Raw genomic sequence first — 539,726 nt, 5'->3', positions numbered from 1 at the left:
TCCATCGAATCTGAATGAGGTCCTTGCCGGGTAGAGTAATCTTGGTCGTAGGTTCTTCCCTTTCATCACTTTAAGTATATCATGGGACTCCCTTCTGGCTATAGAGTTTCTGCTGAGAAATCAGCTGTTAACCTTATGGGAGTTCCCTTGTATGTTATTTGTCATTTTTCCCTTGCTGCTTTCAATAATTTTTCTTTGTCTTTAATTTTTGCCAGTTTGATTACTATGTGTCTCAGCGTGTTTCTCCTTGGGTTTACCGTGTATGGGACTCTCTGCTCTTCCTGGACTTGGGTGGCTATTTCCTTTCCCATGTTAGGGAAGTTTTCGACTATAATCTCTTCAAATATTTTCTCTGGTCCTTTTTCTCTCTCTCTTCTCCTTTTGGGACCCCTATAATGTGAATGTTGTTGCATTTAATGTTGTCCCAGAGGTCTCTTAGGCTGTCTTCATTTCTTTTCATTCTTTTTTCTTTATTCTGTTCTGCAGCAGTGAATTCCACCATTCTGTCTTCCAGGTCACTTATCCGTTCTTCTACCTCAGTTATTCTGCTATTGATTCCTTCTAGTGTGGTTTTCATTTCAGTTATTGTATTGTTCATCTGTTTGTTTGTTCTTTAATTCTTCTAGGTCTTTGTTAAACCTTTCTTGCATCTTCTGGATCTTTGCCTCCATTCTTTTTCTGAGGTCCTGGATCATCTTCACTATCATTATTCTGAATTCTTTTTCTGGAAGGTTGCCTATCTCCACTTCATTTAGTTGTTTATCTGGGATTTTATCTTGTTCCTTCATCTGGTACATAGACCTCTGCCTTTTCATCTTGTCTATCTTTCTGTGAATGTGGTTTTTGTTCCACAGGCTGCAGGACTGTAGTTCTTCTTGCTTCTGCTGTCTGCCCTCTGGCGGATGAGGCTATCTAAGAGGCTTGTGCAAGTTCCCTGATGGGAGGGACTGGTGGTGGGTAGAGCTGGCTGATGCTTTGGTGGGCAGAGCTCAGTTAAACTTTAATCTGCTTGACTGCTGATGGGTGGGGCTGGGTTCCCTCCCTGTTGGTTGTTTGGCCTGAGGGGACCCAGCACTGGAGCTTACCTGGGCTCTTTGGTGGGGTTGGTGTGGACTCAGGGAGGGCTCATGCCTAGGAGTACTTCCCAGAACTTCTGCTGCCAGTGTCCTTGTCCACACGGTGAGCCACAGCCACCCCCCGCCTCTGCAGGAGACCCTCCAACACTAGCAGGTAGGTCTGGTTCAGTCTCCCCTGGGGTCACTGCTCCTTCCCCTGGGTCCCGATGTGCACACTACTTTGTGTGTGCCCTCCAAGGGTGGAGTCTCTGTTTCCCCCAGTCCTGTTGAAGTCCTGCAATCAAATCCCACTAGCCTTCAAAGTCTGATTCTCTAGGAATTCCTCCTCCCATTGCCAGACCCCCAGGTTGGGAACCTCACGTGGGGCTCAGAACCTTCACTCCAATGGGTGGACTTCTGTGGTATAAGTGTTCTCCAGTCTGTGAGTCACCCACCCAGTAGTTATGGGATTTGATTTTACTGTGATTGCGCCCCTCCTATGGTCTCATTGTGGCTTCTCCTTTGTCTTTGGATGCGGGGTATCTTTTTTGGTGAGTTCCAGTGTCTTCCTGTTGATGATTGTCCAGCAGCTAGTTGTGATTCTGATGTTCTCGCCTAAGGGAGTGAGAGCATGTCCTTCTACGCTGCCATCTTGGTTCCTCCTCTGAAACATTCTTAAGACTTGTGTTCTATAAAGGTAAATGTTGCTGTCATTTCTAATGGAACTTTCCTAAAAGTAGTGGGAAAACACAATATACAGTCTTAGCCTTGGTCATTTTACCTTCAACAGGTAATTTATCATATTGAGTTGTGATAAATCATTGATTCAGCTACTTTTACAATGAGTTCAAAGAACTTTATCATTAGAAATGCACCTTCTAAGTAATTTATGTTCAAAACTATGTTATACTGTATTGTATACTTGAAAGTTGCTAAAAGAGTAGATCTTAAAAGTTCTCATCACAAGAAAAAAAATTGTAACTATGTGAAGTGATGGAAGTTAACTAAAATTGTGGTAATGATTTTGCAATATATACGTATATCAAATCATTATGTTGTACACCTTAAACTAATACAATGTGCAATGTGAATTATATCTCCATAAAACCCCCTAGGGTGGGGGAAACTGTGTTACTTAATAAGAAAATGATGATATTCATTTTAAACTGAATATTCATTATAATTAATTTATTTTCTTTTGTCTACCAGGAACCCAAGTTAATTTCATTCTTTTTTTTTGTTTGTTTAGAATTTTAAAAAAAATTTTTATTGAAGTATAGTTGATTTACAATGTTGTGTTAGTTTCAGGTGTACAGCTAAGTGATTCAGTTTATATATATATATATATATATATATATATAAAACTGAATTCATATATATATATAATTTATACATATATGTGTGTGTGTGTCTATATATATGTTCTTTTTCAGATTCTTTTCCATTATAGGTTATTACAAGATAGTCTAGTTCCCTGTGCTATACAGTAGGTCCTTGTTGTTTATTTCATATATAGTAGTGTGTATATGTTAATCCCAAACTCCTAATTTATCCCTCCCCCTGCCCTTACCCCTTTGGTAACCATAAGTTTGTTTTCTATGTCTGTGAGCCTATTTCTGTTTCAACTTAATTTTGTATTTGTTAAACTACAGAATTTATATGTTGCAAACTATTTACCATAAATTATTGCTATTACTGGAATATTTTTGACATGTAGATGTCATTACATAGCACTTATGGCATCAATAAGTGGTCATTATGAATATTTTTGAAAGATTAAACCCATGTTTATTAACTTCATATAACCTAATGGTTTTATCCTGCATCTTTGATTAGTTTTATATTTCTCAAAAATAGGATTTCTTTTGAATTCTCAAAAAGATACCTATCATACCACAAAGGTAAAGAAAATGTATGACAAATATAGATAAAATTTTATAAGTAACAGTTAAATTTTTTATCCTCTACATTTTCTATGCCCCAGCCTTTCAATCACTTTCTCCCAAAGAAAGATTCTATGGGAAAAATACCTTATAGAAAAATGGTCTGAGTGTATCTCAGTCAACAAATTAAATGGCCTCTCACCCACTTTGTTTCTGGTGCACACAGGCTGAGATCACCATGGAATTTTTTTCCTTACCGTGCAGACCATTTGCACTCAGGTTTATTTTACCCCAATTCTGTAGTACTTTTTTTAAATCATTTTTTTCTCCCTAATATTTTACTTTGTTTGTTAACATCTCTCTTTGCAGCTGTACTTTTTTGTTGTTGTTGTTTTTTGCAGTACGTGGGCCTCTCACTGTTGTGGCCTCTCCCGTTGCGGAGCACAGGCTCTGGACACGCAGGCTCAGCCATGGCTCACGGGCCCAGCCGCTCCGCAGCATGTGGGATCTTCCCAGACCGGGGCACAAACCCGTGTGCCCTGCATCGGCAGGCGGACTCTCAACCACTGCACCACCAGGGAAGCCCCCCATTCTTTATTCTTAAATCAAGTTTAGTTGACAAGGAAGGAAGGAGCATTCTAGGAAGTGGTTGAAGATTTACATTGTAAAGTGGGGTTTCAGAGTCACAGTTGACTCTATACAGGAAATCTATAATGGTTGCTTCAACCATAACAAATTCTGTGTTTATCTTTTAGGTTCAACATAATCAGTTTCTACCTTAGCAATCCAATGTTATTTCCAAGGAACAAGGATGAAGCCTCCATTCCAGTCAGGCTTGTCTTTCATTCATAGACCACTTACATCACTAACTCAGAGCCTCCTTTGCCTACCTGGAACACTGGCTTTCTTTCCTTCTACCTACCAATATCATGCCCCATATTCAAGGTTCATGTGAGAGAAAGTGAAACTGCCACAGATAGCAGCAGAAACAAAAGGTCTCAAAGACTCCTGCCAAGGTTTGAGCCCCTCCTCCCAGTTGTTCCTCAGGCCACCTTTGCTGCCCTGTCTTTCTTCATGCTTGACTGTTCAGTTCTTCCTTGGATTTCATGAGCCAATAAATTCCCCTTTCTATTTAAATTTGTTTGAGGTAGGTTTTCCAATTTTCAAATCAAATATAATCAGGCAGGTAGTTAGAGGCAGAGTTAGAACTAGAAGTCAGATCTGATTGCTAATCTACAGCTTTGCTGACAATTTTTTGTTGCTGCAAAACCTCTTGCTGTCCCCCAGAGGCAAGGCCCTGTGCTGAGCTTCTAATTCCTTTTTATTTCCAGTAACAAAATGCTGGGAGCAAAATTGACACTGAATAAAGAGTTAATGAGTTACTATAAACGTATGCAGTTATGGAAAGAACACTATCTCGATTCAGAAGAGCTAGATTTGGGGCTTGGATCTGCCACTGACTTCCTCTAAGATTCTAAGATCCTAGGCCAATAAATCACTTACAACTTCAGAGGTACAAATCCTCATTGCAAAGTGGAGAGAACAAGAGCCTTATAGGATTATGGAAAGGCTAAAACGACATTATATAGGTAAGAAATTTTTTAACTCTTAAGTGAGTTAATCACAGAATATACCTTGGAAATTTTATTTAAAGAACTGAATCTGGTATATTATCATTTTAACATCACCGTACAAATATCCGTCATTATCTCAAACTCAGCATATTCAGTTAGAATCATTGTCTTCTTCATACCTCTGGTTCCATTCACCACCCCCTCAAATCTCTTCCCTGCTTTAAAAACTGCTTTTTGAAAGGCAAACTGGATCACAGTTCTATCCTGCTTAAAATCCTTCCTTTTTTCCCTGTGGCCTTCAGGATAAAATTCAAATTTTACTTTGGCATTCCCGAAGGGCTAATGTTAGATATCTCAGGATGCAAGAGGAAAAACAGGTGATTGAGGTCTAGTCTATCCAGAGCTTTGGTTTTACAGAGGCTGTTTGGCTACTACCAGACTTTTTGTTGTCTTCTCCCCTCCCCCCATGAGGTATGCAAGCTAAGGAGACTGTTGACAGGCAGAGTGAGGGAAGCCAGGTGCTATTCAGGCCTCATATACAAGGTCGTCATCATCCTGCTCCTGCCTCTCGCTCCTACCACTGCCCTGATACCCTCACTCTATATTTAGTTATTCTGAAATGAATTGCTCTGAATATTTCATTCTCCCTTGTGCCTCTGTGTCAGTGCTCTGTGTCCGTTCTCTGTGTCAGTTTATGTTATTTCTGTCTTGAACTCACTTCCTTCCATCTCTCATCTGGCTGAGTCCTTCAAGACTGTTTCCTGGGCTTCCCTGGTGGCTCAGTGGTTGAGTATCTGCCTGGTGATGCAGGGGACGCGGGTTTGTGCCCCGGTCCGGGAAGATCCCACATGCCGCGGAGCGGCTGGGCCCGTGAGCCATGGCCCCTAAGCCCGCACGTCCGGAGCCTGTGCTCCGCAGCGGGAGGGGCCACAGCGGTGAGAGGCCCACGTACCGGAAAAAAAAAAAAAAAAAAAATACTGTTTCCTATACGAGAACATGAATTAGTTGAAGACAGGAATAATATCCTTGATTTCTATATACCTAGCACCTAAATGTTGTCAACCAAAATATATGTGTGTGTGTGTGTGTGTGTGTGTGTGTGTGTGTGTGTGTGTAATAAAATATAGAAGGCTGCAAATAAGAAAAAGGTGTATTGGGGGTCTTAAGAATTGCAATTCAGAAGATACAGATTCAGGTAAAACCAAAAGAGTGTTTCGGGGAAGAGAAGGAGTCAGGAGCTTATAAAGGCAAAAGCCACAAGGCTGTACTCTGACATAAGAAAGGAAATATTTGTCCTCAAGGGGTAGGCTCTCCCAACTTTTTTTAGGGTCCAACAATTACTTTGAGCTCCTGGGCAGATTTTCTAGATGCCTTTGTCAGGACAATAAGTGGTCAAAAGGTCAGATTCCCTCCAGGCAGAGACATGCATAAGTCACATTTCCTCAGTGGTCTCCTGGCTCCATTTTAGAGAGCTCTCCTAGCAATACCAACTCTATTTTGACTTTCCTCCCACAGTGTTTACTGAATAACTGAATGAATACATATGAGTGAGTGAACTTTAGAAATCCATTCCTACAGAACTCTCCTAGAAAGACCCTGAAGCCTAAAGAGATTGTTAAAACGTATATGAACTTGATTATTTGGCTTTGGCTCATTCCCAGCACAGCTGTACGTTGTAAGAGGTCATTCCCTTGTCTGTTCCTATACAAATCTTTGAGAGACCTGATGATCCTTAGAGATGACACAGATCAATTCAAACCAGTGTGTCCAGTAACTATTTGGTAACAAATTCCTTGGAATTATTTGACTTAAATGATCACTAGAGGGAACAATAAAGTGAAGCTTTTCCTTTTTGGATACCCAATTTTGATATTAAAGTTAATATTTATTGGATCTTGTTATGTGATGTGTACTATTTGATATGCTTTACAAATAGTAACTAATTTAATCTTCACAACAACCCTGTAAGGTAAATCTTTCTATCTTCATTCTACACATGAAAAATTGAGGCATAGAAACATTAAAGAATATGCCTGAGGTCACAGAGTTGGTAAGTAGTAGAGCCTGCTTTGGACACCTGAAACCAGAGCCCACAGTCTTGACACATTATCTATATTGCCTCCCAGGAGGTCGTAAAACAACCAGTTCAATCTTTGCTCTTCTCTTATTACCATTATTAGTCAGGAAATTCCATCTCCTGCCTTACTGTAAACAACATTCAATTGACTTCTGAGTCCTGAACTCTCATATTTTATCTCCATTCATTTTAATTACAAGAGCAAATATTGAGTGTTTACCAAATGCAAGGCATTAGACTAAGGGCCAGAGAAGATACACAGAGGAATGGGCACAGTCATCCCCTCAAGAAGTTTATAATCTGGAAGGAGAGAGAAAAAATGTAAAGTTACTGTAATAAAAGATGACTGTGTTAAATATTTTAATGGAGGTACAGACACAGTGTCAGAGGAATAATAGTGGAAGAGATTAATTCCCAAACAGGGAAAGAATAGCATGTGTGTTGGATAGAAATTCAGAGGGGGGAATTTTGGAGGGAAAAGATTCAAGGCGCGGAAAATAAAATGGGCAAACACAACAAGACTGGAAATATCAAGGAAGCTTTTAGAAACAGCTGAAAGCTTTCAACGGGAGGAAGAAGAGATGAGGTTAGACCTCTTGGAAAGACGTAAAAGCTTCACTAAGGAATTTGGACTTTATTCTTAGGCAACAGAGAGCCAAAAAAGAACAAAAAGAGTACAAAGAATGCTGAGGCTGGAGTAGTGATCTTGAGGGAGATTAATTTGCTAGCCATGTGAGAAATCAAATTAAATTGGAGGCTAAGGATACCAGTTAATAATGGGCAAGGATGAAGTTAATAAGGGCCTGAATGAGAGCAGTAGCTGTGGCAAGAAGATGGCAGATGTAAGATATTCTGAAAATATGTCTACTTGGGATGAAATAGTGTGAAATCAGTTCAATAAATGTCATATTCAAGGACAGACTATGTCAAATCTGAAAGCATTGTTCAGGGGAAGTGGGGGGACTGTTGCAATAAGGGGGAACCTGTGACCAGAAGACCTGCAAGTATCTCAGCAGTTGTGCAAAAAGGGGTTCTCGTTTATAGAGAGGAGTGAACAAGGCTAGAAAGGACCAGGTGAGGGGATGTAGGACGCAAGGGTGGTGTGATGGGAGAGTAAATCAGGCATGTTTTACCCCGAGGCTAGCCTCTTCTCAGAGAGCGGCCCTTAAGGAGGGGCTGTATGCTGCCTCAGGCTCAGGGTGGGTCCGAGTTCAGGGTCCTGGGGGAAGGAAAGAAGCTTAACCAAAGTTTGGTTAATATCATTTTGTTCCTGTTGATCAGTGGGGACAAAACAGTTCAGCTAGTCATTTATGAGTCAAAGAATGGAGATTTAGAGGGTCTGTGTGTGGCACTGTCACAGACAAACAAGGCAAGCATCTTATCTAAGTCCTATGGGGAAGAAGGGTGAGGGGACTGCCTAACCTTCAGATAAAGGTCAACGTTGTCAAATAAAATAAGAAGACATTACTTTATACTCAGATTCCTGTTGAGGAGCAAAAGTGTTAGTACTTGGATGTCAAGTGCAAACCTGTTTGAGTTTCATTTCAACACCTAGGCATACTCATTCATTCTAATACACCCACATCTAGTAAAAGGACAAAGACTCCAGTATTATAAAATTTATCTGGAGCTTAATCATTCCACTGTTTTCAAAGTTGTTCTTATTACAGTTTAGTGCTAGTCACTAAGAACAGAAATGGTTGCCAGATACTAAAATTATTGCTGAAAGGTAAAGTCCAAACGTTGGATCCTAGGCTTCAAACCTGTAATTTGAACACTGTAGTTTTAATTGTTGCTAGTTCAGGATAACAAGGCGAGTTGACATGAAGCAACCTTAGATTATCTCAGTGTGAGGCTAGAAAAAGCTGACATTTCAACCATCCAGTCAAGAGGCAGACACCACAGCCACTGACAAAGACTCTCCTTGACCAAGCCTAGATCAACCTTGGGCTCAGTCCTTGTCCCCTTAGTCTAGTTTTAGCAAGAATCCTGCTGAGTGGGTTTAGTGAAAATCCCCCACCTTTGGTATCTGATCACCTTCCATATCAGATCAAATTCCTCATACTGCACTCTTGATATCTTATTACCGTGGGCCAGCCTTCAGCAAGAATCTCCCTTACCCCTGATGTTTCCTCTTAGTAATGTTCTATTCACTGACCTCTACCCTGCTCCTTGGCTGTAAATCCCCACTTGTCCTTACGGTATTCAGAGTTGAGCCCACACAACCTGCCCTTCTGCAAAATCCTCGTTGCAGGAGTTTGTCTTGAATGAAATCTTCCTTACTCTCTTTAAAAATGTCATGAACATTATTTTTTTAACAACGCCAAGTTCGCATATACATCCAGAAGTAGGCTATCACTTCAGAAGCAGGTCCCTATTACTTTATTCTTCTTTTTCATATTGTTTTGATTGTCTGGTGCACAAAATTATTTAGTTTCATGTATAAATTATGAGTATATAAATCCATATCACTCCCACTTACTGTCTGAGAAGAACAAAGCAATCTTTCAACTTCATAATTTCCGTTTTTAAAATCTTTTTATATTAATTCTGCAACTAAATTTAGCTGCTTTAGATTTTCAAAAATAGGTATTTTCATCCAAAAATATACTCAACTGAAAAAGAATTTAAATGGAATACTCTTACACATTGAGTTATCAAGAATACCAGAATATCAAAAGAATAATGATGATTCACTATTTCATTTGATCCTAACAGTGATACTATAATAAATTATTATCACCAGTCTATAGTGGAGACATCTTAGAATGTGGCAGAGCTGGAATGAGAATTAAGTCTGCTGGGTATTGGTGGAGTACTGTCTTCTTTTTACTACACTGCCCTATACAATACATAGTCAGAGAAATATTCTATGTAGGAGTGAAAGAAGATTAAATTAAAAGGAATGATAGTGTAGATGAAATCATTTAGTTTGAATATATCTGTCTTACCTGCTTTCTTTAACTGGTTCATCTTCAACATAATTCAGAAATCGCCATTTACAGAGGAATAATATTTGTATCTATAGATGTATATATTTCTCTTCTATGGATAAATGGTACTCCTGAACAGTTTTTAAGTATATTAATGGAAATGATTGAATGAATGTTTGGGGTTATATGCTATAACTTAATTTATTAAATATATATATTATTTGGGGGATTCCAGAGCTGATATAGTTTCTAGATGTACCATTGCATAGGGTAATATTTAATCAGACTAACATGGCCTTGATAACCAAAATCAGAAAAGGACAAAACAAGAAAGGAAAATTGCTGGCTACTTGCACTCCTGAAATAAGATATGGATATTCTAAACAAAACATTAGCAAATCAAATCAAACAATGCATTAAAAATGCTAGCATATCGGATTTATCCTGGGAACACAAGGTTGGTTTAATAGTAGACAACTGATTAATGTAATTTACCACATTAACAGATCTAAGAAGAAAAACATATGATCTCAGTAGATGAAGGAAAAATATTAAATAAAATTCAACATCCATTCACAACAAAACCATTTTTTTAAATTAGGACTATAATGGAACTTACTTAACTTGATAAAAGTTATCTGCAAAAAACCTATACCAAATATTTTATTTAATAGTAAAATACTAAACATGTCTTTAAGATCAGGAGCAAGTAAAAGATATCCATTATTACCACTTCTTGTATTGGAAATCTTAGATGCTTCAATAAGACAAAGATAAGGATGGAAGAAACAAAACTATCATTATTTGTAGATGATAAAATTTAAAAATCTAGAAATTAATTATTAAAATCGATAAGAGAAATTGGCAAGAATGTATAAAAACCAATATACAGGGACTTCCCTGGTGGTCCAGTGGCTAAGACTTGGTGCTCCAAATGCAGGGGGCCCAGGTTCAATCCCTGGTCAGGGAACTAGATCCCACATGCCACAACTAAAGATCCTGCATACTGCAACAAAGATCCCATGTGCCGCAACTAAGACCTGGCCCAGACAAATAAATAAATAAATATTTTTTAAAAATCAATATGCAAAAGTCAACTGCAATTCAACAGTAAACCATCAACAACAAATGCCAATTCGAAGATGTAATTTTTATTTTTTTATGATTTTTAAAAATTAATTAATTAATTAAATTTATTTATTTATTTATTTTTGCAGTACGCGGGCCTCTCACTGTTGTGGCCTCTCCCGTTGCGGAGCACAGGCTCTGGACGCGCAGGCTCAGTGGCCATGGCTCACGGGCCCAGCTGCTCCACGGCATGTGGGATCTTCCCACACCGGGGCACGAACCCGTGTCCCCTGCATCGACAGGCGGACTCTCAATCACTGCACCACCAGGGAAGCCCTAATTAATTTATTTATTTTTGGCTGTGTTCAGTCTTTGTTGCTGCATGCAGGCTTTCTCTGTTGCAACGACTGGAAGCTACTCTTCGTTGCAGTGCCCAGGCTTCTCTTTGCGGTGGCTTCTCTTGTTGTGGAGCATGGGCTCTAGGCATGTCGGCTACAGTAGTTGCAGCGCGTGGGCTCAGTAGTTGTGGCTCGCAGGCTCTAGAGCACAAGCTCAGTAGTTGTGGTGCATGGGCTTAGTTGTTCCAAGGCATGTGGGATCTTCCCAGACCAGGGCTTGAACCCATGTTCCCTGCATTGATAGGCGGATTCTTAACCACTGTGCCACCAGGGAAGTCCAGAAGACGTAATTTTTTAAAAAGATGCTATTTTCTTTTCTTTTCTTTTTTTATAAATTTATTTATTTATTTATTTATTGGCTGCATTGGGTCTTCGTTGCTGCACATGGGCTTTCTCTAGTTGTGGCGAGTGGGTGCTACTCTTCATTGCAGTGTGCAGGCTTCTCATTGTGGTGGCTCCTCTTGTTGCGGAGCACAGGCTTTAGGCACGTGGGCTTCAGTAGTTGTGGCACACAGGCTTCAGTAGTTGTGGCTCGCACGCTCTAGAGCACAAGCTCAGTAGTTGTGGTGCATGGGCTTAGTTGTTCCAAGGCATGTGGGATCTTCCCGGCCCAGGGCTCAAACCCATGTCCCCTGCATTGGCAGGCGGATTCTTAACCACTGTGCCACCAGGGAAGCCCCAAAGATGCTATTTTCTTTTTGTGTGTGTGTGTGTGGTACGCGGGCCTTTCACTGTTGTGGTCTCTCCCATTGTGGAGCACAGGCTCTGGACCCGCAGGCCCAGCGGCCACGGCTCACGGGCCTAGCCGCTCCACGGCATGTGGGATCTTCCTAGACCAGGGCACGAACCCGTGTCCCCTGCATCGGCAGGCAGACTCTCAACCACTGCACCACCAGGGAAGCCCCCAAAGATGCTATTTTCAATGGCAACAGAAAAACCAAAAGTACTCAGGAATAAATTTAATAAAATAGATATAATCCCTTTTTGATGGAAATGATAAAATGTTAAGAAAATACAATACAATACGTTAAAATCCTAAGTAAATAAATATGTCAGGTTATTAGATAAGACTCTATTTGATAGTTTTAGTTCTCCCTAAATTTAACTACAGATTCAATTAAGTTAAAATTTAAAACTAGACAGATTTTTAAATTTTTAGTAGAACCTGATAGCTAATTCTAAAATTCATATCCGAGAAAAAGGACTAAGGTTAACCAAGAAGAACTCCTAAAGAAGGAGAACAGGGTGAGGGGACTTGATCTACCAGATAACAAGGCATTAAAGAACTATAGTAAGGAAAGCAAAGTGTAATTGGCATGGACTTGTATGCAAAGACCAACAGAGCATAACAAAGACTAAACAAACAAGCAGAACAACCTACCAGCATATGGCCATTTCAGATCATGGAGGAAAGACTGGGCATTCAATAAACAATGCCGAGGCCATTATGAATCCCTATGGGAAAGCAACAGATCATTCCTCATACAATATACAAAAGAAAATTCCAGGTGGATTGAGATGTAAATGTGGAAGGCAAAACTTCAAACCTCTTAAATGATATGTAGGAAGGTATCTATATTATATTAGGAGTAGAGAAGGGTTTCTTAAATTGAGCACAAAAACCAAAAAGAAAATATGGATGAATTCAATACATTTAAATTAAGAACTTCTATTTACCAAGACACCAAAAAGAGTAATAAACTGAGAAGATACTGTGACACATAAAACTAACAAAAGATTAGCATCCAGAATAATTGTAAGACTGTTGGTTAATAAGAATAAGACAAACTAATACAAAAAATAGATGCAAGACGCAGGCATTTCACCAAAGAAGAAATCAAATGGTTCATAACCATATAAAAATATGCTCAACCTCGTTAGTAATCAGGAAAATGAAAATTTAAACCAAACAGAGCAATAATACCAGATATTGGTAAGAATATGTGGAATAATCAGAACTCTGATACATTGCTGGTAGAAGCTGAAATTGCTACAACTGCTTTGGAAAATAATTTGGCATTTCCTGGAAAAAAAGAACACAAGCATACCCAACATCCCACTGTTTCCACTCCTAGGTACACTTTAAGGCATCTCTGGCACATGTGCCTTAGGAGCATATAAGAATGTTCATAGAAGCAATATTTGTGGTAGCAAAAAATGGGAAACCCAAATGTCCTCCAACAGAAGAATAGACAAATAAGTTGTTGTAGGTTCCCACAATGGAATACTCTACACAGCAGTAAAAATAAATTAACTTTTTTTCTACTGTCAATGAAAATTCAATTAACTATCAAGTTAAGAAGAAAAAAGGGAATTTTATTTGAGCCAAACTGAGGATTATAACCCTGGAAGTAGATTCTCAGAAAGCTCTGAGATCTGTTCCACCTGTTATAAGTTGAAGGAATAGTCATATACATTTTTGAAACAAAGGATTACACATCAAAATGATATACAAATGCCAAGGATACATAGTCCAGCGATACATACAGTGACCATGACCCCCTACAGAGATGGGAAAGAACACTATTTTTTTTTTTAATAAACTCAGGTACAGATCTTATTTGGATTGCACTAATTTTATTTTTTTTACTTATTTATTTTTTAATTGATTAATTAATTATTTGGCTGCATGGGGTCTTAGTTACAGCACATGGGATCTTCGTTGAGGCATGCGGGATCTTTCATTGCAGCGTGTGGGCTTCTCTCTAGTTGTGGCTCGTGGGCTCCAGAGCATGCGTGCTCAGTAGTTGCAGCACAGGGGGTCTTAGTTCCCAGACTGGGGATGAAACCTGCATCCCCTGCATTGGAAGGAGGATTCTAAACCACTGAACCAGCAGGGAAGTCCTAAGAACACTATATTTTTTTTAATAGTTGAAGAGTTTTATTTTATTTTATTTTTTAATTTTATTGGAATATAGTTGATTTGCAATGCTGTATTGGTTTCAGGTGTACAGCAAAGTTATTCAGTTTTACATATACATATTCATTCTCTTTCAGATTCTTTTCCCATATAGGTTATTACAGAATACTGAATAGAGTTCCCTGTGCTGTATAGTAAGTCTTGTTGGTTATCTATTTTATATATAGTACTGTGTGTATGTTAATCCCAAACTCCTAATCTATCCCTCCCACCACAAGTTTCCCCTTTGGTAACCATAAGTTTGTTTTTAAAATCTGTGAGTCTGTTTCTGTTTTGTAAATAAATTCATTTGTATCATTTTTTCAAAATTAGATTCCAAATATGAGTGATAGCATATGATATTTGTCTTTCTCTGACTTACTTCACTTCGTATGATAATCTCTAGGTCCATCCATCTTGCTGCAAATGGCATTATTTCATTCATTTTTATCGCTGAATAATATTCCACTGTATATATGTACCACATTTCTTTTTTTTGCAAATCTTTTCAGGCATTTAAAAAAATTTTTTTAAACATCTTTATTGGACTATAATTGCTTTACAATGTTGTGTTACTTTTTGCTGTAAGACAAAGTGAATCAGCTATATGTATACATATATCCCCATATCCCCTCCCTCTTGCGTCTCCCTCCCACCCTCCCTATCCCACTCCTCTAGGTGGTCACAAAGCACCAAGCTGATCTCCCTGTGCTATGCAGCTGCTTCCCACTAGCTATTTTACATTTGGTAGAGTATATATGTCAATGCTACTCTCTCACTTTGTCCCAGCTTACCCTTCCCCACCCCTTGTCCTCAAGTCCATTCTCTATGTCTGTGTCATTATTCCTGTCCTGCCCCTAGGTTCATCAGAACCATTTTTTTTTATTCCATATATATATGTGTTAGCATACAATATTTGTTTTTCTCTTTCTAACTTACTTCACTCTGTATGACAGACTCTAGGTCCATCCACCTCACCACAAATAACTCAATTTTGTTTCTTTTTATGGCTGAGTAATATTCCATTGTATAAATGTGCCACATCTTCTTTATCCATTCATCTATTGATGGACACTTAGGTTGCTTCCATACCTTGGTTACTGTAAACAGCACAGCAATGAACATTGAGGTGCATGTATCCTTTCGAACCACGGTTTTCTCTGGATGTGTGCCCAGGAGTGGGATTGTTGGGTCATATGGTAGTTCTATTTTTAGCTTTTTAAGGAACCTCCATACTGTTCTCCATAGTGGCTGTATCAATTTACATTCCCACCAATAGTGCAAGAAGGTTCCCTTTACTCCAGACCCTCTCCAGCATTAATTGTTTGTAGATTTTTTGATGATAGCCATTCTGACTGGTGTGAGGTGATACCTCATGGTGGTTTTCATTTGCATATCTCTAATGATTAGTGATGTTGAGCATCCTTTCATGTGTTTCTTGAAAATCTGTATATCTTCTTTGGAGAAATGTCTGTTTAGGTCTTCAGCCCATTTTTGGATTGGGTTGTTTGTTTTTTTGATATTGAGCTGCATGAGCTGCTTGTATATTTTGGAGATTAATCCTTTGTCAGTTGCTTCGTTTGCAAATATTTTCTCCCATTCTGAGGGTTGTCTTTTCACCTTGATTATGGTTTCCTTTGCTGTGCAAAAGCTTTTTTTTTTTTTTTTTGTGCAAAAGCTTTTAAGTTTCATTAGGTCCAATTGTTTATTTTTGTTTTTATTTCCATTTCTCTAGGAGGTGAGTCAAAAGGATCTTGCTGTGATTTATGTCTTTGAGTGTTCTGCCTATGTTTTCCTCTAAGAGTTTGATAGTGTCTGGCCTTACCTTTAGGGCTTTAATCCATTTTGAATTTATTTTTGTGTATGGTGTTAGGAAGTGTTCTAATTTCATTCTTTTACATGTAGCTGTCCAGTTTTCCCAGCACCACTTATTGAAGAGGCTGTCTTTTCTCCATTGTGTATTCTTGGCTCCCTTATCAAAGATAAGGTGACCATATGTGTGTGGGTTTATCTCTGGGCTTTCTATCCTGTTCCATCGGTCTATATTTCTGGTTTTGTGCCAGTACCATACTGTCTTGATTACTGTAGCTTTGTAGTATAGTAGGAAGCCAGGGAGCCTGATTCCTCCAGCTCCATTTTTATTTCTCAACATTGCTTTGGCTATTTGGGGTCTTTTGTGTTTCCGTACAAATTGTGAAATTTTATGTTCTAGTTCTGTGAAAAATGCCATTGGTAGTTTGCTGGGATTTCATTGAATCTGTAGATTGCTTTGGATAGTATAGTCATTTTCACCATGTTGATTCTTCCAATCCAAGAACATGGTATATCTCTCCATCTGTTGGTATCATCTTTAATTTCTTTCATCAGTGTCTTATAATTTTCTGCATACAGGTCTTTTCTCTCCTTAGGTAGTTCTATTCCTAGGTATTTTATTCTTTTTGTTGCATTGGTAAATGGGATTGTTTCCTTAATTTCACTTTCAGATTTTTCATCATTAGTGTATAGGAATGCCAGAGATTTCTGTGCATTAATTTTGTATCCTGCTACTTACCAAATTCACTGATGAACTCTAGTAGTTTTCTGGTAGCATCTTTAGGATTCTCTATGTATAGTATCATGTCATCTACAAACAGTGACAGTTTTACTTCTTTTCCGATTTGGATTCCTTTTATTTCTTTTTCTTCTCTGATTGCCATGGCTAAAACTTCCAAACCTTGATTGAATAATAGTGGTGAGAGTGGGCAACCTTGTCATGTTCCTGATCTTAGAAGAAATGGTTTCAGTTTTTCACCATTGAGGATGATGTTGGCTCTGGGTTTGTCATATATGGCCTTTATTATGTTGAGGTAGGTTCCCTCTATGCCCACTTTCTGGACAGTTTTTATCATAAATCGGTGTTGAATTTTGTCAAAAGATTTTTCTGCATCTATTGAACTTATCATAGTTTTTATCCTTCAGTTTGTTACTATGGTGTATCACATTGATTTATTTGTGTATATTGAAGAATCCTTGCATTCCTGGGATAAACCCCACTTGATCATGGTGTACGATCCTTTTAATGTGTTGTTGGATTCTGTTTGCTAGTATCTCGTTGAGGATTTTTGCATCTATGTTCATCAGTGATATTGGCCTGTAGTTTTCTTTCTTTGTGACGTCTTTGTGTGGTTTTGGTATCAATGTGATGGTGACCTCGTAGAATGAGTTTGGAAGTGCTCCTCCCTCTGCTATATTTTGGAATAGTTTGAGAAGGATAGGTGTTAGCTCATCTCTAAATGTTTGATAGAATTCACCTGTGAAGCCATCTGGTCCTGGGCTTTTATTTGTTAGAAGATTTTTTTTTTTTTAACTGAGAGTTTTTTTAAAAATTTTTATTTTATTTATTTATTTTTGGCTGCATTGGGTCTTCATTGCTGCGTGTTGGCTTTCTCTAGTTGCGGCAAGCAGGAGCTACTCTTCAATGCAGTGTGCGGGCTTCTCATTGCAGTGACTTCTCTTGTTGCGGAGCATGGACTGTGGTGTGTGGGCTTCACTAGTTGCAGCAAATGGGCTCAGTAGTTGTGGCTCACGGGCTCTAGAGTGCAGGATCAGGAGTTGTGGCACACGGGCTTAGTTGTTCCACAGCATGTGGGATCTTCCTGGACCAGGGCTCAAATCCATGTCCCCTGCATTGGCAGGCAGATTCTTAACCACTGTGCCACGAGGGAAGCCCCCCTTTTTTAAAAAATAAATACATTTATTTATCTTTTTTTTTTTAATGTTTGACTGCATTGGGTCTTCATTGCTGTGCATAGGCTTTCTCTAGTCGTGGCGAGTGGGGGCTACTCTTAATTGCAGTGGCTTCTCCTGTTGCACAGCGCAGGCTTTAGGTGCGCAGGCTTCAGTAGTGGCACATGGGCTCAGTAGTTGTGACTTGGGCTCAGTAGTTGTGGCTCATGGGCTCTAGAGTGCAGGCTCAGTAGCTGTGACACACAGGCTTAGTTGCTCTGTGGCATGTGGGATCTTCCCAGACCAGGGCTCAAATCCTTGTCCCCTGCATTGGCAGGCAGAATCTTAACCACTGTACCACCAGGGAAGTCCCTGCTGGAAGGTTTTTTAATCACAGTTTCAATTTCAATGCTTGTGACTGGTCTGTTCATTTTTTCTATTTCTTCCTGGTTCAGTCTTGGAAGATTGTACTTTTCTAAGAATTTGTCCATTTCTTCCAGGTTGTCCATTTTATTGGCCTATAGTTGCTTGTAGTAGTCTCTCATGATCCTTTGTATTTCTATAGTGTCAGTTGTTACTTCTCCTTTTTCTTTCTAATTCTATTGATTTCAGTCTTCTCCCTTTTTTTCTTGTTGAGTCTGGCTAGTGGTTTATCAATTTTGTTTATCTTCTCAGAGAACCATCTTTTAGTTTTATTGATCTTTGCTATTGTTTTCTTCATTTCATTTATTTCTGATCTGATCTTTATGATTTCTTTCCTTCTGCTAACTTTGGGGTTTTTTTTCTTCTTCTTTCTCTAATTACTTTAGGTATAAGATTAGGTTGTTTATTTGAGATGTTTCTTGTTTCTTGAGGTAGGATTGTATTGCTATAAACTTCCCTCTTAGAACTGCTTTTTCTGCATCCCATAGGTTTTGGGGCATTGTGTTTTCATTGTCACTTGTTTCTAGGAATTTTTTGATTTCCTCTTTGATTTCTTCAGTGATCTCTTTGTTATTTAGTAGCATATTGTTTAACCTCATTTGTTTGTATTTTTTACAGTTTTTTTTCCTGTAATTGGTATCTAGTCTCATAGTGTTGTGGTCAGAAAAGATACTTGACACAATTTCAATTTCCTTAAATTTACCAAGTCTTGATTTGTGACCCAAGATATGATCTATCCTGGAGAATGTTCCAAGAGCACTTGAAAAGAAAGTGTATTCTGTTGTTTTTTAATGGAATGTCCTATAAATATCAGTTAAGTCCATCTGGTCTAATGTGTCATTTAAAGCTTTTGTTTCCTTATTTATTTTCATTTTGGATGATCTGTCCATTGGTGAAAGTGGGGTGTTAAAGTCTCCTACTATAATTGTTACTGTTGATTTCCCCTTTTATGGCTGTTAGCATTAGCCTTATGTATTAAGGTGCTCCTTTGTTGGGTGCATAAATATTTACAATTGTTATATCTTCTTGAATTGATCCCTTGATCATTATGTAGTGTCCTTCTTTGTCTCTTGTTTTTATTTTAAAGTCTATTTTGTCTGATATGAGTATTGGTACTCCAGCTTTCTTTTGATTTCCATTTGCATGGAATATCTGTTTCCATTCCATCCTTTCAGTCTGTATGTGTCCTTAGGTCTGAAGTGGGTCTCTTATAGACAGCACATATACAGGTCTTGTTTTTGTATCCATTCAGCCAGTCTGTGTCTTTTGGTGGGAGCATTTAATCCATTCACATTTAAGGTAATTATTGATATGTATGTTTGTATTCCCATTTTCTTTATTGTCTTGGCTTTGTTTTTGTAGGTCTTTTCCTTCTCTTGTGTTTCCTGCCTAGAGAAGTTCCTTTAGCATTTGTTGTAAAGGCAGTTTGGTGATGCTGAATTCTGTTAACTTTTGCTTGTCTGTAAAGGTTTTCATTTCTCCATGAAATCTGAATGAGATCCTTGCTGGGTAGAGTAATCTTGGTTGTAGGTTTATCCCTTTCATCACTTTAAATATGTCCTGCCACTCCCTTCTGGCTTGCAGAGTTTCTGCTGAAAGATCAGCTGTTAAACTTATGGGGATTCCCTTGTATGTTATTTGTTGCTTTTCCCTTGCTGCTTTTAATATTTTTTCTTTGCATTTAATTTTTGATAGTTTGATTAATATGTGTCTTGTCATGTTTCTCCTTGGATTTATCCTGTATAGAACTCTCTGCACTTCCTGGACTTGGCTGACTATTTCCTTTCCCGTGTTAGGGAAGTTTTTGACTATAATCTCTTCAAATATTTTCTCAGACCCTTTCTTTTTCTCTTCTCCCTCTGGGACCCCTATAATTTGAATGTTGGTATGTTTAACCTTGTCCCAGAGGTCTCTGAGACTGTCCTCAATTCTTTTCATTCTTTTTCCTTTATTCTGCTCTGTGGCATTTATTTCTACTATTTTATCTTCCAGGTAACTTATCCATTCTTCTGCCTCAGTTATTCTGCTATTGATTCCTTCTAGAGTATTTTTAATTTCATTTATTGTGCTGTTCATCACTGTTTGTTTGCTGCTTAGTTCTTCTAGGTCCTTGTTAAACGTTTCTTGTATTTTCTCCATTCTATTTCCGAGATTTTGGATCATCTTTACTACCATTACTCTGAATTCTTTCTCAGGTAGGCTGCCTATTTCCTCTTCATTTGTTTTGTCTGGTGGGTTTTTACCTTGCTTCTTCATCTGCTGCATATTTCTCTGTCTTCTCATTTGTTTAACTTACTGTGTTTGGGGTCTCCTTTTCGCAGGCTGCAGGTTTGTAATTCCTGTTATTTTTGGTGTCTGTCGCTAGTGGCTAAGGTTGGTTCAGTGGCTTGTGTAGGCTTCCTGGTGGAGGGGACTGATGCCTGTGCTCTGGTGGGTGGGGCTGGATCTTGTCCTTCTGGTGGGCAGGGCCGCATCCGGTGGTGTGTTTTGGGGTATCTTTGAACTTAGTATGACTTTAGGCAGCCTCTCTGCTAATGCGTGGGGTTGTGTTCCTGTCTTGCTAGTTGTTTGGCATGGGGAGTCCAGCACTGGAGCTTGCTGGCCGTTGGGTGGATCTGGGTCTTAGTGTTGAGATGGAGATCTCTGGGAGAGCTCTTGCCGGCTGATATTACATGGCCGGGAAGTCTCTGGCTGTCCAATGGCCTGTACTCCGCTCTCCCACCTCAGAGCCTCCGGCCCGACACCCGCTGTGCACCAAGACCCTGCTAGCCACACAGCTCGGAAGAAAAGGAAGAAAAAACCCAAAAAACTGATAGAACCCCAATCCAAATGGTAAAAGCAAAACTAAACAGGTAAAATCACACAAAGAAACATACACATACACACTCACAAAAAAAGAAAAAAGGAAAAAAAATGTTAAATATAAAATTTAAAAAAATAAGAAGGAAGAGAGCAACCAAATCAATAAACAAATCCACCAATGATAACAAGCACTAAAAACTAAAGTAAGATAAACATAAAACCAAAAACAAGTCAGACACTGAAAGCAAACCCCAAATCTATAGTTTCTCCCAAAGTCCACCTCCTCAAATTTGGGAACATTTGTTGTCTATTCTGGTATTCTACAGATGCAGGGTTTATCAAGTTGATTGTGGGGATTTAATCCACTGCTCCTGAGGCTGCTGGGAGAGATTTCCCTTTCTCTTCTTTGTTCACACAGCTCCTGGGGTTCAGCTTTTGTTTTAGCCCCACCTTTGCATGTAGACCACCCTCAGGCTTCTGTTCCCCACCCAGACAGGAGGGGGTTAAAGCAGCAGCTGATTAGGGCTCTCTTGCCCACTCAGACCAGGGAGGAGAAGGGGTATGGCAGTGATAATTGGAATGCAGGGCAACCCTACGAGGTCAGAGTCTAGCATGACATTACTACAGCCTGAGGCGTGCTGTGTGTTCTCCTGGGGAAGTTGTCCCTGGATCATGGGACCCTGGCAGTGGTGGGCTGCACAGGCCCCGGGGTGGGGGTGGGGGTAGTGACCTGCTCTTGCACACAGGATTCTTGGTGGCAGTGGCAGCAGTGTTAGCAGGTCATGCCCATCTCTGGGGTCTGAGCTGATAGCCACAGCTTGCGCCCATCTCTGGAGCTCGCTTAGGCAGTGCTCTGCCTTCTGTGGGCACATGGAGCAGGAATCCCCTCTCCTCACACACCCCGAAACAGTGGTCTCCTGCCTCTCCAACAGGTCCAGACTTTTTCCCAGACTCCCTACTGGCTAGCTGTTGTGCACTACACCCCTGCGGATGTCTTCATGTAGCCAACCCCAGTCCTCTCCCTGGGGTCTGACCTCTGAAGCCTGAGCCTCAGCTCCCAGCCACCACCCGCCCTAGCGGGTGAGCAGACAAGCGTCTCAGGCTGATGAGTGCTGGTCGGCACCGATCCTCTGTTCAGGGATCTCTCTGCTTTGCCTTCTGCACCCCTGTTGCTGTGCTCTCCTCCGTGGCTCTGAAGCTTCCCCCTGCCCACCACCTGTCCCCACCAGTGAAGGGGCTTCCTAGTGTGTGGAAAGTTTTCCTCCTTCACAGCTCCCTCCCAGAAGTGCAGGTCCCATCCCCACTCTTTTGTCTCTGTTTTTTCTTTTTTCTTTTGCCCTACCCAGGTACGTGGGGATTTTCTTGCCTTTTGGGAAGTCTGAGGTCTTCTGCCAGTGTTCAGAAGGTGTTCTGTAGGAGTTATTCCACATGTAGATGTATTTTTGATGTATTTGTGGGGAGGAAGGTGATCTCCATGTCTTACTCCTCTGCCATCTTGAAGGTCTCCTCCAAAAAAATTTTTTTATTTCTACTTTTTGGAGTATAGTTGATTTACAATGTTGTGTTAGTTTCTGATGTACAGTAAAGTGAATCAGTTATACATATACATGTATCAACTCTTTTTTTATATTCTTTCCCCATATAGGTCATTACAGAGTATTGAGTAGCGTTCCCTGTGCTATACAGTAGGTCCTAATTAGTTACCTATTTTATATATAGTAGTGTGGATATGTCAATCCCAATCTCCCAATATCTCTTCCTCCACCCTTACACCCTGGTAACCATAAGTTTGTTTTCTACATCTGTAACCCTATTTCTGTTTTGCAGATAAGTTTATTTGTACCTTTTTTTAGGTTCCACATATAAGCAATATCATATGACATTTGTCTTCTCTGTCTGACTTACTTCAGTCAGTATGACAATCTCTTGGTCCATCCATGTTGCTGCAAATGGCATATTTAGTTCTTTTTTATGGCTGAGTAATATTCCACTGTATGTATGTACCACATATGCTTTATCCATTCATCTGTTGATGGACATTTAGGTTGCTTCCATGTCCTGGCTATTGTAAATAATGCTGCAATGAACATTGGGGTGCATGTATCTTTTCAAATTATGGTTTTCTTCAGATATATGCCCAGGAGTGGGATTGCTAGATCATATGGTAGCTCTATTTTAGGTTTTTAAGGAACCTCCATACTGTTCTCTATAGTGGCTATACCAATTTATATTCCCACCAATAGTGTAGGAGGGTTCCCTTTTCTCCACACCCTTTCCAGCATTTATTGTTTGTAGATTTTTTGATGATGGCCATTCTGACTGGTGTGAGGTGATACCTCATTATAGTTTTGATTAGCATTTCTCTAATAATTAGTGATATTGAGCATCTTTTCATGTGCTTTATGCCCATCTGTATGTCTTCTTTGGAGAAATGTCTATTTAGCTCTTCTGCCCATTTTTTGATTGGGTTTTTTGTTTTTCTGACATAGAGCTGCATGAGCTGTTTGTATATCTTGGAGATTAATCCACTGTCGGTTGCTTCATTTGAAAATACTTTCTCCCATTCTGAGGGTTGTCTTTTCATATTATTTATGGTTTCCTTTGCTGTGCAAAAGTGTTTAAGGTTCATTAAGTCCCATTTGTTTATTTTTGTTTTTATTTTCATTACTCTAGGAGGTGGATCCAAAAAGATATTGCTACAATTTATGTCAGAGAGTGTTCTGCCTATGTTCTTCTCTAAGAGTTTATAGTGTCCAGCCTTACATTTTGGTCTTTTTAAATTTTATTTTATTTTTATTTATTTATTTTTGGTTGCATTAGGTCTTCATTGCTGCATGTGGGCTTTCTCTAGTTGCATCGAGAGGGGGCTATACTTCATTGCGGTGCATCGGCTTCTCACTGCGGTGGCTTCTCTTGTTGTGGAGCTCAAGCTTTAGGTACGCAGGCTTCAGTAGTTGTGGAAGTTAGGCTCAGTAGTTGTGGCTCATGGGGTCTAGAGTGCAGGCTCAGTAGTTGTGGCGCACAGGCTTAGTTGCTCTGTGGCATGTGGGATCTTCCTGGTCCAGGGATCGAACCCGTGTCCCTGCATTGGCAGGCGGATTCTTAACCACTGCGCCACCAGTGAAGTCCCTACATTTAGGTCTTTAATCCATTTTGAGTTTATTTTTGTGTATGATATCAGAGAATGTTGTAATTTCATTCTTTTACATGTAGCTGTCCAGTTTTCCCAACACCAGTTATTGAAGAGACTGTCTTTTCTCCATTGTGTATTCTTGCCTCCTTTATCATAGATTAATTGACCATAGGTGCATGGGTTTATTTCTGGGCTTTCTATCCTGTTCCATTGATCTATATTTCTGTTTTTGTACCAGTACCATACTGTTCTGACTACTGTAGCTTTGTAGTGTAGTCTAAACTCAGGGCGCCTGATTCCTCCAGCTCTGTTTTTCTTTCTCAGGATTGCTTTGGATTTGGGGTCTTTAGTATTTTCATACAAATTAAAAAAATTTTTGTTCTAGTTCTGTAAAAATGCCATGGTTAATTTGAGAAGGATTACATTGAATCTGTAGATTGCCTTAGGTAGTATAGTCATTTTGACAATATTGATTCTACCAGTCCAAGTACATGGTATATCTTTCCATCCTCAATTTCCTTCATCAGTGTCTTATAGTTTTCAGAATACAGGTCTTTTGCCTCCTGAGGTAGGTTTATTCCTAGGTATTTTACTGTTTTTGATGCAATGGTAAATGGGATCATTTCCTTAATTTCTCTTTCGGATCTTTCATTGGTAGTGTATAGGAATGCAAGAGATTTCTGTGTATTGATTTTGTATCCTGCAACTTTACCGAATTCATTGATGAGCTCTAGTAGTTTTCTGGTGGCATCTTTAGGATTCTCTATGTATAGTATCATGTCATCTGCAAACAGTGACAGTTTTACTTCTTCTTTTTCAATTTGGATTCCTTTTATTTCTTTTTCTTCTCTCATTGCCGTGGCTAGGACTTCCAAAACAATTTTGAATAAAAGTGGTGACAGTGCACATCCTTGTCTTGTTCCTGGTCTTAGAGGGAATATTTTCAGCTTTTCACCATTGAGAAAGATGTTACCTGTGGGTTTGTCATATATGGCCTTTATTTATTATGTTGAGGTAAGTTCCCTCTATGTCCACTTTCTGGAGAATTTTTATCATAAATGAATGTTGAAAGGAACATATTCTTTTAAGAAGTTACATGCTAGAGATAGAAGAAAGAGAAAAAAAATTGGTTTTTACGGTTAGGCAGGCACTCGCATCTTTGAGGAGCTCTGGTTAATGTGTAATGCAGATGCACAGTGCACATTAGGGAGGGAGGAGGCCCAAACAAACACACACAGAGAATTTTGTGTTTAATTTTTTCTTGTCCTGCCTTAAAATATAAATTTTATTTCATCACTATATATCAATATAGATGATTCTCAAGAACAAATTGTTGAAAGAAAAATTCAAGTCACAGAGGAAAAACACAGTATGATTTCATTTATACAGAGACCAAAGAAACACAGACCCAGATAATATATAGTAGTTACCTCTTGGGCAATGGGGAAAGGGCATGAAGTAGCTTCTAAGGTACCAGTGACTTTCTATTTCTGAATTGGGGTGGATGATGCTTTTATTAGGATTCTCTAAACTGCGCAGGTACCTTTCAAAAAAAGGAATGAAAACAAAATTTTTTTAATTACGGCCATCGTGGTAGAGTTTGTGTTTCATCATACCACAGCAAAGCCTGTGGCACATTTGCCAGAGTTTATGGACTCCTGATCCACAGGCACCTGAGATTATAGCAATATCTGGGTATTACTGTACTTATAGGATACATTTATAGTGTACCTTTGGTCAAGGTTCACTTTTATTTGCAAGTGGCAGAAACTAAACTCAAATTAATTTAAACACAAAAGGGTATCTGTCAGCTGTGTAACCGGGAAATGCAAGATTGCTTCCAGCTTCAACTACAGCTAGATTCAGAGTCTCAGATGATGTCATTGGAATATATCACAAACCCACAATTCTCAGCATTTTCTTCTCTCTGATTTTGGCTTTATGCTCTTACAAGCTTTCTCCAAATGGTGGCAATGATGGCCATCTGCCACTATAGACTTATTTTCCTCACAGCAGCAGAAGAGTGCCTTTTCTTCAGCACAAATGTCCCAAAGAGGGCTGTGATTACCCCTGCTTGGTCCCTCCCCAAGATCAATCTCTGCTGCTACAGATGTCCAGTATCTAGCTAGGCTTGAACCATCTGTTTATTTCCTAAGGTGATGGTGGTGGTCGTATATGCAGAAGTGTACCCCTGATGGAGAGTGGTAGGAAATCAGCCCCACAAGAAATGGAGTCCCCAAAAGAAAGCAGGGAGGAAATGTCTACTGGGTAGAAAAGACTAACTATCATAATTCTCTGGCAATACTAAAGTGGCCTGTCATGTCCAGCATCATGTGTTTGTTGTTCATAAGAATAATTTCAGATCCTCGATAGGCACTCCTGTTTCAAATTCTTAAACTTTGGAATCAACTCCAAGAAATTTTCATCCTTCTTATGGTATATGAACCATTTCAGTACATGGATCTGGCAAGTATCCAACAACATTATAGTTCAAGGATTAGCTCTATTCTAAAATTAAAATTCTATAGTTCTAGAATTTCTCAAGAAAGTCATGTATTACAGCAATACGTAATGTGACATTTTATGATTTATGCAAAATGATTCACAAATTATCTTAACCTATGGCCCCACACCGTCAATGCCAATAGCTTTTCTCTTGGCTTAATTGTTTGCTCGTGGACTAATTATTTTACTTTGTCTAAAGCAGGTATTGTTGCCCAAGATACCAGACAAGTGCTAAGAATTTCTGACTAGATTTTGGAACTCATTTAGAGACAGTTTTGTCCATTGCCTCCCCAGTTTTCTTCCCGTTTTCCATTTTGCTTCGTTAGCTATTAAACTCTTATTCTCTACCTCCCACGTCATCAGAGCCATTTCATGATGTTTGTAGAAGTTGATGTCCAACGTGTGTTGTGTTGAAGGCAGTATGTGTGGTGCTTAGGAGATCAACTTAAGAGACAAGTAAAAGTAAGCTCAATTCCTAACTCTGTTACTTGCTGGCTGTGTAGTCTTGGAATAGATCACAATGCTTTACCTCGTAGGAATTTTGCAAAGAATAAATGAGGTTATTAGTGAAAAAAGTTTAACACATTCCCCGGCATATAGGAAACATTTAATAAATTGTAGTTCTTATTGTTGATCCTCTTCTCTTTATAAGGAGCTAAAATTGCTATTTTTTTTTTCCTTTGAAGTATTCATTGTATTTGAAGTTTTCTATTTCCTCCCATCCTTTATTCTAGTTTCCTACCTTTTGGTCACTGAAACAAAATTTCTTTCTACAATGAAAGATGCTGAAATAACGCAGTACCTCACTTGAAGAAAAACTGATTTAGAGAGTAAAATGAATTTGTCGAGTCAGTTTTGTTTAGAGCTGGTATTTAAAATTGGCAGTTATTAAGTATACGATACAGGAAGAGACAATCTGACTATAAAATACATAGACCACCATAACTGTGAAATTTTAGAAACTTACAGGAACCCTAGGTTGGATTTCCTTATCATTGTTGCAGTGTGTTTCATGACATTTTTATGAAAAAGAAAAAAGGTGAAGAAAGGGATATTATGAAAAGAAAGGAAACATAAAAATTGTAAATATTTTATTGCCACACTAAAGAATATTTTTAATTGGAGTTGTGCATGAATATGGTACCTGTGTGATAAACTTTCTGTATTGAATTGATAAGTGCTTTTAAGTTGAGAAATACTGCCCCAAGTCTATATTATACCATGTTTATGCTTTTTTGTCTGTAAATTTAAACAGATATGCTGCTAAAGGTGCCAGATTTTACTGCAATATTCTTATGATTCTGAATCTACTATAAAATAAGTTTTAGAAACATTCCTGATGCCATTAACAAAAGAACCTTGACAAGTGAAGTGTTCCTTTTACTTTTACCCCTTTAGTTACATACAGTCACATTCTAGTTGAAACTTAGTCCTAACTTTAAAGGTTTTCCATTAGTATTTCACATTTGTTGAACATTATAAATTGGAAAATTTTGGTTATTATTGGAATATCCAGATATTGAAAATGTTGGAAATTATAAAGGATGAAAATATTAGTTGTGTCTCTGACCAGTGAATATTGCTTCTAGTGGATTGAAAAGAATCATTTATTAAAGTTATGCTTGTTCAATGAACCTAATGTTTATTGGAGGAAGACTGTCACTATGCATATTAAAAATAGTTGGGCTGAATCTCATACCCATTCAAAGATTTATCAATTAAATGCTGATAAACTTGCTAGCCTCCTCTCAGTTTAGACAAAAGCTAAAATATTAATTCACTTCAGCTACCTCTTGTCAAGTATTTGTTTTCAGTAATGTAGGGCAGATGACCAAAGAAAGGAATACATGGCTTAAAGAAGGATTAGGGTGGTAGAAATGGTTGTTTCATGTTTCAAAGAGTGTTTTCAATCCCTTTTATTCTTTACAACTTAAGCTGCTTATTTTGTTTGACATGTGTTTTCAGCGACTGCTGTTGATAGCACCTCTTTGTTTTGGATGTCTGCTTTTATTTTCTTTCAGACTTTGTTGGCTTAATTTCTTTTATAATTCCAACTTTTCCTTACCTTTAACCTCCACCTGGCTTTTGATGTATCCTTTTTTCTGTTGCTCACACAGGAAAGCTAACTTTTTTTTTTTTAATAGAAAGTCTAGCTAACAGCTTGAGGGCACTGGTGGAAGAAATATAGTTGCAATGACTCCATGGTTACAATAATTGTGCCTTCAGACCTCCTGGAAAGAGGTTCCTTTGGTAAATGCCTCTGGTCTAATAGAACCTAAAGAACTAAAGAATCTCTCTTTGATGTGTGTGTGTGTATGTGTGTGTGTGTGTGTGTGTGTGTATGTATTACCTCTCTACATATGTCTACATGTATATACCACATACAAATATATATATGTATATCATAAAAACAGAAATATAGATGTGAGATAAGATCTTCACACAACAAAGCACACAAATCAAATTAGTGCCAGCCCACAACAGAATATCCTGTCTATCTAAGTAGCATGTTAAAGAAAGTCTTGTCTCATAAAACCATCTGGGGTGGATTTATTAGAAATGTCATCAGCACCACAATTCTTTCTGCACATCAGTTTCATTTCAATGTTTATGAGGCCATATATGTCAACCTGGGCTCTTACACAATCATTAAATTTATACTTACAAATTTATGCATCTTGTATATTCAGATATTTTTACATACTTATGAATTTATGTATTTTACAACAAATGAAAAATGCAGGAGATTTATCTATACATATGATTTCATCTATGTAACGTATACAAAAAAGATTAGAAGAAAATACATAAAATGATAACGATTGTCCCTTGTATTTTTCCTTCATTTTATTTTTATGTCATTTTCAAATTCTCAATAATTATCTTTACAATTTGCAGAAATTAAATAAGACATTGTTTTAACTTATTCATATAACTGTATGGTGATTTCTATGTAATGACTGTTGTAAAGGTTAGCAGTCCAAATGCAATAATTTAACATTCTATACGTAGCTGTGCATTTCAGTTTATTTCTTTTGAAAGTTTATTCCAGAGCTTTCTCAAAATATGAGTAAGGGCTTCCCTGGTGGCGCAGTGGTTGAGAGTCCGCCTGCCGATGCAGGGGACACGGGTTCGTGCCCCGGTCTGGGAGGATCCCACATGCCGCAGAGCGGCTGGGCCCGTGAGCCATGGCCGCTGAGCGTGCGCGTCCGGAGCCTTGTGCTCCGCAACGGGAGAGGCCACAGCAGTGAGAGGCCCACGTACCGCAAAAAAAAAAAAAAAAAAAAAAAAAAAAATGAACAAAATGTATTAAATCGAAGTGTAATAACTTTAAAAAAGTGGTCTCCAAACTTTTTTGCATATTATTTATTTCTACATTAAATATGCGTATTACTGTACTAATATATAATGTACATTATGCAATATATAGACATTTTTAAGGGTGAAATTAAAATATAAATCGACATTTATTTAATTGTTTCTTCCCACACCTAGTGGATTGTCTTGTGTAGCCCTGAAGGACACACACGAGACTTTGGAGACCATTGCCTTAGAAAACTAAAAAGTCAAATAACTTAGGGTTTTACATTTATTTACATGCTGTGTTCCTTTCCATTATTAAAAAAAAAAAAGATGTGAGAGTAAATAGTAGAAAGAAAATGAGAACTAAAATTTGCACGTCTTTGTTGCTAGATTTTGCATTCATTTTTTTGAAGATTGTGTTTACTATTTAAGTTCAAAATTTGGCATTCACTGCTTAGAATTATGTTTCATAGAATTTTATAGGAAAGGCTGGAAGTATAAATGAAACTGTCAGGCACAGCCCATGAACTAGAAAATGTGGGCAGAGCAAGGTTAGGCTGTGTCTAAGATACACTCTAACACATAATCTAGAGAGCTGTCCTTGGGCAAAGACGAGCACCACTGGTTTGAATTAGACGAGTGTTTGGCTGCTTCTTTTAGCCTTCTAGGACACTGTTCCTCAGGAATAAGCAAATAGTTCAAGGAATTCAAGCAGGAGCTCAAAAAATATTTCCAATCTCTGTAGTCTCCATTTTTTAGCAGGCATACAGATAAGGGGATGGGAAATTAATACTGAGTCATGTACAAGGGAGAAAAAAATCTAATGTCCCTGAAGAAAAGAAACCTTGTTCACTGATGCAAAGAAAATTATTAATAAATTTATATTTAATAAACCAATCAATGTTAGCTCAATATTCTAAATAGAAGGGATCAGGGAGGTAATAAACTGAAAGAAAAACAATCATTTTTTTGTTTTTATTTTGAAAGTGTTTAGATCAGATTTGTAGTATGTACATATGAGTAGATTATCTCCAAATCTATGTTAAATTAATAATCAACTACATCTTCACTTTTAGACTTGTCAAAATTACTTAAGAGAAGCAAAATTAGCAGATTTAATTTTTTTCTGTCTGCTCATTGGATATACAAATAAGTAATGAAATAAGCACGAACTGACTAACACCCACATTTGTTCATCATTTTTTATGTCATCCAGTTGGTTGGCTATATTAGCATAATACTTCCTTTTTAAAAGATTTATTGGGGGAAAAATGCTATCAACAGCATGTTTTGGACAATTCAGGAAACTAGAATGGACTATATTGTTAAATTTCTTGGGTATAAATATGGCATTGTGGTCATGTAGGAGAATACATGCTGAACTATTTAGTAGTGAAATGTCACGGTGCCTGCAACTTATTTTCAAATGGTTCAGAAAGTGAGAGAGAGAAAAAGCCAAATTGGTAAAATGCTAACAAGTGGTGAATCCAGGCAAAGAATATATGTAGATTTATTATACTATTGTTTCCTTTTTTTCTGCAGATTTGAAATAAAAAATTGGAGGAAAATGTTGTAAACAAAAAAGTTTTTGAGGCATATTAAAGGGTTTTTCCCTTTGAAGCCTTTTGTAAAGAAGCAATACCCATGGCTTTTTTTTAAAATATTTATTTATTTTTTTAATTTATTTAGGCTGCGCCAAGTCTTAGTTGCAGCACACGGGATCTTCGTTGCAACATGTTTAGTTGCAGCATGCAGGCTCTTAGTTGCAGCATGTGGTCTCATAGTTGCGGCATGCATATGGGATCTAGTTCCCTGAACAGGAATTGAACCTGGGCCCCCTGCATTGGGAGTGTGGATTCTTACCCACTGGACCACCAGGGAAGTTCCCCCATGGCTTTTACAGGCTAAATAAAACCTATTTTAGGGAATTCCCTGGCAGTCCAGTGGTTAGGACTCTGCGCTTTCTTTCACTGCCAAGGGATCGGGGAACTAAGATCCTGAAAACCACAGGGTGAGGCCAAAAAACCTATTTTAATTCCTGAATCGTATTCTAATTTAGCTGAAATACTGGTTTATGACCAAATACTAAGCTTTTGTCTTCGCAAGAAATTTTAAAAGGAAGGCAGTATAGGTAACTCACAAGTTTGCAAGATGGGATTCTTTGGCATCAGATCAGGATAATAAACATTGGGGGGGATAGCTGCTGTAGGTAGAAAATATGACTATGTCTGGTCATAGATAAAACTGACATGTTAGTCTACAGATTGGACTAATGATACATACCTGAAAGCTTAGCATAATATACTGCAAGGAGCTCCACAGTGTTTGTATCAGTGAGGCTCTAGTCAGAAAAATAGAAACCACTTTTTGAAAGGAGAGTTTAATGCAGGGAGTTGTTTACACAATTGACTGAAGCGCTGAGGCTGAGAAGCCAAAGGGGACAGTGAAGCAAGAGTTAGCAGAGCAAGGAGACTCTACCACCTCTAGAGCTGAGGGGACGGTGGGAGGAGATGGCGTCATCAGAGCCTGGAAGCTGGGGCTGTCTTGGGAGCTAGAGCCAGGGCACTGTGGGGTGGTGGGGTGGCTGCCAGGTAGGAGCAGGACCCCCGAAGGGAGGGGCTTTTCCATGGGATCTGGAGCTACCAAGGAGACAGTCACTGCCAGAGAGACGGGGAGAAATCCCTGTCTTGCCCCTTCCTCCCCACTCTAACCTTTCACTAGTGCTTCTCCATAGCTGAACCTTTGGGGAAGCCACTGGGCAAGGGAGTTTGTGAAAAGTAATTTCTTGTAATAAAGAACAGAGTAGGGAGGACTTCCCTGGTGGCACAGTGGTTAAGAGTCCGCCTGCCAATGCAGGGGACACAGGTTCAAGTCCCGGTCCAGGAAGATCCCACACGCCGCGGAGCAACTAAGCCCGTGCGCCACAACTACTGAGCCTGTGCTCTAGAGCCCGCGAGCCACAACTACTGAGCCTGCATGCCACAACTGCTGAAGCCTGTGCTTCTAGAGCCCATGCTCTGCAACAAGAGAAGCCACCACAATGAGAAGCCCGCACACTGCAACGAAGAGTAGCACCCGCTCGCCGCAACTAGAGAAAGCCTGGGCGCAGCAACAAAGACCCAACGCAGCCAAAAATAAATAAAATAAAAAATAAATTAATTAAAAAAAAAAACAAGAACAGAGTAGGGAGAGGGCAAGGGATGGATCTGAGAGCCAGTAGCTAGAGAAGAGGCACACATACTATTATACTTTTTTGCTGTTTTGCTAAAATTTCTCAAATTCACAACCGTGATAGGCTTTTCAGGAACAATAGGAGATACGAAATTCTGGTAATAATGGTTGATGAGTTGATTAAAGACTAATGAGAGGGCTTCCCTGGTGGTGCAGTGGTTGAGAGTCCGCCTGCCGATGCAGGGCACACAGGTTCGTGCCCCGGACCGGGAAGATCCCACATGCCGCGGAGCGGTTGGGCCCGTGAGCCGTAGCCGCTGAGCCTGTGCGTCCGGAACCTGTGCTCCGCAACGGAAGAGGCCACAACAGTGAGAGGCCCGCGTACCACCAAAAAAAAAAAAAAAAAAGACTAATGAGAAAATAGGATTTGAACAACAATGTGTTCAAAGTATACCTGGACTTCTACAGGATTGTTACAAGATATTGAATTCACTTTGCACCTTCAGTTAATAGTCAGATATTTGTATAATTATATCTGCCGTTGGTATTACCTAACTAATATGTGAACAAAAATCTCTGGAGAGTGAAATTCCTTTTCCAGGAGAATTTACAATCTTAAATGTTGAATACCTGGTTGCCTGAAGGTAGAGCATCATCCCTGGGGTATTGAACAACTGTTGGGACAGCTGGCGCAAATAAGGGAGCAGTTTCTATGTGGCTAAGGATATAATATATTCAGTTACCCACTGGCAGGGAGTTGTGCAACGGCACAGAAGCACAGATTTATCAGTGATGAAAAGCTCCATTAATTATTCTCTTCTAGGTAGACCATACTCTAGATAGGGAAGAAATTCTGGGACAACATTCAACATCTTTTCAGTCTGTAGACCACATCAGGGGAAGAAAGGGGAAATAAAAACCTTGCATTTCACCTATCCTACCTGCTTCCACTTCCCTCTGTAAAGAAAACTTCTGTGGGAGAGAGGACAAAAATGTCCTGTGACCTACTTCTGTCTCAGCTAGATCACTTTATCATACTAAAAGCAAGCACATGGGGATGGGATTGAAGATTTGGTGGTAGAATGGAGGGAGCGATGAGTAAAATGGGGGAGAGGACAAGATCTGTTGGCCCTTGTGGATGAGGTCATGCTTAGAAAGTGAACGCAAAATGCAGAGTCTAAATTAAAGATGACAAAAAGGCAGAGATGTTTTATTCAGCTTGCACAATTGTTTTTAGAATTTTAATTTATTTAACATTACAAATTGATAATTTCATTAAAAATGTAAATTCTAGCTTCTCTTATGATTGGGATGCTCTGGCCGCACTGGGCCCTCATCCGGCATGGTAAACATTTGCTGGAGCAGGCCCTTTCCAGTACTGCACATCCCAGCTTTACCTGGTTCAGGCATGGATGCCTGGCCTCTGTCAGCAAATAATCCTCTTTTCTTCTCTTCATTCCAGACTGGCTAAGGATTTGTACTAGCTATCACCCTCATATACTGTCCTCTCATATTGAATCAGTTTCTATAATGCTTAGGGTCTAGTACTTGGTAAGTCAGTAGTTGTTGAATCAGTGAAACCTCAGCCCAGAAATTCTAGTAAGTACTCCCGTTTCAAATTCCTTGTGAAAGGACGAATATCTGAAAGTGATTGTGTGATTACGTGCACAAACACATCTTTGCCTATAACTAAAAGAATTTGCTTTGACTTGAAATAAATAGATTACAAAACCAAAACAGTTTAAAAAAATCTAGAATAGGGAAGCCCCTGGCGGTCCAGTGGTTAGGACTTGGCGCTTTCACTGCCAGGGCTCTGGGTTCAATCCCTGGTCGGGGAACTAAGATCCCGCAAGCTGTGGCGTGGCCAAAAACTTCAAAAAAACAAACAAACGAACAAAAAAAAGCAAAACTGGAATAAAAGGCAAATGTCCAGTGATAAATGTCAACTACCTGAGGTTAAGCCTTCATGTAAGCTTCCTTTGAGGCTTTCCCTTTTGTAACGCTTACCCCATTACAACTTGTTTGCTGATTTGCACTCCTGCTAGACCATAAGCTCCTAATGGCAAGAATTCTGTTAATCTTTTATACTGCCATATTCTAAAGTACATATCACAGAAGTTCACTGGTTCAATAAATAGATGAAAATATATCAAGAAACTTTTTGCCCATTTGTTGCTCAAGCAAAGCTATAGCAACTAAACGGCATTATTTTTCAGATTCCTAGCAACCAGAACAAAGAGAGAAGCCGCCAAGGGCCTTAGCTTGTGGCCTAACAAGCCAGGGATTAGCCTCTGTCTCAGAAAGCAGTGTGGAAAAAACAAATACTCTAGCTAAGAAAGTCACTGTGGATTCCTACTTGCTGGTGCCTTGAGGAGCAGAGTACAGGGTCCGTATCACTGGCCTAGGTTTCAGGGCAGGATTTTGGTCTCTTGAAAGGACACAGTCAGTCATAGAGGAACTGGCTTTCAGATGGGAACCTAGTTGATAAAGAACACAATGCAAACCTGGTTACTTGCAATGAGGGTTTAGGAGGTTGAAGAATCCCATTATTAGTCCTGTCCAACAGGATTAGAGCAGGACAAGCTTAATTAGTAGGAAGTGACTGGAGCTAATGCACTAAACTTCCCACTTTCAGGATTGGTCCCAGAGTCTAGGGAGTGGTTACAACATCAATGGCTGGGAATACCAAGAACAGAGAATCAGGCAGGCCATTCAAAATCCTAGGGTTAATACCCATCTAGTTGTTTCATCTCATAACGTGTCTTGTTGTGCCATAGTGACATGGGAAAATGAAATAAAAATAGTAAAATACCAGAAGGAAAAATGAGATATACTGCAAAAATGCTTTAAAACCCCAAGGTCTTGATGTAAATAACAGTGAAAAACGCTCAGTGCTCAGTAAAGCTAGACTCCACTACCCTGTGCATGCTTGGATGCTGTGCTATACATTCACGGACCCCTTTGGATTCTCTCTGGTGGCACACTAATCCTCAGTGATTACTCAGTATTTTCAAGAATGTCTTGTGAATTTCAAAGAAAAATCTCTTGTAAATTCCTTCATCGAGGCTTTCATTAAAAGTCATTTTTTAGTTGACCAGTGTTAAATATTCAGATAAGTGAAAAATGAATTCACCAGAAAACAGATGCAAGAAACAGACCATGGATAACTGGAAATTGAAATAAGACAGAGGTGGCCTGACAGATCAACAAAGAAGTATAAACCAACTGGAAAATGGGCAAGTGATATAACTAGATATCTCACATCTAATCTTAGCTATATGAAATAATCATATCATATCTTAGAAGGGGGAGCATTTATGGCCAAAAAACATGTGGAAAGATTCTTAATCTCATTAGTGATCAGAGAAATACAAGCTAAAACCAGTGAGATACCATTTCATACCTACCAGACTCGCAAAAAAAACCTTGAAAATTGGTCAATTTTTGATGTTGGTGAGGAAATGGAGCCACAGAAAGCCTCATAGACTCTTTATGCGACTGTACATTTGATCATGACTTTGGGTAACAATTTTGTATTGCCTTATAAGTTGAAAATACCATTTCTAACGATCCTAGATATTTACCCTAAAGAACAATTTTTACACTCAGCAGTAGGAATGTGCAGGAGTTTCTTAGCTGTACTATTCATAAGAGCAAAAAGCTGGAAACACCATCAAAGGGTAAAACTGTGGTGTAGTGAAACAATGGAATACTATACAGCAGAAAAAAAGGATGGACTACAGCTATAGGGATGAATACGGATGAGAATCTCAAAAATGCTGAGTGAGGAAATAAAGTTAGCACAGAAAACTACTTAGAGTATGATTCTATTATATAAAGGTCAAGGACAGGCAAAACTAAAAACATACAATTCAAAAATACATAATTAGAAAGCAAAAAGTATTTTAAAAGTTGGTGTTTATTATTCTTTAAACTGTACATACTTATTGTATTTTACTCCTACATTTATGATATATTTCACAGTAATAAAGTAAAATAGAAAGTATTCATTTAATTCTGTATTCTGTGAGAGTAAGTATTACCCACTTGCTCCTGATCTCTGCTTGACATCATTATGAGACTAGCCTTCCAAATATGTTTTACATCAACCAGATCCCTACTCAGACCGCATCAAGGCTTCCTATTCACCATAGTGTGAAGTACAATCACTCTGGGTAATAGAGGATTCAAGGCCCTCCCTAGTTTGACCCCAGTTGACCTTTCTTGTCTTGTTTTCCACCATAGCATGTGCTGTAGCAACACATGGATCCACTCACTAATACTGAAACACACTGTGAGTGTTTTCACTTCTTGGTCTTTGTTTCTGCCATTTTTACTACTTACTAGTTTTAATTCTAAAAACTGTCCTCTTTATCACCATCAAGCTACCTACCAGCAGTTACTATTTTGCATTTTCAAAATAAGCTATCTAGTTTCAAAATGTTGTAAAGAGCAGGATTGTGGGGTTTAAAGCAACAGACTTCAGTTTTAAATGGAAAGTGCAGATACCAATGCGTTTGCCTGTGCTTGTTTGTGACTATCTTTCTGACAGAAGAAATTTTTGTTTGAGCTGAGCACATCTTGTTTTTGCAACATGATTATAGAATTAGCAATTCTGACCACTCATAGACTCTTACAACTATAATAAAATTTTTAATGCTTTGTATTTGTATGACAGGCTGTGAGTAACACAGTCATTCAGTTGATTATCAAGTAACATCAGATTTCTCCCTCATCTTACAGTTTAGGAAACTGAAGACAAGACAGAACATTTTAATCAATGAAATCTGGTAGGTTTAAATGATTGCATTAGTAGTAGAAATAAAAATGGCAACAATAATAATATCCTGAATATGAAAGTCCATCAGATCCTGAGTTTTTCCTGTTACCTGAACAACTCTACTTACAGCAAAATTTACTAAATAAAGATGAATTTATTGAACAAACATTTGCTGACCACCTGCCAAAATGCAAGGCAACGTGTTACGCACTGATAGAATTACAAAGATTAATGATATGACATAGTATCTCCAAGAAGCTTCAGGTAGGAGGAGGAACCTACCAGTATTTTAGATCAGGTAATATAATAGCTTTTGTATGTGTGCCACAGACTAGACATTGTGTTCTCAGGTAACACACTAAAAAGAGAACCTAGTACTTTTCCTTTAACGTTAAAAGCCTTCAGAGTACATTCAGTAAATTAGTAAGCACACCAAGGAGGAGGGAGCCCTCTGACCTCTATCAGTGTATTGTTTTTCATTTAAACAGCGTCTTAGTTCACTGGAGGCTTTACGTGAATGTTTATCACAATATTTATTCCTCTTGATTAAGATGATAGCAGACGATTAATGGGTTCCGTATCACAATTAAAATGAAAATTTCCACCTTCCTGATAAACAGGAATATCCAGATGATAACAACTCTGAAACTTAAATCAGAGAAATTACTACATAACCCTAAGGTGATGACAATCTTTTGTAAATGTGTCTGATGCTAGAAGGTTAGCACAGTTATAGCTCTGAACTATTATGAAGGTCATATTTCAATTAGTACAGCTGTAGACATTCCTTTGAACTTAAGTAACTTTTGCTATGAACAATAAACATTTCTCAGCACAAGTCTTCTCTTTGTCTTTTAGTTTGATTACTATTATGAAAATGCCAAATAATACAGACTAGTAATATTGATGGCAAAATAATTAGTAATAAAGAGAATTTTGCATTATGGATCTTTGGATGAGTTCAAATAGAGAGAAATCAAAGGACTATTTTGTTGATAAGTGATTCTACTTGCTATCAAGTAGGCAGCACTTTGAAGGAGGTCACGTAGGAGTAGGAATTTCTTATGTCAACGATTATTTTCATATACATATACCCCTTGTCCATAGTCAAGCAAACTAAAATATATTGTTATTGAATTTTAGAGACTATCAGTGGCACATTTCCTTTTTTTTTTTTTTGGTACGTGGGCCTCTCGCTGTTGTGGCCTCTCCCGTTGCGGAGCACAGGCTACGGACGCGCAGGCTCAGCGGCCATGGCTCATGGGCCCAGCCGCTCCGCGGCATGTGGGATCTTCCTGGACCGGGGCACGAACCCGTGTTCCCTGCATCGGCAGGCAGACTCTCAACCACTGCACCACCAGGGAAGCCCGGCACACTTCCTTTATTAATTAATTAATTAATTTAACAATGGTGTGTTAGTTTCTGCTTTATAACAAAGTGAATCAGTTATACATATACATATGTTCCCATATCTCCTCCCTGTTACGTCTCCCTCCCTCACACACTCCCTATCCCACCCCTCCAGGCGGTCACAAAGCACCGAGCTGATCTCCCTGTGCGATGCGGCTGCTTCCCACTAGCTATCTACCTTACGTTTGGTAGTGTATATATGTCCGTGCCTCTCTCTCGCTTTGTCCCAGTTTCCCCTTCCCCCTCCCCATGTCCTCAAGTCCATTCTCTAGTAGGTCTGTGTCTTTATTCCCAATTTTTTTTTAAGATTCCGTATATATGTGTCAGCATATGGTATTTGTTTTTCTCTTTCTGACTTACTTCACTCTGTAGGACAGACTCTAGGTCCATCCACCTCACTACAAATAACTCAATTTCATTTCTTCTTATGGCTGAGTAATATTCCATTGTATATATGTGCCACATCTTCTTTATCCATTCATCTGATGATGGAAACTTAGGTTGTTTCCATCTCCGGGCTATTGTAAATAGAGCTGCAATGAACATTTTGGTACATGACTCTTTTTGAATTATGGTTTTCTCAGGGTATATGCCCAGTAGTGGGATTGCTGGGTCATATGGTAGTTCTATTTGTAGTTTTTGAAGGAACCTCCATACTGTTCTCCATAGTGGCTGTATCAATTTACATTCCCACCAACAGTGCAAGAGGGTTCCCTTTTCTCCACACCCTCTCCAGCATTTATTGTTTCTAGATTTTTTGATGATGGCCATTCTGACTGGTGTGAGATGATATCTTACTACAGGATGATATCTTGTAGCTTTGATTTGCATTTCTCTAATGATTAATGATGTTGAGCATTCTTTCATGTGTTTGTTGGCAGTCTGTATGTCTTCTTTGGAGAAATGTCTATTTAGGTCTTCTGCCCATTTTTGGATTGGGTTATTTGTTTTTTTGTTATTGAGCTGCATGAGCTGCTTATAAATTTTGGAGATTAATCCTTTGTCAGTTGCTTCATTTGCAAATATTTTCTCCCATTCTGAGAGTTGTCTTTTGGTCTTGTTTGTGGTTTCCTTTGCTGTGCAAAAGCTCTGAAGTTTCATTAGGTCCCATTTTTTTATTTTTGTTTTTATTTCCATTTCTCTAGGAGGTGGGTCAAAAAGGATCTTGCTGTAATTTATGTCATAGAGTCTACTGCCTATGTTTTCCTCTAAGAGTTTGATAGTTTTTGGCCTTACATTTAGGTCTTTAATCCATTTTGAGCTTATTTTTGTGTATGGTGTTAGGAAGTGATCTAATCTCATACTTTTACATGTACCTGTCCAGTTTTCCCAGCACCACTTATTGAAGAGGCTGTCCTTTCTCCTCTGTACATTCCTGCCTCCTTTATCAAAGATAAAGTGACCATATGCGTGTGGGTTTATCTCTGGGCTTTCTATCCTGTTCCATTGATCTATCTTTCTGTTTTTGTGCCAGTACCATACTGTCTTGATTACTGTAGCTTTGTAGTATAGTCTGAAGTCAGGGAGCCTGATTCCTCGAGCTCCGTTTTTTGTCCTCAAGATTGCTTTGGCTCTTCGGGGTCTTTTGTGTTTCCATACAAATTGTGAAATTTTTTGTTCTAGTTCCCAGCACACTTCCTTTAAACAAAATTGTGTACAGTGGCCCATCATATAAAACTAACAAAAATAGAGTTGTTCTGGAAGGGAGTAAGAAATTCTCCTTTATCTAACAAAGGGAGAAAATAGGTAAGCTACATCATGACACTTATGATGAGAAGGATGATTCACAGCTGAAGGAATTTGTGCTTGACTGCTTTAACAGAGCACTTTGTCAGAACAGAGGACAGTCTTAAAATTCAGAACAAAAATCATGAGAAACTGTACTTCCTATGAATTCCCAGAAGATAAATCATTAGTAATGGAAGCATGTCAAAGTATGGTTAATATCTTCTACTCATAATAGTCATACAAATTGGTATATTTAGTCTCAGGACCTCAAATTTGAAAGATTCAAAGAAACTAATTATAATTTTTGGTTATCCATATTACTGTTCTGGTAATGGTAGAGTAGTTCAAGTTAGGCCAACCCTCCCATGGGTAACAATTTTCAACCCTAGATAAAATATAATTAATACTTATTTGGAAGCCCTGGAGAGTGACCAAAAGCTTCTAGAAACTAGAGAGAAGTCAATCCTGAAAAGAAGGGAAAGTCACTGAAATATATCTGCAATTTTAATGGCTTTTCTTCTGTGGGCCTCTCTAGTCCAGGCTGAATGGAGTAACTAGAACTCAAGCAAAAAAGCTCGTGTTTGGCACTCTCAGAATGGCTGAAAAGTAAAGGGGAGGGACTTCCCTGGTGGCATGGTGGTTAAGAATCTGCCTGGCAATGCAGGGGACACAGGTTTGATCCCTGGTCTGGGAAGATCCCACATGCTGTGGAGCAACTAAGCCCGTGCACCACAACTACTGCGCCCATGCGCTGCAATTACTGAAGCCCGCACTCCCTAGGGCCCGTGTGCCACACCTACTGAGCCCACATGCTGCAACTACTGAAGCCCGCACGCCTAGAGCCCGTGCTCTGCAACAAGAGAAGCCACCACAATGAGAAGCCCGTGCACCACAATGAAGAGTAGCCCCGCTTGCCGCAACTGGAGAAAGCCCATGCACAGCAATGAAGTCCCAATGCAGCCAAAAAAAAGTAAAAGGGAAAATCCTGGAAAGCAGAAAACCACAAAGGGAGAGTAGTGAATTCTGCATATAAATTCTGCCAAAATTTTTCACTTCCATTCTGTACATTCATGAGGGAGACTCCAAGTGGCACAGGTAAAAGCAAGCTTAAAAAAAAAAAAAAAGAACAGGTTAAAAGATCTAAGCAATGATTACTGTTGCTGTCAACCACAGTGGGGACAGAGTTTGGAATTTGAGTCTAGCTGTGGTAGCTGCCTGATGGAACAACATTCAACACCCTCCAGAGTCTCTACCATGTAGCATCCATATTTGGCAAAAATATTATTCAAACTTCAAAGGCATAATAAAGACATTTTAAGACAAACAAAGGCCAAGAAAATACATCATGAGCAGACTTAAAGAAATATAATATAGTGTAGAAATTTGGATTTCACAAAAGCATGAAGAGTGCCATAAAAGGTAAATATGTACCTATATATGAGAGATTTTTTCTTCTTTTATTTAATTTTTTTAAAGTATTGATTATTTAAATATAAGACAAAAATAATAAAGTATTGTAGGCCTATAATATATGTGGAAGTAAAAAGTATGATGATGCACAAAGACAGGAAAGGGAGAGTGGAAGCATGCCTTTGTAAGGTTATTACATTATATGTGAAGTGGTATAATATTATTTGAAGGTAGACTGGGGTAAGTTAAAAATACAAAACTCAGAACAGAAGTATAGTTAATAATCCAATATAAAGGATAAAATAGAATATTAAAAATATTCAAAACAAAAGAAGATAAGAAAAGAGGAAACAAAAGGCCAAAGAACAGATGAGACAAATAGAAAAGAAATATCAAAATAATAGACTTAAACCCAATCATATCAATTATTCTATTAAATGTAAATGGACTAAACACTCCAATTAAAGGGCAAAGATTGCTTAGACCAAAATGTATGCATCTATTAGAAACTCATTTAAAATAAAAGACATAGAGGAGGGAGGGAGACGCAAGAGGGAATAGATATGGGGATATATGTATATGTATAACTGATTCACTTTGTTATAAACAGAAACTAACACACCATTGTAAAGCAATTATACTCCAATAAAGATGTTAAAAAAAAAAACAGGGCTTCCCTAGTGGCGCAGTGGTTGAGAGCCCGCCTGCCGATGCAGGGGACACGGGTTCGTGCCCCGGTCCGGGAAGATCCCACATGCCACAGAGCGGCTAGGCCTATGAGCCATGGCCTGCGCGTCCGAAGCCTGTGCTCTGCGATGGGAGAGGCCACAACAGTGAGCGGCCCACGTACTGCAAAAAAAAAAAAAAATAGACATAGGGACTTCCCTGGCAGTCCAGTGGTCAAGACTTAACCTTCCAATGCAGAGGGTGCAGATTCAATCGCTGGTCAGGGAGCTAAGATTCCACATACCTTGGGGCCAATAAACCAAAACATAAAACAGAAGTAATATTGTAACAAATTCAATAAAGACTTTAAAAATTGTCCATATCAAAAAAAAACTTAAAAAAAATAAAATAAAAGACATAATATCACTGATGACATAGATGCAAAAATCCTCAATGAAATACTAGCAAACAGAATCCAACAACACATTAAAAGGAGCATACACCCTGATCAAGTGGGATCTATCCCAGGGATGCAAGGATTCTTCAATATACACAAATCAATCAATGTGATATACCACATTATCAAACTGAAGAATAAAAACCATATGATCATCTCAAAAGATGCAGAAAAAGCTTTTGACAAAAGTCAACACCCATTTATGATACAAACTGTCCAGGAAGTGGACTTAGAAGGAACCTACCTCAACATAATAAAGGCCATATACGAAAAACCTACAGCTAACATCATACTCAATGGTGAAAAGCTGAAAGCATTTCCTCAAAGATCAGGAACAAAACAAGGATGTCCACTCTCGCCACTTTTATTCAACATAGTTTTGGAAGTCCTAGCCATGGCTATCAGAGAAGAAAAAGAAATAAAATGAATCCAAATTAGAAAAGAAGAAGTAAACTTGTCACCATTTGCAGATGACATGATACTATACATAGAAAATCCTAAAGATGCTACCAGAAAACTACTAGAGCTCATCAATGAATTTGGTAAAGTTACAGGATACAAAATTAAGACAGAGAAATCTCTTGCATTCCTATGAAAGATCAGAAAGAGAAATTAAGGAAACAATCCCATTTACCATCACATCAAAAAGAATAAAATACCTAGGAATAAACCTACCTAAGGAGGCAAAAGACCTGTACTCAAAAAACTATAAGACACTGATGAAAGAAATCAAAGATGACACAAACAGATGGAGAGATACACCCTGCTTTTGGATTGGAAGAATCAATATTGTGAAAATGACTACACTACCCAAAGCAAGCTGCAGATTCAATGCAATCCCTATCAAATTATCAATGGCGGGCTTCCCTGGTGGCGCAGTGGTTGAGAGTCTGCCTGCCAATGCAGGGGACACGGATTCGTGCCCCGGTCCGGGAAGATCCCACATGTTGCGGAGCGGCTGGGCCCGTGAGCCATGGCCGCTGAGCCTGTGCTTCCAGAGCCTGTGCTCCACAACGGGAGAGGCCACAACAGTGAAAGGCCTGCGTACCGCAAAAAAAAAAAAAAAAATTATCAATGGCATTTTTCACGGAACTAGAACAAAAAATTTTACAATTTGTATGGAAACAAAAAAGACCCCAAATAGCCAAAGCAATCTTGAGAAAGAAGAACAGAGCTGGAGGAATCAGGCTCCCTAACTTCAGATTATATTACAAAGCTACAGTAATCAAGACAGTATGGTACTGGCACAAAAACAGAAACATAGAGCAATGGAACAGGATAGAAAGTCCAGAGGTAAAGTGACGCACCTATGTTCAATTAATCTATGACAAAGGAGGCAAGAATATACAATGGAGAAATGACAGTCTCTTCAATAAGAGGTGCTGGGAAAACTGGACAGCTACAGGTAAAAGAATGAAATTAGAACATTCTCTAACATCATACACAAAAATAAACCCAAAATGGGTAAAAGACCTAGATGTAAGGCTGGATACTATAAAACTCTTAAAGGAAAACATAGGCAGAACACTCTTTGACATAAATCACAGCAAGATCTTTTCTTTTCTTTTTTTTTTTTTTTTTTTTTTTTTTTGCAGTATGCAGGCCTCTCACTGTTGTGGCCTCTCCCGTTGCAGAGCACAGGCTCCGGATGCGCAGGCTCAGCGGCCATGGCTCACGGGCCCAGCTGCTCCACGGCATGTGGGATCTTCCCAGACCGGGGCATGAACCCGCGTCCCCTGCATCGGCAGGCGAACTCTCACCCACTGCGCCACCAGGGAAGCCCTGCAAGATCTTTTCTGATCCACTGCCTAGAGTAATGAAAATAAAAGCAAAAAATAAACAAATGAGACCTAATTAACTTAAAAGCTTTTGCACAGCAAAGAAAACCATAAACAAAACGAAAAGACAACCCTCAAAATGGGAGAAAATATTTGCAAACAAAGCAACTGACAAGGGATTTATTTCCAAAATATACAAACAGCTCATGCAGCTCTATGTCAAAAAAAACAAACAACCCTGGGACTTCCCTGGCAGTCCAGTGGTTAAGAATCTGCACTTCCACTGCAGAGGGCACAGGTTTGATCCCTGCTCAGGGAACTAAGATCCTGCATGCTGTGTGGTGCTGCCAAACAAAACAGAAAAACAACCCAATCTAAAAATGGGCAGAAGATCTAAATAGACATTTCTCCAAAGAAGACATACAGATAGCCAAAAAACACCTGGAAAGATGTTCAGCATCACGAATTATTAGAGAAATGCAAATCAAAACTACAATGAGGTTTCATCTCACACCAGTCAGAATGGCCATGATCAAAAAGTCTACAAACAATAAATGCTGGAGAGGGTGTGGAGAATAGGGAACCCTCCTACACTGTTTGTGGGAATGTAAATTGATACAGCCACTGTGGAGAACAGTATGGAGGTTCCTTAAAAAACTACAAATAGAACTACTATTTGACCCGGCAATCCGACTACTGGGCATATATCCAGAGAAAACCATAATTTGAGAGGATGCATGCACCCTGATGTTCATTGCAGCACTATTTTCAATAGCCAGGACATAGAAGCAACCTAAATGTCCATCAACAGATGAATGGATAAAGAATATGTGGTACATACATACAATGGAATATTACCCAGCCATGAAAAGGAATGAAATAACGCCATTTGCAGTGACATGGATGGACCTAGAGACTGTCATACAGAGTGAAGTAAGTCAGAAAGACAAAGAGAAATATTGTATAATATTGCTTATATGTGGAATCTAGAAAAATCGTACAGAACTTATTTGCAAAGCAGAAATAGAGTCACAGATGTAGAAAACAAACTTGTTTACCAAGGGGGGATGGGGGGTGGGATGAATTGGGAGATTGAGATTGACATATATACATTACCTTATATAAAATGGGTAACTAATGAGAACCTACTGTATAGCACAGGGAACTCTACTCAATGCTCTGTGGTGACCTAATTGGGAAGGGAATCTAAAAAAGAGCCGATATACGTATATCAGTTATATATGTATAACTGACTCACTTTGCTGTACAGCAGAAACTAACACAATATTGTAAAGCAACTATACTCCTATAAAAATTAATTTAAAAATAAAAGACATAGGTTAAAATTTTTAATGGAAAAAATTATACCATGAACTTGTGAATTGTCAAAAAGCTGGATTATCAATTAATATAAGCTAAAGAAGACTTCAAGATGAGGAATATTAGCAGAGATAAAGAGGATATCTCATAATGATAGATGAGTCAATTCATCAAGAAGGCATAAAAAGTACTAAATGTGTACACAGGTAATAGCAAAACTTCAAAATACCTGAAGGAAAAACTAACAACAGAAAGAAGAAACAGGCAAACCTACAATTACAGTTGGAAGTTCAGCATGTCTTTTTTGGTAATTTATAGAACAAGTAGCAAGGAAGAGAGGAAGGGAGGAAAAAATGTAGACCAATACTGTTCATAAACATAGGCAAAAAAAAATCCTTAACAAAATGTTAGCAAATCAAATTCAGCAGTATATAAAAGGTCAATACAACATGATTAAATAGTCTGTATCTCCCAAATGTAAGGTTGGGTTGACATTCAAAAGTTACTCAATGTAATTCACCACATGAACAGAATAAAAGATAAAAACCACCTCATCATTCCAAGAGAAACAGAAAGCATTACACAGATTCAGCATCCATTCATGATTAAAATTTTTCAGCAATCTAAGCATCTGTGAAAATTTTACAGCTATCATCATACTTATTGGTGAATTATTGAATAATTTCTCCCTAAGAGTGGGAACAAGGTACTGATGCCCACTCTCACTACTTCTATTAAGGAAAACTAGCTATTGCCATAAGGCAAGAAAAAAAGTTTTAAATTCATGAAAATCAAAACCATTGTGCTGACTGTAAGAAACCATACACAAAACAGAATGTAGCGTGATTCTATTTATATAAAGTTATAGATTAGAAAAAACTAATCAAATGTGGAATAAAAATTTTTTAATATTTCTTTACAGGTAGGAGCAGGGATTTACTAAGAAGTAACACAAGGGAACCTCCTGGGGAGGTACTAGGGTTTCCTATCTTAGAAGAGGTTTGTGCTTGTTCATACTCAACAAATGGCACAATTAAGATATGTATATTTCATTGTGTGTAAACTTTATCTTAAAAATTTAAAAAGGAACCATAAACAAATATTGAATCTAGTTAATGATATTCATGCAGAAGTACTTTGGGCAAATGAAATGATGTCTGTGACTTACTTTGAAATGTATCATCAAAATAAAATGGATTAATGGCTAAAGGGATGAATATTTGGATAGACATGTGATAAAGTAAGTAGAGTAAAATGTTCACGTAGATTCCAGATGGTGGGCATTTGGATAATCATTGTATTATTCTTTCAACTTTTCTGTACTTCTGGAAAGTTTTAAAATAAAATCTTAAATAAAATCAGTGATCTAAATTTCTACTTTAACAAGCTGGAAAAATAGGATCAGCTACAAAAAACTTAGAGCTAACCTTATATGAACAGTAAAGTATTAAATTATTTTTTTCTAAGTTCAGCAACAAGGCAAGGATGTCCTTTCTCAATATTTTAATTCACCATTGTGTTGGAGATCTTAACCAATGCAAGAAAAAGAAAAGGAATACAGACAGGAAAGGAAGAAGTAAAATTGTTACTCTTCACAGTTAATGAAAAAGTTGGAAATCTGAGAATCTGCAATACAACTCCCAGATCTGATACTCCCAAGATCGTAGAATACAGAGTCAAAATTTACAAATCAATGGTATTGGAAATACAACTCGAAAATGAAGTGAAAACAATTCTATTTACAATAGCATAAAATACTTAAGAATAAATTTAACAAAAGCTGTGCATGACCTCTAACCCAAACACTACAAAACAAATACTGGTATATTTAGACAATGGAATATTATTCAGTAATAAAATGAAACAAACTACTGATACATGAATCAACTTGCCCGAATCTCAAAAATATTACACTGAATGAAAGAAGCTAGACCAAAAATAGTACATAAAATATGATTCATTTACATGTGGTTCTAGAACAGGCAAAACTAATATATAATGGAAAAAATCAGGACAGAGGTTGCCCCTGGATGGTATTGGGATGGGAATTGATTGGGATTGACTGGGAAGGAACATGAGAGAAATTTCTCGGATAATGGAAATGTTTTTAGGAGTGTGTTAAATGGGTATATGCAGTTGTCAAATATGTCTATTAATGTATGGGTATATACATTTTTTTTTAGTCTTGTCTGCTGAGAGGGCCTGAGAAACAATGACACACCAATAGCAGTGAGCACACCTAGCACCCAGATTTTATTCCTGTATTTTCCTCTTGAAGTAGGGAATGTACAAGATGAGCATAGCATATCTTTGTGCCAGAAATTAGACAAGTGCTTAAAGAATGATTAGAATGTGTCTAAAAGCATAAAGGATCTAGCTTGAAGGTTCTCTCACTACCTAAATTTAGGACAATTTGAGCATTATGATACATGATAGAAATGGAGTATAATCCATTGAATAAAATAAGATTCCATAAATCCTTATTGATATGAATAAATGAGTAAGAAAGGGGAAAGATTTTACTTACAATAGAATGCTAACTAAAAAATATAGAAGAAATTATAGAGTTAGATATCATTAGTGGATGTTAAAACTAATCAGTAAAAATATGACACAGAATATTTACATAGTATCAGTACTTCCACAGAAATTACTATTTACATAGGGGAAAATATTAACTTTACAGTGGAAACATCTCATGGCCACTACCTAGTGATTATAGCTAATTAGCAGTGTTGGGACAATCTGACATCACGTGTCTCCTGATATGATGCTCTAAGAAAAATATAGCGTCGCTTCTGTGTTATTCTTGCCAAAAATGCATAACCTGAATCTAATTATGATGAAACATCAGACAAATTCAACTTGAATGACTTTCTACAAAATATCTGGCTTATACTCTCAACATTGAGGAAGTGTTCCAGATTAAAAGAAACCAGCAAGTCATCACATCTAAAAACAATATGGAATCCTGGGTTGAATCCTGGACAAGGAAAAAGAAATCGTTATAAAGCATATTATTTGGACAATTGATGAAATTTAAAGATGAAATTCAGATTAGAAAATAGTATAGTACCAATATTAAACTTTCTGATTTAGGTCATGGTACTGGTTATATAAGAGAATGTTCTTGTTCTTAGAAAATACAAAAGTGTTTAGGGGTAAAGGCACAGTTGCCCTCTCTACCTGGTAACAACTTAATTTTTTAAGAAGTTATTTTATTTTATTTCATTTCATTTCCACACCACACAGCTTATGGGAGTTTACTTCCCTGAACAGGGATTGAACCTGGGCCCTCAGCAGTGAGAGCCTGGAGTCCTAACCACTGGACTGCCATGGAATTCCCCAACTTAATTTTAAATGGTTCAGAAAGAATATATATATATATATATATATATATATATATGCGGGCAAGCATACACACAAACAAAAAAATAAATATGTATCAGAGTGAGAGAGAGAGAGAAAGAATGATAAATGGTGCAAAATATAAACAATTTGTGAGTCTGGTGGGTATATGGAGTTCCTTATACTGTTCTTGCAACTTTTTAGTAAATGTGTAATTGTATCAAAATTAAAAATTTAAAAAGTTATTCACACTACCAGCATATGTATGTTTAAGTGAACCTACGTGTGTGTGTGTGTGTGTGTGTGTGTGTGTATCAGGTAAATACAATGGCTTGCTATTATATTTGTAAGTATAGGAAAAATATGAACTCTTAGTGTTCAGTTTGAAATGGTGATTCTTATTCTTGAGGAGAACAAACCTCTATACTGATAAGTCCCACCATTCTCTATACCTCAAATGCTTTTTTGTTTCGTTGTTTTGGAAATACACTGTACTGAGAAATCAAGAAAAGATACCCTACTTTATTTCCACCCCTAATCAAAACTAGAACACCTCTTATCCAAGATCTACTCAGGATTTACTCTGCCTGGCAATGTGAATATTTACAATCATGACTTCAAATCTGTTCATGAAGAAATTACGTCTCTGTTTACTTTACTTCTAGGTATGGATTACTTGAAGGCATTAGTGTAATCCAAAACAGGACAATGTGTGTCTAGTGTGAAAAATGTGTCCACAAAAATCTACAAGATTCAGTAGATGGAGACGTTTTATAAAACCAGATAAATATGAAGCTTTAATGAAGCTTTTTTTAAAAATCATTGTCAGCATTATGTATGCACTTTGTTTAAAGAGTCAAGTAATTCAGCAAGTTTTGTTAAGAGGAACATCAATACCCTGCCCTGCTTCTTCCCATTACCCACTCTTCAGAGGCAACCACTTTCATCTTTCGTACCTGATTATTTTTATGTTTACTGCCATGTCTCTAAATAACAAGCTTAATTGTTATTTCTTTGATTTTTCAGTTTTATAAACTACTATTTATTTGTAAACTTACTGTGGAAGATGGGGACCCAACTCTCCTTGCTCTACCTTTACCCACCACACCGGTACTCACCCTTCCCTTCCTTCCATCCTCGCCTGTCCCACCACCTCCAAATTTTGTTCTATCAAAATTTTGCTTAGATCAATATTAAGGGTTTGCATAATTATGATCATGTAAATAGAATTTACAACTGAGACAAGTAGTATACTATGATTATCTTCTTATCTTGAACACGGATTTCTTTTCCCTGGAGTTAATAATTGCCCTGCTTTTTAATTGGCTTAGTTTTCCATGTACTTATCACTAATTCAGCCCCAAGTTCTTTGACAGCTGTGTGAACCTCCTTTCAAGAGGTTCTGATGCAGCAAATATTCTATTGGTTTCCTCTTCCAAGAAATGGTGCCTGTGATCTACGCCTGTCTGATTTGGTTTGCCCATGTGCCTGGTGACAACTGTCATCCTGGAATTTCCCTTCACTGTCATCCTTCACCTCTCAATTACCATAGATCTCCTGTTTCATTTTCATTTTTGGTTATACTTTGTTTTAGGGGAGCACATTCTCCAGTTCCTTCATAAGAAAGATGCAAAGGAGTTTTGTTCTATAGCTTTGTTTGTTTTCTGAGCTTTGCATTTCTGAAAATATCCCCCAATGTCCTTGACCTAGGATTAGGACCCTCACCACTGACACTAAGACTGGGAATGGAATAAATAGATACAAAAGTTAAAATCCTGTAGGAGAGTTAAATTCTGAGAGTTTAGGGGTAGATTCAGAGGATTGCCCCAAAACACTTACCTGGAATGTAAGGCCTTCGAGGAAGAAACTGAGATACCTTTAATTAGCAGGTTTACATTCCTACTCCACGTTCACCCTCCATCTGTGGAATGAGAACTGTAGAGGAACAGTGAGTCAGTCGCAGAAAATGAGGAATGCTGTATTTTTGTATATCTGATTTTGTGATGTGTTCAAAGTTGACCACTCCATGTACATTTCTCATTTCTTTTCCTTCCCCCCCCCCCACAATGAGTGTCTTTTGCTTTTATAATCGGAAAAACAAATACAGGTGTTTCCATTTTGAGGCAAAGTTTTTTTGGAAAACAAAAGGCAATATTGTAGAGGAGCATTTCTAAGGTGTATAAGAAAGTTCCTAATCGACAGGTGATGAGAGAGAAAGAAGGGTGTTAAATAAGGGAGAAGCTGTCTGATAAATGAAAGGTCCCTAAGGGTATCATACAGTTCTATAGAACATGGTTTGATAGTTTGCAGAGGTGTCTGGCCCTGTGCAGAAAGATTTGCCACAATTTTTCAAAGAGCAACACAAGGATATAATAACTTTATTTTGCTACTTGTTTTCTTCTTAACGGAAACTTTATTCTCACTGGCCCTCTTCAAACTCTGCTGTCCAGAGAGACACGATAAAGAGCAGGAGCTATTTAATAGCTATCCCCCATTCTGGTGTCTGAGGGTTGTAGCTGTTGATATCTAACTTCAGTGAGCTTTGTTTCTCTTAACATTCCATTTGTTTCTGGATCTTATAATTGCTAATAAAAAGCCTACTGATGAGAAGTTCATGTCAATCTGATTCTTCTTCTTTTTTTAGTAATCTGTTCCCCAACCAGGAATTAAACCCGGGCCCTTGGCAGTGAGAGCGAGGAGTCCTAACCACTGGGCCATTGGGGAGTTCCCTCATTACCGTTGATTCCTACAGTTTAACTTCAGTGTGCCTTCCTGTTGATTTGCTCCTATTTATTCTGATTAAGATTCTTTGGTGTTTTTCAATCTTAGGATTCATGTTTAGGAGAGTTCTCTGCCATCATCTTTTTTTTTTCTTTCTTTTTTTTTTTTTGCTGTGTTGTGTCTTCGTTGATGCTTTAGCTGTGGCGAGCAGGGGCCACTCTTCATTGTGGTGTGCGGGCTTCTCATTGCGGTGGCTTGTCTTGTTGTGGAGCACGGGCTCTAGGCGCTTGGGCTTCAGTAGTTGTGGCACACGGGCTCAGCAGTTGTGGTTCACGGGCTCTAGAGCGCAGGCTCAGTAGTTGTGGCGCACGGGCCTAGTTGCTCCGCGGCTTGTGGGATCTTCCTGGACCAGGGCTCGAACCCGTGTCCCCTGCATTGGCAGGCGGACTCTTAACCACTGCGCCACCAGGGAAGCCCCTCCTCCTGAAGTTTTTACTAGGTTCATGTTGGAGCTTCTCATTCTGTTTTTCATATTTCTTAGATTCTCTTTTGTATACTGTTTTTTTTTCTCTGCACCACCTTCTGGATGATTTTTTTTCACATCTTTTGTTTCCTCTCTTTTTTCATGATGTCTGGTGAAATAAAATTGATATTTTATGGCAGGACAAGAAAAACTTAAACATAAAATTCTCTGTGTGTGTTTGTTTGGGCCTCCTCCCTCCCTAATGTGCAGTGTGTATCTGCATTACACATTAACCAGAGCTCCTCAAAGATGGGAGTGCTAACGATGTAACTTCCTAGAAGAATAGTGTCCTTTCCCAGCTCCGTGGGGTGTCATGGTGACTTGCTGCTCGCTTTATGTGCTTCCCTGGACTATGTACCCTTAGTGAACTTTATGTAAAATATCACTATGTCATTTTGATGTACAATCTTTTGTTTCAAAAATGTACATGACTATACTTTCGACTTCAAACAGGTGGAACAGTTCTCAGAGCTTTCTGAGAATCTGCTTCCCGGGTTATAATCCTGCATTTGGCTTGAATAAAATTCCCTTTATCTCTTCTTGATATTTAATTGAATTTTCATTGACATGTCTTTTTTTCTTTTTTTTTTCCTCCTTAGAGTTTCACTTGTTTTCTGAGAGGAACATAACTAGACTTTCATACAGCTCGGTCACCTCAGTGTCTGGCTGTTTGTTATATGTGTTATTTGTTGGATCTGCTGATTTTCTCGCATAGATGTTTTCTTTATAATTTTTGACAGTGAGTTCATCCTCAGAGTTATTTATTGTGTGAATTCTATGTGCTCTGGATTATTGAGATCCTTACTGAATTATTTTTTATTTGGTTCTGCTAGGACCCTACAGATGTCACTGGTTCTTTATGATGTTTTTGTTTGGGGGGCTTTGGATGTTGTCCCCTTGAAGACAGTAGAAATATGTACCCACAGCCACTGCCTGCAGAGGCTTTGGGTTCAGATTTCTCTTGGTGACTCCTTTTCCACCCATGGCCCAGCCTGTTAGCCTGTTTCTATGCATGTCTCTACACACACACCAGTGGGTGGAGTTTTTCTTCTCCTTGTTTCACAGACAGAACGGCTTTTCCTGGTGCTAGCTTTCTGCAGAGAGCTCATCTCCTGTTCTGCCCTGAACAGGAGTCTGTATCCGTGGTGGTGGTCTCAAGCCCTCTTTCCTCATGGGCTTTTAGACCCTGGCCCCTTAAGCCAATATCCAGTTCTGATCCTTGAGGGACGTTTGGCTTTAATTCATGATCATCACTATTCCAGCTTGGAGTTTCTCTTCATTTATTGGCACCTAGAAATTTCTGGGTGGAACTTGTAAAGAGAAGAGCCAGGAAAATTGTCTTTAGCTGGGAGAAAAGTGGGTGTGAAACTTTAAAAATAAAACCAATCTCATTACGTCGCACTTCTGATATGTACTTATTATATCAGATTTAACTTCAAATAGCTAATAGTCTACTGATTTGTAAGATTTATTGATATTTAAGTTTGCATAGACTTTTTTTTTTTTTTGGCTATGTGGCATGTGAGATCTTAGTTCCCCGACTAGGGATCGAACCCGTGCCCCCTGCAGTGGAAGTGTGAAGCCCTAACCACTGGACTGCCAGGGAATTCCCTAGACTATTTTTTTTTAAGTTGAACTTACCTTCTTTCTGGTTTCACAGAACCATAAAATTTCCGGTGGAAGGGTAGGTGCCCTCGTGAAAGCATGGTGTGGTAGAAAGGATAGGGCTGTAGCATTCAGGCAGATCTGAGTTCACTTGCTGGCTTTAGCACTTACTGCTACCTGACCTTGGACAATTTACTTGTCTCTCAAGCCTTCAGTTTCTCCATTAGCAAAGTGAATACAGTAATACTCATCTACTATAACTGCTGAGAGGATTAAAAGTGATCCTAACAATTAATAGTAATTGAGTCTTTATGATGTAATCAGTGCCCTGCCTGGTGCTTTGCTGGATTATCTCTTTTAATGTATGTGAACTTTTTAGTCCACTGCCTGACACATGGCAAATGTTCAATAAATGTAGCTATTAGTCTCACGTAAGTTACCTCATCCTAGACAGGCTTTGATCTGCCTGTGACACCCTCCACCCCACTCCACCCCTACCATTAGTCAACAAGACTCTGCTTGAACACAGAGCAGTCAAAATTCTCTGTCTGGCCTTGGGCAAATATATTCAGTTCTTTATCTGTGAAACGAGGATAATAGCAGTTTCTTCTAGGGTAATTTTGAGGATAAAATGAGTTAATTCATGAAAAGCCCTTAGAATAGTGCCTAATACATTGTTAATCCTCAGTAAGTCATCACCATTATTTTTATTATTATGGGAAATTTGTTATCACCTCGAACTTATTTTATTTCTGGAGTGTTCTAACATTAAAAATTTCTAGATTTGAGCTGAAATTTGCCAATCTACCAGTTGGTCTTTTTTTTTGCCCTCTGGAGTAGCACAGAGAAAATCTGATTCTCCTTTCCCAAGATGGTACTTTAAGCATCTTTTCTTTTTTCCAGAATAAGCACCCCACTTTCTTCAAGTATTTTTCATAGACATGGTTTGGAGTCCCCTCACCATCCTCGCGGCATTTGAACAGCATGACTCAGTTTGTGAGTCCTACAGTAGCAACACCATCCTCCAGGCATTGTCTGATGAGCTTGAAGTACTGTCACACTTCCTTCTTATGAATACTCATATTTGGTTAAACTATTATAAATTTAGGCTTTCTATTATATGTAGCCAAACTCATTCCTAACTGGCACAATGTTCATACTGCTTATTTTCCTCACTCGTTTGGACTTCTTAGTCTGTTTGGATCCCTAGACTGCCACCCAGTATATTAGCTTCCCTTCTAGGTTCATGACATTTTCAAGTTTGATTGACAGGCTTCAAAATGTTAGGGAACCATTGACTGAAACTGCCCACCCTGGCCAGGCAGGATAGCGCCCTGGACACTTGCATGAGTTGTCTCACAACAGGAGGTCCCGATAAGGAACACGGAACTAACAAGCTACCACCAGGTGGAAGAATTCAGGAGGGGCCAAAAGGAGGGAGGAAACACCAGCCCATAATATGTCCTGCCAACCTCCCAGAAACCTTTGCTTTGGAATCCAAATTGGCTGAGAGATGCACGCTATCAGGAAGGACTCTGAGTCACACCAAATATGGGCACAAGCAAGATGACTGGCCAGAGACAACTCGGAAACTAACCCCATTCCTGTAAAACCTGAGGCTGGGAGCCATGTGACAGAGCAGTCTTCCTGCGTTCCCTTACCCTGCGGCTCTCGGCTCAGGCAACTGCTCTCAGTTGCCGCTTCCCAATAAAGTCTTTTGCTTTGTCAGCACGTGTCTCCTCAGACTATTAATTCTGAGTGTCAGACAAGAGCCCAGTCTCAGGCCTTGGGAGGGGTCCCCCATCCTGCAACAAAGGTCACTCATCACCAAGAGACTATCTTGGATATCTACCTTTAAGATATATCAGTTCGGTTGGCACTTTTGGGTAGTGATGTTACCCGGAAACTGGGTTTGCCTCTTGGTGGGTGTTGAGCCAAAAGACACAACTGAGCCAAAGATCGGGAGAAGGAAGGATTTATTACTTGCAGCAAGTAAGGAGAACACCAGGGGTCTTTCCCAAAGTAATGTCTCCCCTAACAGCAAAATTGGGGAAGTTTTAAGCTAAGGGTGCATGCATATTCATGATGGGGCTTTGGTGGTATATGCATATTCATGAGGGGCTTGAGCAGAGGAGAATTCATTATAGAATCAGGGCAAAGGTTGACAGAGTCCAAGCTTTAGTTGACTGAAGTCATGAGGGTCAGAAAAGGTCAACATCATCATCCCTTAGGTTCCAGTCAATCTGGTGGTTGAGGGCTCCAGGGGAGTTTAAATTCTGCAAGGCAGCTCAAGAAAGTGCTTCAGGCTAAACTTTACCATTGAAACAGAACTGGGAGTCTTTACAACTGATTTATTATCTTTCTTATTATTACTTCTCTTTGCATTATTACTGAGACCTGTTCAAGTACAAGGATCGTGGCCAGGCTTAGATCCCAGGCTTAGGCCAAACATGGCTTCTCTTATGTCAAGAGAGCCATGCCTGGTTCTCTTTCTCTGGGGAGCCCCCTACCTTATCTGCTTACAGTGATGCTATCAATTATTTACTATTTCCTGCCTCTGTGATTTTTATTCAAAATTACCCCTCTGGAGGGAAATTGAGGAGCCCAAATAGTCTCATCTGAAATAAACCTATTAAAACAAAAGTGTCTTATTAATTTAAATTATTAACATTTTTTAAACTGACTGTTCTCGTGACAAGAAGGTCAATGAACATTGAAAAGAGGAGATATTTATAATCTAATCTAGAAACTAGGGTGAGGGTTAGTAAAAATACACTGATAGCCATGAACGTCACTTGAACTCTGACTTTAAAAACTCTTACTCCTCCATTATCTACTCAAACTATGGGGGGGGGAAGCATACTCACCCTAGTTTTTTCTCTCTCTCTTTTTTTTTCATCCATAATATGAAGGAACTAATCAGCCAGTAAGTGAGAGTACAGCAGGGAGAAGGGATGAAACAGAGATACCATAGGTGTGATTCTATGCAAACTCAGTAGGTGACCTCTGAATAAGCCAGCATTGACTTGCATGACTTTGCACACAATGAGTCCCTAATAGTTGGAGTTAATCACCTCAGAGGGTTACAAGCTAAAGACAAAATGTGTAAGGGCTCGACCCCACCTGAGGATTCACAGAAACTCTGTTGGGAAATCAAGAAAAACTCAGGAGGATTACTGAGAGAACTCTGGTCCAATCGTGCCTTCCTGAAACTGATCCTCTATATTGCTGTTAGCGTGCTCTGACTGGATGCAAATGTGACCATGTCTCTCAATACAGTAAGTCCCCTACATACGAACGAGTTCCCTTCCGAGAGTGCGTCTGTAAGTCCAATTTGTTCATAAGTCCAACAAAGTTAGCCTAGGTGCCCAGCTAACACAATCAGCTATATAGTACCGTCTATAATAGGTTTATAATACTTTTCACACAGATAATGCATAAAAAACAAACACAAAAAATAAGAAAACATTTTTAGTCTTACGGTACAGTACCTTGAAAAGTACAGTAGTACGGTACAACAGCTGGCATACAGGGGCTGGCATCAAGTGAACAGGCAAGAAGAGTTACTGACTGGAGGAGGGAGAGGAGGTAGGAGATGGTAGAGCTGAAGGATCGTCAGCAACAGGAGATGGAGGACAAGCTGCAATTTCACTCACGCCTGACGTTGATGGCACAGGTTCTGGTTCCTTGCTGGATTCAGTTCTATCCACCCTCTTGAAAACACAATCCAGTGGTGTCTGGGTAGTAGGTCTTTTTTTTCATTATAGATGACACAGTAGCACTGGATTGCTACATCACCCCTGCTCTTACACTTGCTTCCGGACATCCTGGACTTGAAATAAAGATACTGTGCTACTGTACTCTATACAGTGCTGTACTGTAAAGTACACAGAAGCACAACCACTTGGAGAGGATGCACGCATGTGACAATGTACGCCAGAAATGTGAACTAACTTACATGATGGGGCATGGGAAAGCACGTTCACGCCTTTGAAAGTTCTCAACTTGAAGGTTTGTATGTAGTGGACTTACTGTATTTTAAAATAATTTGTGGGACTTCCCTGGTGGTGCATTGGTTAGGCATCCGCCTGCCAATGCAGGGGGCACGGGTTTGATCCCTGGTCCGGGAATATTCCACATGCCGCGGAGCAACTAAGCCCGTGTCCCACAACTACCGAGCCTGCGTTCTGGAGCCTGCGAGCCACAACTACTGAGCCCACGTGCCACAACTACTGAAGCCCGCACGCCTAGAGCCTATGCCCTGCAACACAGACAAGCCACCGCAATGAGAAGCCCATGCACCGCAATGAAGAGTAGCCCCTGCTTCCCGCAACTAGAGAAAGCCTGCATGCAGCAATGAAGATGCAACGCAGACATAAATAAATAAATAAATAAATTAATTTATAATAAAATAAAATAAAATAATTTGTGCCCTACCAACCCTTCCTCCGTTGATTTAGCAAGGTCCCTCATTGATCTGGCCTGTGTCGTCTCTTTTCTCATGTCTCTATTGCATTATATGCCAATAAACAGGCTGTTTCTTGATTCATGCCTTTTCTCTGTGTATTCTTTTCCTGAAAGACAGCATTTATTTTCCCTTTTTACTTTCTATCTCTTTAAAATATCTGGGACCTTTGAGACCGTCTATCTCAATCCATCCCTCAGTGTAGGAGGAGGGGACAAATGAAGGTATATCAGAGCAAGTTTGCATATTTTACTGGAATTGGTCAGTATAAACCTGAAGCAGATTGTGATAAAGATACATACCATATTCCCTAGAGCAACCATTAAGAAAAGAACTCAAAAAGCTTAAAAGTGAACAAAGGAATTAAAATTGCACGCTGAGGAATATTGGTTTAATGCAAAAGAAGGCAATAAAGTTTGAACAGAGGAACAATAATGACATGAGACATAAAGAAACAAATAGAAAAATAGGGGGCATAAATCTAATCAAGCAAGTAATTACATTAAATGTGAATGGATTAAGCACTTCAGTTAGAAGGCAGAGATATAAGATAAATAAATGGGATCCAACTACATGCTGTCTGTAAGAGATACAGTTTGGATTCATAGATTTAATAGGTTGAAAGTAAAATGATGCAAAAAATATCCATAAGAAAGCTGAAGTGGCTATAATATCAGACAAAACAGATTTTAAAACCAAAAAAAAAGTTTCTATAGGAGAAAAGGGATATACTGTAATGATAAAATGATCAATCCATCAGGAAGATAATTATAAACGTTTATGTATTTAACAATAGATCTCCAAATATATGAAGCAAAAACTGAGAGAATTGAAGGAAGGAATACAATTCAACAATCATAACTAGGGACTTTAATATCCTACTATCAAAAACTAAAATAATAATTAGACAGAAAATCGGCAAGGTTATAATCATCTTAAACATTATCAACAAACTTGACCTAAGGGAAGTCTATGGATTTCCATCAAACTGGAGTAAAATAATCCTTAAAAATTTATTGAGACATTTTGTGCAACTCGTTAAAAAGAGGCCAAGCAGCCCAATTTAAAACTGAGTGGAAGAACAGGTATATTTGGCAGTTACTTAAAGAGTTAAGAGGGGACTTCCCTTGTGGCGCAGTGGACAAGAATCTGCCTGCCAATGCAGGGGACACGGGTTCGATCCCTCATCCGGGAAGATCCCACATGCCATGGAGAAACTAAGCCCATGAGCCACAACTACTGAGCCTGTGCTCTAGAGCCTGCGTTCTACAACTACTGAAGCCCACGTGCCTAGAGCCCATGCTCGGCAACAAGAGGAGCCACCACAATGAGAAGTCCACGCACCACAACAAACAGTAGCCCCCTCTCATCACAACTGGAGAAAGCCTGTGTACAGCAACGAAGACCCAACGCAGTCAAAAATAAAAATAAATAAATTTATTTTTTTAAAAAGTTAAGGGAATTCCCTGGTGGTCCACTGGTTAGGACTCCGCACTCTCACTGCCAAGGGCCCAGGTTCAATCCTTGGTCAGGGAACTAAGATCCTGCAAGCCCCAGGGTACAGACAAAAAAAAATATGTTAAAAAATTTCCCATATAATCCAATAATTCCACTCGTAGATATTACCCAAGAGAACTGAAAGCATCTGTCCACACAAAGACTAGCATGTGAATGTTCACAGCAGCATTATTCAGAAGAGCCCAAGAGTGGAAACAACCTGAACATTCATCAGCTGGTGAATGGGTAAATATGATGTATATATTCATACGATGGAATATTACTCAGCATTAATAGATTACTAATACCTGCTACTGCATGGATGAGCCTCAGAAACATCATGCTGTGTGAAAGAAGCCAAACACAAAGACTACAGATTGTATGATTCCATTTATACGAACTGTTTAGGAAAGGCAAATTTATAGAGACAAAGCAGATCCGTGGTTGTTTGGCGCTGAGGATGGGAGTGGGTATTAACTATAAAAAGGGACAAGTGACATTTTTGGGGTGATGGAAATGTTCTAAAATGGAATTGTGGTGATTGTTGCAATATTTAGTGCACTTACTAAAAATCATTGAATTGTACTGTTAAAAATGGGTGAATTTATATTATGTACATTATACCTCAATAAAGTTATTAAATAATTAAATGCAATAACTTGTTACTTTTTAATATATTATTAGAAATAATGTTGACAATAATGATGATATTGAGCTCTTGCTATGTGCCAGGCACTGTTCTAAGCACTTTACTCAATCCTCACAACAACCTATGAATTAGATATTATTATCCCATTTGTAAATGAGGAAACTGAGGCCCAGATAAGTTAAGTAACTTGCCAAGGTCATGCAGCAAATAAATAGGTGAGCCAGGATTCAAATCTAAGCAACTGATTCCAGTAGCCATACTCTCATCTCTCTGCTAAGGTAAATCAAAGTCTGATGATGTTTTTAAAGTTCTAATGAAGCAGCATCATTGTGAATCTCCCCTGAAGCTGAAAAATATACAATATACCAAATTTGGTAGTGCAAGGCAGGGGAGGAAATATGTTATTTTTCAATTCAAGATCACAGTAAAAGTGCTCCATCAGTTTTCTAGAGAAGAAATGAAAAACAGTGTCCATTTTCTTTTTCTTCTATCCGTGTGGCAGGAGGCAATATACACTGAAAAGGTAACGGGACTTAGAATGGAAATAACTGAGATTTGATCTCTGATTCTGCTACTTAAGTTATGGAACTTGTTTTGAGCTTCATTTTTCTTATATGTAAAAAGAGATTTAAATGCCAACACATCAGGATTGTGTGTATTAAATACGGTCTGATTTAATGTGCATAAAATCTTAGCACAATGCCTTGCTTGGAGTAGATACTGAACAAGTGGGAGCTTTCTTTAGTCATCAGGACCAGGTGTCTATTTATACATTAGAACCAGTCCTGTTCTAGAGAAGGTCAGGGCAATTCTCTAGGACTTCTTAACAAGATTAAAATTGAAAGAGAACAAAGAGCAATTTAGAACTTATCAATGGCTTGCTTGCTTGCTTGCTTGCCTTATACTTGCTCTACGTTAGTCTATTAAACTATAGAATTAAGAAACACCTCTTCCTCGTGCACACATCTTACTTAGAACTCTAACTTTAATCCTCTTCTCCCATTCTGGACTCTAACTAGACTCCATCCCTGGCCTCTAAGAAATATTACTTCATTGTGATCTCCAAATACCCTGAAGGGGTATGATCAGAGCCTCCTCCAAAGTATGGCTATTATCAGAACACACCATCAGAGTTCTAATGGAGGGAAGAAAGGTGGCTAGGAACAGGTCTTGTTCTCTTGCCCAGATGAGTTCTGCGGGTGCTGGAGATTACCTAATATCCTGCTGAACAGCTCTCTATGGGGCCCAAGGCCCTGGTCACACAAATCACTGAGAGCCTTTTTAGTATAAATGTGAGAAATTTTTTCCATCAGTTGCCACTGACCTGCATCTAGGGGGAGAAAACATTTATTAAGATACAAATTTTTTTTTTTAAGATACAAATTTTTTAAATCATTTTTTTCTTAATGACAGAAAGAGAATATTTAGCTCTATTTACCGAAGTGTTTGGCCACTAGGGGTCACTGTTTCACTTGGAAAAATAAACATGGTCTTTTTTATAATACAAAAGTTAAATTTTTTGGTCTTGGAATGGCATATTTCTTTCTTTTTTCTAAACAGAAGAAGATACCTCCAGATGACCCAGACTAATCTTATCTCAGGATAATTTCTTTCAAAGGGAAATCAGGAAGGAATTTCTTGTACAGAATTTAGGATTTGGCCAGAAGATCTGGAGCATCCAAAGCCTGCTTTTTTTTTTTTGCGGTACGCGGGCCTCTCACTGTTGTGGCCTCTCCCGTTGCGGAGCAGAGGCTCCGGACGCGCAGGCTCAGCGGCCATGGCTCACGGGCCCAGCCACTCCGCGGCATGTGGGATCTTCCCGGACCGGTGCACGAGCCCGTGTCCCCTGCATCGGCAGGCGGACTCTCAACCACCGCGCCACCAGGGAAGCCCCCCAAAGCCTGCTTTTGAATGACAATTTTCAAAGCCCCATCTAGTAAAGAGCTTTTAATTTTCCTGTTAGCCTGTTCATTTGGGGGCAAGAGGTTCTTTTGGCTAATCCTTTAATTTTTCATCACCTGTGTCCTGTTTCCAACCCAGGACTAGCTTTCTTCTGAGGATGGAAGGTAGTCAGAACATCTCTCCAATATTATTTCCTTCTTTCACATCCCAGCCCTTTTTGTGATCTAAGTCCTCAAAACCTAATGTACAGTCATATTTCAATTTTAAAATTATAACACTAAACATTTCTCTAGTTAAGTATTTACAAAGATGAGTTAGAATTTTTCTTCATTTTTCTTTCCCTATTGTATTTATTAACAAAATAGAAACAAAAATCCCACTAGCATATGGTTTTTGGACCCTTGAATGTTTCTTTATCCCTGAAGTTATATTGAAATAGAACATATGGATGCACAGTAGGATATGACATATACTACACAGGGAGAAGAGAGTCAAAGGCTATTAATGCTTTCGAAAAGAAAGAAAGGAAGAACTAAGGAAAGAAAGAGAGAATAGTGACGATTCTTGATATGTGCTGTCTTATACCATGTGGCTCATTAAAATGTTTTGAGAAGAAAGTTAATCTCCTGGAAAGGAGCCATTCTTCTATATGAATGTCAGTTTCACAGTCTTTTAGTTTAAGAACTCCTCTACTTCCTATTGTGAGATTTCAGTGTAAATGAAGAGAAATGGGAAAGCAACTTGAGAACTTCAATCAAAATTATTTTCCAGTAGCAGAAGATTGAAGAGGTAGAATTTTAGAAAGACATTCTCTGTGACTGGTCTTTCCTTTGCCAATTTCTTCCTACCCCAAGAATGATTCAAATTAATGAGTTAGATTAACATTTTTTGAAATCATTTTTTGTTTCAAAAAGTTCTATAATTTTTACATCATTTTAATTAAATGATATGATTTACAGTCAGTATTCTGAGATGAGTACTATAAAGTACTGTATTGAATACTTTCCAGTCAGACCTGAGTTTGTCTCAGCTTTTTCACGTACTAGCTGTGTTATCTTAGGACATTTTTATTTATTTTCATTTATTTATTTATTTATTTTGGTTGTGCGGCTTGTGGGGTCTTAGTTTCTGGACCAGGGATCGAACCGAGCCCCCAGCAGAGGAATCCCAGAACCCTAACCACTGGACCGCCAGGGAAGTCCCTTAGGCACATTTTAAAACGTAGCTTCAAAAAATATACAAAGGGGCTTCCCTGGTGGCGCAGTGGTTGAGAGTCCGCCTGCCGATGCAGGGGACACGGGTTCGTGCCCCGGTCCGGGAAGATCCCACATGCCGCGGAGCGGCTGGGCCCATGAGCCATGGCCGCTGAGCCTGCGTGTCCGGAGCCTGTGCTCCGCAACGGGAGAGGCCACAACAGTGAGAGGCCCGCGTACCGCAAAACAAAAACAAAAACAAACAAACAAACAAAAATATACAAAGCAAAAACTGAGAGAACTATAAAGAGATACAGATAAAGATAGTTGGAGATTCCAATTCACATCTCTGAGTAACAGATAAAACTGACAAAAAATTAGCATGTAGAAGATCTGTACAACATAGTTGATCAGTATGACCTATTCAACATATACAGAACTCCATCCCCCAACTACTGCAGAATACATATTCTTCTCAAGTACACATAGAACATTTACCAAATTAGACTATATGCAGGGCTATAAAGCAATTCTTCACAAATTATGAAGGACCAAATTTGTAATCCAAAATTTTTTTCTGACCACAATGAAATTAAACTAAAAATCAATAACAGAAAGATGATTTTTAAATCCCAAAAGTTTGGGAAATTGAGTAAAATAGTTCCAAAAATCAGATGAAAGAAGAAAACATAGTGGAAATTGTAAAATATTTTGAATTGAGTAGAACAAAAATATAACAAAATTTGTGGGATACAACTAAAACAGTGCTTCAAAAATTTAGCTTTAAGCTCAATATTAAAATAAAAAAGATTGAAAGTCAATTATTTAAGTCTCCATGCCAATAACCTATTTTAAAGATAACAAATTAAATCCAAAAATGTAGAAGAAAAGAAAGTTAAGAGCAGAAATCAGTGAATTGGAAAATGAACATGCAACTGAGAAAATTAACAAAACCAAAAGTTGGTTCTTTGGAAAGATTAATAAAATTGATAAACACCTAGTAAGACCAATAACAAAACTGAGAAAAGGAAAAATTATCAATAACTGAAATAAAAAGTAGACATTGCTATAGCTACCATAGACATTAAAAGGCTAATAAAATATTATAAATAACTGCATGTCAATAAAATGTGACCATTTGGATCAAGAGGACAAATTATTTGTTTTTTAAAAACTTACTAAAATGTACACAATAAGAAATTTGAAAGATGAATAATCTTAACTATACAACAAAAGCCAAAATTCAAATTTTAATGCCTTCCCGTCATATGTAGAGACAAGAACTATGAGTGAAGGCACTGCTGAGACAGCTTTTTAGACAGGGAGGCTGTCAAAGAGAGGTCTGACCACAGGGCATGAGATTTAGATCTTTTGAACTCTGGGGTTATCATTAATAGTAAGAATAAAGCAGAATAACCCAAGTCCTGGAAGAAGAGCAAAGCTGGGCTAGCAGCTAAGGTGTCACCTGAGCTATTGCACTAGAGTTCCTTAAATTCCTCATAATAAAGGACAAGATTGGTTCCTGGTCCTGGTGTGGGACTAGGTTTTCCAGTGGGAGTGAAATACCTCTAGCCACCTGATGAAGTTAAGATGAAGTCTGGGACTTCCCCAGTGGTCCAGTGGTTAAGGCTCTGCTCTCCCAATGCAAGGGGCCTGGGTTTGATCCCTGGTCAGGGAACTAGATCCCGCATGCCACAACTAAAGATTCTGCATGCATCAATGAAGATCCCACATGCTGCAACTCAGACCTGGTGCAGACAAATAAATAAATATTTTTTTAAAAAATCAAGTGGGAAGAATCCACACTTATCTTTATTGTGTGTTTAGGGAGTTTCCAGATCTACAAAGAACTTTTTCTGTTTGTAATAATTATTAATAATTAATATTAATTATTAGGAATTATATGCCATGGTATATATTATTATATATTATACTTGGAGTTGTTATATGTAATTATTATGGAATTGTTATAGCTGCATTAATAATTCCAGCAGACATGCAATGAAGTCTAGAAGCTTCATGCATCTCAGTGAATGTACCCTTGTATGTCTCCCTCACATCAGCAGGATCCTTGTGAAAGTCTCTTTTACCTCTTGTTTACTCTTGCTTTGGGGCAGCAATCTTGTTTCCACATCATAAGCCATTTTGCTTAAGTGGTTTAACTACTTTTTTTTTTTTTTGCAGTACACGGGCCTCTCACTGTTGTGGCCTCTCCCGTTGCGGAGCACAGGCTCCAGAGGCGCAGGCTCAGCGGCCATGGCTCACGGGCCCAGCCGCTCCGCGGCATGTGGGATCTTCCCGGACCGGGGCACGAACCTGCGTCCCCTGCATCGGCAGGCGGACTCTCAACCACTGTGCCACCAGGGAAGCCCGGTCTAACTACTTTTGATAATCATTTATTTCATATCCTGTTCTTTCTTTCTGCCCTGAATTTGACATTTCCAGACTACTCTTGTTTCTTTGGCCAAAATTTAGACTTTGGTTCCTGATTGCTTCCCTGCCCATAAGAGAGAGGCCATCACTCCCAACCCCACTTCTCTTTTCAACCTCACCTCACAAGACTCTAACCCAGGTGCCAGGCCTATTTTTTGACCAAGAAGGGATTTTGAGCATTTTGATTCTGCTTGGCTCTGCCTTTTTAAGATTTTCTTCATCTTGCTAGGTTATTTATTGTTTTCTCAGGTGTTGGTCTACAATGAACTTTTTTTTTGTTGTTTTCCTCCTAAAGCTATTGAAAGCAGAGTCTGTAATGAAAAGAACTCTTGTCCCTTAGGTTCTCTTTCTCTCTTTTTCTTTCACAAGCATGTGTGTGACATCAAGCTTTTTGGATCTCAGTTTTATAATCTGTCACTTAGAAAGAATAATAGCTAATTCACACAGCTGTTAAGTTTCAAATTGTGTGTTTTCTGCTCTTTGGGTGGAAGGAGTCTGGCTGAGTTGCTTTCTGGGTAATTGTAGAAAGTAGTAAGCAGAGTGGCTAAGAACATAGAGAGCAGCACTGCCTAATACAGTAGCCAATACTCACATGGGGATATTGAACACTTAAAATGAAGCTATAATTGATACAACTAAAGTACAAATTGAGATATCCTTTAAATGGCAATTGAGGAAATAAACCAATGTAATTTACCATATTAATAGAATTATTTAAAAAACTGCATTATAATCTCTGATAATCTCACAATACATGGAAACAAACCTACTTAATAAAATCCAACATCCACTTCAGAGTAAAAATAAACTCTTAGCAAATTAGGATTGAAAGAGAACTTTCTCTGCTAGAGAGAATCTACATAAAACATACAGCTAGTATCATACTTACTGGTAAAATATTGAACGTTTTTCCCCCAAGTAGGAATGAGGCAAGGACATTCACTCTCATCAATTTTTTCAACATTATACTGGGGGATTTAGCTAGTGCAATAAGGCAAGAAAAGGAAACTAAAAACATTCAAATTGCAAAAGAAGTGGTAAAACTAATTTATATGCAAACATGATTGTCCAAATAGAAAATCCTTTGGTATTAAAAAAAAAAAAAAAAACTACCAAAATTAAAAAGTAAGTTTAGCAAGTTACCAGGATACACTTACTATACAAAAATCAATGGCATTTCTTTATAAAAGAAAAAAAAGTGAAATTAAAAACCCAAATATAATAGCATCATAAATATAAAATACTTAAGGATAGTTGAAAAAAGATATGCAAAACTTGTCTACTGGAAAAGCTGTGAAACACAGCTAAGAGAAATTAGAGAATGTCTAAATAGAGAGATATACCATATCCATGCGTCAGAAGACACAATATTGTTAGAATGTCAATTTTCCTCTAATTGACCTATAGTTACAGTGTAATCACAATCAAAATCCAAGTAGGCCTTTTTGTTGTAATTGACAAAGTGATTCTAAAACTCATATGGAAATGCAAATGACTTAGATCAGCCAAAACGACTTTTAAAAAGAGCGAAGTTAGATAACTTACACTACCTGACTTGAAGACTTATTATAAAGCTATAGAAACCAAGATAGTGTGATATTAGTGTCAATAAGGCAAATAGATCAATGAAATGAAGAAATAAACCCACATATATACCGTCATTTGATTGTCAACAAAGGGAAAAATAAAATTCAGCAGAGAACGGATAGTTTTTCAACAAAACAGCACTGAAAGAATTGACTATACATATGCAAAAAAAAAAGATAGCTTCAATCTGTACTTTGTGCCATATATAAAAATTAACTTAAAATGGATCATAGACCTAAATTTAAACCTAAAAAAATCTAGAAGAAAACATAGGAGAAAATCTTCTAACCTTATGTTGTTAGGCAAAGGGTTCCTCTATGACATAACAAGTACACAATACACTTTTTAAAAAGGTAAATTAGATTTCATCAAATTTTAAAAAACTTCTTATCTTCAAAAAACACTGTTAAGAGGGACTTCCCTGGTGGCACAGTGGTTAAGAATTCGCCTGCCAGTGTAGGGGACATGGGTTCGAGCCCTGGTCCGGGAGGATCCCACATGCTGCAGAGGGGCTGGGCCTGTGCGCCACAGCTACTGAGTCTGTGCTCTAGAGCCCCCGAGCCACAACTACTGAGCCCACCTGCTGCAACTGCTGAGGCCCACGTGCCTGGAGCTTGTGCTCCACCACAAGACAGGCCACCGCAGTGAGAAGCCTGCGCACCGCAACTAAGAGTAGCCTCTGCTCTCCACAACTAGAGAGAGCCCCCACACATCAACGAAGACCCAACACAGCCAAAAATAAATTAAACAAAACAAAATAAAACAAAACAAACGCTGTTAAGAAATGAAAAGACTAGTCATAGACTGGGAGAACATATTTGCCAATCACCTATCTGATAAAGGACTTTCATCTAGACTATACAAAGAATTCTCAAAGCTCAATAATAAGAAAATAAACAACCCGATAAAAAATGGGTGAAGATTTGGACAAGCATTTTACCAAAGCATATATTTGAATGGCAAATAAACACATGAAAAAAAATGCTCAAAATCATTTGTCATTCAGGAAATACAAGTCAAACCCAAATGATATAGCAACTGCACACCTATCAGAATGTCTCTAATTAAAGAGTGACCATATATTGGTGAGAATATGTAGCAACTGGAACTCTCATATACTTCTGGTGGGATTGTAAAATAATACAACCACAGTTTGGCTATTTCTTAAACAAACATATACTATATGATTCAGCCATTTCACTACTATGTATTTACCCAAGAGGAATGAAAACGTATATCCACACAAAATTATCTACATGAATGTTTCTAATAGTTTCACCTGTAATAGCCCAAACTAAAAACAACCAAAATATCTACTGTTTTAGTCTGTTTGGGCTGTTATAACAAAATGCCATAAACTGGGTGGCTTATAAACAACAGATATTGGGTTCTCTTGGTTCTGGAACCTGGAAGTCCAAGATCAGAGTGCCAGCATGGTTGGGTGAGGACCCTCTCTGGGCTACAGACTTTTCTTTGTATCTCCACATGGCAGGAGAAGTAAGGGAGCTCTCTAGATCTCTTTTATAAGATCATTACTCTCATTCATGAGGGCTCCGCTCTCCTGACCTAATCACTCCCTAAAGGCTCTTCCTCCTAATACTGTCACATTAGGGATTAGAATTTCAACACATGAATTTGGGTGGGAGACACATATTCAGACCATAGCATTCACCAATAAGCCAATGGATAAACAATTTGGGGCATATCCATACAATAGAATAGTAACAAAAATGGGTGAACTATAGATATACTCAACAACATGGATGAATGCTAAAATAATTGTGCTGAGAGAAAAAAACCAGATAAAACAATACATACTATATGATTTCATTTATATAAAAGTCTAGAAAAAGCAAACTAATCTCTAGTGTCAGAGAGCGTATCAGTGCTTGCTTTGAGATAGGTGAGCCAGGGAAGTAATTGCAAGGAATCATGAGAAAACTTTTGAAATGAAGGATATTTTTATTAGTTTGACTGTATTGATGCTTTCATGGGTATATACAATACAAAACCCACTACACTGTATTCTTTACACATATACAGTTTATTGTTTGCCAACTATACTAAATAAAACATAAAAACATGAACACATACAGCATTTCAAAGACTTAGTATGATAAAAAAATCTCATTAATAATTTTTATATTGATTACAGGTTGAAATTATAACATTCTGGATCTAGTGTGCTAAATAAGACATATTATTAAAATGAATTTTATCTGTTTCCCTTTAACTTTTTAATCTGGCTTCTATAATTTAATGTTTGGCACATGATCAAAATGCAATTAATTGAAAATAAACAATAAAATATAGCACCCCCAAACACTCTGTATAAATGTGGAAATCTAAAAATGCACTTGTGTAGAAACATTTCCAGAATGGTGTAGTAAGGACCTATGACAATCTGCTCATCCATAAAAGCAAGAGAACAATGACAAAAATTGTCAAAATCAACTTATTCAGAACTCTGGAAATTAACCAAAGGCTTGCAATATTCTAGGATCATTTACTCAAGAAAAACAGCTGAATATCAATAAGAACAGTGAGCTTGGTGGCTTTTAATGTGCCCTATTCCCATGCCACTCCCCTCAGTTCAAGGTAGACTTAAAAACCAATGGCCTCACAACTATGATAGTTGTGAAAACCAGAAGCTTGGGCAGCCACTGGTGGGGAGGGGCAGAATGGACTAGAAACTCCCAACCTTTCCATCCCATCCCAACCTTTCTATTCCATCAAATAGAGCATTGTCACTATTTGAACTTTTAACTCCTTGAAAAACTCCTTTATCAAGGTTAGTCCTTATTTTACCTGAATCAGAGCTCACTCTGTGTGAATAGCCTTATCCTTATAGGACATTTGCCAAAAACAAGTAGTGTCAATTGTTTAACATTGCAGGTGCATGAGGCAATTATACGAGTTGGAGATACTAAGAGCCTGACCAAAAAAATTAAAAGGAAAAAATATAGAATGAGATGTCCATGTTGCAAAGCTCCAACATATTCCTGGGAACCTAGAAAGCCATGTGCAGGTGCAGTGCTCTGCTCATGCTCAAGAAAGACCTGAGAAGGCCATAATTTCTCACCTCTTACTGACCTTGAGGCTCTGCACAAGTAGAAAATGAAGGCAAAGGCACAGTGTAAACCACCTCCTTACAGCATGGAAAAGATACCCCAACATATGCACAGAGCAATGTTTAGACTGAAATTTATAACTTTAAACATCTATATTAAAGTAGAAGGAAGAGTTTAAATCAATAAGTTAACCTTCCACTATAGGAAACCACAAAAGAAGAGCAAGCTAAAACTAAAGCAAACAAAAGGAAGGAAACAAAAAGATCAGAGTGGAAATAAATGAAATAGAGAATAAAAATATATATAAAAAACCCAACAAAACCAAGAGCTGGTTTCTTGAAAAGATGAACAAAATTGACAAACTTTTAAGTAGCTTGATGAAGCAATAAAAAGAGAGAAGACTCAAATTACTAAAATCAGAAATGAAAAGGGGACATCACTACTGACCTTACAAATAAAAGGGCTATGGGGATTCTATGAAGAGTAGTATGCTAACAAATTAGATAACTTACATGAAATAGGCAAATTCCTAGAAGGACAAAATGGACTCTAGAATAAATAGAAAATTTGAATAGACTTACAACAATTGGAGAGATTGAATTAGTAACCAAAAATCTTCCCAGAAATGAAGGTACATGCCCTGACGTCTTCACTGCTGAATTCTACCAAACTTCTAAAGAAAAATTAACACCTATCCTTCACAAACTCTTCCAAAAAGATAACAGAGGAGGGAATACTTTCTAACTCATTCTATGAAGCCAGTATGACTCTGACATCAAGACCAAAGACACCACAAGGAAAGAAAACTACAAACCAATATTTCATGAATATTTAAAAATATTTTATAAGTATTTTTGCATCTGTAGGAAAACAGATGCAAAAATTCTCAAGAAGACACTAACATATCAAATTCAGCTACATATAAAAAGGGTTATGCACCACAACCACATGGAATTTATCCCAGGAAGGCAAGGTCTAACATACAAAAATCATCAATGTAATAAAACAGAATAAAGGATAAAAACCACATAACCATCTCAATAGACACAAGATAATTTGACAAAATCCAACATCCATTCCTGATAAAAGCTCTCAGCAAATTAGGAAAAAGAGGAAACTTTCGCAACCTGATAAAGGACACTGATGAAGAAAACTACTGCTAACAACATACTTAATGGTGAAAAACTAAATGATTTCCCTCTAAGATCAGGAACAAGACATGGATACCTACTCTCATTACATCTTCTATCCAACGTTGCCTTGGAGTTTCTATCCAGTGCAGTAAGGTTAAAAAAAAAAAAAAAAAAAGCTTCAAGATTGGAAAGGAAGAAATTAAACTATTTTGAATGTAGATGACATGATTTTTTATGTAGAGAATTCCATTATACTCACAAAAAGTACTAGAACTAATAAATGTGTTTAGCAAGGTTGCAGCATACAAAATTAATATACAAAAATCAAATTCATTTCTATATACTACCAATAAAAATCAGACATTACAAGTTGAAAATACCATTCTCAATGGCATCAAAAAGAATAAAATACTTGGGAATAAATATAACGAAAAAAGGACAAGACATACAATGGAAACTACAAAAAGTCATTGAGAGAAGTTAAAGACCTAAATAAATGGAAAGGCATCTTGGATTCACGGAGTTCTTCATATTGTTAAGATAGCAATACTCCTCAAATTGATCTATAGATTCAATGCAATCTCAATCAAAACTTCAGCTGCCATTTTTTGCAGAATTGGACAAGCTGATTCTAAAATTCAAATGGAAGTGCAAGAAGCCCAGAATAGCCAAAACAAAGAATAACAAAGTTGGAGGACTCATACTCCCCAATCTCAAAACTTACTAACAGCTATAGTAATCAAAATAGTGTGGTGCTGGCATAAGGATAGACATATAGACCAATGGAATAGCATTGAGAATCCAGAAATAAATTCTCACATTTATGTTCAATTGATTTTTGACAAGGATGCCAAGAAAATTCAGTAGGAAAATAGTCTTTTCAATGAATGGTGCTGGGATAATGGAATATCCACATATAAAAGAAAGAAGTTGAACTTCTACCATCCACAAAAATAAAGTTGAATATCACACCATTTATAAAAATTAATCAAAAAAGGATCATCACATATATACACTACAAAATGTAAAATAGATAGCTGTGGGAAGCAGCTGCATAGTACAGGGAGATCAACTTGGTGCTTTGTGACCACCTAGAGGGGTGGGATAGGGAGGGTAGGAAGGAGACACGAGAGGGAGGAGATATGGGGATATATGTATATGTATAGCTGATTCACTTTGTTATAAAGCAGAAACTAACACACCGTTGTAAAGCAATTATACCCCAATAAAGATGTTAAAAAAAAAAAAAGGATCATCGACTTAAATGTAGGAGTTAAAACTATAAAGAAACTCTTAGAAGAAAACCTAGATGAATATCTTTGTGACTTTGAGTTAGGCAATGTTTTCTTAGCTATGATACCCAAAAGCGCAAACTATACAAGAAAAAAATAGATAACTGAACCTCATCAAAATTTAAAACTTTTGAGCTTCTTCAAGAAAGTGAAAAGACAATCCATTGAATGGGAGAAAATATTTGCAAGTTATATATTTGATATGCGTCTAGTATGCAGAATATATGAAGAACAATTACAACTTAACAACGACAAAAGAGACAACCCAATTAAGAAACTGGCAAAAGATCTGAATATTCGTGACACCAAAAAAATATACAAATAACTAATAAGCACATGGAAAGATGCTCAGTATCATTAATCCTTAGAGAAATGCAAATCAAAACCACAATGAGATACCACTTCACACAAGGACAGCTACAATCAATAAGGTAGATAATAAGCATTGGCTAGGATATGTACAAATTAGAACACTCATACATTGCTGGTGGGAATGTTAAATGGTGCAGCCACTTTGAAAAACGGTCTGGCAGTTCCTCAAATGGTTAAACACAGAGTTACCACACGATTCAATAGTCCTAGGCATACACCCAAGAGAAATGAAATATATGTTCACACAAACACTTACACACAAAATTTCATAGCAGCATTATTTGTAATAACCAAAAGGTAGGAAAAAACCCAAATGACAATCAACAAACGAGTACAGTATATCTATAGACTATTTGGCTATAAAAAGGAATGAAGTCCTGATACATGGTACAAAACAGAAGAATCTTAAAAACATGCTAAGAGAAGGAAGCCAGTCACAAAGGATCACATGTTGTATGATTTCATTTATATGAAATGTCCAGATTAGGGAAATCTATGGAGACAGAAAGTAGATTAGTGGTTGCCTAGGCCTGAGTTTGGTGGTACTTGTGAGGTTGTGGGTTGATGGCTAAGGGGTGTAAAGTTTCTTTCTGAGGTAATGAAAATATTCTAAGATGGATTGTGGTGATGGATACACAACTCTGTGAATATACTAAAGTCTTTGAATTGCACACATAAAAAAAGTTATCAGAACATTTTAACTTTTCCCATATCCCATTATTTTTCCCCATCTGTCTGGGGAATTTAACTCATTTCTTATATTCAAGTTATTTTTACCTTTACATTATGTATCTTTTAATACTTGCTAATAATATTTTGTTTTGTAATTGTTCATAATAATTATTACAGTACAATTTTACGATTAAATGGGTTTTTAATTCTAACCTTCCATCCTTCAATACAGTGATCTCTCCACCCTTTGATCTCTATTTTGACTACTCTCTTGGTTGACCAGAATCTGAGTATTTTTTTCAGGAAGGGTTATGGGTAGTATGTATTTTCAGATCCCTTGCATCTCTGTCTTTCACCTTCACGTATGAAGTGACAACTTGACTAAGTATAAAAGTCTTGGGACTCCATCTCTTTTAAGTACAAAGACATTATTTCATTGCTTTCTAGTATGTAGTATCATAGAAGAAAAACCTGAGCATAGTTTGATTCTTTTTGTTGCTGGCATTTGCTCTTGGTTTTTGATTTAACTTTTATGCTTATATGATTATTTTTTTCTATTGAAGTTCAAGATTTTCTCTAGCATATGTCTAAATATTGGTCTATTTTCCTTAGCTTTTTTCTTAAAACACATACTGCCCTTTGACTTATGCAAGTAGAGGATGTTAGAATATAATACTCATTTTCCTAAGAATCTTAGTGACTATTGAAGTCATTGAAATAATATATATTTTATTTTATTTATTTATTTATATTTTTGGCTGCGTTGGGTCTTCGTTGCTGCACGTGGGCTTTCTCTAGTGGTGGTGAGCGGGGGCAACTCCTCGTTGCAGTGTGTGGGCTTCTTATTGCGGTGGTTTCTCGTTGCAGAGCATGGGCTCTAGGCACGCAGGCTCAGTAGTTGTGGCTCGCGGGCTCCAGAGCGCAGGCTCAGTAGTTGTGGCGCATGGGCTTAGTTGCTCTGCGGCATGTGGGATCGTCCCAGACCAGGGCTCAAACCCATGTCCCCTGCATTGGTGGATTCTTAACCACTGCACCACCAGGGAAGTCCCAACATTCATTATTTTTAAAACTAACTAGAAAATAGATTTTTTGGAAAATTTTAATATTTAAGAAACCACATTTTTATGGGAAACATGTTCATATTTATTATTATTTTATTCTTGTACTTCACAAAGATTACTGTTATTTTTATTTATAATAGCCTGTCAATGGCAAAGAGACGTGGTTAAATGTTCAAAATAAACATAATGGATTAAAAAGAAAACAAATCTACAAAATTATGATTTTCAAATTAATCAGGTATTCTTTGCCCTGAGCTCTCAAGATAAATTCTCTCAGTTTTCACCCAAAAGAAAGAGGAGCAGAAATAGCATGGAGGGAGGGAAGATGGAAAGGAAGAAGCCAGAGAGAAAGAGAGACAGACAGAGAGAACATAACAATTACCAGATGAACAAAACAGACCAAAGATTCAGAGCAAAGGAGACACACACACACACCAAGGAAGAGGAGAAAGATTTTGAGTTATAAAGGACTCAATGTAGGAGAAAAATGCAATGGAGGTAGATTTACAAGGAGGAAGAACAACAACAACAAAAAGTAAGGAAACAAGAAAAAAAAAGTTCAGAGAAAGATTAATAGTGATTTTTAAAGGATTCGTGCAAAAATGTATTCTGTTTTCACTGTACTGTGCAGTGAAATTCAAAATAGGTAATTGCTCATTATCAAATCAACTTGAAATTTTAATTAAAATGCTACCAAATATTTCTAACTTTTAAATTCCTCTAATCCTTGAAGTTTGAGAATTTCTCTTGTGAATTTGAAAATCATAATAATCCACCAAGGAAAAATTATTTTAGGTGCAGCTAAGAAGCCCAGAACACAATTATCACAGGAAGAGGGTTAGATTTGGTGGATTCTCCATCTCTGTTTTACAGTGTTTAACTATGATCACAGAAGAGAAGTGGCCAGAAGAAAGCCATAATTGTTAATAAGTTAGAATTTAGCAACTTACTTAAAGTATACCAAAGCAAGATAATTTCATTGGTTAATAATAATGCATATGTTATTTCTATTTGAAATTTTAATTGAACAAAAGGAGAGAAAATAAAGGTAATAGGCCTATTGCTGTTGGAATTTAAGGTGTTTCAAATAAATAGAATTTGAATTCCCTGGTGGTCCAGTGGTTAGGACTCGGAGCTTTCACTGCTGGGGCTGGGTGCAATCCCTTGTTGGGGAACTAAGATCCTGCAGGCCACGCAGCGCTGCCAAAAAATAAAATAAAATGAAAGTGAGGTGAGGTGAAGTGAAATGAAATAAAATAAAATAAAATAAAATAATTCTATATGGCAGTCCAGAGATAATGCTCTAATGGCAATCCTCCCCTCCATCCCCCCCAACACATATTGAGGCAGAAGAAAAAATAATATGAAAAATAAGCTTAGCTATTTCACATGTAGACTAAAAACTAAAAGCACTAACGATTATGATGTTCTAAGACCTGGCATGGTACAAAATCCTAATGAGTAGTCAAGGGTTTTATTTCACTTAGGTAAAAGTGAACAAATAAGTTTAGGCAATGCAGTTAGTTTAAAAACAAAGGGTAAATGATGTTTTATGGGTTTGTTCAGTGTGTGAAAATTCACTGAACTATGTAGTTATGGTATGCTTTTTTCTGTATGCATATTATTCTTTAAGAAAAAGTTGTCTGAATCAAATCATAGATCATAAACTGCTCTTTCATTAGTATTAAAATATTTATTAAACATCCACATATATGTTTTGCTCTACCAATACGAAAGGAGGTAGACTACACAGATATCATCCCAGTCTTCTTGTAGTTTTCTTTCTCAAATAGATAACATATGTGAAGACAGACATATAACAGACCAACAGACACTCAATGAGCTGACCACTGATTGACACCAGTACCACCTATCTTTGTTTATGATAAAGTCACAGCTAAGTGCCAGCACTTTCTTTAATGGCATCTGTTTATCCTTTGTCCTTGAATCATTGTCCATGGATCATTTAGAAACAGTATCAGTCCAGATTTCCAATTCCCTTTCCTAACCTCATCAAATTAATAACTCCTTATTAATGGTATATAATGTGCTTTGTACTCTTCCTTATTCCTTTACCCCAGTGTTTCTAAAATTTCAGTCTCACTTATGATCGTCACAATTTTTGCAATATCATCATACCAACTGTGCTATTATTTTAAAAATAATTTTAAGTTGACTCATATTCCTTTCACTGTAATACCTACTTTAACCTAGCCCGAAGCATTAATATCCATGGAATTGCCGATTTTTAAAGATGGTGTGTTTGTGTATCATCAACTAAAATAATCATGTGAACCCTCAGTGGCAAGCTAATCACACTTGAATAAACATAGCGTTCCTCAAGTCAGCTTTGCTATCACCTAATAAGAAAGATAAATGTACCAACATAGAATCCTGCCCTGCAGAACATAAGCTGCTTTATCTTCTATCTCAAAAGGTAGTCTTATTTTTTTGTTATTTCTCATAAATAGACACATTCCAAGAAGTGCATAACAAAGTATATTTAAGGAACTCTTCTGAATTTTAGTTTAACTTGCTAAGTTGTTTCACAGATTAAAATATCTCTAAAAAAAATCATCTGTTTAAAGTTCTTTAAACTGAAGTTTACTCTGGTAATAATGACACATAAGTCATTGTCTCTTAATTCTTGTCATACAGAATGGTGTAAGTCAAACAGCATTTGTAGAGTTTAAATAATAGGTAAAGGAAAGAACTGGACCTTGAGAAAAAATAAGGCTCTTTGTTCCTTAATTCAACAAATGACTCTTTGAGTGCATATTATGTGCCTGCCCTTTTTCTAGGTGCTGAAGATGCATTGATAAAAAAAATTTAATAGTGCTTCCCTGGTGGTGCAGTGGGTAGGAATCTGCCTGCCAATGCAGGGGACAAGTGTTCGAGCCCTAGTTCCGAAGATCCCACATGCCGTGGAGCAAAAAAGCCCATGCGCCACAACTACTGAGCCTGCATGCTGCAACCACTGAAGCCCACACACCTAGAGCCCGTGCTCCGCAGCAAGAGAAACCACCGCAATGAGAAGCCCCCACTCGCCACAACTAGAGAAAGCAACGAAGACCCAACACAGCCAAAAATAAATAAATAAAAAAATTAAAAAAAATTTTAATAGATAAAACTACTGTTATCATGCATACATGATAATTATTGTAATACAAAATTTTATAAAAAAGTTTTAAAGTACATATTTACCTTTGAGATACTCCTACCAGTGTTTTCTAGTAGCTTATTCCTTAAATTCTACTTTTGAAAATCTCCAAATATTCTAATTAATATTTTAATTCATCTTTATAATTTTTCTTAAGTTATTTATTCTCAGCATTTACATATTATAAAATATTTGAAACATATAGAAAAGTTCAGACAATAACATAAGATTTTATTCTTCCATTTGTTCAGACTAAAAACATTGGGGTCACTGATTCCTTTAACTTGCTGTGCCTCACAATTTTTGCAATATCATCATACAAACCGTGCTTTTATTTTAAAAAATATTTTTAAGTTAACTCATTTTCCTACTTGATTCCTCTCCTTCACCAATACCCCTCAAATTTTGTCCCTTGTACCTTCAAAATATATCCAGAGTTCTACCACTTCTCATCATTCCCATTACCACAGTTTTAGTGCAAGATATCATCATCTGTTGCCTAAATTATTGCAATAGCCTCACAGTGGATCTGCCAGCTTCTGCCCTTGTCCCTTTCCACCCCACCCTCTGCAGTCTACCTCAACACAGCACCCAGGAGAATCCTGTTAAAATGTGAGTCATATACTATACTACAAAGCTACAGTAATCAAGACAATATGGTACTGGCACAAAACCAGAAAGATAGATCAATGGAACAGGATAGAAAGCCCAGAGATAAACCCACGCACATATGGTCACCTTATCTTTGATAAAGGAGGCAGGAATGTACAGTGGAGAAAGGATAGCCTCTTCAATAAGTGGTGCTGGGAAAACTGGACAGGTACATGTAAAAGTATGAGATTAGATCACTCCCTAACACCATACACAAAAATAAGCTCAAAATGGATTAAAGCCCTAAATGTAAGGCCAGAAACTATCAAACTCTTAGAGGAAAACATAGGCAGAACACTCTATGACATAAATCACAGTAAGATCCTTTTTGACCCACCTCCTAGAGAAATGGAAATAAAAACAAAAATAAACAAATGGGACCTAATGAAACTTCAAAGCTTTTGCACAGCAAAGGAAACCATAAACAAGACCAAAAGACAACCCTCAGAATGGGAGAAAATATTTGCAAATGAAGCAACTGACAAAGGATTAATCTTCAAGATTTATAAGAAGCTCATGCAGCTCAATAACAAAAAAACAAACAACCCAATCCAAAAATGGGCAGAAGACCTAAATAGACATTTCTCCAAAGAAGATATACAGACTGCCAACAAACACATGAAAGAATGCTCAACATCATTAATCATTAGAGAAATGCAAATCAAAACTACAATGAGATATCATCTCATACCAGTCAGAATGGCCATTATCAAAAAATCTAGAAACAATAAATGCTGGAGAGGGTGTGGAGAAAAGGGAGTTCTTTTTTTTTTTTTTTAACTGAAACATAGTTGATGTACAATATTATATAAGTTACAGGTGTACAATATAGTGATTTACAATTTTAAAGGTTATACTCCATTTATAATTATTATAAAATATTGACTATATTCCCTGTGTTGTACAATATATCCTTGTAGCTTATTTATACATAATAGTTTGTACCTCTTACTCCCCTACCCCTATATTGCTATCCCCCTTCCCTCTCACCAATGGAAATCACTAGTTTGTTCTCCATATCTGTAAGGCTGTTTCTTTTTTTTTTATATTCACTGGTTTGTTGTATTTTTTTTAGATTCCACATATAAGTGGTATCATACAGTATTTGTCTTTCTCTGACTTATTTCACGTAGCACAATACCCTCCATCTATGTTGCTGCAAATGGCAAAATTTCATTCCTTTTTATGGCTGAATAGTATTCCATTATATATATATATATATATATATACACATACATACATACATACATACATACATATATATCGCATCTTCTTTATCCATTCATCTGTTAATGGGCACTTAGGTTGTTTTCCATGTCTTGGCTATTATAAATAGTGCTGCTATGAACATTGCGGTGCGCATATCTTTTCAAATTAGTGTTTTGTTTTTTTTTTTCATATATGTACCCAGGAGTGGAATTACTGGGGCATATGATAGTTCTATTTTTAGTTTTTTGAGAAACCTCCATACTGTTTTCCACAGTGGCTGCACCAATTTACATTTCCACCAACGGTGTATGAGGGTTACCTTTTCTCCACATCCTTGCCAACACTTGTTATTTGTGGTCTTTTTGATGATAGCCATTCTGACAGGTGTGAGGTGATATCTCACTATGGTTTTGACTTGCATTTACCTGACAATTAGCGATGTTGAGCATCTTTTCATGTGCCTATTGGCTATCTGCATGTCCTCTTTGGAAAAACGTCCATACAATTCTTCTGCCCATTTTTAAATCAGGTTGCTTGCAGGGTTCTTAATATTCTGAGTTGTCTATATTTTTGTATGTAGTTATAGTAGATTCATCTTCACTGTTAGATGATGTTCTATTGTAAGAAAATAGCTCATTTCATTAATCCATTCTTTCATCTATGGACATTTGGGGACCTTTCAATTGTTTTGCAACTATAAATAATGCTGCCAGAACAAGAAATGCTAAGGGAAATTCTTCTTTTTTTTTTTTTTTTTTGCAGTACGCGGGCCTCTCACTGTTGTGGCCTCTCCCGATGCGGAGCACAGGCTCCGGACGCGCAGGCTCAGCGGCCATGGCTCATGGGCCCAGCCGCTCCGCGGCATGTGGGATCTTCCCGGACCGGGGCACGAACCCGTGTCCCCTGCATCGGCAGGCGGACTCCCAACCACTGCTCCACCAGGGAAGCCCCTAAGGGAAATTCTTAAGGATGTAGGAAATGATATTAGATGTAAATTCAGAAGTACAGGAAAGAGTGAATAAATTACATTTACAGTCCACTGATTTGCGACATGGATGCCAAGAAAATATGATGGAGAAAACATGTTTTTTTCAATGAATGATGTTGGGACATTCAGATATTCACATACTAAAGAATGAAGCTGGACCCCTACATCACACAATATACAAAAATTAGCTCAAAATGTGTCATTAACCTAAATGTATGTGCTAAACTGTAACATCACTCACAGAAGAAAACGTAGGTGTATATCTTCCTGGCTTCAAGTTAGGCACTGGTTTCTTAATATGACCCCAAAAGCACAGCAACAAAATAAAAAATAGATATATCAGACTTTATCAAAATTTAAATCCTTTGTGTTTTAAAGGAAATCATCAAGAAAATGAAGAGATAACACACAAAATAAGAGAGAAAATATTTGCAAATCATATGTCAGACAAGGGACTTGTATTCAGAATGATTAAAATATTCTTACAACTCAACAATAAAAGCACAAACAACCCAATTTTTTTTTTTTAATTTTTGGCTGCATTCGGTCTTTGTTGCTGCACGCGGGCTTTTCTCTAGTTGAGGCGAGCAGGGGCTACTCTTTGTTGTGGTGCGTGGGCTTCTCATTGCCATGGCTTTTCTGCTGCAGAGCATGGGCTCCTAGGCTCATGGGTTTCAGTAGTTGTGGCTCACGGGCTCTAGAGTGCAGGCTCAGTAATTGTGGTGGACGGGTTTTGTTGCTCTGCAGCATGTGAGATCTTCCCAGAACAGGGATCGAACCCATGTCCCCTGCATTGGCAGACAGATTTTAAACCACTGTGCCACCAGGGAAGTCCCACAACCCAAGTTTTAAAATGAGCAAAGTATCCGAACAGATATTTCTCCAAAAAAGACATGCAAATGACCAAAAAGCACATAAAAGATACTCAACATGCAAATCAAAACCACAGTGAAACATCACTTCACACACTACAATAGCTAAAATGAAAAAGACAGACAATAATAAGTGTTGGTGAGAATATGGAGAAATTGGAACCCTCATACATTGCTGGAGGGATTGTATTGATAAAATGGTGCAGTCACTTTGGAAAACAATTTGGCAGTTCCTCACAACTTTTTAAACATAGAGTTACTGTGTAACCCACATTTCAAGACTTACTCTAATGAGAGGCCTTGGCAAATGACCTATTATGAATATTATTTTCCTCATTTATAAAATAAGTATGGGGACTTCCCTGGTGGTCCAGTGGTTGAGAATCCATCTTGCAATGCAGGGGACACTGGTTCGATCCCTGGTCCGGGAGCTAAGATCCCACATCCCGCGGGGCAACTAAGCCCACGCGCCACAACAAGAGAGCCCGCACACCACAACAAAAGATCCCGTGTGCTACAACTAAGATCCAATGCAGCCAATAAATAAATATTTTTTAAAATAAAAAATAAAGTAAGCATGGTACCTGTTTGTTGATAATTTATTTCTTCAAATTCAAACAATAACAACAAAAAGCAAATATTTGGCTTTCCAAAGATACCTGTAAGAAAATGAAAAATCAAGTCACAGACTGGGAGAAAATTTGCAAATAGCCCATAAATCTAGTAAATGGGCTTTATAAAGAACTCTGACAACAATACAAAGACAAACAATCCAATTTCAAACAGACAAGGGCTTCCCTGGTGGCGCAGTGGTTGGGAGTCCGCCTGCTGATGCAGGGAACACGGGTTCGTGCCCCGGTCCGGGAAGATCCCACATGCTGCGGAGAGGCTAGGCCCGTGAGCCATGGCCGCTGAGCCTGCGCGTCCGGAGCCTGTGCTCCGCAATGGGAGAGGCCACAACAGTGAGAGGCCCGCGTACCGCAAATAAATAAATAAAACAGACAAAAGATTTGAACAGACACTTCACAAAAGAAGATACACACACATGTGTAGGTGCATACACATACGTATGTTAAAGTCCAATCAGCAAATGAAAAGATGCTCAACATTACTAATCATCAAGGAAATGCATATTAAAATAATATTGACATACCTCTTCACACCAATTAGAATGATTAACATTAAAAAAAAACCTGATGGGGCTTCCCTGGTGGCGCAGTGGTTGAGAGTCCGCCTGCCGATGCAGGGGATGTGGGTTCGTGCCCTGGTCCGGGAAGATCCCACATGCCGCGGAGCGGCTGGGCCCGTGAGCCATGGCCGCTGAGCCTGCGCGTCCGGAACCTGTGCTCCGCAATGGGAGAGGCCACAACAGTGAGAGGTCCGTGTACGCAAAAAAAAAAAAAACCTGATGACACCAACTGAGGTAATTGGAAATCTTGTATATTGCTCATGGAAGTGTAGAATGGTACAATCACTTTGAAAATCAATTTCACAATTTTTTAATAATAATAAGCACATATCTATTCCATTTCCTAGCAATTGCATTCCTAGGTATGAAAACCTATGTCCACAAAAGGATTTTTGCAGAATACTTACAGTAGACTGGTCTAAAATAACCCTAAATGAAACAACTGATGACCATCACTGTACGATATATTCATACAATGGAAAATGACATAGCAGTAAAAATGAATGAACTACTAATACATGCAAAAACAGATGAATCTCAAAAACATTATATCATGGGAAAGAAGCCAACACAAAAGAATGCACACTGTATGATTTCACTTATATGAATTCTAGAACAGATGAAAGTAATCTATGCTGATAGAAGTCAGATCAATAGTTGCCTGGAGAAAGGGATTGGGAATAGAATTTTCCAGGGTTATGTAAATGTTCTATATTTTGACTGTGGAAGTGGTAGCTCAAACATATACATTCATTAAAACACATTGAACTACACTTAAAGTCTGTATTTTAATCTAAGTTTAATATCATTAAATATTATTAATAATATTAATAATATTAATATTATTCCACTAAAGTTTATTTAAAAATTATGCTACTAGAAATGTGTGTATGAGTCATGTTTGCACCTGTCACATACATGTACATTTTTTACATGTCCTAGGTATACATGGTGTATGCCTAGAAGTGGAAATCCTCTTCAAGTTTGCAAATTTCCTGTTTTACAAGATAATGTGAGATTGGTCTTCAAAATGCTTTTACCAGCTTACACTTGCACTGGTAAGTGTTCCTGTTGATTTACATCCTCCTTAGCATTTGGTATTTTCTGATTTAAAAATTTTCTCAATGAGTAAAAATATTACCTCACCATAGTCTTATTAAATTTTTTTCTCATTAGTAATAAGGTCGAACATTTTTTTCCATATTGATCATCTGTATTTTCTCCTCTCTAAAGCTGCAGTTCAATTAATCTATTAATTTGTTCCCTTTTTCTCACTGATTTTGTAGAACTTCTGTGCTGAAAATACCTTGTTTCTGTGACTTGTCTTTACACTCCTTTAACGTTGTCTTTTGATGAACAATTCTTAGTTTTAATGTGGGTTTTTTTCCTTTATGGTTAGTGCTTTTTATGAAAAGCACTTTTTCTTCTTTAAGAAATCACTCCATACTGTGAAGTTATAAAGATAATTTCTATTTTCTTCTGAAAGTTTTATTATTTTTGTTTTTCACATCTAAATCTTTAATCCAATTTTTTTTTTTTTTGGCTGTGTTGGGTCTTCGTTACTGTGCGCGGGCTTTCTCTAGTTGTGGCGAGCGGGGGCTACTCTTTGTTGCGGTGTGCGGGTTTCTCATTGCGGTGGCTTCTTTTGTTGTGGAGCACGGGCTCTAGGTGCACAGCCTTCAGCAGTTGCAGCATGTGGGCTCAGTAGTTGCGGCACGTGGTCCCTAGAGCGCGTGGGCTTCAGTAGTTGTGGCTCACTGGCTCTAGAGCGCAGGCTCAATAGTTGTGGCACACGGACTTAGTTGCTCCGTGGCATGTGGGATCTTCCCGGACCAGGGATCGAACCCGAGTCCCTTGCATTGGCAGGTGGATTCTTAACCACTGCGCCACCATGGAAGTCCTAATCCAATATCTTAGTATGGGTTAAGCTAAGCTTGCTACAGAAAAGAGAGCTCAAAATAGAGGACTTAAAGAATGTAGACTTTTTTCTCCTTCAAGTAATAGCTCCAAAGTGGGCATTTTAGTCTGGAGACTGGTTTCGTTTTGTGGGGCCATTCAGGGACTCCAATTTTGACGGTGTCTCTGCCAATGGTGTTTTGCTCATTGCCATTATATGACAAGATATATCGCTTCACTTATTTAGGTCTCCTTTAATTAATAGCTATAGAAAGGAGACATTGCTCCTAGGGCTAGGGAACAAAATGGAAGAGGTAGCATGAATAGAACCTGGGGACTTGGAGGAGGGGCTCCCACAGGCTGTGCCCAGTCCTCCAGAGGAGATAGTCCACAGCTGCGACCTCTTGGGGGCACCATGGGGCTGGTCCTCAAGTGCTCCACAGCTGGTGCTCAGACAGCTGGGGGTGGGGGGAGGTTCTGAGACTGGTGTTGGAACTTCTGGGAGGAAGGTGGCATGCTTTTGAAGCTGTGAGCGCCAAAAGAAGCAGAAGGCTGGAGGTACAGCTGTCCTCGTGCTGCTGAGGGGATCTGACTGGGACTGGAAATGGGAGGCAAGCCCCTCCTCCCTTCTCCTGCCTTCCTATCTCTGTTGCTCACTGGCGAAACCTAAAAGAAATCATCTGGCGGTGGAACAAATAGTGCTGCTCTTTGTGGAAGACCTTGTACATATGTTGTTTTCTCTTTGTGGAGATATCTCCTCAGGGTAAATTCTTAGAGGGATTATATGTAGCTTTACTAGATATTGCCAGATTTTTCTTCATATGGGGTTGACCCATTTTGTACTGTCAGTAACAACATATGAGAGCATTCTTGCACAGAGCCACAGGAACAGAGTACAACATCAGACTTCTGAATTTCTGCCAAAGTAATAGATTCTAAATATGATATTTCAGTGGAGTTTTAATTCGGATTTCTTTTATGAAGTTGAACATTTTCTCATATGCTTGAGATCCATTTATATATCCTTTTTGTGAATTATCTGTTCATGTATTTTGCCAATATTTATATTGGATTTCGATGATTTTACTCACATACATTAGGGCAATAGCCCTTTACTCTTTATGTGAGTAGTAATATTTCCTCCCAGTTTGTCATTTGACTTTGCTTATAAACTTACTTAACTCCAGAAATAAAATCATGTTAGTACCATTATGAAACTGGCATATTTATGTATTACTTTTGAGGAAAATTGACATCTTAATTTTATTTGCCTTATTCAAGAACACAGGATCCTTTCCATTTGTTCAAGATTGCTATTGTTTTTTTTTTTGTTGTTGTTGTTTTTCTGCGGTACGCGGGCCTCTCACTGTTGTGGCCTCTCCCGTTGCGGAGCACAGGCTCCGGACGCGCAGGCTCAGCGGCCATGGCTCACGCGCCCAGCCGCTCCGCGGCATGTGGGATCTTCCTGGACCGGGGCACGAACCCGTTTCCCCTGCATCGGCAGGCGGACTCTCAACCACTGCGCCACCAGGGAAGCCCTGCTATTGCGTTTTTCAAGAGTGTTTTAAGATTTTTCACATATAAGTTTGTATAGTTTTGGTTAAGTTTACTCTTTAGTATTTTACATTTTCATTGCTTTTGTAAACAAGGTTTACTTTTACATTAAGCCTTCTTACTGTTTGATATGTATGAAGGGTAATTGTTTTTGTATGTTAACTTTAAAGCTACCAACCATTACTGAATTCTTTAATGTTCGTGTTAGTTTTAGCATTGATTCCTTGGATCTTCTATGTGTCTTCTGAGAACATCGGCAAATGTAATTTCACTTCTTCATTTCCAGATTGTATGCCTTTAATTGAATTGGTTTGTCTTATTACACTGGCTAATCTCCATTAAAATAGTAAGTTATAGTGGAGATAGTGAGCATCCGTGCTTTGTCCTTGACCTTAGTAGGAATGCCTCTAATATTTCCCCAGTAAGATGCTGAAATATATTTTATAATTTTATTATGTGAGGAAGTATCCATCAATTTCTATTTTATTGAGTTTTTTTTTTTTTTTTAGCAGAAAAAGATATTAAATTGTATTAAAAGCCTTTTCAGCACTTGTGGAAATAATCTTAGCATTATCCTCCTTATGTCCATTAATATGTTAAATTATATTAATGGTCTTCTTAATATTGAACCATCCTTATGTTCTTAGAATAAATCTATCTTGGTCATAAAATTCGGGTTTAAAAAAATGTTTTTAACAGACTTTATTTTTTAGAGCAGTTTTAGGTTCACACCAAAATTGAAAGGAAGGTACGGACATTTCCTATATACTCCCTGCCTGCTACACACAAACACTCCTCCACTATCAACAGCCTCCAGCTGAGTGGAACATTTGTTACAATCAATGAACCTACATTGATGCATCATTATCACCCAGAGTCCATAGTTTACATGTGGGTTCACTCTGGGCATTGTACATTCTATGGGTTTGGACAAATGTGTAATGATATATACCCAACATTATACAATAGTATCATATAGAATAGTTTCACTGCCCTAAAATTTTGTGCTTCACCTATTTACCCCTCTCTCCTCCAATCCTTGGAAACCACTGATCTTTTTATTGTCTCCATTGTTTTGCCTTTCCCAAAAGGTCATATAATTGGAGTCATACAGTATGTAAACTTTTCAGATTAACTTCTTTCACTTAATAATAAACATTTAAGATTCGTCTGTGTCTTTTCATGACTTGATAGTCCCTTTCATTTTTAGAACTGAATAATATTCCATTGTTTGGATGTATCACAGTTTATTTATCCATTCACCTACTGAAGGACATCTTTATTGCTTCCAAGTTTTGACAATTATGAATAAAGCTGCTGTAAACAACCATGTGAAGGTTTTTGCATGGTATAAGTTTTCAGCTCATTTGGGTGAATACCAAGGAGGGGGTTGCATAAAGTATTTTTATTTATATTCTTTCCTTCAAATTTATTTATTTATTTTAATTTTTGAATTTTATTTTATTTATTTTTTTATACAGCAGGTTCTTATTAGTCATCAATTTTATACACATTACTGTATACATGTCAATCCCAATCACCCAATTCATCACACCACTACCCCCACACCCCCTGCTTTCCCCCCTTGGTGTCCATATGTTTGTTCTCTACATCTGTGTCGCAATTTCTGCCCTGCAAACCGGTTCATCTGTACCATTTTTCTAGGTTCCACATATATGCGCTAACATACGATATTTGTTTTTCTCTTTCTGACTTACTTCACTCTGTATGACAGTCTCTAGATCCATCCACGTCTCTGCAAATGACCCAATTTCGCTCCTTTTTATGGCTGAGTAATAGTCCATTGTATACATGTACCACTTCTTCTTTATCCATTCATCTGTCAATGGACATTTAGGTTGCTTCCATGACCTGGCTATTGTAAATAGTGCTGCAATGAACATTGGGGTGCATGTTTCTCTTTGAATTATGGTTTTCTCTGGGTATATGTCCAGTAGTGGGATTGCTGGATCATATGATGATTCTATTTTTAGTTATATAAGGAACCTCCATACTGTTCTCCATAGTGGCTGTGTCAATTTACATTCCCACCAACAGTGCAAAAGGGTTCCCTTTTCTCCACACCCTCTCCAGCATTTGTTGTTTGTAGATTTTCTGATGATGCCCATTCTGACTGGTGTGAGGTGATATCTCACTGTCATTTTGACTTGCATTTCTTGAATAATTAGTGATATTGAGCAGCTTTGCATGTGCTTCTTGGTCATCTGTATGTCTTCTTTGGAGAAATGTCTATTTAGGTCTTCTGCCCATTTTTGGATTGGGTTGTTTGTTTCTTTAATATTGAGCTGCATGACCTGTTTATATATTTTGTAGATTAATCCTTTGTTTATTCGTTTGCAAATATTTTCTCCCATTCTGAGGGTTGTCTTTTCGTCTTGTTTATGGTTTCCTTTGCTGTGCAAAGGCTTTTAAGTTTCATTAGGTGCCATTTGTTTATTTTTGTTTTTATTTCCATTACTCTAGGAGGTGGATCAAAAAAGATCTTGCTGTGATTTATGTCAAAGAATGTTCTTCCTATGTTTTCCTCTAAGTGTTTTATAGTGTCCGGTCTTACATTTAGGTCTCTAATCCATTTTGAGTTTATTTTTGTGTATGGTGTTAGGGAGTGTTCTAATTTCATTCTTTTACATGTAGTTGTCCAGTTGTCCCAGCACCACTTATTGAAGAGACTGTCTTTTCTCCATTGCATATCCTTTCCTCCTTTGTTATAGATTAGTTGACCATAGGTGTGTTGGTTTATCTCTGGGCTTTCTATCTTTCTCCATTGATCTATGTTTCTGTTTTTGTGCCAGTACCATATTGTCTTGATTACTGTAGCTTTGTAGTATAGTCTGAAGTCAGGCAGTCTGATTCCTCCAGCTCTGTTGTTTTCCCTCCAGCCTGCTTTGACTATTCAGGGTCTTTTTTGTCTCCAAACAAATTGAAGATTTTTTATTCTAGTTCCATGAAAAATGCCATTGGTAATTTGATAGGGATTGCATTGAATCTGTAGCTTGCTTTGGGTAGTATGGTCATTTTCAAAATATTGATTTGCCCAATCCAAGAACATGGTATATCTCTCCAACTGTTGGTATCATCTTTAATTTCTTTCATCAGTGTCTTATAGTTTTCTGCATACAGGTCTTTTGTCTCCCTAGGTAGGCTTATTCCTAGGTATTTTATTCTTTTTGATGTGATGGTAAATGGGATTGTTTCCTTAATTTCTCTTTCTGATTTTTCATTGGTAGTGTGTAGGAATGCAAGAGATTTCTGTGCATTAATTTTGTATCCTGCTACTTTACCAAATTCATTGATTAACTCTAGTAGTTTTCTGGTGGCATCTTTAGGATTCTCTCTGTATAGTATCATGTCATCTGCAAACACTGACAGTTTTACTTCTTCTTTTCCAATTTGTATTCCTTTTATTTCTTTTTCTTCTCTGATTGCTGTGGCTAGGACTTCCAAAACTATGTTGAATAATAGTGGTGAGAGTGAACATCCTTGTCTTGTTCCTGATCTTAGAGGAAATACTTTCAGTGTTTCACCATTGAGAATGATGTTTGCTGTGGGTTTGTCGTATATGGCCTTTATTATGTTGAGGTAGGTTCCCTCTATGCCCACTTTCTGGAGAGTTTTTATCATAAATGGGTGTTGAATTTTGTCAAAAGCTTGTTTTGCATCTATTGAGATGATCATATGGTTTTTATTCTTCAATTTGTTAATATGGTTTATCACATTGATTGACTTATGTATATTGAAGAATCCTTGTATCCCTGGGATAAATCCCACTTGTTCATGGTGAATGAACCTTTTAATGTGTTATTGGATTCTGTTTGCTAGTATTTTGTTGAGGATTTTTGCATCTACAGTCATCAGTGATATTGATCTGTAATTTTCTTTTTTTGTAGTATCTTTGTCTGGTTTTGGTATTGGGGTGATGGTGGCCTTATAGAATGAGTTTGGGAGTGTTCCTTCCTCCGCAATTTTTTGGAAGAGTTTGAGAAGAATGGGTATTAGCTCTTCTCTAAATGTTTGATAGAATTCACCTGTGAAGCCATCTGGTCCTGGACTTTTGTTTGTTGGAAGATTTTTAATCACAGTTTCAGTTTCATTACTTGTGATTTGTCTGTTCATATTTTCTATTTCTTCAGTCTTGGAAGGTTATATGTTTCTGAGAATTTGTCCATTTCTTCCAGGTTGTCCATTTTATTGGCATAGAGTTGCTTGCAGTAGTCTCTTAGGATGCTTTGTATTTCTGTGGTGTCTGTTGTAACTTCTCCTTTTTCATTTCTAATTTTATTGATTTGGGCCCTCTCCCTCTTTTTCTTGATAGGTCTGGCTAATGGTTTATCAATTTTGCTTATCGTTTCAAAGAACCAGCTTTTAGTTTTATTGATCCTTGCTATTGTTTTCTTTGTTTCTATTTCATTTATTTCTGCTCTGATCTTTATGATTTCTTTCCTTCTGCTAACTTTGGGTTTTGTTTGTTCTTCTTTCTCTAGTTCCTTTAGGTGTAAGGTTAGAGTTTGTATTTGAGATTTTTCTTGTTTCTTGAGGTAGGCTTGTATAGCTACAGAACTGCTTTTGCTGCATCCCATAGATTTTGGATCGTTGTGTTTTCATTGTCATTTGTCTCTAGGTATTTTTTGATTTCCTCTTTGATTTCTTCAGTGATCTCGTGGTTATTTAGTAACGTATTGTTTAGCCTCAATGTGTTTGCGTTTTTTACGTTTTTTTCCCTGTAGTTCATTTCTAATCTCATAGCGTTGTGTTCAGAAAAGACGCTTGATATGATTTCAATTTTCTTAAATTTACTGTGGCTTGATTTGTGACCCAAGATGTGATCTATCCTGGAGAATGTTCCGTGCGCAGTTGAGAAGAAAGTCTAATCTGCTGTTTTTGGATGGGATGTCCTATAAATATCAGTTAACTCTATCTGATCTATTGTGTCATTTAAAGCTTCTGTTTCCTTATTTATTTTCATTTTGGATGATCTCTCCATTAGTGTAAGGGAGGTGTTAACATCCCCCACTATTACTGTGTTACTGTTGATTTCCTCTTTTATAGCTGTTAGCAGTTGCCTTATGTATTGAGGTGCTCCTATGTTGGGTGCATATATATTTATAATTGTTATATCTTCTTCTTGGATTGATCCCTTGATCATTATGTAGTGTCCTTCCTTGTCTCTTGTAACATTCTTTATTTTAAAGTCTATTTTATCTGATATGAGTATTGCTACTTCAGTTTTCTTTTGATTTCCATTGGCATGGAATATCTTTTTCCATCCCCTCAGTTTCAGTGTATATATGTCTCTAGGTCTGAAGTAGGTCTCTTGTAGACAGCATATATATGGGTCTTGTTTTTGTATCCATTCAGCAAGCCTGTGTTTTTTGGTTGGGGCGTTTAATCCATTCATGTTTAAGGTCATTATCGGTATGTATGTTCCTATGACCATTTTCTTAATTGTTTTGGGTTTGCGTTTGCAGGTTCTTTTCTTCTCTCGTGTTTCCCACTTAGAGAAGTTCCTTTAGAATTTGTTGTGGAGCTGGTTTGGTGGTGCTGAATTCTCTTAGCTTTTGCTTGTCTGTAAAGCTTTTTTTTTTTTTTTTTGCGGTACGCGGGCCTCTCACTCTTGTGGCCTCTCCCGTTGCGGAGCACAGGCTCTGGACGTGCAGGCTTAGCGGCCATGGCTCACGCGCCCAGCCACTCCGCGGCATGTGGGATCTTCCCGGACCGGGGCACGAACCTGTGTCCCCTGCATCGGCAGGCAGACTCTCAACCACTGCACTACCAGGGAAACCGTGTAAAGCTTTTGATTTCTCCATTGAATCTGAATGAGGTCCTTGCCGGGTAGAGTAATCTTGGTTGTAAGTTCTTTCTTTCATCACTTTAAGTATATCATGACACTGCCTTCTGGCTTGTAGAGTTTCTGCTGAGAAATCAGCTGTTAACCTTATGGGAGTTCCCTTGTATGTTATTTGTCGTTTTTCCCTCACTGCTTTCAATAATTTTTCTTTGTCTTTAATTTTTGCCAGTTTGATTACTATGTGTCTCGGCTTTTTTCTCCTTGGGTTTATCCTGTGTGGGACTCTGTGCTTCCTGGACTTGGGTGGTTATTTCCTTTCCCATGTTAGGGAAGTTTTCGACTATAATCTCTTCAAATAATTTCTCGGGTCCTTTCTCTCTCTCTTCTCCTTCTGGGACCCCTATAATGCGAATGTTGTTGCGTTTAATGTTGTTCCAGAGGTCTCTTAGGCTGTCTTCATTTCTTTTCATTCTTCTTTCTTTATTCTGTTCTACAGCAGTGAATTCCACCCTTCTGTCTTCCAGGTCACTTATCCGTTCTTCTGCCTCAGTTATTCTGCTATTGATTCCTTCTAGTGTAGTTTTCATTTCAGTTATTGTATTGTTCATCTGTTTGTTTGTTCTTTAATTCTTCTAGGTCTTTGTTAAACCTTTCTTGCATCTTCTGGATCTTTGCCTCCATTCTTTTTCTGAGGTCCTGGATCATCTTCACTATCATTATTCTGAATTCTTTTTCTGGAAGGTTGCCTATCTCCAGGCAACCTTCCAGAAAAAGAATTCAGAATTTTCTTTTGTTTATCTGCGGTTTTATCTTGTTCCTTCATCTTGTACATAGCCCTCTGCCTTTTCATCTTATCTATCTTTCTGTGAATGTCCAAATTTATTTTTAAAAATACTTCAAACCTGCTCGTGTTGGAAGTTCTCCTGTAGAGGCGGGGGGTGGATGTGGCTTACCGTGGGGACAAGGATACTGGCAGTAGAAGTTCTGGGAAGTACTCCTTGGCATGAGCCTCCCAGAGTCCGCCATTAGCTGTACAAAAGACCCCAGGTAGGCTCAAGTATTTTTATTTTTAATGTGCTTTTGTATTCTGCTGCTGATGTTGACTTAAAAATTTTTACATTTAATGCATAACTGAGAATGGTGCAGTATTTGTCATATTTTGGAATTGATGTCATGCTGGCTTTGTAAAAACAATTTGGAATATTTTCTCTTTTTTTTTGGAACATTTTCTTCTTTTAAAATGCTCTGAATCAGTGTATGTAGCATCTAAGTATCAGATCTTTGGGGATTTAGAATTACCTTGTGAAACCATCTGGGCCTGGCACTTTTTTGTGTAGGTAGTTCTTTGATATGTTTCTTTATTTCTTATAGTAAAATTGGTTTGTCTCGGCTTTCAGTCTTTACTGGGATTAATTTTGGCATATTGTGATTTCCATTAAATCTAGGTTTTCCAATGTATTTTTGTAATACTATGAAAATAATTATGTTATACTATGTACGTTTCTGTTTCTATAACCCCTTGGCATTTCTTATTTTGAATGTTTTTGCATTCTTCCTTTTTTTCTGGAATAGCTTCATTAGTCGTCTGTCATTAAAATTTTTTTTATTTTCAAATAATCAGCATATTGATTATCAGTCCTCCTGGGTCTCTATATTCAACCTCATTGCTTTTGTCGTTATTTTCTTCCTCTGCTTTTCTTTGCTTTAGCTTTTCATGTTAGAAAAAGAATTCATTTATAGTCATTCTTTTATTCTCATTGTATAAATATTTGAAAGCTGTAAATTTTTCTGTAATCACTGATTTGTTTTTTATAGATTCTGATATGTATTTTTTCCATTAGCATTATTTTTTTTGGAAATGATTTGAGTTTAATTTATATTGTATTTTCCATTTCATCCAATACTTCTTTAATAGTACACTTTAAAATTTTCAGGTGGAAAGGACTATTTGTTTTTGAGATTTTGTCATCAATTTTTAATTTGATCCATTAAACATGTCTTTCCTTGAGAGAGATATATTGATGTCTCTTATTTTTACTATTTTTTTACTGTGAGCTGAGCAGTGTGATTAATTCAGTGCTTAGCATTTGGGAGTAAAACAAATAACAAGATGTACAACTGAATTCCTCTAAATGATACATTTATTTCTGCTAAAAACTTCTCTAGGTTCTAATCTAGGGACTGCCACTATTAGTTTTATGCCATTAGGGGCCTCAGTCTTCTTTCGTGTAAAATGAGGTGAGCTATGGAATATTTTTTTAACCCAATAATTTGATTTACCAATTCAATAAAAGTGCTTTTGAAATAATACCTTTCTAAGCCCCACTGTTACTAATTAAAATTATTTTAATAATAGCTATCATTTGTTGAGTGCCTACTGCATGCCAGGCTCCATGCTTAGCATTTTACATATACGATTTCACTGAATCATAGCATATTTGTTTTAATTTTTCTTCAAACTCTGTAATGTTGGACTCTGATTCAATAGGCAGAAACTCAATTGATTGGCTCAGTATTTTAGGAGACCGTCTACTGCATAAACTGGCAGGGCACACTTGCATGTTGTTGGACACACCTTTCTACTTGAATCAGGACAATGGTCAGAAAGATCACATTGGTCCAGGGAGCAATTAGCCAACATTTATTTGTTAGTTTCTTGGTTTGGCAGGAAACAAGACCAGAATGAGATAAGGAGCTCAGGTCCTTACAGGGTGTGACTGGACTCTTGGACAAAGAGGAACAGAGCTGTTTTCCTGGCCAGCTATTTTCATCCCAGGCTTACACATGTGCTCCCAGTGTGGTAAAAAATATTGTAGCAAAATGTTGTTAACAGCCTAACAAGGAGTATTTAGTTGTAAACCAATCTCCTTATATCTTTAGTGGTAACATTGTTAATAAAACAGAAACAAGTAGTAACATGGTCTTACACTGCCTCGAATTAATTAATATTATACCTGCCTCTTCAGCTAAAGATACTCTGTGTTGTTCTTAAATTCACTTACCCATTGGGTCAATCATTTAACATTTTCTTCTATTACCATTATGTTGATAAATACATGATACTATTGTCAATACTCTCTCCTTCTGTGCCCATGGCAGAGACTCAGTTTCTAATCAACTTGTATTCTTTCTTGCAAAACCTAGATGCAGCCCCATAACCCTTCTCAACATGGCACCCAAATACCAGACTAGAATTTGCTCCCAGTATAAAATCCATTGCCTTTCTTATTCAGGCACTCTGGATGCAAAAGACAAGGAACTCACAGTCCAATGTGGGATGCAGGGATGTAAACAGCGGTGTAGTTCAGAGAGGAGTTGCTGCCTAACTTAAAGAGTGTTGACTCTAATTCCTTTAGTGGCATGAGGATGTCCAACTCACTTGAATGCCTCAGGCCATGTTTTCCGCCTTGTTCAGTACAATGTGGCAGCATATATTGAATGTCTGCTTCAGTAGTTCTCACCATGTGCCACAGCATGCTTGTGTACCCAGTCACAGATGTGCTTTCAGTGTGATCAATTTGCAAAACGTATGCTTCGCACAATTGGAGCTGGTAAAGTCTCTCAGGTGGGCTGTTGAGCTGGATGGATCTTTTGCTATAAATACAGAGGCCTGATGTAAATAATAACTAAGAGACATAACATGACATCATACTATGTTACTGTACTATGTCTGTGTTTTGGTGCATGGGAGAATGTGGGCACAGCTGGGTTCATGGCAGCCCTTACTCTGCCAGTCAGAGATGTAAGTGTATGAGCCGTCCCTTCACATGCCTAGTGTAGTATTTCCAAAGAACCAGGTGTGTCTCTGTTTGGCTTAGCATTACATTTTATTTTCATTTCAAAATGTGGAGGATCTGTTTCAGTGCTCCTGCCTTTAGTCTAATTTGTGAATTTAAAAGTAGGTATTAATTTAATATCCAAATTGGCATGGCTAGGAGACACCACAGGTAATTAAGAGGCTCTAATTGGGGACATCTGAAAACATTTGAGACACTTTATTCTGGACTCTTTTAAGTGCACTAGATACGATATGGAACAACAGTCCTTTCACTTTGAGGACTTGTAGCATAGATGCCTGGAATGGAACAATAATTAAGAAATTATCCATAACATCTTCTCCAGAGACTGTTGCCATGATGATTTGGGCATTTACTATAAAAGAAGCAACCCACATAAAATAGAAACAAATAGAATGAATAGAACAGAGAAGGAAAATAGCACACAATGCTTTGTAGACAGCTTCACGAATCCTGGAGACCAACTCCTCTCCAAAGTTGACCAGAAGGATCTCCTTGCTTTATAGACCTTTGTTGTGACCCAAGCCATTAATTATAATGTAAACCTAGGTAGTCCAAGAAGAGAAGTGATACTATCAGAAGGATTATCTTGGAATACAAGGAAGAACAGTAGATTAGGAAGCTATTGACCATCAAGATAATGTGCTTTTAAAAAAAAGTTTATTTATTTTACCTATTTTTTTGGCTGCGTTGGGTCTTCATTGCTGCACGTGGGCTTTCTCCAGTTGTGGTGAGCAGGGGCTACTCTTTGTTGCGGTGCGCAGGCTTCTCATTGAGATGGCTTCTCTTGTTGCAGAGCACAGGCTCTAGGCACGCAGGCTTCAGTAGTTGCGGCACGAGGGCTCAGTAGTTGTGGCTCACGGGCTCTAGAGCACAGGCTCAGTAGTTGCTGCTCCGCAACATGTGGGATCTTCCTGGGATTGAACCTTGTCCCCTGCGTTAGCAGGCAGATTCTTAACCACTGCGCCACCAGGGAAGTCCCTAATGTGCTTTTTAAACAACTTACTGGAATCATCCTGCTACGGAGGTGTAGCTTTTTGAAATAATTGTCTCAAATTGTGGCTACAATTTTTAGCTAGTTTTTTTTCCATGAATGTATGTTAACTGAATGCATTATCAAACCTCTTAATCTCTTCTCCTTACCATTTAGTTTGGGTCATAAGCACCAAATTTAAGTAATCCAGGCAAGATTCTTGAGCCATACAACACATATGAACTTGGACTTATAAAAAATTAAATTTGATTGTGATACAAACTCAATAGAGAAATACTTTAAAGTCACTGCTTCTTCATGTGATTATAGTGAGTTGACACAATACCTTTCATTTAGGACCTCGAGTGCCTCCGTAATATTGTAATAGCAGCACAGGAGGTAAGCGGGAGTCAGTTGACAGCATCCTGAGCCCAAAGGCACTGAGTAATTTGCTGGAAAATCAAACTGACACTTGCAGTTTGGATTCCCGAGGATCTAGTTTCCACTGAGTTTCAGACCAAGAAGTTGTATATTGTGTTGTAAGATTGAGGCTGTTCCCCACTTCACAGAGTCCAGGGGGCAGGAGGGACCCTGCATTCTTCATTATTAACAAGCGCCTCCCCTTCCCTCCAGGTGACACTGAGGTCTGGACCATGCGATAGGAAATACTGATCCAGATCTTAAAGGCCATCTAATTCCAATTTCTCATTTTACAAAGGGTTCACAAACGTTTACTGACTCGATCAAGGTCTGGTAGCTAATTCGCAGATCTCCTCTCTTACCCCCACTTCCAAGATCTCGGAGTCCAAGAATGTTAGAGGAGTTTCTCGCTGAAATCGACCCGAATAGCTTATTTGAGGGAGTTTGTGACATGCCCCCCCACTCCCGGTGGTTAACCTGCATTCTGAGTTAGCATCTCCCTCAGACCATCTCTGATGTTACAGAACAGGAAAGAAAGTTGCCGGCCCTGGGCTGCGGCAGGGCCTGCGGGGGGAGGCAGCTGCTCCGCCTCCAGCACTCGCGGGCGGGCTCGACACAGGCCGCCGAGCGGCGAGCGCGGGACTCGGCGGCTGGCGGCTGGCGGCGGGCGGGGAAGGCGCGGGGCGTGGTTTGCAGCTTTCCGAGCGCCAAGGAGCGGAGCGCGCTCTGCTGCGCCCCGAGCCTTCCGCTGGACCTAAAAGGCGAGTGGGAGACCGAGCAAGAGGCGCGATCGAAGGAGCAAGGCGAGTGGGGCGCCGACCCGGGCAGGCTCTAGCCCGCGCCCTCGCCCCTCGCCGGGCCGGCAGCAAGGGAGCGCGGCGGCGGGGCCCCTGCACCCCGGTGCGCCCCGGAGAGAGCGGTCTGTGGCAAGGGAAGGAGAGCGGGAGGGAGGGGAAGGGGCGGGGGCGAAGGAGGGCAAGGTCCCCGAGCCGGGGGCGAGGGCGGCGGGAGACTGGACCCGGCCCACTGCGGGGGTCCGAGCCCGGCCACGGGAAACTTTGCCCGGGTGGCAAGAGCGGGGTGCGTGGAGGGCGCCGCAAACTTGTCAGCGGGCGGGGCGTTTCGGAGATTGGAGCGAGCGCCAGCGAGTGGCGTTTGTCTCTCCGGTTTCTTTGTGTCACCTCCCTAGCCCGCCGGTCCGCCCGCCTGGGAAAGGGGCTGCGCCGGTGGCGCGGCCCCCATCCACCCGTCGCCAGCGTCGGGCCCAGGCCCCGGCGCTCGCGGTCCGCTGATTGTTTTCGCTCCTCGCGTCACGCCTGGGCGGGAAAGATTTTGAACGCCGCGTGAGCTAGAACGCGGAGAGCCGCGGCGCGGAGATTGCCAGACCGTGGGCGGCGCGAGGCTAGCCCCGGGTCTCAGAGGACCGGCGGGCGGGGCTCACCGGGCTGGAGAGTGCGAGCGGCCCCGGGGGCCCCGGCACGGTAGGAACCGCGGCGGCCGAGCGCCTCCTCGGCGGGGGCCGCTTGGACGGCTAGGATTATAATTCCATTTCGATTGCTTGGGGTCTTTGTTGTCTGAAATTGCCTTGAGGGTCTGACGGTAGCACCTTCTCCTTTTTGGGTTGTTTTTCTTCTGTTAAAAAAGAGCGAGGGGAGACTTATGTGGAATCTGCTGCTCCAAACAACATTAGCCACCTTATTTGATGGAGGTTGAGCGGTCCTGTGTAACCTTTGCCTTTGTGGACGCCTGTTATTTCCGAAAGTTATTATTTTATCCTCCCCTAGTGGAAGGGAGAGTCTGAGCCAGATGCTAGCAAGCACGATTGTGTACGTGCAACCAGCAAGTCAGAGTCAAACCCAGGAGGTTCCTTCTCGCCGCTCAACACTTTTGCATCGTTGTTTTTTTTTTTTAAAGTTTGTTTGATTTCAAACAACTTTCATCTGCTTTCCTAAAAGTTTCCAGAGCTCCGAAGAACTCCTTGCAGATATTACGTGGTTGTGCTAGGATAAGTCCGACCACTTTTAGGGTTGGGGTTACAGTTAAGCCCCCGAACCATACCTGGCCCCCTCACCACTCGGGTGCCCGCCCTTAAGCCATTGTAAACATCATCGGGTTGAGTGTTCACCTTTTAGGAGATGGAACATTTGGTGTGTTTTTATACTTTAATGCACCACTCCTTCTTTAGTTACCTTCCCTTTCTGCAAAACTCTTGAGACTCTCTCGGGCTCTTCCTGAGATAATTACTGAGTGGCCTTAGCTAAGCCATCACGCCCCCCACCCCCGCAAGCACCCGAGGGAGAAGAGAACAGGTGCAATCCTCATTAAGTTTTTTCGCGGTGAAAACTCTGGAGATGTCAAAGTGAGTAAAAAGTGAAAATTCTTAGTTCTTTGTCCATATGTTTGCGTTAATGAGCTTTATTTGAAGCCAACAAAAATCAAAGTCAAGTCAGTTGGGTCAGCTCAACCTTGTACATTAAGGTTGTTTCTTAAAAAAATCTTATAAATTTACCCATTTAGAAATTTACAAGCATTTCAGTGCATTAGTGCTAATTGTGTTTGCACGATATTGCAGTATGTTTAGAGAACTGAGTCACAATGGGATTTTTCTAGGTTGTGCCCTCAATAGCATAACTGAGAGTTTAATGTAAAGCTCAAAACTGGAATCAGTCACGTCTTGATAAGTAAGGGAAAGTGTGAAAGGCAATTGATTCATTTGTCATTACTCGTATGTTTTAAATATAGATTTTCAATAATTTCACAAAATTATTTTTTCATTTACTCAGATGAGCTCTTACCATATGCCAGCCACTGTGCTGGACTCTGGAGTTACAAATAATAATAATAACTATTTATGGAATACTTATTTTGTACCAGTAAATGCTTCACATAGGTTACCTCATTCATCTAATAAAAATTTGTTGAATGCTTACGATGTATTGTGCTAGGTGCTGGAGTTATAATAAGGCACAGGACAGCTGTTAGCTGTCTTAGCAAGTCAGGAAGATAGGCAGAACATAAAAGACATTACTAAACTAATCATAGTTTTTAAAATGTAAATCAGATCACACCACTCGTCCTGCAGTGCAGTGTGTTGTAGGGTAGGAGGTGAGGAAAGGAGGGAGGCGTGGAAGATCAGCAGAGGAGATAGCATTGAGTCAGGAAAGAGCTTGATAGTGTGTGGATTGATTGGATCTGAGAGTAGGTCTTGTGGCTGAGCACTGTCAGCTGGAGGGAGAGAACTAAATGATGAGAGTGGTAATCAGGTGACAGATCATGCAGGGCCTCTAGGCCAAAGTTTGGATATCTTCACATTGAATCCTCGTATATACCCTATTGGCCCTATTTTATAGTTTATAAAACTGAAGTAACTTTCTGAGTCTGCACAGTAGGTGAATGGGCACAGCCTAGGATAGGAAGCCAGGCTCTCAGTCTCCACTTATATTTAACCACTATGCCAGCATCAAAAGACAGTCCATATCCTGATGGACCTGTTTGTCTAGTGAAGACAAGCCATTGCAATACACACATGGTGGTGCGAGAAAAGATGTGTTCTAGGGGCTGTGGGAGGAGGAAAGCACCTAATTCTGCCTAGGAATGGGGCAGGCCAAATTGGGAAAAATGAAAACATTTTTCCTTTTTTTCAGAATTATGAAATGTTTCAGATTAGCTATAATTCAGAAATAATCTTAATGTTAAATGCAATAGCCCATTCTTCAGGGCTTCACTGTGTGTTCTTGAGATCTCTCTCTCTTTTTTTTTCTTACTTTCGTATTTACCAATTACCTGAGTCATGTGTCCCCTTTCCTACTTTTACAAAATAAAGGATTGTGTCTGGAATACTGTAAAATCACTTATATTTAAAGCCTGTAATTCTTTGTGAAATTGCAGGTTAAGTTCTTTTTTGACTGTTTTTATCTTAAACTGTCTAGCCTTTCTCATTTTGTGTGATAATTTTATAAACAGCTTCATTGAATGTAATTGACATACAGTAAGCCGCATATTTTAGAGTGTTAAATTTGATGAGTTTTTGACTTGTGTATAGATCTGTGAATCCATCTTTCCCTCTGGTCCCTCCCTACACCCTGCATCCTTCTTTCCCAAGCAACCAGTGGTAGCTCTGACCCTATAGATTATTTCGTATTTTCAGAATTTTATATGACTGGTATCACATAGTATGTTCTCTTTTTTGTCTGGCTTCTTTCACTCAACATAATTATTTTGAGATTCATCTATGTTGTTGTGTGTATCAGTAGTTGATTCCTTTTTATTGCTAAGTGGTGTTCTATTGTATGGGTATACCCAAGTTCATTTATCCATTCACCCATTGATAGACGTTTGGTTTTTTCCAGTTTTTGGCTATTAAAAATAAAGCTGCTGTGAACATTATGTTCAGTCTTTGTATGGACACCTACTTTCTAGGAGCCGAATGGCTAGATCATATGGTAGGTGTATGTTTAACTTTTTTTTTTTTTAATATTTATTTATATATTTGGTTGCACTGGGTCTTAGTTGCGGCATGCAGGATCTTCGTCGCCACGTGTGGGATCTTTTAGTTGCGGCTTGTGAACTCTTAGTTGCGGCATGTGGGATCTAGTTCCCTGACCAGGGATCGAACCTGCGTCCCCTGCATTGGGGGTGCGAAGTCTTAGCCACTGGACCACCACGTAAATCCCGTATGTTTAACTTTTAAAGAAATTCCCGGGCTTCTCTGGTGGCGCAGTGGTTGGAAGTCCGCCTGCCGATGCAGGGGGCACGGGTTCGTGCCCCGGTCCGGGAGGATCCCACATGCCGCAGAGCGGCTGGGCCTGTGAGCCGTGGCCGCTGAGCCTGCGCGTCTGGAGCCTGTGCTCTGCAACGGGAGAGGCCACAACAGTGAGAGGCCCGTGTACCGCAAAAAAAAAAAAAAAAAAAAAAAAAAAAGAAACTCCCATACTTTCCCAAAGTGGTTGTATCATTTTACATTCCCAAATTAGTGTGTGAGGGTTCCAGTTGCTCTGCATCCTTGTCAACACTTGGTATGGTTAAGCTTTCATAGCCATTCTGTTAGATGTGTAGTGGTATCTCATTGTGGTTTTAATTTGCATTGCCCTGATGACCAGTGATGTGCTTATTTACCATCCATATAATATCTTTTTTTGTTGTTGAAGTTTCTTTGCATTTTTTGCTCATTTTTAATTGGGTTAGTTACTTCCTTATTCAGTAACTGTTTTGAGAGTTTTTTTTATATATTCTGGATACAAGTCCTTTATCAGATACATGATTGCAAATATTTACGTTCAGTCTATTGCTCGTCTTACATTCTCTTAACAGATCTTTGAAGAAGTTTTAAATCTTACTAAAGTCCAATATATCAATTTATTCTTTTATGGATTATACTTTTGGTGTTATACCTAATAAATCTTTGCCCAACTCAAGGTCACAAAGATTTTTTTCCTTAGAGTTATAAAACTCATAGGAAAACTCTATAAAAGAATGTAAAACCATGAAGTCTTTCGTTTTACATTTAGGTCCATCTACTTTGAGTTAATTTTTGTTTATGGAGCCGGAATATGGGTTGAACTTTACCCTACTGCCACCAGGAACACTTAACATGTTTTGGAGATGAGATAATGTCTGGAGACAATGTGGTGAGGTGGGGTGGGTGGGCATTTGCTATTGGCATCTAGTGGGTCAAGGCCAGGGATGCTGCTAAAGATCCTACAATGAACAGGAGAGATCCTCTCAACAAAGAATCATTCAGCCGAAATGTCAGTAGTGTCAAGGTTGAGAAACCCTAGGCTAGAGGTTTATCAATTTTATTGACCTCGATGAATCAGCTCTTGGTTTCATTTATATTTTCTGTCTTCTGTTTAATTGAGTTTTACTCTGATCCTTATTATTTCCTTTCTTCTACTTACTTTGAGTTTAATTTTACCCTTCTTATTCAAGTCACTGCGACCTTTTTTCTTTTCTGATATAGGTGTTTAGTTCTGTAAATTTCCTAAGTACAGTACTGCTTTAGGGAATTCTCACAAATTTAAATAGGGTGTGATTTCATTTTTATTCAGTTCAAAATGCTTAAAAAATTTTCTTTGGATTTATTGTTTGACCTTGAGTTACTTAGGAGTTGTTTTTTTTTTTGCGGTACGTGGGCCTCTCACCGTTGTGGCCTCTCCCACTGCGAGGCAGAGGCTCTGGACGCGCAGGCTCAGCGGCCGTGGCTCACGGGCCCACCGCTCCGCGGCATGTGGGATCTTCCTGGACCCGGGCACGAACCCGTGTCCCCTGCATCGGCAGGGGGACTCTCAACCACTGCGCCACCAGGGAAGCCCTACTTAGGAGTTTATTACTTAGTTTCCAGACATTTGTGGATTTTCCAGGCATCTTTCTGTTATTAATTTCTAAATTTAGTTTTCTTATTGTCAAAGAGCATAACTTATATGGCTCAAATTCTTTTATATTTACTGAGAGTTATTTTAGAGCCCAGAATATCATTAATTTTGGTAAATGTTTTGTGTGTGCTTGAAAAGACTGTGTGTTCTAATTATAAAATGTGAAGGGAACATACCATCAACATGACATCACTGTTCATGTTAACCTTGATTACCTGGTTGAGGTAGTGTTTGTCAGGTTTCCCTCCTGTAAAGTTACTCTTTTCTCCCTGTTCTGTCCTTTGCTTTTTGAGATGGAAGTCACTATGCATAGCCCACATTTAAAGAGTAGAGAGTTATCCTTCTTCTCCTTGAAGGGTATTGCTTTTTTTACCCCACGTGACTATCTCTGACTTTTAATTCTGGTATTGCGGCCATTTATATTTAAAATGATTATTGATTATGGTTCACTTTAAATGTATAATCTTGCTATTTGTTTTCTGTTTTTCTCATCTGTTCTTTGTTTCCTTTTTTCTCTTTTTCTCTCTTCGATTGGATTAATTGAATTTTGGTCATTATAGTTTATATCCTTTTTTTTGCTTATTAGCACTCATTCTTTTTTTAATTTTTATTTTTTTAACATCTTTATTGGAGTATAATTGCTTAACAATGGTGTGTTAGTTTCTGCTGTATAACAAAGTGAATCAGCTATACGTATACATATATCCCCATATCTCCTCCCTCTTGTGTCTCCCTCCCACCCTCCCTATCCCACCCCTCTAGGTAGTCAGAAAGCACAGAGCTGATCTCCCTGTGCTATGCAGCTGCTTCCCACTAGCTATTTTACATTTGGTAGTGTATATAAGTCCATGCCACTCTCTCTCTCTCTCTCTTTTTTTTTTTTTTTAAAATTTGGCTGCACCCCTTGGCTTCTGGGATCTTAGTTCCCTGACCAGGGTTTGAATCCATGCCCTCGGCAGTGAAACCACTGGACTGCCAGGGAATTCCCTACCTGTCATTCTTTATTTTGTTATTTCAGTGTTTGCTTTAGGGTTTATAGTATACATCTTTAACTTATCACAGTTTAACTTCAAGTGTTATATTATACCACTTCAATGAAAGCCTTGTAATAATATATTTCCCATGTCTCTCTGCTTTGTGCTATTGTCATACATTTTACTTTTTGTCTGTTATAGACCCTACACTACATTATTATTTTTTGAGCAGTCAATTATTTTTTTAAGGGATCTAAATAACAAGAAAAAAATCATATATTGACCCATGGTTACACAGGTTATATTCTTTGTTTTACTACTATTAAATGAAAATAAAGAAATCATACATATTGAGGTTATTGGATTCATATTTATGAATATATTCTAACTTGTAATTTTATTTATTTATTTTTAAAATTTATTTATTTTATTTTTGACTGCGTTGGGTCTTCGTTGCTGCACGCGGGCTTTCTATAGCTGTGGCGAGCTGGGGCTACTCTTTGTTGTGGTGCGTGGGCTTCTCATTGTGGTGGCTTCTCTTGTTGTGAAGCACGGGCTCTAGGCGTGCGCGGGCTTCAGTAGTTGAGGCTCGCGGGCTCAGTAGTTGTGACACACGGGCTTAGTTGCTCCGCGGCATGTGGGATCTCCCTGGACAAGGGCTCGAACCCATGTCCTCTGCACTGGCAGGTGGATTCTAAACCACTACGCCATCAGGGAAGCCCTAACTTGTAATTTTAGAATAAACATTAAAGAGGCAGTGAAATTTGGAAATCAGAGCATAGTTCATTTTTTTAAACTAAACCCACTGAATTGTCATTGAGCTGATCATTGCTGTAATAGAAGGATACTTCAGGATACTGTGGTGTATTACAAGATTCAGAACACCTGGACTTGGAGAACTCTCCAGACAGGCACTGATGAGTGTGCTGTACCTCTTTTCTTTCCTTTGGGCAGCATTAGGAAAAGGGAAATGGATAGGCAGAAAGAGTCTGTCCTCCCATGCTGACATTTTCCAGACCCTGAGAAACTTTGATAGATGAGTGTGAAAGCACTTCTTTCTTTCAGTGGTGTATGAGATGAAGAGCACTTGGTTATAGCTCCTCAGGTCAGAGTAACACATTTGACAAAGTGAGCCTCAAGCTTCTGCTTGTCAGTGTCCATATTTGACTGAAAACTCCAATCTGAGATGCAGTTCTAGAACTGGTCAAAATTTGCTATCTACTTGTTGCTTTGGTTCCAGCTGACTTTTAGTTTTCCTTTATCAGTGAGTAGCTCCTTTCCATCTGGGTTATGTAAATGTGCTCCTATTCTGAATGTCAATACATTGACAAACACTCAGCTATAAATGAGTGAGAAAACTTAACTCATCCAACAAATTAATTTACTTTGTAAATATTTATTCAATCTGGGATCTGGCGCATTGATGAAAATTTATGTCCCTTGCCCTTCGAAAGCTAACTGTCACATAAGAGGAGGCCCACAAGTAGAGAAGCATGTGTTCCAATGTGGTAATTGGTGGAATGGATATATGAACTGGGCAATGGGAGTAAGCCTCGAGCAGCGGTTCTCAAAGTGTGGTCCAGGAACCAGTAGCATCAAACCTACTGGTTCAGAAACCTAGAGGGTGGGGCCCAGCAATCTGTGTTTAACAAGGGTTCCAAGTGATTCTGATGCACGCTCAAGATTGTGAACCAGTGGCATAGAGGATTAGACGATCTCTGAGATTTTTTCCCCAGGTCCTAATTTCTACAAATATGGTTTAGAAATGTGATATTTACCCTGTTGTATTGTACTTTAAGAACTGTTTTAACACGAATGAATTGGTATGTAAAACGTTAATGCTATGGGGGTAAAACAGGAATTCAAAATGGTAAAGATATGCCTGACACTGGGACAAAAGTAAATTGGATTTAAAAAAACTTTATTATGAAAAATTTTAAGTACATATTCAAAAGCAGAGATAATAGTGAAATGAACTCCTATGTAAACATTACCCAGTATCAATAGCTATCAAGTCCTGCCAATTTGGTTTTACCTATACCCTCACCTATCACCCCGTGCTGGGTTATTTTAAAGTAAATTCCACACATCATATCATTTCATCCATAAATAATTAGATTTTAAATTATTTGAGCTATTAAGTTGCTAGAAATGAATTTGAAACCGATTCACATATAACCATTTCATGTTTCCATGTTAAATTATAGATAAAGTTTGTCTGGAGTTCATTTACACAAAACATGAGTAAAACAAAACAGTAGTGTGGGCAGGTGTATATATATTCCTATTAGTATAAAATCCATTAAAAATAAATATACTGGTTACAACAGTGAAAATATTTTATGTACCCTCATCATCATTATAGCAATATATACATTATATTTTTAAATAGTATTCCAGAATAGTAAGAAAAAATATATCCATATGCTGCCAAAATTGAAATACTGTGCTTGAAGGGGAAACTTTAATTTGAAAGACAAATTTTTAGGAAGGATGGTATTATAAAAAGGTTTTGCAGATTTCTAGGCAAATTTTTAATATATTTAAATTAAAAATTCTCATTACTCATTTCGGCAGTTATGTTGCCTCATTTGGAAAGATAAAGGTAGTCAACATTTAGGGATGAACAATACATCTTAAAAAATAAATCCACTTATCTTAATCTATATGCTACACACAGTCTTAACAAGGTTAGAGCTCAGGCTATAAGACAGTTCATGTTTGGAGAAAGGGGACAGAATTAACTTTCACAGACTTTTCACAAACAGGTAGAAAACTACCTGTTTTCTCCTACTGTGGCTTTGGAGTACAAGTTGTGATATCCTGAGGAAAAGCTGATAGTAATACGACTGAGCTCTTCGTGTTTGGCTGCTTTTGAATGATACATTAATTAATGGGTCGTACCGTAGGAGTTAGCTAATCTTCATTTAAAAAATGCTAATTACTCAGAAGTAATTTTTATCTGAAGTGTGAGTTGCAACAAAATAAATAAAGCTGTTCAAGATTGTTCCCCATGCCCCCCAAATAAATTTAAAAAAACCCTACAACTCAAATGCACCTGAGCTATTAGTACTAAGGTAGGTTAGTACCTAACCTACCTTAGTACTAAGGTACAAACATAGTCAATGTTTGATGGGATTGTTTGATAGAATAATGCATGCTAGAGCTTTTAGTTCAAAATTTTGAGTAGTGATTCAGAAAGAAAAAAATAAAGAATTAACTCTAAGTTCTGTTTATAAAGCAGTTAAAGGTGTGTCTTACTATCGTGCTAGTATGTTTACAAAGAAAATAGGTGACTAGCAGTCTCTTGTTTGACTGTCTTTTGTAGTTACTCATTTGATGACACTGGGTAAAAATTTTTCCTCTGTTAATGGGACTTTGTTTAAAAGAAAGTATGTTACCTTTGTAGCCTCGGCACTTTTTTCATTTTAGGAAGCTCCAACTCAGTTGTGTAATAATTAATTTTATAAACAGTGTTTAGTCCAGAACTGATTATATTTCCTTCTGAGCCAGATGAAAAGGAACTCCCAAATGTTTATAATCACAGGTTGATGATTTGGTTCCAAGACTCTGTTGGTGATGGTTTCTGAGACTCGGAAGGTAAGCTGGCTTCTTTCATGAATCATCATGTTGTCTCGCAGTTGGCTATGTGTTTTCTTAGCAACAGCTGCTGATTTCAGGTTTGAGCTAGGAAAGTATGTTTTGAAATGATCCAACATATTCTTTCAGGTTATATATGCCTGTTAAACCTTACTGTTAATGTCGTATGTTCCACCATGAAGGAATGATTTTATTCTCTTCCTGTCCCTGCCTTCCAAATCATTTTTCTTCTCTCTTTTTTTTTTCTTTTTAAGGGGGTTGAGGGTGGGTGTAAGAAAAGAGAAAAATAAAGGAACCTGGAAGACTGTGGACATGCTCATTTATGACTCTGGACTAGAGCAGAACCAAAAATGGCCTCCATGTGCTAATAGGATAAAATATAATTTACTGGAGTCTTGATCTTGAGTTATACTCTCAGGTGCATAAGTACTAAAGGACAAGTGGATTTTAGAAATGTCTGTGGTATAGTGTAATGGTTAGGTTTGTAACTTCTGAAGTCAGATGGACCCTGATTCAAATCCTGGCTTGGCCATATACTAGCTGTGTCACTTTGGGCAAATTACAAACCTCTCTGGGTAGAGCTTCTTCAACTGTAAAACAAATGCCAAAATATGACTTATAGGAGTGTTATGAATATTACTGAGACAATACATGTAACGGGTAGTACAGTACCTGTAATCGAACATTGTAGAACACATAGTAATAAGTGCTAGTTATTACATTCAATTCAAGGGTGCAGTGAACAAGGGGCTAAGTGACAGGTGTTAGAGGGCAATCAGCAATGAATCAGACATGGCTCCCCTTCTGCAGGAACTGGGGGAAGATAACCTTGTAAACAAATCACTCTACTATGATCCAGAATGAAAGAAGTGCCACCTGAGGTGCTAGCAGAGTGCTGTGGTAATTAATGCCACCTTTGGGGAAGTTAGGGCTAGTTTTGTAGAGAACATTTGACGTTTTAGCTGGGCGTATAGCTGGGTCTAGAGTGTAGAATAGGGCTTTCATGGGTGGAGAATGGAGGAGAGTAGATTGAGGGCTGAAGAATAACACTGAAGCACAGGGCTCATGGCAGGTTGTAGTGGGAGAGGTCTGGATAGATGCTTTGTGATTAGATCTTGGGATGTTTTTTTCATGGAAGTGTTTGGACCATATTCTTCTTGTCAGTGGGAACACGCAGCGTGTGCTTGGTGTGAGCTCTATTTCATAATAACTTTCTGAAAGATGTAGTGGAGAGGCAGGGAGTCCAATTACAAGGATGTTTTCAGAAATCCAGGTGAGTGATGAAGAAATTCAGAGAACAGAGTCAGAGGGAATTAAAATGAGATGGAAGAGAGAGAATTCTAAATTAGGTGCTGAAAAGAATATTGGTGCCATTACTTGCGAGAGAGATACCACAGGGAGAAAGTGTGGGAGAAAACCGATGGTCTGGTGATGGGGTGGGCTAATGGGTCTTTTTTTTTTTAATCGAACTATAGTTGATTTACAGTGTCATGTTAGTTTCAGGGGTACAGCACAGTGATTCAGTTTTTCAAACACACACACACATACACATGCACATAACATACATATACACACATACATGTATATATTCCTTTCCAGATTCTTTTCCCTTATAAGTTATTACAAAATATTGAGTATAGTTTCCTGTGCTATACAGTAGGTCCTTGTTGGTTATCTATTTTATATATAGTAGTGTGTATATGTTAATCTCAACATCCTAGTATATCCGTCCCCCACCCCCCGCCTTCCCCTTTTGTAACCATAAGTTTGTTTTCTATGTCTGTGAGTCTCTTTCTGTTTTGTAAATAAGTTCATTTGTATTTATTTATTTATTTTCTAGATTCCACATATAAGTGATATCATATGATATTTGTCTTTCTCTGTCTGGCTTACTTCACTTAGTATGATAATCTCTAGGTCCATCCATGTTGCTGCAAATGGCATTATTTCATTCTTTTTATGAGTAATATTCCATTATATATAATATATATATTATATACTATATGTATATATACCACATCTTCTTTATCCATTCTGTCCTTCTAACAGTCTTTATTTTAAAGTCTGCTGATGGGTCTTTTGAGCTCAAAGATTAGTGGACATCTAGCTGGCAGTTGGAAATTTAGTTCTGAAAGAAGGAAGCTAACATTTATTATGCACCTACTATGTCTCAGGTTTTATGCTAAGCAACTTCACAAATCATTATTGGAAACAAATAGTATTTTTATTGATGAAGAAATAGAACCTGAGAAGAGGCCTGATATTATTTAAATATCTACCCTAATTTCAAAGCATTTCTCACTTTTATTGTTCTCTTCAAGCTCGTGGGAGCAAGTGGAGAGCTGGGGCTAGGAAGAATGAGTGAGTGGGTACGGAAGGCAGTGGGCTGCCCTCTGTGGCACTCTTCATCATTTCTTCATTCAGGCTGTCATTACATCTTCTTTACCACAAGGAGAGAATCTCCTTGTAATTGGGCGGTTAGTATTTGTTACCTGAAGAATGTTGAGGGAGTTTCATAATGAACCTTATTTCTCAAGTTCTGGTATTCCTTTCCTTTTAGAACTACTTGAAGGTTGAAGTACTCCAAGATTTTTTTTTTTTTCTCTTGCTTCTGATGAAATGGAAAAGTTTGGCTACGAGTGGGTTTTAACTTTATAAAATGAGCCTTGTTGTAGTTGGATTGGAGAGGACGAGCAGGGCAGAGAGAATGGTGCTCTTCTCCTTAATGTTATCCCCTTCAAAATGTGTAGTCCTGAGGTCAAGCTCATGAATGCAGATGAAAATTAAGTCTGGGAAGACTTTGAGCATGTCTTAAAATCTGTTTTTTTTTAATTACAAAAATCCAACTACACACCTACAACACACAGATATTAAAAAGCAAAAGCCTGTCATATTATTTCCGCTTTCCACTTCTGTTGTCTCTGTCCCTAGAGATAGTCACTGTGGACAATTCTATGTTTATCCCATTTGAATGTTTACGAACATTTGGAACATTGGCAGTAATTGGGCAAAATAGCTAGATTTTAAGCTTTTTCCTTTTCACCCAGATATTTGGTTTTAGGGTTTATTATGGAAGTTTCATAAATACAGGTTCTTCTTTTTAGACTGTGTTCTGAGAGCCCTGTAAACATCAAATGTAACTTAATGTTAAATGCTGTTGGATCACCTTTCAAATCAGTGACATACCTAGGGTTAGAATTTAGAGACCTTGAGCTTCTCATTTGTTGCTAAACCAGTTCTGTTAGTTAATTTATTACACAAACTTGCCAGTTAACTGCAACAGTGGACAAAAAACAGGTTTCATCTTATTATTTATTTATTTTAAAGAGAAGAAAGGGCAGAATGTGAATTTAAACTAACATAGGCCCATTTTAGTAACTATATTAATCTGTTAATTACTTCATATGTTGAAGTGTTCAGACTATATGTGTTCTGGTAAATTTCTCTATAGAATCGTGCAACAAGTTAGTCAATTCAATATATCTTGCCTGTTAGGAACTTTAAGGGCATGGAGTTCAGAGCCTGCACATTGTGTTCAAGCAGGAGTTGCCAGTAACTTGCTGTGTGGTCTCAGGGAAGTTACTCAACTTCCCTGTTTCCCTAAATGGGGTAGATAGTGTCTGTCTTGTGAGGATTAAAGGAATGGTGCATGTAAAATATTCGGCACAAATTACAAACTAAATAAATATTAACTATACTTATTACTGTTTTATCATTATTATCAAATAGAGGACCTACAGTTTTGTTCATCCAGGTAAGCAGAATTTACCTGCTTCTTACCCTCAAGCTACAACAAAGGAGACATCACTATATTTCACTTTTATTGCACTGTAGATGTCAGAAGGAATGTGCAAATATTGAGGTATGCTTTTTAAGCAGATACAGATCTCAGTACCCCTCTTAGTCAGCTTCTTAACTAAATAAGTTGGAGGAGCTTCAACCAAAGGACCACACAGAGATTTTCTTTTGTCTTTGTGGTCCTACTTCTCAAGATTCTTCATGGGTTCTAGTTTTGGTTCTACTCAGGAAAATATTGTAAAATGCATAAGACATTTTCTTGAGAGTGTTCAACTTGTTCACCAATGGGGAGAGAACTACTTAGGTGTATTCCTTTTTGAGGATGTTTTATATTATATGAGTTTTGGGGGCTGGGGATGGGTCAGAGATCTTTCCATGGGGAAGGCTTTGAGTGAAGGAAAAAATATTTCTTAGAAATCTCAAAACTGTAATCTGAAATTCCATGGAAAGAAAACTTAAGAGTTTTGTAATCTGAGTTACTGGAGTTAAGGGGTCAGAAGGATTATTTATGTTTTAGGAAGTTTTTCTTCACAGGGAGGTATATAACTTCTAAATATTTCAATGACCTAGTATATATACTGAAGAAAAAGTAACTTTAGAAGTGGGCAGATACAGGCTTTTTTTTTTAAAGCCAGACAAGTTTCTAATGGAGTCGCTGTGCATGTTACAAGTAACAACAAAGATAATTTTGTATACACAGAAGTACATTCTGTTCTTTCCCTGAGATGATGTGACCTCTTATCAGATCGTAAATTGTGCCCACAGAACTGGGAACTGTATCTTTAGGATAAACTAAGAAACAAATAATTCTGGTTGTTTCTCTTCAGGTGAGAAACTTCTGCCATGTTTAGAAATGAAATGGAAACTAGCTTGCAAACTCTGTAGCAAGTCACAAGGGAAGCCTGGGAGAAGGGATGATTTCACAGTTTGAGGTTCTACTACTTCAGAGCTCAAATCCCTTTTTCAGATACCCTGTATTTCCATAGTTGCTTGATTCAACATCTTTAAAACAAATGAATACCTGTTGAAGAGTGGCACTGCTGGCTGGCACCCTAGAAAAAACAGCTTCCAAATCACACAACAGTTAATTTTTCAGCTGTTTTTTTCTCATCTACTTTCCCACTAACCAGTCAGAATGCTAAGATTTCAAGGTGAGGTAAGACTGGGTGTCTAGTATTTAGTTAGAACTCCCCACTTGCCAATGCAGTAATGGATGGTTCCTTGGAAGTAAAGAGTTAAAGAGAAACAGAAACTCAAAAAGGACTGAAAGGAGCTCTAATTTGGGGAAGATTTGAATTAGAAAAAATTTCTCTAGAACAATTTCCTTAAAATTATGGTATGAAAACCCTAATCTAAAGTAATGAGAAGAAATGTCATTTACTTTTTAAGTCATAGCACTTTCTAAACCAACTTCTATGTACCACCGTCTGTGAGCTACATATTAAAATCTACAGTGATTTACTGAGTGACCTAAGGATTTGCTAGTTTGCTTTGTGTGCCGTACAAATCTTGGTAAACTAGTCAAAGTTGGATTGTAGGGAATAGAGGGGAACTCTTTTCTGAAACGAGTCTTGAGGGTGTGAGAGAAATAATGGAGAGATCGTAAGTTGAGTAAGAGCAGTATCTTACTCAACTTATCTAAGATACCAATGATGAATTCAAATCCTGGGTTTGTCCCAGACAGTTTTATGTCCTTGAATAAATCACTAATGATAACGATCTCAGTTTCTCCACCTCAGGAGTATCATGATTATATAAAACAGCCTATAAGCACAACTAAATGCAAAGTATGTTTTGTCTTGGGTCATTTAAACTGTCCCCGCCCCTTTACTGATATTCTTTGGTCTGCTCTCCTAAACACAGCCAGCCAGCTCTCAAAGGTCTGCCATCATCACAAAGGATGACGAAGGAGAGAGTGTGGTGGAATTAAAGGCCATTCCTGGGATGACTTTAAAATGTGCATGTGCTATCCATAGTGAGTCAATAAGTCTTGTCTCACGTATGATTTGTACACCTGTACAGTGAGAAGTGATGGGTCGTTATTAGAGTCCAGAGAGTTCAACACCCACCATATCGAATTTAATTCAGAATTTTAGACCTGAATGATACCTGAATCCTCTTATTTCACAGATGACAAACCAAGATTCAGGGATGGCAAGGTACAGTTGGTAATTGGCAGAACAAGGAGTAAAAATGCTACCTCCAGATTCCTGGCTCAAAGCTCCTGCTGTCATAGATGTGTGTGTGTGTGTGTGTGTGTGTGTGTGTGTGTGTGTGTGTGTTTAAAGTATTATGCATTATTTAAAACCTATGAAGAGGCATAAATCGGCATGCCCTTAAGTCCTTACATGCTTTGGCATGATACTTAAGAAACAAATTGTTCCTAACATGGTCGTGACCCCTTCTTCCACAGAGGTAGCAGCTGTCCTGAATTTGGTGTTTATCATTCAAATGCATTTCTTTACAGTTTTGTTGCATATGAATGTTAATTTTCAAAGTATTTAGCAACCTCGTAGTGTGTAGGCACTGCCACTCATAATGGACGCTGGCAACAGATCCAGCCATGCCAAAGTATATTAGCTGAATATCAGACCCATCGTGGACCCCCCCAAGCAGTATTTTTAAGAGTGTACATAGTTAGTACCATCCTGTATGCATTCTTCTACAAATTGCTTTTTTCCTTCAACTTTATATTTGTGACATGCATTCATACTGACATGTATAACTCTCATTATTCATTTTCAGTGTTTAATATTCTAATGTATGAATATGTCACAGCTTACTTATCTGTTCACTTATTTTTGGATAATTAGGGTTTTTTTTTTTAATGCCCTCTCACCTGTTCTGGTGTTTTGCTTATTTTCTTGTTAGGTTGTTTGTCTTTTCCTTATTGATTTGTGAGTATATTATTTTTGTATTTTTTTTGGAAACTAGTATTTAATACTCATTAACATCTGTACTTATATAAGCCACATAAAACCTATCATCGCTTTGTCTTTCCATAGGTGTTCACATTTGGAAAGGGTCTTTCAGTATCCCCGAATCAGGTTCACGTCAAGTACACCAGTGACATCGCCTGTTACTGTAGACATGGACATGTTCCATTATTTAAAATGGGTTTGACATAGTCTTAACATTCTTGATTGTGAGGATGGACTTAATTTCCCTATATTTACATGGTCCTGTAGGTGAAAGGGTTGACCTCATTGTAACTCTAAAGTGTGGGAGGAAAGCCTTTATGGGAAATTATAAAGTTCTTTTTTTCTTTATTAAATCAAAAGCAGCAAAATGGGTGGTGCCCTTGCCTCCTTAGTGAACCCCAAATGGGCCACAGCATATAAAGGAAACTATAAAGTGAATGGAAGGACTGAGGCCATTGCTCAGGAAGTTCTTCCAGGAACTTTCACTATTTAAACTCTCTGGGTTGTTAGATAACCAACAAGGACCTACTGTATAGCACAGGGAACTCTGCTTGATACTCTGTAGTAACTTAAATGGGAAAAGAATTTGAAAAAGAATAGATACATGTATATGTATAACTGAATCACTTTGCTGTACACCTGAAACTAACACAACATTGTTACTCAACTCCACTCCAATATAAAATAAAAATAATAATAAAAAACAACTATCTGGGTGGTTCATGATTTTGGTTCCCTCCCCTTTTTTATCCCCAGTGCGCAGGAGCTTGACAGAGGTACATGTTAGGCTGTTTGTTCTTTTGTTGGCTACTTGTATCTGCTTTCTAGAAGGTTATTGTTTTCAAGGATCTTAAACACCAGGATTAGGACAGTTAAACCTTTCACAGGCTTGAAGTGTAATCTTCCTATTGGTTTTGTTTTCCTGGCTTCTTTGCTTCCGTCCCTCTCTTCCTTGTTTCTTTCTACTTACAAATTACTGCATTTGTTAGATAGCCATCCTTCAGAGCATCCAATGTTTTGTTCATTTAAATTTTTTTAACCTTCTTTTTGTTGTACAAAAACATTTAAAAATACTTTTAGTACTGGAGGTTGCCTTTTCCTGGAGCATCGCTTCCGCCTCCCCTCCCCCCCCCCAATCCCCCAGCAACCCCGCCTCTGCCCTCCCCCTCTCCACTGCCTCACTCCCACCCTCCTGGCTCTGTAGGTCTCTTTTGTTGTTGGGAGCTAACAAAGTACTGTAATTTGCTGGATATTGTGGATGGAGGATAGGCCAAGGGCTCCCGGGAAGAATTTCTGTAACCTGCCTGAGCTCCCTTCTCTTAAAAATTGCTGATTAACTAGTCTCTTCTGTCCTGGGAACAGCCAGAACTTTAAGAGTGTTGTTCAAAAGAAACATTTTTATTTTTAGAGGCATAAAGAGACAAAACTATGGACTTTAAGTGTACAATCCCAAAGCAAAACCAAAAATCTTGCTGAAAAATTAGCAATATATTAAACATTTTGAAAACAAGTTGCATTTTTCTTTCAGCTTTCTGTATTTTTAGTCGAAATTAATATTACCACAGGTGTTCTGAAATTCTCCTTTTCTTTGCATGTTTTGCCATATAAAATTCATTTAATGATGTAGAAGATTAAAAAACGTCAAAGGGGAAAAGTGTTTAAAGAAATTTTGTTGTGCAGAGGACATGCAGTTAAAACTAGCAGACAAGCAGAGTTCTCAGAGATGGTGTCATCCAAATTGATTTTAACTTCATCATCACATGAGTAAAGAGAACCCTTTCAGTCTTTGATTTTTAAATAATCCTGATTTCATTTTGGGGGGGTAGTTTTTACTTTATGAGTCCTAGTTTCTAGTAATAATGTAGCATGGGATGTAGATAAAAGTGGAAGATGGGGCTGCAGCACTGACTTTCCCACAGGATCTTTGTGAGCAGAACCCCAAATCCTTCACAGATTCAAAGGTCTATTTAAAGGTTCACAATAACAATGACAGCATTTTAGGGCTGTCTTCCAACCCTATCACTTCCTTCTTCTAAGGGGAAGTCGAGCTTGGGGTGGAGGAGGTGCACTGGTGTTACTGGACCGGTTCACTCAAGCTGTCGCCTGCTTTTTTGGAATCACAGACCTTGATGGGACGTTGCACAATGGGACTGGTGAAGTGAAAGTCCTTTGATTGATTTAGACTAACAGAATAGAAAAAAGCATTGGGTGAGTTAAGAAATACTCATTAATGGTGCCCGGAATGTGGAGGGAAAAAAAAAACCTCACTTTTTTTTTTTTTTAAATTGAAGTATAGTTGATTTACAGTGTCGTATTAGTTTCAGGTGTACAGCACAGTGATTCAGATATATATTCTTTCCCTTATAGGTTATTATAAAATGTTGAATATAGTTCCCTGTGCTATAGTTCCCTGTAAGTCCTTGTTGGTTATCTATTTTACGTATAGTAGTGTGTAGATGTTAATCCCAACCTCCTAATTTATCCCTCCCCCCTTCCCCTTTGGTAACCATAAGTTTGTTTTCTGTGTCTGAACTTCACATCTTAAAAAATAACAAATAAAACTTTCAAAATGTAAATATTTACAGTACATTTTTTTTTTTCTGTTTTTTGGCATGACTCTTTAGGCCGGTGTATTTGAGGGACTAGGGCTAACAGTGTGTCACCATGGTGATGCTTGGCTGCTGAGGTGGAAGAGCTGGCCGATGCCCTCTCCAGGGTCCCGAAGCCCCCAGACCATGCCAGAAACTTCAGGATGGAAGAGGATCTCTGGCCAAAGTGCCTGCTGCAAGGGGTGTATCTTAGAAGATCCCTCTGTTTAACTTTGTTGTGCTCTAGGGAGGTCTGTGGACTGGGGTCGTCCCAGTGATTCTGGTTAAAACTGTGATGGACCTGAGGGTCCTACCTTTTTCCTGAGCTGATCACAGGAATTTGCTATAGATTGACCTTAGAAAGCTAAAGTGTCTCAGTTTTTGAGTACTCTTTCTTCCTTCTCTCCCGGTGGGACTTCATAAGGTGATTCACACATAGGGGCCTCTACCTCCAAATTCTCCCAGTGTGGATACCTCTTGGGTAGACCCTGAGCTCCTAAGGACTTGAAATAGATCAAGGCCTGACCGCATTCAAATCTCTGGGGTGGTTCCAGCAGCCACCCCACCCCCACCCCCGCTTTAAAACAATTTTATTTATTCATTTATTTATTTTTGGCTGCATTGGGTCGTAGTTGCGGCATGCGGGATCTTTTGTTGCAGTGTGTGGGCTTCTCTCTAGTTGTTCCTTTTGACTGCTTTGGTAATCGTCTTATGTTCAGAGAAACTAAGATAATACAGAGACTTGTTCAAGGACTCCCAGTGAGTAAGTGAAAAGACAGAAGGAGTCAGAACCACTGCCCTTGGATGCCCAGTTTGTTACTTAGTCCAACAAACCTGTTTTTGAGGATTAACATCCACTCAGAGCCAGAAATAGACCAATTGAGACCAAAGTCAATTTTGACCATTGGTCTCTAAGGATAAAAGGATGAAGGATACATCAGTTTGTTGGACAATTGATTCTCCCTTAGGATAAGAGAAAAACAAAACCAAAATTGTCAGTCATTGAAAATGGCACAGTAAATTATGTTTAGGTTTGGAAAACTTCCAGTCCTATAAATACATTATGGGAAGCCCTCAGGGAGAGAAAAAAGGCACTTTATGGCTGTTTTCGTATATAAAAATAGCAGGCCCATGCAACTTGAAGAAAAAAGTGGGAAGTATATAACTTAGAATGTTAGTCAAAATAGGAACTATGATTCATGACCAAAACTTCACTTTTTAAGTTTATTACCACTCATTGCCAAGGACTGGTACGTTTAGAAACAATAGGTCAAAAGTTTGGCAGGAAGGTTTTGGGGAACGATTTGTACAAACAGGAGGTTTCTGAGAGTTTCCATTTTTCCTGCTGCATGGCAGTTGACTTGGTTACCTACATTCATATTTTGCCTTAATAGAGGTTAAGGAAACCATGGAAATAGAAAGAAGAACCATCTCCATGTTTTAATATTGCGATTGAAATAGAGTTGCAGAATGCTTTGGAAGACCTACACTGGTGTAAAGTGTCACGGCTCTCATTTTCTAGCTGATCATGGTGTTTTTAAAAGCCACTAAGTGTTTGGGATCAAAGAGGCACATTTTATATTTCAGAATGAATGTGTCTATGTTTTTCTGTGTATGTATTCATTTGCTTTATTATTCTGAGTTTACCTCTTTTTTCCTGTGTTTCCTTGACCATGACACTTGTGGCTGTCTGTCTCAAGGTGTGGCTTTCTGTATTTTACAGGCTGGACCATTTGAATTGGTACCACATAGGTGGTGAGTGGGTGGGTGAACGTGAAATGGCACATGTGGGAGCTTGAATGTGACTCTGTGCTCCGCCAGGCCGGCATGTCTAGATCTCGTTGGTCTGAGCCTGATACATCCACATCACCGGATTGGGCCTAAAACCCCAGTAACAGGCCTGCTGTGGGGACAGTATACACCCTTACCTTGGGGTGGAGGGCGGTGAGGTTGTGGGGATTGGTTGGTTGTCTAGACAAGTTGGTTAATATATAGCTTATATTTGGGGCCACACAGGAATCAAGATAATGATTTGCTGACATCCATTCTTCCTAGATTTCAGGCATTTCATTTTCTGCTGCTGAAGCTTTTTTTTTAAAAGCAGCAATCAAATTTTAGGCATAACCCTAAATATCTGACCCAATCCATTAAATAATGCGGTTTGCTTCCTGCTCTCAGTACATGTTGTTGGTTCTTTTAACCATATGAAAGAACCCAGATCCTTGAGGAATCTTCTTCTTTTACATTAGGGATAGAAGGAATTCATGGATGTGAAGATGATAATATGCAGATTGTAACTGAACCCTTGCATTTTGGGATAATAAACCTAAGGGGGGAAAAAAGCACGCCTTTTCTCTATAGCTAAGGGTCACAGGGCATGGAGGATTCTGTTACATCCAGGAAGAAAGGAAGTCCCTTCAGGCTGGAGTGTTTGAGAGCCTTCCAAGACAACCTTTGGGTCTTTGCTTATATAGGAATAATAAAATTGGGAAAAGAATGATCTTACCGTCTATCAAGGGAAGGAATGTACATAGGAGAAGTCTGTTCTGTACCTGAAAGATGCTAAGGAATTTAAAGAGTCATATTGCCTCATGAACTAAGAAGACGATAATGGGAAAAACTGCGGTAAGGTTAACTTGTCTCAATAATAAAAGATACTAGGAAGCCTCCCTTCATGCAAGGTTTATCAGAAGGTTAATTTTAAAATCGTTTTCTTGTTGCAAATATGTCTTCCCCACCAGGCAGAGAAAGGAGACCCAACATGTCTAAAAATGAACTCCTCTAGTTGAGAGGCCACCTGCTGGAGTCAGCCCCAGGGAATGCTGACTGTGGGCAGAGGAAGGAGACAGGCAGACCCCAGAGATCCAGGCCACAAATCTGTGGGGAGATCTGGCAGAGCCCACAGAGGGTCTTCATCCCCTGAATTCTGACAGTTGCCATAAATAGTCTGTTGTCTTTCATTTCTTCCAAGAAAGCCTCCCCAGGGGGTTAGTGTATCCTAGAAAGGAAGCTGGGACGGTGGAGAAGCCAATTTGACATAGGCTGTTAATTGTGTGCAGAGAGAAAAGAGAGAGTGATAATATGTAACTCCCCAGAGAAATCAAGGGGCTTCCAAAGTTCATCTAACAAGGACTGAGACAAAGGAGGAGATTTAAATGTGTTCAGATAAATAGGCAAGAGTAGACAAAAATACTTGTGTTTTCCCTTCAGTACGCCACAGATAACATATTTTACAAATAGCACAAGATTAAGTTCTTCAGTTAGTCTGGAAAAGCACTGCAGCGGAATTCAACAAACTGGTAAAGGTTATCGTGGGGATTCTTAGGTTTGTAGTACCAACCAGTGATAAACATCGTAGGGGCACTGGGAAGACGTAGGTTTACTATTATTATTCTTATTAACCACAAATCACATTCTTAAGGGAATATTTTCTTTTCTGCTTATTTCTTATTTTATAGATAATAACCTAAATTTTAGGTATTTTATTTCAGTTGGTGGAAGTGTTTTGGCAGAAGTTGATTTTACGTGGTTTTTCAAGAAATGGCATGAGTTACATATTTTTCATTTAGAAGATGAGGTAGCAATAATGCTTAAATGTTTTGAATGAGAATTCCATAAGTTACATCACTAACAACAATTTTCATTTTTGCACTTTACCTTTTCAGTCTTTGCCCACATGAATATGTATTTATATATTGACATTCCTATCGAACATAAACATTATATTCTGTTTATCTTACTTAGTATATTCTTGTTTAGTATTTTCCATAGACTTTTAAATGATTGGTTTTGTTTTGATTAAAAACTTTTTTTTTTCCAGGTTGATGTATCAGATTTTGCAAAGCATTCCAATGTTAATTGAGAATGTATATGTCTACTTATCTGTATATGTCTAATTAATTGCTTCTTGGGATAAATTCCCAGGAGTGGGACTGTTGAGCATTTTTATGTTTCAAGCTACATACCACCATATTAATTTCCCAAATGGTTACTGTGTATATAGTGTAGCATATATTTTCTTTGGCTACCAGGGAAGGTGAACATTTTTACATATGTTTGTTTAGTATTTTCCTCTTAGGTGAACTATCTGTTCATATGTGTCAGAACTTGGTTTTTTTTTAGAGGAAACCTTTTACATCTTCTAATTACCTATGAAACTGTTCACATGGTTGTTTCTGGTCTTCAGTTACTTTGTGGGATGTTGCTATAGACGAATAATTTGATTCTTTGCATCGGAGATATAACACAGATTAATTTCCTTAAAGAAATGCAAAAAGTCGGAATTAATTACTCTCTCAAAGTCTGAATTAATCTGCCACATCAGGGAGCCTGTTGTTGCATTTTGTGCACATGTCCAGTGGTTAAGATACTACGTATTCACACCACTCGAGGAAACACAAGCTTCTCAAGCCTTAGTGCTATGGGCTTGCAGAAGCCATTAGAACAAAGGCACAATTGCTGATGTTCCTCATTGGAAGCTGTAATGTACTTCTGAGTGGCTAGCCAGACAAACTACTGTCGAACTGTGGAAACTGTTAGCCATATATGAATTTCATTGCTTTTTAAAGTAGTATCTGAGAGGAAGAGTTTAAAATCCAAGCATTTCACTGAAGGGAGATAATAAAGCCTACAGTCCTGCTGCAGTTTATAGTTTCTTGATCATGTTTATATTAATTATTTCATTAGAGCCTTCTAACAAACTGTGAGGTAGGCAGGGCCCTGGGCCCCTATGTTACAGCAGAAGAATTGGAAGCTCAGAGAGCATCAGGTGACTGCTTGTGGTCATGGCAAGGGTACGCGGCAGAGCCAGCGTGAGAAGAGGTAGTTCTTTTTGCATCCTGAAAAATGTCATCTTGAATGATGTACTCCTTAGGATGAATTTCGTGAGGAGCTAGGTAAAGTGCCATACATGGTTGTAGTTAGAGCCAAGTACAGTAATTAATAATGGTGATTCTAAGTCACCAAAGAAAACTTAAATCGTACTCCAGATATTATATTTAGTGGGTCAAGGAATTTCCATCACTGTTGATTAAAAACAAATGTTGATGTTATTAAAAGAGTGAATTATATAATTACTTGAAAAGTTTTCTTCTCCTGACTGTCATAATTTGGGATTATATGAAACAGGGGTTGCGCATGTGGACTCAAGAGTGAGACAGATGTGACTCTGAGACTCGGTTCATTGGCTGAGCCACTTGGATAAGGCACCTCACTCCCCCAATATTGGTAATATTTCTAGTGTCCCTGTCAGAGATGTTTTACGGTGCTTAAATGAAATATGTATAAATACTTAGTGTATTATGTAAAATGCTTAATGCATAGTAAGCACTCTATTTTATCATGAACTAGGTATCATTTATTGGTTAAATATGCTTCAGTTCTCTTTTATTCTTTTATATTTTAAAATTTAAGATCAAGCATGTGCTTCTTCACTCTATTATTACAGCAGAAAGGTTAGAAAGAAGAAACAGTTGTTATTTTTTAACACAATCCCCATTCATTATAATTTCTTTTATATAGCCTTCTATTTTTTTTTTAAACTGAATCGAATGCAGTGAGTAAATGTGGTTTTGGACAGGCACACTTTGTACTGACTGTGGGCAGATATTCCTTGTGATCTTGTCCTTTCAACCATGTTTAGTCTTATGAGTCAAGCCTCAGGAATTAGCTGCATTCCATGAGTTTCATTTGTACGTGAATCTTTGTGAGCAGTTTTTGGCCTTTGATATTTGGAATGAGGCTTGCTTTTTGTGGAGATTTTATTGTATTTTATAATAATAATCTATGTATAACCAAATTCAGTTTCAGTAAACACAGAAAAGGGCAGAATATATTTGAGCAGATATGATATAGGAGAGATTATAATCAACTTTAAATTATTCAAGGGCTGGTTACTTAGCTTTTGTATGTATTTATATTCTTATTTGTTCCTTAAATCGATTGTGTTTGTCTGTTTTATTTTTCACTTGTACCTTCTGGGGACTGAGATGGGAAAGGCATGTTTTCATTGTTGGAACCTTTTAGCTTTAGGTGTGTCAGGCATTAGCTATAGTTTGCTGCCGTTCTAGGATATATATATAGCACTTATCAACATAGTTGAAACTTGCGCTAATATAATTTGTCTAGAGTGGGTCTTCTTGGATATAGATCTGTATCTTCTACTTTATCTGTTTTCTGCCATAACTGGACCCAATATACTTAGATTGCTCATTTTCAGAGACTTAGACTATTAACATTATAAACATCTTGACTACAACTGAAATTTTCTTTGAGTTTCATAATCTTTTAGGACATTGCAAAGCCTCAGAGTCCTTTTATATTATTATAAGTGCAAGCTTCATTGTACTCTAGATATAAAGAAGTGACAGTTAATAAAGGTTGAACATGCAACAAAAAAAGAAAAAAGGAATTTATATTAGATGATAACTATCCCTTCCCTACAGAGGTATTGAATATTTTGAATTTGGGAAAAGTTGTCCTAGACCAGAGCCTGATGTTTTCTGTGATGAAATATAAATGTAGCACTGTTTTTGTTGCTTAAAATGCAGAAGCTAGTGAATTGTTTTGAAGCGAAAAAGTGTATTGTGGCATCAGGAAGAGAATTTTGTGAAGGGGCATTGGGTGGTGGTGGATGACCTAGTGGATGAGGGGTGGGTCCCCTGGTCCAGGAGATGAAAAACAGCCGTGAAACCTAGAGCCTGTCATACAGAGTGAAGTAAGTCAGAAGGAGAAAAACAAATACCGCATGCTAACACATATATATGGAATCTAAGAAAAAAAAGAAAAAAAAATGGTCAGAAGAACCTAGGGGCAGATGGGAATAAAGACGCAGACCTACTAGGGAATGGACTTGAGGATACGGGGAGGGGGAAGGGTAAGCTGGGACGAAGTGAGAGAGTGGCACGGACATATATACACTACCAAACGTAAAATAGGTAGCTAGTGGGAAGCAGCCACATAGCATAGGGAGATCAGTCAGTGCTTTGTGACCACCTAGACCGGTGGGATAGGGAGGGTGGGAGGGAGATGCAAGAGTGAGGAGATATGGGGATATATGTATATGTATAACTGATTCACTTTGTTATAAAGCAGAAACTAACACACCATTGTAAAGCAATTATACTCCAATAAAGATGTTAAAAAAAAAAAAACACAACAGCCATGAAGCTCAAAGTTTAGAGAAGGGCCACGGCCGGGTTGTTGGGGCCAGAAGAGAAGTGTGTGAGCATCTTCCTGCTCCTAGACCATATCAGACAGGACGGAATATTGAGGGTAAATTAAAAAGGAGAAAATAGGCCCTGTCATAGACCACAATGCAGGTAAAATTTCTAAGATGAGAGAACATGGGGGTACAGCAGCCTTGTGGGGAGAAGGGAGAAGTGACTCTCAGCACAGTTTCAGTAGGAGGTACCTGGTGAGGATGCTTGATGGTTCTATCCATTCATCCCTCCATTGACTCCTTGCACATTTGTTTAGTGTCCTACTTTGCATCAGACTTGGTGTTTGGTGCTGTGGCTACAAAGAAGGAGGTGGTACTCTCCAGAAGCTCACGGATCAGATGGGGTCTCAGACACAGGGACCTGACAGTTGGAATATTTGTGCTGAGTTTGAGGTATGGGGTGTATAGGGAGCACAAGGCAGACCTTCTCATTCCCCCGGAGCTTGGGTAGGAGAAGCACCATGTGCAAAGACAGAAAAGTGAGAGACAACATGGGACATTAAAGAGAGCTTGGATTCATTTGCCATGTTCGTAGCCTGGGTCAGGAGACGGGGATAGAGAAGGAGGAAGGTGCCAGATCTTGAAGAGCCTGGAATGCTGTGCAGTTGATGAGGAGCCTCTGAAGTGTTTTACGCAGGGAAGTAAGATCACTAGACTGATGACCTTAAGAACTCAGCCCAGGTCTCCCAGCCTCTGGGAGGGCTGCCAGCCTTTCCGGGATCGCTCCAGCGGCAGCAAGCCACCTCTCCCGGTGTTACGCCCCTTCACAGGGGCGGGTGGGGATGCAGGGGCCCCACCTCTAGTGACTGATGAAGTGGAAGTGTGAGGACCACCTACACCAAGTCAGGACAGCTCTGAAGGGCCATTTCGCCTCCTGAGCCCACTGTGGGGTTGGGAGAGGCTGTTCAGGAGCCCGCTTTGCAGCTCATCTCATCTCATCCTCTGCCCAGCCCTGCTTCCTTCTCTGCTTTGGCCATCTCAGCCTTTGTGAATTCTGATCTCTGCGAGGTTGCCCTGTTCTATCTGGCGTTCCCCTCGAAGCGCTGAGGTCTGCGCGTTGTCTCCAGGTAGAAAGCACGGACAATCCTGGGGCTCACCTCGCTTGTTTCCCTCTCAGAAGGATGACCCTCCCACACTGCCTGTTGTACTCTTAAAATGCTTCCTGTTAAAAATAATTTTTTTTTCCTAGAAGAAGGTTGACTGTGGATACTGTAATTCCTTCATGGCCAGAAGTGAAGTCACCTGTTCTACTTTGACTATGTTGAGCTGTGAGTCGTGGAGGTAGCGCCGTTAGGTATGTGTTCAGTATGCAGTTGGCTGCGTGTTCATTCAAGATATTCAGCTTGCATTTACTGAACACTTGATTGAAGCTGAGGGAAGATGTTCTGAGAATAAGCAAGTTGAATGGATGCTATTTTCTTAATTGTACTTGGCCACCCGCCTCCCCTCCCCGCCATCAACATGGGATCTTACTACTTTCTAGTGACTGAGCCCTACAACCCCATGTGTACTAGCACGGACAGATAATGACGCCATTTCACAGGGTGAAAGTAGCTTTAACACCCGCACTGGCTCTGTCTCGAAAAAGATTCCGAATGTACTGAATGAGGTGGACTCATTACCTGCAAAGGTGTACATACAGGCAGACACACAAACTTATCAGCTCTGTTTAATGTCCTTGGTTGAGCAAGGGGACTCTGACTAATGCAACATAAGAAATATGTGTGCTTGGGTCATTGAGAGCTGATGGTACTTTTTTAAAATTTTATTTTCTTTTATTTTTTTAATTGCAGTAAAATTGCTTTACAATGTTGTGTCAGTTTCTGCTGTACAGTGAAATGAATCAGCTATATGTATACCTATATCCCCTCCCTCTTTGACCCCGCCCCATCCCACCCATCTAGGTTATCACAGAGCACCGAGCTGAGCTTCCAGTGCTTTATAAGCATGTTCCCACTAGCTATCTGTTTTACACGTGGTAGTGTATATATGTCAATCCTAAGCTCCCAATTCGTCCCACCCTTCCATTCCTGCCCTGTGTCCATGTGGTACTTTTTTTTTCTTTTTGGCTTTATCATCTTCAGAGAGTAATGATTTTTTTATAAGATTAACAGACTGTAATTCCTGTAAGGCAGGGTGGAATGCATGCTCTGTTGCCCACTTGTTTATTATATGACATTTTGTTCCTTTTTTTCTTTTCAAGTGGTAGACTTTGATTTCAAGAGGTAGGTAGAATAGGAGTGAGTTTAAGAGTACATTGTGTGATTTTTAGGCGCAAAGGCAATTATTAAGTGCAAAGTTTGTTTACTTACTGGATGTATTTGTGTCAATTTTATATTGTGTAAATATGTATCTAAATTGTTTGACAGACTATCTTATACTTATCAGGGTAGTAGTCTTATTAATTTTGTGTTTTTTAAATGGCGTGGATTAGTCTCTAATTATTAAAGAATTTATAAAGTTAACCCTAATAACATGGAAATAATAACCATTTTGAGAAAAATTGAAAATAATTTTTCAATAATAAAGAGAATTTATTCTCTAGTTTCCATACTGTCAGAGAATGTCATGTAATGAGAGTGTGACCTTCAGTCATCAAGGTGATACTTGAACATTTGCATTAGAAAAGCAGATTTGTATCCATCACACCCACTCTGTGGGTCCATGGGGAAGGTGTTGATCTTGTGGCCACATTCGAGAACACAGCAGATTGTCCTCCCAGACGATCCAGAGGCTCAAACCCCAGCCCTGGCCTTGTCGGCATTGCCAGCCAGGCTGAGGATTGATCACAACTCAAAATAGCTCAGTAATTGAACTGGAAGGTATGTAACTTCTAGAGCAGCAAGGAACTGTGTTTTCTTCATTCTTGTTGTTTGAAATAATGCTTTAAAAGTGGTAAGATGGCTGGGTTTGGTACTTCTGTGGACTGTGAGTCCTGCTTTTTATAGCCTCATAAAATCACAGATTTATTTAGCTGGAAGGGCTCTTAGAGAATGTCTAGATCCACCCTTATGTTATGGATGGGGAAAATTATGGTTCAGATATGTTAAATGCATTCCCTGTGCCTGGGCCAGAATGAGAACCAGAACTCAGGTCTGTAAACCGCTAGTCTAGGAATAATTCTGCAATGGGGCATTGCCTCCTCAAAGACCGTTCAGCTTCCCAGATTAGATTTAGTGCAGCTAGGGTATTCCAAGCCTGCATGGGAAGCATTGTCCTTTACTTGATAGCCATCCAGCGCTCATGTGTGTTGGTCCTTCTCTCACCATGGGCAGGCATCTTGGGTCAGACTTGCCTCTGTTCTAGCTCAGGTGAGCCTGGGTCCTTGTTATTGCGGCCCATTCACCATTCCTGTCCTGGAAATTAGTCTCATAGCATAACTCACTTAATTATTTGATTTAATCTGCACAGAACAGAGCTGAAGCACAGTGGTAACAATGGCCAGGAATCCAGTAAGGTGAGGGACTATGTATCCCTCTTGCCTTGGAGATCATTTTTCCGAGGATTGATTATCTTGCTAATCACCCAGCTTAGTGCCAGAAGCATACAAGCTATATATTAATATGTTCTGGGTAAACTACTGGCTAATAATAAATGAATGAAGGCTAAACAATAAGAGAACATTTTTTTTCCCCTGGTCTTGAGAAGTTTTAGGAGATTAATCCTTGCTGTTCTTTTCTGATTCAAATTTTTATGTACCATCAAAATACAATGTATCATATCCTGCTCACAGCGCAAAAAAAAAAAACAATGTAGGTGGGACTTCCCTGATGGTGCAGTGGTTAAGAATCCACCTGCCAGTGCAGGGGACGTGGGTTCGAGCCCTGGTCTGGGAAGAACCCATGTACCGTGGAGCAACTAAGCCTGTGTGCCACAACTACTGAGCCTCCGCTCTAGAGCCTATGAGCCACAACTACTGAGCCTGCGTGCCACAACTACTGAAACGCTTGTTCCTAGAGCCCGTGCTCTGCAATGAGAAGCCACCACAATGAGGAGCCTGCGCGCTGCAGAGAAGAGTAGCCCCTGCTCACTGCAAGTAGAGAAAGCCGCGTGCAGCAACAAAGACCCAACACAGCCAAAAATAAATAAGTTTATTTAAAAAATACAATGTAGGCATTAAAACGATGTTTATGGATACTAATAACATGGAAGTAGTGATGCTTAATATTTAGCAGAATGAAGAAAAATTTTGTGGTATAATTACAACACTATAAAAACAAAATTAAAAAACCTATGTTAGAGATAAAAGTAGTCTAAAAATTCACCAAACTATTAGGAGTGGTGGTATTTGGATGGTGGGGCTGTGGATAGATTTTTATCATTTTTTAGTTTTCTGTAACATTAAAAAGTTACTTTAATACACACATTTATAGTACCAAAAAACCCTCGTAAAAGTAAATGAATTGTATATTCCATTTTGTAGAAAATAAATTTGAACTATAGTTTGACTTTTTATCCAGTATACATAATTTAGATTTCAAAGATTTCTTTCACCCCCTAAAAATACTTGAATCCATTTCTTCTTTTTTTGTAATTATAACCACATTCTTTTTATTTTCTTAACTTTTACTTTATATTGGAGTATAGTTGATTTACAATGTTGTGTTAGTTCCAGGTGTACAGCAAAGTGATTCAGTTATACATATATCTATTCTTTTTCAGATTACTTTCCCATATAGGTTATTACAGAATACTGAGTAGATTTCCCTGTGCTGTACGTAAGTGCTTGTTGTTATCTATTTTATATATAGTAGTGTGTATATGTGAATCCCAACCTCCTAATCTGTTACTCCCCGCCAACTTTCCCCTTTGGTAACCATAAATTTGTTTTCTAAATCTGTGAGTCTGTTTCTGTTTTGGAAATAAATTCATTTGTATCATTTTTTTTTGACTCCACATATCAGTGATATCACTTGATGTTTGTCTGATTTACTTCATTTAGTATGATAATCACTAGGTCCATCTGTTTTGCTGCAAATGGCATTATTTCATTCTTTTTTTATGGCTGAGTAATATTACATTGTATCACATATTCTTTATCCATTCTTCTGTTGATAGACATTTAGGTTGCTTCCATGTCTTGGCTATTGTAAATAGTGCTGCAGTGAACATTGGGGTGCGTGTATCTTTTCGAATTATGGTTTTCTCCAGATATATGCCCAGTAGTGGGATTGCTGGATCATATGGTAGCTCTATTTTTAGTTTCTTAAGGAACCTCCGTACTGTTCTCCATAGTGGCTGTACCAATTTACATTCCCACCAACAGTGCAAGAAGGTTCCCTTTTCTCCACACCCTCTCCAGCATTTATCGTTTGTAGACTTTTTGATGATGACCATTCTGACCGGTGTGAGATGATACCTCATTGTGATTTTGATTTGCATTTCTCTAATAATTAGCGATGTTGAGCATCTTTTCATGTGTTTTTTGGCCGTCTGTATGTCTTCTTTGGAGAAATGTCTATTTAGATCTTCTGCCCATTTTTCTATTGGTTTTTTTTTGTTGTTGTTGAGTTGTATGAGTTGTTTGTATATTTTGGAGATTAATCCTTTGTTGATTGCATTATTTTGCAAATATTTTCTTCCATTTAATCCATTTCTTAACCCTTGGCTCTGTTGTGGTGGTGGATTGGAGGAACAAACTTATTTTTGCACTTATTAATGATACGTAATTTGACTAGATTCACTTGTCCTGGTCAGCTTCCTCATCCACCAGTCTACATTTGCCAGGTCCTACCTGCTTTACCAGGAAAATCTTGAGGGTGGGAAGGTAAAAACTGCTCCTTTTCCATTAAGCCTGTTAGGACAAGCCTTGCTTTTTTAGATTCTCCTAAGCAATTAGTGACTGCTGTCAGTTATGCATCCAGAGCACACTGTTCCTGTCTCTGGAAAACCTTTCCCACTTACTCATCTTTACATCCTTAGTAACTGATACAGTGCCTGGCAAGTAGTAAGCACTCAGTGGATATTTGTTAAATGGATGAATTAATATGGTCTCATGTAGAACGCTCAACTCTACATGAATTTAGTTCATGTTTGTATAATATTTAACTTAAGCTTGAGTAGTAGAATAAAATTTGGTCAGAAAACTTCTAAGTTAAGCAAGAAACTTAGCAATCATATATGTGTGATTGAGGGCTGTAGTGGGACTTGGTCATTATAAGACAAAATGGACGCTTATCTGAAAAAGGTTAATTTTGTTAATTTCCTCTGTAAGAACACAGTTAAAGAGAAAGAATGGGTACCTGGCCAAGCAGCATCTGGTGCATCTGTTGATGAAGACGTGTGTAATTTGGGTTGGTTTTAGTAGCACAGGCCAAATGGGAAAAGCAAATCACTCTTCCTTTTCCCATTTTTAATAGCAAATTAATTTCTGAGTGTGAAAACATTTCTGCAGCTGCCACTAAAATTGGCAAATATTTTTCTAAATAAATAATACATTTCAGAAACAAATTTTAACAGGCAACGTATTTCTGGCTGTTGTATTTGCTCACAAACATTTCAAATTTGGAAATATTTATTTTAAATATCTTGGAGATACCAGTGTTTGGAATTTTGAAGACAACAAATCTTTCATCAGTGGGGAAATGCTACCCAACAGAAATGTGTAAAAACGCATGTACAGTTATGTTACTTAAAACACTTGACAAAAATACTGTTATAATCACAGTGAGATCCTGCACATACTTTCCCAAACGTTTCAGTCATTTCAGAATTTTGCCAGTGACTATGCAACCATTTTGGCCACAGCTCAGTAGGACTAGTTCAGCTTTGTAAATTTAATAGAATTCCCCCAACTTCTCCATCCCTTCTTTCCTCCAGAATAGTTTGGGACCACAACTCCTCTGAAGCCTTAAAAATCCAAGAGAAAAAATCATTATAAATAGAAATAGGCATTTTACCTTAAAATACGTCTAGGAAGACATTTGAGGGCAATTCAGTTTTTTTGTGGCCAAGGATTCTGGCCGTTTGGGGAGAAAAAAAATCTTGTCAAAAGTGGAAGGAGGGGCTTCCCTGGTGGCGCAGTGGTTGAGAATCCGCCTGTCAATGCAGGGGACATGGGTTTGATCCCTGGTCTGGGAAGATCCCATATGCCGCGGAGCAACTAAGCCCGTGAGCCACAACTACTGAGCCTGCGTGCCGCAACTACTGAAGCCCAGGCGCCTAGAGCCCATGCTCCGCAATGAGAAGCCACTGCAATGAGAAGCCCGCGCACTGCAACGAAGAGTAGCCCCCACTCGCTGCAACTAGAGAAAGCCCGTGCACAGCAGTGAAGACCCAACACAGCCAAAAATAAAAAAATAAAATAAATTTATTTGAAAAAAAAGTGGAAGGAAGGGGAACAGTTCAAATGGAGATATCAAAGAGGAAATTGTAACTTTTAAAAAATACCCCGTGACTCGGGAACACCTGAATTTCAAAATTATTTTTATTTTTATTTGTGTGTGTATTAAAAAGCATCCTTGTCGGAGGCGTGGCAGGGCTTGGAGGCCCGGCCGCGCGTGGCAGCAGCCCGGGAGCCTGAGGCCGGGGCGTCGTGCGCAGGCGCTGCCCAGCTGGGCTGTGAGGCGCCTGAGGCCTCGGCTGCGAGGCCTTCCCGATGAAAGTTGGGGCTCTGCGGAGCAGAGCGGAGGCTGCGCCCGGCCCTCGGGCCGGGTAGAAGGCTGGCGGGCCCACTCACCCCGTGCGCTGTGGAAGCGGCGGCGGCGATGGGCGCCCTAGAGGAAGAGAGCTTCGCCCAGTCCATCTCTTACGCCTCTGATGCAGAATTTGATGCTGTGGTTGGATATTTAGAGGACATTATCATGGATGATGAGTTCCAGTTATTACAGAGGAATTTCATGGACAAGTACTACCAGGAGTTTGAAGACACAGAAGAGAATAAGCTCACCTACACACCTATTTTTAACGAATATATTTCTTTGGTTGAAAAGTATAGAGAACAGTTGTTGGAGCGAATTCCTGGATTTAACATGGCGGCTTTCACTACAACTCTACAGCACCATAAAGATGAAGTGGCCGGTGACATTTTCGACGTGCTGCTCACGTTTACAGATTTTCTGGCTTTCAAAGAAATGTTTCTGGACTGTCGAGCAGAAAAAGAAGGCTGGGGACTGGACTTAAGCCGCGGTTTAGTGATGACTTCATTGTGCAAATCATCTTCTGTGACAGCTAGACTATGACTATGACTCCTACTATCACAGCTAGTCTTGGCTGTTGGAATCAATTTAGAGAGTTGTCCTTTACCTAAAAGGTACTTGTGAAAATCAATTCCTAGTCTTGCATGTACAATCTTTGTATCACTTCACTGTCTTCTACTGGTCCCGATGTAGTCCCATTGTTTCTATAACTCTTGTTTACGTGTTTTTGAAAACATATTTTTATAGATGAATACTCAGGCTAACCTAGTGGATATAATCTTGGAACTTCCATGATTACTCACTTCAAGATCAAAGTATTATGGCAGAACATCTGCGGCCCTAGGTCCCACCTCCGGGTAATGGGATCTTTCTAGACATCACCAGCCCAGTAGACTGGGAGAGGCTTGGCTAATGATGTCAGAAGAATACATTTTGGAATGACAGATTCTGTTCTGCAACTCTTCGTTAATGTTAAGTATTGATGGGTCAGAAGAAAATTACCTGACCTTCCTGGGACACGTTCTTGTCTTCAGTAACCCTAGTACTCCTCCCTGAGTAGACATCTCTCTCAGGAGCTTCTGAGTCTGGCTCCTGTGTCAAGCCCAAATCCAGTATTCCACCCTGGGGGCACTGCCCCAGCATACATGTTGGTGTGTCCATGTTGGAAGAACCCACCATCACCAACTCTCTTGGGCCAACAGGCCTTGCATGTCCCGCCAGGCTTTTTGTGCACTCACAGCTTTTTATATTGGTCAGAGTTTCAGCCCTGCAGCCTCAGTGGGCTTTTTGACTGGGAGTGTTTATCTAGGGTTTAACTCAAGCTAGCTGCCTATCCCGAGATTTCTGAAACTCCTACTATCACAGCTAGTCTTGGCTGTTGGAATCAATTTAGAGAGTTGTCCTTTACCTAAAAGGTACTTGTGAAAATCAATTCCTAGTCTTACATGTACAGTCCTTGTATCACTTCACTGTCTTCTACTGGTCCCGATGTAGTCGCATTGTTTCTATAACTCTCATTTACGTGTTTTTGAAAACATATTTTTATAGATGAATACTCAGGCTAACCTAGTGGATATAATCTTGGAACTTCCATAATTACTCACTTCAAGATCAAAGTATTATATGCTGTGTGCTTTTTAGCTGTTGATGCTATGAAAGCAAAAATGCTTTCTGTGTTGGTGTTCCTATTTTACTGGGCACCAATGAATGTGTGCTGGAAGTAGTCTAAAAGATTTCCTTTTCTTAGAGCATGTTAGTGTTTGTGCAGGTTTGCTTAAAACGCTGTGTAAAACAGCTCCTTAGGTTTTCTGTTGGCGTAGGGGCTCGGCACTTCCTTCTTGCTGTCAAAGTAATCCTACCAAGATAGTGTTCCACTGGTCTAGCTCAGTAGGAGATAACAAACAGCTTTACTGGTCATCTGTCTGCTTGGATTTAGTACACTCGTTTACTACAATGTTTGATAGAACATTACTGACCAGAAAACATGGATGTCACATCTCTAGAAAGAAAAACTATAGTAGTTCAATTCCCAATGTGTACCTTAGTTGTTTTTTTGTTGTTGTTTTTATTTTTATTTTTCAAGTAAAAATAAGAACCTCTACTGACTTTTCACTTGGCTGTTCCGGTTTTAAAGAATGAGCTAGTTGTAGGCTGTGTGTTTTTCTGTACCAATGTGGTGCTTATCAAATACTTTTGTACCATGAGTAAAATTTCAGTTGTTTTGCAGAAAAAAAAGAAAAAAGCATCCTTGTTAAATATACTTTCTGGGATTTCCCTGGTGGCACAGTGGTTAAGAATGCCAATGCAGGGGACATGGGTTCGATCCCTGGTCCAGGAAGATCCCACATGTCGTGGAGCAAGCCCGTGTGCCACAACTACTGAGCCTGCGCTCTAGAGCCCGCGAGCCACAACTACTAAGCCCCCGTGCCACAACTACTGAAGCCTGAGAGCCTAGAGCCCATGCTCTGCAACAAGAGAAGCCACTGCAATGAGAAGCCCGCGCACCGCAATGAAGAGTAGTCTCCTCTTGCTGCAACTGGAGAAAGCCCATGTTCAGCAACAAAGACCCAATGCAGCCAAAAAAAAAAAAAAAAAAGTGTGTGTGTGTGTGTGTGTGTGTGTATATATATATACTTTCTGAGTTACGGTTTGCTTGCTTATTTGGTTATTTAGTTTTTTGTTTTTTGTTTTTTTTTTGTGGTCCACGGGCCTCTCACTGTTGTGGCTTCTCCCGTTGCGGAGCACAGGCTCTGGACTCGCAGGCTCAGCGGCCACGGCTCACGGGCCCAGCCGCTCCATGGCATGTGGGATCTTCCCGGACCGGGGCACGAACCTGTGTCCCCTGCATCGGCAGGCGGACTCTCAACCACTGCGCCACCAGGGAAGCCCTATTTAGTTTTTTAATTTGTTCATTCCTTACTTTATTCACAAAGGATTTAAGATGACTGCAACAAATATGTATAAGAAAGGTATTATATGTCAATAAAAAGTAAAAACAAAAGACGAGACATAGGCTAGGGAAAAACAGGCATAACTTTGACTGACATAATTGCTATGATTTGACCTCAGAGTTAGCTCTGTGTTTCTGGACATCCAAGGTGAAAAAAGGAACACTTATTATATGGTTCTTATTTTCAGAAGGGAAAGCAAGAGCAGAAATAATATAGAAACAACCACAAGAAAACCCAACCTGTGTCTCCAAGGAAATGAAGTATTTTCCTAGCATTAAATGGTTAAAAAAAAGAAAAAAAAAAGTTGAATGGAGGGTTTCCCACAGGAGAGCTGAGAGTTGTAGAAACAGTGTCCTCCATAACTTTGCTCCAGTTTGTTCATTTGTTCACTCTTTTACTCTTTCCTCAAACATTTATTATGTACCTACTCTGTGCCACATCCTGTGCTAGATGATAAAGATACAACAGTGAACCAAACATAGTTCCTTGTCAGAGCTCGCAATCCAGAGTCTCAAGAAGACCCAGGGCCAAAGGATCTGCTCCAAAAGGACAGGTAGGCTCAGTGGTGGAACTTGTGAGGATTGGGTTTCTCCATGTTAGCAGGCATTTCAAGTTGACATTCAGGACCTACAGCCTCTACTGTGATCCTAGGATGCTTGCAGATTACTCCAGCGTGAAATGCTGGGAAGAGGCTAACAAGAATTAGGTGATCGATGGGAGTCAGGGCCCTAGCTGGTCTGGCTGGGCGCAGGGCTGAAGTTATTCCTGGAGTCAGGACCAGAATAAGTGATCTGTTAGTCACACAGCTACTTCTTGGGGAAGAAAGCCAATCCACCTAAAGCCAGTTTCCTGAATGGCAAGTGGACCTACCTAATTGCTTGTTTCTTTTCACTGTCTGGAAAATGTAAACAATTCATATACAATGGTTTTAACAGCTTTTTGAAGATGTAGGTGATGTTTAAGGTGTCCTCTTTTCATTTTTATATGCTGGCATTTTATGGAACCTTCAGTTTTTGTTTGCCCTGTTGTAATGGGAGCGGACTTGGACAGGGAGAGAGAAAAACACCCCGCAGAGCCTGGACTGCTGATCTTCAAGAGAGAGGAGATTGATGGGCAGGGAGTGGGGACATGAGGGAGAGGCAGAGTAAGAATATATTCACCAAGAGTATAATCATTGAAAAAATATATTCTTGAGTGCAAAGAATTCTTAGGAATATATTTTTCTTATGAATAATAGCAAGCCAATTTATGCCCTTTAGTACTTCCTCACCCACCCTCTGCCTGTTCTACCTCCCACTAGAGGCATTGTTAATCCATTGCTTCCAGGCAAGACTCCCCATTGATTCAGGGTCTCCATGGGAATGAGGCTACAGGGGACATGCACTTAGTTCAAGAAGATGGGACAGGAACAAACAGAACCTGGCAGAAATGATAGAGTAAGTCACAAAGTCATTCATAGTGTTTTAGGGATGCTTCACCATGTTGTCTACAAATTAGATCTCTTCCTAGAGCTTAGAACTGGAATCTGGATGTCTTCAAGCGACTTGACATTGAAAAATATTAAAAAGATCTCACTTACTGAAAGCACATAAATTTCATCTTCCACTAATAAATTTTTCTTTCTCACCAATAGAGAACAACTTGCATTTGTATCTCATTTTGTAATTTTCAGCATGCTACATGTTATCTCATCTTGTCCTACAGAAAGTCCGAGTTTGTTTAACTCATTTATTTGTACCCTCCTTTATTGTAGAGAAATTTTGAGTTAGTTTGCATAGAAATATAAAATTCAGTTGAATAGAAAAATAGATGAGGATATTGCAGCGAAGGAAAAATAAGAGTAGATGCATAAAGCCGGTGGGATAGCACCTTGTTTTCCATAAAGTCATTTGTAGTTGCTAGATCCAGGCTATACCAGCCAAAATAAAGAGAGGGAAACTTTGTTTGTAAAAATAACATGGTCATTAGATTAAAAGAATAAATGCTCAGGATCACAATTTTTCTTGGTACTGAGACCTGAGAATTTTCCACAGCTTGTTCTCATAAAAGGAACACTATGTGGCTTACAGACTGTCTTCCTGAACTCCTGTGTAAGAAGTACAATGGTAGGTCTCTCTTGACTGTTTCCTATAATATCCTGCTTGGTAAGGTTTATGGGATTATGCCAGAATACGTTTTAATAAAAGCAGTTCTCTAGGGGGATAAAACAATGCAGTTCAGGTTCACAGCTCCCTGATGGCTGGAAAGGATCCAAAGACCACATCCAGGAATGGGTGGACGTTCAGTCTTTCAGGCGTTCCTCCAGGAAGATTATTGCTTGTAATCCAGTGCTTTTAAATGCACAGCAGAGAACTTCGGGTTAGATTCTTTGGCAAGAACCCGAAAGTGTGAGTTGGCTCAGACAAAATCATTTCACAGATGAAGAAACGGGACCTTGCAGAGGCTGATGATTATCCAAGGCTTTGAGGTCAGTGGCAGAGCTGGGATCAAGGCCAGATTCTTCAGACTCTTAAGTCTAGGGTTCTTTCAACCATTTCATCTCTCCGCTCTAACCTAAGTAGAATTCTATTACAATTTAAAAATGTTAAGAATGGAATTTCTTAATGATGTTTTGTTAAATATCATATTTGCCACTTACCATAAACTTTATTAATAACGTTTGATTCATAATGGGTCAACAGATGGTAAAATAGTTTAAAATCTGCAAATGTAAAATGATCTGGGAAAGGGAAATCAGTTAAGATACCTGTTTTAGAGAATTATTTAATGTGCTGTTCAATAAAATAATTAAAAGTTTGGTCTGGAAAAAAAGGATGACTATTTCTAACATCTGTAGTATAATCCTACTTGGATGTTAACTTTTTAAAAAAATTAATTTATTTTTGGCTGCGTTGGGTCTTCATTGCTGCACACAGGCTTTCTCTAGTTGCGGTGAGCGGGGGCTACTCTTCGTTGCGGTGCGTGGGCTTCTCATTGCGGTGGCTTCTCTTGTTGCAGAGCACGGGCTCTAGGCATGTGGGCTTCAGTAGTTGTGGCTCACGGGCTCTAGAGCGCAGACTCAGTAGTTGTGGTGCATGGGCTTAGTTGCTCCACGGCATGTGGAATCTTCCCGGACCAGGGCTCGAACCCGTGTCCCCCGCATTGGCAGGTGGATTCTTAACCACTGTGCCACCAGGGAAGTCCTAGATGTTAACTTTTTAGAAGAATGAAACATTAGCTATAGAGCTGAAGTCCCGCCCTCCCACTCCTTTGCCCTCTATCCTGAAGTTGTGGGTATCACTCCCACGCATGTTTCTGTTCTTTTACCATATATGTATGTGTGTGTTTAAAATTTACATAAAGTACATAAATGACTTCATAGTGTATCAATCCTTTTGGACTTGCTCTGCCCTCCACCCTTGAACATTTTAGTTTTGATATTTAACCTTTCTGATACTGGTCATTCATTTTAGCCGTGGAATAGTCTTCCCTCGCATGACTCAACTACAGTTTATGCATTTTCCTACTGATGGGATTCGGCTGTTTCCTCTTTTTCTGCTATATATAGTTCTTCCATGAACATTCTTGAACATAAGTCCTTGTGTCCATGAGCAATTTTAGAACATTTTTTAGTTGGTAGAAATTTATTAAGTCACCAGCTGTTGCTACTCCTACCTGAGCATCAGTCACATCCTGGGTCATCCTGGGAGATCCTCGCACCCAAAATACTCTTTGGGTCCATTTGCAGCCAGTGCTGATTCAGTCTTTGTGTACCTTCAATGCCTTCCAACTCCTTGTATGTCTTTCTGCTTGGTTTGCTCAGGTTCTCGACTAGGACCTGTTCCAAGAACCTTTCATTTCTCAAGGACCCTACCCTACCCTAGCTTCCTCACACCTAAGAGATGATCTGACTTCTTATTTTCCTGAGAAAAATGAGGTCATCTGATGAGAGCTCCCTCGATCCTTCTCTCCCAAACTTCTCAGCATTTCCACTTAGAAGAATGGTGAACATGTGCAAATCACAAATTCTTTGTGGAATGAATGGAGGTAGGAGTTTTTTTTTTTTTAAGTTTCTCAGACCCCCAGATTGGAACTTTTTTCTTGCCAGGAGCTACACCATCTTCAAAATCACTAATTTAAATACCCTCTGACATCAGCCTCCAGTTCTTCTAGCTTAACATCCAAAGTACGCTCACTGTGATGGTTCTTCAGTTTCCCTCAGACACCAGTCTGTGTGCTCCTTCATTCTATCTGTTCACCTCTTCCTGTCTTCACATCCCCTCTTTCTATTTCATCCTCCCCGCGGCTCCCACCCTGGACCTCTCTCCCAGAGCCCTACTTTTTCCTGCTCTGACCTGCTGCCTGGCGGCCATCCTGGAAACTTCTCCTTTTGTTTTCCTGTGTTCAATGTCTAGTCCCCGTTTTTCTCATGTTTAGTTTAGTTTTCAGTTTTGTTGGAATACTTCCCAACCTCTTTCTTGTTTTACTGTCTTATTTTTTTGGAGTAACTTTTCCAGTAGCTTTCTAAGAGTGGGAGCATAGGACATAAATTTTTTGGAGACTTGCATGTCAAGAAATGACTATTTTCTACCCGAACACTTGATTAATACTTTAGGTGGATATAGACTATAGGTTGAAAATAATTTTCTGTCTCATTTTTAAAAAATTGTAGTAATACACATAACATAAAATTTACCAATTTAACTATTTTTAAGTGTAAAGTTTGGTGGTATTAAGTACATTCACATTGTTGTGTAACAACCATTACCATCATCCATCTCCAGAACTCTTTTCATCTTGCAAAACTGAACTCTACTCATTAAACAATGGGTTAATTTAATTCAAAGTTAATTAAAACAATGTCCCACACACCCTCCCTCACCCCTGGCAACCACCATTCTATTTATGTATCTATGAATATGAATACTGTAGGTACCTCATGTAAGTGGAATCATCAGTATTTGTCTTTTTGTGACTGGCTTATTTCATTAAGCATGGCGTCCTCAAGTTGCAGCCGTGTTGTACTATGTGTCAGAATTTCCTTCTTTCTTAAAACTGAATAATATTCTGTTGTATATACGTGCCACATTTTGTTTATCCATTCATCCATGGATGAACACTCGGGTTGCTTCCACCTTTTGGCTATTGTGAATAATGCTACTATGAATATGGGTATATAATAATCTCTTTGAGACTTTGCTTTCAATTCTTTTGTGTATGTACCCAGAAGTGGAATTGCTGGATCATGATATGGTAATTCTATTTTTAATTTTTAGAGAACTGCCATAGTGTTTTCCATAGCAGCTGTACCATTTTTACATTGCCGCCAATGGTGTGAAAGTTTTCCAATTTCTCTACATTATTTTCTGTTTTTTTTTTTTGATAGTAACCATCCTAATGGGTTTGGGGTAGTATCTCACTGTAGTTTCGATTTGCATTTCCATTATGATTAATGGTATTGAGCTCAAGTCCTGTGCCCATTTTTAACTGGGTTGTTTATTTCATTGTTGTTGAATTGTGGGAGTTCTTTATGTATTATGGATATTAACTTCTTATCAGATACATTATTTGTAAATATTTTCTCCCACTCCATGGGTTGCCTTTCACTCTGTTGAATATGTCCTTTGATGAACAGAAGTTTTAAATTTTATTGTAGTTATATTTACTTTTGTTGCTTGTGCTTTTGGAGTTATATCCAAGAAATCATTGCCAAATCCAATGTCATGAAGCTTTTGTCCTATGTTTTTTTCTAAGAGTTTTATAGTTTTAGCGCTTATGTTGTTTTCCCAGAACTTTAAATATATTCCTCACTGTCTTCTGTTGTCCAGTATGGCTAATACAGAAGTCTGATGCTATTCTAATTTTTGTTCCTTGGTGTGTGGTTTGGTTTTTGTCCTCTGGGAGATTCCTTATTCTTGCTATTCTGAAATTTTGTAACCATGTGTTTTGCCGAGGGTATTGGGCACTCATTGTGCTCTTATGTTCGTCCTTCAGCTCTAGAAAATCTTCTTGTATTAATTCTTTTTTTAACAACTTTATTGGAGTATAATTGCTTTACGATGATGTGTTAGTTTCTGCTTTAAAAGAAAGTGAACCAGTTATACATATACATATATTCCCATATCTCTTCCTTCTTGCGTCTCCCTCCCTCCCACCCCTCTAGGTGGTCACAAAGCACCGAGCTGATCTCCCTGTGCTATGCGGCTGCTTCCCACTAGCTATTTTATGTTTGGTAGTGTATATATGTCCATGCCACTCTCACTTTGTCACAGCTTACCCTTCCCCCTCCCCATATCTTCAAGTCCGTTCTCTAGTAGGTCTGCGTCTTTATTCCTGCCTTACCCCTAGGTTCTTCATGACATTTTTTTTTCTTAGATTCCATATATATGTGTTAGCATACGGTATTTGTTTTTCTCTTTCTGACTTACTTCACTCTGTAGGACAGACTCTAGGTCCATCCACCTCACTACAAATAACTCAATTTCGTTTCTTTTTATGGCTGAGTAATATTCCATTGTATATATGTGCCACATCTTCTTTATCCATTCATCCGATGATGGACACTTAGGTTGCTTCCATGTCCTGGCTATTGTAAATAGAGCTGCAATGAACATTTGGTACATGACTCTTTTTGAATTATGGTTTTTTCAGGGTATATGCCCAGTAGTGGGATTGCTGGGTCGTATGGTAGTTCTATTTGTAGTTTTTTAAGGAACCTCCATCCTGTTCTCCATAGTGGCTGTATCAATTTACATTCCCACCAGCAGTGCAACAGTGTTCCCTTTTCTCCACATCCTCTCCAGCATTTATTGTTTCTAGATTTTTTGATGATGGCCATTCTGACTGGTGTGAGATGATATCTCATTGTAGTTTTGATGTGCATTTCTCTAATGATTAATGATGTTGAGCACGGTTTCATGTGTTTGTTGGCAATCTGTATATCTTCTTTGGAGAAATGTCTATTTAGGTCTTCAGCCCATTTTTGGATTGGGTTATTTGATTTTTTGTTATTGAGCTGCATGAGCTGCTTGTAAATTTTGGAGGTTAATCCTTTGTCAGTTGCTTCATTTGCAAATATTTTCTCCCATTCTGAGGGTTGTCTTTTGGTCTTGTTTATGGTTTCCTTTGCTGTGCAAAAGCTTTTAAGTTTCATTAGGTCTCATTTGTTTATTTTTGTTTTTATTTCCATTTCTCTAGGAGGTGGGTCAAAAAGGATCTTGCTGTGATTTATGTCATAGAGTGTTCTGCCTATGTTTTCCTCTAAGAGTTTGATAGTGTCTGGCCTTACATTTAGGGCTTTAATCCATTTTGAGTTTATTTTTGTGTATGGTGTTAGGGAGTGTTCTAATTTCATACTTTTACATGTACCTGTCCAGTTTTCTCAGCACCACTTATTGAAGAGGTTGTCTTTTCTCCACTCTATATTCTTGCCACCTTTATCAAAGATAAGATGACCATATGTGCGTGGGTTTATCTCTGGGCTTTCTATCCTGTTTCATTGATCTGTATTTCTGGTTTTGTGCCAGTACCATACTGTCTTGATTACTGTAGCTGTGTAGTATAGTCTGAAGTCAGGGAGCCTGATTCCTCCAGCTCCATTTTTCATTCTCAAGATTGCCTTGGCTATATGGGGTCTTCTGTGTTTCCATACAAATTGTGAAATTTTTTGTTCTAGTTCTGTGAAAAATACAAGTCGTAGTTTGATAGGGATTGCATTGAATCTGTAGATTGCTTTGGGAGTGGAGTCATTTTCACAATGTTGATTCTTCCAATCCAAGAACATGGTATATCTCTCCATCTATTTGTATCATCTCTAATTTCTTTCATCAGTGTCTTATAGTTTTCTGCATACAGGTCTTTTGTCTCCTTAGGTAGGTTTATTCCTAGATATTTTATTCTTTTTGTTGCAATGGTAAATGGGAGTGTTTTCTTAATTTCACTTTCAGATTTTTCATCATTAGTGTATAAGAATGCCAGAGATTTCTGTGCATTAATTTTGTATCCTGCTACTTTACCAAATTCATTGATTAGCTCTAGTAGTTTTCTGGTAGCATCTTTAGGATTCTCTATGTATAGTATCATGTCATCTGCAAACAGTGACAGCTTTACTTCTTCTTTTCCGATTTAGATTCCTTTTATTTCTTTTTCTTCTCTGATTGCTGTGGCTAGAACTTCCAAAACTATGTTGAATAAGAGTGGTGAGAGTGGGCAACCATGTCTTGTTCCTGATCTTAGTGGAAATGGTTTTAGTTTTTCACCATTGAGGATGATGTTGGCTGTGGGATTGTCATATATGGCCTTTATTATGTTGAGGAAAGTTCCCTCTATGCCTGTTTCCTGCAGGGTTTTTATCATAAATGGGTGTTGAATTTTGTCAAAAGCTTTTTCTGCGTCTATTGAGATGATCATATGGTTTTTCTCCTTCAGTTTGTTAATATGGCGTATCATGTTGATTGATTTACGTATATTGAAGAATCCTTGCATTCTTGGAATAAACCCCACTTGATCATGGTGTATGATCCTTTTAATGTGCTGTTGGATTCTGTTTGTTAGTATTTTGTTGAGGATTTTTGCATCTATGTTCATCATTGACATTGGCCTGTAGTTTTCTTTCTTTGTGACATCTTTGTCTGGTTTTGGTATCAGGGTGATGGTGGCCTCGTAGAATGAGTTTGGGAGTGTTCCTCCCTCTGTTATAGTTTCGAAGAGTTTTGAGAAGGATAGGTGTTAGCTCTTCTCTAAATGTTTGATAGAATTCGCCTGTGAAGCCATCTGGTCCCGGGCTTTTGTTTGTTGGAAGATTTTTTTTTTTTTGCGGTACGCGAGCCTCTCACTGTTGTGGCCTCTCTCGTCGCGGAGCACAGGCTCCGGACGTGCAGGCTCAGCGGCCATGGCTCATGGGCCCAACCACTCCGTGGCATGTGGGATCTTCCTGGAACGGGGCATGAAACTGTGTCCCCTGCATCGGCAGGCAGACAGACTCTCAACCACTGCGCCACCACGGAAGCCCTGTTGGAAGATTTTTAATCACAGTTTCAATTTCAGTGCTTGTGATTGGTCTGTTCATATTTTCTAGTTCTTCCTGGTTCAGTCTCGGCAGGTTGTGCATTTCTAAGAATTTGTCCATTTCTTCCAGGTTGTCCATTTTATTGGCATAGAGTTGCTTGTAGTAATCTCTCATGATCCTTTGTATTTCTGCAGTGTCAGTTGCTACTTCTCCTTTTTCATTTCTAATTCTAGTGATTTGAGTCTTCTCCCTTTTTTTCTTGATGAGTCTGGCTAATGGTTTATCAATTTTGTTTATCTTCTCAAAGAACCACCTTTTAGTTTTATTGATCTTTGCTATCGTTTTCTTCATTTCTTTTTCATTTATTTCTCATCTGATCTTTATGAGTTCTTTCCTTCTGCTAACTTTGGGGTATTTTTGTTCTTCTTTCTCTCATTGCTTTAGGTGCAAGGTTAGGTTGTTTGAGATGTTTCCTGTTTCTTAAGGTAGGATTTTATTCCTATAAACTTCCCTCTTAGAACAGCTTTTGCTGCATCCCATAGGTTTTGGGTCGTCGTGTCTCCATTGTCATTTGTTTCTAGGTATTCTTTGATTTCCTCTTTGATTTCTTCAGTGATCACTTCGTTATTAAGTAGTGTATTGTTTAGCCTCCCTGTGTTTGTATTTTTTACAGATCTTTTCCTGTATTTGATATCTAGTCTCATAGCGTTGTGGTCGGAAAAGATACTTGATATGATTTCAGTTTTCTTAAATTTACCAAGGCTAGATTTGTGACCCAAGATATGATCTATCCTGGAGAATGTTCCATGAGCAGTTGAGATAAATGTGTATTCTGTTGTTTTTGGATGGAATGTCCTATAAATATCAATTAAGTCCATCTTGTTTAATGTATCATTTAAAGCTTGTGTTTCCTTATTTATTTTCATTTTGGATGATCTGTCCATTGGTGAAAGTGGGGTGTTAAAATCCCCTACTGTGATTGTGTTACTGTCGATTTCCCCTTTTATGGCTGTTAGTATTTGCCTTATGTATTCAGGTGCTCCTATGCTGGGTGCATAAATATTTACAATTGTTGTATCTTCTTCTTGGATCGATCCCTTGATCATTATGTAGTGTCCTTCTTTGTCTCTTGTAACAGTCTTTATTTTAAAGTCTACTTTGTCTCATATGAGAATTGCTACTCCAGCTTTCTTCTGATTTCCATTTGCATGATATATCTTTTTTCATCCCCTCACTTTCAGTCTGTATGTTTCCCTAGGTCTGAAGTGGGTCTCTTGTAGACAGCATATATACAGGTCTTGATTTTGTATCCATTCAGCCAGTCTGTGTCTTTTGGTGGGAGCATTTAATTCATTTACATTTAAGGTAATTATCGATATGTATGTTCCTATTCCCATTTTCTTAATTGTTTTGGGTTTGTTATTGTGGGTCTTTTCCTTCTCTTGCGTTTTTTGCCTAGAGAAGTTCCTTTAGCATTTGTTGTAAAGCTGGTTTGGTGGTGCTGAACTCTCTCAGCTTTTGCTTGTCTGTAAAAGTTTTAATTTCTCCATGAAGTCTGAATGAGATCCTTGCTGGGTAGAGTAGTCTTGGTTGTAGGTTTTTCTCCTTCATCACTTTAAATATGTCCTGCCACTCCCTTCTGGCTTGCAGAGTTTCTGCTGAAAGATCAGCTGTTAACCTTATGGGGATTCCCTTGTATGTTATTTGTGGTTTTTCCCTTGCTGCTTTTAATATGTTTTCTTTGTATTTAATTTTTGACAGTTTGATTAATATGTGTCTTGGCGTGTTTCTCCTTGGATTTATCCTGTATGGGACTCTCTGTGCTTCCTGGACTTGATTAACTATTTCCTTTCCCATATTAGGGAAGTTTTCAACTATAATCTCTTCAAGTATTTTCTCAGTCCCTTTCTTTTTCTCTTCTTCTTCTGGGACCCCTATGATTCGAATGTTGGTGCGTTTAATGTTGTCCCAGAGGTCTCTGAGTCTGTCCTCAATTCTTTTCATTCTTTTTTCTTTATACTGCTCTGCAGTAGTTATTCCCACTATTTTATCTTCCAGGTCACTTATCCGTTCTTCTGCCTCAGTTATTCTGCTATTGTTCCCTTCTAGAGTATTTTTAATTTCATTTATTGTGTTGTTCATCGTTGCTTGTTTCCTCTTTAGTTCTTCTAGGTCCTTGTTAAATGGTTCTTGCATTTTCTCCATTCTATTTTCAAGATTTTGGATCATATTTACTGTCATTATTCTGAATTCTTTTTCAGGTAGACTGCCTATTTCCTCTTCATTTGTGAGGTCTGGTGGGTGTTTACCTTGCTCCTTCATCTCCTGTGTTTTTTTCTGTCTTTTCATTTTGCTTATCTTACTGTGTTTGGGGTCTCCTTTTCTCAGGCTGCAGGTTCATAGTTCCCGTTGTTTTTGGTGTCTGTCCCCAGTTGCTAAGGTTGGTTCAGTGGGTTGTGTAGGTTTCCTGGTGGAGGGGACTAGTGCCTGTGTTCTGGTGGATGAGGCTGGGTCTTGTCTTTCTGGTGGGCAGGTCCACGTCTGGTGGTGTGTTTTGGGGTGTCTGTGGCCTTATTATGATTTTAGGCAGCCTCTCTGCTAATGGGTTGTGTTGTGTTCCTGTCTTGCTAGTTGTTTGGCATAGGGTGTGCAGCACTGTAGCTTGCTGGTCGTTGAGTGAATCTGGGTCTTTGTGTTGAGATGGAGATCTCTGGGAGATTTTCACTGTTTGGTATTACGTGGAGCTGGGAGGTCTCTTGTGGACCAGTGTCCTGAAGTTGGCTCTCCCACCTCAGTGGCACAGTCCTGACGCCTGGCTGGAGCACCAAGAGCCTGTCCTCCACACAGCTCAGAATAAAAGGGAGAAAAATAGAAAGAAAGAGGATAAAATAAAATAAAGTAAGATAAAATAAAGTTATTAAAATAAAAAATAAAAAAAATATTAAGAAATAAAAGTATTTTAAGTAAAAAGCAAAAAACCGGACGGTCAGATCCCTAGGACAAATGGTGAAGGCAAAGGTATACAGCCAAAATCTCACACAGAAGCATACACATACACACTCACAAAAAGAGGAAAAGGGGAAAAAATAATATATCTTGTTCCCAAAGTCCACCTCCTCAATTTGGGATGATTCGTTGTCTATTCAGGTATTCCACAGGTGCAGGGTACATCAAGTTGATTGTGGAGATTTAATCTGCTGCTTCTGAGGCTGCTGGGAGAGATTGCCCTTTGTCTTCTTTGTTCGCACAGCTTCCGGGGTTCAGGTTTAGATTTGCCACTGCCTCTGCGTGTAGGTCGCCTGAGGGCGTCTGTTCTTCTCTTAGACAGGACGGGGTTAAAGGAGCAGCTGATGCGGGGGCTCTGGCTCACTCAGGCCGGGGAGAGTGAGGGGTAGGGATGCGGGGCAAGCCTGCGGCGGCAGAGGCCAGCATGACGTTGCACCAGCCTGAGGCGCGCCGTGTTTTGTCCCCGGGGAAGTTGTCCCTGGATCCCGGAACCGTGGCAGTGGCTGGCTGCACAGGCTCCCGGGAGGGAAGGTGTGGATAGTGACCTGTGCTCGCACACAGGCTTTTTGGTGGCGGCAGCAGCAGCCTTAGCTTCTCATGCCCGTCTCTGGGGCCCATGTTAGCCGCGGCTCGCGCCAGTCTCTGGAGCTCGTTTAAGCAGCACTCTTAATCTCCTCTCCTCGCGCAGCAGGAAACAAAGAGGCAAGAAAAGTCTCTTGCCTCTTCGGCATCTCCAGATTTTTCCTCGGACTCCCTCCCGGCTAGCCGTGGTGCACTAACCCCCTGCAGGCTGTGTTTACGCTGCCAACCCCAGTCCTCTCCCTGTGCTCCGACCGAAGCCCGAGCCTCAGCTCCCAGCCCCGCCGCCCCGGCGGGTGAGCAGACAAGCCTCTCGGGCTGGTGAGTGGTGGTCCGCACCGATCCTCTGTGCGGGAATCTCTCCGTTTTGCCCTCCGCAGCCGTTGCTGCGCTCTCCTCCGTGACCCCGAAGCTTTCCCGCTCCGCCACCCGCTGTCTCCGCCTGCGAAGGGGCTTCTACTGTGTGGAAACCTTTCCTCCTTCACATCTCCCTCCCACTGGTGCACGTCCCGTCCCTATTCTTCTGTCTCTGTTTTTTCTTTTGCCCTACCCAGGTACGTGGGGAGTTTCTTGCCTTTTGGGAGGTCTGAGGTCTTCTGCCAGCGTTCAGTAGATGTTCTGTAGGAGTTGTTCCACGTGTAGATGTATTTCTGATGTATCTCTGGGGAGGAAGGTGATCTCCATGTCCTACTCTTCCGCCATCTTCTCCAGCCACTGTATTAATTCTTTGATAATTTTCTCCCTCTGTTTTCTCGATTGGATGTTAGATCCACTGGATTGGCCTTTAAGTTTTATATTTCTTTTCTGTTTTTCTCCCTTTTGTTTATGGGAGATGTCCTTATTTTATTTTCTAACTCTTTTATTGGTCTTTTAAAATACAGCACTTCAATAGTTTTTCATAGTGCCCTGTTCCTATCTTATTGCCTTGCCAAACTCCCTCCTCCGGGATCTGACTTGATCCTGTTGGCTTTGTTTCCCACGGGACATGAAGCATTTACTTTGAAAAAAAGTGGAGTATGCACAAGTTACCTGGCTTCAGAACTGATGTCTGATGTACATCTGAAATGTCAAACCTGGACTCCTGCTTTGCCCTCAAACCTGCTCCACCTGCAGCCTTGTCTCAATTCATGACTTCTCCATCCTTCCTGTTGTTTACGTCAAAAATTTACGAGTTATTTTTTATTCTTCTCTTTCTCTTATGACATATGACATCTAATCAGTCAGGAAGCCTCGTTGGTCCCATCTCCAACATATATTCAGAATCTGATCGCAGACCACTTACTCCTTCTACTTCTGCATCCCTGGTCCCAGCCATCATCACCTGGATTACTGTAATAACCTTTTACTCCCAGCATTTTATTATGAAAATTATAAAATATACAACAAAGTTGAAAGAATTTTACACAAATAGCTGTATTCTTAACACCTAGATTCCACCCTTAACATTTTACCATGCTTGCTTTCTCATTTATTACCCATCTGTCTATCCCTCTGTCCATCCATTCTGTGATAACCTTTTAACTAGTCTCCCTGCTTCATTCCTTGTCCCATGTGTTGTTCCCACACATCAGTCCAAATGATAATTTTGAAACAGAAGTCAAATTATATCTCTTCTCTGCTCAAAACTCTGCTGTGGCTGCCCATTTCACTATTACTAACTCTGTAGAATTTGTAATCCTCAAAAGGAAAATTGCCTTGGTAGTTTTCAGATTCCTGTGGAATTGTGAATTCATACTGAGTTTCTGTGTAGTATTACCATTGTATCACTGAGGATGGAATTGACTTTTGTCTTTTGGAGGAAATAGAACAAATGGTAGTGCTTGCTTGTTCTGAGGGCTACGATTAAAACCTTTAAGCATTCATTCCTGCCAAGGTAGTTGTCTTTCATCCTGCTTTCCATTTCAGCATATGGTGGGTGTGAATGTTTATAAACAAGACTAAGCCTGATCTTACAAGGGCTTTCCAAAATTAATTCTGTCCAATAGAATATGACTTTTTGCTTTGCTATTGTTAAAAATCCAATGGTTAAAGAAAAAGCTAGTGAAATGTGTTAGCAGCATGCAGAACAAAACTTTAAAATATATCTCTTGTTATATAGTGCATTGTCATGTGAAGGAGTAAAATGGAAGAAATGTTGATTGTGTTTGTAACTGATATGGTGAAGCCTTTTATAAGGTTTAAAATAGAGTTCACCTTATGGTGTTGTTTCTAAAAAAATTCAATGATCATTTTTATTTTTCTTTCCTATGTTTGCTGGTTCCTCAGGGTTCCTCTTTTGTGTTTGTTTTGATCTCTTCCTTTCATTCTTGGAGGCTCTCCTTAAATGTCTCGTAATCTTTGGCTGTACAATCATATTCAAGAGTGAGGAACGAAAAAGCCAATCAGTGGAATTTCACAGCTGGGTGATTTGGCATGGAACTGACTTTTCTATTGAGGAATCCCAAATACCAATCTCTAGAGGTCTTTTCTAGGGGTTTTACTTTCTCCAGAAAAGCATCCTCTGAAATCCCACTTGTGGATGGAGCAAGGGATCGGGGCATGTGTCTGGCTCCAGTGCTTGTGGAGAACGTGGGGTTGGTGAGGGCTAGGGGTCCCCCTGTTGAGGTGTATACTTGTCTAAAGTCTTGCTATTGGTCCTGATCTTCAGCACACTCAGACCTCTGTCTCATCTTCAACTTCTGTAGTATCTCTTGCCACCAATCCCAGACCTCTCTGGGATTCTTTAAAGATAGGGGTGGAGAAGCTAGAGTTAATAAGAAAGCCAGGAATCTTTGGTATCAATTTAGGAACAAAGTAATGGGGTCACGGGCAGAAGTGATGGCAAAAGGAATGAAGAGATATATATGGGGAAAAGCCCCCAAACCATTGCCAGTACTTGTAACTTAAAGATCTCTCTAGGTTTTTTTGGAGACTGGTGACATGGTAGTAATGAAGGCAGGGAACTTTTGCTGGGGGTATTATGAGCTTTAGAAATTGGAGTGTGGGTGCAAGGGCAGAATTTCTAGGCTAAAATGAGCTGATGAAAATTAAAAGTAATTACTTCCGGGCTTCCCTGGTGGCGCAGTGGTTGAGAGTCCGCCTGCCGATGCAGGGGACACGGGTTCGTGCCGCGGTCCGGGAAGATCCCACGTGCCGTGGAGCGGCTGGGACCGTGAGCCATGGCTGCTGAGCCTGCGCGTCCAGAGCCTGTGCTCCGCAATGGGAGAGGCCACAACAGTGAGAGGCCCGCGAACTGCAAAAAAAAAAAAAAAAAAAAAAGTAATTACTTCCTGAGTGCATGTTTTCTAGATTTGTGCTGATTTATTAACACATCCAGTTTTGTGGCTTTGGAAGTTTTTATCCTTAAGTCTTTATACTCTACGTTTTAATATTGTGATTAGCTTTTAATTTTTACTGCTGATTAAGAAATGGGATAATCCTGATGAATTCATTTCACCGATTATAGTAAATACAATTTATATACTGTAGTACATCTACTAGAGTAAGCACAGCAATAAATGTTAGTTGCTACTTAGTTTTTAGTTTCATGTGCTTCACTGAAATCCTTATAAGATATGTATCCCTTTCTATAGCTGTGGACCCTGCAGTTCAGAGCATTTGGGACTTGGTCAAGGCCAACAGAAAGCTCTTTTAGGGAAGTGGTTACATTTACTTAAAATGCTGTTATCATGGTTAAAGTGGGTGGTTTAGCAGTACAGTTGGGATTGGCTGGGGAGTGACACTGCTTTGTTGTGAGGTAGCAAGTGCAGCAATATCATATCCAGAGAATTGCTACGTGTTTGTGTTCCAAAAGTGTGGTGAATAGTTAGGATTGATTGTTCTGGCATTTTGTGGTGATTATTAGAAAAATAAATTGCCTAAAAGGAGATAGAAGGGTGGATCTTAAAAATCAATGGATCTGGGAATTTACACCAATTGCTTCTGGTCAAGTGATGATGAAACATAAGTAATAACAGAGTTAGGAAAAGTTAATGGGAAACAGATGGAGAAGCTTATTATGGCAAGTGTGTCACCAGCTTTCTTCTGTGAGCTTGGAGGCAGATCAGAGTTAACAACTTGTCAGTGCGATGACAAGCTCTATAACTTAACAGGCAAAAGGGAGAGCCTTTAGAATTCCTAGCTCGACCGTAAATAACCTGGTACAGCTGAAGGACAGAAGAAAGAACAGGGAATTTACGCCAGGGAAAATGGTAATATTTAAACTAGTCTGTTAAAGAACTACCTAAATGTGTTTAGCATGTCCTGCTATGGTACATACACCTTCCGATCAAATTTTGAAGGTGACATAGAAGTCCCTTTCTCCCCATTGACAGTGCTTTTTTCAGTGCTGTTAGAACAGCAGGGCTCATTAACAAACTATCTACTAATGAGAAAGTGAGACCTCTTGAGCTACCGAAAAGGCTTTAGGAGTCCTTTCTAGAAATTTCTGACAAACCCAGAGAAGTTTTCTAATATTTTATTTGTGTCAAGAGAGTATTTTTCTTATTATACAGCTATAGATATACAGTTTCCATAGCATGTGGATTGGAGAGCTGACCCTGAACTAAATACTTTATTCCCCATTTGTTGTCATTTCACCAAAATAAAAGCAAAAATGTTTTTCTTATTGCAGCAGAAATAGGCTGCTATTCATATTCAAATTCATCATTTGAAACTTTAAAAATGAATATAAGCAAAAAAATAAAAATCACTAATAATTCCACTCATTAGAAATGATCTCTATTCAAATTTCACTTTTGAGTTGTAAAAATTCTAATCATAATAATCCAAAGTATATGCCAAGATTTCTTTTAAAAGGGAAATACTCTACTCTAGTGTTTTGAGGTTTTAGAGAAACCAGACGCATATTAAGATGTATTGCATTAGCAAACCACAGTTGTATCAAAATAGCTTATGCCATTTATAAAAGCATGTGTATTAATTTACATGGATTTTAAAAACACAGTTCCACATGATTCTACTTGCTCTTCGAATCTTTAATGCCACTACATTAATTCTTTACCTAATCTTTCGTACGTGTCTGAAGATGATCTATTATTTTCATTCTGAGCCCTGATGTTACATAATTGTATGTAACTTTTATTTGAAAAGGAAAAGTAAGGTGATGAGGACCGCCTGGGAAGAAGGGCTTGTCTGTGCTGTGATTCCACCTGGGCAGGCAGCCCTCATGCTCCCCACAGGGGAGTCGGAAGGCAAATGATAGGATGGCCCTCAGGATTTTGGTTGATAGACCCTTGTGACTGACTCACTGAGCCCCTGGCCAAGCTTCATTCCTCTTTCTGCCTTCCTTGCTCATATTCTTTCTAGCTTCTCAGTTAAGATCCTGAGAAGTCTCTCAAAGCTTGTCTTCTCTACTGTGTTCCAGTTTTTCATGGGCCCTATTTAACAAGTAAATTCCTCTCTGGAGATGTCAACTGTTTCTCACCAAAAACAATTATGTTGGAAATGTCATCATACGTTGTCCTCAGTCAGATCCTCATGACCTCTGTAGCGTGTTTTGATAAATAATTGTACTAAGACAGTATTGGGATCAATAATCCAACACTTGCAATTGATTCAGTCTTCATAGCTTGGTTTTACTTTTTGTTTTAGTTTTTTGGCTGCACCACACAGCTTGCAGGATCTTAGTTCCCAGACCACGGATCAAACCTGCGCCCTTGGCAGTGAAAGCCCAGAGTCTTAACTGCTAGACCACCAGGGAATTCTCTGGTTTTACTTTTGATTTACATTTTTTAGAAGCTCTAGGAAATTCTTCAGTAAATAAAAAAATATATTTTACTGACGTCTTTGTTAATAAATTTTCACTGTTAAAAACAGAAACCTCTGAGACACATAAGTTATTTTAAGGTCTAGATTTTTTTTCCTTTTTTTTTCCAATACTACTTTTTTTCCTACAACTTTAATATAGAATATAGTGGATTCCACATGCCAGTCTAGTCCAGGAACATTTCTTGATTCTCTGGTTATCAAATTGTTGCATATTATTCTGTTTTTATTTTAAGTTCTTTCCCCTACATTTGATAACTTATATTTATTTAATATTGAATGGCAATGAGTGGCCCTCAGAGACATTCTTATTAAATTCAAGGTATTACCCAAATAATGCTTACAGGACTATTTGGAGGGAGAGGCTGTTTTATATTAAGTACACTCCTCTAATCACATCTATCTTCAGATTCAAGCGATAGGACATGCCTTCTCCTGTGTGCTTCCATAACACCTTCTACATATGTTTCTTAGAAGATTTCACTCAATATGTGTTTATCTGTCATTCTCAGAAGATTGAATTCCTTGAGAGCAGCATATAGCATATATAAATGCTTGCTGAGTAAATGAGTAAAAGAAGGAATTAATAAAATCTGGCTAAGTTTTAGCTAGCTCTAGCTGGCTCTATGAGGTACCAACCTGTATTGGCTAAGAGCATGGACTCTTGAAACCGAAACCACCTGGGTTCAAATCTTAGTTCCATCATTTATTAGCTATGTGTCCTTAGACAACGGTATATGACATTTGTGCATCTCAGTTTTGTCTTTTCAAATATGGGATAATTACGATACCTTACGTATCGTATAATTACGATGCTTAGAACAATACCTATATATAGTAAGTGCTATATAAGTGTTTGCTACTATCATTATTATCCTTTTATTTAATAGCCCTGGCATGGAATAGTGGGTGCCATTAGGAAATTAATTCTGGAATTCAGTTTTTCTCCCTGTCATCATGAAGAAGTGCTTTGCCTTCACTTTGGGTTCAGGAGCTCTCAGCATGGGAATGGGTAGTGGAGGTCTTTAGTACACCAACAACGGAGGACATTTGTACTTTTATCAATCAGCAGGCTGCCCAGGCTCATTGAACGATCAAGAAGCTTTTTATTTTGATTAGAATTGTATCAACTCTGTATAGGAACAATATTACCTCAGGCAGGCTCTGATTCATCTTACTTCAGAGGATAAAACTAATTATTAATTGATAAACATATTAATTAATAAACATAGTTTATTTGGTAGGTAAAATCTTTAACAACAGTGATCCATGGGAGAGATGATAAAGGAGTTTTGGATGATAAACAGAGTGGGAAGACAGGATTGAAAGATTTTCGAAGTCTGGCTCCAGCATTAGATGTTTAACGATTTTTGTTCTTTGCATTTTTTTAAGTGGTCTATTGGATATGACTGATTGTATCTAGCTCTTGGCCTCAGGTTTATTTACTTTTTAGTCTGTCCCCCCCCCCAACATTTTATTATGAAGAATTTCTAATATACAACAAAGTTAAAGGATTTAACAGTGAACACACATATTCAACACACAGATTCTGCCATTATTGTTTTGCTATACTTTGTTGATCACGTGTCTGTACACTCATCCATTCTTCTATCCGTCTCCTGATACATTTTATGTTTTTATGTACTTGGTTAAGTTTATTTTGCTAAGGAAGTCATCATCTGTATGGGAGAAGTCAATGATTTATTCTCAGCCCCCAGAATACAAATAGTGGCATACACATACACGAAGCAGTACTTTTAAAGAATTGCTCAGTAAGAATTACTCTTACTGGAAGGATTCCTTAAAAGTCAAAGTGGGGGTAGAGAAAGAAATGTGTAGGTGGAAAAATAAGGGCTTAGGAAAATAATTCAGTATCTTAGATAACCCATGAAAACATTCTTTTTGATATAGTTTTTTTAGTTTCACTTTGCAAACTATGCAGACCCAGTTCTTATTGTTTCCAGTAAATGGCAACAATCATGGAGCAGAAAAGGAACTAAGTTAAATGAAAAGCTTTAAAGAAAATCCTTGTATGTTGAGGCTAATAATATAATACACACAAAACCTAAGATATCAGTTCGTGTCAGCTTTACATCTTCTGGACAAATTATAAAATATAATTGCGTAGCTTTCCTTTTCACCGCTAGTATAGAATCTGCAATGCTAGCTCTTGTGGAGTTCTGCCTGCAAACTCTAAAGGGACTGAATAGGTCATAGGGCAAAATTTTGATTATGATTCAAAAAAGAAGGCGTAGTCACTTTGTTCCATGTGAACTAAGCAACACTTTCTAGAAAGCTGTGATTCTTTTGGAGGGCAGTTTCTGGTTGCTGTTGTTTCCTGGCAATGCATGTTTACTGGAAATGCAGGGCTGCAGAGTTACTAATGAGCATTTATCCCTTCTATTTTTAGTTCACTTCTTTAACTGAGATGGACATGATATAATTTCCATTGAGTCAGAGGATGGCATCTAGTCCTGTGCTTCCCACCGAAGACGAACAGGTTTCCTTGGGCATCGATGATCTCCATTTTTCATTGCAAGGTATTAAGATTGGGTGTGGTAACTGTGAGAACCTAACTCTCATCTATTCACAAATTGTATTGCTTTCTGTCTCTCTTATGGTAAAATATATACATGTATCTGTATTTTTCCAATTGTACAATCTTTCAGTATACTTCAATATCTTTACTGCTATCTCAGCTACTTAGGAAAGTAAGGGATACCTGGAAGGAACTTGGTATCTCGGTTTCTCAATCTGAGTGCATGTGTTTTATTTGCAATGAAAATTAAATAGTTAACCATAGTTTGCTTGGCATTGTTTGCACTTATTTTACATCTTTTTGAATGTACATCCTTATTTTGCCCTAATAAAAAGGAATAGTAGTAGTATTAAAAGTGAGTGAACTTTCAGTCCCATGAATTATGTGTGCCTTTATGCAAATAAGTACTCTGTATTTTTTTTTTTTGTATTTTTTTTAATGTTTCTTGGCAATATTTGTTATGTACTTTGAAAATTCCTTAGCCACTAGACTTTACACCTCTGTTGCATATCTTGGAGCTGAGTAAAGTCAGCTAGTGTAGAATAAATAAGGGTATGGCAAGTCTTTGAAAATATTTATGTCACTGTGTATTTTAAAGTAGTTGAAAGATTATTGACAGCATTATGTAACATTCTTAGAATGTTATTTAGAAGCCATAGCTTTTGAGTCACTATTTTTTTTTATCTTTAATTTATTATTAAATTAAATAGAAGAATTGAAGTATAATAGACATATAACATTATATTAGTTTCAGGTGTACAATATAACAATTCAGTATTTGTGTAGGTTGTGAAGTGATCATCACAATAAGTCTAATTAACATCTGTCACCATACATAGTTACAGAATTTCTTTTTCTTGTGATGAGGACTTTTAAGATCTACTCTCTTAGCAAGTTTCAAATATGCAGCACAACATTATTAACTATAGTCACCATGCTGTGCATTATATTTATTTGTGTCATGTATGATAAAGATCCCCGAAAGACTTTCTTTCTGATATCTCTTTTTAATTAAACATGGTTTTGAATGATTAACTTCTTGACCTTGGGGTCAATGGCTTTTAAAAATAAATATCATGTAATTTGTATAGACTCAAGAAACATATTTTGAGGGATAGTACTTGAGGTAAGAATTTAAAAAATTCTCAGTAAGTGCATTTTTATGGTGTTATATACTCGTCATAAGTAGTTTGAATCAAATTTTCATTTATCGGAAAAAACCCAATGTTCTTATTTTTCTCTCAAGTTTTGGTTGAATATGAGTAGTAATTCTTGTGCCCTAAAGTGTATCAGGAAGATAGTGCATCAATAAATGGTCGGTAAATCTAATTTCTTCCTTCCTTCCTTCCTCCCTTCCTTCCTTCCTTCCTTCCTTCCTTCCTTCCTTCCTTTCTTTCTTTTTCTTTCTTTCTTCCTTCCTTCCTCCTTTCCTTTCCTTCCCTTCCTTTCTTTATCTCTCTCCCTCCCTCCCTTCCTTTTTTCCTGAATCAATTGATCCTGATAAGTATTTATGTATGCATTTATTTGATTTTTTTCTTCCAGTTTTATTGAGATATTATTGGCATACAGCACTGTATAAGTTTCAGGTGTACAGCATAATGACTTGACTTACATACATCATGAACTGGTAATCACAATAAGTGCAGTGAACATCCATCATCTCAAATAGATACAAAACTAAAGAAACAAAAAAATTTTTTTCCATATGATGAGAACCCTTAGGATTTACTCTTGACAACTTTCATATATAAAATAGAACAGTGTTAATTATATTTATCATGCATACATTACACCCCTAGTACTTATTTATCTTGTAACAGACTGTAACTAGACCTATTATGGTGATCCTTTTGAAATGTATAGAAATATTTAAACACTGTGTTATGTAACAGGAACTAATATAGTGTTGTAGGTCAATAATACTTCAAAAACAAACAACCAACCCAACATAGAAACTCACAGAAAAAGATCAGATTTGTGGTTACCAGAGGCAGTGGTGGTGGTGGAGTTGGCTGAAAGCAGTCAAAAAGTGCAAACTTCCAGGTAAATCTAATTTCTCATGCTGGCTCTGCCACTTACCAGTTCTTTGAACTTGGATAAGAGACTTTATCTTTTTTGTCTCAGTTTCCTCATATTTAGAATGTGGGTGATGATGCCTATATTGCACCTGTGCTTTGAAGATGAACCATAATGCATGCAAAGGGCTTAGCACCATGCTTGCCTGACATAGAGGAGGAACATAGAGTAGGAGCTCAGTAAATGCATCATAATTTCTTTGTAGATATTACAGTTAAAATCTTTGTCCCAAAGGATTTCTTGTCCAGGAGCACACAGCTAGAGTAGAAGTTGCATGGTGGGTAGGAAAAAATGGTAAACCAGATGTCTGGTTTTCAGTTTTGACATTTCTGTTCAATGGCTTCCCATCACACATGGGATAAAGTCTAGACTTCTTGGTGTGGCTCACAGGCACTTCCTGTCTGCTGCTCACCTTCCTCTCTGCCCTCATCTCCCACAAGCACCCTGTGCTCCAGCCCCATGGCTCCTTGAGGGGCCATGCTCCCCTGCTTGTGTGCTTTTGTTCAGGTGGTTCCCCCTGCAGCTCTCCTGTCTCCTTTTTCCACTGGAAGAGTCCAGCTCATCTAGGCCTCCTCTATCCCTGTTCATCCCAAACTTAGCCAGACTCGGCCCTCTCCATGAGCCCCACTCTTTCTTTGGCTGAGATTCACACTGTGTCCTCTGTTCTCCCATAGTACCTATTTTAGCACTTATAATAATAGTATAGGTGTTATATTTAAAGATGTTTTCTTCCCCACTGTAGAGTTTTATGTAGCATGCTCTAGCTTACACAGTACCCTTACGTACATTACCTCATTTGATCCTTACAACCACACTGTAAGGTAGATATTTTTATCTTCAAGATACAGAGAAGGAAGCTGTGGCTCACAAAGATGGAATTACTCCCCCAGAGTCACACAGTTAGTGAGCAGCAGAGCTCAGTTTTGACCTGGAGGATAGTTTTCTTTCCACTGCACCACAGCCACTCCGACATAGTTCAAAGAACAATTTGAAAGAGGGAATTTCCCGAACAACTTTCTCTGGAAAGTGCAAATAAATCTTAGCCTTACCCTAGTTAATCCATAGCAAACTTTTATATTTTTAATTTTTAATTTTTATAGCAATCTTTCACATCCTGAATATGGATGGGCATTTTCAAGTAACATTAATCTCAGGTTCACAAGTAGCTCAAAATAATTAGCAAATTACTGATAAATGAGTGTTTTATTATAGCATGTTTTGAATTATACTAGGTTATACAATCTGCTCTACAGTAGGAGATGAGTATGGGCTGCTTGGCAATGGAAATGTGATATACATGTGCTGCCGGTGTGAATGATTTTTCCTTCATGGTCTCTTTAGAGGAATATGCTGCTGGATGCATTGCTCTATAGGGGGAGAGGTGGAAAACCAATACTATACTATAGTCAGCTTTACACTGGGCAAGGGCTGCTCACATTAGCCAAATACTCTCAACTGAGGAGTTCCCATGACTGTAGAATGAAGGCTTAACCATGAAATGAATGGATTTCCCAAAGTTAAGTTCTGTATTGTTATCAGCAGATTTGTAATGATTCTTTCGGCCTGAGTTGCTGAAAGAAAGAAAGAAAGAAAGGAGGGAGGGAGGAAAGAAGGAAATAAAGAAGGAACTTGTATGTATTTCTGAAGGTAACTTTGGTTTCATTGCACGGCTATTAGCTACGTAGACAAAAACATTGATAGACAATATTATGAACATTAGCAACTACTGAACTGCAGGCTGTTGGCAATAGTCTTAAAATCATTTGGCTTTGTACACCATGTAAGCAGACTTGTATTTCACAGAATTCACATGTGCTTAGTGATCCTTGGAGTAATATAAGTAAAGAGATTTTATGTCATATGAAAGGCTCAGGATGACCGCTCATAAGAAAGGTTTTTTCTCCTCATTTCAGAACCTTTTTTTAAAAGGAAGAAAGAGGCCTATTTAACTAATAATGCCTACTTTATTTTAGCCAAAAACTTATATAAGGTGAGGCAATTATGGCCATACCTTGACTGAGAATAATACGCTTAAGAAAAGATTAAAATGTCTGCATTGAAATGTGGTGAATCATTGTTGATATGCTATGAAAACAGGTATATTATGTGTGCAAGGCCAACAAGGCATCAGACCTAAGGAATCAGGCAGTGCTTTGCTGAAATTCATAGAGCAGGACAATAAACATCATTTATTGTTCATCATTTGTGTGATCTTTGAGAAAATGTCTTTATGAAGGGATTTGGCTCCGGACGCGCAGGCTCAGTGGCCATGGCTCACGGGCCCAGCCGCTCTGCGGCATGTGGGATCTTCCCGGACGGGGCACGAACCCGTGTCCCCTGCATTGTCAGGCGGACTCTCAACCACTGTGCCACCAGGGAGGCCCATATGAAGGGATTTTTAAAGGCACTTTTTGTAGAGAGATATTTGTGATCTCTTAGTCTAGTGAGGATAGTAATATTGAAATGGTTGGATTTTAGGGAGGAAAAACAAATGACATTTGTGAATTTGAACAATTTGAGCAGGTTAATGTAAAAACTGGAATTTATTTTAGTTTAGTGCATTTTGTACTACCATGGATGGTCCACATTTTAAATAGATTATAGATATGAAAGTTTAAGCTATTAAAATGATAAATAAATGGTTGCTTTTAAAAATTATTTGCTTTACTGAGGTTTCCATTATAGAATTTCTTTACATCTTTCCATTGGATTTCTTACCTGGCAAAATAATAGATGCTTCCTTCCCTTTTATCCTAAGAGAATAGTAAGTACATATTTTGTCTGAAATAACATCTCTGCTAAGCTCTTCAGGTGGGAAAGGTATGTTCAGAGAACATTTCTTTGAGGTATCGGGCAGATACGATTATGGAAGCAGTAAAGGGTAAAGCTGGATAATACCACAGAGTTTTCAAGTTGGAAGGGACTTTCTTTGCCATTCCATTTAATTTGAGACCAAAGGAGGAATCCCTTCAGTAGGATTTCTGAGATGAAGATCCTTGAGGGAGTTGAATTCAAGCCCAAGAAGTTTGGGGATTTTGCTTTTAGGCAGCAGGTAGCTATTGGGTCTTGGGAATGAGAGGACAGGGTCCATGGTCAGAGTTGTGCCTTAGGAGATTAGTCTGGGTTTGAGGTATAGGAAGACTTGAAAGGGGTGAGAAAGTGAATTGGAGAAACTGATTAGAAAGCTTTGCAAATATCTGCGTATTGGGTAATGTTGGCATGGATTCGAGTTATAGCAGTGAGTAGGAAAGTATGGGACCGATAAGAAACCATTAAGGTGGAAGACTCATTAGGACTCTGCAGTTATTGACTATGCAAAATAAGGTGGAGAAGCTCCAAAGTTAGAAGCTGAGCTGCTTGAGATAATAGTGGTAGCAACTATAATGTCCAAAGTATTAACTTCCTTTTTTAAAAAAATAAATTTATTTATTTTATTTTTTTTTAATTTTTGGCTGTGTTGTGTCCGTTGCTGCGCACTGGCTTTCTCTAGTTGCGGGGAGCAGGGGTTACTCTTGGTTGCAGTGCGTGGACTTCTCATTGCGGTGGCTTCTCTTGTTGTGGAGCACGGGCTCTAGGTGCGTGGGCTTCAATTGTTGTGGTGTGCGGGCTCAGTAGTTGTGGCTCGTGGGCTCTAGAGCGCAGGCTCAGTAGTTGTGGCACATGGGCTCAGCTGCTCCACGGCATGTGGGATCTTCCCAGACCAGGGCCCAAATCCGCGTCCCCCGCATTGGCAGGCGGATTCCCAACCACTGCGCCACCAGGGAAGCCCCTTAACTTCCTTTTTATTTAGTGTCTTTTCACCAAGTATTTTAATAGCATCAAATAATAAGACCATTAAATACTATTTTATATCAATATGCTTAAAATAAATTGTTGTAGATAAAAAATCCTGTTTTCAAAGAAACTGTTGAGAACTTCCTATGTCATGGAAAGCTTAATAGCACGACACAGGTAGAGGGCCCATTTGAAAGTCAAATTAATAATGAGTGAAATTGATACCTGGAATTGACATGATATTTTAAATCAACTATAGTTCAATTAAAAACAATGAGTGGGGCTTCCCTGGTTGCACAGTGGTTGAGAGTCCGCCTGCCGATGCAGGGGACACGGGTTCGTGTCCCGGTCTGAGAAGATCCCACATGCCGCGGAGCGGCTGGGCCCGTGAGCCATGGCTGCTAAGCCTGCGTGTCCGGAGCCTGTGCTCTGCAATGGGAGAGGCCACAACAGTGAGAGGCCCGCGTACTGAAAAAAAAAACCAAAAAACAATGAGTGAAATTGACTGACTAGGCTGACTCATCTTGTGATATTTTAAGTGGTAGCTATGGCAATTTTGGACACTTTATACATTTCAGATTTAAGTTTTTTCTTTTTTTTTTTTTTGATGTGCACCATTTTTAAAGTCTGTATTGAATTTGTTAGAATATTGCTTCTGTTTTATGTTTTGGTTTTTTGGCTGTGAGGCATGTGGGATCTTAGCTCCCCGACCAGGGATTGAACCTGTACACCCTGCCTTGGAAGGTGAAGTCTTAACCACTGGACTGCCAGGGAAGTCCCGATTTAAGTTGTTTCATAATTTTATGTACCAGGAGCACATTATTTTGTTTTCAAAAATGAGGTAGGCCAATGGTAGCTCATTAGAGCAACAGCATCCGAATAGAGAATGTTATCATCAATTAGACAAAGGACTAGGAAGGAGTGTGTATTCTGTTACCTTTGCCACCACACGTGGAGTTAACTTTCATGCAGTCCTGCCAAAATGCTGGTGAACGGTTAACCGTCTGCACGAACCTGTATAAAACCATGTCCAGCCAAGTTACGGTGTTGTTTCAAACAATGCTCATATGTTTTATTTAGTGCTGTTATCTTCTATCCATCTGAAGGGAGGCTTTCAATGTATGTATTCCTTTTAATAACATTAGAAAATATTTGTGTTCGTTGGGTTAGATTACAAGAATAATTATGTGATGTAATGTTGAATTTTATTCACTTGTTCAGTAAATACTGGATGGCAACCATAGGTAGGGTGTTAAGGATGCAAAGATGAATAGATTGAGCACCTGCAAGAGGCATGTAGTCCAGCTGTGCTTTTGCCTGTTGACATCATGTGAAAGTGACATCAACAAGTAAGACAAGTAAGAACTTCCCAGGAGTTTGTTTTCCTGCTGAACCCTCTGTCATTATTCCTTATCCTGGAGTTTCCTTTCATCTTTGGACATCTCTTGCTCTAATAAGCCATCTGAGTTCCTCTAAGTATGTTAGGTGCCCTGCATAGGAAATCTTGTATCTTTATTGCCAATGAAATTTCTGACGTGTTTTAGGCTTTCAGTAAAAAACCGTGTAATGAAAAACTGAGTGGCCATTCCACTATAAAGATATATATTAGGAGTTTGGGATTAACATAGACACACTAGTATATATAAAATAGATAATCAACAGGAACCGTGAAGCACAGGGAACTCAATCTTCTGTAATAACCTATATGAGAAAAGAAGCTGAAAAAGATGGATATGTGTATATGTATAACTGAATCACTTTGCTGTACACCTGAAACTAACACAATATTGTAAATTAACTATATTCCAATATAAAGTAAAAATTAAATTTAAATTAAAAAAAAGAAAAAAATATATAAAGTATCCTGAATTAGAAAAATTTTCAGTGTTCAGGGAAATCAGACAGGATGGAAACAAAGATTTCTTTAGACACGAGGCAGTGAGGTATGTATATGGTGTTTAGGGGCTCAGTAGTGTTTTAGAATCATGTTTCTGAGAGAAATTCTGTTCTACCTTATGACAGTGAGTGAATGAAACTGTGAAGACTGAGAAAGAGGAGTGGATTTAATAAAATGCTTCTGGGTAGGATTTCTGCCCTTTTGCACCTAGGTCCCCAATGTGGGATTTTGATGGAAATGATGAATGAAGAGTAAGAAATATGCAGACAGTATTTTTGCTTCTTTAACCAAGGCAGACTGCTTTGTTATTATGAATAAAAGCAATATCTCTGGGTTTCTTTGTTTTTTTGCCAATTAGGTGATTATTACACCCGGAGAAAATAATCAAGTTATAGTCCTTCACCAGCTATCAGTGCTGTACTGTCCCAACAAAAAAGCTTCCAGAAAGTTCCTGATATCATAATAGCTGATACTGTCTTCTGCTGTGTTTTTTTGGAGGATTATTTGCCTTCATATTGTAAAGCTTCATAATCTTAAAAATATTCCAATTAAATGAAAAACAAAATAGCTCTGGAAGCAGTGAATGATGTTTTTCAGGGAAAGGTTTTTTCTTTTTCTTTTTTTTTTTTTTCTTTTTAGGTTGTATATACGGTTTCGTCTTCTGGGAACTTTGGTTCTGTTTTTGCCAGGAGTTTGGGGATAAGCTTACTTTATTCTGGGTCAGTTACATTTTGAAAAGTAGGGCAAGATAAATCCAGGGTCATTTAGAGTCCTGTTAAAGTAGGTTAACAAAGATCTCATTCATTCCTTATAGAAATCAGAATCCTTTTTAATTAGCCCCATGGGCGATACAAGATTTTCTGAGCATTTGTTGTGTATGCATGTGTGTGGGGAGGGGGTGTAATTATTCAGAGCTTGAAGTAGTATATTAGGAAAAATAAAACTCAAAATAATTTCCCTTTGGAAATGGGAAAATTTGAAGTAAATATAAGAGATTAATTTATAACCATCTGGTGGGTTTAGTGTGTGATTTTATACTCTAAAAATCAGAGGTCATTCTAAATGTGCCTCTTCAAGAGATTACTTCCCTCATCTGGTTTCAGCATTGGTGATTATAATTTCTCCAAATGGCTCCATTTTTCTAAAACGTTCAGCAGGGAAATTTGGTAAAAGGTAACTGTATTTGTTGTTCTCAATATGTATGAGAGCTGAAGTTTACTAATAACCACCGGGTATTTTTAGAGTCATTTAAAAATGATAGATAAAAAGCTGTGAATGATTTATTAGAGAAATGGAATGTTTGACATTATCATGTGTGTATATCTTAGATATATGTATATCTTAGAAAGATAATGTGTGTATCTTTGCAGGAGAGATATGAGATTCTGGGTGAATAATCTCTCCTGGTCATTGATAGTCTATGAGGCAACATGTGTTGAATGAGCACTGGAAGAAAGTGGGAGAAGAGCAGCCACACACACTTGCTCTCTGCCTCTGGGGTGGAGCAGCATGCACGGGTCACGCCTTTGTCTTTTCAGCCTTTACTACAAAGGGTACTACCAATTACACGGGTAGCGAAATGTTACAAGATCAAGGGCACCTGGCTCAAATACAGAACACCAACAGCCCTTCTCAAATTTGAGTAACATGTAGGATCTTTCCAAAACGTGGGCGTTGTTGGCCTCGTCTTCAGTTAAGAAGGATATTCAGAGTGCAGACTAGTTCTGCTGTATGTGTCTGTCTGCCTCAGTCTGAGTGTTTACTCAGCAGAACTTCCAGGGTGGTTTGATGTCTTCAAAACAAAATGTTTCAAAAGTACAGTTGAATTCACACTTAACCACTTTATCGCGTAATTACGGTTTTTATGAATACAGGTAAATCTGTTCATTGATATATTCATGCAGCATGTGTTCCCTGAAACCCCACCTTGTATCAAGCACTATTTTTTTTTTTTTATCAAGCACTATTTTGGGTTGAGAGGTTATTGAGGTGAAAAACTCCAGTAAGCTTCATGTGCCCCACGAGGCTTGCATTTCAGTTACAGAGACAAACAATAAATCATTAAGAAAAATAGCAAATATCAAAAACAGATTTATGCAAAAATGGATTTATGCTTGGGCATCTTCTTTAGATCAGGTGTCAGAGAAGGAGGAGGAGATACTTAAGGAGCAATTGAATAACACAAAGGAGCTGCTGTGCAAAGAGCTAGGGAGGAGCATTCCAGTATGAGACAATGGCTCAAGGAAGAACTCAACAAGAGAAACAAACATGGTGAATTCATGGAGCAAAGGGAGCCTGGTGTGGCTGGATTGTGGTGGATGAGGGGCAGGGTGATTGGAGAGCAAGGCAGAGCTGGGTTAGGCAGGGATTCATCAGCTCTAAGCTAAGGTGTGTGGATGGGAAACCTTTGGAAAGTTTTAATCAAGGGAGTAACATGATCTGATTTACATTTTCCACTCTGGCTGCTGCGTGGAGAGGGGATTATCTGGGAGCAGGAGGGGAAGCAGGAAAGCCAGTTAGGATGCTTTTGTTGTAGCCCTGGTGAGATATCATAGTATTTTGGACCCAGGGTGGTAGCAATGGGATGAAGAACCACGGATTTCTTTTCAAAGGATGTTTGTGAACATTGGGATGATTGGGTGATTAATAAGAGAAATTAAGGATAATTTCTAAATTTTTGCCTTGAGCAATTGGTTATGGAATTTATTGTGATAAAGATTGGCAGATAGGGCTTCCCTGGTGGCGCAGTGGTTGAGAGTCCGCCTGCCGATGCAGGGGACATGGGTTCGTGCTCCGGTCTGGGAAGATCCCACATGCCGTGGAGCGGCTGGGCCCGTGAGCCATGGCCGCTGAGCCTGCGCATCCGGAGCCTGTGCTCTGCAACGGGAGAGGCCACAGCAGTGAGAGACCTGCGTATCGCAAAAAAAAAAAAAAAAAGATTGGCAGATAAACTAGTTTTGGGGGAAATCAAGCTTGTATTTTTGCCATGATAGATATGAGATGCTTATTTGATATCCAGATGGAGATGTCAAGTAGACAGTTGGATGTCAGGATTCAGAGTTCTAGAGAAAGGTATAGATTTGACAGCCATCAGCATATGGCTGGTATACTTACATTTAAAGCCACGGACTGGATGAGATCACCTATGGAATATGTAGCTAGAGCAGACCTTTTAGGTCTTGCAGTGTTCAGAGGTCAAACAGAAGAGGAGGAGCAAGCAAAGGACCCTGAGAAGGAGTGGCCAAGGCCAAAGAAGGAAAACCAGGCAAGTGTGATGGCCTGGAAACCCCTAGATGAAGATATTTCAAGAAGGGTGTATGGTCAACTGTGTTAAGTAGAGAAATGGCCATTGGATTGGGTTCATAGAGTCAGCTGGTGGCTCTAATGCATTTGCCACACTCAGATAGTAGAGATGGAGGCCTGACTGGAGGGGGTTGAGGAGAGAATGGGAGGTGAGGGAGTAGAGACAGTGACTTAACATTTCAGGAAATTTTGTTGATATCAGGTACTTGTTGAAGGGAAATGTAGGATTTTTTTAAGTAAGAGATACTACTCCATTAACTGTTATGCTTTTCCTAAGTTAGGTTCATTTATTGCTAGAGCCCCATTCATTTATTTGTTCATTCATTATTCAACAAGTGTTTTTAAATACCTATGGTGTATGACACTGTGCTGAACACAGGGGATGGCACATGGCATGTGCTGTCCTGAAACGTATGTTCTGATTATAGGGATACAGACAATTATATCAACAGTAGAGTACGATGTGTGCTGCAAAGAGGGCTGACATGGTGCTATAGAGGTACAGAGTAGGAATACCTCACCCAGACTTGGGAGTCAGGGAAAGCTTTCCAGAGGAAGCGATTTCTAAGCTTAGACCTAAAATGTGTTAATAGATGAGCAGGCGTTGAAGGTGGAAAGAGTGCTCGAGGCTGCGGTGACGGCATATAAAAGCCAGAAGATGAGGCTGAATGTGGCGCATTCCAGGAAACGGATGTTTAGCGAGACTGAGGATTAGAGTTTGAAGGAGAGTGTGAAAAGATGAGGTCATGTGAATGTATAGGGGTTTGACGTTTTTCTTAAGACCAAGGGGAAGCAACTGAAGGGTTCTGAGTAGACGCATATTCAGAACTAGTGATTTAGAAATCACCCAGGGGGCACTGTGGGGTGTGGTCTTATGGGACTGAGTGTGGAGACAGGAAGACCGGCTGAGAGATAATGGTGTCCTCATCTAGGAGGTGCCGGTATGGATGGAGAGAAATGGATATCCAGAGATATCTAATAGATATAATTTTCAGGGCTTTAAAATTTTTTAATTTTTATTTTATTTTTAAAATTTTTATTGGAGTATAGTTGATTTACAATGTTGTGTTAGTTTCAGGTGTACAGCAAAGTGAATCAGTTATACGTATACATATATCCACTCTTTTTGTTTTTTAGATTCTTTTCCCAGGTAGGCCATTACAGAGTATTGAGTAGAGTTCCCTGTGCTATATAGTAGGTCCTTGTCGATTATTTTATATATAGTAGTGTGTATATGTCAATCCCAATCTCCCAATTTATTCCCCTCCCCATCCCCTGCTAACCATATGTTTGTTTTCTACATCCGTGACTCTGCCTGTTTTGTAAATAAGTTCATTTGTACCCTTTTTTTTTTAGATTCCACATATAAGCTATATCATATGAAATAATTTTTATTTTCAGCTTTATTGAGGTAATTATCAGGATGTTTTGATTGACTGGGTATGGGAAAGGGAGGGAGAGGGAAGTATCAAAGATGACTCAGGTTTATTCTTGGGCAAATGAGTGGATGATGGAACTGAAAAAAAATGCAGGAGAACAACTTTGGTAGGAGAGGGAGTTGATTGAGATGGTAACTCAGTTCTGGAAATGCTGAGTTTGAACTGTCCCTGGAATAACTAGGTGGAGATACCCGGAAGATAGTGGAATAAACATATGCACAGCTCAGGAGACACCTGGGCTGAAGGTAAAGATTTGGAATTGATTAGTATATAAATGGTGATTGGTCCCCTGGGAGTAGATGAAGGTATCTAGAGAAAGAGAAGAAGGGCCTAGGCAGAACATTTCAGAGATAGAAAAAGCAAAACCAGCCCATAATAGGGCCTGGGAAGGGGTGTCCAGAGAAGTAGAAAGAAAACAAGGTGAGTGTGGTACTGTGGAATCCTAAGAAAGAGAATATTTCAAGAAGGAGAGAGTAGTAAACAGTATCAGAAGTTTCAAGGTATACAAAAAGTACTGAGAAGTATCCATGAGGTTTAGCAATGAGTATATTATAAGTGGCCCTGCTCAGAATTAAGTGGAGAGGCTGGGGTGGAAGCCAGCTTTTCGTGGGTTGAGAAGTGAGTGGTAGGTGAGGAAGTGAAGACAGCCAGGGTAGACAATTCTTTCAAGAAGTTTGGGTTTGAAGGGGAGGACAGAGATAGGGTGGTAGCTGGAGGGGCCACAGATCTGGCATTTAAGCTGATTTTTAATTATAATGAAAAGAACATGGATTTTGGTATCAGACATGTCTGGACTTGAATTTCTCTCTCACCAGATGTGACAACTAGAGCACAGTATCCAGGGCACAGTAGACTTTCAATAAATGCTTATTGAATGAGTGACTAAAAACCCTTCATCTTCTGGGAGCTATAGTTTTCTCATTTACAAAATGCCTGCCTGACCACCTGACTAGAAGCTTTAATGAAATAGTGTCATTGTTCCTTACCCTCGAGTCCTACTTATTCCTGGACATGGCTTGTTTCAGCAAGCCTTCTGAGCCCCTCCACGCGTGTCTTAGGATACCCATAAGTTAGAATAGATTCACATTGCATTACATTATGTTAATATCTCAGTTTATTATTTCATTACTATTTTTGCCAGGCCCTTCCTGTTCCCTTGTTGTCTCAAGAATAAGTCACCCATGTAAACCAGTCTAATTACTTTAGCTAGGAGTTTCTGAGCGTGAGCTATGTGAACCCCCTCAGTCAGGATCTCTGGGAATTGGGGCACAGAACCCTGTACTTAAACCATGACTCGCTGGCATTCAAAAGTGTAGGAATCCTAGATCTGTAATCACGGCACGTATCTCCTTAGTGCAGTCTGGCTCTTTTGCACTCAGAAGTCAGAGGTGCTTGGACTGCTGCCCCGGTGGAAGGTGTTTAGGCTCACACCTTGATTTTCACAAGAAAAATGCTCACAGTGTTAATGTGGTTGGTGAAAGGCAGTAAGGAGTAAGAGATACGTGCTAAAAGAAATGTAATCATTTCTTTGATTTATTCATTCCACAGATGTTTATTGAGCAACTCAGGTGAGTCAGAAGAGGGTAAGAAAGAAGAGAAAAAAATAGCACCCCAGATCCTAGGCATTTTATCTGTATTGTGGGCTCATTTTCATGTGCTAGAAATACAAGATTTGCTTTTACTCAGAGAGCCAGGAGCTATGTTCCATGGGGCTGGAAACAAAAGCCTCAGTGTGAAAATCTCAGGTGTTTGCATAAGGGTGTGGTTGCCTCATGTGGCTACAGGACCTTGCTGGATCCTACATGCTAAGGCCCTAAGCAGAAATTCTTTGCTGTGTGTCATAGATTTCCCCAACAAACTAAGTACTTAAATCTGTGGGTTCACTGGGGAAAAATAGCAACAAAGCCCCTCTCGCTCCTGCCCCAGCCAAATAACCATTCATTCAACAAATGCTTTCTGAATTCGAGCAACATGAAACACACTGTGTACAAGCTGCAGGCAAAGTGAGGCGCTAAATCGGACCTGGCCTCTGCTCTCCTAGAGCCCGTAGGCTAGTGAGGAGGCAGATAGTCATCAAGTTAGCTCACAGATGTTAGCTAATATTTTTTTAGGAACGGCTTTATAGAGATATAATTCAAGGTGTGATTCACGTACCATGCAACTCGCCCATTTAAAGTGTACAATTCAATCATTTTTAGTGTACTCACAGAATTGTGCAACCATTGCATTTAATTTTAGAACATTTTTATCACCGCCCGCCCCCCTCACCCCCCAAGAAACCCCATACCCTTTATTCCCATTTTATTCCAAAACCTTGTACTCCTCCCTGCATCAGGCCGAGGCCACCACTGATGTACTTTCTGTGTCTATAGACTGTCCTATTCTGGACATTTTGTACATGTGGAATCATATAATATGTGGTATTTTGTGATGCCTTCTTTCAGTTAGCATAATGATTTCAACGTTCATCCCTGTTGTAGCTAATATTCATTTGTGTAGATCAAGCGTAATCTTGCCAGGGATTGATAAACTTTTTTTGTAGAGGACCAGGTAGTAAATATTTTAGCTTTGAGGTCCATATGGTCTCTGTCACAACTACTCAATTTGCCATTTTAGCATGAACGTAGCTACAGACAATATGTGAACAAATGAGTGTGTCTGTGTTCCAAGAAGGCTGTATTTACAAAAACAGGTGGTGGGCTACATTTAGCCTTTGGGATTATCTGTTGTTGATCTCTGATTCTACATCAGTACAAGTACTCAATCCTCTTAGCACCTCTGTGAGGTAGGTACTGTTAATCCCCATCTTACAAATGAGAAGACTGAGGCACATAGCAAGTAGGTGGCAGATACGGGATCAAACTCAGGTAGTCTGGCTCTAGAGCCCATGCTCTTAACCTTGTCAATGATTATACGTTGAGGCCGATGCTAAGTAGTGGAGGAAGACAGATTGACTTAGGTTTCCTTCGGGATGCAACAATTGAGCTGAGCCCTAAGGGTAATTAGAAGTCAAGTAGGTGAAGAGGGCAGGGTGGTGCAAACAGCTGTGGCAGGAGGGGACATAGCTTGTAAAGGCCCTGAAGGAAGATGGAGTGGCTGGATCCCTGGGCATGGAGGAGAGCTGTAAGTGCCGAGGCTGGAGAGATGCTCTGGGGTGGACCATGCAAGGCTCACAGGCTGTTTTGCTTTTGATCCTCAGAGCAGAGAGAAACCATCAAAGGGTGGAAAGGGTACTGTGGTCAGATGTACTGGCTGAAGTGGAGAACAGATTGAAGGGAGCAGAGCAGACCTGGTTGGCCATGGACATGGTCCAGGCCAGACCTGACGGTAGATCAGGCAAGAGGGCCGTCAGATGTAGAGAAGGAGGCGCATACCAGAGCCATGTGGAGGCAAATTTGCAGGATTTGGCAGTAGGCTGTACTTGGGGCTGATAAAGGATGGTGGTGTCAAGTCCATGAGATGAAAACACAGATGAGGGCGGGTTTGGGGAGAAGTAGGGAGGTAGAGTGTCATTTCAGTCCTGGAATGCTGAGTTTGACAGGCAAGTGCTGTTTTTTCCATAGTGACAACACAGATTCTCCTGGGAGGAAATACATGAATGAAAAGAATTTTGAAGTAGAGACGTGGTTGCACATTGAGTTTACGAGATGTGTTAGCTAGGACTTAGCTTCTAAACTCACTTTTCCGGTTCAATAAGTGAGATCTCAGTCCTGGTACTATTTATTTTTCTTTCTTACTTGCTTATTTGTTTGGCTTAAGAAAATGTGTTGTAAATTGTCCCCCTGCTTTCTCTGTTGGTTAATAGTCTCCCCTTTTGTAGTTCAGTAACAGGCCTTTTCCTGTTTATTCTTCAGATATTTTAGGCTTTTCTTGTTTTCATTGTGCATGCCTGTGTGTTTTCATTCATTTATTTGTTTGTTATCATCTCCATGAGAAACAATAGAAGAGGTGGCCTTATTTTCAGTTCCCTTTCTATTGGATAACAGCTTGGGTAAGATTCTTTGGGATGGCTGTTGGAACACATGGCTAAAATGTGTTGCGTTATTGTCTGAATTTAGTTATTCTTACCTTGTCTCACAGAGAGTTGAGTTGGCAGCATTGTTTCAGGGGAGAGCAGCAGGGTCTCATTAGTGCATGCCCTTTTGTTCAAGACATTTTCTTAGTAGAAGAAAGAAATTACCCAGGGGTTTTTGATTTTGAATTTTATTTGTTTTTTTTAGACAGCAGCTTCTTATTACGTATCTATTTTATACATATTAGTGTATATATGTCAATCCCAATCTCCCAATTCATCCCACCCACAGCTTCCCCCCACAGCTTTCCCCAATTGGTGTCCATACATTTGTTCTCTACATCTGTGCCCAGGGGTTTTTAAAACAAGGATTAGGATAAGACATAGGCCTAGTAACTGTTGCCAATAAATTCTTCTCCTTGCAATAAGTCAGTTTGAACCTCAATCTTTTAATATTTACTAAGTCTTTCAATCAGCAAAATGTATTGAGTACCTCTTCTCTACATGGCACTGGTCTAAGGGGAAGCAAAAACACAAAAGCATAAGGGTTTAATATTAAGGTTGATACCATGAGTAGGAGAGAAACCACATAGAGGTACATGACTGCAGTACATGAGCAGCAAGTGGTAATTACCATAAGATAGAAACAAAACTGTTGGTTATTCATGTAGCTATCCTTTCATAAAAATACAGGTAGAATGATGATAAACATGCTATTTTATAATTTGCTCTTTTTCACTTAAGAATATACCTGCATTGGCACATAGGTATCTACTTTGTTCTTTTTACTGGGTAAATGATAATTTTCTTCCTTTCTGGTAATGTGGAAGGTTTATGATCTCCTTTTTAAAAATTTCTTATGGCTTAACAGATGCTTTTTAACTTTAAATAGTGTACTTAAATTGCTGCTTTTTGAATTATCAACTTAAAAAATGAAACCATATCATGTGTGGCAATTTAATTTACATATACATACATTCTTTCATTCGACAAGTGTAGTAATTTAATTTACATACACATACATTCATTCTTTCATTTGACAAGTATTGACTAAGTGCCTTCTACTTGTGAGGTATTATTCTAGGAGCGAGGAACCCAGTGACCGACCAAAACAAATCCTTGCTCTTTAGAATTTATGTTCTTTGCCTGTCTAATCTAGAAGGATGCACAGGAAATTGTTAATTAATGTTGTCTCTGGGGAAGGAAAATGGGTGTGTGGGGAAAGTTAAGATTAACTTTGAATTCTGTTACTGTTTATAAAACATGTTTTATGAGGATTATATATTACTTCCTAATACTAATAATGATTAAAAAAAAAAAGACCCAACAAAGTATTGTGGTAGGCCAGAGCCAGAAGAGATTATTTCTGTTTCACAAAGGGGACATTTGAACAGGATATGTCTTATTTTAACAAATGTTGATCGAATGCCCCCCATGTGCATTGTGCTGGGTGCTGGGGTTTCTGTGAATGCAGAGGGATGCGGGAGGATTAGCCAGTCCAGAGGGTACATAGCATGTTGATTCAGAAAAGAGAGCAACTTAACTGGGGAGCTGCATATATTCTAGTTTGGCTAGAGAAGTAGGATGTAAGTGGGGAAGTCATGGGGGATGAGTCAGGAAAAAGTTGATTGGAGTCAAATTCTGAATGACCTAGAATGTTAGGCTAAGAATCTATAATTTATTCATTAAGGAATTAGGGAGTGGTCAAAAGATTTTAATGAGGAGAGTGAAAGATCCAAGTAATAAATCTGGTGCCATGTGCAATAAACCTGTTATCAATAACCCAGCAATAGAAAGGGAAGAAGGGAAATTCCTGGATAGAGAAGGTTGCAAAGCCTCCTTGGTGACCTCATGCAGTAGAGAACATTCTTGGAGAAGCCACATTGTAAGAATTTGTTGCTCTGTGTTTAAGTGAAAATGCCAATTAGAGATTCTCATGCCTGGGTAACTGCCTTTGAACTCTTACTACCAGGGAGGACTGCTGGAGTCAACATTTTAGATGAACTTTTGTGGAGACTGGACCTTGCTGAGACACAGTGGCCTTGGTAGTTTAATAATGAGATTTATAATGAACTTAAAATCTACACTCTTTAATTGAGCTTAACTCAATTTGTTTTCATTTAAGGTCCCTTCCAGCTAAGGATATGAGTTGCCAGCTCACAAAAGGCAGATTGAATAAGAACAAAGTCAGAGATTAAATGTATTTTTATGGTAATGACACCTAGAGAAAACCTTTTCCTTCTATGCCTTTCTGAAACTCAACCAGATATTTTCCAAGAATGATAATCTAGGATAGCCATATGGGCCTGAATGAAATTCACTGACTACATTTTCCTGCATTTTATATATTTCTTATTTGCCTTAAAAATCAGAATAGAGAATTTCTCATTCTCTATTCCTTGGCATTTTAAGAAACTCATCCTTATGATAGATTTTATTATTTTCTGTCTGTTTTTGTCTTTTTCTGTCCCTGATGTCTGCTGATTAAATGGTCTTTTTCTCATTACTCAGCCATAAAAAAAGAGTGAAATAATGCTATTTGCAGCAACATGGTTGGACCTGGAGATTATCATACAAAGTGAAGTAAGTCAGACAGAGAAAGACAAATTTCATATAATATCACTTAAATGTGGAATCTAAGAAATGGTACAAATGAACTTATTTACAAAACAGAAACAGACTCACAGACTTAGAAAACAAACTTATGATTACCAAAGGGGAAAGGTGGGGAGAGAGGGATAAATTAGGAGGTTGGCATTAACAGATACATACTACTATATATAAAATAGATAATCAACAGGGACCTACTGTATAGCCCAGGGGAACTCTACACAATACTCTGTAATTGCCTATATGGGAAAAGAATCTGAAAAACAACAGATATTTGTGTATGTATAACTGAATCACTTTGCTGCACACCTGAAACTAACACAACATTGTAAATCAGCTATATTCCAATATAAAATAAAAATTAAATTAAAAAAATAAAAAAATAGGGGCTTCCCTGGTGGCGCAGTGGTTGAGAATCTGCCCGCTAATGCAGGGGACACAGGTTCGAGCCTTGGTCTGGGAGGATCCCACATGCTGGGGAGCAACTGGGCCTGTGAGCCACAACTACTGAGCCTGTGCGTCTGGAGCCTGTGCTCCGCAACAAGAGAGGCCACAATTGTGAGAGGCCCGCGCACGGCGATGGAGAGTGGCTCCCACTTGCCACAACTAGAGAAAGCCCTCGCACAGAAACAAGAACCCAACACAGCAAAAATAATTAATTAATAAACTCGTACCCCCAATGTCTTAAAAAAATAAAAAACAAATAAATAAATAAAAGGTCCTATTCTCTTTATGTCATTTTGAGAAGAGTTTTATTATTTCATTAGAAAGTTACTCTGGAAATTAAAAAATAAAACCCAACATTAAAAAAAAATCTCACCCACTCAAATTAAGTTGCTTTAAAGCATGTGGCTCTCAATTATTTTTTTCCCCAATGGGTCAGCTTTTGAAAAGAACAAAAGATTACTTATCCTGCTATAGGGGGAGCTATTTGGCTCTGGTTCCTGTTGAATTAATACCACTTTTCAGGGATAAGGCAGTATGAAAATGTGAGAAAAGTGTGTCAAGGGATAAGTGACATGGCACAGACGAAACCATTTAATTGAGTAGTCATAAAGGTGTTTAATTGCACCTGGGACATCTTTGTCTGCTGTTAGCAAGGGTCCTTGTTGCATTTGAAGGGTTATGATTTCCAGGATGAAGAGGTGAACAATGTGTTAGTTAAAAGCCATGAAGTTTAAAAACCTTTTCCTGAGGGTTTCATTTGCTAACTGGAGAGTTCGGGTCGGGATTTGTTCTGCCTGCTCCTCTTATTGTTTTTCCCCTTGTTTCTCTTAGATTTTAATCAATTTAGGACAGGGATAACTTAAGGTTTTCATTGGAAATTTTTGGTTATTTTAAATTTATGTCCCTATCAGAGGTCAGTCCAACCTATGTGAGACTAGGTGCTCCAAGTTGAGCAGTCCATATAGAGCCCTCATATGCTGCCTGTTTTCTCAGCCTAGGAAAGTTCACAGTCCTCAGTTTGCTCAGTACCAAGACCCCTTTTGTCCAGCATCACATGGAAATGATCATGTGATCCCTCATCTTTCTTGGAAATAGTTCAGAATGACTGAGGTTTCCAGGTGGATGTGCAATACTCAAACTCCTTGGGCACACAGTGCTCCTTTACATTCCTTTTTGTGCCAGCATTTCACCCCCTCTATGGTCATTCCTTTCTCCCACAATAATTCCCCTAACGTTAGTGTAGACTCTCTGTCCTGGACCTGGTGGTGTTCCTGGTTAGTTTCTTCTCCATACTTTACACCTAGAAAGAAAAAAAAAATCTCTCTTGGCTCCTTAAGGATAAAGAAGAGAGCCCTCGGGCTTCCCAGGTGGCGCAGTGGTTGAGAGTCCGCCTGCCGATGCAGGGGATGCGGGTTCGTGCCCCGGTCCGGGAGGATCCCACATGCCGTGGAGCGGCTGGGCCCGTGAGCCATGTCCACTGAGCCTGCGCATCCAGAGCCTGTGCTCCGCAATGGGAGCGGCCACAACAGTGAGAGGCCCACGTAGCGCAAAAAAAAAAAAAAAAAAAAAAAAAGCCCTCTTTGTTTGTTTTCCTTGTTGTTTGTTTTGTTTTGAATTTCTGCTTTTTTGTAATAATGAAATAGTCCCTTCCTGCTTATACACGTGGGCTTGATTAATGTACTTTGTGCGCATGTAACTTGATCCTGGAAACATAAAAACTTGTTCTGTAGTTTTCTCTATGGAGGAACAAAGTTAGCTCTCAACACATTTTTTGGTAAGCGTCAGTACATGTTTAAAATTTATTGTCTTATCATCTGCTGATTCTAGGGAAACAATGAAAACATGAGTAACATTTTGAATTATAGGACAAAATTATGGTTCTTTATAATTCTTTTTTTTTTAAATTTTATTTATTTATTTATTTTTGGCTGCCTTGGATCTTCATTGGGGCGCAAGAGCTTTCTCTAGCTGTGGCGAGCGGGGGCTACTCTTCATTGTGGTGCACGAGCTTCTCATTGCGGTGGCTTCTCTTGTTGCGGAGCACGGGCTCTAGGCATGCGGGCTTCAGTAGTTGTGGCACGTGGGCACAATAGTTGTGGCTCATGGGCTCTAGAGCGCAGGCTCAGTAATTGTGGCACATGGGCTTAGTTGCTCCACGGCATGTGGAATCTTCCCGGACCGGGGCACGAACCCGTGTCCCCTGCATCGGCAGGCAGACTCTCAACCACTGCGCCACCAGGGAAGCCCCCTGAATATATTTTGAAGGTGGATGTAAGAGGATTTCCCGAGGCATTGGACATGAAGTGTGAGAGAAAGAGAGAAGCCAACCTGTGATGGAGGAGGAAGACAGAGAGTATAGGGGCCTGCAAGCAGAAGGAGAGAGTGAGTATCTGTACTGAATGCTGCTGATTGCTCCAGAAAGATGAAGACTGAGAATCGATCATTGGTTTTAGTGGCGGCTGGGGGTGTCGTTGATGAACTTGATTCATGGTGACCTTGATGAAAGAGTAGTTTCAGCGGAATGGTAAGGGCATGATTGGTGTGGGTTCAGTTAAGAGAGAAGGAGGAGGGGACCTGGAGACCAGGAACATAGACAAATCTATTTGAGGAGTTTTGCCACAATGGACCTGTACCTGATGGGGTCAAGAGAGGGTTGTTTTTTGTTTTTAGTTTTAGATGGGCGAATTAATAGCATGGATCAGTACTAATGGGAATGGTCTTGGGTCGGGGAGAGGATAATACAGGAGAGAAAGGAGTAAAAGGTCCTGGAGTAGCTCCAAAGGGATGAGACCTGGTGAATGAGGGAAGGAAGGGATTGGCTTTAGGTCTGAGCAAGGCTGGCTCACCCATGCTAACAGGCAGGAGGCAGAGCCTTTTGATAGGTTACTAGACAAGGGAGTAGATGATCCCTAAGTGTCCTGGGGAAGCAAGGTCTCAGCTGAGAGTAAGGATGGGAGGGGAGGCGTTGGGAGTTTGAGAAAAAAGGAGAGGGTGTGAAATTGCTGTCTAGAGGAGTGGGAGAGGGCAGTGTATTATGACTTCCAGGCAGCATTGAGGGCCTACTTGACGGTCACGGTGAGACTGGTCAGCAGTTACGGATTTCCTTCCAGCCACATTCAGCAGCGTGCGTGCAGGTATGAGTGAGCAGAGAGTGGTGATGAAGAGCACACAGCAGAATGAGAGGTGCAAGGGAATGTTTGTAATAATTGATCGTGGAATTTACAATGGATAGGGATGAAAGGAAGGAGACCAAGGGGGCGAGGGACAGTGTAAAACTGGCAGAATTGATGGCTTGGAGTTGCTGATGGACTCCAAGGATTGTTGGAGTTGAGACACTAGTGAGAATCAACTGAAAAGATAAGGAATGATGTTCAGAGATGGGGAATGCATGAACTCAAGATCATGAGTTGTAGTTATTAGTAATGACAAGGTCAGGGTATAACCATGACAGTGAGTGGTTGAGGCAGAGCAGAAGACACATTTATTGGAGAAGAATTCAAGAAACAGAGAGGCCAGAAGGTTGGAAGTTTCACCAGTATGTGTATTGAAATTACGAAGAATTAGGGGTCACATTGGAAAGAGCAACAGTGGGGAAGGAACTAAAACCTTTGAGAAATGATGAGGAATGACAGAGGTAAGTAGATGACTGTAATAGTGGGGACTCTCTGATGCCGTGAGAGTTAAAGCTGGAGCATTTCAGGGACAAAGAGAGTGGAAAATGATCTGGAAGAAGCAGTGAAGAGCAAGGAACTAGTGGTCCAAGGTCTGTAAGAGAAAGCAATGCTGTCACTTGGGAGGGCTGTGGGGAAAGCAGAGTTCTGGGTTAGGGTGGAGGTTCAATTAGAGCAGAAAGGTGAAGAGGGTAGTGGGCACGTAGGGGATTTCGCTGATTGTCTGTTATGGATTTCAGCATCAGTGAAGGGTTTCAGGAGTTAAGGAGAGGTGGGAGATGAGAAAAATTGGGGGACGTGCAGTCTTTTGGAAATTAGAGGGAGAATGGAGGGGGACCTGAGTGTGTGAACTGTGTGTGTGTGTGAGGGGCAAAGGCACAGTGAGATGAGATCTGGTGAGCCCGCGGTAGGTGGTGGGAACAAGGCTGTAAGCATTAGGCACAGGGAGGAGTGGGTGTCTGGATTGCTCTCACCCCTGTCCAGTAGGATGAGGAGATCTGGGGAAATGGAAAGACAGTCCTGTGTGCAGGGGAACCCCTGGCCTCAGGGCTGAGGGTGTCTGCTGGAGCCGAGGGGCTAGAGGTGAGGGGAAGAATGGTGTTGGGATGGAGCTCTCTCCTGCCCTGGGAAGGAAGGAAGGATCCACACCGAGTGTTCCGATCTTTCCCTGGACTCCTGCCTGGTTAGTAATAGTGAGAGCTAGCACTTCTGTGTTTCCTTGGTGCAAGGGTCTGTTCACTTTGAGTGAACCACTAACAGTCTCTAGCGGTGAGTGCTTCCCACCTTATTCCACGAGGAACCTGCCCCACGTCACACAGCTACTCAGTAACACAGGCAGGATTTGAACTCAGGTCTCTCTGATTCTAATTGCAGCTGATTGACAGTTAATTCAGTGACAATATATTCTTCATGAATGTCAAGACTAAACTGCCGCAACTTTATGAGCCCTTTAAAATGTATTCAGATGTTCTGGGTTTATCTGAAGTACCGTGTGGTGTTGGCTTAGACTGCAAGTCCATTTGGATTAGAAACCCTTTTTTTTTTTCTTCACAAAAGAAAAAAAAAATTCTTTTTTTTCTTCACAGGTTCTTGTACAGCACTGTCAAGGTCATGTAGGGGCTAATTCTTTTGTTGGTAAAATATTAAAAACTGTTGTCTCTTGCAGTTAAACGGTGGCTTTGAGAAATATCTTATTTCAACGTGCTATATTTCCAAAACACTTCTTGGACAAACACCTGAAATTTAAACTAAGTCCTAGAACGTATATAAGATTGTGAGATACACACACGTACCCAGAGTGACAGACCTTTGAAACGTTGATTTGTTCAAATGGTTTCTGAGGCTTCTCGTTTTCTAACTGCTATTGTCCTTTTTAAATAGCTGAACAGGAAGACACTCAGAAGAAAACCTTCACATGCTGGGTAAACTCACAGTTGGCAAAGGTGAGGAAAAAGAGAGCAAATCAAGCTATAAATATATATTTAAGTGATTCCTCCTGTTCCTTCAGTTTTGGTCCCCAAATGGCACTGGTGACATGTAAAAGGTTGAAAAAATGTGCTGAATGTCACCTTGATCTTGTTTTGATGTATCTGTTATTCTTTTCCAACACGAAAAGGGGGCATTTTTGTTAAGGATATGGGAGACAGTGCTAGAAAATATTTAAAGCAGTAACATCTCTTTTATCAAATGAAATTGTAACAAGAAGTCATATATGTTGAGTGTTATGTTAGACACTGTTGTAAGTACTTTAAATGTACTGACCACTCGTTATGTTTCAGTGACTTCACAACATCCTGAGACAGATAGTATTGTTTGTGTTTAGAGAACAAGGAAACTAAGGTACAGAGACGTTGTCTGACTTCTCCAAGGTCCCACAGCTTACAAGTGATCGTGCTGGGATGCAAACCCAGGCAGTCTGGACCCAGAGGCCTTGATCTTAATCTCTGTGCTATCCTGGCCTTCAGTGATCCAGGTGCCCGGAATAACCTAGATACAAAATGAGTGAGCCTCTTCACCCAGGCTACTCATCCCAGCACAGTGCTTGTCATTCTAAAAAGAGGAAATTCATAAACAGGTTACTCTGGACATGTAATCTCCCCAAAGGGGTCACTATTGGCTGATTCTGAGCGTCATGAATGCCACTTCACTGCACAAGTTTTAAGCCCTCAGTGAAAGCTGAAAGAGTGTTGTGTCACTGGAAATTTGCTGTGAGATAAATTCACTACTTTCCTTATCATGTTTTGATATGGAACTTTGTGTGTTTTCTACATTCTGTTAATTAAGAAGAAAATCACTACTGAATCTTAGCTTGTGCAAAGATGCAAAAGCACATTTATGAGATTCTTAAAAGTTATCGTGTTTTTGGACCAAAGTTTCAATGATTACTTTTCTTGTGACCTTTTGTAGCACACCCCTCCCTCAGTTGTATCGGACCTATTCGCAGACATTAAAAAGGGGCATGTCCTCCTGGACCTGCTGGAAGTACTCTCAGGACAACAGTTGGTAAGCTTTTAAAACAACATTAAGAAATTTTGTGGATTAAAAAAAAAAAAATCACATTTGTGAGTAATATATTTTGCTTGAATTTCATAGCCTCGAGATAAAGGATCTAATACATTCCAGTGTAGAAGCAATATAGAACATGCCCTGAGATTCCTAAAAAACCGATCAGTGAGTATGAAATTCACATGAAAATTCATTGGGGAGATAAATGCTGTGAAATATTTTCTCCTTTTAACATGTGTTTCTTCTTTTTCCAGATCAAACTAATAAACATTCACGTTACCGATATTATAGATGGAAACCCATCCATTATTCTTGGCCTAATTTGGACAATTATACTGCACTTTCATGTAAGTAGTTTGATGATATGAAAAGTATTCCTGTTCTAATTACCACAGTATGAAATAAGTGTAATGCAATAAGTGTGACTTGATGCTAGAGCTTCTTCCAGAAATAGGACCCTCTGGAAGTCTTGTCAGGTGGAAAATATATAGCAGACCCTTTGCCACTTATGTTATTCTTCAATTGAAAATTGAATGCTGAATTATCATGATATCCTGAAATATCCATGGTATCAGCACCAGTCTGAATAGAACTTGCCATGGTAAATTTTTGCTTATTATTGTTTATTTACTCTGTCAGAAGAGAGAATAGGAAGCTTCTGGAGTAAATTCTTGAAAATTAACCCATTAAACTTGGTTAAATCTCCCTATTTTTGAGGTCCCTTGTCTAATCTAATAATCCTGCAACATCTAGCTCTGTCCCAAGACTGACTCATAGCTTTCATTTCATTCCACAAATATTTTTGAGCACCTACTTTGTGCTAACTTTTGTGCTGGGACAGTAAGAAAATAACAGGGAGCACTCCCCTGGTGGCACAGTGGTTAAGTATCCACCTGCCAATGTAGGGGACACGGGTTCAATCCCTGGTCTGGAAGATCCCACATGCCGTGGAGCAACTAAGCCTGTGCGCCACAGCTACTGAGCCTGTGCTCTAGAGCCCGTGCGCTGTAACTGCTGAGCCCCACACGCTGCAGCTAATGAAGGCTTCGCACTCTGGGCCCCGTGTGCCGCAACTACTGAGCCCATGTGCTGAAACTACTGAAGCCCACACACCTAGAGCCCATGCTGTGCAACAAGAGAAGCCACTGAAACGAGAAGCCCGTGCACTGCAACGAAGAGTAGCCCTCGCTCACTGCAACTAGAGAGAGCCCGCACACAGCAATGAAGACCCAATGCAGCCAAAAAAAAACAAAAAGAAAGAAAGAAAATAACAGGGAATAAGTAGGTTATAGTCCTGACTTTATGACACTTATGGCTGATAAATACATTCTTTCAGGCCTGGGATTTTGAATTAGTGCGTATTTTCTGTAGCTACTTAAAAACTTATATGTTCAGGGGCTTCCCTGGTGGCACAGTGGTTGAGAGTCCGCCTGCCGATGCAGGGGACACGGGTTTGTGCCCCGGTCTGGGAAGATCCCACGTGCCGCGGAGCAACTAAGCCCATTCGCCACAACTACTGAGCCTGCGCTCTAGAGCCTGCGAGCCACAACTACTGAACCTGCATGTGACAACTACTGAAGCCCACGTGCCTAGAGCCCGTTCTCCACAACAAGAGAAGCCACTGCAATGAGAAGCCTGCGCGCCTAAATGAAGAGTAGCCTCCGCTCCCGCAGCTAGAGAAAGCCCGCAGGAAGCAACGAAGACCCAACACAGCCAAAAATAAATAAAATAAATAAATTTTAAAAAAAAAGAATCAATTTAAAGTTTTGTTTTAATATTGTAAATAAACTTTTGTCAAAAGTATACAACACACAGAGAAAACTGCACAAATCTTAAATGTAGAGCTTGATGAATTTTTGGAAATTAAACACATCCACGTAACCACCATTTAACTGAAGATAAGATGACAGAATATTGCCAGCATCCCAGAGCCCCCAGGTCTTTCTCCCAGTCCCTGCCCTCCTTCCCTAAAGATAACCGCTACTTTGATCTTTATCATTGGTTAGTTTAGCATTTTAAACTCCATATAAACAGAATTATAACTGAATTATTTTGCATACACTATATAATAGTCTTTTCTACCTGACTTATTTCACTTAACTTCATGTCTGTGAGATTCATCCTCTTGAGGCAGGTATCAGTGGGTCTTTCTTTTCCATTGCTGTATATGAATATACCATTGCATGAATATACCAGAACTTATTTACCATTCTACTGTTGACGGACATTTCTTTTGCTGCCAATTTTAAGCTCTTATGAATAAAGCTGCTAAAAACATTCTTGTATCTGCCCTTTGGTGGTACAAGCCCTTACTTCTGTTGCATATTTATCTAGGACTGGAACTGCTGGGCTGCAGGGCATGTGATCTCCAGCTTTAGTAGATACTGCCAAACAGTTTTTCAAACTTGTTGTGATTTACACTGTTACCAGAGTTTAAGAGTTGCTTGCTCCAATCCTTGCTAATACTTGGCATTAAAAACTTTTATTTTAGCTATGCTGTTGTGTATAATGATTTTTAGAAGTTTTAAAATGTATTCTGGATACAAGTCCTTTGTTGGGTATATATAAATTGCAAATATCTTCTCTGACTCTGTGGGCTTGCTTTCTCAAATCTTTAATGAACAGACATTCATAATTTTAATGTGGTTCACATTTATCAGCTTCTTTTTTTTTTTGGTGGCTAGTACTTTTTATGTCCTTTAAAGAATTCTTTCCCTTTGCCAGTACCATGGAGATATTCTCTTATGTTATTTTCTAGAATAGTTCTGTCCAATAGGACTTTCTGCAGTGATGGAAATGTTCTGTACCTGCACTGGACAGAACAGTAGCCACTAGCCACTTGTGGCTATTGAACACTTGGCATGTGACTAGTATGACTGAGGAACTAAATTTTAAAGTTTATTTAATTTAAATTTAAATAGCCACATGTGGCTAGCGGCTATCATATTGGACAGCACATTTCTAAAAGCTTAATCATTTCACGGTTTACTTTTAGCTCTACAGTCTTTCAAGAATGAATTGATTTGTTTGAGTATGTTATGTTAAGGCAATTAAGATTTTTTTTTCCATATGGCTATCCAGTTGATCCAACAGTAATAATTGAAGAGACCATCATTTTCCTACTGCACTGTAGTATCACCTTCATAAATCAAGTAGTCATATAGGTATGGCTCCATTTTCAGATTGTCTGTTCTGTCCCATTATTTATCCTCGTACCAATACTATACTACATTAATTTCTGTAGCTGTACAGTCAGTCTTGATATCTGATATTGTGGTTTTCCAGCTCGTTCTTCAAGATTATCTTGGCTTCTTTGCTCTTTGTATTTCCGTGTATATATTTTTTTGAGATGTAGTTGACATATACCATTGTGTAAGCTTAAGGTAGATAACATGTTGATTTGATAGTCATACAAATTTTATAAGTAACTTGTTAATTTACACACACGTAACCTGCTGGAATTTTTATGAGGATTGATTGAATGTATAGAATCATTTGGAAAAAGCTGACATCTTTTAAATAATGCATCTTTTTTTTTTTTTGCGGTATGCGGGCCTCTCACTGTTGTGGCCTCTCCCGTTGCGGAGCATGGGCTCCGGACGCGCAGGCTCAGCAGCCATGGCTCACGGGCCCAGCCGCTCCGCGGCATGTGGGATCTTCCCAGACCAGGGCACGAAGCCGTGTCCCCTGCATCGGCAGGCAGACTCTCAACCACTGTGCCACCAGGGAAGCCCCTAAATAATGCATCTTTTAACCCATGAATATAACATTTTCATTTTTGTTCTGTTCAAAATATTTTCAAGTTTTCATTATGATTTCTCATTTGACCCGTGGGCTCTATCACAATCTATGGCTTAATTTCCAAATATTTGGAGGTTTGTTATGTCTTCACTAGTACTGATTTCTAGCTCAATTTCAGTGTGGTTGGAAAATATAATCTGAATTATTTCAGTCCTTCAAAATTGCTGTGGCTTGCTTTATGGCTCAGCATGGTCAATTTTGGTAAATATTCTATATGCACTGGGAAAGAATGTTGATTCTGCCATTTTAGGTGCAATGGGGTATGTCAACCAGATCAAATTTGTTCATTGTATTGGTCACACCTACTATTATTGGTTATCTGGTGAGTCTGTCAATCATTCAAAGAAGTGTACATCTTTCAATAATACTTCTATTATATTTCTGGATTTATCTTTTTATTTTGTTGTTTTGTTTTGTTTTGTTTTGTTTGCGGTACGTGGGCCTCTCACTGTTGGGGCCCCTCCCGCCGCGGAGCACAGGCTCCGGACGCACAAGCTCAGCGGCCATGGCTCACGAGCCCAGCCGCTCCGCGGCATGCGGGATCCTCCCAGACCGGGGCATGAACCCGTGTCCCCTGCATCGGCAGGCAGACACCCAATCACTGCGCCACCAGGGAAGCCCCTCAGTTCAGTTTTGATGGACAGAGGTGGAGCACCAGTGAAGTGCTCTATAAGCATGCTGCGGGGGGCGAATGGATGCCTGCCCTTGATGTGGAGCGCCATATGCTTGGGTTAGAGCAAGTCCCAAAAGCCAATGTGTAGCCCCAGATGGCCAATGCCGTTATTCAAAGGTTTGCCCAGTGCTCATTTCACCCTGAGTAAACTGTCACTGTTACACGATAATTTTTAGGTCTTGTTCTGGCTGAAGGTTTTGCCTCAATGCTGCTAACCTATGATTCCACACACGTTAACGATTATTATGTCTTCCTTAGATTGAGGAGCTTGCCCGGACTCTTTCTTGCAATTACAATCAGCCTTCCCTGGACAGTGTGAGTGTGGTCGACTCATCTCCTACCTCGAGTCCTCCAGCTAAGAAATGCTCCAAAGTCCAGGCAAGATGGCAGATGTCTGCAAAGAAGGCTCTTCTCCAGTGGGCTCAGGAGCAATGTGCCATGTAAGTAGTTTGCTCCACCAGAGGAGACACACAGGGCAGCTGTACCCACCAGCGCAACCTTACCGACCTCCAGGTCTGAAAATCAGGCCAAATAGGAGTAACACCCACCTGAACACTTCCCTGTCATAAAAAGAAAAGGCTCACTCTCCCCCTTCCCCTCACACTGAATCTTCCACACGTGGACCTCTGTGAGCTCAGCCACACTTGGTTTTGAAGACCGGAAGGTGGTGTCATCTGGGTAACTTCCCTCCCTCCCACTGCCATGTGTAGGTGGTCTATTACTGTGTGCAAATAAAGTAGTCTTCAAATATCTTTTTCTTTAGGCACAATTCCCCTATGCATCTGGAAGGTGGATTTAGATTCGAAAAGTTTTGCCATACTAGAAGCTCTTTAAAAGTCGGGACTCTATCTTAGTTGACTGTGTATTCCCTTAATTTTAGCCTAATATGTGTTCTTGGTAGGTGCTCCATAAACGTGTTGAGTGGATGAATGAAAAATGAGTGAATGAGTAGCCAGCTCATAAAATTATCCCTTGGAACTCTATAGGGTTGCATGAAGGACCATGGTCCCCATTGTTTAGAAACTCATAGCTCAATTAGGAAACAAAGAAAGAAGAGAGTAGGTGTTTTAAAAAAAGGAGATGATAAAGGGAAGTTAATGCTTATAATTTCTTTTTTAATTTATTTTTTATTATTAATTGTTATTGGAGTATGGTTGCTTTACAATGTTGTGTTAGCCTCCAATGCACAGCAAAATGAATCAGCCATACACATGTAGTTATGCCCTCACTTTTGGACTTCCCTCCCATTTAGGTTACCACAGTGCACTCGGTAGAGTTCCCTGTGCTATACAGTATGTTCCCATCCGTTGTCTGTTTTATACATAGTGTCAATAATGTATACGTGTCAATCCCAGTCTCCCAATTCCTCCCACTATAATTTCTTTTTTACATAGGAAAATGTTTTCTGCTCTTGGGATACATTTACTTTTTCAATTTAGCCAACTGCTTGGATGGAGTTTAGGAAAATAAGGAATTAGGACGCAGGAGATCCGCCACAAAAAGACCTATAGAGTTCAAAAGGCGTTCTTTGTCACATCATAGCATTGTCCAGATAAACAGGGGCATAAACATGTTGCTAAGCCCTCTCAAATGTTGGGCTTCTGAGTAACTGCTTCTTAATGAAAGGCTAAGATGTTAATTTCTGTCTTACCTTTCTGTAGTTGTCATTCATCCTCTGTATTCTGTGAGGGGACACAAATATACATGCATATCTTCCAGGTTTTAAGTACATTAAATGAACTTTTTCTTGAATTTCCTGGAGATGATTTTACTTCAGTTTCCTAAATTTTAAAATCCAAAATATAGCATGTGTGAAAATCATTATTACACCATATTCAGATTTGCTTCAAATCCTTTCAAAGTCCGTATATTTTACCAAGGTTTACCTTTTCCCCATGTCCGTCCTTATTTTTCAACTATAGAGCTTATGCTAAACGTATTAAGATGTAGTAGGTAATTCTTAAGTATTTCGTCAGGAGTTTATTGTAGTTTTGGCTGTCATTGGTGGTATTACTGGGTGACTTTTGTTGGAATATTCTGTGATTCTCTAGGGCTCAGATGTAAGGCTATGTTGTAAGAAGTATGTGGTATTTTTTTTATTCCTGAAGGAGATGAATTGGGCCCCCATTTGTGATGTCTGCATGAGCCTAGACCCTACCAGTCACTCTGGAGCCAGTCCCGCCCTCTCCAAGGCCCGGCAGCAGCACATTCTGTGTGGCACTTGTTTTGGCCCCTCAGGGCAGAGCTGAGTTCCCAGCCTGGTGCTGTATGGAGCGCGGTGCCTGCTGGTCGGCCCTGAGCCGACTCTGGCCCCCTTAGCGCTCTGGCAGGTCCGGCCCCGCTTTCAGCCCCACCGCCACCCCCATAGCCATCAATTTAGTTGAGTACTTACACGCGCACGCTGAAGCTGGAATACCAGGTTTTGAGTTCTGGCTCCCAGCACTTTCTAACTGGTAGGCTTAGACACTTAATCTCGTTGTGTTCAAGTTTCCTTAATCATAAAACGTGGACAATACTTAACACTTACTTCATAGGGTTATTATGTGCTTTACAAGAATTGTGTTTTTTTTTTTTTCCACATCTTTATTGGGGTATAATTGCTTTACAATGGTGTGTTAGTTTCTGCTTTATAACAAAGTGAATCAGTTATACATATACATATGTTCCCATATCTCTTCCCTCTTGCGTCTCCCTCCCTCAAGAATTGTGTTTTTTTAAAAAAAACATTTGCAACAGTTTCTGGACACAACGGGCACCATATAAGTGTTTGTTAAACGACACGAAAGTCACTGCCTACTATGTAGTTTGTCATAATCATAGTTTAGGCTTTTTTCCTAAGGGATCCAGGAAAGCCCAGGTCATCTGAAGCAGATTATTTCTTGAGTAGCTTTTATCATGTATACTTTTGATATATACTTAAATTAGTCCATTGAATTTCCTTGTGTTTTTATGGGATATTAAAGGAAACTATAGTTGTTCTCGAATATTTCCCACACTTTGTAGGCTACTATATGCTTTTACAAAATATTCAGTGATCTCTTGTTGAACACAAATTGAGTGGTTTGAGATATATATGTTAAGCACCTTTTTATGTCAGGCACTGTTTGCAGGGTGGGTGAGTCTAACATGATGGGCAAGAAAGAAAGGGCCCCTGTTCTCAAGGGGCTTGCACCCTAGTGGGAGAGGCACATGAATAAATATGATAATTATAGTTGGCCGTAAAGTTAGGAAGGACTTATGATATGGTTGAGAATGTCAAGGATAGGAAGAGGGTGCCCTTATAGTAGGTGGTCATGGAGTGCCTTTCTTTTTCTAAAAAATTTTTATTGAAATATAGTTGATTTACAATGTTGTGTTAGTTTCAGATGTACAGCAAAGTAATTCAGTGATACATATATATATAATATGTATATTCTGTTTTTACATTCTCTTCCATTATAGGTTATTACAAGATATTGAGTATATGGTTCCCTGTGCTATACAGTAGGTCCTTGTTGGTTATCTATTTTACATATAGTAGTGTGTACGCCTTTCTGAGGAAGAGACCTTTGAGCTGAGACCTGAAGGAGAAGGCTTTAGGTGTATGAATCTCTGGGAGAAAGAGTGTCCAGGCAGAAGGATTAAAAAGGCTGTGGAGAAGCAGAAATGAAGCCAATGTTACTGCATGTTGGAAGGTGGAGATATTGAATAATATCCTCTGAACTGAGAAGGAACTTTAAGGCTGAAGAATGAAACAGGCAACTCCATAAAGTGCAGTTATGAAATTTATTGTGGGCAACTTATGGGCAGGATCAGGCAGACAGGGATCCAGAGGCATTCAGAGCTGTACTCCCTGCCCTCAAAAGGGGTACAGGGAGATTTAAAGGGGCCAAAGCTAAAGCAGAATCTGACTGTGAAGGGAGAAGTATGTCTGCACCAACAGGAACCAGGGGTTTTTCCTCTCCCTGGGGTCTCATGACCATTAACCATCTGTGTCAGCAAAAGGCATTCTTGCAGTTTTCATATCAGATGAAGGCAAGGGTAAAAGCTGATGGGGAACTTGTCTGGCTTGGGCACATTCCTTGTGAGCAGGCTAAAGCTTGGTCATGCAGAGAGAACAGGCGGGTAGGACTGTGGGCCTAAGATGGAGCTGACAAAATGGAGTCAGCGTGGTCTAGCCACATACTGCAGCATTGTAAGAGAGGGGAGATGCAAAGGTGGGAGAGGTAGGCAGGAAGCAAAGCTTGTCTGGCCTTGTGGGCCAGAGTGTGAGATATTATTCTAAATATAATGACAAGAAATGATGGGTTTTCTTTAAATAACGTTTTTATTGTGATAAAATATACGTAACAAAATTTACCACTTTAACAGTTTTTAAGAGTACAGTTCAGTGACATTAAGTACATTCACAGTTGTGTAACCATCACTGCTATCTGTCTGCAGAACTTTTTTCATCTTGCAAAACTGAAACTCTGTATCTGTTTAACACCTCCCCTCCCTATTCCTCCTTCCCCTCAGCCTTCCCCTGGCCACCAGAGGTCTACTTTCTTTATCAGTGAATTTCACTCTGTTTGGTACCTTAAGAGAGTGTAATCATTTAACATTTGTCCATTTGTGACTGGCTCATTTCATTCAGCATAATATCTTTAAGTTTCATCCTTGTTGTAGCATATCTCAGACTTTCCTTACTTTTTAGGGCTGAATGATATTTTATTGTATGAACACACCACATTTTGTTTATGCATTCATTCCTGATGGCCGGTTCTAAGCAGAGGAGTGACAAGGTCTATCTATCCAATGAGCTATTGGCCACTGACTTGGCACAATGTATCATTTAATTGTTTCCAGTGAGAAATAAAATTAGTCCCTCTAGTGAAAGGAATTTAACAATTTGTAGAGGCCCAGCTTAGTCTTGAGCCAACGGATTGCTGAATGAAGAGCATTAAACTCGAGTGAGAATTGTCACGTGAAGGGCTCGTAAGACAGATTTCAGGTGCATTTCCAGAGCGTGATTCAGTGGACCTGGGGTTGGGCCTGAGAATTTGCATTTCGAGCACCTACAGCCACGTGACGCTGCTGCTGCCGGGGCCACGGAGCAGTGCCCCGGAGCGTCGTGAGCCTCATCACACTTGGCATTTTACTTTAATTTGACCCCATGGTTCAAATAAAATATTTTCCTAGAAGGATTGATTCGATTTATGTGATTGGCAGAAATTCGTTTTAATTCCTGATGAATAGAGTGGAGGTGCTCTGATATAGTCTTTTAGATAGTGTTTATCGTGTTTTTTATTCTTTTGTCATAGGTTTGAGTCTGTCAGTGTGACAGATTTTAAGGCAAGCTGGAGAAATGGGATGGCTTTTTTGGCTGTCATTCATGGCTTGCGACCAGACCTGATCGACATGAAGAGTGTGAAGCATAGATCCAACAGAGACAATCTGAAAGAGGCCTTCAGAATTGCAGAAAGAGAATTAAAAATCCCCAAAATGCTGGAACCAGAAGGTAAAGAAGCTTCTTTCTTTGTAAAGCAATGTCCAGTGTGAAGTGGATTTGAAAACAGTACCCACATATGAGCAAACATAACAGCATTATATTTTAGTCCTGAAGGGTTTAACTTTAAACCCTTTATTAAGTTTCATGAAATTAAGAATTCCTGCCAGTGAGTTAACCTCAGTAATTACAGGGAGGATGTCACAGCTGCAACCAAACGATGCTGTTTTGGGGAATAACTTTGAGTCTTTGTCTTAATTTTCTTTTATTGTGTTCTATATTTCGTCCTCCTTGATTCTATTATTCTTTTCTAAAATATCTCAAGTAAGATATTTCTTTGAGTGGTTTATCTATGTCCCCTTTCCTATTCCCTCCCCCTAGTTAAAGCTGAGCCTCTGTGAGGACAGAAACTGCTTTTTCTGTTTCTCTCTCTATGACTGGCTCAGCTTTACCATTGATTGTGCTAAATCAGTTTTGTTGGATTGTTAGGGACTTCCCTGGTGGTCCAGTGGTTAAGATTGTGCGCTTCCAGTGGGTGCAGGTTTGATCCCTTGTTGGGGAACTAAGATCCCACATGCTGCACACCGCATGCCGCACGAAGTGGCCAAAATAATAATAATTTTGTTGGATTGTTAACAACATTAGCGAAATCCTAAATACTGGCTATATTCAAAGAGATAATTATCAGGTTATACTTTAACTTCATAAAATTAAGATTTAAATAATTCAATTCTTCTGGAAAAGAACTTTACTTTGGATTGTGTTGTTTCATAATTTACCCAAAACTTGTTAAAAAAAACCCCCAAAACCCAGTAAGGTCATAAAAAAGGCATGTTGGATTAGTGAAAGTTATAATGAACTAACAGGTCAAGAGATACAAATTCTAGTCTCAGCTCTACAACAGGGGTGTGTAGGTCAATGTTTAATGTTAGGCTCTCTGAAACAGTGTGTGTGTGTACATATACATGTCTGTTATAAATTTTACAAACATAAATGATGTGCAGCACACAGTTTACAAATAATAATAAAATATATGATACACTTTATTATAACTTCCGTATAGCCCCCAAATGCTTTCGTTGATTTTTGCCAAACTCTTGTATCAATCTGTAGCCAACTTAAGGTTGCAGTTGCTGAACCAGTGCAGTTCTGACATGCGTGTTGGTGGATAACTTCCTTTGCATTAATGAGTAAGTGTAACAGCAAAGAGGTATGTCAGAGCTGCACTTGTTCTTCTGTGATGTGAACGACTTCTTTGCTGGGAGAATACTGGAAGAATTCGATTTTTGTTCCACTCACAATTTGACAGCTATAGACAGGACACACTTTTAAGATTAACCTGCATTGTTAACAATATCTCCATCCTTTTCTTGGCACTCAACAAAACAGCAAATCAAGCCCTCATCTGCTGATTTTCTGTGGTATAAATCTTGCCACCAGTGTCAAGTCACTGAATACATTGGGAAAATATGCACAGTAGCACACCATTATATATTATTTCTATCATACAGATACAATAGACATAACCTTAGAGGTGTGGATAGTAGTAAAATGCAGTGAAATACTTGGAAAGTGATGAGTTTTAAGTATTTATTACCTTTGTTTTAATATAATTTATGTAATTGTGCATTTATAGAATTTACTTTTTTTTTTTTTTTTTTTTGCGGTACATGGGCCTCTCACTGTTGCGGCCTCTCCTGTTGCGGAGCACAGGCTCCGGACGCGCAGGCTCAGCAGCATGGCTCACGGGCCCAGCCGCTCCGCGGCATGTGGAATCTTCCCGGACCGGGGTATGAACCTGTGTCCCCTGCATCAGCAGGCGGACTCTCAACCACTGTGCCACCAGGGAAGCCCCAGAATTTAACTTTTAATGCTGACTATGTTAAATTTTCATCAATTTCATAAGTCAGTTGTTAAACAGTCAGCTCTCTCAAGCTGGTGTGAGCACACCACTGACTGATTGACTGTCGCTTTGTTACTTAACCTTTCTGGTTTTAAATAGCTGTATTGAGATATAATTCACATACCATACAGTTTACCTATTTAACTGTACAATTGAATGGTTTATAGTATATTCACAGAATTTTGCCACCATCATCATAATCAAATTTAGAACATTTTCATGACCCCCCAGAATAAACCCCGAGCCCGTTATCAGTCCCTCCCCATTTCCCCCATCCCCCTCCACAGCCCTAGGCAACCACTAATCTACTTTCTGTCTCTATAGATTTGCCAATTCTGGAAATTTAACATGAACGGAATCATACAATATGTGGTCTTTTGTGAGTGGGGTTTTTTTTTTTAAAATAAATTTATTTATTTACTTTTGGCTGAGTTGGGTCTTTGTTGCTGCACGCGGGCTTTCCCTAGTTGCGTGAGCGGGGGCTGCTCTTCGTTGCAGTGCGCGGGCTTCCCACTGCGGTTACTTCTCTTTGTTGCAGAGCACGGGATCTAGGCATGCGGGCTTCAGTAGTTGTGGCACGCGGGCTCAGTAGTTGTGGCGCACGGGCTTAGTTGTTCCACAGCATGTGGGATCTTCCCAGACCAGGGTTCGATCCCATGTCCCCTGCAATGGCAGGTGGATTCTTAACCACTGCCCCACCAGCGAAGTCCCTGGCTTCTTTAAATTAGCAGAATGTTCAAAGTTCATCCATGTTGCAGCATTTATTGTTAAAAATAATAACAAAATTTTTAGATATACTTTATTTTTTAGGACAGTTTTAGATTTATAGGAAAATTGGGAAGACAGTACAGTAGGTTCCTGACCAGTATTGTTAGCATCTTACATTAATGCATCTTATATTAATGAACCAGTATTGATATAATAAAGGCAATACTCTATTCACATTTTCTTTGTTTTCCCCTATGCCCCTTTTCTCTTCAGGATCCCATCCAGGATACATTACATCCAGTCATCGTGTCTCCTTGGGCTCCTCTTGACTGTGACAATTTCTCAGACCATTTTTTTTTGTTTTTGATGGCTTGACAGTTTTGAGGATTACTGGTCAGGTATTTTGTAGATGCTGGAATTTGTGTTATGCTTTTTCTCTTAATGCCAACTTGACATCACTGTTGATGTTGACGTTGATCGCCTGGCTGAGATAGTGTTTGTCAGGTTTCCCCACTGTGAAGTTACTCTTTGTTTCCCCCCTTTCCATACTGTACTCTTTGGAGGGAAGTCACTAGGCACAGCCCACACTTAGGAGAGTTACGCTCACTCTCCTTGAGGGATAAATTGTTTGGAATTCTGCACAGGAGATTTGTCTATTCTCCTCCATTTATTTACTTATCCAACTGTTTATTTGTATCAGTGTAGATTCATGGATTTTTTTTTTATACTTTGGGTTATAATCCAATGCTACTTTGTTTATTTTATTGCTCAAATTAAAAAAAATCTTTTTTATACCTCCGAGTTTTGGCTATTGAGAGCTGTTTTAGTCGGCTCCTGTGCTCCTTTGACATATCCTCAGTGTGGGGCTGGCTTGTTTGTTTTGGCACTACAAGATGCTCCAGGCTCATCTTGTATACTTCCTACTGTAGTCTTGGATCAACCATTCCTCCAAGAGCCCTGGTTCCTTTTACTGGAGAATGGTATTAGAAACCAAGATCTGGGTGCTAGGTGTGCTTGTTGCTACTGGTTTCTAGCCTTTTTGGACCTCAGTTGTTTTTATAAGAGTTAATTATGTGATATTCCCAAGTGTACAGTTAGCCTAATGATTCCATGTTTCGTATATCAGGTTTGTCATTAGTTTGGCTTCATGTTGCTTGTTAATAATTCTGCTTGTTTAACTTTCCCCCATCTCTTTGTTTTTTCTCCCTCCTTACCCCCCACTTTTTTTGTCCAAAAAGGAAAGAACCTTTTTGTCTTTTCATTATCTTTTCAAAATTTCTTCATTTCCCCCCATGCTGTGCTCTATTCCCTATTTCTGTGATTTCTTTTGATACTTCTCTCATTGTGATTCACCAAGTCTTTATTATTATTGTAAACTATTTTCTCTATTTTAGTATGTGAAAATAACTAGGCAACTAGTGGAACAGACAATTTAATGAAAACAAATTTCCACTTTACAAATGATTGCCCATAATTCATTTTACATAGCTTAAATAATAGCTCAAAAACATGAAATACATGATGATTTTTTCTTTTAAAGAGAGGGGGGAGCTTTTTTTTAGTTTTTATTTTTTTAATTAATTAATTTGGCAGCGTCAGGTCTTAGTTGCAGCACGCGGGATCTTCACTGTGGCATGCAGGATCTTTTATTGCAGTGTGCGGGCTTTTGCGGTGAGCAGGCTCTAGAGCATGCAGTCTCAGTAGTTGTGGGGCGCACGGGCTCAGTTGCCCTGAGGCATGTGGGATCTTAGTTCACCGATTGGGGATTGAACCTGCGTCCCCTGCATTGGAAGGCGTATTCTTAACCACTGGACCACCAGGGAAATCCCCATCATGATTATTTATGCAAACCAAATACCGCAGTCATACTTGAATAAGGGAATTATCTTTTGACACAATTTTGTTAACACATTTAATCATTATGCATAGCCTCATATACAATGAGAAAATTTAAAAGAGAGGTATCCAGCCAGTATCATTTTATGTATCTCTTGATATTTATACTTTTTTCAATAAAAGATAGAATAACTTAACTCTTAGGGATCCTTTCTTTATTAAATCCCTACTCCCACCTCTTTATTGATGTGTTTAATGTGCTTACTGCCTTGGATTTTATCATTTGGTTATAGATTAGATTCAATTCCTCCCTCAACTGACTTAGAGCACTCACTGGGCCCAGCAAACATGCTTGCTAAAGCACGCGTAGTGTGTTGTATTTGTTTATTTGTTTTTCTCCTAACTGCAAGCTCCTCAAGGGGCAGATAATGTCTTAAGGCATCTAGCATCTACTCAAGGGTCTAGCATCTACTTGCTGAATGAAGGGATGAAACATAAGCCTGTAAGGGCAAGGACTGAGTCTTACATATCCTGCTTGTGACCTGCATTTGTTGGCTCTCTATAAATATGTGTTGAATTGAATTTAACAGAATTAATAAATAAACACAGATTTCCTTGTCAATATCGTCATTGGTTGTTTTGGTGTCGTAGCAAAAGACATCCCCAAATTATGTGTTCATTTTGTCTGTAATCTCTTCTTTGTGATTTTGTGATATACTTAATTTATTATATGCCTGGAGAAGTCCTGTACTTAATGAATTTATAATATTTTTAACTTTGTTTAAATCAGCATTTTCCAAATTTATTTCACCATGGGCTCTTTTAATGCAAAACAAAGATTGGTCCATAGAAGGCTCTCAGTAAATGTATTTGCTCCACAAATGAATGAATAAAATCTTGTGCATGTCTTGAACAAATCTTCTATACAACATATACTTTTGGAAATGCTTTACTGCACAAATGCTGAGACCAATGTGTCAGGAGTGAATTCCAGTTGCTCTATGTTTCTGCATTCCTGGAGGACTTTCTGCACTGTGTCACCAGAAAGGGGAAGGCTTACCTTTCTCTTATCCACCCTCCCTGACTACTTATGGCCTCATACATACAACATGTACAGTGACATTTTATTATTAGGAAACTGAGGCTGTGCAATACTCCTGCCAGGATTCAACCCAGCTCCATTTCACTCTAGATCTAAGCTCTTAACCACTGCATAACCTTGGTGCAAGGGTGAGTGAGCAGGGATTGCTTGGCTGGTCGACTACTTTGGTTCATTTCAAGTTCATTTCAATACTGTTCTTGAGTATTAATTATAGTAAATCACACCTATAGCTGATTGATAGCGTGGCATATCTTGCAGATGTGGATGTTGTTAATCCTGATGAAAAGTCAATCATGACCTATGTGGCACAGTTTCTGCAGTATTCAAAGGCTGCACCTGGGACTGGAGATAAAGCCCAGGTATGTCTTTATAAGTACAAATCAAGCTCATTCTTTTTGTACCCTACTAATAGTTTAATTTTTAGCATCGAGGCATAATTTGCACACAGAACTTAAATATACAGTTCAATGAGTTTTGGCAAATGCATACCTCATATAACCATACTTTAATCATGATGCAAAACATTTCTGTTACCCAGATTGTTCCATTGTGCCTCTCTTCTGTCTGTACTCCTCCACCTGAAGCAACCAATATTCCAATTTCTTTCACTATAGATTAGTTTTGCTTGTTTTTTTAAAGTTAAAAGTGGTAGTTCATTAAACTTTGTTGAATTATCTAAAACAGCGTTTAGATACGTACTGTATAGGACAAATTAAGTTTAGCAGGCTTTTAAAGAAGTCTAGAGATATCGGATTTTTGTCTATTGTAATTTTTATCAGCTTTATTGAGATACAATTCATACACTGTAAATTAAATCATTTAAAATTTACGATCAATGGTTTTTAGTATGTTTACATAGTTGTGCAACCATCATCACAATCTAATTTTAGCATATTTCCATTTTACCTGTTCTTTAGTATAAATGGCATCATGTAATCCATATAAACAGAAGCATTGTGTTCCACTCTTAATCCTTGTTTGTTGAGATACTGTTGAATTACCATCAGACTGCCATTTGTTTATTCAGTTTTTTCCTTGACTTTCAGTCAGTTACACAAAATATTGTGGGTGGAAATTTCTTAAAAATCACTGAGCTGAAAATAAACATTTTTTCTGCATCTATAAAGATAAATGAGCGCTGTGAGTTTAGTAAAATGTTTTTGAATATTATTTTAAAATTTAAACTACTTCCTCAGACATGTAAACATGTAGTCATATTATCACATTTGCTTTGACATAAAATTTAGGCCTATGTTTTTCCAACTGTTATGTTTGAGGCACCAAGCCAGATTGTTGCTGACTCTGGAAGAGAGACTCAAGCTGAGACACGGGCTTATAATGCACTTCACTTATTTCTGACCTGCTGAGGAGCTCCTCTTTTCTAATTAATTTTCCTATCAAAAAATAAAACTAAAAATTCAACTGTCCATGAAATCAGTTGCAAAAATATATAGAAAGCACTGTTGCTTAATAGAAAGAAAAAAGTAAAGGAAGGTTAAAGGAGAATGGAAATAAGATGCAATTTCTTTTGCTTTATCCTCCACCAGTAAAATTTGCCTCCAAATGTGTGCAAGCTTACCGCCTAAACAGGAATCTAAAGAAGAAATAATTGTTGCCCAATTCCATAGGATAGCTTAACCAAAGCTTTTAGTAGTGTTATTTTTAGGATCTTTAAATTGTTCAAGGTATTTCTGATGTCAGTATATTTAGTAGACGTAAACATCTGTTAACCCATGTTTAGATTTATTGGAAAGCAGTATTCTGAAATGCCTACTATAAATAAATAATTTAGAATAATGTTCTCTAAAATTGAAGAATAATGAAAGTGGGTAAGCCAAAAAAATAGGGGCTTGCTTGCCCTGTTTCTTTGGCATGTTATATTCAGATGGTAGTTTCAACCCATTTTAAAATTTAAGGTGTTACATGAACAGGCAAAATTCCTCTTTGGCACAATGAGTCATTGGTGTGTAGTGATTACACTATTTCACTGATGTTTGAAGTTGTTAATTTTATTGTTTAAAAAAATCACAAAGTATATTTAGGCTAGAGTTTTAAATGTGTGTGTGTGAATTACAGGGAAAGGTGAAAGATGCTAAGGTCTGGTTAACTCTGCAAGAGAAAAAGCTACAGAAAATGCTAACGGATTCAGAAAATGAGACCTACTGTAAGAAGTATGAAGTAAGTATGACTTTAAACAGTAATTTATTTGTAGTTTACTCTTGGGGAAGAGTAGGATGTTTTTAGAAAAAAACTTTCAGAGTTAATTGTTTAAATACTAAATTAACTCCAAGTTTTAGTGTTGAGTTAGAAGGACGGAGCTTCTCAAATTTTAATGTGCATAGGAATCACCTGGGGAATCTTGTTAAAATACGGATTCTAACTCAGTAGTTCTGGGATGGGGCCTGAGATTCTGCATTTCCCACCAGCTCCCAGATGGTGCTGATTGCTGGTGGTCCTTAGAGAATTTTGGGTAGTAAGGTTTTAGAGTGGGGACTGGCAAACTGGTCTCTGGGCCCCAGCATCTGTTTTTGTAAATACATTGTTATTGGATACATTATCTTATGTATTATATATTATATTATATATTATATATTATATATTATATGTGAACCATGCCCATTAAAGTATTGTTTGTGGCTGCATTCCCACCACATTGTTGAATAGTTACAGCAGAGACCATATGGCCCACAAAGCCCAAGATGTTTGCTATCTTACATATCTTATAGTACACGTTTTCCAATCCCAGGTCTAGAGCAGAACATGCTTTTCAGAATGAATATGGAAGGGAAAACGATTAGGAAATCAGAAATGGAGCCATCCCAGAATTACAGTTCAGGGCTTCAACCAAAATGTCCTTTGGGAGTAATGACAACTTACTGTCACCATGTATTGAACATTTGCTATATATCAGGCACCTCCTGACAAGCGTTTTCCAGGTTACAACATCTTGCTGAGTATGGCATGGTTATTCTAGTTTTACAGATGAAGACAAACAAGACTTAGAGGGACTAAGTGATTTATCTAAAGTTATATAGCTACTGAAAGGTAGAGGTGGGATTGGAATGAAGTCTAGATTCAAAGCCCTAGCTCTCTTTAGTCCTGATGCTTCTCCAGGGTAAGCTGTTATTCCCCACACCATTTTGAAAGATACTATCAGGAGCCAAAGTGAGGGCTCCACATTCTTCTTTCTTAGAACCCAGACTGTGCAACACTGTGCCCCTCACCTGGTCTCCACCCTGAATAAGGAGGAGATACACTCCTGGGCCTACACAGCACTTAACACTTCTAGACCTTCATCCCCCACATCGGTTAAGAGAGGGAGTCGGATGAATCCAGTGTTTCCTACACTAACATTCGGCGGATTGTGTGACTTGCTCGCCACACCATTCTTTTAGGTTTGGAGCCATCAGGGAAGGAAGACACGCTCATCTTCCTTTTTTCTGAACTGCATAGGCTTCTTATGCTTTTTGCCTCTTAGCACTGGCCTGAAATTGTTTTCATTGACAAGGTGCTCAGCGTCCACAGGAAGTGCCTTGCTCTCACTTGTCTTTCATTTACTAATGTACCGCAGATACAGGTTTCTTAAATGAAAGGCTTTATGAAGTTATTTTAACTCTCAGAAAGAATCAAATTACTTATCCCTTAGTTTGTTCACAAAATTTAATTAGAAATGCGGCCAATAATTATTGGTAATCTTAAATAACAGTTATGGAATTGATGACTCAAACACCAATATTTCACACAAATACAAACCAAGAAAAGCTTTATTTATTAAATTTTTGAGGGCAAAGACAAAGTATATTCTAAAGTTTGTATAAAATGACTTGGGAAGAATGGCTCAAGCTTAGTTAATTATGGAAACTTCAAAAACCATTTATACATGATGACTGCTGTTACATAATTCTCACTTCTACTCATTCTTATTTTGTTGTGAACACATATTTGGGGAGGACAAACTCACATTTTCCATGGGGCATTATGATTTGTCCTCTAGAGCTGGGTGGCCTTGCTGCCCTATTCCAGTAGAAATCCAACCATAGTGACATGAGACGCAAGCTGTGACCTATGTCACTATGAGGGCACCCAGATCACGAGGGTGCACTGAAGAAAGAAACTGGATTGGTGAGAGGATCCTGAATTCAGGGAATTTTACCTTTATCTAAGTAAAAGTTTAAATATAACCTACAACTATTGACCTGCAAATAGCAAAATTACATTTTATAAACTGGTTTAAACATTTCAGTCTTTAAAATACCCTTCTAATTGTAGAGCCTGCTGTCCTTTTTGGAGTCATTCAATGAAGAAAAAAAACCCTTTCTGGATGTCCTGTCGATAACAAGGAATCTAGATGAGCTGAATGAAGATCAGTTACAGTTGAGAGAAGCCTGGGATGGTCTCAACTACCAGGTTACTGCGTTGTGTTGATTAGAACATTTTCACGGGGCAGCTTTGTTTGTTGGATGAGAACTTTAGACTTTCATGAGGGATTCTGTAAAAGACAGAGCAGATGCTTCATCAGAAAGTTGGAAGAGCGTTATATTTTCTCCATGATCTCATTTGGGTAGTGGTTGATATTGAAATAGGAATTATAACATTCTGTTTAGAGAAATTGCAGGCTTATCCAGAGCTTTTATATTTGCCATCAATTCTTGGTTTGCCATAGTAGATTATCCATATTCTGATTGACATGCAACCTCCTCTCTGCTTTGGACCAGTGTCATATATCACTATCAATAGATGCTTGAAGTGGGTAGGGACAAACCCAGAGAGAATGTGTAATGATGAATGTGTGTATGTGTGTCTGAATATATCTGTATGATTTCAGTCGTTTTAAATTTATTGAGTCTTGTGTTATGGCCCAGGATAATATATGTGTGTGTGTGTGTGTGTGTGTGTGTGTGTGTGTGTGTGTGTGTGTGTGTATATATATATATATATATACGTATATATATACTATTTGCACTTGAAAGGAACATGTATTCTGTAGTTATTGGATATAGTATTCTATAAATATCAATTAAGACAAGGTGGTTGGTAGCATTCAGATTATCTCTGTCTTGACTGACATTTTGTCTAGGTATTCTATCAATTTCTGAGAGAGACCTATTAAAATCTGTGGAATCCTTCCTTTAATTTAGTCAAATTTTGTATCATGTATTTTAAGACTTTGTTATTAGGTGTGTACATTTATGATTGTTATGTCTTCGTGAATCAACACTTTTACCATTATGAAATATTCCTATTTATGTCTGGGAAGACTGTTTTTCTTCATGTCTACTTGATCTTATATCAGTATGATAATTGCATTCTTCCTGTGCTGGCTGTGTGGCACATCTTTTTCCTTCATTTACTTTCAACCTATTTGAGTCTTTATATTTAAAGTGCATCTCTTGTAGATAGCATATGGTTGGATCTTGCTTTATTATCCACTCTGACGATCTTTGCCTTTTCACTCGAGGGTTTAGACAGTTAATATTAAATGTAATTATTGTTATGGTTCGATGTGGATTTACCATCTTATGCTTTTTTTCTGTTTATTCCCTCTGTTTTTTGTACCTCTATTCTTTCTTTTCCTGCCTTGTTTTAGATTATGTTAATATTTTTAGAATTCCATTTTAATTTATCTATTGGCTTTTTGGCTCTACCTCTTTCAAATTTTTACTGTGATTACAATGTACATTATAAATTTTTTTTTGTTTTGTTTTGTTTATTTGTTTGCATTACACGGGCCTCTCACTGTTGCGGCCTCTCCCGTTGCGGAGCACAGGCTCCAGAAGCACAGGCTCAGCGGCCACGGCTCACGGGCCCAGACGCTCCGTGGCATGTGGGATCTTCCCAGACCGGTGCACGAACCTGCGTTCCCTGCATCGGCAGGCGGACTCTCAACCACTGCGCCACCAGGGAAGCCCACATTATAAAATTTTTATAGTCTACTTAAACTTCTACAACTTCTAAGTTATTGTACAACTTCTTATAATATGTGGAAGTCTTGCAATCAAGTCTCTCATTTTTTATGCTTAGTTGCTTTATATATAAATATATATATGACACAAACATATGTTTTAAAGTCCCCAAGACCATGTTATACATTTTTGTTCAAAACGGTCATGTATTTTAAAGAAATTAAGGAGAAAAATTAGTCTTTCATATCTATATAGCTATTTATCATTACCATTGTTCTTCGTTCCTCCCTAGAGATTTGAGTTTCCATCTGAACTCATTTCCATTCAGCTTGAAAAACGTCCTTTAACTTATCTTATAATGCAGATCTGTGGATGGCAAATTCTCTTAGTTTTCTTTGATGCCTAAACGTCTTTATTTTGCTTTCATTCTTTTTAAATATCTTTGTTGAAGTATAATTTACATATCATAGAATTTGCTCATTTTAAATGGCTAATTAAATGACTTTTAGTGAATTTACAGAGTTACAACAGAGATTGTATAGTTTGTAAGTCAAAAATACTCTTTGGGGCTTCCCTGGTGGCGCAGTGGTTGAGAGTCCGCCTGCCGATGCAGGGGACATGGGTTCATGCCCTGGTCCGGGAAGATCCCACATGCCGCGGAGCGGCTGGGCCCGTGAGCCATGGCCGCTGAGCCTGCGCATCCCGAGCCTGTGCTCCACAACGGAAGAGGCCACAGCAGTGAGAGGCCCGCGTACCGCAAGAAAAAAAAAAAATACTCTTTGGTCCTGGGAAAGTTTGTCAATTCTTGCTCAAGCTTCTTGGCCATCAAGAGCGACACCCTGTTTTCAGAATATATTTATCATACTATTTGTATAGTGTGTTAAACACTAGCACAGTGGCTTAAAAGAGCCACCCTTTCAGTCCCTACTTTTGAAGAACTAGTGCAGCTTCAGAAATTTTCCCATCAAGTGGCAGTGCTCATTGCAATTTCAGCTCCTGTTCTGACCACAGTTTGACAAAACTGATCCCTGTGAAGGGCAGGAACTCTCTGTTATGAATCCTCAACAAAACAGAAAGAGAGGAAGAAAATATTGTCTGTATAGTTCAGACTGTTCCAGGCCAAAAAGACGCGGTCTAATTTTGCTGCCTGTGGTTTGGAAAAATCACCCTAAATAATGAGAAAAACCATTAAAAGAACTATTTTGCAAGATTAAGTGCTACAAATTGATAGTAGTTTGAAAATCCGTTCCGTAGGTAGAGTGCTGCTCGTTTTCTTGGTGTTGCAAAATGAAACTTATTAATTTTAAAGTCATCAGGTGTGTAACAGTCAATACCATCCAGACAGATTCTGGTTCAATTGGTTGAGGGCTCAGATATCTCAAAGCATCTTAATAAATGATTTCATTTTAAGCCTGCAATAGGAAATAGCCACATTACGTTATTTTGACCTGACAAGATCTTATATAAATTTTCATCCAAATTCAAAGGTAATTTCGAACACTGAGAAAGAAAGTGTAGAACTAGTTTTCTATGTTAAGAGTGGAAAGAGAGGAATGAAAGGTAAGCACCGCCTTCTATCTTTCCTCTTCCTACTGCTGCATAGAGTACAGCCCGCAGTCAGAAAGCCCACATTTGGTTTCATGCAAAACATATACAGCTTTCAGTTGTGAAAAGAATAACAGCTGAGTTAGAGGTATCGTTCTTAGCTTCTCTTTTGCTCAGTCGTTTGCCGGTTTTCTGGGTTTTTTGTTTGTTTATTTTTTGGGAAACTCACAGATAATTCAGATATATATAATAAAAGTACATGCTAACTTGTTCATATTAAAATTCATAATAATGAAAACATTTTTTCATTCTTTTCCGACTGGAGGCTTAATGGTATGTAGTTAATGATTTAGGATTGTAGAGCTGTCTTTTGTCTTACGCCTTTTGAGAAAATAAACTTGCAAGGCAATTAAAGCAAAACAAAATACTACATGGTGTCACTTATTTGTGGAATCTTAAAACAAAGTTAAACTCGTAGAAACAGAGTAGAAAAGTGGTTGTCCGGGACTGAGGGTGTGGAAAATAGGGGGAAGTTGGTTAACGGGAACAAACTTTCAGCTATAAGATGAATAAGATCTGAGGATATAATGTAAAACATGGTGACTATTATGATAACACTGTATTATATCATTGAAATTTTCTAGAGAGTAAAACTTAAATGTACTTGCCCCCCCAAAAAAAGATAAATATGTGAAATGATGGAAGTGTTAATTAACTAGATGGTGAGACTCCTTTTATGATGTAAATGTATATCAAATCACCATGATGTACACTTTAAATATCTTACAATTTTATTTGTCAGTTATACCTCAATAATGCTAAGAAAAGCAAAACAAAATGCAAAAACTGTAATACTTAATGTTTCTGGTTTATAAATAGTTCCATTTGACTGCCTTAAAGGAGGCTAGCTTTGTCCTCATTTAACATCTTTGTACTTGGGTTGTTGGTTTAATGGGGTTTTTTTTGATACTTTGCTCTGCATATAGTGGGCACCCAATGAATGTTTTTCAAGGAATTAATAATGAATCAAAGAAACCTATTCTTAAAAAATAACCTAATTTTGCCTATTCTTTCCTCTAAAAGTGATTTAACTCTAAGAATAGTGACAACTCCTCTAGTAGAACTATAATGGTAAGAGAGAATACAGACTTAAAACTCGTACTTTCATCATCAGTGTGGAGTCATCCCCACTGGCTCTCTTATTTTTTTGCAGCACGCGGGCCTCCCACTGTTGTGGCCTCTCCCGTTGCGGAGCACAGGCTCCGGATGCGCAGGCTCAGCGGCCACGGCTCACGGGCCCAGCCGCTCCGCGGCATGTGGGATCTTCCTGGACCGGGGCACGAACCCGTGTCCCCTGCATCGGCAGGCAGACTCCCAACCACTGCGCCACCAGGGAAGCCCTGGCTCTCTTATATTGCTGACCACACTTTACTGTAACCATGTCCTTGTCTGCTTTCCCCACTAGGTGGTTCAGGCAGGAGCTGTGACTATTATTTATCTGGTTGGCCCTTAGATGTGGAGGGTTGTGTTAAACTTACTCTTGCCTTCATGACACATGGATCTGGGCAAGGCCATACTCCTATTTTTATTCCTTTATTAAATTTTATATTTACTTCCTTTTATCCCCATACCCTCCTTCCATCCCTCTTTCTCCTTAGGCTGCCATTGTGCTGTGCTTAATGTGTATGTTTTTGTTTTATGTGTCCTTGCAAAATGCAGTATTGTATTTATGTGTCCGTGTATTTTTAGGTTGTGTGAATTGATATTGTATTTTATTCTGCTCCTTACTTTCAGTTTTGAACACATATATTTAAATAAGGTGCCTCCATGTTGCCCCCCGTGTACATCTAATTGGCATCTAACCGCTGCACAGCCCTCTGTGGTGTGTGACCACCCCACCACCACATGTCCTTCCTCTACTCCAGAAGCTTCTGTGTCTTTATACCCAGCTCTTAGCACAATTCATAAACATTTGCTCAATGAGTGAATGAATGAGTGTGTGTTTTTTTATTTTGAATTTATTTTTTTATACAGCAGGTTCTTATTAGTCATCCATTGTATACACATCAGTGTATACATGTCAATCCCAATCTCCTAATTCATCACGCCAACCCCCCCACCCCCTGCTGCGTTCCCCCCTTGGTGTCCATACGTTTGTTCCCTACATCTGTGTCTCAATTTCTGCCCTGCACACCGGTTCGTCTGTACCATTTTTCTAGGTTCCACATATATGTGCTAATACATGATATTTGTTTTTCTCTTTCTGACTTACTTCACTCTGTGTGACAGTCTCTAGGTCCATCCACGTCTCTACAAATGACCCAGTTTCATTCCTTTTTATGGTTGAGTAATATTCCTTTGTATATATGTGCCACATCTTCTTTATCCATTCATCTGTCGATGGGTATTTAGGTTGCTTCCATGACCTGGCTATTGTAAATAGTGCTGCAGTGAACATTGGGGTGCATGTGTCTTTTTAAATTATGGTTTTCTCCGGGTATATGCCCAGTAATGGGATTGCTGGGTCATATGATGATTCTATTTTTAGTTTTTTAAGGAACCTCCATACTGTTCTCCATAGTGGCTGCATCAATTTACATTCCCACCAACAATGCAAGAGGGTTCCCTTTTCTCCACATCCTCTCCAGCATGTGTTGTTTGTAGATTTTCTGATGATGCCCATTCTAACTGGTGTGAGGTGATACCTCATTGTACTTTTGATTTGCATTTCTCTAATAATTAGTGATGTTGAGCAGCTTTGCATGCGCTTCTTGGCCATCTGTATGTCTTCTTTGGAGAAATGTCTATTTAGGTCTTCTGCCCATTTTTGGATTGGGTTGTTTGTTTTTTTAATATTGAGCTGCATGAGCTGTTTATATATTTTGGAGATTAATCCTTTGTTCTTGATTCGTTTGCAAATATTTTCTCCCATTCTGAGGGTTGTCTTTTGGTCTTGTTTATGGTTTCCTTTGCTGTGCAAAAGCTTTGAAGTTTCATTAGGTCCCATTTGTTCATTTTTGTTTTTATTTCCATTACTCTAGGAGGTGGATCAAAGAAGATCTTGCTGTGATTTATGTCAAAGAGTGTTCTTCCTATGTTTTCCTGTAAGAATTTTATAGTGTCCAGTCTTACATTTAGGTCTCTAATCCATTTTGAGTTTATTTTTGTGTATGGTGTTAGGGAGTGTTCTAATTTCATTCTTTTACGTGTAGCTGTCTAGTTTTCCCAGTACCACTTATTGAAGAGACTGTCTTTTCTCCATTATATATCCTTGCCTACTGTGTCATAGATTATTAGTTGACTGTAGGTGCGTGGGTTTATCTCTGGGCTTTCTATCTTGTTCCATTGATCTATAATTCTGTTTTTGTTCCAGTACCATATTGTCTTGATTACTGTAGCTTTGTAGTATAGTCTGAAGTCAGGGAGTCTGATTCCTCCAGCTCTGCTTTTTTCCCTCAAGACTGCTTTGGCTATTTGGAGTCTTTTGTGTCTCCATACAAATTTTAAGATTTTTTGTTCTAGTTCTGTAAAAAATACCATTGGTAATTTGATAGGGATTTCATTGAATCTGCAGATTGCTTTGGGTAGTATAGTCATTTTCACATTATTGATTCTTCCAAGAACACGGTATATCTCTCCATCTGTTTGTATCATCTTTAATTTCTTTCATCAGTGTCTTATAGTTTTCTACATACCGGTGTTTTGTCTCCCTAGGTAGGTTTATTGTTAGGTATTTTATTCTGTTGCAGGTATTTTATTTTTGTTGCAGTGGTAAATGAGAGTGTTTCCTTAATTTCTCTTTCATATTTTTCATCATTAGTATATAGGAATGCAAGAGATTTCTGTGCATTAATTTTGTATCCTGCTACTTTACCAAATTCATTGATTAGCTCTAGTAGTTTTCTGGTGGCATCTTTAGGATTCTCTATGTATAGTATCATGTCATCTGAAACACTGACAGTGTTTCTTCGTCTTTAATTTTTGCCATTTTGATTACTGTGTTTCTCGGTGTGTTTCTCCTTGGGTTTAACCTGTATGGGACTCTGTGAGTGAGTTTTGATGGTGTTTAGCTGGGGAAAATCCAGGTAGAAGGGGCAGCAAGGGCGAAGACCTGGGAGAGTAATCAGGGTTTGGGGCAATAAGTAGCTGGCATTTATGTGACTCAAGTATTTAAGGAGTGGTGGGAAGGCTGAGGAAGGAGGAGGTTGGCTGGATTGGGGGGCGGGGGATTTGGTGAAGCACAGATATTCAGGAGATATGGTAGAGGTATCTAATGTAAATATATGATTAGGGCTCGTTAGGAAAGTAATCTGTAAATCTGCTTGTGAAGTATAGTTGTAATGTCGGAGAACACAAGGGCATACAACATTTCAAATGATGGTCATTTAGTACAGTAGTCTACCCCTGCTTCGAGGGGTGGTTTAACTATTTCTAATTTCCCTCTCATGACTCATTATGGATTTATCAAAATATTTGTTTTTATTCTTGTGCCCTCTTCTACTTTTGAACAAATTATGTTCTCGATCAGCAGCTAGCCAACTGATACTTAGAACTAAGAAATTTACCTATTGATCAAGATTTCCTTGTCTAACAGATCAGAGAATTAATATACTGTTTTTAAAGAGTGGTTTTAAAAGAATGCTTTAAAGAATTAAGCATGCCGTATGTGAAGAAATAAACTATAGAAGTGTCTACTGAAGAACATCTTTCCTTTTTTTTTTCAGATTAATGTGTGGAAGACAGAGTTGAATCATGTCTTGCCCTCACCCCTCTATCAAATAGAAACTTGGCTCCAGGGGGTGGAGGAGCTGATAGATGAAGATTTGCCAGCCTCCCAGGATTATTGTGAAGCCATGGCTCTAATGCAAGAGAAAATGACTTTATTCCAGGTTGGAAAAGAAAAAAGAAACATGGAAAAATATGTGCTTTGTTAGGAACTGTTCTTGAGGAAGATGTTCCTAGAAAGGAGGGAAGGAAGTATAGTGGGTATTTGAGGATGGTTTAGGTGATTCCCCTGGAGATTTTTGGGTCCCAAAAGATAGCTTCAGTTATTTGACGAGCATTCTGCTAGTTTAAGGTGGAAACAATAAGAAGAGTCCAGTAAAGTCTGGACTCTGTAAAGTCTGGCAGAAAAGGAGAGGGGAGATTGTTTTAAAACATAGAAGATTGGGTTCTCACTAAAATGATATGAAAGAATTTGATAGGTGAGATTGATAGCATTTGAGCCCACAAAGGAATGGAAAATACATCTGAAAACAAAAGATTTTGATAAAGCTGTTACCAGAGAAACTGCAGTCTGCCTCTCTGTAAAATGGTCCAGTTTAAAACATTTATGATGAAAATATTTATTTACAACATTTTAGTTAAAAATGAAAGGGCTTTATGATTTTTGTTTTGAAAAAAGATGCAATGCATGCACAGAGCAAATGAGATTAACGCCTTCAATTACAGTGTTTGGCAATAAATCTGGTTATATCATGCTAAATTTCTTTTCAGAGTCTGATGGATAAATTTGACTGTCATTTGAATACTCTCCTGACATTTGAAAATAGAGATGAAAAACATTTGCCATTGGTACCACCTAATAAATTGGAGGAAATGAAAAGACGGTTTGTATCACTACCCTTTCACAACTGCTGACACCTTTGTGTTTGAGCACTAACATGGTGCTATAGGGACCAGAAAATACAGATTTTTCAATAATTTCTGATAATAGGTCTTTAAGTCTTGATAACAGTTCCTTCATGTTTTATGTAATAGTAACATTATATCATGCTAACATACTTCCTCTTTTATTGCCTGGTAGGACATGGTGGTGGAAAAAGTTCTGGACGTATAGTCAGAAACAGCTCTTTATCTTGGTTGTGGCCAAGTTACTATGTCTTTCTGTACGTTTCCTCATTTGTAAATACAGAGTAATGGTAATCACTCTTCATGTCTCACAAGGATACTAGGTGACATGAGAGGAGGTATATGAAAGCACTTTATAAACTCAAAAAAACTACAGATATGAAGATTGTTTAATTTGTGGTTGTCCACATCATCTTCTCTTTTCTCATTATTCATAAGCAGCTTATTAGAATGATATTAAGAGGGTATTAGCCTTAATAATGAAAGCTGTTAAAGTGAAATGTTGAAATTACGGTTGCATTAAGTTATATGGAAGTTTTCAAGTTTAGTAAAGTATTTTAGAGATTAACATTTTATTATAGAATTTCTCAATAGGGGAATAGTTTCTTCAGAAAATGTTCTGTTAGATATTTTTATCTTAGAAATAGCTGTTTTATATCTAGTCACAATGTTTGTTTTACTTTGTTTAAAAAAAAATATGAGGATTCATTTGAGTTCCATGTGTTTAAAAGAAAAAGTTAAAGCCCCAATATTTTTGAAAATGCCAAACGGATTTCTCACATTTGGCCAACAATATTAAATTAAATTCTAAAACCTGCACTATCTTCCAGAATCAACAACATTTCGGGGGAAAAATTCATTCCACTTCTAGAATTTCATTACTATAAGTGCTCAGTTCTTGGTTTGCTAGATGAAGTGAAATCAAAATTGGTTGTTTGGAACATCAAATACGGGAGCAAAGAATCTGTGGAATTATTGCTGGAAGACTGGCATGTAAGCTGCTTTATTTCATGTCTCAGACAACTGTTCTCCATGGTGCTGGATTTGCATTTTTCCTTAGCACAATTTCCCTTACCTTTTCAGGTTTTGAGATGAGTTTTCTTGGTAGCTTTCATTAGCTTAAACATTGCCTAGAGAAAAGAATTACCAGTAGGCAAATAACAGACACTGGGAAGAGTAAGAAAGAGAAAACATTATTTAGCACAACAGAGGAGATTGAGTTAACCGGACTAAGTTACATAATAGAGAAAGTTTCAATGTTCAATGTTATTTCCTTTAAAAAAATTCCTACTTTCACTTACTGGACATCTTGTTTAATATTTTTCCCCACTCAGATTTATGGTTTTAGTCAAAAATTAAATTTTTCTTTGAACATTTTAATCTTAGCCTTTCAAGTTTTAAGAGTGGGAAAAACAGTGTGTTTTGTCTTGAGGCTTTCTGGGGGAGGGGGTTTAGCTCTTGCAATTTATAGGGAAAAAATGTTGCAAATGATTTAAATGTGTGTTTATTTGGTAAATTAACACTAAAGCAGACTGGCCGTGTCATTTCTACAGTTAGGCCTTATTATCCTTCTTTCTGTTACTCTGTCTTTCTTTTTTTTTTTTTTTTTTGGCCTTACTGTGTGGCTTGCAGGATCTTAGTTACTCGACCAGGGATTGAACCTGGAGCCACAGCAGTGAAAGCACTGAGTCCTAACCCCTGGACTGCCAGGGAATTCCCTGTTTCTCTGTTTTTGGAATGAGGGCCAAAAAGAAAACCCCAAGATTGTAAACTTCAGTGTAAAAATTGGAAAAACATGATGAAGAAAGATTTATTTACAATTTATGATTTAAATACTGTACATTCCTACACAGGAATCATCATTCTATATTAGATTAGATTTTGAATATTTTAATTTATTTTTCCTACCTTGATTTTTCATTTTTCCATTTGAATAATCATACCATTGGCACATAAGTGTACAATGAGTTTTTAATTAACTGTCTGTTTTCCATAGATTTTACTAGCTTAATGCACATAATAACTTCGGTAATAGTGTTTCTCAAGAGTTTTTGTGTGATGCATTGTATCTATTTATAACATACTCAACATACCTAATAAAAATTATTCAATATTAATAAAGGCATATGAGATAAGAGAAGCTGATATAAATTATGCAATATTAATAAATATGTATGGTAGGAGTTGTTGAAATTGCTATAAATACTTCCCTTTTCTCATGAGAGGAAAACCATTTTAGAACTATGTCACTGCATTACGATAAGCTGTCAGGTCTCATACCTATATATTGCTTATGTCTCTTAGAACTTAACTATCTCTCTTCATGAGCTACTCTTCTTCTTTTCCTACCCAAATATGTAGTATTAAAACTGTAAAGAAATTTTGGTGCCTAAGTGCTTCATCAATGTGTATATGTCTATCTGGATTTCTTGACACATTTTTAAAAATAAAAACTGTCAATATGTTTTATTTTCATTTTTTCCCCAGAAATTTATTGAAGAAAAAGAGTTCTTAGCTCAACTTGAAACCTCTTTTCAAAAATGTGAAGAAATTCATAAGAATTTGGGTAAAGCTATACAATTACTTTTTGATGGAATGACCATCACTTAAAAATAGCATTTCATTTGTTTTGCTTTCTTTATGTACCTTAATGTTTTAGAAATTGGTTTTACATATGTGTTTTCTTTAGAAAATTCTTGCATCCACTTTCAGTATTGTTAGTATACATATTTATTTCACCACTGTCAATTAGTATGCAAGTATTTTTCTTAGCAGTATTATTCTCTTAATGAAAAACTGTTTTCTAAATTACTTTCTTGTTTTGTTAACCTTATAGCTGGAGAATATCCAAATATTAGTAAACAATATACAATGGTGGAATATCATTTTTGCACGTATAGAAAAAATATATATAATGTGAAGTCCACTCTACAAAAAGTTCTGGCATGTTGGACAATTTATGTGGAAAAGCTTCGTTTACTAAAGGCTTGTTTTGAGGAAACAAAGAAGGAACAGATGAAAGAGGTATTTTCAGTCTAATGGCACCTGCTCAATTTTACTTTTTTTCATTTTATTTGGAGACTCTCGTTTTCAATACAAAAATGAGAGGCCAGGAACAAGTAAGCATGACTGTCGGAAAAATCCTCCAAAGTTTTGGAAAGGGTTTAGTTTCTTTCTCATATAATTGCTAAAAGGAATTTTTCTCTTTGTTATAGGTTTTACACATATGTGCGCGCGTGCACACACACACACACACACAGCTTTATTGGGGTATAATTTACATACACAGTATAGCTTTTGGAAGATATATTGCTAAGTTCCTTGGAAGGGAAATAAAAGATGTGGAGTAGTAGATAGCTTATAGATACATTTAAAATAAATGAATGTTTTAGAAAGTTTTTTTTTCTATTTGGGTGCATACCTTTCAGTTCTAAAACCTTTCTGACTTTCTGGAGGAGGAAAAACAAAATAGCTTACTTATGTGGAGAACTATAGAAGAAATTTTGGAGTAATTCACTGTTGTTTTATTTGCTATTTATGTAATAACCTGTTTTATGATTATTCTCTGAGGTAGTTTTTCTTTCTTTCATTTGTTTCCCTCTGTTGTAAATAAATGTAGGTTAAACATTTTCCAAATAGAAGCTAATGTTACTTAACAGAAAACAGGCTGTTCATATGAAAGTAAAGTTTCTGATAAGTATATGAGTACAAAAAGAATATTTGAGTGAATCATTATTTCTTCCTGTCACCTCTGTTGATACCAGAATTTCACATCTTTGGCTTTCAATAGCTCTTCTGTCTTTAAAGTCCTTTTATTAAAATTCACATTTCTCTGAGGAAATAGCACTTTAAGCCTTAGAATTTCCAAACTCTGTGCTGAGGTGACCTGAGTTGCCAAAAAGGACTCTCAAAGTAATTTAAAATTTGAGGGAGACAAAGCAACATCTGTCTGCTGGACACCACACAAATTACTACTAAGTTGTTTGGACCTGACTACTTAACAATGAGAAATGTTAGATAATTCTTCTAGCCTAGGAAATCCATGAAAAAATTACTGAGACATTAAGGGGGCCATGAACTGAAAAAGTCTGAGAACCTTTGCTGTAAGCTCATTAGCCACTTAGAAAGATAGAAGATCAGATGCTTCCTGAAAGTCCGGGACCAAGAGTGATAACAGGCAGCCAGCGCCTGCCAGTTAGTGATCAGGGATGAAGCGCTCAACCAATAGGGAGAGTCAAAGTCTCTCCAAAAACCTCACGCTCACTTTTTTAAAAAAAACTTATTTATTTAATTTTTAGCTGCATCGGGTCTTCGTTGCTGCACGTGGGCTTTCTCTAGTTGCAGCAAGCAGGGGCTACTCTTCGTCGTGGTGTACCGGCTTCTCACTGTGGTGGCTTCTCATTGCGGAGCACGAGCTCTAGGTGTGCAGGCTTCAGTAGTTGTGATGCGTGGGCTCAGTAGTTGTGGAGCACGGGCTTAGTTGCTTCGCAGCATGTGGGATCTTCCCGGACCAGGACTCGAACCCATGTCCCCTGACAGGGACCCATCTGGAAGGCAGATTCTTAACCACTGCGCCACCAGGGAAGCCCCCTCACACTCACTTTTGCTTTACAGTCAACCTTGGTGAAGATCTATTATAAATAATGAAAAGACAAATAGTATGTCATTAAAATATTACATTGATTATGTGTTTTGTAGGTTTCCTTTGAGACACTGTCCCAGTGGAATCTAGAACATACTACTTTAAATGAAGTGGGAAATTTCTTAATTCAAGTCAGCAATGATGAAGTTGGATCATCTATTTCTAAAGAACTGAGGAGGCTGAATAAAAGATGGAGAAAGTTTATTACAAAAACTCAGCTTGTAAGTTTTTTTTTGGTAACAGCTTCATTGAGGTATAATTTCCATACATACAATTCACTCATTTAATCTGCATAACTCAGTGGTTTTCAGTTGAAATATTTAGAGTTGTGCAGCCATCACCATGATCAATTTTGGAACATTTTCATCACCTCATAAAAAAACTTGTACCCATTACCAGTCACTCTTCATTTTCTCCCAGTGTCCCCAGCTCTAAAGATTTCCCTATTCTGGATATTTCACATAAATGGAGTCATGTAATATGTAGTCTTTTGTTTCTGGCTTTTTTCACTTAGTGTAATGTTTTCAAAGTTCATTCATTTTGTAACGTATCAGTACTTCATTCCTTTTTATCAGCAAATAATAATCCATTGTATGGATATGCCACATTTTATTTATTGATCAGTTGATGAACATTTGGCTTCTTTCCACTTTTTTGACTATTATGAATAATGCTGATATAACCATTCATGTACAGGTTTTTGCGTGGATATACAGCATACAGATTTCTAGTTGAAATTCATTTACCATTAAAGAATAACGTTAAGCATTTTTGCCTACTAGATTTCAAGGTCCTTGAGAACATACACTAAGCTTTATTTATCTTTATATTTAGTGTAGTGCTTCATAGAAGCATACCTTTAATAAATAATTTTTTGAACTTGAATTATTAAATTATTCTATTTCTTATTCATAACAATTTGAGACTGAGGTGTTGTATGGGAAATTTTATAACGTTGTTACTAACTGATATATCCGAAAAATATATTGAATATATTATGTTCATTTATTGTTTTTAATCATATATCTTAGCATAAAAATATAAACATTATATTTCATGACATTAATTTTTTATAGGAAGTGAACCTGCCCCTTATAAAAAAGCAAGGTGAGCCCTTTCTTGACAATTCTGGAAATACTCAACTATCTAAAGAAGAGAACCTAACTGCTGATTTTTCAACAGATATGTCAGTAGAACTTCCTGAAAATCACAGTCAGAATATTATGGTAAATAGTCATACTTTATGTATTTCATTTGTACATAGAAATAATTTAACTTTGCTGTTTTTCTTTTGAAAAAACCATATTGTTGAAACAGTGGTAAATGGGATCATTAGATAACATTTAAAGTATGGTAATTTTCCAATAAAATGCCCAAGTGGGTCCCTCACGCAGTGGTCTTCAGTGTTAAAGCCCTGGGTGTCTCACTCGCTGGGGAGTTTGCAGACACGCAGAAGCAGTCATGACTTCTGAGCTGTGGAGATGGAGTTGATATCTTCTTCAGATTGCTTCTGACTACTATTCAGAAATTGTCCAGCTTTAGGCTAGCCCCTGCTCTGTGTCTTGCTTCCTTTCTGTAAAATGGAGGGAAATAAAATCTTTATTTCTTGCTTTGTTGGGTAATTCAGAGGATGACTTTAGATTATAGATAAGAATATGGAAAAGAAACGACAACAAAAAAAAATCATACACGTGTAAGGTGTAACACCTATGATTTTGGAAGTGTGCCTCCTTCAGAATGGTAACTTATATAGTTTTAAAGAAAGTAATTTTTAACTGGCTTTGGCCAGTTGCCATGATGCAGTGCCCTTGTTTTCCCACCGTGAAAAGACATAATCATAGAAGATCTTGAAAAATCTGAATTTGTGCAATATGCTTTTAGAATAGAAGAATATAGAATATTTTTCTCATACATTTAAAATATGATCTGATTAAAAACAACTTTAAGAATGTCTGTCATGTAAAGCTGTAGCATATCAACCTGTAGCATATTGAGAGATTATTAATGGGAAAAGGCTTAATTTTGTGGAAATTTGATTCTGATGTTTCACAACTACTATTGCTACTAGCTGTATTTAATTAAATTGTATACAAGTTTTAGAAATGTGTTTATAGAGTCAATACCCTAATTTTCTAAGCTCTAATCTTCTTATCTGTAAAATGGAGATAATAGTAACTGATAGGGATGATATCATCCTTAAGAAAATTTTTGTGAACAAATCTTTTAAGTTTTAAAGTGATATATGCTTAGATAACTAATGAGAACATCCTGTATAGCACAAGGAACTCTACACTTAATGCACTATGGTAACCTAAATGGGAAGGAAATCCAAAAAAGAGGGGATATATGTATATGTATAACTGATTCATTTTGCTGTACAGCAGAAACTAACACAACATTGTAAAGCAACTATACTCCGATAAAAATTAATAAAAAAATAATAAAGCTATATATGCTATCAGAAAGTACTGTTTTCATTGTCCAAACAGTAGATCTTAAATCATTAAAATATGTTGACTTAGCACTTGTTTTTATTTTTTTATTTGTTTTGACATGATAGTTCAGTATGCATTTTAACTAAACTTTATAAAGATAATATTAAAACATTGAGTTTAAAAAACAGCCATTGTTTTTGAGATTTTCATTGTTCAATTAATTCACTGTAGGGATATAACTTTTTTAAATTGAAAATTATAATGTAAATGGTACCATTTTCATAGTGATAATTTTGAATGTTGTAGGCTGGGGAAGAACATGAAAAAGAAAACGAAGAATTTACAGGGACACTGAAAGTGGCTGAAGAGGTTGAAAAACTGATTGGACAAGTGAAAATCTGGGAGGCGGAAACCACATCTGTTTTGGATCTTCTGAGACAACAAGGTGATGTAGATACCTCAGTGGAAGAATCTTTGCAGGTATGAGTGGAAAAAGTATTTAAAAGACAGCTTTTATGGTTGTAGGCTTATGTATTAAGATAAAAAGTTTTAAAGGAAACAGTAATAAGACTACTGTTAGAATTTCCTTTGTTGGGGTTTTAAAAAAATGGCGTGGAATCTCAACCCTGGCTCATTTGCTGTGATTTTGCTTGAAGACAGAGGATAGATTTGAAGACTAATAATACCTTAGGATTTTAAATTCTTGAACTAATTTTCCCAGCTACAGGATGGAGATTAAAATATTCTCTTGTATCAGAGGGCAATGAGATGAGTAAGTGAGTTCAGTCTCCTATAGCTCAGTGCAGTGCAAATGTAAGAGATTATACAACCTGTGCTTTGAAAGATCAACCCCATATTAAGCTTTCCCTTCCTTAACTGATGCAGGGTGGGGATGAATGTTGTTAAAACTCTGTTCTGTCTTTATTCTCAGGCAGTGGACTCATTGAAAAGCAATGAGGCAACAGTGTATTTTAATATCGCTCAGTTCTCCCTGGAAAGGAGTTACAGTTGAGGTTTTACTGAGTTCCAGCTCAGCTATAAAATTTATAGAGCATGACATAAGTTACAACCAGATGGAAAGTTCTTGGGATAAAGGAACATTTGTATAATTCTTTTAAATCTACGTTTCTGAAAGGTGTATATGTAGAATTTTGTGTTTATAAGAGTAATACTTTTTATTGCTTTGAAAATACTATATAAACTTACCTGTGCCATCTGCCAGTGCTTTTCTAATTTTATTTTTGTATTTATTTATTTGCTGTAGCTGGAATTTATTGTAGTGAAATAAATGAGTAAGAAATTCAATATTTAAAAAATATTTCAAAGCTATAACAATGATCCCTGTTATAAACAGTGAAAACACAAACAAGCTGGAATATACTTCCATTAAAAAGAAATTAAGTAGATCTTTGTTGGATCAAGATATATTGTAAAGTAAGAAATGGAAGTTGCTGAGCAGTATTGGTGATGTGATCCTTTTAGTATTTTTAAAAACAGTTGCTTTTTTAAACTTTATGCATTTATATCTATAGAAAAATATCTGTAAGCATATACAAATAGCTAACTCTGTGTATCTTGATCCTGCATTATTGCCCAGCTCTTAGTACACTTCCTGGTACCTAGTAGATATAAAGTAAATATTTTTAAAATGAATGTGTGAATGATTGATTAAATGACAGTTAAGGGAAGGATGGGGAAGAAGAGGAACTTTTTCTTTATGTGCTGTATACCTCTCCACTCTTTGAGTTTTTTACAGGAGCTTTTGTTACTTTTATGATTCAAAATAGAAAAATTTGAAGTTACAAATGAACGTGCTAACTTTAGAACATTTAAATAATGTGTAAAAGTATAAAGAAGAGAATAAAAATCACCATAGTTCCACTGCTCTAAGATAAATAAGATCAACATTTACATAGTTGATATCACACAATATAATTTCTATTTTATCATACCCATGCCACCTCTGAGTTGTAATTAAAATTTTTTTTGTTAATTTGATAACTGAAAAGTGGTAACTCATTATTTTAATTTGTACTTATTTGATTACATGTAAGATTGAACTGTCTTTCATATGTTCATTAGCCATTTGTTTCTGGAATTATATCTGTTTTTGTATTTTCTGAATTATCTTTGGGATCTTAGTATTTTTCTTACTGAATTTATAAGCTCTCTGAATCAGGACTCATTTTCATTTGTGTGGCAAATATTTTTACCAAGTTGTTGACTTTTAAGTTGTTTATTTCACATAGAAAATTTTTGTACTTATTTAGTCATTTCTGTCTCTTATGCCTAAAAAGGCCCTCCGCACCCAGGGAGCAGGTCCATTTTCATGGATAATTTCTTCTTTTCTAGCTTCATATTTTATATATAATTTTCTAATTCATCTGAAATTCATTTTTGGTATGTTGTATAAAGCATGGTTCTAAAAAGGTGTTTTCCAATAGCCATTTTCTCCAGTAACATTTATTGAACTCCTTCTGGCTGATTAGACTTACAACAATTTCTTTTTAAGGTTTATTACTACTCTCTCAACTTATTTTCTCCCTATTGGCATTGTATTTCTTCTAGTCTTTATTTTATTGAAGTGCTTAGTATATAAAAAAAATCTATAAAAGACTGTTGCTCAGAATCTGATAATATTAATATAAAATTTCAAAATGAATGTTTAAAATAACATTTTTTAGACTATAAATTTGCCTCATTTTGGATTAATAGTTAACTTTTTATGATTTCCTGATGAGATTGTTAGGGTTAATGTTTAACATAATCAGAATATTTATTTGAATATTTATATTTAAATATTTATAATATTTATAATTATTTAATATATAAATATAAGAATATTTATAATCAGAATATTTAAGTGATATTTAAGTGATCTCACTTTAATTTGTTTTAATAGCATCTTATTGCCAAAGGCTCTATGTATGAAGAGCTTGTGTCTAGAACTGAAGACACTTTACAAATGGATGTGCAAAATGTTTCAAGCCAGGAGTCTCTTGAGCATGTGATCACAGCTGGGCTTCAGGCAAAGATTCAAGAAGCTAAAGAGAAAGTCCAGGTCTCTCTTTAATATTCCCTATTTAGTGAATTTAGTCTTTAAAACTGAGTGGTCAGTGAGAGGGCAGGGAAGAAGGGAGGATTGCCTTGTAGTTTGGAAATGTTTTGTAAAATATGAATTTTGCCTTATATTTTATTTCTTTATTATTTAGAGCATGTTGGAAAAATCAATATAATAAATAGGATGTTCTTATGTCTAGTGGGAAAATATGAGTTGCTACTCAAAGAAAATATTTATTAACTTATGAGTTTTCTAAGAAGTTGGGCTAAGTGTTAAGTTGAGAATTTTTTGTCATCACAGATCAATATGGTAAAATTAGTAGCAGTGTTGAAGAACTCAACTGATGTTTCCCCAGACCTGGATGTCAGGCTGAAGGTGGAAGACTCACAGAAGGAACTTGAATCATACATTACAAGGGCTGAACAATTACTTGGCCAAAGAGAGAGCCAGAGAGGACTAATTTCAAAATACAAGGTGCGGCTCTTTCAGCCATCAAATGTAGGACATTTATCATTAGTAGATATAAATCTACCTCATTTGAAATCAAGATGTTTCCATCACTGTAATTATAACAAAGTTATTATAACTTTAAAAAATTTCCAAGTTTTATACATTGTTCCCCAGAAACTCTTAAAAATAAAAATTGAAACGATTTTTTTTTAATTCACATTTTACTGTATGAATGAACTCAGTGGTATAGTGTAAAAAGCACGGCTGACTTCTATGACATTGAGCAAGAATCTTAATTTCTCTGGCTTTTTTAATCAAATAAAATGGACATAATAATTCTAGTCCTATCCAGCTGCCAGTAAATGAAAATAAGGTATGTGAAGAAACTTTGAGTGGTTAAAATTCCTCAAATGTAAAATAAAGCCTTTATTATTAAAATGCATTGGTAAAAGCTACTTATGAACATATGCTTATCAGCAGTTAAAGATCCAATAGTGTTTTGTATGGAGACAGTTTTAGGTTGACTTTTCATGGTCTGATAGGCAGCTTAAGATGTATTGAAATCAAGAGGTACAAACTACTGTGTATAAAATAAATAAGCTCCAAGGATATATTGTACAGCACAGAAAATATAGCTATTATTTTATAACTTTAAATGTAGCGTAATCCATAAAAGCATCAAATCATCATGTTGTACACCTGAAATTAATATAATATTGTAAATCAATTATACTTAAAAAAAAAAAAAGATGTGTCCAAAGCCAACTCACTATTAACTAACACTGGAGGTACTTGGGGATATGAAATAAGAGTAAAACAAGGTCTCTACCCTTGGAGGTTGGACAGGTAGAGAAATATGTGTTCTTTCCTTCATTCATTTATTCAGCATTTAACAAGTTTATTGAACATTTAAAATGAGCTAGGCATTTTGGGGGAGATAAAGATGAAGTAAATCCAGAACAGTAATAGACTAACAGACATAGAAAACAAACTATGGTTACCAAAGGGGATAGTGGTGGGGTATGGGGGGGGAGATAAATTGGGAATTTGGGATTAACATATACACATTAAGTATATATAAAAACAGATAATCAACAAGGTCCTATTGTATAGCACAGGGAATTCTACTCAATATCTTGTAATAACCTATAATGGAAAAGAATCTGAAAAAGAATATATATGTATGTATATTACTTTGCTGTACACTTGAAACTAACACAGCATTGTAAATTTACTTCAATTTAAAAAAAAAATGATGAAGTAAATCAATACTGCCAGCGCTACTGTGCACAGTTTTTTCAGGAAAAGGAGCTCCTACAGGAGCCTCTCCATTCTCCTTGTGGTCTCCTTCTCTTGTCTGGGCTCAACCCTCTTCTGGCTTTCTGGACGGTTAACCGTATTGGACCCTGATATCAGGTATTTCAGCATTGCTTTTCCCACAGTCATCTTATGCTGCTTGCACCTTGCCAGCCACCAGCTTTGACCAATTCCCACTGTCTTTTTTCCTCTCTTTTACTCCCATATGCTGAGAGTGCTGAACTAAACTTAAGAGTCAGTTCTTTTAAGTAATCACTAGGCTGAATTTCAAAAGGACAGATATGGTCAGCTGAGGAAAGAGGGAAGAAAAAGAAAAAGCAGAGGCCGCAGGCCCCTCCTCTACCAGGGAGAGGAGTTACAGTGTCAGTTTTTGCACCCTTTTCCTCTCCCTGACCATCTTCCTTTTGGAATCTGAGGCCAGGGATTTCCACCGTTTTGTCTCTGGCATTTAGTGAAGTAGATCCATTTTCACAGCAGAAGCAGAATCGCTGCCCTGCCAGGTATTGCCCTGAGACCCCCTGGGACTCCTGGGACACATGGGTGGTAGGAGCCCCCCTCCTGCACACAGGGCTAGCATGTCTTCCCTGGCCGTAAATCTAGCAATCCTCACAGAGGCTTTGGAGGAGGTTCCTGGGGGCTCAGGTTGTACCTTTTCTGCAGGAGACCCATAATAAGTATATGAATGACTTCCCACCCTGCTTAATTGCCTTCTCCCCCAGAATTACTTTCATCTTCTTGTCTCTTATAGATTTTTCTGCCCTTTCACAGACCCCAGACTACTTTTGTTCTGTCATTTGATAGTTACCTAAGCCAGGTTTCTGTCCTTATGGAGTATTGCCAGGTAATATTCTATAAGAGTAGGTAAGTGTGAAGTAAGGGACGAACACATTCCTGGGAAGGCAGATCCCATCCCCATCTCCTGCTGCTCCTTCCCTGGGATGGGACTGCGATTATGGTTGGCCCTGGGCAAAACTTTGAAGTCCATGATAAGGGGATGTTGCCTCCTTGCAGTATAAAATGCTTATGTACAATATTAAATATTTGCTATCTTAACCCTACTATAAATTGTGTCTTATTGCAACACTGATCTCTAATACAAGCTGGTGTACTCTTAATATTGTATTACTTATGAAGTGTGGTCGTCTGCTCAATACTTAAGAATTTTAGAGGATACTTTGCCAGTGGCTCATAATAAGCCTTTCAGTAAGCCTTTTAAATATTTATCAAAGGGGTACCAAAAACCATGCTGCATATCTTAAGGAAGTCTTTATCCTGGCCTCAAATGTGTAACTACATTTGAATAATGAATATTTTGCAATTCTTTTCAAAAGAACTCAAGGGATACAAAAGGGAGATCAACCTCAATCTACCAAGAGAAGTCTCCCCTAAATCTTCAAATAGTCTTCATGGAGTCCTTTCCTGGTTCTACATGTTAAAGACTCTAAAATTCTACCTGTTAAATTAGCTTTGAGGACGTGGCAGTAGAATAAGACTTTCATGTTCTTGTCTGTGGCTTTATTTTTAGGAAGCACTAATAATTTTTAATACTAAAAGTCTGGCCAAGTATTTGAAAGCTGTTGAAGAATTGAAAAATAATGTAACTGAGGATGTAAAGCTGTCTTTGGAAGAAAAGAGTAGAGATATCTGTGCCAAGTGGGAGGTAAGAACATACATATGTGTCTGGAGCTTTTGCTTATAGATCTGGCCCTGGACTTGTTTGTCATCAGAGTCATCTTTGGTGGTCCCTTGTCTGCCCCGTATCACGGAGGGCTGATCACTGTAGGCTGTGGTTCTCAGGCCTGGCATCAGCTGGCTTCTGTCTGTGTTCATCCAATGACAGCAGTGTTTGGAGATTAAAGGGTGATTGGAAGGTGGAAAAGGGAGAGTCCAATGGCTTTCTTTCCCTTTCTCTCTTGCACAGTGCCTCTGGCAGCTGTGTCTCCCCCTGGCTGCAGGTTCCATGGATCCAGCTTCTGATGGGTGACCATTCTCCCTGGGCTCCGCTGAAGCCTCCAGCCTAGGGTGGTAGCAGCTTTCTGCCGATGCTAATCTCTGGATTACCTTACTGTCCCCTCTTTGGCTTTCATCTCTTATAATCGATTCCCTGCATTTAATTCCCTCTGCGTTAAATATTTAATGTTTTCTGGTTTCCTGGTTGGATCCTGACTAAGACAATTTATTGACACATATAAACATATAGAGTTTCATAGAAAATAGGTATAGGCTTTGGTGGCTGACAGACCTGGATCCAGCAGCTATGACCTTGGGCAAGTTGCTTAACTACTGGGAGCTTCAGTGATAAGATGGGAATAATTCCACCTACTTGGCAGGATTGTTGCAAGGATTTATATAAAGCACCTACCACAGAGATTGTGTTTAGTAAATGGTACTTAGTATTAAGTGTGTGCATGTGTGTGTGTGAATATATGGAGAGAGAGAGAGAATAAGGTAATATAATTGAATATCCACTGTTAAAGGCCTTCTTAAAACACATTTTAAAAAAAATTATTTATTTGTTTGTTTGTTTTATTTTTGGCCATGTTGGGTCTTCATTGTGGTGCACGGGCTTCTCATTGTCGTGGCTTCTCTTGTTGCAGAGCACGGGCTTCAGGCGCGTGGGCTTCAGTAGTTGTGGCACACGGGCTCAGTAGTTGTGGCCACAGGCTTAGTTGCTCTGTGGCACGTGGGATCCTCCCGGACCAGGGCTCGAACCCTTGTCCCCTGCATTGGCAGGTGGATTCCCAACCACTGCACCACCAGGGAAGCCCTAATACACATTTTAAAATAAACTTTTAGAACAATTTTAGATTTACAAAATTATTACAAAGGTAATACAGAGAGTTCCAATATACCCATGACCAGTTTCCCCTGTTATTAACATCTTACATTAATATGGTACCTTTGTCACAGTTAAAGGACTAATATTGATAGATTATTAACTGAAGTTTATACTTTATTCATATTTCCACAGTTTTCCCCTAATGTCCTTTTACGTCTGTTCTGGAATCCCATTCAGGATACACATTGTAGTTACTTGATATTTCTCCATAGGCTCAGATACGTGTTTTGTAATATTTTCTCCCAGTCTGCAGCTTGTCTTTTAATTTTAACAGTGTCTTTCACAGACAAAACACATTTTTAGTTATTAGAAAGAAAAAAATATGTTTCTGATATATTTTAAAACATCCTCCCCAAAGATACATGGGTGAATCAGAATTTCACATAGGCTCTATTTCTATCCTTTGTTACAACAAATATTTTTGTGTTTCTAATGGAAATCCTTTCAGTATATCCTATTATGGTTAATATGTGCCTTTGGTTTTTTTTGTTTTTCTTTTCTTGGCAGTCGCTTCATCATGAAGTGTCTTTGTATATTCAACAACTAACAATAGACATCGAAAAAGAAAAACTTAGTGACAATATTGCAAAACTCGAAAAACAAATAAATAAAGAAAAGAAACTAATTCGCAGAGGAAGGACCAAGGGTCTCATCAAGCAACATGAGGTAAAAACCTGTTTCCATTCACATTTTGTTATTGTGGGGTTTATCTTAAATGGTTTTATATGCCCTTGGCTAGGGTTAAATCTGCTCTGAAAATTACTTCAGCCCTTTTGTCCCCTGGGGATCTTCCCTTCTGCAGTCCAAGCTCTAACTAGAGCCCATGCTTCTTGTTTTTTGGAAGTGAGAAAAATTCAGAATTGAGTTAATATTTCTTATTTATATATCTCAGTGGCCCCTGTCCTGAGACTCTGGTTACAAGATGTGTCACCCGCTATTGAAGTTCCCGTAGTTACTTTTGTAAGGACATGGTGTCCTCAGAAACACGGCTCTTGTGAAAGATACCAAATCAGGATATAAACCAGCCGGGGCAAATCTAATGGTCTCTTTTTGGTCCTCATCCTGTTTGATTTCTTCTGCATATTTGATAGTCCTGACCCCTCTTTTCATTTCTTTTAAACTTGCTACTGCTGTGGCTCTCTCGATACAAATCTCTCTTGCTTTTTCTTATTTTATTATTTTGGAGGGAGGCCTTCATTTTAGTGCCCTTCACTAATTTTCCTTTTTTATTGTGTTACCCTGATGTCTTAGTTTTGGGGTCTCAGTTTTTGGCTAATTTCATGCTTGCTCCAGGTACTTGTATGCACTTGGGTGTTTTAACTGCCCTCTCTACAATGATAGCACCTATCATTATCTCCAGCCTCGTCCTTTCCCCTGACCTCCAGGTTGTGTTTCTAACCAAGAAGTAGATATCACCAGTGTTCCCCAGAGACCTCCACTTCAGCATGTCCCAAACCAACCAATAATATCTCCTCTTGAACTTTTCTTCCTCTTATGTATCCTGGTTATGAAAGGCATTGCCATCTCAGAACTCCCTCCCTCATTCCCCTTTCCTTCTCACTCAGCCTTAGTGTAGTCGGTTGCCAGCTCCCATCTTCAGAAGAGCTGCTTCTTTTCCTTCCTTTCCACCAGTGTTGCCACTTCCCTTAACCTGGGGTCATTTTCTCAGTATGATGGTGGTTGCACTGTCTTCCAGCCCTATCACCAGAGTGATCCCTTTGAACCACAAATCTTATGTCACTGGTTCACCATTACTCCCGGGACATCTCCATGCTCCTCAGAAGGCCACACAAGGCCCCTCATGTGTGGCCCCAGGACACGCCTTCATCACCCCTCCAGCCATGTCCTTTCAGAACTTCTGGAGCTTTTCTTCTCTCCGCTGCTCCTTTTGCTAGGCATGACCTCTCTCCCCTTTTACTTGGAAGGACTCCTACGTGTTCTTTCCACCTCTAGCTCAGATGGCTCCTCCATGTGAAGGAGGCTTTCTCTGGCTCCTTAAGGCAGGTAGTGGCCCTGTCATAGCACTTGTCATGTGATATGCTCATTATTTATGTGACTACTGTTGGGGAGGAACAAATTTTCCTCTACCCTTTTTTTTTTTTTTTTTTTTTTTTTTTTTTTTTTGCGGTACGCGGGCCTCTCACTGTTGTGGCCTCTCCCATTGCGGAGCACAGGCTCTGAACGCGCAGGCTCAGCGGCCATGGCTCACGGGCCCAGCCGCTCCGCGGCATGTGGGATCTTCCCAGACCGGGGCACGAACCTGTGTCCCCTGCATCGGCAGGCGGACTCTCAAACACTGTGCCATCAGGGAAGCCCTCCTCTATCCTTTAAGATCCCTGGCTGGGTCTGGAAATTGAACTGACAAAGACAGATTAACAGGAGAAAAGCATACACATTTTATTGAATTTTTATATGCACATGGGAGCCTTCACAAGAGCATGATGACCCAAAGAAGTGACCAGAGCAGGAATCTTTTATACCTTTTAGACAAAGAAACAATACATTTGTGAAGAATTGACAAGACAAAGGAGTTTGGGCTAGGGATAGTAAAAAGGTGAAGAAGAAACTAGGAAGATAAGGGTTAGGGTACAGGGTTTGTTTGCAGATTCCTTTGGTCCCATCTCTGGGCTGATAGAACTCTGTCTCCAGTAAAATAAACTTTATTTCTTGCCTTTAGGTAGAAAAAGGGAAACCTTTTCTGTTTCGTTTTTCTTTTTTTTGGCCATGCTGCGTGGCTTGCGGGATCTTAGTTCCCTGACCAGGGATTGAACCTGGGCCCCAGCAGTGAAAGCGCGAAGTCCTAACCACTGGACTGCCAGGGAATTCCCTCTGTGTTTACTGCTTCTTAATTGCCTTCAGTTCAAAATTATTTTCACATCCTAAACCATAATGGAAAAGAATATGAAAAAGAATGTATATATATGTTTAACTGAATCACTTGGCTATACAGCAGAAACTAACACAACATTGTAAATCAACCATACTTCAATTAAAAAAAGTAATTTTCACATCAAAGAGGCATACATTGGGTTGACGTGTTCTGGTTTCCTTCACTACGTCACTGGGCTGCAGCGAATCCCTTTAGGGCTTACTGCTCGTCTTTGTTTCCAGTGCCCATTCCCACACCAGGCATACAGTGGATGGGCTTATAAAAGAAAGTGTTGGGGTTTTTTTTGTTTTTGGTTTTTTCCCTTTTTTTAAAAACATCTTTATTGGAGTATAATTGCTTTACAATGGTATGTTAGTTTCTGCTTTATAACAAAGTGAATCAGCTATACATATACATATATCCCCATATCTCCTCCCTCTTGCCTCTCCCTCCCACCCTTCCTATCCCACCCCTCTCCGTGGTCACAAAGCACTGAACTGATCTCCCTGTGCTATGCAGCTGCTTCCCACTAGCTATCTATTTTACATTAGGTAGTGTATATATGTCCATGCCACTCTCTCACTTCATCCCAGCTTACCCTTCCCCCTCCTTGTGTCCTCAAGTCCATTCTCTACATCTGCATCTTTATTCCTGTCCTGCCCCTAGGTTTTTCAGAACCTTTTTTTTTTTTTTTTAGTTTCCATATATATGTGTTAGCATAGATATTTGTTTTTCTCTTTCTGACTTACTTCACTCTGTATGACACACTCTAGGTCCATCCACCTCACTACAAACAACTCAATTTTGTTTCTTTTTATGGCTGAGTAATATTCCATTGTATATATGTGCCACATCTTCTTTATCCATTCATCTGTCGATGGACACTTAGGTTGCTTCCATGTCCTGGCTATTGTAAATAGGGCTGCAGTGAACATTGTGGTACATGTCTCTTTTTGAATTATGGTTTTCTCGGGATATATGCCCAGTAGTGGGATTGCTGGGTCGTATGGTAGTTCTACTTTTAGTTGTTTTTTTTTTTTTTGTGGTACGCAGGCCTCTCACTGCTGTGGCCTCTCCCATTGCAGAGCAGAGGCTCTGGACGCGCAGGCTCAGTGGCCATGGCTCACGGGCCCAGCCACTCCGCGGCATGTGGGATCTTCCCGGACCGGGTCACGAACCCGTGTCCCCTGCATCGGCAGGCGGACTCTCAACCACTGCGCCACCAAGGAAGCCCTCTACTTTTAGTTTTTTAAGGAACCTCCATACTGTTCTCCATAGTTGCTGTATCAATTGAAGGTGTTTTTAAAGTCACACACATCTGTTAGTTTCTAATCCTCAAGGACTAATCATGTAAACTCATTTGAAACACCTTCCCTGCTTTATTTCCTCAATCAGGCCTGCTTTTCAGAGGAAGGCAGCCTGTACCAGCTTGATCACCACATGGATGTCCTGCGGGAGCTGTGTGAAGAGCTGACTTCACAGAAGAGTCAACAAGAAGTGAGGAGAGCGCTCAAAGATTACGAACAGAAGATAGAAAGTCTTCGGAAATGTGCTTCTGAGATTCATATGACACTGCAACCCACTGTGGGAGGCACGTCGAAAAACAAGTTAGTGCCTCATAAGAATAGCTGCATGTCAGGGAGAAATGAGATAAACCCTCTCTCGAAATCAAATGACACTGAGTATTATTCATTCTCTTTTAGGCTTTGTTTTTCTCCCTGTATTTTAATACGCAATTTTGATTCCTTCCTAGGGGTACTGCAGACACATCTGAGAATGGAGGAAGGAATGCCCTCAGTGAGGTTCCATCTGCAAAATCAGATAGTCAGCCATCAGCTGAAAAGGTGTTAAATTTGGATAATGTATTTTAGAAGTAAACCCAATGAAAAAATCCAGGTGTACAAGAATCCACTTCTCATTGAGTGTTGCATTTAATTATCTGATTGTTTCCATCAGCTGAGAATTCCCACTTAAATAATGTAAGGAAGATTGCTTTTCAAAGAATTAGAATACAACAAACCAAAGCTATGGCAAGCATAACTTAATCTTCCTCTGAGGATACCAACAGTTCTTTCCAAAAGAGACCATTTTGAACCATTATGAATACACGCTGTCTGCGTGTTACTATTGAGAGCACAAGAGGCTGAGCTTAAACTGCACAGATGCTTCAGTGTCATTGAGATGAACTAGTTCATTTGTCATTTGTCTTTTTCTCATTATAATGTCTTTTAATTTCCTTGGGAATTGGATTTTCTAAATTCTTAAATTCTAGGAAAGTGGGGATTTGCTGTGTATCACAGCCCAGACTGCCTGTCAGAAGGGGTAGGGAAGGAACAAGGTGTATTTTTTTTCAGAGGTCTGTTCCTGCATGCTAGGATTCTGTCTGCCTTGGACCATGGCTATGTGGTCACAGGCAGAAACAGCACTTAGGGGCTGGGAGAACTCCTTTATCCTGCTGACAGACCAATTAGAAGGTGAGACTCAGTCTAATAAGTCTCCTCTGTCCTATGGAAAGACCTTTCTCTGAGCTGAGAAACTTTAAATAAATTGTATTATCTCCTGGTTTGGGGTATAAAGAATCAGTGATATCCCTTTGTATCACAAAATGTTTATCTCTTCCAGACAATTAAGTATATTGAATATAATATGTTTACTATTTTGCATATTTGCTTAGGCAATGGAATCGATTAAGGATTTCAGCCTGGAATCCAAGTTAAAGCCTCAACAGGAGGAAAGCGTTATGGAGAAATATGAAAAGGATCACAGTGCATCTATAAATAGTTTACTAGAGAGGTAAACTCTTTTTTAAAAAAATTATTTTTATTGACATACAGTTGATTTACAATGTTGTGTTAGTTTCAGGTGTACAACAAAGTGATTCAGTTATACGTACACACACACATATATATGTATATATATGATGTATGTTTGTATGTATATATCCCTTTTCAGATTCTATTCCCTTATAGATTATTACAAAATATTGAGTATAGTTCTCTGTGCTATACAGTAGGTCCTTGCTGGTTATCTATTTTATGTATAGTATTGTGTATATGTTAAGGAGAGGTAAACTCTTTTAAACAGCTAGAAAATCCAGCAAAAATCTTTCATCAGTGCAAATGTTATACTTTAATAAGTAAGTTTTTATTTTCCTTTAGTCATAATTTTTGCATGTGATCCAGTAACTTAAGCAGAAATTCTCTGGGATTTCCTCATGGACAATTGACAGTAATTAAAAAAAAATTATTTTAGTCTTATTTTTAAAATTAAGTAACATTGCATTTAATTTTTTTCCAGGTATGATACACACAGAGACAATCTTGAACTACACCTGCAAAACAACATTGTCAGGATTATCTCTGATTTCTCTAGTGACAAGGAAAGGAGTAGTGTTTGTCTACAGGATAAACTGACAGATCTACAGGTAAGTACTGAAAATATTACTAGAGGAGTTTTATCTTTTATTAGAAAATAATGCCGCCATAAGTATAGGCTTCACCATTTTTGTTGCGGTCTCATATGCTAGATGTTTCTGAAGAACTCTCGGTCACCGGATTTCAGGAAGACACCCAAACCCAGGAAGGAGTTTGTTCGGGGTGCTAATTTATTGCTCATGCTCTAATTTGATATTCTATATATTGTGGCTTGCAGAAGTTTAGATTGTGTTTGGGATGGGGAGGAAGGCTTCAGATGAATTGGTTGAAACAATGTGTTTGAAGGCGATTTCAGCCAACACAGCTTCTGGTTTGCTCCAAAATTAACAATATGTGAAAAACCAGCGACTCTGAATTTTTGTTTCAGTCATCTATCATCTTAACCAAATTGTCACATTATCTGTCTGATGTTGGATAATAAGAAAGGGGGAGGTCGTGGAGGGAGTTTTCTCTGTACATGATGGATGATCTTGTGGAGAGCCGTCAGAGGGAGTACTGCATCTGACTCAGGAGCTGCAGAAAAAACAATCTAGTGATGGGCACACCAATCGTTAAGTTCTACAAATAAGCATCTTCCTTATTTTGAAGATAAGCTGTGCATTGCAGTGCAACACCCTCATGTGCTTGGATGTGCATTAGAGTGAACCCTTACAGAAAGCCCATCAGGTGGAGAAAAGGTCATGCGTGCTTCCTGCAATGCCCTCTCATATTTTCTAGTTATCTTCCTTTCATGATGCCAGTTCCTGAGTCACACTCTACCAAATGGCTCTTCTCTGTTTTCCATCTGAATAAGCAAAATTCATGTGTTAGAATCTCTGTTGTTCAAGTAGTGGATGTAGCACGTTTTCATCACAATTAAGAAGCTGTCTTGAGACCTTACTCCTGTGACTGAATAATAAGTTGGTTAGAAAAACTATACGAATCCTTGGGGAAAGTGAAGAACAAATTTTACTGATGAGCACTCAGATTCTATAGCAGTGCCTTTTTTTAAAAAAAGAACCAAGATTAGGTGTTGGAATAGTATGGAATTTTAGATGTTTAACTATAGATCATAAGTTAATTTTACTCACTTCTCATTTGATAGAAATGATTTTGGTTCATTGCAATTTTAGTTTAAGGAGAAAAAAAAGACTAGAGAAAATAGAATATCTAATAGAATATATTCTTATATCTCTGTGTATCTTTCTGAATTGTATTCTGTGTATCTAACTTCAGGGAAGGGCATTTGGATTCCTTTGAAAGCCATGTTGCTGATTCCCTTGATTTCATTCAGTGGATTCTCCGAGAGCACAGTTAATAGCATTGCTCTCTGAAGGATAGTTTACTTGTAAAATATTTTTTCAAATGTATTTTCATGTGAAACTTTGTGTTTGTGCCCACAATTGTAAATGTCTCATTTTGTAAGAACAGAATAATTGTGCCTATTAACCCATTCATTGAAAAATTAATTTACATATTTCATCCAGGTCTTAAAAAATGAAACTGAGGCTTGCTGGAAAGAGTTTGAAGTCACTTCACTGAAATTAGAAGAGCTGGAAAGTGACATTAGGAAGCCTTTTCTAGTTAAGGCAAGAGATAAACTAAAGGAGAAAGAAAGAGAGCTTCAGATGACTCTTAATACCAGGTATAATTCTGGGATCTATTAACCATGAGTTTACTAAATGTAGTAAATTTTAAGAGAGGCTAATGTTATACTAAGTATGTTATTTTATTTAGTTGTGACAACAACCATAAGAGAAGCTGATGAGGAAACTGCTACTGGGGGAGGTTAAATCACATAACCAAGCCACACTACTGGCCAGAGACTTAAGTGGAACTTAAAGTCTGTTGAGTTCCAAAGGCCGTGCTCTTCCCACTGTCTCCCCTTGAGCCTGAATTTAGCCACGTCACGTAACTTCTCTGGGCCTTGATTTCCTCATTTTTAGAATGAGAGTGCTATTGTTATCCCTTTACATAGGATGTGTACCCCCAGCGCATCTCCCCATTTTACATAGGAGGAAACTGAGGCTCAGAGTCTATATGTTATTTATCCAGGGTTACACATTTCAACTTATTATTGGCCTAGACTTTGAATCCTAGTATATTTCCACTAATAAAATAATTAGTATGCATAATGAATTTCTTTGTCATCAAGGCAAGGTTCAATTACATTTAGTATTTTGTATTTCAAAAGAGAGAGAAAGCCTTAGTATGCTTTACAACAGTTTTCCATTCAGCACAGTATCAGTTAAATTATCACGAGTACTTGGATGTAGCAAACAACTCATGCTTTGCCATTGTGGATCACTGGGTTTGGGTTTTAATGTGATGATCTATACATATCATTGTATGTATTTTTATTGAATAATTATTTTCTGTTCTTGGTTAAATAATGGCATTAATATTAAATGTTTTATAAGCTATCTTTCTGCTGTGCTTTCCCCTCATGTCTGATTTATTTTTCACCCAGAATGGAGTCTTTGGAGACTGCGCTGCATATTGTGTCACCTGTGGAGAAGGAGTTGCTCCTTCTCTGTGACTCAGACCTGCTCCTCTGTGAAATGGCCGTTCAAGAATTTAATCTCACTGATGCTGATGACATTTATCAAAACCTGAGGGTAAATATAAATTCTCACAGTGTATTTATAGAATAAACAGTTCTTCAGAGATTTATACATGTTTATGCATTTTTTTATTATACATCCATAGTATTTATTTCAAATATAAGCCACGGCAGAAAAATCTTCAATAATTTAGACTTGTTATTTATTTCTCAACTCTTTAATTCCTTGCCAATTGGAAAGTATCAGTAGGTACCATGGAGTAAATAATGACGTATTTTCTTTGAATTAAAAATGAAGGCTTGCTTATGAATGCCTTCTCCAATGACTGAAATCCTAATTTTCTCTCTGTACTAGACGAAGATGCTTAAATTGTCATATTCTACAGTGTACTTATTTGAAATCTCATCCTAAAAGTATTTTTTTATTTTTCAAATTATAAACAGATGTCTCAATAGTTCAACCTGTAATTATTTTCATTGAATCAATAGATTTATATACCTCTTTTCTTCTTGGGATTTAAATATCAGGAAGGGTATCAGATAATGAAACAGCTGGGCCATCTGATCATTTGTAATTAAAGTGTTCCTTCTGTCAAAACTGTCAGCCTTGGTTAGACTGAGAAGCAGTTTTCTAGATCAAATCTAGTGACATAATTTGAGGTTAGTTTCTGCTGTGCAATTTTTCTTTTTTCTGCCTCAGTCTTACAGCTTTTCTTACCTTTATTGTAGAATATCCAAGATTCCGTAGTAAGACAGATTGAAATATGTAATCATTTGGAACAGTCAGGCAACTTTGCATTGAAGGAATTACACCCGCTTGACCTGCATGCAGCACAGAATATTATCCTGAAACACAGAACTCAACTCGAAGAAATGAACCACAGAGTCCAGAGGAGTAAAGATGCCCTCAAAGCTCTGGAAGACTTTTTGGCTTCTCTGAGAGCAGCTGAACTCTCTGGTGAGCTTCTTATAGACCTTTCAGCCTCAGGTTCACAGGTGGTACCAGGAAATACTTTGATGGTGGAAAATAAAGAGGAAAGAATTCATCAGATGAAAGACAAGGCCAGACATTTGGACGAACGTTTGAAGGTGCTCGGTATAAGCATTAAAGATGCTGAATGGGGTGAAAACACCTCCTGTGAAAAACTTCTGAATGCTTTGTCCAGAAGCTTATCTGAGACTCATGGCTCTGGCAGACAGGAGGAACTCATGGAAGAAGATGAATTATTAGAGACTTGTATTTTCAAAAATAATGAACTCCTGAAAAATATTCAAGATATACACAACCAAATCAGCAAAATAGGCCTGAAAGATCCGACCGTTCCAGCTGTAAAACAACGGTAGGTATCGTTTTCGTCCGTTTCCACGCAAGATGATGATTTTCTGTTTTTTCCTTTTCCCAAATATCTATTAGGTGAAACAAATGCTTCCTGTGTCTTTCTACTTCTGTTCCATGCCCCTCTATTCAGGGTTCAGCATTCTTTTTTGTAGGCTTTTTCAAACAAGCTTTCTTTTTGTTGAGATTGTGCCTTTACAAAGTGTAATATAATTTTTTCCTTTAAAGTTTTCATTCTTATGGACAGAGGAAGAGTACAATAAGATACGTGTGAAGTCCATGAGTTGCTTCAAAGTCTCTTTGCTGCTGTTTATTTACTATGGAGTTCTCCTGACGGGGGAAAACCTGGGAAACTCGACACATTTGATAATAGAGAACAAGTGGTGGAAGATGCACATACCCCGCCTCGTCCCTACTTCTTCCTTCATTATTTGTCCTCTCCCCTCCTCCCGGCAGGATTAGATGAGGACTGAGTTTAAGAGGTAGATTTAGGTTAGTGTTGATTCTGGAGACTCAGCAGAACTGGGCTTACCTGAGGTTCGCAGCCATCCCTAGGAGTGCTACTATTGTCATTCTGGAATTCAGCGTCCGCCTCCAGGTCCTGAAAATGAAAATGTTAGCAAGAGTTAGCAGAAGAGTCACTTTTGTGAGCCCCCCTCCCCGTTCTAAATCTCACCCACTTTCCATCTCTTCTTCTGCCCACTTCTAATCCCTCAGGCTCAATGCTCTCCTGAGGCTGTTCAGCTGATTAAGCTCTTCCCTCTGAAATTGCCCTGAGCCCTCCGTCTCAATGAGACTTCTATTTCAACAGCGCTCCAGTTCTTCATGAGGTGTGGAACTGGTTTCGTTATTAATTTGATTGTTAATGCATTTATTATAGATTTATAAATAATTAGTAATAAATTAACTTATTAATTTATAAATGAAAACTATACTTTGATAGATAGTAAATTGCTTTAATATTTAATTGAGTTACTAATAGAATAAGCCAGGCACTGTTTTAGGTCCTGGGGATACAGCAGTTAACAAAACAGACAAAAATTCTTGCCCTTGGTAGAGCTTATTATCTAGTGGGACGAGGAAGATATGCAGTAGGTTTGATGGTGATAAAGACCATGGAGAAAGAGTAAGTAGAGAAGGAGGTGGTTACAATTCACACAGGGTCAGCAGGCACAGTTTTACAGAGAAGGTGACGTGTGAGCCTGATGGGATGAGCGACAAGCCAAGTGACAACCTGGAGGAAGAGCCTCCCAGGCTGAGGGTCTATAGGTACAAAGGGCAGGTGTGGGACTGGGCCTGGCATGTTTGAGGAGAGGCAAGGAGGTGAGCAGGTTAACAGGGAGGGGGTCACAGGGGTCACGGGCAGGATGGAGCTTAGCTCCTGTAGGGACCTGTGGGCCATGTGTTGACTTTGGTTTCTTTGTTGAGTGACATGGGAAGTCGTTGGAGGCTTCTGAGCAGAGGGAAATGATTTGGTTTTCATTGTAACAGGCTGGTGTATTGAGAATAGACTGTAAGAGTCAAGGGAAGACTCAGGAAGTCTAGTTTGACCTATAGCAATAATCCAGGTGAGGAATGATGGTGGCACGGAACAGTGGTGAGGTGGCAAAAAATATTAAGATTCTGTATGTATTTTGAAAGTGGAGTCCACAAGGTTTGTTGACACATTGGACACGGGGTGTAAAAGAAAGACTGGAGTTACCGTTAACTGGGATGATGAAGACAAGTTTGTCAGGCATTAAATGAAAGATCAGGTGTGTGTGCTCAGTTTTAGACACAATAGGTTCAAAGTATTTATTGGATGTTCTAGTAGCACTCTCAATAAGACTTAAAAACAGGTGGCATCAGATGTCAGGAGAGAGGTCTGGGCGAGGTATACATCTGAGAGTCACCAACATTTCAGAATGCTGTTTAAAGCCATGAGATGGATAAGATTGCCATGCTGTGTACTCTGGGGCACGCCATGTTAAGAGGTCAGGGAGATGACAGGGAACCAGTCAAAGATACTGAGTGGCCGGTATCATCGGAGGAAAATCAGGAGTGTCCTGGGGGTCAAGTGAGAAGGCCTTTCAATGAGGAGAAGTGATCACCTTTGTCACGTGCTGCCGACTATTGAAGGAAGGTGAAGATGAAGACTGGGACATGGATTAGCAATGTGGAGGTTACTGGAGATCTTGACGAGCAGTCTTGCAGGAGTGGAGGGAGTGAGAGCCTTATGGGAGTGGACTCAAGATAGAATTGGAGGGGCTTCCCTGGTGGCGCAGTGGTTGAGAGTCTGCCTGCCGATGCAGGGCACACAGGTTCGTGCCCCAGTCCGGGAAGATCCCACATCCCGCGGAGCGGCTGGCCCCCGCGAGCCATGGCCGCTGACCCTGTGCGTCAGGAGCCCCGCGTACCGCAAAAAAAAAAAAAAAAAGAGAGAATTGGAAGAGAGGAAGTAGAGAAAGTGAGTATCTGATGAAAGCAATTTAGACCTAGGTGAATAGAGTTAATCCCACCAGGATTAATTTGCAGGTTAAAACCCTTAGTTCAAATGACTCTTCTTCGGTATGGAAGAGATTTTTGTACACAGGGTAGAAATGCAAGATTTCCTTGTATTTCCCTTTCTTCTTGCCCCTTCCGCCCTGCCTGGGGAGCTTGCAGTGTTCTACCAGCCATCTCGTCTTCTCTCCATATCATACTGTCTTCCCCACACATGTACACACATCCTCTTCCTCTCTTTTCTCTCATATGCATATACACACCCTTTACAATTGTGTTCATCACCGAGAAATGTTACCGCTCGTGGTTTTGTATGTCTGTTCTATTTAAAACACCAGCTAGTATTCTGGACATGCAGAGCCTCCTGACCTCTGTCATAGGAATGTGTGATTTAGGCATAAACCTCATGAGGACAAATTAAAGTTAGTGTGCTCCCACAAATTACCCATATTTGTGTTGAATCAAATCGCCTAATTGGCCATTAAATTTTTCTCTCTCATAATCAAGGAAAAAATCGTTACTCAGACTGGATAAGGATCTAGATGAATGTGAAGAAGAGAAGAAACGCTTGCAAGAAATGGTGAATTCTCTTCCACAATTCAAAGACGGCAGAGAGAAAGCTCTGAGTCAACAGTGCCAAGGCACAGCACTCTTGTGGGAGAATACAAAAGCTTCGGTCACTGAATGGTAAGGAAACAATTCCTCCCAAATCTGAAAAATTGTCTGTGGCACAATTAATTTTTTGAAATTTGTATGTTGAAAACACATTCCAATGGGCCTCAAGGAGAGGCCAACTTAAGAGTTTCACGCGCGAAGCTCACTGGGCCAACGTCTGGGGCAAGACCTGGAATCCTAGATTACAGACAAATGACTTTAAGAGGCTGTCTAAGAGGGAGGACAAATACATAGTGTATTTATAATTATTATTGCCCCACCTATATTAGTTTTCTATTGCTCCCGTAATAAATGACCACAAATGTTGTGGCTTAAAATCGGCACAAACTTATCTTACAGTCTGGAGGTTGGAAATCCTAAAATGAAACTGCATTCCTTTCTGGACTCTCTGGGAGAGAATCCGTTTCCTTGCCTTTTCCATCTTCTAGAGGCCACCTACTCCATTCCTGGGCTTGTGTCCCCTTCTTCCATCTTTAAGGCCAGCATTGCAGCATCTTCAAATCTCCATCTCTCTCTGTCTTTCTGTCTCATCTCTGCTTTTGTTATCACATCTCCTTCAGACTCTGACCCTCGTGCCTCCCTCTTATAAGGGCCCTTGTGATTATCTTGCACCCATTCAGATAATCCAGGATAATGTCTCTATTTTAAGATCCTTAACTTAGTCACATCTGTAAAGTCCCTTTTGCTGTGTGAGGTAACATATTCCCAGGATCCAGGGATTAGGACGTGGGCATCTTTGGGAGCTGGGGGCATTATCCTACCACACGCCACTTAAACGCCAGATGTTGCCAGTCAGTTACTGCCATCTTTCCTACAGAGCCTGGACAAGGCTCAAGAGTTTTCTTAATTCTGTGGCAGCCCTTACCTGTCAGTCCTGGCTGGCGATACGGCTGAAGAGTCTCCATCCCTGCCTTCCCCCTTTACTCTCTGCCTGGGGGTAGGAGTAGTTGAGAGGGCTGACCCCTACAGGCTGTACCACCCAAGCCAAGGGTTCCAGTTGGGTTAGGAAGTGGGAGGTACTAGTATGAGCTTAGTAACCAAGAAGAGAGAGAAGTCGGGGTGGTCTTAACCCCCTCCCTTTTCAGCAAGTGGTTCCAGCAGCTCCTACTGACCCCTCTTTGGCTTAGGGCACTTTCCCTCTTTCCCCTTGAGCCCAGGTGCTCTACCTGTTTCTGGAAGGGTTAGTCTCTGGGTGTCTCAGCTCCTTGGTGGTTTCCCTTAACTTTACTATCAGTGGTCCTTTCACCACAGAACTCCATCTGTGGAGTTCCTGCTTCCTTCTGGAACCTGAGTATACAGTAGTCAAGATGAAGTCTGTCTGTGGATTTGACCTAGTCTACCCTTCGATTTTACAGAGGAAAGAACTGAGGTCCAAAGAGCCTCAAGTAACTTATCTAAGGTCGCATGACTAATTAGTGCCCAACCATAGCTAGAAACCAGGTGTCTTAGCTGCCACATCATCTGTACTAAACTTTTTTTTAAAGGGCTAAATCTAGAATGAGTTGAAATAGACATGATTGAATCATATTGAATCAACACTGAAGCAATCTCTAAGAATAATGCTGGGGAGGCATTGTTTTCCAAATTATCTTTTAGTTAATGATGAAATTGAGGTGCTGATTCCTTATGGTTACAAATCCTGTTTCGTTCCAGAGCTTATATCTGGTGACTTTTTAATATTGACCTGGTGAAAATAGTAATCCAGTGATTATTTATACCATCCATTTGTCAAATAAATATGTATGCCATCATTCTTAGGTTAAATTGTAAAACAATATTATAAGCCATGTCTAGAGGAAAAATCCTTCTATAACTTATTAGTCATTATTGTAGGATACTTACAAAGAGAAAGAATGGTTTTGTTATTTTCAGAAATTTAGCTGTTTTACTTTTTTTCATAGCCTTGACCAATGTGAAAGAGTTTTGGAGCTCTTAAAACAATATCAGAATTTTAAAAGTGTCCTGACAACTTTGATTCAAAAAGAAGAGAATATCATCTCCCTCCAGGCTTCCTACATGGGAAAGGAGAACTTGAAGAAAAGGATAGCAGAGGTGAGTCCAAATTCCAAAGGAAACTTTACATAGCGGCCTCGCTTGCAAGCCCAACAATAGAGAGGATATTATCAATGGAGTCACTTTCGAAACTTAGTTTAGAAGAAGTTACTAGTGACTTTGTTTTACCAGGTATCTAAGAATTTATTGAATTTATCCCCAGGGCTTGAAAAAGATTGGTCCCCGGGTTAATGCTGGGTTGCATCTGTTTGGGTTTTGATACTGATGGTGTGGTTCTTTTGGAGTCTGGGGTTGCCCCTGCTGCTACCTCTGAAAGTTTGGAACAGTTTGTGCACTGACTTCCCACATAAAAAAAACCCCTGAGACTTCATTGCAACCTTGAGAGAAAGAAGGTACTAGGACAATCCCATCTGTTGTTAGTGGATAAAGGAAAAATTATGTTTTTATTTCTTCCCTTTTATTTCTTCGTAAAGATGTGTGAGCTTATCTCCAAGTTGCTCCGTCTATGTTCATAGCCTCGCCAATCACGACTTCATAGTTTAAGAAGAATAACACTTTTGGACACTAGATGTCATTATTTCTATGATTTTATGTGGTTATCAACCAGAGTGGCAGAAGAATGGAATAGTTAGAAAAGGATACACTACACTGTATTACTGTACACCAGAAAGTTGCTTTTCCTCTTGGTTTTATGAGTACTCTATGCTAAAGTGCTGTCAAAATGTCAGAGGCATTTGTGAAATATCATCTACTTGATACACCTGGTTGTTAGAAAGCAATTTTATTAAAGTTCCCAGTGGCTGAGAGCAACAGCAGTGAGGCTTATATACAGACATACCTCACTTTATCACACTTTGCTTTATTGTGTCTTTTACAAATTGAAAGGTTTTGTGACAACCCTTTGTAGAGCAAGTCTATCGGTACCATTTTTCCAACAGCATTTTCTCACTTTGCGTCTCTGTGTCACATTTGGGGAATTCTTGCAGTATTTCAAACCCTCCACCACCAAAAAGATTACGACTTGCTTAAAGGCTCAGATGATGATTAGTGTTTTTAGCAAATAAGTATTTTTAAATTAAGGTATGTACATTTTTTAAGACATAATGCTACTGCACACTTAATGGACTACAGTATAACGTAAACATAACTTTTATATATATCTGGGAAACCAAAAAATTCATGTGACTTGCTTTATTGCGATACTCCCGTTACTGGCATGGTCTGGACCCAAACCTGCAATGTCCCTGAGGTATGCCTGTAGACCAGATTCTTATAGACAATTTAGTCTTTGTCTAGAACTCTTATCCCTGAGGCTGAAGTGACTCTCAGAGTCACATCCGTGCCACAGATGAGGAGTAGCCCCTGCCTGCGGCCTCCTTTCTCAGACGCAGTTTCTTGGAACTGACCAATCAGAAAGAGCTCTGCTTGGACACCAGTTGTACACTATGTGACTGTTTAACTGGTCTCCCATCAGATTTAATCGAGGGAGACCACCATGCTAGGAGCAGGCTGGCAGTCGGAATCTCTTAGATGCAACCTGTCTGGTTCCATCCAGCAGAGGCAGCTTCTGGGTTTGGCAGCCTTGGGATCTAGGAGGATTGTGTCCTCATCCAGATGGATTAAGGAGCTTTGGTTCTCAGAGTATCCAACACGATCAGCTTTACAAAATCCCCTCAGCCTTGTGGCCCAGTTCACATAGCTACTTTTCTACTGTGCCCCTGATACCAGTTTCCCAGCTTGTGCTCTTGTTTCAGGATCCAGGTCTCTGCCTTAGATACTCACAGATCCTGGGTCGCTGCCTTTCAGTCTGACCAGATAGTGAATCCCTCCTGACTGGCAGCTGTTCTTGGTTTGTGCCAATCCTCCTCACTCCTGGAGTCCTGCCTGTGTCCCACTAAGTGAGATCCTGTTACCAGCAGAGCTGTTCCTTTCCTGATTAGGTGAGGCAACATCTGTAAAGTGCCTGCAGAGTGCCTAGGACTTCATCAACCCATTAATAGTAAACTGCACTTTCTGGACAAGTTATTTATTTGACTAATAAAACTTCTGTCACCTTCAGGCACTTGGCCCCTCTCCTGGGTGAGTCTCCCTGATGGGAATCTAGATCCAGGTCCTGACCCCTCTGCTATGATTAGTTCCCCTATGGCTGTTGTCTTTTTCCATTTGGGCTGCTATAAAAGAATACCATAGACTGGGGGGCTTAAAAACAACATAAATTTATTTCATACAGTTCTGAAGACAGTTCTCACAGTTTATAACATTCTGCCTTTGACCCCTCAAAACACGTCCTTCTCACATGCAAAGTATATTCATTCCTTCCCATCAGTCCTAAAAGCCTTAACTCGCTCCAGCTTAGTCCAAAGTCTCACCTAAATATCATCTAAATTAGATATGAGTGAAACTCAAGGTGCACTTCATCCTGAGGGAATTCCTCTTGTTTATCCAAAACAAATGGACTGACAGATATTTCACCAGCAAAGAGGGATTTATTTGGGATCAACAGAGAATTGCATTTCAGGGTCTGCACCCATGGGAGCTACGTGCAAGTCCCTGCACAGCAAGGAGAGAAGAATGCTTTTATAGAGGGGAAAAGGACGTTGGATGGGCTGTAGTAGACAGAGTCCATGGCTTTTCATTGGCTGAGGCCTTGCCAATAAAGGAGGCTTTCTTCTTCCTCTTGGGCTCTGCCATCCCATCTGGTCTCCCAACTCTGTTTAATTTAGGATTCTGTTTATTCTTTTTTTTTTTTTCTGTATGCGGGCCTCTCACTTTGTGGCCTCTCCCGTTGCGGAGCACAGGCTCCGGACGCGCAGGCTCAGCGGCCATGGCTCACGGGCGCAGCCGCTCCGCGGCATGTGGGATCCTCCCGGACCGGGGCACGAACCCGTGTCCCCTGCATCGGCAGGCGGACTCTCAACCACTGCGCCACCAGGGAAGCCCTGTTTATTCATTTTTTTACACTCTACATCTGTGAACCCATGAAACCAAACAAATTATATGCTTTCGAAATACAGTGGTGGGACAGGTATAGGATAGACATATCCACTCAAAAAGAGAGAAATAGGAAAGAAGAAAGAAGTATTGGGTCCCAAGGAAGACCGAAACCTAACAAGGCAAACAACATTAAACCGTAAGGCTTGAGAATAATCCTCTCTGGCTTGATGTTCTGCCTTCCAGGTCCACTGGGATGGCATCATCACCCCTGGCTTGGCTGGACAGATTAGCAACTTTCTCTGTAAACAAAGAAACAAAGTAAGGATAGAGGTTAAATAACTTTCCCAAGATTATATGGCTAATAAGTGACAGAATCATTATTTAAGCTGAGGTCTATCTGACTACAAAGTCATGTTCCAATCATCATAATATTGCCTTCCCTGAAGACATGTTTGAAACATGTATATTATAGAAGTAAAAAATGGCTAACTTTGCTTTGTCTGTACCCCTTTCTGAAATGTAAAGGTTTACTCAGAAAAATATTTTAAAAATTAACAAAACAACTGTAATTACCTTTAAGAAACGTATAAATGCCCAGGCTTTTATTATTATATTGAGAATCTTGTATCTAGTGTGGTATCTTTGTATATTTGCTGAAATAATATATCATTTTGTATGGAAGATACAGAAGTACACTTGTGTTTAGTTATTTTCTCATATGCTTTTTTTAACTGTCTGAAAAAAGCAAATTTTAGTACCAATTGTTAACATAACTCTCAGTTAATTTTGTGATGACTTAGGTACTGTCTTCAGAAACAATCAGTTTCTGGTGTATGTATTGTCATGATGCTTTGCACCAGTGGCTGAAGTATGATACCACTGAGAACTTTTGTCCTTCAAAACCATAGAAACCTGGATGTTTATCTAGGATATGGTGCCAAATTTCCACCCTCTTTAATCAAAGGCAGAAGTGCAAAAGTAAGACTAGAAGGCTAGAATGTCAGGGGACTATTAAAGTTCGGGAAATGTCAGGGGGGGATCTAGTTTCCTTTATTTTACCCCTTCCATTCATTGTAGGACAAAGCCTGCAGTTCCTGTCAATGCTAAAAGTATCCTCTCCTGCTCTTTCTTTTCTCTTCACCCACTGGTGGCTTGTGTCAATGTAACAACAAAGTTCTTTGAATATAATAAAAATTAGGTTACACACACATACATATATGTATTTTTCATTTAATTGAACAAGCATTTATTATGCCCTATGCAAAATGTCCTGAACTGGGAGAAAAAAAACACCTGAGTCTGCATCTCAGCTCTGCCAATGTATCAGTCAGCTTCCAGTCAGGAGACAGATACTGCCCCAGTTATTTTTTTTTTTCCATTTAAAACATTTAAGTAATTTTAATTTTTTAAATTAAACTTTTAAATTTGAGATAATTGTAGATGCATATGCAGTTATAAGATATAATACACAGAGATCCTATGTACGCTTTACTAAGTTTCCCCTATGGAAATATCTTGTAAAACTGTAGTGCAATATTGCAGTCAGGTTATAGACAATCATACAGTCAAGAGGAGGAACGTTTCCATCACCAGACTATCCCTGGTTCTGTCATCGGATAGCCCTACCACTTCCCTCTTGCTTCCACCCCCTCACAACCACTAATACGCTCTCCATTTCTATAATTTTGTCATTTCAAAAATCTTATATAAATGGAATCATACAGTATCTAACCTTTTGGGATTGGTTATTTTTACTCAGCATAATTCTCTGGAGATTCGTTCGGATTCATGCACGCATCAATAGTTTGTTCCCTTTTCTTGCTGAGTAGGATTCCATGATATGGATGTACCACAGCTTGTTTAACTGTTACCTCCGAAGAACATCTGGGTAGTTTCTAGTTTTTGGCTCTTACGCATAAAGTTGCTATAAACGTTTGTATAGGCTTCTTTGTGAACATAAGTTTTTATTTCTCAGGGTTAATTGCTCTGGAGTACAGTTGGTGGGTTGTATGTTAATTATGTATTTCATTTTTAAAGAAACTTTCAAACTGTTTTCCAGAGTTGCTGTACCATTTTACATTCTCACCAGTAATGTGTGAGTGATCCAGTTTCTGTACATCCTTGCCAGCATTAGATACTGCCTCTACTTTTTATTTTAGTCATTCTGATAGATATATAGTGGTATCACTTTGTGGTTTTCATTGGCATTTTCCTAATTGCTAATGGTATTGATCATCTTTTTTTGTGCTTATTTGCCATCTGTATGTCATCTTTGCTGAAATATCTCTTCATATTTTGTGCTCATTTTCTAAGTAGATTGTTTGGTTTTTTATTTTACTGTCGAGTTTTGAGAGTTTTTAATATATTCTACACAGTAGTCATTTGTCAGATATGTGGTTTGCAAATACTTTCTCCCAAACTGTAGCTTGTTTTTCATCTCCTTAATGGGTCTTTTGCAGAGCAAAAGATTTAAATTTTGGTAAAATCCAGTTTATCAATTTTTCCTTTCATGGATTGTGCTTTTGGTGTCAAAGTCTAAGAACTCTTTGCCTAGCACAAGATCCTGTAGATTTTCTCCTATTTTTTTCCTCAAAGTTTTATAGTGTTATGGTTTACATTTAAGTCCATCATCCATTTAGAATTAGTTTTTGTATAAGGTGTGAGACTTGGATCAAGGTTTACGTTTTTATCTATAGATGTCCAGTTGCTCCTGCACCATAAGTTGAAAAGGCTCCCATTCCTCCTTTGAACTGCTTTTTCATCTTTGTCAGAACTCAGTTGGGTGTATTTGTCTGGGTTCACTTTCATCTATTGATCTGTGTGTCTGTCCCTCTGCCAGTTGATGTAATCTTTATTACTGTACCTATATGATGTTTTAAAATCAAGTAGACTGATTCTTCCCACTTTATTCTTCTTTTTTCAAATACTTTAGCTATTATAGTTCCTTTATTATTCCATATAAATTTTAGAATAATCCTGTCTATATCTACAAAAGTATTGCTGGGTTTGATAATAATTGCATTAAACCTGTACATCAGTTTTGGGAGAATTGACATTTTTACTATGTTGTCTTCTGATCCATGAACTTAGTATGTCTCTGCATTTATTTAGATCTTCTTTGATTTGTTTAATCAGTATTTTATAGTTTTCAGCGTATAGTTCCTGTGCATGTTTTGTTAGATTTACACTTAAGTATTCAATTTTTTGAGTAATTGTGAATGGTATAATATTAAAAATTTGTGTCCACGTATTCATTGTTAATATGGAGAAGTGATATCGATTTTTATGTTTATCTTGTATCCTGTGACCTTTCTGAACCCACATATCAGTTCTAGGGGTGTTTTTGTAGATTCCTTGGGCTCTCTGACATAGATAATCATGTTGTCTGAAAATAAGGACACCTGAGACAGAGGGCTCCTTGTTACTGCTGGTTGGGGGTGGGCATTCTGCTTCCCCACAAGGTCTCTACTGACACCTCCCTGGCTCCTCATTACAGCTCCCTAGGTAGCCTCCCCTGACATCATGGATGTGTGTGTGTGTGTGTGTGTGTGCGCGCGCGTGTGTGTGTGCGTGCGCGCGTGCACTTGTTACTGCCCAGCAGGAATGAAAGTCCCAGCTCTACTCAGCCTTCTTTTCCCTGGTTGGGGGAGAGTGGGGCTCCTGTTACAGCCTGGAGATGGTGGCTGTCTAGGCTCTACACTTGACCTTTGCTGGCACAGGTGGGCGTTGGGCTACAGTGTTTCCTATGGTATTTTGCTCCAGTGAGTGATTATTTCCTAAAAGTTTTCTGTCTTGGTAGGTTGTCCTATTCCTGGTTCTTGGGCTGAAGAGAAGAGACTTTTCCTGGTCTGTGTCTGTGGATCTTACCAGCTTCTGACTTCTCCAGCACACAGTCTGGGATACCCAAGGGAAAAAAAAAATTCAGGGAGCTCACCATCAGGCTGTCTTCAGGAGCTGATGCTCCCAGCCATTCTCCTTCCTTGAACTCCTCACTTTTCAGTCTTCTTAAGTCTGTTTTGTATATGATGTCCAGGGTTTTTAGTTGTGCTTAATGGGAAAATTATGCCTACTGCATATTCCCAGAAATGGAAGTCCCCTGTGGGTATATAATTTTTAGTTTTTTATTTATGAGAAATCACTATTTTCAAATTTTATACAATCATTAAAAATGCTTGTATAAGATTAGTAAATTGAGTGGAAACATTAAGATTGCATTACTCGACACACATTTTATTTTGTAGTTTAAGTTCATTGGCCTTTTGGTTAAATAGTGTTTCACCTTCCATGTTAGAAATGACATGGAAGTTAGAATCATGAAAGATTAAACTAGAAGTCACATTAAAGATGTTTTAGAGTTTTGTCTATTTTATTCAGATGAGCACTTAGGTTCTTCAAAATGACAAAGATGATTCCTATTTGAGGAGTCTAGGAACTGTCGCTTTTTTATACGATTGAATAGAGGTGCTTTTTTTTGGTAGAATATTATTTCACATGCACTAGAAAGATGGTTTTAGATCATTATAAATATTTCATCATGCAGAGTGGGACAAGGAATTTGGGTGTAGGATTATTAATAAACCAGATGTTTAGAATTCTAAAAACTTTTCATTGAGAAAGTGGGACAGTAAGTCTTATATTTGTATCAATATATCAAAACATGTTTCATATCATTTTTACAGATTGAAGTTGTTAAAGAAGAATTTAATGAACATTTAGAAGTTGTAGACAAGATTAACCAGATCTGCAAAAATCTACAATTTCATCTAAATAAAATGAGAAACTTTGAAGAGCCTCCTTTTGAGAAAGAGGCTAATATTATTGTGGATAGGTGGCTTGATGTAAGTGATAATTTAATTGACTAGAAATTCTATTTAATAACAATTAAATTGATCTTTTCTTTTGTATCTTTAATGTTTTTATCTAATTACAAAATTCAAAAGTGCTCATTATAAAAAATGTTCAAATAATATAAAGTTTGTGACTTGGGATTTAGCTTTACGCCCAGAGTTAGGTACTATTTTACTAACAAATGAGTCTGTACTCTTTTAGATATACAAGTGCATACTCAACTTATTTGAAATAAACTAATTAATGTATTATCCATCCATGCAGCCAGTTGATGTTCAACATTATATTTATTTAATATTTTAAAAATAATTTTTGGTTGAGTAGTAATGATATTTTTATGAATTATAAATTAAGAACTTGTGCTATATTTTGATCTGGGTTTTTGATATTTAAAATTTAAAAAAATTTTTTTTTTTGTCTGCATTGGGTCTTCGTTGCTGTGCATGGGCTTTCTCTAGTTGCGGCGAGCAGAGGCTACTCTTCATTGCAGTGTGTGGGCTTCTCACTGCAGTGGCTTCTCTTGTTGCGGAGCATGGGCTCTAGGCATGCAGGCTTCAGTAGTTGTAGCGCGTGGGCTCAGTAGTTGCAGTATGCGGGTTCTAGGGCATTCAGGCTTCAGTAGTTGTGGCACACGGGCTCAGTAGTTGTGGCTCTCAGGCTCTAGAGCACAGGCTCAGTAGTTGTGGCGCACGGGCTTAGTTACTCCTCTGCATGTGGGATCTTCCTGGACCAGGGATCGAACCTGTGTCCCCTGCATTGGCAGGCGGATTCTTAACCACTGCACCACCAGGGAAGTCCCTGCTCTGGGTTTTTAAAAGCATTTTTTATTATTGTGGTTTAGAAAATAGGAAAACTATTGCTTTCAATTGCATATAAACTGCAGCAAACCAGCTAAGTTTTTTTTTTTGTAGAAGAAAGAACTACATGGTATGTTAAAGAGAATTTTTTGTTGATGAATAAAGCAAATTATTTAGCAAGTAGAGGTAATCTAAAATTTTATTTTAAAGTTGTGTTTGACTGAAACAATGGTTCTTATGCTTGTCACCACTAAATATGTTATTTTTATTTTTTAATTATGGTAGATAAATGAGAAGACAGAAGACTACTATGAAAATCTTGGTCGAGCTCTAGCTTTATGGGACAAGCTTTTTAACTTAAAAAATGGGATTGATGAGTGGACTGAAAAGATCCTTCAAAAAATGGAATTACATCAACTGACTGAAGAGGAAAGACAAAAGCTGAAGGTTAATTAAGCAGAAATAGAATATTTGTTCTTTTTGTAGACAGTTGACATTTTAATATCAAGTCTGCTTTCTTGAAGAGGGGTAGAGAAATCACAAAGAAATCTTTTATTTCTTTCATTATTCCTTGAGTGAGACCTGAATTCCATTGTTTTCTTTGTGGTATCCAGGAAGATGTTCGCAGGTATTATTAATCTGTGCTGTATACCTGAAACTAACATAGCACTGTAAATCAACTATACTTCAAGTAAAGTAAAAAGATTCAAGTAAAGTAAAAACACAAGGCTGAATATCAAAATCTTTATAGAGCTTCAAAAGAGGCTGTTTTTTTAAAACAGTGATCTCAGGTTTTGCCATTTAGAAAGAATTAAACTTATCTCTTGTAATGAAATAATACCATTTGCAGCTACATGGATGGACCTAGAGATAATCATACTAAGTGAAGTAAGTCAGAAAGAGAAAAACAAATACCATGTGATATCACTGATATGTGGAATCTAAAATATGACACAAATGAACTTATCTACAAACCAGAAACAGACTCACAAACATAGAGAACAGACTTGTGGTTGCCAAGAGGGAGAGGGGGCGGGGGAGGGATAGATTGGGAGTTTGGGACTAGCAGATATAAATTGTTATATATAGAATGGATAAACAACAAGGTCGTATTGTATAGCACAGGGAGCTATATTCTGTATCCTGTAATAAACCATAATGGAAAAGAAAAAAATAATAAAAAAAATTTTTAAAGTTAAAATATTTTTAAAGTTATCTCTTTTAACTCTAAAAAGAATTCTTTCTATTGCTGGTTGTTTGCATATTATTAGTTTGGACCATATAAAATTACAATCTTCGTATGTCAAAAAATAGTTAAGTCTGGCAGTTATATGTGGTTCAGTGTAATATAAAAATGTATCATGCGTGTATGATGGCTTTGCAGTATGTCACGTCTAATGTCTCAAGTCTTATTTTTTTCCTCTAATTTTGGTCACTTTATTCACTTTTAAATTCACATATCCATTTTTATACTTTTGGAAAAAGACTTTCAAAATGTGTGGAGATTTATGAGTTTCCTGGGTATATTAATTGACAGTTGTGAAGTAAGATTTTGATTTTCTAAGTGAAATGAATTGTCACTAAGTATCCCTTAATTTTGTCTTGAGATACAGGTTATTTAAAAATTTGAAGTTAAGGATTATAACGGCTACCATGTGGGCCAAATTCTGCCAACATGGGGTGTGTGTGTGTGTGTGTGTGTGTGTTGGCTTTATATGTTTATGTGTATGTTTATATGTACAGAGCTATTGAGATGTCATGCCTTTAGGTAGGCACTGCATTCTGCTGTGGCGCAAGCCTGGCCCCTCTCGTTTTATTGCTAGAGTGTTTCACTCAGTTATAACATATGCCTGACCCATGAAGACACTTAGTTTTGCAACTCCCAGGACTGTATCAAAAATCAAGTGATTAGGGGAAATTTAAAGGTTCTTTCAGTTTCTATATATTTTCAATAGCAATCAGGGGTACCAGAAAATAAGGTATAAAATAAAAAGATATTTTCCATTAACATTGTGTGTTTTAGGAAGAGTTACAAGTTCATGAACAAAAACCTTCAGAATTTTCTAAAAGAGTGGCTAAGATACAGTTCCTGCTTCAAAGCAGTGAAATACCTCTTGAATTACAGGTAAGAAAATTTTTATTTTAAAGTTGCAATTAAAGATGCTCTATATCCTCTAAAGTAATGCTCATAGCCAGAATTCTAAAACTTAAACCTAAAATAAAATTAGGATCATTACTTGATTCATCTTTAGTCATGTCCAACCAAAATTTTAATAGCCAGCATAGTTTATTATATTTCTCCCATTTTAGAATGAATAATTTTTTGCATTCTCTTATTCTCATCTCATTTATTTCACAGGCCTCTTGTGCAGAGGGGGAGATGTTACCTTGCTTCGTGTAAAGTAACAAGGGTTTCCTCATAAGTGTCTTGGGCCTAGGAAGGAGAACATGGCTCAAGAAATTCCAAGTTTATTAGTTGCTAGATGGAGTAACAGGGAGATTGCCCCAAGTGTGATTTTCTATTGTGTGAAGAGATTTGTTAGACTTTTATTTAAATCAAAGTGCAAAGTGCCTGAATATAAGCTCTGGAGTCAGACCTTATGGGGGAGGGCCTGGGTCTGCTGCCAGCCAACTTTGTGATCTTGGGCAAGTTACTTATCCTTCTTAAGCCTGTCTTTTGTATATAAAGTGCTTACCATGATGTTGTGTACGTAATAAACACTTAATAAATGCTGGCTATTTCACTTTTTTCTATATGTTTTAATAGGTTTTCCAATAAGCACCATGAGATAGCACCTCAACTGGTATGCTAAATAAAACTTGTTTTAAGGGGAAGATTCACCTAGTGTCTTAGAAAAAAATAAGAATGTCAATTTCAGTTTTTTTCAAGTTACTGTTTTTCTTTAAAGGCAATGTTTGAATTGTATCAGTGATGTTGAACAAGGAAGAATCAGAAAGAGAGAAGTTATTTCACGTTGAAATGAAACAAAGTTTCCACTCATTCTTCAGCAGTGCAGGTGTCTTATAATCTAGTTAAATCACGTCCATTACAGTACGTCATATGTTTCATGATTTCAGGTCATGGAGTCCTCTATTTTGAACAAGATAGAACATGTGAAAATGCGTTTAACAGGAGAATCCTACTGCAGTGCACTCGGTGGCAGCACAGCTGAGTTAAGGGAGGATCTCGACCAGGCTAAGACCCAGATTGGAATGACTGAGTCCCTCTTAAATGCCCTGTCTCCTTCTGACAGCTTGGAGATCTTTACTAAACTAGAGGTACTTCCCAGCTACTTCTCTTCTGTGGTTCAGATTTATTTTCACACTTGTTTCTGATGGTCTTGTCCTCTTGAGGTTAATAATTATTATAAAAATAACATAAGTCTGGGGGAAAAACTCAGAAAAACAATTTGTGTATATTTAACTGTTTCACCTTTGAATTGCTTTGTGGTCATTATTTGATGTTAAATTGCATTGCATTATACATTTACTAGCTAAGAGAAAGCAGGTCTACCCAATAAAAAATCATCTAGATTTTCATAGAAACAATGGATACCTAATATGTTTTGTGTAGATTGAGCCCATTTTTAAGACTTCACTGTTGTCTATTTGTTTATATATTTAGGAGATTCAACAGCAAATTCTGCAGCAGAAACACAGTATGATATTACTTGAGAATCAAATAGGTTGTCTGACTCCTGAACTCTCTGAATTAAAAAAGCAATATGAAAGTGTCAGTGATTTATTTAATACCAAAAAAAGTGTTTTGCAAGATCACTTCTCTAAGTTACTGAATGGTGAGTGCAATGTTTCTCTTACTGTGCCTCTGGGAATCTTGAGGTATGAATAAGTACTGTGAACACAAAGGCTAATTAATCTAAGCTTCACTTAGAGATGGTTGCACACACTCTATTTAAGGAGATAATATTCAGATAAATCTTTTAGGAGCAAACACTCACTGATCTACACCTATCGTAAATAACATCTCTTTTGTTGAAGCACCAGATCTTTTTCTCGTGAAGGAGAGTCACGAGGGTCCTCGTGTTTGACCTGCTCCTTGTTGTCAGAGTCTGGGGTCATGCCTGTGAGCAGGCTGCCCCTGCAGGTGTCTCTGGGTGTCCTGTATGCTTGGAAAGGAGGTTTGGTGTAGAAAATATGCCACAGTTACCACATCGGCTCCATTAACCCTCAAAATTAGATTTTAGTTTATTATCACTTTACAGTGACTCGTACCCACGGCATGGGAAGCAAGTTTCAAAATATTTTACTTTAACAAGGTTTGTGACGTATTCCTCGAATGAATATAGCTTCTTTTGTTTTCTTCCTGCAGATCAGTGCAAGAACTTTAATGACTGGTTTGGCAACGTTAAAGTGAACCTTAAGGAGTGTTTTGAACCATCAGAAACAAAAAAGAGCGTGGAACAAAAACTACAAAAGCTTTCTGTAAGAAGACGCGTTTAAATTTCAATCAAAATTTATCAAAATTAAAATGCTGGAGATAGAACTATATATAAGTAGCTAGGACAATAATTATTTTGACTTAGTATTTCCCTACATAGAGATAGTATTTCCAAAAAACCTGGCCTTTCCCCAAATACTGGTTGGCCAAAAAGTTCGTTCGGGATTTTCCGTGACATCTACGGAAAACCCGAACTAACTTTTTGGCCAACCCAATATTTTTAACACTCTGTGTTTACTGGGTAAGGGTGTAAGTGACTTAAAAAGGTTCTGTTTTCACAACTATTCTAAGATGCTGTTTAACTTAATGTTTGCTGGTGAATTCAGTTGTGTTAAAATCATATTTGATTTAAAAAAAAGGCTTTACCTAATCTGGACTTTGAAACCCCTTTACTTTCTATAAGAGATTGCTTGACTTTTTAAAAAGTTTTTTTCCCAGCCATATTTCTTTTAAAAATTGTAGTTGAACTTCAATACACTGCTGATGGGAGTGGGTGGGGGAAGATAGCCTGAAATAAGAGGCAATAATGTGGGCATTTCAAATGCATATGGCGCCTTTAATTCTTGATCACTTTATGGTAGATTATCAAGTACTTTAGGCTTTGGTGATAACTTATGCTCTCAGACTTATCAGTGGCATTAAATGTTCCCAGTTTAATTCCTTGCTTTGATGATACTATTCTTTATTGACAAAATCACCTTTCTTCTCTGCTTTTAAATTATAGTTCCAACTTTTTTTTTAAACTTTGCACATTGCATGGGTCTCAACAATTGATGCTCAAACCTTGAAACACAAACATTGACATACAATTCTGATTTGGACAAAGTTAAATAGAGAATAGGCTATTTAGTTTTACATATTGATTGCCAGAAAGGAGCAAGTATTTGGGAGAAGCTGAGCAGAGCCAGGATAGGAAAATGTGGCTTTCCTGGTCTAACTCCCACTGACCCACATGGTGGCATCATTTTGCTTGATGTGATTCCCAGAAAGTCAGATGCAAATGTACACACACATTCTAGAACCGATATAAATTGTCTTTTGATCATTTGCTATTGCACTTAGCCACCTCTCCATAGCAACTTCTTTTATATAGGATGTTATGAAGATGGCATGTCTATGTACCATCTTGGGAAAGTGTCACTGGGGTGGCAGGGACCATACTTAGACTTGCCCATAGGATATAATTGACTTTTTGTCTTTCTTAAGGATTTCTTGACTCTTGAAGGAAGAGGCAGTGAAATACAGCAGGTGGGAACTGTACTGAATCATGTGAAAAAGCATCTGCCCAAAGCACCTGTTAAGAAGCTTAACAGTTGGATCGTAAGTCAAGAAATTGAATTAGAAAAAATGGAGTCCATATGCCAGGCACGAGCAAAGGAGCTTGATGAGTGCTTGCAGCAGCTACTGAGGTAGGAAATAAAGGTGATGTCTAATAGCATGTTTGCTAATGATATCTTCATACGTACTCTGCCTCAGTACAGCTAGCAGTGGGATACACGTACACACAAATTTCAAAAATAAAATATGTAGTTTCAAACCCAAGTTTGACTCTGGGATATAGAATTTTGGAGAGTTCCTCAAATTATGGCCAAGGTTCAGGGGAGAGTCCAAAAATGTTTTCTGTTTGTTTGTTTGTTTCCTGTTCTTTATGATGTATATGTATGGCTCATTAGAATTCCACTATAATACGTGTTATTATTATTCAGATTTTAATGTTACAAATTAAATTTTCTCAAAAGAAGCCAAAAAAGAAACCAAAAAGATGTAGTAAAAAACCTGGTTGGCTCACAAGATTTGTGCCAACCTTCTCTTCAGATAAACACTTTTTGCTGATTTTATATTCCAATGTGTGTGATATTGTTTTAGTCTCCAGAATGACCACAGAAACCTGAGTAAGTGGTTGACTAATCAAGAAGAGAAATGGAAAGAAATGGAAGGAACAAGAGAGAAAACTGAGCTATTTGGCCAAGCTCTAGCTAGAAAGAGGTATAGCTGATCTTGCATGAAATGTACTTCTGGGGAATATGGTTTCTCAAATGGTGTCGTGGCTCCTATAAACTTTCAATGATATTTGGAATTTACAGGGAACAATTTGAATCTATGGCCCAGTTGAACAACTCTGTGAAGGAATATGGGATTACTGAGGAAGAAGAAATAGTAACAGAATCAACACATTTGATCAATAGATACCAGACATTATTGGGACAATTATGTGAAATTGACGAAGAGGATAAGTTACCTCCTGCCAAGGACCAGAGCTTTAATGATCTTGCACATGATGTCATTCGTTGGATAACAGGGATTAAAGAGTCCCTGATGGTTTTGAATTCATCTGAAGGCAAAATGCCACTTGAGGAAAGAATCCAAAAAATAAAGGTATAACTGTGGAAACTAAATTTCAGAGGTCAGAGTGAACTCTAATTTTGAAAAGATTTAGAGGAAAACTGCAAAGATTTGTTTTTTAATGGAAAATAGGATCACTGCAGATTGGTTGAAGGAATTCAGATGACCAAGCTTGCAAAAGAGAAGGGCTATGATGCACCTAAAATTATTTTAATGCATATAGAAGGGAGAAAGTATATCCTCTCTTTGTGGGAGCAATGTCCAGTTATTGTCCGTCTTCACTGAGTGCAGGAGAAATGAAATTAAAAGTATAAATTAGAGCTGCAGCAGGTGGAAATTTGCTAGGATGTTAAAAGAATGTATGTCAGTACATCAGAGGCATTGGCAATGTCAAGGTGAGGGCTGGAGAGGAGCTCATCTTCAGAGTGGATGTGTGTGGTTCCTGAAGGTTATTAGATACTGAGTGGGTTGTGTGGTTCTTAGTTTATCAGATACCGAGTGCAGAGGATGGTGCGGTCAAGCCGTAAGGGTTAGTTTGGCATAGTGAAGTAATCAGGATCATTTGGGATTATATCTGAAAGGTTTTCCAGGGAAGGTGAATCTGGAGTAGTGTTTCCAAGAAGGGAGGAACTTGATTGTTTGGAGCAAAAGAGGAAAATAAAATTGCAGGGAATGAGAATTAATTACGTTGTGGTGGAGAAACAGCAGTTGGTTTGAGGCACTCTGCATTTTCCTATGGGAAGCCATAAACCCAATCTTGGGTGTATAGAAGTGTCTTGTTCAGGTTGTTACCCTAACTCTTTATTTATAAATAATGGTACAGATTGGAAGGAGGATTTGCCACGGATTTTTTGGCATATAATTTCTTTGAGGGCAATTGAGAATCAAGAGAAGAGTAGGAATGCCATCAGATCAATGTGACAAATGCTTACTGAGAACCAGTTCTATACAACGTGAAGGATGTCTTTGTATTCGGGGAATATATAAAAATGAAAGGGTAATTTTGAAATCTACTCTGCAGTTAGAATCTCTGAATAATGTTTATAAATAAAAACATATCATATGAAATATCCCTGTATGGTATGAATGAGATTTTAAGATCTTTTTTATTTGATTTAGGAAATCATTTTACTAAAGCCTGAAGGGGACGCTAAAATACAGACCGTCGTGAGTCAGGCTGAGAGCAGCAAGGCTCCGATGGTTCCAAAGACCCTTACTGATATCAGAAACCAGTGGGACAACACACTCCACTTAGCCAACACATATCTAAGGTAAAGGGCATGCCTTCACCACTTTCATGGTTTTTCATTGCACAGTGAAGCCATAACAAGTATGTTTTGTCTGCCTTCTGGATGTGGATATAATATATCTGCTGGAGAGAAAGTAAGTAATATCAGGGGCAATCACAATGTTGAGACAGAAGCAAAGAAGAATAGTCCTCTGCACCAGATATGAAACATGCTGTCATAACTCGGCGGCAGCGTTTACTTTGGCTGGTGCATCAACCCGTGGGGCCCTTGGTAACAAATTAACATTGTCTGCCTCGTTCCACCTTCAACACTCCCCTTCTGTACCAAAACCCCCTTTCCCCAGACAACCTGAGTATCTTCCTGGTATTACTGCAGGATAATTCATGCTTTTAAATATATATGCTAAGAGATTCTTAAATGTGTAAACATGGATAAACGTTGTCTGAATGTAATGGGCATAATTCTGGTGAAAATTCTTAATTCATATCGTGTCTTAAATGATACATTTAATATTTGGTGGAAATGTAAATTTTATATTTTTCTAAGAAAAACAGATCAAAACAAATTTAAGCTGTAGAAAACATAAACTAGTTAGTTGGCCAATATACTGAATGCTTATTTATTTTACTTATATGAAAAAGAAAAACATGGAATATTATAATTATATTTAAACAATAAAAACTGAAATAGTTTGAAATCTAAATTATTAACTATTTTTTCTCAGATCAAATTATGTGACAAAAAAACAATACTTTTTTTTTTTTTTTTTTTTTGCGGTACGCGGGCCTCTCACGGTTGTGGCCTCTCCCGTTGCGGAGCACAGGCTCTGGATGCGCAGGCTCAGCGGCCATGGCTCACGGGCCCAGCCGCTCCGCGGCATGTGGGATCTTCCCGGACCGGGGCACGAACCCGCGTCCCCTGCATTGGCAGGCGGACTCTCAAGCACTGCGCCACCAGGGAAGCCCAAAACAATACTTTTTTAAAGTAATACTACAACTAATTTTAATCTTGATTTCTGAGCTAAACTTAGGGCTATTTAGAATGTTATAATGCCAAAGAAGTCCCTGGGAGTAATGTACAGTAGTGTTATTTTAATGCTTTTTATAATAATGCATGTTGTATTATAAGATTTTGATGTATCATTTCATTTGTAAAATACTTTGTTAAATTTAGCCATCAAGAAAAGCTTCTACTAGAAGGCGAGAAGTATTTGCAAAGTAAGGAGGATCTGAGATTAATGCTCACAGAACTAAAAAAGAAACAAGAAGTGGGCTTTGCTCTGCAACATGGTTTGCAGGAGAAGAAAGCTCAATTAAAAATTTACAAGAAATTCCTCCAGAAAGCACAAGATTTGACATCCTTACTAGAGGAGTTAAAATCTCAAGGAAATTACCTCTTAGAGTGCACTAAAAATCCCAACTTTAGTGAAGAGCCGTGGCTGGAAATAAAGCATCTACATGAAAGTCTTCTTCAACAGCTACAGGTGAAATGGTCAAAATAAAATTTTAAATGCTTGTCTTAATTATGCATAATTATGTAATATTTGTATATAGGACCGTTGTTTTGTTCTTTTGGTAAATCAAAAGTTTTTAAAATTTATCAGTTTTAGATACAAATACTAACTACTCAAGATGGAGCAATCAATTTGGTCAGTTTTGCTAGAGAAATCCAGTGTGTATTATTTGATAATAGTGTTGTTTCCTCTCATCAAAGTTCCCCTCATAAGGGGTTGGAAGGATTAAGATATGTTTAGGCATCTTTATGTAGGTAACAGTGTCAAAGTTGTCCATGCAGCATCCATCTATCCATCCATTCATCCATGCTTGCATTCATCCGTCCATCCATTCACATATCCATCCATCTATCATCTATTATAATAGTTATATCCATTATTCTGTATAAACCTTATCAGGTTTCTCCCTTGAGTCTTTCCACATGATCTGCAAGAAAAGAATTAAGAGGTAAAATGTCATCTTGTCATGAGGCATATTATTCTCTTAAGAGAATTGTTTATAAATCTTTGCATACTGAAAGCCAGATTCAATATATCTTTCCTGGATAAGAAATCTTGCTTATAGAGATAGCAGGAGTTGTGTGGGTATAATCTTGCTTATACCCACTTGGCTGTGAGTTATTTAGTTTAATAATTGCTGTTCTTTTCTGATCAGGTGTGGTCACCTTATTTTCTTATTCCAGGGAGAGAACCTGAAGGTGGTCTTGCTCTTGAGTTAGGATTACTTTTTCCTAACCCACAGTTTTGGAGTTTGAGTCTTATGAAAGGAATCTGAGGTTAGGTTGATTTCACATAGTCTCATTTCCAAGAGTGGGTACTTGCTTGTAGTAAGAAGGATAATTAAGGGAACTGCTTTGTTATGGGTGTTTGTGATTTGATGATATAATTTGTAGTCATTTCATTTTGTAAACCTCTTGACAGATTGTTTTCGGGAGTGAAATGAAGGCAAAGAAACATGGGGGAAACAAATATCTCAACACTAAAAACTTTACTTAAGAACTCTGGATGATTTATGGCCATATTCCTTTTTCAAGATGAAACCTCATAAAACAAATGTTTATGAACCATTTAATTATTTTCTGAGTGGGATAATTCAGGGACCTAATGCATGCATTATCAATGTTTTATTTTTAGGATTCTGTGCAAAAATTGGAAGGTCATGTTCAAGAACACGACTCGTACCAGGTTTGCATCACAGACCTAAATACTGCATTGGACTCTATCTCCAAGGAATATGTCGGTTTTTCTGATAAGCCTGTGGATCAAATAGCAGTTGAGGAAAAAATGCAGAAACTGAAGGTATTAAACAATGTCCAGACATGATAGACATTTTAAAAAAATCAATATTAATTACAACTTGACAAATCAGGGTCTTTGATCAAAAATTCAAATGGTGAAAGAAAAGAAATAAAAAAAGAAAAAATTCAAATGCTGAAAATGCTATTCAGATGACTATTGGATAAAGTCCTGACCAGTCATAAAAAGTGGAAATGTTCTTCTTTAGTGAGCAAATCCATTTATAATTTGAGTTGAACAGTACTCTGTGCTCTGGACCCTTAGAGACAATTCCACCCATGAGCAGTCTATAGCTCCTGGAGATCTTTGTTTAAGAGACAGCACAGTGATTCCAGGAGATACTGGGTATTCAAAGGATATAACGAATGCAATAAGACCTAGGGAGAAATGATTCAATTTTGCATTCTTCATCATGGGTGGATGGGAGTTGTATAATTTTCACCTTATTAATTTTCATACTCATGGACTACCTTAGAGGTCTCTGCAGATGTAGGGCTTTTAAAATTCTCAGCCTCACTTCAACAACCCCTCTCCTTATACAGTAAGGATTGCAGCTCTTTACCCACATTCTCGAAACACATTCCTTGGATGCTCACTGTTTGCACAGCCAACATAAACAGGCCCAACTGGTGTCCTCTAGAAGAAAACAGAGTAAAGCATTTTCTTAGCTGCTTCTTTCACAGTTATTTGACTGGAGATTGCGTGGGGCAAGTCTCAGGGCAGCACTGCTGGCATGAGCTTGGGAATTTCTTATCTCTTCTTTTTAGGAACCTGGGAATCAAGCAAGATTTCCCCTCCAGAACAGCTTGACATTGTGACAAGGCTACCTCCCTTTTAACAGTGATAATTTGACAAATGTTGAGGGCTCATCATGTCCAAGGCACTGTTTGGGTGCCTTGGATACTGAGAAAAGTGCAAGACACGAGCCTCACTCTGAGGAGCTCAGGCTCCTGTTGAAAAATTAAAATATAGCCTTCTGCTATAGCTAGAAGGAATCTCAGAAGCTGTCAAGTTCAGACTCCTCATTTTTTTTAAAACACATCTTTTTAAAAATATTTATTTATTTATTTGGTTGCACTGGGTCTTAGTTGCGGCAGGTGGGCTCCTTAGTTGTGGCTCATGGGCTCCTTAGTTGCGGCTCACGGGCTCCTTAGTTGTGGCATGCAAACTCTTAGTTGTGGCATGCATGTGGGATCTAGTTCCCTGACTAGGGATCGAACTCCAGCCCCCTGCATTGGGAGCGTGAAATCTTAACCACTGCACCACCAGGGAAGTCCCAAGACTCCTCATTTTATACATGATGAGCTGAGTTCCAGAGAGGCGAGGAACTTACAAGGTCACCCAGGTTAAATGACAGAGTGGGTCTGCAACTTGGGTCTTCTGACCCCACTAGACATCTCTCCTTGGGTGTCTCATAGTTATTTGTGGTTCAGCATGTCCAGAAAATAACTCATCATCTCCTTCCCTTTCTCCATACCCCAGTTCCCTACCAATGAGCCTGCTTCTTCTTCTCTGACTCTGTGGGTATCTATACCATCTCTCTAGGCTGCCGGGTCAGAAACCTGGATATCCTTTCCCAGACTCCCCAATCTAGACAGACATCAAGTGCTGTCTCTTTCATCTCTGGATTATCTCAACAATTTGTCCCTCCACTGTTACCCCCATTACTGCTGTATTAGAGCAGACCCTCATCTCACAGATCCCTGCATTAGACATCTGAATGGGCTCCCTGCCTGCAGTATCACCCTTTCTGGTGCACCTATCCCATGGCCACCTCGGGTCTATCAAAATGCAATCTGGAACTCCCTTCTTCCAGCTAAAATGTTTCGATGACCTGTACATATTTGTTAGCATACATCTTTCCATATTCTGTTACAATTATTTGTTTATTTCTTTGTCTTTCTCGCTAGACTATAGGATTGTGAAGGGACTGTGTTTTACTCATCTATGTAATTTCAAAACCTATCATAATACTTGCTGTTTGTTAGATGAATGAATGAATATTTATTGTATAGTCCATTAGAACAGTGACTAATAAATACTATATAGTTCACCTAGTAACTTTAAGGCTTATTCTCTTTCAGTAGTCACATCAGTAGCTGCTATAGTTTATCAAATTCCTTTTGCGTATAGAGGTCTCAAATTAGCCTCATCCATTCATGCATTTAGTAAATATTGATTGAGTTTCTAATATATTTAAGATATTACATTCGATAGATTGAGTTAAACTTTGCTCTGAATTTTAAATATTAGCACTAGATTCATGCAGGCACACTCTAAATGATTCTTTTATTCTTTTTAGGGCCTTGCACAAAGTAGGCACTTATTATTTAGTGTTTTGATTGTGTTTGATTTTAGTATTACTTGTATATTATATAGTATCTTGAACAAAATATGTACTCAACAAATATGTGTTGACCATTTCCTATGTTCCAGGAACTGGTTGTGAAAATTTTCTTTGTTACTTCTTATACATTTCTAGCATCTTATAAAATCTGTTAGAGAATTTGATCTGGGCTGCTACATTGGTTTAAATTTTGCCCAAAGTTCCTTGTTTGTGATACGGGTTGATAAGTTTTTTATACTTTCCACTAGTGAAGCAGAACATGCTATGATTTACAAAAGTCAATTAACTCTTGTGACAATTGAACAGTGATACTTCTGTGACAATCTTTTCTCCACTCACAGGAACTAGAGAACAGTCTCCGTTTACAAGATGGCACATTAGAGAAGATTTTAGCTTTAGCGAAATCCATCAAGCAAAATACATCTTCAGTGGGACAGAAGATTATTAAAGATGATATAAAATCACTTAAGTGTAAACAAAAAGATTTGGAAAACAGACTTGAATCTGCTAAGCAGGAGATGGAAAATTGTCTCAACAGCATTCTCAAATCAAAATGCTCAACAGAAAAGAGAGAAAAGTTTCCTCTGCCAGGCAGAGAGGAGCAGGTCACTTCTGATGTACAGGAGTCCACTGAGGACTCAGCTGCAGTGGAAAAGTTGGAGGAAGACTGGGAAATAAATAAGGTAAGTGCTTGTGATTGCATCTCTAAGACATCGTGTCTGCGAATGAAGAGGTGTTGTTGGACTCTGAAAAGAGGGTCGTGAATCAAGCCTTCTGATTTCATAATTAAACCCTCAATCTGCTGGCTATTTATGATGCCCACTTGTCAAAAGAGCCCTTAGAAAACTGTCCAGGATTTCAGCAGTGAAATATTACTGTTCATCTGTTAGAAATGTCAGTCATCAATTTAGGTTTATTATTCTCTCTGATATGTAATCAGATACAGTTTCCTGGATCAGGCGCTCAAAGGCAAATTGGAAAAGGCAAAAGAAAATGTGCTGTACCCACATTTCTTAGGAAAAAAATCCAACAGCCCTATTTTTTAGGGTCTTTTTTTTTTTTCGGTTGATTTCATAATGAAATCAGAGACCATTTGAAAGGATAGGGGCCTTTCTTCTTACGTTAACCCTGTACTGCAAATGTATTTTTAAATGTCAGATCATTTGGTGTGAGAATATCAACATTCAGCCTCCTGATGGTCCCTGTGGAGAAGAAAGAATATTGTTTTGTTTTCATTCTAAACATCCAAATGGGTACATTTTCCTGTAGGTCTTAAAGTGCTTTCTCATAGGTTAGAGATTGAAATGGAAAAGGCACAAGAGCCATCCAGTAAGCTACATTTGAAAGAGCCTGCCTGTTAGCCTCTCACAATCCAGGGTCCAGTGGGACAGCAGCAAAGGTTAGACCATTCAGGTGTGGGTCCTCGTCAGCTTTTTATGGAATACCTAATACACAGGAATGAAGAGAGCCTGCACTTCTGTTGTCTTCCTAGAGCAGAAATCATGGAGGATTAGAGGAACCAGATAAGGTTTTCTAGAAATGTGTAAAACAAGGTTAAACGCCAGTGGAGCATCTCTCTGGCCATAGGAGAAGACTTCTAAATCCCACAAACAGTGTTAGATAGAGCTAAGGAAATATGTCTTAAAGGATTAGGGCCCTGTGGTGAAACTCTTGAAGCTGTACGTGTAAAAGAAACTTTCTTAACGGTATTTAAAGAGAGTAAATAAGTAAAAAAGGAAAAATACCTGAGTGCTTTCTATCCTAATTCATGACATTGCTAAAGAGATTTGCTTAATAACTTTAAGATTAGCTTCTCAGACCAATTTTGGCTGTGAACCCTCCAAATTCAGTAGAGTATATTGAAAACTATATAAAGATCATAACCCAATAAGATTTTTTTATTTATTAAGATTTCACTTAATCTTGAATGATGAGTTATTGATAATTTATGGCACTTCATTAGAATGATTTTTTTTAGAGCAGATGGAGGGACTTAAGTCTTCAAATAATTTTTGCAGGTCTGGCCTAGAGGAATCTAGTTTTAATTTCTAGCGACATTTTACCTTTTTTTCCCCCTCTTTTGTAACATGAATCTTTTTTCTTGAATCTGTGCTTCTTATCTTCTCTACGCTAAGTACTGACTGTATTTACTTTATTCTATGTAATGTTAGACCAAGATCAAGAGCAGTTAAAAAAATTTTTTTTAATTTTCATTTTATTAAAATTTTTTTATTTTTTAAGTTTTTTAAAATTGAAGTATAGTTGCTGTACCATATCATATAAATTGCAGATGTACAATATAGCGATTCACAATTTTTAAAGGTTATACTCCATTTATAGATATTATAAAATATTGGCTATATTCCCCATGTTGTACAATATATCCTTGTAGCTTATTTTATACCTAATAGGTTGTTAATCCCCTATTCCTTCCCCCTAACTTCTCCCCACTGGTAACTACAAGTTTGTTCTCTATACAAGAGCAGTTTGAAAGTCGAACTACAACTGGTATAAGAGATCAAAATCAGCATAGACAAATATAATACAAAGTGACAAATATAAGACGCAGGTGTAAATTAAGCAAGAGTCTCTATATAATGAATACATAGAGCACGGAAAAGCACAATTTACAGAATTATAAATCTGATTAATCAAAAACTATTGTGACAGTGAAAATAACCATTTAATCTATTAAAAACATTTATTGAGACCTCTTTTGTGCTAGTCATTCAGCTAGAAGTGAGAATACAATTGTCACAGTTTAAAATCTAATACTAATTAAATATCTAATTAATGCTCATTTCATGTGCCTTTTTGGAGCCTAGAAGGGCTTTTATCAGATTATGTAAAATTGTCTCCAGAAAACATTTTAGGAAGTTTTATTTCATTTTATTATTTCTTTAATAAATTGCATTTGGTCTTAGAGTTGCTGAAAGCGTGATTGCACTTTTCAAAATTGCATGTATATGTTTGAATCCATTGCCAAGACTTCCATTTTAGATGAAATTTAGGAGATATTTTACATCCGGACCTTTGGCTGAATTTTTCTTTAGTATCAAGAATATTAACGCAGACTTAGAGACAAAAGAAGTTACAAAATGCAGTCTGAAGGGTGTGGTGCTTATGATCCCAGATCGCACTGGATAATTTTACAGAGGTGAATTTCTAAAATTTTTTAAATATGAAAAGGCAAAACTGCCTTCCATTTCCCCCTTCCTATATAGGTTAAGTGAAGTAACAAATTAGGATATGATAAAAAATGAGGACTGACTAATCTCTTAAGCTTCCAGGTGTCCATAAAAGGAAATGATAAAAAGGAAACACAGGGAAATGGATACATTCTTCATTTATTATTTTTCTAAAAATTCATAAAGCAGCATTACGGCTTAACCTGTATTGAATGATCTTTTTTTGCCCACTCCTTACCAAGTGTCAACCTACATGACATAATTGCTCTTAAAAAAAAAAAAAAAGTTTGTCTATAATTACCTCGTTAATTTCCTTGTCATTAGGTATAATTTAGTATGTCTGAATCATCTTTTGTTCTTTTCAACATTTTCTGAGCATTTATAACTTCAATATTTAAGAAGGCGCCCATAGAGAAATCCTGGAAGGTGGATGATCACAGATACAGAACATGCAAGGCGTCCAGCTGTGAGCGAGCGACCAGAAACTCAGGGGAGGCAGTACTAGGATGAAAAGGAGGAAAGAGTTTTCAGGCCTGGAGTAAATGATGTTTATTTCTGGTATTGGTTATCCTAGTAAGTCAGTAAAAAAAATTTTGTAACGGAACATGTAGTTGGGCCATGTGTCAACTCTGCCTTCCAAGTGTATTACTTTGCTCTTCTGGCCAGGATGCCAATCTTGTTTCTTACTCTAGAGGTATTTTTCTCAATCCAAGATTTATTTCTTTACAGGACAAGGGACTTACATGGTATACATGGTATTAACATCTGCAAGCAGCATGCATTTGAGAACGTGCTCCAAAGTCCTGAAATCTTAGGCTGAGAAACCTTAGAAAATGTCTCTCCTAACCCTGTGTTTCAGATTAGGGAATTAATGTCAGAAGATGTTAATCAGCCGAGTTCTCATTCTAGCAGAGCTGGGACTAGAGCCAGGCGCCTCTGCCCAGCCTGATGCTTGGTGGTCTACCTCACAGTTTTATTGAATGTGTTATGTGGGTTGTTCATTGAGGTTTAATATGCCAGTATGCTGTTTGACTCCAGTTCTCATGCGTGTTTCAAACCTTCTCTACTCTCGTTAAGCCCAACCAAGCCCTGTTCCTGTCATTCCTAACAGATCTCTGGTCCACAGCTGCTAGATTGATGGGTTCTCAATTTCTTTCCAACTCTACTTTATAAACCACAAATTGTTAATCTTGGCAATCGAAGACTAAATGAAATTCTCTTATTTATTTATTTTTTCTAATGTGAATTCATCTATACATCCATTCGGTAAAAATTTCTTGAACGGGCAGCTAGGGTTCATCGGTGAGTGAAAATAGACGTGGTCTCTATTCTCATAGAGCTTCTGGTCTAGAGGAGGAGACATACATTAATCAACTAATTAACTGATGAGAGGCTAATTACAGCAACTAAAGGAAGGAACTCGTTTCCATGATTATCTATAATAAAGGAGGCTGGCTTGAACTGTAGTTCTCTGAAGTTCAGAGAGCTTCTCTAAAGAAACAGCACTTGACCTGAGACCAGCAGCGTGGATTGGAGATAACAGAGCTCAGGGCTGGGTGTCAGGAGCACTCTTGGCAGAGAAAGTAGACTTTCCTCTTGTGGGGGGAGAAAACATGAGGAGTCAGAAACTGGAATAAGGCCACTGCATAGTGGGAGGAGGAGAGGAGAAGGACAGAGGTGAGGCCTGGGAGGTAGGCAGGGCTGGCTGAGTCCCAAGTGCATTACGGGTCATGTTAACATTTTAGACAATATGCTAAGAGAAAGAGGCAGCCTCTGAGATTAACCTGATCTGCCATTCGGTTTTGTCTCTAAAAGTGATGGATGTTTGCTTACGCTTAGAATTGTTGTTTTACTACTTCATGTTGGAATGCTTTAGAGAAGAAAGAAATATATCCTCTAGAGTACGTATGACACTGTCCCAATGTTGGCAGGTTATAAGTGATAGATGTAGTTTCTCACTGTCACAGAATTATTATAGCCACGGGGTCATTGCCCCTGAATGGGAAAAGGATAGTGAAGCTGTCATGGTCTTTACCTCTTGACTATGCTGCTAGGTTGCGCAAGCCAGAGACAATGCTTAGTTACTTAAAGCTCAGTGTTTTGAATTTTAAAGTAAAATGTTTACTTTGTGAATTAAGGGACATAAAAATGACAGTAACACAGTCCTACCCTTTAGGAGAATTGATGACATTCTTTCTCACCTCCTGTTCTTTTCCAAACAGGCCAAACTCAAAGAAAAGATACATGGTTGAAAAAAAGCAACAGTTTTTAAAAAAGTAAATATAGTTAGCAATATAACAGAACCAGGCTTTTGATAGAATCGTCATTTTCTACTTTAAATTTATTATTAACTTTGAAAATTCCATTTATGCTCAGAGGTTCAATATGTATGCTTATTAAGTTATACTTTGTTTTAAGTTTATACTGATCGTAGTATTTTTGTTTTTTTTTTTTTTAAGAGAAATTCCAGGAGAAGTGGAGAAGGGAAAGAATCAGATGTCCCGGGGCTTAGAGTTCATAAGGGCTCATGAGAGTCCATGCATTGGAGTGGTTACTCCAGAATGGACAGGGCCCTTGAAGAGAAAGGGAGAAGGGCCAACAAGAAAATCTCTAACCCAGAGAAAGGCCTAGGACCTACTTATTCTGACTGCGGGTGGGAAAAGAAGGTCTCCCATGAGAAATCAGAACCACCCTATATCTCAAACAGGTTTAGAGTCCAAATCTATACTACTTGCATTGTGGAGCAATTCAAGTTAAGAAATTAACATGTAAATCAGCCTCTGTCTTTATCTCCTTGAGGTACCTGGAAGAAGCAAACACAAATCTGCATAAGGGGGTGCGGTCAGTTCTACCGATCAGGTCATAGGAATTCCCACAATATAGTTTAAAAAAAAAAAAGTCTGATAACCCTGAGTTAGTATGAATCAGTCAGTCAATCAATAACACAAAGCAACATTCCACCAGAAGAGTCCTCATCACTAAAATTGAGAGGAATTAATATACTGGGATAGTGAGACAGTGCAGCAGTTTGAAACATACAATAATATGTTTTAAATGGTTAGTGATAGATGGATTTGAAATCATAATGAGAGAATAAAATACTTTGAGAAAAAAGGTTAGATTTGAAAAAGAACCATAAGGAACTTCAATAATGTTTTTTAAGTCATTGAGATTAAGATTGCTCTGGTCAAGTAGCACACTTGATACAGCTTGAAGAGAGAATTAGTTCGCTAAAATATGTTAGAAAATTACCCACAATCCAACACAGAGCTATAAAGAGATGGAAAAGAGGAAAGAGATTTTAAGGACCCAGTGGCTATAATGAGATGGTCAAACACAATTCTGGTAGGAGTTGTAGAAGGAGAGAATAGAGAGAATGGAGGAAAAGAAAGGCTGAGAATTTTCCAGAATTGAAGAATAATATGAATTCTCAATTTCAAGAAGTACAGAGAACCTTGAACAGGCTAAATAAAAATAAATTATTATGTATACATTATATTTTTGAGATCTCAGGGCTTCCCTGGTGGCGCAGTGGTTGAGAGTCCACCTGCCGATGCAGGGGACACGGGTTCGTGCCCCAGTCCGGGAAGATCCCACATGCCGCAGAGCGGCTAGGCCCGTGAGCCGTGGCCGCTGAGCCTGCGCGTCCAGAGCCTGTGCTCTGCAACGGGAGAGGCCACAACAGTGAGAGGCCCGCGTACCACACACACACACAAAAAGGCCCTAAAAGCAGAAGCCCAAACAGGAAAAGATTGATAAATTTGACTGCATTAAAACATTAAAGTCATAGTCAACAAAAGATACCATATATAAAGTTTAAAGACAATCTACTGAGAGATAATAATTGCAGTACATAAAATGGTTAGAAGACTAGTATCCAGTGTATAAAAGAACACTAGAAATTATAACCAACCCAATAAAAAATAGTCAATGATTATGCAGAAGTAATCCACAGGAGGTAAGACTCATATGACCAGGGAGCATAAAACAATAATGATGTCAACTTCACACCCAATGTATTGGCAGACATTATTGTCTGTTAGTACCAAATACCAGAGATGAATAGGGAAAATACAAATGCTTTTACCATGCTGGTAGGAACAAATCAATAACTGTCTATCGAGAATCAAAAGGAATAATTTCAGTTCTAGGAAAATGTCCCAAAGAAACTCACACATAAGTGCAAGAAGGCCTAAGACAAGGGTGTTTATCACAGTAATATCTATAATAGGAAAAGTTGGAAGCAATGATGATGTCCATAGTAGCCTGACAGACAAGTAAGTCGTGTTCATTCAGATAGCAGAACAGTATACAAACGTAAAATGACTGAATGGGATTTATATCTGACACCATGATAAACCTCAAAACATACCGCTGAGTGAGGAAACTAAGTTGTAAAATGATACATGTGTGATTCCAATTTTATAAGAATTAAAAATATATAAAACAATACTGTATGTATATTAACACATGTAGTCAAAGTATAAAGACAAGTATGTGTGGATTTTAGAATAGTGGTTAGTTCTAGGGAGGAAGAGATGAGAAAGGGTTGAGGACTGGGCTTTAAATTATATTTTTAATATAGAAAATTATATCAGTTATATCTGTGTCATGGGTAATGATTATCTGTTATATTCTGTTGTTTTAAAGATATTTGAATTCTCTTATAATTTAAAATAAGATGTTTCAAATGAGCCTGCAAAATAAAAATAACATACCGCTAAGGGTGATGAGCAAATGGTCACTGGCTATGAAATATAAAAGAATCTTTCCAGGAGCCAATCAGGACACAAGCCTGTGTTCTAACCTCTCGGGCATGAGCAAAGGAATGTTACCTTTTAAATTTAAAATGTTCATTTGAGGGATTCTGTTGGATTTTTTACCAAAGTGGAAACGTGGCTTTTGGAGTTGGTAAACAAATGGTGTTATGGGGTGATTTCAAGTTTTTTAGGATGCTCTCCCTGACCATGGAAGGCATATTACAAATGGCAGGTTATGAATGTGGCTAGTCCTTAAGTGACCAGTCCATCAGGTAAGAGAGACCAGGGCTCTGAATTCCTGATAAATTATTGATAAGAAGTAAAGTTTTCCTGGGTTTAGTATCTATGCCTTTAGCGCAGGAGCGCTTGCCCTACAGGTGGATTTGTTGGGTGCTGTAAGCAACAGTAGCCATCAGATTAAAAGGAGGCAGGCGTCCACCTCATAGAATTGCAGTTCATGGCATAGAGTACCCATGGGCCAATGAAATCTGTGGTGTAGCACCTCTGTCCTTTCCTCTCACAGCCTTCGTGGGTCTCCCACCCCCCACCCCCACCCAAGATGCTGCCTTCCATGGAGATTTTAACCATAGTTTGCACGAACAAATTGGAAATGGGGGAAATTTGAAAAATCATTTCAATTATTTGCAGCCTTGTAGAAGAAGTGACTTGTGCTAAGTGCCAAGTAAATACTTCAAAACCAGTAACACTGGTCAGCTGAATTTTCTTACCAGTTAGTATTGATGGAGCTCCAGACAGTATCTGTTTTATTTAAATAAACTCTAATTTTGGAATAGTTTCACATTGACAGAAAGCTTGCAAAGATAGTACAGATAGTTCTCATATATCCCTTACCCAGTTTCCCCTATTGTTAACATCTTATATTACTATCTAGTAATGTATCTACTATCTACTACTAAAACAGCAATTTCTACCTTGTTTGGATATGTGGACACATTTTATTCACAGACTTGATACCTCAAAGATTTTTACTGACATGAAAGTATATGGCAAAATTAAATGGTATTTCACTTATAAAGTAACCTGAAAATAAAAACTAATACCTTAGCAAAATAATGGGAAATCTTTTAAAATTACTGATAAAGTGCCTGTTGTATGTAAGTGCTCAACAAATATTTGCTGAAAGAATGAATAAATGAGTTGAAATGGCGTCTCTATATATCCTATTGAGAACCTCAATTTCTTAGAGCTTTCAGAAAAGATCAGATTACCCCACATATAACCTGCTCTGCCATACCCAGAATTGGAATTCTTGCCTTTACGTAATTTAAGGCATAACATTTTTTTTTTAAGAAGGAAATTCCTTTTTTTTGGTAAAGATTTTTTTGATGTGGACCGTTTTTTTTTTTTTAAGTCTTTATTGAATTTGTTACAATATTGCTTCTGTTTTTTTTTTTTTTTATGTTTTGTTTTTTTTGGCGAGGCATGTGGGATCTTAGTTCCCCGACCAGGGATCGAACCCGTACCTCCTGCATTGGAAGGCAAAATCTTAACCACTGCCAGGAAGTCCCTAGGCATAACATTTTTAATATGATGAAATTTTGGTACTTTGGTGTTTCCTTCATCTCTCCACTTACTATTTTAAACTACCAGTGGGTACCATTGAGTGCCTACCATTTATTTGCCCAGCCCTCTGCATTATGGTGAATACTAAGTATAAACTTTGGAACTTTTGCTTTTTCCATATCCGTTTTCTTTCTTTAAGACTGTAGATATTCCTCAGTATATAACTGAGCAATGCCAGATCCTATACTGTCTTGTCAAAAAAGTTTCATTTTTCTTGGTATACCAATATTAGCATTAAATATTGCATGGAAAAATCCTCTTTGGTAGTGGCCAGATATACTTGTGAAAAGTCTTTAATCTGAGTGAATAGAAGAAACTGGAATTATTTCATCAAGAAAAATAAAAAATTATTTATTTGAAAGGTAGACTATTCAGCAATTAATCTTTTTATGTTTTCAGAATTCAGCTGTGGAAATGGTTTTGTCAAAACAACTTTCTCTTGATGTTCAAGAAAGCATGAAAACCACTGAAGATGAGCAGAAAGTCAATGAGCTGCGAAATCAACCTTTAGAATTAGATGTTATGTTAAGAAATGAACAATTAAAAGAGATAGAGGTATGGAAACAAGAAAAATACTGACAACATGATTGCATCATTTATCCAGTACAATACAATATATTTTAATTACCAAAAAATTGCTTCCACAGAATGAAAAGTCTTATTTAACCTTTGCCTGATGATCAGTTTGGTAACTATATAATTATGTACTAATCAGTAAGTTGTATAAATCTTTCCATTTAAGAAGTGTAAAAGTTTAATGAACATTAGTCTTCTCTTTCACAAAGTTCCTAAAATCTTACTTATTCAGTAAGAAAATTTGGAGATTCTGACTTGCCATCATTCCTTTTCTTAGTCCTCTGTATTTTTCTGATTCTGACAAATTCCTTTTATTTTTTCTGATTATCAGCATTATGGGATACTCCTTCTTTGTTTTTACAGCTGTGTTTTCATAGCTATGGAAAGGCATCTAAAAGTCCAATACATTACCATGTTTTTTAAAATGACCCTTACAATTTTAGCTAAGTTTACATAACAGTAAACATGTATCTCAAACAGGAAAGAGAAGGGATGCATGTAACTAATAAAAAGATAAATCTTCTTTAGACATTGTAGAATCTTTTAACACAATAGGGTGACCAATTTGCTACTAAACATTAGACCAATGGTGAGTGTTAGTCTACATTTTAACATGACTCTAGTAAAAAAAAAATCTTTTAAATGTCAGGACCTTAGTTTCTCTTGTGTGCAAATGAAATATTTAAAACATCTTCTTGGGATAGAATGTGTTACTGAAAGGAAAGAGCAAAGGGAAAAAAATAAATGAGTTAATTAATGAGTGAATGAGTGAGTGTATATTTATTGATTTCCTTGACTTGTTTTTAGGAATTATGTACCCAGTTGGAAGCAAAGAAAGCAGCCATTGAACCACTAGAACAAATTGAATATCTGAAGAAAGCAGAAACAAGTGCCTTGTTTCCCCACAGTGAAAGGTATTCAGTGCAGCACTTGGACAATCTGCTTCAGGCACTTATTACTTTGAAGAAAAAGAAAGAAAGCCAATACTGTCTCCTTAAAGATTTTCAGGAACACCTCGTGGCAGTTGAATCCTCGATGAAAGCCTTGCTGACAGAAAAGGAAAGTCTAAAAGTGTAAGTATAAGAATTTAGGATGTGCATTCTTTGTGTTCAACCATAGGCTCCACTGCCTTGGACAGGCCCAGGGTGTTAAGAGTTTATACTATTAAAGAATATTATGATTTTAATACTACAGTGTGGAAATTAATTTCATATGGAAACCATTGAAGAAAATTCTGTTGGTTTCATGCAAAAAATATTCATATTAATTTTACAATTAAATTATATTAATTTTACAAATTAATTTATTAAACTATTAACTCACTCTATAAATATCTGCAAAATAAGTTTAAGTTCTATGGAATTTAGCATTTTTTTTGCCAAGAGATGATTCTAAACTATGGGAGGGGGGCAGACACATTATCAATACAATTGTTTTTTTTTTTTTTTTTGCGGTACGCGGGCCTTTCACTGTTGTGGCCTCTCCCGCTGCGGAGCAACAGGCTCCGGATGCGCAGGCTCGGCAGCCATGGCTCACAGGCGCAGCCACTCCGCAGCATGTGGGATCTTCCCGGACCCGGGCACGAACCCGTGTCCCCTGCATCGGCAGGCGGACTCTCAACCACTGCGCCACCAGGGAAGCCCAATACAATTGTTTAATATTAACATACTTGGTTTAAATAGTTTGGAACATAAGGAATATATATGTATTGTAATGGTTTCTTTTTATATGTATGTACTTCTTTTGGCTTTGAAAATGATGGCTGAAGATTGTAGATATAGTCATAACTTGTAAACATTTTCTCATTATTAAAAAGTTTTATTTTATACTTTTGCCTAAATGGGGTTCACTTTCAGTGACATCCTTTGAGGAAACAATTTTATATTTAAAAGATTAGTCTGATGATTGTACCTTCTTAGTCAATATCTTTATCATTATTGTTGGTAAGATGATAACGAAAGGGTTGGATGTTGTAATTTAGCTTAGTCCTAGCCTAACTTTGTACAAGTACTTTACAGGTGACAGAGTACTTTTACATACATTCTTCCCTTCACTTTTCACTCCCTTCCTGTGCTTCTGCATTTTTATGATACTCATTTTATAGACAAGGTTTCTACATTGTCACACATTAATTGAGAGCTACAGTAAACAAGATTCTGATTTTTATTTTAAGGACAGAGTGTTCTTACAGACAACCTAATCTTCTCTTCTGTGAATTCAAAGCAGAATTAATTTCTTTTAATGACAGCTAACCTCATGTTGATGTATAATAAATATTAATCAGCTCCATTTTTCTTCTTTTGCTAGGGGACCACTGGACAGTTCAACCCATATGGACAAAATTAAAAAATTACTGGCATCAATAGAAAAAGAGAAAGATTCTTTAAGCAAGTTGAAAATCGAATGGGAAAATTTATCATACTGTCTGACTGACATGGATAAGAAGCTGTTGGAAAGCCAGATGAAGCAACTTGAACATGGTTGGGAGCAAATGGAACAACTGGTCCAGAAGAAGTATTCTCAGCAAGTGGTGGGACATGATGAGTTTACGTTTCTCATGAGTAAGATCCAAGACCTTGAAATTTCTCTTCAGCAGCAGCAGCAGTGTCTGCAGTTAAGGCTGGACTCTCCAGAAGAGGAAGGGAATCAAAGCATGGTTGCCTTGGCCACTGAACTCCAGACTATCAAGCATAGATTTTCTGTGTTCAGAGCGCGAGCTGAACTTCAGATGAAGAGGATTTGGGGAGAAAAGGAAAAGAAGGTTTTAGAAGATGCAATAAATAATTTGCAGAAGCAATTGGAAGCATTGGAACCATTAAACATAGAGGTGGAAAATCAGATCAAGAAGTGTGAGACCAGGTACAAGATGAAAGAGGCTATCTTATGGGTCAAAAATCTGTTAGGTGAACTCATGCCTACCATTTCCCTTCTCCCAGACAATATTCTTTCACAGATCAGAAAATGCAAGGTGGTGCACGATGGCATTCTAGATAAGCAGCAGGTTGTGGAGTCATTGGTTGAAGAGGTCAAAGATAATATTCCTAACCTTACAGCATATGAGAGCAGTGATTTAAATAACCTCCTACAGGACTTACAGAATCAATACCAAATGCTAGTTTTAAAATCAACTCAAAGATCACAGCAATTAGAATTTAACTTGGAAGAAAGAAGCAAATTTGTTGGGGTAATAGGGAAGGTTCAACTTTCACTTCAAGGAAATGAAACACTGATGATCCCCAAGATGCAAACAACCTCCACAGAAGCTGAACTAGAACATCAGTATGTCACTTTGACCATTTCTCAGAAGGAATTGCAGGAAATTGAGAGTGTAATCGCAACACATCTTCAGGAACAAACAAAAATCTGTAAAGATCTAAGTGTATTTGAAAGATTATTTCTAGATGATCAATTGCAAAATCTTAAGACTAGAGCCAACAGAACACAAAGATTCATTCAAAATAAATGTAATGAAGTAGAACACAAGATAAATTTTTATAGAGAATTTTATGAAAAAACATCTGTGCTTCAGAAGGAGGTTGACCATATACAGCACAATGAACTGCTACTAAATCCAGAAATAAATCCACATGTTAAAGAGGAGTTGTATCGTCTTAAAGACCAAATCACTGGTATTCGATCTAGTATCCTACAAGTATTGAAACTCAAAGAAGTGTTTGACTGTATAGGACTAAATTGGGATTGGTCCCAACTTGACCAATTACAAACCCAAATACTTGAAAAAGAAAAGGAACTTGAAGAAAAAATTAAGCAGTTAGATACATTTGTGGCAGAATATGGCAAATATCAGGCATCACTAGGTAAATTGAGGGCTATGGATCTGCAAGTTAAGAAAAGGACTGAAGCACTACTAACAACGCCTGACACCCCACCAGAAAGCAGTCTGCTCAATGCTCAAATTTTGAATCAGAGAATCAGGAAAGTCATGTGCTTGTATCATGAAATAATCAAGAAATTAAGTGAAAATAAGGACTTTGATGACTCATTCAAAGAGAAAGAAATGCTACAAATAAACCTGTATGCAGAAGAAAGTGATAAGTTACACAAGGTTCTCCAAAATATAGTCCTGGAATCCCAACCGAAAGAAATGGATGAAAAGAATTTTCAGGACAAACTAGAAAATTCCTTACATGTTTTAAATCAGATAAAATCTCAGTTACAACAGCCTTTACTTATAAATTTGCAAATTGAACATATTCAAAATGAAAAAGTTACTTGTGAAATGTTTCAAGAACAAGTTCAGGCAGAAATGGATAGCATTAAAGCTGTGACTGTTCTTGAAAAGCAAAGAGAAGAAAACTCTTCTGAAGCTAGTGATGTGGAGACAAAATTACATGACATTGAAGATCTTTACATGCAGCTTAATGCAAGCATTGATTTGCGCACAGTAAGTTTTTTAATTAGTTCATTAATGTATTTGTTGTAATTTAATGATTTTATGTTTTACTCTAGTTAATATCCACATTTCTCAAGAAGTTACACATTCTATAGAAATATTCTGCACAGGAGAATAGCCATTTTAAAGAACTTCAAAGGTCCAGTTTATAATCCCAGCTCATTCTGTATCTAAATACAGTTCCTTACAGTTTGGAAAAAGTTGAGTTTGACACCTGTATTTCTATATCCCTCGTAGCTTCTGTTGAGCTCAGAACCAAAAAGTTTGTGATTTTTGTTTGTTTGCTTTTCAGAAATAATACCGAGTAGTGGAAGAAATATGGTATAAAGAACACAAGATAATAACTCCACATTTATTTAGAATTTACAGTGTCTAAGAACTATGCTGAACACTTTATCTTGAATCCTCATAGCAACTCTGTGAAATGGGTGCTATTACTAGCCCCGTTTTAAAATAAGGAAATTGAAGTTCAGAAACACCAACAGTTTTCTCAAGGTCTTGAAATAGTAACAGAACCAGGATTCATGTTGAGATCTGTGTGATTTTAGGGCAGGGGTCATCAAATTAAGGCCCATGGTCCGAATTTGCCCAGGCACCTGATTTTGTAAATAAAGTTATATTGGAGCACAGCTATGCCCATTCCTTACTGGCTTGTGTATGGCTGCTTTCCTGCTACAACAGCAGGGCTGAGTAGTTGTGACAGTCCGTATGGCCTGCAAAACCTAAAATATTCGGTCTGACCCTTTACAGGAAAAGTTTGCTGATCTCTGTTGCAGAGCGACGACAACAAACTCCCTCCTTTCTTGCAATAATAGGGTAGATATCTTAGGCATCATCTAAACACACTGTTCTTAATATAATGCCCTTCACTGTGTTTTCAGAGTTGTCACGCTGAATTTCTAGAATGGGGACGTTAACTCCCTTCTTTTTTTTTTTTTCCTTTTTTCTTTTTTGTGGTACGCGGGCCTCTCACTGTTGCGGCCTCTCCCGTTGCGGAGCACAGGCTCCGGACACGCAGGCTCAGCGGCTATGGCTCACGGGCCCAGCCGCTCCGCGGCATGTGGGATCTTCCCGGACCGGGGCACGAACCCATGTCCCCTGCATCGGCAGGCAGACTCTCAACCACTGCGCCACCAAGGAAGCCCAACTCCCTTCTTTAATTCAAAAAGTTGTTAGATAATGTATTTGAACTATTTTGCTAAGGTATAAATGCTATAGAAATATAAAGACATATGAACCCTAATACATTCTTTAAATTGGTACTTAACAAATTCTCTGCTTGATTTTAATACAGTTTCCAGAAACAATGTACATAAATCCCCAAAATGATATATTTAGAGCTGGACTGGAAGGGCCCTCTAAAGTTATTTATTTCAACTATTTGTTATTTCAGTGAGAAGACTTGAGGTCTGGAGACATTAAGTGATGTGCTCAAAACTAAAGTTAGTGGCAGAGCCATTAATTTAAAAATACAAGAGGTTTGGTGTGTGGGGGGTCTTTTCAGTTTTTTTCCCACAGATATTGCTTAAGGTTATATACATTAAATATATTCAATTGTTTTATATAATTCATAGTCTAATACAAGAGTTCTAGAGCAGGAACATATGTCATTAGACATGATTCATGAGATGTATCTTTAAATTTAGATTAGATTTAGCAAATCTGGAAACCATTTTCTTTATGCAAAGAGAAACTTAATCATTTTTGTTTTTTGTTTTTTTTAGTTTAAACTTATTCATTTTTAACTATTAGTGTAATATTATTAAACTATAAGTGTGAGATGCTCATTCTTTATGACACAGAGACATATTATGAATGTATCACAAAAATTCAAGAATGACAAAAGTTTGACAGTTTTCATCCCGGCATTTAATCTTCCATTCACCAGAATGTCTTGAATGATGCTTATGGAAATATGGCACGCTATAATGAAGCAGTCGCCAGGGCCATGGGGATCATCACTGCCCTTGAAGCCATCATTGCATCCCATAGAGTAGACCTCGATAATCCAGAAGAATCAATAGAGATGCCTCGCCGCAAACAAGAGGAACTGAAGTCCACAATAGCAGACATCCAGGACCTCACCGAGAATTTGGGGACTATATGCAGCCCAGAAGCTAAACGACAACTTGAGTGTACTTTACAGGAATTAGTTTCTAAGGACTCAGCCATGAGGGAGGCAGCCAAAGTAAAGGAAGCTGAAGTAGAAAGGTAGGTACTTCTTTCTAAAGGTAATGCTTTAAGAACAAAATATAGATTTGTTTATAATTAACATGTACACATTAGAAATAATTTGGAAAATATGGAAAAGTAAGAAAAAATCACTAAGGAAAACCATGGCAAATATTCTATTGCATTTATTTCATTTTTTCTTAATGAATATTGAGTACTTAAAACAGAATGTTTATAGAAGTCTGAGTATGGTATAAAGAATGATGATAAAACAAACACCTTTGTACCCAAAGGTTCAAAGATAAACATCATGATTTTTGAATTCTCTTGGGTACTTCTTCCTTCTCCTCTCAGAAGTAACCATTATCCTGTTTTTTATTTACCATGCCCTTGCTTTTAAAAATATTTTTACTACATGTTTGTGTCCTGTTTTCATGTATATGTATTCTTCTGTGACTTCATTTTTTCAAACTTACCATTATGATCCTGAAGTTTATTCATGTTTTTGTCTGTAGTAAAATATTCACTCACCCAGCTGTTGGTAAACATTTGTGTTGTTTCTAGTTTTTGCATTCACAAACAGTGCTTCTAGGAACATTTGCAAATGCAAGAGCTTCCTTTGGGTGTATAACTAGGATTGTGATTGCTGGGTCAAAAGGTATGCACATCTTAAATTTTTAATTCCAAATGATTTTACCCATTTCTACTCAAACCAGCAACATATTAATGTTCCAGTTGTCCCATATCCTCACCAACACTTAATGTTGTGAGATTTAATTTTTGCCAGTCTGATGGTTAAGTGATACTTCATTGTGGTTTTAATTTGCATCTTTATTACTGTTAATGAATTTGAGCCTCTTTTGTGAATATTTCTTCATCTTTCATCTTCTGAAAAATGCCTGTTCAAGACAATTTTTATTGGGTTGTCTTGCTTTTTCTTATTGATTTGTAGGGATTTATTCTACATTTTGGAGGCTGGTCTTTGTGTTATATGTGTTACAAATTATCTTTACAGAGGGGATGTCCTAATAAACATCCATCCTGGGTGTGCTCCGGGCTTTATCCTCTGTCCCCAGCATTCCAGGTGAAGGTCAACAAAACTGAAACTTGACAAATGTCCTCAAAGTGAAAAACTGGCCTTGGAGCTTAGCTTGTTTCTCTGTATTTCCACTTTTACATAGTTTGGGGCCTCTGAATATTCCTTAATTCTTTGCCAGTTTATTATTGTGTTTTAAGAATTTTTAAAAATATATCTTTGATACCTAATTTTTTATTGTTTTCAGTGGGGGATTTAGGTTGTATCTATTTTGTATACATAATTTTATTCATAGTGTTTTTTTTTAATGTAGCACAACATTGTACTATATAAAAATAGGCTGCTTTTACTTTACTTTATAAAATGAACTCTTCCTTATTGTAACAAAACTTCATATAAAAGCAATTGTAATTATTATATAATATTTTTTAAAACGGATTGTTGTAACTTACTTAACCATATCTTTTGTTGGCATAAAGTGTGTTCTGATTTTTGCCATTTTAATTAACAGTCTAATAAGTAAAAAGATTTTACTGTGTAAAAGGTTTTATAAGGTATAGGATAAATTTCTTATGTTAGGATTGATTCCTTAAGATTAATTGCAGAAGTTGGATCAAAAGATATGAGCATTTTTAAGACTAAGTGGTTTTCTACAAGAATTGTACCAATTTACACCTTATTAGCAGTGCTCAAGAATGCAGTTTTCCAGTTTAGGTGTTTTAGAAACAGTCTTATCTGCCTGTTAAAGTTTGCATTAAAAGTCTCATGCAGGTCCTTTGAGGAGGAGGTAGTCAATAAATATTTGTTGAAATACACTGAGTAGCAAAAAGAGAATTACATTCTGTTTTTTACTAAGTGTTCAGAATGCATTCTGGGAAGTTCAGAATTTATTGTACTAAATGAAATTTAACATTACTTTTTTTTTCTAACTGTGTCTCACTAGGTGTCTTGAAAATTACAAAGGCTATAGAAAAATAAAAGAGAAAATTTGCACTGACCTCAGCCAGATGGAGACAGTTCTTGGGCAGTCCATGTCCCCACTGCCAATGTCATACAAAGAAGCTTTAGAGCGCCTGGAACAGAGCAAGGTAATAGAACTTGCAAATCTCAGTAACACTATGTACAAAAAATTGGCAGAAAGCAGGTGGAGGCATCACGGGATGTGGCTCTGTTATGACCCACAGAAATCTTCATCCTGAGTTGTACACTCAACAAAATTCCTAAACCAAAAGCCATGGGGAAAATGAGGCATTGGTTCTGAGAAATTTAATCATTTGGGTTCACAGGACAGTCTTCTCCCCAGTAGTTCCTGTCCTTATTAATCATTCTTTGTAAAGCGTTACCTTGCATGTTGTTTTGTTGGACATCGCTGGATCAATGACAGAGCATTTAATGTAACTTTCAGAAATGCTAAATTCTAGTTACTTCTTATACTCTATTACTGAGCAATTTTAGTTTTTGCATATATTCATCTGTCACAGTATATGGTATTATGTTATTAGCATTTGGATGAGGACATTCTAAATCATCTGTGCTTATCATCTACCACAAAACAAACACAAAACCAAAAAATATAAATAATGTATATGTGGTTGATTACAGTAAGCATTGTACAAATTAGCTATCTAGTAAAATACGAGACTTACATTAAAATAAGAAAGTGAACTTCTAGGATATTTACCTTGGAAAACACATTTTTACTTAGAAAAATTGGTTGATAGGTCATTATTTGTCCCCATAGTTCCAAATTCATGTGCAATATAATAATACATAGATGCTTCTCATCTGTCTCAAATTGACTTCCAAAAGGACTAAAAAATGGATGATGTAATACTCATGGATGATTTTAAAACATTAATTGTTCAAGATTAAAATAGTTTATAAGTTTCAGGATAGTTCTGAATTCAGAAAACTTCTATCCCTCCTATTCCTTTTCTTTTCTTTCTTAAGACCTTGGTGTCAAATCTTACGTCAGCCAAAGAAGAGCTCATGAAAGTACGACAGGTCCTCAGACACTTGAGACCCATGTGCACAGATAGTGACAACCTCTGTTTACTCAGAAGCACATCTGCTCTATGGGAGAGATGGCTGAGTTTGATGGAAGCTGTTAAAGAATGGGAGTTGTGGTGTGAAGAACTGAAGCAGGAGTGGAAATTTATCCATGAAGAAGTAAGTGTTTCATTTGCAACAGTCAAACCGTACAGTTTACTAACACATGTCATTTAAATTGTTTTATTATTTTTTTTAAAATATAAAACAAGTCCTCAACCTGCACCATTTGTTTACATCACGTGCATGGAACATGTAAATGTTTATAGAGGTCAGGTCCTAGCAAAATAATCTCCAAGGAATTATTCAAGAATGACTCAAATTCTTTCATGACAGTGGCATTTTTTTGGTGTCAAATAATTCTTAGAAATAAGTGGCTACTTGCTTATATGAGCTTTAAAATCTTTATCGTGCAGATAAGCTAAGCCCTCTTAAAAATGTCTCTCCATCACACTAGAGGTTAGAATAAGGTAATATTCATAATAACCAATTAATTTTGAAATTAATTACAGTGGTTAACTGTGGAAATTAACTACTATTGTTAATAAGTATGACCTAAAAATGTGTATGATGTTCTTTCTGAAGACTGTCTCAAAGAAAACCTCCATAATATATATCGATCACAGATGTTAATTTAACCATGGTTGAGGCCTTAGGCATCCCATACATTTAGAAAGAAAATTTAAAATAGTATAAAAATATCTTAGGGTATTCTTTAATCTTTCCAAAGGACCAGGTATAAATGAGGTACAAATCAGAACATTAAATGAAAACCCTTCTCTCTTATTCCTGTTAAAATTTCTGCTGAATTTACTTAAGACAAATATAATCAATACTAGATTAGCAGTAGGTCACCTTGCCTTAGGATTTAAATGTTTAGCACTATCATATTTTCCTGCTTAAAACTTGTTATTCTTGAAAATGAATATCATTTTGATGGTGCTGTTGGGGTTTGGTTAGTAAATAGTCTCTTGAATGTTAAAACTCCAAGGAACTTTGTAAATTGTCCTTTTAGCAGGGCCGCTAGCCTCCAGCTCTTTCCCATCCACAATGGCACGGTTTACTGAGGTCCTTCTGTGCAGTGTGTTCCTGTGTGCTGTGCTAAGAAGGCAGTTCAGGGAATTCCCTGGTGGTCCAGTGGTTAAGACTTCACACTCCCACTGCAGGGGGCACGGGTTCCATCCCTGGTCAGGGAACTAAGCCGCGAGGCGCGGCCAAAAAAAAAAAAAGAAGGCGGCAGTTCACGCATGATGCTGCTGAATCTCGGCATGGCCCTCAAGAGTTACCTATTATCACCATTTTCTATATGAAGAAGCTGAGGCACTGAGAGATTTGAGTTGGTACAAGCCTCCGAGCTAGTGATTAAACTGGGACTATGGGCTGGGGCCACATCTGTTTTGCTCACACTGTAACTTTAGAAGCTGAACAGGGCTTTGCACTTAGTGGGCACTTAGTATTTGTTGAGGGACAGCTCTTATTCACATCCAGGTTTAGGCTAATCCTAAGATTATTGTTCTTTTTATTTTATTACATTATCTTTCTCTTGCCCTCTACCCACTGGCAATCATATTTTAGTAGTTATGTAATAGTAGTTATTTTTGTAGTTATCCATACAAGCATTTGACAATATCTGCTAACAAAATGTGTTTTTCAAAGAATAACACCAACAAAATATGTTCTCACGTAATAACAATAATAACAACTGCTAACACTTAATGGGCACTTAATTGAGCACGTGTCAGGCATAGTTCTAAGCACTTTACATGTGTTTACATTTATCCTCGCAAGAATCCTATGAGGATGAGATTATCATTCTCATTTTATAGATGAAGAAAATGAGACACAGTGAGATTAACTTGCTCAACTTTATAAGTGATAGAAGATTCAAATGTACACTCTGTTTTTAACCACTAAACTGTCAACTTAAATGATTTTTACACATGCCAAAATTGATGTAAGATTTTAAAATAGCTTTTATCCATTCAATAAAAATTATATCATCTAAATACCTGTACATGCAAGATTCTGTTGGCATGGTTGGTGATTTTACACGTGACAAAATGAATTTCTGTTTTTAAAAACGTCTGTACTGATACAACAATCCAGCATCTTTATGAAGAAAGGTTTTGTGTAAGTAGATTTTTGAAAACTTAAATGCTTGTTTAAATTTACAAATTCAAAAATTAATTTAAATTTTGATTTACTGTTTTTTTTCCCCCTAAAATCTTACCTCCCTCTTAAGCAGAATCTGCTTGATTTAATTATTCATTTCTGGTTATTCAGGATCATCATTTTATGCTTCACTGATCACAATGTGCTAGAATAAATGCATGTCTTCAAAGATATGGGAGGGGTAAGGCTGTCTTCTTCCCCTTGTACCCAAGATCCAGAAGTCTTTCCTGTTTTAGTTTCTACTTTGGCTGCTTACAGGTTTTTCTGTTTCTGTCTCTGTGTTTACTCTTGGAACAACTGTGGCTCCTTCTCCCTTTCTAGACTCAACTTTATAACTGACTGTGAACCTAAAAGTTTTATAACCTGTCCAAGGAAAATCATCCAGGGGCTGAAGAGTGAATGCATAATCTTTGTGGCAACTATTTACTTATTTGGGGGCTGCCATCATTCTTTTTGGTATAAAGTTTGCTGCATTTTGACAAGTGCATACAGTCACATGACCACCAATGAAATCAAGACTTAGAACATTTCCACCACCCAAGAAAGTTCCATATGCCCCTTTGTAGTCAGCTCCAGCCTGTGGCAATTATTAATCTGTTTTGCCATCTTCAGAATGTCATATAAACAGACTCGGATAGTTTGTGGCCTTTTGAGTTTGGCCTTTTCTCGCTAAGCATAATGCATGTGAGATTCATTCATGCTGCTGCTTGTATCAGTAGTTCATTTCTTTTTATTCCTGAGTAATAGTCTGTCAGACTCATGCACAGCAGCTAGTTTATCCATTCACAATTTGAAGAATTGCCTGGCTTTTGGATAAAATTATTGTCCTAAAAAAAAGTATTCTTCCCCCTTGTGTTCTCCTCCTAATGACTTAACAGCTTTACAGCAGAGAGCAGAACCTGAGACAGGGGCTTGTAAGCAGGTGGTTTATTTCGGAAAGTGATCCAAGGGAACAGGAATGGGAGATAGGAGAACTGACACAGGAAAGGTTAGAGCCTTTAGTCACTTTACTCTTATTGGATCCTGGTTGCTGCAGTTGCCCATTCATGGTTATCGCTGGCCATGGAAGCACCAAGAGATGCTCCGTTAAGTCCTGGATTACGGACATAGTTCTTTCAACCCCAGTGTATATTGGAAACCCTAGGTGGACAGTTACCTCTGTCAACATAGCAACTCCTTTCTTTGCATGCTGGTTCTTTGGTGGGGGAGTGAGGGGACTGCAAAATGACCCAGTAGAACCTGAATCCCATTCCCTGGTGGAAGTGTAGCTGCCTGCTTGAGAACTAGGACTTCAGTTCAACTGAATTTAGGTTTGAGGGGCTGGAAAGCACAAATTCCATAACTGGGTCTCTTGGAGAGGGGCCAATCTACACATGTAGATTGGGTACACATGTACCCATGGATTCTAGTGATTGGGGACCCAGCTGCAACCTATGGCCCAAGTGACAGGGCAGCTTATGCCATAGCCTGGTCCTGCAGCGCTGCCTCCTCAGCACTGGCGGCGTTCTGATGAATGGATCTGAGCAATAGTCACCAGTGTAGCATACACGGCCGCCAAAATCCCAGAAGGCCCATCCAGTGCCGCACCTCTTTCTTGGCAACAGAGGTGCAAGACTGAACAACTTGATCTTTACCTTATAGAAGTCCCCTGGCATGCCCCAGACTACTGGCCCCCCGGGAGCTTAATTGATGCTGGGGTTCCTGAATTCTCATAGGCTTTATATCTCACTCTCTGGCATGTCTTACTGGGCATCCAGGTCCTCATTTATCATTTCAGTTAGCATGATATCATAAATGTAGTTGACCTCTGTGATATTCAGTAATGTCAAGATTGCAGGATGGCTGACTCTGTCTGAACGTAGAGCAGGAATGTTGGCAATGCTGGGACAGAATGTGGTAAAGGTACAGTGCTGCTGAGGAGAGCGCCAGAGGATTTGAAGAGGGAATGAGAGGGATCTGATTTTCTGTCTTTGGTTCTGAGTTTCAGGGCCAGTAGAACTCCACTTTCTAGATATTTTATTTATTATTGATAGGTTATATATTTCTGAGTTCTGCATTTAGCTGTGGTTGAGAAAGACACGAGCAGTCCAGTAATTTGGGCTGCTTTCCCATTGGTGTAAGTGAGTGACAGGGTATTGAGGGCTTACTTTTTTGAGCATTGGATGTGAAAGAAAAGAGACCTGTAGAAAAAATGCCCAACCTCTTCTACTTCATGGATGCAGTTTGGTGGAGCTCATTCTAACTAACTTAGAGGTATCTCAGTCAGGAGAAATAATTGCTTTAATAAAGCAACTGAAATTGGAAGGAGAAAGAAATTATGAAAATATTCAGTAGCATTTCCTTCAGCTCATAACAGCAATACATTTTTTTTTCTTTTTTTCTTTTTTTTTTTGCGGTATGCGGGCCTCTCACTGCTGTGACCTCTCCTGTTGCGGAGCACAGACTCCGGACATGCAGGCTCAGCGGCCATGGCTCACGGGCCTAGCTGCTCTGCGGCATGTGGGATCTTCCCGGACCGGGGCACGAACCCGTGTCCCCTGCATCGGCAGGCGGACTCTCAACCACTGCGCCACCAGGAAAGCCCAGCAATACTTCTTTTTAATCACACATATACATGATCAGTAGCTGGGAACTATGGGATTGGGATAGTGGAGAGATAATACTCCCAGCTGTAGGAAGACAAATATTACCCTGAACTGGGATGTGGCTTTGGGAATCCTTTGAAGAGCCAGTATGTAAAAATTATGATTGCTGAGTCCTGAAGTGGTAAGAGTATATTTTACTTATTTTAGCTCCCTGTTTTTTGTTTTTTGTTTTTTTTTTGCTTATTGAATTAGATTGAACGAGAAGCAATTATTTTAGATAATCTTCAAGAAGAACTCCCTGAAATTTCCAAAACAAAAGAGGCAGCCACCACAGAGGAATTCTCGGAGCTGCTGGATTGTTTATGCCAATATGAAGAGAATGTGGAGAGGCAGCAGCTGTTACTGGCCCTACTTCTGCAGCGCATAAAAAATATCCAGAACACTCCTGAAGGCTTAAGACCTATGGGAACTGTTTCTGCATCTCAAGAGATTATGTCTATGCAAGAACGATGCCACAAGTAAGATTTATGAAAAACTATTAAGGAAATGTGCTTGACAAACTCAGGAAAAATTGAGAAAATATTGAATTTCTAGAATAAAAAAATATTTTAGAACAATGACAAATGATATGACAGAATCAAGTTGCGTCAACACTGATAGGTATAAAAATGATGGAAATTAATTTTTTTTATTGGAGTATAGTTGCTTTACAGTGTTGTGTTAGTTTCTACTGTACAGCAAAGTGAATCAACTTTACTTATACACATATCCTCTCTTTTTAGATTTCCTTCCCATTTAGGTCACCGCAGAGCATTAAATAGAGTTCCCTGTGCTATACAGTAGGTTCTCATTAGTTATCTATTTTGGAAAATATTAATATTAACGATAATTAAAACAAGCACACATTTTCCTGGTGTTTCAAATTTTTTTAAATGTTTGCTGTTTTTCTAACTTAGTAATACATGTTCATTATAGGAAGTTTAGAGAATGTGGATAATTGTAAAGATTAATATAAAAACCACCTTTAATTTTACCACTCATCAACAATCACTACCAATCACTCATCTTTCTTACTATGGCTGTACTTTTAAAAACATTGTGATCATAGTACTATACTGTTTTATATTCTGCTGAACCATTTATAAGCATATTATATTTATTTTCCTATGCTATTAAATGTTCTTTAAAATATAACTATAATATTTCACCATGTGGATATGCTATAATGTATTTAACCAAGTCCCTAATATAGAACCTTTAAATTATATGTAATTTATTTTACTTTTATAAAAACACTGTAATGAATATTCTTACGCTAGAATCTCTTTGTGCATCTGTGATTACTTCATTGAGAAAGATGCCAAGAAGTATGATCATCAGGTCAAAGGATATATCACTAATATCTTTATAGCTAGAAATACTTACCAGATAGCTCTCATGAAAGATTTTCCCTACTTAAACTCCTCCAATAATATGATGGCTGCATCCACAGTAAATGGGGTCAGCTTGGATAGAAAGGCTAATTGCATCATCTATGATTCCAAGGGCCCACGCATGACTTCATTCACACCTCTGAGTCACGTTCAATTGAACTCAAGGATTACAAGGAAAAAAATATGGCAATTGGAATGTAAAGTGTGAAAAGAAGATATTTTGGGATGAAAGTTTTAGAGATTTTTTTTTCCTCCCTTTTTTTAAATTAATTTTTATTGGGGTATAGTTGCTTTACAATGTTGTGTTAGTTTCTGCTGTACAGCAAAGTGAATCAGTTATACGTATACATATATCCCCCCTTTTTTGATGGAGTGATAGAATTTGATGTATGTTTGTATATATAGTATATAAACCATTGAAAACTGGTACTTCTCTCTCAGGAAAAAAAACCTTTTGTGAGCTATGCAGACATTATATTAATTGTTGAAATAACTATTACACAGAAAAGCAGGATAGAGGAACAATTTTATTCTGATGCTATATTTTAGGCTTTTCCAGAAGGCTCAAAAAAATAAGGAAATGATACAGAATGAAATCCAAGAAAGACATGCCTTTACAAAAGAAATAATTACTTTGAAGAATTCATTTCAGCAGACTACAACCTTTTTCCAAAATCTGGAATTACAAGACCACCCAGAAAAGGCAGAACAGCTTGAGGTAAGTGAGGAATGAACTAGTGAATGTGGCCGATACAGATCTGAAATCTTGAGTCCAAAGTTCTTGGAGCAGAGGTAACCCTGTGGCTAGTGTAGAGGGAATCTAGAAGAAGAAAATGTGGGCAAAGGCCCTGTGGCATGGTGTGGGCAGAGCCACAGGAGATCAATATGGCTGGAGTACAGAGAGCAGAGTTGGGACTAGGTCAGGAGGTAGGCCAGCAGCCCTTTTCCAACCACGTTTCAAGTGTGTTTGGTGTACAGGGGTCTCAGACCACTCTTGAGGAGTATGTAGGACTGCTCACTTTATAGGATAGAATATCTAGTCTCTGAGAGGGATAGAAGTGTTTTTACTCACAGCACTTGCCACCAAATGTGTGAGGCTTTTTTTCGCCACACCAACCTATTCCCCAACTCTCCAGACACCAACTGGGACACGAGTTCAATTCTGACACTAACTATAAAGAGTTAGTATCGACCCCCAGGTTAAGGGCTCAGTCCCACAAGTCTGCCCCCGCTTCAGATGCCACCCGTGCTTCTTTTTTTTTTTTTTTTTTAACATTTTGAGAAATGCTTTATTCAAAAAGCTCATGTAAATGTTGTCCTTCATAACTTTAAAAAGATGTTCAAACAGAAAAGAGTTACCTTTAAAAAGCTATTGCATAGAAAATGACACAATACAAATAACAGATTTTACTTTGATATGTAAATATAAACTAGAATAATCTTGATTACAGAGAGACAAAATCATATGCCTCCATAGAAGAAAATTCTTTGGTTAAAAATAGTCAAATTGCTTTTCCATCATACTTTTCTTAAGACATGAAATCTATTTTTTTAAGTATTTGGATTCCAAGTAAAGAACTTCACTTTTTTCTCTTTAAATAGAAACACCACCCGTACTTCTGACCGACAGGCTATAAAGCAGCAGTTCCCACGACCCCATCCTCAGGTTTATACATTTGCTAGAATGGCTCAGAAAACTAGGAAGGCACTTTACTTACTATTACTGGTTTATTATAAAGGCTACAACTCAGAAACAGCCAAGTGGAAGACATGTATGGGGGAAGGATGTGGAGCTTCCATGCTCTCTCTGGGTGCACCACTCTCCCTTGATGGACCTTGATGTGTCCATCAATCCAGAGCTCTCCAAACCTTGTTTAAGGGTTTTTATGGAGGTTCCATTAATAAGCATGATTGATTGAGTCATTGACGGTTGGTGATTAACTCAACCTCCAGCCCTTCTCCCCTCTGGAGGTCTGGAAGTGCGGTTGAAAGTTCTAGCCCTCTAATCACACAGTTGGTTCCTCTGGCACCAGCCCCATCCTGAAGCTGTCATCCCCCAGCCCCACCACCAAGAATCTTCTCATTACCATAAACTCAGGTATGGTTGGAAAAGACTTGTTATAAATAACAAAAGACACTCCTTTCACCCCTATGCAGGAAATTCCAAGGGTTTTAGAAGCTGTGCCAGGAACCGGGATGAAGGCTAAATGTATTTATTATATCACACTATCTGTGCATAGGCTAGGGGTCATTTTCCGAACAATCTCTTCTCATTCCACTAGGTGGTAACACGCAAAACTGACGTTTGGCAGTTTGTCCAAAAGTTGCATGCTGTTATTCACCAGAGCTTTTGGTATCAGTGTTGCAAAAGGAAGCTTACTCTCCCTCACAGAGGCAGTCTTCATGGGGAAGCCATCTAAGTGTAGCTCTGAATGAAGACCTGTACTCAGGGCTAAGTCTAGATAAACGAGGAGCACTCTGTACCTCAAACCCTACCTTTCTCTGAATGGCACTATTCTTTAACTTTTCCTCTAGACTTGTTCTCTGCTGAGGGCTAAGAAAAGGAAAGCAGTGACACATCGGGGAGTCATTCAAAATTGTAATCATTCTTCAGTGTGGTGACTCAATCCATTAACACAGATAATGCTACTCAACAGCTACTGTAAAAACAAAAGAAAACCCAAAAAGCCACAGTAAAGTCAAGAAGTATTTTTCCACTTGATCTTTGGGAAACTTTCCCAAACAAATGAGTTTCTCCTTTATAATTAGTGCAGGAGTACGTAGATCAGATTCTGTTTCTAGGCCACGACCAATAGACTATTTGTTCAGGTTTCTTTTATCTCCTAAAACCCCACATTCTTTGCAAGGAACTGGAACCCTCCCTTTTGAAAGAAGTTGAGCTGTGCTGGGCTGTCTAATTACATGAAAGCAGACACTTCTGCTTCAAGCACAGGGCTTTTAGTGGCCTTGAATCATTGTGATGATAATGTAGGAAGAAGCAGAAATGGCAACAAGTTAATAATAAAATAAAACTTCTTTGAAACTTTTTGCTGCTTGCAGCTTTTTAGATGGAGACTGCTACTGAGTTATAACTAAATCCTAGAGGTACTTTAGAGGGAGGAGATGTTGTAATGTCTTTTCAGGACAATGGTTTGACACTATGGAGAGATATCAAGTTTAATTCTTACAAATTAGAAAGCATCATCTGACCAAACTGAGTATCTCTCATGCTTAATCAGCTTGTATCAATAGTGAGGTTTTGTCATGCAAAGTTTGCTCATTTAAATCATAAAGATGTGCTGGAAAGCTGCTTGCATTTTTAGAGTTAAACTTTTTCTCTGTCCTGTGAGCATTTGAAACTCTCTTGATTTTTTAGGAGCTTCAAAGCATTCTTAAGAAAGGGAAGCTAACTTTTGAGAATATTATGGAAAAACTGCGAATCAAGTATTCTGAAATGTACACCATAGTCCCTGCAGAGATTGAATCCCAGGTGGAAGAATGCAGAAAAGCTTTAGAAGACGTAGATGAGAAGGTAATAATAATGTTTGTATTCGTATTATTATTTATGGAGGTGAATGAATATAAAGAACAACATATCATTTAAGATCACATTTTCATTTGCCCTGATTTCAGCTATGTCTGTTTTTTTTTTTTTTAATGTCTGTTTTTATAGAGTTTAGTTGAGTGATAATTTTGTGTATTGATACTGAGACGGAGTTGCTCTAAGTAAGTGACACAGGTAACAGAATTAGTCTATTAATTTTTAGTTGTGAAGATGCTTAGTTTTTCTTCTCTTGCATTTAAAAATAGTTATATATTGCCTTTTACTTGACTTTTTTTTCCTCCGGAAAATCACTTTAAAATTTTGGTCGTGAATAATACTTTGCTTTTAACACTTTGAAATTGCAACCAAGAACAATAAGAACACACGTTTCATAACTTACTAGGAGTAGCACTTAACACACGGTGTCTTTCTAATAATGATGGTAACATAATTCTCACAAAGCATACCCAGGCAAATCTTTATACCTGGAAGTCCAGGTTGGAAGAAAGAATGGGAAATGGTTCATAGTACTTGGAGACATAGGAGTTTAGCAAGACAATTTTATTGCGTTATTTAAAGGCTGCCCAGATCCAACAGAACAAAATTCTGTTTGGTCCAGAAGAATACAGAAGGATTTTTGTATTGCTTTTTGAAGCCTAAAATACCTATAATTTAGTAAATAAAACATATTAATTGCACACAAAAAATCAGGTTCAAACTTGCGACAAATTTCTTTGGAAAATCTAACCCATGTAAAAAACATGTAAACTCCTAATATATATTATAACAAATCTTGTTGATTTGACATACAAGATAATCTATTATGAGGAACTTCCTCAAGAATCATGCACTATTGATTTTATTTTAAGAGAATACTAAATGTTTTGAGAGAAACTCAATTGGTTCTCCTGACTACTTCATGTGAAAATCCCTAACAAAGTGAGTTAATAATCAAAATCTACCTTTTAAATTTAGGGTTGAAAATTTCAACAGTAACTTTGATATCTGTGTATATTTGTAACCAATAAAAACTTACTTTTATTGCGTGATGTGACCGTAGGATCCAGGCAACAGACACAATACCATTCTGTGCAGTTCAGTTGGCTGCATACTTTACCTAAATCATGATCTCTCCTAATATACAAAAATGATAGGCATTTCTGCCAGAAGAGTAACTGCCCAAAATATCAGAAAGCTTCATTTTGTGGTAATTTGTTATGTAGCAATAAAAAGCTAATACAGTGATTAAAAATAATAATAATAATACAGGATTAGTTTTTTTTCTAAAAAATCTTGACTGTGGTATGGTCTGTGGAATAAAAACATTATATAAAACTATCAACAACCTGGTGCTGTGAAAAGAGCCTGGGGGCCTTGGCGTCTGGTGGCTTGGGCTTCTTGGGGTGAATTCACCCACTACCTTGATGTATGACTTTAAGCAAGTCATACATGATGACTTTAGCCTGTGTTTCAATTTCTGTATCTGTAAAGTATCTGCATTGGAAGGTTTAGTCTCAATGGTTGTACAGATATAGTGGTTTTAAAAAGGTTAATTAAAAGGAGAATACAAAAGCATTAAGTATTTTTTGGTTATTCAGTGGCTGTTTGGAGAAAACCTTATCAACATAGCTTAAAAAAATAAGAACATGAACTAATCAGGCATTTGAAAAATGATACATTCAACATTCATTTATTATCTTTCCTAGTACAAGTTAATTTCTTCGGAAAATCGTTCTGATAAAAAAATTACACTGTTCAGCAGCTAGATTTCTAATTGCTGGGAAAACATACACTAGAAACATTCACACAGAGAAAAACTAAGATTTTCTGCTGCAAGAAATAGCCAGTTTTAGAAGGTTATTTCACCCAAATGAATACTAAGATGGGAATTACATCTTTTACGTCAAATTGAGAATGTTTGTTTTTATTGAAAACAAATCTGTGCAGAGGATTCTCTCATAAAACATAGAAACTGTATAATAAATAATTTTTCTCCCAGGAATTTTTTAATATCATTTGCTCCCTTGGGGTATGTTTCAGACAGTACCCTCAGTAGTTTTGCCCAACACAGCACATATCTGTAGTACATACTGTGGATTACATTGAACAGATTTCTGTTGGTCAGTTTTCTTTTCTTTTTTTTTTTTCCGGTTGGATTTGAACGGTCAGGTCAGCAGAGCTGCCTTTTCCTAGTCTACTAATCTACCCTCTCATTAACGCATTCGTCAGTACGGTTTGGAATTTCCCCCCTAGCCCTTAAAAGATTTGTACGAGTAAAATCTCAAAATACTGTGACTACCCCTTTTATCATTTGAACCTCTGAATAGAGTGTGGAAAACATCTCCATTGTGTCATTCTTCCTTTGAAACAGATCAGCAATGAAGTCTTGAAAAGCTCACCATCATATTCAGTGAGTAGAAAAATAGACGAAATTAACAACGGGCTTCAGAATGTCGAAAAGATGTTGCAGCAGAAGAGCAAAAATATTGAGAAAGCTCAAGAAATTCAAAAGGTAACATCCTCCCTTAACTTCCTTCAGCATTTGGTATGTTCCCTGTCATCAGTCATCACAGGGATCCTAACCCTGATTTACCGGGCCCTCCTCACTGAGCGTGTCACCTGCAGAGGCTTGGTGGAGAAGGTTGCATTTAAGAATTGTTCTCAGTTTTTCCATGGTGGGAATATGCCCCAACTCCTGAGAGCCTATGATTGGGAAGCAGCCTTTTCACTAGGGAAGGGTCTTGTCTTGGGAAGACTGATATATAAAAACATTTCAGTAAGTTATAAATGGTATTAACAGCTTTTCTTTAAACTGCCAGGGGGAAACAGAGGAAAGTAGAAATTCCAAATTTATTTCACTTATAAAATGTCTTAGGTAGAACTGTACATAAACATAATATTCTACCTCTTAACTTCCAAGTAAACTCCTGCATGTAGAAAACATTCTACTTTATATTTTAAGGAAATATTCTAATATGAATGGAGACTTTTAAAAATAGGGCTAAGAGAATAGATCTTAAAAGTTCTCATCACAGGGAAAAAAAATTTTGTAACTATGTATGGTGAAGGATTTTTAACTAGACTTATTGTGGTGATCACTTTATGGTAGAAACAAATATTGAACAATTGTGGGACTTCCCTGGTGGTGCAGTGGTTAAGAATCCGCCTGCCAATGCAGGGGCCATGGGTTCGAGCCCTGGTCCGGAAAGATCCCACATGCCGCGGAGCAACTAAACCCATGAGCCACAACTACTGAACTTGCGCTCTAGAGCCCGCGAGCCACAACTACTGAGCACACACGCCACAACTACTGAAGCCCACATGCCTGGAGCCCATGCTCCACAACAGGGCAAGCCACCGCAATGAGAAGCCCACGCACCGCAAGGAATAGTGGCCCCCACTCACTGCAACTAGAGAGAGCCTGTGCGCAGCAACGAAGACCCAACACAGCCAAAAATAAATAAATAAATTTATTTTTAAAAAAAAGAACAATTGTGTTGTACACCTGAAACTAATAAAATGTTATATGTCAGTTATACTGCAATTTTTAAAGAAGTTATCCTCAGAGAAGTCTCACTTATCACCCCATTTCCCTCTGTTCCCTTCCTCCCTACAGTTAAGTCTCTTCTTTGGTTTCTAATTTAACTTGACTGTGTTTCTTCTGGTAAAAATAAACAAATAATTCTAAATATTAAAAGAAATAATTGTACCTATTGTATGTGTCCTTCTTTCATTGAGAAGACATTAGACTGTGTATACTCTCTTAAAATAAGGTGAACAAGATTTGCTCACAAATAATCATACCTGCCTTTGACTTTGCAGCCCCCTCTAAACCAAACAAATGTGATGTCAAAGGATTAAAAAGATTAAATTAAATTGAAAAATAAAAATAGGTCAGACTATGGCTCGCCATTGGACAAAATCTTGGGCTCTCAATAAGCCCTCTAACTAGTCAGATTTTCCCATTTCTAGAAATTATGTTCTTACACAGATATTAAGTAATAATTGAATGTTGCCTTTGAGATTTCCTCTGCCCAGACAAGTGCAGGTTTGAATCCAGCCTATTGGTTTCTTGAACTAAAAGCATTTGCTACTGATACATGTGGCTAGAATTTTCTGCCAGTGCGTCAGTCTGAGTCAGAGCAGATATTTTCTTTTTATCAGTTTTATTTTTGCATTTAATAAGAATTGTCTTCTAGATTAAGTAGATATATATACTGGTCTAAATAGGTTAGGTATTTACCCAAGCCCTTTTAAATGTAATGTTACCTCATCACTCTTGAAAGATTAGGATTACGTTGACCTTGTTTGGTGTCATTCATCTCTGGAAGTGTCCAGGACTTTCTGCCCCCTTACAGCTAATTTGTACTGAAATGAATACAGTAAGAGTTAAGTGACCTCAGAAAAAGTGTTTTTCAGTTCAGGTGGTTTCTGGGCATAATTGAAAAACTTTGCCTGGGATGTTGTCTCTGTCATGTTGTTTTGGTAGCATTTACAAGTACAGATACTGTGTGAAAACTTAGAACTCAACACATCTTCAATCCAAATGGACTTACCTTTTCTTCCCCAGACAATGTGGGATGAGCTAGATCTCTGGCACTCCAAGCTAAATGAGCTGGATTCTGAAGTTCAGGACATTGTTGAACAGGACCCAGGACAAGCTCAAGAATGGATGGATAACTTGATGATTCCTTTCCAGCAGTATCAGCAAGTATCACAGAGGGCAGAATATAGAACCTCACAGTTTAACAAGGTATGGCTGTAACACGCGATAGCTACACGGAGCATGTGGTAGTAGTGAGATGGGTTTAAAACGAAACAAAAATACATATTCAGAGGCAGCCAGTTTCCCTTGAATTGCCAGTTTTAGGACCTGAAGCTAGAGCTACACCATAGGTTCGAGTGGGCATTGAGGGGACTGCTGGCACAGGCAGAAGCAAGAATCCCAAAGTCAGACCACAGTAGTAGGAGTCAGGGTGAGAATTGGGCTTCTCAACAGGTAAGGGAATTTCAGGCAGGCAACCTCAAGAGTCCCAGGAGGGAGCCAGAGAAAGAACCTCATTTGGGAACAAAACACCCCTGCCCTCCCTTCCAAGTAGGGGTCACGGTGGGTGAGCTGTGCATGTGATCTAGCAGCAGCAAGGCAGGAACCTACTCTCAGAGGGACTGGTATATATAGGACAAGGCCCGGTACAGGAGGACCAAATGTAAGTCCAGTTTTCAAAGTGGAACATAAAACGGAAACCAGACTAGTTGCAAAGCTAACTTGGAACCCTTGCTGAGGCCCATAGCGTTGGGGTAGAACTCCTTAAATCCTTCCCACCTGTGGTCAGGATTCGTTTTACAGGTTGAAGGATCAAAACCTGGAGGGGGTGGGCAAGTGGCCCAGCTGTGGGGTGTGGAGCCCTGTGAGGCCTGACACCACTGACTAACAGCAACCAGTTCTTAAGAATCATTCCACTGAAAGAGGAACCATCAGACTGAGTTTGGTACTGCCTATCTTTCACAGGCCACAATTAAGCTGGAGGAGTATCATGATCTTTTGAAGAGTACTGAGGCTTGGATAGAAAATACCAGTCGTTTGCTGGCCAATCCTGCAGCCTATGACTCTTCAAAGACGCTGAGTCACCACGCTAGCACCCTTCAGGTGAGTGTTCTTTCAGCGTTTCCTGGGTGTCATAGAATCTACATAATGATTAGTGGCTTAGCTGATTGTCACAATGCTTTTTTCCCCCCTTCTTTCCTGAAAAAACAGCCTTATCTTCAAGCATGCCAAATGGCAGAAGGAAGCTTGGAAGAGTGGCAGGCTCTAGATAGGGATTTTGGAGACCAGGATCTAGTTCTTTCTGTCCTGATAACTAATTCTTGAAACTAATATCTTTCAGGATAATTTACTGTGTCCTCCATGGGCCACAGTTTCCCCGATCTCTGAAGTAAGAATGTTGCACTGAATGGTGGTGATGGTTTTGGTTGTAGAATTCCAAGATGGTTCCCAATAGTCCTGTTCCCAGATGTACACGACCTATATAATCCCCTTCCCTTGAGTGTGGGCAGGAATATGAGTAAGTGATGAGATGGTCACTCCCTTGATTAGGTTACATCGTATAGCAAAGTATATGGGATAGTCACTCCCATGAATACATGACTGATCATGGATGTATAATTATAAGACTCCCTGGTAGCAGACTAGAGTGAGATTCTCCTGCTGGATTGAATAAGTAAGCTGCCGTACTATGAGAGGGCCATGGAGCCAAGACCCTAGGGTGGCCTCCAAAAGCCGAGAGACCCACAGTCAACAGCCAGCAAGAAAACTGGGATCTCAGTCCTACAACTAAATTCTACCAACAACCAGAATGAACTCGGAAGACAAATCCACGCTCCAGATGGCACCTTGATTGCAGCCTTGTGACATCCTGAGCTGAGGACCCACCTAAGCCATGCCTGGACTCCTGAGCCATGGAAACTATGAGATAATAAGTTTGTTTTATCTTAAGCTGCTAAGTTTGTGGTAATTAGTTACACAGCATTAGAAAACTAATCTGTCATTCCTTCCGGTTCTAGCATGCCATGATTCCAAATTTCCTGTCCTTCCTGTTGCTCCACAGGTGCCCTGTGTCACCATGCTAACCTATAAAGGCAAAACAAATGAAAGCCTTTTCCTACTCAGGGCCGTGACTACAAGAGATCTTCCGGATGCCGAATGTTGGCTTAAATTTTATTGTGAAAGCATATTTCCCTTCTCTCATACTATTCAGCCATGAGAAAGAATCTCTTAGGAAAAGGTTTATTGTATAACAATTTTATTTATTTATTCATTTGCTTATTTATTTATTTTGGGGGCTGCGTTGGGTCTTCGTTGCTACCTGCGGGCTTTCTCCAGTTGCAGCAAGCTGGAGCTACTCTTGGTTGCGGTGCGCGGGCTTCTTATTGCTGTGGCTTCTCTTGTTGCGGAGCACGGGCTCTAGGCGCTCAGGCTTCAGTAGTTGCAGCACGCGGGCCCTAGAGTGCACAGGCTTCAGTAATTGTGGCTCGTGGGCTCAGTAGTTGTGGCACATGGGCTTAGTTGCTCTGCGGCATATGAGATCTTCCCCGACCAGGGATCGAACCCGCGTCCCCTGCATTGGCAGGCAGATTCTTAACCACTGCACCACCAGGGAAATCCCCTATAACAATTTTTAGAGTAATCAGACCTCAAAACCGATCCAACTCTTTTTTTTATATCTTTAAAGTAGCACACTGTGTCCCTAAGTAACAAGTGACTTCATACCTCCCCTGTGAGACTTCTTGGCACAGTTTTTTCCTGTGGTAACAGTTGTAAAGATACTGCATTTTCACCTACCTGTTTCTTTTCTTCCCCTTGCCTGTGATTTCTGCCCCCACCTCTTGGGTTGACTTTCCACATCCCCAAAGCATGTCATCTTTTTATTTTAAATCACCTGTGTCTTTCATCATTTTCAAGAAGTTTGCAGACAGAAGAGAGGGATGATGCTTTTTTTTCCTCAAATGCTTATTAGGAGTTTTTTAAAAACTGTACAAGAATGAACATACGCAGAAACAGCTGAAGTTTTACTGCCTTCTTCTGACACAAATGTAAAAGTGTAGAAGTATCTCTCAAACTGTTCAGGACACCCTCCTTTGCCGACCTTTGTTTACATGGAACTGAGTAGAACTTAGGTTATTAGCTGGAGGAAGTAGGGACAAGGGGATATGCAGGCTGATGTCCACAGAATGTATTCTAATAAATCTTCCAATGGGAAATAAGTCATAAATAACTAGTCCCATGTGAATACCCCACTTTGCTCCTATTTTGCAAATAGTTGTCCTACTTTAGGGCACCCTTTACCATTTTTCTAACATTACCTGGTATTGATTTTTAAAATGACTTAAAGAAGTGTCAAAACTCTCAACTAAGGTTTAAAAGTCTGTTTTAATCGCACTATAACCTTCCACCTCGATTGCATTGGTTAAATTAGGTTTTCGTAACCTAAAGATGATTCCATGAAGTCTACTGTTGTCATGAAGACTCACTGAAACAGAAATTGTCATTGTAGAAAATAGGAAAACAACTTGTTCTTTAAATCAACTTCATTAAGGTATAATTTACAGGTAGTAAAAAACACCTAAGTGTACAGCTAGGTAAGTTTTGATAAGGGTATCCAGTTGTGTAACCACTACCACCATCAATACATAAAGACCATTTCCATCACCCCAAAAAGTTTCTTTGTGCTCCTTTGCAGTCAGTATCCTTTTACCTATGTTCAGCCCTATGTAATCACTCATTGGTTTCTATTCCTGTAGTTTTGTCTTCTCTACATTATCCAATGAATAGAATCACACAGTCTTTTGGACCTGACTTCTTTTACTTAGCTTAACGTTTTCGAGATTCATTCAGGTTGTTCCATTTATAGGTAGTTTATTCTTTTGACTGCTAAATAGTATTCCATTTGTGGAAATATGCAATATGTTTATTCCTTCACCAGTTAATAGACATTTGGGTTATTTCAAGTTTGGGGCTATGTATTCTATATCTATTGCGTTGTAACACATCACTCCTGAAGTTAACAGCTTAAAACAAGAATTATGGAATCCAGGCATGGCTTACCTGAGTGGTTCTGGCTCAAGGTCTCTCATGAGAATGCAGTCAAGGTGTCAGCCAAGGCTGTGATCTCATCTGAAGGCTTAGTTTGGGTGAAGGAAGAGACAGGATGCACTTCCAGGCTCATTTATGTGGCTGTTGGCAGGCTTCAGAAGATCCACTTCCATTCACAGATGTGAGGGCCTCTCCACAAGACTGTCTTATGGCATGGCAGCTGGCTCCCTTCACCATGAACAATCTAAAAAAGAGTGAGAGAGCTCCCAAGACAGAAACGGCCTTTTTTTTTTTTTTTTTTTTTTTTTTTTTTGCGATACGCGGGCCTCTCACTGTTGTGGTCTCTCCCGTTGCGGAGCACAGGCTCCAGACGCGCAGGCTCAGCGGCCATGGCTCATGGGCCCAGCCGCTCCGCGGCACGTGGGATCTTCCCGGACCGGGGCACAAACCCGTGTCTCCTGCATCGGCAGGCAGATTCTCAACCACTGCGCCACGAGGGAAGCCCCAGAAACGGTCTTTTATAATCTAATCTTGGAAGTGACATCTCATCATTTCTGCCATGTCTTATTAGAAGTAAATCAGTAAGCTCAGCCTGCATTCAAGAGAACTGATTATAAGGACATGAGTACCAGGAGGTGGGGATTATTGGGGGCCATTTTAGGAGCTGCAACAGCTATTATGAGCAAAGCCGCTGTGAGCATTCATATACAAATCTTTGTGTGGACATAGGTTTTCAGGTCATTTCATTTGATGGATACCTAGGAATAGATTGCTGGCTCTTATGGTATTTAACTAAGAAACTGCTAAATTATTTTCCTAAGTGGCTTTGCCATTTTTCATTCCCACTGGAGTTCTGATGACTCCATATTCTTGTCAGCACTCGATAGTATCTGTCTTTTAAATTTTAGCTACTCCAGTGACAAGTAGTGGTATCTCACTGTGGTTTAAATGGCATTTCTCTAATGACTAATGATTTTTTTATTTGAACATTTATTCATATGTTTTTATCACTTGTACGCTTCATTTGTGAAATGTCAGTTCAGTTATTTGGGGGTTTTTTGCCTTTTTTTTTTTTTTTTTTTGGTACGCGGGCCTCTCACTGCTGTGGCCTCTCCCGTTGCGGAGCACAGGCTCCGAACTCGCAGGCTCAGCGGCCATGGCTCACGGGCCCAGCCGCTCCGCGGCATGTGGGATCTTCCCAGACCGGGGCACGAACCCGTGTCCCCTGCATCGGCAGGCGGACTCTCAACCACTGCACCACCAGGGAAGCCCGCCTATTTTTTAATTGGGTTATTTGTCTTTTTATTATTGAATTGTAAGCATTATTTATATAATATTCTAAAATCCTTTGTCACATGTGATTAACAAATATTTTCTCCTAGTTTGTGGCTTGTCTTTTCATTCTCTTAATATTGTCTTTCAGAGAGCAAATGTTATTAATTTGAGGAGGTCTAATTTATCAATATTTTTCTTTTATAGATTATTCTTTTATGTTGTATCTAAGAAATCTTTATCTAACCCAGGGTCACAAGGATTTCCTCTTATCTTCTAGAAATTTTATAGTTTTAACTCTTACTTGTAGGTCTGTAATCCATGGACTTATATATACTACCAAATGTAAAATAGATAGCTGGTGGGAAACAGCCGCATAGCACAGGGAGATCAGCTCAGTGCTTTGTGACCACCTAGAGGGATGGGGTAGGGAGACGCAAGAGGGAGGAGGTATGAGGATATATGTATATGTATAGCTGATTCACTTTGTTATAAAGCAGAAACTAACACACCATTGTAAAGCTATTATACTCCAATAAAGATGTTAAAAAAATAAAGTTAATTTTTGTATATGGTATGAAGCAGGAATCAAGGTTCATTTTTTTTCTATGGGATTATCCATGTTTTGAAAAGACTCACTATTGAATTACTTTGGTGCCTTGTTAAAATCAATTGACCTCTCATATATGTGGGTCTGTTTCTGGACTGTCTCTTCTGTTCTATTGATCTATGTGTCTATTCTTTTACCAATATGACACAGTCTTAATTGCTACAGCTTTATAGTAAATCTTGAAGTCAGGTAGTATAAATTCTACAACTTAGTCCTTTGTTCTTTTTCAAATTTGTTTTGGCTAATCTGGATCTTTTGCATTTCCATATAAGTTTTAGAATCATCTTGTCAATATCTATGCAGAGGTCTGTTTGAATTTTGGGAGGGCATTAAATCCAGATCAGTTTGGCAAGAATTTACCTCTTAACCATATTGGCTGTTCCCATCCAGGAACAGGATGTATCTCTCTATTTATTTTGGTCCTCTTTAATTTCTCTTTAATGTAAATTGTTAAATTTATTCCTGAGCGTTTTATGGGTTTTTGATGCTATTGTAAATAGTATTATTGGAAAAAGCATTGGTTTTAAGTTTTGTTTTCCTTTCAAGTTTTCTCCTGCTAAGATTTGGAATAAGGTCAATATGAAATTCTGAATAACCTGATTAATTTTGGGGACTCGTGACTAGAAGTCTGGTTGCATAAGTAAATGTTCTTTTTCATAACAGTTATTTTTTATGGGATTACCTGAAGACTACATTAGCAGGTTGAATATTTCCAATAGGTGGCTGAGATATTTTGAAATCTTAAGTTTGAAAGTTAATAATTATAATCATTAAAGGAACAAAAGAAAAATTCTAAGGAAGAATGTCTAAGGAATTCTAAAAATGAATGTTTTCCACTTATATTTGGTTTTATCAGATAGAGCTCTTTTGGTATCAAGTTATTCAAGTCAACTCAAGCTATAGGGGTGTTTCATGGAAGTCAGTGGCTCCAGATGGTAAGGCCAAGGAGGACACCTGTACCAGGACTGCCTCTTCGTTTCCCATCCCCACTTCACTTATCTATTTCTGTCAAACCCATTTCCCAAAATTACAAGTCCAGCCAATTGGATGGCTTTTTTTTAAAACATCTTTATTGGAGTATAATTGTTTTACAATAGTGTGCTAGTTTCTGCTTTATAACAAAGTGAATCAGCGATACATATATGAATGGCTTTCTTGACCCTAATTCCAAATTATAGAGGGATGAACTTATAGGTCAAGTGTTTCTGATTCTGTTAACAATGGCTGGAGGAGCAGGGCTACTTGGTATAACATAGCTGCTGCAAGCCCACCAAAATGGGGTAGACATTCTATAGTCATATACTGCCATTGACAAGAGAGAATGTTCAATGTTTTATTATGAAATTGGGAATGAACAGGAGTATGAAATGTTGAGACAAATTCAAATTTTCTCTGATTTAATTTTTTAAATTAAGGTATAATTCACATACAACATTTACTAGTTTCAGGTGTACAACAGAATGATTCAATATTTGTATGTATTGGAAAATGATCACCCACATTAAGTCTAGTTACCGTCCGTCACCATACATAGTTATAGAATTCTCTCTGATATAATTTCAATCAACTTTTTCCAGTATCTTGATGTTTCTCTTTTTTCATGTTTCCCATTATCTAGATGGCTTTGGAAGATTCAGAACAGAAGCACAATCTTTTGCATTCAATTTTCATGGATCTAGAAGGCTTGTCAATAATTTTTGAAACAGATACTTTAGCACAGCCTATACAAGAGTTAAGTCATCAAATAGTAGCTTTACGACAAAAAATCATAGAAAGCCTTCCACAGATTCAACAAATGGCTGATGTAAGTTAGCACTATAATGATGTGACTTCTTATTTTAAATTTATATTTCATTTAGTAAATTAGAGTTATACTGCTAATCAGTTCTATGAAGACACATTGATCTGGTACATTTTTCATTTATGTTATTTCTTGAATTACATTTTACTTTGTACCCTATAGTGCAACTACAACAAAAAATCATATCCCCATTCTCAGTCCAGAAGTGGTCTATTTTTTTTTTTTTTTTTGCGGTACGTGGGCCTCTCACTGTTGTGGCCTCTCCCGTTGCGGAGCACAGGCTCCGGACGCGCAGGCTCAGCGGCCATGGCTCACGGGCCCAGCCGCTCCGCGGCATGTGGGATCTTCCCGGACCGGGGCACAAACCCGTGTGCCCTGCATCGGCAGGCGGACTCTCAACCACTGCGCCACCAGGGAAGCCCCAACCACTGGATTTTTAAATAATTTTATTTATTTTGGCTCGAAACCTGTGAGGCATTTATTTAAGGATGGAGTCACACAGCAAAGGCAGATGCAGTTAGTCTTAATAATTTACCTTTTATTTCTCACTTACATTCCCTGCACCACACTTATGTAACTTCAGAGAATCATACTTATTAAATATTCTTGGTTATTGAAGCTTATTCCAAAATTGTTAAATGCTTCTATAACTTTTCATGGAAATTACCATAAAATACATTGTATATATTTATGTATTTTCTTAAACGTATGGTATAGAAAATAATTTCAATATAACTGAATGTTTCATAATATGAAGGTAAATTACTATAATTACTGCTTCATTTGCTTATATGAAGTTATGTTTGTCCTATGTTGAATGGTTCCAAGTTGTGATAATTTGAAATCCTTTGATGATTTCTATGTAGTTTCTCCTATTCCCTGCATTATTTTTGCTTCAGTTTATCTCCATAAAGCTCTAAAAGTCTGAAGGCCCTCTTACAGTGTGAGTGGACTTCAGTATGTAGGTTTTATAGCACATATTCATAAATATGTAGGTTTGAAAGCACAAATTGCAGCGTTTTCACTTTAAGTTTCTTGGCCACTTTCTAGAAGTTGACACTGATGGGAGAATAGCCACTGGATAAATGATCTGTTGTTCATATTAATCTGAGTAGGTTATAAGGTAATTTAGTGACTCTCCACACGGCAAAAGTTTGTTAGGGAATTGGCACCAAAATCTGTCAATTTTCCAGCTCCTTGTGTGTTTGTTTCCCAAGGGTGACTTTACCGTTTTACTTAAAGTAGTGAGAATTTTTTCAGCGTTGACCCACTTGTATTCAAGTGTTTAAAGACATTCCAAAGGTAAATCTAAACAGTTTGTAGATATTTGAGAATTTACTTAAAATTTGTTCAGATGCATACTACTTTTGTTCTCATAGCATAAATAATTGAAAATTGGCCCCATGAGGATCTTTTAACTCAGTAAGTATAAGCAATGCTTTGTATTGTGGTATGCTATTACTAACAGAACAACATTTTTATTGAAAACAGTCCACGTTATCTGTGTAGCGCTTGGTTAGTTTTGAAGTGATATAAGTGGCAAACATTTTGGTTAAATATGAGAATAGAGTAAATGGCAGTAAATTGTGTTTTAGAAAGATTATTAACATATAACATATACTGCATGAGTGTGTTTTTTTGTTTCTGAAATTCTAGGATGTGGTTGCCATTGAAACGGAAGTAAAATCAATGGAGAAAAGAGTTTCAAAAATCAAAGCTATCCTGCTATCAAAAGAAATATTTGATTTTTCACCTGAAGAGCATCTTAAGCATGGGGAGGTAAGCATGGATCATTATTAAAAATATTTTCTCTTAATACTTACTATGCCTATTTTAAAATGTGTAATAATATGATGTGATAAAAAGTGTTTAATCTTGCTAAAGTAAGAGCAAAGTAAAGTTGGGAAATAGATATGAATGACTATAAATATCATATTTTAAATCATATTTCTAGTGCAATCTATGTATCTATCATTTTCCTATAGGTTATTTTTTCATTTAATTTCTTCCTAAAACTTCAAGGTTTGGTAGTTTTTCCTTCACGTCAAACCCCGGTGTTTGTTTAATAGTCTAAGCACTTAAGCCTCTAAGTCAGAAGAACTGGGTTCCAGCCCCAACTGCCCTGCTTGCTGGCTGTGTTCCTTTGAGTGATTGGTTAACATTTCTTGGATTTGCTTTCACATCTGTACATTGGTATTGTGGTGATTATGTTGGACAATTATAATGTATATGGAGCCCCTAGCACAGGAGCTGGGACATACTAAACAGCATACAGATGTTGCTTCCCCCTCAGCCTACCAGTTAAGAGCATGGGCTTTGGGATCAGGCAGCCCTGGGTTCTAATCCTGACCCTGCCTCTTACAGTGTGCCCTCACCTGGGTCTTCTAACTTCTGTGAACCCAATTTCCTTACCTGTGAAAGGGAAGTTATGATATCTACCTCCTAGGGTGGTTGTGAATATTAAATGAAATAATGCATATGAAGTACTTAGTAAAGTGAATACTCTCTCCTAATTTATTCATTATTTAAATCCAGTTATCTGTGGATCAGATGTCATTAAAACAAAATAGAAGTGCAGTTTTGGGACTTAGGAAATTTGGCAGGACAGTTCCGTTCAATTCAATAAGCATTTTTTGAGGGTCTATTATGTGGGAAGCCCTGTGCTGGGTGCAGTTGCTGTGAAAGTTAATAAGAGGCAGTACCTGCCCTTCCACAGCTTACTGCCTGGTCACAACACATGAAGCACATAACAGCTCTACAGAGAGAGGCGGGAGGGAGAGAAAGAAGGAAAGGGTTGTCCAAAGGCATCACGTAATGCTGGGAGGGTACTCTTGCCCCAGGCATTCTTTCCTGAGACCTTATCTAACTGCCAGATCACAAGTAATATATTAGTTCTTTTCAACCTGAGCTAAGACACTGTTTTAAAACTCAAAACTATAAAGACTAAAGTTTGATTTTGAATAGATTTAGGAGTGGCCTTTTTTTTTTCACTTGTGTACCATGTTTATCTAAGGTCATACTGGAAAATATACATCCCATGAAGAAAACCATTGCTGAAATCGTGTCTTACCAAGTGGAACTGAGGTTACCCCAGACAGGAATGAAGCCTCTGCCTGTGTTTCAGCGGACAGATCAGCTTGTACAAGATATAGAACTGTTGGAAAATGTGACTCAGGAACAAAATGAGTTATTAAAGGTGAGTGGTTTTTGTGATGACAGCCAACTCATTGGATGAAAATATTCAGCAAAAGCTGGTGTTGTTTTAATGGTTGGGCGGGTCAAATTCCCATGACAATAAGATGCTGCCTGTGTTGATTCTTTTTGGTCTCTTCCAGTATTATTATCCAGGAGGTGGCATTTGATATGAGAGTATCTTGTTGCTCAAATGAGGTTAAAGTGATTTTTCTCAGCTCTTATTCTTGTTCTGGTTGAAGACGTTAAAGTCTAGTTTTGTTCTATTTCATTCCATTCTTCAGTTATTGAAGATCTACACGGGTAAAATGCTGTGGGAAGAGATTCAGCCTGAACCGTGCATTCGCAGTCTCATGAGGCTGACAGACCCACAATAATGTCTTTACACCTCTCAGTTGCTTTCCTATTAATCATTTCAATTTATTACCAACACGATACAGGTAGGGTAGGCACTTTGCCATTTTTATTTTTACACATTAGGAGACTAGTGTCGAAAGGTCAGATGACTTACTGAAAGACCAGAGTGAACGTATGTTGAGATTAATTTGTGTACAGATAAGAAAAGAATTTGAGTTTCTAGACCCTAGTATTATTCTTCATATCAAGGTCTCTTCCTTCTGATGACATCTTCTAGCCTCTCCCTGAGGGCTTTTTAAAATTCTTCTGATTGATCTCCTGTCTCAAGGCAGGAATTATCATTAGATAGAAATTACATTTTACTTTGGTTAGTATTGCTGTATCAACAACCACTCCTACAGGAAAAGAAAGTTGCTGAAAGAGCCACAGACTTTTCAGCCCTCTTGGTAGACAGCCCCTCCTGCCTACCTTTCTTGATTAGGTGTGTCAGGGTAAGAGGAAAGGTTATTTTTCCTCCTTCCCATCCATCCCCTGGTTATAAGAAGAGAATTGCTATCTCTTTCTCCCTCTTAAATTTCATTCACATTTGGTGGTCACTCTGTTCTCCTAAGATTTGAGGATATTGTAATCTCTGGTTTGAGTGTTAGCTCATGTAGTCTCTCTGGCCTGGCTACTGATCAGCTGACATCATTTCCTAACACCCACAGGGAGAAAAAAGATCTGGCACTCAATGTACTATTTTTTTAATAATATAAAGAGAAGAAAACAAAGAAAATTTGATCTGTTACTTTTAATCTTTTTGTGCTTTATTGGTCTCCTGGTCAGAAAAAGAAAATAACAGTCCTAACTATGCTTTAAAGTGACTCCTTCACAAGATGGAAGGGGGAGCAGTAGAAGAGGAAATTAGGTTTTGTGCCAAGTTAGATATCAAACTGTGCTGCTAAAATTTTCCATCTTATTGTGTTAGTGGAAATCAGATGTCATCTCAGGTATTTCAAAGCTAAGTAAGCCAGTGGTAATGAAAATCATTAGAATATGGTACATTTCATTTCTGTGTTAGATAATTGTAAGTGCTCTCATTGTGGAAAATAAGACAAATTACTTTTGGGGGGAGTAATGGGATTTAGCTCATTACTGAGTGCTGGGGAACAGGTGTGTGCAGCAAACATAGTATTGATTTCCAGACTGCAGCTAAAATTATAGTTAAATATTAAAGAAAATACAAGGAAGAATTCTGTGTTGGCCAGAAACTTTGTAGTTTCAAAAGGCATTTTGTTTCATTGTGAAGCACACAAGGAAATATCTAGATTTTCTTTTGAAGTCCATTATCTTTCATCACACTTTGATCATATCATTTAGCACACAGGTAGTAGGTTCAAGCTCTACTATTCCCTTAACACTAGATTCCAGGTATTGTTCTGGTTTTGCCTTATTCTGCAAACTCAGACTGCTCTCAAACCTCAACCTCTTACCATAAAATGTATATCACAGATCCCAAGGGGTACCAGGTGAGGATGTGTCTGGACCAGGAAAACCCATCATTTCTCAAATCACATGCCCTTTCCATTCTGAATCAGGATTGTCACCTTTCTGTGTATTGAAAACCCCGCAAGGAATATGTATTAAAATGGCGTATGTGACATATCAGTAATGTCATAAACTTAGCAACTTTATGTTAACATGCTATAAAATGCTTCCCAGGATAAGCCCGTTAGACTGGGAATACTTAAGAACAAACGTATGTCTAATTAAACTTGAACCCAAGGTGCTCTAGCATCTAAGTGGAGCAAGAAGGTCAGGTGCCAGCTTTGCAAATGTTGTTCTCTGTATTGAGGCTACCATTTGCTATTGGAATCTGTATGGTTGTGTATTGATATAATTGATTGGAGTTTGTGATGGAGATAGACATTGGAAGTAGCCCATTGATCTTCTTTTGGGGGGGGTTATTTTATAGATAGTCATAAAACAGACAAATGAATGCGATGAAGAAATAGAAAAATTGAAACACATCTTAAATAATTATTCAGCTGAATTCTCCCATGAACATATGTCACCAGACGGAGCTGCCAACCTGCCACAAGTACAGGTATATTTCTTTCATTCATTTTTCCAGCAGTTTATTCAACAATCACTTTCTAAGCTGTTGGTGTCTACAAGCCCTTTTTGATGATTGTATTTCCTACTTCTCTCTTTCAACTGAAGGTATTTTATGTGTGTATTTACTTTTCATTCCTATTACATAAAATAGGTTATTATATAATTATCATAATGGAAGTCTCTTCAAGTGTCTTTAGCCTCAACTTGGTGCATTCTGGCTGGTAGCAAAGAAGCTGATGTAACACATGGTATTTGGACAACCTGGCTTTCCAGCTAGCTTTCTGGCATAGGGGTCAGGCAGGCTGGGCTTTAGAAGTAAAGACTGAATGCTGTTGTAATAAAGAGTTCCGTATACTAAGCAGTCTCTCCATATGCCCTAATTAACAATGTCCTGTGGACCCAGTTACAATGGTTTGCATGTTAACTCTATTGCCATCAAGCTGATGTAGGCATGCAATTGCTATGGTGTTCAAAGCCACGTTACACCACTTTCCAGCTGTGAGATGTAGGGCAAATTTCTTAATGTCTGAAGTGAAGTACAGAGGGGTTCAAGATGACAGACAGCTATTAAGTGGTGGACTCAATAAGGCAGACTCAGGGTATTAAAGATTCAGTATTGTAAAAGTGTCAAATTTCCCTTTACGTTAAAAAATTTAAGAACCCCAGGGACTTCCCTGGTGGTGCAGTGGTTAAGAATCCGCCTGCCAATGCAGGGGACACAGGTTTGATCCCTGGTCCAGGAAGATCCCACGTGCCGCGGAGCAACTAAGCCTGTGCACCACAACTATTGAGCCTGCGCTCTAGAGCCAGCAAGCCACAACTACTGAGCCCACTGCCACACTACTGAAGCCCGTGCGCCTAGAGCCCATGCTCTGCAACAAGAGAAGCCACCGCACTGAGAAGCCTGCACACACATTGAAGAGTAGTCCCCGCTAACCACAACTAGAGAAAGCCCACATGCAGCAACAAAGACCCAACACTACCAAAAATAAATAAATAAATAAATTTTTTTAAAAAAAGAAATTATTAAAAAAAAGAGCATACCATGCATGGACAATGATGAAAACAAGTTGTGAAGCAGGGAGTATGATTAATCTAATTCTGTGTTTCTGAGGTCCACAAAATAAAATTAAAAAAAAAAATTAAAGGACCCCAAAGAGCTTGTGTTTATATTAAAACTCAGAAATGTAAAATGTAGTGAGAAGAGTGACAATGTTTTACATTTTTGCAAGTCTCATTAGTCTGGCTTACTAGGAGACAGCTAGATTCTCATCTTCTTCTGCATTCAATCTATTGAGGTATGTCATTTTCTTTGAAGTATATAAAGAGAATCTAACCTCTCAAAGACATGTACATGGAAAAGAGAGAACTATTTTAATAACCCTTTTGAATAATTGTGGACATTCTTTGAAACTACACTAAACTCCAACAAGTAGAATTACTCAGAGGTTCATTGTTAAATGGAATTTGAAGCCATGTCAGTGAACTTTTCATACTCTTACACTAAAATCCATTGGTCTGTCTTGTACTTGGAATGGATCTCCAACCATGCATGATTTTATAACATCATGTTTGATCATTTGGAAAATACTATTTGACTAGTCATGTAAATCCTCCAGATGATGACACATTTCAGTAGCCGATATTAAAAAATTCACATTTATTAATATTAACATCTACCTCTTCAGAAAAATCTCTATATATATTACATGTATATATATGTATTTATGTATGTATAGTTTAACAACCATCTTTTTTTTTCAAGTAAAAATAGTATTCTATGAGAAAAATATGGATAGGTTAGCTTGAAACTTAATCACATGAGTGTTATTCCTCAACCATTAAACTTTGGTATATAGCAGAAGTGCTTTATGCAGGCTTCCCACTTTGTCATACAGAATATTAAAACTACATGTTCTTTATCAAGGATATTCTTAAGTGAAGCTGGCTTTTTTTCCCAATTAAATTCATGATAGTGAAGCATCTAGTAACTACTAATATAGTTGATATCGCTGCCTTGATTCACACTGTGTCAGTAGCTTTACCCACCATTGCTTTTGCGACATCACACAGAGAAAAATGTCAACACAGTGAGAAAGGCCAGTAACATTTTAGAATTATTATGAAAATGATCTTGACCTTATGGAGTGTGGACCCCCTAGGGTCTGCAGATGCCACTTTGAGAATGGCCGCTCTGTGCCCTTCTCTGTCTCCATAATGCTAGTGGCTCTGCAGACTAGTCTGTTTCTGTAAGTGTTATTCTAATGGCTGTAGTATTAACGTCTGTTGGGAGGCACTGTTCCTCTGAAGTTTAGTGTTTATTGAAAAGGGACACACACCACAGCCAACTCAGATTTAATTAAGTTATCATTTCCCAAAGCAATCACAAGAAATTTAACTTCAGACAGAATAGGGGTATTGGTGTCGGAATGTGTGCAGTAGCACAAGAGCCATGGGGGCTGGGTGTCAGAAGTCCAGGTCTAGGCTCTGTCACTAGCTGCAGCCCTGGAAAAATCACCTTCTTTCTCTGGACTTCAGAACTCTCACTTATAGGTGGAGACATGTTGAGTTTCTTTGTCTCTAAAAAAAATTAATGATTCTATGAATATCTGTAGGATGGATGGATGGAAAAAAAGAAATAAGGAAGAAATGGGACTTCCCTGGTGGCACAGCAGTTGAGACTCCGAGCTCCCAGTGCAGGGGGCCCCAGTTCGAGCTTTGGCTGGGGAACTGGATCCCACATGTGTGCTGCAACTAAGAGTTCTCATGCCACAATTAAGGAGCTGGCGAGCCGCAACTAAGGAGCCAGCGAGCCGCAACTAAGAAGCCAGCCTGCCACTTAAACTAAGGACCCTGTGCAACCAAATAAATAATAAATAAATTAAAAAAAAAAAAGAAATAAGGAAGAAAAGAATGAATGAATGGACTGGGGGGTTAAGGAATACATTAAGGACAAAATTCCAATATGTGAAAGGTTTGCTAAAAAGGAGCAGGTTGTCTTCTGATACAGCACTTGCTATAAAGCTCAGGCTTTGAATGATGCCTTTCAGGTGCTAAAGAGGAAGATGTCAGACAAGACGACACCTGATATTTCCTCCAAATCTAGGATTCTATAATTCTATAATCCTTTTAGATAGACAGTGGGCATCTGTACTTCTACCATGTATAAGAAATTTTATTCCCACGTTGTCAATCATACAAAATTTTAAAGTAATCTTTTTTTTTTGCGGTACACGGGCCTCTCACTGTTGTGGCCTCTCCCGTTGCGGAGCACAGGCTCCGGACACGCAGGCTCAGCGGCCATGGCTCACGGGCCCAGCCGCTCCGCGGCATGTGGGATCCTCCCGGACCGGGGCACGAACCCATGTCCCCTGCATCGGCAGGCGGACTCTCAACCACTGCACCACCAGGGAAGCCCTAAAGTAATCTTTTAAAGCTTGGAATCATCTGTTCATCATTCCCATAACAAGTTACACTTCACAGTGCCCTTGTTGGCTTATTTATTCCCATTTGTTAGGATGCTTTGGCTGTGAGAAAAAAGTAAATGTATTTAGTAATACTAAAGAAAACTTCAAAAGTGATAATAAAAGTGTGAGATTTCTAGCCTCGTTTTCTCTCAGTGGTTCCCAAACATTAGTCTGCGTACAAATCTTCTGGAAACTTGTTAAAGTGCAGGTTCATGGCCCCTGACCCTGCGGATTCTGGTCAGTCAGTCCTGTGGCAACCCTGGCTGCACACCACAGTCACCTGTGGAGATTGTTACAAATTTCTGAGCCACCGCTTGACCCCTAGAGATTGATTGACAAGGTGTCAGGTGAGGCTAAGGCATCCTATAAGGGAGCTTATAAACCCGCCCCAGGTCATTTAGAAACACAGTCTGGATGGAGAGGAGCTACACTGTACCAGGGACTGGCTCCTGGCTCTGCCAACTGCACAGCATAGAAAAACCTTCATCCCTTGTACCGATTGAAGTAGGCTCCTGTGGCAAAGGTATCAGACGTCCCAAAGGAATGCAAACACTCTTTCTGCGCAGGGAGAAATCGAAGGTACGGAAAAGCAGATTCTGAGCTTGAACCAGAAAAAAGAAGAGCTGTTGGTGGACTTGAAGGCTGCTGTACTAAAACTTCACCAGCATTTTCAGCAAAAACAGCAAGAATTAGAAGAGGAAATGCTGTCAGCCAGAGCATCAGACGAGGATGGAGGGGCTGAGAGGGATGCTTCTGAATGGAAGGTGGGTATGACATTAGTTAATGCTGGTCCCACATTCCACAAGAGCTTTAAATTGGTAGTATTTTTCACCTGGAAGGCCCGTGGCATCTATGTATATGGCCTATAGTAAAGGAATTTTTAAAAGTGGAAATACTCTGCCTGAGACTATTCACTAGTGAATATTAATCCTTAGGGTGTGTCTGTTCTGGACTCAACCCAGAATTCTTATGCACAAGTTACTTAAGGAGGTGCTTATGAAATTCCATGGGTAGGTGGGTGGCATTTACCCTTTGAAGTATCTTCCTACTAAACAGCCCATTGCAAACTCAAAAACGGGCCCAGCACCTCTCTAAGCCCACTCTGAATCCACATCAATGAATCACATTCTTGAATTGTTTGATGAGGGGCCACAGAAGGCAGTGCAAATGAAAGAGATCTAAGATTTGAGTGAGTCATGATATTCAGCTGGATGAGCTGAGAGTCGCTAGACCCCGAGGCTTCTTGTGTGGGTGGGCATCTTGGATAAAGTCAGTAAAAAATTAGCTACATAAAAATGTGGCCAGGCCAGGATCCTGGTGACGTTGAACGGCAACCCGGCTGCAAGTCTTTGTGCTGTGCCTTTCAGTTGAACAGAATGGGCTCCATGTTCTTCCTGCCAGCCGTCGAGGAAGAGGCGGAAGAAAGCTCCCTGAAGAGCGAAGTAAGGAAAATGATTTTCTCGTTCAAGTTTGTTAGAACAGTAATCTCTAAAAGGTCAATGAGAAGATCTTAAAATGAATGGAAACGTAAGGATTTTTGAATTCAATGCTGGTAGTTTGTAAGGGTGATTGAAGTAGTTGTCTTATGTTATTAATGTTTAAGTGCATCTAAACCTACTTCAGTCCAGAGTGGAATAAATGTAATTCAGACACACTTGTTGGCAGAAGGGAGAAGATGAAATTCTTTGTTGTATCCTGACTTCTGAGTACTTTCTCTGGAGTTTTGAGTACTTTCTCTGCTGTTTGGTTGGCACTCCTGGTGTGCTTTATAGAACTTTATCTTTCCATATTTGAATTACTTTTTTTAGTCTGAAACAGCATTGCCAAGGACACAAAGAATGGTATTAGCAACTAACCCTACTATGAATCCTTATTACTCCATCAGAACTGGTTGGATGAGACCTTTACCAGTTGTCTTTCCTGATATCAATTTCCATTTCGTACTTTAAGAATTAAAGTGATAGTGGGTCTTGTGCGAAAGGGAAGAAAATTGCAGCAATTTACAGTTTTTAATGTCTCACACGTAACCACCAGACATTCTCCTTGCTCGTTTTATAGATTGTTCAGTAGCTCCACAGTCACACAGAACAGCCTGTTGTCCTTCAGTGTATCACTAGGATACGTGGGGCTGAGTGGTCGGACAAGGAGAAGTGAGGCTTATTATACACTCTGACCATCAGACAACTTTATGATCTGATTATGCCTCTTCACAACAGAGAATTGTGAGAGTGGAGGAGGTACCAAGACCAAAAAAAAGAGTGCACTTCAGTGCAGTTCTAATTTGAGACCTGTATTTGCCTCTGAACTGATATGTTTATAGTATTCATTGTTTGTCTTTGACAACGATCAAAAGATACATGTTCATCAGGCTGTTATTTTAAAGATAGCGTTTGAGGTTACATGTACCAAAGCAGATCAAATTCCTAAAGCACTGTGTTAAAGATCCCCTTTGTGTGACATGAGCTGAATCCCAACTTATAAGAATATTTTTTAGGCTTTAGGAAGAGCAACCACATTTGGACTCCTGTGATGTAGTTAGCCAAAGAGATCGATGACAAATGGGGGATGGGTGGAATTAAGGGCTGCAGTTATACTACCTGGTAAGCTGAGTCATATAAAAGAGATGAGGAAGATGCTGTTATGATGGTAGGAAATCACCTCCCTTTGCTAATCAATTGATTTGCTGTGTCAGAGTGGAGATAAGGAAGCAGAGCCACCTTCCGGGTCCCCATCTTTACTCTGGAAACATGACAAGGATGTGGAGGAAGACAGGGCATCCTCGTCCTCTGGAACGATGGTTCAGGTAATACTGGACATATCATATTTGTTGGGGCTAGGGGATGGGCAGGGGTAGTAAGCCAAAGCAAAGAATTTCTTATTGAAAGAATGCTTCAGGAGGGAACCTACGTGGGTTGAAATTTTTTTAATCTTCTCAGTGTTACCTCCGCACAAAGGAAAGACAGCTGAGTACTTACCTATTACTTGCATTTCTTTTGTGCACTTAGTGATAATAGGAGAGTATTTTGCTGAGAAACACTCCATGTGTGAAAATCCAAACTGACAAAACATAACTGAAAGGAGCACCTAAAAGGTTTACCGTAGTGGTTAAAGCATTTAACATGCCACTCTTTGGGGAGCAGTTGGGGTGAGAGGTCTCCCCATCATTCTCTTTTTGGACAAAGTAGCATGGAAGGTAAATTAATAAGTCTTTTTACTCCTTATGACCTTCTAAACCTTCTCCAGTCTCTCAAAATAGAGGGCAAATGCCCTCACTTTAGAAAATCATTATTACATGCTGATGTGAAGATGATGTTTTTCCCTTGCTCCTGAAAGATCCCTTCATCATTAGGATCCACACACCTCCCGCGCCTGCCTCCTGACCAGGGCTGACCCCTCCCCCAGCTCCCAGGCCAGTCCTTTCATTCGTCTTTGGCACGGGGCTACACTTGTACCTGCATCTCCAGTCTCTTTCTCTTGGTAGCTTCCTTTCCTCTCTACCTCAGAAGTATTCAGTTTCCCCTTCCCTAACAAATTCTCTCCCCCATGGCCCTACCCCTCCGAACAAGCTGAGGGACCCAGAGCCCAGACCATCTCTTCAGAAAGTGCTTTGCCTCCCTGGGGTGCCGTTCTCTCTATATCTGCCTGTGGCCTTCCTTCCTACCCATCCACAAAGGCCCATCTCAACTTCCGCCTCCTCCAAGAAACTGCCTGCCTCTTTCCCTTTGTTTTCCCATAGCATTTTGAACCTCCGTTATGCCCTATCACAGTTTTATGCATAGACCTGACACAGTTTCGTGAAAAGCAAGAACTTTACCTTCTACGTTTTGAGGTCCTGTACTGAGCTCAATATGCTACTTTAACGCATTGAATTTCTTTTTTTTTTTTCTTTACATCTTCATTGGAGTATAATTGCTTTACAATGGGGTGTTAGTTTCTGCTTTATAACAAAGGGCATCAGCTATACATATGCATATATCCCCATATCTCTTCCTTCTAGCATCCCCCTCCCTCCCACCCTCCCTATCCCACCCCTCAAGGTGGTCACAAAGCACCGAGCTGATCTCCCTGTGCTATGCGGCTGCTTCCCACTAGCTATCGGTTTTACATTTGGTAGTGTATATATGTACATGCCACTCGCTCTCTTTGTCCCAGCTTACCCTTCCCCCTCCCCGTGTCCTCAAGTCCATTCTCTAGTAGGTCTGCGTCTTTATTCCCGTCCTGCCCTTAGGTTCTTCATGAACTTTTTTTTTTTTTTTAGATTCCATATATAAGTGTTAGCATACGGTATTTGTTTTTCTCTTCCTGACTTACTTCACTCTGTATGACAGACTCTAGATCCATCCACCTCACTACAAATAACTCAATTTCCTTTCTTTTTATGGCTGAGTAATATTCCATTGTATATATGTGCCACATCTTCTTTATCCATTCGTCTGTCGATGGACACTTAGATTGCTTCCGTGTCCTGGCTATTGTAAATAGAGCTGCAATGAACATTGTGGTACATGACTCTTTTTGAATTATGGTTTTCTCAGGGTATATGCCCAGTACTGGGATTGCTGGGTCATATGGTAGTTCTATTTTTAGTTTTTTAAAAAACCTCCATACTGTTCTCCATAGTGGCTGTACCAGTTCACATTCCCACCAGCAGTGCAAGAGTGTTCCCTTTTCTCCACACCCTCTCCAGCATTTATTGTTTCTAGATTTTTGGATGATGGCCATTCTGACTGGTGTGAGATGATATCTCATTGTAGTTTTGATTCGCATTTCTCTAATGATTAATGATGTTGAGCATTCTTTCATGTGTTTGTTGGCAGTCTGTATATCTTCTTTGGAGAAATGTCTATTTAGGGCTTCTGCCCATTTTTGGATTGGGTTGTTTGTTTTTTTGTTATTGAGCTGTATGAGCTGCTTGTAAATCTTGGAGATTAATCCTTTGTCAGTTGCTTCATTTGCAAATATTTTCTCCCATTCTGAGGATTGTCTTTTCATCTTATTGATGGTTTCCTTTGCTGTGCGAAAGCTTTGAAGTTTCATTAGGTCCCATTTGTTTATTTTTGTTTTTATTTCCATTTCTCTAGGAGGTGGGTCAAAAAGGATCTTGCTGTGATTTATGTCACAGAGTGTTCTCTGTTTTCCTCTAAGAGCTTTATAGTGTCTAGCCTTACATTTAGGTCTTTAGTCTTTTTTTTTTTTTTTTGCGGTACGTGGGCCTCTCACTGTTATGGCCTCTCCCGTTGCGGAGCACAGACTCTGGACGCACAGGCTCAGCGGCCATGGCTCACGGGCCTAGCCGCTCTGCGGCATGTGGGAATCTTCCCGGACTGGGGCACGAACCTGTGTCCCGTGCATCGGCAGGTGGACTCTCAACCACTGCGCCACCAGGGCAGCCCTCTTTAGCCCATTTTGAGTTTATTTTTGTGTATGGTGTTAGGGAGTGTTCTAATTTCATTCTTTCACATGTACCTGTCCAGTTTTCCCAGCACCACTTATTGAAGAGGCTGTCTTTTCTCCATTGTATATTCTTGCCTCCTTTATCAAAGATAAGGCGACCATAGGTGCGTGGGTTTATCTCTGGGCTTTCCATCCTGTTCCATTGATCTAGATTGCTGTTTTTGTACCAGTACCATACTGTCTTGATTACTGTAGCTGTGTAGTATAGTCTGAAGTCAGGGAGCCTGATTCCTCCAGCTCCGTTTTTCTTTCTCAAGATTGCTTTGGCTATTTGGGGTCTCCTGTGTTTCCATACAAATTGTGAAATTTTTTGTTCTAGTTCTGTGAAAAATGCCATTGGTAGTTTGATAGGGATTGCATTGAATCTGTAGATTGCTTTGAGTAGTAGAGTCATTTTCACAATGTTGATTCTTCCAATCCAAGAACGTGGTATATCTCTCCATCTATTTGTATCATCTTTAATTTCTTTCATCAGTGTCTTATAATTTTCTGTATAGAGGTCTTTTGTCTCCTTAGGTAGGTTTATTCGTAGGTATTTTATTCTTTCTGTTACAGTGGTAGATGGGAGTGTTTCCTTAATTTCTCTTTCAGATTTTTCATCATTAGTGTATAGGCATGTAAGAGATTTCTGTGCATTAATTTTGTATCCTGCTACTTTACCAAATTCATTGATTAGCTCTCGTAGTTTCCTGGTAGCATGTTTAGGATTCTCAATGTATAGTATCATGTCATCTAAAAAGAATGACAGCTTTACTTCTTCTTTTCCAGTTTGGATTCCTTTTATTTCTTTTTCTTCTCTGATTGCTGTGGCTAAAACTTCCAAAACAGTGTTGAATAATAGTGCTGAGAGTGGGCAACCTTGTCTTATTCCTGTTCTTAGTGGAAATGGTTTCAGTTTTTCACCATTGAAGATGATGTTGGCTGTGGGTTTGTCTTATATGGCCTTTATTATGTTGAGGTAAGTTCCCTCTATGCCTACTTTCTGGAGAGTTTTTATCATAATTGGGTGTTGAATTTTGTCGAAAGCTTTTTCTACATCTATTGAGATGATCATATGGTTTTTATTCTTCAATTTGTTAATACGGTGTATCACATTGATTGATTTGCGTATATTGAGGAATTCTTGCATCCCTGGGATAAACCCCACTTGATCATGGTGTATGATCCTTTTAATGTGCTGTTGGATTCTGTTTGCTAGTATTTTGTTGAGGATTTTTGCATCTATGTTCATCAGTGATATTGGCCTGTAGTTTTCTTTCTTTGTGACATCTTTGTCTGCTTTTGGTATTGGGGTGATGGTGGCCTTGTAGAATGAGTTTGGGAGTTTTCCTCCCTCTGCTGTATTTTGGAAGAGTTTGAGAAGGACAGGTGATAGCTCTTCTCTAAATGTTTGATAGAATTCCATTGAATTTCTTGATCCTGCTTTCCAGATCAATTACATGGTGCTTCCTCTTTCATTTATGGCTAAATGCCTTTACTTTGGTGCTCCTCTTTCTTGGCCCCTTTTGTAATCGTGATTTTGTCCCTTGCTATACTTAAATTGCTGTTGACTTCTGCATATCAATTAAGTGCCCTTTTATTAGTCCTAATCCTTATTGATCTCGTCAGCACTAACCACCTCTTCCTTCTTGAAATGCAGTGTTTCTTTGGCTTTCTTAATTCTGTACTTTCTTGTCTCATCTACCTGCAGCCCCTCTTCCATCTCCTTCTCTTGCCCCATCTCTGTGATGGTAGGCATTTCCCCCAGTGTTTTGTCCTCTTCTTTCTTCTCTGTTTTCTCTCATGGCAATTTCTTCTCCTCTCATAGGTTTGGCAGTCACCTGTATGACAGGGATTCCCACATCAAATCTCTAGTCTTGACTTTTCCCATAAATCTGTTCCTCATTTCTACTCTCCAGATAGATTTCTCTTTTTGAATGTATTTTCTTCATCTCAAATCCATTTACCAACTTTCCTTCAATGCTTCCTCTTCCTCCTAATTCCTCAGTGTCTGTTAGTGGCACCACTGTTTTCTCAGAGTCTGAGACAAACTTCAGAGTTGTCTCAGGTACCTCATTTGTCTTACCTTTCATATCCACTGATCAAGTGATGTTCATTCAGTCTTTACATCCTTCTTCACCTCCCATTATTTTTGTCATCTTCCTATTCCAGGCAATTGTGAACTTCTTCCCTAGATTTTTAGAGTAGCCTTCTAAGTGGATTTATAGCCTCTAGTCATTTATATGTCTTATACAATATTAACTGATGGCTTTTCCTAAAGCAGTTCATGCTTTAGGAAAAGCATGTCTTTTCCTAAAAGTGTTTCCTGGATTCTATCTGCTGAATAAAATGCAATCTTCTTAGCCTGACTTCCAGACTTATCATGATCCCAGCCTACCTTTACAATTTTATCTAAGCTTTACCTTTGGTTTTTGGTTCATAACTTTCTAATAGCAGTTACTGTTTTCAGTACGCAGAGCAGGAAAATAACATTTTCTTAGGAACTGTGAGATGCTTTGTATATGTCATCTTGTTTAATAATCACAAGAATGAGTGAGCTGAGTTATAGTCTCACTTTAAAGGTGAAGTAAATGAGGCTCAGAAAGTCCAGGTTAACTTGTCCAAGATCACACAGCTTGCAAGTAGAGCAATCAAGATTGGTCAGTTACGTCATCCACTTTTCCCACTGCATTATGTTAAATATTTGTGTACATTTCATTTTCCCATTGTTTAACTTTGACTGACCTAGTAAGTGGGTTACGCTTACTAGGATCAAAGTGTACATCCATTTAAAATGTGACACACATTGTCAAACTGCCCTCTAGAAAGAGTACATCAATTTTATTTCTACCAGGAATGCATGGAAATGCCTCTTTCCTGACCCTAAGCTGATATTGGACATTTTCGGTCTTAGCCAAACATAGCCAGTGGCTTAAATTGCATATATTCTAAGAATTTTGAGTATCTCTTTAGGTGTTCATTGGCTTTCATATTCTTCTTTTATGAATCACTTGTTCACACCATTTGACTTTTTCTTCAAACAGACTGGGATGTTTTCCCTATTGATTTATAACAGTAATTAACATATTAAGGATATTAACAGTTTGCAAGATGTTATCCCAGTCTGTTGTTTCTCTTTTAACTTAGATTATGGTGTCTTTTGTGGTGCATGTTATTTTATTTATGTTGTGAATACTAATATTTTTTTCCTTTATTGTCATGCTTTAGAAGTCCCTCCCCACTCCTAGATTAGAAGTAGATTCACTCATATTTTCTTCAAGAATTTTTATGGTATAACTTTTACATTTAAATATTACATGCAATTAGAATTCATTGTTAGTAGTGAGGCGAGGATTTAGCCATGTTTTTCATGGATAGGATAGTTGTTCCCAATTTTAAAAATTCATCTTTCCCCCATTATTAGAAATGTGGGCTTTATCATATAATCTTATTTAATTTTAATTCTCTTAATTATCCATTTAAATACGTAATTCTCTAGATTCCTTATGTGTCCCTCATTAACTACAGAGCTTTAGAGAATTTGAGTCTTCAAAATAAAGACAAACCTGAGGAAGTTGATTTTTTTTGCCTAATAAACAAACTTTTTTTTCTCAATGCACCTGACTTCTCTAGACATTTTTTAAGCAGGTGATTTGTAACATGAGCAGGTCCAGGAAGAGGGACGTGCGTGGCAGCAGGGCAGGAACTTTTCTGGACCTCTCATTCTTTTCTTTACAGGAGGCAGCTTGGAAAATAAGCATGTGTGATAGTTCCACGGCACGGATTTTTGCACAAGACTCACTAAACACTGAGCAAGGCCCAGAATTTTCCCTGAGCCCCAACCAAACACAAGAGGTAAGTCCCTGTTGGTGACAACCCAACTGCCCAGGTACCTGGACTAGCCCCCAGAGATGACAAGCTCTCTGTGTTTTGCAATATTTTGTATTGCAAACCAAGAGGTCTTTGTGAACTTTAACATCTTCATGTGCACAACCAAGCCGGAGCACAGGAAGATTTGACATCAGGTGTTTACGTAGAGAGTAAGCGTGGTACAGAGCAATTAAAGATTTTTTACTCACTCACCGCTTGTGAGGGTGAACTAGCCTTTCCGTTAACACCTCCTTCTTTCTTCTGTAGATGTAACTTATGGGGGCGATGAAAGTGGAGGAGAGCTAAGATTGATTAACTGCCTATTACATAAAAGGCATTTGTATTTGCTGTCTAATCCTCAGATTAAATAAGGTAGGTTAATACCTGCCATATGTTTACAAATGAGGAAATCAAAATTCAGGGAATAAAAGTACAGTTGGTAAATGGAGGAGTAAGAGTCAGACTCAGAATATTCCACTCTGCCTTCCTAGTTTGAATATTTAGTATTGAAAGATGTGAAACCAAGGCAGATTTGGCCTCACAAAATAAACCGCCACCACACCATCCCAGTGGCATATGTAGTATTTGTGCAAACGCATTTAGGTAAGGCACTTTAGCCAGGCAGATTTGCATTTTATAAACTGGGGGGTGGGGTGGGGTGTGTGCACGTGTTCGTAGAATTGACAGTAAAATATTTTTGATGGTTGGTATTTTGGCATGAAATAGAGCTACAGCCAGAAAATTCATTTGCCTTTTAAATGGATCTTACTTAGATCAGCGATGCGTTATGTAGAAATCAAGCAGTATAACATTCACTAACTGAGAGGCTAACTTGGATGCCAGAGGGTTGACAGAATTATGTCAAGACTTGGGACTTCCCTGGTGGTCCAGTGGTAAAGAATCCGCCTTACAATGCAGGGGGTGGGGGTTCGATCCCTGGTCAGGGAACTGGGATCCCACGTGCCGCGGGGCAACTATGCCCGCACTCCACAACTACTGAGCTCGCGCGCCTCAACTAGAGAGCCCACATGCAGCAAACTACAGAGCCCATGCGCCCTGGGGCCTGTGCGCCGCAACTAGAGAAAGAAAAGCCGTATACCACAGCTAGAGAAAAGCCTGTGCCTCGACGAAAGATCCCTCATGCCTCAACGAATATCCTGCGTGCCGCAACTAAGACCCGACACAGCCAAAAATAAATAAAAATAAATAAATAAATAATAAATAAATTTTTTTTTAAATGTGGACTTGTAGACCCCAAGGCATAATGAAATCAGGGATTGGATTCTGGTTCTACTTACTCGTTGTGTGACCATAGTCAGTTTGACTAGCTTCTCTAAGCCTCAGTTTCCTCATCTGTGCACTGGGAATAATGGGTTTGGGGTGTGAAATATGAGATGGTCTTAGCACAGTGGCCTAGCTCTAGAGCCCAATAAAAGTTTGGGTATTATCAGTTTACATTAATGCTTTAGAGATGCCATAATTCTCTAACAAGAAATACCTGTGGTCATACTCTTTTAGCCCTCCAAAATGTACAGTCATAAAACTTTCATTTAAATACTTTTAGAATTTGGGGTTATCGTTTGGAGAAGATATTCAGCAGGGGTGCTATTATGGAAAAAAACTGTGGACTCAGAATCAAAAGATCTCAGAGCTGTGTGACCTTGGGCAAGTAATTTATATCTGGGCTTGAGCTTCTCAGAAGCAATGTGGTGGGATGGGAGGGATGTGAACTGATTAAACATTAAATGTACTTGGATTTCTGTAACTATAAAAAGAGGTGAGTGAACCAATTCCTGGCACATTCCCCAGGCCACCTTCAGGTATTGAAGTTCTACAAATAATCTTTTTTTCTTCTGTCACCTTTGGATTCTTTTCAGGTTCAAATAACTAGCAAATAAAGCCGAGATTAGTTATCCAGCTTCCTTATTTCCTCATTAACTCAGTGAGTTAGTGAGAAAGCTAAGAAATTAAATATTGTCATTTTTCTACATCTGTGTGGCAGATATAGGTGCTCGAATGTTTTTGAGGAAATAAGCAAGGCAGATGGTAAATCTGTTATTGAAGATTAATTAATTAATCAATCAGTATCAACAGGTTGTTATCTCAGGTGACAAGAGGATCCCAAAATCTTTGCCACTAAGATAGAAATATCTGAAAGCTAGAAAACAATTAATCAGATAACTAGAAATGGGTGTCTGGCAGTAAAATCACATATCTGTTGCTTATTTATTTATTTATTTATTTATTTATTTTGCGGTACGCGGGCCTCTCACTGTTGTGGCCTCTCCCGTTGCGGAGCAACAGGCTCCGGACGCGCAGGCTCAGCGGCCATGGCTCACGGGTGCAGCCACTCCGCGGCATGTGGGATCCTCCCGGACCGGGGCACGAACCCGTGTCCCCTGCATCGGCAGGCGGACTCTCAACCACTGCGCCACCAGGGAAGCCCTGTTGCTTTTTTAAAGATCAGAATTAAAAAAGAAAATTGAAGCAGGTGAATCTAAATATAGATCTGTATGTGAACTTCAGAGAAAGCAAGGCAATGGGAAGACTTCCTTAGGAAGGTGATTCTTGAAGAAAACACTGATGAAGGCAGGGGAGAAATAGCATTTTGGCAGAAAAGGCAAACATATGTGAAGTTAATAGATGGTCAAGGGGAACGAGTACAACTCAGAGGACCCTTCTGCCAAACCAGCTTTCATAAGCCTCATCATTGCGTGTGAAAATGAGTGGTATTTTCATACCCTGCATATTTTTGTTACCACATACCAATTTCGTCTGCTTCTGTTGTACTGAAAGTTCTATGTTTAAACGAAATTCCACAAATATTAGGAAATACGCATTTGAGTTGCATATTGCTCACATTTGTGAGCCACTCCCATTTCTCAGTTAGCCAAAATAGTGCCTTATTAGATGCTGAGATGGAGTTAGCAAAGCCTTATGTAGAAAACATTGTCATTTCATCATACTCAGAATGAATAAAATATTTACGGAGATCACTAATTTTGTAGAGCAAAACACAGATCCTTATTCCTAAAGAAATTCCTCTGGAGGGGTCGACAATACTCTTTCACTATTCTGGAAAAAGATGTGGGAAGCAAATATATCTCTGTATCAATTCATCTTTTGCCTCCAAATTGAAAGTATCTATTATATAATTACTAGAATACTCTCCCTTGGTACCTGGGAGAAATTTTTCTATCGGATCGATAAGCAACCTAGGTGTTTCAATATTAAAAAGAACACATCACACATCATACTTTCTCTATACTATACTATAAGCATCTAGTCCTTAACTCAGTAATATTTGAGTATTTAGAAGGTGAAAAGTAGTTTTAGAGACACTCTGAAGAATAGGAGCAAAGTTTCCAAATTACCCCAGTGAAGCTTATCACTTGACTCAAGTTATTTTTAATAGGGAGAAGTTTAGATAAGTACTAGTGGGGGTGGGGGGGAAGCTAAAATATTTTATAATCTAAACTACTTGAGAAGATGTTAAAAGTGTGAGGTATATTTCCTTGTATCCCTGCCAGTGTGTAAAGATCTTTTTCGTGTTTGAACAGAGTGCACAACAATGTAAGCATTGCTTAATCATGCATCATGCAACTTTAAACACCGGCCAATTCGCTGAAATGTTTCAGACACCCACACCCACATGCACACCCTCTCGCTCACACTCACCTGTCTCCTGGGACCCACGGTTTAATGAACTGCAAGCCTGTTTGCGTCCTCTGTGCCTAGGAACTCTGTACCTGTGTACATGCAGATCAGCTGCTTGGAAACCTGGGGCGCCAGGTCACGTGATCATTGCTATGCCTGTGGAGGTGGCTTTTTCTTTTCTTTCTTACTTGTTCTGCCCTTATTTTTCTTTTAACTGGGGAAATGCTGTAAGTTCACAGGTCTTTGCAAGTCCAAATATGAACGTTTTGGACTCCTAACTTTTCACCGCTGGATTGCCTTTGGATTTATCATAGGGTACCACACCTCCTATCAAGGTTGCAGCTCCGGGCTTTTCTGATGAGCAAGGAGCTTTTGAGGCCACAGTGGAGAAAGCAAGGCCCAAGCCTGCGGAAGTCCTCCATGTCTGCAAGAACCAGGTGGCTGAGCTGGAGCTGTGGCTGCAGCAAGCCAACGTGGCATTCGAGCCAGAAACGTTAGATGCAGACATGCAGCAGGTGGTGGAACAGCAGCTGGTAGGGTGCCAGGTAAGCCTAATGGGTCTGAGCTCGTGGTCTGCCTCTTCGCCAATCACCTTCTAAGACTGGGTGAGTTTCTTTTAAAGCGACAGTGTGATTCTTCCTGTTACTCTGACCCCTATGTTTATCTTGGCCTCAACTTTTTGTTCTCAGGATAGTTCTTTGAAATGATTTACGTAAGCAGAGTATTTGGGGAGATAGTAGTGGGTAAGATCTCAGAATCTAGAGTTCAGATCCAGTCATTAACTGTGAACTGGTAGGAGTTAACTTCTCACCTCATTTTCCTCATAGAGTAGGTTATCTCCTAAGACTTTGTCAGGATTAAATGAGATAAATTATCTAAATCAGTGTCTGGTGTATGAAGTATATATAAAGTGCTCAATAAATACTAGTTTTATGCATAATATTAAATTCTTTGAATTTTCATTCATCAGAAATGAAAATGAATATCCTGATTTGCAGGATTGCAGATACAATATAAAAGGGCTTTGCTGCCGTGTTATTACAAATGCTCCTGCTCTTGCTGGGGAGGGGCAGGAATGTAAACTTCCTTGCCTGGGAGTCATTTTGAGTAACATTTGCTGGCATAGCCCAGAGGTTGGGATCTCTGTACCCCTTCAGGGAGGGGCGAGACTGACGACACTGCAGGAGCATAATTGAGCTTCACGCACGACAGCCCAGCCCAGCCCAGCCCAGCCCAGTCCAGCCGAGGCGCCTCCCCTAAAGGCACTTAAGACCTGCCTTGGCCAGATTGGCTCGCTTGCCCTGGTCCCAGGGACAAGGACTTCCTCTCAGAGTAACCCAAGTCACTGGCCAGCCCACAGGGAGCTCTACCCACTATATCCCGTTATGGGGTTGGGGAAGACCCACCTTGGCCCGAGGCCGGCACTCCTCCCCTTTTTCCATTCAGACTCACAGTCTTTACAACATCCGGTGCCTGTCCAGTGGGACCCAGGTAAGCAAGCTGGACTTCCTTCCTTGGGCAGCTCAGCACTTCTCACCCCAAAAGTCAGCTCCGAGGGCGGATTCACTCAAATGCTGGCACTACTGCATGATCTAGCTGATGAGGTGCTTGAGAGTCTGGAGAAGACAGAGTAATTCAGCACAGAGCAGTGCTACTCTAATCTGAACCTGCAGTATTCCAGATGTTGAGACCTAGCCACTTAAGGCCATTCAGAAGCCATCTGCCAATTGATTGTCCTGCTGACTGGGTAGACCCCCAGAGCCAATTCCTTAATCATTACCAAAATCTGGTCCTTGGGCCACTTGTAGTGAGTTCAAGGATGTGAGAGCTGCTCAAGGAAAAAACAGGACCGCAAGGTGGCAGTAGCTCGCAATGAGCTTTATTTGGTGGGACCAAATAAAGCGTTTTGGTGGGACCTGGAGGGACTGGAAAGTCTTGCATGGCAGGGGACCTTCCAGAGGCTTTGGCAAGGAGTGAGGGTGGGGCCACCACCCGGAAGGGAAGAGACGATGGAACTCCCAGAAGATGGGCAGTCCAGAGGGGCTCGTGTCTAGGTGATGCCAGAGAGCTCTGAAGGATAGCAGAGGCTGGGGTCTTTAGAGCACCAAAGTTTGTCTTAACCATGGCTAACAGATGTGGGGGTCCAGTTTTGAGTCTGACACTAGTGAAATGTGAGCTGATATTTCTGCTGTGAAGAAATGAACAACATGTGGGTCAATATACAGGGGCCAACTTTGGCTTATTTATATAACACCACGACACATACAGTTTAACTTTGAAACATATAAAAAGCCTTACAGTGGTCTGTAAAAACACTGAATTGCCAGAGGGAAAATGTCCAAAGGACAGGAGCAAACAGATCGGTCAAGAAAAAATTATATTCGGTAATTTAATATTTGAGAAGAATGTTTAGCCTTGATTGTTAAAGACTTGTGAATCAAAACAGCTGTTGTTTTGTTCCTACATTACCTTGACAAAAATTATACCATCCTGGAAAACTCTGGAGAAATAGATCCACTAATGTCTGTCTGATTGGTTCAATGTTTTGGGGAGTCAGCTGTCAGCAGATAAGATGTCCATCTTCTTTGACCTAATAATCCCGTTACTTTAAATTTACCCTCTGAAAATAACCCAAAAGGAGAAGAATATTTATGGCTGCATTGATTACAGAAGTGAAGCCCTGGAAGCAGTTGAAAGGCTTAACAATAGGGAGATTAAGAGAATTATAGAGTATTGACTTGTGGCTATTAAAATAGGAATCATGAAGTATATGTATGTAGACACATGAAAATGTATACATAAAATAGCTAAATGGAGAAAAAGAGTGCAGAATTATAGTATACTTTGTTTATAGCCACTTTAAAATCTATTTGTTATGTGAAAATTTGTTTTAAGAATAGAGTTCTTCCTTAAGTTTCTCTCAAAGAACTGAACTTGTTCATAGTCACACACTATTTTAGCCCAAGCATTCACAGTGCCGGCATGTAAGGCTGAATGCTGCTGCTACACTCGTGTGCCCAGCCAGTTGACATGACTTTTGGGGCTCCTGAGCCCCAGGAGAGGGCAAACTTGATCTGTTCGGAGGAAAACAATGATGGTGACTTACTGGGAAACTTACTTCATCCTCCTGATTTATTTTTAGATCCGGGTGTAAGTTGGCCAGTTGTATCAATGACTAAGTGTTTTAGGTTCTAAATTATGTCTTCTGTAGTCGTCTTCTGATATTTGGGAAGCTTATTTGGCTTGAGAAAGCGAAGGAAAAGAGCAAAGGAAAGAATTTTCAAAGAATTCTTTTTTTATTACTACTCAGCACTTGGATTGCAATAGAAAAAGGTTAGGAAGGTGGGGAAAAAAATAATAGTTGGCACAGACTACGTATCAAGCCCTGGCCAAAGTATGTGGATTTAACTCTAGCTTCTCAAAGTGACCTCAGGAGGTAAGTTCTGTTATTATCCCCATTTTGCAGATGACTAGAGGCACAACCATACAGTATAAGGTGCCCAAATTTTCCCAGCTACGAAGTGGCAGGGCTGAGATCTGAACCCAGGCAGTCTAGTTCCTGTGTCTGTGGTCTTAACCACTGTGCTCTAATGGATATATTAAGCTCTGTTTTCTAAGGTGAATGTAGAATCACTTGTTTTAGATTATTTTACAACCAATTTATTTATTTACAACCGATTTGGAGTTGGTTTGGTTGTACCCTTATGGATAAGCACAGGAATTATGTGGAAGTTGTTTTTCTTTCCCCAGGGTCCCTTCCAACTTGTGTTTCTAGGACTTTATATATACACTTAGGTAGAGAGAGTGAATCTAACTTATTTTAGACTGTAACATTTGCTTAGGACCAAACCTATGATTAATTAAATGATTTTATTTCCTAGGCTATGCTAACAGAGATTGAGCACAAGGTTGCCTCTCTGTTAGAGAATTGCAAAGATCAGGGCCTGGGAGACAGTGGAGCCACTCAACAGGAGGCTGAAGCACTTTCCTTGAAACTAAAAACTGTGAAGTGCAATTTGGAAAAAGTCCAGATGATGCTGCAGGAGAAATACAGCGAGAACCAGGTAAAATATGACTGTGTATAAACATGTACGTAGATACATGCATATGGTCGATCCATCAGCAAAGAGCTGTGGGTGGAAGTAAGGAAACAACTACAGAGGAATTACAGTAAGTGAGGAAGAATTATGCCTCTTAAAACTGTAAGGCTTGGTTACACTGGCTTTTGTCATTGGTTTCATTTCGCTGTGTAGTTTTCCCATCTAGGTTGTCTTTAGTGATGGTGTTGGTTTGGTTAGAGTTGGTTTGACTGGGTTGATTGTTCTTGCTGATAATGAGCTCTCTGTAAGCCTTCTTCATAAAAGAAGGATATATTTTAAAGGAATTGTGTGACTCTGATTGACTGGAAAAATGAAGCCTTTATAGATAAGATTAAAATTTGACAACCAGAAACACAAAAACCTGTTTCCAGGGTACTTTTTGTTATTCATTTATAAATATTCACATATACTGATGAAAGTATCATACAGCTAAAGTGTGCTGTGACTTTTAAAAGCATTCTGTGTATATAAATGCAAATGTTCATCTTGTGAGTAGGATCTTACTATGTAAGATTTGCATCCATACTTATGAGTTGGTGGTTTCTACTTAAGAGGACTTACATTCACAGAAATAAGATTGGCTCCAAATACACAGGCTGTATGGATCCCCTTTTATCCTAATATGTTCTCTCTCTTTTAAAGCAACTACTTACGTTTTAGACATAGGGGAAATTTGAGTTCATAAGCATAATACCATGTCTGTTTTTTATATCCATTTCACTTTGTCCTCAGTAAAAAAGTGCAATAGATTTCCTAGCTTTTAGTAACTCATTGGATGAGTTAAGTTGAGGAATGATAAAACGACCACTTCATCAAACATAGTGGTTTTTGAAGTCGTTATGAAATAAGTACATTAAATCGTAGTGTATAATTATTTTAATTAACAAAATACAGTCATTTACTTCACATAAAACTTTTCCATTGTGTAGTCGCATTATTAGAATTGAAATAGGTCACCATTTTAAATAAATAGTCTGCCATCATAAAATGTTTTGCAGCATTCTACCATGCTAAAGAAATCTTCCGAGCATCAGAAAGTTCTCCAACCAGATAACCTTTCTGAATTTGAATCTGTTGTAACTGAAAGGCCACAGTTTAGCAGACAAAAAGATTTCCAGCAGCAACAGGTAATTTCAGCCCCGAACAGTTATAAAGATAAGAATAAAGCTTTCTGTATGGAATTTCCCATTGAACTAAATACTGAAAGGCCATTGGAGTGTTTTCTTACGTGACTGAATAGAAAGTGTGATGTGTGAGTGTTCCTGTGTGTGCAGCAGCTCTGAGTTTTGAGCGTTTACTGCAGTAGCTGCTTTGCTTTCATCTGCTGCCGTTGGGGATACCGGAACTTGGCTGCCTTATTAACTTGCGTCTTATATCAAACTAAGCAAATATCTTCAGGGTGAACTTACCTCTGTAACTGCAACACTTCTTTCCCTATTGTTTCAAAATGTGTTAGTATATTTTTGGTGGTTTTCCATGTGTGTAGCATATATTTAACAATACTTGGTCATTGTGTGAATATTTTAAATAAGTTTTTGAAAAATAAAAGTTAACAAGAACAAGCAAGAAAGAAAGAGTAATAGTAAATAATGATTTAGGAAGTGATTCCAAATCAGCTGATCTCAACAGAAGAAACCCTTGGGTACTAACTGAAAACCTTGATTGATTGGACTATTTGAATCTTATTCAATTATAGGTTCTGGAGTTAAAACCAATGGAACAGAAAGATTTAATCAAATTCATAGAATTTAATGCTAACAAAATATGGCCTCAGTATCGCCAACATGATAAAGATACAACTCAGACATCATCTGTGAGGTAAAATATTTTTAAAGAATCGAACGTTCGGTAGTATTGTGGTTGGGAGAGTTAACAGTGTTTCTTTTAATATCACTTATAAAACATTGTCTGAATGTAATAAAATTTTTGTATGTTGATTAGTCTTTTCACCTTTTGTTTTCCCTTAAAAGCAGTAAGGCATCTAGCCCTGAAAATGATGGTCCAGACTTGATCTTGTCAACCCAGGGCCAAAGTGGAGATAAATGGCAATATTTACATCATGAACTTTCATCAAAAATTCGGCTCCCTCTACCTCAGCTTGTGCAGCCCCAGGTCAGTGTGTATGTGCACACAGTGTAAATAAGTGTGTTTACCTTTGAAAATCCAACGAGCATTCATTAAACACACGTGTATGTTCTGCATTATTTTCAAAAAGCAGTTTATTTATTTTCAGAAGGCAAAGATGCCAGGTGGATTTTCTTACTTAGCTGTCCTCTTTTCATCTTCCTGGAAATCTGCATTAAGTGCTTCCCTTTTGTGCTCCTATAGCATGCTGGGCTTCCCTGATCATAGCTCTTACTATACTATACACCTGCGTATTTGTCTGTATTCCCCATTAGATGGTATGAGAAGAAAGACCATGTCTGCCTGATTCACATTTGAGTGCCTGGCACAGTAGTAACTGGAACATCAAAAAATCTTGGTTACTATATGTTGAATGAATAAAGGAATGAATAATATGTGTAAAAAAATACTTTGAAAATGATACGTTGCTATATGAGTGTCATTCATTCATCAAAATATTATTTGGGGGCTTCCCTGGCGGCACGGTGGTTGAGAATCTGCCTGCCAATGCAGGGGACACGGGTTTGAGCCCTGGTCTGGGAAGATCCCACATGCCGTGGAGCAACTAGGCCCGTGAGCCACAACTACTGAGCCTGCGCGTCTGGAGCCTGTGCTTCTCAACAACAGAGGCCGCAATAGTGAGAGGCCCACACACCGCGATGAAGAGTGGCCCCCCCTTGCCACAACTAGAGAAAGCCCTTGCACAGAAATGAAGACCCAACACAGCCATAAATAAATAAATAAAAGCTAAGCATTAAAAAAAAAAAAAAAATATATATATATATATATATATATATATTATTTGGCATCTGCAGTGTGCTGGCCCCTATGCCAATGGTACCTGTCTATAGGTATTCTCACCAGCACACCTTATCACACCTGATTATTGCGATTACAAGGGTTTATTCATACTGTGCCAGCTACTGATGGATGTCTCTCTAAACAGGGAGCCCATGAGCAGAATAGCACCGTGGTTCCCAGCAATCAAGCTTCTGCCTTTAACTTTGCACTCAAACTGCCGGGGCACAGGTTTTCAATGGTTTCCCAATTCCCCAATCTGGTGGGAACTTTTCTGTTCTCTTCTACTCTACCAAGAACCTTATTTGACCAATTAAAGTTGAATCAAATTCATTGGTAGGATTTTAGTCTTGGTTTCTCCTTGTCATATACACTATAACATGTAATATATCATTCTTTTTCCAGCAATAGAATAACATCCCTTGTTCTCCACCCTTCCACCCAGCAGAGTCATCTACCATCCCATCCTGTTCCTTTATATATGTTAGTTTTCCAGTTTGGGAAAGAAGTGAACTCTGAATCATTCTCCCTTCTGAAGTCACAGCTCATTTTCAGTACTTATTTAGCTTTTCAATAACAAATCAAGATGCAAATCTGTCCCTGGAGGTGACTGTATTCTATTGTAAGAGTTGGCTGTATGCCAGGAGTCTACCAATAAATGGGAAAAGAAACAACTAACCTTGGAACACAGATAGATAGCATCCCTACAAATTGAAAGATTAGTGGTTTTATTCTATTTTTCAAATTATACTTTGTTTCCCCTCGTTTTGTTATCTAAATGGACCCTCAAGTGTCTGTGTAAAGCCTGTCATGACTTTTCAAAGCTGTCCAAAATATTTAAATTTTAATTTAATTATTTTTTTCTTATAAATGACAAGATAGACAAAAAACACTTTCCAAGAAGGTAAACTCGGAAGATAGCATGTTCAGGCATTTTTGATGTTTTACGTTAACATTCACAGGATCTCAAACTGTTTGTAATAGGGTTTCCCTTTTTCAAATAGGTTGCCACAAATATGAGTGTTCTACCCAGTGTGAGTATATATAACTTTAGATACCCAACAACTGAAGAACTGAAAACTTATACCACCCAACTTGAAGACCTCCGTCAAGAAGCAAATAATCTTCAGACACAGGTAGCAGCTGCATGTTATATAATTTCCTCGTTGTAATAACAAAAATGAGGGGAAATGTGATATTGTAAATTGGCCGTAATTTTCTTTACTGAACAAATAATAGGACACATAATGGAATGAGTCCTAGAATTGCAAATAGGATTTATCTCTCTTACTGACTCTGGTAAATTTGGTATTGGTTGCGTAGAATACCATGTGCGTAGGCTTCTCAACCTGAGTCCAGGATTGGCAGGAACAAGGATCTTGATTGATCAGTACTGTCTGCAGTGGGGCTCTGGGATTGCAAGGGTGAGAAGGGAGGGAGGGAGTAGCTGCAAGGTTTCCAACCTTGAGTAGGCTTAACACTGAGGCGGTGTGCGGGATAGCTTAGGTACCCATCAAAGAACAGGGCAGGAAACAACCCAAATTGGGGTAATCAGTAACTTCGGCAGGCTCCTAATTTACTTATAGTCACCAGGCTGTACCATGCCGTACCAATCCTACCTTTAAGATGTTCTACCTTTTTCTAATGAATCCTTCAAGTTTCTTGACTTCTTTTCCTTCTCCAGGCCATACTTGATTTCATTACCCCACTTTCTCCTATGTTAAAATATGGGAGGCGGAGAACAGTGGGAAGAGGGATAGCGTGATTTATCTGGGACCACGCTTCCACCTGGATGGCCCCACTAAAGAAGTCCTTCATCTTTTGATTTACCTTTTAATTCCATTCAGTAGTCAACTCACTACCTAACACTGAGTTTCTTAAACTTGTTTCTCTCAGAGTTAACATCTTAACTTTATTTATTTATTCTGCTACCTAGTTCACAATGCATTTGAAATGACTAATCATAAAAAAAAAAAGCATAACATAAATTGTAAACTATAATGGAAACCAGGGAAAATGTAGGCTTAGGAAGGCGAGGAATCTTAGTGATTTTTATTTTTCCTTTTCTCCTCTCGATTTAGGAAAACGTGTCAGAAGAAACATATGCAAATTTGGATAAGAAATTACTTGAACTCTTTCTGACCCTCAGTCAGTGCCTGGGCAGTGTGGAGGAGATGCTGCAGACCCCTTGGCTCCTGAGAGGGGATGTCGGTGCCCAGCAGGTGCACTACGAGGTAGGGAAGCGTCCATCAAGCCCATGTGTTGGCCATTACCACAGGCGGCCCACTAGTTAACTAGAGCTGAAACCTCTCAAGGTCAGACCTTGTTCACAGTGGCTTTCTTCCTCTCCACTTTGCAGGCTCTGGCTCTTGAGTTGAAAAAACTTTGCTTAGCTATGAGTGACAAGAAGAATGATATTTCAAAAGCCATGACTTGGCCTGGCAAGAACGCCAGCCTGTTCCTTGACTGTTTTGATAACCTCCAAATCTACCTGGAGCACATCCAGGCTACAACTGCCTCTAGGAGCAAGTCCCTGAAAGCTGGCCTCGACTATAACCGCAGTTATCAGGTATGGGTCTGTGCACTTGGCTGCTTTGACACTGTTTTAGGTCGTAGCATGGACCTCTAATTTCCATTCATTCCTATTCCTGGCAGCATTCATGAGTGGGAATTGCTAAGGACAGCGATGACACTCTTTCTATGAAGGTCTTTAAGTTAGTTCAGCTGCTCATGGTGGGAGACCATTTGAAAGTGAGGTCCTTTCCAAACTCTCGGGTATGAATTTGTTAGGTTGAGCTAAAGTAATGTTTCTTTCCTGTGTTACATTCAGCCACTTAAAGAGCGTCACCTGGCAGGATTTCTAGGTAAGGGGAGCCATTACAGTTTTTGAGCAAAGGAATGACAGTCCACGTACATTTCCGGCAGATCCATCTGGCAGTTGTCTAATGGGGATTAGAGCAGAGACTTGAGGCAGGTGGACTAGTTAGGAAGCTACTAAAAACTATCTAATGAGAGAGAAAAGAAACAGAACATCACTTAGGAAAGAGTCTTGCCCATAAAATCAAACCTGAATCTGATCAAGCCTCGAGGATCCAAGTGAAATAGACACAAGGGAGGAACATGTTGAGCGGCACCAAGGGAACGCAGTCAGCCAGGCCCAGGCAGTGGCAAGCTGTATAGAATGTGTGTGTATGCGCTTTTCTCCACAACCAGCCCGCCACCCCAACACCAAAAAATCCAAAAAACCAAAAAAAGAGAGAGATGGGCAGGGGGGCTGCAGATGACAAGGGACTTAAGACACTTGTTAATCCATTACAGCCTATTGGACCTCATTTAGATCCCGGTTCCAACAAGCCAAAAGGAAAAAGTATAGGCAATTAGAGAAATGTGAACCCTGCCTCGATAGTTAATAATACTAAGGAATTATTATTGATTTGTAGTATTTGTGTGTGTGTGTGTGTGGTACGCGGGCCTCTCACTGTTGTGGCCTCTCCCGTTGCGGAGCACAGGCTCCGGACGCACAGGTTCAGCGGCCATGGCTCACGGGCCCAGCTGCTCCGCGGCATGTGGGATCTTCCCGGATCGGGGCACGAACCCGTATCCCCTGCATTGGCAGGCGGATTCGCAACCACTGTGCTACCAGGGAAGCCCGATTTGTAGTATTTTTAAAGGGAGGAATCTTTATCTTTTAGGAAATACATACTGAAAACATATACTAGTGAAATAATATGGTATCTGGGATTTACTTCCAAATAATCTGAGGGAAGGAAGGTTAGGTACAGTCAAGAAAGCTCAGGAGACGGGCTTCCCTGGTGGCGCAGTGGTTGAGAATCTGCCTGTTAATGCAGGGGACACGGGTTTGAGCCCTGGTCTGGGAGGATCCCACATGCTGCGGAGCAACTAGGCCCGTGAGCCACAACTACTGAGTCTGCGCGTCTGGAGCCTGTGCTCCGCAACAAGAGAGGCCTCGATAGTGAGAGGCCCACGCACTGCGATGAAGAGTGGCCCCCACTTGCCACAACTAGAGAAAGCCCTTGCACAGAAACGAAGACCCAACAAGCCATAAATAAAATAATTAATTAATTTTTAAAAAAAAAACAAAAAAAGAAAGCTCAGGGGAGGGTGCAGAAGAGAGACGACCAGGCCCAAGTCAGTAATTGTTAAAGCTGGATGGATGTTGGTAATGCAGGGGTTCCTCCTATTTTGGCATATGTTTGAAATTTCTTATAGCACAGAAACTGAAGGACAACTGAATCTTTAAAAAGGTACTGAAGGCCTAAGTGAGATTCTCACTGTTTCCTGCATTTATCTTTTTATACAGAATGAAATAAAGCGATTATATGATCAACTTATTAAGAATAAAACATCTTTACAACAATCTCTGAATGAAATTAGTGGCCAGAGTATTGATGAACAGCTTCAGGTAATCAAGTCAAAATAATTCAAACTGACTTAACCTTGAACCAGAGAGTCTTGTGTATAAGCTGTGTTTCTGAATCACTTCCCGAAATGTAAGTTTGTTTAGTGTTGGGAAGGGTATTGAGAAATGAAACCCTCACCCTCTTTGTAGGAGTGCCAATTAGTCCAGCATCTAGGGATCATTTGGCTACATATCAAAACTTTAAGCCTAAATGCTCTTGCATACAGCAGCCCTTTCACTCCATTTATCCAGGAAGTATTAATTGAGGACCTACTATGTTCAGGCACTTCTCTAGGTACTGGACTTGCACTTATCCTAAAGAAAAAGGCAAGTGCATAAAGATAAATATATTCATGAATATTCAAGGATGGACCTAGCTGCACTGCTTGCATTAAAGACTCTAAATAGCCCAAAAGTCCGTTAAGAGCAGACTGTTGCTAAAGCAGTGAGCAGCCTTACGATGGCATATTATATGTCTGTTTAAAAGGCTCCAGATACGTTTGTACTGATGTGAAGAGATGCTGAGGAGCTTGTAAGGGAGGAATGCAAATTGCAGAACACAATGAGGTGTGCAATCTATTGTGTTTCAGGATGTGCACTATACCTCTACTCAGTACATGCTTTGAACACATTAGGAACAAACTGTCAACTGTGGATCTTTGGGGAGAATGGAGAGGATAGAGAAGTGGGACTTTCACTTTTCCCTTAATTCTTTTCTATACTGTTTAATTCTTTTTTTTTTTTTTTCGGTAGAACACAAGGGCCTTAGCCCCATTTATTTGCATAAGCCAGAGGTTTCTGCCACAGTAACAGTCTTAGATCGTGGGGAGCCCTTTCCCTCCAGCCTCGGCAGGGGCAGAGGGAGACAGACACACGAATACGTCTTTCAGATCCCTTTCTCTGAGGTCTGAAGAGACCATCTCCTCCTCTCCTGTTGCCTCTAAATGATTAGCTTTCTAAGTCTGCACCCCCCACCGCACACACAGTCTGCTATGGGTTAAGCACCAAATATCAAATCAAACCCATTAAACAGGTTGCTCTTTAACCACAGACACAAAGAAGAGTGTGATGCCACGAAGGAACTGGCCAGTCTGGGAACAAATGTACATGCTCCCTTCTTTCTGACCCGCGGAAGAGTCTGCTCCTTGAGCCTGACCTGGATGTTTCATCACAGGGAGACTGGGGAGGCTTCCAGGGAATAACTCGACTTTGGCCCTCTTCCACGGCTATAAGGATGTTGTTCCCACAGGGACCATCCAGATTCCAGCTCTGGAGAAAGACAAAATGTTTAATTCTTTTAAAATGAATATGTAGACGCCTTATTAAACGGTTTTACTCTTTTGTATCGTCTCTCGCTTTAGAAAGCAGATGCATACACAGTGGAGCTGCAGAACTCTGAGAGCCGAGTGGCAAAGCTAAGAGACGAAGGGGAAAGGCTTCATTTACCTTCTGTTCTACTCCAGGAGGTTTACAAATTAGAGGTATGTCTGAGCAGAGCACAGAACTATGAATTATAAAGAGTATTACTCTTATAATTTACTCTCCGTGAATTACTATGATTGTAAAGAGTAAGACTTTTTTCTTCTACCAAGGGAATTTAGATATGTTCTTCATTTGGGTTATTTTCATGGTTGGATGGAAAAGTCTGTGCACACCTGCTCTTTCTTTTCAGGATGTACTTGACAGAATGTGGGGAATCCTGAGAGCCAGGTACACAAAACTCAGCAGCCCTTTCATCACTGAGAGCCAGCAAGATGCTTTGTTGCAAGGCATGGCAGAACTGGTGAATATCGGAAAGGAAAATCTTGCTCATGACCACTTACAACAAACCAAAAGTAAAGTTGCCTTACAGGCTCAAATACACAATCACAAGGTAAGACACGTGGGTCAGATCACCTTTTCATAGACTTTAAGTTTTTCTGAGTGTGAACTAAGAGCATCCGTTTTCTTCCCTGGTGAAATTTACATCATTCCTTCATTCTTTTAACAAACATCTATTACAGTGCTCCCTGTGTACCAGGAACCCTGCTAAACTCGTAAGAATATGATTGTGAGTGAAAACAGACATAGTTCCTAATACTTACGGAGCTTTCAGTTGATTGAGAAGACATATTTGTCAAGGAGCCATTCAAACAAATTTAAAATTAAACTTGGCATACACACTTTAAGAACATTTAATAGAGGGAATTGAATTTGGGGGTTAGGAGAGGTTTTACTGAGAACCGAAATCAAAAGAAATATTTAAATTACGTAAATGTATGTCTAGCGTAATGCTACAATAAATCCTTTTGTTTTCCATTCATTTCATTAAACAAAACCTCATGATCATCAACAAGAGATATGCAGTAATTAAGTGCTGATAACAAAAATGTATAAGACAGGGTTCCTGCCTTCAATAAGCTGAAGTCTAGGCTTTAGATTAAGTAGACCTTAGTCTAAGAAAAATTCAGAGGTAAATATTGTATAAAGGATGGCGGGGAAGAGGAGAAAATATATTAACTGATATATACAATGTGTCAGACCTTATGATAGATGCTTTTATAAACGCTTGTATGTATCCTTTTCAAGGAACAAGAGAAGGGATTCACCTAATAAGAGGTCCCCCCCAAACAACTAGAGGGGGCAGCCGACTATAAATAGAGAGCCATGGGAAGGAAAGCCTTCCTCTTTAAAGGCCTTAAAGTGCTATTCTGGGAGCTTTCACCAACCAGAATCCCAATAGACCGCATCAGTGAATTCCCTTTAGTTAACTATTTTATTGTGTAGAAGTTAGAACCAGAGTTCAGGAACCTCTGGCTCTTGAATATGTGAGTTTCTTGGGCTCACACAACTATCCATCCAATTCATCATCTTGAAACTAATTAGCCACATCAGTGGCTTTACCACTTTTTGTAAAGTTGCTTAAAACTTGGAATAACTGACATAGGAAGATCTCACTGGAAATTTAAATTGACTCATTAATAATGTTTGCCCTTTAATTTGGACTATTTTGTGGAAAATATTACCTAGGGTAATTTTTCTTTGTGATTTGTTAAAATTCCATTCGTACTCAAAGACTATGGACACATAGGCAATTTTTATTTTGTTTTCTGGTGTGTTTGACTCTACATGGCTGTCCTGGGATTTTGGATTAAAAAGTAAATGACACTAGAACATGTTGAAGTAACGAATTTTAAGATTTTTCACAATGTAAAAATAAATAAATATTAAAATCTTCCTCACTTCACAGCTTTTTTTCCGGAAGCTTGTTGCTGACATGCTGTTGATCCAAACATACTCCAACAAAATGCTTCCTTCTGTATTGCAAAAGAAAGAGACAGTGTGGGCAGAACAAGTAAAGGAAGTTAAATTACTAGAAGAAAAGTCACACCAGTGTGGAATAAAGCTGCAAAGTTTATTGCAGGTATGTGGCTTTCATAAATTTTGTACTTAAGCCGGGAATTCTGGATTTTCAGCCATCACCTCTAGTTTTGAAAACAAGTATCTGGTTATTATTAAGCAATAGTTAAGTGGGAACCAGCAGTGAGGAATGTGGAATCCTGTTCCAGCTCTGACTGCTACTCCCGGAAAGAAATATTAGCTGAGATTTCTTATATGTTGGTTAGGGATGGCATAGCATCTTTCTACCTTCCAGGTTTGTGTACAAATAAACAGAATGGAAAGCACTTTGAGATCTTGAATGAGATCATCTGATGAAATAGTCAGCGGTTCAGAAATGGTGCATCCCGAAGAGGGCAAGCCCAGATGTTCTGTTGCTGAAGTAGATTCATGACAGTCCTGTCCCGAGTCAAAGAAAAAAATTAAGCTTACGTAAAGCTCTTTCTCAATTTTAAGGTTTATTTTCCCTTTAACTTCTTAAACACAGTGGATGTTAGCACATAAAGGAAATAAACAAAAAACAAAGAAATATTCAACTTTTTTTTTTTAATTTATTTTCTTTTTGACTGCATTGAGTCTTCGTTGCTGCACGTGGGCTTTCTCTAGTTTGGCGGCGAGCGGGGGCTACTCTTCGTTGCGGTGCGTGGGCTTCTCGTCGCAGTGGCTTCTCTTGTTGTGGAGCACGGGCTCTAGGCTCACAGGCTTCAGTAGTTGTGGCACGTGGGCTCAGTAGTTGTGGCTCACAGGCTCTAGAGCGCAGGCTCAGTAGTTGTGGCACACGGGCTTAGTTGCACCACAGCATGTGGGATCTTCCCAGACAAGGCATCAAACCCATGTCCCCTGCACTGGCAGGCAGATTCCTAACCACTGCACCACCAGGAAAGTTCCAGTATTCAACTTTTTAATGTGATAATAAGCTATGGTATTATTTTATGCTAATAAAATTAATTTTCTAGTTAGTGTGTCAAGTTGATATTTATAGTAATGGTTCATCGTATTTAAAAAAAAGACTCCATGAGGGACTTCCCTGGCAGTCCACTGGTTAAGACTCCATGCTTCTACTGCAGGGGCACAGGTTTACTCCCTGGTCAGGGAACTAAGATCCCACATGCCCTGTGGCACAGCCAAATAGTTAATAAATAAGTTAAATAAAAAAAGACTCCATGAACCCAGTGAGTGCCCCTAACAGCCATGTCACCCGCTGTTTCACTAGCTATGAGAATTACTAAGGTGGTTAATTTTCCAGCAGGTAAGATTTCGCGTTCCTAAGTCAGCTCTGTAGAGTGCTGAGACCCTAGGGGTGGGCTTCTCTGGAACTAGAGAGAGCTAGGACAAGGCAGACTCAGGCTAAGGCAGTAGTTACTCCCCTGATGAAGCGTAAGCCCATAACTTCTCAAACAGCTTCTTCAAGCAGCACGGTAGGGTAATGGTTTGGGTCGTGTCTGTTGGGTAATGTTCGTAGGACTGGGGATTGGAGCAGGGAGCGTTGGGAGCAGCCTAACAGAAGCTTCTGTTGAAAAAGACTTTACAAGTTAACCCCTTCCTTTCCAAGTAAGAGAAAGGCTCTGAGGTCTCCACAGAGGTGCATGCTGAGAGTATCACTTTAACTTAATCCTATCATTCCCTACTCGATTTGACGAGACAAGCATAAAACCCTAATACCAACTGGATGTTTTAAAACCTGCTCCACAAAGCAGTGGAAGTGGAGTTGTTTCCCACCAGACACTGAGCTCTTACTAGGGTGGGTTATATCTCAGAAACCCCTGGAATCTGTGCTTTAATTTTGTACGGTCTCAGAGTTCATTTTTGTTTTTAGGATTAATTTTGTCATTATCTGGAACTAATCTAGAAAAAGCCCCCTGATGATCATGTGTTCTTAATTCTTTAGAAATGGGAAGAATTTGATGAAAACTACGCGTCTCTTGAAAAGGACCTGGAAATTCTTGTATCTACGTTGCCCTCTGTGAGTTTGGTGGAAGAGACAGAGGAAAGATTAATGGAAAGGACTTCATTTTATCAGGTATTTTGCTTCCACTTAAGCCGTCAAAGTCATTGTCTGTAGCACTTTGTATTTTTATTGTGTTTTGACTAAATTACTTGACTTTGAAGGTGAATGATTTGAATTGAAATGAAATATCATTCCTCACCCAACTCACAGTGAGACGTATTTGGGGAAACTGCAGATTTACTTGCGGGGTTCTTGACATAACCACATGTCTGACGTGGGGTCGGGACCTTGGTTTGAGTCCTGGCTCTCACTTATCACTTCGTCAGCTTTCTGTCCCTAAGCCTCAGTGTCTTTATCTGTGGCATGTAGGTAATCAAGCTGGTGCTACCAGTCTCTGGAGGTGGATGTCAGTGGGCGTGGACATGAGCTAAAGTATGGGAAGAACTTTGTAAACCACGGGCCTCTGAACATATTTTTAGTTTTATGACAACAGTGAAGCCCTGACTGGACATAGCCTATGAGACAAACAATAATCTGTTACCTGCCACCAGCGTTATAAAGAGACTTCAAACTTGAAATTTTTTCTTGTGTAATGTTTGGTATTGTTATTATCAAAGTCTCTGTGTCTCAAATTTCAATGCCATAGAAAAGATAAAACCTTAAAATGGTTTTCAAATGGTATTAAGAACATGACCAACAGATAAAAACAAGTTTTAAATATTTTCTGCAGAAACTGAAAATACTTAGTTTTAACTTTAGAATGTATGTGGTCAGAATCTGAGTTGTGCAGCTAGAGGTTGCTATCATATATCAACTTTAAAACTTCAAAGGCAGGTTTGTTGCCAGACCAGACCGAATGGAAGAAGAAAGCATGGAATACTTGGCAGGGTCCCACCATTCCTTGGAGGCACTTAAGCTCCTGTAAGGAACATTTTTCAGAGGCTGGAATGCTGTAGTTATGCTCTCTAGGTGTCTTGAAAGCTGCCATGGATATCTTTGCCATCTTGTCATATTGAGTTGAACTCAGATAAAGCTGAGTCTTATGGGGGCGGGAAGCTGCTCTTCAATTCTTTGTTAGCCTAGGGGTGCAGAAGGTACCACCTGAACAGCTGAAAGAATGCAGCTGAAAACAGATCGGTTTTAAACCTTATTATATATTAAGAAACAGTTCATATTAGCCAACCTGATAGAAGCCTGATTATTTCCCCAAGAGTAGCTATATACCTTAAACTATAACCTGTGATTCTGTTAAGTTAGAAATATTTTAAAAATCAAAATAATTGTTCTAAGACTTTTAAATACATTTGCCAGACTGAAAGAAGACAGATATCTAGTAAAGCACATCTCACTGATAGCGTTCCTTAGGTCATTATCGTCTTCTGCGTCATGGAGAGGTTTGTGTGTATCTTGATCAGGGGACGTCTGTGGGCCGGGAATGTAGGGTCAGTCCGTTGCATGGCCTCTGGTGTCGAACAAGCCGTGTTCCACTGCCAGTTGACACCTCACTGACCGAGTGACCAGTGCAGTCTGACTCCCGTGTATAAAATGGGAAAATTAAAACTTCTCATATATGAGGGCAACCCATGAAACAATAGCATTTCCATGTAACTGTAACAAAAGATATTTTGAAAAAAAAAAAAAAACTTTTCAGAGATGCTCTTAAGATGAAGTGTCTCACACTGAAGGCTTAGAAAATTAGAACCTTTTTTTTAAATTTATGTTGGACATTTTATTCTAGCCTGTGGACTTGGGCAGGCAGAAGGAGTTGCAGCTAGGAGTGGTGGAAAGGGCATTGGAGGTAGACTTTTTAATTAATTTTTTAAAAAGCTTAAGTTAATTGGAAAATAGCAAATGTTCTGTTTTGATCATAATTTATTTTTTAAGATTAAATTTAAGTAGCAGTCGGGGTATGTGTCATTAGCTGAACCCAACTACAGAAGATAATTGCCTTTAGACAGAGTTCTCTTCAGGGGGTCATTGCATTCACAGTTCTGAAGAATTTTTTTTTTTCATGAGGTTGAATTAGCAATGTGTTGTTTTCATTTATTCTTCTAAAATCCTCTTCTTTTCTCCCTCCTGAATCCTGATATCCAGAAGACTCTCAAAATGAGCTTTCCCCCTTACTGTTTGGGTCTAAAAGATGATAAAGAAATGTTTTCTTATTGATCCCCTTCATACCTAGGCCGCAATGTAAAATGCTTCCAGGTGCCCAGGCAGGAGAATGGAAATAAGGGTCACTGACTGGGTGGACAGTGGGAGGGCTGGTGGGGACAGTGGTGGAGGAGAACCCAGGAGAACAACCTCTTCCAAAGGAGCTTGCTGGAGCTTCCTGTTTTCCCTGAGTCACAGGAAATCTTGATTTCTATGTAAAATTTCTTGATTTTCAGAATAAGCTTTAGGTCACACAAAACCTCTCTGCAAGCTCAGTGTGCCCTGTAGACCATCACCTAGTTTCTAGGTGAAAGAAGTAACGATCAGATCTAAATCTGTGAATCTTCATTTTATATTGCATGTATAATCTGTGCAGTAGAAATGCATTGGACACTCTCATTGTGGAAGATAATTAATAATCCATTTATCATGTTTGTTCAGCCAGACTGCAAGAGTCTTGAGGGTTTGGAAAGTGTTACTGTTTCTTCAGTAGCCTCTACTGTAGGTTTTTCATGAAGTATTTGTGAATTGACTGGCTGATTTAATTTTTAAATCATTCATTCTATGACTTTATTTTATTAGCAAATAAAAAGAAACATCGATGAGAAGCATGCCCGGCTTTACCAGACTGTGAATGAAGGCAAACAGCTGGTGGTCTCCGTGAGCTGTCCCGAACTAGAGGGCCAGATTGCAAAACTGGAAGAGCAGTGGTTGTCCCTAAACAAAAAAATTGATCATGAACTACACAGACTGCAAACGCTTCTCAAGCATCTGCTCAGGTGTGGTTTCTTAGGGATTGATTGGCATCAGAAAAAGACCTCAGAGGGATTCTGCAGTCAACCAGATTTTACATGCCATCCCCCTGTTGTACAGTTTTTGACAGTCTAAAGCAGTTGAGTCCCTCTTCCAGGCTAAATGGGAACTAGAGTCTCTGATGCTAGTTTGCAAGACTCAGGATAATGTGTAATCACTCCTGTGGAAACTAGGAATTATGTTATAAAATTATACACGTTACCTTTATGCCATGATGTTGCTCTTTCCTACACTTTTCCAAATTTTTTTTTTTTCGGTACGCAGGCCTCTCACTGCTGTGGCCTCTCCCGTTGCGGAGCACAGGCTCCGGACGCGCAGGCCCAGCGGCCACGGCTCACGGGCCCAGCCGCTCCGTGGCATGTGGGATCTTCCCGGACCGGGGCACGAACCCGTGTCCCCTGCATCGGCAGGCGGACTCTCAACCACTGCGCCACCAGGGAAGCCCCCCAAATTTTTTTAAATCTTAAAAATAATTTTAGCTAATGGAATAGTTTGAAAAATTCTTTTCAGTTCTTCAAAGAATTTTTTTGCTTTAACTGATCAAATCGTTAAAAAAAATTTTTTTTTATTTTGTTTTGAAGTATACTTGATTTACAATGTTGTGTTAGTTTCTGGTGTATATAGCAAAGTGATTCATAATACATGTTCAGTAATATATATTCAGTCATATATATATATAATACATATATTCTTTTTCATATTCTTTTCCATTGTGGTTTAATAGGATACTGAATATAGTTCTGTGTGCTTTATAGCAGGACCTTGTTGTTTATCTATTTTATATATAGTAGTATGTATTTGTTAATCTCAAACTCCTAATTTATCCCTCCCCATCCCTTTCCCCTTTGGTGGCCATAAGTTTGTTTTCTATGTCTGTGAGTCTGTTTCTATATTGTGACTAAGTTCATTTTTATCATATTTTAGATTCCACATATAAGTGATATCATATGGTATTTGTCTTTCGCTTACTTCATTCTTGAAACCCTTGAAGAAGATAGAAAACATAGAACACTTAACCTCATTCTCTTTCCCACCTCTTAGGGAGGCTGTCTTAACCTAGAGAAGTTTAGAAGTTACAAGAGGGACCGCATTTTGCTTGGATATTTTCATTCCATCAGATAAATATATTGGCATCCAGCCAATAGCAATTCGCTATTATACAACTTATACCAATGCTGATTATATTTTTACTGTATACAAATCTATAGAGGACGTTTGATGAATAAAAATAATTTCTGTCCTTGCCTGTGGGTTTACTTTTGTATAGCTGTAATAAACTTTTAAAAGACTATTTTAGACTTTAAAATGCCTCTTTGTTCTTGATTCGTCATTATAGAGTCGTAGAAAATGACAGGAGCATCAGATTTGGGACCTGGGATTAAACAGGGTATAATTCTTTAAAAAAATCATGATTTTTCTGAGTAATAGGATTGGTCAACACAAGAAAATAAATGGTGAAACAGAAGAAAATATACGGGGGATGCAATCGTTTCTAATTTCCTTTCTCTCCCACTTTGCTCCTATTAGTTATAACAGAGATTCAGATCAGTTAACCAAGTGGTTGGAATCTTCTCAGCAAACTCTGAACTACTGGAAAGAGCAGTCCCTCAATGTGTCTCAGGACTTGGACACAATCAGAAGCAACATAAACAATTTTTTTGTAAGTTGTAATACAATATGCTCAGGTAATTGTTGGTTAGAAAAAAATATCGGGGGAAAATTAGGAGAGTTGGTGTGATAGTTTCCATAATCATTTGTAGATAAGGGGTAAAACTTGGGCTAATAGCAGCTGCATTCTTCAAACTTAGAACTATTTGTTTATACTATTGATGTATATGCTTATAATAATGATAAAGTATATTTTAAATTGACACTATAAAATATATATATATTTAAAACTTGCCCTGACATGGGGCATGTTTTACAAGTGCAGAAAATAACTCCCCTACCTGCCCCCTAAAACCTCACAGGATTATTAATTCATAAATGTTAGCTAATAAATACATGGTTTTAAATTGTTATATACAGAATTGATGTTTCTACTAAAATGTTATTGTACTGTTGTTTTAAGGAGTTTTTTTTGAAGAAAAGAAAGTATTAATTTTGTGATATAAATTATACTTTGAGACCTTTTCGTCTTTTCCCTTAGTCTTTTCTCCATTTTTCGTATTTTGTAGCTATGATTACTCACTTTGCTATTAAAATATAAATATTTTTTAAATATACTGGGAAAAACCCTGTAAGTACCAGGAAAGATTTCAGATATTTTAGTTAAAAATTTGTTGTGTTTAGTTCATTTAATATGAACTTTAAAAAAAAATGAACGTAGTGCTGTGTTCCGTATTTTCTTTTTATAGTTGAAATGATGATTTGTCTATTTTAAAAAATATTAATCCATTAGATTATAAGCCACTCAAGGGGCAGGAACTCCATCTCTTTTGTTCCCCACCATATATCAAATGCCTGGAACAGTGCCTGACACTTAGCAGGAAAAATGTGTGTGTGTGTGTGTGTGTGTGCGCGCGTGCTCACATGTGAGCACATATACACATGCATACATACACATATAAATATTTACTATTTGAATTAAATTCATTTATTTAGTTTTGGACTCTAACCAGTTATTCTGACTCTTAGTTACTCCATGCCTTATTTATTTATTATTTATATTTATCTGTTTATTTATTTTTTTGGCTGTGTTGGGTCTTCGTTGCTGGGCGTGGGCTTTCTCTAGTTGCGGTGAGCGGGGGCTACTCTTCATTGCGGTGCGCGGGCTCCTCATTGCGGTGGTTTCTCTTGTTGCGGAACACAGGCTCTAGGCGCACGGGCTTCAGTAGTTGTGGCACGCGGGCTCAGTAGTTGTGGCTCATGGGCTCTAGAGCGCAGGCTCAGTAGTTGCGGTGCATGGGCTTAGTTGCTCTGCGGCATGTGGGATCTTCCCAGGCCAGGGTTTGAACCCATGTCCCCTGCATTGGCAGGCGGATTCTTAACCACTGCGCCACCAGGGAAGTCCTTCCATGACACATTTAAATTTTAAAAGTTTCTAAACTTTGAAACTGTTTCCTTTTAGGAGTTTTCAAAGGAACTTGATGAAAAGTCCTCCTTGAAAACTGCAGTTCTAAGTACTGGGAACCAACTTCTTCACCTGAAAGAAGCTGATACGGCGACACTGAGAGCTTCTTTAGCACAGTTTGAACAAAAGTGGACAATGCTCATAACTCAACTTCCTGACATCCAAGAAAAACTTCACCAGGTAAGTAGTTAAAAACCCAACATTTGAATTAGCATTCACTTGTTAGCTCACAACTCTTTTAAAATCATTTCTCTGACTCAGTAATTTTCATTGACACCACCTATCTTTTCTCTGGCACCACTGAATATAGGTCTTAATTACTGGACTCTCCTCCAGTGGAATCTTTCTTAAGAGAGAAATCAGGCTTAATTACTTTATTTCCCAGTTTATCTGCACCACTGTGTTAGTTTATGTGAAGGTCATTGTCATTGTTTTGGGGTCACTTATTCTGAGCTTGAATGCTGGGTTTGTTTTTGTGAGTAACCTGCATAATTATGTGGCAAGACCTTTTATCAAACCAGATATTATCTTAAGTGATGCCCTGATTCATTTTGTTAACTGCAGGTAATTAAATGGAAATATTTTGATTTTGCAGCTTCAGATGGAGAAATTGCCATCTCGTAAAGCAATAACAGAAATGATTAACTGGATGAACAATGTGGAACATCAAACTGCAGATGAAGACTCTGAGCATTCACTGAGTTCTGCATCTCAAGTTAAAAATCTTCTTCACAAGTACAAGGTAATTATACAAAAAAGCCAGAAGCCTTTTCATTAAATAAAGAAGGCAAGTCAGTTGGAAGGGAAATACTGAACAAAGAGGCATGGAGGATATTATTTAGAAAAACTAATTCTAAGGGTGGGGAATGGGATGGTGGATGATTCTAGAGAGAGGAGTTAGTATACTTGCTCTTATTCTGCCCAGTTTCCTTTGGTAGCGCCCATCACCACAGGACAGAATCCAAGCTTTTAACTGGCTCTGGCTCTTCATTTCCCCACATAAACCCTGGACTCTGCCTGAACCAAATCCTTTGCAGTCCCTCCACCGCCCCTGGCGCTCTCTTGCTCGTGCTTTTGCTTTTGTACGTGCTGTACCTTTGGCCTGGAATTCCAGTGTCCTGCTTTTAGCTGTAGGAATCTTCTTAGTCATCCTTCAAGAGTCAGTTCAAGTATCTCCTCATTTGGAAATCTACCCTGACTCTCCCAGCCAGATCGGTTTACTTTCCAGGATTAGGTGTCTCCATGGTGCTATCAATAGTTCGTGTCACCCGGTATTATAATTATTTTCTTACTTGCCTATCTCCCCACCTTGACTTAGCTTCTTGAGAGCAGGGACTCCTCCTTTACCTCCCTGAAACAGCACACCTAGCCCAACACCTGGCATCCAATAGGTGTTAAGTAAATGTTCTTTGGATAAGAGAATACGTAAGGAAAAGTTGATATCCTTCTACAAATAGATAGGGATGTGGCCTTCTCCACGATATTTGATTTCAAGTAGATTTAACTAACATTTAACAAGCCACGCACAAACACTTATTGTGTGCCAGGCAAGGTGTTCGCCACTAGGAACACAAAGATGAATGAAGACTCCGGTCATTGCTTTCCAAGACCTCATAGGCTAATGGATGTAGCCTCTGGTAGGCAGAAGATGAATGGCTTAATCACAAAGCATGGTATTAGCAAGGATTTCCTTTTTATATCCTATCCCATCCTAACTTCAGTGAGTAGTACAGTCTGTAGAGGGCCTATGTGTATTTTTCTCACAGGCCCTAGTAACCTAGCACATAGTTTTACCCTTGGATGTCTGCTATGGAGGTGCTGGAACTTGCCAGAATAAACCCAACAAGTATCAGCCTTAACAGAAACATGCGTGGCCCTGGGAGGGTTTAGGATTGCTCTAGAACTTAAAGTCATCCAAACGGGGAGGCCTAGACGGTCCGCAGAGGAAGAGAAGCTCCCTAAACTGGCAGAGCTCCTTAAAGGTGTCCTGGGTTCTCTGGGAGAGTCTTAACTTCAGACTTCCCATCCTGTCATTTCCATGAGCCCACAGGATGGCTCTGAATTCCAGTGGAGCTCTCGGGAAGCCTCTCAAAGGAATCCTTTGTCAGACTCTGGGTCTTGATTTTGGTTCCTATGATGCAACTACCATACATGGTACCATCTTTGACTTTTCAGTCTGTTTGAAAGCGGTGAGTCTCTCTGTTCCCAGGAATGTGTAATTCCCCAAAAGACTCTCCACTCAAATAAAGCAGATGCGTGGTGGGGTTGGGGGAGGGTAGAACATAGCTCCAGACAGGTGCCTCTTGATTACTGGGTGGGAGCCTGGCGCCCCCTACAGTGCACCAAAGGAGAGGTCCAGTTCATCTGCTTCAATTCAGGCTTTGGTGGTTTAATTTTGTTTTCTTTGTTCATTTTAGGAGTTTAGAATGGAAATGGACTATAAACAATGGATAGTTGACTTTGTTAACCAGTCAGTACTTCAGTTAAGCACCTGTGATGTGGAAAGTAAGCGCTATGAGAGAACAGAGTTTGCAGAGCATCTCGGAGAGATGAACCGCCAATGGCACCGGGTCCATGGAACACTGAATGGAAAGGTGAGCTCATGGTCACAGCTTGATGTATGATTTAGCCTTTGCAAAATACCACTTTCTGAAAAATTTTAAAAGACATTTGTGGGACCTCCCTGTTGGTCCAGTGGTTAAGACTCCACACTCCACTGCAGGGGGCATGGGTTCAATCCCTGGTCGGGGAACTAATATCCTGCATGCTGCATGGAGTGGCCAAAAATAATTAATTAAAAAAAACAAAAAGACATTTGTCTGGTTTACTTACAGTTAAACCTAGTAATCATCTCAATTCTAGCCCCTTTTAAATCCTGTCCTCCATTGGTGCATATAAGAGTTGGAAATAGTTTTTATATTTCTTTGCGATTTCTTAGTAGGAAATTGACTTAGGCAAGTGAAGAGGAGAAATGTTATTTAAGAAGATGTCGAGTATTACATGAGGCTACTAAATGGTCAGAAGTTTCGACATTTTCTGTGAAAGTAGATGTTAAAAAGCAGCAAAGCTATTTCAGCTTTAGAAAGATTATAAAAAGGAAGAAAAATGTATATGGCTTCTTGGTGGCTTTTCATTCCATGACCGAAAAGATTAAGCACACTTATTCTTGGGAAAATATTTAATATTTATATACAATAGTGAAAATCGGTTGATTTCTTTATTGTGTGGAGAATGCATACAAATAGATTCATACAATTAAGATTTGATGGACAAAGAACATGAGCAGATAATTCACAAAAGAGAAAATTATAATTGGCAAATAAATATGGAAAGGTTACCACTTTAATTGTCAGACATTTGAAATAAACATTAATAACATTATACACTTACTAAATTAGAAAAACTTAAGATAAAGATAAAAGCCCAAGGCTTTCACATTCAAACATTGCAGATAATGGCTCACATAGCCTTTTGGAAAGCATTCAGAAAATTTCAAGAACCATAATAATCATCTTATCTCTTAACCCAGCAGTCCACTTCTTTTACATTTATTTTAAGTAGACAGTCCTTCAAAAAGGAAAAGATATGTGCACCAAGTGTTCAATTCAACATTATTTATTCGGGTGAAAAATGTAGACTGCCTGAATTTCCAACTCGAGAGAAATAACTAATCAAATTATATAGTGTCCATTTGATGAAATACTGGACAGCAAGTCATGACAGAAAGCGCCTATGGCATATGAAAAGAAGTATAAAACATTATATATACTATGATTGTAACCTCTAATAAACCTTGTAAGCATTAAAAATGAGAAGAATCACAGACATTTAAAAAATATTACTTTATTAAATTGATGCATTATTTGTGATATTCTTTATATTGACAGTTTTTAAGTGAGTCTAATGAAGAGAGTCTGGGGGGAAAAAATTTCTTAAGCTTTACATATATCAATAGATGATGCAATGAAAAAATATTGAGTGTTAGCAACATGATTTTGTTTTGTACAGATATTGTGGAACTCCAGAACAGCCAGCTTTCTTATCAGGTTAGCTTTCATTTCAAATGTTAGATTTTTTTTAAAAAGGAGAAAATAATTCATATTTCCTGACTTATGAATCTTTATTCCAAAAGTTTTTGGGAAATCTTGTGCAAAACGTTAGAAATCTGAGAAGAAACAAAATTATCCTATTAAAAATAACATATCACGACATTTACATTTTAAACATGTGGTTTAAAATAAGAAAGTTTTATTTTCTTATTCATAACTGGTAGATACAACAATTAGAACAACTTTTGGAAAGTATCACTGAGAATGAAAACAAAATACAGATTCTGAACAACTGGATGGAGGCACAAGAGGAGAGACTGAACACTTTACAGAAACCTGAAAGTGTGGTCTCGGTGCAGAAGACACTCCTGGATTGTCAGGTGAGAAGACACACAGCACCTGTCCAGTGTGGCTTGGTCAGGCTGTTAGTTACCACGCCTGCCCCAGGGAGCAGGGCAAGCTGCTGTAGTTTCTGAGGGTTCTCCTCAAAGCCCCCAGCTACTTAACTCTCTTCTATAAAATAGATGTGTCCATGTGTTTTACAGAACTGCAAAATGCTGTTTTTAAATGATAAACAGAAGTATTTTCATGGTTATGGTAGTTCTTAAGAGATTTGAATGCTACTCCTAAGAAAAAAATGTTGGGAGTTCCCTGGCAGTCCAGTGGTTAGGATTCAGTGCTTTCACTGCTATGGCCTGGGTTCAGTCCCTGGTTGGGGAACTAGGATCTCACAAGCCGCACGGTGCAGACAAAAAAAAAAGTTCCACGGGAATTTTGATTTTGATGTTTTCCAGTTTTTGTGTTTTTATTAATTTCTCCACTATTTACAAAATTACTCTGAAGCCTCCATGAGTTTTAGTATTTCTTTCTGTTTCTTCAGAGGAAAATGGTTTTATTTTACCTACTGTGTAATGTGTTCTCAAAGGACTACTTTTCCCTCAGAACCACTGTCTAAATCCCATTTGGGCTGGAGCATGTTGGCTGTGCCCTTTTTTCGTTCAGTCATCATTTGCCAGGTCACTTGGTCTTTGAGGTGCCCTTACCCAAACGTGCGTTTACTCCTCCCTCCCCACCGCCCTGATTGTGTCACTCCTGTTGAGAGCAGTTCCACTGTCCCAGAGCTGTAGACGGCACAGGTTACGTGGGTTCTGCACCGCCTACAGAAAGGCATGGAGCTTCTCACTGTTGGGGCTGGAAAGTCGGCTCAGACCCCTGTTCTACTTAGAAGGTTACAGAATGATACTGGATATAGTATATGGGCAGCAACACCTCCATAAGAGATCTTTTCAGATGGTCGTATCCTGTTTCTAACTACCCACTAGCCATTTCCCTTTTAGAGTGTTTACAGCCACCTCCTGACTGGAAGCTCAGTGCTCTAGCACCCCCAGCCGGCCGCCCTGCTTTCACCTGAGTGCTAAGTTACTCAGGCCTGGGATGTCATCACTATTTTCCAGATGGGAAAATGCAGACTTGGCAGTTTGATGACTTAACGCTTGGTCCAACAGCCAGTACAGGGCAGACGTGGAATGGAAACTATATCTCCTAGACTCTTTCTACTATACCATGATGATAAGGACTTGCTACCTAGACGCTTCTAAAATCTAGAGCCATGTAATAATGGAAAGTATTGTAAAACCTCATATTGTAATATTGTAAATTCATATTACAAAATTTCACTGTAAAAATTGAATTGAGAGTGTGATATGATTAAAATGTCTTCTGTGTAATGTTATTAAATTATATACTCTATTGGCATTATTACTTGAAAAGTGCAGACTCCTACCTCTTACCCCTTATTAATTGTTTTGTAATATTGTGCATATGAAAACCTTTTCCTCTTGCCCTTCCAGGATATAGAAAATCAACTTGCAGTTAAATCCAAAGCATTGGATGAATTGAGACAAAGTTACCTGACTTCAGAGAGTGGGACAATGCCATTGCTGGAAGATACAGCATCTAGAATTGATGAGTTATTTCAAAAGAAAAACAGTGTTATCAACCAGGTACTAGAATTCATTTACAGCGTACTATTTCTCTCCACGTATCCTTCTTTTACCTTATTTCTTGTTTGATAATGGACACTCGCTCCATACCAAAAACTGAAAAGTTGCTGTGAAAACTACTGAAGTGAAGTAGAGAAAAACATTTCAGATCTCTCATTTTTTTCCTTCACTTGATACTCAGAGGCAAAGTCACCAAATTCCCACATCCTTGGCAAGCTAGAAGTCCACCTGGTTATCTTTGTTTTGTCTAATGTACTCACACACACAAAAATGTCTCCACCCCCAACCCCAAACCCAGCAGAGCATCTGGCGTTGTTTCTTGGCCAGATATACAGGAGCAGTTATGAAGAAGCAGCTCAGATTCCCCACACCCAGGGAGATGCCTCAGGGAGGGCGTGATCCTATCGCATGTAGCCTCTATTAAGCTAGAAGCATGGTCAGCCTAGGGAAAACTCCAGAGGTGGGGAGAAACAGCATGTGGTGAGGAGAAAGCGTAGAAGACTGTGGAAGACGTCTGGTAATTGTATGAAAGGCATGTCAAAGTCTGCATTTACCCCTTCTGGGAGGAAGAACACCAAAAGACAAAGGGCAGGCATCCTCAGACACTGCAACTTTGACATTTCCCCACAAATGGAGGGAGAAATTGTAAATACTAACCTATTATAGGTGTGTCCATGTTTCCCAGAGAGTCTTTATTGTGGATTATTTGTCATCTACTAAAATCTACATTCAACCATTTGTTCCAAGGGAGAATTGGGAATAACCCATGTAAATGAAATCCATAGGTGACCCTCAGCCTCATTCTTCCCCCAGGACTCAGGCAGAAAAGTAGGGGTGAGCTTAACATATATATCTGTGTGAGTCATTTGTTAACATATCTTTTGTGAGGCACTGTGCTCACTGCCAAGGGTGCAATGATAAGAAAATAAATGGTTCTTACCCTCAAGATGCTCACAGGCTGCAGGAGGATAGCTGCAATAAAAAGACAGACAGTAACAAGTGTTGACAAGGATATGGAGACATTAAAACCCTCCTACACTGCTGGGAATGTGTGTGTATAGGTTTTTTTGTGAACATATGCTTTCAGTTCTCTTGGGCATATACCTAAGAGTAGAATTAGTGGGTCATATGGTAACTCTATACAGTATTTAAGTTCTTGAGGGACTGCCAAACTTTTCTACAGAAGCTGCACCACTTTGCACTTCCATCAGCAGTGTATGAGCATTCCCATTTTTCCATAGTCTCGCCGGTACTAGTTATTATCCAACTTTGATTATAGCCATCCTGGTGGTTGTGAAGGGGTATCTCATGGTTTTGATTTCTATTTCTCTAATGACTGTGGATGTTGAGTGTCTTTTCATATGCTTATTGGCCATTTGTATATATTCTTTAGAGAGATGGCTGTTCAATCCTTTGTCCATTTTTGAGTTTGGTTGTCTTTTTATTGTTGAGATATAAGTGTTCTTTACATAATATATAAAGATTTATATACTTGTATATTCTCGATTGTGTCAGAGATCATTTAAATGCTTCAATTTTCAACCTTTCATAGTTATCAAAACACATTAAAGAATAAAATATGGCCACCATTGCATTTCCTCCTGCTTTGCACTTGCCCATCATTTTGGCCAAGCATGATGCTCTCCAAGTTTTGCTTGCTCTCCAGTAGTAACCAGACTTAAGTGCCGGGTAACACAGGTTGACACTTTACATTTATGATGCTTTACAGTTTTCAGAGCATTTTCACAGACACTATTTTCTTTATGTTTTCATTTATTATATCTGTTTTGTGGAGGAAGAAATAGACTCAAGGATTAAATAACTTGCCCAAGGTCAGAAAGCTAATAGGGTGTCCCTGAAATGTATATTCTGAGATTCTGATTCCTCAATCAGTGTTTTTTCCCTGGGCTGTCCCTCTGTAGGCTGAACTCTCTGTGCTGGGGGCTCTGGTCTCAGGGCTCTTTTCCATTCAGCTACTCTAAAACGTAGCCTTCTTTGATATTTCTTGTTCATTGACCCACCCTTCTCACCTTCAGTGAATCACTGAAGCTCCACTCTCAAATTAAAATGCCAAAATTGGATACGGTGGTAGAGTCCTTAGGAGGGGGAAACAAAAAAGATGAGAGAGCCTCTTGTCGATGATTTCCTAAATATGTTTCTACTTTTTGTATAGGTCAATGAGCTCAAGACCTCCATGCAGTCTGTTTTACAGGAGTGGAAGACTTATGATAAACTCTATGATGAAGTGAATATGATGACGATTCGATTCTGGTACTGCATGGAACACAGCAAACCTGTGGTTTTATCATTAGAGGCCTTGAGGTGCCAGGTGCAGAACCTTCAGGTATATTAACCAGATCTTGGCACAATGCATTATTGGCAGAAAATCTCCAATGGAAGGAAGCACAGAAATGAACACAATTACTATTATGTTCTCCACAGAGAAACACGAAACAGTATTTTAAACAGCAGCATCAAAAGTATAACTTGAAATTTCAAAATGAATGACATGAACCAAATGAGTGAAACTTGGTACAAGTATACTGTGAATTTTTCTTCATCTTTCATGTCCATATTATTTCACAATTTAAAGGTTTGGGTTTGGGGTGTTTTTTTTTTTTTAAGTATGCTATTTCAAGTGCTAGCCCCATGAAAGAATGCCTTCTCAGTTTTCTTCTTCACATTTCTGGTAATTTATCCCTGTCCTATTAAAGTTTGAGTGTTAACATTATTGTGGTATAGCGGCAAGTGTTGACCAGCTGCTGCCTTCTTTGGACGAGGCCAGGCTGTTTTGCAACTGACATTCCTGCTCTGTCCTCCTAGACTCTTCAAGATGAAGCTGAGAGCAGTGAAGGGAGTTGGAAGAAACTCCAGGAGGTTATTGGAAAACTCAAAGATTACTGCCCCTCAGTTGCTGAAATAATTCAAGAGAAATGCCAAAATACTCACACAAGGTACACTTTAAGATGCAATTTGAATGGTAGAGCAGATATTTTTATCTTAATGACGTGTGACAAATGAAGGGACGTAGGCTGGGTAAAGCCTTCTTAATCATCTGAGATAACTGGTTTCATACTATTCTGGTCTCTCCTGCTTGGAAGGATCTTGTTCACGTAAGATTTGACGTTGTGAAGGCTATTACTTGCCTTGTACAAGTGTTTGGTATAATCAATCTAGAAGTGTCCTAAGTACAGCCCCAGTGTAGCCACGTTCAGTGGACATAGGCTAAATGCCCAATGCGATCCTCAAGGGCACCAAAATCAACAGGGAGAAACAGGCTAAGGGGTGGCCACGTGGGCAGTCTGTCTCACTGGAAACATTATAAGGTGGAAGTAAGGGGATGTTAGAATACATCTCAGGAGATATTTGTGAGGTTGGGAGGCATTCTTTGATGAACTACTTATGATAGAAAACTCCTTCTAAGGAGTGTGGCCCTGGTTGATTGTGAGGCTTTTATGTAGCTGGATGGGATATGAAAGTTGGCCCAAAGCTGATTTGTTCCAGACAGTGGCGAAGAGATTAAGCTACCCTCAGTGGCCTTCTCCACTCTTCCTTCCTGCAGATTCAACCTCTCCTATAAACCAATTTTGAATATATGTTGAACAAGGGACACCACATTTATGTACCCTGCAGTGGTGTCCTCAGCCCTAGATCCAGTCCTTAGTGGAAGAGGGGGAGGAGGGAGGGTAAGGATAAACACAGACACGTATCTAATTTCACATACAGTAATGGGGGCCTCCCTCAAAACATATGGTGGTTCAGGTTGCTATTAAAGGGATTCAGTTGTCACCAGTGCACATACACATTCAGTTGTTGGCACAAGAATATATCAGAAGGCATATTGAAAACGACTGAAGAAAATAGCACCAAAATGCCAACAGTAGATATCTCTAGATTAATGAGATGTCAGGTGTATTTTTTTACTTTCTCTTTATAGACAGGTAGGTAGGTAGGTAGGTAGATGGGTAGACAATCTCAATATAGGTATGGATAGATTTAAACACACATGTTTTGTGGGGGGTTGTGAGCATATGTTGTATTTATAATTGGGGAAAATCTTGTTTAAAAACAGGTGGTTCTGAGAAGATTTGTGAAATACAAAGAAGTAAAGCAATTATGCCATTTGTCACCTTTTTCGCCCACTCAGCGGGGTTGAGGATATTGTGAAACAAGCATTCTCATGTGTTTTGGGTGAGAATGTAAATATTATAATGCTTTCAGAAAGCAGTTTGAACATATACCGATAACCTTAAAAATATTTACATATTTATATTCTTTGACCCAATAATTCTCTAAGAAGTCTAATTTAAGACCAATATCTTGAAATACAGAAAAAATCCTTTGAACAAAGTTTATCTGAGCATTATTTTTGCAAGCAAAAATTGAAAATTATTCCAGTATCCATACTAAGCTGGAATTTGGTAATTAAACAAAAAAAGACCATTTATAGACCATTATGTACAGCCATTTAAACTTAGGCTTACTTATTTTTTATTAATGGGAAAATTTTTTTTTTTCCCATGGGAAAAATTTTTTAAGTTAAATGGGAAAGAAAGGCAAGATATTACAGTCCATAGTATGGAATAAAACCAAAAATTTTTAATTTCTACTTTTTTCAATTTTAATAGAATGAAAAATGTATTACAGAAAATAACTTCTTATTTTTCTTATTATTACGATTTTTAGTTTTTGTAGCAGTTTAACAGTGCATATAAATGAGAATCCAAAAAACAAATCATACAACCAATGAATGTGCCAGCACCACAAAATTAGCTGATTTTCATGGATGCAAAAAGACTTTTAATATTTGCAATTGTTCATAACTTGGTGGTATCTACTCTAAAAGCGAGGTCTCTAACTGGGTTTCATCAACAGCTCTAGTTAAGTTCGCCTGGACTCCAGAGTTGATTTTTAGCCTGGCCCTCCCCCCACCATGGAGACCAGCTATGTAAATCTGGGGCCTGGGTACTCTGCTGCTGCCTTCCCTCATAGATTGTGTGCTAGCATCCTTTGAGGGCTACGCAATTTTCTCTTCTCATGTGACTAAGATCAAGTTTTACCAAGTGAGTAACTTTCTGATGCAAATTGGCCTAAGTAGAAAGAGAATACACAGGAATTAACTTTTCTCTAAAGAACAAATGAAATATTATCAAGTACCAGGTAAGATCTGCCATTTTCTTCTCTCAATCCACAAGAAATTAGTCCTACACCATCCCGTATTTCTACAAAACATTAAAACATTAGCAAATTTAGAACATCATAGGAAATAAATACCCTTTGCTGAGAAGTAGGAAAATATATTGTTTTTTATTTCTACTTTCATATAAGGAACATGTTGCTTTTGTAATTAGAAAATAAATTTGACATAAACACAATTTAAATAAGGCCTACTTAAAGACCCCCTCTATAAAATAAGAGGCCCTCCCATGTGGAGGAAGTTTCATCAGGCAAACAGTTCAGTACTTTCTTCACCTTTGCCTAAGAGACATTCATCATACAATAGGTGTTTCCTGCCAGTCACAAATTTTGCGGGTTTTGTTGAGAATTATAAAGTCAATGAAGTATCCTAATTTGGAATTCTGTTTATATATTAATGATGGCATTAATTTCGAAAAGACATGAACACGTCGTCTTAATTTATCTGCTCTTAACTTATGGGTAGAGTGTGGGCGCTGTGCTTTTGCTGCAAAGGAAAGGATGGATGGGGTTCCTGTTGTTCATGTTGCCCTGACAGGTGGACGCAGGTAAACCAAGACATTGCAGACCAGTTGCAGAGGGCCCAGAGCCCGCTACAGCTCTGGAAGGCATATAACAGTGCTCACGCTGAAGCTGCAGCAAGGCTGGAGCAGCAGGAAGCAAAGTACCAACAGCTCGCAAACATCAACACATCTGGAAACAACCTGGCAGAGATCCTGCCCCCAGCCCTGCGGGACGTAAAGGTAGGCGTTAAGCCCATTGGGAAAACCAAGGCCAAGACAGCCTGACAAACAGGGCCATGACCCAGGGACTAGACAGACCACAGGGAGGGAGGAGTGGGTCAGGACAGGTGTGTGAGCAGACCATGTAGGACACAGGCAAGACAGGGACGTGTGGGGTTGGGAGAGCCAGGTGGTGGCTCAGAGGTGAGGGCCACGCAGCAGGTAGCTGGGTCAGGGGCACCTGACACCACCTCCTTCCAAATCTCCCCTTTCACTCTAGCAGGAACATCTCTAAAGCCAAAGCTTCATACAAAGTCTCCAATAAAAGCAGAAATATATCAGCTGAATGTGGTCATCTAAGAATAGTAGATGTTGAATCTCTTGATTTAGAAATAATCATGAATAATTATCTAAATAATCTAAATAATTATCTAATCTAAATGAGTAATCATTTAGATTCACCACCATGTTAATAAGGCTTTTCTGTGGATATAATGATTTTTAGACTATTATTTAAGAGTTGTGTACTTTCCTCTGTGGTTTTATTCTATTATGTTAATGAATGCCTAGAAAGCAAATACTTTCTAGTTTTAAACTAGGTGCCCAGGTACATTTTGTATCTTTTAATACTATAGGTCAAATAAAGAAGTATTAACCAATTAAATTAGAGATAAGAATCCAACAGATATGAACCATATTTCTGATCAACTTCTATCTAATCTGTTGGCATTTAAAAAACAACAAAAACAGAAATTTCACACAGTTGCAATATTTCTGGAGCAGCCCTAAAATCGTCTTGGTCAATGAAATTCTGTGCTCTCTGCAAATGGATCCATTTATGTCACAAAGTGTCAGGCAGAGGACGGGGTTGGATTGATTCTTAAAATGCATTGAAGCAGATCCTTAAAGTGTTCACTGACTAGAAATATAAAACATAATACTGTACCCAAGTCATCTCCAGTTTCTGTAAACTAGAAGCCCCAACTCTATTTATCCATGGTTACTTTTAGCTCTGAACTGACAAATTTCAGAACAGCACCAGTGATATCATATAAAGAAGGCTTAGCTTTTTTATCTCTTTAAAATAAACAGTAACAAAAAGCCACACCCACTATTTCAGAATCTAGAAATTCTCCTAGATGTTGATGGAGTGGCATGAATTGGGGATTTTTGTTGGGAAAGGAGGAAATGTTTTGCGATCACTTTTTTCTTCTCCAGGAGCTGCAGCATGATGTGCAGAAGACAAAAGAAGCCTTTCTCCAAGATTCCACTCTCCTGGATCGACTCCCACAGCCTGCAGAGCCCAACACCCACGTGCTCCTCTCTGGTCAAATGCACTCCCTCCAGAGGGCTTCCTACTTGGAAAAGATGCTGCTTATGAAAACAAATGAATTTAAGGTTCATCTTAGTTTTCTATTCAACTTGAAGTCTTGGACATTTGCACACTCCCTTCAATTCCTTATATATATCTTCTGAAGTGATAGTTATTAGTGCTTTGTGGGCTGCACCTTAGGGAAACCACAGAATAAAGATGCCCTAAACATATCTACCATTTGACATGATTCTTCAGTCATGTGATTCTTCAATCACATGGGCAATGGGCAGATCTTAAGCATACATTTCTTCTTTATTGAACATGTTAAAGTGATATATTTCATGCACTGTTCAGATCTCATAGTTATTTGAATTTCCAAGTTGGGTAATTGAGTCATAGAGTAGCTGCTTAAAGCGCGACCATTTGTTAATGTATTTTATTCACTTTTTGAAAAGCCTTTAGTGCATGAATTATCAAAAAGCTGAATAGAAGGCCATGGGGCTCCAATATCACACAGCGGGGAAAAAATATTTAGCTAGCAGGATTCCTCTAGGTGCCCCTGTCAAGCAACTGATCTTTCCATCCCTGTGAAGGCTTCATACTTTGCCAAAGGCACAAAGTGCGTATCAGGAGCGTTCTGGATTCAAGATAATGAACTGCTTAGGGCTGAAAACAGCTTGGACTTTTATCACAAGGCTGCGCTTGATTCTGTTATAGATGCACATGAAAATTGTTTCTAATGAAAACTTCTCTTGTTCTAGTTTGTTCTATCACAGTTCAAGGATTTTGGGGACCAGTTGGACTCTTTAAAAAGTCTCATTACGCATGAAGAAGAGAATTTGGATAAACTCTACCAGCAAGAAAAAGAAGGAAATCCTGACTTATTCCTGGTATTGCCAATATTTGTCATTCCTAAGGGGTCAGGTTCACCATAGAATAAAAAATAAGTGAATTACTGTCATCTATGTGCATCTTAACTCTTGAGCACAGTCATTGATATGCCATTCATTCTTGAGCTGTTTTCCCTAAGATCTAGAAAAGTATGACAACATAGGGATCTTTTTTTTACACTTTTTTTTTTGCTTTTTTATTTTTTTAATATTTATTTATTTATTTATTTATTTTATTCATTTGGCTGTGGCAGGTCTTAGTTGTGGCACGCAGGATTTTTAGTTGCAGCACGCGGGCTCTTAGTTGTGGCATGCAGGGTTTAGTTCCCTGACCAGTGATCAAACCCAGGGCCCCTGCATTGGGAGCACGGAGTCTTAACCACTGGACCACCAGGGAAGTCCCATACACTTTAAATATATACAATTTATTTGTCGATTATTTCTCTTTTTCAATTTTTTAATGTTTATACATTTTAAAGGTTACTTTCCATTTACAGTTATTACAAAATATTGGCTATATTCCCCATGTTGTACAATACATCCTTGAACCTATCTTATACCCAGTAGTTTGTACCTCCTACTCCCCCTCTCCTGTATTTCCCCCCCCGACTGGTAACAACTAGTTTTTTCTCTTCATCTGTGAGTCTACTTCTTTTTCGTTATATTCACTAGTTTGTTGTATTTTTTAGATTCCACATATAAGTGATATCATATAGTATTTGTCTTTCTCTGTCTGACTTATTTCACTTAGCATGATGCCCTCCAAATCCATCCATATTGCTGCAAGTGGCAAAACTTTGTTCTTTTTTATGGCTGAGTAATATTCCGTTGTATATATGTACCACATCTTCTTTATCCATTCATCTGTCGATGGACACTTATGTTGCTTCCATATCTTGACAGTTGTAAATAATGCTGCTACGAACATTGGGTTGCATATATCTTTTCAAATTAGTGTTTTTGGTTGTTTTTGAGTATATACCCAGGAGTGGAATTGCTGGGTCATGAGATCTATTTTAGTAATATGCCTCAGTAATTTTAGTAGACTTTTAAATCTTGAAGTCTTTACTAGTTAGCTTCAGTGAACTAAAATAATCTAGCAGCTGGCTATTGGGATGAATTGAATTTTTCTGGTTAGTTGAAGATCAAAAAGTAAAATGCCCTATTAAATTAATGGTATAATTTTTTCCTTCTTTATTACCTTAGTATGTTTAGTATAGTTAACATAGATGAATGGAAGAATGAAAGAATTCTGGATCTTGCACACTCCTAAGGACCAATATTCATAACCTAGATTAAGAGTCAGCAAACTATGGCACATGGTCTAAATGCAGCCCCTCACCTGGTTTGTAAATAAGGTGTTACTGGCACAGGCATGCCCTTCCACCATTTACGTACTGTCTATGGGAGTTTTCATGCTACAAGGGCAGAGTTGAATATTTGCAACAGAGATCATATGGGTCATAAAAGGCTAAAATATTTATGATCTCGCCCTTGACAGTAAAAGTTTGTTGACCCTGACCTAGACTATTGTGGCAGAGTTCTGTAGTGAGAACATGGATATGGTGAAGGATGTTTGCTTAATATATTGTTGTCCTAGAGGCTGTCCCTGGAATATTGTCTTAAAGATAAAATTTCGGTGAGTTTGCTTTCCTATGATTTCACCATAATATTGATGTGTAACTACCACGCTTTGCTAGGGTTATTTTAAGGATTGAATTTTCATTTACTTTGTAAATAAACTGCATGTTCTGTTGAAGGTCAAGTTGTTGGCAGACCAAATGGGACTTGAAGGTCCAGAATGGGTCCTTTAAAAAAGAAAGCTCATTTCCATCTTCTTCAAAGACAAAAATCTGAGATCACTTTCTATTTCCTGGGCTATTTCAGTTCTGGCCATGTGTGCAGCTTGTTCTAGAAAAAAGCAGGATTGAGAGATCTGGGTTCAGGTCCGATTCTGACACTAACTAGCTATTTGACTGTGGGCAAGTCGTTTACCTATTTAGGCCCCAGTTTTCCCTCTTCTTTGAGATAAGGAAGGTCTGTAGGATTTCTGAAGCCTTTTCATAATCCAGATATCTTATTGGCATCCAAAAATCTGGAACTTAATTTCTTTTTCACAGAATCATGTGCTGGCACTGACAGCCCAGTCACCTGATATTGAGCATTTGAATGAAGTAAGCCTCAAGCTCCCACTTAGTGACGTAGCTGTCAAGACATTACAAAATGTGAACCGGCAATGGATTCGGGCCACGGCGACAGCACTGGAACGCTGCAGGTCAGAACAGCCCAGCTCTCCCATTCTGTTTCAATTAAGGCAAAATTAACAGTTGAGCCCGGTAATGTCATTGTTATATGGCTCTGTTTTGTTTGTTTTTAAACCTTCTTAGTGAACTTCAGGGGATTGGATTGAATCAAAAGTTTCTTTATTGCTGTGAAAAGTGGGTCCAGCTTTTGGAGAAGATAGAAGAGATGCTCAAGGTGAACATTGCTGACAGCCTCCCTGCTCTCCTGGAACAGCAGAAAACGTATGAGGTAAATAAACCTGTGCTCTCTGCCACCTTGGACCCCTCACCCTGGGGCAGGACTCAGGGGAAGAGAGATTAAATAAAGTAAAATACAGAGAGAACCTATCAATCCTCAACCCCTAAACACAGAATATATGTCTTTGAGCAAATTCAGTTGTTGGTTGATCATTTGTAAAGTTCTCACACATTTCATAAATTTCAAAATTTTGTTTTGCTGCTCTATTTTATTAATGACAGAACTCCCAGATTTTCTACAGTAGGTGGAAGCTTCTAGCACAACGTTGCTTTTGCATAATGCGAACACGGTACCACTTTACCAAGAGCATGTTAAAATACTTCAAGTCATCTTTGCATTTTCACTGAATAGTTTTGTAAAGTATTGAAGCGCCCAGTATAACTATAATTGTAGCATTAATAGTTTCACAGAGGAGTTTCCCCATGCTGATGCTGACGTATATTTGAGAGTACTCCTGGTGGTTATAGGCAGACCCTGCATTTCCAAAATGTGCATGATTAGTGCGTTATAACTTTTTAGTGTAACTGATTTAAGTCTGCATTGTTACATTAAGATCATCCACTGAAAATGAAATCTGTCCAGGCAAAGCTGGGTGACTTTGATAAGTTATGAACATCTTAGTTTCCTCCTCTTCAAATGAGTCTGATAGTATTCACTTAAGTCGTAAGGTTGAGGAATAAGTGAGACAATGCATGTTTTACTCAGTGCCTAACAAGTAGAAAAAGCCCAATAATGGGCCTTAGGTGTAGTTATTATTAGACCTATTTGCTTCTAATTATATTCATAGGTACTGTTGTGATGATTAAGCATTTTTTGCAGTTAGCCTCAAATCTTTTGAAAATTAATCACCTCACATATCCTCTGTGAGCTTAGATTTTATTAGGAAATTCACAAAAACAATTCCCATATTTTAATTCATATACAGATGTTAGAAGCTGAAGTTTCTATAAACCAGACAATTGCTGACTCTTATGTCACCCAGTGCTTACAACTCCTGGACACAGCAGAAATAGAGAAGAGGTAAGCTCTTTGGGACTCGTAATGGTTGTGGGCATGCGGAAGGCAAGCAGCCTGGTGGGCCTTCCACCATGTGAATCTTGACTACATCAGTGCCTGCGACCACGTCATTGGTAGACCACCATGGGGCCGGTCTTCTGACTTTATATTAGGATGGAGTCTTGCTTCATGGCCATAAAAACATCAGGGGCCCTTTTCCCCATGGTAGATGGGTGGGCTTAGCAGACCAGATGCTTTGCAAGCACCCATCCACCTAGTACCATTATCTAAGTTTTTACCCCAAAGGATTTTTCTAAATTGTGTTTTCCTCTCTGCCTTCAGCCTCATGATGTTTTGCTATTTAAAAAATAAATTTCGAAGTGCAGCTGTTCCCAGTAGATAGCTATGTCACAGTTGTGAAAGAAGAGACTTCTTTCTATGCTGTGTACATGAGGTTGGGGTCTCCGGGGAGTTCCGGTCAGGCTGAGCAGAGCCCCTTAGGCAGCCTGGTGACAGTAACTGTACCTGCTTGCATAGCTGCTGAAATTGCCAACAGAGCCCGAGGGGGCCTGGCCTTAAATGACCTCTCCAAATGTCTCCATAGGCATTATTTTCCTCCCCATCATCACCCATATACCTCTGAATCCTCTTTCAACATAACTAAGAAATATAAAACCCATTTTTCCTAGCTCTGAAGTAATAAAATCCAAGCCAATTTCAGGATGATGAACTAGTTTTGATCTGATCAGTACAGCAAAGCATGACTTTTTCCGTAATAAATAAAAGGCCTTATTTATCATGTGAAGGACATTGTCTATCTGGGAAATAAATAGTTGAGTGGTTGCAGAAAGCATGTCCTTTATTGCTGAAATTATGTAGCATACAACCCTCAAGTAATCGATAACATTACAAGGGACCTACCTGTTCATCTGTTTCCCATTGATCCCATGTTTAGTTTTCCATAAAGCACTTGGCATAATCTGTGTTAAAACAGCTTAAGGGGCTTCCCTGGTGGCGCAGTGGTTGAGAGTCCGCCTGTCGATGCAGGGGACACGGGTTCATGCCCCGGTCCGGGAAGATCCCACATGCCGCGGAGCGGCTAGGCCCGTGAGCCATGGCCACTGAGCCTGCGCGTCCGGAGCCTGTGCTCCGCAACGGGAGAGGCCACAACAGTGAGAGGCCCGCGTACCGCAAAAACAAAACAAAACAAAACAAAACAGCTTAAGTTTGTTTAAGGCAGTGGTTGTCACGCATGCCAGGAAAATACTAGGCCATGTGCAATTATCTTGTGATAAACACCTTTCACCAACCCACACACTGCCCCTGCCCCAGCCCCAAGTTCCCCATCATGTTTACATTGAATGGTGCTCAGATTTAAAGAAGTGTTTTTCCATGTAAATTGTGCACATAAATAGCAAATCTAAGTTCCTATTACATGTTGATGGTTATTTTTTCTACATGTTGAAGTCAGAATTCTCTAACCATCTATTTTTCCCAAGACCGGAATTTGTTTGGAAGTTCACGAGGCTGAAGGAGAGGTGGCAGAGTGCTGCCCAGGGCGTTCGGCAGAGGAAGAGTGACATCGATGAGCTGGTGAGGCAGTGGCAGTACTTCACCACCTCCGAGGGGGACTTGCTCCGCCTGCTCGCCTACACCAGCCACCTTCTGTCTGCAGTGAAGAGCCAGGACTGCTACAGCCTCCACCAAACAAGAAGTCTGATCCATGAGCTGAAGGTAGGACATGCGCAGCAGCAGTGTGGGAACTGCAGGGTGCTCTTGATTTGGAAGATGGTCGTTCGCCTCAGGTTTTGCGTTTTCTGTGACGTTCAAGTGTGCTTTCTGCGATGGGGAGGCCAGCTGGTCATGGGGACCCTACTCAGCCTTAGCCTTGTGGGGTCAGAAACCCAATCTTATCCATTCATCCAGAAATAGTGAAGCTCTCTTGGGCTGTGGGAGTAGAGACGGACTGGAGATGGGTAGGTAGAGTGGGGAAGTTTGGGGCGACAGACATTTAAAGCACTGACTAATGTATAAATGACTACCACAAAGTAGTAATTTACAGTGGGATTCCTGCTTCCTCTTGGAGGGTGAATTCATTTAGGCAACAACGTTTCCAATCAGAAAGTTGCTTGATGAGCACAGGACTAGAATAATTAGTTGGCAGTTCCCAGGGCATGTTGCACTGAGCTATCGAACCACACTTCACTGTAGAGGGACAGCTAAACAAAATAGCACCCTTCTGAAATCCTTTGCTTGCCTCATTCATTTATCTAGGCTTCACATATTAACTGAGCATCTGGTCTTTGCTGGTCAATGTTCTAAGTGCTGGGTATACGGTGTGGACCAAGAGGAGACCTCTGCTCCCGTAGGGGCAATCAGACAAATCAGTAAACCAACAAGAAAATACTAATTTGTCTGACTGGTAGGGGAGATCAGACAAATCAAAAACTAAAGGAAATATCAGATTGCAACATGGCATATGTAGGTCATTAAAACAGGGCCGGTGATGGAGAGGCTGGGTGACTGCTTTAGACTGGGTCATCTCTGGGGAGGCAACATTTAAACTGGAACCTGAATAACAAGAAGAAGCCAGCTGTGCAAAGATCTGGGGGGAGAGCCTTCAGACAGAGGGAAGAGTTTTCCTGAGTCCCCAAGATGGGAACAAGTTTAGCAAAGCAGAGGAAGAAAGAAGGCTCGTGTGACGAGTGTAGCCAGTGAGACAGCAGTGATGGAAAATGGACTCGATAGGCAGTCAGGGAGGAGCATTCTGGGGGAGGTGAGGTAGCGGGATGACCGTCTGGATAATTGGAAGCCATTGAAGTTGGAAGAGGAAGCAGCTCGATACGATTTGTATTTTTTAAATGTCCTCTGGCTGCTCTGAGGAAGGTGGTTTGGGGGTCAGTGGGGGTCTGAGAAGAAGCAGGAATGCCAGCGTACTACTTCTTTATTGCCGCATCACAACAAACATTTCTTATTCTCTCTCACAGTTCTGGAGGTTGTCAGGGCAGTTAGGTGGCTCTTGCAGGGGGCTCTCAGGCAGTTCCAGTCAGATGACGGCTGAGGCTGGACCCCTCTGAAGGCTTCCTCACTTTCATGTCTAGTACTTGAGCTGGAAAGGCTCAGACAGCCAGGAACTGGAGCAGCTGGGGCTCCTTGGGCTTTGTTCCCTGTGGGCTCTCCACTTGGAGGCTCTCGGTAGCCAGACTCCTTACATGGCAGCTCATGGCTTCAAAGGTGCATGTCCCAAGAAAGATAGATCCAGAGAGAAGCTGTATTGCCTTTTTAGACCTGGCCTCAGACGTCAGCCACTTCCACCATCCTCTATTAATCAAGGCCATCACGCATGCCCACGTGGGTTCAAGAGAAGGGAGGAGAGGGAAGGTTCTAGAAGAGCATGTGGGGCTGGTAATAGTGTGGCCATTTTGTGAAAAATACAGCCTGCCATAGCTCGTTAGGCTATTTCTTTTTTTTTTTTTTTTTTTTTTCCTTCGGTACATGGGCCTCTCACTGTTGTGGCCTCTCCCGTCGCAGAGCACAGGCTCCGGACGCACAGGCTCAGCGGCCATGGCTCACGGGCCCAGCCGCTCCGCGGCATGTGGGATCTTCCCGGAATGGGGCGCGGACCCGTGTCCCCTGCATCGGCAGGCAGACTCCCAACCACTGCGCCACCAGGGAAGCCCTCATTAGGCTATTGCAATGGTCTTGGGTAGTTTTTAGGATGGATAAGACAAGGGTGATCACAGTGAAGATAAAAAGACTATGTAGGTGGGGTTTACAAGACTTGCTTATGGTTTGGATGTGGCAGGTAAATAAAAATCTAAATCCAGATGACTCTAGGTTTGGGGTTGAGCATCTTGGTGAATAATGTGCTGTTGACCAAGTCAGGGGAGACGGGACGAGAACCAGGTCTTTTGATGACTTCAGTTTGAAATGGCTAACAGACATCTATCACAGTGGCTGTGTTGAGCAGTACTGCATATTAGAAGGACAAGTGTGGAGGGGCAGTGTGTTCCTTGAATTGCAGTTTTTCTTGTGTGTGTTTCTCCTTTGCATTTGGGTTATCCTGAGTATTCTCAGAAATATCTTTATAAATCAATGCTCTGTTGATTTTTTTTTTACATCAGCTTCCATTTTGGAAAATGCCCATATTATGTCTCCCTTGAGAAATTTGAAAATAAAGTAAATCATATATACAACAGAAATAAAAGCTATTTAATTTTTTCTCCTGAAACAAAATCTTTTGGAAATATAAAGTTTTTACTTCATTTTTGTATTATAAATACCTAGTTTCAGTCCCTTTTAAAGAAAAGCCTAGGGGCTTCCCTGGTGGCGCAGTGGTTGAGAGTCCGCCTGCCGATGCAGGGTACACGGGTTCGTGCCCCGGTCCGGGAAGATCCCACATGCCGTGAAGCGGCTAGGCCCGTGAGCCATGGTCACTGAGCCTGCGCGTCCGGAGCCTGTGCTCCTCGACGGGAGAGGCCACAGCAGTGAGAGCCCCGCGTACCGCAAAAAAAAAAAAAAAAAGATACCTAAAGAAAAGCCTATGTGATCTCCAAATGGAATTTTTTAAAGCTATTGCTTTAGTATAAACACTGATGTGTATATTTATGTGCTTAAGTGTCTGTTTTTGTATTTTTATCTTTTCTATTTGTTCTCTCCTTTTAAATTTGTTTAGCATATTGTGCACATTCCAACCTTGTGGGTTAGGAGCAGCCTGACTCTTTATACCATAATGGTAATGGGTATTTGCTCTTAATATCGGATCTAATACTCCAGTCATTTTCTTAATACTCTTGGATTCATTTATCTTGTAGGCTTTTATTCTGTGAAGTGTATTTTTTTTTTTTTTTTTTTTTTTTGCGGTATGTGGCCTCTCACTGTTGTGGCCTCTCCCGTTGCAGAGAACAGGCTCCGGACGCGCAGGCTCAGTGGCCATGGCATACGGGCCCAGTTGCTCTGCGGTATGTGGGATCTTCCCGGACCGGGGCATGAACCCGTGTCCCCTGCATCGGCAGGCGGACTTTCAATCACTGCGCCACCAGGGAAGCCCAAAGTGTATTTTTAATTTCTCTATACTTCTAATCATTATACTAAAATCTTATCTCTTACCAACCCTTGGAAATTATTTTAAGAACACATCATTTGGGGCTTCCCTGGTGGCGCAGTGGTTGAGAGTCTGCCTGCTGATGCAGGGGACACGGGTTCGTGCCCCGGTCTGGGAAGATCCCACATGCCATGGAGCAGCTGGGCCCGTGAGCCATGGCCACTGAGCCTGCGCGTCCGGAGCCTGTGCTCTACAATGGGAGAGGCCACAACAGTGAGAGGCCCGCGTACCGGAAAAAAAAAAAAAAAGAACACATCATTTGGTAGTATGCTGTCTACTCAATAAAAATATTAGCCTTTGATGTGAATGAGTGTGTATGTATGTGTGTGTGTGTTCTAACCAGATTTGTCTAATTTATATCTAGTTTAACATTTAAGAGAAGCTCTGAAGGAAGTACACACAAATGCAGGCAGAGAGTCACATTTTGATCACATCAGAGGCTTAAGCAAATTACTTTTTTTTTTTTTTTTTAAGAATAAAGAAATTCATTTCCAGAGGTGGCAGACAACCTATGCACTAACCTTGGAAGCTGGGGGCAAGTTACTGAACACAACTCACCTGGAAACTAAAGAGTCAGTTGAGAAGAGAATCAGTCAACTTCAGGACAACTGGAAGGACACAAAATTCCAACTAGGAGAGATGATTAAACAGTTCCAGAGCACTGCAGAGGTAAACTCACCATTTACTTTTCTGTTCATGATATTCAAATGCAGTACATAGAATTTTTGTTTGCTGTATGAAGATGGGAATAATTTTAGGAAATCACAATATTATGGGTTTTCCAAGGGACATTGAGTCCTACTAATCCACAAATCATGGTAGTTACTTAATGTAAAATAATAATATAACACTGGAAAAGCTCAATGTTAATATCTAAATACTTGAGGGTACTATTTTATATTTACCTTTATGAAACAGGAAACTAATTCATGTTCAATGGAAGTTCAATACCCAAAGCTAACATTCCACATATGGTCTGCCTTTGGGTATGGTATATGAAAATAAACACAGTGATACTTCATCTTTCTGCTGTCTTCAAAGAATACACTTTTCCATATAACTGAATTTCCCAATAATTTATGATTATACCTTTAAGAACCAAAATGCTTTCTTTTGAGTGATTATTAGGAAAATCATTAATATTTTATTATGCTAAAATATCCCAAGTTGTTCTCAAGGACTCTGAGCTGCTTTGAACCTAGCCCCTGCACTGCTATGCTTTTTGAGTTCTTATGTGGCTTTTATTGTTTGTCTTTCTTTCTATTTAATTTAAGCTATTTTTACTTTTTTTTTTTTTTTTTTTTTTTTTGCGTTACACGGGCCTCTCACTGTTGCGGCCTCTCTCGTTGCGGAGCACAGGCTCCAGACGCGCAGGCTCAGCGGCCATGGCTTACGGGCCCAGCCGCTCCGCAGCATGTGGGATCTTCCCGGACCGGGGCACGAACCCGTGTCCCCTGCATCGGCAGGTGGACTCTCAACCACTGCACCACCAGGGAAGCCCTATTTTTACTTTTTATTTCTCTGAGTATACTTACTCCTTGTAGCCCACTCTTTAATCTGTTGTGTGGGTACCAAAACCAGATAACCAAGCTTGTCAGAGATGTTTTTCTGAATACAGAATAAATATGTGCTGAGTTAGGGCCTGAACATCTCTCCTGTGACTAAAGTATCTGAATTTTATTTGACGTATACACTGTGAAATTCATTAACTTGCAAACATTTGTTGAGCACCTGCTGTGTTTGCAAAGCAAGGTGGTAAATGCAAATAAAGGTTTGGTGGAAGAGATAAGGACTCATAGTTTTGTTTTGTTTCTCCCTTCACTTTCTCCTTGGTTATGTTCCAGAGAGTTTATGTTGTGAGATAAGTGGCCTCTCCTTAAGTGAGGCGTTAGCGTACAATTGGACCAACCCAAGAATATTTGTGTCAGTAGTACTGAGGAATAGAGTAGTGTTTGAGTCTGTGTTTGTCTATTTTTAGTAACTTCAGGAGGAAGAATTTTAGTAATATCAGGAATAGAAATTTATCCTAATGGATTAAACCCTCTGTACTTGAAAATAACAGGCAACTATTTGCTCAGTAATATAAGGTTTAAGGAAAAGAGCTGATATGAAAGAAAGGCATCCACAGGGAAACTGTAGCCTTAGGTCGACTCTTGATTAAGCTACTTCTAACTGCGTGTCCTTGGACCAGTCGGTTTTCTCTGAGCCTCAGTTTTCCTCTTTTAAATGTGATAGTAACACTTGCGTCTGTCTCCTAAGCTTATTATGATTACAGTGAGATAATGAAGTTGATAAGCTTTGTAAACTATAAATTACTTCAAGCAGGAGGCGACAGTCAGAGCAGTGGTAAGAAATGGAGAGTGAAACTTGGCTGTGAAAGCGTCACTAAAGCCAAGCTATTTCTAGAAGGGGAAAGGGAGAGAGCAGAGGGATGACATTAAAAAAGAAGGCAAGGGCTTCCCTGGTGCCGCAGTGGTTGAGAGTCCACCTGCCGATGCAGGGGACGTGGGTTCGTGCCCCGGTCCGGGAGGATCCCACATGCTGCGGAACGGCTGGGCCCGTGAGCCATGGCTGCTGAGCCTGCACGTCCGGAGCCTGTGCTCCGCAACGGGAGAGGCCACAACAGTGAGAGGCCTGTGTACCGCAAAAAAAAAGAAGACAAGAAAAGTGGTTGAGTGCTTTTGCTTTTCAGTGCTATTAGAGCATATACCCAAGGCTGGAAATGCTAAAAATTAATCCTTCTAGTAGCCTTTTAAATGTGAGCTTTTCCAAAACTAAAATAGAAATAAGTTAGCTAGGTCAGAGATGTGGGGAGGAAGAAATATTTCAAAGCCAAAGGCAACGCAGTGGTTGAGATGAGCCACACGTAAAGCTGCAGAGAGGCGTCGAACCATCCTGCTGTCCCATATGCTCTTTTAGACCACAGTCTGCTCAAGACAAGGAACCGGGTTTCTGCGTGATTTACAAAAACACATTTAATAGAACGATTACATGGATTAAATTAATTATCCTATTCCTACACTTCATTCTTAAACAACCAAGTACTTACCAATTTTAATACTGTTTTCAAATAGACCTGGGACCAGTGTGAAAAGAAAATCAAGGAGTTGAGAAACAGGCTGCAAGTTTTAAAGGCACAGAGTAAAGATCCTCTTCCAGAACTTCATGAGGAGCTCCATCGAGAAAAAGAGCTGATTAAGGTATTGAAATCTGAAGTAGTGTTCAAGATAATCACTGAGCTGTTTTCTGCGACATTGAAATGTGTGTTTGCCTTTCGATGTCTGTGTGAAACTAAGTCTTCGTGTCCAGTTGGAAAATATTTTGCCTGTCTTCTCTCTAATACACCTTCCTGGTCACTAAAGCAATTAGAATCAATGCTTTTTGAGATCCATGTGTGAAGATGAGGAAGATTTTGCAGAACTTCTTAGAATTTTGGGGGTTTTCTCCTTCAGGTCCTCTTTCTGTTTCTCCTCGGTAATTTAAGATGTGGCCTCTGAGATTACATTGAAAGTTGTTCCCTTACCAAATGGCCTTGTCTTTGAAATGAGAATAAAGTATGACTGAAGAATTCATTTTTTAGAAGACAATAGGTTGGGGGTTTTGCTCAAATACAACAGTTTTTGTAATACCTTCCAAACTATATTCTGCCTAATGGATACCACACTAGCAAAAATTCCTGGGTATGTTAGGACTTTGCAGAAGACAAGGCAAACTTACTGATAGGAATGTGGACCAGTTAAATTCCGAGGTCAGGAACGCCCTACATCTCTTCCCTTTCTGCAGGTTTGATGTTGGAAAGACATCAATAGCCTAATGGAATAAGGTTTAAAAAAAATTTTTTTTCTTCCTTCAGTGACTTCAGGGGTCAAATTGAAAAAAATTAGGAAGAATTGAGTAGTCTCATACTTAAAGCTGTGCTGGAAATTAGTGTCCTGCCTCCTGAACCTTTTTTCTTCATTGTAAAAATTTCTACTGTGCAAAAAAATTCTAACAACAAATAATATAACAACTACCATGAAACCATCAGCCAGCAGAAAAATAAAACATTACAAATACACTTCAAATGCCCTGTATGATCTCTAATGTACTTCCCCTCCCCAGAGGTATCCACATCCCTGAATCTGGTGTCCTCTCATTCTTATGCATTGCTTTATCGTTTTACTACATGTGTATGTAGATCTCAGTGGAATGTAGAAGTACTACTTTTGTTTTTAAACTTTATATAAGCAGCACCATTACTCTATACGTAAGTCATAAAGATATACTCCTACGTTTCCTTCTGAAATTTTTCAAATTTTGCTTTTTACGTTTACACCTTTATTCAGTGAAGAACTGATTTTTGCATATGTTTTGAAGTAAAGAACCGATTTTTGTTTCATTCATACGGATGACCATTATCCAGGTGCCTGTTTACTGATTAGTCCAGTGTCCAATATCAGGTTTCCGATTATGCATGGTTTGATTCTTGGTTCTCTGCTCTATTCCATTGGTCTGCTTATCTCAGCTTTTATACCAAATTATCCTGCATACTGTGTTTTATTAGAACAGATCTTCATTTCAGGTGTGAGGTACCCATCCCTCATTCTCCCACTCGAGTATGGATATCCTTGGTTCTTTGATCTCCCACAGCTTTAGAAGCAGTTTGTCAAACTATAAGAAGTCCTGATAAGAGTTTTAATGGAATTGTGTTGAATTTATAGAATAATTTGGAGGAAATTAACATCTTTTTGACATTGGGTACTCCTGTTTCCGAATATGGCATATTTCTCCTTATATTCATGTTTAGTGCTTTATAATTTTATGTAGTATTGTACATCTTTTGTTAGATTTATTTCTTGGTGTTACTTTTGAAGCTATTGAAAATACTGCCTTTTTCTAATTATACTTTGTTTATTACTGATGTCTAGAAATGTAACTAATTTTTGTGCATTGATATTATATTCAGCCATCTTGCTAAACTCTTGTTAATTTCGATAAATTGTCTATCCTTTTGGGGGTCTGTGAACACAATCACCATTGATGCATAATGACTTTTTTTGTCTCTTCCTTGTAATTCTTATACTTTTGTTCTGTTCTGTCTACACTGGTCAGTACCTCCAGAGCAGTGTTGTTAGAAGTGTTGATAACTGGCCCCTATGTGTCAGTCCTGATTTTAAAGAGAATGATTCTATCATTTCACCATGAAGTGTGATTTTTGGTGGTGTTGTGTTAGTAGATGCCTTTATTAGGTTAAGAAGGTTCCTGTCTGTCCCTGATTTTCAAAGTTTTTATCATCTCTACTTTAGATCTAGACTTCAGTAACAGATGAGAGGATTTGGAGTCCCTCTCTGAGTTGACACATAGAGTTTCCTTTCATCAAGTCCAGAAACCTGTGCAGAATGTGAACCATAAACCCATGAGGAGGCATAATTTTTCCCAAGTAGGACACATCTCGGTTTCCACTGGGATCTTTTCAACTTCCATAGCCTCAGCATTCTATTTCTCAGTGGAAAGAACTGGGGAGAGAGACCAAGAGCATTGAGTTCATTCAGCCTGTGACCATATTCCAGAAAGATCCCAAGTAACCTGAAGCCTGTCTAGAACAGTGTTTATCATCCCTGGGTCACTTGGGGAGATACCTAACCATTCGACCAGTCTGACCTTTACTTTCTTCCTTAGGAAATTACATTCCCATCACAGCCAAGTTGATGTATGGAAAAACTGCTTTACATGTTTATATGTGTCTGCACATATACGGTTTCTTTATATGTTTATAAAGAAATGTGTGTATGATTTCTTTATATGTTTTATATACTAACTTTCAGTATTATGAAAATTGCTATCGCTATAGTGGGCATCTATGTTCATAAAACTTGTCAAATGATTGAGTCCTTAGAACAGTTTTATTTTCTTAGATAATTGTTTACTGAACTATAGTTGGTATACACTATTATGCTAGTTTCGGGTGTACTACATAGTGATTTGACATTTGCGTACATTATGAAATGATTACCACAATAAGTCTGGTAACCATCTGTCCCCATAGAAAGTTATTACAATATTACTGACCATATTCCTCTTGCTGTATGTTACATCCCCATGGCTTATTTAGTTTATAACAGGAGGTTTATACCTCTTCATAAAATAATTTTTGAATAAGTAGTATGGTCACATGGTTCAAAATTCAAAAGGTACACACGAAAAATTTTTCTCCCATCAGTTTCTCTCCACAGAAGCTGTGTTACCAATTTGTTGTGTATTCTTCCAAAGATACTCTATGCATATGCAGACCAATATTTATATATATACACATTCATTTTTTGATCCTCTTTTTACCCAAATGGTAGTGTAGGGAAATGGGACTTGACAATCCCAATAGTAATTGAGTCCACAGGCAAAGACTTAAATGCTGTTGTGCTGTGTTGGAGTCCAGCCAAAGCCTGTGCAACACACCACTTTATGCAGTCAAGTTTTAAGTCACGTGTCATATGGACAATTGGAATTTTACAGGTACTTTTGCAATGTAGAAAATTTATCTAGTTAAATTAAGAAAGGGAAACTTATCTGACTGACATGTTCTCTTTTGCAATTAGTTTGGTAGCAAATCTGGAGTATTTTAATTTAAAAACAGAAGCACAGTTTTTGAAATGTTTATAGAAATAAGTGAACGTCAGCCTTAATAGACTTCCACAGTAGACCTCAGTCTATATATTGTTTCATTCCTTGCTTTTTCACTTAATATTTATGAACATATTAAAGCGCTTGATACATACTGCCAAATTCTTTCCTTTCAATCATACATTTTAATATTTGAGGACTTACTATACACCAGGCCTCTTGGTAGGTGCTTGGTGGGCAATGCATTGGTGGGCAGTGCATTGGTGAGCAATGTTGTCATGGCCCCAGCCAGTGTGGAGCCGATAGTCTAGGCTACTGGAGAGACAGACGTTAACCAGAGTCCCACTGTATGCGTACATATATATATGTGTGTGAATAACTGTAAGCATGGTGACTGTTAGAGGGGAAAAGGACAGGGGGCTGTGAGAGCACAAAACAAGGGTCCCAATCTCATCCGATGACTCAGAGAAGACCCCTCTGAGGAATTACCTGGTCTGAGATCTGAAAGTGTCGGTAGGAATTAACTAAATATATTGGGGAAGCATCAGCGTGAAGGACTGGGTAGCATTTCAGGCTAGTAACTAAAGAACAACAAATTGAAACAATAACTAGGAGTCATTACACATATTAAACTTGCCCCCCAAATACATAAAACTCGACACCAAACTGGATGTGGAAAAATATAGTCATTCCTTTGAGGACACAATTTGGCATTATTTATTAAGAATCATAAAACGTCCATATTCAAAAGTTCTACATCTGTCAATTATCCTTTCACCTGTGGGAGGAAACCGAGTATCCAAACCAAAATGGATTTAAACCCAGTGGTGGATAACTTATAGACGCCTCCCTCTGTGCAGGCATCTGAGCCCACACTTCTGAGCAGGAAACACTGTACGAAGTTCAGCGGCCTTCTGGTCTGTAGAGTCAGTGAGTGGTCAGCCTCTGCGTGTGACTTGCCCCCCTTTACGTTACGAAGCTGGTAAAAGTGTTCCACTGCAGAATCTGCTCTCGTCCTCTTTACTACAATCATGAAGCTAAAAGTAGGAAACAAAAATTTAAAGCGATGGTTTCTCCTCAGATAAAGGTGCTATTTCTGAATCTCCATGCAACCTTTAAAAAGAATCCTCCGAAGTTACATCTTATTAAATGTAAATCCTTGTTGGCAAGTTAGGAAATCATGCCCATGTAGCGTTTAGAACTCTGAAAAGCAATCGGAGTTAACTGATTCATCAGAAATCAGACTGATTTCAGATGTAAATGAAATACTCTCTTCTTTCAGATTTCAATAGACAGGTATGAATAGAGACCCTTAAAATGTGCCAAAATAGAAAGAATTGGAAGCACAATAAAAATCTGGAGATCTCTTGAGTGTTTGGGCTGTCTCATTTTACCTTCTCTCTTGTGAAAGTGATTATCTTCATTAAGTCCTGGGATTCAAAAACGTTTTAATTTGACCAATACTTAATTTTTTAAAAAATAAGTGTTTCCAGGGCCAGAGGAAATTTTCTGCTAACGCATCTCTGGTAATTATTAGGGAACATTTTTTTCTTCACTTACATTCATTCTTTTTGAGAGTTAACCAAAAGAATTCCCTTTGAACAGAAGCTGTTATATGATTGCCACATAGCAACAATGCATTTCTTAAGGTGTTTTAAAAATGGGAAATCACATTTTATACAACGTTCTGTAACACAGTTTCAGGATTAAAAGTGAGTGTGTATGTGAGAGAGAGATTGTTGCTAGGCTTCAAAAATACTTTCCTCAAAATAAAGGTAAAGACCTACTTGAGTTTAACATAGAACTAAGTATATAAAAGCCTGAAATACCTGAGGAAGTGAAAATAAAGGTAGAAAAGAGCTTTCTTTTGAGAAAATAGGTGGTGAGGAATTGGCCAACCACAACTGCAGACGCTGGCCCTGGGCTGTTTCTCATTCAGAAGGTCCCGCCCCCTTTCCTGGCCTCCCCTCCCCCAGAGTCCAATCAAAGTATTAGCCTACAGGTTTGGAAACAACAGCAGCTTGAGTTGAAGAGTTTTTTTTCTTTCTTTCTTTCTTTCCCTTTCTTTCTTGTGTTTAAATGCAGGAACTAGAGAAGTCTTTGGCTAACTGGACTCAGAACTTGAAAGAACTTCACACTATGAAGACCGACCTAACCCAGCACATTCTTGTGGAGGACGTGGTGGTTTTGAAAGAGCAAATAGAGCATTTGCACAGACAATGGGAGGACCTCTGCTTAAGAGTAAGTTAGTTAACTGCAGGGCACGGCTGTTCTTAAGTTTATTGAAATGTCTCCGAAGGCCAGACAAAGTAGAAAGAAGCTTAATTTCATTGAACCGGGAGGCCCTTTTCAGTGGGAGCCCAGGCCGGCCGCTGCTCCTTTAGAAGGCGGCAACATTGTTTAACAGATTTGACCCTTTGTTTCTCCAGCGCTCAATGCTGGAACTTTGCACACTTTTAATGAGCTTTTTTAAAAATCACCTTAAGTGGTGGGGGAGGGGAGGAATGCCGTCCTGAGCAGCTGCGTGCACTCTGCACTCTGTCTTGTATGGATGACAAGTACCGGTCATTGTCTTAGAATCAGGACTTCAGCAAAGAGGTCTCGGCTGGCCTTAAAAGCAGTATCTCTGCAGTATCTGTTCTGGGCCCAACAAACAGTGGGAGATGTACTTAGTGCCAGGCTTGGGGTCATTATATCTGAGAACTCTGCATTCGCATGCAATCCAGTGTTTATTTCAAGTAGCTGGCTTTGAAAACTCTGGAAGAAATGATCAGCTGCTACACTTAGTATCTCAGCAGATCACTTCTACTTATTAAGAACTGGATTGTGGTTAAGGTGACAGGATCAAGATGGAATTAAAGGGTTCAAATAGATCTTTGTTTTAAGAACAATTTAATTCTAAGAAAAGTAAAGTCCTCGATCTCATTTTTGTGAATTAAGAAGAGATGTACTTAAAAGTTGAAATTCACAGGTTTGAATGCATTTTAATAAAATAAAAATGTTTTCCTTCTTTGTTTTAGTATTTAATATTCACCGTATACCCATAATTTTAAACGTCCTTTTAGAATTTTTATTCAAATTTTATATAAAAGAAAATATTTAGAATATGTGAAAGGTATTCCAAAAGTTAAGGAAAAAGCAGACTGGAACCCAGATGTTCCCAATTGTTACCATTATGAAGCCAATCAGAATGACCTGTGCAAAATGCCAGGCTTTTAAAAAGCTGAGATAAATAGATGCTCTGAAAAACAGAAACACAAAACTTGGTGTTTTAGGAATAGTTTTTTGAGCCTTCTTAACACATTTGGTGGGTGGATGTACAAGCATTAGATATTTTTTTGCCTCACTCTGAAAAGAGCAGAGGGTTGTTTTTGTTTTGTTTTTTGTACATAGCAAAAAAATCTCCAGGAGTTCAACCTTGGTTTCCCCATTTATAAAGTGGGATATTAAAAGTTAACCGAAACAACTCTTAGCTACCCCTTTTATCTCTAAAATTCTAAAGATTTCTAAGACCTGGGAATACCTTTGTACATTTGGAGAGGCTGATTTGCATTCTTTGAATTTATATTTATTTAAGTAATAAAGTTGAACCCTGTAAGGAGGAAGCGCCTTTGCTGACGTTAGCTTATGCGTAACAGAGCATTGGGTGTTTGGGGATCAGCCTGCTCACTGCAGACCAGCATTTGATTCCATTTCCATGGTTTCCCTCCAAAGCCATAGTGCATATTGGGAAGGTGGATTAAATGAGTGATGCGTATTGTTTTTTTATTTTATTTTGTTTTTGAAATTACCAGTAAGACATTTAAATGACTTTAATTTTCATGATCCATTTGCATTACAAATGTTAGATTTGTGATCAAGATGGTAGTTTTTAAATTAAATAGGCAGGACGTTGGCTTTAAGTAAGAATAAGGACTTGATCATTTTTTAAAAAGAAAGGATTGGGGTCATAAAGTTATAAGTTAGCATGTAGCAAGCAGTAAATAAATGCATACTGAAAGAATAAGGAACAGAAGAAATTTGGGTGATGCCTAAAACGCACTCATCTAACCTCCATGTTTCTAACTTTTAATATACCTCGGTAATAATAGATATATATCGGATAATACTGAAACCTTTTGGTCATTTACACTAAAGGTACAGTCTTCTGTTGTTACTGTCATTGTTGTTGCTTTTTATGGCATTTATCAAAGGTGTAAGGAACTTCTGTTGAAATTAAACCCTAGGTCTTTAAAAGGCAAAAACATAATAATTTAAGTCTATAGGACCTCTGATTAAAATGAATGAAATTCATAGTCCTTTTGATGGGGAGAAGGGAAGAGAAACTCCTTCCTTCCTTCCTTCCTGCACCCAGCTGCCAAATGCATTTTCATTTCCAGGTGGCTGTACGCAAACAGGAGATAGAAGACAGACTCAATTCATGGATTGTGTTCAATGAAAAGAATAAAGAGCTGTGTGCATGGCTGGTGCAGATGGAAAACAAAGTTCTCCAGACAGCAGATATTAGTATTGAAGAAATGATTGAAAAGCTTCAGAAGGTAAGCAGGAGTCCCCAGATGGGGACGGTTATGACCACCACGGTATCCTCTGCCTTCCTCACTCCTAGACTCAGAGCTGTATGGTGTCGTAGGCCCGTTTCCAATGAGATGGGAAAGATGGGCATGGTGCTGTATACCGAGGGGGGTTGCTTTCTCTTGGTTAGGAAGTCTGGCCAGACAAGGGGCTCGTGTCCCCTTAAGCTTCAATCCATATCCCAGGTGAGTTACGGTTTCTCTAGTTGCGTTGTTAAGGAGCTCCCCTGGCCAAAGGAGAAAGACCAACAGCAGTGGGGCTCATAATTGTGAAAAGGTCACTGATTCCCACAGGGAAAGGGAGAAAGAGCCTTCTGGCCACGGTCACCCCAAATGCCGCTCAGTTAGCCCTCAGGAAAACTCTTGCTGATATACTAGGCTAATTTAGTTAGACTCAGTAGTCCTCCGCTCCGAAGTAGCTTAGGTTAGAAGAACTCTGTGAGGGAAACCAGGGCTTTTGAATTAAGGAAGTAACTACCGCCTTATATATCACACATGCGCTGAACGGGCGTTGTTTGACTTTTTAGCTGCTCTCCGAAGAGTTGCATTAACAGGTGTGAGAAGTGTTTTTATTTTTTAAGAAATTTCAAGAGGCACAACTGTGTGTTTGTAGCTGGCAAAGAAGTGAATTTTCGATAGTGATTCCGGCTTTGTGTTTTGGTGCCCTATGCCAGGACTGCATGGAAGAAATAAATTTGTTTAGTGAAAACAAGTTACAGTTAAAACAAATGGGCGACCGGTTGATCAAGGCCAGCAACAAGACAAGAGCAGCTGAGATCGATGACAAGCTCAACAAAATTAATGACCGTTGGCAACATCTTTTTGATGTCATTGGATCAAGGTAAGAAGTGGCCTAAAAATGGATTCCTACTCCCTAGGTACAGTGGTTACTTCACAGATCTAGAAACTGAGCCCCATCTTCCTCTAAGGTAACCCAGAAATTTTATAAACTTACAGATAAAGGCAAAGCTTGGTAAAAATGGAAATTCTTATTTCAACATTATAGGAAGATTATATTTTAGTATACCTCACTTGAATTTCTTTTTCTTTAGCTTAAAAGTTCACATGACTTAGACTAGGTTTAAATGAGAGTTGTTCCTTGAGGAGGTATTATTTAGCAGTTCTCACACTGCCTTAGGACTTGCGTGTCCCCCAGATGAAATCATGCCTGCCTGCTCCTGCTTGTGTGTGACAGGTGCAGGTAGGTCAGGGCATAGGCCTGATTTCTAGGTGCTGCTTCTGGAGGTCCCCGACTGCCCCCCACGCCCCCATCACCACCACCACGGGGACTGGGCACACTCAGGCAAGGCAGGGCTTCTCTGCAGGTTTGCCGGGTGTGCCAGGTCCCCAGCGGGCATCTGGTCCTAAGGTGTGGACTAAGGAGGCACAGCTGTGACTATAAATCAAGGCTATCCAGTGCTTGTCAGAAACAAGGCTGATCATTTTATCTCCCCTCACAAAATAAAAGTCTGCCACTCAGACTTTTAAATGTCTTCCATCTTCAAATTCTCTGTCCAAAGACGGACCCTGACCAAAGTATTTTTCAGTTGTAACCTGGCACACAGAGAGCAGTCACTTAGCTTTGGGGCCGTTCATGCGGCTTTGTTTCCACTGGCCGAGCGAGTCTTTTACATAACAGAGTGCTTGGAAATTTTGAACACATATATAACGTGGACTATACAGGCGAATCCTGCAAGGTAAACGAAGACTCAGGGAGTACTGAAAATAAAATACTCTTAATAATTTGGCATTTCCTTTGCCTCATTTTTTACTGTAAACCATGAATGAACCTAGTTCCATCAGCAGATGCACCAGGCTAAGTGCTATGAGAATTACAGACCAGGAAGTAAGATGAGTCAGTTACATTAATGGAAGCAGACATGTGGGCAGGTGTAAAGCCAAGTGGTCTGAGAGCTCAAACCTCATCTTCCTGGAGTGGGGGTGGGGATTGGGAGGGGCCTGATAGAAGAGTAGTGTCCCCAGATGGTCCTGAATGAGGGGTTGGGATTCCAGCGCTACTGGTGGCAGAAGGGGGAGAAACATATTCTGTGAGCAAAGAGGTACAGGGTAGTGCAGAGTAGAAACTGTCCAGGAAATGATAAGCTCCACTGGCTCAAGTGCAGGAGATGAAGCTTTTAGAAAGGTAGGTTGAGGCTAAGTCTTAGAAGAGCTTAAATCTCAACTGAAGACTTGTCCTCCTAAATAAAGTTTGAGTCTTTCACGGTTTTTTTAGAAGGGAGGGTCTGTCGAAGATAAATATTAGGGTGATTTGGCTGGCAGCACAAGCTGGGCTGAGTTCAACTTCTGTCTACTGCCAGTTGGGGGAAAAAAAAATCTATGGAAATCCATGATGGTAACCCAAGCAAGGATTAAGAGCACAGATTTTGAGCCAGTCCTGACTTTACCTGACTTCCACTTACCATGGAAACGTGTAGTGATTTAACCTCTCTAAGCCTCAGTTTCTAAATCTGCAAAATGTGTCTCACAGCACTGATTACATCAGAGGCCGCTGTGGGGATGAATGACACATGTCTCGCATTTGGCCTGGGACCAGCATGTGGGAGCCAGTATTTATTGAGTGGTTATTATCATTGTCTCTCCCTAAGAAGACTTTAAGACTAAGTAACATGTTTTTTGAGTGGAAGAGGATTCCCTCGCTTAGATCTAATCATGAGAGGTCTTTCTTCCATGAGAACAATGTCTTTGACTATCTTATTTCCAGTGCTTAGACCAGTGCTTCAGATATTTGTTGGAATGAATGAATGTTCCAGGACATAAGATTGTCCTCATTTCTGTTGGGTAAATTGTGTCTGGTATGTCTTTGTCGTCATTGTCTTTATCTCCAAAGTCTTCTTGGGCACCTGGCACTAATCAAGAGTATGAGGACATGGGCTTCCCTGGTGGCGCAGTGGTTGAGAGTCCGCCTGCCGATGCAGGGGACACGGGTTCGTGCCCCGGTCCGGGAAGATCCCACATGCCGCGGAGCAGCTGGGCCCGTGAGCCATGGCCGCTGAGCCTGCGCATCCCGAGCCTGTGCTCCACAACGGGAGAGGCCACAACAGTGAGAGGCCCGCGTACCGCAAAAACAAACAAACAAACAAACAAACAAAAAGTTGGGGATGGTGTTCAGAAGTTCAAGACCTCAATAAATCAGATTTAATTCACTGGAAAAAAAAAAATGAAAAAAGACCTGTTGTTTTGGGTTCATCCTCAGCAAAATAGAGGTAAATTTCAAAAGAATTGATAAGACATGGAGGACAAGGTTACTTAAATGCACATTAAGTTTACTGATCATTTAAGGTAGTAGGCTCCGTTATTTGGTGGATAGGGGAAGAACCAGTGTTTATTTTTTTAAGGGCCAAGCTCATATATATTATTTCATTTCATCCTTGCAGCAACCCTGCAAGGTCAGTCTTCTCCATTTTACAGAGAAGGACGCCGCAGCTCAGAGAGGGTAAATAACTGAGCCAAGGGCAGAAGCCATTCTGCACATGGTGGCACGGAGCCAAGGTAATTCTGTCCCCCTGCTCCATGCATCAGAAGAGCACTTGGCTCCTTTGAGACTTTTAAAGGTGGTTTAGGTCTTCCCTGGTGGCTCAGTGGTTAAGAATCCGCCTGCTAATGCAGGGGACACAGGTTCGAGCCCTGGTCCGGGAAGATCCCACATGCCGCGGAGCAACTAAGCCCGTGCACCACAACTACTGAGCCTGCGCTCTAGAGCCCGCGAGCCACAACTACAGATGCCTGCGAGCCACAACTGCTGAGCCTGCGCTCTAGACCATGCGAGCCACAACTACTGAGCCCATGTGCTGCAACCAGTGAAGCCCGCGCACCTAGAGCCTGTGCTCCACAACAAGAGAAACCACTGCAATGAGAAGCCCGTGCACCACAGCGAAGAGTAGCCCCTGCTCGCCGCAACTAGAGAAAGCCCACGCACAGCAAGAAAGACCCAACGCAGCCAAAAATTAATTAATTAATTAATTTTTTGGGAAAATGTGGTTTAGCAGAATTTTTCTAAAATCTAGTACTCAATACAGACTTTACTGTCTACTCTAGAACAGTGGTTCTCAAACTTAAACATTCATCAGAATCCCTGGAGGGCTCCTGAGAACATGGATGGCTGGACCCCATCTCCAGAGCTTCTGATTCCGTAGGACTGGGTTGGGCCAAGAATGTGCATTTCTAACAAGTGCCCAGGTGTTGCCAATAGTGCTAGGGCAAGCAGCAGTATGAGGTGACACAGTGGACTTGCCACGTACGGTAACCCAAGTCTTGCAACCTCTGTAAGCCTGTCTCCTTGTTGATAAACTATGGACAAGATTCTGGATGAAAAAGTACCAGGACAACGATGGGTCTGTCCATACACACGCATGCCAGCCTCCGGTGCAGTGCAGTATGGCTGTGTGATAGGGGAGGAGAGGGAGGGTGCTTAGACCCAAACCACTGTTTTTCCTCTGCTTATGAAGTATTTTTCAGCTTCTGTAAAAATCCTTAAAGAATCTAAAGGACACATCTCCTGAAATAACCAGACGGTCAAGGGGACTGGGGTGCCTAAGTCAGTCTTAATGCTAATTTCCTCACATAAGGTCACATGAGGCCCTGATGTGGGCACTAAAATGCAGAGAACTGGCTCTCCATCAGAATTGCCCCAGGAGCTTTTAGCATTCCTCATGGGCCCTTGGGCAGCTTCTTGCATTTGTGACATCTGAACTCTTATAAAACATGCTATTAATTTCTTCCACAGAAAGGCCATTTGAAGCACTACATATTTTTTGGTGAATGGTGTGATTATTATAGAACCCAATCTGATTTGATGACAAATATTAATTATATCCTATGTTTATTGACAGATTAAATGAAGAGTTAACTTTTTTTAAAGGCCGTTTCCTATATTAACTTTATTTTTTAATTAATTTTTTATTGGGAGTATAGTTGCTTTACAATGTTGTATTAGTTTCTCCTGTACAGCAAAATGAAACAGCCGTACATATACATATATCCCCTCTTTTTTTGGGAGAGTTAACTTTTTTTTTAATTGTAACTGTTGCCTCCTCCTCTTGCCCATGTTTTCTTAGATAATATCTTTGAAAAGTGACGCAGCAAAACCTGAATGCAGGAGAGATGACTAAAGTACAGAAGTCGTTTTTCAGAACGACCGATATGTGTGATCCGTGTTTTGGAGGCAGCTAGGTTACCTATTAATAAGAACAGTTTAGGCACAGGATGTCGGGTGATGGACCAAAGGATGCAAAGTTGACCTGCTTCAGCCAGCACAGACTAAAGCTCTGAAAAGAGGGTCCCCGGCCATCAACAGGACTGATGCCAAAGAAAGCCTCAGCTCGACACATAACCTCACTTATACGTACCTTTGATTTCAAAATCCCAGGAGTTGAACTCCTTAAAGGTTCATCTCCTTTTGTTTCCCAGAACCCCCTCCGCATTTCATTAATCAAAGCCTTCACCTTGCCCGGTGAAGCAGGGATCCTGTGTCCTCAGTGAGTGACTGTCTGGTTATTCAACTTGGTGGAGCCTCTTCAGAGACATGGGGTTGGGGGGCTCTTTTTAAAGACTGTTTCTAGCAGCTTGTGAGGATGATCTGGTCAAAGCTTTCAGTGCCTAAAAGAGATGAGACAACTGAATGGAAAGACATATCTGTTGGTGTTGGCATCATCGGTGATTTTAATTTTCTTTTTATCTGCATTTACTAAATGTTCATTATGGAAAAAGGAACACGGGAACTCTTTTTTTTCTTCTTAAAAAATGTCATGAATGTTGTTACCTTTCTCCTAATTTCTCTTTGGTGGTAGCATCATTTAATAGACTTGGCATCCTTAAGCCAGTGTTATGAAGGAGGGACACACTCAGATGTACTACCTTATGGTCCCTTCCTGTTTAGACTAGATAGCTCTCTTGCTATCAGAAAGATCAAGTCCGTGAAAAAACTTTTTAACTAAGCATAAGTTTCACATTTTATCTACCAATGTGAAAAGCCCACCTGCTTTATAATAGTAGCAATTAAAATGTTGTCATTTAAGCTCAGCAGTTATTACCATGGCAACTGTGTGTTAAGATTGTTTTTCCAACCCTTGAAGAATGGGCAGAGAGATGTGTGCCTTTTTAAGCTGATACGTTTTTCATTGCTTTCCTTTTATCTGTATTTTCTCAAGGTTACTGTGGATAGACCAAACAATGCCGCTAGTCATAAAGTTGACTTGCTCTGGTCTTAGCAGGTTGCCTGATCCAGTGGGACTAGAAGCACTTAGAGATTGGTCGCACAGGGAGAGCCAGATGTGAGGTGGGCCTCCCCACTTTCCTTTTTCCTTCCCATCACAAGTCCCATCGTTCCACCTCTGGAGCAGGTGGCTCTTGCTCCCGGGCCTTGCAGAAATGCCTTCCTGAGGGTCGGGGAGCTTCTCCAAGGAGACAGCAGCCCTCACAGGGTCAATGAGCAGTCAGGAGCCTGGTGTCCAGCATCAGGCAGGTCCAGCGTACTGAGCCTTGGAGGAGCACCAGGGACAGCCAAGCGTGTGGACACAAGTTAGATGCTGCCTTTGGGGAGAACTATTTCCAAATCTTTATACCTAATTTCACTGGTCTAAAATGTGCTTAGTGTGTTTCAAGGTGGGGATGTAATAATGGCTAAATGTTGGGCTTTGGGGGCCCATGAGAAATTATTGATATCATTGAGTCTCCAAATAAGGCTGAGACTGAGCCTGAAAGGGGCTTGGACACAAACCAAGGGTGCTTCCCTAAGCAGAGCCCCTCAGGGTCGTGTAGAGAAGGACGGGTAGGGAGGTAGAGGAATTTTCAGGTACTCAAATTATGGTAAAACCTAGGAGGGACTAGCAAGAAAAACTGCAAAATTTCTTCCTCTGCAAAGTGTTGAACTCCATCTGTACTACAAGATAGAATTATTATTATTATTATTACTATTATTATTGCAAAAAAGCAAAGAAATGGACTAAATAAACTCTCTGCCCCTCCCAAGCCAGGATGCACAGGACTGAAAAGGCAGGGCAGAAAACCTCCTGGGGAAATTTCTTCTTTAGGAGGAAGCCATTCCTGTTGGACTCGGGGCTTCAGATTTCACCATTGCTTTTAAACCTGAAACAGAGACATTTAATTTGATGAGAACAGAAATCCTCGTTTCTGTGCCCCAAATCTTAAGTGTTTCTTCCCTGCGTTTATAGCACTTCATAAATAACCCATAGCTAAGATAACACTGGGACTTTCTTCCCCCAGCCTTGCAATCCTGCAGCGTCAGAACAAAGACTGTGTGTGTGTAAGAGAGGCAAGGGCTAGAGATATTTGTTTATTGGAAGGAAGAAAACTGAGATTAAAAATTGCAGTTAGCGGAGAAGCAGGTCTCTTCCCTGCCTACCCTCACTGCTCCGTAGCGGCGAGCGAGCCGTGCCCGCGGGAGCCTGCGGGAGGGCGGCCTGTGCAAGATGCTGAACCAGTGAATGGAGAGGCCGCCGGGCGGGGGAGGGGCCGCCTCGTCCCTGGGAGGTGGAGGTGCAGCCGGGAACTTGGAGGTTTCGCTCAACCTAAGGAATGATTTGTTTCTCATCAACAGTAAGTGCTATTTTGGTGATCAGTCCTACATCTGGGAGCAGCGGCTGCTGTCCCTGTGTGTCTCGTTTTCTCGCGCTCTCATGTTGGTTACAATAGAAATTACCGATGAGATGGTGGCTGCGGAGTGTGTGTGCTCGGCCATCGGGGGATGGGTTCTTTCCCAGTGTCAGCATGCGTGTGGTGTCTGCAGCCAGCCTTTGACAAGCAGGGGAGAGAAGTGATTATGCTGTGTGGAAAATGAAAGTCCTCTGGCGACATAAATGCTTCAAAGAGGCGATTAGCTCAAATGTATTGTAATGTCCGTGCCCTCAAATCAGGGCTTCAAGATCGTGGAGTAATTGATTATCTTACTACAAAGATGTTTAGTCATTTACAAAGATGCAATTGTGCAGAATTTGCACAGTGTTTTTAGCAACTGACAGCTGCCCACAGGTCTGAGTATCTGTTTGTTTCAATACAAATGCAGATACTCAACCATCTCAGTTTTCCTTTTTAAGTTATGCTGTCCACATGGGCCTGGGAATTTTTTTAACTTACGCTGGTCCAGGGCCTTAATAATTTAACTGTAGACCCTTTAGCATGGAGAGAATAGGAATGAAATGTAAACTCTTCCATATACATGAATTTGATATTTAAAGCCTCCCTCACACACTGTAAGACTTAGGCCTGAATCATGAAGTGATATTAACCTGGCCTGATTTTTGTTTTGGAGAGGGAAGAGGGTTCATAAGTATTAAATTCCCATCCATCGCTAGATGAAGATAAAGGAAAAACTTTATTCACCTTGATTATTTTCTGTATTTCTACCCGCAAGCCCCACAAAAGAACTTATTTGTATGCTCTTTGTCAAACTCCTTATTTTGTTTGGTATCATATAAAAATGTTTTCGTTTTATTCGGGTCTTTCAATAGTCCATACAGGTGAAAAACTTCCTCTTTGCGCCTAAATATCTTGGTTTTCCAGTCCTCAGAACTGGAATTCAGCTCAGGGAATCATGCTTATTTTTTCTGGAGAAATATGGATTTGTTGAAATATATGTGTGATTAGTATTAGTCAAGCACACCTGGGTGAAGCATGGGCCAGTACAGAGATGGTGAGCTACTTAAGCTGCCTGGGTGGTTGATGTAATGCAGAATTGTGCCTGCTTCCCTGTAACAACAGTCTGGTTTCTGAATGGATTTCCTTGTTCCCAATATTAACTCGAGATTTAAAATTTTCCAAGAGCAATATTAATAACAAGGCCTAACTAGGAGGTCGGTTGCCTGGGTTGGCAAATGACGTGTACTTCCTGACCTGGGAAAGGTGTTGATTAGGTAATTAGATTAGTGTCTGCACAGTCGATATAGACTCAGCAGTACCTCTGATGGTTCCCAGAGTAAGTCGTAACATGATTATCTGAGGAACAACATTTATTTATGCCACTGTGCATTTGGGGATATTTCACCTTCAGTCGGAGGTTGGGACATAGAAGCACGTTAAGTCCTGACTGGATGAATGTTTTGTAGCTTCTTTTCTTTCCCTCCCACCCTTCCTCTTTTTTTGCCCTAAGTGTGCGTGCGATGCATATGCTTGTTTTAAAATGTAACATGACCACCTCTTTTATGAAAAAGACAAATTTGAGGGCATGTGTGAATGTCACTTGTTAATTCAGAAGGTGTTTATTGAGCACCTCCTATAATATTATAATGTCTAAATTAGATCGAAATTAGATCATGACCTCTGGGAATAAGTTATCTTCAAATCCTCAGGATCTGCACAGGACCCAAGGCAAAGTGAGTGGTTAAATGTTTATTGAAAGGAAATCATGGAGGGGCAAAGTGGGCACCCAAAATGCCACACTTGTTGAATCGGCTTCTACCCGCCAGTGTGTCCTAGAGCTGTGAGTCTAGACTCCTGATCATATTCCCTGACAGCGCTGGAAACCATCCTGTACCCACCCCACCATATGTGCCCATTATCATGTGCAGGTTTATATAGGATACCACAAGAAAAGTGTTTAAGAACAGTAGCTCCGGCCAGACTGCCCGGGTTGGAATCCTTCCTCTGCCATTGACTGGTCATGTTACTATGGTAAATTATTTAATCTCATTGCCTCAGTTACCTCATCTGTCAAATGGGGATGTTATTAGACTGATCTCACAGCATCGTTGTAAGGATTAGATGAGTTGCTAACTTATATATAAAGCACAGTAGGCCTGGCACATAAAGATGTCGGCATGTTCTGTAGACGTTCCATTTTAGAATTAAAGTTTGTGAATTTTAAAGCATACCCAATGTAGAAATTTTAAAAGAATGGGATAACAATAGAAAGTCTAATATTTTCTTCCCACACCCCATTGGTTTGGACACCAATGGGCTTGAGCCCCACATTTGGGACGCCACTGGCCTGGAGTACCATAGTTCTGGGGAAGCCAAGCTAATTATTCATCCACCTTCTCCATACTCCCCCCTCTGCTTATTGCACACCTCACCCCTCGGGATTAACAGGATTCAGGATCACTGCATCTCAGTATTTTTGCACCCAGGTTATTTTATTACTTGTTAGCTCTCTTCATTTAAAAAGTTGTGTTCTAGCCCTCTTCTTTCAAAATAAAGAGGCTGAGAGCCTTATGATGGACTAGGGTCGGGCGCTGGATGAAGCAGTGGGGGCTGCCATTCTGGGAGGAGAGAGGAGGAAGGATGGGGAAGCAGGAAGCAGGAGGGCTGTGCAGAGGCTGCTGGCCTGAGTGCCTCTCCCCACCTACAGGAAGCTCTCAGGGCGGGGCTTCTCCAGCCAGAGCCTCCCAGGAGGGTAGCCCCTTGCAAACTGCATGCAAGACTTGGTCCCATGGGGCCTGGGGTTCCCAGCTGCTCTGGCATTGTGTGGAGTGTTCCTTCTGTTCCCTGGGCAGTCAGGGTGACAAGACATTGGGGTGAGGAGGGTATAACTTGAAAGCCAGGGGAACAAAGGAAGTATCTAGGTTACAGCTGCATCCAGGCCTGGCCCTGGATTCTGTTACTTCCTTTTTAATAAATCATCTTGTGGCTTTGAAGGAAACTTCTTCTGATATTTGCAGTAAGAATGTAATTTGGAAAATATACCATCTTAAAATCATTACAGCCACAATTTCTGGACACTTATCTCTGTCAGACCCTGTGCCAAATTCCTTTCATGAATGTATATCTCATCCTGCTCTCAGCCACCCAGCGAAGGAAGGTACCACTGTTGATGCCGTTTGACAGATGAGATTAAATAGAGCCAGGATTCATACCCAGACCCTGACCACAAAGAGTGTGCTCTTCATCACCAGGCTCCATGGCCTCGTTCCAAGCTTGCCTACCTCATGGCACTGTTGAGGATAAAATATTTATAAAAGGACTATGTGAGGGCCAATACCGTGTAAATCAGGCATTATTGTAGCAGCGTGTGATCCCAGCCAGCAGTAATAAGAACTCGTATTACAGTGAGTGCTCACTTTATGCCAAAGGCTTTACATGCATCCTCTGGTTTCTGTCTCAGAACCCCCTACAAGGTGGATAATTTGAAGATTAACAAGGAAACTGGGAATCAGGAACATTAGGTACCTTGCCGGGTACACAGCTTATAGATGGTACAATGGGGCTTAGATCTGGGTCTGCTCACCTCCAGAGCTCTGGCCTGAATGTCGCCCAGATGCTATCACCTCCCTGAAGCTGGAGGGACCTGAGAGGCCTGCTAGACATGAGGGGCTGAGGTAGAAGGATTTTCTCTAAATTATAAAGCTAATTGGAAATAGAGCTGGAGCTAGAAGTCATTCCCCAAGTTTGATCTGGTTGATAGTAGGGTGCAAAAGGATAATAGTAAAAATTAAAAATACACACAACTCTCTGGTTTACTTTTTTTTTTAACATCTTTATTGGAGTATAATTGCCTTACAATGGTGTGTTAGTTTCTGCTTTATAACAAAGTGAATCAGTTATACATATACATATGTCCCCATATCTCTTCCCTCTTGCATCTCCCTCCCTCCCACCCTCCCTATCCCACCCCTCTAGGTGGTCACAAACCACCTATGATCTCCCTATGCTATGTGGCTGCTTCCCACTAGCTATCTATTTTACGTTTGGTATTGTATATATGTCCATGCCACTCTCTCACTTTGTCACAGCTTACCCTTCCCCCTCCCCATATCCTCAAGTCCATGCTCTAGTAGGTCTGTGTCCTTATTCCTGTCTTACCCCTAGGTTCTTCATGACCTTTTTTTTTTTTCTTAGATTCCATATATATGTGTTAGCATACGGTATTTGTTTTTCTCTTTCCTACTTACTTCACTCTGTATGACAGACTCTAGGTCCATCCACCTCACTACAAATAACTCAATTTTGTTTCTTTTTATGGCTGAGTAATATTCCATTGTATATATGTGCCACATCTTCTTTATCCATTCATCTGTTGATGGACACTTAGGTTGCTTCCATGTCCTGGCTATTGTAAATAGAGCCGCAATGAACATTTTTGTACATGACTCTTTTTGAATTATGGTTTTCTCAGGGTATATGCCCAGTAGCGGGATTGCTGAGTCATATGGTAGTTCTGTTTGTATTTTTTAAGGAACCTTCATACTGTTCTCCACAGTGGCTGTATCAATTTACATTCCCACCAACAGTGCAAGAGTGTTCCCTTTTCTCTACACCCTCTCCAGCACTTATTGTTTCTAGATTTTTTGATGATGGCCATTCTGACTGGTGTGAAATGATACCTCATTATAGTTTTGATTTGCATTTCTCTAATGATTAATGATGTTGAGCATTCTTTCATGTGTTTGTTGGCAATCTGTATATCTTCTTTGGAGAAATGTCTGTTTAGGTCTTCTGCCTGTTTTTGGATTGGGTTGTTTGTTTTTTTGTTATTGAGCTGCATGAGCTGCTTGTAAATTTTGGAGATTAATCCTTTGTCCATTGCTTCATTTGCAAATATATTCTCCCATTCTGAGGGCTATCTTTTCGTCTTGTTTATGGTTTCCTTTGCTGTGCAAAAGCTTTGAAGTTTCATTAGGTCCCATTTGTTTATTTTTGTTTTTATTTCCATTTCGGTAGGAGGTGGGTCAAAAAGGATCTTGCTGTGATTTATGTCATGGAGTGTTCTGCCTATGTTTTCCTCTAAGAGTTTGATAGTGTCTGGCCTTACGTTTAGTTCTTTAATCCATTTTGAGTTTATTTTTATGTATGGTGTTAGGGAGTGTTCTAATTTCATACTTTTACTTGTACCTGTCCAGTTTTCCCAGCATCACTTATTGAAGAGGCTGTCTTTTCTCCACTGTATATTCTTGCCTCCTTTATCAAAGATAAGGTGACCATATGTGCGTGGGTTTATCTCTGGGCTTTCTGTCCTGTTCCATTGATCTATCTTTCTGTTTTTGTGCCAGTACCATACTGTCTTGATTACTGTAGCTTTGTAGTATAGTCTGAGTCAGGGAGCCTGATTCCTCCAGCTCCGTTTTTCATTCTCAAGATTGCTTTGACTATACGGGGTCTTTTGTGTTTCCACACAGATTGTGAAATTTTTTGTTCTAGTTCTGTGAAAAATGCCAGTGGTAGTTTGATAGGGATTGCATTGAATCTGTAGATTGCTTTGGATAGTAGAGTCATTTTCACAATGTTGATTCTTCCAATCCAAGAACATGGTATACCTCTCCATCTATTTGTATCATCTTTAATTTCTTTCATCAGTGTCTTATAATTTTCTGCATACAGGTCTTTTGTCTCCTTAGGTAGGTTTATTCCTAGATATTTTATTCTTTTGGTTTCAATGGTAAATGGGAGTGTTTTTTTTTTCTTTTCTTTTTTTAAGAAACTGTTTATTTTCTATCAACCTATTTCCATTTTAAGAGTTTGTGGAAAAACAGTTTAAGACCACTCAGTGGTTGTTCCTACCCACTCGGTGGCCTGAGCAGTGGGAGCTGCAGACCAGTCTTCAGTGGCAGGTTGAGCACTCCAGTCTTCAGTGGGGAACTGCTGAATAGGCACAGAGGGCACCTGCACACCTTCGGACGAGTCCGCCACCTGAGGCTGAGCAGCAGTGAACTCAGGAGCTGGAGCGGTCCATTCACCCTGAAATTCCTCCTTGGTCACAGCCTTCTCAGCTGCTGCCTGCTCTTCCTTTTCAATCTCTTCAGGATCTCTGTAGAAGTAGAGATCAGGCATGACCTCCCATGGTTGTTCACGGGAGATGGTGCCACGCATGCGCAGAAATTCCCAGGCAAGCATCCACCACGTCAGACCCACTGAGTGAGCTCCCTTTTTGTTGCATGGGATGGCAATGTCCACATACCACAGAGGAGAGTCTGTGTTACACAGAGCAATGGTAGGCAGGTTAACGTAAGAGGCCTCTGTGAGAGGCTGGTGTTCAGCCCTGGGATCAGTAACCACCAGAAGTCTTGGCTCCCAGAAGGCTGCCTGGATCTGGTTAGTGAAGATTCCAGGAGTGAAGCGGCCAGCAATAGGAGTGGCTCCAGTGGCAGCAGCAAACTTCAGCACAGCTCGCTGGCCAGTATTCCTGGAAGATGTGACACTGACATCAGCTGGTTTTCAATGGCAACAATGGCACGAGCTGCCAACAGAAGCTTCTCCCAGGTTCTCTTCAGATTTATGATGTAGATGCCATCACTTTTCCTTTTGTAGATGTACTGTTCCATTTGGAAGTCAAGGTTGGTGCCACCTAAGTGGGTTCCTGCTGCAAGGAATTTGAGGACATCCTCCTCCTTCATTTGCAGGACATCAAGGGCTTCGGACATTGTTAATGTTTCCCTTTAAGTTACGACAGGAATCCAGAACAAAGCCATATGGACCCTTATCTGGCATGAAAAGTGGGAGGGTTTTCTTAATTTCACTTTCAGATTTTTCATCATTAGTGTATAAGAATGCCAGAGATTTCTGTGCATTAATTTTGTATCCTGCTACTTTATCAAATTCATTGATTAGCTCTAGTAGTTTTCTGGTAGCATCTTTAGGATTCTCTATGTATAGTACCATGTCATCTGCAAACAGTGACAGCTTTACTTCTTCTTTTCCGGTTTAGATTCCTTTTATTTCTTTTTCTTCTCTGATTGCTGTGGCTAAAACTTCCAAAACTATGTTGAATAAGAGTGGTGAGAGTGGGCAACCTTGTCTTGTTCCTGATCTTAGTGGAAATGGTTTCAGTTTTTCACCATTGAGGACAATGTTTGCTGTGGGTTTGTCATATATGGCCTTTATTATGTTGAGGAAAGTTTCCTCTATGTCTACTTTCTGCAGGGTTTTTATCACGAATCGGTGTTGAATTCAGTCGAAAGCTTTCTCTGCATCTATTGAGATGATCATGTGGTTTTTTTCCTTCAATTTGTTAATATGGTGTATCACGTTGATTGATTTGCATATATTGAAGAATCCTTGCATTTCTGGAATAAACCCCACTTGATCATGGTGTATGATCCTTTTAATGTGCTGTTGGATTCTGTTTGCTAGTATTTTGTTGAGGATTTTTGCCTCTGTGTTCATCAGTGATATAGGCCTGTAGTTTTCTTTCTTTGTGACATCTTTGTCTGGTTTGGTATCAGGGTGATGGTGGCCTTGTAGAATGAGTTTGGGAGTGTTCCTCCCTCTGCTATATTTTGGAAGAGTTTGAGAAGGATAGGTGTTAGCTCTTCTCTAAATGTTTGATAGAATTTGCCTGTGAAGCCATCTGGTCCTGGGCTTTTGTTTGTTGGAAGATTTTTTTTTTTTTTTTTGGGAATTTTGCCCTTTTAAAAATTTATTTATTTATTTATTTATTTATGGCTGTGTTGGCTCTTCGTTTCTGTGCAAGGGCTTTCTCTAGTTGCGGCAAGTGGGGGCCACTCCTCATCGCAGTGCGCGGGCCTCTCACTATCGCGGCCTCTCTTGTTGCGGAGCACAGGCTCCAGATGCGCAGGCTCAGTAATTGTAACCCATGGGCCTAGTTGCTCCGCGGCACGTGGGATCTTCCCAGGCCAGGGCTCGAACCCGTGTCCCCTGCATTGGCAGGCAGATTCTCAACCACTGCGCCACCAGGGAAGCCCTGTTGGAAGATTTTTAATCACAGTTTCAATTTCAGAGCTTGTGATTGGTCTGTTCATATTTTCTATTTCTTCCTGATTCAGTCTCGGCAGGTTGTGCATTTCTAAGAATTTGTCCATTTCTTCCAGGTTGTCCATTTTATTAGCATAGAGTTGCTTGTAGTACTCTCTCATGATCCTTTGTATTTCTGCAGTATCAGTTGTTACTTCTCCTTTTTCATTTCTAATTCTATTGATTTGAGTCTTCTCCCTTTTTTTCTTGATGGGTCTGGCTAATGGTTTATCAATTTTGTTTATCTTCTCAAAGAACCAGCTTTTAGTTTTATTGATCTTTGTTATTGTTTCCTTCATTTCTTTTTCATTTATTTCTGACCTGATCTTTATGATTTCTTTCCTTCTGCTAACTTTGGGGGTTTTTTGTTCTTTCTCTAATTGCCTTAGGTGCAAGGTTAGGTTGTTTATGTGAGATGTTTCCTGTTTCTTAAGGTAGGATTGTATTGCTATAAACTTCCCACTTAGAACTGCTTTTGCTGCATCCCATAGGTTTTGGGTCGTCGTGTCTCCATTGTCATTTGTTTCTAGGTATTTTTTGATTTCCTCTTTGTTTTCTTCAGTGATCACTTTGTTATTAAGTAGTGTATTATTTAGCCTCCATGTGTTTGTTGTTTTGTTTTTTGCGGTACACAACCTTCTCACTGTTGTGGCCTCTCCCGTTGCGGAGCACAGGCTCCGGACGCGCAGGCCCAGCGGCCATGGCTCACGGGCCCAGCTGCTCCGCGGCATGTGGGATCTTCCTGGACCGGGGCACAAACCCGTGTGCCCTGCATCGGCAGGCGGACTCTTAACCACTGCGCCACCAGGGAAGCCCGTGTTTGTATTTTTTATAGATCTTTTCCTGTAATTGATATCTAGTCTCATAGCATTGTGGTCGGAAAAGATACTTGATACGATTTCAATTTTCTTAAATTTACCAAGGCTAGATTTGTGACCCAAGATATGATCTATCCTGGAAAACTTTCTATGAGCACTTGAGAAAAATGTGTATTCTGTTGGTTTTGGATGGAATGTCCTATAAATATCAAGTAAGTCCATCTTGTTTAATGTATCATAAAGCTTGTGTTTCCTTATTTATTTTCATTTTGGATGATCTGTCCATTGGTGAAAGTGGGGTGTTAAAGTCCCCTACTATGATTGTGTTACTGTCGATTTCCTCTTTTATGGCTGTTAGTATTTGCCTTATGTATTGAGGTGCTCCTGTGTTGGGTGCATAAATATTTACAATTGTTATATCTTCTTCTTGGATCAATCCCTTGATCATTATGTAGTGTCCTTCTTTGTCTCTTGTAATAGTCTTTATTTTAAAGTCTATTTTGTCTGATATGAGAATTGCTACTCCAGCTTTCTTCTGATTTTCATTTGCATGGAATATCTTTTTCCATCCCCTCACTTTCAGTCTGTATGTGTTCCTAGGTCTAAAGTGGGTCTCTTGTAGACAGCATATATATGGGTCTTGTTTTTTTGTATCCATTCAGCCAGTCTGTGTCTTTTGGTGGGAGCATTTAATCCATTTACATTTAAGGTAATTATCGATATGTATGTTCCTATTCCAATTTTCTTAATTGTTTTGGGTTTGTTATTGTAGGTCTTTTCCTTCTCTTGTGTTTCTTGCCTAGAGAAGTTCTGTTAGTATTTGTTGTAAAGCTGGTTTGGTGGTGCTGAACCCTCTCAGCTTTTGCTTGTCTGTAAAGGTTTTAATTTCTCCATCAAATCTGAATGAGAACCTTGCTGGGTAGAGTAGTCTTGGTTGTAGGTTTTTCTCCTTCATCACTTTAAATATGTCCTGCCACTCCCTTCTGGCTTGCAGTGTTTCTGCTGAAAGATCAGCTGTTAACCTTATGGGGATTCCCTTGTATGTTATTTGTTGTTTTTCCCCGCTGCTTTTAATATGTTTTCTTTGTATTTAATTTTTGACAGTTTGATTAATATGTGTCTTGGCATGTATCTCCTTGGATTTATCGTGTATGGGACTCTCTGTGCTTCCTGGACTTGATTAACTATTTCCTTTCCCATATTAGGGAAGTTTTCAACTATAATCTCTTCAAATATTTTCTCAGTCCCTTTCTTTTTCTCTTCTTCTCAGACCCCTATGATTTGAATGTTGGTGCATTTAATGTTGTCCCAGAGGTCTCTGAGACTGTCCTCAGTTCTTTTCATTCTTTTTTCTTTATTCTGCTCTGCAGTAGTTATTTCCACTATTTTGTCTTCCAGGTCACTTATCTGTTCTTCTGCCTCAGTTATTCTGCTATTGATCCCTTCTAGAGTATTTTTAATTTCATTTATTGTGTTGTTCATCATTGCTTGTTTCCTCTTTAGTTCTTCTAGGTCCTTGTTAAATGTTTCTTGCATTTTCTGTATTCAGTTTCCAAGATTTTGGATCATGTTTACTATCATTATTCTGAATTCTTTTTTGGGTAGATTGCCTATTTCCTCTTCATTTGTTAGGTCTGGTGGGTTTTTATCTTGCTCCTTCATCTGCTGTGTGTTTTTCTGTCTTTTCATTTTGCTTATCTTACTGTGTTTGAGGTCTCCTTTTTGCAGGCTGCAGGTTCATAGTTCTCGTTGTTTTTGGTGTCTGTCCCCAGTGGCTTAGGTTGGTTCAGTGGGTTGTGTAGGCTTGCTGGTGGAGGGGACTAGTGCCTGTGTTCTGTTGGATGGGGCTGGATCTTGTCTTTCTGCTGGCAGGTCCACGTCTGGTGGTGTGTTTTGGGGTGTCTGTGGCCTTATTATGATTTTTGGCAGCCTCTCTGCTAATGGATGGGGCTGTGTTCCTGTCTTGCTTAGTCGTTTGGCATAGGATGTCCAGCACTGTAGCTTGCTGGTCGTTGAGTGAAGCTGAGTGTTGGTGTTGAGATGCAGATCTTGGGAGATTTTTGCCCTTTGATATTATGTGGAGCTGGGAGGTCTCTTGTGGACCAGTGTCCTTAAGTTGGCTCTCCCACCTCAGTGGCATAGCCCTGATGCCTGGCTGGAGCACCAAGAGCCTGTCCTCCACATGGCTTTTGGAAGGTCTGAGGCCTTCTGCCAGCATTCAGTGGGTGTTCTATAGAAGCAGTTCCACGTGTAGATGTATTTCTGATGTATCTGTGGGGAGGAAGGTGATCTCCACGTCTTACTCTTCCGCCATCTTCTCAAATCTCTCTGGTTTACTTAAATAATAAACACTCACAACCCTGTGGTTTTATTAAATAATCACATGGAGTGGATTATTACACACATTTATTCATTCAGCAAATGCTTGTCAATGCCTCCCGGCCACCAGGCGGTCTTGGAGGTACTGTGCACACAGAGGTAGCCCCTTGCAGCCTGGCTGGTGTGGGCTCTGTCCAGATGGGCACGGTCAACGAGGGGTGCAGACACAGGGCTGCAGGAGCACGTGGTCGAGGGGCCCTCAGCTGATCTCGGAGAGAACAGTGGTAGAAGCTGCAGGAGAAGGGAGGGGAGCCACTTCGCAGAGTGCAGGGCTGGAGACAGAGAGGCCACTGACCGCTTGAGGAACTAGAAAGGTCAGGGCGTTAAACTGCTATGTTGGGGTAGGCGAGGACCGTGGAAGAGTTGGAGCGAGAATCAGACTTGCTGTACACTTCGGCTGCAGAACCAGAAGCTGGGAGAAGGGTGAGGGGGCAGCAGGAAGCTGTTCACAGGCAGTCAAGGAAGAGATGCTGCTGTCAGGGAAGGTGGGGCACTTCCTGTGAGTTAGGAGTCAGTGCCCCAGTTTCTCTTTCCAGTCCCTGGGATGCAGTTCTGATAGCACTTTGCAACATGAGTATCAGTAAGTGGGAATTTTCCATTGTAGCCATTACTTCAAGTCTCTGGGATTAACTAAAAAGCCCACAGATCACCAGAACAAGCCTTCACTCCCTCTGCTTGAGGATTTTAACATTTTCTTTCAGGATCTATATGGAGATCATTTTTCCTCAGCCCCTGCATCATTTCCCCGTGGCAGCACTTTGGCATGCCCGGGAGCTCTCCGTGTATACTGACGCCATGTGTCTTAGTTCAGATCCACTCCACGCTGAGCCAGGCAGATTGGTCATGTAGATGGAGCTGCAACTGTGCTTGTAGATGATGTGTCCATCCCTCCCTTTTTGGCTGAGACAGCTGCCCTAGGATGGACTGGTTCCATGTGTACGGCACCCCCAGCCCCTCAGGCTGGACGTGGTGGGGTTTGGCACATGCTTTGTACTTGCTCAAGAAGAGGGTCCCATGAGAAGCATCGCAGGCCAGGTACCACCAGTGAGCCAGGTGTGTAACGTCTTTACCCATCAGGAAAGGTCCCTGGCCGCTGTGATCTCGGTGATACCCAAAACAGAAACTGGACAAGTCACATGTGGTGATCTTAACCTGGAAAGAAAGAAATGGCATCTCTATCTCCTCTGGAGCCCCAGAAAGATGTTCTGGGTCTCAGGGAATCCCACCCTGAGAATGATAGGACTTCATACTTGCATGGGTAGATTATCTCTTAGTCCATTTGAAAATCAGCCGGAACAGCAATTCTGTAAATTGTCCCATATTGTGTAAAAACTCTGGCGACGTGAGCATTAGTCCCTGCTATAAAATCAGTAACCAGTGATGATTACTTTTTAACCTCCAGCAGGCTTATGTGTGCATTCTTCTCACCACTAAACATTGTGCTTTTGTTTTCCACCTCTTTTTTGCTGCAAATATGTTTAGGGTGAAGAAGCTGAAGGAGACCTTCGCTTTTATTCAGCAGTTAGACAAAAACATGAGCAACCTTCGCACCTGGTTGGCTCGGATCGAGTCTGAGCTTTCTAAGCCTGTGGTTTATGATGTCTGTGATGATCAAGAGATCCAGAAGAGGCTCGCTGAACAGCAGGTGGGGAAGTGAGAATGGGCTTTTGTCAGAGCCTAGGTGTTCACAGGGTCTGCTAATGCAAACCATCCCCACACTGGCTGTGCATTTTAGTGGGTTCATATTTCGTAATACTGGTATGTTTTTTCCAGAGAAAGCTGACCGCCTGTCCATGCTCTTGGCGGTGTGAGGCATCCATCTCTTGAGTGCCCACCCCACCACCACCATTCATGTAGCTCTTTGTGAAATACTTTGAATAATGTTGAAGATGCAGACCTTAATCTTAGTGGTAAATAAGGTTTTTTTAATCTCTGTTTTTGTTACTATAGTTTTGGCAATGAATTGAAAGAAAAATAATTTTTCCATCCAAAGAAGGTTTTCATGGGACAACACGTGATGGGTCTGATAGAGCTTCAAGGAAAGGGGAGTGCTCGGGGCGGAGGGTGTGGAAGAAGGAGCATGTTTGGACCAATAGCTTAGGAAGCCTCTCCTGCAATGTTCTGTGCATTTCTGTCATCAGTTATATCCCCTCTTAGCCAACCCTGGAAATTCCACAATTTAAACACCACCGAATCCTGCCCCTAACCTGGCAGGTGCTTTTTGGTCTCACTGACTTGTCAAATCCACTCTCCTACCCTCCATAGGCTCACGTTTACATGCTTATTCTCATATGCAGTGCCTGAGCTTCTCTTTTTATATATATATATATTTTTTTTTTTTTTTTTTTTTTTTTTTTTTTTTTTTGCGGTACGTGGGCCTCTCACTGTTGCGGCCTCTCCCGTTGTGGAGCACAAGCTCCGGACGCGCAGGCTCAGCGGCCATGGCTCACGGGCCCAGCCGCTCCGTGGCATGTGGGATCTTCCCGGACCAGCCTGCATCGGCAGGTGGACTCTCAACCACTGCGCCACCAGGGAAGCCCCCTCTTTATTTTTAAAATAGCTAAGCTTATATTATTCTTTTAGTAGCTTTCCTTCACTTGTTTCTCTCAGCCCTGTGAGCAGATTCTGTTTTAACCATATGAGCAATATGGTCGCTACCAAGTTCACAGCCTTGTATCTGTTTTCTTCATGTTTCCTTCAAAGCCTTGGTGTTTGTTGTCTGTCAACACACCGATTCACTCACATATCCCAGCTGCTTGGAGACAGAATTGGGGGGCTGAAACTTTTTCATCAGATTATCAAAGCCAGAAGGCCACCCCTTGATTATAAATTCTCTTGAGGTCAGGTCAGTCCTTCTCATGATAATAAGCAACATCTCATGCTACCACAAAATAGAGCTAAGTATTTGATAATACTCTAGACTTAGATCTTTATTTAATCCTATTACAATTACTGTTTGAATAATGCCTATTCTCTGATTTTCAAACTAGTATGATTTAGCAATGCTGCAAAGTAAAAATACTGGTTTTTCCACTTAGCCTCAGAAATTTAAGTATGTCTTTTTCACTGAGGTCATCTATATTCTGTCTTTGCTTTGTGGAGAAATGAATAATGATATAACTACCATGTTAATGGACACTGCAGAGATTTTAATGCCCTTATCAGTAAAGGGCTACTGAACATTATCAGCTGTATTTACAAGATTGATCCATTAGGTTGAATTTCTTGAATAGTCTCTTCATAGACAGGCCTTGCAAATAACCATTTACCCTGACTGGTGAGTCTTTTCAGGTAAATAGAACAAAAGCTAACAACATTTTTCCCTTTAGCCCGTGGCTGAATTTGGCAGGGGCTAATAACGTGTGTTAACATTTTATAAATCTGATGTGTGACAAAACATCATTAAATTGCAGGGAATTTATTCCCAAGAGTGTACAATTTGGAGCAGCTGCCATTCTCTTGGCCATGTGTGTTCCTGTACTGAAATGGTATATAATTTCAGTCTGGTTGATTTGAAGGTTTCCAATTTATAGAACATAGAATCACCATCATGGAATTCTTATAAAAAAAAAATTACGGAGTTAGTATTCAGGACCACTTTGCTGTGAAGAAGTTGGATGTATTCATTTTCTATGGCCACTGTCGCAGATGACCACAGATTTAGCAGCTGAACACGAATTTATCATCTTATAGTTCTGGAGGTCAGAAATCTGACACAGGGCTGAGGTCAAGGTGTCAGCAGGGCTGCTTTCCTTTCTGGAGGCTCTAGGGGAGAATCCATTTCTTTGCCTTGAAGTCCTAGAGGCTGCCTGCCTTTCCTGGCCCATGGCCCCCTTCCGCCATCTTCAAAGCCAGCAACGGTGCATCTCTCTGAGCCTTTCTCCCTCTGCTTGACTCTTCTTGTACTTTTAAGGACCCTTGGGATTCCATTAGGCCCACCCCCATAATCAGGATAATCTTCCTATCTTAAGGTCAGCTGATTGGCACGCTTAATTCTCCTTCGCCACGTAACCTAGTCTAGTCACGAGTTCTGGGGATAAGGACATGGTTCTGGGGATGCCAATATTCTGCCTACCACAGATGTCCTGAGGAAACCTGTAGTATTTTTATTAAAAAAAACAAAATTATAACTGAACCTAGACCTTAAATGCTCCACCAAAAACAGAAAATGTGTCACACAAAATAATTATTTATGGGCCATGTTTTAAAAACCTTGCCTGTGTTTCTGTCACTGATTTAAATATAATAAATTGCTTGACTGCTTCCAGAAATAAGACCCAAACTCTTGGGATCATCTAGTAGCGCCTTCTGCAAAAGCCCTCAGGCCCAGAAGTGATAAAGCGCCATGATGTCCCTGGACCCTCATTATAACGTCCTTGGGGGCCTGGTGCAGAAGGGGTCAGACCTTATAAAAGTCTTTTTTGCTTCTCTTCTTTATGTGAAACTCCTTAGGTAATAAGTGTTGTATTGTTATTCCTGTAGAATAGATCATCTTCAAACTGCAAAGGAAGTGGTGGCCACCTTGTGACGCGTTTAAACCATGGACCACTTTCATTGAGTCTTCAGCATCTCTCTCCAGTTTTCTTTGGTTGCCTGGTTCCCAGGCATCCCAGGGGTGCCTGATGGTGGCTTGGGGGGTTCGTTACCCCCACACCCTATAGTTACCAGTAGTCCCCTCCCGAGTGGCCAAGTCAGCTTCATGCCAAAGCCCATCCACCGCCCAGGACCACCCTGCTGGACTTGCTTGACACCCCCAGCCCCTCCTGCAGAGACACTCGAGCCACCACCTGGGTTCCCACAACACACGCCATGGTTTTCTGCCTCTCAGCCTGGTTTTCCTTTTTTCCCCCCTGTATCTCATTTTTTCTAGTTCCTTTTGTGTTATTCTTCCTGGCTGCATTCTCTGCTCTGGTTTCCTGTTTCTCCCCATGTCCTCTCACTGATCCTCAACTTCCCTCAGCCCTTTCTCAGCTTCAGTGCTCTGTGTCACCTACTCAGGAGCAGAAAAACAAAGTAAACAGGCACTCATGTTTCCAGAACCGTTGGCAAAAGTCTTTCACATTGTTTTACGTTGTTTCTTAAGTCAGATTCGTCTCTGCGTTTGAACACTTTTGAAATCCAGTCATTGTGCAAACTCGGGCCTCAATGGGTACTAGTGGTGGGATCATTTCAGTTTGCAAAATGTCACTTGTCCAGTACTTCAGTGGTTTGTGTTTTAAAATATGGTCCACTACTTTATTTTATATTTTACAAGACAACTAACTAGTTCATACTACAGTATCAGCAGGCCATTTTGTGGTGTATTAGAAGTTTGTTTTGGAAATTTTGAAAAACTCTGGACTCCTTTTTTAGCCAAGATGTTCACGGTCTTTTGTAAATTATCAGAGAGCTCATTTCTTGCCATCGTTTACCCTTTATATTAATCAGTTTTCTTTAGCTGTTTCATTCAATAAAAGCTGAGTAAAAAATGTAGAGTAACTGCAAAGAGGCTATTAAAATACATGGCATTCGTGTTTATCCATAGCCTAGACTTCCTCAGTGCTTTTCAACCAGATCCTACCCAACCCTACCAGGTGAGGTCAGGGGCAGGTACCATTTTTCAATGATAATTGTCAATATTACTTATTTAGCACCAGCGTTAGGATTCCTTATTTATTATTTTGGCAAAAAAAAGTTTAAAAGGTTGTTTATCAATATCTGTAAATTTTAGGAAAGCCTGTGGCAATTCTGTGAATGGATAAGAATTCTTAAACCTGGAATTCTATTTAAACCTATTAATTATAAAGCTAGTCCACTGACCCCAAGATGACTGCCCCCATTGCAGCATTTCAGACATTTGTCTTAGACTGACTGTAAAGCTTAAAAAAAAATCACCTGCACATCTCTCTTCATAGGACACACAGGGTGACAAACTGAAAAGCACATTTTCTTCTGAATATAACTTTGAGGTGCTCATTTTTCATCAGTTAGGATCTGTGTTGAGAACTGCTTGATTTAAAACTTGATTTGAGTGTTAGCATTTTATTCTTTCATTTCCACCTGGACACAGAATTATCCAAATGTGCATTTATCAGAAGAAAAGTAAGAAAACATTAGTCCTATCTAGTAATCCAGTCGTAATCTCCAAAATTGTTAAATATTGAGGTGACCTGGAATGAACTTCATGCTGCTTTTCTGTAGACAGTGGCAGCCACTGTTTATAAAATAATCCCTCCTGTAAAATGAACTATGCTGAATCCAGGGAACTTGTATAGTTAATAGCGGCTTATTTAACTTTGTCTATTTCACAATGTAGTTTGGGTACTAAGACGAGTGGTGTGGTCTCATGTCACTCATCACAGAATTTGGATATCAGGAGAGGCCTGGCTCATCCAGAATGACAAAACAAACAGGCACCTCACCTCGCCCTTCCCCCAGCCCTGCCCTTGTGTGTAGAAGGAACACTCCCTGGGTGATAACTGAAAATGCCATGTTTATACTTAAACAAGTTTTCCACTTTTTCCTATGACCGTGCATGTTTTTCTTGGTGACCCTTCGTTTTCCTGAATCAGTAGCACTCTCCCCATCATGGGACAAGACTCCAGAGACCCCGCCCCCTCCCCGAGCTACAGCCGTGACCGGACTCCATCAGCTGGAGGGCAGCATCTCTACCCCTTGGGCCCGTGGAGCCAGGATAGGCTCCTGGGGAGGCTGTGGAGACCGTGCAGCTGCGAGCACAGTTTGGGGGGTGGAGGTATGAAGATAGTACAGAGGTCTTAGGAGATTTAAGAATTCTGTGACCCATAAAAGGTTAAGAGTTTCTGTTGCTGAAGTTTTAGGTCCTGTTGAAGATAAGTCAGTTTTCCAAGGAAGACCTCCCCAAAGCCAAGTCTAAACTGGAGGCCCTTGGGATCAGGTGGTATGGAGTAGATCACATGCCTCCCCAGAGTCTGGGGGGGCTGGGCTCTCAGGGGAGGGAATCCCCACTTCTCCTACCCCCTCACATAGTCAGTTCAACAGATCGATCCCATTGTTGCCCGCGGTTAGGCCTTGTGTCAGATACTGTCGCACAGGGGTTGCCCAAAGGTGAGAGAGACTCAGCCTGTGTTGCCAAGTTCCAGGTAGAAATGCACGCAGGACCGTGCCCCCCGGGCTGGAAGAAGGGTCGGGGGGAACCTTCCCACTACCGCCACCAGCACCTCAACGTGCTTCCTACTCTCCCATCGTTGTAGGACCTGCAGCGAGACATAGAACAGCACAGTGCAGGGGTGGAGTCTGTGTTTAACATCTGCGACGTCCTCCTGCACGACTCCGATGCCTGTGCCAACGAGACTGAGTGCGACTCCGTCCAGCAGACCACCAGGAGCCTGGACAGGCGCTGGAGGAACATTTGCGCCATGTCCATGGAGCGGCGGATGAAGTAAGGACCAAGCTGCCCCTGGATGCCGACTGCGTGTTCCCGACTGACCTACGTAACAGTGACCGTGTTCTGTTAGCTTCACCGAGGGGCGTGCCAAGTATTGGCGGGGAAGGCTCAGTAGGTGTGGCCAGTCCTTACTAAGGGGATCATTCAAGGAGAATACAGGCAGGGTCATGTCTCTCCCCAGCCCTCCTGTGTCTTGGGGTGTAACGGCAGGTGGCCACTGTGCTGATGTGTCCCAGCTCTAAGTAGTGGAGGACGCCTGTCTCCTGTTGGGTGACCTCTGTGAAGCAGAAGCTCTGAGGGGCCTGGCGCTCCCAGAAGGGGGGTGTCCTGACCACAAAGTGATGTCTCCGGTTATTTCCTGGAAGGGGTAGCAGGGTCTCTCCCCCTAAATATTTAGTGCCAGTGCAAGGCGGGCTGGGACTGGGACCAGTCAGGGGAGAAAAAGCCACGTAAAAGCTCGGCTTGACGTGGATGGCTTGTACTGAGCTGCTTTCCTCCTGTTAGAATTGAGGAGACGTGGCGGCTTTGGCAGAAGTTTTTAGATGATTACTCCCGCTTCGAGGACTGGCTCAAGTCCGCCGAGAGGACAGCGGCCTGCCCGAATTCCTCCGAGGTGCTGTACACCATTGCCAAAGAAGAGCTGAAGAGGTTTGAGGTAAAGGCCCTCCCCAGCCCAGTGGTCCTGATAACCAAGGATGCGGCGGGCTCGGGGCTGGCTTAAATGACTTCACATAAGTGGCAGGCTTCCCCACCTCTGGCTGCGGCCGCCCAGTCCCCAGCCCACCATCAGCTGCTCCAGCAGCTTTGTGGGGCATTACCGATTTATGCCAACCGCAGGCCGTGAACTTGAAAGTGTTCTTCAGTAGTGTCAGAAGAACGGGTGAAGCCAGCCCTCTGTGGCCATTCCGTTGGATGGACATTTGAGGCAGGTGGTCTGGGGCCTGGAAGGGGTGTCCCGGGGCCCTGCAGCTATGGCACTGACAGGGCCCCCCCGTGCCACAGGCCTTCCAGCGGCAGATTCACGAGAGGCTCACGCAGCTGGAGCTCATCAACAAGCAGTACCGGCGGCTGGCCCGCGAGAACCGCACCGACACGGCCAGCAAACTGAAGCAGATGGTGCACGAGGGCAACCAGCGCTGGGACAACCTCCAGAAGCGGGTCACAGCCATCCTGCGGCGACTCCGAGTAACCTCCTCTACGTCACCGGGTCATTTGTAGATATTGGGGAGGTGGAGGGGGTCGGATATGTGATGTCAGGCTTGTAACAAAGCAGCGGGTAGATTTCATTTGAGGCCTAAGCTGTCTTGACATTCTTCCAGTACAGCCTTCCCTTTTGTTTAAGCCCAAAGCTGCCAAAAAGCGTTCCTTTTTTTTTTTTTTTTAAAGTGAAGTTATTTGCCTCGGAATAGGCTTCTCAGGCAGAGCTTATTCAAGGGATTGTGTTACCAACACATCGCTTTTTTTCGACTCCTGTCACCCCTGAGGGTGTCACGTCAGCCCACACACTGCCCAGAGTCTGGGGCGCTGCCGTCACCGGGTCGGGCGAAGGTACCTCTTAGTCTGGGACGAGGCCCCCTTTGCCCATCTGCCCGCTTTTGTGTGTCCCGTTGGTTCTTGCACTGTGAGGGAACAGACAGAGCCCCCCGCTCTGTATTGGGGGTTGGGGACAGTGACAGTTCTCCCAACCTCACAGCAGCTGTCTAACCTCAAATGATGGGTTTGATTCTGGGGTGTGAACCGTCACCTTAGATTTCTGTGATTCAGAAGACATCATAGGTCAACCTTTGTGAGTCCAGGTGTAAAGTGACAGGACCGGTGTGGGTTGTGGCTACAGGAAGTAATTTTAATCCTTGCTTCCGTTCTTAAGGCAGAGCACTCTTGAAACCATTCTAAGAAGAGGAAAATCTGGGTTTTTTGTTTCACCCTCTCAGGAAGAAAAGGGCTAGCTTTTCCGCAACCCCCTTGCATGAATTTCTTTATCTCCTGCTGACTGGATTTGACTGTGACCAGCCTAAGCCTTCACTGGGCACTATGTTTGTTTGAGAATCAGCTGCCCATCTATGAGGTGGTAACCCAAGAGGCCTCGTTAACTGGAAGTGATAAATCTGGGTTTTCTGTTTTTGAAGAAATACATTCGGAATTATATCAGTGAAGGCAAATGGGGCACTAGTCCAGGCTCAACCCCGAGATCAATACTTTTCCATCCTGAAGCTACTAAATCCTTCTGTCGAGCAGAAGCTCCCACAGGAGGCTGACAGTTGAAAATAGGCAGGTGCCTAGCCTGGGCTTTGAGAGGGGCGTGTTCCTCAGAGGACAGACTGGGAAAATCACTGACTTAGACCAGACCCCAGGCTCCTGGCCGTGTGGGCCTCCGGGGGTACCCTGGGCTCCCTTTCCCCTCTTCTGAGAGTGACCTTGCTGTCTGCCTGAACTCCTGTTATGCCATCAACACAAACGTGATTTTTTCACCCTTTGGCAGCATTTCACCAACCAAAGGGAAGAATTCGAGGGGACCAGGGAGAGCATTCTGGTGTGGCTCACGGAGATGGACCTGCAGCTGACCAACGTGGAGCACTTCTCGGAGAGCGATGCCGACGACAAGATGCGCCAGCTGAACGTAAGGCCTGCTTCCTTAGCTCCTCCCCAAAGGGTGCACCTAGGCAGGGGAGAGCTGGCCAAGTACAGACTTCACCTGATACCCTGAGAGCAGGTTCCAGAAGTGTCAGAGCAGCCAGACTGCACCCACCTGTGTACTGCCAGGTTATCACAAGCAAGGATACTGTTCCTTACGGTCGAGGGGTATTGGAACGAGGCCCTTCATTCTCTTTGTCGTATGTAATCATCCAAGGGGAGAACGCTCTTGCGGTTCCAGACAGAACTTCATAAGGTGCTGTTTCTCCAGCACTTGAGTCTGAGTGCAACCTGTGGGCTGTAGCAGCAGGAAACTCTCTCTCAAGAGTGGGGTCAGGGCACTTCCCTCGTGGTCCAGTGGGTAAGACTCCACGCTCCCAATGCAGGGGGCCCGGGTTCGATCCCTGGTCAGGGAACTAGATCCCATATGCCGCAAGTAAGAGTTCACATGCCGCCAACTAACACCCGGTGCCGCCAAATGAATAAATAAATATTTTAGAAATAAATTAAAAAAATAAAAGACCTCTCATTTAAAAACAAGAGAAAAGAAAAGAGTGGGACCAGGAACAGGTATCTTCTCTCCCACTGTCACAAATGTCTGTACTACACTTTAATCGCACTACAATTCCCTCCTTGGCTAAATTTTATAAGAGGTTGAGAAATGGAAATTTGATTTGCCTTCCATGGTATAACGGCACCAATGAGCACTATTACTGTGTCAGCAGAAATGCCCAGTGGAGACTTACTATGGGAAATTTTCTGATTCTACCAAGTGTCAATAAGACAAGGTCTGTCCCTCACACCCAGTAACAGTAAAGGTTCATCCATGTCAGACCTTTAGAATCATTGTAACTGGAAAAGTCGGTGCCCAGAAGGGGGAAGGAAAAAATACATACGTGTGATCATTTTAAATTCTTAAATCTTTGGAGTCACTTAGTTGAAAACTGATGAAGCTTGAGTTTGAAATCCTTTCTTTCTCATATTCTAAATAGGGTTTCCAGCAGGAAATTACATTAAATACCAACAAGATTGATCAGCTCATCGTTTTTGGGGAGCAGCTCATTCAGAAGAGTGAGCCCCTGGACGCCGTGCTGATTGAGGATGAGTTGGAGGAGCTGCACCGCTATTGCCAGGAAGTGTTTGGCAGGGTCTCCCGATTCCACCGGAGGCTCACCTCCCACACGTCGGTAAGGGGCTGCGCCTCACGCGGGGCTGCTGGGCCACCCCAAGTGGATGTTTGACTCCACTTTTAAAGAATTGGGAAACTGTGCGTGGTTAACAATGATTTATTCTATGGTTTAAAAAAAAAAAAAAACTATGTTTTTGTTTTGCTGAAGTATAGATAGATGCTGTACAATATTATATAAGTCACAGGTGTACAGTATAGTGATCCACAATATTTGAAGATTATACTCCATTTATAGTTATTATAAAATACTGGCTGTATTCCCTGTGTTGTACCATATATCCTTGTAGCTTGTTCTATCCCGAATAGTTTGTACCTCTTAGTCCCCCACCTCTATATTGCCCCCTCCCCAGTTCCCTCTCCCCACTAGTAACCTCTGGTTTGTTCTCTGTACCTGTGAGTCTGCTTTAAAAAGCTGAGTTGAAAAGTGCTCTTTCCACACTTACTAATATAGAGCCAGTACTTACTCAGAAGCCGCCAGTTCCCAGTGGTTAATTCTGAAAACTGGATACCCCCGTTCTAGGGCTTGGAAGATGAAAAGGAAGCCTCTGAGAATGAAACGGACGTGGAAGACCCCAGAGAGATCCAGGACGACTCTTGGCGTAAAAGAAGAGAGAGCGAGGAGCCCTCGTCCCCTCAGTCCCTTTGTCACCTGGTGCCCCCGGCGCCAGGGCCCGAGCGCTCCGGCTGTGAGACCCCTGTCAGCGTGGATTCCATCCCGCTGGAGTGGGATCACACAGGGGACGTGGGGGGCTCGTCCTCTCACGAAGAAGACGAGGAGGGCCCGTACTACAGCGCGCTGTCAGGTATGGCCCCGCACGGCTAGTCTTAGCACCTGAGCAACACGGCCAGCTCTCAGTGGTCAGAGTCCAGGCTGCGGCTGACCCAGACTTCCTGTGGCTTCCTGTGTCTGTCCTGCCCGCCTTTGACCTCCCTGAGGGCTGGCTCCTTCCTATTCCTGGTGGAATGAAAGGGAAGGATAAACAGAGTCCACGTTGGGACAGGAAGGCTGTTTGCTGATGGCTCTTGATAGATGGGAGGCTCATCAGTGGCCTTTCAATTGAGTTTTTCAGAATATCAGTAGATTGAGCGTCTCTGTCCTTTCTACGCAGTTCCCCTCCCGCGCCGCTGTTTCGGACGGTCAGGAGTTAACTGAAAAGTTCCTTCTGGTTCTTTAAAGCTTTTTAATAAAACAGATAAAGGGTAGTCACTTTTCTCCTCCCAGGTGACAATGTTTCTACTGTTTTAACTTAATACTTGGGCATTCATCTACAGACGCCTGCAGTGAGGAAAATGACATTGTTCTTTTTCAGATGTAGAAATCCCTGAAAATCCTGAGGCATATCTTAAAATGACCACAAAAACTTTGAAAGCGTCTTCTGGTAGGCCCCTGCCCGTGCATGCGTCCCAACATGGCAGCGTCCTGTGGTGCACACTGCATCCTAAACCTCGCTCCCGTGTCATGTCTGACCTCTGCCTTCTGTGGACACCATGCGCCTTGGTCCTTGTGTCATGGTGTATTTGCACTGCCGTACTCACACATAGCTTCGTGCTCCATACAAAACCCTCCCAGGCCAGAGCAGTCTCCACGCCATCCCTCTCCTCCCCTTCAGGCCTGTGCAGAAGGGAATTTTTCAGGTGCCTTTTAAAATTTTTATTTTTCTCTCCATCTCACTCAAGGCCTTTGGCATGGGCCAAGCTTTCTTCATGGTGGCTTGGTTTAGAACTACTACCCTGCTTACGGTGATTTCCTGGGGAGAGGGTGGGAAGGTGGAGGGGGTGAGGGTACTGTTGCCTTTGCCGCAGGAGAAGACACCTCCCTCTCCTTGACTTGCAGCTCTGATCTTCATTCCCTGCCCCATCCCCACCTGCGGTGGTTGGGGAGAGCCACGAGCGGCCCTTCGGTCCCCTAGTCCATCCTGATGTTCACTCTTCCCTCACTCCTAAGAGGCCTTCAGTCCTCTTGGCCCCCAAACCCGGCCTTGCCACCAGTGCCCCCCACTGCTAGAGCCCCCGGCTCCAAAAGGCCACTCATCCCGCAGCAGATCACGTGTGTGTTGTGCTCCATCGTGAACCCATCTAGTGCAGGCCCAGTGCCGCTCAGTTGCATGAGTCTCATTTCATTCCCTTCTGGGACATACTGACATTTTGCAAACATGCATGCTTTGCAAGGAAAGCTGCAGAACTCATGTTATACTATAACCTGATGCCATGTTTTCTGTGTAACTAAATATGAATGCTTTGGTTGGAGGGAATGGACTTGCTCTTTTTCTGTTTCAGGTAAATCCATTTCTGAAGGCCACTCGTGGCATGTTCCCGACAGCCCTCCCTGCCGCAAGCGTCGCTACAAGCAAGTGGGAGGTGACCGGAGTGTCCAGCCCATCCCCTCCGATTCCAGCACCCCTTATAAACCAGCCTACGTAAGTCTTGACCCCACTGAGAGCACAACCCAAGTGCAGGAGTAATAGTTAAAATATTTAAAGGGAGAGAGCTTTGGCTGTATGCTGTGTGTGCTCACTCCCCAGGCATATTTTGGGTTGGTTTTCCCGTGGTGACATACTTCATGAGAACTCTGGCATAACTGACTAGACTTAGAGATAGCTGTCCGGCCAGACACCATCTTGGAGTGTTGATGCGCTATGACAGGGATTATTACTGTTGAGTCAGTCATGGTGCAAACAGCAGAGAAACAAAGTGCTGGCCTTCCTGCGCCGCTCCTGCACTCCCAAACCTTTGATATGTTTACCTTGCCTACACATCCTATTCAGAAAATTGTGACTTCCTGTTCAGAAAGGTTTGACAGTGTGCAGTGGTAGACCTGGGTTTGATTCCCTGCCCTACCAGTAAATGGCTCTAGGACCATAAACACTTTACCTTGCCTCTGTAAGCCTTCCTCACCTGAGGATAAACCTACCTTACATAATTGTTGTTAGGATTAATATGTATGAAGGTATAAAGAAGGCCCTCGAAGTGGCCACCATTATTGTTATTGTTGTTATCACTACTGTATATGGTTTGTCGTTGTTGTTAAACCAGTGACTGTTCCCTCTTAGTTGCACTTTCCTCAGGCAACATGAGCCCTTGCCACGCTCTGGCTACGCGGCTGTTGCGGGCCAGCCTGCGGAGGATTTAACGTTGGCCCCAGATCATTCTCAGTACAGAGAATTAGTGACGAGCAAGTTGAAATTAAGACGTCTCGCACATTTTTAGTGTCATCTCTTAGAGAAACCAGAAGTGATGTGAACGTCACTAGATCAGTTGTCAGAGTGCCCTCTGTGTGGAGGAGTGGATGTTGCTAGATAGTTGGAGAAGGTTCTGCCTAAACACGGTCAGACCCCAATCATTTGATAATGTGTTGCCCGTGCCCAACTCGTAAACTCTTCCTCTTAGCAAGCAGTTATCATTTTTAATCTGTCCCTCTGTGGTGCCGAGTAAGACCTGACAGCCCCGGAGAGAGAGCCCCCAGCACCTCACCTTTGCTTTGCATCCAGGACCATGTGGTTTGGCCTCTTCCGGTAACTATGCTTGTGTTCCTTGCCTGGCCACCTTCAAAAGCTCACCCTTTGTGTCTGTGTGTCTAAAACCTCCAATCTGAAGGATTTTTGGTTTTTTTCTTTTCATTCCACACAAATAGGCCATATGGACACAATCCAAAAAACACGAGTTTTCTAAAAAAAAGATACATTTATTTTTGGAAAGTCCTCAGATAACAGCCCAGGCAGCTCTGTGATAACACGAGTCAATATGTACAGTGAAAGATAAATGCTTGGTAATGAACGACCCTAGGAGGCAGGTTTGTGCTCTGTTTCCGATTCCTGGTGATAATAATGCCAACCAGCTCTACAGAGTGACTGGGAGGGATAACTAAAATTTTGTAAAATACTGTGCAAATGTAAAAGTGCTAACACAATAACAGTCTGGTAAGCTCAGCGACAGTTTTTAAGGCTTTTTGCATGGTTGGATTGAGGAGTGTTAGGAAGCCTCAAATTAAATCAGGCCATTTTATTCCCAAGATTGACATCTTACCTGCTTACCCCTCCCCCTGCGCCTTTGCTGAAGCTTTATTTCTGCCATCAGCTCTGCTGCTTATAAATGCTACCCATACACTAAAGTGCCTCTGTATTACAAGCAAGTTACCCTTCAAAGGAAAGGGTTCCTATATCTTCATTTCTTACCTGTTAATATGAACCAAGACATTCTTCAGACGCCTTTAAAATGTATAGATGGTAACATAAAAATTGTCTCATTCTAGGTAAAGCTGCTGTTGTCTCCAGGGACTGAAGGTGGCAAAGAAGATCCCAGAGTCCTGACTGGCGGCCCACAGCAGGAAGACGAGGGCCTGGCTGCTCTCACCGGGCAGCAGTCAGGTACAGTTAAATTGGGCCGTTGTTATGAGGCAGAGACTGTGTTTTGAGTTAGTTGGACATTTACTTTAAGGCACTGCTCAACAGAACATTGATTAGGAATTGACCAACTACATAACTCACCAAAACTGCTGAACTTGGCCTATAGCAGCCAATGTTATTTTAGAATCAGCTGACTTGTATTTATGAACAAGTTCCTGTTTGTTATTTATTCTCTAAATATTGACAAAATGAGCCTCATGATAAAGGGTCTGTTTTTACCTGCATGACTTTGCTTGTATGTGAAGATCAGACATGAAGATGATGATCAAAGAGTTGTGTCAGGTGTCTCCTCGAGAGACCAGAAAAGTCATGACTCAGCTGAGCCTAAAGTCAAGTTCATAGCATCGACCTGATCATTCATGGACAGAGGGGAGAGTGGGGAGAGTGCTTTTTTTTTTTTTTTTTTTTTTTTTGCGGTACGCAGGCCTCTCACTGTTGTGGCCTCTACTGCCGCAGAGCGCAGGCTCAGCGGCCGTGGCTCACGGGCCTAGCCGCTCCGCGGCATGTGGGATCTTCCCGGACCGGGGCACGAACCCGTGTCCCCTGCATCGGCAGGCGGACTCCCAACCACTGCGCCACCAGGGAAGACCGAGAGTGCCTTAAATACAGCATGAACTGGAGGGCTGAACCTGGGACCACAGTGCATCTTGGCAACATGTTGGGCCTCCTAGCAGCTCCCTACTTCATCCTGGCCTGTGTGGGAGTGCAGCAGCACAGGCCTTGAACCAGAGCGAGGGAAACGTGCTGTTCCACACTTGGGGGAAGTGATAACCCCCAAACCCCAAGGCTCCTGCAAGGAGCATCCCCTGCAGGTTTTATCACTGTGACGCTGAATTAGTTGGAAGCAGAGAAATCTGTTTGCATTACTGCTTCTTTTTATTGGCGGCTTTTTATTCCAGGTGCCTTTGATAGATGGGAGTTGATCCAAGCGCAAGAACTTCACAGTAAACTCAGAATAAAACAAAACTTGGAGCAGCTGAACTCTGATATCAGCGACATCACCACGTGGCTGGAAAAAACTGAAGCAGAGCTGGAAACATTAAAGCTGGCAAAGCCTCCCTCTGGTATGCAGGAAATGGAACTCCGAGTGAAGAGGCTGAAGGTGAGTGAGGGCGTGGAGGGGAAGAGGACTTCAGAACGCATGTGCACATCAGATCTTCTGCCTGCCGCGTCAGGCGGCTCGCACACACTGTGTGGTTAGTAGCCTCTCGCACTTCATTTCTGTAACTAGCAAGGACACAGGTGAAGATTTGTATTTTCATTCAGAGGAGCATCTCCAGACGATCCCAAAGCCCAGAGCAGTGCTGGGGAGTTGTGGCTCCCATCTGACTGCTGCGGGATCCCTGGACTCTTGTGGGACCACCCCCGTGGCCATGGACAGGCAGCCTAAAAACACCCTTCCAAACTGTACGCAGGCAAGACAGGGGGTGGCGTGCTGAGGGTGAGGAGGAGGACAGCGCACCTACCGGCCGATTCTGTGGCCTGAGCGGTTACTCTGCTACGCAGTTGGGAGCTGTCACCCACACAGCCAGGGAGCAGGGGAGGGGCAGTTTGAGCCCTGCACTTTGGGGGTGCTCTGAACATGAGCCTGGGCTCCCAAGAAGACCCAGGATAGGAGCTTTGGGGTATCCAGGCAGTCTTCACACTCGCACTATTGTTTTACTTTGTGCACTGATATATCAGGGGTTACCACTCATCCTAAGGAATAACACTTTTGCAATACTCCGGGGCGAATGCAGGATAACTATGTGTGCTTTATGTAGAAGACTTTTAATCTGACCCAGAAATGTTATTAAGCCAGACAGAGGCCAGCAGGGTCTATTCATGCCTGCGGTGTAGTTGGTCCACCGGGAGACGGGCCTCGTCTCTCAGCCCAGTCATCTGGCCAGCCAAGTCGTGACCTCATAAGGCAGCTCCCTTACCTGAGGCTTCCCAGCCAGTGACAGGCGACGTTGCTCTTGTATGCCAGGCCACGGCTTAGAGAAGTGTTTGGAAGATCCGTTCCCCACTGAAGTTCAAAATGAACCCCACATCACTGTTTAGAGTGCCTGACCCAGTCTTTTCCCTCTGCGGTAGGAGATACTAAAAGCCTTTGACACCTACAAGGCCTTAGTGGTTTCTGTCAACGTGAGCAGCAAGGAATTTCTGCAAACTGAGAGCACCGACTCCGAAGAGCTCCAAGATAGAGTCGGCCAGCTGCGGCTGCGCTGGGACGCGGCCCGGGGTGCGGTGGAGAGCTGGAGAGAGGGCTTACGGCTGTCACTCATGCAGTGCCAGGTACGGCGACTCAGCACCCAGCCGGTGCCCAAGGTCCAGTCCCGAGCACAGCCAGGCCCACGTGGGTGGGAGAAGAGATATGTTTTATCATCTTCAGGCTGCTTTCGCGCAGCCAAATATGGTTTGTGTTAGGAAGCATGCGCTTTACCATTTGTTTCCAAAGCGGCCCACCTGCTGCCTCAGAGACCCGACGCTTGCCCCGTATTTCCCACTGTGTTGCCCAGACCCACCCGTACTGTAAGGGTTCCAGCAAGCGTTCCAGTAGGTTGGAAGTGTCACACCAACATTGCCCTGTGCCTGTTCTTTTGCCAGGAACACTGGATAGCAGAGTGTTAAGAGACCTGGCCCTAGAAGAAGGTGCAGTTTAACCCAGCTCTGTAGTTTTAGTAGCCGTGTGACTGTGGGGAAAACACTGCACCTTCTAGACCTCAGTTTTCTCATCTGGAAAATGGGAACAATTCCAGGGCCTACCTCACAGGGTTCTCTTTAGGACTAGATGCATATAACCTTGACCCAGCACCGCCCACACAATAAATGCCCAACAGGTGAGCCCATCCTAGGAAACAGGAGCCCACCAGCAACCACATGCAGCACTGTCTTTGGGCCATAGTCTGTCCTGCTGGGGTGTCTCCCTTGACCAGTGAATCCAGCAGATGTGTTGAATAATTTGTGTGCTCTTCGTAGTAATATCAGGTGGGGTGTTCCGAAGCCCCACCTTTCTGCCAGCACTTTTAGCGTGGCAGAATTCAGTGTGCCTCCTGGGACAGGGCCGAGTGCTCTCCTGCCCTGCTTCCCCTCATTTGGGGGCCCTGGCGTTTAGTTTAAATCTGGCCCTTGTATTCACTGGAGAAGGACCAGCAGAGCAAATGACGACGGTGGATTAGCAATGGCACGCTGCTTCCCAACACACTTGCCTTCACAGTCTACGAAAGGGACACGCTCTGACGTCTGCTGTTTTTTAGGACTTTCACCAGCTGAGTCAAAGCCTGCTGCTGTGGTTAGCGAGTGCCGAGAGCCGGAGGCAGGAGGCTCGTGTCACTGACCCAGAGGCAGACCCCCGGCCCCTCCTGGCATGTCGGGAGGAGCTCCTGGTAAGTCTAGGGGCCCTGCACTACCACTGGCCTCTTCAGGAGGTCAGTGCTTAGGTGGCCTCGCCTGGCGTTTCTGGAAACAACGCCCACGTGGTGTTCTGCCCTCGTGTTCTGGTTGGTGTCTACTGAGCACCCCTGCGCTGTTCCGAAGCGGGGTGAGTGCAGGGACGGAAAGTCGTGGCCCAGAGCAGGAAGTCGTCAAGACTCTCAGGAACCGGTGATGGAGGCGGTTGGCAGGATCCTGAGAAACTGAAGGCCCTTTGAAGTATTTTGCCCTTGTGAATACAGCTCATTTGGGAGGCAACACGGTGTTCAGTCACCTGGCAGTCATGATGAGCTGTATGAGTTTTCCATAGCCACGTACACAGTCTTTCTTCTGGGAGGGTAGCTGTGTTTTCATATATTTATTTCACCAGCAAGCCAAGGTGAGACCCATATATTCTCACTTGCATTCAAGGTGACATTTTTATCCATATATTTGTATGTGGTTTAGTTTTAAACATTTTAAATTTAATCAAAACACTGGTCATTGCTTAAAAAATATGTTTTTGGTCTAAAATCTTCGTAAAGCCCCCGTGTCCAGAGCAGCTCTAATAGAGCTTTCTGCAGTGATGGAAATGTTCCACAGCTGCACTGTCCAGTGTGACAGCTCCCAGCCATGGCAGCACCCAAGCACTTGACATGTGGCTGCTGTGACTAAAACTGAGCTTTTAACCACGTTCAGTAGCCACACGTTGTCCAGCGGCTACCACGTTAGCCATCAGGCAAGACCGCACAGGCAGATTAACTTGAACACTTCTCAATGGTTCGCGTAAGCTGCGCTTTCTCAATTTGTCCACTTTAGACTTTCCCTCAACTTCCTGCCGTCGCGGATGAGGGCCTAGTCTTCCCACACCGCCCCCCTCACTCCTTTCCTCTAACTTCTCCGGCATCGCTATTGTCTTTAGAATGAGAAGGAATAAAATAAAATTTAAAATAGGGGTAGAGTGTAACCAACTTGCTATCTAAGTGATGCCAGGCTCGAGGACAGGCAGGCAGGTAGAAGAAGGTGGTTCTGAGTTGGGTACCAGCCACCACTCATCCTGGAACTTCCCTGGCACGGAGAAAGCTTCTTCCGGCCACACTAGCTTCCCTTTCGGTAAGCAACTGTTTGACACACGTTTTTATTTTTAGCAACTGGAAAAGGAGCTAGTGGAGCGTCAACCTCAAGTGAACTCCTTACAAGAGATTTCCAGCAGCCTGCTTATCAAGGGGCACAGAGAAGACTACATTGAGGCTGAAGAGAAAGTCCATGTTATTGAGAAGAAACTCAAACAGTTGCTTGAGCAAGTGTCCCAAGACTTAGTGTCCTTGCAGCAAAGCCAGGTGAGTCCCCTTGTAGCTTCTAAATATAAAAATGTATGCAAATGGGAAAGCGGTGTGGCAGCCCTGCTTGGGGAGGGAGGTCACAAGCACGTGGCAGCGGTCACAGAGGAGTCGTGCCCCTTTGTGCTGTGTGGCCCTAACAAGTTACCAAAGCTCTTCAAAGCCGCTTTGTCATTTGTAAGAGGGAGGCAGCAACGGAACCCATCAGTGTGGCTGGGGGTACGGAAAACAAGCCGGGTCCCTCCGTCGTTTCTGCCTTCATGCCTTCACTGTTCTCACGTGATGGTTTCTGGTCCTCTCCCTGTCCTGGTCACTCTCCTCTGACCACTCTCTCATTTGTGTACCTTCTCTTAAAATGTGATCCAGCTCAGAACAAATGGACTCGCCAGACGTAGGGCAGGCCCTCCCCTCCATCCCAGAGTATATATCTTTCCTTCTGTGCAGCCCAGACTATGTGGCCACGTGCTTACATCACCCACCGCGAGCTCACTGTCCAGCTGTTTCTGTCCCCCTCCTCATATGTGCTCTGGGTTTTTAATGCAAGTGGCTGGCCTCACCTTGTTTCCATCCCGTCATCTGAGTAAGGCCCTGTTAGAGGGGGGAGTGAGCGCACCAGAAGAGCCCCTCCTTTTAGCAGGTTCACAGTGGGGAAGGGATGAGCGTTGCAAGGAAGAACCTGCAGGAACCATGTTTTTGTGCTCTTGAGACTATTCAGAGCCTTCTGTTTCCCCGAACTGAACTCTTGGGGTGTGGATTTCAGAACCCAGACTCACCTCTGCCCAGCTTGGATGAAGCAGACCCCGGAGAGCCTCTAGCAGCACCTGTGCCAGCTCCCCAAGCCAAGGTGAGAGCCCCCTTCTGCCAGGCGAACGACACTCGTTATTCTTGAAAGTTATTGAGCTGACAGGGACTTGGGCCTCCAAGGCCCCATCCAGTATTTCATGATAGCACAGATTTCTGCTTCAACCTGCTGGTCAGTAGAACGGCTTACTCCAAAGATTAAAAAAAAAAAAAAAAAAACTTTTAAAGACCTAATGGAAAGGCTGTCTTGTGCTCAGTACTCTTCCCTGGTGGGATTGTGCTGGCTATGGAAGCTGGGAGCCCTCCTGGCATTGCTGAAGGGGCTTCCTGATCTCTCCGTGGCAACAGGTCAACAGGCTGGAACGTGAAACTCTCCCTAGTTTAACTGAATTATTTCTTACTTCAGAGAGTGTAATCTCAAATGTATTACTCTAGGCTCAAAAGCTTGGCAGGAAGACAACCTAAGAAAGATGTATAATTTAAGAAGGAAGAACATTTTATCATTGACAGGACTAAACTATCTTCAGTTTACTAATTGGATTATTTTTATCTAGCAGTTCAGAGCAGAGATAACTACAAAAGACAAGAACAAGACAGCCAGCAGGTAACAGCATTACAACACCAGCAATGGGTTCCCTGTCCCACACTCCTCTCCCCTCAGCAGGCTTGCCAATGCCACTCTTAAGGTCTTTGGAAAAATTGGTTTTCTTGTTTTCTTCCATTTGGAAGGGGCTGGGCTTCCCTTCCAAAGCTGGATCCCAGCCGTGGGCCCCATTTTAATCTCGGGTCCTGATGATTGTCTTTATGCAAGCAGGAGGGTCAGGTCACGGGAGTGGGGTTTGCCTCCGGAACCTCCCGATCAGCTCTCGACCTCCTCTGTTGCCAGGGTGCCCAGCCCCGCTGGCCCTGAAAGCTCGCGGCCCCAGCGCTCCTTCCTCTGGCGGGTGATCAGGGCGGCGCTGCCCCTCCAGCTGCTTCTGCTGCTGCTGCTGCTCCTGGCCTGCCTGCTGCCCTCCTCCGAAGAGGACTACAGCTGCACTCAGGCCAACAACTTTGCCAGGTCCTTTTACCCCATGCTGAGGTACACCAATGGGCCACCCCCCACCTAGAGGCCGGCCCGCCGCGGCACCACACCCACCAGCCTCTTTGCGCAGTGCCGGACTCACAGCCCCAGACCAATCCGTGGGGGACTCTGAGCATTGGTCCAGGGACCACCTGCTGCGGACACCTCCCTCTGGGCGTGACCGGAGAGAGCTCTCTCAGGACCCAGGGCAGCTTTCAAATGATCTTCCCCCAGGGCAGGGAACCTGGGCGGCCATCACCCCGGGCAGTTTGGCAAAACTTAGTTGACTGGTTTCGGGATCTCTGGAAACCGCAGTTTCCTGAAGAGCCAAGCACTTTGTGAATTCTGATTTGTCAAACCACATTATTAAAATGTAGTCAATATGGTCAGTGAACTGTAGTGTTCATCACATAATACATATTACAGAAACAAGCAAGCAGATTCCGCCTCAGAAATGGTTCAGAAACTCACACGCACCCTTGGCTGATTGATTGAAACAATCATATTTAAAATATTTAGCGTTAATTTTACTTCAATCAGCAGCAACCTTGGAGCTACAGGTTATAAAACCAAAACGTTCTGCTCAGTACTTAGGTCTGCTCTTTTATATTGCTTTAAATTTTTAAAGAAATTATATTGCATGGATGTGGTTATTTGTGCATATTTTTTAACAATGCAGAATCTGTATGAATAATGTAAACTTTGATTTTTTTTTAAAAAATCAGATTTTAGCTTGAGCTTTTTGACTAATGTACAGTAAATGCCAAACAAACTACAGACTTGATAGGGACATTTTTGTAAGTTAATTTTATAAGACTTTTCACATTTCAAGTGGTGCTTCAGGTTTTGTTTAACTGTTTGGCCACGGGCGGGTGGGGGGGTTGGTCCAGAGACTTGAAGCTGTTTGTGGTATGTACAACTCAGATGTTTCTCATTAAAAGAAAACAAAAAAGCCATACTTTTGTCTTACTAGATTATATTACAAAGCAGTTAAACATTATGTGTAATCTTCCATGGACCAAAAATTATTTTTTAAATATCTGAGGGGTTTTACAGATTTTGAGCTAAGCTTTATATTCTACTTATTTATCTTTGTACAGAATAACATGAGATCTAGAAACCCACACCTGTATAGGAGGTGATTACCCCATGCAGTGAGCCTCCAATGCTGTAGGGGGTGATGAGGGCAGCACAGTGTGGAAGGTGGACGTGAAAGGATCATTTCACCCAGATTTTTGTATTCCCAGCTCCCTCCAGGGTGAATTAACACATAGTGTTTAACAAACATTACAGACAAAGCCATCTGCTTTCCATTTCCAGCACCACTGTCTATTTCCCACCCAAACAAAGAGTGTGATTAGAAGTTACTGATCCAAATGGAACAAAATTGAGAGCCCAGAAATAAACCCACACACCTATGGTCAATTAATCTTCAACAAAGGAGGCAAGAATATGTAATGGGAAAAAGACAGTCTCCTCTTCAGCGAGTGGTGCTGGGAAAGCTAGACAGCCACATGTAAATCAATGAAGTTAGAACACACCTTCTCACCATGCACAAAAATAAACTCAAAATGGCTTAAAGACTTAAACATAAGACAGGACACCATAAAACTCCTAGAAGCGATCATAGGCAAAACAGTCTCTGACATAAATCTTACCAGTGTTTTCTTACGTCAGTCTCCCAAGGCAATAGCAGTAAAAACAAATGGGACCTAGTCAAACTTACAGGCTTTTGCACAGCAAAGGGAACCATAAACAAAACGAAAAGACAACCTACAGAATGGGAGAAAATATTTGCAAACAATGAGACTGACAAGGGCTTAATTTCCAAATATACAACAGCTCATACAGCTCAACAGCAAAAAACAAACAACCCAATCAAAAAATGGGCAGAAGACCTAAATAGACATTTCTCCAAAGAGGAAATACAGATGGCCAACATGAAAAGATGCTCAACGTCGCTAATTATTAGAGAAATGCAAATCAAAACGACAGTGCGCTACCACCTCACACTAGTCGGAATGGCCATCATTAAAAAGTCTACAAATAACAAATGTTGGAGAGGGTGTGGAGAAAAGCGGACCCTCCTACACTGTTGGTGGGAATGTAAGTTGGTGCAGCCACTGTGGAAAACAGTATGGAGTTCCTCAGAAAACTAAAAATAGAGTTGCCATATGACCCCGCAATCCCACTCCTGGGCATATATCCAGAGAAGACTATAATTCAAAAAGATACATGTACCCCTATGTTCATAGCAGCACTCTTCACAACAACCAAGACATGGAAACAACCTAAATGTCCACTGACAGATGAATGGATAAAGAAGATGTGGTACATATATACAATGGAATACTACTCAGCCATAAAAAAGAATGAAATATGCCATTTGCAGCAACATGGATGCAACTAGAGATTATCACAATAAATGAAGTAGTAAGTCAGAAAGAGAAAGACGAATACCATATATCGCTTATATGTGGAGTCTAAAATATGACACAGGGACTTCCCTAGTGGTCCAGTGGTTAAGACTATGTGCTCCTAATGCAGGGGGCCCAGGTTCAATCCCTGATCAGGGAACTAGCTCCCACATGCCGCAACTAAGAGCCCGCATGCCGTAACTAAAGATCCCACATGCCACAACTAAAAATCCTGCATGCCTCAACTAAAGATCTTGTGTGCCACAACTAAGACCCAGCACAGCCAAATAAATATTTTTTGAAAAGTAAAATATGACACAAATGAACCTATCTATGAAACAGAAACAGAATCACAGACGTAGAGAACAGATGTGGTTGCCGTGGGGGAGGGATGGAGTGGGAGACTGGAGTTCACACGTGTAAGTTTTTATACAGAGAATGGATAAATAACAACGTCCTACTGTATAGCACAGGGAACTATATTCAATATCCTGTGATAAACCATAATGGAGGGGCTTCCCTGGTGGCGCAGTGGTTAAGAATCCGCCTGCCAATGCAGGGGACATGGGTTCAAGCCCTGGTGTGGGAAGATCCCACATGCCGCGGAGCAACTAAGCCCGTGTGCCACACCTACTGAGCCTGCACTCTAGAGCCCGAGAGCCACAACTACTGAGCCCACGTGCCACAACTACTGAAGCCCGCACGCCTGGAGCCTGTTCTCTGCAATAAGACAAGCCACCAAAATAAGAAGCCCACGCACTGCAACGAAGAGTAGCCCCTACTCGCTGCAACTAGAGAAAGACCACGCGCAGCAATGAAGACCCAACACAGCCAAAAATAAATAAATAAAATAAATTTAAAATAAAATAAAATTAAATATAAAGCCAGGAAAAAAAACATAATGGAAAAGAATATGAAAAAAAAAAAAAAGTTGTTACTGACCCAGTTCCTCAGTTACCTGCTCTTAACCTGCATCTCTTGACACTCGGGAGACACCATGGACTCGAAGCAATCTCGGTCCCTCTCTCCTTCTCTGCAAAGTGCAAACCTTGGGGAAGCCAAGGAAGCTTGTCAGTAGATGAAGGCCAGATTTCAGCACTGGTGGCCCTTCTGTGGGTCAGACACCCCAGAACGTGTGCAATTCACCAGTAGCTTTATGTAAAGGGACCAGCTGAAGAGAACTGTCTTTACCAAATTGTTGGAAGTGATATGGACACAAAGGTACTGCTTTACCATGCAACCTCAAAGTCTCTTTTAACTCTAAAATAATCCATCTCTTTTCATGGATTACAATAACCGTAGAGGGAAATTTAAATGAAAATATTACCCAAACTTTTTCTTTAAGCCATTGAGTTGGTTAGAAGGTCCTTGCTCCAGGTTCTCCAGAGGCAAAAGGCAGAATATCTCTACCTCCTTCCCTTCTTCCAGCCCAAAGGAGGTGACTACTCTAGAGACCTTTTCTGCCTGTAAGGAGGGACTCTGGGGCAAGTCCAAGCTGCGGAGAAAGGAGAGTGTCATTTGCATTTTCAAGTCTAATGATGCACACCAACTCTCAGGATAGAGGCCTTGAGTCTTGAGTCTGTACTCCAGGCTTCTACCCCAGGGAAGCCTTCCTTCACCCACAGCTCAGTGTGCTCCCCAGCTCTTGTTACGAAATAATCTGTGTTTTACACCTACAAGAGATTTTACATCTTCCATTCCCCACGTGCGAGAGAAATTTTCAAATGACCCTTGACATTAAGTTAGCGTCAGTATGAAGGAATTACTTTTCTCTCCATCCCTCGTGGGGTATAATACTAATTGACTCATATGAAGTAATTACAGAAAAGTACTCCCCGAACTGATGCATTGCATATCAGAATTTTCATATTTGTGAGCTGCATTTTACTTGAGCATACAATGCCTTTGGTCATAAATCACAGGTGTGAGATTAGCTGACTAAAGATTAAATTGCTGCTGTTTAAGTCTTCAGCAGTTTAAGTCAGAGATTCTTAACTCTTGAAATTGTATGTAAGCATTTTGTTTATGTACCTTTGTCCAGGAAGAGTGTCTGTGCTTTTCATCAAATTCTTAAAGGGCTCTGCAAACCTAAAACAGAATAAAATTCAGAATAGAATGGGAACACTGACTACTTAGCCTAATTACTGAAAGTTCTTATACTCCCAACAAATACATTTTTAAAACCAAAATTATGAAAAAACACTTTATTTAGCTTATGTCACATTAAACTTTTCTGCAACAGTTCCATAGACATTAAAGGCACACAGCAAAGAAAAAGTAGTACCTGGAGGAATGGAAAGCAGGTTTCAAAATCTGCTTTCACACAACAGCAGACATTCATTTGTCAAAAGGCCCAAATTTAAAAGCCTGCTTAATGGTACAGAGCATTCATCTGAAAAAAATGACAAGTTATAGCCAGCCAGTGGGCTCTGAGGTACACAGGACCACTGAATAACAACGTTACAGGACCTACAGTCATGGCACTTAGACACCCAGCACAGAAAGAGAAACACAGCAGCACAGATTGTAGAGTTACAGGAACTGGTCTGGGTTAGCATATCGTCAGAGCTTTGTCCTTCCCTTAAAGGAAGCCCACCATCACATAACACTGACTGGCCCCACAAGTGAATAGGACCCTCGGCATTCAAAAAAAAAAAGAAAAGAAAAAGGATCCTTGACTCCAACGCAACAAAAAGGGTTATAAGAATAACACTGCAGAGAATGCACATCTTTGAGCTACCACTTTGAGCCAAAGTTCCAGCAACTTGGAGAGCTGTAAAGAATAAATGCATGTGTTTTGCACTGCAGTAGACTAGACTCCACGGGGAAGCATCAGTGCCTAAAAGGTGTGAGAATTTTACACGGGTAAGTTTCCAGCGAATCTACTTCACAGCAACACATCTGGGGAAAATGATGACAGGAGGAGGTGATGGCAGTGCCACCCACGAGCTTATGAGCCCAGGATGGGAGGGTAGGAATGATATAATTCATCTTATTTTTTCCCACCTGTCATGGCTGCTATTCTATAAAGGTTCACGCAGACCCCATCTAAGCTGAGAAGGCAGAGGGTACAGTAGAAGGCAACCATAACGTAACCGTCTCTCCTCTATGCACCGAGACTCAGCTCAAGCAGCAGACTCCTACGGAAGCAAGTCTGTAGCAGGAGCAGTGCTGGCCAGGCAGGCAGAAGACCTGAATTCTGTCCCAGTTTTGCCGTTAAGTAGTTTTATGACCTTCAGCAGGTCCATTTACCCCTCCAGGCTTTAATTTACACGTGTACAAAAGATGGGACTGAACTCTCTTCTACTGGGTGTTCTGGAAATGGAGCCATTTAAACCAGAGTAGCCGCGCATGTCAGACTGCATTTGACGAATGGATTCTGCAGTCTAAGAGTATTCTTCCTTTAGTTTTTTTAAACCGCATGATTACTTTCAGCTCTGTCACTTACTCCCTTGTGTGACCTTGAGCAAGTTTGCTTAGGCTCTAGGTTCCAGACCCGTAAAACTGGGATAACAGCAGTTAGTATGAGGATTAAATATGAATGTATTGAGGCACTGAGCACTGTGCCTGGCACACAGTCAATGTTCTGCAAATACTATTCTTGGGTACTAAACAACGTATTTTTATCATTTCCTTCATATAACCTTTATTATGTCTTTTTAAGATTTTTTAGCAGTTTAAAGAAATGTGTCAAATCTTAAATAAAAATGTTTCATTTCAAAATAGACAGGAAACTGAAGGTTCACCTTGGAATTTGAAAAAGTATCAATATATGCAAGTTTCTTAGCAGATTTAAGTAACAACCAAACTCGGTTTTCACATGCTAGAACATTCTAGAATTGCTTCAACATAGCCTATAGATATGAATATATAACGCAGCTCTGCCAAGAATTGGGAACTGATATTTTTTTAATGAAACTGAAAATAATTGGTCTTCCAGCTGAGTTAGCAGAGGAAGTAATCCAGATAAAGACTGTCTCACTGAAGAGCTTTTGTTGATTTTGTATTATTTTGTTTTTAATAGTTAAGACCCTCCAGAAATGATCTTGAGCTGACAACTTAATCTGCTGCTCCCACCACAATTTTTGAAGATAAATCTCTTAAAAATTATTTTAGGGTTGAATCCTTTGTAGTTAGTCCTGGTGGACCCTGAGCATGTGACAGGCCTGAGGCCACAAGGAGAGGATGTGGTGGGGACGGAGGGAGATACAGTTGGAACGTGGACAACTCACTGTGCGGCTCTCCTGGGGTGGCCCATGTGGGTCCTTTTCAGCAGCTGCCAGCTCTCCCAGGAACCTGCGTGAACACTGCGCTAGTGGTTTCTGTATTAAGAATATTCCATGTTAATTATTAAAATTTGTCTATATGATTCCCATATTAGACACTCACGTTTTTGGAATTTAGCTCAAATCTCACTCATCCCCCACAACTAAGTTTGTCGTATTAAATGATCACTTACAAACCAAAATGTAGGAAAGGAATCTCACCATACGAGTCTAAGGCAAAGCTGAGCATTCCTTTTCCATGATACATAAAATGTAGTTGGGTGGGTTATTTTTTTCCCAATACTCGATTTAATTCTTGTTTACAGTTGTCAGGTCCTATCCTATCTAATTAATTCCTTTTAAAAACTGAATTTGAAAACACTGTGCTTAGCTATGGGAGAAATTTAAGTTGCCCATGGACCATTTGGGTCCAAAAGAAGACGTTTAAAAGAAAGCACTGTGTTTTGTTGTTTTTTTTTTAAGAAAGCACTATTAAAGAGAAATGGCTAATCTTTAAAATGGACACGGAGGGTTTACTCAAAACCCAGAAAAACAGCAGCCTGACTTTGCACTTTGTCATCCTTAGAGGACACGTTTGGAGCAGCTGGGAACAGAGATCACACACTTCATCTGAAAGGGGGAAAGGGCCCTAGAATACTCAAAACAAAGAACACCTTTAAACTATAGACCTTATTATCTCAGCTGCCTACTTGGCCCAGACCCCAGTCTAAGAGACAGCCTTGCACCAGGGCAGCCTCTCAGGTTGGACTGACTGACCGGTTTCCTCAGCACACCTAGGTGAGACCACAGCCAAGAAGAAATGACCAAAAGTGTTACATGCTCCTCATGGGCTAAATCCAAATGCAGTGAAACAAGCAGCCCCAAGAAGCATGCAGGAGTGTCTGTGGAAAATGGGCAGTGGGCACTGGAGGAGTTTTCATAAGAGCGTGCACCGTGCGGGTGACACACAGGGTGCAGCACAGACAGGTGCTAGGACACCTGAGACAAATCGGTTGCCTACCTTGGCGTCAAAATCCAACCTGCAAAACTTCACTACATAGTAATGGGGTTGCGGCTTAGACCTCATTCTGTTTTGTTTTTGTTTTTTTATTTTTGCTTTTTCAACCTGGTAGTCTCTCTTATAAATACAATTAAGAGAATTTCATTGGCAAATAACTGTTCACGGCTGCCTTCCTTTGCCTCCCGCTTCCCACTGTCTAGCCTCCATCCCCTTGTTTGTCATGGGGGCTCCTAAACTGGCTGGAAAGAAAGAAAATTGACCTGCTGAAAAATACTGGTTCCCTCGTTCCTACAAAATCAAATATATTTGCTGTACTCAATCTTGCTGAGGCTGCAACAAGTCACTAAGAATAATTTCAAATCACCTCAGAATACAGACAACGGTGTGTTCTCTAGGTACATGGCCAAGAGTTTCTGATACAGCTTTGCTCAACTTTTTTAGTAAAACTGCATTGATATCAAAATTAAGAATTATTCAAGATCACACTGGCAGAAACCAACCTTGTGTTATTGAATGTAATCTTCCTAATGACTTTGGTTTACTGTGGCTAGCACATTTCTGTATTTACTATTTTCAAAAAGAAAGTGTGTTTAATCTCCTATCGCAAGGTAATTTTTAAAAACATTGCAAAAATCACACATGATTATTTAACTACTCTCTTCCAAAGTATAGATGTAACTCGTTTTAGGCATTCACTATGTTCCTGAAAATTTGTATGAGAATTTCAGTTTTTAAAAAGTGAGTTAAAATTGTAATTTCAGAGGTGCTTTGTCACCATGTCCTATTTATGTTCCACTTGGAATAAGAACTAATATTTTACTAACTTTTTATTTCACCCAACCCACCATATAAATGTTCTGATAAGAAAATATTCTAGAAGAGCCCTAGGGTATAAAAGAATTTTCTTGCTATAAATACTTACCCTAAATATTTCTCTTTTTTAAAGAGTTCACAATCTTGTTCAAGTGGTACGCTCACCCCGTCTATACGGTTTGGCCCTGAACATGACACGCTGACATGTGTGTAGCTGTTCATCCTTCCGTGCAACAGCATGCCTCACACAGCCTGAAGTGTCCCTGTCTCCCCTGGGTGGCTGAGGTGGCAGTTGTGGCTGCCCCAGGGGAGCACTGTGGCTGTGACCCACACCCACAGGAGAAACCCCATTCCTGCAAACACTGGTCCTTTCTCTAGCACACACACTGGGCCCCTTGGGACAAGAGAGTTTTAACAAAGGGCAATTCCAGGGGTAGGGGTATTTAAATTTCCACACTCCTCCATGAAGGTGATCACACACACACACACACACACACACACACACACACACACACACACACACACACACACACACACACACACACACACACACACACCCCAAGTAATTTGTAGGCTTTCTGAATGCAAACCAAGAGGGGGTGAACCTGCATGAAGGCGACAGCAAGGTCTTGGGGGATGAACGTGGCTTGCATCTCAGCTTGACCACTGGTTCCCTAGGTCACATTCCCTCTGGCCTTGGATAGAGTCACAGCAATACGTGACACCTGTCCTCACAGGCCTGTGAGATAGGTGTGTGGAACCAGTTAGTTGACTGCCGTCGTGGTTTTCAATCCTACAATCAAGTGGTCCAGAGGCAGCATACAAAGGACTAATTCTGTGGGCAGGTTAAGTGGCACAATAAGGCTTAGTCCCCTTCCTGTGCATGTGCCACGTTCTCTCCCCTTTCTACTTGACAACGCTTCCAAGTCAGATTTCCACCAGTCATTCCAAAAGCTGTAAGATGTTTTCCAAAGGGTGGGAGGGAGATGGGAAGTGAGAGGGACCACAATGAGATCCCATGAGGCCAAGCAAGACATAAACGCTGCACTCAAACGTGCCCCCTGGTGACAAGGAGCACTGGCTTTCTCACCCTGACTCCTGGGAAGTAGGGAGGTCGGGGAAGGATGGTATTGAGGGGCCATATGAGGGATCACACAGCAGAAAGCCGATGAAGCCCGCCCCCTCCTGATGGGGCTCACGATTTGTGCTGGAGTTCACGCTTCGGCCTCTGACCTCCTCTGCAGCCTGACCACACCTCAGGGCTTGGCATCACTGAGCCTGGGGGTTCTGGGAGCCCTCTTTGCTCTCACTTTCCTCCACCAGGCTGCACTCGGACCCTGTGACCGAGGACTTGCTGCCGCGAAGTGTGTGGGCATTCAGCATCTCCAGCAGCAGGTCGTAGACGGGGACCACATTTTTGCACTTCATGTTGAGCAGGTGTTCCATGCCCTTGTTACTAGGGGGACAAAAAGGTGCTGAGATTCCTTCCTGAAGCAGCCAAGGGAAGTCTGACATCTTCCCCGACAGAGCCGGTCCTCCACCCCAACCCCTGCGCTTCTTCCAGCCCTTTGCTAGCTATGGTTCTTGCATCTGTCTCCTCCAATGACTTACACGTAAGGACAAGTACAATGTCCTGTGGGCCTTGGTGTCCCACCACCCACCCACAATGGCCTGATAGCACCGGCACATAATGCAATGGGGTCTCGCTGTTCACCATAGTTATGTCTACACAGTCTTCGCAAACACTGAACCATTGCTACTGGGAGAAATACAGGGTTAGGTTCTGAGAGGTCCTGGTCCCAACATTTTCACCAGCCATTAATACATAACCTTGTTTCTTCTGAGTTATTGTTATAAAGACACTTTATTTAATACATCCAGTCCATTCACTAACATTTAACTCACGGCCTACAGCACTAAAATTCATGCCTGAACAAAGTGTATCTAACATGTATATTTTTTCTGTAGGGACATCACAGGTTTCTTGCACTTAGGAACACTAGAGAGCACTTCAGCACTATGCTTGGGGTCATTTTTAGACAGTGAAATCCCCAACAAAGTACAAGAATGGCAAAATGAGGCACTAAATAGACCACTTAATGGACCCTTGTTTACAGTATGAGAGCAGAAACGAGAAGGCAGAGCAGCACTTCGTGTGACCCCTGCTGGTAACGTAAGTATGGGTAACAAACTTTTTGCCATGCTGCACGTGTCCTCGAATGACCTCAAAAGTGCCGTGAGTATTGATTTGGGGGTTACAAATAAATTTTAGCAAGCAGGCAAATTCACAAATAGGAAATCTGTGATTAATGAGGATGGACTGTTTCTGCTCTGCAAATGGTCGTGTACTGAGTAATCATTAAAGAGGAAACAGAGGCGGAGGTCATTTCCATTTCCTCCCCCTCGGTAAAATTCTTGAGGTGTGTGTTGTCCTTTCTCACCACCCCTAGACTTCCCTCCTCGTCGAGGGAGCACCTACCTTCCATCCTCATGTCCCCTCTTCCAGCCCCATGGCAGGGCTACCCTCCTCCTGGGTGACAGCAAGCACTGAGCCGCATGGTACCAGCATGAAACCATCAGCACACACCATCCCCCTCCACGAGCGCACACAATTTCCATATCCTGAATACACTCTACCCACGCCCTGCCGTCCCAAACCTACTGGGCTCACTAGTTCTCTTAGGTCTCACTCTTAACAACCTGATGCTATCGTAAGAAAAGAACAGCTCTTAGGGAAGCCTTTGTGTACCTCCCCAAATCACCAGCCTCAGAGCTGATCTAGAGGAGCTGGGTTTAACCTCTTCAGGAAAAGACCTCAGGACCCCAGCCCTGGGTAGTGCAGAAAGAGGTGGCAGTTCACTCTAGGACAGGAACTAACTGTCCCTCTCAGAGCTCCATAAACAAGCTAAAAGCCCCAGCAACTGAAAAACAGATGAGCCACACAGGACGCCATAAAAAGCTTCTATGAGGACCATGCCACATTCAGTGCTCGCTGTGGCCGGTCTTTGGTTACAGGTATGTGCACTGATGATGCACCCCCTTTCCTTTCAGGGGTTCATTTTCCCTTAAAGGTGGCAATTCTGCCTTATCCATCTCAAAGTTGCAAAACCCTTTTTCCAAAGCTCTTCACCCTCCTCTGGGCATGTGCACAGCCCCCTCCCACCACGCACCCCGTGGAGCGGCCCCCGCAGGGATTGTACCTGGCGTGCCTGACGTGAGAAAGGAGCATCAGCAGGTTAGCCAGGCGGACGGACTGCTGCTGGGAGGGGATGCCGCTCTTGGCGATCACCCAGACCAGAGCATCCGTCACAGCGTTCAGTAGATGAGCCAGTTTCCGGCTGCTGTCAGCCTCCTGGGGTGCCTCAGCTGAAGGGTACACACCTGGACAAAGCATAAAAAAGCTGTGAGTCACTGCCCTGAGAGGAGAAAACGGAAGTCGTGTGCTCAGCCATTAGGCATGCATATGTTCTCCAGAAAGGAGGCCAAAGTGATCTGGGTTGCTCTGACATCTGCATGTCTGGTGAAACCTTAAAAGCATGGCTTCACCTGTGCATGGTGTCCTTGTCCCCCAAGAGCCAGCCCTGTCACTGAGCTGGAAGGGAAAGCCTTCCAGCTGAATGCCGGATGAATGCAGGCAGACTCAACGGCCTCTCAGAGGGCCCCCTGGCCCAAAAGTGTGGCCTTGCCAAGCAGGAAATGTATCTAGTTGCCTCAAACCATGACATGGTATATCTCAGCTGCAGCAACAAATACCCACACGGAGATGGTCAGAAAGTGAGATTAACTCAACTCCTAGTCCCTAAGAGGGCCCCTCATCTACGGGGAGTTTAATAAACATAAACTAATCACCACCGCTATGCCGCCTCCCCCCACCCCTGTGTGCCACGTGCAGACGGCCACGGCAGGGCCACTGCCACCTCTGTCCAGGCCCTCAGCATCTCACTTCAGGTGATGCCTTGCTGGAGCAGGAAGACCACCGATTTGGAATCAGACAGACCTACTCTATATCCTCCATCTCTCGCTCTCTGACCCCTGACCAGTCACGCAGCTCCTCCAGCCTCAGCTCCTCACTGAGCAAAGCTTACAGGCACATGTCTACCTCCCCACGAGGTAGGTCGCTTCCCCCTTCCTGCCTGGCCCAGTGTCTAATTCCCCTCTGACTCTCGGGACTGAGATACTTGGCCTCCCAAAGGTTGCAAAACAACCGCTCAGGTAAACCTTGCCCTACTACCCCCTCGCCTACCAACCCCGACTCCTTGATTCCTGGCAGCAGGGAATTAATTAGCTTCCCTTCCAGGCTTTCGATTTCAAAGAATAAATAGCAAATACGTGAAGTCAACGGGGGAGCTGCCAACTTTTGACTGTAATGAGAACGAAGGATGGCTGGCACTCTATCATCCACAGAATTGGTTTTGGCAGTTTTTGCTCTCTACTTTTATTGGCATTTCCAGTTCAATTGATGCAACTCAGTTCAACTCAGTTCAGTTAAGGCAAGGGACATACTGAACCACAACCATGCCAGTGCAGCGCTTCGCCACATCCCTAGGGGCATGGCCCTCCATGATGTCTGATGATGCAGATTTAAAATATTCGTCTTTGGCCCAGAAGCTGCTGCTCTAACCCATCTGCTCACCTGTTCCTCACAGGGACTCTTCCAGGCTCCCTGGCATGCTGGGGTCAAGCCTCCCATTGACCCCCATGGCAAATGACCTGCCCTCTCACTGCCCCCACCTTCCACTCAACATGCCCTTGAGTGTCCAAAATGAAAAATGCAGATCATGTGCTGCCCTTAAATGAATTCCCAGCTCCTGGGGTAGAGTCCAAACCACTTGGTGCAGTTAACAGTGTACCAGGGCTCTCTCTGCTCTCTGCATCCTCAGTTCCCCGCACACCTCACCCTGAACACTGCTTTCAATTCCTTTAACAGGTGATGCCCTGAGCATACTGAGCTTTCTGCTTAGGAATGCTCTTCCTTCCCTCCCCTCCTCCACCCCATCTCCTCCTCTTCTCCACATCCCCTCCTCTTGCTTATCTACATCCATTCCTCCTTTAGATTCCAGCCTGGTTATGAACTTCCTTGTGGAAGCTTCCCTGACTTCCCTCTGGTTTGGGCTCTCCTCTGAAGCTCCAAAGGTGCCCTGTGCTTCCCCAGCAGAGGGCAGCACGTTGTCCTACACGCTGGATGTCCTCATACACACGCTCTGACCCTCAGTGAGACTGGACATAAGTACTGTGCAGGCACAGACCCTATTTGTTTGCCTTTATACACCCGTCACCTATTACAATGACTGGCATGGGGTAAGCACGCATAAATGGAAGAATTAGACTGAATTTACATAGGTTCAAATTTTTAGCCAAGCACACCATTATAAATTGAAATGATAAATATGCATGTTGATGCATATTTTAGGTACATACATAGAAAATTATAAATCAAATGAAAGCTTAGAGAAAATTATTTTAAGCTTATTTTCCCTTAAAATTGACCCTGGCTGCATTAACAAGTACTTTCTTTAACTACCCTTTAGTCTATTCTGCTACATGAAATGTGCTCCATGTATTTCTACTGCCATAAAGAAATCTTACATTTTTGGATTCTAAAAGGAGTCAAAATTACGTACCTGTACATATGTCAGTCTAAAGTGACAAAAAGTGAAAATATAAAAATATTTGGCTAGTATACAAATGTTCACAGCAATATTACTCATAATAGCCCAAAAGTGGAAACAACCTAAATGTCCACCAACTGATGAATGGATAAACAAAATGTATATCCATACAATGGAAGATTACTGAGCCATAAAAAGGAATGAAGCAAGGCAGAAATAGAGACACAGATGTAGAGAACAAACATATGGACACCAAGGAGGGAAAGGTGGGGGGGATGAACTGGGAGGTTGGGATTGACATATATACACTAATATGTATAAAATAGATAACTAATGAGAACCTGCTACATAGCACAGGGAACTCCACTTCGCTGTACAGTAGAAACTAACACAACATTGTAAAACAAATATACCCCAATAAAAATAAAAAATAAAAAAAAAAGCGCAGAATGCCAAAAAAAAAAGGAATGAAGTACTGATACATGCTACAACTTGGATGAAACATCATGCTAAGTGAAAGAAGCCAGCCACAAAGGTCTACATTTTTATGATTCCATTTATGAGCTGTCCAAAATGGGCAAATCGATACAGACAGAAAGTAGATTAGTGGTTGCCCAGGACTATAGGTGGGACAGAGATTGGAGAGTGACAGCTAGATTGGGGAGTACAGGATTTCTTTTAGGGTGATGAAAAATGTCCTAAAATTGGTTTTGATGATGGCTGCACAAGTCTATGGATATACTAAAAACCACTGAATTGTACACTTTAAATGGGTGAATTGAATGGCATATGAATATCACAATAAAGCTGTAATTTTAAAAAGTAATAAAGTGAATCTTCAGAACCAAAATTGCAGTAACACAAAAGCTCCTCAGTACCTCCTTACGTCTGACCAAGGCTCCCCTCAGATAACCTGTGTTGGCTATTGGGTCACCTTCTTCATAAATGAGCGGTCACTGCCAAGGGTGAGCCCTGGATCTTCTACAGGCTGTGGGGTCAGCACAGCTCCATACAGGGCTCAGGGTCCACCACTGATGAGGGGTTTGGGGATAGGGGTCACTGTGATTCTGTAAAGGCACGTGCTGTATCAATTCTACATATGGGGAAAGATTTTACGTACAAAAAGATTAACCTATATAGAATCATCCGGGGAAGGAACTGGGCTGTAGAATGCCCATTTGGCTGCCTGCCTCTCTTTTCAGTCAGCAGTGCTGTGCCTGCACTTTGGGCATTCACATACCCTCTTGCTCATCAGACACGTAGGTACAGGGTAATCGCTAAGTGGCAGGCCCCAGGAGGGGCAAGAGACAAGACACAAAGCCCCCAGGATGCTCACTGCCCAGACACACAGGAAACGGTAAGGATTAACTCCTTCCAGCCCCCAAGAGTTAAGAACATCAGATTTTCTTTTAGAACCAAATTAAATGACTTTTCCCAAAACTAAAAAAAAACAGTAAAAATGTCAAGATCTTGGCACACCACCACACACATACCAAAGAAAGTAAAATAAAATCAAGGACACAATTTCCTTTCCTCTTTATTGCCTGGGAACAGCTGTGTCCTCCTTTCACCAGCCCACCTGATGACATTCTGAGCAGCACATGGGGAGAGATGGGCAACCCCCCAACATCTGCCACGTCCTAAGGGTTCAAAGGATGAAGATATAAGCTCGTCTCAACTGAAAGCAAATAAATCAGAAGAGATAAAGTGTTTAATAAGAATTCCAGAATACTAACCAAAGGGAAAATGTTCTGGCTTTTGGGAGGTGTATGTGGGGTTTCGTTTGCCTGTTTGCTTTGAGGAAAGAACCTCTAGCTATGACCATCCCCTTTATCACCACCTCCTAACCCAGCACCATAAGAACAGACTGATGTTGGAAAGGTGTTGGTGACATGGACCCAGGAGGCTGATGCCTGCAATGCTTTGCCCCCATGTTCTCCATCAACAGGAAAGCACCCATCTGGCCTCTTCAGCATCCTTCTGTGTGTCCTTTTGTATCTTGGCCTTCTCCACCCACCCACGTCATGGGAACCCTCCCCATAAACTCAGAGTGAACCAGGGCTTGAGTTGATATCTCTTAATAATTTTCTTCATGTAAAATAGGCTTACCTGGTTCTAACTATTTCTTTCATTTAATGAAAAGTTTCATCCATATGAAAACTTTGTAATGAAAAGTCACAAAAGTTTGCAAAGCCCTAAAATTATTTGGATGCATAGATCTTATTCCTAATTTTAAATATTTTAAAAGACTAATTATTTGCAGATTGATTCCACTCTGTTGCCTAGATTCAGTAGCCTCTAATTCTATCCAAGGGAGGACTTCCCTAGTCTCCAGGTTTCTGGGTGACAAGATGGCTGGTCTCAGGACTCTTAATTTGGATACGCTGTTACATTAAGTATAACACTCACATAACACCCTAGAGTTTCTAAAACACTTTAACAAATATTGTAATAGGTTGTGTTAAATGCAACATTTTCTGTTGTCTCTGAGTTTCAGGAGCCATATCAAAGACTGGGTATATATAATAGAGTAATACCAGGCACCCTCACATCTTACCTATGCACCGCGGAAGAGGATTTGCTGAGAGGGAAGTTCGGATGGTGCTGCCCTCACCCCATCTCTCCCCAACAGAGAGGAACATGCTCTTCTAAGCCTGGTAAGGATCAGAGCCCTCATTAACTATAAGAGTGTATATCCCTATTCTGGACCAAAAGCATTGTATCTAGTTCATTACTACTAAGATTTTTATTAGGATCAAGTTGAATTTACAGACTATCTGTGGGGAAGATTGACATCTTAACATACTGAATCTTTTAACCCATTAACATCTCTCTCCATTTATTTAAGATTTCTTATTTCTGTCAGCAATGTTTTGCAGTTTTCAGTGTGTGGTCTCACATGTTTTGTCAAATTTAACCTAAGGTTTCACAATTTTTTTTTTTTTTTTTTTTTTTTTGCTGTATGCGGGCCTCTCACTGCTGTGGCCTCTCCTGTTGCAGAGTACAGGCTCCGGACGCGCAGGCTCAGCGGCCATGCCTCATGGGCCCAGCCGCTCCGCGGCATGTGGGATCTTCCCGGACCGGGGCACCAACCCGCGTCCCCTGCATCGGCAGGCAGACTCTCAACCACTGCGCCACCAGGGAAGCCCAAGGTTTCACAATTTTTGATGCTATTGTAAATAGCATTGATTTTTTATTTCAATTACCAATTATTCATTCCTACCACATAGAAATAAAATTATTTTTTATATATTTCCCTTATATCCCACAATCTGGGTAAACTCACTTTTTTGTAGACTCTGAGTTTTCTACACACATTATCACATTTTTCAAATAAAAAGTTTTACTTCTACCTTTATAATCTGGATGGATGTCTTTTATTCTCTTTTCTTGACTTATGACACTAAAACTTCCAGTAAAACATTGAATAAAATTCATGAGTGGACATACTTGTCTTATTCCTGATAACAAGCAAGTATACCATTAGCTGTAGATTATTCATTAATGCCCCTGACTAGGTTAAGGAAGTTTCCTTCCGTTACTAGTTTGTTGAGAGATTTTAGAAGGAATGGGCATTCGATTTTGTCAAATGCTTTTTCTGCACATATTGGAATAATCATATGGTTTTTCATTATTATTCTGTTAATATGGTAAATTATGTTGATTTTCTTTTTTTAATGAATATGACATGGTTTTATTTTTCTCATTTATTTATTGAATTAAAAAAATATATTGAATAAATATTGCATCGGGTCTTAGTTGCAGCACGTGGAATCTTTCATTGCGGCACGCAGGCTTCTCTCTAGTTGTGGCGCACAGGCTCCAGAGCACAGGGGCTCTGTAGTTTGTGGCACACCGGCTAGTTGAGGTGTGCAAGCCCAGTAGTTGTAGCGCTTGGGCTTAGTTGCCCTGTGGCATGTGGGATCTTCGTTCGCCGACCAGGGATCGAACCCGCGTCCGCTGCACTGGAAGGCAGATTCTTTACCACTGGCCCACCAGGGAAGTCCCTGTTGATTGATTTTCAAAAGTTAAAGAACCTTGTATTCCTGGGAAAATCACACTTGTTCACAATATATTATTGGATTCTATTTCTAAAAAACAAATTTGAGAATTTTTGCATCTGTATACATGAGAGATACTGGTCTGCTGTCTTCTTTTCTTCCAATATGTTGGTCTGGGTTTCCTATCAGAGTAATGAGTTGGAAAGTATTGCCAACTCCTCAGTTTTCTGCAATAATATGTATAAGCTTGGTATTACTTATTTCTTAAATGTTTGGTAGAATTCTTGCAGAAAAGCCATCTGGGCCTGAAGTTTTCTTTGTGGGAAAGTTTGTAACTACAAATTCAATGTCTTTGATAGATATATAGCTGTTCAGAATTTTTAAGTTTCTTTTTGATTGAGTTTCAGTAATTTGTATCTTTCAAAGAATCTGTCCATTTCATCTAATATTCAAGTGAATTGGCATAACGTTATTTATAATATTACCTTATTATTCTTTTTAATATCTGCAGAAAAATAACGTCACCTATCCCACTACTGATACTGGTAACCTGTATCTTCTTTCCTTTTTTCTGATCAGTCTGGCCAGAGGCTCATCAATTTCATTGATCTCAAATAATCAGCTTTTGACTTTCTTGCTTTTCATCTACTATTTTCTTTTTTTCTGTTCCATTGTTTTCCACTCTATCCTTTATTCTTTCTTTTCCTCTGCTTATTTGGGGTTTCATTTTCTCTTCTTTTCCTAAGTTTCCTTAAGGTTGAAAGCTGAGGTCCTTAATTTCAGACCTGGCTTTTTTAATTGAAATATAGTTGGCATACAATTCTAAGTCAGTTTCGGGTGTACTACATAGTGATTTGACATTTGCATACATTATGAAATGATCACCACAATAAGTCGAGTAACCATCTGTCTCCACACAAAGGTATTACAATATTTTTGATCATATTCCTAACGTTATATATTACATCTCCATGGCTTATTTTATAACTGGAGTGTGTATCTCTTTTTTTTTTTTAATTTTTATTTATTTATTTTTGGCTGCATTGGGTCTTCATCATTGCGTGAGGGCTTTTCTCTAGTTGTGGTGCGCGGGCTTCTCATTGCGGTGGCTTCTCTTGTTGCGGAGCACAGGCTCTAGGAGCATGGGCTTCAGTAGTTGTGGCATGCGGGCTCAGTAGTTGTGGCTCATGGGCTCCAGAGCACAGGCTGAGTAGTTGTGACGCACGGGCTTCTCATTGCAGTGGCTTCTCTTGTTGCGGAGCACAGGCTCTAGGAGCATGGGCTTCAGTAGTTGTGGCATGTGGGCTCAGTAGTTGTGGCTCATGGGCTCTAGAGCGCAGGCTCAGTAGTTGTGGTGCACAGGCTTAGTTACTCCGTGGCATGTGGGATCTTCCCAGACCAGGGCTTGAACCCGTGTCCCCTGCATTGGCAGGCAGACTCTTAACCACTGCGCCACCAGGGAAGCCCTGGAGTTTGTATCTCTTAATTCCCTTCAGTTACTTCATGCACTCTCTCTCCCCTCCAGCAACCATCTGTTTGTTCTCTGTAGTTTGTTCTCTGTATTCATTAGTCTATTTTTGTTTTGTCTGTTTTGTTTTTTAAATTCCACAAATAAGAAAGATCATAGACTTCCGGGAAGATGGCGGAAGAGTAAGACGCGGAGATCACGTTCCTCCCCACAGATACACCAGAAATACATATACGCGTGGAACAACTCCTACAGAGCATCTACTGAACGCTGGCAGAAGACCTCAGACCGCCCAAAAGGCAAGAAACCCCCCACGTACCTGGGTAGGGCAAAAGAAAAAACTAAACAGAGACAAAAGGATAGGGACGCGTCCTGCACCAGCGGGAGAGAGCTGTGAAGGAGGAAAAGTGTCCACACACTAGGAAGCCCCTTCGCGGGTGGAGACTTCGGGAGGCGGAGTGGGGGAGCTTGGGAGCCGCGGAGGAGAGCACAGCAACAGGGGTGCGGAGGGCAAAGCGGACAGATTCCAGCGCAGAGGATCGGGCCGACCGGAACTTGCCAGCCGAGAGGCTTGTCTGCTCGCCCGCCGGGGCGGGCGGGACTGGGAGCTGAGGCTCCGGCTTTTGTCGGAGCGCCGGGAGAGGACTGAGGTTGGCGCCGTGAACACAGCCTGCGGGGCGTTGGTGCACCGCGGCTGGCCGGGAGAGAGTCCGGGGAGAAGTCTGGAACTGCCGAAGAGGCAAGAGACTTTTACGTCCCTCTTTGTTTCCTGGTGCACGAGGAGAGGGGATTAAGAACGCTGCTTGAGAGAGCTCCAGGGACGGGCGCGGGCCACGGCTAGGGGTGCGGAGCCCAGAGACGGACGTGGCTAGGGCCGCTGCTGCCGCCACCGGGAGGCCTGTGTGCGAACACAGGTCACTGGCCACGCGCCCTTCCAGGGAGCCTGTGCAGCCCGCCACTGCCGGGGTCCCGGGATCCAGGGACAACTCCCCCGGGAGAACGCACAGGCGCGCCTCAGGCTGCAACGTCTCGCCGGCCTCTGCCACCGCAGGCCCGCCCCACACTCCGTGCCCCTCCCTACCCCCGGGCCTGAGTGAGCCAGAGCCTCCGAATCAGCGGCTCCTTTAACCCCGTCCTGTCTGAGCAAAGAACAGACGCCCTCCGGCGACCTACACGCACAGGCGGGGCTAAATCCAAAGCTGAGCCCCTGGGAGCTGTGAGAACAAAGAAGAGAAAGGGAAATCTCTCCCAGCAGCCTCAGAAGCAGCGGATTAAAGCTCCACAATCAACTTGATATACCCTGCATCTGTGGAATACCTGAATAGACAACCAATCATCCCAAATTAAGGAGCCCTGTGGATGAAAGGCTCTTGGGGCTGCAGCCAGGAGTCAGTGCTGTGCCTCTGAGGTGGGAGAGCCAACTTCAGGACACTGATCCACAAGAGACCTCCCAGCTCCACATAATATCAAACAGCAAAAATTTCCGAGAGATCTCCATCTCAACGCCAGCACCCAGCTTCACTCAACGACCAGCAAGCTACAGTGCTGGACATCCTATGCCAAACAACTAGCAAGACAGGAACACAACCCCACCCATTAGCAGAGAGGCGGCCCAAAATCATAATAAGTCTACAGACACCCCAAAACACACCACCAGACGTGGACCTGCACACCAGAAAGACAAGATCTAGCCTCATCCACCAGAACACAGGCACTAGTACCCTCCACCAGGAAGCCTACACAACCCACTGAACCAACCTTAGCCACTGGGGACAGACACAAAAAACAACAGGAACTACGAACCTTCAGCCTGCAAAAAAGGAGACCCCAAACACAGTAAGATAAGCAAAATGAAAAGACAGAAAAACACACCGCAGATGAAGGAGCAAGATAAAAACCCATCAGACCTAACAAATGAAGAGGAAATAGGCAGTCTACCTGAAAAAGAATTCAGAATAATGATAGTAAGGTTGATCCGAAATCTTGGAGATAGAATGGACAATAGAATGGACAAAATGCAAGAATCAGTTAACAAGGACCTAGAAGAACTAAAGATGAAACAAGCAACGATGAACAATACAATAAATGAAATTAAAAGTACTCTAGATGGGATCAATAGCAGAATAACTGAGGCAGAAGAACGGATAAGTGACTTGGAAGATAAAATAGTGGAAATAAATACTGCAGAGCAGAATAAAGAAAAAAGAATGAAAAGAACTGAGGACAGTCTCAGAGACCTCTGGGACAACATTAAACGTACCAACATTCGAATTATAGGGGTTCCAGAAGAAGAAGAGAAAAAGAAAGGGACTGAGAAAATATTTGAAGAGATTATAGTTGAAAACTTCCCTAATATGGGAAAGGAAATAGTTAATCAAGTCCAGGAAGCACAGAGAGTCCCATACAGGATAAATCCAAGGAGAAATACGCCAAGACACATATTAATCAAACTGTCAAAAATTAAATACAAAGAAAACATATTAAAAGCAGCAAGGGAAAAACAACAAATAACACACAAGGGAATCCCCATAAGGTTAACAGCTGATCTTTCAGCAGAAACTCTGCAAGCCAGAAGGGAGTGGCAGGACATATTGAAAGTGTTGAAGGAGAAAAACCTGCAACCAAGATTACTCTACCCAGCAAGGATCTCATTCAGATTTGATGGAGAAATTAAAACCTTTAGAGACAAGCAAAAGCTGAGAGAGTTCAGCACCACCAAACCAGCTCTACAACAACTGCTAAAGGAACTTCTCTAGGCAAGAAACACAAAAGAAGGAAAAGACCTACAATAACAAACCCAAAACAATTAAGAAAATGGGAATGGGAACACACATATCGATAATTACCTTAAATGTAAATGGACTAAACGCTCCCACCAAAAGACACAGATTGGCTGAATGGATACAAAAACAAGACCCATATATTTGCTGTCTACAAGAGACCCACTTCAGACCTAGAGACACATACAGACTGAAAGTAAGGGGATGGAAAAAGGTATTTCATGCAAATGGAAACCAAAAGAAAGCTGGAGTAGCAATTCTCATATCAGACAAAATAGACTTTAAAACAAAGACTATTAGAAGAGACAAAGAAGGACACTACATAATGATCAAGGGATCGATCCAAGAGGAAGATATAACAATTGTAAATATTTATGCACCCAACATAGGTGCACCTCAATACATAAGGCAAATACTGACAACCATAAAAGGGGAAATCGACAGTAACACATTCATAGTAGGGGACTTTAACACCCCACTTTCACCAATGGACAGATCATCCAAAATGAAAATAAATAAGGAAACACAAGCTTTAAATGATACATTAAATGAGATGGAGTTAATTGATATTTATAGGACATTCCATCCAAAAACAACAGAATACACATTTTTCTCAAGTGCTCATGGAACATTCTCCAGGATAGATCATATCTTGGGTCACAAATCAAGCCTTGGTAAATTTAAGAAAATTGAAATTGTATCAAGTATCTTTTCCGACCACAACGCTATGAGACTCGATATCAATCACAGGAGAAGATCTGTAAAAAATACAAACACATGGAGGCTAAACAATACACTACTTAATAACGAAGTGATCACTGAAGAAATCAAAGGGGAAATCAAAAAATACCTAGAAACAAATGACAATGGAGACACGACGACTCAAAATCTATGGGATGCAGCAAAAGCAGTTCTAAGAGGGAAGTTTATAGCAATACAATCTTACCTTAAGAAACAGGAAACATCTCGAATAAACAACCTAACCTTGCACCTAAAGCAATTAGAGAAAGAAGAACAAAAAACCCCCAAAGTTAGCAGGAGGAAAGAAATCATAAAAATCAGATCAGAAATAAATGAAAAAGAAATGAAGGAAACGATAGCAAAGATCAATAAAACTAAAAGCTGGTTTTTTGAAAGGATAAACAAAATTGATAAACCATTAGCTAGACTCATCAAGAAAAAAAGGGAGAAGACTCAAATCAATAGAATTAGAAATGAAAAAGGAGAAGTAACGACTGATACTGCAGAAATACAAAAGATCACGAGAGATTACTACAAGCAACTCTATGCCAATAAAATGGACAACCTGGAAGAAATGGACAAATTCTTAGAAAGGCACAACCTGCCAAGACTGAATCAGGAAGAAATAGAAAATATGAACAGACCAATCACAAGCACTGAAATTGAAACTGTGATTAAAAATCTTCCAACAAGCAAAAGCCCAGGACCAGATGGCTTCACAGGCGAATTCTATCAAACATTTAGAGAAGAGCTATCACCTATCCTTCTCAGACTCTTCCAAAATATAGCAGAGGGAGGAACACTCCCCAACTCATTCTACGAGGCCACCATCACCCTGATACCAAAACCAGACAAGGATGTCACAAAGAAAGAAAACTACAGGCCAATATCACTGATGAACATAGATGCAAAGATCCTCAACAAAATACTAGCAAACAGAATCCAACAGCACATTAAACGGATCATACACCATGATCAAGTGGGGTTTATTCCAGGAATGCAAGGATTCTTCAATATACGCAAATCAATCAACGTGATACACCATATTAACAAATTGAAGGAGAAAAACCATATGATCATCTCAAAAGATGCAGAGAAAGCTTTTGACAAAATTCAACACCCATTTATGATAAAAACCCTGCAGAAAGTAGGCATAGAGGGAACTTTCCTCAACATAATAAAGGCCATATATGACAAACCCACAGCCAACATCGTCCTCAATGGTGAAAAACTGAAAGCATTTCCACTAAGATCAGGAACAAGACAAGGTTGCCCACTCTCACCACTCTTATTCAACATAGTTTTGGAAGTTTTAGCCACAGCAATCAGAGAAGAAAAGGAAATAAAAGGAATCCAAATCGGAAAAGAAGAAGTAAAGCTGTCACTGTTTGCAGATGACATGATACTATACATACAGAACCCTAAAGATGCTACCAGAAAACTACTAGAGCTAATCAATGAATTTGGTAAAGTAGCAGGATACAAAATTAATGCACAGAAATCTCTGGCATTCCTATACACTAAGGATGAAAAATCTGAAAGTGAAATCAAGAAAACACTCCCATTTACCATTGCAACAAAAAGAATAAAATACCTAGGAATAAACCTACCTAAGGAGACAAAAGACCTGTATGCAGAAAATTATAAGACACTGATGAAAGAAATTAAAAATGATACAAATAGATGGAGAGATATACCATGTTCTTGGATTGGAAGAATCAACATTGTGAAAATGACTCTACTACCCAAAGCAATCTACAGATTCAATGCAATCCCTATGAAACTACCACTGGCATTTTTCACAGAACTAGAACAAAAAACCTCACAATTTGTATGGAAACACAAAAGACCCCGAATAGCCAAAGCAATTTTGAGAACGAAAAATGGAGCTGGAGGAATCAGGCTTCCTGACTTCAGACTATACTACAAAGCTACAGTAATCAAGACAGTATGGTACTGGCACAAAAACAGAAATATAGATCAATGGAACAGGATAGAAAGCCCAGAGATAAACCCACGCACATATGGTCACCTTATCTTTGACAAAGGAGGCAGAAATGTACAGTGGAGAAAGGACAGCCTCTTCAATAAGTGGTGCTGGGAAAACTGGACAGCTACATGTAAAAGTATGAGATTAGATCACTCCCTAACACCATACACAAAAATAAGCTCAAAATGGATTAAAGACCTAAATGTAAGGCCAGAAACTATCAAACTCTTAGAGGAAAACGTAGGCAGAACACTCTATGACATAAATCACAGCAAGATCCTTTTTGACCCACCTCCTAGAGAAATGGAAATAAAAACAAAAATAAACAAATGGGACCTAATGAAACTTAAAAGCTTTTGCGCAGCAAAGGAAACCATAAAGAAGACTAAAAGACAACCCTCAGAATGGGAGAAAATATTTGCAAATGAAGCAACTGACAAAGGATTAATCTCCAAAATTTATAAGCAGCTCATGCAGCTTAATAACAAAAGAACAAACAACCCAATCCAAAAATGGGCAGAAGACCTAAATAGACATTTCTCCAAAGAAGATATACAGAGTGCCAACAAACACATGAAAGAATGCTCAACATCACTAATCATTAGAGAAATGCAAATCAAAACTACAATGAGATATCATCTCACACCAGTCAGAATGGCCATCATCAAAAAATCTAGAAACAATAAATGCTGGAGAGGGTGTGGAGAAAAGGGAACCCTCTTACACTGTTGGTGGGAATGTAAATTGATACAGCCACTGTGGAGAACAGTATGGAGGTTCCTTAAAAAACTACAAATAGAACTACCATATGACCCAGCAATCCCACTACTGGGCATATACCCTGAGAAAACCATAATTCAAAAAGAGTCATGTACCAAAATGTTCATTGCAGCTCTATTTACAATAGCCCAGAGATGGAAACAACCTAAGTGTCCATCATCGGATGAATGGATAAAGAAGATGTGGCACATATATACAATGGAATATTCCTCAGCCATAAAAAGAGACGAAATTGAGCTATTTGTAATGAGGTGGATAGACCTAGAGTCTGTCATACAGAGTGAAGTAAGTCAGAAAGAGAGAGACAAATACCGTATGCTAACACATATATATGGAATTTAAGAAAAAAAAATGTCATGAAAAACCTAGGGGTGAAACAGGAATAAAGACACAGACATACTAGAGAATGGACTTGAGGCTATGGGGAGGGGGAAGGGTAAACGGTGACAAAGCAATAAAGAGGCATGGACATGTATACACTACCAAACGTAAGGTAGATAGCTAGTGGGAAGCAGCCGCATAGCACAGGGAGATCAGCTCGGTGCTGTGTGACCGCCTGGAGGGGTGGGATAGGGAGGGTGGGAGGGAGGGTGACGCAAGCGGGAAGAGATATGGGAACATATGTATATATATAACTGATTCATTTTGTTGTGAAGCTGAAACTAACATACCATTGTAAAGCAATTATGCTCCAATAAAGATGTTTAAAAAAAAAAAAAAAAAAGAGAAAGATCATACAGTATTTGCCTTTCTCTGACTCACTTCACATAATACTCTTTAGATCCTTCCATGTTGTTGTAAATGGCAGGATTTCACTTTTTTTAATAGCTGAGTAATATTCCATTGTATGTGTGCATACATACATACACACACACACACATCCCACATCTTCTTTATTCACTCATCTATTGACAGACACTTAGGTTGCTTCCATATCTTGGCTATTGTAAATAATGCTGCAGTGAACATTGGTGTACATGTAAACCAGAATACACATTCTTTTCAAGTGCACATGGAACATTCTCCAGGATAGATCACATGCTAAGCTACAAAACAAGTCTTAATAAATTTAAGAAGGTTAAAATCACATCAAGCATCTTTTCTGACTACAACAGTGTGAGACTAGAAATCAACTAGAAGAAAAAAACTGCGAAAAACACAAACACAAAGCATACTACAAAAAAAAATCAGTGGGTCACTGAAGAAATCAAAGAGGAAATAAACATATACCTGGAGACAAATGAAAATGGAAACACATGATCTGAAATCTATGGGATGCAGCAAAAGCAGTTCTAAGAGGGAAGTTTGTAGCAATACAAGCCTACCTCAAGAAAAATCTTGAGATATTCCTTTTATTGGAATATGGGCCTTGAATGCTATAAATTTCCCTCAAACTATTTTTTTAATTAATTTATTTATTTATCTTTGGCTGTGTTGGGTCTTCGTTGCTGTGCATGGGCTTTCTCTAGTTGCGGCGAGCTGGGGCCACTCTTTGTTGCGGTGCACGGGCTTCTCATTGCAGTGGCCTCTCTTGTTGCGGAGCACGGGCTCTAGGCACACAGGCTACAGTAGTTGTGGCTTGCCGGCTCTACAGTGCAGACTCAGTAGTTGTGGCTCGCCAGCTCTAGAGTGCAGGCTCAGTAGTTGTAGCGCACAGGCTTAGCTGCTCCGCGGCATGTGGGATCCTCCCGGCCCAGGGCTTGAACCCAAGTCCCCTGCACTGGCAGGCGGATTCCCAACCACTGCACCACCAGGCAAGCCCTCCCTCAAGCTACTGCTTTAGCTGCAACCCCAACATTTTGCTGTGTTCTACTTTCATTTTCAGTTAGTTCAAAATGCTTTCTAATTTTAATTTTGATTATTTTTCTGGGATCCATGGATTATTTAGATATATGTTATTTGGTTTCCAAACGTTTGGAAATTCTCCAAGATCTTTCTAATATTGGTTTCTAATTTAGTTCCATTGTGTCAAAGAAAATACTTTGTACGAATTAAATTCTTTTAAATGTATTCAGACTTGTTTCATGGTCCAGGATATAGTCTATCCTGGTAAATATTCAATGAATACTTGAAAAGAATGTGTCTTCTGCTTTTTTGGGGTTGAGGGTTTTTAATATGCCAATTAGGTAAAGTTGGCTGGCAGTGTTATTCAAGTCTTCTCTATATTTACTGATTTTCTGTCTACTTATTCTATCAATTATTGAGAGAGGGGTATTAAAACATCCCACTATAATAAGGGATTTGTCCATTTCTCCCTGCAGTTTTATCAGATTTTACTTCATAAGGTTTGCGGTTCTCTTATTTGGTGCATAAATGTTTAGGATTGCTATGTCTTCTTGACAAATTGACTCATTTATCATTATGAAATTACCTTCTTTATTCCTAGATATATTCTTTGCTCTAAAATTTACTTTTTCTGATATTAATGTAGCCACTCCAGCTTAATGCTCTGTTCATTTTTTAAACCTTTTTTCTTTCTATTCTTTTCTGATAGTTTCTATTGCTCTTGCTTAACAGGCACTATTGTTTCTTCTGCTATGCCTAATCAGACGTAAATCCATCAAAACATAGTTTTCACATTTAGAAATTTAATTTGTGTGAGTTTCATATTTTCCATGTCTCTCCTTAACCTGTTCATGCTTTCCTCTACTCCTTGGACATATGGAATATAGTTACAGTAACTGTTTTAATGCCCTTGTCTACTAAGTCTATCATCTGCATCACCTGGTGTCTTTTCCAATTATTATCATTTTCCTCATAACAGGTCATATTTTCTGCTTCTTTCCATGCTTGCTAACATGTGATTGGTTTACCCTGTTAAGTGCTGGATATTCTTCCATTCCTTTAAATAGTCTTGAGCTTTATGCAGTTAAGATGCAGTTAAGTTACTTGGCAATAGTTTGATCCTTCAGACTTGTTTTTTAAGTTTCATTTGGTAGGAGCAGGGCAGCCTTTAGTCTAGGGCTTATGTTACCTCACTACTGAGGCAATACCTTTCTGAGTACTACAACCAACATCCAGTAGAGTAGAAGGTTTTTTCCCTGTGGCTGGTGAGAACGTGAACTATTCCTGGCCCTGTGTGAACTTCCAAGTGTTGTTCTGCCTGCTCCTTTCTGGTGGTTCTTTCCCTGCCCTCGGTTAGAATCATAAGCATGAAATTAATGCTCAGCTGAAGACCTGAAGGGGATCCTCTGCAGGTCTCTAAACCCTCTCTGTCCGGCTCGTTCCTCTCCAGTTCTCTCCCCTGAAAATCCTAGCCTTCCCAAATTCACAACTCTGCTCCCTCATTTCAGGGAGACCCCTGGTGTCTACCTGGGTTACTTCTCCCTGTATTGCAACCTGGAAACTGGTTCCGGGCAGTAAACTGGTCAAATGGATCACCTTGTGTCTATTCTCTTGGGAGTCACTGTCCAATGTCCAATGTCTGTTTTACATATTCTGTAGGGTTGTTTAAATTCCAGGTGGCTAAGTGGATTCTGTCCCTGTGTTTGTTTTCAAGTTAATGCTATAAATAATCAAAAAGAAAAAAGCCTGTAACTTGAGATGCTTAAAATCTAGCATGGAAAAGACTCACCTCTCCTGACAGTGGAAATTTTCCAACAGAAACAGAACCCCATTTTCCTAACAGCAACGCAGAACAGAATAACTTCATTCTGAATGCCGTTATGACTACCAAGCCAAAAAAATTTCTTAAGAAAAGATTTCTTAAATTGGGATTTACTGTAAACAAATCCTACTCACTTACTGTCCCAAGTGGTAATTACATCACATGCCTACCTCACCCTCTGTAATTCTCTCTACCTGGCAGTTCTGTCAGATGCTGCAGGAGGAATGCCGTAGCCTTAGGCTTTCCCATTTGCACAGATGTTTCTAGTTTCCCAACAACACAATATGATGTCCAGAGGCTAAAATGACTGTGAGGAGCCTTGCCAAACATAAGGCTTTACACTGCAAAGTGGTGTAACAAGAAGCAAGCTGCTTTCCAAGGAGCATGTTGCTGCACAGAAAAGAGTTCTAAATTATTTCTGCAAGTAAGAGAAGCCCCATAATCTGGCATTTGATGATCCTCCTGTACCACGGTGGGAATGAACTTTCCAGGGAAATCCTTCCTTTAACAAAGACAAATGACAACAAAAATCTGAGGTAACGTCTGTAGGTAAATTCAAAGAGAAGGTCAGAAAAAGTTGATTTTCTTCCACAGTTTCATATGTCCCACCTGGACATTTCCTATATGCACATCAACTTAATCACTGATGTAAGCTGGGCCCTCATATTATTTTATAGAAGGGGAATGGTAACAATAAATGTCAAGAAGGTGCCAGAAGCTCCAAAGCATTTAAGAGTCTTCTTGGCTTTCCCTACAATTTTCATTTGTCCAACAACTTACCATTTCTACTCACAAATGTCTGCTTTCTAGAACTGCGGTAGGGAGTGTACTGGGTGTGGGGGAAATGTCCTGTCAGGCAAGTAAGGCCAGATTGAGATCCAACCAGGAAGTACCCAAAGGTTGTCTTCAGGGTCTCTGAGTCTCACATGACCTTCAAATTCCTTCTTCATTCCCTCTCTCCTCTCCTTTAAGACCTAACTTCCTCCCCCCACGCCCACCTCCTTATCCAGCTATCTCCCGGACAGCTCTCCATGCTCTATACCAGGGTTACTCAAAGTATCATCTGTTACCAGTTCACAAAGAGAGAAGAAGATATTGAGGGTAAGCATTTGGAAACTTTTACAGTAATTGATAGGGTAATTTTAAATCAGTTGAATGTAACAACAAAATACTAGGGCTTGTATTTTGCACTTTTCTTTTTCTAGTATTTTATTTTTATTTTACAAAAGTAACTATCTACATGAAAGGATATACCATGTTCTTGTATTAGAAGAATCAATATTGCCCAAATGACTATACTACCCAAGGCAATCTATAGATTCAATGCAATCCCTATCAAATTACCAATGGCATTTTTCACAGAACTAGAAAAAAAATTCTAAAGTTTAAACGGAAACACAAAAGACCCCAAATAGACAAAGCAATCCTGAGAAAGAAAATTGGAGCTGGAGGAAATCAGACTCCCTGACTTCAGACTATACTACAAAGCTACAGTAATCGAAACAGTATGGTACTGGTACAAAAATAGAAATATAGATCTATGGAACAGGACAGAAAGCCCAGAAATAAATTCACACACCTGTGGTCAACTAATCTATGACAAAGGAGGCAAGAATATACAATGGAGAAAAGACAGCCTCTTCAATAAGTGGTGCTGGGAAAACTGGACAGCTACATGTAAAAAAATGAAATTAGAACACTCCCTAACACCATACACAAAAGTAAACTCGAAATGGATCAAAGACCTAAATGTAAGGCCAACACTATGAAACTCTTAGAGGAAAACATAAGCAGAACACTCTATGACATAAATCACAGCAATATCTTTTTTGATCCACCTCCTAGAGTAATGAAAATAAAAACAAAAATAAACATATGGACCTAATTAAACTTAAAAGCTTCCACACAGCAAAGGAAACCATAAACCAACAAAAAGACAACCCTCAGAATGGGAGAAATTATGTGCAAGCAACTGACTAGGGATTAATCTCCAAAATATACAAACAGCTCATGCAGCTCTATGTCAAAAAAACCAACAACCCAATCCAAAAATGGGCAGAAGATCTAAATAGATATTTCTCCAAAGAAGACATACAGATGGCCAAAAAGCACATGAAAAGATGCTCAACATCACTAATTATTAGAAAAATGCAAATCAAAATTACAATGAGGTATCATCTCACACCGGTCAGAATGGCCATCATCGAAAAGTCTACAAACAATAAATATTGGAGAGGGTGTGGAGAAAAGGAAACCCTCCTACACTGTTGGTGTGAATGTAAATTGGTACAACATTATGGAGAACAGTATGGAGGTTCCTTAAAAAACTAAAAATAGAACTACCATATGATCCAGCAGTCCCACTCTTGGGCATATATCTGGAGAAAACCATAATTTGAAAAGATACATGCACCCCAATGTTCATAGCAGCTCTATTTACAAAAGCCAAGACATGGAAGCAACCTAAATGTCCATCTACAGATGAATGGATAAAGATGTGGTATATATATACAATGGAATATTACTCAGCCATAAAAGAGTGAAAAATGCCATTTGCAGCAACATGGATGGACCCAGAGATTATCATGCTAAGTGAAGTAAGTCAGATGGAGAAAGACAAATATCATATGATATCGCTTACATGAGGAATCTAAAAAAATGATACAAATGAACTTATTTACAAAACAGAAATAGAGTCACAGATGTAGAAACAAACTTATGGTTACCAGGGAGGAGGGGAGGAGGGATAAATTAGGAGATTGGGATTGACATATACACACTACTATATATAAAACAGATAAATAATAAGGACCTACTGTATAGCACAGGGAACTCTACTCAATACTCTGTAATGACCTATATGGGAAAAGAATCTTAAAAAAGAGTGAATAAGGACTTCCCTGGTGATCCAGGGGTTAAGACTCCGTGCTCCCAATGCAGGGGGCCCAGGTTCGATCCCTGGTCAGGGAACTAGATCCCGCATGCCGCAACAAAGATCCCACAAGCAGCAACGAAGATCCCCCATGCCGCAACTAAGACCCAGTGCAGACAAATAAATAAATAAATATTTAAATGTTAAAAAGATAAAAAAGAGTGGATATATGTATAACTGATTCACTTTCCTGTACAGCAGAAACTAACACAACACTGTAAATCAACTATACTCTAATAAAAATAAAAATAAACTAACTATAACAATTTGGAAATTATAAAAGAAAAAGAAACCTGGTGCTTCACCATAGAGAGTTTGAGAAGCACTGCTCTATGTGTTTCCCTTTCATCAAAACCAGTGCCAATGCCCAAGAGCACCTATTAGAGAGGAAATGAATATAGGCTGGAGGGGGAGAGGTCAGCTGCTCCCACATCAGGAGACAGCCTGCGACCCATGTGGCCACAGGTTCTGCATTGTGTTTTGGCTTCAGGAACTGCTGCTTAGTCTGATTTAAACTAAAGTAGCATAATACCACCTCACAGATTTCTGCTGTTTCAAACACTATGCTCTAAAATTGGATAAAATCTAGGTAATAAAGCCCCATACATGGCCCAAATGAAGTCTGTAAGTCATCACTTGAGAATTAAAACATGGACATACATATTATTTGAGAAAGAAAGAAAAAAAAAACAAAAAACAATAACCTAAAGGCCCAACAAGAGTAAACAGCTAAGCAAAGCAATCAATACCTGGTACAGCAACTGGATTGAATACCATCAGGTAGACGGCAAGCGGAACAGGATGAAAACTACACAGAAACTCAGGAATGTGTGCAAAATAATACGTCTCTATTAATTGTAGCAAGGTTTATAATGGTAAAAAAAAATAGAAAACGTATATTAAACAAAGGCCCATCAATAGAGAAAAGGCTGAACGATGTAGACAATGCCCTTGCTTCAAAGACTGAGTTAGATCTCTCCTCACTGTCCTGAAGGGATTTCACAGCATTCTGAAAAGGAAAAAAGCAAGATGCAAAGAAGTATTTGTATGTAGTGTCCCAAGTTTTTTAAATGGGGGAAAAAAGGTCTGTGTATATACTGGAGGTGAGGTATTATTTTAAATGATTATTAGAGGATGGAAGAAGGTATCAAGGCTACCCTCTGGTTGTTAAGATTAGCTACTTGGTGTCTGGGTGGAAGGATCAAGAAAAAATGGGATCAAAGCAAGCCTCCTTCAAAGTTTCCATAACTTTTAATACAAGATGCTATGCTGTTTATGTAAAATTTTATATATGAGCATATGTGTACATATCTATCTCTATCTCTCTATCAAGAGCTGTTAAAGAACAGTCACCGAAGATATGGTGGTTGTCTAGGGCGGAGAGGGGGGATTCCTAGTGATTTTTATTTTCTTCTTTGTATGTTTTTCTTTTGTTTGAATGTTTACAATAACCAGGTATTATTTATATAATAAGAAAAAAACAGCAAAGCTACAACATACATACATCTTAGATGCTTTCCTCATTTCCCACCTCTAACCCATATATTTCCCTCAAGTCAGGTCCCTTCCTCCCAGGCCCCTCCACACCAACTTAGTTCTGGCTCTCATTGTTCCTAATAACTCCTGTTAGGCCCCTTGCCTCAGTCTCTCCCCTCTCCCGTCAGTCCTCCGCACGGAAGCCACAGTGACCTTTCAAGAATGCCTATCTGGGACTTCCCTGGTGGTGCAGTGGTTGAGAGTCCGCCTGCCAATGCAGGGGACACGGGTTCGTGCCCCGATCCGGGAAGATCCCACATGCCGCGGAGCGGCTGGGCCCGTGAGCCATGGCTGCTGGGCCTGCACGTCAGGAGCCTGTGCTCCGCAACAGGAGAGGCCACAACAGCGAGAGGCCACAACAGCGAGAGGCCCGCGTACCACAAAAAAAAAAAAAAGAATGCCTATCTGTCCATGATACTTCCCTGCCTGACCCTCTTCTAGGGCTGCTCAATGCCCCAGGCAACAATTCTCAACAGGAGTTACACTCAGTAATCTTCAACACTGCATTTTACAACCTTGTCCACCTCCCCCTGCTCTTCCACGGCATGACTTGCAGCTCCTGGCTTACCCCCGTCCTTTCATTCTTCCCTGCCTACCCCTCCCACCTGCCCATCAACTCATGCAACACCCAAACGTCGTTCCCTTCTGCAACCACTTCAGCACTTCTCCTGTCTTCCCAGAGTACTCAGTGCTCTGTACACACTTTGTGATAGCACTGAGATCATTCTTTTTAGCGAATTTGTTCTCTCTCTCTCTATGAGCCATGGGAGGGCAGGAATACATATATCCTCAACATCTTTAGTGAATGAATGAATGAAATGAATGAATAAATGAACTTGTAAAAGCAGAACCCAAAATAGTAAATATAAATGCATGTTAACCATGTAAAAGGTCCGTATAAACACTGAAAAGGGGCTGAAAGTCCAGTTATAAAATACATCAGTCATGGGGATATAATGTACAGCATGGTGACGACAGTTAATAATGCTGTATTGCATATTTGAAAGTTGCTAAGAAAGCAGATCTTAAAAGTTCTCATCACAAGAAAAAAGTTTTGTTAACTATGTATGGTGATGGGTGTTGACTTATTGTGATCATTTCTCAATATACACAAAATTCAAATCATCTGGGACTTCCCTGGTGGCGCAGTGGTTAAGAGTCCACCTGCCAACGCAGGGGACACAGGTTCAAGCCCTGGTCTGCAAAGATCCCACATGCCACGGAGCAACTAAGCCTGTGCACCACAACGACTGAGCCTGCGCTCTAGAACCCGCGAGCCACAACTACTGGAGCCCATTTGCCACAACAACTGAAGCCTGCGTGCCTAGAGCCCGTGCTCCGCGGCAAGGGAAGCCACCACAATGAGAAGCCGCGCACCACAACAAAGAGTAGCCCTCGCTCGCTGCAACTAGAGAAAGCTCTCATGCAGCAACGAAGACCCAATGCAGCCAAAAATAAAGAAAGAAAGAAAGAAAAATAAATTTATAAAAAAATTCAAATCATTTATGTTGTATACCTGAAACTAATAGTGTTATATGTCAATTACATCACAATGAAATAAATTAAAATGTCAAAAAAAGAAAAAAGGATGAGAGGTAAACATTTTGAAGTTCGTTTTTTCCTTTTCCAGTAGAGTGGTTTCAGCTACTTTTTAAATTACTACCAGTAATTCACCCAACGAATAATTCATATTCAAATTACCAAAAGTTAACTACAGTTTAAATGCCTATAAAATGAAACAGAAAAGTCCAAAAGAAAGCCATTTTCCCCTTTTCAAATAAAATATGAAATTCAAAAAAAAAAAAAAGAAATTCAGTACTCCTCAACACCATGCCAGCTCTAGAAACAGCATCTCTCCCCCATAAAACATGGCCCAGCTGTGTGGTTACTTACTGGAGTTGAGGAGGATCATGGCCTTGACACAGAGATATTCTTTGTGTTGGAGTTTTAACTCGCGAAACCTTGAAGTCGTTGCCAGGAGCATGTCAAAGATTTCCAGAATTCCTTCTACACATTTCCCTTCATCCCTACAAAAGTCCATTTAGAAATGTAAGGAACATACAGCTTCCGGTAACCATCGAAAGCAATAAGGAGTACTTTCTTTTTAATCTCAAGTTTCATCTTGTACACCCTTTAACTATAACAAGATAGTAATGAGACCACACCCAGAAATGTGAAATTACTAGAATTATTTTTATATAAGGAAGAGAGGGCATTTCCTAGAAGTCCATAAAGCAAACATTTGAATACATACTCTTTAGGCAACAGTGTGCACTGGAAGTACATTTTCCTCCTACCTATTCACCAAATGTTTTCTTAAAGGAATACCATTTCTGTTCATTATTTTTGATCTAAACTATGTCAGCCAACCAGCCCTCAATATGACACATATTACTAAAATGATACAGTCCATGTTCTCATCAAAAAACTCTGAAGTATTAATGAGGAAAGACTGAACATTACAGAAGCAAATATCCCAAGAAGAAATATTACTTTATATCTAGGGCTTAACTCTCACATCCTGGTGGTCAACTAGAAACTGGTGGGGAAACTAAGAGACATTTAAATGCAGTTTGAAGAAAAGCTAATATGACATACAAAGAAATCACAATTACAGAAGATGGATTAGAATCAGGAAAGGAAGGTAGAAATGGAGACATGGTAATTTTGATGTGCCAAAGATTATTTTTAAGCAAAAGTTTTAGACAAACTTTGGACTATGTAATCGAGATTCTTTTGAGCACTCCTTACGGAAATGAATGTTTAAGCATACTTTTGAAGTAAATTACTTGAACTGTACCTAGAAAATACCAGCTTCAATTCACTCCAGCCAGACACACATTATTCCACCTCACTGCTCCCAAAACAACTTCCATTATCATCAGTCATAGAGCTACTGGAAGTCCTTGACAAGCAAGCAGTTAAATGATTTCGCCATAAAACATTCATTTGCTTCTAAAAGCCTGCAGTACACAGCAAAGGGCAGCTGTGGTGGCCATGAGTTTCTGCAAGTTTCATTTTCAGTCTCTGTAGCAGCCCCTGAAGGGGACCTGAGATCTTCAAAGAACACTGGCTGGTCCCTCCTCCTTCTCCCAACCCCAAGCCAGGACATTTCCAGTGATGGTCGTAGTTGGAGAAAGGGCCTCTGTAGAGTTCAAATGAACTGGCACCAGTGGGTACTACTAATCCTGCTAAAGCCTTTCCTATTTGGTGCTATGCTTGGATGCCCGCTTACCAGGATCCTGAAGTCCACAGCGTTCACACCCCCGCAAGCTCACTACACAAAGCTACAAGTATGCAAACTGCGCACACTGGCAAACAAGCGCGGTAACTTTGGAAACCAGTTTAGACTTCCTGAAAGCGCACAGGTTAAGTGATAAAATGTCAGTGCCCCCTAGAAGTCACTCCTAAGGGAAAGGGCACTTTGGAGAGTCAGAGCCCTGGGCAAAGGGTGCCAAAATCTATAGGAAAGGCCCAGCCCTCCATATGCCATCCGCCCACCTCCCCTGCTCTGGGCTTTCCCAGGCAGCCTGCTGCTAATGTCCAGTAAGGACATGCATGCCCTGCACATAGCAGAGGCACAAGAAATACTTATTCACTTGAATGCCCCTCAAGCCAATCATCAAATCACTCAGCCTAGGACAATTAATTATTGGAAACTGTAATTGGTGGGTTTAAGGACATCTGATACTGAGAAAAGCTAGTTTTAAAATATCTCTGGGGGCAAAAACAAAAAATCCAACAAGTCCTGCATTGACAATTTAATAGTTTGGCTCTTTACTCTTTTGTGAGACTCAGAGGTGGGGTCACGGGCACATGTGTGCATGCACACACACACACGCAGGCACACACACACACACACACACACACCTCCCCAAGTAGTACGATAAGGGGACTCATTTGAAATCAATCCTATTTTGCAGAAGCTGCCACCTGTGCCTAAAAACACATCTCTAAATACTGAAGTTAGCACCATTTCCTCATCGAAATACATACCATTTAAAATGTAAATTCATATTTCAAAAATGGAGGTAGAGGGACTTCCCTGGTGGTCCAGTGGGTAAGACAGGGGGCCCGGATTCCATCCCTGGTCAGGGGAACTAGATCCCGCATGCCACAACTAAGAGTCCGCATGCCGCAACTAAGACCCGGTGCAGCCAAAATAAATAACTAAATTTTTTTTTTTTAATGGAGGTAGAGTTTATATTTCAGGGTATCTTAGGCCTTGATAAATGCTGCAGCTCAAAGTAATCAGAACATATGTACCGCATGGAAAAAGTGAATTTCTCAACCAGTTGTAAAGAGCAAGGTCTGATTGCTTTCTCCAGCAGGTGTGAGAGCCAACCATCTCATTCAAGGGGTGGCAAGGTTATAATATTTTTATTCACTTCACAGGCTGTAGAAAACAAATACATTTCTAGAAAATAAATGAGAAATATAGGGGCAATAAGGTACAATATCTTATAAAGGACACCCTAATAGAGTTCTACTTTAAAATGAGTTATACAGAACAGAGTGAGGAAGGACTTTACAATCAATGAGACCTATTTCATTTATTCTGTAAGTAACTATGATTGACACTGAATTACGAGTAAGAAATTAAGACAGGTTTAAAAGATCTGAATTCAACCTAGTGGGTATATGATTTGGATGTTAAAATACTGAAACAATATATCAATCAAACCAAACTACTCATGGAAATTTACTTTTACACTCCATTTCCCCATAAACCAGTGCTAAATAAAAATAGAAGTAATAGTTCCATGTGGACTATCTTATATTTGATAACCACTCCCTTTATAAAAGAAAAATATTCTGTTTGATACCAAGGACAACGTGTTGAAAGAGTGGGCTTCCCTTTGGGGTTCACTGTTTTGTACTGGCATATATATATCCGCTGGCAGCACACATGCGGCTAATAGACCACAGTTTGTCTATCTTTGTGTGGGTGGCAATAGGGTTGGGAGAGCTTAGCACATGGGAAGGACTTAAATATTGAACTCAGGTGAAATGATCTGAGTACAAAAGGGAAATACAAATTCAGAAGTGAAAATTCTGTCAGTCTCTTGAAGAAAGTTCAATATACAAATACCTGAGGTGAATGCAAACTCAGTACATTTACACTTGTGAGTCCACAGAACTCCATAAACATCCACTTCCTCTGACTTTTTAATAACATTTGGCAGTTTCCTATTGATGCTAAGGACACATAATGTCTTAGCATATATGATTTTCTGAGCAAGTAGAAGTTCAGATTCTGTGGTAGATCTTCACATGAATTGGGATTCTAGTGATTACTAAAAGAACTACCTTGTTAGAAATAAGCTGAGATACCCGGATTTTCCTCTCATCCTCAGTAGGTTCAAGTTTTCTCGCTGCAGAAGCCTCAACAAGAATAAAGGGAAACAAATTATAGTCTCAGTCTCCACAAATAAATAGGCTAATTTAATTGTATTCACTGCTTACATGGTCATACCACCACTTAAAGGAACTCTGACAGGACAATCTACCAAAAGACAATTATTTTCATGTAGTGTGAAAATTATTTATTCACGTTGCAAAAAAGATTCACAATAGAACACTTTTATAGTGCATGATCCCTGACTTTTGGAATAAGTCACATTTTGAACATTTTTGAATAAGCAGCTCCTCCAGAAACATACCCATTACATTAAAATGTATTTATCTGTATAACAGATGCACTAAGAGTCTCGGAATTGAAATTCTATACTTTACAGAGTGCTCAAATCAAGTAGGGACTGCAACAAAAAATAACCACTAGTAGGCACTCCAAAAAAATGCCTGTTCAATGTGAATGCATTTACAATTCCTAAGAACTCCTCTTTCATCCTCAAATATACTCAATTTCTATGTTGTAAAAAATAACACATCCAAAGATTTATAAAGTAATGTGAGTCTATTAAAGTAACATATAAGAAAAATTACTTTTTTTTTTCTTCTATTACTTAACCAACAGGTAAGCCTAAAATTTATCTGGGATTGGTGTCAATTTACAGTAATTTATATTCACATGGGAGTTAAAGAACCCGCACAAAGAGGTAAGTTAGTTGTGCTAAAAACCAGGAATGAAATAGTCACTGAAAATAAACACTAAATGTGGCATCAATTTTAGAAATCAAGGCAAAAAATAAAATAACACAGTCCCAAAGTCTGCAAATTTATTGGTTCACCAAAGGATAGAACTTCTTCCTAGCACTCACTTCTAGGGAATTTTGTGTGTATATTTGTGTGTGTGTGTGCCTTTAAATGCCAAGTGGAATATAATGAGTGAATGAATGAATGAATGAGACTGATGGCTTAGCTGGATGCTTGGCCTTGCAGCCTGCCTCGCAACATGGTACCCTGAGATGAGGAGGAGCAGGCTTCTGAGGTGCACAGAGAGTGAAACAGAGTTGTTCTGAGATAAAAGAATAAAGTAGAAAGTTACTTTGCCTTTTGGCCTCCTCCTCTTTCCTCTTCCAGTTCTCTATCCCGCTGGGAGGCATGTACTGTTGTAGGTAAGAGTGTGAACTTCACAGCCAGCCCCTGTGCCCAGCTGCATCACTTGCTAACTGCAGGTAAGTTACCTACCTCCTGTTTCCATATCTGAAGGACAGGGATAATAATGGTGCTTACCCATAAAGGGCTGTTGTGAAGATGAAATGACTTAACACATATCAGTGCTTAAGATGGTGCCTGGAAGCCAATAAGTTAGCTATTTTGATTGTTACTGAAGGGTCTGGGCTTCCAGAACCTCCCTCTGGGCTTGCTCCTAGTGGAGCCACAGTCCACGCTCCAGCTCTTCCCAACGGCCCTGTTCTCCACCAACACACCTCTGTTACTTAGAACAGTGTTGTCAATGCTGTCATCCATGACAACAGACAGAATGGGTGCTAATTCCCTGGGCTATTACTTTTCATCTGAGTAAGATGTGCATGGGGATCTTCTGATGATCTAAAGAGGCAATGCCAAGGGGCAGATCCTTTCCATTCATAACACTAGGCATCCTTCTTTGTGCACAGAGTCAAATGTGACTGAATATTCAACACTAGCATTTTTTTCAATATAAGGAATGTGGAAATCAATTTCCATGGAGATTTTCAAACTGTTCAAATTTACCCCAAGAAAGCATTCTACTTTTCTCCTAAAAAGCCTGAGTGTTGTACATTCCAGCTTTCCCTCCACGAACAGTTCACCTAAGTCAATTAAAAATTGGTTCCTTTTCTGCACCATCTTTAAAAGAAAACTAAATGCAACCAAGTTATCACATTAATACTATCGTTCCCCAGTTTCCGTTAACTTTCATCTGGTTTTAATAACCATTCGTTCCACGGCTATTGCCAAAAATGCTGTATAGTACACGTAGTTAGAGTTAGTTAAAGCATGTTAAAATAAACTTGGTAGATTTGTAAGAATTTCATCACCTGTCCAAATAGCTGGAGATGTACAGGGTCCCTACCAGTGGAAAAAACAGCAGGACAGCTTAAAATTATAACCTGAAAATGGAGTTTTTTAGTGCAGAAAAATCTAAGTTGACGTGTATACTTAGTGGCCATATACCCTGCAGGACACAGGCCCCTGTTGTGGTCTGGCCAGTGAATGCTGCCACACTGAAAGAATAGGTAAGAATGAGTCACAAGACACTTAATCATTGTGCCCATGCTCTCCTTCTTGGGTTCTTGACCCAGTGAAGGAACTCATGACATTATCCTCCTCTTACCTGCCCTCTCAGGAGTAAGGTTTTAATTGCAGCACCCAGGACTTTGTTCCCACTTCACTCAGCGCCTCACTCAAACCAGTCAGAGAAGAAACACAAAGTATTTTTTCTCACCTGTCCAGAACGAGGTCTGGAGCAAAGATGAGCTTGCCGGGGTGGTCGATGGAGCGCCACATCAGCCCCACCATGAGCACCTCCAACCAGCAGCTCTCCAAGAGCCGCACTTGGTCGTACAGGCTGAGCTCCACGAAGCCTGGGGAAAGCAAGAGGCCGTGAGCACACCCCACCCTCCTCCTCAGCTCCCCCGTTCCATAAAAACAGAAGAGCAATCATACAGGGCTCGGGGGGGAAAGTCAATATTTTAAAGACATTGCTAAATGCTGACAAGTGAGAAAATCTTGAACTCAAAGTGAGTACTCACTATTTTCTAGTCTCAAACCCCTTCTAGAGAGAAATGTACTTCATTCAGAATTTCTAAAGGACTGTCACCTGGGCTTATACAGCTCCCCAGACAGATGCTAGGGAAGAACAGAAAGCTGGCCCTGACCTTTGTTGGTTATATCCTAATAATCCCTCTGCACTACTGAGAAAGACAGAGCTCAGCTGCCAGTCAGAGGGGCTACCAATATGGCCCAGCCCATGACTGGGGCCAGGAGGAGTGGGGGGATGGGAGAGTGGGGGTGGGGATGGGAGAGTGGGGGTGCGGATGGGAGGCTTGCAGAGAGAGCAGGGCCAACCCCTGCAGAAAGTCAGAGCTCCAGCTGAAAGAGTTTCTTCAATTGCTTAACATTTCACATCTAGCGTTAGAATCATTCTTCTGAGTAGGTGTGCTGTCTCTAAGCTACCGTACGCTGAAGAGGATAGGTAACAACTGAAACAGGTCCCTAAGGGAGGTGAGCACTTCAGAAGCAGAGATCACCGGTCCTTCCTCCGTAAGCCACCGTAAGAGGAGGAGGCAGTATAATATAAGTATAGTAAATATAAACAAATGGCCTTGGAGTGCAATGCATTCTGCTTAGAACCCTGCTCGGCCTCATCCCAGCTAGTTACTTAATCTCCTATGAAGTCTTTGTTTCCTTACAGGAAAAATGGGGGCAACAAGGCCTATCTCTGAGAATTTCCGACAGCTAGAATCTCTCATCATCCTCATTTCACAGATGAGGAAACTATGGCACAGAGAACACACATGGTTCAAATCTTTGAACGATTATAACACAAATCTGCACAAAGGAGAATTTAATAGAGTAATGAATGGAAAGATGGATAAATCCTTTCCAAAGCCACATTCTACACTCAGTTCCAGTTCCTGATATGTGTACACGTTTCAATCTCACCCACAGTTATAGACAATAAGCCTACCCAAAGGAGATCAAGCTTTTCATACTTGTAGATATTCAGCAAAACCAAGGCTAGGTGATATTCCAATTTTTTTTGGTTTAGACAATGACTATATTAGCTGAGAACGGGGGAAAAAAATCCCACAGCTTCAGAAAGCCTAAGCTTTCTGAAAATTTTCCAAAATACCAGGCTTGAAGAGGGACTAATGCAGCTTAAGAGTTTGGTTTTAAAGAAGCTGCACAGCTCTCAGGAGTAATTAATTTCACCACTACTCTCCACGTGGGATCTTGAAAACTAGGCTTGGAATACACGTAGAGCAAAAGCTAGAGGAAATTGCATCAGTATTGTCTCCTATGGGAAAGAGCTGAGAATAAAACAGCATTCTGGCAAAGGTGAAGATGCTAGACTATCAAAACCAAAGTGGAAAACCTGGAAATTCTCAGAAAGCTCAGAAGCAAACAAATGACCCCTATGGATACTATTACCTGAGGCTCTTACACCCAGCTGCTCTGTCACCCAGCTTCATGCCCCCTTCTCAATCTTTAAAATGTGCTTAATGCAGTTGCTGACCTCCAGGCCATGGAAATTGTCCCTAGTGGCTTAGAACTTGGAGAGAGACCTCATTTCTTAGACAAATGTATAGACGTACATGGAGAAGCCCTTCCAGGGGAATGGTGGGTTGCTGTCATTCTATGTTAGAATCCTTGATTCATTCTTTCACAGAAACACCAATTCAAATAATAATTAGATGGTGACAATGCAGTATATGTACAAACTGGTCTTGGAAAGTGGACACATTATAGGATGGAAAATGAATGTTCTAAATGACAATTTACGAATAACCAAACCCATTTTTAAGTCTATCGAGTTAAAAAGCATTCCAGGTTTATTGATGATTCATGTTACTTCTACAGCTGATTTACTCTATTTATCCACATATATACTGATTCTTTCTCTATTGGAACAAAATTTTACAGTTCCTATTTAGCATCTGAGAAACGTTTCACTTTCATACTGGTCATACTGAGCCCCACCCCTCCTCCCAAGGTGAGAAGTCCACAGCCAAGAGATGGGTTAAGGTGGAGCCCAGATCCCTTCCTTTTTAGACCATGTTCCAGGTCCCAGGACCCTAGAATTTCCTGCCTAAATGGCCTCATATCCACTTCCAGAGCCTGGGTGGGTCTCTTCCCTGGGTCCTTCGTCCCAGACCAGATCTAGGCATGAGACGTGGCCAACAGGCTAGTGTCTGTAGGAGATGTGGACAGGTAGAATGGTGTGTGTACAAGGTGGTGTGGGATGGATCCAGGAGTGGGAGAAGAAGGCAAGGAGTCAGGAAGAGAAGGGGTCCACCATATACAACTCTTTCTGCACTGCCATGTCTGGTACAGAACTCAGAGGAATTCAAGAATTCTAAACTGGAACCTGGTCTTCCAGGACGTGTTAAAGGCATACATGTCAAAATAGGAAGAAAGAACATATTTCTTTTAAAGGTTATAAATCAAGCTCTCAAACTGCTAAATACCCAAGACACAATGTGGACCTCCATTTTGTATTCTTGCCCCATAAATGTTAGAGGCGGCCCTTTCCACAAACAAATTTAAAGCTAAGACCCAGAAAGCCCTACCCGGAATTTTCTTGGCCCAGCCGATCATGTGTACCAGTTCCTTGTCAGCCAGCTTGGTCAGGGACATCATCATGGAGGCCTCGGTGAAGGGCGTGCTGGGGCGGCTCACGAGCACGTGGGGCGGCTCGGCCTCGAGGAGTGTGAGCACCAGCTGCTCTGGGCTCAGGGCACTCAGCAGCAGCTCCTTCACGCGGGTCACGTGCCCACCATTTTTCTTGGCTTTGCTCAGGCAGTGCAGCTGCTCATCAGAATTTCTCTGCCTTCGAACTACGCGGTACCCACACCTTTCTCTCCGGGAGCCTAAAGCAGAGAGCAGATGATAACACACTGCTTTCCCATCTCTTCTCCAACCCAGCAGTCAAGTTCCCCCAGTTGCCAGGGTAAAAATGAAGCAGTGATATCACTGGAAGACCTGAGTCTATTCACAGAATGTGCCTTAGAACAGGAGCCTGACTTTTATTTCTGGAGCCTGTGGGGCACGTACTAAAGATTATTATATTTGTGACTGACTGTACTGGCAAAATCAGTAATGACTTTTTAGGGACAATAGCCCAAATGATCTTTAGGTTTCCACTTCAAGGTCATCTATTCCATTTCTAAATCTAAATCCATTTCTCTTTTAAAGAGTGCTGGTATACCTCAGTTTCCAAACCATGAAATTAGAAATCTTCTTCAGGAAGAAGACAAGGAAAAGTTAGGAACTGATTATAAATAATGCACTTTTAACAATACATCCTTAAATTCTTTTGCGTGTGTGTGTGTCTGTGTATTCTTTTTACATACTTAACACAAATAAGTTTATTTCAAACAATAAAGTAATTGAAAAAATCTGGAAAATATAGACGATCACAAATTTTGGCTTAAAGTCAGTTTTCTTTTAATGCTTTTATACTTTTCCATATTTTGTATACAACTTTAGGACATACATAGTGTATGTATATATGTGTGTATATATATAATTGTATAACCTCCCTTTTCTTTTTTTATTAAAAATGTATCATTTTATAACAATTAAAAAATCTGTATAGTATTCTGCTCTATGCGTATAGCACCACTTAAAGTGTCCCCTGTTGATGGAACTCTAGGTTGGTTCCAATTTCTTTGCTACTATATTACACATTACAATGAAAATGCATCTTTGTACCTGTATCCAATTACTCCCTTATAATAAACAGAAAGAAGTCAAGTTGCTGAACCAAGTTGCTCGTTTAAATTAAAATTTAAAATTTTGATACATATTGATAGATTGCCCTTCAAAACTATTTTAAAATTTATAATCTAAATAATACTTTAAGGGCTACCTATTTTCTTATAACACCACTGGACATTAAAAATCATTTTTAATCTTTGCTAATCTGGCAAGTGACTAAACAGTCTCATTTTACTTTGTATTTTTTCAATTACTAGCAAGGTTGACTAAAATGTTTGCCCTTCATTTTCTCTTACTTGTATATTGCGTATTTGCTTCTTTTGCTCTTTATCTCCTTAATTACCTACAAAGGCTCTTTATATAGGAATGATAACTTTTGCTGTATTCAATATTTGTCTTAGCTGTTAATATATCTTTTAACTCTGCTCATGGTGTCTTCTGTCATAAGAAGATTTAGTACATAGTCACATCTGCCTTTTTGTTTCACATAAAGATTACACAAATATGCTCCTATATCTTTTTTAAACACTTCTGTGGTTCAAACCTATTTGAAATTTTATGTATGCTTCTATTATGTCATATTGATATTTCATGTTATGTTTTTCCAAATGGATGTACAACTTTCCACATACCATTTATTAAATAAGCTTTTCCCATTGATTTTTATAAAATGCCTTGTCATTTAATAAATAATTGTGTATAAAAGTATCTTCTTCCAGATTTTTACACTTTTTCATAGATCTATTTTTCTATTCCTGTGCTGGTACCAAAACGTTTCAGTTACTGTAAGTTTATATAGCAGAACACAATGGGATAATGTCTTTAAGAAAGAAGCTTTCAGGCTTCCCTGGTGGCTCAGTGGTTAAGAATCCACCTGCCAATGCAGGGGACATGGGTTCAAGCCCTAGTCCAGGAAGATCCCATGTGCCGCACAGCAACTAAGCCCGTGTGCCACAACTACTGGGCCTGCGCTCTAGAGCCCATGAGCCACAACTACCGATGCCTGTGAGCCACAACTACTGACCCCGTTAGCCACAACTACTGAAGCCCATGCTCCACAACAAGAGAAGCCACCACAATGAGAAGCCTGGGCACCACAACGAAGAGTAGCCCCCGCTCGCCACAACTAGAGAAAGCCCACGCGCAGCAACAAAGACCCAACTAGCCAAAAATAAATTACTTAAAATAAATAAATTTAAAAAAAAAAAGAAAGAAGCTTTCAATTCAGAATTATATTCCCAGCTAACCTATCATTCAAGAGTGAGGATAAATTAAAGGTATTTTCAGTTTAAAAAGATTGGGAACATATATCACTCACAGCCCCTTTGAAATAAATACTATGTTCTTTGGGATGGAGAAAAATGAACCTGAAGGAAGCAAAGAAAGTCAAGAAGCAGTGGTAAGAAACTAAACTGGTAAATATGTGAGTAAATCTGAAAAACACTGAATAAAATAATAATAATTTTTCGAGGTACAGAAACAAGGTAGAACCAAAATACCAGACAATAACATATAAGATGAGAGAGGAATAATTTTGACTAGAACATTCGAAAAATTTTTATTTAGGAAGAGAGATATCTATTAGAGTGGTTTGATTCTAAAATTAATCAGGAATGCATGCTAAAAATAGAAATAGTGTCACTAAAAGAATTAAAACAGAATGTATGATTTCCAAACTGGCAGAAGAAAAAAAAGAAACCAGGAAAATATGATCAACTCCAAAAAGGAAAAAAAGTAGAAAATATGTGATTTTTTTTAAAAAGCACAAAATAAGATGATAGAAATGAACCCAAATACTAACTATCACAATAAACATAAACAGACTAAATTAATCAATTAAAAGCAACTCTGAGATCAGACATATTTTTTAATCTAGACATAGACTGGTTATAAGGAATACATCTAACATGCAGAAAAACTGAAAGTAAAGGGGTAGAAGACGATACAATGGCAAAAATTAACCAAATAAATTGGAGTCACTATCAATATCAGACAAAATAAACTTAAAGGCAAAAATCATTATTAAGGTCTCATAAGTAGATTATAAAAGGAAAGTAAATAATTCTAAGCTCATATACATCAAAACAACAACAAGAAAACACAGCCTACAAACAAAATGCCAAAAAGTGATTGAAAGAAAAAGAGAAATTGACAAATACACTAATATCAATATAATGGGATGTTTTACTGTATTTCTCTCAGAAACTAACAAAATAGATGGGGAAAAAGAATATAGAACATTTGAACTGCACAATTAAGAAGCTTGAGCTATAAAAGCTCATGGAATTTGCAAAAATTATCAGATAACAAGTCATTAATAAAACTTTAACTAAAACTGATATCATATAGATCATATTCTCTGACCACAATAAAAATAGAAATCAGTAACAAAAATATAACTTCCAAAGTCCTATGAGCACAAAGTATTTCTAAATATTCATTGGTTAAAGACAAAAATGTAAGATGGAATTAAAAAAGACATAAGTCGGGCTTCCCTGTGGTGGCGCAGTGGTTGAGAGTCCGCCTGCCGATGCAGGGGACACGGGTTCGTGCCCCGGTCCGGGAAGATCCCACATGCCACAGAGCGGCTAGGCCCGTGAGCCATGACTGCTGAGCCTGCGCGTCCGGAGCCTGTGCTCCGCAACGGGAGAGACCACAACAGTGAGAGGCCCGCGTACCACAAAAAAAAAATGACATAAGTCAAGATGTTGTTAGCATGGGCACAACATTTATATGAATCTTCCCTAAAAAAAATCTAAAAGTTAAAATCAGAATGCCTAGTTTCTATACTCCCACCATTGTGTTTGTTCACGAAATTCAATTGTCCACATTTATACAAAGAAATGTTAGGAGGTATGAGCAAATTTAAATTATTTGCTTCCAAGAAAATTTATCTGAATTTCCCTTATCCTTGGCTAACTGCAGTAGAAGAAAGGGCTCTATTCATCTAGGGATAACTGAATCAAAATTTTCATGAAAAGAATTAAAAGCCTAAAATATAATTCATTTTATTAGTAATCAGATAAAGTGCTATTATTATTTACATTATATATAATATTATAATTATATTATTAAAGGTCGATTATACCTCCAGGGTAAAATGGGACAAAATGTATGGTTAAGAAAGTATCTTTCTGATCACACATTTCTCTTTTGTGGAGTATATGAGGATAAGGAGTTTACAAAACAGATTTCCATACAAAGTAAAAGGTTTTGATTCCACACATTCAAATTTATTTGACCAAATTTCCCCAACAAAGTGCTATGTACTAGACCCTATTCTAAGTTGGGATCAATAAAATAAAGCCCCTAGAATCTATTGATAGAGTTCCTAGTTTTAACTGGTAAATCAAGTTGTAATGTATACACTGGAATAAAATGAAATTGAGAAGGTCAAAAAATAAAGTCATTGACAAAGAACTCACATTTTTCTACCAAGGACATTCCTAGTGTTATGGCTTTGACACCGTAATCCAAGCAGTCACTCAGTGTGCCTCTGAGTGAGCTTAATGAGAAAGTACCAAATAGGAGTGCTCCATATTAGAAAGTGCCCCAGCGAAAAGACGATGACAACAACAACCATGGTAAATGATGGTCATGATAGCTAATATCTACCGGAAGCTTCTGTATGCCAGACATTGTGTATTACTGTATATAGGTTATCCCATCCTGACAACCACCCTAGAGAAAAGGTGCTATTACTATCTCCAACATACAGGGGAGGATCCAGGCACAAGAGAGCTCAAGTAACTTGCCCAAGGTAGAAAAGCTAGAAAATAGCAGAAGCAGGATCTAAAACCAATCAGTGTTCTGAATGCAGAGCTGGTGCTTTTAACAACAATTTTATATCACCTCCCTATCAAATTACTTTCAAGTGTCTATACAGCGGGTGAATAAAGAGATGGCATCTGAAAGATGCCGAGCTATTGTCCCAACACAGGGTTCTAGATCAGGTATACAGTTATTCAGGTTGGTTTCCTGCCTATTTGCATTTCAGTGTATTCTTATAATGAAGCCTTGTCCCTGAAGCTAGTCTGGGTGGGTACCCTCCTACCATTGAAACAACGATATTAATACCTCAGCAGAAAGGATTGGAAATGCAGAAGAAAAAGGTGATGACAAAAGGGACAGGATTTCTGAATAAAACGGGGAAGTGGAATTATGCAGGAGGATCCAGAATGCAGGGAGAATCCCTAATCCTCTAAGATTGGATAGAAGGAAGAATCTAGATCAAGGGTTTTCTCAGGAGGGCAGACGAGAAGAGGGCTGGGAAAGGAGGGAGGCACAGTTAAGAAAATTCACTCCTAATCCTCTTTTCCTGTGGTCAGTAAAGGGTCAAAATATCCATCTGTTTGCACATCAATCCATCTCATTCCTTCTGTAATCTAAGATAATGAAACATTTTTTCTTAGCCCTATACAGCGACTTTTTGGTCAAATTCAATGACCTTTTCCAGGAAAAATTCAGGAACATCTCTGAACTCTGCTTTCTGAAACTGTATTGTATCAAAACTCCTAATTTATATGAGCCTTTCAACAAGGGAGAAAGGAAGGAAAAGCAAAATTTAACGCCAGGCACTGTGTTAGGTCTTTATTCCTCACAAAACTCAATGAAGCAGATACCTCTGTTTCAGAGATAAGGAAACCGAGGGCCAGGAAGGTTAGGTCGTTTAAGCATAGTCACCGCTAGCAAGAAGTAATGAGACAAAAAAAATGAGATTCCATCTGTGTGTGGGGGCGGTCCAGTCCTGCTGTTCTTCTCATCGCATACACTGTCCCCTACAGCTGGAGTGTATGTGCTACTGCCCTGGTCCCAAACCAGGAGAACCACAGCCACTAACAGACTCTAGTACATTAAAAGCGTTTCTAACCTAAGGCTAAATTGGAAATCTTTTTTTTTTAAGTATACAATTTAAAATATCGTTTTACTTAAAACATGATATATTTATTTGCAGTCTTTGGTCAGAGGGCCAAGGATTTCTCTTTAAGCACCTCTGCCAATTTAATCACAAGTTACCTTGTCTCTGGATTTTCAGTTTCAGCTTCTTTAAAACAGAGCAAGAACTTAGGCACTCCTAAAGCAATCTGAATGCAGACTCTTTATAGGTGTATAAATGGTTTTGCCCCAATCTCACCCATACCTAACCCAATAGCTATTAGTCCTTTACAGTTTTATTCAAAGCTTTCACAGGAACAACTATCTTTTCCTACTCATATTTCATATGTTTGCATAAAGTTTAATTAAATTATATGATTTAACAATTACAATGAGTAGAAACAGGTTGGGAAGAAGCCCATTGGTTACTGATAAGGATATAACTGAAGTGGCGTTTATGAAAGTAACCAATACCCACTGGGAAGTCATGGGCATTGGCAGGATATTTTACAGAGGAAATGGAGAACACAAGTGATTTTAGGAAGCCAGAGAACTGTGATTAAATTAAGAGAACTTCTGCTCTAATTCTGAACTAGGGGAGGGAACAGAGAATGTTCAAGGGGCAGAGCTACTAAGAGACTGTCAGGGAGAAAAGAGAGAGGATTTTTTTTTTTTAATTTTTCAAATAGTTACAAAGAGAGAAATAACAACAAACCACTGCTAAAATACTGGCTGGCAGAAGAATAAGAAAAGTACAGGCAGAGCTGATATGACTGTATATAAACAAGCAAGTATGTACAACAAGTGAATCAAGTTAGCCAGGTGGAGAGAGTGCAGTGTAAGCATCGTCGTCAGTTGTTAATACTAATGTTCTCATTTCTGTTTTTTCATGTATATATATGTGTGTGTTCACATATATATGCACACATACTGTCTTAGAACAAAATCCATACTCTATGTGCTTCCCATAGGTCTATCATGTTTCTGACTCCTATGCATATTTTTTCCACTTCTAGAAAGTTAAATGGAGGGATAGGCACGAGTCATCCCAAGTAGCCCACAAGATAGTCAACTTTCTTGTCAGAGCTTTAACCATGAACATTTACCTGAACTTCATCCTTAGACTTTTCAAGGCCTCAGGCAGATGGTCATCCAGCCCATCTGAGCACCTCAGTGGCTAGAGTTCTCTAATTCATGCAGCAGCCTATTCTGTGGTCAGACCACTTGAACTGTAGAAAGTTCTTCCCTACATTGGGCCAAAATCTGCCTCTAACAGCTTGCTCCTGTTCACCCCAGCTCTGTCCTCTGCAGCTTTAGAGAATAAGTCAACACCCCTGCAATGGGACAGCATACACACACCTGAAGATAATTACCATGTTTTAAATCTCCTTTCATCCAGGCTACATGTCTCCAGGTCCTCAAACTGTCCCCAGTTTGACATGGCTCTCAGCATGTCCCACATATCACAGAAGGGGAAGGGAACACTCACCACACTTCACCATTCCGACTTCATAGCACTTCCGAAGTCGGCAGGCCTGGCAGCTTTTACGCCGGTTCTTGTCTATTGTACACTGATTTGTAGCTGGACAAATATAATCATTATGTCCTACAGCAGAGCAAAAACAAACAAAAACAAGAAAAAAGGAAGTTTATTGTTATAATATTTTGGCTAAATCTCTTCCTGGTCAACAACACAACTAACGCTACCCAGCTGAGAGATAGGAGACATCTTCTTAACCACAGGTACAGGTATAAAAACCAAGTGCAGCCTCATCAGTGCCTTGTTCGTGAGTAAAGGAAACCTAAGAATATTTCAATATCCTACCCTTTTGAATAGGTTATTCTCTGCATGTTCTTAGAATTCTCAAGAGATACATTTAGAAATAGTCTCCTCTAGACATGGAAAGTGAGACAGTCACCTGAAATTGATTTGCTCCAAGTCACAGGACTCCTTGAGAGTAACACTTGTATCAGGTCACCAAATTCAACTGCTTGTACTCTTTTACATACATTCCTCCGTGGTATTTAATATGATATTTTAATAGGAATTCATAGCTAAATAAGAGAACTACACTGGTCAGTAAGAGAATATAGAAATCATCAAACAAAACAAGGACAGAAAGAACTGCCACTTGATAATGGTTGTGGTGGGTTAAATTATCGTTTTTAATTCTTCACTCCCTCCCTCAGCCTGTGACATTACAGTGTATTACAGCAGGCAGAGTACACCTCCTCACCAACTCACGTCGGGCTTGGCCGTGGGACTTGCCAATGGTATGGAAGTAGATGTGATACTCCAAAAGTTTGGCTTGGCCTCTTGAGTGCCCATGAGAAGAAAATGCCTAGGGTAGCCACTGGTCCAAGGAGAATGTGGAGACGTGTGGTGCAGACCAGAACTCAACCCAAAGCCCAGAGCCAAGCCTTATGAAGTAGAGCCACCCTAAACAACTCACAGACCCATAAATAAAAAAATAATGCTCACTGTAGTAATCTACAGCCTAAATAGAGTTGTATAGCAATATCTGACTAAGACAATGGTACTTCTTTTATGTAAAGAAGAAACAAGAAAATTTCCATTTCAAAAAGCAGCACTGGGACTTCCCTGGTGGAGCAGTGGTTAAGAATCTGCCTGCCAATGCAGGGGACACAGGTTCGATCCCTAGTCTGGGAAGATCCCACATGCTGCAGGGCAACTAAGCCCACGCGCCACAACTACTGAGCCCATGCGCCGCAACTACTGAAGCCCATGTGCCCAGAGCCCATGCTCCGCAACAAGAGAAGCAGCCGCAATGGGAAGCCCGCGCACCGCAACGGCCAATAATGTGTACGCTGAATCTAATGATGAGGAATCATCACACAAACCCACAGTGAGGAGCATCCTGCAAAATAACTGGCCTATAAGATTCCAAATTGTCAAGATCATGAAAACCAAGGAACAACTGAGGAACTGTTCTGGACAGAGAGAGAAAGGCTAAAGACCTAACAACTAAATGCAAAGTGTGATTCTAAACTGGATCCTTTTGCTGTAGAGGGCACTGTTAGGACAACTGGGAAAACTGGAACAAGTCTAAACATTAGATGGTAATAATGTATCAATGCTAATTTCCCAATTTGACCCTTGTGGCTCTACCGGAATACATGTTAAGTGTTCGGAGGTGACGGAGCATAATGTTGGCAACTCATGATTGCAGGAAAAATGTTGGCAACTCATGATTTCAGGAAAAAACGTTCTTTATATTGCATATGCACATTTTCTGTAAGTTGGAGACTCATTTTAGAAATGCTCTGTTAGCTACTCAAACAATAAACGAATTCACACAAATATAGACACATACAAATAAATATGCAAATACAGATAAATTATTGTTTTAGTTTTCCATGCCACATAGTACATTTCTACAAACTTAAAAGCTTAAAATCAAACAAATTTATTATCTCATAGTTTCTGCAAATAAAGAGTGCAGACGCAGCTTACTCTACTCAGGGTCCCAACAAGGCTGCAACCAACGTATTGACTGGGCTGTGGTCTCATCTGAAGCTCAGGGTCCTCTTTCAAGCTCATTTAAGTTGTTGACAGAATCAATTCCTTGCAGTTGTAGGACCGAGATTCCCATTTTCTTGCTAGTTATAGGCTGGACACTGCTCTCAGCTCCTAGAGGCACCTGCAGTTCCTTGCCCAGAAGCAGCTCACAACATGTTTGCTTCCTTCCAGGCCAGGAGAAGCACATCTTTCTGACTTCCAGTCTCTCCACAGTCTGCTATGATGGAGTCTTATATAATCACAGCATAATCACAAGAAACTAATCACAAGAGACTATCCCAGCACCATTTGCCATAAAATGTAACCTAACCAAGGGAGCGACTCTGTCTTCATATTTACAGGTTCCATACACACTCAAGAATAGGTGGTAATATAAGGTGTGCTATAAAAAAAATTTAAAGGAACAGATAATTACCTTGTTATTGCTTTTATCCTCACTTATCCCTCCCAGTTTTCTGTTTCCATGTAAAAGACAAATAAATGACTCCCCCAAAAAAAAAAAAAAAAAAAAAATATCCTCACTTATAATATACAAAAATAAATTTTAAAAGCCAAAATATATTTCTAATCAGAAACTTTCTATTGTACTTTAGAATATAATGCTTTATACTTAGAAGATAAATGTAATCCCACAGCACTTTCCATAGCAGAAGCAATCTTTTAAGTATCTTCTAAAACCTCTAAGAACTATATATGATGTCATCCTTATTGGTTTTATAAGGAGGTTCATAACAATAAGCATTTAAGGGACAAGTAGAGGTTGGCTTTTATTTTTCTCTCAGAGTTTACTGTAAAAGATCATTTTACTTTTAAAAAAGGATCCGAAAGCACAATAATATGAACATGCTCAATAAAATAGCCTAGAAAATGTCTTATGCAAGAAGGTCATGGTAATTCACTTCATTTCTGGCAAAAAGAAAAAAGTCCTCTTTGAACTGCACCAAACACCCCATGTATTAAAATGGCTTTCTTGTTCCATGCAACAGTCTGCTACTCCACACTAACAGAACTAAGAGAAAAGTTCAAAGCAAAATTAAAGGCAAAATATGAAGCTAATTCTTTTAGTTAAGATATAAAACTTTACAGGAAAATATGCTTTTTATAATACAAAACATAAAAGGTTATCTTTGTTCTCTGCAAAATTATTGAGACTGTCTGAATATGTATTATCATTCATATCCAACTGCATGGAGGAAAGAGACAACACTGGACTTGAAATCAGAAGACCTGACTTTAATATCAGCTCAGCCTCCCGGTTTTCTTATTTTAAAAACAGAGCAATTAAGGACTTCCCTAGTGGCGCAGCAGTTTAGAATCTGCCTGCCAATGCAGGGAACACAGGTTCGAGGCCCGATCTAGGAAGATCTCACATGCCGTGGAGCAACTAAGCCCATGCACCACAACTACTGAGCCCGCGTGCCACAACTGCTGAAGCCCGTGTGCCTAGAGCCCCGTGATCCGCAACAGAGAGAAGCCACAGCAATGAGAAGCCCACGCACCACAACAAAGAGCAGCCCCCACTTGTCACAACTAGAGAAAGCCCGCACACAGCAACAAAGACCCAATGCAGCCAATAAATAAATACATTTTTTTAAATAAAATAAAATAATGTAGCTCTTTAAAAAAAAGAAAAAAACAGAGCAATTATTACCCATACCCTCCCTGGCATTCTTATACTTCAATAGCAAGCATCTACCTTGTTGTTTCTTCCCTCAGGATACCCTTCTTGAGTTCAAGACCAAATAAGTCCCAAGTAATGGAATATATGCCTTGAAGGTAAGAATCTTTTACACAACCTATGGGCTGCTACAGCTTCCCATTTAAAGCTTAGCCTATAATGTCTTAAGAAATAAAGAGCTGAAGATTCATGAGCAGCAGTCAAATGGATTTTAACTTTCAAATGACAATGATAAAAGGTCATTATAAATACCAAAATGAAAGTGCATAGTAGAGTATGGTAGTATCTATTACTATTATATGTGGATATAAAATAAATAGCCAGAAGGATGAACTTTATGGAAATAACATGAAGAAATGGGCCAAATACATATCAAAAAAAACCCCAAATTTTATAAGAGATGTAAAAGACCTAAATAAATGGAGTCAACGTGTTTCCTGATGTGAAGACTATTACAGAGCTTCCTTTCAAAATAATTCTTAGGTTTAATAAAATATCCACTTTTCTTAACATTAAGGATGGGAGGTCACTTAATAAAATTATTTTAATGTTCCTGTGGACAAATAAACATGAGAAAATAGCCAGGACATTTTTAATATAGGAGGAATTTATACTGGCATGTATTAAAATTCATTATAAAACTATAATACTTAAAATAATGTGATACTTATACAAGAATGAAGAGATAGATCAACAGAACAGTCAGACTAAACACTAGTATATAGAGAACTTAATATATATCATATACATAGAAAAAAATTAATGAACACAAGAAAAGGTGCTCAAAATCGTCAGTAATCAGAAAATGCAAAATAAAACCACAGTGAGATAGAACTACATACCAATATAAATGGAATGGCTAAACTTTAAAAGACTGACAATATCAAGTTTGGATAAGGACATGGATCAACTGGAACTCTTATACATTGCTGTTGAGAATACAAAATGGTTCGACCACTTTGGAAAACAGTTTGTTTCTTATAAAGCTAAACATACATTAGCTTATCATACAACCAGCCATTTTACTCACAGATATTTACCCAAAAGAAACAAAAAGATATCTACACTGAGAGATATGCATAAATGTTCATAGCAGTTTTACTTAAAATAGCACAAAACTAGAAACAACTCAAATGAACAAACAAACAAAATGGGGCACACCTACTGGAATATTAGTAACAAAAAGGAATGAACTACTAATGCATCCAACAACACAGATATATCTTAAAAGCAACATGATAAGTGAAAGAAACCATACATAAATGGTTACATACTTTAAGATTCAATTATATGACATTCTAGAAAAGGCAAAACTATAGGGACAGAAAATAGATCAAGAGTCACCAGAGCCTGGAAGGTTGGGGTGAAATTGGCTACAATGGGCATGAAGGAATATTTTGCAGTTATAGTAATGCTCCATGTCTTAATTATGGTGGTGGTTACATGACTACATGTATTTTCAAAATTCATAAAACTATAAAAATAAATAGGGGAATTTTACTGTATGTAAATTATATCTCAAACAAAAAATTAAGCTCCTATATTCAAAAAAAACAATGAAAATGGATTTATTCAATAAAACAATGTGGATAAAATTGACAATTTATGAAAATATATTTGATTCTTATTTCATTCAACATACCAAAAAAATTGAGTAGCCACTTACAGTTATTGCAATGCATTTATACCAGAGGGCACCAAAAATATGAAGAGTCCAAAGAAATAATCATTTAGGCATGAAGCAATTGTAAGAGCACTAACTCTTTCCCATTTGCACTTTTAGGATATGACACTCCTTTTCCCTTTCCCAGTAGTTCCTCTGCGGATGCAGTAGGAAAGAATGACATGGGGAAAGCACAGGAAACTTACGTTTTATTGTTTTCAGCTACAGTCTCAGGGTTCATGAAGTATCATGAAAGATACTCCATGCAGAGATTTTTCCCAAACAGCAAATAAGAATTCTCTTTTTTAAGGATGTAGTTAGTTGTTTTGGGTCAAAATTTCCTTAGGAGATAAAATTCTAGAACCTCAACAAGATAGAGAATTGTCATCATATCAAGAGTTTGGTTCTGAATTTCAGAAAATCTGAATCGTTCTTATCATATATCGCAGGAAACTGGACCTGGCCTTATAATCTACTAGTACAATGATCATAAACAAAAAATTTTAAGCACTGAATATGTTAAACATAGAATGAAAAGCTCTGTGTATGCAAAAGCAAAACTAAGCAACCGTGATTTATGTTTTGATAATATTTGAAGACATCAGCTTCCTTTGTCTGTGCTGTTTTTCCTTTCAGTTAAGAAAAGTTTGGAAATGGCAGAGGGCCCTCATCCACCTAACTATGAAGATTTTGGAGGAGGAGGGTTTAAATGAGATTAGGATTAGAAGAGAAATACAAGGAAGAAAGAAAAGACGTTGATATCTAAACTGAAAACAGAAGAGTTAAAAGAGAAACTAGAATGACTTGAATTTGCAGGTTGTTTACAACTGACCAAATATTTTCACATAAGCAACCTCATTTCCTTTTTAGAACAACTCTGTATCTCCATTACACAGACGAGCAAACAGGCTGGGAAGTAAAGCCACAGAGCTACTAAGTGGAGAGTCCAGAATAAACAGGTGGTCATCTATGAAGGGTGAATTTCAGGGGACTCAGAGGAAGGTGATTCCTTACCTACCAACATTCTACCCCTCACCTCCCTCTGGATTACATCAGCTTCTCTGCTCGAGGTAAAATGCTCTCTTACTGTAGAGTTATCATTGGGTGAATTAACTCAGTAAATTACCGTTTGCCACTTGCACACTATGAATTGCTTTAAGGTTGCTTTCCTTAACCGGATAAGAACAAGGCACTGAGGCCTTGGCAGAAAAGGGAAGGGAGCTCTGAGATGGGAACGTAGGACATTGTCTGGGAGTAGCTGGCAAGGGAGGGGTTAAGGGGCAGAGAGACAGCCAAGAGCACGAGTAAGCAGGAAAGTGCCTTCAGCAAATTAGGGCCAGCAAGGACATGTGTGGTAAGGGGCTGACTGGCCTTGAAACCAGGTGTGCACAGCTTGAGACTGATTAAAAAGGCCACTAAAACAAACAAACAAACAAAAACCCAGCCCAGCAGAAATTTGGAGAAGTGTAGGGAAATAGTCTAAACTCAGACCAGGAAACGGGATTGTGAAGGAGGTTCCACTAGTTCAGGGCAAGACATGCCTCTAGATAAATTCTCAGAGACCACTGGAGTTGAACTACTGACTTCTGATCATTTCCGTAAAACCTGTTTATTCTCTCTTCCTCGGGAGTCAGCCCACCATCGTGACTGTTACTTATGCCAGATATTAAACATAAGACAAAGGAAGAAACAATCTTTGCAGTTCCTAATGAGCACACATTTTTTTGGCAAGCTTTATCTTCACAAGGGTTGTAGGTAGACGTCTTCTCCCAAGAAGATGGCGATGGGTGATGATGGGGTGAGACCCATTTGGGTTCTGGGGTAGAGATCTGCAATGAAAGATAAAGTACTCTACACTTGAAACAATCCACCCCACCCGCAAACACACATGATCCTCTGAACTGCTCATCAAGTACTCTGTGTACAAAGCAGGCCAAAGGTGAAATTTCTGCCAGGTCATCTGAAAACTTGTTTAAAAGCAAAAGTGGAAAACTAAAGAAGCAGCTAACAATACTCTTGTACCTTGAATGCTTCTTTTAAAAAAGGCCTTACATCCTTCACACGACCAGACTCCATAGTGATATCCCGATGCATAATCGCTGCAGACCGCACAGAAGTGGGCATCCCTCTTTGAACTTGGACTAGTAACAGGGCTGGCACAACTGCTTCCACTAGCCTTCCTTTTCAATGTCTCTCTAGGGGCAAAGAAAACATTCATTGTAAAAGAGCATTAAAGATAAAACAGGGCCTTTCTAGAAAAACAAACAGCATGAACATTGCCTAATTTATCTCTTTGCCCTCAAGGGTTCGTGATAAATATATTCCAAGAAATCTGATCAAGCAAAACCTTTGTTACTGATATCAGATCTATGAAGAGTCACCCTGTTGGGATGACTGATGCCCGAAAGTGGTTAAGCAAGTTTATGCCCATCCATGCAGTGCTGATGAGCACCAGTAACCATGGATGGCCAGCTGTAGCCATCAGGGTGTACAACTTTGAGTGTAATAAGTGACCAGATCCAGTCTGGGTGGAAACGGTGGGGAGAAGAAAAGGGAAGAGAGGAAGAAGAGAGAAGAGAAGGGGAGAGCGTGAACATGTACCTGTCCTTTGAGAAGGCTTTGGAGGAAGGTGTTCAATGCTGGGTAGAGTGAGGGCCAGGGCTTCCACAGAGGAAGGGAAAGCCCACAAGGGAGCACCAACAGGCACCAAAAACACCTGGTTAGTTCCTAATTTTGCTACCGCATGTTTCTTTTGGAAAGGAAATAGTAGAAGTACGATTATTTATAAATTAAGGTAATTATACTATGGTTTAATTTACCCAAATATTAGCAGAACTCTGATTAGAACTTGTGCTCAGAAACAAAATATTTCTTCCTTTAAACATTGAATGAGAAAACATTATTTTTAAAAAGTTATCTACAATTTTCATATTCTCTTTTACCAACAAACAAGAAGTATTTTTTTAAAGAAGAAAAATAAAATTACTGTGTAATACGGCTTTCTCAAAGTTTTATGATATTTGAAAGTAATACATTTCAATATCAAATATGCTGTAACTTAGTACTTTGGTTGTTTTGGAAATTTATCTCCCCTTCATGCTTCTCCCTATACTACCTCTGCTCTCTGTAGCCATAATTATCATTAAAAAGATCTGGGTTTGATCCCTGGTCGGGGAACTAAGATCCCACAAGCCACGCAGAGAAGCCAAAAAAAAAAAACATTACAAATTGAATGGAAATAACCCATTCTATTACCTTGCCCTTAGAGTTTAAGAAAGTTCAACTAAAAAGTTCCACATTTAAATAGTTTCCTATCAATCTTTATAAAATGTTATTATTGGGCTTCCCTGGTGGCGCAGTGGTTGAGAGTCCGCCTGCCGATGCAGGGGACACAGGTTCGTGCCCCGGTCCAGGAAGATCCCACAAGCTGCGGAGCGGCTGGGCCCGTGAGCCTTGGCTGCTAAGCCTGCGCGTCCGGAGCCTGTGCTCCGCAACGGGAGAGGCCACAACAGTGAGAGGCCCACGTACCGCAAAAAAAAAAAAAAAAAAAAAGTTATTATTTTAGTTCATTGTTTAAAAGCTTGTACCTATGTTTGTCTGTCTTTTCAGGCTTCACCTGTCTAGTATTTCATTAAGTTGTAATACCGACAGTTACTTTTATCTTGGACACAATTTGTCATGAACACTAAATTGTGATTTCACTGCAAGATAAGAAGGATCTAACTTGAAAGTAAAAATTTCTTTTTCAAACCCAAATCACTTCATCAAGAAGAAAGTGATTTAAGTTAAATTCTTTAGTTTCTAAAGACAGTAGTCATGATAGTGAATTCTCCCCCCAAAACACAGATCTGTAAGCTCAACTTTTTAATAAGAACTAGAATATCAGATTAGATATTCTAGAATTCAGAATATCAGATGTTTTAGGTGCTCTATTTGATCTATGTAATAATGAAGAACTTGTATAACACATATCTTTCTTTTCACTAAATCATAAAGCAATCTGAATAATGGCCATGAACTACAATTCAGAATGAAGACTGGATTTACCTGTTCCCAGGTAAGGTGTGTTCTAATGATCTCGTTTCACACCAAGGACTCTTTTGAGGTTCTGCATACAGAAGTGACGACTGGCAATGGATGGCTAAAGGAGAGAGGTGCCCAGGAGTTGGCCACAATACATTTGGGCTTGTGGTCTGTCGACCAGGCCCACCTTCCGAGTTATTGGGAATACTGTAATTCATCACGGCAGGGCTATAGAATGTCATGGCTGAATATTCATGGTGGCTCTCTACATAGGAGGAAGGTATATATATAGGGCCTGGCTCCAGGGGTAGGATGGATTGACTGCAGTTGTAGGAGACAGGAGAGTTAAGGCTAGATGGTGAGTTTTTGATATCCATGTCTTGAATAGGTAACATCTAGGAAAACTCCTTGTGAGAAGAGGCACAAAGGGACATTATAATGTTCTCAAAGAATCATAGACAGGTATGGCTGTGAAGAAAAAAAAAAGACATTTCTAAGTTACAGATACAAGCATACTATTAAAAAGGTTGACATATTATTATTAAACACACACACACACACACACACACACACACACACACACACACACACACACACACACACACACTTGTATGGGCCTAGAAATACATCCTGAAAAATATACACAAAATTATTAACCTCAGAGGGGTAGGAAGGTAAGGCATGGAACTCATTTTCTACTTCATTCACTTCCATAATGCTTTTGTTGTTAACCATGATAATTTTTTTACCATGAGAATTTAATATAAAGTGCTTTTAAAACTTAAAAAACACAGGGAGTTCCATGGTTGCCCAGTGGTTAGAATTCTGGACATTCACTGCTGTGGCCTGGGTTCAATCCCTAGGAACTGAGATCCCACAAGCCACATGGCATGGCAAAAAATAAATAAATAAAAATTAAAAATAAAAAACACAGGATTAAATCAAAATGCCATGCCAACCAGTTTTCTTTTTTTCTTTTTTCTTTTTTTTTTTTTTGAACTAGATAAGTTCCTTTTTAAATTCTTACAGAAAAATAAGCAGGAAAACCCTGAAAGAGCAGATCAATGAGCAGGACTAGCAATAACAGATCTTCAAACACACTATGAATAGCCAATAATAAAAAAGGAATAGACAGGCCAATGTACCTGTAACAATGATCAATTTATTGCCTTTCACCTAATACACCCTTCAGTATATGTTCTATAGCAATGGAATTCCTTAAGCATTTAAACTGAGCCCAGTGCTAAGCTTTCGCAGTTGAGGCACTGCAGGGACACTGCAGGAGGAAGAGGCCACAGTGATTTCTGGCAGGGGCAGAGGCTGGCAGTGTGGGTGTGAGAACATCCAGTGGAGCCTGTGCCAGCCATAAGTCCAGAATGAGGTCCCACTGCAAACTTGTAGCCCTGGCACAGCGAGAACCTTTCTGCAATCACCTGTTCAGACTATGGCCTGAGGAGTTACACAGAAGTTGTTCCTTGTACAAGTTTCATCACCAGCACATGCACACTCTGAAGGTCTTCTGCCCCCACGGGCACCTGGACTCCCAGGGCCCACACCACCAGCTGCTGATCACCCGCTCCCCACCTGCAACTCCAGACCACTTTCGTCCAGCTACACAGTTAACATTTCTGCTAATTAGTGGCCAAACCATTTTTTTCCAAGGAGGTCTGAATCCCCCAAGTTTGTCCATCTTTGGGTAGTCTACCTCAGCTCCATGTAGAGTTTCTTATATCTTATACTTAATCTCTCATCATAGTTGGTAATTCTTACATTAGACTTCCCCTGTTGAACCTACTGTGTAGTTTCTATCTCCTGATTGGACCCAGATTGCTATGCAATAGAACAGAAAATCCTAAAACAGCAAATTCAAAAACTCAAGGGATTTCCCTGGTGGTCCAGTGGTTAAGGATCTGCCTTCCAATGAAGGGAACGCAGGTTCAATCGCTAGTCGGGGAAGTAAGATCCCACATGCTGCGGGGCAACAAAGCCCATGCGCCACAACTACTGAGACCGTGCGCTCTGGAGCCCACTCGACACAACTAGAGAGAAGCCCGTGCACCACAATGAAAGATCCCGCGTGCCGCAACTAAGACCTGACAGAGCAAAAATAATAATAAATAAATATTTTAAAAAAGTCAAAAGTTTTTGGAAATTTGTCATAGGATAAAGGTGGTATCTCAAATCTCTAGGAAAACATTGGACAACAGAATTATCATTGGAAAAAGAATGTATGCCAGAATAAACTCCAAATGTTAAAGACCCGAATGTTGAGAGAACTGGGAAGAGGAAGGAGAGGGAGGAGGATAGGAGAAGGGGTAAGACAGGAATGGGGGAGGAACAGGGGCTGCACAGGTACTAGAAGCAAATGTAGATAAATCCCATTATAACATGGGTGTGGGGACAATCTTCTTAACTATGACTCAAAATCCAGATGCAATTTTAAAATGCACATAAAAGTACATAAACTCATGAAAGTAAACATCTGCATATCATAAAAACACCATAAGTCAAAAGAGTAATGACAAATTGGAAAAAAAATACTCCCAACTTATATTAGAAACAAAGGGCTAATTTCTCTGGTATATAGCGAGAACTCTTAAATTAAGATGGAAAAAACCCCCCAAATATTCATTAGAAAAATAGGCAAAAAACACAAACAGAACACAGGAAAAGGAAGGCAAATGGCTCTTAAAACACATAAAAATATGTTCAACCTTGTTCAATAAAGAGATACAAATTAAACTGCACCAAGATACCATTTCTCACTTATGTTTGCCAAAAATTCAATTTTTTTTTTTTTTTTTTTTTTTTTGCGGTACGCGGGCCTCTCACTGTTGTGGCCTCTCCCGTTGTGGAGAGGCTCCGGACATGCAAGCTCAGCGGCCATGGCTCACGGGCCCAGCCGCTCTGCAGGATGTGGGATCTTCCCGGACCAGGGCACGAACCCATGTCCCCTGCATCTGCAGGTGGACTCTCAACCACTGCGCCACCAGGGAAGCCCAAAAAATTCAAATGTTTGACAACAGACTCTCTTGGAAAGGTTATGGAAAAACCATGGACTTGCTCCTACATTGCTGGTGAGAGTGCAAAATGGTACAACTTCCATGGGTATTTGGCAATAAATAGCAAAATTACATATGCTTTTTACCCTTTGGATTATGAGTCCATAGTGATGTTCAAAAAAAGAGGAAAAGAAAAAGAGAATCATCTGCTACCACTGTATCAGTTCCTCACTCTGAAAATTAGCAATTAGGGGAAAAGAATTAAACCTGTACTCTGCCTTTTGAAGAGAACCTGTAGTTTATCCCAACGTAGAGGGAAAACCCTTCTTTACCAAAGAATGACACTTAATAAATAGTTCAGAAGAATATTCAGATGGATAGACAGATAGGTAGATACATACATAGATACATAGGTAGAGCAAATAAGTCAAATTGTCAGCAATTACTGAATCTAGATGGTAAACATACGGACATTAGTCTTTCAACTTTTCTATAACTTTGAAATTTTTCCTGATAAGAAGCTTTGAAGGAAAACAAACAAAATAAGAAATTAAAAATGGAAACCTGTTTTTAAAAAGTTAAAATATATGGAATAATATAATTTGGGGAAGGGAACAATGACCATTAATAATGAGACTGTTTGAGAGAGATCATTAAGAATCTAGCCTGGAGAAGTTCTCCATCTTCAATATTTTCTGCTCCAGCTGTCACCTACTTCCATATGTAAGCAACTTGGCCCTCTAAAGCTCCCAATTCCTTTCTCCTGACATTTTCCTTGGAATGCTCATTCCATTTGTCCTCAAAACACAATATATCTATGATGTTTTTTAAAAATGTCCATAAATTCTTCAATACTCTTCCCTTCAAAAGGTGGTGCCTAACCTCCCCCTTGAATATGGGCTAGATATAGTGACTCCCTTCTAATGAATAAATTATGGCAGAAGGATGGCATGTACTTCTATGACTAGGTTATAAAAGGCATTGCAGCCTCTTCCTGGCTTGCTCTCTTAGATCACTCACTCTGGGGAAAGCCAGCTGCCATATTGTGAGGACACTCAAGTAGCCCTACGGTGGTCTCCTGCCAGCAGCCAGCAAGGAACTACAGTGAAAGAGAGATTTTGGAAGCAGATCCTCCAGCCCCAGTCGAGTTTTCAGATGACTGTAGCCCTGGCCAACATCTAAGCTAAGCTGCTTCTGGATTCCTCTCAGAAACTGTGTGAGATAATGTTTGTTGTCTTAAGCTGCTAAATTCTATGACAATTTGTTACAGAGCACTAGATAATTAATATAATACCCAAGGCAAAATTCATCATTTTCCTCCCCCAAACCACTCATTTTCTATTTGTGTTAATGACGAAGGCTATTACAGTTATCTCTGACTTCTCCCCTTCATCCAGCTACCTTTCATCACCAAGGCACATTGGGTTTTTCTCTCCATGGTGCCTTTCCCCATGGTTATGTCTTTCGCCAACCTTGGAGCAAGCTCTTGTTACTTCTTATCTGTGCACCTTAAATAGTCTCCTTACTGCTCCTTGCCTCCAGTTAGCTCTTTCTCCAGGGCCACAGAGCAGCCAGATTAACATTCTTAAAAACCCAGCTCTGAGCAGCCCCCTGCTTCCCACCAGCCTCTTAATAAGTCATGCTCTTTTAACATTCAAGGCATTCCACTATGTTGTCCCAACTCATCATTCCACTCTAATCTCCTGATATTTTCCTACAGAAAACCTGCCATGTTCATAAGAAATATGCAAAGTGCATTGTGAAGCGGTTGGCGTTTCATGCCTTATCACTTTTTTCACTCTAGCGCCCCTATAGTAACTTACATAGAAATTTAACCCTCCTTATCAGAAGAGAACTACACCAAATCCTTTTTGGAAATGGTAAAGGTGGGGTGGGAGAGTAAGAAGTAAGTACAGTTAGATTTTAAGCTCCTGAAGGCACACACTGTATTTTATTCACCTTCCACTACAACGCAATAAATATTTGTTGTAAAAAAAGAATATGAAGAAATGTGTTGAAAATATATGATTTCATCCAGTATAGAGTATGAATCAAAGATGGAGCACTTGCAGTAGCCATGGTACTGAGCTGAGACAGGGGATCTAAAGGAGTTTCAAGACAGGCACTCTGCCTTCAGGGAGCCACTATGCCCAGTAAATGAGGCAGGCAGACCAGGTAAAATAACAAGGAATGAATACAAAGGTGCTACCACTTCCAATCAACATTGGTTGTCCACAAGAGACAGGAGATAGAATGGTAGCTGGAAACGAATATAAGATCAAGGAAGTTTAAAAAATATATATGCATTTATTAATCATGAGGACAGAATTCCACATTTCAACTACTTATTCCCAATCAATATATACAATCCCTGATTCCTAATAGAAAATATGCAGGATAAAGCATATAATGCTAACTAGCAATTTCCAAACTTTTTTAAAAAGTTGTAGTAAAATACACATAATAAAGTTTACCATATTAACCATGTACAGTTCAGTAGTGCTAAATACATTTTCACTGTAGTGCAACCAATCTCCAGAACTCTTTTCATCTTGCAAAACTAAGATTCTACACCTGTTTAAAACAGTTCCCCCATTCCTCCCTCCCCCAGCTCCTGGCAACCACCATTCTACTTCTGTCTCTACAGACTTGACTATTGAGTACCTCATATAAGTAGAATCATACAGTATTTGTTCTTTTGTGACTGGCTTATTTCATCTAGCATAATGTCCTCAAGGCTTATCCATGTTGTTGCATGTATCAGAATTTCTTTCCTTTTCAAGGCTAAATAATATTCCATTGTATGTATACACCACATTTTGTCTATCAAGGAAGGGTTTTAAATACAGACGCTTGAAAACATTTACAGAACCATGGAAATGATCGAAGTTAGAGCAAGTGGTTGAATACAGGAGTTGGTAATTAGGTCATGAGTAACCTTTAGATGTCAGCTCGAGAACTGGCAGAATTATTAGGAGGCTTTTGTCCCTCAATCTGTCTTGAAAACACTTCTCCTATTTCAATCCACCTACACATACACCTGTTCACTGTGCTTATGTTTTCAATATTGTACCTTGGTGATTGGATTTTAGTGCATTATTTTTGCTAAATGATCTGAGCATATCTTATGCAGCCAAATATTTAATCAAAAGACATTTAAAGTACTTTAACAGCACAACTTAAACAGTATGTAACAACTGAGAACAAAATACTTAAGGTAACATGCATAACAAATTGTATTTATGCATAATGTAACCTGGAGGTAATAAATTTTATATTTCTTTTTTTAATTGAAGTATAGTTGATTTATAGTATTTTTATTTTTTTTGAACTTATAAAAAAGAAAACAAGATGTCTTACCCAATTTAATAAATAAAAAGCATATCCAAATGTTAGTGTAATCACCACGGTGAGTATCCCAACGTTCTTATACAGAGCACTGCTCAAGGTAAACTTACATAAGGATAAACTCTACACTCTCAATCATCAAATGAAGATTAAATTATATTCAAGAAATTAAGAAGCAGGAAAGCAGTGGATTTTAGAATAAGAACTTGAACAAGAGACTTCAACTTAATAATCAATTTTTAAAAATCAATTGAATTGTTTAAACAAAAAATCATTCTCTGAACATTTTGACCAATCAAGGTTTTACTGAATTTCATGTTGTCTCAACTTTACATTGCCCAAAAGAAATGTATTTGGCGTTTCGGCTTAAGTATCAGTAGAAAAGCCAATACACCAAACTATCAGAAAACCACCACTATCTTTTCCTTTCATTAGGCCTCTTAAAAACGTAAAGCTTCTACGGACACAAAGTAATGAATAGTAGCATGGAAATTCGTGAACTTGAAATAGCACTCCCCATTATCTAGCTGGACAGGGAAAACACCATTTAAAATGAAGATCATCTCTCTCTCAGGAGCAGAGAATCAATCCCATCACTCATTTTCACCTACAACTGAAATGTTCATTCTCGGCCTAGAAATGCTGAAATGACCTGTCAGACATATACTGCCAAATGGCAAATGCCAGGATTCATCCAGGCAATAAATCAGGTACCACAGTGACTTTGCTTAGAAAATATGCATTTCACACATATATACCAACTTCTCTAGAATTTCCACACATCCCCAGTACCATGATAATTAATGTGAGAGAACTGGTTGCTGGACAGTGATTAAGAGGATATACTGTTTTTTGGTTGGGTATCTTTTAAATTATCCAGATTCACATGACAACTATTTGTCAGTGCAGTCTTGGGTAACTAATAACTTGGTAGCCAATGCAAAGGGTTTTTCCTTCTTAAGCAAAGACACAACAAGGAGTAATGAACTTAAATCACTGCAGTAGACCTGGGAGACAAGAGAATAAGTAACAAAAGGAAAGTCTGCTCCACTGGAGGTCTAGAAAAGTGAATAAACAACCTGTGGTCATTTAAGTAGTTCTGCTCTAAAACAGTGATATAAACTGATCGAAGGAAAGAATTCCAAGAAGAATATATTTCTCCAGCACTGTACTACAGATTTTCCCACACATTCGTTTGAACACCCAAGCATTGCCTCTATGACCACAATCTCTGGTATAACAGGGAAAAAGAGTCTCTAAACAATTTAATTGTTGGGCCTGGAAGGCATGGAATTTCACCTGGCCAACAAAAGAACATGTACCCGGACATCCTGATTCTAAGAATTAATCATTTCTTTGTGTGACAATTTTCTTTAATTACTCATCACAGCCTAAAATAGTTGGCCTGTATCCTTCATGATGAACAGCCCTTGTCTTCTGCCCAAAGATGTCTCTCTCACACTCCCCCAGCACACACACCTGTGTGGGGCCCTCTTGGGTCACATCTATGTCCAGTGGGAAAGCTTTTTGTACACATGGGATTATATGTAGTGTTCTAATGTACTGGCTGGGAAATACGTTACGGCTCTTAAACTAAAAAAAAAAAAAAAAAAAAAAAAAGTTTTTAAAATTCCAAATATTGACAGTGTTTCCTTGAAGAAGAAAAAGGCATGCCCTAGAAATGGCAGAAAGACATTCTAGAAAGAGTAGACTGATTTTATCAAAGTGCCAATCAAATCTAGTTTAAAAAAATCAGAAGGCAGTCACCACCAGGCCTGTTTTTATGTATATTCTTGCCCAGTGGACAGAGTAGGACTCCAGGTCCCAGGCCCAACTCTGCCTGAAGGCCAGGTGATCTTAGTTTACTCAGGTAAACTCCCTGAGTTCCTATATCTCCTTCAGGAGAAACGGGGACCTAATATGGGTTCCCCTTTCTCACAGTGTTTAAGGATGAAGTGAAATGATGTACATGAAAGCATTCTGCAAAGGTATCATTACATATGCAAGAGGGTGAAGTCAGTCTATCGGCATGCCACTGAATATGCTTAGAGTGTTAGGCAGGATTTCCAGACAATTTAGGTTAAGACACCTTTATGGCCACCCTGAAGATTTCTGCCTCCTAATTTTACTCTCTTAACTTCTTCTTGACAATCCACCACCACTGTCCAAAAAGCTGAGCTGCTAGTAGCCTGTGTGGAACACAAAATGCCACATTCTCCTATGCTGTATTCTCAAGCCTGCCCATCACACTTCCCCAAGCATTCAGTTTGAACACCCCACACCTGTGTGCCCCTCAGAAGCCATAAATTCACATTCACAAAGCAGACAATAGAAGGAATTTCATGGAAAAGATAAAAAATATGTCTTAGGTGTCAAGCGTCCTTGATGTGTATAAGTGGCTATTTGCCAATCACTAGCCTTAAATATTAAGAAAAATATTAAGAGTCTCAATCAGTTTAATATTAATTAGAAATAAAGAAAAAACACTCCAAAATCATCATGGAACTGATCGGTAATAACTGACTCACATACAACTCTTAAGAACATGTACACGTAGTTTCCAAAATGAGAAAACTAACTCCCCTAATAGCCTACTGAGCTGGTTAGGAAATTGAATTTTGAGGGCTTGAATATGGGAAGAGGATAAAGCCTCAGCCCCAGGGTTATCACACTCTAAGGCAGCAGTGTGGAGGGAAAGCCCATCAATCTTCTCTTTCATCAGCAGGTCTCTGCTCCTTCCTAATACCAAGTCAGTGACAATACTCCACTTTTAGGAAACAGAAGCATATTCAAATATTCATTTGGGGCAGGGTGAGGGAGAGGGTGAGGGAGAGTTGTGGGTGAAGAGATTCAAAAGGACATGACCGATGCAGAAGTTAAACGGAATACATTCAACTTGCCTGCCAGTCTGGGGTTTGACAGTGAACACAAAACATTCACTAACAAAACTTTGCAGTCCTGCTTTGAGGAAATATATAGGAGTCCAGTAATTTGTCTTTCCAGGTGACCTTCATTCTTCTCTCCTCTCTCAAGTACACCTGCACAAAGATTCCCTTCGTAAAGCCCTTAATTATTATCAAGAGCTGTAACCGTTCCTGTTGGAAATGCCAACTATCCAGTTTGCTGGTGCCTCATAAACTTGCCACTCTGCATATCCTAGTTACTGCCACTGCAGTTCTCTGAAAGGTACGTTGTGTATGTATTTAAAAGACAGGCTCTTGTTTTTCATAGCACAAAGGAAAACGGCAAACGACATCAGTCTGACACATTAGGAGTGCCTAGCAATAACAGGCACCTAAGTGTTTACTGAATTGAATAATGTATTAAACAGTAAAAAAAATACTGGTTTATAAAAGAGTTTACATCTATGTCCTACAGGAAAACCTAGATTTCAAAACATGGGCACAGGAATGAAAAAACTGACATCTACAAATAAATTGGGCACAGACTTTAGCTCCTATTAAAGAGAGTATTTTAACTTAAGTAGCCACAATCACTCTGTATTTCATTTTAAATGTCTACAAGTTGTCATTTTTAATCGTTCCTAGGCTTCTCACTATTTGATAATATGTAATTTCAAGTAGCTTTCTTTTTTTTCTTTTTTTTTTTTCCCGGTACGCGGGCCTCTCACTGCTGTGGGCCCCTCCCGTTGCGGAGTACAGGCTCCGGATGCGCAGGCTCAGCGGCCATGGCTCACGGGCCCAGCCGCCCCGCAGCACGTGGGATCCTCCCGGACTGGGGCATGAGCCCGCGTCCCCTGCATCGGCAGGTGGACTCCCAACCACTGCGCCATCTGGGAAGCCCTCAGGTAGCTTTCTTAATCTCACATATAATAAAAGTATCTCTTAAATGCAAAGATTATAAAGGAACCACATATTCTACTAATATTACATAAATAACAAATATTTTTTTTAATGCCCTTGTATTTCAGTTTGGGATAACTAATGATGCAAACTGTAACCAAAGGCTTATACCACAATGGGACCCAAATTTGCTAAAAATTAAACCTATTAGCCCAATATGAATCTAACACGTATTCCAGGCCTCTGGTTTCCCATATACAAAATAGTTTTGTCTTTTCTTCAATTTACCCCAAAGTGTATAGGATTAAAACAAAAATACCAGAACCTGGCTGATCCCAAAAAAGGAAGGGAACTGAGGTTTTCTTTTGAGAAAAGGGAAGGAAGACAATTATTTCTAAGTAAGAATATACTGAAGAGCAAAACTATATAATCAACAAACAGTGATTTCCAGGGGTTGGGGTTGCATGGAGAGGGCTGACTACAAAGGGGACTTCTGGGGGTGATGGAACTGTTCCATGTCTTGATCATGGAGGTGACTGAGTATACCGCTGTGTGCAACTGTCAGAATTCAGAGCGATACACCTAAAGAGGCTAGATTTTACCCTATGTAAATTATACTGCAATAAGCTTGACTTTTCAAAAATGTTATTATGTCTAAAACAGTGTGCTAGGCACTGAATGATGAAGCCTAAATTCAAGTATACATTTCTCAAGGGCTCTAGACATAATTATCAAAAAACTTACCAGTAAATGGTTCAAGTTCAGCCTTCAGCATTCTATATTATTTTATTATTTATAGATATTATAAAATGATTCAAAACATGAATTAACATTATTACAAGATGTATTTTGAATCATTACCTGTTGGATCACATATATAGAAAACTACATGTAATATTTTTTTAAATGGACATATCAATATCTATTAAATGCTAATTATATTTTTAAGGGTTGAATTTACTACTAAATCTTACCTATTCCATATTATAAATAAACTGAGAAATGTAAATGATGATTAGATTCATTCACATCCCTCAGAACCACTACGAAAGATGTCCTAAATGTGTTTTTAATCGACTTCAGAGACTTATAGGACTTAAATGTTACAGGAGACTGGTGACTTCTGAAATAATGTTTCAGTAATTCAACTGAAAAAAAATGCTTGAACATAAAATGGAATCCTAAGGTTTATGCTTTAACACCTGCTGATAAACAGATCCTAACATTTCCCCCTCTTCTAGAATGTATGCAAAAACAGATTTTCTGCAGAAAAAAAAAGAGCCAAAGAATAAGTGTGCAATGTTCTTTTCATAGTCACAGTACATTTACTTTTTACAATACTCACAGCACAAATCTTTCTTTCCACATGTTCACTTTTTAAATAACAAACATCCTTCTCCACACACAAAGAAAAACAGCCACTGTGAGTTTAGAAACTTAGAACAAAAATAAAAATTCCTAATGGAATGCCCATGTAAATACTAGAAATCTAACTAAACAAAATCCTTCCTCAAAAGTGTTGTGTACCACACCAAAGCACAAAGTTGCTTTTTAAAAAGCTAGTAAAATTGAGTCAATCTTATTTTCCTAAATAGAAATTCACCCGAATCCAAAGTTTTGCTTTTCACACACACACAAATATATATATATATATATATATATATATATATATACAGATTCCCTCGACTTAATTCTATATCCAGTATTAATTAGGCAGGAACGGGAAAACAACAGGTTAAGAGAACAGCGGCTGGGGTTCCTCGTCAGCAAATAAAACAAGCCCAGATGATCTCAATCTTACTCAATCCGCCCAGGAAAGAAGTAACTCCGCTTTCTGATATGATTAAGGTTTGCCAGTTAATACATTTAAAAATACTAGTCACCTGCCTGATACATGTACATCTTCCCAGGCCCACAAAACTCAAGCATGAAGTGCCCTGGTCAACTTTCCTACCGTCACCGTTTCATCCACGGTTGGGAAATCCGTAGAAAATACAGGAGTTTTGCCTTTTAAAAAACATGTATATTAGCACAGTCAACCCGGAGCTTACAGGCACAAACCAATTAGTTAACTTGCCAGCGTCTTGAGTGAAAATATTTAGTCAAAACATGAAATTTCTGTTTCCAGTAGTTTTCCAGACTGGTGGATTTGGCGGGGGGGTTGGGGGGTGGCTTTTATTGTTCTCAATATTACTATTTTCCCATCGCTGGATTTCAAACATTAAATCAGACAAATCGCACCTTGACCTAAGGGGCACTTACCCTACTTGTACACACCCGCCTAGCAATCACTGAAACGCGGCACGTGCTTTTCCCGGACTAGTTCTGTTCCCCGCACCCGGCTGCGGCACCAGCTGCGGAGAGTGAGCGCACCTCGCGCAGCCCAGATCCCAAACGCAGCACCGGATGCCAGTCGCAGCCCTGGACGGTCCCGCTCTGGTCCGGCTCCCGCCGCCTCTTCTCTGCCCTGCAAGTTTCCAGAGGCGTCTGTCGCAGCCTCCGCTCTCCCGGCGGCCTAGCAGCAGGGGCGAGGGAGTGGGTGTCAGAAGGTCCAGTAGCCGGAGACACTGCAAAGATCACTAACGAGGAGCCGCTCCTTCCTTTTAAAGACGCGAGGGGCGGGAGGGGGAGGGGGGAAAGAAGCCCAGAGCCCACGTGACCACCTAGCCAGTGGCCGGGAGATCTCTGGAGGAGCCGGACTACCCGCCTCGCGATCCATACTCACCTGAGCAACGTAGGAAGCCCCAGGGTAGGGGCTGTCACCGTCGAGAGCCTCCCAGTCACCCGCAGGAGCAGCAAAGCACAGACGGCGCCCCTCCCCCGGTCTTGGATTTGGGAGGTCTGGGGCGGGGCCTGAGAATGTGCATTCCTAACCAGGTCCGGGGTGATGCTGAAAATGATGCTGCCGGGTTGGGGGCCACGCTTTGAGGGTCGGCTCCCCAGACCCTGAGCCACGTGAGTCTGAGAGGAGCTGGATGCTTTGGCGTCATTAAATACAGAACTCTGACTAAGCATCTAGAGGTGAAACTATTTGCCCAATCGATTCCCAGCGGCAAGGGCAGCCTCGAGCCCCGGGAGAGGCAAAGCCACGCGGCAGGGTCGGGAGGTGGAAGGTGTGGGTTCTCATCTTTCAAGGGCTGGCGGGGAAGGCCTTTCGCCCTAGAGCAAAGATCCCAGGAACCTCCTCAAACTCACCTACTGCAAGGAAGCGCGTGGGTGAAGGACGAGGGAGGGGAGGTGGTTCCGTGCTTCTCTGCGGAGACGCCCCTCTTCCCTGGCTCCGCCTCCGTCAAACTCTCTCCGCAGGCGAGCGCCCCCTCGTGGCAGCTTCTGTTCCCCAGGTCTGCACGGTACCTAAGCTCTCCTCACCCACCCCACCCGGCAGTGGTGCCCAGAGTGAGGACTAATAAGACTATTTGATAGTCACTAAGAAGCAACTTGCATCTTGATGGCAAAAATCGAAAAGAACGTAGCAGATGTCCCACAGGGCATTGTGAGACCCTAGTGCCACATTTGTGCCTAATTAATCATCAAACTACGGTTCTCGATGCGGTTGTGACTCCAGATCTCTGATGCAGGACCAAAGGGGCATATGGAGGGAAACTTTTACAGCGTTAAGTGTTGGGGTTTAACCAAAATAGCCTAGAGGGACGCTAGTGTGCTCTGGGTTTGTAAGAGTGAAGTCCACAGGTCCACAGGTAGCAGAGACAGTCTCCAATTGTGGAGAGCCACCTACCTTATAAACAATGGTTATCAAAAATTTGTACCCTCCCCACCTCCAAGGTTCATTAAAGCTTGGACTCCTGGATTCTTACAAGTTGTGGGGCAGAGTTTCCTGATTCTTGAGGCTGAGAACTTTGGACGGGAGGGTGTAGAGCTGACAAGATCCCTGTGGAGGATGGTAGAAGACAAGATGCTTATCTTTGCCAATCTCTGCTCCCCTGTTCCCTTTCCTGGGTTTTTCTCCAGGTGCCCAATACCCGTATTCTTTTTCCTTCTTTCCACCTTAAGGAGAAAATTTTAAAGGATGGTTTTTAAAAATCAGTCCCATTTGGTAGTACTTGTCAACAAGATACCTCTGCAATGGAAATTATTATGAAGGAACTTCAGTCATGAGCCAACAAGCAGACAAAGATGATGTGAGGGTTAAGAAAACTGACATCTATTAAGTATCTGCATCATGCCAGAGAGTGTGCTAAGTGCTTGCACAGCATTTCATTTAATCCTCATTGACCCCACTTCTCAGATGAGGAAACTGAGGCTCACAGAGCTTATATCAGTTACCTGAAGCCATGCATAGTGAGGAAAGAACCCAGTAGCAACAATGCTTTCATAAACAGCTACTACTTATTGGGCATTTAGCCATGCTCCACTTTCTACATATTATCTCAGTTTATACACAACAAGCCTCTGAGTCAATTCTGCTATTAATTAACCCCATTTTATGATTGAGAAAATGGCCAGTCAGTGACTGAGAAGAACTTGAACCTAGGCCAGAGCCCAAGACTGTTTTCTTCCATACCACAGCTGCAATCAATTGGAAATGAAGATGGCTTGAATGTCAGGACATTATATCTCCTGCAGACAAGCCCCACCTTAAAGCCTCCTGCCACCTGTGAGAAAAGCTTCTGCTCAACCCTGGAACTAGAGCTCCCTGTTTGCTGTAGTGCTTCCTTCAGAAGTCATTCCACTCACAGGAACAGCATGTTCTCTTTTTAAAGACCCTCAAACACCCACAGAAGCTGTTTGTTACACAAGGAAACCCCATTGCAGGAAATATTAAGCAAAGAGAATGAATGCGAGTGAGTACATTTCCTTCTGACTCACCCTGTGGATCGAGAAAGATAATGGCACCTTAGGGATGGAAACTTTGCCAGGTTGAACACAGAGAGTGGAGAGGGTGACTATTCCAACTCCCCCAAACCAAGACGAAAACTAAGAAGGGATTCCTGAAACAGTTAAGTACCATTAGCTAGGCCAAAAGGCACCTGAAATCTAGTGTTGAGGATGTGCCTCTGTTCAGCAGAGTCCCAGCCTCACTTCCACCTCACTCATGACCTGCCTAAGAAAGCACCCACATGGTATGACATTGAAAGGCTTTCCTCTTCCCCAAATATCCTACAACAAGGACTGAAGTCCTCACCATTCAGTCGTCCTTTGGAGTTAAAGCATTGGATTGTTAAAATTCAGTTATGTTATATATGATGGGTAATATTAATTTACTAGCATTTATAATTACACTCATGAGATGAGCTTGCAGGATGAGCTAAATGTCACCTGGGAAATCAAAGGAAGTCAGAGTAAGAAAGGCACGTTTTGCTGTAGGAGAAAGGAAAGCATCTCCATTGGGGTGTACCTTCCTCATCTTTTCATCCCACCCCTTTTCTGTCTTGAGAAGCCAAGAGCCTAAGTAAAGTCAAGACCGTGACAGCCCAGCAGAACGTGTACACTGCCTCCCCCCACAGTGGTCAGCCTGCCTGTCAACACCGCCTGCACTGTGATTGCACCGTGCACGTCTTGTGTCTCTAGTACCCCCATGGTAGGATGGTGCCCATAGCACCCACCTAATACAAATCAGGCATTCAACAAGTACCTGCTGAAGGCTTCAACTTGGAAAGATCAGAGGGAAAGGGGAAGGATTTTCTGTAGCAAAGAAACTAGCAAGAGGCTAAATAAATAAAATCCTGTTGAAGACAAGAAAGCAAAAGCTGATGTGCAAAAGTGTATAGGTGAAGGAGTCTCACAAATGACTAGAAGAGTGTCATGGTATAGGATGGCTTGGGACTATCACTCTTCCTCTTCTCAGGCTGAGGCCAAGTGGGAGGATTTAGGTCCTGGGATGCTCCTACTTGCTCCAAAGTATAACAAGATCAGGATCCTTCTTCATATTATGTGGGTATAAATTGCTGTTTTAAGAGATCTGGGAGATAAAACCCTAAAGTTATGGAATAATAAAAGAGAAGGGAAAGATTCATTGCACCTGCAATAGCACATGTATTTGATGTTGATGAATTGGGAAGGTGGTATTACTAATGCAATGTATTAGAGGTTATCTCAGCTGCTCATGAATCAGCGTTCGTAAAATAGAATTTGATATTTGAAAGTTGAATTTGGGTAGAGCTCTTCAGGATCATGTCTTTTGTAGAAATAAAAATGAACCTAATATTTATGCAATCTTTCTGGCCCCAGTACCACAATAGGCAGGCCTGCACAGATGGGTTCATTTTATTCATTTAATCCTCGTAACAACCCTGTGGCCATCTCTGCTTTATAGCTTGGGAAAATGAGGCACAGAGAGATGACTTTTTTGGTGATATCACCCATGTGCATGTGGCAGAGTGAAAGTTCCAACCCAGTGTCATCTGTCTACCTGCTAATCCTTTGCTTTCTCTGCTGTTATCCTGTGATGTTTTTCTTATTTGTTATGTAAACTGAGGCATATTTGTCCTGTAGAGCCTGGTTATTGCTGAATGAATTTTTGCCAAGTTCTTGTCTAGGTCTGACCACCTGTGTGCATATTTACATAACTTTATTCTTTACTGACATGTGTTTGACTGGAGCCTCTAGTAAGGTGACCAAGGACATAAGCAGCAAGGTAGACCTAACCTGATACCGGGGCACACAGACCACAGGACAAGGTTATTCTGACCCTCAGTTGAAATGAACCACCTGGGCAGCCAGCAAGTGCAGCCAACTCCTTATAAGTCATCCTTATTTTTTTCAGTCTTGGTCTTTGACATTTGCAAACATACAGGTAAAATAACTTTTTGTCCTTCTACTGCTTCTTGTAGGTACTTAAATTCCACACAGATCTCTCACATACCTCGAGTTTCTAATTTTCTACCCACTGAAACCGAACGGTGTGAAGAATATACGTTCCTGTCCTCAGCCCCAACTCTGATTTAAGAAATTCTCTCTTGAGCTAGAAAAACAGCTAGCCCCTAGAGGTCACTGACGTGAATTTGAATACTCAGTTGAGAAAGAAAATGTTAAAGAACTGTTAGAAATGGTGGGAAATTGTAATATGCAATTTCACAGATGACTCAAATGCTATTCTAGAAATGCAGCTTCCTTACCTCTCTGGCACAGAATAATATAATATTAATAACAGGTCAGACAGTGTAATATTCCCAGAAATAAGGTCAAAAAGGAGATAGGGGATAGACATACATGGCTTAAGGGACCACAGATTCTAATAAGACTGTCTGATTCCAAAGAGTTTAGAATCCAAAAAAACTAATTTTTTTTTTACTTGTAAATGTATTTGACATTTTCAAGTTCCTTGTTCATATCGTGGAAAGTTACTAGAAATGTCTCACATTGTCCTTTAGACCCACATCAACTAACGCTCCAGGGACGCACATTGCATTAGTGGCTTTTTTATTAACATCGTTATTGGAATATAATTGCTTTACAGTGATGTGTTAGTTTCTGCTGTATAACAAAGTGCATTAGTGGCTTTTATAAAAAATATAGACCCCGTCTTTTGTGTACAGAGAGAAGGTGCTTCTTTCACATATGTTACTGCTTGAGCTGATGAGCCTAGCTGGAGAAATAAATGGTCTTCTGCAGTATTCAATCCCCTCCTTTGCTGGGAATTACAGCCAGGAAATAAACTTCTCCAGGTAGTTCATATAGCCTCTGAGGTATCGGCCAATGTTTTCTAACGTACTAGTACTCCTGCATTTTCCCCTTCTTTTTACAGATCTACATTTTTTTCCTATCCATCCAGGCAGTTTTGCTCACTAATCTCTCCTTCATGGTCCTGCCCATGTCCAGGCCACAGGCTTCCTCAGCTTGCTCCCACCCACCAGCCGCAGCTTACTAAGAACTGCCACCCTAGGTGAACATTGACTTTTACAGTTAACAGATCACTTACGTGGCCATGTAATGCTTCATTTTCACATCAACTCTGTGACAATGATTTTATCCCCATTTTGCAGATAAAGAAACTTAAGTGAATTCTCCAGGCTTACAATTACAGGAACCCAGGTCATCTGACACGTCATGTAGATCCATACATGCCTCCCCTCGACAGATTCGTTTCCTGCATTCCAAGCACTGGGGTCTCTGAATGTCCTTCATAATGCTACTGCTGGTATCCCTAGGCTTATGTCAGCCTGACCCCATCCCTTCCCTCTACCCTTCCCACCCTATGTCAGTCTAAAATACCATTCAAGGGAGAACATTATTGACAGCTTCTTTAGTGTTTTTTCACCTTAAAATTATTCTGACACTCGACATTACATTTATTCTTTCATAAAACACTCTTTTTCTGAGAATGCTTCTTGATGTTATGCATTTACATCTTTGTGAAAATGCCCCATTAACGCTAAAAAACAATAATGCTTTAAGTGCCCACCTGAAACACAAAAGCATATGAAGGTGTCTACTCACAGATGATGAAGAGGAGGATGGAGGAGATGGAAGAGTCTATGACTGCCATTCATTCAACAATTGCTTGTAAACCCTCTATCTGCACTAATTCATTTAAACCTCAAAACAGTCTCACAAGGTACGTACAATTTAAGTTTCCATTTAACAAATGAGAAGACTAAGGCTCAGAAAGTTTAAGTAACTTGCCCAATATCGCATAGCTAGTAAAGTATGGGCAGAGGGGTCAAACCAGATCTGTTTCAGTCTAATGCCCATTCTCTCTGAACTGTTGATCTCCCTGAGGCTTTACACTTTAGGTAAAAAGAGAAGACAAATGCCTAAGAAATGACCTACAAGACCTGTTAAAAATGATAAGGGACAAATAAATGGTGGAGACCGGGAGTTTTGCGGGCATTCGGAGGACAAGAAGTCACTGTCCTGTGTGTCTGAGTTCCTCTTAGAGAGAGATTTACATTAACCCCCCAACCCCACCCCAGAGCTCACTACCTGAGCTGGCTGAATTTCAGACACAGAGAGAGCGCTGATCTCCCCTGGGGGCTCCTCCGAATTCTACAGGTGCCCAGGCCCAGCTTTGCACTGTTCCCTCAGAATCCCTCATTATTCCACTCTTGCCTCTGGAATCTGCATTCAGAGCACAGGGCTTCCACAGATAGGACAGTAAGCACAAAGGCACCAGTGCAGGCAGGCCACAAGAGCCCACAGCAGAATGGAGCCCAGGCTTGGGGGTCAGTGGGTCCTGGGTTGGGTTTTCAGCCCGACCACTTACCAGTTGTTTGGCCTTGAACACTTTTCTGGCCTCTTTGATCTTCCTCTGTAAAATGGGAAGAATATAAGAATCTACTTCAGAGGTTTGTTGTAAGGATGAAAAGAAAGGATGAATTGTAACATGCCTGACACCTGGTAAATTCTCAATAAATGATAACTTTAAGAAACACAGGGACTTCCCTGGTGGTCCAGTGGGTAAGACTCCGAGCTCCCAATGCAGAGGGCCTGGGTTCGATCCCTGGTCGGGGAACTAGATCCCACATACATGCAGCAACTAAGAGTTCGCATGCCGCAACTAAGAAGCCCGTGTGCCACAACTAAAAGATCCCGCACGCTGCAACAAAGATCCCGTGTGCCACAACTGAGACCCAACTAACACCTAAATAAATAAATATTTTTTAAAAAAATTTAAGAAAAAAAAATAAAACAACACAGCAGTCCTTGGAACAAAGGGCTTCACAGATATAAGGAAGACTTGGCCTAGGAAAGGGCAAGGAGCCAGTTTTCTAATATGAGATGTTTGGGATTGGAGGGTGGAGGGGTAGTAGAAAAATTATATGCCCTGCCTGGAGTTAGTCCTAGAACTCTGAATACATCTCTTCAGGCAAACCCAGTTGTAAAGTAAGTCAGAGAAAGACCTACTGACAGATGACCAAATTGTAAGACTAATTTAGAGCAGTGTTTCCCCACATTCCTGGATCATAAGAGTTACCTGGGTCACTTGTTGAAAATACAGATCCCCAGCAGAGGTCTGAGATATCAGCTAGGAAGACCCTGAGCTCATCTCCTCCCAGGGACATGCAAAATCTATACCTACATACAGAATAATTCCTCCTGAAGAAGACCTGAGGGCTGGTTGCACATCTGTTGCACACAGAAGAACCTCACAGTCACCTGTAGAAAAGGTGGAGACACCTTCTCCATGGGAACACCCCTCTCACATGGAAACCTGCAGTAAGGAGGGACACTGCTGAGGGGCCTAAGTGCAAGCTTGCCAACCCTGTGACACAGCAAGAAAACAGCAATTTAAAGGGTACCTAGAAGATACTGGAAGGAAATTCATTTACTAACCCTAGAGCTTCTGCTAAACAGGCAGGGAACTGCTGGAGCCCTCTCTGGGGTCAGAGGTGCTGGCAAGTGCCACTGTTTAAGTTCCCCCAGGACCCCCTCATGCCTGTTCCAGCTCCAGATGTCCTACTAAGGCAGCCTTGGGTGCAGTGGACCCCAGGACAGCCCCAGGTCTGCACTCACTCCAGCTCCAGATGTCTCCCTAAGCTGGCCTCAGTGCAGTGCTCCCCAGGGAATTCCCTGGGCTGCATCCACTGTAGCTCCAGCTGGTCTGCTAAAGCCACCAGATACAAGCAGTCTATACAGGGGAAGCTCCTACACAAGGTCGCTCCTTCAAGACCAGGAGAGGTAGCTGTTTCACTTAACTCATAGAAACAAAAAAAGTCAAACAAAAGGAAGAGATAGAGGAATATGTTCCAAATGGAAGTACAAAATAAAACCCCAGCTGGGGGCAGGGGGCGGGGCAGGAAGCCCTAATGAAATGGAGATAAGTAGCTTACCTGTTAAGAGTTAGAAGAAATAGTCATAAAGATGCTCACCAAACTTGGGAGAAGAATGGAGAAACCCAGTAAAAACTTCGACATAGGAAATATCTAGGAAAGAACCAATCAGAGCTGAAGAACACAATAACCGAAATTAAAAATACAGTGGAGGGAATCAACAGCAGATTAGATAATTCAGAAGAATAGACAGGCAAAATGGAAGACAGAATAGTAGAAATCACTCAATCAGAACAGCAAAAAGAAAAAAAAATTAAATGACGAGAATTTAAAGGACCTCTGGAACAACATCAAGCATACTAAATTCACATTATAGGGGTCCCAGAAGAAGAGAAAGAGAAAGGGACAGAAATTTTATTTGAAGAAATAATGCCTGAAAAGTTCCGTAACCTGGGGAAGGAAACAGATATTCAGATCTAGGAAGCACAGAGAGTCCCAAGCAGGAGTCCCTAACAAGATGGTGTGGATCTCCCAAAGAGAACCACACCAAGACATATTATAATTAAAATGGCAAAAGTTAAAGATAAAGAGAGAATCTTAAAGGAAGCAAGAGAAAAACAACCAATCACATACAAGGGAAACCCATAAGACTATTAGCTGCTTTTTCAACATAAACTTTACAGTCCAGAAAGGAGTGGCAGGATATATTTAAAGTGCTGAAAGGAAAAAAATTTACAACCTAGAATACTATATCTGGCAAGGTTATCATTCATAAATAAAGGAGAGAAAAAGAATTTCCTTGACAAGCAAAAACTAAAGGAGTTCATCACCACTAAACTGTCCTTATGAGAAATGTTAAAGGGTCTACTTTAAATGTAAAAGAAAAGGTTACAACTAGAAATAAGAAAATAAATGAAAGAAAAAAATTTCACTGGTAAAGGCAAACATATAGTAAAGGGAGTGGATCATCCAATTAAAAGCTAGTTTGAAGGTTAAAAGACAAAAGTAGTACAATCAACTATAACTACAATAAGGGATAGACAAGATGAAAAGATATAAAATATGGCATCAAAAACATAAAACGTGATTAGGGGCATAAAAAATGTAGTGCTTTTAGAATGCCTTCAAACTTAAGCTACTATCAGCCTAAAACAGACAGCTATACATACTGGTCAATATAAATGAACCTCATGATAACCACAAAACAAAAACCTACAATGAATACACAAAAAATAAAGAGTAAGGAATCCAACGTAACACTAAAGGAATTCATCAAAAGAAGAAATCAATAGAAGACAGGAACACAGAAGAACTACAAAACAACTAGAAAACAATTAACAAAAGGGCAATAAGGATAAACCTATCAATACTTACTTTAAATGTAAACAGACTAAATGTTCCAATCAAAAGACCTAGGGTAGCTGAATGGATTTTTTTTTTTTTGCAGTAGCGGGCCTCTCACTACTGTGGCCTCTCCTGTTGCAGAGCACAGGCTCCGGATGCGCAGGCCCAGCAGCCATGGCTCACGGGCCCAGCCGCTCCACAGCACGTGGGATCTTCCCAGACCGGGGCACGAACCCATGTCCCCTGCATCGGCAGGAAGACTCCCAACCACTGCACCACCAGGGAAGCCCTAAATGGATTTTTTTAAAGACCTATGTATATGCTGCCTACAAGAGACTCACCTCAGAGCTCAAGACACACATAAACCAAAAGTGAAGGGATAGAAAATATTCCATGCAAATGGAATTAAAAAGAAAGATGGGGAGTGGGTAGCAATACTCATATCGGACAAAATGGACTTTAAAACAACGATTGTAAAATAAGACAAAGAAGGGCGTTACATAATGATAAAGAGATCAATCCAACAAGAGAATATAACATTTGTAAACATTTATGCACCCAACATAGAAGCACATCAGTATATAAAGCAAATATTAACAGAAATAAATGAAGAAATAGACAGCAATACAATAACAGTAGGGGACTTTAATACCCCATTTATCAATGGACAGATCATTCAGACAGAAAATCAATAAGAAAACACTGGCCTTAAGAATATACAGGGGCTTCCCTGGTGGCACAGTGGTTGAGAGTCTGCCTGCCGATGCAGGGGACACGGGTTCATGCCCCGGTCCAGGAAGATCCCACATGCCGCGGAGCGGCTAGGCCCATGAGCCATGGCCACTGACCCTGTGTGTCTGGAGTCTGTGCTCCACAACGGGGGAGGCCACAGCAGTGAGAGGCCCGCGTACCGTAAAAAAAAAAAAAGAATATACAATGGAGGAAAGACAGTCTCCTCAATAAGTGGTGCTGGGAAAACTGGACAGCTACATGTAAAAGAATGAAATTAGAACATTCTGTAACACCATATGCAAAAATAAACTCAAAGTGGATTAAAGACCTAAATATAAGACTGGAAACCATAAAACTCCTAGAGGAAAACATAGGCAGAACACTCTTTGACATAAATCACAGCAATCTTTTATTGGATCTATCTCCTAGAGGAATGGAAATAAAAACAAAAATAAACAAGTGCGACCTAATTAAACTTTAAAACTTTTGCATAGCAAAGGAAACCATAAACAAAATGAAAAGACAATCTACAAACTGGGAGAAAGTATTTGCAAACAATGCTACCGACAAGGAATTAATTTCCAAAACATACAAACAGATCATACAGCTTAATATCAAACAAATAAACACTCCAAACAAAAAATGCGCAGAATACCTAAATAGACATTTCTCCAAAGAAGAAATACAGATTGCAATAGGCACATGAAAAGATGCTCATCATTGCTAATTATTAGAGAAATGCAAATCAAAACTGCAATGAGGTATCACCTCACATCAGTCAGAATGGCTATCATGAAAAGTTGAAAAATAATAAATGCTGGAGAGGGTGTGGAGAAAAAAGGAACCCTCTTCCACCGTTGGTGAGAATGTAAGCTGGTACAGCCATTATGGAAAACAGTATAGAGCTTCTTTAAAAAACGAAAAGTAGAGTTATCATATGATCCTGAAACCCCATTTGTAGGCATGTATCTGGAGAAAACTCTAATTTGAAAAGATACATGCACCCTAATGTTTATTGCAGCACTATTTACAATAGCTAAGACTGGAAGCAACCTAAATATCCATTGACAGAGGAATGGATAAAGAAGATGTGGTATATATACACAATGGAATATTACTCAGCCATAAAAAGAATGAAATAATGCCATTTGCAGCAAGATGGTTGGACCTAGAGATTACCATACTAAGTGAAGTAAGTCAGAAAAAGACAAATATAATATGATATCACTTATATGTGGAATCTTAAAAAATGATACAAATGAACTTATTTACAGAACAGAAAGAGACTCACAGAATTCCAAAACAAACTTATGGTTACCAAAGGTGATAGTGGGTTGGGGGGAGATAAGTTAGGAGTTTGGGATTAACATATACACACTATATATAAAATAGATAAACAACAAGGTCCTACTATATAGCATAGGGAACTATATTCAATATCTTATAATAACCTATAATAGAAAAGAATCTGAAAAAGAATATATATGTATAACTGAATCTGCTGTACACCTAAAACTAATCTAACATTGTAAATTAATTAGACTTCAATTCTTAAAAATGGTTAAGAAAAGAAAACACTGGCCTTAAATGACACATTAAATCAGATGAACTTAATAGATATACACAGAACATTCCACCCAAAAGCAGCAGAATACACAATCTTTTTAAATGTGCATGGATAGATCACATATTAGGTCACAAAACAAATTTCAATAATTTTAAGAAGATTGAAATCATATCCAGCATCTTTTATGACCATAACAGTATGAAATTATAAATCAATTATAAGAAGAAGACTGGAAAAAACACAAACATGTGGAGACTAAACAACATGCTATTAAACAATCAGTGGGCCACTGAAGAAATCAAAGAGGAAATGAAAAAATACCTGGAGACAAATGAAAGTGGAAACACAACTTTCCAAAATCTATGGGACACAGCAAAAAAAAACAGTTCTGAGAAGGAAGTTCACACTGATAGGGGCCTACCTCAATAAACAGAAAAAATCTCAAATAAACAGTCTAAATTCACATTTAAAGAAACTAGAAAAAGAACAAACAAAGCCCAAGGTTGGTAGAAGGAAGGAAATCATAAAGAGCAGTGTAGGAATAAATGAAATAGAGACTAAAATAAAACAATAGAAGATCAGTGAAAATAAGAGTTGGTTCTTTGAAAATTGAAAAATACACAAAATTGACAAACCTTTAGCCAGACTCATCAAGAAAAAGAGAGGGCCCAAATAAATAAAATTGGAAATGAAAGGGGAAAAATTACAACCAATACCACAAAAATACAAACGATCATAAGCAAATATTATGAACAATTATATGCCAACAAATTAGAAAACCTATAAGAAACGGCTAAATGCATCAGAACATATAATCTTCCAAGACTGAATGATGAAGAAATAGAAAATCTGAATAGACCAATTAATAGTAATGAAATGGAATCAGTAATTTAAAAAATTCCCCCAAAAGTCTGGGTCCAGATGGCTTCACAGGTGAATTCTACCAAACATTTAAAGAAGAGTTAATATCTATTTTTCTCAAATTAGTCCAAAAAACTGAACAAGAAAGAACACTTCCAAACACATTTTACAAGGCTGACATTACCCTGATACCAAAACCAGACAAAGACACCATATACAAAAATGAAAATTACAGGCCAATATCACTGATAAACATAGATGAAAAAATAATCAACAAAAGATTAACAAACTGAATTCAATAATACATTAAAAGAATCATACACATGATCAAGTGGGATTCATTCCAGGGATGTAAGGATAGTTTAAAATCCATAATCAATCAACATGATACATCACATTAAGAAAACGAAGGGTAAAAATCTTATGATTACCTCAATAGATGCAGAAAAAGCACGGGACAAAATTCAACATCCACTTATGATAAAAATTCTCAACAAAGTGGGTATAAAGGGAATATACCTCAACATAATAAAGGCCATGTATGACAAACCCACAGCTAACATTATGCTCAATGGTGAAAAACTGTAATCATTTCCTCTAAAATCAGGAACAAGACAAGGATGCCTATTCTCACCACTTTTATTCAACATAGTATTGGAAGTCCTAGCCACAGCACTTAGGCAATAGAAGCAAATAAAATTTATCCAAATTGGAAAAGACGAGGTAAAACTGTTACTATTTATATTTGTAGATGATATGATACCGCAATATATAGAGAAAACGCCAAAGATTCCACCAAAAAAAACCCAATTCAAACTAATAAATGAATTCAGTAAAATTGCAGGATACAAAATTAATACACAGGAATCTCTTGCATTTCTATACACTAATAACAAACTATCAGAAAGAGAAGTAAAGAAAACAATCCCATTTACAACTGCATCAAAAACAATAAAATACCTAAGAATAAATTTAACCAAGAAGGTGAAAGCTCTGTACTCTAAAAACTATAAGATATTGAGGAAAGAAATTGAAGACAATACAAATAAATGGAAAGATATACTGTGCTCATGGATTAGAAGAATCAATACCATTTAAATGTCCATACTACCCAAAGCAATCTATTGATTCAGTGCAACCCCTATCAAAATATCCATGGCATTTTTTTTAAAACTAGAACAAATAATCCTAAAATTTGTATGGAACCACGGAAGACCCTGATTGCCAAAGCAATATTGAGAAAGAAGAATAAAGTGGATATATCACCCGCCCAGGCTTGAAACTATACTACAAAGCTATAGTAATCAAGACTGTGTGGTACTGGAACAGAATTGAGAGCCCAGAAATAAACCAATACTCACATGGTCAATTAATCTATGACAAAAAAGGCAAGAAAATACAATGGGGAAAAGACAATCTCTTCAATAAATGGTGTCAGGAAAACTAGACAGCTACATGCAAAAGAATGAAACTGGACCACTTTCTTATACCAAAATACAAAAATAAACTAAAAATGGATTGAAGACCTGAAACCATAAAACTCCTAGAAGAAAAAGTAGGCAGTAACCTATTTGACATCCATCTTAGCAATATTTTCTTTGGATATGTCTTCTCAGGCAAGGGCAACAAAAGTAAAAATATGGGACTGCATCAAACTAAAAAGATTTTGCACAGTGAAGGAAATTTCCAACAAAACAACAAGGCAGCCTACTGAATGGGAGAAGATATTTGCAAATGATATATCCAATAAGGGGTCAATATCCAAAATATATAAAGATCTCATACAACTCAATATCAAAAAAAACAAACAACTCATTTAAAAAATGGGCAGAGCACCTGAATAGACTTTTTTTCCAAAGAAGACATACAGATGGCCAACAGCCACATGAAAAGGTGCTCAACATCACTAATCATCAGGGAAATGCAAATTAAAACCACAATAAGAGGGACTTCCCTGGCAGTCCAATGGTTAAGACTCTGCACTTCCACCACAGAGGGCATGGGTTCAGTCCCTGGTTGGGGAACTAAGATCCCGCAGGCCATGTGGCACAGCCTAAGATAAAAGAAAACACAATGAAAAACCACCTCACACCTGTCAAAATGACTATTATCAATAAGACAAAAAGCAACAAGTGTTGACAAGGATGTAGAGAAAAGGGAACCCTCATGTACTGCTGGTGGGAAGGCAAACTGGTGCAGCCACTATGAAAAACAGTATAGAGACTCCTCAAAAAACTGAAAATAGAAGTACCAAATGATTCAGCAATTCCACTTTTGAGTATTTATCCAAAGAAAATGAAAACACTGATTCAAAAAGTTACATGTACCCCTATGTTCACTGCAGCACTATTTACAATAGCCAAGATATGGAAGCAACTGAAATGTCCATTGATAGATGACTGGATAAAGAAGATGTGGATAAACAATAGAATATTAGCCATAAAAAGAATGAAATCTTGCCATGTACAGCAACATGGATTGTCCTGGAGGATATCATACTAAGTGAAGTAAGTTAGAGAAAAACAAATACTGTATGACCTCACTTATATGTGGAATCTAAAAAATAAAATAAATGAACAAACAAAACAGAAGTAGACTCATAGATACAGAGAACAAACTGGTGGTTGCCATAGGGATGGGGTTTTGGGGGACAGATGAAATCGGTGAACGGGATTAAAAGGTAGAAAGTTCCCAGTATAAAATAAATGTCATGCAGATGTAATGTACACATAGTGAATATTTAGTCAATAACATTGTGGCAACTCTGTATGGTGACAAATGGTAACTAGACTTATTGTGGTGATCATTTCATAATGTATATAAATATCGAATCACTACGTTATATACCTGAAACTAATACAATATTGTATGTTAATTATAACTCAATTAAAAATTAAAATAAATTAAAAATAAAATACAGATTCACAGGTCCCTCCTCCCCAGCAGGCTCTGAACCAGGAGCTCTGGGACAGATCCTGGAAATGCGCATTTTCCACAAGCCACTGGGTGATTTTATAATTCGGATGTTTGGGGAATATTGCTTTAAAGTGTTCAAAGTGCTAAAGTGTCCACTGTATAATGGAATCTGCATAATGGGTGATTTATTGTCCCTATTTTACAGGTAAGGTAACTACAGCCCAAGAAGGCACAGCAGTATGCTGGAGCCTGTTCACACTCAGGAGAACTGATTGTTAATTACCCAAGGAATTTGCAATTCAGTTGTTAAGCCAAACACAGCTTGAAATCAGCCCGGTGAGTAGTTACACTATGTCCCTTGGTCAGAGAGGAGCTTAGGGGTGCTTAGGTCTGTTTCCTTCAGAACAACACAGTACTTGACTGATGAACACTTCTTGACTGTTCTCTGGTTTTTGGCTCATGGCTCACTTTGAGTATTATCTTTTTCTCTAGGTAATCTGTAAACACTACAAACAAGCAGGATTTTTTTGGTTTTTTCAGGAGCATGTTTATTGTGTTTGAGATGATACATCAGGTGCTCTCTGAGCTACAAAGGGTAAAGGAAATCCTCTCGTTACAAACTGACAAAGGTAAAAGGTAAAACATTTTTCACAACAGCATGAACCACATACTCAGAAACAGATCTGGGTTTAATACAAATGACATAATTCCTAGTCATCTACAGCTACTATTATAACTTCATACAGATAATGAATTAGGCTAAAATGCACTATAATATTTGGTAGACTTCAGGACCAGTATCCTTAGTACATCACAAAATACATTTTGATATCCCAAAGAAGCAAGACTTGCAAGTAGGTGTTTTAAACGTAACTAATCTACAGCTACAAAGTTCTAGTCTTGATAGCATTTACCTTTTTGGGGAGTCTCTTAGTCTCCAAAGGATAAAAGCAGAGAGTAGAATCAGTATAACATATACCCAGAAGTCCGTATTGTAAAGGCTACAAAGATTTGCAGCACAGTGACAAGCAAGCAGGATTTTTTTTTGAGAGCTGGTTTACTAGCACAGCACCAAGCAAAGGTGATGAATTTGTCTTGCTATTAGGAACTGAGCAGAGTTCAACTGTGTCCTCACTCCTAGTCTTCCACTTTCTCCTCCTGCAATTAATTTCCTTTATTATCCCAGATCCTGCAGCTCTGGATAGCTTTATTAAGGGCTCAAATTCTACAAAGGACCATGTGCTGTAGAGTTGGTTCAGATTTTCTAGTTAGAGGATCTAATTGTTGGCTTTACACAACAGGCTCATGTCTCCCTCTAATGGATAGGAAAGAATAAGACAAGTCAGATTTCTATTTGTTGTTAGATCAGACTTTGTATGATTTGTCTATGTCATGTGTGATATGTGTAACGTGTTGGAACAACATATAGTAGTTTATTCAGCTAATGTCTAAAAGCAGCACAAAAGTGTCCTTTTGTTTTCATTCACTCAATACTTATCATTTATTTAATTATGTGCCAGATGTTAAGGTATAAAGATATGAATAACACCATGCAGTGGCAAAAAAGGTTGAGAATACTCACTATATACTGAGATAGAAAGATTGCCAAGATATATTAAGGGGAAAAATTCAGAGTACAGGATGGTATGAATAATATGCTACCATTTGTTTATAAAGGGAGAAGAAAGAATCCATGCACACACACACTCTCTCACGTGAAATATCTCCCAAAATATATATTTAAAACTATTAACATTACTTGTTTCCCTCCTAGAAAGGTAACACTGTATCTAGAAAATAAAGGCAAGAAAGAGTTTTCACTGTATTCCTTTCATATATTTAAAATTGTGAACCATGTAAAGATATGTCCTAATCAAAACCAAACAAACACTGAAAATTAGTAAGACAAAAATGAATGAGGCAAGTCCTGTGTTCAGTTACTTGGGAGGAAATTCACATACACATACAGCAGAGGAAAGGTCATCAGAGGCCAGGTCAAGGAGGACCTTCTATGCCAAGCTAAAGAGTTTTCACTCTGTTCTGGAGGCAACAAGCTATTCAAAGACTTTAGCAGTAAAGTAACAAGTAGATTCACATTTTAAAGGATCATTCTAGTGGCAATGCTGAGGGGAAGATTCAAGGAAGTCTGTACTAGAGCAAGGTAGAGTCTGACCCCTTTTGGTAATTTTCCTGCTTCAAAGACCTGTTTTCTAGGGTCAGAGTGCCTCGGGGTAACAACAGAAATAGGCTTGGTTGAGCCCAGGTTAAAGATGATTTGTGGAATCTTTAGTCAGATGACTTGGTCTGGAGAAGAGAGTAAATTATCCAATAACTGTAATTTACTTAGAGTGTGCTAGGCACACTAGCAAATACTTCTCAAATGACACCTCATTAGTCCTCACAATAATCCTATGAAATAGGTCCTAATTATTCTGCTAAATTTTACAGATGAGAAGACTGGGACACAAGTAGGTTAATCAACTTGCCCAAGGTCGGATAGCTAAAAACTGTCAGATGGATTTGAGCCCATCTGTCTGACTCAGAAGTCCATGTTTTCAAGTATCAGCATACACAAGGTCCCCTCTTAGCTGTTCAACAGAATGCCTAGCTCCCTCTCACTGCCAAAACCTGACTTCCAAAATACTCCCCTTCCTTTCAGTCCTAGGTGAAATAGCTGAAAGGGCAGTTGGACTTTCTCCTTCTCATCTCCTTTCCCAACTCTACTCCCACTCCCCTCATCTCCATCCACCTCCTCTCACCTCCTTCCAATTCCACTATCTCCATCACATCTCCCCTCATTCTCTATCTCAGCTCCACTATACTGTGTGGTTCTTCTTCCCTGTTGCCCTGGAAACACAGATCCTCTCTGCTTCTTTTCCAAAATCAAACTTGTTCGCAGGAAGAACTAAAATGCTAAAAGATAGAGAATAATTGAAACTGAAGATAAAGTTCTAGGAGCAGAATTTTACGCATCCTGAAGCACTGAGGAGAACTAGATGGGGACTAGGAAGTCAGCCAGTTCCCTTGCAGTATGATGCATACAGGAAGGTCTTCCCAAGTGCCTCTTTTGCCACTCCAGAGGCTCCTCACCCCCTGTGAGTCTTTCTTGGAGAGAGAAAGCATACAGACTGATCTCCAGGAGATTCTTTCTCCTCCTTGCCCAGTTTTCAACAACAAAAACAAGAGGGAGAAAAGGAAGGAGACTAGCCAAGGTTGGCTCAGATCAGGTGTTTCCACAGCGACCACAGAAGCAGCTTCAAGACCTGAAAAAGTCCCTCCTTCAGGCTGTCCCTAACATCTTCAGGACCTCAGGCAAGCATACAAATGAAAGCTCACATGCCACAGTTTAAATTTTTAAACATAAATAAGCTAATAAATTGTTAAATAAAATGTATTTTATTGAATAAATATATTTTGCAAATATATCTTTGAAATAACAAAACTGAAAATCATGTGTAAAGGTAAGGTTTGCTAGGACTGAAGGTTGGCAAAATATCAAACATGACTAAATTTAATTATTATCATGCATGTTTAGGTTCTGTTGACAGGGCAACAATGATTGGATGAATGAAAACTCTTGAATTAGTAATAACGTGAAAACATACATAATTCACAATTATTTCCTAAAAGTTGTGATTTTAGTCCTTTTGGGCTACTATAACAAAATACCACAGACTGGGTAGCTTATAAACAACAGAAATTTATTCTCACATCCTGGAGGCTGGAAATCCAAGATCATGGTGCAGCATGGTCAGCTTTTGGTGACAGCCCTCCTCTGGGCTGCAGACTGCTGACTTCTCACTGTGTCCTCACAAGGTGGAAGAGGGGAGAGAGCTCTCTGGGGTCTTTTGTTATAAGGGTGCTAATCACACTCATGAGGGCTCTACTCTCAAGATCAATTACCTCCCAAGGGCCCCACTTCCTAATACCATCACCTTGGGCATTAGGTTTCAACATGAATTTGGTGGGGGGGGGGGACACAAACGTTGAGACCATAGCAGTTATATTTCTTGCCTTTGTTTCAGAAATTCACCAATTATTTTTCTATAATTGAATTTTTATATAATTTGTGTTTTATTTTTTTGTGTTTTTATTTATCTATTTTTATTTATTTATTTATCTAAAAAATAATTTATCTAAAAATAATTTGTTTATTTATTTGTTTATTTATTTGTTTATTTATTATTTATCTAAAAATAATTATTTTATTTATTATTTTTATTTATCTATTTTTATTTATTTATCTAAAAAATAAAAATATAGTATAATTATTTTTTAAATTGTAACTTCAAATGGAACAAAATATGGATATATATTTACCCAAAAAAGTAAATTAAAATATTAAAATAGAAAAGTTAAAATTGTTTTTAAATGCTTTCAAAAGAGCTATTTTCTTCTAAATTACTTTTAAAAACTGCTTATGAAAATTAACAGGCAAAATACAAGGCAATTTTAAAATATCAAGATTTTAAATTAAAATTATTTAAACTTAATTTAAAATTAATTACATCATATAAAATATTTTATAAAAATAAAACATCATAACTCAATGTCTATCTGGCTGATGCAGTAAAGAAGCATGCATGTTATGTCTAGACCTACCTATATACAAATTTAAAAGTTGATTTGGAGAGAAGCTCCAGATGGCAGAGCAGGAGGATGCTGAGCTCACCTCCCTCCACAAACACATCAAGAGTACATCTACATGTGGAGCAATCCTCACTGAAAACAAACTGGAGACTGGAAGAAAGACTATTATACAACCAAGGCTGTATAGAAACATCCACACAGAGTCAGGTAGGAAGGGAAAAGAGATCGGGGAGGGACCTGTGCCCCTAGGAGGGGACACAGAAGAGGGGGGGGATTAGATGGGTTTAAAGATTCTCCCTGGGGCATGAGCAATTTGACCACATATTGGGCACTGTAGCCCTGGGATCAGGCACCAGGAAGAGGAGTCCCCTTAGCTGGTTTGAAAAACAGTGGGACTAACAGGAGGGCTGTAAGAAACCTAGATTCAGCTCGTGACGAATGGACATATGCCTGCTTACTCCCAGTGACAAGGCAGAGGAGGCAGGTTGAAACTGCCCAGGGCTCTGGCCAGTTTCCCATGACTGCCCCAGTGCATGTCCCAGCTCATGTTGAGCGCCCACCCTGACACCTCTTGTCCCAGTGCAGCTCCCCATTAGGGTGAAGGCTGAAGGCTGCCAGTGCCAAGGAGAGTGCTCCTTTGTGGCAGCCAGAGCAGGCTTGGACCTGGTACTGCATGTGAAGGGGGTGAGGGTGGCCATTACTGGCACTCACAGAGGCAGTGGATTGGGAGCTGTCCAGAGAAATAAAAGAGGAAATCAGAAAACACCTCAAGCCAAATGAAAATTAAAACGCAGCTTTTCAAAATCTACGGGGTGCAATAAAAACAGTTTTAAGAGAAAAGCTCACAGCGATACAGGCCTACCTCAAGAAACAAGAAAAATCTCAAATAAATAACCTAACCTATCAACTAAAGGAATGAGAAGAAGGAGAACAAACAAGGTCCAAAGTCAGCAGAGGGAAGAAAATAATATAAGTCAAAGAGGAAATAAAATGGACAAAAAAATGATAGAAAAGATAAAGGAAATTAAGAGCTGTTTTTTGAAAAGATATACAAAATTGATAAGCCTTTAGCCAGGCTCATTAAGAAAAAAAGAGAGAGAACACAAACAAAATAAGAAATGAAAGAAGAGAAGTTATAACTGATATCACAGAGACACAAAAAATAATAGAATACTATGAAAAACTTGGAAAACCTAGAAGAAATGGATAATTTCCAGGAAATATACAATCTTCCAAACTGAATCAGAAAGAGATAGACAATCTGAACAGACCAATCAATAATTCAAGGGATTACTTGAATTAGTAATTCAATTAATAATAGAATTAAATTAGTTATAGAATTCAATTTTTTAAAAAATGAATTAGTAATCAAAAAACTGCCAGTAAACAAAAGTTCGTGACTGGATGGCTTCACAGAGGAATTCTACCAAACATATAAAGAAGAGCTAATATCTATCCTTCTCAAACTATTCCAAAAAATTGAAGAGAAGGAAACACTCTCAAATTCATTCAATGAGGCCACCACTACCCTGATACCAAAACCAAAGATATGACTAAAAAAGAAAATTACAGCCCAATATCTCTGATGAATATAGATGTAAAAATCCTCAAGAAAATATTAGCAAACTGAATTCAACAACATATAGAAAGAATCATACACCACGATCAAGTGGGATTTATTCCAGGGATGCAAGGATAGTTCAATACCTGCAAATTAATCAATGTGATAGACCACATTATCAAATCAATGATCATCTCAATAGACACAGAAAAATTATTTGACAAAATTCAACATCCATTCATGATTAAAAAAAAAACTCTTATCCAAACTGGTATAGGGCATAGAGAATCCCAAAGATGCTACCAGAAAACTACTAGAGTGAATCAATGAATTTGGTAAAGTAGCAGGATATAAAATTAATGCACAGAAATCTCTTGCATTCCTATACACTAATGATGAAAAATCTGAAAGAGAAATTAAGGATACACTCCCATTTACCACTGAAACAAAAAGAATAACATACCTAGGAATAAACCTACCTAAGGAGACAAAAAACCTCTATGCAGAAAACTATAAGACACTGATAAAAGAAATTAAAGATACAAACAGATGGAGAGATATACCATGTTCTCAGATTGGAAGAATCAACATTGTGAAAATGATTGTACTACCCAAAGCAATCTATAGATTCAGTGCAATCCCTATCAAACTACCAATGGCATTTTTCACAGAACTAGAACAAAAAATTGCATAATTTTTATGGAAACACAAAAGACTCCGGATAGCCAAAGTAATCTTGAGAAAGAAAAATGGGGCTGAAGAAATCAGGCTCCTGGACTTCAGACTGTACTACAAAGCTACAGTAATCAAGACAGTATGGTACTGGCAAAAACAGAAATATAGATCAATGGAACAGGATAGAAAGCCCAGAGATAAACCCACACACATATGGTCACCTTATTTTTGATAAAGGAGGCAAGTATATACAATGGGAAAAAGACAGCCTCTTCAATAAGTGGTGCTCAGAAAACTGGACAGCTACATATAAAAGAATGAAAGTAGAACACTCCTTAACACCATATACAAAAGTAAACTCAAAAATGGATTAAACACCTAAATGTAAAGCCAGACACTATAAAACTCTTAGAGGAAAACACAGGCAGAACATTCTAGGACATACATCACAGCAAGATCCTTTCTGACCCACCTCCTAGAGAAATGGAAATAAAAACAAAAATAAACAAATGGGACCTAATGAAACTTAAAAGCTTTTGCAAAGCAAAGGAAACCATAAACAAGACGAAAAAACAGCCCTTAGAATGGGAGAAAATATTTGCAAACAAAGGCAATTATCAAAGGATTAATTGATAATTGATAATTAATTGATAATTGACAAAGGATTAATCTCCAAAATATACAGGCAGCTCATGCAGCTCAATATCAAAAAAACAAACAGCCCAGTCCAAAAATGGGCAGAATATCTAAATAGACATTTCTCCAAAGAAGATATACAGAATGCCAACAAACACATGAAAGAATGCTCAACATCACTAATCATTAGAGAAATGCAAATCAAAACTACAATGAGGTATCACCTCACACCAGTCAGAATGGCCATCATCAACAAATCCACAAACAATAAATGCTGGAGAGGGTGTGGAGAAAAGGGAACCCTCTTGCACTGTTGGTGGGAATGTAAATTGATACAGCCACTATGGAGAACAGTATGGAGGTTCCTTAAAAAACTAAAAATAGAATTACTGTATGACCCAGCAATCCCACTACTGGGCATATACCCTGAGAAAACCATAATTCAAAAACAGTCATGTACCACAATGTTCATTGCAGCTCTATTTACAATAGCCAGAACATGGAAGCAACCTAAGTGTCCATCAACAGATGAATGGATAAAGATGTGGCACATATATACAATGGAATATTACTCAGCCATAAAAAGAAACGAAATTGAGTTATTTGTAGTGAGGTGGATGGACCTAGAGACTGTCATACAGACTGAAGTAAGTCAGAAAGAGAAAGTCAAATACCGTATGCTAACACATATATATGTGATCAAAAAAAAAATGGTTCTGAAGAACCTAGGGACAGGACAGGAATAAAGATGCAGACGTAGAGAATGGACTTGAGGACACAGGGAGGGGGGAGGGTAAGCTGGGATGAAGTGAGAGAGTGGCATGGACATATATACACTACCAAATGTAAAATAGAGAGCTAGTGGGAAGCAGCCACATAGCACAGGGAGATCAGCTCGGTGCTGTGTGTCCACCTAGAGGGGTGGAATAGGGAGGGTGGGAGGGAGACACAAAAGGGAGGAGATATGGGGATATATGTATATGTATAGCTGATTCACTTTGCTATACAGCAGAAACTAACACACCATTGTAAAGCAATTATACTTCAATAAAGATGTTTTTAAAAATGCAAAAAAAAAAACCCCAAATTGGTATAGAGGGAACATATCTCAACATAATAAAGACCATAGATGACAAACCCACAGCTAACATCATACTCAATGATGAAAAGCTGAACGCTTTTCTTCTAAAATCAGGAACGTGACAAGGATGCCCACTCTCACCACTTTTATTCAACATAGTATTGGAAGTCTTAGCCACAGCAATCAGACAAGAAAAAGATATAAAAGGCATCCAAATTCAAAGAAAAGAAGTAAAACTGTCACTATTTGCAGATGATGTGATACTATATATGGAAAACCCTAAAATTTCTATCAGAAAGCTATTATAACTGATAAATTAATTCAGTAAAGTTGCAGGTATGAGATTAATATAAAGAATTCTGTTGCTTTTCTATACACTAATGATGAACTGAGATAAAGAGAAAGCAAGAAAACAATCCCATTTAAAATCACATAAAAAATAAAATACCTAGAAATAAACTTAACCAAGGAGGTGAAAGACCTATACTCTGAAAACTATAAAACACTGATGAAGGAAGTTGAAGATGAAACAAAGAAATGGAAAGATACCCCATGTTCATGGATTGGAAAAATTAGTATTGTTAAAATGTCTGTACTACCGGGCTTCCCTGGTGGCGCAGTGGTTGAGTCCGCCTGCCGATGCAGGGGACACGGGCTCGTTCCGTGGTCTGGGAAGATCCCACATGCCATGGAGTGGCTCGGCCTGTGAGCCATGGCCACTGGGACTGCACGTCCAGAGCCTGTGCTCCACAACGGGAGAGGCCACAACAGTGAGAGGCCCATGTACCGCCAAGAAAAAAAAAAAAAAGTCTGTACTACCCAAAGCAATCTACAGATTTAATGTAATCCCTATCAAAATACCCATGTCATTTGTCATAGAACTAAACAAATGATCCTAAAATTCCTACTTAGAACCATAGAACACTCCAAGCAGCCAAAGTAACCTTAACTCATTATTGACCAGGGGATTTTTGCAGAAACGAACGCCTGTGGCTGGCGATTTGTTATGTAAATGAATACTGAAATGTCTCCGGTCAATAACGTTTGGGTAACAAAAGACATATTAATACATCTCTGGTCAATAATGTGTTAAGAAAAAATAACAAAGCTGGAGGTATTGTAATAGGGAAGAACAAATCTGACTCCATATTGGATCTGTTTCTTTTACTTTAACATTTGTATTCTATTGCTTTTGCTACAAGTTAATCCCTAAAGGTATGCTGCCTATAAGCTTAAATTATACAAAATGGTCCATCTCTGGGAACCCTGACTCCCATGTAGTGAGTGTTAAGCTAAAATACCTTTTTTTGGCTCACAGAAAACATCCTGATCAGGTCCACCTGTGAATGGCTACAGGAAGGAAGAAACGAACACATCCCCTCCGAAGTCTGACTGGAACCAGGAAATGTTTGACTTTACCCCTTTCCCTTTTAGTATAAAAGAAGCCTGAATCCTAACTCAAGAAAGATGGTTCTTTGGGACACTAGTTCACCATCTTCTCAGTTTGCGGGCTTTCCGAATAAAGTCTTTATTCCTTGCCCCAACTACTCATCTCTCCATTTATTTGCCTGTCATGTGGTGAGCATATGAGCTTGAACTTGGTAACAGTATCAGGCTCCCTGACTTCAGACTATACCACAAAGCTACAGTAATCAAGACAGTATGGCACTGACACAAGAACAGACATATAGATCAATGGAACAGGATAGAAAGCCCAGAAATAAATCCACACATTTATGGTCAATTAATCTAAGACAAAGGAGACAAGAATATACAATGGAGAAAAGACAGTCTCTTCAATAAGCAGTGCAGGGCAAACTGGACAGCTACATGTAAAAGAATGAAATTAGAACATCCTCTAACACCATATACAAAAATAAACTCAAAATGGATTAAAGACCTAAATGTAAGACTGGATACTATAAAACCCCTAGAGGAAAGCACAGGCAGAACACTCTTTGACATAAATTGCAGAAATAGTTTTTTGGATCTGTCTCCTAAAACAAAGGAAATAAAAGCAAAAATAAACAAATGGAACCTAATTAAACTTCAAAGCTTCTGCACAGCAAAGGAAACCATAAACAAAACGAAAAGACCTACAGAATGGGAGAAAATGTTTGCAAATGATGTGACCTACAAGGGATTAATTTCCAAAATATACAAACAGCTCATATAGTTCAATATCAAAATAAATAAGCACCCCAATCAAAAAATGGGCAGAAGATTTAAATAGACATTTTTCCCAAGTAGACATACAGATGGCCAACAGGCACATGAAAAGATGCTCAACAGGGACTTCCCTGGTGGTGCAGTGGTTAAGAATCTGCCTGCCAATGCAGGGGACACGGGTTCAAGCCCTGGTCCAGGAAGATTCCACATGCCACGGAGCAACTAAGCCCATGAGCCACAACTACTGAGCCCGCCTGCCACAACTACTGAAGCCCGTGCGCCTAGAGCCCGTGCTCCGCAACAAGAGAAGCCACTGCAATGAGAAGCCCACACACCACCACGAAGAGTAGCCCCCGCTCGCTGCAACTAGAGAAAGCAGCCCACGTGCAGCAAAGAACACCCAACACAACACTAAATAAATAAATAAATAAATAAATTTATTTTTTAACAAAAGATGCTCAGGGCTTCCCTGGTGGCGCAGTGGTTGAGAGTCCGCCTGCCGATGCAGGGGACACGGGTTCGTGCCCCGTTCCGGGAAGATCCCACATGCCACGGAGCGGCTAGGTCCGTGAGCCATGGCCACTGAGCCTGTGCATCCGGAGCCTGTGCTCCACAACGGGAGAGGCCACAACAGTGAGAGGCCCGCGTACCGCAAAAAAAAAAAAAAAAAAAAAGATGCTCAATATTGCTAATTATTAGAGAAATGCAAATCAAAACTACAATGAGGTATTACCTTACTCTGATCAGAATGGCCATCATCAAAAAGTCTACAAATAATAAATGCTGGAGAAGGTGTGGACAAAAAGGAACCTTCCTACACTGTTGATGGGAATGTAAATTGGTGCAGCCACTATGGAGAACAATATGAAAGTTCCTTAAAAAACTAAAAATAGAGTTACCATATGATCCTGCATCCCCACTTCTGGGCATATATCCGGAGAAAACTCTAATTCAGAAAGATACATGCACCACAATGTTCTTAGCAGCACTAGTTACAATAGCCATTTATCCTTGTTCTTCAACCTGATGGCCCATACACTGTAAAAGTGCTTAATGATGCTCACTCAAGCAGGCTGGTCCAGAGCTCGGGCTCTTTAACCATCAACCTGTGTGACTTCTCCCATCACAGTTACCTCTCCTCTGCACTATCACATGTAATCCGGAAACAATTACAACCACATCCTTAAAGGCCTGCTTTCTATAGTCCTTTGGCATGAACTTTTTTCTTTTCGGTGAAAGTCCTGAGGATTTTTTAAAGCTATAAAACAACTTTGACTTTATCTCTTTTTATCCTTAATAACCAGTATATCATGCTCAATAAAATGGAATCAGCAAAATTAGGAGTACAAGTTTTATTAAAAAGAGACTTCTGCTCAGCTCTTTACTACCTCTTACTAGCTTTTTACATTGGGCAAGTGGTTTAAACTTCCTGAGCTTCAGTTTCCTTATTTGTGGGGGGAAAAAATGGTGGAAATAATACCTAAGCATTTTGTGAGAATTTAAAGTATCTGGCACAGTGCTCAATGTACAGGATTCAGTAAATAAGTAACTATTATTGCCAAGTTCTTTCTTTCCCCACAGTGGTGTAAAAGTGGAATTATTTAGCATGTCTAGACTCCCTAAAGAACACAAGGATAGACCCCATGACTGATATCCATTACTGCTTTAAAAAGTATGTTTTCTAAGTGGAAGATGTTACATAAGCCAAGGGTGGTATAACATTATCTTCACAGGCCCTTTTCAGTTTCAAGTAATAGAGAATCTTGACTGAATGACTCAACAGAGGGACATGTAACATCACTTAACAAGCCTAGGTGTAGGGCAGCTCTAAGTTTCATTCTAAATCAGAGACTCAACATCGTCATTGGGTCTGTTCTTTCCAATTTCTGCTCTGCCATCCTTGGTGCGCCCCACTTTTCCTCAGGTCAGCCCATCCACAATTCTAGACAGGAGCAGCAGCTCAAGGGTCACGTTAAGGCATGACATTCAGTAGAAAAAAGGATTATCTCCTCCCTCTGTCTTTTTTTGAGAGCAAGGAAAAGTTGAGTTTCTCTAGCATATCTCGCATGACTCCTTGACCAAACTGATTCATACTCACAACTCTAAACCAATCACTGGCTAAGGGAAAGAGCCATTTTGACTAGCTTATACCTGCTAGGATTCATCCCTTCTCTGAGCACAGGACTGCAAAGAAAGGGTGGAACCCTAACATATATGGGGCTCTAGAAGCAAACAAAAAGGAAATGGCTATTGGGTGTGGAACCAAAAGTATCTGCTACACTTGGAATACCAATTCCTTGAGATCTAGTCAGGGCTGCTTAGAATCCCTGCATTTGAATGCAGCATAATAAAGGATGGAGTAACCTCCGTAAGTTTGTGTCCAGCCAAGAGCTGTTAAGGAAAACCCCAAAACAATAATAATAAAATGACAGTAGATGTTACAAGATGAAAATTGGCATCATGTATATTGCAATAGTATATAACGCATAATTATTTCGTATACAATTATAAACATCTGGTTCTAAAGGCAAAATCATATGAGTACAGCTTGCCTTTTTCAAGAGATTCTGGGGAACTTTTACACACAGCACTTCCCTTTGTGTTAGCAGGGCTAAACAAAGCAGTATTACATCTTTCCATCCTGCCTCTGTCCTTTAGAAGTCTGTATCAGATACAACAAAAATGGCATATTGATTTCAAAATCTCATTTACAGTGCATTCAAAATACTTAATTCAATCTGTCTGACCTACTCCTACATCCATGTTCCTGGTCATTCTCTGTCAATTACCTAGTACACCCTTCTCTGCAAAATGAAGCTTTTTTTTTTTTCTTTTGGTATTAGAGTTTTGCTCACAGTTCTCCAAAATCATTTCAACTTGCAGCTATGCTTAGGAGACTGGAGGCTGCTAAAATTACAGAGAAAGGACATTGACTTTAAAATAATTATGGAGCATTACTGGCTAAGAGGGTGTTAAGGGATACTAAAGAAAATTATATTAAAAGGCATTAAGAGGAGAACTTATATTACTTCATACAATTCTAACTTAAATTCATATTTGGGCCTCTTGACATTCCCAACTAGTAGAACACTTTTGCTTATATTTTTAAAGCCTGCATTTTTTCCCAGCCTCTATATTCTCTACTAACCATTGCACAATGATACAATTAGTGATGATTAACGTTGGAGGCTTCAAGAAGTCTCACACCTGTGCCGTGAAACATATATACCAATTCTAGGTGTATGACAATGCATTTTTTATGAAAACACTGACATAAAAGCTATGTGAACACAGAGGGGGAAATTATTAGGAAAAAATAGAACATGGACTTTTTCATATGCAGAATAGCCACATTTATTCCATAGAAGAAGTGTGTTTGATATGGTTACTCCCTCTGACTAAATTGAAAGGATTTTAAAATACAAACTAACAATCTCAGACCATTTATTTCAGGTTACTGGACCAATAAATGTAACTATGAGAAATAGGTATGACATTCTTGTCAGGAAACACTGAAGACATAAATTTAATTATTAAAGTTGTTATTTGAATGCACATTTACACTCAATTGCTTGCAGTGTTTCTCTTCTACTTATTCATTTGCCTGTGAAATCAAATAAGTGGTTGAGACATCTGTAATTATCCAAAAGCAGATCTGTCTGTAAACTGCCTTTGAATAATTAAATGACCATATTTTATTTGTCAAATAAACTTTTATGTACAAATATCTACTCACAAATGAAATTAGGGCAAATCTTTTGCTATTGTAGAAACAGTCTGCTCTAAGTCAATACTTAAAACATTTCCACATGTTCAAAAGTCATATTCACCAAGCACCTCAGGCCACTGAATGTAATTAAGATTTGCCAAATGGACAACAATGGTTTCATAGTAATAGTGACACTTTATCTTGTCAAAAATGATTTGGCTACAATACCTTAGCAATACATAAACCACAGAGTAATATCAAAAACTTAAGATGGAGACTTGCACTCTGGGAACATAAGAGTAGATATACTTTTCCCTATTCTTCCTGCTACTTAAGTACAACTAAAACTCTGGACATTGTACATAAGAACATAACATAAACATAAGAAGACTCGGAAAGGTGGAGAGAAGAAAACAGACCAGCTAGGGACCTAGGAACAACATGGTTAGTTGCCTGGGTTTTCTTTTGTATTTCATATACCCCAGAATTGGAAGAGAAGAAGTCAGCTGCCCAGAAATGCCCACATCTAAAAAATAACAAAGGAATATTATTCTCTTAGTTCACTTGGGTTGCTATAAGAAAATACCACAGTCTGGGTAGCAACATAATTTTATTTCCCACAGTTCTGGAGACTAGGAAGTCCAAGCTGTGTCCTTACACAGTGGAAGGAGATGAGTTATCTTGCTGGAGTCTCTTTTATAAGGGCACTGATCCAACTCATGAGGGCTCTTCCCTCATAAGCCAATCACCTTCCAAAGGCCCCGTCACATTGGGCATTAGGGCTTCAACATATGACTTTGTGGGGGATGCAAACATTCATATCATAAACAATTACAAACAACTCCACACATATAAACTTGAAAACTTAGGTTAAATGAACCAATTCTTTGAACACAGAAACCACCACAACTCATCTAATATTAAATATAAAATATTAACTGCCCTATAAATATTAAGGAAATTGAATTTATAATTTAAACCCTCCTTCCCAAAAAACCTCCAGGTCCAGATGACTTAACTGCAGAATTCTGCCAAACATTTAAAGAGAGTTAACATCAATTCTACAAAATACCTTCCAAAAAATAAAAAAGAATACTTCCCAATTCATTTTTAAAGTATATTTCAATCTTTTTCAAAAATTTTGAGATGAAATTTTCACATGCCATTGTTTTAGGTATAAAACAATGATTGGGGCGAATCGGGAAGATGGCGGAAGAGTAAGACGCGGAGATCACCTTCCTCCCCACAGATACAACAGAAATACATCTACACGCGGAACAACTCCTACAGAACACCTACTGAACGCAGGCAGAAGACCTCAGACCTCCCAAAAGGCAAGAAACTCCCTACGTACCTGGGTAGGGCAGAAGAAAAAAAGAAAAAACAGAGACAAAACCATAGGGACAGACCTGCACCAGTGGGAGGGAGCTGTGAAGGAGGAGAAGTTTCCACACACTAGGAAGCCCCTTCGCCGGCAGAGACTGCGGGTGGTGGAGGGAGGAAGTTTTGGAGCCGCGCAGGAGAGCGCAGCCACCGGGGTGCGGAGGGCAAAGCGGAGAGATTCCCGCACAGAGGATCGGTGCCGACCGGCACTCACCAGCCCAAGAGGCTTGTCTCCTCACCCGCCGGGGCGGGCGGGGCTGGGAGCTGAGGCTCGGGCTTTGGTTGGATCACAGGGAGAGGACTGGGTTTGGCGGCGTGAGCACAGCCTGCAGGGGGTTAGTGCGCCACGGCTAGCCGGGAGGGAGTCTGGGGAAAAGTCTGGACCTGCCGAAGAGGCAGGAGACTTCTTCTTTCCTCTTTGTTTCCTGGTGCGCCAGGAGAGGGGATTAAGAGCGCTGCTTAAAGGAGCTCCAGAGACGGGCGCGAGCTGCGGCTAACAGCGCGGACCCCAGAGACGTGCATCAGACGCTAAGGCTGCTGCTGCCGCCACCAAGAAGTCTGTGTGCGAGCACAGGTCACTCTCCACACCTCCCTTCCGGGGAGCCTGTGCAGCCCGCCACTGCCAGGGTCCCCGGGTCCAGGGACAACTTCCCAGGGAGAACGCAGGGCGCGCCTCAGGCTGGTGCAACGTCTCGCTGGCCTCTGCCACCGCAGGCTTGCCCCGCATCCGCACCCCTCCCTCCCCCCGGCCTGAGTGAGCCAGAATCCCCGAAGCAGCTGCTCCTTTAACCCCGTCTTGTCTGAGCGAAGAACAGACGCCCTCCGGTGACGTACACGCAGAGGCAGGGCCAAATCCAAAGCTGAGCCCCAGGAGCTGTGCGAACAAAGAAGAGAAAGGAAAATCTCTCCCAGCAGCCTCAGAAGCAGCGGATTAAAGCTCCACAATCAACTTGATGTACCCTGCGTCTGTGGAATACCTGAATAGACAACGAATCACCCCAAAATGAGGAGGTGGACTTTGAGAACAAGATTTATTATTTTTTCCCCTTTTCCCCTTTTTGTGAGTGTGTATGTGTATGCTTCTGTGTGAGGTTTTGTCTGTATAGCTTTGCTGTCACCATTTGTCTTAGGGTTCTATCCGTCCGTTTTTCTTTTCTTTTTAAAAAATTTTTTTTCTAAATAATTATTTTTTATTTTAATAACTTTATTTTATCTTACTTTTTATTTTATCCTCTTTCCACTCTCCTTCTTTCATTTCTTTTCTTTCTTTCTTTCTTCCTTCCTTCCTTCCTTCCTTCTACTTTTTCTCCCTTTTATTCTGAGCCGTGTGGATCCTTCCTTCCTTCCTTCCTTCATTCCTTCCACTTTTTCTCCCTTTTATTCTGAGCCGTGTGGATGAAAGGCTCTTGGTGCTGCAGCCAGGAGTCAGTGCTGTGCCTCTGAGGTGGGAGAGCCAACTTCAGGACACTGGTCCACAAGAGACCTCCCAGCTCCACATAATATCAAACGGCGAAAATCTCCCCGAGATCTCCATCTCAACACCAATGCCCAGCTTCACTCAACGACCAGCAAGCTGCAGTGCTGGACACCCCATGCCAAACAACTAGCAAGACAGGAACACAACCCCACCCATTAGCAGACAGGCTGCCTAAAATCATAATAAGGCTACAGACACCCCAAAACACACCACCAGATGTGGACCTGCCCACCAGAAAGACAAGATCCAGCCCCATCCACCAGAACACAGACACTAGTCCCCTCCACCAGGAAGCCTACACAACCCACTGAAACAACTTTAGCCATTGGGGACAGACACCAAAAACAACGGGAACTACGAACCTGCAGCCTGTGAAAAAGAGACCCCAAACACAGTAAGTTAAGCAAAATGAGAAGACAGAAAATCACACAGCAGATGAAGGAGCAAGATAAAAACCCACCAGACCTAACAAATGAAGAGGAAAAAGACAGTCTACCTGAAAAAGAATTCAGAATAATGATAGTAAAGATGATCCAAAATCTTGGATATAGAATACAGAAAATGCAAGAAACATTTAACAAGGACCTAGAAGAACTAAAGAGGAAACAAGCAATGATGAACAACACAATAAATGAAATTAAAAATACTCTAGATGGGATCAATAGCAGAATAACTGAGGCAGAAGAACGGATAACTGACCTGGACGATAAAATAGTTGCAATAACTACTGCAGAGCAGAATAAAGAAAAAAGAATGAAAAGAACTGAAGACAGTCTCAAGAGACCTCTGGGACAACATTAAATGCACCAACATTCGAATCATAGGGGTCCGAGAAGAAGAAGAGAAAAAGAAAAGGACTGAGAAAATATTTGAAGAGATTATAGTTGAAAACTTCCCTAATATGGGAAAGGAAATAGTTAATCAAGTCCAGGAAGCACAGAGAGTCCCATACAGGACAAATCCAAGGAGAAATACGCCAAGACACATATTAATCAAACTGTCAAAAATTAAATACAAAGAAAACATATTAAAAGCAGCAAGGGAAAAACAACAAATAACACACAAGGGAATCCCCATAAGGTTAAGAGCTGATCTTTCATCAGAAACTCTGCAAGCCAGAAGGGAGTGGCAGGACATATTTAAAGTGATGAAGGAGAAAAACCTACAACCAAGATTACTCTACCCAGCAAGGATCTCATTCAGATTTGATGGAGAAATTAAAACCTTTACAGACAAGCAAAAGCTGAGAGAGTTCAGCACCACCAAACCAGCTTTACAACAAATGCTAAAGGACCTTCTCTAGGCAAGAAACACAAGAAAAGGAAAAGACCTACAATAACAAACCCAAAACAGTTAAAATGGGGAAAGGAACATACATATCGATAATTACCTTAAATGTGAATGGATTAAATGCTCCCACCAAAAGACACAGACTGGCTAAATGGATACAAAAACAAGACCCATATACATATGCTGTCTACAAGAGACCCACTTCAGACCTAGAGACACATACAGACTGAAAGTGAGGGGATGGAAAAAGATATTCCATGCAAATAGAAACCAAAAGAAAGCTGGAGTAGCAATTCTCATATAAGACAAAATAGACTTTAAAATAAAGACTATTACAAGAAACAAAGAAGGACACTACATAATGATCAAGGGATCAATCCAAGAAGAAGATATAACAATTGTAAATATTTATGCACCCAACATAGGAGCACCTCAATACATAAGGCAAATACTAACAGCCATAAAACAGGGAATTAACAGTAACACATTCATAATAGGAGACTTTAACACCCCACATTCACCAATGGACAGATCATCAAAAATGAAAATAAATAAGGAAACACAAGCTTTAAATGATACATTAAACAAGATGGACTTACTTGATATTTATAGGACATTCCATCCAAAACAACAGAATACACATTTTTCTCAAGTGCTCATGGAACATCCTCCAGGATAGATCATATCTTGGGTTACAAATCAAGCCTTGGTAAATTTAAGAAAATTGAAATTGTATCAAGTATCTTTTCCAACCACAACGCTATGAGACTAGATATCAATTACAGGAAAAGATCTGTAAAAAATACAAACACATGGAGGCTAAACAATACACTACTTAATAACCAAGTGATCAATGAAGAAATCAAAGAGGAAATAAAAAAATACCTAGAAACAAATGACAATGAAGACACGACGACCCAAAACCCATGGGACCCAAAACCTTAGAATTTCAGCAAAAGCAGTTCTAAGAGGGAAGTTTATAGCAATATAATCCTACCTTAAGAAACAGGAAACATCTCAAATAAACAACCTAACCTTGCACCTAAAGCAATCAGAGAAAGAAGAACAAAAAAACCCCAAAGTTAGCAGAAGGAAAGAAATCATAAAAATCAGAACAGAAATAAATAAAAAAGAAATGAAGGAAATGATAGCAAAGATCAATAAAACTAAAAGCTGGTTCTTTGAGAAGATAAACAAAATTGATAAACCATTAGCCAGACTCATCAAGAAATAAAGAGAGAAGACTCAAATCAATAGAATTAGAAATGAAAAAGGAGAAGTAACAACTGACACTTCAGAAATACAAAAGATCATGAGAGATTACTACAAGCAACTCTATGCCAATAAAATAGACAACCTGGAAGAAATGGACAAATTCTTAGAAAAGCACAACCTGCCAAGACTGAATCAGGAAGAAATAGAAAATATGAACAGACCAATCACAAGCACTGAAATTGAAACTGTGATTAAAAATCTTCCAACAAACAGAAGCCCAGGACCAGATGGCTTCACAGGCGAATTCTATCAAACATTTAGAGAAGAGCTAACACCTATCCTTCTCAAACTCTTCCAAAATATAGCAGAGGGAGGAACACTCCCAAACTCATTCTACGAGGCCACCATCACCCTGATACCAAAAACAGACAAGGATGTCACAAAGAAAGAAAACTACAGGCCAATATCACTGATGAACATAGATGCAAAAATACTCAACAAAATACACCAAACAGAATCCAACAGCACATTAAAAGGATCATACACCATGATCAAGTGGGGTTTATTCCAGGAATGCAAGGACTCTTCAATATACGCATATCAATCAACGTGATACACCATATTAACAAATTGAAGGAGAAAAACCATATGATCATCTCAATACATGCAGAGAAAGCTTTCAACTAAATTCAACACCCATTTAAGATAAAAACCCTGCAGAAAGCAGACATAGAGGGAACTTTCCTCAACATAATAAAGGCCATATATGACAAACCCACAGCCAACATCATCCTCAATGGTGAAAAACTGAAAGCATTTCCACTAAGATCAGGAACAAGGCAAGGTTGCCCACTCTCACCACTCTTATTCAACATAGTTTTGGAAGTTTTTGCCACAGCAATCAGAGAAGAAAAGGAAATAAAAGGAATCCAAATCCGAAAAGAAGAAGTAAAATTGTCACTGTTTGCAGATGACACAATACTATACATAGAGAATCCTAAAGATGCTACCAGAAAAATACTAGAGCTAATCAATGAATTTGGTAAAGTAGCAGGATGCAAAATTAATGCACAGAAATCTCTGGCATTCTTATACACTAATGATGAAAAATCTGAAAGTGAAATCAAGAAAACACTCCTGCTTACCACTGCAACAAAAAGAATAAAATATCTAGGAATAAACCTACCTAAGGAGACAAAAGACCTGTATGCAGAAAATTATAAGACACTGATGAAAGAAATTAAAGATGATACAAATAGATGGAGAGATATGCCATGTTCTTGGATTGGAAGAATCAACATTGTGAAAATGACTCTACTACCCAAAGCAATCTACAGATTCAATGCAATCCCTATCAAACTACCACTGGCATTTTTCACAGAACTAGAACAAAATATTTCACAATCTGTATGGAAACACAAAAGACCCCAAATAGCCAAAGCAATCTTGAGAATGAAAAACGGAGCTGGAGGAATCAGACTCCCTTACTTCAGACTAGACTACAAAGCTACAGTAATCAAGACAGTATGGTACTAGCACAAAAACAGAAAGATAGATCAATGAAACAGGATAGAAAGCCCAGAGATAAAGCCATGCACATATGGTCACCTTATCTTTGCAAAAGGAGGCAGGAATGTACAGTGGAGAAAGGACAGCCTCTTCAATAAGTGGTGCTGGGAAAACTGGACAGCTACATGTAAAAGTATGAAATTAGAACACTCCCTAACACCATATACAAAAATAAGCTCAAAATGGATTAAAGACCTAAATGTAAGGCCAGAAACTATCAAACTCTTAGAGGAAAACATAAGCAGAACACTCTATGACATAAATCACAGCAAGATCCTTTTTGACCCACCTCCTAGAGAAATGGAAATAAAAACAAAAATAAACACATGGGACCTAATGAAACTTCAAAGCTTTTGCACAGCAAAGGAAACCATAAACAAAACCAAAAGACAACCCTCAGAATGGGAGAAAATATTTGCAAATGAAGCAACTGACAATGGATTAATCTCCAAAATTTACAAGCAGCTCATGCAGCTCAATAACAAAAAAACAAACAACCCAATCCAAAAGTGGGCAGAAGACCTAAATAGACATTTCTCCAAAAAAGATATACAGACTGCCAACAAACACATGAAAGAATGCTCAAATCATTAATCATCAGAGAAATGCAAATCAAAACTACAATGAGATATCATCTCACACCAGTCAGAATGGCCATCATCCAAAAATCTAGAAACAATAAATGCTGGAGAGGGTGTGGAGAAAAGGGAACACTCTTGCACTGCTGGTGGGAATGTGAATTGATACAGCCACTATGGAGAACAGTATGGAGATTCCTTAAAAAACTACAAATAGAACTACCATATGACCCAGCAATCCCACTACTGGGCATACACCCTGAGAAAACCATAATTCAAAAAGAGTCATGTACCAAAATGTTCATTGCAGCTCTATTTACAATAGCCCAGAGATGGAAACAACCTAAGTGTCCATCATCGGATGAATGGATAAAGAAGATGTGGCACATATATAAATGGAATATTACTCAGCCATAAAAAGAAATGAAATCGAGCTATTTGTAATGAGGTGGATGGACCTAGAGTCTGTCATACAGACTGAAGTAAGTCAGAAAGAGAAAGTCAAATACCGTATGCTAACACATATATATGGAATTTAAGGGAAAAAAATGTCATGAAGAACTTAGGGGTAAGACAGGAATAAAGACACAGACCTACTAGAGAATGGACTTGAGGATATGGGGAGGGGGAAGGGTAAGCTGTGACAAAGCGAGAGAGAGGCATGGACATATATACACTACCAAACGTAAAATAGATAGCTAGTGGGAAGCAGCCGCACAGCACAGGGAGATCAGCTCGGTGCTTTGTGACTGCCTGGAGGGGTGGGATAGGGAGGGTGGGAGGGAGGGAGATGCAAGAGGGAAGAGATATGGGAACATATGTATATGTATAACTGATTCACTTTTTTATAAAGCAGAAACTAACACAGCATTGTAAAGCAATTATACTCCAATAAAGATGTAAAAAAAGAAAAAAAGAAAAAAAAAAACAATGATTTATTTGACCTAATTCATTTTATGAAGCTAGTATTACCCTGATACCAAAACAAGACACAGACAATACAAAAAAAGAAAACTACAGACCAATATGCAGCATGAATAAACACAAGAATTCTTAGCAAAATATCAGTAAATCAAATTTAGCAATATATAAAGAATTATATGCCATGACCAAGTGGGGTTAATTCCAAGGAAGAGAGACTGGTTCAACATTCATATATCAGTGTAACCTACTATATTAACAGGCTAGGAAAGAAGAATCATGTGATCATATCAATAGACACACAGAAAACATGTTTGACAAAATTCAACACTCACTCATGATAAAAACTTGAAAAATAGAAATACAAGGGAACTTCCTCAACTTGATAAAAAATTATCTACCAAAATATAAATCTAATATTATATTTAATGGTGAAAAACTGAATTCTTTCCCCCTAAGATTGGGAATAGGATGTCTGTGCTCATCATTCTTATTCAACACATCTAGCTGTTAAGATCTATCCAGTGCTGGAAGATGTAGCAGTGCCATAAGGCAAGAAAATGAAATAAAATGAATACAGATTGGAAAGAAAGTAATAAAACTGTTTTTGTTGATAGGTGATATAATTGTCTATATGAGCATCTCAATGAATCAACAGCAACAGCAAAAAACCTCCTGGAATTAATAAGCAGTTATAGCAAGGTCACAGGATACAAGGTTAACATTACAAAAATCAATTGCTTTCCTATATGGCAGTAATAAACAACCAGAAATCAAAATTAAAAGCTCAATACCATTTAAATTAGCACTAATCAAAGTAAAATACTTAGGTATAAATCTATCAAAATATGTACAAGATCATTCTGAGCAAAACTAAAATCTTTGTATGAAAAGAAATCAAAGATCTAAATAAATGGAGAGATATTCAGTGTTCGTGCATAGGAAGACTCATTCAATATTATTAAATGTCAGTTTTTTCCAACTTAATCTGTAGATTCAACACAATCCCAATCAAAATCCCAGCAAGTTACTTTTGTGGGATCAGCAAACTGATTCTGAAGTTTATATCGAAAGGCAAAAGACCCAGCACAATACTGGAGAAGAAAAAAGTTGAAGGACTGAAACTAACCAATCTCAAGATTTACTATAAAGCTACAGTTATCAAGACAGTGTGGTAGGGGTGAAAAAAATGGACACACTAGAGAGCCTAAAACAGACCCATGCAAATATAGTCAATTGATCTTTGACAAAAGAACAAAGGCAATTCAATGGAGAAAGGATAGTCTTTTCAACAAACAGTGCTGGAGCAACAGGATATCCACATGCAAGAATAAGTAGATAAATCTAGACACAGACCTTACACTTTTCACAAAAATTAAATCAAAATGGGTCACAGACCTAAACATAAAACACTAACTCTAAAACTCCTAGAAGATAATATGGGAGAAAATCCAGGTTATCTTAGGCTTGGAGATTTTTAGATACAACACCAAAAGTATAATTCATGAAAGAAAAAATTGATAAGTTGGGGACTTCCCAGGTGGTCCAGTGGTTGAGATTCCGTGCTTCTAATGTGGGAGGGCGTGGGTTCAATCCCTGGTCAGGGAAGTAGGATCCCACATGCCATGCAGTGCAGCCAAAAGATTAACAAAAATTTTTTCTTGATAAGTTGTACTTCATTAAAATTAGAAACTTCT

The 539,726-nt window shown here is 39.6% G+C and overlaps 2 protein-coding genes, 1 long non-coding RNA gene and 2 pseudogenes across 7 annotated transcripts; 2 read left to right on the top strand and 3 right to left on the bottom strand.

Moving 5' to 3' along the window:
* Positions 1–118,245: 118,245 nt before the first annotated feature.
* Positions 118,246–426,136, top strand: SYNE2 (spectrin repeat containing nuclear envelope protein 2). Of its 3 annotated transcripts, XM_067733714.1 has the most exons (116): positions 118,246–118,389; positions 157,324–157,453; positions 182,062–182,123; positions 183,088–183,183; positions 183,274–183,351; positions 183,441–183,533; positions 187,919–188,100; positions 192,943–193,139; positions 198,935–199,035; positions 200,753–200,854; positions 202,946–203,083; positions 210,849–211,013; positions 211,621–211,733; positions 212,586–212,748; positions 214,243–214,321; positions 214,592–214,779; positions 216,454–216,618; positions 217,474–217,623; positions 219,139–219,312; positions 221,735–221,893; positions 222,194–222,367; positions 225,186–225,320; positions 227,007–227,165; positions 230,764–230,975; positions 231,122–231,212; positions 232,043–232,161; positions 232,666–232,792; positions 234,269–234,426; positions 235,252–235,399; positions 236,074–236,684; positions 239,669–239,848; positions 241,738–241,888; positions 249,463–249,621; positions 250,714–250,875; positions 252,452–252,553; positions 253,507–253,707; positions 254,054–254,225; positions 254,759–254,871; positions 256,094–256,296; positions 256,754–256,873; positions 256,972–257,263; positions 258,350–258,501; positions 259,654–259,963; positions 261,128–261,292; positions 263,978–264,319; positions 273,568–273,723; positions 274,552–274,817; positions 276,052–278,149; positions 280,047–280,369; positions 282,310–282,454; positions 283,317–283,535; positions 288,425–288,690; positions 290,155–290,323; positions 292,982–293,137; positions 295,521–295,661; positions 297,720–297,902; positions 298,659–298,796; positions 305,240–305,425; positions 307,079–307,201; positions 308,436–308,618; positions 310,926–311,057; positions 315,102–315,299; positions 315,903–315,977; positions 317,228–317,338; positions 323,707–323,823; positions 327,810–328,040; positions 331,377–331,559; positions 332,594–332,722; positions 333,292–333,413; positions 333,566–333,707; positions 335,522–335,653; positions 336,599–336,751; positions 336,877–337,086; positions 338,839–338,940; positions 340,299–340,418; positions 340,610–340,810; positions 342,167–342,340; positions 344,204–344,335; positions 346,997–347,193; positions 348,755–348,887; positions 350,298–350,480; positions 350,896–351,042; positions 352,718–352,894; positions 354,574–354,729; positions 356,200–356,352; positions 358,526–358,696; positions 359,176–359,306; positions 362,087–362,291; positions 363,489–363,668; positions 364,347–364,475; positions 366,596–366,750; positions 366,863–367,007; positions 367,942–368,036; positions 369,512–369,746; positions 373,591–373,785; positions 376,191–376,316; positions 381,799–381,954; positions 384,093–384,251; positions 384,959–385,125; positions 404,621–404,783; positions 410,350–410,537; positions 411,048–411,198; positions 411,546–411,728; positions 413,023–413,160; positions 414,167–414,361; positions 414,884–415,166; positions 415,674–415,742; positions 416,641–416,780; positions 418,613–418,727; positions 419,666–419,868; positions 420,843–421,043; positions 422,006–422,134; positions 423,308–423,499; positions 424,260–424,343; positions 424,855–424,904; positions 425,187–426,136. In XM_067733714.1, the coding sequence occupies exons 2-116, from the start codon at positions 157,375–157,377 to the stop codon at positions 425,407–425,409; spliced, it is 20,760 nt and encodes a 6,919-aa protein (XP_067589815.1). In that variant the 5' UTR covers positions 118,246–118,389; positions 157,324–157,374; the 3' UTR covers positions 425,410–426,136. The 3 variants fall into 3 exon arrangements, with proteins under 3 accessions (XP_067589815.1, XP_067589825.1, XP_067589836.1); XM_067733724.1 differs by lacking the exons at positions 118,246–118,389; positions 157,324–157,453; positions 182,062–182,123; ... (61 more) ...; positions 323,707–323,823; positions 327,810–328,040 and adding an exon at positions 330,693–330,931; XM_067733735.1 differs by lacking the exons at positions 118,246–118,389; positions 157,324–157,453; positions 182,062–182,123; ... (94 more) ...; positions 384,093–384,251; positions 384,959–385,125 and adding an exon at positions 391,577–391,859.
* On the top strand, positions 133,689–134,212 carry LOC137226075 (ADP-ribosylation factor-like protein 2-binding protein pseudogene; annotated as a pseudogene).
* Positions 299,971–327,928, bottom strand: LOC137222476 (uncharacterized). Its single transcript, XR_010942465.1, has 3 exons — positions 327,517–327,928; positions 301,752–301,983; positions 299,971–300,312 (listed from the first exon to the last, which is right to left on the bottom strand). It is a non-coding gene; the product is annotated as an uncharacterized lncRNA (long non-coding RNA).
* On the bottom strand, positions 397,681–398,685 carry LOC137222469 (small ribosomal subunit protein uS2 pseudogene; annotated as a pseudogene).
* Positions 426,137–429,316: 3,180 nt separating the features above from the next.
* Positions 429,317–500,325, bottom strand: ESR2 (estrogen receptor 2). 3 transcript variants are annotated; one of them, XM_067733749.1, is made up of 11 exons: positions 499,811–500,325; positions 499,348–499,600; positions 486,957–487,400; positions 484,932–485,104; positions 477,517–477,633; positions 470,003–470,302; positions 467,155–467,293; positions 464,634–464,708; positions 461,217–461,350; positions 437,080–437,260; positions 429,317–435,335 (listed from the first exon to the last, which is right to left on the bottom strand). In XM_067733749.1, the coding sequence occupies exons 3-11, from the start codon at positions 487,325–487,327 to the stop codon at positions 435,149–435,151; spliced, it is 1,677 nt and encodes a 558-aa protein (XP_067589850.1). In that variant the 5' UTR covers positions 487,328–487,400; positions 499,348–499,600; positions 499,811–500,325; the 3' UTR covers positions 429,317–435,148. The 3 variants fall into 3 exon arrangements, with proteins under 3 accessions (XP_067589850.1, XP_067589858.1, XP_067589868.1); XM_067733757.1 differs by lacking the exons at positions 464,634–464,708; positions 499,348–499,600; positions 499,811–500,325 and having other exon boundaries at positions 486,957–487,327; XM_067733767.1 differs by lacking the exons at positions 429,317–435,335; positions 437,080–437,260; positions 464,634–464,708; positions 499,348–499,600; positions 499,811–500,325 and having other exon boundaries at positions 460,910–461,350; positions 486,957–487,327.
* Positions 500,326–539,726: the final 39,401 nt, after the last annotated feature.

This window comes from Pseudorca crassidens, chromosome 1 (assembly GCF_039906515.1).
Source record: "Pseudorca crassidens isolate mPseCra1 chromosome 1, mPseCra1.hap1, whole genome shotgun sequence".
NCBI classification, from domain to species: Eukaryota; Metazoa; Chordata; class Mammalia; order Artiodactyla; family Delphinidae; genus Pseudorca; species Pseudorca crassidens.
The sequence above is the reverse complement of the archived record's forward strand: the minus strand, read 5'-3'. Positions and strand labels throughout refer to the sequence as shown.

Excerpts from the sequence above, each read along its gene's own strand:
- SYNE2 (XM_067733714.1), top strand. The coding sequence starts at position 157,375 with ATGGCATCTAGTCCTGTGCTTCCCACCGAAGACGAACAGGTTTCCTTG. Across the intron at positions 344,336-346,996 it reads AAAGGACTTCATTTTATCAG|CAAATAAAAAGAAACATCGA; the intron begins GTATTTTGCTTC and ends TTATTTTATTAG. Across the intron at positions 367,008-367,941 it reads AACAGCAGAAAACGTATGAG|ATGTTAGAAGCTGAAGTTTC; the intron begins GTAAATAAACCT and ends ATTCATATACAG.
- ESR2 (XM_067733749.1), bottom strand. The coding sequence starts at position 487,327 with ATGTTACCTATTCAAGACATGGATATCAAAAACTCACCATCTAGCCTT. Across the intron at positions 485,105-486,956 it reads CACACCTTACCTGGGAACAG|AGAGACATTGAAAAGGAAGG; the intron begins GTAAATCCAGTC and ends CTTTGCCCCTAG. Across the intron at positions 464,709-467,154 it reads CCAGACCTCGTTCTGGACAG|GCTTCTGCAGCGAGAAAACT; the intron begins GTGAGAAAAAAT and ends ATTCTTGTTGAG.